General features: G+C 38.6%; 1 protein-coding gene, 1 long non-coding RNA gene and 1 pseudogene across 10 annotated transcripts; 2 read left to right on the forward strand and 1 right to left on the reverse strand.

Annotated features, from left to right (window-relative positions):
• Window positions 1-23,774: 23,774 nt before the first annotated feature.
• SLC4A4 (solute carrier family 4 member 4) lies at window positions 23,775-376,875 on the reverse strand. Of its 4 annotated transcripts, none has more exons than XM_027058126.2 (27): window positions 376,743-376,875; window positions 331,783-331,856; window positions 313,884-314,063; window positions 239,014-239,149; window positions 227,565-227,725; window positions 220,407-220,586; window positions 208,524-208,619; window positions 177,856-177,932; window positions 145,991-146,148; window positions 139,441-139,528; window positions 137,023-137,177; window positions 136,269-136,388; window positions 133,544-133,718; window positions 120,129-120,262; window positions 113,053-113,324; window positions 100,912-100,982; window positions 85,716-85,907; window positions 66,343-66,456; window positions 64,321-64,482; window positions 50,036-50,214; window positions 48,806-48,878; window positions 40,303-40,371; window positions 37,492-37,665; window positions 34,956-35,117; window positions 31,311-31,407; window positions 28,859-28,938; window positions 23,775-28,154 (listed from the first exon to the last, which is right to left on the reverse strand). In XM_027058126.2, exons 2-26 carry the CDS (start codon window positions 331,853-331,855, stop codon window positions 28,895-28,897), a joined length of 3,342 nt encoding a protein of 1,113 aa, XP_026913927.1. In that variant the 5' UTR covers window position 331,856; window positions 376,743-376,875; the 3' UTR covers window positions 23,775-28,154; window positions 28,859-28,894. The 4 variants fall into 4 exon arrangements, with proteins under 4 accessions (XP_026913927.1, XP_026913907.1, XP_026913937.1 ...); XM_027058106.2 differs by lacking the exon at window positions 376,743-376,875 and adding an exon at window positions 332,205-332,902; XM_027058136.2 differs by lacking the exons at window positions 208,524-208,619; window positions 376,743-376,875 and adding an exon at window positions 332,205-332,873 and having other exon boundaries at window positions 220,434-220,586.
• LOC113598925 (uncharacterized) lies at window positions 105,138-129,548 on the forward strand. 6 transcript variants are annotated; one of them, XR_008296280.1, is made up of 5 exons: window positions 105,138-105,392; window positions 115,291-115,389; window positions 126,197-126,561; window positions 129,214-129,290; window positions 129,408-129,548. It is a non-coding gene; the product is annotated as an uncharacterized LOC113598925 (long non-coding RNA). The 6 variants fall into 6 exon arrangements; XR_008296281.1 differs by having other exon boundaries at window positions 126,197-126,557; XR_008296282.1 differs by lacking the exon at window positions 126,197-126,561.
• Window positions 244,656-245,187, forward strand: LOC106983686 (dihydrofolate reductase-like; annotated as a pseudogene).
• Window positions 376,876-466,982: the final 90,107 nt, after the last annotated feature.

Below are 466,982 nucleotides of genomic sequence, written 5' to 3' on the forward strand. Positions count from 1 at the left end.
ATAATAAAGACTTTATCCCTAAAAGAGTAAAAGATGCTACCTCTGAGGCAGTTTGATTGTAAATAATGGCAAATGTAACACAGATGATGTAACACAGGACAAAATTTATTGTAGACTGTAAATAACTTCTAGAACTTCTTTGCTATAATTACAGTCTAAAAAGGCAAGGAACCAAATACAAAAGAAAAGTAAAAGAAAAACCAAGTGAGAAAATTTCCTATTAGAATAGGTTTTTTCTTTACTAGTTTTTCACAGGATTTTCCCATTGCATCTCAATTGAATTTGTTGGCATAATGTTGTCCTGAATATCTTTGTCTATTAAAACTGTGCTGATAACCCCTGCTTCATTCCTGATATTGGTGATTCACTCTTGTATTTTTCATGATTGGTCTAGCTTAGGGAATTACCAGTTTGATTTTTTTCAAAGAACCAGCTTTAGGTTTTATTAATTTTCTCTAATGTTTGTTAGTTCCCTATTATGTTGGTTCTCGTTTTATTATTTCCTTCTTTCTATTTAGTCTGGGTTTACTCTGGGTTTTTTCTAACTTTCTGAGGTAAAATCTTAAGTCATTGATTCAGACCTTTCTTCTTTTCTAAGATAAACATTAAAAGTAATACATCAATTACCTAATTGCTATGATACAAGGAAAGACATATGAAGTGTCAAATATGTGATATAAACAATGAGACTGATATATCACAAACAATACTGGGGAAAACTTCACAGAAGAGGAGGCAGCACTTGATGTGGGCGTGGTTAAAAGGTAGACTAGACGGGAAGGATCTGGAGGCAGAAAGAATGAGCGCAGAGCATAGACTGTGGAATTATGAGGCTAGCTTGGCTGAGAGGAAAGTGCAGGCAGGTGACTAGAGGAAGACACTATTCAAAGAAGCAGTTTATAATATTCTCAGGAGTATTTGTGGTTTAAGGAGGATTAATAACCCTGGAAAGTTAGACCTGGATTGAAGAGATATTTTAAAGTGGCAGAACCCACAGGTCCTATCATATAGATCAACTCTATGATATATATTCCCCCTTGACTTATATTTATTAAGTTTTTAACGTTTATTTTTGAAAGAGACAGAGCGTGAGTGGGGGAGGGGCAGAGAGAGAGGGAGACATGGGATCTGAAGCAGGCTCCAGGCTCTGAGCTGTCAATACAGAGCCCAATGCGGGGCTTGAACCCATGAACTGTGAGATCGAGACCTGAGCCCAAGTTGGATGCTTAACCGACTAAGCCACCCAGGTGCCCCACTCTTGATTGATATTTAAAAGTTAGTTTCTGAGGAGCCAAGATGGCAGAACAGCATGGAAGTTTTTTGTGTGTCTCACGTCCATGAAATACAGCAAGACCAACACTAAACTATCCTACATACCTAGAAAACTGATCACAGGATTAATACAACAATCTGCACAATCTGAACCACAGAATTCAGCAGGTACATGGCTTGGAGAGGTGAACTTGGGGAGAGAGAAGCCAGCAGTGGGAAAGGAGCTGCCTTTGCAGGTGGAGAGAGGACAGAGACTGGGGTGGGGGAGAATATGGGAAAGCACCCCTTCCCAAAAGCAGCTGGAGAGAAAGTGGAAAATTGGAAACAGCCGCAGGGACTAAACTAAAAAGGGATAAAGAAGAGGGCTTAAATTCCATTAAGACTGTAAACAAGGGGAGCGCAAAGTCTGCAACCCTGCAGCTCGATACCTGGCGGTGCTCTGGTGGGAAAGGTGAATCCCCAGGAACAGAGTGGGGTCCAGGAGGTTCTCAGGCCACACGGGGAAAAGCGGTTCCACTGCTGGAAGGACATTTGGTAGAGACTGTTGAAGCCACCTGGTCCCAGTAGACCCCCAGAACATGGCCACATTTGCTGGTGCTGGAACAAGGTTGTTAAGGGTGAAGCCTGGTGCCAGATGTGTGTTGTTATTTTTCATAATCCCTGAAAAGCTGCTGCTACACTATCTCGCGAGCTTTTTCTGGGGCAGGCTGGCACCTGGCCTCAGTCTCAGGGCACCGGCAGCAGCAGGGTCCAGCGGGCATTCCTGGGTGCAGCAGGCATTAGGCCATTGCTTGGTGAGACCCTCCCGCAGAGAGATGGAACAGGTCAAAGCCGTGTCCTTCAGAAGTAAGGGGCCGTGGAAAACAGCCACATCTGACACAAAACTTGGGAGACAGGTACTGCCTGGGGCTTGGTCACAGACAGTGAAGAAGCGGGGAGTGGACGAAAGCTGAAGACAGAGGATGGGTGCATGATTGCTGATCAGAGAGAACAGAGTTCCCGCACTAGAGACTGGGTAGCCGGGTGACGCCATTTTCACCGCTCCCGCACATGCGCATAGGCACCTATGAGCGCTGCAACAATCCACCCCAGTAGGCTAGCAGCGCCATCTAGTGGAGAATGGAGCTGTTACACTGAGCCCCGCCCAACTGGGCCAACCTTGCTCTTCAAGAACACAAGTCTCACCACCGGCTTAGTTTATGGACTATAAAGTGCTACCTAGTCTGACTTCTAGGGCAAAACGAAGTAATTTCAGTCCTATTTCAATCTGTTAGCAGGTCCATCTATTCAATTTTCTTTCTTTTTTTTCCTTTTTCTTTTCTTTTACACTATTCTTTTTCTTGAATATAGAAAGAGAAAAAATTCATTTTTATTTTCAATTTGTATTAAAATATTTTTCTTTAATTTTTTTTACTATATTTTTACTTTTGCGTAAATTTTTTCAAATTCTATCTTACTTCCATCACTCTATTTTAGTCTACTTCAGTGTATTCACCTTTTCAAATTTTCAAATGATTTCCTTGTTTTCTTTTTTCTTTTTTCTCTTTTTCATTTCTTTTCTTTTTCTTGAAGGCAGAAAGTAAAAAAATTAATTTTTACTTTCAATTTTTCTTAAAAATATTTTTCTTTAATTTTTTTACTATATATATTTTTTTGCTTTTATGTAAATTTTTTCACATTCTATTTTACTTCCATCATTTCATTTTAGTCTACCACATTGTATTCACTTTTTCAAATTTTCAAGTGATTTCTTTTTTTCTTTTCTCTTTTTTGTTTCTTTTCTTGAATACAAAAAGAGTGAAAAAATTCATTTTTATTTTTAATTTTTATTAAAAATATTTTTCTTCAATTTTTCCCTACTATATTCTTTACTTTTGTGTAATTTTTTTCAAATTCTATTTTACTCCCATCATCTCATTTTAGCCTAGTTCAGTGTATTCATTTATTCAAATTCTCAAACGATTTCCTTTTTTTCCCCTCCCCTTTTTTTTCTCTAACCTGTCAAACCACTTTCAACACCCACACCAAAACACACCTAGGATCTAGCATCATTTATTAGATTTGTGTGTATTAGTGTGTGTGTGTGTTTAAGTTTTTAATTTTAATATTTTTTTATTTTAATTCTTTTAATTTTAATTTTTCCATGTCATTAATTCCTTTTCTCCCTTCAAAATGAGAAAACAAAGGAATTCACCGCAAAAGAAAGAGCTTGAAGAAACGACAGCCAGGGATTTAACCAACACAGATACAAGCAAGATGTCTGAACCAGAATTTAGAAACATGATAATAAGAATACTAGCTGGAGTCGAAAATAGATTAGAATCCCTTTCTGCAGAGATAAAAGAAGTAAAAAATAGAATGAAATTAAAAATGCTATAACTGAGCTGCAATCATGGATGGATGCAGAGGCGGCAAGAATGGATGAGGCAGAACAGATTATCAGCAATATCGAGGACAAACTTATGGAGAATAATGAAGCAGAAAATAAGAGGGAGACTGAGGCAAAAGACCACAATTTATGAATTAGAGAAATCGGTGACTTGTTAAAAAGGAACAACATCAAATCATAGGGGTCTCAGAGGAAGAAGAGAGAAAAATAGGTGTAGAAGGGTTATGTGAGCAAATCATAGCAGAAAACTTTCCTAACCTGGGGAAAGACACAAACATCAAAATCCAGGAAGCACAGAGGACTCCCATTAGATTCAACAAAAACCAACCATCAACCGACCCTAACCTACAAGGGAAGACCGATCAGGTTTGCAGCAGACCTGTCCACAGAAACTTGGCAGGCCACAAAGGAGTGGCAGGATATATTCAATGTTCTGAATCAGAAAAATATGCAGCCAAGAATTCTTTAGCCAGCAAGGCTGCCATTCAAAATAGAAGGGGAGATAAAAACTTTCCCAGACAAACAAAAATTAAAGGAGTTTGTGACCACTAAACCAGCCCTGCAAGAAACTTTAAGGGGGAATCTCTGAGGAGAGAAAAGATTGAAAAAAAACCCATATATATATATATATATATATATATATATATACAGAGAGAGAGAGAGAGACATATAAATAAATAAATAAATAAATAAATAAACAAATACCAAAAGCAACAAAGATTAGAAAGGACCACAGAACACCACCAGAAACTCCAACTCTACAAGCATCATAATGGCAATAAATTCATATCTTTCAGTACTCACTCTAAATGTCAATGGACTCAATGCTCCGATCAAAAGACATTCTGTTACCCAAGACAAAGGGTAACAGAATGGATAAGAAAACAGGATCTATATGCTGTTTACAAGAGAACCACTTTAGACCTAAAGACACCTACAGATTGAAAATAAGGGGATGGAGAACCATCTATCATGCTAATGGTCAACAAAAGAAAGCTGGAGTAGCCATACTTATATCAGACAATCTAGACTTTAAAATAAAGACCATATCAAGTGATGCAGAAGGGCATTATATCATCATCAAGGGGTCTATCCACCAAGAAGACCTAACAATTGTAAACATTTATGCACCAAATGTGGAGTGCCCAAATATATAAATCAATTAATCACAAACATAAAGAAACTCATCAATAGTTATACCATAATAGTAGGAGACCCCACTCACAACAATGAACAGATCATCTAATCAAAAAATCAACAAGGAAACAATGGCTTTGAATGACACACTGGACTAGATGGATTTAACAGATATATTCAGAACATTTCATCCTAAAGCAGCAGAATATACATTCTTCTCCAGTGCACATGGAACATTCTCCAGAATAGACCACATACTGGAACATAAATCAACCCTAAGTAAGTACAAAAAGATCCAGATCATACCATGCATATTTTCAGACCGCAACGCTATGAAACTCGAAATCAACCACAGGAAAAAAATTGGAAAATAACAAATACTTGGAGACTGAAGAACATCCTACTAAAGAATGAATGGTCTAACCAAGCAGTTAAAGAAGAAATTAAAAAGTATATGGAAGTCAATGAAAATGATAATACCACAACCCAAAACCTCTGATGCAGCAAAGGCGGTCATAAGAGGAAAGTATATAGCACTCCAGGCCTTCCTAAAGAAGGAAGAAAGATCTCAGATACACAACCTAACCTTATGCCTTAAGGAGCTGGAAAAAGAACAGCAGATAAAACCCCAAAACAGCAGAAGACAGGAAACAATAAAGATTACAGCAGAAATTAATGCTATTGAAACCAAAAAAAAACCAATAGAACATGTCAATGAAACCAGAAGCTGATTCTTTGAAAGAATTAACAAAATTGATAAACCACTAGCCAGTTGGATCAAAAAGAAAAACGACAGGACCCAAATAAATAAAATCAAGAATGAAAGAGGAGAGATCACAATAACACAACAGAAATAAAAACAATAATAAGAGAATATTATGAGCAATTATATGCCAGTAAAATGGGTAATGTGGAAGAAATGGACAAATTCCTAGAAACATATACACTACCAAAACTGAAACAGGAAGAAATAGAAAATTTGAACAGACCAATAACCAGTAAGGAAATCAAATTAGTAATCAAAAATCTGCCAAAAAAACAGAGTCCAGGGCCAGATGGCTTTCCAGGGGAATTCTACCAAACATTTAAGGAAGAGTTAACACCTATTCTCTTGAAGCTGTTCCAAAAAATAGAAACAGAAGGAAAACTTCCAAACTCTTTCTATGAAGCCAGCATTACCTTGATTCCAAAACCAGACAGAGACCCCACTAAAAAGGAGAACTATAGACCAATTTCCCTGATGAACATGGATGCAAAAGTCCTCAACAAGATATTAGCCAACTGGATCCAACAATACATTAAAAAAATTATTCACCACGACCAAGTGGGAATTATACCTGGGATTCAGGGCTGGTTCAATATCCACAAAACAATTAAAGTGATTTGTCACATCAATAAAACAAAGGACAAGAACCACATGATCCTCTCAAATAGATGCAGAGAAAACATTTGACAAAATACAGCATGCTTTCTTGATAAAAACCCTCAAGAAAGTAAGGACAGAAGGATCATACCTCGAGATCATAAAAGCCATATATGAATGACCCAACGCTAATATCATCCTCAATGGGGAAAAACTGAAAGCTTTCCCCCTTAGGTCAGGAACAAGACAGGGATGTCCCCTCTTGCCACTGTTATTCAACATAGTATTGGGAGTCTTAGCCTCTGCAATCAGACAACACAAAAAAATAAAAGGCATCCAAATTGGCCAGGAGGAGGTCAAACTTCCACTCTTTGTAGATGACACGATACTCTGTATGGAAAGCCCAAAAGATTCCACCAAAAAACTGCTAGAATTGATTCATGAATTCAGCAAAGTTGCAGGATATAAATTCAACATACAGAAATCGGTTGCATTCCTATACACCAACAATGAAGTGACAGAAAGAGAAATCAAGGAAGCGATCCCATTTACAGTTGCACAAAAAACCATAAAATACCTAGCAAGAAATCTAGCCACAGAGGTGAAAAATCTATATGCTAAAAACTATAGAAAGCTTATGAAAGAAATTGAAAAAGACACAAAAAAAAATGGAAAAAGATTCCATGTTCTGGATAGGAAGAACAAATATTGTTAAAATGTCCATACTACCCAAAGCAATCTACCTATTCAATGCAATACCTATCAAAATAACACCAGCATTCTTCACAGAGCTAGAACAAATAATCCTAAAATTTATATGGAACCAGAAAAGACCCCGAATAGCCAAAACAATCTTGAAAAAGAAAACCAAAGGCAGAAGACATCACAATCTCAGACTTTAAACTATACTACAAAGCTGTAATCATCAAGATAGTGTGGTACTGGCACAAGAACAGACACTCAGATCAATGGAACAGAATAGAGAACCCAGAAATGGACCCACAAGCATATGGCCAACTAATCTTTGGCAAAGCAGGAAAGAACATCCAAAGGAATAAAGACAGTCTCTTCAGCAAGTGGTGCTGGGAAAACTGGACAACGACATGCAGAAGAATGAACCTGGAGCACTTTCTTACACCATACACAAAAATAAACTCAAAATGGATGAAAGACCTCAATGTAAGACAGGAAGCCATCAAAATCCTTGAAGAGAAAGCAGGCAAAAACCTCTTTGATCTTGGCCGCAGCAACTTCTTACTCAACACATCTCCGGAGGCAAGGGAAACAAAAGCAAAAACAAACTATTGGGACCTCATCAAAATAAAAAACTTCTGCACAGTGAAGGAAACAATCAGCAAAACTAAAAGGCAACTGACAGAATGGGAGCAGATATTTGCAAACGACATATCAGATAAAGGGTTAGTATCCAAAAATCTATAAAGAACTTATCAAACTCAACACCCAAAAACCAAATAATCCAGTGAAGAAATGGGCAAAGACATGAATAGACCCTTCTCCAAAGAAGACATCCAGATGGCCAACCGACACATGAAAAAATGCTCAACATCAAATATCATCAGGGAAATACAAATCAAAACCACAATGCGATACTACCTCACACCTGTCAGAATGGCTAACATTAACAACTCAGGCAATAACAGATGTTGGTGAGGATGCAGAGAACTAGAGGAACCCTTTTGCACTGCTGGTGGGAATGCAAACTGGTGCAGCCACTCTGGAAAACAGTATGGATGTTCCTCAAAAAACTAAAACTAGAACTACCCTACATACCAGCAACTGCACTACTAGGCATTTATCCACGGCATACAGGTGTGCTGTTTTGAAGGGACACATGCACCCCCATGTTTATGGCAGCACCATCAACAATAGCCAAAGTATGGAAAGAGCCCAAATGTCCATCGATGGATGAATGGATAAAGAAGAGGTGGTATATATATACAATGGAGTATTACTCAGCAATAAAAAAGAATGAAATCTTGCCATTTACAACTACGTGGATGGAACTGGAGGGTATTATGCTAAGTGAAATTAGTCAGTCAGAGAAAGACAAAAATCATATGACTTCACTCATATGAGGACTTTAAGAGACAAAACAGATGAACATAAGGGAAGGGAAACAAAAATCATATAAAAACAGGGAGGGGGACAAAACAGAAGAGACTCATAAATATGGAGAACAAATTGAGGATTACGGGAGGAGGAATGGGCTAAATGGCTAAGGGGCACTAAGCAACCACTCCTGAAATCATTGTTGCACTATATGCTAACTAATTTGGATGTAAATTTAAAAAAATAAAAAATAAACAAGTTAAGAAAAAAAATTGAACTCACTATAAAAAAATAGAAAATAAAAGTGAGTTTCTGCCTGAAGCAAGGGCAACACCATTCATCAGTAGATAAATGCAGTAATGAAAACAATGGCAAAACTAACAGAGGCATGGTTTTTCTTTTTTTCCCTCCAGACAAAAGCCCTATGAGAGTAAGGACAGCAGCTATTTTATCCACCAGTATTATTAAGCATATATCACAATACCTAGCAAGAATCAGTACTTAATAAATAAATGCTGAATATATTGTGAATAAATAAATTCCCTATGTGTAGCTTCCTTAGAATTGCAGGGGTTTGTTTTTTCTTTATCCTACTGTCTAATCATTTGCAATTTTTTCTGTGATCTATTAAAATACAAATGAATTTAAGAGACTCTAGAGTTTGAATTTAAAAACAATAACAACTTTCTGCCATGTCTCAAAATAATTGGAGTCAGCCAGAATTCACAAAGTCAGGGTCGGAAAATCACTGCTACGGATAGTTATGCCGAAGGGATTCAAACACTCTTTTAAAACACTTCTTTGCAACCTTCAAAGTGAAGGTTTTGTTAACCTTGTGAAAGCTGTGCATGTGAACAGATGTACTCTGGAAAAACAAAATTTGATCAATACTGGCCAGAGAACAAAGGGGTTCAGACCTGAATGATTTCCACATTTGGCTCTGGCCTATCAATCACAGGTGATGGCAGCGACCACTCTGCTGTGACAGAGAAGAGCTATACTGATTTCCGTTAGACATGCTTCTGCTAAAATAGATTAATTCTTAGTCATCAGAATCTGATTTAGACTCAAGCTTAGCAGGCTGATTTTCAGCCTATGGGAATAAAGTCACAGTAATTTTCTGATCATTTAATGGAAAAGAAGCCAGCGAAGATAAAAGAAAAACACCACACCACAGCAAGAGGCTACCAGTGTCAAATATTTTCTACATCTCAGGCCTGTTAAACATCATATGATTGGGGGGTTACTTTTAAAGGCATAATTCCCCTAATAATTAGGAATGGGATTGTTCTCAGGGTGCCTAGTTTACTACTATGGAAAATGTCACTGGAACAAGGCTAATTAAAGCTTTGCTTTATCATCACCATCTAGCTCTGGTTGCTATAGTTCCCTAAGATTTGATGCAATGGTCTTGGGCTATATTTTACTTCCAAAGATATACAGGGTGTTTTGGAGCAACAGTAAACAGAAAGGAATATTCCAGTGGGAACTTGATTTCTAAGGAAATAGTAATTGGTGGGTTTTCTTCACTTTATTTCTTTGTTTTGTTTTTAATTTTTTCAAAATTTTTAATGTTTATTTATTTTTGAGAGAGAGAGAAAAAAAGAATGGGAGAGGGGCAGGAAGAGAGGGAGACACAGAATCTGAAGCAGGCTCCAGGCTCCCAGCGGTCAGCACAGAGCCCACACAGGGCTCCAACCCACAAAGTGTGAGATCATGACCTGAGCTGAAGTTGTATGCTTAACTGACTGAGCCCCCCAGGCGCCCCCACTTTATTTCTTTCATTGAAATGGCCATGCTTCTTCCATAATCAACATGCTGAAATACACATATACTTACTAAATGCATGTATGCCTTCCAGAGGCATTTTACCAGATACTGAACACAATGTAATGAATAGCTCCTGGTCCTTGCCCTTGGGATTGCCCAGGCCCCTGGGGAGACAGTGTGAGACGCCTATGGAAAGGAGATGAGTAAAAGGTGCTATGGAAACCCTGATGCTGGGGAAGTTTAGGGAGGCATACCTCAGGTAGTTGCCATCCAGCTGAGTCTTGAAGCATTAGGAGGACTTTTCCAGGATTATGAACTTGCAGTCAAACCTGGCAGTACACAGTACCCTCTTGGAACTCCTCTGCATGGATTTTCCTTAAATAAACATTTTGTTTTGGGATGATTTTAAATTTACAAAGGAAATACAAAAAAACTTACAAAAAAATACAGTTTTCCCCTAACATTAACATCTTACATGACCACGGTACATTTATTGAAACGGAGAAATTAACATTGGTGTAATACTATTAAGTAAACAACACCCATTAATGCCATTTCACCAATTCTTCCACTGACGTTCTTCTTCTCTTCTAGGGTCCAATTCAGCATACAGCGTTGCATCTAGTTGTCACATCCTTGAGCTTGCACCACTCTGTGATAGATTTCTAGTATTTTTCATGACTGACAATTTTAAAGAGAATTGCCCGTGCATTTTGTAAAACTACTTCAGTTTAGATTTTTCTGATGTTTTCTCATGATTGAATTGGAATTATGGGTTCGGGGGAAGAATATCACAGAGGTGAAGTGTGTTCATAGCATCAAATCAGAGGCACGCAGCATCAACCTGACAGCATCATCGATGTTAACCTCCATCACGTGGGTAAGTATAGCAAGTATAAGTAAATATAGCAAGCCTGCCAAGTATAGCAAAGTTATCATTTTTCCCTTTTTCTATTTTCTTCTTTGTAGAAGAGTCAATAAGTCCATCCCACACTCAAGGAAATAGTATCTACACACACCATTTTAATGACTTTGTAAAGCAGGATTTTGTGAAGAAGATTTTTCCTTCTCCCTTATTTATTTTTCTATGTAATAATTTATTTATTTCAGTTGGGACAGATATATTTACTGTATACTTTGGGTTATTATTGAAGACTACAGTATTTACTTTATTGCTAATATTGTTCCAGCTTTGGCCATTGGGAACCCTTTCCCTTTATCTCCTGGTTCTTCTGACAGACCCCCATATTTACATTCTTCTAGCATTTCCTTGGTTTTTTTTGGCACAAGATGCTACAAGATCACATGGTATTATCCATGAACCAGTCTTAGAATCAACCATTTCTTAGTGAGCCTTGTCTCATTTTATGGGAAAACAGTATTTATTAACCAAGATATGCACACTGGGTGTGGCATTTTTGCAGTGTGTTTATAACCTGAGATAAAAACACAAGGATGAAGGAAATAGAAGAAATGTCAGTCAAAAAATAATGGAAGCTGGAAAAGTAACTGGCCAAGTGTAAATGTCTTAACAGACAAAGGAAAATAGAAGTAAACCAGCTGTGGCAGAAATACAGAGGCAAGCCAGTTGGTACCACAGAATCCCGGAAAGACTTGGGATTGGGGGCTCAAGCTACCTCTGAAAAATGGGAGTGCAGGTAGGCTAAAAAGAGAAGAATGGATAAACAGCGATATAATAAGCTGTTTGATCCCTAGTTTCCCTCCCACACCATGTATACCCAAGCAATTATCCTTCCCACACTAGCACAGGACTGGGGCTTTACTCTCTGGAGAAGTCCAACCAAAAGAACTCTGGACTTGGGAACTGTAGGCTTAGTTGAGGGAGTGTCTGACTGAAAACAAGAGAATTAAATAAAAGGTTCTACATGAAATTTTGAGACCTCCTATCCCCACCCTTTTTTGTCTCTGACAGCACAATCAGCCAGATTAAGGATTTCTCTCTGGATAAACCAAAAGGAAAGACCCACGTGTAGTGACAGTTGTGGGGGGGGTCCCAACATAAGTGATCCAGTCAGCCTCCCTTGCAATGAATCTCACAAGACAACACCACAAGTAACTTGTAGGAATTTCTTCTCCCCCCACCTTTTTTTGTTGTTGTTGTAAAAGGTATCATGCATAAAGAATGTGTATAACATATTTATATAATGTTATATGTACATAAATATATATGCAATTTTTATATATGTGTATATATGAAAATACATATATGAAGAACAATTATATAATTATAAAATAAACATAATTATATAACAATTATAAAATTAACATTGTGTAGCTACTACCAAGGTTAAGATAAAAAATAATTATAAAATAAATAAATATTTTGTAGTCAACCACCAAGGTTACATAATTGCCAGTACTATAGAAGGAAACCACTGATTGATATTCCCTTCCCTTATTTTTAGAAGTAACCATAATTCCAATTTTTAGGCTTCTTTTACCATTATGTAGACTATATACATATCCATAAAATATAGTTTACTTTTCCTTTTAAAAAATTTACAGACACAGAGTTACACTAGTATATTATTTATAATTTGATTCTTCCTTCAACATACTATTTGAGAGATTGATATACGTTGATTGTGATGGTTAATTTTATGTGTCAACCTAACTGGTCCACAGAGTGCCCAGACATTTGGTCAAATATTGTTCTGAGTGTTTCTGGATAAGATTAACATTTGAATTGGTAGGTAGTAAAGCAGATTGCCATCCCTAATGTTGACAGGCTTCGTCCAATTAGTTGAAGGTCTAAATGGAAAAAACAAAAACAAAAACAAAACAAACAAACAAAACGCTCCCGTGAGTAAGAACTCTTTCCTGCCTACCTTTGAGCTGAGACTTCATTATTGTTTGGTTTTTCTCCTGACTTTGGACTCTCACTGAAACACTGGCTCTTCCTGAGTTTTGGGCCTACTTGGCATTTGGCCTGAAACTACACCATTAGCTGTCTTGGTTCTCAGGTCTTTGAACTTGGACTGGAACTACACCATTGACTCTACTGGATCTCCAATTTGCCTCCTCACCCTGCAGGTCTCCGAACTTGTCAGCCTCCATAATCATGTGAACCTATTCCTATAATAAATCCCACTCCCTCTATTTCTCTACATCCTATTGATCCTATTTCTCTCGGGCACCCTGATCAATACATTGATGAATATGTGCGGTTTGTTCATTTCCTTTTCTGTATAGAATATATTTATTTTAATATTAATGAATGTTTTGTTTGGGATTATTATAATACCAATTTGGGATGGTTATAAATAATACTACTATGGGCATCTCTGTCCATGTGTCCTTGTACACATAAGCCTAAATTTTTCTTGGATATATAACTAGGAATTAAATTCCTGTCAGAGCCATAGATTCAGCACAATATAATTTTTTAAGACTCAGCAAAAAAAAATTTTTTTGGAAATCAAATACTTATTCTAAGATATACGTGAAATTCAAAAGATTAAGAATAGCCCACACAGTTTTGAAAAAGAGTTGGAGGAGTTAACCTACCTGATTTTAAGACTTATTATAAAATGAAAGTAATCAAGATAGCATACTATTTGTGTCAAGAATGACGAATTGATCAATGGAACAGAATGGAGAGAATAGAAATATGCTCACACATATTGTCAATTGATTTCTAACAAAGACGCAAAGCAATTTCATGAAGGAAGAATAGTTATTTGCCAAATGGTGCTGGAACAATCGGATACCCATATGCAAAATAATGAACCTTGACTGTTACCTCATATTATATACACAATTTATCTTGAAATAGGCCACAGAACTAAAAGTAACAGCTAAGATTATAAAACTTCTAAAATCTCAGCGACCTTGGGTTTGGTAAAAATCACTTATATACAACACAAAAAGCACAAAATCTGAAAGAAAATTTTCAACAGATTGGCAGCAAAGTTTAAAATTTTCACTCTTCAAAAAACACTATTAATAAGATGAAAAGGTGAGCCATAGACTTGGGGGAAATTTCTTAGCAATTTCATTCCTAGGTTTATACCTAAGAGTCTGCAGTACTCACAACCACATATAAGGATGGTCGTAGCAGCTTCATTCATAATAGCTTCAAACTGGAAATGACCCATATACTGGAAAACTACACAGCACTAAAAAGCAAATTACTGATGCATGCCACAACATGGATGGCTTTCACAGCTACTATGTTCAGCCAAAGAAGCTAAACAGAAAAGAGTATACATTACATGAAATTTAAGAACAGACAAAACTAAGGTGATCAAAGATGATAAAAGTCAGAATAGTGGTTACTTACAGGAGATGGGATAAGTATTGACTGAGAAAGCTCACAAGAGTACCTCTTGGAATTCTGAAGATATCCAACATCTTGATCTAAATGGTGGTTATACAAGTATATACAAATGTAGGGTTTCATTGAGCTGAATACTTAAATTTAGTGTACTGTATGCTTCAGCTGTAAAAAGATGTTACAGAAGTGAATAAGTAAATTATATATATGTTATCTTACATAAGAAATAGGAATTGTGTTTCTGGCCCCATAGATTATATTAATGCTCCTGGTCAGCTAAAGCAAGGGAATTTTACAGCATATGTTTATAGGATGGATAAAATGTGTCTCTAACTTCCTATTATAGAGCTGATGAGGTTAGAGTTATGTTAGACTTTACTGATTTATAGATTTTATGGATTTATAGAGTTGTGTTTCCTCCTCCATCTGGGAGGATTATACTTTACCACATCCAGTCATGGCCACATCACTTGCTTTGGCCAATGAAAAGTAATTGGAAGAAACACGGGCCACCTGTGAGCAGAAGCTTTTAGAGCTTTTAGATGTCTGCCATCTTCTCTGTTCCCTCTGCCAAAAGACTGGCAGTGTGTAGACAGAGGCTCCCCCAACAACCTAGGTTCTGGAATGAAGAAGACCTGGTGAAGGACCATATTGATAAGTAGCCTGACAAATTAATCTTTGATGTTAAAATCCACTGAGATTTTTAAGATCTCTATTAGCATAGTATTATTTAGCCTAAACTAGTTTATGACGAAATTGGTATCAAGAAATGCAGTGCTACCCTAACAAAAACCTAAGCTATGTGACATTGGCTCAGAGGCCAGCCAATGGGCAATATGGAAACTTTGTTAATGGAGTCTGGAAAGATAACAATCCGTATTACGCATTGGCAAAACATTTGGTAGAACATTTGCTTGTGTTAACTTGGGAGATTGTTAACATATTGAGTGATCTTTGGATTTAGGTATAGAGGTTGGAAAATAAAATTAGTGGCACACCTTACTTCTTATATATTACAAGACAGATTAATTTAAGAAAAATAAAGTCAATTTGCAATCAGAGATGAAAGGGAATAAAATTGTTTCTCTTCCTTAAACATAAAAGATGAAACTGAGAGTCATTTGACCTACAAAAGGGCAAATTAAACTCACCTCATTTCAAGGGCCAAATAAAATATATGTCCATTATATTCTTTGTTATAAGTTTTGAATTAATTAAGAGGGAGTCCTTTTAGTCAGATAAAATAGCTCACGGATAAGAGATTAAGGCCATGAATTGACACCCACTGGCAAGGAACTTAATTAGCTAAAGTCATCTGTAATTAAGTTTAGAGAAAGAGGCATGTCTTGAAAAGATTAGGGATGAGGCTATAGGCACATGAAACTAGATGGAATATGAAGGATGGAAATAAATAAAAAATCCTAATTCTGAGAACATTGTACTAGTTGGGACTAAATATAATTGCGAGTGATCTTGACTAAAAATGACCCTTGGGGCCCCCAATAGTCCATGTAGTGGAAATAGGCTAAGAAAGTGGTTTACCCCTAAGGAGAACATATCCTCCAATGTCCTCTTCAATTGTGGCCAAGAAAGATACACTTGGAGAAGATAAACTTTCCAGAGAGTCAAGCCAAGAGCTACAGAGGCTAACAGCCAGGGAACTTATTCTCTGGGAACAGAAGAGGGGTCTAATCAAAAAGTGTTCCTTCTCAGGGGGCAGGGGAGTGGGAGGCATTCTTGAAACACTTACCCAATGTGATTTCAGAATTGCTTCATGTTTCTTGTGATTTCTCTTCCTGAAAAGGGAATATTCCCTGCAGTTATGCTCTCTGTCCTCTAACATTAACTTGTGGGTGTGTGGGTCTCTTAATGAAGAGAAACCACACTCAGACCTGATGTAGTAAAGACAATACCAAAATGGTTTACCTTCATCTTGATGCTATTCCTGAAAATTTGGATTTTTCTCCTCTGAGGGAATTGAGTGTATTTTGTATGCAGAAAGGAAGGAAGCAAATATTTCTGAATAAAATTGAGGTCTGTGCTAAATTATGTTTTATACTATTCTTCATTTGTCTTTCTCTGAGGAAGGATTATATAACCCTCCCTGTTGACCTCAGGCTTGGTCATATGACTTGCTTGAAACAATGAAATATGAGCAGAAGTTATCCATAGTTCTCTTGTGCTCTACTTTCACTATAGTATGGAATTCAGCTATATCCATGGGGGCTACTCCATCAACCTGGATCATGAAGCAAAGACGACAGGGAGCAGAGCTTCAGCCAACCTGTAATGGACTTGTTGCAAGAGTCAGAAACAAATCTTTGTTGTTATAAGCCCATGAGTTTTTGAAGCCTTTGTTCCTCAACATAAGTTTTCCCGTGCTAAATGATAGGGCTTTTTTCCCCCTTTGGGAGTCTTTTTGAACATAATGACCTTCTAAAGATGTACTTGAGCCCCGTAGCAGCCACCCCACTAGAGAGTGCTTCAGCTGTTAAGAACATGAGTCACTCTCTTGTGCTACAAGAATAAGTGCTAACATGTAGTGTTGGGGGAGTCAGGCTTGCTTTCTTGTGTTCTCATGACATTGCTGAAGTTGGGAAGACACTTGTAGAAGCTTAGCTCAACCGGTTTCTACTTGGGCTTGGGATCAAGAAGTAGTATTCCCAGGGAACTGCACAAGAGATGGAAAACCTACTGTAAGAAATTAAAAGAACCACCAGCATATTGTCTGTGCTTGCTTTGAACCAGAAAACTGAATTTACTCTCATGGTGTCACAGAAACTCAAAAGTCTTGAGTGCCTAAGAGGATCCATGGAAGCCTCAACTGTAGAGCTGGTTGCCATTTATTGGCTTCTAAAGGTATATATCTATCATCTTAGTCAGAGAGGCCTTTGCTGAGCCCACTGGCTTGCCATTGCAGTGGGATCTAGGGTATAACAGAGCTGAAAGACCTCAGAATATTTATCCAGAAAAGGAATAGCATCAACAACCTTGCCTGTCTGGGTGAATGGGGAAGAAAAATGGATTACTAAAAAAAATCTGTTTAATGGGATATTTCTTAAGTGAGAACTTTTACTTTACAAAGCATATTATTAACGTGAACTGTTATCATGTATTAGCATAGCTTAGTGGTTAAGGGAAGAGATTCTGGAGCCAGACTGTTCCAGGCAGCTCTACCACTTATTAGATACACGATTCTCTTAGGTCAGGCTCCTGGGAAGAGATGTCCATGCAGGAGACTTACTGGACGGTGCTCTCAGGATCAACCCTCACAGGGATTGAAGAGAACAGAACTGGGTGGAAGGACAAATTGGAGCAGACATAGTTGCAATACAGGCTTCAGCTGATCCCCTCGTGGTTGCTCAGGACCTAGAATGGTTTTTCAGAGATGTCCTGAACTGAGGTAAGGGTCATTGGATGTGGGTTGCTTTTGAGGGAGGGGAATAACTGTGGGTACAGAAGTTTGCTGTAGCTAAAAGAAATTTCTGAGGAAGACTCACCTGTGACTGTCAGCAGCCAGAATACCTACAATGACAGCCCGGGTCCTGAGAAAGTGCTGAGAAGTGCCCTGCAGCACGTCAGTTACTAAGGACAAGTTACTTAACCTTCTATCCCTTGGTTTCTTTGACTATAACATGGAAAGATAATGGTACCTTTCTCATTGGGTTGTTATGAGGATAGATTAATATTTGTAAAGCATCTGGAACATTGCCTACCACATAGTGAGACCATATAAGTGACTGTTAAATAATTCTCCAGTGGAGGTTTTCAGGGAATATACTGTAACAAATAGATGGAGGAGCTTTATAATTAGTCTATTAATTGTTTCTATGGGGACACTTACTCTGAAAGTGCTTTTGAATGTTTGAAAGCAGTTAATTCTCAAGTAGTTTGGAAGTTCTCCATGAAAATTTTAAGAAAAGTATTAATTTGCTTGGAAGCAGCTTTTTAGCAATCATGCATATACAATTTATCTCAGGCTTTATTTAAATTATTGCATAATTTATTTTTTTATTAAAAAAAATTTTTTTAATGTTTTTATTTATTTTGAGACAGAGAGAGACAGAGCATGAGCAGGGCAGGGGCAGAGAGAGGGAGACACAGAATCTGAAGCAAGCTCCAGGCTCTGAGCTGTCAGCACAGAGCCCCATGCGGGGCTCGAACTCATGGACTGTGAGATCATGACCTGAGCCAAAGTCAGACACTTAACCAACTGAGCCACCCAGGCGCCCGTGCATAATTTAATTTAAATTATTGAATTGCTGAAATATGAATAAAAGGGTATGATTCTTGACAGGTGCTGCACTAAATATCTTACATGCATTTCTCATTACAATCTCTTTACGAGATAAAATACTATATTGTTACTACCTCTGTGTACAGATGGGAAACTGAGACTCAGAAGGTTTTGCAAGGGTGGAATTCAAAGCTAACTCCAAAGCCTTGATACTTAACCACTGAATCCTTCCATATAAGTCATCCACACACTCAGCTGTTCCAAGTCTTTGAAATACCTGTTTGATTTCTTAAGCATTGCACTCAAAGAAAAGGTAGCCTACCAGAGTTACTCTTCACAAAATTCATAAATAACCCAACAACATTTTTAAGCTTGTTAATGGAACACTCAAACTTCTCATCCTAGATAATAAATAATTAAGATATTGAAATTCTAAACCTAACTTGTATTCATATCGTGGATGTCAGCTTGCACAGTGTTCTAGAAGCATTATATAAAAAGATACATTTTGTATTAAATTACATATTTAGTAGGGGGATATGTATATCATGACATCAAAAATAGACTCAGCACTTTCGAATCATAGCATCTATCACAGTCTTACCCTTCAAAAAAGCTGATCCTTTAACAACAGCTTATATATAGTCACTAATCCACTAATTCATAGTTACTTGTAGTTCTATTGTGGCCACCAGTTGAGAAGCCTAATCAATAATTGAAGCTCCATAACTGCTAATGTTCAACTGATGCACCCTTTGACAATTCTATCACTGAAACTTAATGTTTGAAATAATCCTGACTGAGCTAAATTTTTACCAGGTCAATCTGACATCCAAGATCAGGTTAAATAGGGTAAAAGAAGGCAAGAGCATTCCTAACACTGGAGAATGCTTATTTTCAAAACAACATATTACTGTGAAACTTTACCTTTAATCCATTCTTTCCACCCCATCACACCACTTGTGATTTTTTTCAGGACTGATATACCTTGAGGTCATGAAGGATAGACCTCAACCCTAGTTTCACCCCCAGAAGATGTCAATCAAATTCCCTTTAGCCAGTGATTGATCTAAATGTGGGTGGGTGATTCAGATCTACCCAACTAGACATAGGAGAAGTCTGCTTCTTTGGGAGACAGAGCCTCCTTTCCCAAATATAAAGGCAAAATCTAGCTAAGAGAAAACCCTTTGTGTATTTACCTGCTTCTTCTGTTTGGATATTTATGAAAAATGTAACAGCTCTCTTTCAACATGAATAAAACAACCAAGAGAAGTACAGAGATGTTAGCTCTGACAGTATCTACACAATGAACAATATCCAGAAGCTGCCTAACCCCAGACTATTTAAGCCCAAATTAAAAGTTATTAGTTTGTTCATACACATTCATTTGTCCAAACACAAGGCCACACAGTGTCCTTGCACTTTTCTCCATTTTTTTCTTTCTCACTCCTACTTTCAACCTTCTGTCAGCTGCCTTTTACATTGTCACAGGTAATAATCTCATTTGCAGCTGGTTCCCTAAAATTTTTTGAATGTTGAAATCAATAAATTTATTTCCATTATTATGACAATATTAATATTCTATGTTAATATTCTCGTACACCCAAGTAGTAGGGTATAATTACAAATCCAGTATAATTACACCTGAGTCACTCAAAGGAGAATGTCAACTTCAAGTGAATGCTCTTTCCTTATGTGTTCCATCAATAGGTCAAAGCATGAGTCTACTATATATTTGGAGTATTTACTATTCATACAGTATTAAATTTTTTTTTTCCTGGAGTTCCTGAGTGTTTTTGTTTCTGCTTTGAGAAAATAAACCTATGCCTTCATCATAGCCCCAATATCTTCCAGATCCTGACTCCTTCTTGGAATGAAGCACATTCTTTTCCTTGAATTTCCCTACCTTCTCTTCCAATTTGGATCGATTTGTTAATATTTGGACCATGACTTTCTTGTGCAACTTTTATTTTTTCCAGAATTTTCTAATTGCCCTTTTTTTCAATGCCTTCATCTTATACCCAAGTTCTCCAAGTTTCCAGTCACTTTAGCCATTCCACAGAGTACTTTTTCTATGTCCCTTCCCCAACTCTCTGTCCTTCTACTTTAGTTTTGATTGGTTGCTCTCCAAGCCTGATGCACACCTATTATTCTGGGACTTTACTGTTCAACAAAGCTGATTGATTTTTGTGATGCTGACTCTGTCTCACTTGAATAGTGAGGTATATTCGTGAGTAATATCCTAAGAACAGGTAAGTGGGAAGATAAACTGGAATTTCATGGTTCCTAAATATTTTATTCTACCTTATTAATAGGTTAGTTACACCTAGAATTTTAGGTTTAAAATCATTTTCCTCTAGAAGTTTCACAACATTGCACTGTATGTTCTAGCTGTTCTAATTTTGCTGTTGAAAGGATTGTCATTGTCTTGATTTTTATTTCTCTGTGTGTGACCTCTTTTTCTGATTCTCATTTTTGTGTTTTGAAATCTTTTTCTTGGTTACCTGAAATTCCACAGTATTATGTGTAGATAATTGTTGTTCTGGCCATTCAGATTTATATATGAAGATGTGTATCTACCTTCATTTCTGAGAATATTTATTTATTTTATAGATTGATACTTTATGCCTTTTCTTACATATTTTCTCTTTTCTTTTGGATTCTCTATTTTGGGATAGTTTATAAACTTTATCTTCCAACTATTCTGTAATTTGTAAAAACTTTGGAATGGTATTTTAAATTTTCAAGTGTTCTCTCTTAATTCTTTCTTCTTTTTAAGATGATCCCATTCAAATTTTGCATGGGTAGTGTTTTCTCAAGTATAAAGTAAATTACAATGATTTTTTTTTTTTTGTAAGTTTTCTTCTGGTCTTTGAAACACTTGTTTTTAAAGGATTAATCTTTTCTATTAGCCTTGGTCTTTCTCAGTAATGCTTAAAGGATTTCTTCAAATGATTTGTGATTCTTACTGCCCATATGTACCTTCACATTTTGAATGAGAAAAAATATTTGACAAGGAACGTTCTGCCTATGGGTGAGTTTTGTTGACTCTCAGGCCTTGTCTGTCAGATGAGGAATTTAGTGTTTTCAATAGGTGTTCCCACTTTTTCTCAAGACAGTTTGTTCAATTATCTTGGAGAAGAATTCTGATTTTTTTAATTTAATCTAAGGAGAAGAGCGTGGCATTAGGCTGATTGACGAGCAGAGGTAGGAGAGCGGATTCTATATATACACACACATCCTGTTAATACCCATTTTCAGCCAGTCCTACTTCGCATTCCCATCTCTGATACTTGAGTCTGAGACTTACTGAGATTTTCCTGGCCATCCATCAATGACATTAACTGTATCCTCCTCTGTGTTCTGAGCTGCAGCTTCCTGCAGAATGCTTTATCATCCAAACATGCATTTGCCTTTCATCATTAGAATTTGTGGGTGTCTCTGGGTCACATGTGCCACCTTCCATAATTGTTTTATTCCTTTACAATCATTTTATGGAGTCTTGAAAAGGAGAAATCTTGGTTCATCAATTTGTACAGAAGTCAGTTTTTTACATTTAAAAAAAGGGGAGAGGGGTTAGTGCCTGGGTGGCTCAGTCAGTTAAGGGTCTGACTTTGGCTCAGGTCATGATCTCATGGTTCATGGGTTTGAGCCCCACATCGGGCTCTGTGCTGACAGCTCGAAGGCTGGAGCCTGCTTTGGATTCTGTGTCTCCTTCTCTCTCTGCCCCTCCCCGACTCGTGCTTTTTCTCTTTCAAAAATAAATGGACGTTAAAATTTTTTCTTAAAAAAGATCCTGGAGGCAGAATAAGGAGTATATATTTTCAACAGGCAAGACATTTACTCAATTCAATCATTTCCCTGTAAAACCAATACATCTACCTTTAAGATTTGTTGTGATGTCCTTGCCTCTGTACCAAATAGCCTGATTTTTAAGTTCCTAAGTATGTTTTATAGTTTTAAAAGTATCTTCTCATAGGTTTAAAAATATTTCCTCTTTTCCTACCAGGCTGAAGCTCTTGATTCTTGCTAACTCACTTTTCCTATCAGTAATTTTCTGTTATTTCTCATGTCCCGTGTTCTGAGAAAGCCACAGATGACCAAGCTTAACACATTGAAGCGTTTTGAATAAAACAAGTGGAAATAGATTCTGTGGGAGGATTTGAGCTCTTCTCCCAAAATGATGGTGTTCAAACCGTGGCGCCTAGCCCTTGAGACATGCGGGTTGGTTGTTCAGAGGCTTCTGTGCTTTCCTCCCCTGTTCTCAGGTACATCAAGTAAAGATGAGCCGCTGAAGCGCCCAGTTTTTTTCATAACATACCAAATACAATTTGATCTTAACTTCTTGACTCAGTTGTTGTTACACATGACGACATTTACAATTCTCTGTGGGTACACTGAAAAGAATTAAACAGATTCACCCATATTATTACCTATTCTAAGTGTGGCGGCTTCTGTTGCTTCTTCCAGCTCAGCGATGAAATCCAAACCCCATTTTCACCACCACTACCACCATCCAGATGCTCAGAGCTCTTGACTCTACATTACGTTTCTAGGTTGAAAGATTGTTATAGCCAATGTCTGTGTCTCATTACTTTTTTTTTTTTAATGTACTTTTTTTTTACTGCTACCAATGGTTCTTTCTCATCCCCTCTATGTGCTGCCTCCTCGGTCCACGAACCACCACTCCCTGTTTATAACCACAGGCAGAACTGAAGTTTCCTGGAGAATCGTAAATAATAGAGGGAAGCCTGGATAGGCCCAGCAGGAGGAAGTAGGTGTCATGTACCTTCTGAGGAGTACCATTCCAAGATTTCGTTTTTTGAATAATTTTTTAATAAGTGCTTATGCTTAGCAGTTTTTTTTTCCTTTGAGAATTGACTATATACATCATCCTGGATTCAAAAAATGGCATTTCATATTTCACTAACTTTATAAAACAGGAAGAACAACACAACTTTTTCAGTAAAACCATTTCATTGCTCTTAGTTGGACATATTTTTTTCTTTGAACCCCTGCATATTACTTCATTAATACTTGAATAGGTAATTCTGACAATCTCTTATTTTATATAATTCGGATGCTTATTTTATCATTCTGCCTGGAGTGATAAAAAGCCATCTGAGGTCAGGGACTCTAACTCACTCATCTTTGTATTCCTTGTAACACCCAAAGAGTAAAATAACAGGCACTTCATAATTATTTGAAGAGTTGAACAGAAGCACTTGACACTCATAAATGCATAAAGTTACTTTATTTTAAGTATACATTTAATTTTGAAAAATATAAATGCTAAAATATCTCATCTTCTTCATCTCTTAATTCCATAAAAGTCACAATAGAAAGCTTCATAAAACTGTAAAATACTATAATGTTATAGGAATTTTAGGTTTTATATTGGAAAAAAATTATTAGTAATATATTGAAATGTTTTCTGTTCTTTATCATTTGTTCCACCATGTTGATCTACTTCATTTAAAATAAAAAGATGCATCATTTCTCCAAAGTTAATAAAGACTTAAGAGAATAAAAATAAGAATATCTGAAAGTGCGTATTGATTCTGAAAAGTAAGGTGTACAGATATGTACCAGCCATGAAAATGGCTAAAAAAGAGGCAACTACTCACTCTTTTCACATTGTAGGACTGGGACAAAGTTAACTTCTGGCTCTAAAAGTTTCACTGGATGACTTTAGCCCTGAGTTGCAATTATCTGCCTGGGAAACAGAATTCAGGATTTTTGTATGTACCCATAGAGCACAAAGAAATGAGCTAAGAAATAGGTCATACCCAAATTTCTGGTCAAAACACAACTTGACTGGCTAGCATATATCCCAAAACTTTTTTTTTTTTTTAATTTCAGGCTGCAATGAAGCTCAATGAAATCATCATGTGAAAACTCCCAAGGCCCTTCAGCCAGTCAAATGCTATAAAATATCATTTGATTGTATTCAGCCACTTGGTGCCACTGGGCTTTATGCTCATGCTGTGAAGAGTAGATGTGAAATATCATGGAATAAATAAGAAAATCTCAAGTTCCTGCACCAAAATCACTAAGTGGTATGAAAAGATTTGAAGAAAGCTTTGTCCCATCCCTGAACAATGTCAACCTCTGTAATACAACTCAAATGGTTTTGTTTTGTTTTTAAAGGATAGTCAGCAGTCAATACATTTCAAGTACTTTAACACAGTTTAAAAAAAAAAAAAAGAACCAAAAACTCGGAAGACAATCGTTCTCTATATTATACAGCAATATATAGCTGATAAAAGATTTACTCTGTGTGTGTTGGTGCGTGTGCATAAAACATACACAAACTGACTTACTGATGGCAGATAATCACTTCTTCCCACCCTTCCCCCATTTCTTGAGGTGGGGGCTCATTAGAGAGGGTTTTGTTTTTGTTTTTGCACATCGTTAAGCCTCCGTCCCCCACCCCCTGACTCCACTGCTTGACTGGAAGAAGAGGCAGGATCACTACTGCCTGTGGCACAGAAAATAGTTAGGATTCCAAGTCCTTGTCTCACACAGAAGAAGAGTGATCTTTATCAAGGAAAACAGTGTCTCCAAGAGATTTTCTTTCAAATGCAAAATGAGAGGCCTTTATGCTCCTTTGATAAGGCCAACTCTTGGCCCAGTGATCTCTTCAACAGTAAGTTTGTACAACCACAGGACTTCTGCTTGACATCTTGGGAGTGTACACTTCATCTTGGACTCCTAACAACTCATGTCTCTGTATTCACATCGGGGAATGACACTGTGTGAAAAATTCACCTTTGTACTGTATTCTGTGTGTCCAGTTTACACAAACAAAACCACCGCCAAATCCGGCTGGTCCTCAGACAATGAGTAAATTCAGCTGAAATGCAGATGATCTGGTGGCTCTGTATGGACCTCAGGTTTTGTATGCTTGTTGGGTAACTACTTCTGTTCCTCTGAAACTAATGATTTTTAAAAAGTTTCCCTGGGCTCCAAAATATTGCAAGGGTGTGATATTAACTGTTACTTTTAGCAGACAGAAAGTACTATACTGCATTCACATCATGAATTTCAACCTTTTGCCACAGAATATGGATCATAAGTGGATGTGCAGATAGCTTTTAGATCTGCTCAAAGGCTGAAATATTGAGTTAAGTCGCTTCAGGAGTTCTTTGAAAGAGATGGAGAAAGGCACAGATCCTGAAATACTTGATTCATGATCAGAAAGATAAAGTATTATATCTAGGGCTTTTATGTAAGTGAATAAAGGTGTCTTTAATTTAACATGATCATAGGTTAGACTGAACTTATTATGCATGCTCTTAGACATTTTTTTTGATGCTTCCCTTGGTAAAGAAAAAGGAAAATCTTCTTATATAGTTTTATATTAGAGTAATGAAAAACCAGGTAGTATAATCATTTTAAGGATAGCTCTAAATACAAACGCGATGCCAAAATCTGGTGCGTAAGGTTTTAACAAATAACACGTAATCTGCTGCTTTCATTTTAATGAAAACAAATTGCAGGTCATTTATGTCTAATTTGTATAAAATTTAACGTTTTAAGATTAGCAGATACTATAAAAGTAACAGCTAATTCAGGGTAATAAGATTTTTATAATCAAAATTTTAAGAGGACAGAATTATAATTTAATTAACACAAGAATGAGTGGGAGTCACTATGTGCATATATTGAAACCAAATAAATGGCTTCATCCTGCTTCTGGTACTCCTCCAGCAACCTGTTTTAGTTAGGATATATCACAAATGTGGTTACATAAATCCAAAATTATGAATTCAGTTATGCAGACTCACAACACATAATGCAACCTATTAAAAAGATTACACTTAAATAACATGCTAAATTTGGTGACTAAAGACCCAATTTTCTTTTTTCTAATTTTCAGTATGGTACTTTGAAATGTATCCGTCCTAAAAAACATGTGTGAGCAATGTTAAAATGTGTGTGTGTGTATATATATACATATGTGTGTATATATATGTATATACACACATATGTATATATATACATACACATACATACACATATACACACACATACATACACATATATATACATACCTCAGCAGATCTGTCTGCATTCCCATAAACACTATAAATAGGTCAATGGTCTATTAATATTTCTATGAATTTTGTAGGATCCGTGATGGCATCTGGGCAATAAAATATATTTAGCCTTATTTGCATAATGGTAAATCTCTCAGACCTCTCATGGATTTTTCATATATAATGGGGTTTGGGTTTTATGAAAACTGACACAGGGGTCTGGATAACTGTCCATTGCCTACCTTCGCTCTGTCTTTTTCTAACTCTGCACATATGTGCACCAGCCACACACAGAGTATGTACACAAACACACAAATATTTCAAAATGAAAAAAATGTCCAAAATACTGCATAGGACATCGACATGGTAATACAATCAGCATCTATGTCTGGATATTACTATTATCAAAACATCAGTTATTCCCATTACATAGGAGCTTCTCCCTTCTTCCCCAATCTCTTCATAGAACAGTAAATTTCTCTTAAAGAAAGGGAAAAATGGATGCTTAGAAACATGGTGTTTTTAATCTGATCCAGCCCTCTGGCTTACCTTAGAGATTGTGTATCCGTGTGTGTGTGTGTGTGTGTGTGTGTGTGTGTGTGTGTGTGTGTGTGTAAAAATCACATTATATACAATACAATTTTTACAGAAAGCCTGGCAGCTACAAATAAGAGGTAGAACTACTCAAAACTATGTTTCCTGCTGCAGGAAAAAATTCATTTTCTTTACAGTAATTAAAAAAAAGTTTAAAAAATTGACAAAAAATAAGTTGCAGGTTAGGCCCCATAATTTAAACAACAAAATCTACGAAGAAAAATATTCTTCAATGTACTCAACAGATAAGTTCATTAAAGGGTTAAAAAAAGTTGCATAGGAAAAAGGGATATTCCAGCACTTGCTACAATGATGGCAACAGTTTCTCTACAGGGAGTTAAGTACCTTTAGTTTTTCTTCTTTTGATAACTCTAAGATTAGGGCTTACAAGCAAGAGCAAGTTCGCATTGCAGCACTTTTTCCAGTCCTGGAAAGCTCTAGAAGCAAGAAGGGACTCTGCCTGGAGGTCAAGGTTTATTCTACCAGGCAGACAGACAAGCCAGTAAGCACAGCTCCAAAGCTAGTTGTAAGTTCCTTCAATACGTTAAAAAGGTGTTACAAAATCCTTAATACTTTTGCCCTCTGCTTAATAAAGGAAAAGGACAGGGTCTGTGTGGTGTCTTCAGTGACAGAGGAATTTGGTTGTCAGAGGACACATCTGAAAGTGTGAAAAGAAAAGGGGATTCTTCAGATGTTTTTAAGGAACAGTGCAGTATGGTCTTGATTTTACCTATGCAAGAGAGAAGCAGAGTGAGCACTGTATTATTTGGCCAATGACCAAAACCCAAAACAAAACAAAAATTAAAAAATAAACAACCAGACAAAACCCCAGAACATTAACAACAAAAACTGTCAATTTTAAAGAAAGACAAACAGGTTACAATGTAGTTTCTGTTCCCTTGCTCCTCCAGAAATAATCATTGTCTTCAGGCTCAAGTTCTATCCTAATTTGAGGCACAACTTTTACTGGAGTTCTAGGAGGACTGGAGAAAAAAGAAAAGAAAGGAAATAGTAAGTAAATCAGATTTCCTTTATCATGTGTCAAATATACTTCTGCACTGTGCAGAAGCTGGATGGGTCTGTCCTTTGTTCTCTTTAAAATACTTATCTGCTCTTTCTGTATTAAACACAAACATTCTTAAATGGGAGGAAGGTACCAGAAGAGTCAAGAAATTCAAGTAAAAAATTTCTTAAAAATTTCATACCTAGGTTTCAAAAAAAACACACACACAAAAATCAAGAAGAAGGACGGCCATGCAGGTGATACCGTGAGAAATTAAAGGGACAAACAGACTTACATGAAGAAAATATTCATGAGTTTTGCTTTTCGGAAAATCAAGGAGGGTCTGAGGTCTCTGCAGCCGTGTTAAGATTAGGGAAGAAAACTACTGGAGAGCTGCCAGCAGTTACCCTTCAAACAGAGATGATGCGGAAGCAATAAAAGCGAATGTGAGTCCTGGGCTTTACCTTAATGACAATGAAAGTTCCATTACTTCGCAGTATAGTAGGCCTCGTAGAACACTTTCTACATAAAAGCTGGGGAGAGGTTCGGGGATTGGGTAAGTGATTTCAGATAACTTGTAGACAGGACAGGAAACAAGGTATTCTGCCAATAATCCACCATGGGCTACATTTCTGAGGGGCAATCATCCCATAGAACAATGTAAAATACCGAGTTGTCCTTTACCTTGGCATACCGAGTGACTGAAGGAAAGGAATTTTATCAGCATGATGTGTGGCGTTCAAGGAATGTTGGTGATCTTTCTCCTGGAAAAAAAAAAAATTCTTTAAATCATAAACAGCAGACTTAGGGAACATATAAAATTTGAGTAAAAATAAAAATTGTCATAAAAATTGATGCATTACAATGGGAAAGAGAAAGGCATACTTAGACAATTTCAATAGACACCGTATTGACCTAAGAATCTAACTAATGTGATGAAGATAAAAATCTGTTAGCTTCATTTCCTCTGGGTGAATACAATGGGATGGACCGCTGTTCTTTTTCGGTGAGGGGGTAGGAGGCCAAACATTTGTAGAGGATCTACTTAATGTCTTAAGTTTTGCCCTTGGATTTCCTTTCTTCTTCGGCACCCAGTTTTGCCCTGCTGTTATTCATGGGGGGAGAAGAAGATTTTGAGGAACTTAATTTTCCTGCACCTCTACTAACAATTTCGTTCTTTCATGAATTATAAAAGACTAATATGGCATTCGAAAAGATTTCAGTTAGAATGATCAGAGATATTTTGCTTAAGTAAATTTCTAATTCATATCAATTCTTCCAGGCACCTTTCTAATGGATTTCTGAGAGAATGAATTACAGCTACCACTAAAAGAACCATTTTGCCATACAACTTTCTTCATGAGCCTCCAATTCTAGCTGGTGGTGGTTTTTATTTATTTTTTTGCAGCAGCCTTTAAACTGTACTTAGAAGGGCTATCCTAGGTCATGATGCCAACAGAAGACATGCGTGCCGTGTCCCTTACACAGTTTTGTTTTGCTATGAATGCATTAATAAAATGAAAAATGAAGCCAGAATATAGTTTGAGAAGCTTGAATTGAAAAAAGAAATATTAACTAAATCCTGCTAATGGGACTGAGAAGAAATTAGCCTCAGTTACATGTCATGGGTTACAGACTGGGCATCAGAGCTGAGACTGCTTTAACTGTTCTTTAAACCCAGTGTGGCAGCCAGCCTCCAAGATGGCCTCCCAGCCTTCCTGGTGCCTCCTGGCATTCATGTCCTTGTGTCATTCCTTTCCATGTTGTACCAGGGTTGGTTGGCGTGTGACCCTTAGAACATGGCAGAAGTGATGGCATGTCACTTCTGAGATTCAGTTATAAAAGACTGCAGCTTCTGCCTTGGTTTCTCTCTCTGTTCTCACTGGGCTTGGGGGAACCTATATTACGGGGAGATGCCCATGGTCCAGGGAACTGAAACCTCCTGCCAATGGCCTTGTGCATGAACGTGGAAGCAGATCCCAGTTCCCATTGTCTTCAAGCTTAGCCCCCGCCAAAGGCTTGTCTGCTGTCTCACGAGTCGCTAGAGCCAGAACCACCTAAATCAGCTGTTCCTAAATTCCTGAACATCCGGAACTATAGAAGAAAATATATATTTGTTGTTTTAAGCTGCTGAATGTTTTGGTAATTTGTTACACAGTGACAGGAAACTAATATGCCCAATTTTCATAAACAGTCATTCATTTCACACTTTTCTTGGCAACCTCTTCCTGAAGTGGAAGTGGCATTGTCAAACAGAAGTCAAAGTGTCTCAACTGTCTTTTTTCTCATAACAGATCAGTAAACTTTGAAGTACATCTGGATCTGAAAGAATACATTTTCTTCAAATGAGAACCCAAAGGGAAAGTAGTTTGGAAGCAACTGCTACTTGATATTGGAAAAGCTTGAGCTATTCACTAGTGTTACTTTGGAGGTTTTCCCCTTTCTTCAAGTGGCCTGTTAACTCAATTACAAAAGAAAAGATGGTATGTCAGAAACCGTTCCACCTTAGTCACCAGGCTATTACCCCTGAAAAACCAGTCCACTTAAAAAGGTGTTTTTAAAATAGCAGGAAAGGAATAAAGAAATTAGGAAGAAAATGTACTATATCTTGTAAGTAATACCTAAAAAGTTTTGTTAATATTTTATGATTGCTAATTTAATTGAAAATAACAATTACTCCAAATTCTCAATACGGACAACTGATTTACTGATCATTTAGAGACCTATGATGCAATTTCTCTCTTGAGCTCATTTGGTCATTGGCTAAATAAAGCCTAAGGAAGACAAAACGGTAATAGACAGTAATGTACTACTATAAGCTGCAATTCTAAATACCAGCAGAAAAAAAAGAAAAATCAATTAAAAACATGGTTACAAGTTTAGCAATTGAAAGAAACTGGTGGGAATTTGGGTCAGAGAAAAGACTACCAAACAAAAACTTAGAAGGTTATGGATAAAAGAAAGAAGAGTGAAGCTCCAGGATGTAAAAAATGGAGTTTTATAATAATGAAGTATAAATCTTCAAATAGAGAAACAGGAAGAAAATAGAGGGGAAATTAAATGATAATTCTAAAGATTTTTCTCTGCAAGTACAAATCATATTTGAGCAGTCATGAAAGAGGTTAGTTCTACTCACTGTCGGAAGGTTTGCTATCTCTTAGGAAAGGTTGCTGTTCCATGATGTCCATTGGTATTTTAATACTTGGAACTTTTTCTGAGTATGGGCAGTCAGACTGTGAAAGAAATTTGTAACAGTGTTTAGAAAGTTTTTACAATACAGCCCTTCTTTACCTCCCAGTACTGATCAAATCTATCATAATATCATTCACATTGTCTAAGGAGAAAATACTTTGATATAATCATTTTTACTTGCTAACTTTTCAAATTCTACACAGTCTTTCTCACATTTGTTTTCCTCTCTTCTGAGTCAATGGAGTTAATTAAAACTAGAACCACACCAAATAGATATCACTACAAATGAAAACAAGTGTAAAGCTTACATAAACTGGATTCCCAATCATCAAATATCTATGGGTTTGTTACATGTATAAGGAAAATAATCTCAATATGAAACATTAAATCTAGCATAGGAAACTTCCTGGACTATAACATGGGCTTACAATTCTTGTTTCATTTATGCTTTCTGATTCCATGTTCAAGAAAATGAGGACTCATCTTTCTTTCCAAGACAGGTAGAAGACTAACATTCATGATCAAGGAGCCCTGTATGTACAGTTGAAAATAAACCCCTCCCTCTTACTCTAATACTCTAGCAAAACTATTTTATAGTTAAAGTTTCATTTCAATTTGCTCGTACCAAATACATTTGAAAGCTTAGCAAAACATGAGAAAATAAAAATCAAAAGGAAGGTACTAGGGAGCTATTCATGGGGCTGTTTAAGAAAACAGGTCACCATGGGACACCTGGGTGGTTCAGTCAGTTAAGTGTCCGACTTTGGCTCAGGCCATGATCTCTTGGTTTGTGGGTCTGAGCCCCATGTCAGGCTCTGTGCTGACAGCTCAGGGCCTGGAGCCTGCTTTGATTCTGTGTCTCCCTCTCTCTGTCCCTCCCCCACTTGAGCTCTGTCTCTCAAAAATGAATAAATGTTAAAAAAACAACAACAGGTCACCTAAGCCAAAACTATAACAGATTTTCACAGGATTACCACCTTACGTTTTTTAAAGAAATCATTATATTGAATCCAAATCTATGTTTAGACTGAAAAGATAAAATCCATCCCTTAACTGAAACTACCAGAGATGGCCTTTAGCAGAAAGATGGGGGGAGGGGGGTAAGAACTAGAAATCAAAGAAAATAAAGAAAAAATAAACCTTAACATACAGACTACTACATACATTGAAAATTCCTTTAAGGTGAATCTAAAGATGGTAATAAGCCACCATATGATTTTAAGGGACTAAGATATTGCATTTAAATTGACCAAAAAAAAAAAAAATGAAGACGTCACATGCATGTACCTTTATGTGAATGTCAAGAAGGACAAGTTTTAATCACAGTATTTCAAACATTTCCCCAAATAATAGCATTTATGGATGAATAGGTTGGAAGCCAACCCTTAATCATAGCCTACAGGAAGGTCCAAAAATGACTGAGTGGCTCAAAATATTGGCAAGCCATAATTTTTCACTACTTCTGGTCACAAATGTGCTGTAACCCCCATGCCCCTCTGTGGCTCTCTATATCCACGGATCCTAGCATCCATGATTACCAGGTGGACACTAGGAGAGTCACCTTCCAGATAAAAGAGCCCCCAAATAATAAGCTCAACACACAGAACTTATTACACACATGTACTCAAATTGCCTGGTTGAGTTCACTAAGACAAATACACAAGCTTGTTGTTTTTTGGTGGGGGTTGGGGCAAGAAGAAAAAGAGGAAAAGAAAAGAAACAAGTAGCACACATTATCTTCAAGAAATCTGTTGGAAATACAGAGCTGGAAACAGTAAATATCATTAATAAAAGAATAGCATTGTTTAAATAAAATATGATCTGTTGAAAATTGAATCAAAGAATTAGAAGAACTTCTCAGGAGCTCATTTGATACAACTTTTGAACTAGAGAGCATAAATTTAAAACATCGCCAAAAGTTGACAGTTTATTATTTTTTTTCTTAAAAACTATTAGAGATGAGGATTCTACAATATTATTTTCTATATTAGTTATATGTAATAAATTTTAAGTTTGGTGTCCATGTATATAAACTGGCATACTTGTTTTGAAAATTCAAGATGAATTATGACTTTAATTATGTCAGTATTTCAAGTGTTCCCTTTTTTGTCTTGAGTGGCCTAGAAATTAATTTCAAATTTTGATTTCTATTGAATGTGTAAACATTTTTTAACCATTCTTTTTAACACTGCACCCTAATCTGTACTGCAATTTAAACACATTCCCTTTTTCTGTCATCACTGGAAACAGAAAATCTATACACCTGTTCTCACTGAAGATGGATGATGACAGTCACAAAACTTCCCTCGGACTCTTTTTCTCTTTAGCTAAATGTGCCTCACATATTTAGACTTTTTTTTATTGGATCAGTTTATCTGAAATCCAATTGTGTCTGTTGCCTTCCTTCACTGTACTATTTCTAAATTCTCCACAAAAAATACAACCAGACAGCCTGACCAGCTGGAAATAACCAGACAGCCCTGGATCGGAGTTTTGGCTTTGCCACTATGGCTGTGTATACTCAGAAAAATGACTTAACATTTCTCAGTCTAAATTTTCTCCTGTAAAATAGGAACAAAAACATACACTATAAGGAGCTGTTATGGAAAGTAAGGACAAGTATGTATGGTCAATCAAAATGATCAAGTACAGAGTAGACAGCAAAACTTAACTATACTCCCACTTTAGAATACTTTACCAGGGATCCAACTAGAATGCGGATACTGTACTGTGTAAAATCCAGAAAAAATCTTCACATAGAAAGTGTCATTTTGGCAGTCCTTTATCCCAGGCTACTGGGACAACCTGTGTGTGTGTGTGTGTGTGTGTGTGTGTGTGTGTGTGTGTGTGTGTGAAAATCCCAGCTTTTCTCCTAGCACTGATTACAGACCCCTACTGCAGCACCCATGAAACGGTCTCCTAAACTAAAGATGAAAAAATGGGCAATAGTTTTATTTCTCTAACCTTAATCACCCAATTGCAGGAGGATCATTTGGACTACAAAACTGACAACTACAATTCTGTAAAACGACCCTAGGCTCCAAGACCCTTTCCTTTTCCTTGAAGGGTCACAGAGAAATAATCTTCAAGTCCAGTGTGAGGGTAAGTACAACAGCAGAGGACTTTGGTTGAGTGCCTACTCAAATGGATACATAGATCACAGGAGGTGAAGTCACAGGTATTTGTCTACATCAGGCTTAAAATTACATAAAACTGAGTTATTATCTCAAAGATAAACCCTGGATTATCAATAGTAAAGCAAATACATTTTACAGCATTATGAAGCAAATTTTCTTTTTATCTGTGAAATGGGAGATTGGAGTTCTTTAGATGTGGTTTTTTTTTTTTTTTTTTTGGTGGTGGGAGGAGTCATTTTATTGCTATCAGTATATTAATGGCTATAGAAGGACTTCAGAAAATATAAAAAAAAACTAAAGAAAGAAAATAAAGGGCAAAGGAAGACTGGCATGTAACACAGCCAGGTAAATTCTCTGAATTCATCTCACATAAAGTATAATATATATATGACATCCATAAATGTCTCACATTTATTTGTTTAGCTTTACTTTGGAATTTTGGAAAGCCTTACATCATCATTGTCACTATCCAGACTTCCTTTCTTCTTTTTCTTTTTCTTCTCATCTTCCTTCTTTTTCTTGTCCTTTTCTGGAATGACATCATCGAGGAAGCTGAGGTCATGTTGGGAGAAGAGGTAGTCCATGCCTTTTCTGACAGCTACAAGTGCCAAGATCTACAAGGACAAATATAGAAAGTAGGAAAGAAACAAGGTCAGATAAAATCATAGTGAATATTGACACTACTCTATCAAAGGCAGTGGAAACTTATAGAAGGTGAGAACATGGCAGAACTCATCTTGCTTATATGGATTTATATTAAGTGGACCATAAACATCTTCTTTATGGGGAAGTTGGATCATAAAAGTACTAAGTCAAACTCACTTTGTTCACTGAAATGTATGATCACATTCACTTAGAATTTCAACACGAAAGGATTATTTTTTAAACCATTTTCTTCCATGTCAGATTTTTAATAAATGGCTGAGAGTTTAAAGGGAAAAAACAGCCTGCATATGATTTCTAATTATTCAAAATTAAAACATTATACAGGTTTTTGAAAATCAAGAAAATTTGTATGACATACAGTACACTAAAACATCTTCAAGGTACTAATAATGAGACAGCATTTGAGTACGCACAGACCACTTAATCTACTGGGTGACTTCAATCACTACCATGACCTGAAAACTTACTGTGTGACAGATGTCGTGCTAAACTCTTAGGCGGTATTTTTCTCATTTATTCCCACCACAAACTCAAAAAGTAGATATTATGATCTCTATCTTACAAGTGAGGAAACTGAGGCTTAGAGACATCCAAAATCACAGAGCCAGAAAACAAAATACAAAGGGCCCCCAGCTGTCTACCTCTAAAATCGGTATTCTTAAAAAAAATACGTACCTTTGATTCTATGAGTTGCCCTTGAAGAGTAACTTGTAAAAGTACATTAAAGATGCCTTTGCTCAAGAATAAAATTAGTATGTACTAGGATATAGGAGTCATGACTGTCTCAAATTAAACATTTGGGTTTATGCACATCATGCTCTCTATATGTCCATTTTTCATCTCCAGGAGAAATTAACAACATCTACCCTACTGATAGTATACTATTGCTTTGTAATCAAACAAAACCTCTGGAAAAGTAAAAAATACTTTATACAGATAACACATTTATTATTATTATTTACAGCATCAGTATTAAGTGATTTACTGGATACATTTCAAATTTATGCAGACCTTACTTTATTTTTCCTGCCTGTAGCAAAACTAATAGGTAGACTATACCAATGGGCAAATGGGAGTCATTTCTCACACTCATTGTGTTTTCCAGTAAGTTAACAGAGTTTAAGGGGAAAAAAGGGATATAAGTGAAAAAAAAATATGGCAAACATCACTAGTATTTTATATAATTTTTTTTTCCTCCTTCCTTTTTGTTTTCCCTTGGAGAAAAAAAAATTTACAAACAACAAACACATGTAAGATAAATTAGGGGCACCAGGGTGGCTCAGTTGGTTAAGTGTCCAACTCTTGATTTTGGCTCAGGTCATGATCTCACAGTTTGTGGGATCAAGCCATCAGGCTGTGCACTGACAGTGTGGAGCCTGCTTGGGATTCTTTCTCTCCCTCTCTCTCTGCCTCTCCCATGCACGCGCTCTCGCTCTCTCTCTCTCTCTCAAAATAAATAAATAATACTAAAAAAAGGATAAAATAATAATCTTGGGTAAGAGTAAGAGGACTTTTATAAAAAATAAAATATGGTCTGTGTATGAAAATTCTGTAGGAGAGACAAAGCAGACTGAGAAGCTGGCTTGGTGACTTGTTTCAAGTGTACACACGTACATTTTCTTGCAAGAAATGGAAAGTTATGGTAAAGTATAAAATTTAGTGATAAAGCCAAAAATAGACCTAGCATTTCCTTTTTTACTTCTTTCACTTGTACTTCTAAGTGCAATGTTAGTTATGTTACCTTGCTTCTCATCATCTGAGAGCCCAGACTTACCCTTAAACTTAGCATGATGCAAACCAGCAAGCAGTTCAAAAACTGCACTTCTCACTCCATTTCTTCTAAGTCACTGGATGACCTGTCAGAAGCCGCCAAACTTGCTTTCTTATTATTTGGACTGAAATGCGTTATGCTTTGTTATTTAGACTGGTTCTATTATACAATATTTTAAAGATAACTAATGTGTACTGATGTCTACCTAATGTCAGGCACTGTGCTCTATACTTGATATTTATTAGTGATGCTCAGAGTAACAATAGTAATGCCTTGCCCATTTTACGAACAAGTTAATGGCAGCTCATGAAGGCTCCCTGATCAGCAGAAACCAGTACTGGGATTTGAACTCAGCTGAGTCTGACACTAAAGTCCAGTGTAGATGACCACAGACATAGGAACCTTAAATTACAACTGATCAATTCAAAGTTATTTGGTCAAAGCTGGAAAAGAGTAGAACCACACAGAGAAGACATATATGTCTTCTTCATTACAATAACAAATGATATTGGTATGACTTGATGGGTAGGCTCAAGGAAAGGAATCCCTACCATGACTGGGAAAATGATAGCAGCCACAGTGGACTTGAGGATCCAGAGCAGGGCTAGACATAACACCTGCAGGAAAGTGAACAGGTGGACTCTGCGCAGGGGGACATGGCGCAGGTAGATAAAGTCTGGCTGGTGCTTCAGGGGCATCAGAAGCAGCTTCAGACGATCCATGAACTGGGGAAGGAAGAAGAGAGTACAACTGTATTACTTCAAGAGCTGATATGCAAACTCATTTCCACAATGCCTAACTAATGATTAGTGATTTATATACTCTAGTTTAGGCAAGCAGTATCCCTTCCAGAGGACATTGGTCAGGGAGTGCAGAAATTTAGTCCAGCACAGTGAGACATAAGAGGAGTCTTCCGATTCCTATTACTTTGCAGGAATGTGATGTAGATATATGAGATAAAGTGGCTACCAAAGAATAAAGTCACAAAGCCAAATATAAATTCTAGATGCTCATCTCTTCCTTTCTATTTTTACTATCTGAGTCTTGGGAGAGAGGATCTTGTGACTAATTTCGTCATGATGTGCTGAAGGAAGACATGTAAGTCATGTATCTTACTCTGCCTCAGTCACCTTACCTGAAAGAAGAGAGGATGCTACTATGCATCTTATGCATTTAAGGGATGTTTCAAGGATAGAAAGGAAGCATCCAACTTGAAAATGGGAATGCATTGGTATTTTTGTAAATTCCATACTATTTACGGCATAACTTAACTAATAACATGCAGCAATTCATTACCATTTCTTTTCAAAGAAAAGCCATAGGACTTTTATAGTGAGTTTCAGAGTATCAACAACCAGATATCTGAACCTAGGGGAGACTATCACAGTGCTGTGCAGAAACAGGTACTAAACTGACCACCGAGCATCTCTGTGCCAGGTACTGTGCCTCAAAGCTTAACTGCTGAGTTTACGTTGATGATGATAAGAATGATATTTCAGTACCTACCATAGGATCTTTCAAATAAAAGATATTCAGTAAATAGCTGCTGAATTGAATTATGATGTAATAAAACTCTGAAACAGTATTTCTGCTTTCTTTCTGGAGGAAAGGGAGAAGTGTACAAGTAAAGAAGACTGTTATGGACAAGCTGCTCAGAAGCTATTTGCTATGTGACAAACTTTCTTTCTCCATCCAGGCCTACTTTTCATTGGAGGGGGCCTTGCTGTTTATAAAGATTGTGTTACAAAATTTCTTGCTAAATCAAATCTTGCCAAAAGGTCTGAAAGAGGGAGAATAGGGAGAAAAGTGAAGAGAAAAGGCAATAGGGGCAATAGCACTGCTGAATTTAAGAAATCCACTAGCTGTCCCTTTAGCAAAGGTTTTTTCCCCATCACTATGAAATTCTTGATTTTTTTTGCCTTCTGTTTAATTTAATAAACATGTAATGAGCTCCAATCATCAGTTAAAGACATAAAGTCTAACTTCTGATCTAGACTGACTTATTAAGGCAAAAACAAAAACAAGAAAGAAAGAAAGAAAGAAAGAAAGAAAGAAAGAAAGAAAGAAAGAAAGAAAGAAAGAAGGAAGGAAGGAAGGAAGAAAAAAGAACTATTAGTTTGGGGGCCATTACTAGTTTTATATTTTTCCACTGAGGGAAAAAAAGAACATTTTTACAATGCCAGGTAAAAATAAAGTATTTTTTATATATCTGTACTTGTCCAAAGTTTCACAGGCACAAGTAAACCCCCATTCACATTCATCTAGTCCAATCTATGAAGAACCACCTTGTATTTTGTGACAAATATCCTAATGGGACCTAAAGAAGGGAAAATAAAATAGCCTTGTCTGCTTTTGGGGGTCTGGCCACCTGCCCAGCTCTATCTGACTCTAAAACCAAATTAATCTAAATTCAATAAATGAAAGCAAGGACTACTATGAGGGGGTTTAAATGAATTCTTATGATGTTCACAGAACATGCCGTCTTTTCCCATTAAAACATTAGTAAGTGCTAAATAAGGCTACAATTAACAAGGTGCCAGAAAACAGCAGAAGTACTTCCAGTTTCCTGGTGCCAATTAAATTAAACCTCAATTGAAAGACAAAGTCCCTTACAAAGTTCTTCCTAATGATTTTTTTTTTTTAAAGGGGGCCAGTTTTACCCAAATTGTGGATAGCTGAAGTTTTGGACAAAAGTAGCACTAAACCACATTGACTTTATTCTTTTATTGGTTCAAAACTTTTGATCACTGATCACAGCCATATGAAAAGTAAATCAAATAACAGCCTGTTCTTAGAATAGTTTAAAGGCGAAGAGATAAATAGGATCTTGAAGAGCACACTGGAAGGGTTAGATTTCTTTCTGGAGATGAAGGCAGGAGAAGAGGAAGGACAGAAGGGAGGGAGGAAGGTGATCCTAGGTCCTCTCTCACTTTCCTAGTGAAATGACCTTTAACAGCTTATTTCAAGAATGGGTATGTATGATAACATTTGTTAACACAAATTAATTTTGTTAATTAACTCAAATAAAAAGCAGGTGTTTGGCAGAGAAAGTAGCAAACAAATGCATTTTCTTTCTTTAACATGCAGTGTTATATTATTTTTGGTGTACAGTATAACGATTCAACAATTCTGTACATTACTCCATGCTCATCATGATAAGTGTACTGGTAATTCCCTTTCTCGAATTTACCCATCCCCCGACCTACCTCCCCTCTGGCAACCACCAGTTTGTTTTCTGTAAATATATGCATTTAAAAAACTCAGCAGTTAATGAGTAGCACTTTTCCTCAAAGATCTGTTACTGGACTACTATTACTACTGGAAAAAATACAACTATACTTAGATTGCTATAGAAAAGTTACCTGTACACCATTAAGGGATGCTACCCCCATATACAGGAACACGCCATACAGTACAGGCATGGGAATAAACTAGAAAGAAAAAAAAAAAGTCAGAGAGAGGTTAAAAACAACAATAATAAAAACAATAATGAAGAAGTATAGTTTAAATAAAAGCCAAATCTGAAACTAAAAGATAGGACATAATAATACTCATCATGATAAACTTCTAAACTCTGTGCTAGAAATAAATGGAGGGAGACTTTCAACTTTCATTTGATCCTGTTTGCATTTTTTTAAACAATGAGCATGCATGACCTCAAAAAATAAGTTTTTAATGGGAAAAAAAAAGTTTGTTTTCCTTTCCCCTTAAAAGGAAAGATTATGTAAACCAGATGTTTGCATGGACTGTGAGGTAGAAAGAGAAGCAGACGGTTGCTTAGCTCCTGAGACCAAGTTCCTTTCCAACAGCCTGTTGATTTTTTCCTTAATAATTTTTGCCAAATGATCTATTGGCTTGGTGTGTAAATGCCGCTCTCAATGAACCAAACATGAAGTGGCTGTCCCCTTTCTTTCTCTAAGGAATATTAAGAGGACTAAATAATGAGAACACTGCTTAAAAGGAGCATTGAGCATACAGAAGCAACTCATTACACACATGTAGTAATACACATCTTTAAAAAGTGAATTAATAATTTTAATGCATTAATTAGCAAGAGTCTTTTGTACTAATACAAAGTGTTTTAACAATGGGAAGTTGCAAAGCCATCTTCCCTGAGTTTTATCTATTCCTAGACCTTTGAAATGTCCTGAGTACTGTGGAAACAAGGATGATTCTGTTTCTGGGAAGTCTTCTATTTAAACAACAAAAGGTTCTCAAGCTTGGATTCTGAAAAGAAGTGCAAGTAATTTCAGTTTTCAAAAACCACAATCAATTAAGTCCCATCTTACCAATTCTACATAAAGGAGGCTATTGTAGCCAGAAAACAGTATGACTTCAGAGTAATTTTTAAAGAACTATTACATGTATTAAATGAAGCACAATTTCTACCAGCCTCTCCTTGTAATTACCTAAAACAGTTCTGTATCTGGGGCACCTGGGTGGCTTAGTCAGTTAAGCAGCTCTTGATAGGTCATGATCTCAGGGTCCTGAGACAGACCCTGTGTCGGGTTCCACGCTGAGCAAGAAGATTCTCTGCCCCTCCCCCCATGTATATGCACTGTCTCTTTCTTAAAATAAGTAAACATTAAATAAACAAACAAACAAATAAACAAATAAATAAAATGAAACAGTTTTGTAGTTTTGACCCCTACTGGGGAATTAGTATACTCAAAATATGTCATGACTATCTCCAATTGTTATTGGCTAGCTATAGGAATTACTAAATTTATATGTAATACATATATTTATTTACACAGAATATCACATGATTCTTCTAGAAAAAAACTAATAATTGTAACATAGCTAATCTGATCTTGATCTCAGAAAAAAATGACACTGAATGCTGAAGGGGTGGGAGGGGCGGCCGGAGTGGCAGGGAAGCCACGTGTGCTGTAATACCTAACAGTCACCACAAAGAGGTGAGCACGTCACATTCAAGCACTTGAGGTCTGCCATGTGCCTTGTTTGCTTTAGAATGTGCACATTTCCATTCCTCTGTACGAACTGACCAAAAAATAACTAACAAAGAAACCATTTCATAGCTTTCACTCATTTTTAAACTTTTTAAAATGTCTTTTGCAGGCAAGGGCACTCCCATTTTCCTTTAATATATGATGATCCCTTTCCTGTTATCTCATTTCTAATACCTTGGGAAGGAAAGGTAGAAGGGGAAAAGAGAAGTATAGTTCTTTTACAGTTGGGCAACTAGTTAGAAATCCTATAGTAGTTACTTTTTAATCTGGGTGAAGTGTTTTTTCTGGCTTGAAAGAAAGTAATCACAAAGGTGATATTGAGCCTTATCTCCACCCCTCCCCTAAGTTTAGCCAAATATTTTCTCTATTACAGTTCTAGCACCAGAGTGGTGGAAAGTTGTGCTATGGTGTTGGGGTCCATTCTCTCTGAATTTATGATAGATTTCACCAAATCTACCATAAAATAAAATCAGAAGGTACCATTAACTCAGAATGGGGTATGGGTAGGGTAACAGCCTTACATATGATGATGGGTTTTTTTTTGTTCCCCCCCCCCCCAAAGAAACAGACTCTCCCTCTCTCTCTTTCTTTTCAGAGAGCGAAAGAGTGAACAAGTTGAGGAGAGGGGCAGAGGGAGAGAAGGAATCTCAAGAAGGCTCCATGCTGATGTGGGCCTCAATCCCACAACTCTGGGATCATGACCTGAGCTGAAATCAAGAGTTGGACGCTCAACCAACTGAGCCACCCAGGTGCCCCGTGATGATGTTTTTTAAAAAAATATTCTTTGGTGAAAAGGAAATAGCACATATAAGGAAGGCTATTGATTCAATTTTGCGGTCATCTTTAATGGGATACAGATGTCTTACAAAATTGACCATTTTCTTTAAGATAGTGCAGTGTGTCTTAATAAAAATCTTTCAGTTTGGAAATCTTGATGAAACCTGACAGAATTACTGGGTTAGAGGATTTTGGTGTTTTGTTTTGTTTTGTTTTGTTTTGGATTTGGTTCATGAGTCATATCAAAAGGTCAATCCTTAAAAATGCATCACAACAGAAATTTCCCAAAGGAAGAAAAAAAAGAATGTTTTAAAAAGATGTGATCCCATTTTAAATTAAACTAGTATAATATACATAGCAGTAGCAGGTAGACATTTTTATAAGGCAAGACAGGAGAAATAAAAACTCAAAAAACACAAGGAATACTAGATTCACAGGCACTTCAAGAAATGCCAAGTGATAAAATTATGCAAACAAAATTATACAAATGTACCCAGAAAACCAAAAGGCTTAATTGTAAATAAATATTATAATGCCTTTAATAAACATTAAAAATGAAAAAGTTAAATGCTTGATCCTACAACCAGATAGAAAAATTAAATTGAAGTCAATGAAGATTCCACATACTCAGACTACATCCCCAAATTTTTAAAATTCTAGTGAATGTAGTTGCACTCTTTTTTACTTAGCCCTCTCTTTGATTTTCTGATAGTGTTAGAATATTCCCATAAGAAAAAAAATGTGAAAGGGTAAATTTAATAAGAAAGGTAGACGGTAGTGGGTTGTCCACAGTACAGAATTCAGTAGAGGAGTGAAGCCTCCCAGCAGAATAATAATCATTTTGTATGTGTATGTGTGTATGTGTGTGTATGTGTAAAACTCAGAATGAGGTACTGATTGAGAACATGGAAGCATAGAAGTTAGACAGACCTGGGTTCCAATTCTGGCTCTACCCATTGTGGAACTCAGAGAAAACTGTCCCCTTCTATTTCCAGTATTCTCATCTATACAGTGGTTATGATAAAGATTACATAATACCTAGTTCAGGGCCTGGCTCATAATAGACACTCAAGAAATGATAAGTGTGGTATTGATGTCATTATTTGCATCAGAACCATCACTAGCAACTGCCCAGCCTAGCCCCCTCTGGTCCCTCTGTAGTGGGGGTAGGGCAGCAGCATAGGCCAGAAGGATGGTTGCAAAGGTCAGACTTGAAGCCTCGGTTTTATATAAGCTCTGCAATGCTGTTCTTTCAACTATAGTGACTGTCTTCAGGAATACGTTATGAAAATAACATCCTAATGCCCTTCAGCTTTAAAAACCTGGGACCATAAGGAAGCTGCCGCCTTGCAATCTGGTCCCTAGTCATTGAAGAAGTCATGGAGTGACTTATGATGAAGAGTTTGTGAAAATGTCACATTTCTCTCTACATAAGAGAACTGGAAATTGGATCAAAGAAGCTGGGGAAGATCAACTCATGGGAAATGAAAGTAAATGAGTTCTCTGAGGGCAATATTGTTTTATTTTAAAAGGCAATAAACCATGATGGTTATGAGATCAGGCTTTGGAGTCAGAACTGCCTGAGTTCAAATCTTGGCTCTACCATTTAAGAACCTTGTGACTTGGCAAGTTATTTATATATATTTTTTTATCTGTAAGATGGATGCAATTATATGTACATTTTTCATAGGTTTTATTGGAGAACTAAATAAAAAAAAATCCATGCAGAGCTCTTGGTCCAATGCCAACCTCAGTAAATGTAAGTGGCTACTACCACCATCATCTTCCTCGTCCTCACTATCCCCTCTCCTCGTTTCCCTGTTACTGAGCACAATGTGTGGCATATTGTAGGAGCTCGACAAATGCTTGCCAGATACAAATTAAACGCTAGCCTCTACATTTTAGAACCCTAAACAAATCTCAAAGACAAATTTTGGCTACACTTCATGTTAAAAATGAACTAATTCAAGCAAAGGCAACAGAAGTAGCAGTGAACTTTACTTGATCTTTATTTCTTTAAGCTTGCCAAAAGAATGAGAAAAGAAAGCTCTAGGAACTGTCTTTCATCTTTTTTTGCTGCTCTGTGGTCTCCCCCAGTTTCCCCATACAGAACACTAGCTTAACAGGCAGTGTTTCTGCTGCAGAGACACAGATCTAAACTGTTTAACCGGTCTGGGAAGCCAGTTCTTCCTGCTTCCCCACAGTTCTGTACTGAATCGGTGGTGGGATTTGAGGCACGTATGACTGCAGCTAGCTAAGGTCACGGGGTATCCTCATGAACTTAAAGCTAATACGCTATGATTCCTTACACTCTTCCATGTAAAAAGACAGACTGCAGCAAAGAGATCAAAACAGAGGTCACAAATTTCATGTTCAAAGTAAGCCTGCATAAGTAGGCTCAGGCAACAACTACCCACCCTGCTTAATGCAGGGAGAAAATTACTTACATCATCTGAGGCCGCTAAGCCTGTGGGGATGCAGGGAGCTGAGCAGGGAAGGTGTTGAGCCATGTCATTTTAAAAAGTGAAAGCCACATATTTTTCTTGATCCTGTTCATTTGATCTGCCTTTCAAAGGTAGACTCTTAAGTAAAACCATTCTCTAAAGTTGTCACTTGTTCCTTTAAAACACACATTAGTCAAATGGTGGAGGAGAAAGGTTCCCTCCTCCAAAGTAACCCCTGATACCCCTTTCTGTGTGAATTCTGAGGTTAATGGTTAATCCTGACTTTTACTTAGTCATAACTTAGGTTTTAGTTAAACTGTACCCTCAACATCCGCTTGTTCTTGTATTGAGTTTTCACATGAGCTACCAACAATTCTGTAGTGGATGCTTATAACCCACCAAATTTCAACGATAAGAAGGGCACATGATCTGAAATCAGCTGATGTGATTCCTGAAGTAAAGAATAGTTCTACTTACTGAAGTTAAGGAATCACAATTCTCAATGCTGGACTGCTTTATTCTTGTTCGTTTCAAATTGAGGTTACCCACAATATGTTGGAAACTGTATTAACAAAATAATTTCATTTCCCACATTTTGGGCAAAACCTTGCCTAATAAAAATGTCTGCTAAACTACCTTTTTTGCTGATTCCTACAATGACTCTTTGCATGGACTCAGAGTTGCCAGGTGGGAATAGCCATGATTATGAACATTAGCAGCTGAACAAGGGTGAGCTTAAGGAAGGTCAAAAGGAACTCATGCTCATTGATCCCTTGTACCTCTCTTTCTCCTTTCTCTGCATTCTAATCTGCTCCTGCAGATACTAAGATGCTTTGCATATCGGGGCAAAAAGATTCATCGTAAAATAAAGAACAAAAGGGCTCTCAGCTTTAACTCCTCTGCAGCCATATTTGGGTGCAGGGTTAGAAAATAGTCAGGAAGAGGCGTTGTTGAAAATGTCTTGCATCTCTTCCTAAAAATAGCAATTTATACAGTATCTGTTCTCTGTGTCCCTTTGGGATCGTACATGATTACTCAGCTGACAGATTCTCCAAGATTAAAGCCCATTTGCTGTAATAAAAAAAAAAAGCCTTTAAACACATCTGACTTTTTGAGTTAGGATTTTATACTGTATTAATGAAAAGAAATAATATAAAAATAAAAGAAAAAATGGGTGGGGACTGATAGGTACATTTGAACTGATGGAAAGATTTCTATTTATCCTCTACTAGTAACTAAGAGACCCTATTAAAAAAGAAAAATCTGCAGTTGTGTTGTGTAAGTCCACCGTTAGGAAACCCAGGGGCAAATTCATTCTTAGTAGATCCTCCCACAACATGAGATCACAATTGCCTGCAATGACCTCTCTAAAAATGGATCTGTCCAAAAAGAGGTTCCATTGCCTCTGTGGTAAAAAGCTGTCATTACACTTTCCACCAGTTGATGTGCTGGTAGCTAAGGGGCAACAATGGAACAAAAAGCCTTTTGGTAGTGGATTTGATGCTGTGAAACTCACAACTTCAAACCTACCCCACAACTTGCTTTGCACTGGCAAAAGTGGTAATAGATTTCTCTCTGTCCCTGTAGAATGTAAGACCTGTACTCTCTCTTTTTTTTTAAGTCTATTATTTTTTTTTAATTTTTTTTTCAACGTTTATTTATTTTTGGGACAGAGAGAGACAGAGCATGAACGGGGGAGGGGCAGAGAGAGAGGGAGACACAGAATCGGAAACAGGCTCCAGGCTCCGAGCCATCAGCCCAGAGCCCGACGCGGGGCTCGAACTCACAGACCGCGAGATTGTGACCTGGATGAAGTCGGACGCTTAACTGCGCCACCCAGGCACCCAAGTCTATTATTTTGAAAGAGAGAGAGAGAGAGAGAGAGAGAACACACACGAGTTGGAGATGGGGCAGAGAGAAAGGAAGAGAGAGAATACCAAGCAGACTGAATTGTCAGCGCAGAGCCCAATGCAGGGATTGAACTCACAAACCATGAGATCATGACCTGAGCCAGTATCAAGAGTTGAACACTTAACTGACTAAGCCACCCAGCACCCTGACCTGTAGAGTCCTCCATATGTAACCAGAAACAACTTTGAGGTTATTTTTGATTTTACTTTCCCATGTGTTATGTGAAATATATAATCCTTCATGATTCTAGTCAGAAATCAGTTAAATCAGTTAACTGACATTGTGGAAACCAAGGACAAGAGATGAATATTTACATCTTTTATCTATTTACCAAGTATTTTGTACATAAGGTATGCATTAATCTAAATACCCTGAGGGCAAAGCTGGTCTTAGCTATAGGTTAAGAAATTATAGTTCCACTTTCCTTAAATTCATCTCAATGGCAACTGACTTATAAATGTGTCAACTTGAGAGAAAAGGAGGGCTTTCGCCTTTTGGTCTCTATACTTCTACATGGCTTGAATTCTCTATAAGAATGTACTGCTCCATAACTTGTGTAATTAAACAAGCATTTAAAAAATCTTAAAAATTAGAATTGTTTAAAAATCAACACAAAATGCAGGCACGTGCGTGGCTCAGTCAGTCAAGCGCCTGACTTCAGCTCAATCATGACCTTGCGGTTTGTGAGTTCAAGCCCTGCATCAGGCTCTGTGCTGATGGTGCAGAGCCTGCTTGGGGTTCTCTCTCTCTTTCTCTCTTTCTCTGCCCCTGCCCCACTTGCATGTGCGTGTGCTCTCTCTCTCTCTCTCTCTCTCTCTCTCTCTCTCTCTCTCAATAAATGAATAAACTTAAAAAAAAATAAACAAAAATTTTCAGAGAAAAATCTGGAAGGATATATCAACAGTGGTTGTTTATAGCTTCTAGGTATATAGGTAATTTGCATGCTTTGTACTGTGGTGCAAAGCCTAAAGTACAAATTATCAATAATTAGCCACTATTGGTAATAGAAAAAAAAGAATAAAATGCTTACATCACACACACACACACACACACACACACACACACACACACACACACACAAATGGAAGCTTCATGACAGCTACACCTTCTCTTTTCACCCTATTTCTTTTAAATCGGTTTTCCCATATAGCTCATATTCATCTATTTTTGTAGATATTCACCCCATCAGTCAAACCTATATATTTGATTCCTAACTTTCTAAATAATCTACCATATCATTTTTCTTCTTTAAAAGTTCATTTCTAAAGTTTTCTAGTCATAAATCATAATTTTACTCTATTCTCCTAGGCAATAATTAAATACTGTCAGCAATAATTAAGAATAGGAGAAAAGTTACAAAATGATAATTCATGTTATCCAGGAGTCTAGTCTGTGTGCATATGGGGGGACTGGAGGCAGGATTTAGGAACAAGTAGATGGAAAGTGATGGGAAGAAAGGATATAAGGAGAGCAAGAAACGTAGTGAGGAGAGGAGATCAGTTAGATTGAACTGTATGGAACTGCCATTTACATAGGTCAAAAAGCTTGGGTATTGGTAACTTAATACAGTTCAACCAAATAACTACAATAATAATAATAATAGAAGGAGTGAGAAGAACATCAAAATAAGGTTTTAAAGTCCTCATTCTACCTGACCTCTGCTTCAGTGTGTCACAGAACTGATGAGAATCTTGCAGATAAGGAATTCTACTCTACACATATCCAATTATCTGGAAGAGGCAAGTATTTCACATATTTACCTTCAAGATGGGAGCCATAAAGACTGACAGACCAGTCAGAATAAACACGAGGGTTCCAGTGACTCTTTGTTCTCTGAAACCAAATCAAAAGATTACCAATTGACTTCTTGTTTTCATAAACATGCTCTTGTCTTTTCACCTTCAAAAAACACTGCACGATGAACAAACCAATGTTTGACTAAAACAGCAAAGGTGTTGATATCTTATATAAATGAACACCTCAAGTACAGCATATAAGCTCAACAGAGCTACAAAATTTTCTTCTAACTATTGTATAATGTGATTTGAATTCATCAAGAGAAAAGTGATTCTTCTAAATCTTTTGCTTCCTTTACAATAAATAAAAAAAAAGTCACTTGCTCCTGGTCCATCAATTACTGGCCTCTTTGAAGCCCTTATTTTTTAAACAACTTGTACTGTTGTGTAATTACACCTTCTTTCATGGGAGACAGATATCACATTGTCCTACATTCTAATTAACAAACAGCTCAGGGAAATTTCATAAGTGCAATAAATCCCATCAGTCTAATTTCCAAATCTACAACACAAGAGTACTTTTTAACAAATAGGATTCCCATCCAACACCCCTTCCCCCAGCCCCCAGGAAAGAATCACCCACTGTTGTGGCGTGGGAAACAATGGCTCTGTCCTGTGAGCTATTCACCCAAGCAGTTAGGAGCAGGGTTTGCTGCAATAAGTATTCAACACAGGATAAAGGTCTTATACAAGCCCTTCCTGGCTACCCAAATTTAACAGCTGGAGGTCAAGGTTTCTCAGCGCTTATGGAGACAGAAAATGAACTGGAAAATCAGAGTTCCTTTCCCTTAATAGAATCTTAAAAATCATAAGCAGACCCATGAGTTTTGAGGCGTCTCAACAGAGCTGAAAAGTTAAAGAGTTTGACCTTTAAATAGGATTGTGATAGAGTACGTACCACAGCACCAAAATGAGCTGCATGTTCAAGAAAATGGATGGCCTGTTTGCAGTTTTACATTGCGTCGTTTAGCCTTTCATTAATCAAAGGAAATATATGTAACGTAAGAAGTGGACTTGAAAAATTATGGAAGACTTTCTTTCTAATGGAAATTTAGTCTTTTCTGGAACAGCAAGTACAGGAATAAGTTAATCATCACCAGCCTTTTCTCCTCCAATTTTGCTCATTCCCTTTGAATGACATATAGATGTGGCATGGTAAGTTTTGTACAGCTATTTTCCTCTGACTTAACATACCTCACTCCTAGAAACTTTGGTTGTTCTCCAGGTGCAGAAGTCTCGGTCTCCATCTTCAAACTGTCAATGTGAGCAATGGAAATGACAGTTGCAGCCACATACCACGGAAGAGCCATGAAAGAGCACACCACCATGAGGATGGCCACCCAGAAGAGATCCAGGTGATATCCAGCTCCTTTCTGTAGAAAGAGGTAACAAAACCACATGGAGAAGATGCTCGTGCTTCTATCTCATCCTATTTCCAGATGGGAATTAAGATTACCAAATAACCCCAACTCTCTTTGCTTGCTTAAAATATCTACCTCAAGGTGAGCTCCCCAAGGAAGGCGACTTTATCTTCCTCACATTACGCACCCCCCCCCCCCAATTAAACACAAAGCTGCCACAAGACACCTCCTCTAACTTTACTGCGGTCACAGCTTACTTATCATTTGCTTATTGCTAATTATCCTCTCTGTGTCCAATTTTGTAATTAGAAAAATGGAGCTATATATCTACCTTGAAGAGTTACTGGAACCATTCAGTGAAGTAACAGAGGCAAAGCATCTTACAGAAACTTAAAAGATAGTAGTTCTAGCATAGTAGGAGTTCAAAAAATGGTGATGGTGTGGTGGTGGCAGTGGTTGTTGTTATTAACATAAGCACAACAGGCACCTTAAAGGCTGGCACTAATCCTTCTGTTTAGTAATATGCTGTTCATTTAGCAATATGCTGTTCATTTAGACAGTATTCAGAATATGAGGACCAAAGATCTAAAAGCAACCTTGAGAAGGTATGTATGACTATTTCTCACCTTTCATGGTATATGAAAATAATTGTTTAATAACCTATGAACCATTATCATTAAGGTAACTAATACCGCCTTAATCAGAATAGGCTGATTTCAAACACTGCCCAATGGTCATAATAACGTTTACTGACTGGAAGAGCAGACAATGTAACAAAAGGTCTAGCTCTTTTACTCATTAACTAAATATTGTTAAATGTGTCCACAGTGTTATTCTGCGGTTATATTTCTCTGCTCTATTTATGAAGAAATCAAATGCCAAATACCCCTATGGAGGCTGAGAAAATAGAGCAGTCCATTTTCACAGCATGGAAGCAGCAGCACCAAGGGCCAGAGTACGACCAGTCTGAGGGAACGGAGATGCTGGATTTACAAAATGAGAATGTGGTTTATACCAGGAACCTGATGACTGTTACCATTCAGATCCTGTTACAGTTAGTCAGAACACTGCTCTCCTCTCACCGAAAAGCCAAGATTTCACCCCTGGCTCGCAAACATGGGTCCAATCATGTTCTCAAAGAACTCACCACAGGCAAGGGTAGCTGACACAAGAAAGAAGAACATATATTGACTTAGCCCAGGTTAAGACTATGAACAAAGTGTCCTTGGGAGACAAAGGTTAATATATACTCATAAAGCCAATTCATTTTGGTGTAAGTGGTTTGAAAGCATATGGTTTGAATTGGGAGTGAGATAAGGTAGGGGAAAGGAGAGCAAAGGGTGGGGATGAGCTAAAATAAACCTGTTCAACAATAACTAATGAGGTGAGGATAATAATACATCTGGGTCTCAGTCATTCCATTCCTTGAAGAAATACTGACTACCAACTTACTTATAGGCACAGTTCTACGTGTTAATGGAATATCTGTGAATGAAACCGACAAAAGCTCCCATATTCGAGGTGCTTCTGTTCTGAGACAACAATAAACAACATAAACTGACAGTATCTTAAAGAGTACTAAGTACTAAGTAGAACTATGAGACTTTGTACACTGAGCAGGATGGTACTCCACTGGAGGTTTTACATGGAGGAATGACATGACTTGCTTATGTTCTAAACACTATGGCTGCTGGGTTAGGACAGACTAAAGAAAGTCAAGGAAAGTAAGACCAGGTAGGAGTTGACTATCATAATCCATGCAAGAAATTGTGATGGCCAGAGCCAGAGTGGTAGGAGTCAAGATGGCAGGAAGTGTTGGAATTCTGGCTATACTTTAAGGTGGAATCTATAGGATTTGTTCACTCCTGCTTGTGGATGTGTCTTATGATGTAACTATAGACCATTCATGATCTGGCCTCTGTTCACGTCTGCAGCCTCATCTTTCACTTCTCCCCTGCCTGGCTCCTATACCATGGCCACTTTCAACCATATGCAATTCCTTCAATATGTCTTACATACTAATGCATTTGTGTCTTTGCCCATATAGCACCCTTTCCCTGGAAAAACCCCTATTCTTCCTTCTTCTTACCTTGAAGCAGTCCTACTCATCCTTAAGACTTCAACCAGCCTTTAACTTTTTATAGTTTTCCTGCCTCAGCCCAGGTGAGATGGGTAAGTCTAGTTAGGTTAGATTTCCTCCTCTATGTTCCCTTCATTTTATGCTTTCCTTTACCACAGCGCTCCTCACACTGTTTTGAAATTATGTGTGTATTTAGCTGTCTTTGGCATTAGACTGCAAGAAACAGGAAGACCTGGACTATGTCTATTCTCTCTATCCTGAATACCTAAGTAGAGTTCATGATGCATAGTCAATTCTCAATTAATATTTACCAAAAAATGAATGACAAATAGGATGTATACGTTCTTCTGAATGGCAACTATAGACTCTTAATTAGTCATAGCAAAACAATTAAAACATTATTTGTTAATTGGCAGGAATGTGAATCACCTGGGCAGAGAGGGGAGGGGAGGTGGACAACAGCTGGAAATATTACATAGTTTCAAGCCCTATTTAGACTAAATCACTCAAAACCATATTAGAGGTACCAACATGGTAATTAACAGAGAGGACCCCCAAATCTTGGCATCAAAGAAACTGTAATAACCTAAGGCTAGATTAATGGGTCAAAAGAGTAGTTGTTGCAGATAAAGTCACATAGGCTACCATGAGCCAATGCTATGCTTTCTTGCTCTATTTGAAAAAAAACAAAAGTTTGAATTAGATGTCCTGGAGACTAACAAAAAGGGACCACATAATACCAAAGAGGGTGAAATGGGGATTGTAGACAGTAGAATGAATACAAAGGAAGCTATGCAAAACCACCAAAATAAATAAAAGTTCTGGGAGAAAACAATTATAGATAATAATTACTGTGTGCCTTGACATAATTATCCTCAAAAAGTCTTCCTTTCCCTCAACCATGCTGAGAGTTCTTGATACTCTTAAGAGAAAGGGAAAATAATCAACATGACCTGAAGGCCCTGCCAGGTCTGCCTCTGTGTGGTTCCTTCTCCATCCTCAACCCTCCCACTCTCACTGTAGCCTCACTGGATTATGTCAGGCCTTCATTCTTGTCAGTCTACTTTCTCTTGTAAGGCCTGTGCATACAAAGTGATTCCTCTGCTTGAATAGAATACTCTTCCCACCCAGCCTCACCTAGCTAATTCCTACTAATGCTTGAACCTCAGTGTAAGAGCCACCACAGTTCCTAAAGGGGGCCACACCCTCTCTTGTAGACTCTTAAAGCATCACCTCTCCTTCACAGCACTAGCCACATTTGCATTGTCACATTTTGCATGATCATTTGAATAATACCTATCATCCTCATGGACCAGAAGCTCTGTGAGGACAGGGACCACGTGTGTTTTTGTTCATCACCACTGAAACCCCAGAACCTGGTGCAGTGCCCATCATAGAGTAAACACGCTAGATAAACGTTTGTTGGATCAATGAATGAATGTTAATTAATTCATTCAATGACACTATGCTAGATCCTGGAAGTAAAATCACAGATAATATACGATTTTTGCCCTCAAGTGGTTTACAATGTAGTGCTAGAGCTGAACAAATCAAGAGGTATTTGCAATATAACAATGTTCTATAGTTGGAGTGAGCTTGGAGTGTTATGGGAGCATCCAGAAAGGGTACTAAGCCCAAAGTCAAAGACATTTTGCATAGGAGGTGGTATTTAAGCTGAGTCCTAAAATGTGAGCCATAATCAGCTGTGGCAAGATATGGGGAAGCAGGAGAAAAAGCTAGACAAATAAGCTGCCATTTTGAGAAAATGAAACAGATTTGGTGCATAGGAGGAGATGGGAGAGGTAAGAAATAATGCTCCAGAAGTTAAAAACGTTGATGTTTTGCTAACACTTTGGAATTCTTATCATAAGAGCAGTGTGAAACCATTAGAAGTTTTTAAGCAGGCAAGTGATATGATCAGATTTCTGTTTAGAAGGATGGCTCTCTTGTTTTGTAGAGGACATACTCGAAGTGGTCAAGATTGGAGGCAGAGATACAGACATGACAGCACAGTCCAGGTCCGAGATGACACAGGTCCAACTAAAGTAATAGGACAGGTGGGAGAGATTTTAAGGAGACGGAGACCAAAGAGGAAAAAGCAATGTATCCTGCCAAATTTTAATGTTCGAGGCTTACAATGTCTAGCCAGTACAGCGTCTTACATACAGTAAACACTGGAGACATAACTGTTGACCAGAATGCTAAAAGCTATGCTAAAAAATTCACGGTGCCCCAACTATTGGCATAAAGACCCAGAACCCAAATGGTTCTGTTAGAGAAGTTGTTCCTGCAAAACAAACCTATTCATGTGACAGCAAGCCAACTCTAAGATGTCTCTTTTAGCCAAAGGTATCTGAATAACTAGATTTGAATGGAATGAAAATAATATAAAAATACTGGAACTTTTTTTAATGTTTATTTATTTATTTTGAGAGTGAGAGCAGGGGAAGGGCAGAGAGAGAGGGAGAGAGAGAGATTCCCAAGCAGGCTCCATGCTGCCAGTTCAGAGCCTGACACGGGGCTCCATCACATGAGCCATGAGATCATGGCCTGAGCCTAAATCAAGAGCCAGACACTTAACCAACTGAGCCACCCAGGCACCCCTCAAATACTGGAGCTTTTAGTAGAAGTAGTACTGTAAGAAATATAGAAAACTTTTAATAGAAATAGTACTGTACAAAATATACAAATGTTTCAAAAATAGCATGTGAATTGTTCTTACCCCTTGCCTTTTGCAGATTTTCATAATCTCCTACTTGGATTATACAGAGGCCTCCTAACCACTCCTCTCTGGCACCTCTCCCATCCATCCTTAATGCTGCTAGAGACAGTGTTTAAGTGCGGTGCTGGTGCCATTCATCCAGGCTGGAATGTTGAGGGAGCAGGGAAGGTCAGTAGCAGATGAGCGAGTCAGATAGGACAGATTATCAGCCACGACAGGCACCTGGCTCCCCATGCTGAGGCTTTGCATCTGATACGATGATGGGAGCCCTCAAAGAGTCCTGAAACTTCATCATACCTTAAATGCGCCTTGCACATTCTGCAACACTTTTCAAACTGATACTCTAAGTCTTGCTATTTGGTTAAATCCGTTCTCTCTTCAAGGTCCAGCTCAAATTCTCCTGCTTCCCTCTCATCACTCAGCAATCCTTGGTCCTCGATGTCACTCTCGCCATAGAAGTCCCTGCTTCATTCCTGTCCCTCACAACCCACTCTCCTCTTTAAAATTTCAATTATTATACCGTACTTCCCTGCTCAAAACTCTCCAGTGGCTTCCTGTTTCCACTTAAAATAAAACACAGTAAAATCATCTATAAGTTCTATATCAGTGTTTCTTCCCGGAATGATTTTATCCCCCAGGGAACACTTGTCAATGGTCTAGAAACATTTTTGTTTGTCACAACTTAGGAGGAAAGGGTGAAACTGGCATCTAGTGGATGCCAGTACACAGCACAGCCATCACCTTTGAGAACCTTTGCTCTACATGATCTGTTCCTACTCCCTTTGACCTCATCATGAATCACTAATTCCCCCATGTTCCAGTCACACTGGTCTGTTATCCATTCTTCAACATACTAAGGTTCTTTCTACCCTGGGGCCTTTGCATTTGCTCATATCTTTGCTTGGAAAACTGTTATTTAATAAGCATTCATGGGGTGCCTGGGTAAAGTCGGTTAAGCATCCACCTCTTGATTTCAGCTCAGGTCATGAGCTCATGGGTTGTGAGATCGAGCCCTGCATTGGGCTCTGCCCTGATAGCGTGGAGCCTGCTTGGGATTCTCCCTCTGCCCCCCTCTCTGTCCCTCTCCTGTTCATGCTCTCTCTTTCAAAATAAACATTAAAAAAACAAGCAAACATTCATTAACGCCTATACTATGTTAGGGCTTGTGTTAGATAAAATAATAAGTACAATAGAACATGTGCCCTTAAGGGGTTTATAGATTATTAGTTGAAGCCAGATGTGGAGGCAAATAATTTATTGTATGTGTAAGATACAAGGCACAAAGAAAGGCAAGTCAATCCCAACCTTGGTGGTGGAGATAAGTGGTGAATAGGAAAAATCCACTAAACTCCTTCAGGGCAGAGACCATAAATTAGAACAATTCTTATCTTCAACATCGAACACAAATGTTCCATACATAGAAGGACTCAAAAAATGCTCAAAAGGCTAAGTATGCCATTTAAAGTTTAAAAAAGTCCTGTCTTGGAGCACTTGGGTGGCTCAGTCAGTTAAGCATTCGACCCTGGCTCAGGTAATGATCTCACATTTCATTAGTTGGAGCCCTGCATCAGGCTCTGTGATGACAGCTCAGAGCCTGGAGCCTGCTTCAGATTCTGTGTCTTCCTCTCTCTCTGCCCCTGTCCTGCTCCCTCCCTCTCTCTCTCTCTCTCTCTCTCTCTCTCTCTCTCTCTCTCAAAAACAAACATTAAAAATTTTTTTTTAAATAAAATAAAAAAGTCCTGTCTTCGTGAATATAAATCCAAAGGATGTTCTACTTTCTAAAACTAGAGATTATTTTAAGTAGCGGGGTAGGAAGTGAAACTTTACTTCCTTTTGATATCATATATACTTTGCTAATACAGAACAAAAGTCATTTAGGAATAATCCACAGAAATCAAAATCTAGGGGAGAAAAAGACTAGTCTGACCGTCTGGTAAATAAGATGATAATAAAGGATCAGGAGCAGTATGCACATGCACAGACACAGAATAAACATCCATGCTAGGAGTCCCCCATAATCCAGACAATAAGCTGGTTTATGGGGCCACCAAGAATCATGACTTAGTTCCTCCCCCTAAGAAGCTCACAATCAGATGAGGGGACTCAGATTTGTACACAAATTACAAAGCACTCTAGACAGAGATTCAGAGAGGTTTAAAAAGGACACCCCAAGTACAGAGGATAAACCAGAGGATAAACTGTTTAACAATTTCTAGAGTGAACACACAGAAACTTCCTGCAATGATGACATCTAAAAACAGGGCTTTGAGTAATACGAGCACTCACTATGAGAACCAGAGATAGGTTGGCATGTTTTCAGCTATCAGCTATCTCACACAGTGCAACAACTCTGAGAACCATGTGGCCCAAGATAACCGCATTCTTCAATATGTACTTACTGAGCCTACCATATGGAAATCATTGTGACGGGCCACATGAGAGCTGGAGAGAGGACTAAAACATGCCCTTGCCTTGAAAACATTTGGTCCAGAAAAGGGAGAAGATAATTATACCACACAACTCCCACTCAAGATATTATGTGACCGGTGCCACAGAGTAATACACATACAGTAAGGGCAAAAACAGGAGCAACAGAAATTACATTAGGAGTGAAAGCTACACTGACAAGTTTATATCTGGAGGATTTTAAAAGATGGGAAGGATTTTGGTAAGTGGCAATCATTGAGGAATAGAGAGAAGAGCTGTAACAACTGGCAGAAGATGCTGCCAGATTTGAGGAGAAACCAATAACCCATTTGATCTGAGCATCATATAGTATGGGGAGAGCATCATTCTAAATTTAGGCTGAGAACATATCCCAGAGAGACTTAAATCCGAGGCTAATGGGATGCTAAAGGCAAATGGAATTTCTTCAAGGGGCAAATGTCCAGAAGGCCAAGGTTGTAAAGGATTAGAAAGATAGGACTGACATATAAGAACAATACTTTTAAAAAATTACTGCTTTTGAAATGAAGCAAGGGAAACTGATTATTAACTCATGGCTAAACAGTTAGAATAGTCTAGACATGAAATGAAAGGACTGGATCTAAGGTTATGATAACAGGAATAGAAAGGAAAAATAAAACAGGGAAAATTTTGGAGTTATCCAAGAAAACAACCTCAAATTTAGGGTTTTATCATAGGGGGTACCAGAAAATTTACTGATCTACCAACTTATCTCTATTTCTAGACACCTATCCTACATGATTTCTGCTTCCCACACACTTAAAATCATTTTCCTTGTGAGAAGTATCCCTTGCTTTGCAGTCTAAAGCTCAGACTTTTTTCCTGCCTCTGCAGTGACTCAGGAAATAACCTTGGAGAAGTCATGACCTTGCTGAACCTGGTTTGCTTTTGAGTGCTCTGCAGGGATAATGTGGGACATAACTAACCAAAATGATGGCCAAGAAAAGCCAAGTGCCTTGGCGTTCCTACATCAATACAGAGCTGTTCAGCAGAGTGGAAAGGTGGATCCCATCCCAACAGAGCAGTCAGCCAGCCAGGGCCACTTGACATTGAGCCAAAGCAAATGCCACCCAAAAACATGCTGCTTTTAGTATTATAATGCCTCCATCCCTCTCACTGTTTCAGGTTTCTTTTCACTCAATTTCATAGCACTCAAGGCCCTTTAATTTTAGGTAGGATCTCCAATTTTCACATTCCACAGGCACATTTCCTAACAAAATGTAAACAAAACAATATCCAGAGTGAAAAGTCTTTCATCCATGATGTCTCTCCACTGGTATCATTAGATTTGTGTCAAAAGACTGGCACTTCCTCTGTAACTACTGTCGTTCAAAGAAGTGATTTCAAATAAGTGATTCCTAAAGTGATGAAAACTTATCTTTTATGTACTCAATTCCTATTTTAAGAGGTAAATTCTAATATGTCTTGATAGTCCAATGTTTCCTACAGGGAACATGATAATTTTTTGAATTCTATATTTTATCAGGGGCATCTGGCTGGCTCAGTTGGTGGAACATGCAACTCTTGATCTTAGGGTTGTAAATTTGAGCCCCACGTTGGGTGTGGAGATTACTTAAAAATAAAATCTTTAAAAAGTTCTATCCTATTAATCCTAAATTTGCTAAACTTGAAATTCTGAATTTTACTAAAAGGAAAACTTAATGAGCAAAAGTGAATAGGCATTTACTTCCAAAGACACATAGCAAATCTTGCCAATTATATATCAAAATTAAGAATGTGCTTCCTAACTTTTTTCAGAATAAAATACATTAGTTATCATCCATTTCTAGCCTTTAAAACTAAATCAACACTGAAACTGCTCCCAGTAGAAGACATCTAAAAATGCTCACAAAAATACAGAAAATATCTTTTAGAAATCATCCTTATCTGCCAGAAAGTAAAAGAAACATTTGCAGACAAAAAAACAATGGCAACAAAAAGAGTAAATCTACAAGGTTAGTAAACCCTGGAGGCTTGGGCCCACCCTGAGAGACTATGTCAAATCCTGGGGCTTTCAGGCCTGGATTCAGAATGACCATCTGAACTCTGGTCTGGGAGACCAACTCCCAAGATCTTGGGGAAAGTCTACAAATGAAAGACATCCCCTGAAATAAAATTAGGATGCTCTAAATACAGCATACTCAGTTGGTCACCTAGGAAATAAAATACCCTACAGAGAAAGACACTGGGGATATATATGCCTTTCTTGGCCATCCTACTAGATATAAAGCCATAAGAAAAAAAAAAAAGAATCTTGAAAGATATTCTAACTATAAACCTATAATTAGGTTTGAAGCTGGAATTCACATTACCTGTATGGTCTAGAAACTCTTAAGCCAAAAACACAGAGTAAAGTGGTCCTGGCCTTCTATGAATGTCTTGCCACCCTACCCTCAAAAACATACAAAAAGATATAGATATAAAAGGTCAAAACTATACTTCATCAAGCTTCTGAATCCAATGACCAATTATTTTATTCTTTTTTTAAAAAGTTTACTTATTTGGGGGTGGGGGGAGGTGTGCAGAGAGAGAGAGAGAGAGAGAGAGAGAGAGAGAGAGAGAATCCCAAGCAGGCTCCATGCTAGCATCACGGAGCCTGACGTGGGGCTTGATCTCACAAACCATGAGATCATGACCTGAGCCCAAATCAGAAGTTGAACACTTAACCAACTGAGCCACCCAGGTACTCCCCAATGACCAATTTAAAAGAAATACAGAAGAAAAAGCACATACTAAATGACAAAACAGGGAAGTAAGCACCATGATCTAGACTAAGGCAAATTCTGCAGTACAAATGTGGCAGATATTATTTTCTGAAAATGACTGGAAAAATATGCTCCTATCCTGCATATTTTTCTACAACGTAAAATTGTTATTCCTCCAACAAACAATGAAGCCCTTCCTTATCCCATTAAATGGACTAGTTTAATCAATCAACTATAGCAAAATAAAATATAAAGCTATGCCAGTGGTGGGTGTAACCATGAAATGGCCTTGCATCTTCCACTCATAATTCTTGGAAGTCAGCTTCCATGTACCAAGTACATAACAAGATAGCCATGCTGCAAGAAGCCTAACCCACACAGATGATATGCCATGTGGAGAAAGAGAAGACAGAGAAACAGACAGACACACCAAGGAACATCAAGGTACTAGGCATGTGAGACATGTGAGTGAGTGAAGAATCCATCCTGGACAATCAACGCAGTCAACCCTTCAGATGTCATTAACTGCAAAGGCAGGAGAGACCTCAAGCAAGGACACAAGACTGGACATGAGTCAATAATTGCTAGAACTGGGTGATAAACCTCTGGAGTTATACCATCTGTCTACTTTTATATATGTTGAAAACTTTCTATAATAAAATATGTTTTATGGGAATAAATAAAAGTAAAGAGTTCCTGGGTTGGTTGGACTCTCCTATACCTCCCAGAAGCAAATAAAATCTTCTCTGGAAGCTTTGAAGCACTTGCATGGGAAGATTAGCTTATAACTGTTTCTTTACAAAAAAAAAAAAAAAAGACAATGAGAAGACACACTGAAAGTAAGAGAGGAAAAAAAACAAAGTTCAAAATCAAATCTGCAAAGACAGCAAAGGTATAAAATAATAAAAGACTTTATTGAAAAATAATAAAGAAGTTAAGAACTATCAAAGCTGGATAGAAAGCTTTGGAAATAACAGAATAGAACTTCTAAATACCAAAAAAAAAAAAAACTATAATTCTTGAAAGGAAAAATTCAGTGGCTAGTTCGCTGACAGAATAGAACCAACAGAAGAAATAATTTAATAAAGAGAAAGAACTGAAGAAATTACCCAAAATATAACACAGAGACCAAAAGATAGGAAATGTAAAATAAAAACAAAAATAAAAAAACCCCAAACCAAAAACAGATTAGTAGAAGTAGAGCACAAAATGGAGATATATGGCAAAATTCTACTTGGAATTCCAAAAGGATGTATTAGAGATTGAAAGAGTCAGACTTCCAGAATTCTACAAGTGATAAAAGACAGGAAGATTCAATAATCTAAGAATTAATAAAAGACTGGAAACCCAATTTTCCAATACACAATAAAAAGAGATCTACGCTGACACAAGTTACAGTGAAACTCCAGAATAAAGACAAAAGAGAAGATGATAAAAGCATCCAAAAGACAAGAATGATTACTTACCAAGCAATGAAAAGTGTATTGACAGTTCACTTTTATGAAAGTCAGAAATGGAAAATAGCTTCTACATGCTGGAAGAAAGAGCTTTTAACCTACAGTATATATCCAGAGAAACCATCTTACGAGAATGGAAGTGAGACAAACACATTTTCAGATGAACATAAATGAGGGTTTACCACACAAAGATCACCCCAGAAAAAATTTCAATAGTCTAGTAAATAAGTACTGTTTAGAGGAAATAATTCAGTCCAAAGAAAACTCTTCCAAAATGGAAGATCTGAAATGCAAAAAAAAAAAAAAAAAAAAGCAAAGAAAAGAGTAAATTTGCATATAATTCTAAAAATACTGACCATGTCTAATTAGATTTTAAAATCCAGATAGCAATCAAATCTAGGTAATAAGAACACAGGACTCAGGAAGGAAGATCAACATTAAAGCATTCTTTAGCCATTAGCAGTTTTCACCAGAAGGATAAACACACTGAATACCTTCAGAACTTAAATATGCATATTAAAATATACAACATTGGGGCGCCTGGGTGGCGCAGTCGGTTAAGCGTCCGACTTCAGCCAGGTCACGATCTCGCGGTCCGTCAGTTCGAGCCCCGTGTCGGGCTCTGGGCTGATGGCTCGGAGCCTGGAGCCTGTTTCAGATTCTGTGTCTCCCTCTCTCTCTGCCCTTCCCCCGTTCATGCTCTGTCTCTCTCTGTCCCAAAAATAAATAAAAAACGTTGAAAAAAAAAATTTAAAAAAAAAAATAAAAAAAAATATACAACATAATCACTATAAGAAAAGATACAGTGTATAACTTTCAAACTAACACAAAACAAATTAGAATGAAGACAATAAAAAAATAAAACTGTATCAACCTAAAAGAGGGCAAGAAAGGAGAATAAAAAAGAAAGAACAGTGAGGCAAATAGAGTGTTAGGGAAGTAGAAAGCAAAAATAATGTGGTAAAAATGAATCCAAATCTATTAGTCATCACTATCTATTTAAATGGATTCAATATTTTAGTTAAGAGAAAAGACTGTAAAAATGGATCCTATGTGTTATTTACAAAGAGACACAAGACACAAGGTGTATTGTAAATAAAAGACTGGAAAAATACATATCAGGGAAGTGAAAATTAAGTTACCAAACCTTTATTAGTACAAAATAAAATAAGCTTTAAGGCCAAAAGCATTGTTAGAAACAAAGAGAGGCACATAAAAAGTTCAATTCACTGAAAAGATAAAATAGATACAAATGTGGATGTACTTAACAACATGGCTTCAAAACAAATAAAGCAAATATTAACAGAAAACAATATGTACAAAAACTCCAATGTAATAAACTGCTTCTTTGAAAAAGGCTTATAAAATTAACAAACCTCAGGCTAAATCATCAAGGAAAATAAAAAGAACAAATCAGGGGTGCCTGTGTGGCTCAGTCAGTTAAGTGTCCAACTTTGGCTCAGGTCATGATCTCACGGTTTGTGGGTTCGAGCCAGATTGGGCTCTGTGCTGACAGCTCAGAGCCTGGAGCCTGCTGCGGATTCTGTGTCTCCCTCTCTCTTTGCCCCTTCCCAGCTCATACTCTGTCTCTTTCTCTTTAAAAATAAATAAACGTTAAAAATAAATAAATAAATAAATAAATAGATAGATAGATAGATAGATAGTTTTAAAAAGCACAAATCAATGACATTAGGAATTTAAAGGGAAAAGTAACATTCAGATTAGAAAAAAAAGATAATACTATAAACATATCAACAAATTTGAAAATATTGGGGAAATGGAACAAAATATAGAAAAATATAAGTTACCAAATAGAAAAATAGAAATTATGAACATTTTGCAACCATTAGAACATTTTGATCATCAGTTTTATAAGTTCCACATAGAAACTACTCAGCCCATATAGTTTTACAAGCATGTTTGATTATTCAAAAAAAAGATCATTGGCATATTACACACAGTAAAGAGAGTATTATATTCTATTTCAGAGAATGGAATGGAAATGGAATAGGAGGAGAAACACTCCCCAGCTCTTCTATAAGGATAACATATTCCTGATACCAAAATCAGACAGGGACACTATGAGAAAGAAAACTTGCAGGCCAATTTTACTCTTAAACAGAAGCAAAAATCCAAAATATAGACATATATATTATACTATAATATATATTATACATTATACTATATATTATGTTATATATCATTATAATTTATATATAAATATGAAAACTATGTATTAAAAAACCCTACCAGGTTGCAAGGTTGGTAAAATGACAGAAAATCTATTACTGTCACTCACCAAGTCGACAGATCAAAAACAAACAAACATGTTTTTATCTCAATAGCTTCAAAAAGAGTATTTGTCACTGTCTTCATTAAGGACAGTTACCACATTAAAATCAGATGAAGGATGACAGTGGCTGAATGGTCAACAGCTTATCCTGCCCTCTTCGGTGGTGAAGGAAATATGATTTCAAACAACTTTTTCAGATTGAAATGAGATCTATCCTAAAGTATTCTATTGAGGAGATGTGTCAACACCAAGTGGTCTGTGACTCTGCCAAGTCAGAAAGAATATTAGCTGTAATATAACTCTCAATAAAACTGTCTTGGTTTTGAATAAATTAGTATTTCCTAGTACTATAAAGAAAGTGGAAGGCAATGATAACCATTACTACAAACATTTACCTTGAGTTTATGCTCTTTCCTGTTCACAATCACAGCTGTGATTTGCTGGTCCATGAAAATCAGAATGGTGACCAACAAAGCAGGGATCGCAGCTGCAAGGTACACCCACCAGGGGTTTCCTCCAAATGGTGGGACAAACCAACCTCGGTTTGGACTTGTTGGCTTGAAGAAGAAGGAGAACATTTTCAAACGATATTAATACATACTGTTTGGTGAAAAATCAATGGGAGAGATACACTTTGATTTCTGGAGAGCCAACATTTCAAAATCAGAAACCGTTTTACTGATAGGTTCAACAAAGATTAGTCACCAATAATTTCCTAAAGGTGATTATTTTTAAGGCAGTTTTTTAAATGAAGGAGACTAAGACTATAGGTTGAAGGAAAACAAGTACATGCCATTTTGTGTATTTAGGATGATCTAAGGTAAGGACTCAAGATGGAAGAATGTGACTTAAGTTTAAAGAGCAGCCATTAAAAAAACCCAAATGTAATAGTCAGTAAAGACAGACAAGAAATTTGAATGAATTTTGTTCATGAATTTTAGCAATTATACCCAAGTTATTTCTACTACTGACAAATTGTAATAGTTTCACATCATATTATATAGAAAAGGTACAAATATTTTTTTTTATTTTATAATAGAACTTGTTTAATACTCTGGTCTTTCTTATACATATGAACAGTGACCCAGAATAACTGGTTTAATCCTCAGAAATGTTACCAAAAATGAAAAAGATGATCATTTTTCCACTTCTCCTGGAATATTTTTCTATCCTCTTCCTAACATTAAATAATGCAAATAAACTAAAACAGAATCCTATAAATTCTTTTCTCTATGTTTACTATCAAGAAAGTCTCACTTCTCTGAAGATATTTGTCTTCCGTCTCTCTTTGCTCATAACTACATCACTGAATCCATCCACATTTTATTCCTTTACCAGGTTGTGAGCTTGGAAGGAGGGAACAACTTTCTCTTGTTCATCAGTACATTTCATATCCCCTGGAAAGGGCCTGACTCAAAGCAAACATTCAATAAATACTGACTTAAATGAAATAATCACTGAATGATTGAAAACTTATGTTTGCAAATGAATATGAGATGGCACAGATAATGCAACAAACATTCTGTTTGCTGTACCATATGGTCTCAGGGATGGAATGAGAGAGGCTAGGAGTGCTCCATAAAACAGGTGAAAGACATAATGAAAAATTAGAAAGGGATATATAAGAATGACTGAAATGTAAATTTTACCCATTAGGCCTGCACATACCAACAGATTTATAAAGTGAATAATTCTTATATCTTCTTTGTAATAATTTAAAAAAATTTTTTTAATATTTTGTTATTTTGGGGACAGGGAGAGACAGAGTGTGAGCAGGGGAGGGGCAGAGAGAGAGGGAGACACAGAATCCGAAGCAGGCTCCAGGCTGTCGGCACAGAGCCTGACGCAGGGCTCGAACTCACAAACCGTGAGATCATGACCTGAGCCGAAGTCGGTCGCTCAACCGACTGAGCCACCCAGCCACCCCCTCTTTGTAATAATTAAAATGTACATTATATATAGACGTATGTATATATGGCAGGTAGTTTTGTAGCAGGAAAAGAGTAATAACATAATCTTAGGCATTTTCCTTACTCTTTCTGAGCTCCAATATCAACTTCATAAAATCAGGATGATGATAGTTGCATTACATCTTAGAATTATTATATGGACCAAGAAGGGGATTAGTAGCATGAAAATACTTCAGCTCATTTTAAATACTCTAAAAATATAAAGCAGAGTGTATTTTTCAATAAAACTCAATATAATGTGAACCCTGCATTTAATCGTAATCAGGCAGTCAACTTTAGTGAAGGAATAGACAAAGAATATGTTTGCATCTAGCAAAAGACCATTTCTGAAATAAGGAAATGGATAATCCTACAAAACCAACTCAAAAATATATGACGAACTAGAATAGGGGAGAGAAAAGAAATCCATAGCGTTCTACGAATGACCAAAAGCAGAAGTTCACCTACCTTGAACTCACTTGGCACAATTAGTTTTGGAGTATCCACACCCACCAGGGCATCTATTACACAAAAGATTAGAATGGACAAGATAATGGCGAAGTCACTGATAAGTTTTCTTGCCTGAAAAAAATTAAAAAGAAACCAAGGAATGTTTAGTGCTGGATTAATATATTTGCTTGTGTTGGAAATGAACAAAGAATTCTGTCTTTATAGTAACAGCTTCACCAGCAAATTAAAGGAGGTGTCACACTGTAGAGAGATTATTTCTCAAATTGTTTTTGCATTGCTTTCTCATCTAGCCAGAAATAATTGAATCCCACAGAAGAAATCAGTGTGTGTGTGTGTGTGTGTGTGTGTGTGTGTGTGTGTGTGTGTGTGTGTTGGGGGGGCGGTTGGTGTTTGTGAGCTTATGCATGCATGCGCAGGCTGGGGAGAGAAGTCGCAAATAATATATTCCTGAAATACTGTGCAAACATTCTTGCTGTATGCAGCATAAAGGATACCTAGATAAGGTTGAAATCTCAAGGCATATTGTAAAAACCTACACAAAAATACAGAATTCTATTTATAATTTGGGAATAGCATTGTGTGCATACAGCAACATAATTCCGTAAGTTAACCTGAAAACACTGAGAATCCAGCAGGAAAGGGGTTACAAGTTCTAGGTGACTCAGTGTACTCAAGACCTCAGGGAAACATGATGTGATGGAAGATGAAGATTTGAGGACATCCCCAACTTTGTCAAAGAACATGTTTTTCACTATAAGTTAGTGCTTAAAATGTCTGTATGTGGGGCATCTCTTCTTTACCACTTTTTTTTTAAATTTTTTTTTATTTGACGTTTATTTATTTTTGAGACAAAGAGAGACAGAGCATGAACGGGGGAGGGTCAGAGAGAGAGGGAGACACAGAATCTGAAACAGGCTCCAGGCTCCGAGCTGTCAGCACAGAGCCCGATGCGGGGCTCGAACTCACGGACTGTGAGATCATGACCTGAGCCGAAGTCGGTGGCTTAACTGACTGAGCCACCCAGGCGCCCCTCTACCACTTTTTAAATGTGGTTGCCATTAGCTGAAAAACTTGGAGCTTCCTAAATATCTGCCTCTGGTCAGGACAAGGGCTGAGGTTTATGGGATGTAGAAAACCTTCCCCTTGTATGGCTGCAGAATGGTCATTTCTGAGTCAGTAGGGAAGCATGGGGTGTCTGATGGCACTGACAATGGCCGGGAAGCATTACTAAGAACACAGGCACCTGAGTTTCCCCTAAGGTTTATATGCATGGTGGCATGTAATCTGATCATTCGACAAGAATTTACTCACTAGCTTACACTCTAATCGGGTGTTAAGGATACCACAGTGAACAAAATAGACGCAATCCATGTCTTCACAAAGGGAACATACCCAAGGAAGCCTGCTCCAAAACAAATCAGGGTTGATTCAGTGGTTGTCAAGTTACCTCAGGGTGAGCAGTCAATGTTCTGGTATTGTCAGATGAAGAGAGATCAGGGAGGGACCGAGTGGCTGCACAGTTCTCAGGACAGGGAATCTTTTGAAAGAGTAGTGGGACTCCTGCAGTCAGATGTTCAGTAGGAATGGAACTGAGAAATGGAAGTACTTGGCAAGGTGGGTATGCCAAAGGCCACAGTAGTGCTCTCTTCTTGACCACTGCCCAGTGCCAGGAGCCTTGGGTCCTAACTAGCAGCAGGACCAAAGATGGCCTATTTGCTTTGAATTCATTTCCTTTTGAAGGGCTGGATTTTGCTAGGTTTAGCTCGCTTAAGAACTACACACAAAAAAAGGCAGAAAGTCAGCTATGGGATGTGTTAACTTGCCAGTTAACACCAATCATACAGTAATGTCAAGCACAAATAGATGGCAGGGGTCAATCTGGGGAGGAAAATATAGGGCAGCAGTTAGGAGCACAGTTTCTAAAGTCAGATGACCTGGGTTGGAATGCTAGCACCATTATTTCCTCTCTGTAAATATATATCCTTTCTTAGCTTCAATTACTCCATCTGCAAAATGTAGCCAAAATAATCCCTACAAACTTCATCAGTTTGTTATAAGAATTAAATAAGACAAGCCATGAAAGTTTTTATCATAACATCTGGAACATAATAGATTCACCTAATACATGTTAACTATTGTTATTTCAAGTTCCATGAGGTCTCCTTGGCTGCAGAAACCACTGGAATAACTAAATAATCTACCATCAGGAGGTCTCAAGAAGGAATTATCAATTCCAAGAAACAAGACATGATATGGAAGCCCAGTAATAATATGGAACTGCCACTCAACAAATTTTGATTGGAAGTATTTGGAATCCCTGCAGAAAAAGGATGTTTCCCAGGGCTCAGTATTGGAGGAAACTCCCATTTCTTAAGCTTTGTACAAGTAAGTGTTGGCAAAGGCAATTCAAGATGGTCTGGCAAAAATGGTCATGTGAAGCATGCTTAGGAACTATTAAGATGTTATAATATCTCTCTGGTCCAGTAGGTCATAAATCACTGGAAGACCAGAGGTCTTTTTGCAAAGGCAAAAAGAAGTTCTCTTTTTTTACCACCCTCCCAGTCCTTACCCAAAAAATCTAATTTGTTGACAATTTAGATATGCTAGACGTTGTTCAAAAGGGGGGGGGGGAATGGTTATTAAAAAGACAGTGCTCCTCCTTTTTCTCATAAACAGAAGAAGAGAAGTAGAGGGTGGCAAATGAATTAAATCTGCAATTCCTTGGTATAAAGTCCCAAGGAACTGTTCCTCTGGCCCTCTAGGAGACAGATCTGCATGACTGGCATCACTACCAAACACCTGGGACATGTTTCTTCCTTAGTTAGAAGAGTTATTCTTAGCCTTCCATAAACTAAACACTGAAGCCCTAAATCTGCTCTTTCAGTTCTCTTCATCTTTATTAATGGCAGCTTATTTTTTCCTATTGCTTAGGCCAAAAACCATCCACATAACTCTTCTCTTTCTCTCATATCCTATATCTAATGGATCAGCAAATGACCTTCAAAACATATTCAGGATGCTGCCACTTCTCACCACCTCCACTGCTCCTTTGTCTAAGGCACCACTTTATCTCCTGTGGTTTCCTGCTTCCTATCTCATCTTCCTGATTCTATACTTGCCCCCCTTCAGTACACTGTCAAGGTATCCCAGAATCATGATGTTAAAACTTTGGTCAGATAATGTGGTAGGCAAAACAATGCCCCCTAAGGAAGTATACATCCTACTTCTTGGAAACTGAATATGTAATGTTGCATGGCTAGAGAGAATTAGGTTGCACATAGAATTAAGGTTGCTAATCAGATAACCTTGAGTTTGAAGAAATGATTTGGCATTATTCTGGTGGGTCCAATGTAGTCACCAGGGTTCTCATAGATGAAAGGGGGAGGCAGGAGAGCCAGTGTTAGAGTGATGTGCTATGAAAAAGACTCAACTGGCCATTGTGGGCTTTGAAGATGGAGGAAAGGGCCATGAGTCAAGGAATGTGGGTGGCCTCTAAAAACTGCTAAAGGCAAGGGAATTCTTTCAAGGGAGCCTCCAGAAAGAACACAGCCTTGTCAATTCCTTGACATTAACCAATGGGACCCATTTCAGTCTTCTGACCACCAGATCTCAAGACAATAAATCTGTAATGTTTTAAGCCATCATATTTATAAAAATTTGAAATAGTAGCCATGGGAAACTAATGTAAATAAATAGATTACCTATTTTAGTTATTAGTTTCCCAAATTTATATATATGTGGAAGAAATATATATGTGCAAGAAATGTACATAGTTCATATACAATATACATAACATAAATATATCTTGGAAGAACTTCAGCAATGATATTCTTGTCAACTGTGGCACTATTGTAAGTTTAAAAGTAGCTAAAAAGACAAATGTTAATAAGATTTGAAATTACATTTCTTAAAATTTATGGGGTAAAAGGGCTACTTTATTAACAATATTGCTTAACCTCATTAAAAATCACAGCCAGGGTGATATGTTCTGTATAAAATACTCACTTCTATTTCCCCTCCCTTCCCCTTAAATCGTACAATACAGCTCAGTTACAGCAGAAACCACTCCTGGAGAGTGTTTATTGTCAGACATGCATTTCTAAGACACTAGATCCAGTTTAAACTTCATAGTAAGGAAATTGATTTTTCCCAGGCCACCTTTGTATTCGACTCCAAATCCTCTAATTGGAGAAGGCAGGTAGGGGTGCTATTTTAGTAGGCTGTTCAGGTCTTACCGTATACTAAAATTAAACTTTAATTCGAACAAGGTAAAACTGACAGTAGAAATAGAAAGTGCCCTAAAAATGTCAAGTACTGAGTACACTCTAGGACTTGTGAACGAGAGCTTTCTCTGAGTCTGACTTTAAGGAGATAAGAATCACTCTCTTGAGGTTCTTCTCACATTTCCAAACACACTTAGAAAAAAAAAATACATGGAGTTCCTTTCATTTTGTTTAACTTCCATTTTCATCAAACTTGAGCAGTTTCAAAAACTCTAAAACATCACCCTTTTATGTGCCAATATATAAATAAAGAAATCAAATAAGAAACCCATAGTTCTTGGGGGCACCTGGGTAGCTCAGTCGGTTAAGTGTCTGACTTTGGCTTGGGCCATGATCTCACATTTTGTGAGTTCGAGCCCCACATCGGGCTCTGTGCTGATGGCTCAGAGCCTGGAGTCCACTTCAGATTCTGTTTCTCCCTGTCTTTCTGCTCCTCCCCTGCTTGCACTCTGTCTCCCTCTCTCAAAAATAAACAAAAAAAAAAAAAACAGAAAGAAAGAAAGAAAGAAAGAAAGTAACCCATAGTTGTTATTTTTTCAATATATGAAATTTATTGTCAAATTGGTTTCCATACAACACCCAGTGCTCATCCCAAAAGGTGCCCTCCTCAATACCCATCACCCACCCTCCCCTCCCTCCCACCCTCCATCAACCCTCAGTTTGTTCTCAGTTTTTAAGAGTCTCTTATGCTTTGGCTCTCCCCCACTCTAACTTCTTTTTTTTTTTTCCTTCCCCTCCCCCATGGGAGAAACCCAGAGTTCTTAATTCCCTTCTAGATCTCACTCGTCATGATTAGAGGTACCAAAGTTTTCATGAGAAACAAGTTTCCACAAGATTTCACATCTAATCTTATAGATTTGGAGGCCTCAAACCTAGCTTGGACAGACATAACCCATGGATGTTCCTGTAGCCAAACACTAAGTCTCTCCAGGTTCAAACTTCAATATCCTAGGAATATAAACTATGGCAATCTAAGTGAAACACAAACTAAGATAACTTATATATAGCAAGGGCTTGCTATAAACAAAAATAGTTGTGTGTTTTTTTAATGGTACAGTGATGTGCTACGATGTATAAGATAATTCCTATCTCCATTCATGAATACGGCAAAGAAAAATGTGTTTCAATTAAGATTATTTTATATAAGACTGGTTTTGAGCTATTTGTTTGTTTGCCACTTTTTAATTATAAAAATGAAGAGAAAAATATTTCTGTCCTCTTCAGAATTAATTATAAAATATCTTGATTAATCTAATAAGAAACAATCAGCTTAGCTATTTAAACTACCAGAGCAAAGAAGAAATGACATGGATGGGAAGGGAAACTCAAGTAACCATACACTGTCCTCCATTCTTGGGCAAAAACAACCTAATAAATCTATTATAAACATACTCTTCATGAAGGATGGTACTTACTAATTATTAAGAGAGTCATAATCATGGAGACACCAACGGGGAGAAGCTAGTTAATTTACAGCGGGGAGAAATGAGTTTGGTTTCCCTGAAGCCCCAGAAGACATTTGGTTTTCCCTTTGCGAAGGCTACAGCTGCTCCTGAGTTAACGGGGGAAAGGCTGTGGGCCTGCAGAGCAGCTCTCGATGGATGGAGCTGTTACAGAGACAAGTACGGCAGCAGGCACCCTGTGGGTTCTCGATAAATATTAATCAATGATGTCAGTTCTTCTCACAGTGGTGAGACTGCTAAACAACAATGTAAAAGAGCGTTTATTCCAGATGAAAAACAGTATACCAGATAAATGTGGTGCCTTCTGGCAATCGTGAAAAGGCACAAAATACCATGAGAAAATTGAAATTGGATTCCCTCCCTAGTAGCCAAAGCATAGCACTATAAAATAAATAAGCACTAATATCAGTATAGCAATCATAATACACTGTACTTTGAATCAATAATACCCACTGTAATTAGAATTCAATAAAAGTAAAGTGTGATTTAGACTCCAGGATTTTCACCCTGTAACAGCCAGAGTCAGAGAGCTGGGGAACAAAGAAGGGAAATGGATTGGGCACTTTATCTGAGTGGGGCTTAGAGCTTCCCAATGAAAGTCTACCTGAAAGAGAAAATAGTATTTCCAATCATGGAACAGAGGTGGAGTGGCCCTACGAAGCAGTTTGGAAGGAAAGTTGGTGATATTTCACGCTTGGGACTCTTCCTGCCTCCTGCTGTAAACCTGAGCAGAGCACGAAACCTATTAAGTGTATGCCAGAAGCAAATAATCAGATTGCATGAGAGATGCTGTACCTCAACCTGGTCACTATATTCTAAGTAGAGAGTACAAATCTGGAGCTGATCCAGAGATGGGTAACCAGAGGAATAGGGTTCCAGAAAACCCACTGCATAAAAAATGATGGTCGTCCTTGAGAAGTTGCAGAGAGAGAGTGTCTTCAAATATGTGACATCTGTCACAGGGAAGAAGGACGAACTTGTCCTGTGTAGCTTCAGAGGGCAAGGGAAGATCCTGGGGACAGAGGCTGTGGCAGGCAAGATTTGTGTTTCTATCAGGAATTCCCTCAGAGATAGGAGCTCCTGTTCTAGGAAGCATTCCGCAGAGGAACACTTGTCAGAAATTAAGAGGTGGTATTGGACTAGATGGCATTCAAAGTCCTAACGCTAAAATTCAATCATTAAGACCCAATTAACAAAATTTCTTGGCCCTCTAATAGTGTTGTCTTGATATGGCCCCCAACAGCATATAAGAAAGACTTCCAGGACTTAAAAAGAAAGGTGGTTTTATAATTATAGTAAGGTACAAAAATCAACATTTTAAAAAGAATAATTATTAAGTCATGTGTATAAGTCAGACAATCTGAAAATGGAGTAGGAGGTCATTTTGTGTTGATGAATGGATTTCAATGCTGGTAACTTTCCTATGATGATCAAGTAAGCTGAAAGAACTCAGGACCAATAAAGAACCATGGTCAAAATTACTGTCCATAGACTGTTTAAGAGCACTCACAGAACACTTGGCCCCTTAGTGCTCCTAATCTTATTTTTCTTAGGGCTCAATTCAGGTTAACTGCATTTTTTGTCATACGTCTATAAGAACTGAAGTATTTGTAATCTTTGTTAAATGTTTAATAGGCTGAGTTGTAGTTATAACCAAATATCCCTTTGTTAGTCTTACGAAAAAATATGAAAATCAATTTTGGATTAAAAACAAATTTGACTTTGAAAATTACTTTTCTTGGTATACAACAACACAAGAATTTGAAAATCTGATTCCCGTTCACTGACAGCAAAGACATTTTCTGGATAAGTTTCAATGGCATAATGTGGTCTGATGTTTCTGCAAGAAACACCCAAACATCACCCAACATTACCAACACTAGAACATAGGATGGAGAATACATGCCCATGAGTTCTTACTAGTTTTTGGATACATTATTGGTTTTAGTTTGACAGTTATCATTTACCAAGAGAGTTTCTGGGGGAAAAAAAGAAAACAGAAAGGGATGTCACCTAATTCTTGTAAAGAGTTGTTTACCAACTAAACACATCCAACTTTAATAGAACTGTCACAGGCCAAAATGTCAACTAAAAGTCACGGAGCCAGAAATATAGCAAATTGTGGAATTGTAGACTGTGTTTCACATGGATGAAAACTAAATGTGTCACCTAACTGAAATGCTCATTATATTTCCACTGAAATTACAGAAACTCTGTACTTTTTTCTTATACATAAAGCCAGCTCCTCAAACCATCATCAAATTACTTAGGTCACAGGAAAGCACCGAAGTGTGATTCCATAGAAGACAGTAAGCATGAATGGATCAGAAGACTCAAAATGAGTCACACGCATCTGAAAGCCCAAAAATCTAACTTATTCAACAAATATATATTTAGTTCCTACTATGTGCCAGACTCATGAATTACCTATCTTTGTATCCCTACCCCCTCGAATTGTATCAAGCACACATTAGGGACACAATATTTTTTTTCAATATTAAATGATAAATTAATTAATTATATAGTATAAAATACTGGGTTTTTTTAAAGGATATCAAAGAAAATTCTTCTCAAGTGTCATCTAAATAAAGTGTAAAAAGTGTCATAGCTGTTGACGTTACCTGGAGTTCATTTTATTTACTTAACTGACAATAACAATCAGAAGGCATATTAAAAAGAGAATCTTACCATTATACCAGTTCATGTGACAGTCAAAACTGTTACTTACATTAAGTGGGGGAAAAAGAGGAAATTAAGTAGCTCCTTAAGAAACACATTTTCATGCCAATGACATACAGCAGTCAGCCATATTACATTTGACTATATCAAAGTATCAACAAATTTTGTCTAATTCAGGTTCTATAGATTTATGAGTTCCACGACCACTAATCACAATCCTGCTCTAAATTACTGCTTTCATTTTGCCAGCACACATGCAGCGATGGTATCTTCCTTGCGCGCATATAATCCCTTATCAGTATGGGACTCTGGAAGACCATTTCATGTTAATGTCCTGAGCCATCTGCCACAGAAGATTACAGATTATGCTGTGATGCCCCTACAGGAAGCTCTGATGCCAAAAGACTTTGACTAAAGATTTGAGGCTGACATAATAGCCCAGAAACTATATATGGTAACGATCTGAAGCGCTCCTCTAAAAAGAATGGGGGCCACAAAGAAGACAGGCAGTGGTGTACTGGTATTCCATCAATATTCCCCTCAGTATTAGGGCTCTCTGGACAAGCCTGATACACAAATTAAATTCCTGATAGACAGGCTAGCAAAGACAAACTCTTTTACTGTAAGTGCTTGTCTTGATGAAGTGCTTGTCTTGATGAAAAGCTAGTAGCTTCCTGAGGGATGGAAAGAGTGGATAACTGACCCTGGTCTAAGCAAAAGTAATGATGGGCTGAACTAGAGGAACAGGAGTGTAAGTATAGGGAGAGAGATTAGAGCAGGATAATCAAGGGGACTGTGACAAGTTTAATTTGATAATCAAAAAGAAAATTTGGAGAGGCAAATAAATGCTATCATCTTTTGTCACACCAAAGTTTCTACTGCTTTTTTTTTTATGTTTATGTTTTATTCGTTTTTATTAGTCATTGCTCTGGAATTTACATGATATATCTTCACCTTTTATTTTTTATTGTTTTTTTTTAATATATGAAATTTATTGTCAAATTGGTTTCCATACAACACCCAGTGCTCATCCCAAAAGGTGCCCTCCTCAATACCCATCACCCACCCTCCCCTCCCTCCCACCCCCCATCAACCCTCAGTTTGTTCTCAGTTTTTAAGAGTCTCTTATGCTTTGGCTCTCTCCCACTCTAACCTCTTTTTTTTTTTTTTCCTTCCCCTCCCCCATGGGTTCCTGTTAAGTTTCTCAGGATCCACATAAGAGTGAAACCATATGGTATCTGTCTTTCTCTGTATGGCTTATTTTACTTAGCATCACACTCTCCAGTTCCATCCAGGTTGCTACAAAAGGCCATATTTCGTTTTTTCTCATTGCCACGTAGTATTCCATTGTGTATATAAACCACAATTTCTTTATCCATTCATCCGTTGATGGACATTTAGGCTCTTTCCATAATTTGGCTATTGTTGAGAGTGCTGCTATGAACATTGGGGTACAAGTGCCCCTATGCATCAGCACTCCTGTATCCCTTGGATAAATTCCTAGCAGTGCTATTGCTGGGTCATAGGGTAGGTCTATTTTTAATTTTCTGAGGAACCTCCACACTGCTTTCCAGAGCGGCTGCACCAATTTGCATTCCCACCAACAGTGCAAGAGGGTTCCCGTTTCTCCACATCCTCTCCAGCATCTATAGTCTCCTGATTTGTTCATTTTGGCCACTCTGACTGGCGTGAGGTGATACCTGAGTGTGGTTTTGATTTGTATTTCCCTGATAAGGAGCGACGCTGAACATCTTTTCATGTGCCTGTCGGCCATCCGGATGTCTTCTTTAGAGAAGTGTCTATTCATGTTTTCTGCCCATTTCTTCACTGGGTTATTTGTTTTTCGGGTGTGGAGTTTGGTGAGCTCTTTATAGATTTTGGATACTAGCCCTTTGTCCGATATGTCATTTGCAAATATCTTTTCCCATTCCATTGGTTGCCTTTTAGTTTTGTTGGCTGTTTCCTTTGCTGTGCAGAAGCTTTTTATCTTCATAAGGTCCCAGTAATTCACTTTTGCTTTTAATTCCCTTGCCTTTGGGGATGTGTCGAGTAAGAGATTGCTACGGCTGAGGTCAGAGAGGTCTTTTCCTGCTTTCTCCTCTAAGGTTTTGATGGTTTCCTGTCTCACATTCAGGTCCTTTATCCATTTTGAGTTTATTTTTGTGAATGGTGTGAGAAAATGGTCTAGTTTCAACCTTCTGCATGTTGCTGTCCAGTTCTCCCAGCACCATTAGTTAAAGAGACTGTCTTTTTTCCATGGGATGTTCTTTCCTGCTTTGTCAAAGATGAGTTGGCCATACGTTTGTGGGTCTAGTTCTGGGGTTTCTATTCTATTCCATTGGTCTATGTGTCTGTTTTTGTGCCAATACCATGCTGTCTTGATGATGACAGCTTTGTAGTAGAGGCTAAAGTCTGGGATTGTGATGCCTCCTGCTTTGGTCTTCTTCTTCAAAATTACTTTGGCTATTCGGGGCCTTTTGTGGTTCCATATGAATTTTAGGATTGCTTGTTCTAGTTTCGAGAAGAATGCTGGTGCAATTTTGATTGGGATTGCATTGAATGTGTAGATAGCTTTGGGTAGTATTGACATTTGGACAATATTTATTCTTCCAATCCATGAGCAGGGAATGTCTTTCCATTTCTTTAAATCTTCTTCAATTACCTTCATAAGCTTTCTATAGTTTTCAGCATACAGATCTTTTACATCTTTGGTTAGATTTATTCCTAGGTATTTTATGCTTCTTGGTGCAATTGTGAATGGGATCAGTTTCTTTATTTGTCTTTCTGTTGCTTCATTGTTAGTGTATAAGAATGCAACTGATTTCTGTACATTGATTTTGTATCCTGCAACTTTGCTGAATTCATGTATCAGTTCTAGCAGACTTTTGGTGGAGTCTATCGGATTTTCCATGTATAATATCATGTCATCTGCAAAAAGCGAAAGCTTGACTTCATCTTTGCCAATTTTGATGCCTTTGATTTCCTTTTGTTGTCTGATTGCTGGTGCTAGCACTTCCAGCACTATGTTAAACAACAGCGGTGAGAGTGGGCATCCCTGTCGTGTTCCTGATCTCAGGGAAAAAGCTCTCAGTTTTTCCCCATTGAGGATGATGTTAGCTGTGGGCTTTTCATAAATGGCTTTTATGATCTTTAAGTATGTTCCTTCTATCCCGACTTTCTCAAGGGTTTTTATTAAGAAAGGGTGCTGGATTTTGTCAAAGGCCTTTTCTGCGTCGATTGACAGGATCATATGGTTCTTCTCTTTTTTTTTTTTTGTTAATGTGATGTATCACGTTGATTGATTTGGGAATGTTGAACCAGCCCTGCATCCCAGGAATGAATCCCACTTGATCATGGTGAATAATTCTTTTTATATGCCGTTGAATTCGATTTGCTAGTATCTTATTGAGAATTTTTGCATCCATATTCATCAGGGATATTGGCCTGTAGTTCTCTTTTTTTACTGGGTCTCTGTCTGGTTTAGGAATCAAAGTAATACTGGCTTCATAGAATGAGTCTGGAAGTTTTCCTTCCCTTTCTATTTCTTGGAATAGCTTGAGAAGGATAGGTATTATCTCTGCTTTAAACGTCTGGTAGAACTCCCCTGGGAAGCCATCTGGTCCTGGACTCTTTTATTTGTTGGGAGATTTTTGATAACCGATTCAATTTCTTCGCTGGTTATGGGTCTGTTCAAGCTTTCTATTTCCTCCTGATTGAGTTTTGGAAGAGTGTGGGTGTTCAGGAATTTGTCCATTTCTTCCAGGTTGTCCAATTTGTTGGCATATAATTTTTCATAGTATTCCCTGATAATTGTTTGTATCTCTGAGGGATTGGTTGTAATAATTCCATTTTCATTCATGATTTTATCTATTTGGGTCATCTCCCTTTTCTTTTTGAGAAGCCTGGCTAGAGGTTGGTCAATTTTGTTTACTTTTTCAAAAAACCAACTCTTGGTTTCGTTGATCTGCTCTACAGTTTTTTTAGATTCTATATTGTTTATTTCTGCTCGGATATTTATTATTTCTCTTCTTCTGCTGGATTTAGGCTGCCTTTGCTGTTCTGCTTCTATTTCCTTTAGGTGTGCTGTTAGATTTTGTATTTGGGATTTTTCTTGTTTCTTGAGATAGGCCTGGATTGCAATGTATTTTCCTCTCAGGACTGCCTTCGCTGCGTCCCAAATCGTTTGGATTGTTGTATTTTCATTTTCATTTGTTTCCATATATTTTTTAATTTCTTCTCTAATTGCCTGGTTGACCCATTCATTCGTTAGTAGGGTGTTCTTTAACCTCCATGCTTTTGGAGGTTTTCCAGACTTTTTTCTGTGGTTGATTTCAAGCTTCATAGCATTGTGGTCTGAAAGTATGCATGGTATAATTTCAATTCTTATAAACTTATGAAGGGCTGTTTTGTGACCCAGTATATGATCTATTTTGGAGAATGTTCCATGTGCACTCGAGAAGAAAGTATATTCTGTTGCTTTGGGATGCAGAGTTCTAAATATATCTATCAAGTCCATCTGATCCAATGTCTCATTCAGGGCCCTTGTTTCTTTATTGACCGTGTGTCTAGATGATCTATCCATTTCTGTAAGTGGGGTGTTAAAGTCCCCTGCAATTACCACATTCTTATCAATAAGGTTGCTTATGTTTATGAGCAATTGTTTTATGTATTTGGGGGCTCCGGTATTCGGCGCATAGACATTTATAATTGTTAGCTCTTCCTGATGGATAGACCCTGTAACTATTATATAATGTCCTTCTTCATCTCTTGTTACAGCCTTTAATTGAAAGTCTAGTTTGTCTGATATAAGTATGGCTACTCCAGCTTTCTTTTGGCTTCCAGTAGCATGATAAATAGTTCTCCATCCCCTCACTCTCAATCTAAAGGTGTCCTCAGGTCTAAAATGAGTGTCTTGTAGACAGCAAATAGATGGGTCTTGTTTTTTTTATCCATTCTGATACCCTATGTCTTTTGGTTGGCGCATTTAATCCATTTACATTCAGTGTTATTATAGAAAGATACGGGTTTAGAGTCATTGTGATGTCTGTATGTTTTATGCTTGTAGTGATGTCTCTGGTACTTTGTCTCACAGGGTCCCCCTTAGGATCTCTTGTAGGGCTGGTTTAGTGGTGACAAATTTCTTCAGTTTTTGTTTGTTTGGGAAGACCTTTATCTCTCCTTCTATTCTAAATGACAGACTTGCTGGATAAAGGATTCTCGGCTGCATATTTTTTCTGTCTAGCACACTGAAAATCTCGTGCCAATTCTTTCTGGCCTGCCAAGTTTCAAAAGAGAGATCAGTCACGAGTCTTATAGGTCTCCCTTTATATGTGAGGGCACGTTTACCCCTTGCTGCTTTCAGAATTTTCTCTTTATCCTTGTATTTTGCCAGTTTCACTATGATATGTCGTGCAGAAGATCGATTCAAGTTACGTCTGAAGGGAGTTCTCTGTGCCTCTTGGATTTCAATGCCTTTTTCCTTCCCCAGTTCAGGGAAGTTCTCAGCTATGATTTCTTCAAGTACCCCTTCAGCACCTTTCCCTCTCTCTTCCTCCTCTGGGATACCAATTATGCGTATATTATTTCTTTTTAGTGTATCACTTAGTTCTCTAATTTTCCCCTCATACTCCTGGATTTTTTTATCTCTCTTTTTCTCAGCTTCCTCTTTTTCCATAACTTTATCTTCTAGTTCACCTATTCTCTCCTCTGCCTCTTCAATCCGAGCCGTGGTGGTTTCCATTTTGTTTTACATTTCGTTTAAAGCATTTTTCAGCTCCTCGTGACTGTTCCTTAGTCCCTTGATCTCTGTAGCAAGAGATTCTCTGCTGTCCTCTATACTGTTTTCAAGCCCAGCGATTAATTTTATGACTATTATTCTAAATTCACTTTCTGTTATATTATTTAAATCCTTTTTGATCAGCTCATTAGCTGTTGTTATTTCCTGGAGATTCTTCTGAGGGGAATTCTTCCGCTTGGTCATTTTGGATAGTCCCTGGCATGGTGAGGACCTGCAGGGCACTTCCCCTGTGCTGTGGTGTATAACTGGAGTTGGTGGGCGGGGCCACAGTCCGACCTGATGTCTGCCCCCAGCCCACCGCTGGGGCCACAGTCAGACTGGTGTGTGCCTTCTCTTCCCCTCTCCTAGGGGCGGGATTCACTGTGGGGTGGCGTGGCCCATCTGGGCTACTTGCACACTGCCAGGCTTGTGATGCTGAGGATCTGGCGTATTAGCTGGGGTGGGTAGGCAAGGTGCACAGGGGCAGGAGGGGCAGGCTTAGCTTGCTTCTCCTTAGGTGATCCACTTCAGGAGGGGCCCTGTGGCAGCGGGAGGGAGTCAGATCCGCTGCCGGAGGTTTGGCTCCGCAGAAGCACAGAGTTGGGTGTTTGTGCGGAGCGAGCAAGTTCCCTGGCAGGAACCGGTTCTCTTTGGGAAATTGGCTGGGGATGGGCGGGGGAGATGGCGCTGGCGAGCGCCTTTGTTCCCCACCAAACTGAGCTCTGTCGTCCGGGGGCTCAGCAGCTCTCCCTCCCTTTGTCCTCCAGCCTTCCCGCTTTCCGAGCAGAGCTGTTAACTTAGGACCTCCCAGACGCTAAGTCGCGCTTGCTGTGGGAACACACTCCAACCGGCCCCTCCGCTTTTGCCAGCCAGACTCGGGGGCTCTGCTTGGCCGGCGAGCCACCCCTCCGCCCCGGCTCCCTCCCGCCAGTCCGTGGAGCGTGCACCGCCTCTCCGCCCTTCCTACCCTCTTCCGTGGGCCTCTCGTCTGCGCTTGGCTCCGGAGACTCTGTTCTGCTAGTCTTCTGGCGGTTTTCTGGGTTAGTTAGGCAGGTGTAGGTGGAATCTAAGTGATCAGCAGGACGCGCGGTGAGCCCAGCGTCCTCCTATGCCGCCATCTTCCCTCAACTCTCTACTGCTTTTTACCATGCTCTTCACCTTGGGAGACTGGCCTGTGGTCTGAAGTAGATTCCCTTTCCTCTCCAGCTGGGTTTAGCCTGCAGCAGCTTGGGCAGGCCATCAGAAGTAAAAGAGAGATAGATCAAAATACTTATTCCCATAGTTGTATTGCTGTGAGACTTCCTCAGGCCGGCTATATCCCTCAGCCTGAGCTCATGTTACCTCCCAGGACAGCTCTCTCGACTCTTTTCCTCTGGGGTCCAGCAACCATTCCCTTTGCACAACCTTTGGGCCAGGGATAGTAACAACCCACTGTTCCTAGCACTGGACACTACATTCTCCCTCATGGGTTCCCTAAACCTAACTGCACTTTGGAAATGATGCTTTTTAGTAAACCCCTCAAATCATCCCACCTGAGTGTATAATTTGCTTCCTGCTCAGACTGACACACCAAATATGATTCTGGGATTTTGATCTTGGATGGCTGTGAGGGTAAATGATACTATGAGCTGAGATAAGGAATACAGGAAGATGAGTATGTTCACATGTGGAAAGAAAAACCACATCTTGAAGTTGCTATATAACAACTGTGGATCATCCACAGACAGAGATTGGCAGCAGCTGTAAAAGCAGACGTGGCATAAAGATGGAGATAAAAATTAATTTTGAGAAATTTGTAAGTACTGATCATTGCCATAAGCTCTAGCTTAAAATAGAGAATTCATTTAATTTAGGAGATGGAGTCAGCAAACTCTCTCTAAAATTACAGAACTGTAGAGCTTAAAAGGATGTTAATTGTCTTCTAGCTGAGCTCTCCTTTTCTGGGTGTTATAACTGAAGTCCACAGTTAGCCATCAAAGGGCTACTGTTAGTTAATGGCGGTGCTGGCGGTGGAGCTTCTGGGTTCTCCCATCTATGTGTGCTCTTTCCACAAAATTCAGCCTTTCCCTCAATTTTGCTGTTTCCCAGTAGTCATCAAGTATGGAGTACTTAGTCTGCACCCAGCTTTGTGCTAATTGATGTGAGGAATAATGCAGAAGTAAAACAGAATTCCAGCAGTTTACAGTCTTAATTGACTAAAATACAAATGTTTAGAAATGAGAGTGCTAGAGAGAAATGGCCTGTCACACTAAAGGAAAAGAGGACATTTTGTAGGACAGGGGCACTGTCATCCGGCATGATCACTTTGAGATTTTAGCAATTTCATGTGCATTGTTGGTGTGAGTGAGGAAGTAGTAACAGTTGGCTCAATTATTGCCCCAGCATTCAAGGATTGTCTAATTTATTCTATTTAAGCATACAAATTTTTATTGTAGAATAACATGAAGCATAAAGATCTATAAATCTATTGGTTCCTATCTTTAGAGACCCTCCTTCTAAATGACAGCTTAAGTCCAAACACATTTTGGCAAATGAGAGAGCAGAAAATATATTCTTATTATTCACGCAAGTGTGAATTTATCAATGTATTGTTATTATTTAGCTCTAAACATAAAGTGAATAGGAGAGATGATGGTCTGAAAGCCTACACACCTCAACATTGCTCCTTAGAAATCACATATATTTTCTGCCCCCTGTTTATTTTATGATTGCTGTATATAATTCTAAACTATGCTGAGAAACCTCTTAGTAGGAATTGAAACTGGATTGCTATCATTATTCTATTTTCACATGCTCATAACTTTCTCAGCAGCATTTATCAATGCTGAGAAATGACCTGCTTGGGCTATTATAAAGGGAAAATTCCTTTAAGTCTGAAGAGCTGTTATCAACTTGGGAGTTACTGCTGGAAGAAAAAGGTGATGTCTACATAGGCAGTTGAAATGATCTATATTTATCTTAAGGATGAAACTAGTTTATTTTGTAAATTACAACTAACAATTGCTTCACAAATTTTCTTGTTTTCCACCTGCTATGTCTATATAATTTCAGGCTTTGGCAAGTGGAAGAGATAAAAAGGTGATAATTCCTGAAGTGTGAGCCGGGGGCGGGGGGGAGAGAAAGAGGGGTCTAATGGATTAATAATTAAGAAGGAAAAACCTCAACAGAGAAGAAGCAATTGTCCTCAAAGACATTTACCCAAGGCATCTGGTCCACACAAAACTCATACCATTGAAAAGGTGGACTAAGTTAACACATTTCCCTGTGTAACTGGTGTTACAAGCTCAAATATCTTCAGGGACAGGCAGTTAATCTGAAATTGCAAAGCAGCCAAGTCTTAGAGTTATGAGGACAATAACTACCCGCAAAGTATAGGCTCCACCCAAGGCCTCATGTGTGTGCATGTGTGTGTGTGTTCACAAACTATGGGCTAAACAAAGAATGGCTGTAGGCTGAATTATGCCTGTTTACCACTGTTTTGTGATGCCCATTTTAGACACATTAAATTGAATGCTTCTTTCTATGTTTCACTTTGTGGAGATTTTTCTTTTTTTTTCTTATAATTTTTTTTTTCACATTTTTGAGAGACAGAGTGAGACAGAGAGCGAGCAGAGGTGGGGAAGAGACAGAAAGAGACACAGAATCTGAAGCAGGCTCCAGGCTCTCAGCAAGCGTTCAGCAGAGAGCCCGATGCAGGGCTCGAACCCAGGAACCATGAGATCATGACCTGAGCTGAAGTCGGACACTTAACTGACTGAGCCACCCAGGCACCTTGACTTTGTGGAGATTTTTCATTCCTTAGGCCAGCTAGTTTGGGACATTTCATTATTGCTACGGTCTCAGTGTTGTGTCCGCCTCAAATTTGTATGTTGAGATCCTAACCCCCCAAAAAAAGATGGTATTAGGAGGTGGCGCCTTTAGGGAGGTACTTAGGTCATAAGGGTGGAGCCCTCATGAGTAAGATTAATGTTTTTATAAAAGAGGCCCTGAAGAGAGCCCTAGCCCTTCCTCCATGTTTGAACATAGTGAAAAGGTGCTGGCTATGAGCCAGGAGGAAGGCCTTTACCCAACCATGCTGGTACCTGACCTTGGGCTTTCCAGCCTCCAAAAACGTGAGAAATAAATTGTTGTGGTTTATAAGTCACCCGTCTATGGTATTTTGTTATAGCAGCCCAAACAGACGAAAACAGTTATCAATCTTTCCCTTTATTGTCAACTTTATAAGAAAAATCAGTTTTTATAAGAAAAAGTCAGAAAGTTTCCTGGGTGAAAGTGAATATATGATGATTCATTTCCTAGGAATTGAAAGAAAGGAATTTCAGCAACTGCATCTGTCTTCTAAAGTCTTTCCACTTCTACACAAAACACAAGGGGAGAGATTTCATGAGATTCTAGCTGCTTAGAGCAGCTCATTGATAAAAATCAGGTATAATCAAGATTACCTAAGAAAAACTGACATCTTAAACACTGAGAACTGAACTGCAAAGCAAAGGATTATCTTAGTTTCACTCTGCAGGTAAAAAAACAAAACGCCAGTAACTAAATGTTGGTCTTATCTTGTAGTCCCTCCATGAACCACAGTTTTGATTTTATGTTCACCCAAGCATATTAAGGGGAGACAGGATGTCTGCACAACCCAGCTCAATTATCTGTTTTTCTGTACTACAGCATTCATCATTATGGGAAGGAAAATTTGGCTCAGATGATGCTCGTATCTTATACCAATACTGGTGTAACGACACAGTGTAAGTTTACTCCCACAGCCCATAATTCAACTACTAAATTACTACATGTACAGCTCATGAACAAGAAATTCTACATAAAAACTGTTACTAATATGAAGATTTTTTGCTTATGTACTTTCAAAGTATGGATTTAACAGGTTTTTTTCTTACTCATGCATTTTTAGATACTAAAGTCCATCCCACTTTTCCCCCTCAGTACAATACGAATTATGATAGAATTTATGACAGAATTTATCCATGGAAGGCTTTTCAAAGCCAGACTATAATTAGGTTAAAAATACATAATAGGCACATGGACAAAGACTGGAAATCAATTTTTAAATGCACAAAATTGCAAAAGTTGAATTACAGGTGACTTTTTCATTATTAAACATTGTATTATTGTGTAAATTCAATGGAAGTTATTTAAAGCTCAGGTACTTACCGTGGTTGGAAAATAACGACTCGTTTTGAATTTTTTCAGAGCCATAGAAGAGGTGTAGGTGCCCAAGAAGAGGATGAAAGACATGAGAGTGATGTCAGGAACAAAATCACAGTTGTTCCCCACGAGCTTTCCTCCGTATTTCAAACACTTCTTCGTCGACAAAAATGCCCAGTCAAAGGTAGCATTATGGTACTGAAGAAGAAAAACATGAACATTTTTCTAGAGAACACCAATGCATCAAAAGCAGCATTTGATACTTGATGGGCTATGTAAGGATTAGGCTGAAAGTCTCTGTAGAACAGCTGGAGGGTAACCACTGGAGGGTGAAACTTGACGAAGTGTTAATGGAATAACTGGTACTGGGGGGCCAGGAGGCTAGCAATTACTGAAAACACAATGAAAATGATGCCATCTCTTACCTAGTTTGAGCTACAGCCCTACAATCATCCATTTGTTCAACAGAAACAAACCACAAAGTCCTTCTTTCCTGTCAACCTTCCTGAGAGTAAACTGAGACACATTAATATCCTAAGTCTCAAAATGTGAGACTCTCTAAAACACCTTTATTGTTTAAAAAGTACTTACTTTTGCAATACACAGCTTCTTTGGATTCAAGCGGCCCTATGGTTAATGCTCTCTAAAAGTCATATTAGCTTAACTATGCATCTACCCAGCACTTTCCCAAGGAGCTATTTCTTTTCTAAATAACTAGAGACTGGTGATTTAAGGAATTAGACTATAAAAAATACTGATGGTCCCTGCTTTTTCAACTGAATACCTTAATAAAATAGAACTTTTTATCTTGTGGGCTTCAGGTGAACAGCATGTACACCCAGTAGTGGAACATACTAGAATGGGCTTTGGAGTCCTGTGTGGCATATCCCTATGGTACATGACCTCAAGCTCATGGGTCAATTTTCAAATTTTCTTCTATCTCATGAATTGCTGTCATGTTGTCAGTACTTCTTGAGAACAGCTAACTCCTGTTCCTATTTTCCATTTCTAATATGCAGGAGAATCCTTTTGCTAGCACACTGGATTAGACCAAGGTACTCATCCTCCAGCGGCTCCCAGTCTTACCTACTTCTCTAGAGAACTACCTTCAGTCACATTAGAACTACCTCACCTAAAATGTTATGCCCTCTTGCAGCCAGTTACTGACCAACACTAATGTGGTGCTACAAAATTCCCCTAAATATGTTGAAAATCATACGTGATGCTGTTTGGGAAGTGATTAGGCCATGAGAATGATTAGGCCATGAGACTGATGTCTTTATGAATGAGATTCATGTTTTTATAAAACAGACCCCAGAGAGCTCCCTTGTCTCATCTGCCATATGAAGACACAATGAGAAGAAGGCTGTCTATGAACCAGGAAGTGTGTGGGTCCTCATCAGACACTGAATCTGCCAGCACTGTGATCCTGAACTTTCTCTTAGGTCCAGGGCTAATGAGTATGTCATGTGCTAACAGAAGGTTTATTTGAGAATACCTTGCATATAAATAGGGAAAGATAAATTTCTCCTGTCCTTTGGAAGCAAGAGTTCTACCTCATACCAAACTCATCATCAACATTCTTTACTATTCAATGAATTCTCTTGATGTAAGTAATCTAGTCATAAAAGTTCACACGTGCAAAAGAAGAATCTCAGACCAGAAATTGTTCATATTTTTATAGAGCTCAAAAGGTAAAGTGCTTACATAAGTCAATAAAAAAAATAAACTCTAGGTCTTTCCCTGAAATATTTTTTCTATATTAGCTTCAACTTATAAACAGCTGAACCACATAATTATTCTTTTATCAAATGCCAATTTTGAGAGGTGATTTAATCATGTCTCATCTTGTTTTTCAGATTTCTGCATATGGATGTTTTTAGAAGAACACATTTAAAGTTTAGAGGTCATAATAGGTAACAGATTTCTTTGTTTTCAGATCAGCAAAAATTTACCATTGTAAATTTGCCTATGTAAATTTACCATAATATCATTTCAGCACTTTAGTATGAGCAGAACCCTTTTTTATAGCCCAAAGAAGTAAGCTGCGTTAAGACAATCAATCCCAACAGACAGTTTTTATTGATTTTCTTACAGAGATTCAGGTTGAGGTGAAAAAATATACAGATATACATAAAATGATAGATATGTTTTCTCATGTACATCAACTCAAAATGCCAATATCACTATTTTTTTGGCCTCAAATGATTCCCTATATCATCATACAGAAAGTTTAGCCTCCCAACCATCTAAGGACTTTAGTATAAAGTTTAGGCAGCACGTCCAGATCTCTCAGTATACATATACACTTTTCCCACTTCCATAAAACTTTAAATCTAGCTAATAAATAATTCTATTTAAACATCACTGGAGAGGAACCTATATTATCTGTGTTACTTCAGTGTTGTTACTCTACATAAACTCGTATCATTGAAGGTTAACTTCATAAAACTTCAGGCAAGATTCAGATAACAAACTAGACATTAAGACAAAGCATTACTCATCTATTAGTGGTGTATATATGTAAATACGCAAAGTAGAATTTTAAATAATTATCTGATAATTTAATCATCACAGATACAATTTCTATTATTTTTTACTCCAATATATCTCATTTTGTTATCTATGAAACATACACATTTCAGTAAAAATGATATGTTTTACTTCAGAGGTACACTCTGCTTTGCCTATGTAAAGGGAACATAAAAAAAGAAAACTACAGATTTTAGTTACTACTTTCTATAATCCAATAGTTTTCAAATTTTATTATCAGTGAAATATCTTTTCATGTGGAACCCCAATATTTAAAACTGTGATAAAACTGAGATATTCGGCCCTATGTATTTAGGAGGGATTGGGCTGCACTTTCTCACTACCCCTGGCCCACCTAAAGGCAGACCCTGAGTCCCCTCTCTTGGGAATTCTAGCTTAGTCTGAGCGGAATGTTACTTTAAAAACAATGCTGTCTCATTAAAAGTCACCTATCTATATCTATCATTTATAATTATAATTTATCTGAAATTACCATGAGTAGTTTAATCCAGGACTGAACAAACTATATCCCATAGGCCAAACTCAGCCTGACTCCTGTTTTTATAAATAAAGTTTTACTTAAACACAGTAATGCTCATTTCTTTACATAATGTTCATTACTATATTTGTGCTACAACTGCAATGCTGAGTAATTTCAACAAAGACCAGATATCTGACCCATAAATCCTAAAAAGTATACTATCTGATCCTTTACAGAAAAAGTATCTGCCCTGGTTTAATTTCTTGCCTAAGGCTCCTATATTACTTTCTACTATCCTTATAAATAAATCTTTCATGTTTCATCATATTAGTACATTACACATTTTTATTTGATTTGTATTTTTTTATATTTGTATTATTATTTCATGGGTAGTGTTATTGATGCTGGTTGATTCACTGTAAAATTTTTTTAAGACCCCACCCAAAAATTTCTAGAACCAATACATGAATTCAACAAAGTTGCAGGATATACAATCAATGTGCAGAAACCAGTTGCATTTATATACACTAATAATGAAGCAGCAGAAAAAGAAATCAAGGAATGGATCCCATTTGCAATTGCACCAAAAACAATAAGATACCTAAGAATAAACCCAACTAAACAGGTAAAATATCTATACTCTGAAAACTACAGAACACTTATGAAAGAAATTGTAGAGGACACAAAGAAATGGAAAAGCATTCCATGCTCATGGATTGGAAGAACAAACATTGTTAAACTGTCTATACTATCCAAAGCAATCTGCACATTTAATGCAATCCCTATCAAAATACCACCAACATTCTTTACAGAGTTATAACAAACAATCCTAAAATTTGTATGGAACCAACAAAAGATGCCAAATAGCCAAAGCAATCCTGAAAAAGAAATGCAAAACTGGAGACATCCCGATTCCAGACTTCAAGCTAATTACAAAGCTGCAATCATCAAGACAGTATGACTCTGGCACAAAAACAGACATATAGATCAATGGAACAAAACAGAAAACCCAGAAATGGACCCCCAACTATATGGTCAACTAATCTTCAACAAAGCAGGAAAGAATATCCAATGGAAAAAGGCAGTCTCTTCAACAAATGGTGCTAGGAAAACTGGATGGTGACATGCAGAAGAATGAAACTGGACCACTTTCTTAGACCATCCACAAAAATAAATTCAAAATGGATAAAAGACCTAAATGTGAGATAGGAAACCAAAAAAATCCCAGAGGAGAACAAAGGCAGCAACTTCTTTGACCTTGGCCAGAACAACTTCTTACTAGATATGTCACCAAAGGCAAGGGAAACAAAAGCAAACACAAAGTATTGGGATTTCATCAAGATAAAAAGCTTCTGTATAGTGAAGGAAACAACAAAACTAAAAGGCAGCCTACATAATGGGAGAAGATTATTTGCAAATCACATATCTGATAAAGGATTAGTATCCAAAACTAAAAAGAACACATCAAACTCAACACCCCAAAACCAAACAACCCAGTTAAGAAATGAGCAGAAGACATGAATAGTCAGTCAGAGAAAGACAGATATCACATAATTTCACTCATATGTGGAATTTAAGAAACTTAACGGATGATCATAGAGGAAGGGAAGAAAAAATAAGATAAAAACAGAGAGGGAGGCAAACCGTAAGAGACTCTTAAATACAGAAGACAAACTGAGGGTTGATGGGGGTAGGGGGGTGTTGAAAATGGGTGGTGGACATTAAGGAGGGCAGTTATTTGGATGAGCGCTGGGTGTTATATGTAGGCGATGAACCACTGGATTCTACTCCTGAAGCCAGGAGTACACTGTATGTTAACTAACTTGAGAGTTAAAAAAATAAAATAAAATAAGAAGACCTGAATAGACACTTTTCCAAAGACATCCAGATGGCTAACAGACACATGAAAAGATGCTCAACATCACTCATCATCAGGGAAATACAAATTAAAACTATGATGAGTTACCACCACATACCTGTCAGAATGGTTAAAATTAACAACACAAGAAACAACAGGTGTTGGCAAGGATGCAGAGAAAGGGGAACTCTCTTGCACTGTTGGTGGGAATGCAAACTGGTGAAGCCACTCTGGAGAACAGTATGGAGGTTCCCTAGGAAACTAAAAATGGAACTATCCTATGATCCAGGAATTGCACTATTAGATATTTACCCAAAGGATACAAAAATACAGATTTGAAGGGGTACATGCACCCCAGTGTTTATAGCAACATTACCCAAAACAGTCAAAATATGGAGACAGCCCATTCATCGACTGATAAATGGATGAGTAAGATATGGTACATATATACAATAGAATATTACTCAGCCATCAAAAAGAATAAAATCTTGCCATTTACAATAACATGGATGGAGCTAGAGTGTATTATGCTAACCAAAATAAGTCAGTTAGAGAAAGACAAATACCATATGATTTCATTCACATATGGAATTTAAGAAACAAAACAGATGAACATATGGCAAGAAGGGGAGAGAAGAGAGGGAAACAAACCACAAGAGACTCTTAATGATAGAATACAAACTATGGGTTCATGGAGGGAGGTGGGTGGGAGATGGGCTAGATGGGTGATGGTTACTAGGGAGGGCACTTGTTTTGAAGAGCACTGGGTGTTGTATATTAGTGATTCATCACTGAGTTCTACTCCTGAAGCCAATATTGCACTGTATGTTAGCTAAAATTTAAATTTAAAAAAATGGCAAAAAACTCCAGCTTTGGTTTTGATCATTTGTAATTTTCAAACTGTGGTAAGTCACAGAAAAAGCAAAAACAGGTAAATGATTCTTCTCCAGGTTCATGCAACTCCCGAAGAATTAATTTGAAGGAAATACTGAACATACATCAAAGCAAGAGACTGAGAAAATACCCTCATGGGCTTCAATCTCAGCTCTACCACGATTTAATTGGAAACCAGAAAAAAAAATTAACTTCACTTTCCTGTGCAACTGCCGATAGGATAGCTGCAAAAGAGTACCATAAAGGTCACGGTGATCATAGCTTCGGAAAATGCTCTAACATAAATAGTACTCTTCACATGCAAACCACTCTGATTACTGCTTAGAAAGTCATGGTAAAAAACACACAACCAAATAACACTGGCTCCTAAAAGAGGGCAAATACTGTGTTGGACACGTCCAGCACAGATGTTAAGTGACCCGAAGAAGAAAGAAATCCTTGAGTCCCCTGAAATATCATGTAAAACATTGTTTGCATGTATATTTATCTGGGAAAAGCAACCACAGATTTCATTAGAACCTCAGAGGAAGCAGTGAAGCAAAGACGCTTCAGATGTTACTGCTCTGGTGCTTTTATAAGTGAGGTTATTCCATCATCATAGTACGCCATGCTCTATGTATGTCAGCTGCACTCCAATTTTCATTTATTCTAAGAGCAAATTCATGACTGCAAGGCTAACGATGATTTGTTAACTCATCAGCAAATGTTCCCCAATTCAGAGAGATTCGTTGTTTTGTAACTACTTCTTAGTAAACTATATCCCTGTTTGAATCCTCATGGGCGTTTTAAATTTAACACATTCAGGGTGCTTGGGTGGCTAAGTCGGTTAAGCATCTTACTTCGGCTCAGGATCTCATGGTTCATGGGTTTGAGCCGGTGTCAGGCTCTGTGCTGATAGCTCAAAGTCTGGAGCCCACTTAGGATTCTCTCTCTCTCTCTCTCTCTCTCTCTCTCTCTCTCTCTCTGCTCCTCCCCTGCTTGCATTCTGTCTCTATCTCTCAAATATGAATAAATGTTAAAAAATAATAATAAAATGAAATGAAATGAAATAAAATAAAATAAATTTAACATGTTCAAAACTAACTCCTCATCCTTCCTTAAATCTTGCTTCCCCTAGGATCTTGCCTATCTCTGTTAATAGCAAATTCATCCTTCTAGATTCTAAAAACAGAGAACCCTGAAGTCATTGTTAATTCCTCTTTCTCACAGGTCACATTACGGCAAAAATGATCTCAAAATATGTCCAAAATTAGGGGGGTCTGGCTGGCTCAGTCAGTAGAGCATGTGACTCTTCATCTCAGGGTTGTAGGTTCAAGCCCCATGTTGGGGTAGACATTACTTAAAAATAAATATTGAATACTGGAGGGAGTGTTCAAAAGAGAGAACTCAGTTGAGAAATAAGGGAGAACAGAAAAATTGAAATGGCAATTTCAGAATACTTTTGAAAAAAAAAAACAGTAGCAAAAGGATAGGCTAGAGCATGTGAGCACTATAAAATCAAGGCACGTTCTTCAGGGCTGATGAGGACTTCTGAGGTGTTTGTGGTAGATGAGAAAGAACCAGGCTATGGGGGTAGAAGGAAGAAGGGCATGCTGGAAAAAAAATCAAGAATGGAGAAAGGAAGGTGAAAGATTAAGTAAGAGAGAGACTGATTAGGGTTTCGGCAACTCTTTGTACCAGGATGGGTAAAGGCTAGATATAACAGAAGTATAGAGCCCGAACACCAAAGGGACTGTGTATCACTAAAAACTAAGAAAGAACAGACCAAGACAGAGACAGGGTTCAATTTACAATACACCAGGCTTCCAAAGAAATTTTAGCTAACCTAAATCATTCATCAGGATCCAACTATCTGACATATTCAAGGAAGATATCTACTAATTTATCTACCCTTTTTATCTGGGGAACAAAATTAAAGTAAAATAAACTTTCAATTTAAAGTTGCCAGATAAACTACAGGATGCCCAGTTATACAGATAAACAATGAAAAATATTTTTAGTGTAAGTATGACCCGTGCAATATGTGGGACATATTTATACTAAAAAAATTGTTTGGTATTTACCTGAAATTCAAATGTAACTGGGACCCTCTGTCTTTTGTTTTGTTTGCTAACTCTGGTGATGCTGTTTCAGTTAGCTACAGGCTGTTTTGAACAATAGCAGCATGTGGAAAATAGAAAAATGTGGCCAAAAGAAAACAAAATGCATTGGGTCCTGGTTACATAAAGGAACTAAGATAGTGTTAAGACAGCAGCAATAAAGAAAAATAAAACAAAAACAATTTTTAAAAGGTTCCTGGGAGAAACAATATGTTTGCTAAAATATTAATTATGCAAGGCAGTAAAAGAAAGTGTCTAAATGAACAGTATAGAGATTAGTAAGTAGATCAGAAAAAGAGCTAATCAGTTTCATTGATCACAGAGAAAACAAAATTCAAACTAAGTCCTGAAAGAAAGACTGGTCCTTGTAGAACTCTCATACTCCAAAGGGTAAAGAGAACAGTAAGAGTGGCAGAAGGACAAAACTAAAAAAGAATGACAAAGAAAGTAACAAAAGCCAAGGGAATGAAAGCGACAAGCTTTATATGTGTATTTCTCTCTGCATTGGCAGAAACAAAGTGGTAAAGCATTAGACAAGGAGATACCATGAGCAAAGATGCTGATTTGGGGACATACAATGCTTCATTCACTTATCTAGCAAGTTCTTTATTCAAAATTTATTGAGTGCCTACCATGTGGAGAAACCAACAGTGAGTAGACCAGGTGAGCCAAAGAAGGCTGATTGTGTAAATAGGTAGAAAAAAATATATATACATATAAAAGAAATGGGACCAAGTGACCAAGTTGCTGAGGATCTTAACTGAGGTCAATCTTGTGAAAAGGGATATCAATCTATTTTTCTGAATTTCATTTTCCAGAGAATTATCCTGTTTACACTGAACGGATTTGTTTGTAAATCTTAAACATATAAGGTATACCAAAGGATGAATTTTAAAATTTAAAATGTTATAGGATCCTCCCCAAAGACAAAATGGGGAGATATATATGTGAGAGAGGATGAGCAAAATGTTGACAATCATTGAAGCTAGGTGATGTGCATATGGAAGTTCATTGTACAATATTCTCTGTAGTTCACTGCATGTTTTAAATTTTCTATATTTTTAAAAGTAGGAAGAGGGGCACCTGGGTAGCTCAGTTGGTTAAGCATCCAACTTCAGCTCAGATCATGATCTCACAGTTCACAGGTTCAAGCCCTGTGTCAGGCTCCGCACTGACAGCTCGGAGCCTGGAGCCTGCTTTAGATTGTGTGTCTCCCTTTCTCTCTGCCCCTCTCCTGCTTGTGCAGGCTCTCTTTCTCTCTCTCTCTGTCTCTCCATCCAAAATAAATAAACAAACAAACAAACATTTTTTAAAAATTAAATAGAAGTAGGAACATGTGATATTGAAGGGGACTTAAGGACAGAATGGTTTTTGCACTTGACTTTCTCAGTGAGAGAAAATCACAAAGATGCTACGCATAAGAAGATTAATATGACATTCTATTTCCCATGAAAATGAATGTTAACTCCTAAAATCACCCTGAAGGTACATCAAATGAAAGCACTTTTGCTTCCATGTCTGACTGCCAAGCAGAATTTATGAGACAATAATAGTTCTCAGTTTCTTGATTAACAGCATCTCCATTAGACATGATATGCTTCACTGGGTTACACAATAAGCAAAAAAATAAAATAAAATAATAAAATAAATAAAATGGAAGATTTTTGTATTGCTCTCTTTAGTATCAACTAGTAAAGTATGCATGCACCTTTTGAAATAAATATAAATGAAGGTAATGCTACAGAAAGAAGTCTCAAGGTTAAGTAGTTAATGTACTCATTTAGGGGTTTTTCCCTGCAGTGGGTAGGCAAATTTATAGTAATTTTCAACTTACTTTATGAACTACAGGATACATTTGAGCTGCGTTGTCTAGAGTTGTATGTGTTATTGTGAAATATCAAAACTAATTGGTTTTCTACTTGTGATTAATATATAGAAGGTAGACTGAAACTGGACCACTTTCTTACACCGTATACAAAAATAAATTCAAAATGGATTGAAGACCTAAATGTGAGACTGGAAACCATCAAAATCTTAGAGGAGAACACAGGCAATAAGTAACCCCTTTGACATCAACCATAGAAACTTCTTTCTAGATAGGTCTCCTGAGGCAAGGGAAACAAAAGCAAAACAACACTATTGGGACTTTATCAAAATAAAAGGCTTCTGCACAGCAAAGGGAACAATCAGCAAAAGTAAAAGGCAGCCTATGAAATGGGAGAAGATATTTGCAAACGATTTATCTGATAAAGGGTATCCAAAATCTATAAAGACATTATCAAAATTAATACCCAAAAAACAAATAATCCAGTTAAAAAATGGGCAGAAGACATTATAGACACTTTTCCAAAGAAGATATACAGACGGCCAATAGACCCATGAAAAGATACCCAACATCACTCATCATCAGGGAAATGCAAATCAAAACCAATGAGATATTACCTCATACCTGTCAGAATGACTAAAATGAACAGATGAAACAACAAATGTTGGTGAGGGTGTGGAGAAAGGGGAACCTCTTGAACTGTTGGTGGCAATGCAAACTGGTGCAGCCACTCTGGAAAATAGTATGGAGGTTCCTCAGAAAGTTAAAAATAAAACTACTCTACGATTCAGCAACTGCACTGTTAGGAATTTACCCAAAGAATACAAAAGTACTAATTCAAAGAGATACATGCACCCTGATATTTATATTTATATCTATAAATATAGATATTTATAGAATGATAGAAGCATTATCGACAATAACCAAATTATGGAAACAACCGAAGTGTCCATCAACTGATGAATGGATAAAGAAGTGGTGTATGTATATACAATGGAGTATTACTCAGACATAAAAAAGAACGAAATCTTGCTATTTGGGAACAAAATCTTGCTATTTGGGACAATGGAGGGAGATAGAGCATTATGTTAAGCAAAATAAGTCAGTCAGAGAAAGAGAAATACCATATGATTTCACTCAATATGTGGAATTAAGAAACAAAACAAACAAGCAAAAGAGGAAAAAAGAGGGAGGGTAAACCAAGAAACAGACTCTTAGCTATAGAGAACAAGCTGATGGCCACCAGAGGGGAGGTGGGTGGGGGGAACGGGTTAAATAGGTGATGGGGATTAAGGAATGCACCTGTCATGATGAGCACAGGGTGATGCATGGAAGTGCTGAATCACTATATTGTACACCTGAAACTAATATTACACTGCATGTTAACTCACTAAAATTTAAATAAAAACTTAAAAAAAAAAAGAAAGAAAGAAAGAAAGAGTCACTTCCAACCTATCCAACCAATCTGGATAAGGTAAAAAAAAAAAATCATAGTTTTTAAAAATCTGTCAGAGATATGAGGATATATACAAACTTGAATAAATTCTAAGAAGTTACAAGATCTTCCTGGAAGAGAGAAAAAAAATCCATGGCTGCATATGCCTGCCAGAGTGGCCTGTGGAAGATAAATCTACCATAGATGGAGGTATGGAGAAATAAGCCAAATCTTTAATGAGTTTTAAATGGCTACATGAAGACTGGGGTGACAGACCAGAATTCCAAGGAGCCCTCGGTGGTAGACTGAGTCTGCGTCCATCCACCAAACTTTCTCATCGTCTCTGCCAAGGTGCACAGGTTGTACAAAAAGGTAGGATGTTAGGAGAGCTGAGAGAAATCCCTTAGACAGAGTCCCTACCAAATGCAAGAAATCCGCTTCCTAAGATGGGAAGCAGGACAGAAGAGTGGAGAAAAAGCCCTTTGAGGCATTCAGGTACTCCTGAAAGGGCTAAGGTTTCTTCCTCTGAAGGCTGGGGCAGAGCAGTTGGGCAAAGAAAGGTCTCCCATGGCTCAGAAGCTGAGGCGTAAACAAGACACAGAGCAGTCCCCATGGGCCTTTCTGGGCTAATGGCAACGTTCTACATGCATCTTGTTTTGGGTGATGATTACATGCGTATATAAAGTACCAAAATTCATTGAACTGAACATGTGAGAACTTTATGTTTTAAAGTATACCTCAATTTGACAATCATTTTTAAAAAAGAATCTAATGTGAAAAACAAAAAGTAATCTATTCAGTCACCTCCCTGGAAAAGCCCTGATGTTCGATTATGGAATCTGGTCTCTCCCTCTGAGAGTGGATAAGTGGAAGCCAGCCGACTCTAAGGCTCATTGTGTTGATACAGTTGGAGAGGCTGTGGCTGGTCTCAGAGTTTTATAGGAACTTTTAACAGAATTTTGTCTGCAGGCTGAGGGGATATGCCCACCAATAAATCTACAGGAACACTGGTGAAGGTGAGAAGAATTAAAGACACAAGGATTCCAACAATGAATAGAAATGATGGAAAACCTGCCTTTTCATCTTGAGGGATGGTTATTCTAGAGCTTCAATCTGTCTAAACGCTCTAATGTCCCATTTTTCCTGCTTTTTCCCCCTGAAAACACTCCCATACTACTATGAAGAAAAAAGCTGTCTTCATGCTAATGAAGCGGAAGAGAAAATGCCTTCCCTCCTCTGACAGAGTATACTCTGAGCCTTGTGACAGGGAGCCTTGCTGGTGCCCCAGGGTGGCATGTCACTTTTACAGCACTTGCTTTCATAATATAATTATGGCTGGATAAAAGAAGGAAATTAAATCCTTGACGACTGGATGTCCCAGGAAAGATTGAGCAGAGTTAGCATGGCCAAACACAGAGAGGGCCCAGTCCCCTGTCAGAGCAGTGGCATCCAACTTCTTTTCTCCACCAACCTGAGTTACGGCAGCAACATGGCCTAGTGGAATGATTGTAATACCTAAATAGAATAATAACAATATCTAACTTGAATGGAGAGATGAGTATGTACCAGCCACTAAGCTAAGTCCTGCCTATTTGCTCCCTTGGCTTTTATAGCATCTTTGAGATAAAGTACTATGATCATCACCATTTTATAAGTGGGAAAATGAGAAGTTACCACAACCTATTCAATAGTGGAGCCCTGAATTTGAAAAGGGGCAGTATGACAGGAGAACTCACCACCTGTAAGTCCTTCTACATGAGACACTATTCTGATTCCTCAAGTAATGGGAATAGGCAGATTCTGGAATTTGAAAGCCCGGAGTTCAAATCCTGATTTTACGTATACTGACGATAGGCACAGTTAACCTTTCTAAGGTTCTGTTTCATCCATAAAATACAGGTAACATAAGTGACTTAAAAGTTATTGTGAGGATTCTAGACAGGTCATATGAAGAGCCTGGCCCCTAGTAGGTGCTCAACAAGTGGTAGTTATTGCTGGTGATAATAAATCATATTACCTCTTTAATATTCATTTCTGATCTCATATAAATACAAATTGCGTGTATGTATTTATGTGTGCGTGTATCTATGCAAAGTATACCTAAAAGCACTGATATGGATAGAAAAGGAAAAATGAAGGACAGAATAAAAGTTGTCCTTCATGATTATATACATACACACATATACACACATTTTTTCCTAATTTCTTCTCTAGAGAAGAACATAGCAACCTAACATTTTAATTAAGGTGTGCAACCAAGGGGACTATTGCCCTGGAGCATACAGCATTCGTAAGAACTGAAAGGGTAAACATTTCTACTTGCAAACACTGAAGTATCATGGCATACTAGAAATATCACAGGACTTAAAACCACTCAGATTTCAGTTGAAATCTTTATTTTAATAATTTATGGCTATGTGACCTAGACCATGAAAGGTGATTTACCTTCTAAAGCTGCAGTTTCTCTCATCTATAAAATGAACATAATTACACCTGGTAGTTTGTGTTAATGGTTATAATACGTATAAGACACCTGGTCTCTCTACTAGATGCCCTATAAATGGTAGCTCAATTGTAATCACTATTGTGCCTTTATATCCTCTATCATAGTCATACCAGAAGTCAACAACAACTTCCATTTGTTTTCCATAAATCTTATAGTGACACCTTATTATAATTACATATCAATTACTAGAGTCACTCCAGAATTTTGCCCAAAGACAGGGCTTAAAAATTCATTAATTCTAAAGCTTTCCTTGATTAGTTACAAAAAGAATTAAGTTGGAAATAATCTCTTTTTAAGTCAGTGGAAGTGTTTCATTAATTTTTATTGCAAATTAACTTATGGTTTTAATTAATTATATATATTTTAAATTTTTAATTAGACTTTAATTAAAATTATTTAAAGTCTAGAAGGAACTGTTTTTCTCTGTATTTTAATCAAATTATTTTAGGCAATAGGATGGCTGGCTCAAAGGCTGACAATTGATCTCTTTTCTGCATGTGGCTTTTAAAACATATATACATCTCTCTCTCTCTCTCTCTCTCTCTCTCTCTCTCTCACACACACACACACACACACACACACACACACACACACACACATTTATAATCAAACCCAAATAAAGAGGCAAAGTTTGGAGGAAATCAGAGAGAGCTTTAACAGTAAGGAAAAAAGTCAAGAGAGCCACAGAATATGAAAACAAGAGAGAAACAGGGTCAAGTGAGAGTTGCCCAGGAAAGATACAAAACATCATCTTTGAAAGGGTGTTGTGGGCACTCATTACATAATATCTGCAGAACTGTTTTGGTCTCCTGAGAGATGGGCACTCTATCAATACAAGGTATTATGGTTTCTGTCTTTATAACCGAGAGATTGATATTCTTTGGTAAGATTCCATATCCAGCGTAGAAGGAACACAATTAGAAGTCTGAAATAGCACTTTTCCCTTTTTCTTCAAAACAAAGTCTCCTTCCAGTGTGTGACCTTCCATGCCAAACAGCTCATTTTTAAAGCTTAGTTCTAGTCTTTTAAAGATTCTTGGTTACAAGCCATGGGAAAGGATATCATGTGACAGAGGCACAGTCCTTTCTAAGTGACAGGGGAAATGTCCTGCTACAATCACCCTTAGTGAGGAGAATACAACACCATTTGGTAGTCAGAAGAACTTTTAATCATACTAAAACACAGAGGATACCATGCTCTCTTTTTTGACTTCTCTCACTTTTCCTTGTGAAAATATTTCAAGGTGACAATGAATGGATATAGTAGTTAAATTCCTAAGAAGGTTTAAAAAGCATGCTGTAGGAGTAAATATTCACTACAGTGAGAAGAGGAGAGGAGAGGAGAGGAGAGGAGAGGAGAGGAGAGGAGAGGAGAGGAGAGGAGAGGAGAGGAGAGGAGAGAAGAAAAAAAAAGGCTGACTACAGCAAGGAAAGTGTTTTTTTCTGTCCTGCTATCACTGATTATTGAAGTTGTGTTCATGTTCAGGTTGCTAAAGGGTAGGAGACATCATGTTATGAATATTATAATTAGATTATACAATACACAAGTGGTTTGAAATATTAAGTCACTTACCATGTCAGTAGAAGAAACAGTTGGCCAATCCTCTGGAGCCGGTGTAGTGTCATTAGATATTGAGATATTAACTGTAAGAAAAAGACAATCTTTTACCATAAAAATGACCTAAATTCATAACTCAAAATCTAAAAAAGCTGGGCCAGGCACGAAAAATGTCTTCAACACCACCATAAAGCACAATGAATTTTTCTTTATTATAATTGTATTCACCTTTCACCTAGATAAAATTAGCAAAGATTCAGACACATCTGTTGTACTTTAATCTGAAAAGAAACAATGGCAAACATTTAAGGAAATGGTATTACAATTTGTTTCAGGTTTCAAAAAAAAAAGAAAAAGAAAACTCCATTATTAAAAAAGCATTCACTGTATTTTGTCTGGTGGAAAAATGGATGTTAGTAAGTGAGTAAGTTGATCACGGGCTTCATGTACAGTCAAATCTCACAAGTAGATTTTCACTGGTTAAGAAGTAACTAATTTGGGATTTTTGAAAATCTGGACTGCATATGAGAGAGTATATCTTTGCAATATGTGGGAAAACAAAAAGTCTTTCAAACACATAATAAACTATATAAATATAATGGTAATAAATGTTTAATCTAATTTTTAAAATTATTATCACAAAATTTGCCATGATTTGTAAATTTATTAAGAGGTTGCTTTTTGAGGAATGTGACTTATTTATTAAACCAACTCTCTTCCTGGAAATATTTCATCATTTTAAAATTTTTGAACCTAAAATTAAAACATATTATTTAAGGTGTTCTATAATTAAAACTTTTTATCAAATAAGCCTTTTTCCTATTGCATGAGTTTTTGTTTTGTTTTTTTAAAGTTTATTTATTTATTTTGAGAGAAAGAGTGTGAGTGGGGGAGGGACAGAGAGAAAGGGAGGGAGAGAGAGAGAATCCCAAGCAGGGTCCCAGTAAGGAGCCTGACACAGGGCTTGAACTCAGGAACCATGAGATCATGACCTGAGCTGAAACCAAGCATCTGATGCTTAACTGACTGAGCTATCCAGGAACTCTGATTGTTTTGTTTTGGTTTTTGTTTAAAATGTTTGTTTATTTATTTTGAGAGAGAGTAGGGAGGGGCAGAGAGAGAGAGAGAGAGAGAGAGAGAGAGAGAGAATCTCAAACAGGCTCCGTGCCCAGTGCAGAGCCTGATGCGGGGCTCAACCCTAAGAACTGTGAGATCATGGCCTGAGCCAAAATCAAGAGTCGGATACTTAACTGACTGAGCATCCAGGTGCCCCTGAAGTTTTATGTATTATAAAATCGTTACTGAGAGAATATCCCTAATTTATGGAGATATTGTAAAATGACATTTAGGTTTTTGTCTTTGAGCATCACATTTAACATCCAAATTGCTATTATTTGGTCCCCTCTTGCCTGCCCCCTCCTGCCCCCAAGCCCCTAGACTATCCTTTTAGTTTGCCATATTTTAGTTCCTACCAACATAAGCTCTTAACGAGAAACAAACAGATTTATTTGATTGTTGAAATTTGGAATATAAGATCCATAACAGAAAGGGCATGTCTTGTTCACTGCTTTTCCCAGAATCTGCCCAGTCCAGCACTAACAGGAACTCAAAAATATTTATTTATTATTCAACCTTAAAAAAAAAAAAAAAAAGGAAATCCTGCCATTTGCAAAAATATGGATGAACCTGGAAGACATTATGCTAAGTGAAATAAGCCAGCCAAAGACAAATACTGTATGGTGTCAGTTATAGGTAGAAGCTAAAAAAAATAAAAAATAAAAGGTAAATACAACTCATAGAAAGAGAGAGAGTAAAATGGTGGTTGCCAGGGGCTGGGGCTGGAGGGGGTGGTGGATGGGGAAATAGAAAGAGGTCAGTAAAAGGATACAAACTTCTAGTTATAAGAAGAATAAGGTCTGAGGATCTAAATAAAATAAAATAATAAAATAAAGTATAATAATAAAATAAAATGAAGTAAAATAAAATAATAAAATAAAATAAAAATGAGAGGTGATGGATGTATTAGTTAACTTTGGTGGGAATCCTTTCATAATGTATACATATATGAAATCATCATTTGTACACTTTAAATACATTACACTTTTGTCAACTATACCTCAATAAAATGAAAATATCTTTTAATGTCAATAAATGAGGCTAGAATAGGGAACATTTAATGACTCCAAATGAATGAGGGCAGATAAAGGCAAAAGAAATGAAATAATGAAAACAAATAAAAGGGAGAAAATATTTAGCTAGAGCCCTAGTCTTTGTCAATGTTGGAATCCATTCTGATCTTTGAAGGTTCTAGAATTGTTAAACTTTTAATCTACTGCTAGGTCATCCCTATTTCCTTGTAAAACACACACACAACCTGTTTTCTTATTCTGTTTCAGCACAGGTCACAGAAAGAATCAAAATAGGCTAAAGGATGCTTAGCCCAAACAATAAAACCAAACATGAGTTCATTCCCAAAAGAAAGAAGATGTTAGTACATTTTTGTTAACAAAACCTAGATTTTTAGCACTATTTTGTTCTAAAAAGCCTACAGTACATTTTCTTACATTATTCCATTTGCTCATTTAAAAACAAGCTATACTTTTACACCTGCTTTATGTTGAATGGGACTCTGAAACAAGATATGCCAGGTTTCTTGCCCAGGACTGTAGAAGAGTCAACCAGAAGTAGAACTGATACCAAAATCTTGTTCAGCATTCTTTCTTTTCCTAGCCAGCATTTGATTTTTGTGGTAACAGAATTCAAGGTGGGATAATACTCTCCAATGTTAGATGATGTGAATTTCAACCGCCCCCCCCCACCCCGAAATGTCTGACTGGTCTGAGTGTTGGGAAGAAAGCAGTCTATGTGAAATCACAGGCACTATTTAGATGGTGTCTGGGAAACTCCTCTTCCTGAGCAAGATTCTTTGATGCAATTTTATGAGCTTCCTGTCATAAGAGAGTGAAGGTCTTTGTACAACAGACTTTTCCACATAAAAACAAGGAGTAAGAGTGAGGGAGAAAGATATCCAAGATATCCTCCTTTTTTGTGAGATGAATGACATAATAAAGACCACCAGTGAACTAAACCAGGATTCCAATCTGAACTTCTAGGGACTACTTTCAAGTTCTAGATACACATCGATTCTGCTCAACTAAATTCCTTTTATCTTTTCAGTTTTCCTCTGAGACAAGCTATTAAAGCATGCCTCTCAAAGTCCCAGAGACTACTATCAAAAGGACAATAAAAAGTATACACCTTTCCAACTTATTTTAGTAGGTAGCTGCTTCAAGAAAAGGACTTCAAAATAAATATGTAAACAAGCATTTCCAAAAATACATGTTAACAGAATATAGGAGAGTCCATACATAAGACTAAAAGTAAATTTCTTTAAGCTCACAGAGGAGAGAATGATCAATTTCAATTGGCTTCTGTGAGAGCCACTGTTCACCATTTGGATCAAGATACATACAATACAAGTATTTTGGCAACCAAGTGCAGAATGATCTATGCATATAGAATTCTTAATATCCTTAATCAGGATTCTGAAAAGGTCAAATAGAAAATCATAAACACACTGCACTTTGTCTGTCTTCACTATTTGCTCAGCACCATGGCTTATGCAGCAAAGAAACTCTTTGCCCTAGGAATCTGGCTAAGTTAGAATTAGCCAATTGTCACTGGGACAGTCTGTGTCCCACACTTGGTTTCAGGGAGTTTTCACAGGTTGGTCGTTTTATGTTCCTTGGATTTTCACTTCTTGATCCTTCTTGCTGTGTATCAAATTCTAGCTGATCCTCTGGAACAGGGGAAATGAACATCATTAGTAATAGACATTTAAAAATGTGCCTGTGAGTGTTCCATCTTAAGCTGGCTTTTTTTCCCCCCTGTATGTTTAATGAGAGGTCTACGGAAAGATCAGGCTACAGGATACAAGCAGGAAAAAAAGGTGACATCCACATGTCAGTGTTAGTATACCTCCTGCATAAGAAATTTCAATTGCACCTGTAAGGTTGTCCTTCTTTATCCTCCAGTACCTCGCCCCAGGAACTACCCCATGACTCCTCTGCTTTACATCAGGAATATATACAAAGGCTACACAGTAAACTATGAGTAAGAAATAACCACCAAGGCTCAAAAGATCTGTCTGCCTTCATGCACCACCACATCACAAGTTAAGAGAAAGGAATGCTAAGAAAACTGGCCTAGAACTCTGGCTCCACCACATTCTGGAACAAACTGTCCCCAAACCACCTCACCGCATAATCTTAAGAAGTCACCTCACTCTCTTGACCACAGGCCCCTCATTTGTGGAGGTGGACTTGAAACCATTTATCTCATAAGGTTACCTTGCAGATTGAATAAGACAATGTAGGAAAAACTGTTAGTACAATAGCAGGTAACACTGAAATAGATGGTTACTAAGGAGACTATCAGCTTTATGACCTGAAGAAAACAAAATTTCACCCCTGGAAAAAAGTCTGCTACTTCACAAGGTTTGTGATGACTGAATACATATATACTATAATAACAGATATTGAAATACACTTTATTAAAATCCTTAGTAAAATGTATGGCACTTGGATGGTGCTTAATAAATATTAGCCAAATCTGAATCTACACCCTCAACATAGCTTCTTAGGATTAATGTAGAACTGGTTAGCTTGCTCTCCGCAAGAAAAAATGTAAGAGTATTCTCTACAATAATGAAATTTTAATGTTTTATTCATTCTACTCAAGCAACATCTTGAGGAAACTGAGTAACTAGAAAACAGATATAGAATAAAACTGAATAAGCTTCTTGCCTGCATGGTCATGTCAGGCTTCTTTAAGGATCCTGGGAAATTTTAGCACATGAACACCTCTTAATAAAATCAAATATTTATGCTTTAAATGTCTATATCAATAAAAGGGCAAAAATGGCTTTTGGAAGGATGACAAGGTGAATGAGGAAAACTTTGGGAGAAACAGCTCTTAGGGAAATTACCTGCCACCATCCCAGCCTTGAGCCTTAAAACAAATAGAAAGTTTTCTTCACATTTTGTTATTATACTCTTCATTTTCCTAAGTATTTTTGCCAAGCCTCATGCTTTAGGTTTTCACTGTAACTAGACAAGTTCAAGTTATGACAAACTCCAATCTGTGGACACTTTTTCACACATTCACCTATGATACCACGTTGGAAGTTAAAGGGCTGAGCTACTATTAAGTGGGACATATTTAGTCACTATTTTCACACAAAAAAATTTCTATTCCATACCCACTCATCACTACATTTCAGATGTGTATACACATTACTACAGGCTATGTTTCCAAATGTGTGTTTCTTGGAACCCACAGCTAGTGAATTATACAGATCTGGTGATTATCCAAATTCACTGTTTCCCCTCTTGAGTCCTGCAAGTGTTTCACAGAAACTGCTAAAATACTAGGCTAGGATAGTAAAAGGAAGCTAAAATGATGGATGCTTCAAATTTCTATGGTTTTCTCAAAAGATCATAGTACCATAAATGATAAAACATCAGCTGTGCTGGTGAAGTATCCTTGCAAATGCAAAGCCTGAATCATTCTATACCAGAAGGCCTAGTACTTCCTGTTTAACCATTAGTCTATGATTTAAACCTACTTTATAATCCAAAGAGGGAATGATACATAATAAAAATAAAATTGCATAGAATATGATGCAGGTCATGGAAGATAAATTAGGATTATCTTTTATTTCCTAATTTTCTTTTAATGGGCTTTCTAATTACAAAACGCATATCGACTATAATATGGGACCACAGGAGACACAATCGAGCAGTTCCTTTTAATGGTTGTAACATCTTGGTGCATAGCATTTATTAAGATAATAGAAAAATAATATAGAAAGGAATGATAATGAAATTCTACTCTAGTGACGACCATTTTAGATCATTTGGAGGCCTCCTCATGCTATGAATAAAACAAAGGTGTAGAAATGGAAGCCAGGGGTACCTGGCTCAGTTGGCTAAGCGTCTGACTCTTGGTTTCAGCTCAGGTCATGATCTCACAGTTTTGTGAGTTCAAGCCCTGCATCAGGGTCTGCACTGACAGTGTAGACCCTGCTTGGGATTCTCTCTCTCCCTCTCTCTCTCTGTCCCTCCCCCGCTTGCCCTGTCTCTGTCTCTCTCAAAATAAATAAATAATTCTAAAAAAAAAAAAAAAAAAGGAAATGGAAGCCATGGCTACTTTCAATCACTTGGTCTTAGAGTTTCACTCAGGGAAAAAGCCATCTTTTACTTAGAGATACTATAGACCATGATGTCTCAGTACTTGAGAAAGTATCCCTCTTAATCATTCATCCATTATTAAGCATGTTCTCCCTGGAACAGTCAACAATGAATCAATAAAATATATCCCTTCTGTTAACAAAAAAGTATAGAATCTACTCCCCTGAGGCAGTTTTTCTTTCTTCTCTAATTTGTTTATCATTTTTAGCAAGGCTTCTTTCCCTTCCAGGTATAAAACCACACTTGGTTAGAAAATTTATTTTGACCCTTTCTAAAATATTAATATGCCCTTGAGTGCACACTCATTGCAACCTTGACACATCAGGCAAATGAACACAGGTACTTAAGTGGAAATGTATTTCTAAAGTGTAGGTCAAATGAAAATCTGGCCTCATTCATTCAAAAAGTAATTAACACTATTTTCTACATTTAAACAACACATTTTAAAACAACACATTTTATAAAAAGCAATGTGAGTATATTTGTGTGTGTGTGCACAGCGTATATGTGGGGTGTGTGTGTGTGTGGTGTGATGTACAGGTGTGTGTGATGTGTGTATGTGTATGGTGTATAGATGTGTGTGTGGTATGGTGGTGTGCAGTGTGGTGTGTGTGTGCAGTGTTGTGTAGAGGTGTATATGTAAGTGCAAGTGTGTGGTGTATAGATGCATGTGGTATGATGTATAGGGGTGTGTGTGTGTGTGTGTGTGTGTGTGTGTGTGGTGTGTGTGTGGTATAGTGTATAGGTGTATGTGGTATGGTGTGTATGTGTGTAGTATGTAGGTGTGTGTGGTATAGTGTATAGGTGTGTGCATTGTGGTGTATAGGGTTGTGTGTGGTGTAGTGTATAGGTGTATGTGGGGAGTGTGTGTGTGTGTGTAGTCTAGTTCACTGAAGTAGCACAATTCTTAAAAAGCAATGAAAAAGACCCTCTATAAATTTTTGTTGATAGTAGAAAGGAAAGGAATAAAAGGGCAAGAGAAGGAGGGAGAGGAGAGGGGGGAAAAGAAAGAAGAAAGATCATATCTTATTCCTTATTTACAAAATTCTGTCATTTGTTTTTGAGTGAATCAGACCAACTTAAAAGAAATGAACATTTCCCCTCAGGGAAGGGGAAAGGACTTTCTAGCCTTCTTCCACATTATATATAGTGTATAACACTTTTGTAGACTTGAGATTCAATGGAATAATATTAAATGATCTAGCTACTACGTACTGAACTCCTTAACACTTTTTTCTTTAAATATGGCTCCAATGTTTCATATTTATCTACAACAGCACATTAGTTGTTAACTTGCGGTTGAGGGGGGGGAGGCTTCTAGTAAGAACCTAGTTAGTATATTCCATTGGGAAAATTTCAGGGAAAATTAAATGTTTGAACCCCTTTAAAAGAATACAACTAAAAGATTAAATTGGCTGGGGCATCTTTTGTGGAAAAAGGAGAAATAAGAATAAGAACAAATTTTTACTCAGTGTCTATTAGGTGGCAAACGTTACATATACTATTTCATTTAATCCATATGGTAACTTCTAAGAGTAGGTACAATTATTAACACAGCTCACAGGTTAAGAAAAACAAAGAAATTAGGTAATTAGCCTAGCCCATGGTCACACTGCTGGTTAGACCTGGATCATGGTCACTTTCCTTTACTCCAAAGCACATATTGTTCACACTTCATCACGCTAACAGTTTCCCCAATTGGGATGTTGGTGATGAAATGTAATATTGTGGACTGTCCTTTAATTGGACATTTTTTAGTTTGCACTGTTGGCTTCTGAACTGAGTCATCTTTCTTATACATCTCTGCTATGTAAACATCAAGGCGCAGTGCAGATATAACCTCTATTACCTCTCCATCAATTAATAGCGACTCTATTTCTAAGAAAGAGAAATTTTAGCACAAAAACCACGTATTGACCCTGAGTGCTTTGTCAAACCACATGGCTAATTTTCCTTTTAGTGCTTGCAACTGGGCGTCCTTCGTTCTTCAGTATGACATTGGTCCCTGAGCAATAGATGGGATGAAAGGGAGAGAAAGATGCATGAAGAAAACTCAGGAAGTGATGAAGATTTATGGAAGCAAGTGAGAACAGGACAGACAAGGAAGGAAAAGAGGAGGAAGAGTTGTCTTCACAAAGCACAAAAAACTCACAGTCTTATTGTAGCTGTGAATCAAGTTTTCACAGGGATTAAGTGACCCCTATTTCCTTTCCTGTACAATCACTTCTCAGTTTGCAGGCCTATGTCTCCATCTGTGTAGTTGCTGGTTCACTGTTACACACGTCCCAGTGTTGAAAAACAAGTAATCCGCCAGTTTAAATATTATTGACTCATTGACTAAATTCTTTTACTAGGAGTGCATGTTGCGATGAAAGGCCAGGCTTTTGTTGTTTTTAGAATACTTACGCTAGCTGTACATGCAACTGTATTATTCTATAACTATCATTTTTCAACTTGCTATCATGAAGTACTAAATTGATGGTGGTATATAGTTTTCTTTCAAAAAGTATTAAGATCTTGAGGAGAGAAACACACAATCACTAATCTTAAGGGTTTATCATGAAAGTGGAGATATCCACTTGCCTTTTTTCCCAACCACAGACATTTTATTTCCATAGTTTAAGGAAATCCCTCCCATTCATGTTCATATCCTTCATGAGTGCCTTTCACCTGGACAACTCTAAAAATATGGGGTGTGACCAACAGTCTTGTCATAAAATAAGCCAACTGCCCAATAGTGTTTGCTCAGAAGGGGGCATGATGAAGACTGGTTTGTTTTTCCATCATTCGTACTTACTAACCTTAAATTTTAATAATAATAACCGCAGTAACAGTGTCAGTTAGCAATTAGTCATTACATACCAGAAACCGTCCTAAGTACTTTGTCTGTACTAGAAAATACCTCAGTTTTTCCACACAATATAACAATTCTATAAGGTAGGTGCAGTTATTAGCCCCTTTGTACCAATGAGGAAGGTAAGGCGAGGCACCCGGGGAAAAGGAACTTGCCTGAAGTCGCACATAGAGCATTAGCCAAGCGGGGCTTAAATACTAGATTTTCTGACTTCAAAGCCCTGCTACACTTCACTACTGGTCCCACTTGGAGGTAGTAGAGATTGCCAGAGTCCTTCCAAGACAACTCCTCACTCTGTAAGACAGACTTCCAATACAAGCTGGGAAAAACAGGTCAAAGGAAAAGCCATCTATCTCCACTTCAGTGACTACTTACTATGCAGGTTTCAAGCTTCACAATGACATTTTCTAGAAAACAATGGTCCTTCTAGGAAGGAAAGTTACACATAAAATCTTCATGTATTTTTGACAATTAAAACGTTCAAATATGTCTTCCTTGGCTCTATATTATGATCTCTGCCAGCATCCAATTAAAACAACGAGCCCCAGTTTCCATTAGCCTCAGGTAAGTAGACCTTCTATGTGACAGGTGTGCTGACAAAGCCCTCATCTGGCTTCATGAATACCTCAAACCTCAAAAAAGTGAGGAGTATTTTTTTCCTTTAAAAAATTTACTGTATGACTACTTAGACTTGCCTATGAAGTCAGATTACACACTTTTTTCATAAAGAAATAGTGACATATAAATACATAAAGATAGAAATAAATGAAACGGAAAGTTCAAAATCCCACAATTAAGTTTGTCTGTGAGCCAATAGTTTGAATGCTCATAGTCTGGACTTCCCCTGAAAGTACACAATGGATGGTTACTCTCCTCTTATTTAGGAAAAGTTCTATATGATTGTGTAATGGTAACATCTGTGTTTCAAGCATATTTAATTGATCCTAATAATAGTATCTATCATGTATTAAGTGCCTACTCTTCTCTAAGCAGTTTTTAAGTTATGAAATATTTGTCATCAGTACACATTTTAATAATAAAAAGCTTTTGTGATTATATGTCATTCATGTTGCCTACATTTTCACTTCATACCTGTCTCCGCTTTGCTTTTTTTTTTAATATGAAATTTATTGTCAAACTGGTTTCCATACAACACCCAGTGCTCATCTCAAAAGGTACCCTCCTCAATACCCATCACCCACCCTCCCCTCCTCCCCACTCCCCATCAACCCTCAGTTTGTTCTCAGTTTTTAAGAGTCTCTTATGCTTTGGCTCCCTCCCTCTCTAACCTCTTTTTTTTTTCTTCTCCTACCCCATGGTCTTCTGTTAAGTTTCTCAGGATCCACATAAGAGTGAAAACATAGGGTATCTGTCTTTCTCTATATGACTTATTTCACTTAGCATAATCCTCTCCAGTTCCAACCACATTGCTACAAAAGGCCATATTTCATTCTTTCTCATTGCCACATAGTATTCCATTGTGTATATAAACCATAATTTCTTTATCCATTCATCAGTTGATGGACATTTAGGCTCTTTCCATAGTTTGGCTATTGTTGAAAGTGCTGCTATAAACATTGGGTTCAAGTGCCCTTATGAATCAGCACTCCTGCTTTTAAGCATGCGCTTTCTGTCAATGTGTGTTGATTGTCCTTAAATAAGACAAAAGAATCTGTGAGTGCAAAGCCCAACAATGACCTATCTTTTCATCAGTGTTACTGACCAACCCAACTTTAGGGAGATACTGTTCTCTTGTCACTCGTCACTCAAGATGCATACAGGTCTTCTAAGGCTTCTCCACTCAAGTGGCAGAGAAGATTGCAAATACAGCACCAAAATATCTGAGGGCAATCTAACACAGCTTGCCATCAGCATTAAAATTCTTTGTTCTGTTTTTAAACTCATAATCATTTTGTCTGCATTCTAGTCTACGATACACCCACGTCTGTCTTACTGTAAACATGAAGAGGTTTTCCTGCAGAATCTATACGTAAAGGTGCATATTGCATGAATGTGCCCTACATCTCTGCTCAGGTTTACACGGTCCCCCATACGCTATTGTACTCCTGGTGCTATAAGACCTTCATGGAATGTGTATCAGTTTTTATTTTAAGGGACAATAACTTGTAACTAATTGCATGACCTGGGATAACTAACACTATTACCATTTAATTATCTGACACAAACTTCTACAGATATAAAACAACTTTCCCCAAAGTGAATCCTTTCTTCCAAATGCCTTCCATATCATAAAATGATGAATTACCCTAAAAAAAATCCAAAGACCAAGTTGAGTACCTTTTGGGAAAAAGTCCTGGTGCTGACCCAGGTTTGGCTAGAGGGATACTAGACTGCTAGGGTGTATAGAATCATATTCCTTACCCAGAACTTACTTTTTACTTTTATATCTTTCCTAATTCTAGAATATAAATCTTCCCTGAGAGCATAACATTCTTTCTTTTCTTTCTCTTATCTCTTCTTTCCTTTCTTACTTACATGGTCTAGCACAGATGAACTATAAGGCTCCTCTTTACCGCTAAGAGACTACAATCTGAACTTCTTTTTCAATTTCATGCTTCAAATTCTATAAAGTCAATAGTATCTTGTTTCTTCTATAAGCTCAAAATAATCTATTTAGAGTTTACTTCAGGAAGAGATTCCTAGAGCAATAAGAAAACAGAAAAATATGGGACAGAAGTTCAGAGGACTGGGTTTGTCTGGCCCTTATATGTTAATATTTGTATCTGGTTTCCTCAACTATCAGATAAGATGAAGAATAATGTACACTAAATTTCCTTGCAAATACTGCAGTTTGAGCTAATTTCAAAGTTGAGTTCATTTCAGAGCTCCTGGTTTCTCTTCCTGATTGAATCTCGTGGCTAAGATACCTTAGGTAATAAAACTTCAAATCTGGCAGGATGGTTTCTCAGAGAAAATAAAATAAAACCTTTTACTGATGATCATGATACCATGCTGAAAGCTTGCATGCATGGAGCCTACACCTTCCTCCAAACACAGGGTAAGCACCAACATGAAGCATGGTGACCTCACCTGGGTCAGGAGGCACACAGGCACAGGAAAAGTGAGTATTGTAGCCCACTTTGAAGTTGGAGTTGATGGGGTAGTAGTCAGCTAGCTTGATCATCTTCTTGAAAGCATCGTAGATAAAGATGAAGCTAATCAGAGAAGAGAAGCCCTCTTCTGTGAAGCGAGTGAAGTACTGAACCAAGAAGCTGGCATCTGTGGCTACCAAAATGAGACACAAGAAGGCTGACCACAAGCCAATCCAAAGGCGAAACTCCAGATAGTCAAAATTATGGTCCCTGGAAAGAAGAGAGAAAGGTATTTTAGACTCCTTCCTGGAATACAAAGAGTAATATAAAACTACCCAATGACGGCAGAATGATTGTAAAAAATACAGGATCACTTTTAGCCACTAAATATAAATCTCATTCTTGATTTTATCCAGAAAATACCAAGTCTAAGGATTCGGTCTCGTGAATTATTAAAGAAATAATCTTGAAAGTTTAAGAATGGCACATCAAAAGTAGTCATACCATTTGCAGGTAAATAACTAAATTTTCTCATTCAAACTCTGCCTTCATGGAGTTTAGAAAATAAACAATCTGAAAGCGTCACATTGGTACCCAGTATGCACTCAATAAATGTTTGTGAGCTTCGCTGATTAATGAAGACACTAAGATAAATATATTCTCTGTTCCCACATCATCGCAATCTACTGAGGGAGACAAACTGATAAACATAATCACACCAGAAAATACTAAGTGATATCTAAAGGTTCCCACAGAGTGTCACAGAGGAATAACTAATTCTGGCTGGGGGTTGAAGGAAAAACTCCAGGTATTTAAGGATAAATAGGATAATTACACTGTACTCAGATCAAGAAAGGCTCTCTTGCTGTGTCATAGCCAGATGCAACCACAGACGTGGTATCCTTCTTGCGAAGCTTGTCCATAGACATGGTATCCTTCTGCTTAAGTGGTGTGTGAAGCATCTTGTGACCACCTTGTTTTTGGTCTGTTCCTGTCCCACAGTAGTCTTAGATTAGGCTGCCTCCATCAAAGGAGGCCATTGTTTTTCAAAGCCCTTTCCATTCCTTTTAAGTAAATTAGCTCACATTTAGGAAAATATGGGCCAAGTGTTGACATTTTACCAATTCATATTGATTCTTTTAAAATTATGTGATTATAGTATTTTTCTTATCATTTAAATTTTTTTTAATGTTTACTTATTTGCTTTTGAGAGAGAGAGAGAGAGCACAGCAGGGGAGGGACAGAGAGAGAGAGGGAGACACAGAATCTGAAGCAGGCTCCAGGCACTGAGCTGTCAGCACAGAGCCTGATGGAGGACCTGAACTCACAAACTATGAGTTCATAACCCAGGCCAAAGCCAGATGCTCAGCCAACTGAGCCACCCAGCAGCCCCTTTTTCTCATCATTTATGATGAAAAAGCAAACAGTAGTCATCATATTTCTTCTATGAGAAAAAGAAATAAATCAAGGATCATGCATACTTGATGCTCTACAGCTTTGATTTTAAACAAGTATCTTTTATAGTGATGTATTTTAATATATTCCTGAAGGTATGGTATCAACACCTTCACCACGACCAATCCAGTTTGGGCCACCACGAAGTCTTTGCTTGATTTTATGTCCTTACTGATAACCATGTTTGCCCTGCTCAAAGCCATTTTCCACATTATAGCCAAAATGATCTTTTTAAATGTAAATCAGATCCTCCCTACCCCCTTTCAAAACCTTTTGATGGCTTCACACTGTTCATAGAATAAAATTCAAATTCTCTAACTAACATAATCGTTGGCATATTAAATGTTTCCAATGAGAACTTGCTAGATGAATTAAGGCATGTCTATGGCTTTGGACTTGAGACAGTTACTGCCATGACCTAAGTATTCTCACAGAGAGCCAGGAGATCCTGAGTGAAAATTTTATGGAATATTAGAATTAAAAGTTCCTTAGATACTGTGATGGTTAATTTTATGCATCAACTTGGCTGGATCATGTGGTACCCAGATATTTGGCCAAATGTTATTCTTGGTATCTCTATAAGGATGAGTTTGATGAAATTAACATTTAAATTGGTAGGCTTTGAGTAAAGCAGACTGCTTTCCATAACGTGGGTGAAATTCATCTAATCAAATCCTTCAACTGAACACAGCAAAATACCTGCCAACCCCAGGCAAGAAAAAATTCTCCAGAAGATTGCCTTTGGACTTGATATGGAACATGGCCTTTTCTGTTTCTACAGCAGACAGCCTTTGAATGTGAACTGGAACATCAGCTCTCCTGGGTCTCCAGCCTGTTGGCCCAACCTACAGATTTCGGACTTGCTAGTCTCTATAATCATGTGAGTCAATTCCTTATAATAAATCTCTTTATTATATTGGTCTCATTTCTCTGGAGAATCTTAATATAGATACCAGTTAGTCAAATATGTCTCATTTTATAGATGAGAACTCCAAGGCCAATGGAAGTTAAGTCATTTATCCAATGCCAAGGTTTTAACGGCAGAGCTGGACCAGAAACCAAACCTCTGCATTCTTGGACTGGTCCTTTAAAAATTTCACCATCATTCCCCTGAGTTATATTTAGGGTGGACCTTAAAATCACTGTCCTTTTTTTCCTTCTTTTCACCAAATCACCTAAATTGGAATATATTACCAAAGCAGGAGATTATTAACACTTGGGCAGAAAGTTATCTCCTATGGATTTCCTGGAATCTTTCTTTTTTTCAATTTTTTTTTCATGTTTATTTTTGAGAGAAACAGAGTGCAAGCAAGGGAGGGCAGAAAGAGAGGGAGACACAGAATCCGAAGTAGGCTCCAGGCTCTGAGCTGTCAGCACAGAGCCTGACGTGGGGTTGAACCTGCAAACCGTGAGATCATAACCTGAGCTGAAGTCAGTGGCTCAACCGACTGAGCTACCCAGGCGCCCCAATCCTGGAATCTTCCTGAGGACATCTTTTGCATTCCCTTATAGTTCTCTTTAGATCTACAATCCCACTGCTTAATCCTATGCTTGTCTCTGTGCGATAAGTAGAGTATAGAAAAAGCTAAATTCCAGGAACCTGAGATAATTTACATTATTACACAATGAATCAAGTCTCGGAGTCAGGGCTAAGAAACAGTTTTATTACTTCTGAGCCAACAAACTTTTTTCTTAAAATAAAAAGTTTTAAACAATTACTTAGTTTTGTTTCCCTAACAAGATGACAGGGCAGTCTTGATTTGTCCTAAGAATGCTAATGGTTGTTTAGAGAATTGATGTTTATAGGACAGGATGAGAAACAAATCCAATAACCAGCTAATGGTTAGGAACAGTCAGTTTGAGTACAAAGGGAAAAAATGCCTATATAAACTTAAATCTTAGGATCTAAACAATATACCAAAATAGCTGCTCTAAAATACTTAAATATTCCCAGAGTAGCTCTATAAGAATAACCCAAATAAAATCACTAAAACCGATGGCACTTCATTATAAAAGTGATATGTTTACAGCAGCAAGAAGAAAGAGGAATAAGAGATGAGAAACTTTTTAAAACAAGTTGATCAACAGTAATGACTACAATAAAGTGGCAATATTACATCCAACAAGACTATCAGTCCCTTTAGTGCCAAGTTTAAATATCAATTAAGTTATAAAAAGTAACAGTAAATGATAGTAGAGACAAAAGAAACTATGGTGAATTCAAATGAGAAAATGGGTTTATATCCTTATGATATCACAGTGTTCCTAGATATTTTGACTTACAGTTTCTGAGTAGCATAAAACCAAGGTACAGACAAACAGAAGAACTCATCAGAGGCATGCTACAGAAATTAATGTTCAAGTCACTGACAAATGTAAACTCCCTAAACTACATGAATAAATCCAACAACATAATAGAAGAAAACAATCATTTGAAGGCCTCTAAATAAATTATTCAAAGAATAGAAGGAAAAAAATTATTGAATGACTAAATGCAATTATACAGGCTAAAACCCAACTTTAATTAGAGGTTTCTACATGGCTTAGACACAGTGTTAAAACTTCCAGGGGCACCTGGGTGGCTCAGTCGGTTAAGCATCCAGCTTTGGATCAGGACATGATTTCACGGATTGTGTGGGTTCAAGCCCCACATGAGGCTCTGTGCTGACAGCTGAGAGCAGAGCCTGGAGCCTGCTTCATACTATGTCTCCCTCTCTCTTTGCCCTTCCCCACTCACGTTATCTTTCTCCCTCTCTCTCTCAAAAGTAAACATTAAGAAAAAAAAACTTTCAGATTCTTTGCGTGAGAAAAAGAAAAGGTATCTAATTCTCTGTTACTGGTTTACAATGTGTAAAAATAGTGCAAAGAAGACTGTAGAATTAGGGGGAAAAAACTACAATTGTCATTTGGAAAGTTGTAAGCTGTCATTCTGTTACTAATTTTAAAAGGTGACAGAACATCTTTCATATTCCTTAATGATTCTCCAGTTTATAGGCCAAACATTAAAACCTGTATTCCACGTCAGAGGGAAATCTGTGGATTATATGGAGTCACGCTTGAGTCCACTGAAGCTACAAAACAAAGATTTACCTACTTAAAAAAAAAAAAACAGTAAAATATTTTGGGGGGAAATCTGGGCAAGACAGACTAAAGCAGTTTCTTTACTAAAGGACTTCTCAGATCCCTTAGTAAGCTGAAATGTAAAATGAATTACTAAGAGGAAGCAAATATACAGCATTTGCCAGATTTATGGGGATCACAGAGCTTTTTTTTTCTATGAAACACCTAAATGGGACTAATCATTGAGGAAATACACTTTGAGAAATAGTGATCTACACAAATACTCTATATCTAAACAAAATATTAGCACTGTTGTTACAATACAGAAGCAAATGACACAGCATTATGAACAAAAGGACATGGTTTGCCTTAAAGCACCACATGCTACTCAGTGATGAATTTAAAGCACAGTTTCTCAAATGTTTCTTGTTGCTTTACAACTGTTTTCAAATCACTGGGAACTATGTTTACATTACCAATTATGATGAAACAGAAGGGAAAGTGAGAAAGGAACTTGCTTAGTGAAAGGAAATAATCTCTATCCTACAATTATCTAAAGTAAACTGGGATGCAAACATTTTCTGTATATTAAGGCTCTGATCACATTGCATCCAATAAATCTTTCTGCAAAGGTTGCACATGTTTGTTCCTGTTTATAGTACATGCTTGTTCCATCTTTCCACAAAAGCTTTCTTGTCTCACACAATGTTTTCTTAAACATATAAAAATGGTTTGACTTTCTATAAACTGACACGAATAGAAATTCTTTCCAATGTCCTTCTGAGAATTATGATGGAGGAGGGATTTGTAGTGATGAGCTACAGAAAACTCACATTATTGCTTTAAATTCTCATAAGATCTTGCTGATGTTCTCAGCCCAGTTTTCAAAACACGTGTTTTAAATTCTCACCGCCTTCTCTATCTTGTGATAGCTTTTGATGGTAACATACAGTTTCAAAGGCTATTCTATCAGCCCTTGAGTCCATGAGGTATCATGTAGGTAACAAAACTTCCAACAACAAAATCTTAAAAATTTATAACAATATAAGAATATGGAAATTCCAACAAGGAGTGCCAGCAAGTCAATATGAAATTCTGCAATCTGCCGAAGGATTGAGGTCTGCTGGGAAAGGCAATTCTCTCTGAGAGGTATCGAGTTCACTAGAAAGAGGCCAGAATACCCAATTTGATTTTGAATTCATTTGTGTGCTAATGTGGCCACTTGGATAATTCGCTTAACTTGATTTTCTCCTTCTTAAAATGATCCATCAAATTCTAAAAGAAAATACGATATCACAATTGTTATGTCCATTAGGAGTGTATAGTAATTTCATAAGAGGCATAGTATCCAGAGTCAGAAAGCAGAATTCAAATCCCAGTCCCACCAACAACTGGTAATGGGGCCTATGAAAATGCACTTACCCTCTCCCTGCCTGTTTTCTCATCTATAAAACAGGGTATGGGGGTGGGGGTGGGGGTGCCTGGGTGGCTCATTTGGTTAAGCATCAGACTCTTGATTTCAGCTCAGGTCATGATCTCACAGTCCTGAGATCAAGGCCCACATCGGGCTCCGCACTGAGTGTGGGGCTTCCTTGGGATTCTCTCTCCCCTGCCCTTTTCAAAAATAAATAAACATTTAAAAATAAAAATAAAAATAATAAAACAGGGTATGGTCCCTACCTCATTGCACTGCTACAGGAATGAAATGAGGAAGTACATGTAACGCACTTCGGATCATATTTGGTATATGATCAACACTCAACACTCAACAAATGCTATTACTAAGCTGGCTCTTGAAATGAATCTTTAGTTAAGAACACTGGAATCAGGGTCAGGAGCAGTGGATCACTGGAACAACTAGTCTCTCATTAATGAGCCATGGGACCTTGAACAAGACATTTCATTTCTTGTCAGCCAGGATCATGACAGGAAATAGATGGCATTCTCAAATGGGTTTGTGAGGAAAACTTAATAAATGGGCTATTTACAGATGGGTGAGTAACAGAGAATGGCAAAGTACTCAGGAACTGGAAACATCAGGGAGCCATTTTTACCTCCTGGCTTCAAAAGGCCAAGGAAGGAAGAGAGTCACCAGAGCCTAGTGAGGGTAGAGCCAGGCCAGTGGAGCCACTGTACAGAGGCTCTACTCAGGGGACAAGCCACTGCCAGACTGCAGTGTTAAAGCAGGGACTGTGAGGTACAGGGGGATGGACCCACACCCTGACCTCTCTCCCTCCCTTCCTGTCCTACTCGTGCACTAGTCTAACCCAACAATAAGCCAGAGGGCAAAGGAGACTTAGTGTTTGGGTCAGCCCCTGTGGCACAAAGCAGGACTAGAAGGATAGAGAATAATGATGAGGGCAAGTAGATAGTACAACATATGGGCCCTCAGCTGAATCAAATATAAAATGAGTGTTGGACTACCCAATCTCCAAGGGCCTTTCAACCTCCAAATCTCAAAATTCCCATATTCTGACCTACCTAATTACTATTTGGTGCTATATCTAGACTGTGTTCTAGAATTAATCCTAATTTATAATTAGACATGTATACACATACTTGCTGAAATTGAATAGAAGCCTCTCAAAGACAAGGACAGGTCCTGTGCTGCTCAAAATCGTGAGTGGTTGACCGGCAAACAGGCAAAAGATGGCCCCAGAGACAGCTGTGCCCAGGAAGCTCTCCAACACGCCCTGACAGAAAGAGAAGACAGCTGTTAGGAGAAACACACCTTTCTTCCTCCCAGGTGTGATGCCAATGGGAAAATTAAGCACATGAATATGCTACTACAAAGGCCATACCAAACACAGAAGATGGACACAAAGAATTGAGATTCTTACCAGTATGAATATCACCATCTATTTCACATACGATTTAGTCATTCCTCCCTACTGGAAGGGCTGACTTGTTCCGAAAAACTACAGTAACTATAATGACTGGTGGTTGACTACAGAAGGCAAAAGGTGACTCTGATGCATTCTAAAAATATTAATTGAAGCTTCTGTATGGAAAATCACATTATGTAATCCCACCAAGTGGGTAGAAATGATTTAGTACTTTGGGTGATGCTTTTCTCTCTGTGGTTAACTTCAGTGTTTGCTTCAGCCTGATTTCACCCTGCGCATAGCAGGTACTTACAAGTAGTTACATTTTAAACACAAAGGCTATTTTTTCTAAAGGAAAGATTTGAGAGGGGAGCAAAGAAGACACAAAAAGTTATTTTCCCTTCATCCTGCAATCTCTAACATACCAATTCCAAAATTAAAAAAAAATCTTTATATATATATATAATATAATACACATATTATATTATATATATTGTATATAATATAAACTGATAGAAGAACTTTAATTTATTTTAGAGGAAATACATGTGTAGGAACATGAATAACTAAATCTTTGTGGCCACACTTTCCTGTACTTATAACTCTGGAAACCCAACCCATTGTCTTCCTTTAGGCTAACAAGAACAAAGAAACATGAACCATCAAGTATCACTGACTTAAAAAATTACCCTAACTTTCTTAATCATGTCATTTGGGACCAAGGCCTCAGATGATGGCAAACTAGCCCATTTCCTCTATTTTTCACAGTTCAAATTTTAGTTAGAAAAGCACACGTTTATTTGCAAGAGGATCTAAACTTGAAATAGTATTATATCAAGGGGTGACCTTTTTAAATATAAAAAGGTGACAAGAGACCCTTTAATCATAGGGTCTATGATCATACTAAAACATACTAAATCATACTAAAACAAAATGGTGCCAGGAAGATCTCTCCCTTCAACTGAGTAACAAATTACCTGTTCATAGAAGCATGATTTATGTTTTTACATAAAGCAAGCCATCTCTTAATCTAAACCGCCCTCTGTTTGGAGCAGAGTAGATTTCTGGATAATCTGTGATACCCCTCAGTGATTCCCTGCACCCCACCAATAAAAAGTTAACTTATCTGCCTGTGAGCCTAAGGCACCTCTTTCTACTGCCCCAAAAGTTCTCCAGCAACTTTCATTCACCCATCATATAACAAAATGATCACACAGAATTTTTTTTTTTAATCAAGTTACGGGCATGGAATGAATAAATCACGGGAATAAAAGGCACAGCATAGGAAATATAGTCAATGACATTGTAATAGCATTGTATGGTGACAGATGGTAGGTAACTCGTGGTGAGCACAGCGTAACACAGAGAAGTTGAATCACTATGTTCTTTTGACAGCCAAAAGTAACGTAAAATAGTATGTAAACTACACTCAAGTAAAAAGAATGTTTTTTTTAAGTAATAAAAGTTTGAATGACAGAAGTAAAAAAAAAAATCAACTTCTAGAACTTAAATACATCAAGTGCTATACCCACTCAAAAGCCTTCCTAAGAGACCCCTATTATAATGATTACCCAAAATATTTTTTACACTGCATCAGAGCCACCAATGTTATGCTTAAAATGGCACTGGCAATAGCACATCCTCCTCTTTGAAGGGTACCATTCAATTCAGAAAACAGTTAAAAATCCTTTAAAACAGCACCATGCATTAATGGGGCTGGGGTGGGGACAGGGCAAAAAAACAAGGGTTGACAAATAAGACTAGCTTCTCACACAGAGAGTATCTATATTCTGACACAACTAGGAACAACTTCTAAGAAATCTAGGTTGAAATCCGGGCGGGGCAGGGAGGGGAGGAGGACAGGGAACCCTATTTCCATGGCCGTGAGCTCTACTGCATGACTGAAGAACGTCATCTCAATATTTTGTAACCACTCCACACATAATCAGAGTATCCACCTCCTTCTTTTTCAGACAGAATGAAGAATAACACACAAGGCTGGCAGAACCAGGCTGCATTTATGCAGACAAGATAGTCCCTTGTGCCCAACAAATAGTTTTGATCTCTTACACGTGAAGGTATTGAGATTCAGGAGAGTTAAGTGATATGAACAAGTCCACCATGTTCAATGTGGCACGACAGGTCTTTGGAGTGTGGGTACCTGCCCAACCACGACTTCACCCATAGCAACGGTACAAAGTATGCTGGCTTCAGCTGGGGTTTTCTTGGAAGTGCAGTTTTTCACCTCCTGTGCATTGACATTGGGTTTTTTTTTAAACGTCTTTATCATTTATCTTTCTTTTTCATGACTGGCTTTAGTGTGTAACATGAAAGGGTAGGAACGGAATGCTCCCCATGTGGCAAGACAAGCCACCCTCTGCCTGAATGTGACAGGCAGAGCTATACTGTGTCATTCTCTACCAAGCACAGAGAAGGACATATTTCTCATTACTACTGCATTATCAACATACAGCACCACCTGGGCGTGAGACAGAACAGGAAGCAAGAAAGAAGAAATGCAAGATTGGGAATTCTCTACTTGATTTGCCATCACTATCAATCTCTCTGAGGGCAAAGCACAGGGTCTCCGGGGGCCTTCTTATTTTTCTTCCTCTCATCAAGCTCTGCCCTATCCCTCCATGTGCTCTGTAGGTGTGCAGGAAACGCTAAAGGAATTGAAGAAGAAATACCCAAGGTCATACCCTAGGTTCCACTTATCAAAGGTCAGCAGCCGCTGTTGCTCATTCAGTAAAGATAACAAGGAATTTCTCCCAGAAGATGGCTTTGATTTATGGAAACCATGTGACTGTTAAAAGGCAGATTATTTTTATTTCAGTACTTGATCCTTTGGTAAGTGCTACAGTTTCCATTCTGTTGCTGACAATTTTGAAACAGAGACAGGTGATTTATTATACACACTACACTGGAAACTTGCTTAAACTTAGAGATCTTTGCAGCGTTTCTGAGAAAAGAACTATTTTCACCACGTTTTGATTTGTTAGTCTTGACAATACAGAAATGTAAAAAAATAATCTCATGCAATGAATAACTTCAGTTTAACAAGAATTTAAAGCTATTTATAAAGTGAACTATCAGAAACCCTTTTCTGATTTGTTATATTCAGGATTCAGTAATATAAAGAAAGAAAAGAATGTGTGGGTGTGTATATTTTTAATAGATATAACTCATAAAGACACTTCTGCCCCCAGTTTCTCCCTGCCTCTATTATTTCTCATTCAGTCCATGAGGACACGTGTGGCTGAGCTCTGAGGTGTGGAAGAACCAGGTGGCACAATGTTACAGCTCCGTTTTGGTTAGGCTTTTACTTCACTCCATTTCCGAGCACATACCACCCACTGTGGAACAACAGAATGAGCAAAGAACCAGCAGTCAGGAAATCTAGAGTCTAGACTTTGTTCTGTCATCAGAGAACTGATGATCTTGAGAAGTCACTTAAAGTCTGTCAAATTTAGTTTCCTCGGGAAGGACAGATTCCATATGTTTTCACTCCTATGTGGATCCTGAGAAACTTAACAGAAGACCATGGGGGAGGGGAAGAAAAAAAATGGTTAGAGAGGGAGGGAGTCAAAACATAAGAGACTCCTAAAAACTGAGAACAAACTAAGGGTTTATGGGGGGTGGGAGGGAGGGGTGGGTGGGTGATGGGTATTGAGGGCACCTGTTGGGATGAGCACTGGGTGTTGTATGGAAAACAATTTTACAACAGATTTCATAATAAAAAAAAATATAGTTTCCTCATGTAGAAGAGAAACATCCAGATGGTAGAGGATAACAATGGACTCTGGAATCAAAAAAATCTCAAAGTGACATCTAGACTGTGCCATTTACTCAATCAATGACTTTAAGCAAGTTACTTAATCTCTCTATGCCTTATACAGTTAGGATGCATATTATACAACACATGAAAAATGTTTAGTATAGTCTCTGATATAACTTTTTTATAAACAGTAACATATACACAATGTATTTGTTTAGCTATAAGATGGGAAGCTGAACTAGCTGATTTCCAACATCTTTTCCAGGTGGCTCAGTGCAAACAGCATGTCTTGGAGTAAAGTATATCGGAGTTAAATCTCAGGTCCACCAGTCACCAAATCCTCTACATGCTCTCTCTTCTGTAAAATCAATTGCTATTTCACAGAATAATTGGACTAAGAAAGACAATATATACAGAGCTAATAACAGAGATACAATAAAATGTTTGTTTTCTTTCCTTCACTACTTCTCATCTCCTTCTTCCCAGCCTGGCTCTATTATTTCTCTTTTCTTCAAAAGAGGGAAAAGATGGGGAGAGAAAGCCGAAAGGAGTGACATAAAAGAAAAGATGAAGATTAGTCCTCAGAGGAAAAGGGGCAAAAAAACCTCTTTAGATCTCCAATATTTCTCAGAGCAAATCCCAAATCAACAGAAGCCTTAGGGGGCCACGCTACAGCCATTACTTCTTTTCATTCTTTGTGTTACTAAACACATGGAATCAACTATAATACAACAGAATAGTTTGTTTTACTTTACAGCAGTGAAGTCAAAACCCACATCCAAAACAATGTATGAACACTTTTCTGCTCACATCAGGGTATGATGTTAAACCAAAGATGGTCCCTGTTTGGCAAAACAGCCAAGAAAATCAGCACAAGTCCCATAACAGAAAGATCAAGCATAAAAGAAGTCAGACCATAAGAACAAGAGTCTTTAAAAAAAAAAAAAATCAACCATCATTGGTAACACCAGCGTTTCAGATCTTGGAACTACCTGTGACAAGGGTCACCAGGCCATCACGCCTGTCGTTGCTAAGGTGAAATAAGCACATTCAAAAGGTAACAAAACATTAAAAATTAAAAATGTACACTGTCAATTTTGACTTCACTGCAACTGAGTATCTTCATATAACACTAAAGAATGACCTGCTTGTTTTCTGTCCTTTTTATTAAGGAATTCATTATTTAGAATAATAATCACAACTGTTGAGGGGGGGGTTGGATGGCAATAACAGGAGAAAAGTGACACAACTGCCCAAGAAAACAAAAAATTTTCTATGGCTTTGAGAATTTTCAACCAAGTAAAACTTGGAAAGTAAAATATTTTGGTGGTAGTAAATGATAAAGTATTCGCTGACATTGTTGTTATATTTCAAGCTTTTTAAGAAAACTAAAATGTTTCTAACCATAAGAAGAGAAATTTCAGCCTGTGTTGGTTATAATTTATACAAACTGTGTGGAATGTTGAATAATAAAATTAAATTTCTCTAGCTGTGTCTCCAAATCTGAAATTTAGCCAAGGAAAATGATACAGCCTAATGCCCCTTAAACACATCCATTGGAAATAAGCAGTCAAGACCCGAATTATCTGCAGGAGTTTTGATGTCAGGTCCCCAGTTAAAAGCCAAGCCACATGATTAAAAATAAGTGAAGAAATGATGAAAGTCTCTAAATCAAATTTAGGTCACATGACAATTATCTGAGCAGCTTTTTTTTTTTTTTTTTAAGAAAAAATACTGATTCCTTATCTCTACCTCGAACAATTAAATCAATATATCTGAAGATCAAGCCTAGGGAATTGGTATTCTTTCAAAGTTCCCCAGTTGATTTTCATGCAGCTCAAATTTGAGGTGCACCAATTCAAAAAAAACTCCCTTCCTCTCAAAATAAGAACCACCTGCTGACATTTGTTAGGGTTACACAGATCATCCATCTACACTGGGGAAGAAGACTGGATATCCAACCCTCATTTTTTATTTCACCTGTGTAACTGCAGCCTATAAATCAGTGATTTCTGTCCTGACAGATCACAGCTGCCAAATCCTTATTGCCATCTACTCTGCCTAAAAGCGCTCTGTCGTCATGAACAGGATTTCTGTTTACACTGCCCAGCAGGACTGAAGAAAGAGAAAAAGCTGAAAGATGAATTAGCTCTCTGCTTAAAGAAAAGTGTGATCCAAAACCTTGACCAAAGAGCCACAACTGCAAGTCTGATAGAATGGATTGGCAAGACAGGGAAGCTTTACGGTATTTTTTTGTTTGAAGAGTTGTGAATAGGCACCTAGATCATCTGAAGTGCCCAAACATCAAATGCCAGTATAACCTTACACAAAATTAATCCCAGATGGATAAAAAATTTAAATGAAAACATAAAAGAACTAAGATATGTGGGTAAATATTTTTCTAATCTTGGAGTGGGGAAACCTCTTTAAGTATATAATGAAAATAAGAAACCATAAAAGATTGAAGATTTTGAATACATAAAAATTACAATCTATATAGCAAAAGAAATCATAAATAAGGTGAAAAGACACAGGATAGATCTAGGAAAAATATATTTGGGATATTTCTGACAAGAAAAGGGTAGATATCCTTATTACACAAAGAGAGTTCTTATGAGTCAATGAGAAAAAAAACAAATACCTAAAAGGAAAATATGCCAAGGACACAAATACAAAGTGTAGACAGCCAATAAAAATGCGGAAGGCTATTCGCCCTCACTAAAAATCAAAGAAATCTGAATTGAGTAAGAATGAGCTATCATTTTTCCACCCATTGAATGGCAAAAATGAAAATATGGTACACAATCCTGTTTTTGCAAGAGTGCATGCATGTGGACAGTCTTGTCCATTATTGGTAGAAGTAAAAGCTGGAATGACCTTTGTGGAGTGTAATTTAAAACAAATATAAAAAAAATATCCTGCAAACATTTGCTAGGAATTTTACTCCAAGGACATAATTACAAAGAATGAAAATGTAGTTAGGCACCACAGTTTGTTTATAATTGAGAAAAATCGGGAAAACTGAAAGTGTACTAATAGGAGATTTATTAAGTAAATTGTAGGACATGTATCATCATGTGTATAAAAGATGTAGTCATTAAAAATAATGCTCAAGGTCCACATTGAAGTGGAAAAACTTCCACTTAATACTAGCCATGTTATGAAACAGCAGGTATATGATCTCGCTTATATAAAATCTTATACATCAATCTATCTGTTTCCACATGCACTGCAAGATATAGGAAAGATGTTTATGAAAATGCTCATAATGGCTATTTCTGAGTCATGAGTTTAAGGGCAAAATTACCTTTTATGTAGTTGTTCTGTATTGTTTGAGTTTTCTACAGTGCATAATTATATCTTATTAAAAATAAAGCCATTTCAAAATTATTTCAAGACAAACACAAAATAGTTTTAGAAGGTAGCAACATTTGGGACTGCCAGCCTGCCCAAATCACTATCATTTTCTAATCACCAAGAAAACAGAGTTGACAAAGGTCTTTCCACTGAAAAAACCCAACCAAATATGTTCGGGTAAGTGAAGAATTCGGTTACATTTGACTTAACCTTAATCAAATAGGTTTGATTCAGAACTTGTACATGAAGTGAAGCAAATGATCTAGTTAAGTTGCTTCCTGGGAGAAGGAACAGCCAGCACACTGGAGGCAAGTAAACAATGCAAGCCCCTCACTTTGTCACCAAATGCACATTTAGTTTTGCCAACCACAACAACCCAACTGCCTCATGCCAACAGACTATCTCTACCTAATTCTTTAAACCTGTGGTATGTTTCTGGAAGACTATGTCAGGCAGATGAGCATATCACCTTGCATTTCCACTTAGAGAAAGAAATGCATTTTGGTGCCAAAGCACAACATTTAGGTAAGTTGAAATTACTATACAGTCCTTACTACAATGAAGCAATTATCAATTTTCTTTACTCTTGCTGCTATAAACTGCACATGAGAACCTTCATAAAGAAGTGTCTATCTTATGGAGGAATATCATATGTGAATAAGAAACGATATATTTCCAACCTCAGCAGATTGATTAAATATTCTCAGCACAGCAGTATGTTTAAATAAAGCTTCAAATTTGGAGATGCCAGCTATAAATGTTCCTTATTATGAGACAAATTTCCTTAAAATGTGCTCCGTTAGGCTCCATAAATATCACAAAATTCACAGAATTCTAAAAATCTTACTGTATGTATCCTTTTGCTAAAAGGTTTGTGAAAATAAGATTATATTTACTCTGGGGAAAAAAATTTAAATGACTTTCTTCACTCTAGACTATGCTCGGTCATTCACAATTAACAATGTCAATTTGAGTTCAAAGATTTTTCTGTGTCCATAAAGCTAAGAACAACTTTTAAGTGACATAGAGACTTGTCACAGAACATCAGAAAGTGTTCCCTGTACAGGTAACTTGCCCATAGACTAAGCTATCCATAAGTATTTGTTAAATCAATGTTTAACAATTTAATCAGAAGTATCTAAATAAACAGAACAGTGTACCTGCCTGGCAACCAAGAATATAACTACAATGCAATGAGCTGGCACACATGGTCACAGAGTTGGTTCCGGAAAGAACATGCTTCTAGGATGGTGAGGCTGCAAACCTTTTGTTTGTTTCATAGCATGGCAAGGGGACAAGAGCATTATTACAGTGGAACATACTGAGAAGGATAATAAGAGTGTTGCACAATTCCTGGACCTCAGAAAGCATATGTTCTAGTCCTTTGTTGCTGAACAATATGAACAGAAAAGAGGCACAAGCCCAGGGCTAGATCCAAGATAAATCTGAGGTCAACTCTTAGCAAAGCAGGTTCAGTCACTTGAGAAATCCAAGCTAAATTTTAATTGCCACACTTAAGGAATCCATGAATACCTCCTCTGAAAGCCTTAGAGTGCTCTCAGAGCAGCCTGATGGTCCAAACATGTGGCCCAACTTGGAGGATTCATGCAGTCATGGATGTTGCCATTATAAACTGATTGTACTTGGATCCATCATAGCTTCAACTGTTTTATTTTGAACACAGGTCCATGGGAAATGATCCATATGTATGGCTCCTAAGATGTGCTTCTAATGATGTGGGGGATAGATGTATACACACAGGTGTGTATGTGGGATTAAATATACATATATTTTATTATGATTAATATTAATTACAATTTATATATTTTTTTCAGCTCTGAAATAAATGCTTAACTGTAAATTTTTGTCTTCAAGCAGGCAAGACCTCCTGCACAGAAGCTGGCAGAAGAGTTGCTTAAACAACAACAGTTCAGTGACTCATCTGTGTTTTCACAACACGTTTGTACCAGCACCCATGTCTATTTGTAGCCTGACAATAAAGACCCTATATGAACCATCTCTGAGCTGTCTGCCTTAAAAGCAAGGACACTATTCTCAGTTGACTCACTTGAGCTACTTGTGCTTTTGAGAATAACCCGTTGCCACATTTATGAAGGCATGTGATACAACTGAAGATTACTTCAGGCTGTGCCAATGTCCTGCTTAGTTCTGATCTAGTGTTTAGAAGGTCAAATAGACCCAGAGGGCTTTACCACCCTCAATAATCCCCTATATACCACTACTGGTATCTCTTGGGGACATAGAAAAAGAATGCCTTATCAACACCCTAGACTGTAAATACCATCAGAATGGGGATTATTATCTTTTTTGGCTACTTATCTGTATCCCCAGCACTTAAAATAGTGTCTGCCACACAGTAAACACCCCATAAATACTTGCAAAGGAATAAATCAACCTCTGCCATGGGCCTGGGAAGTGATCTGGGACTTAGCACCAAATCCACAAAATATTTTGTTGTCCTGATGCCAAGTCAAGATTTCTACTTCAGAGCATCAACACTTCTGTATGTTCAAGTACAGGTCCTTTCAGTATTGAGATACTTTTCAACATATTAAATCACCTTACTCCCTCGTCCTTAAAATAGATAAAACCAACAGAAATATCAACCTAAGTCATCTATCATCATAAGAAAACCTAGTACAATGACTACAGGTAAAATGTTTCCTATTAAAATACTAGGATATGTAAAATTACTATAAAACTGTAAATACTATAATTACTATAAAACTATTGAGGTGTGTGTGTGTGTGCACTAGTCAGACAGGTGGTTTTATAGCTATAAATCCAGTACTTAGATCTATGCATCCATTCACTATATAGCATTAGTTTGCCCAAAAGAAATATATAATAGACTATTCAGTTCAACAAATATATATTAACAATCATTCATTTTCTATTCTTTTTCAGTGTTTCTGCCACCCACTCTGACTTCTACGAGTACAAAATTGCAGTTCTTTGCCAATACATTTCTTCAAGGAAAGAGATTTCAGAAGGGACAGAAAAATATACCCTTTAATATTTCCAAAGACTTTTAAAACAGCTTCAATGACATTATCAATAAGAGATTACAAAATCTGTAATAAGCAGAATATGTCTAGCAAATGTCCTCCTAGGTTTGAATTTTGTACTTTGAATTAAGTCAACTCCTAGGAGTGACGTCCAGCAAATGGTCATTTTTGTGGACAACCTAACATCCTGATGTACTGAAAGCCTTTCTGTTTCTCCTAAAGTCTGCAGGATCCTGAACACTGCTTACTCCACCGTGAAGGCCTTTCCCATGACAATGATCACAGAACAAATACCCATGATAAGTACACGTGTCACACAACAGAATCCTTTACTTTCCCCAAAACTTGCACATATGGAAATTAATGCACCTAGGAGGGATCAACAATAGACTTCAACAGACTTCTTCCTCATCTCAGATGTTGCATTTTACAGCTAAGTCTTGGGGTGCCTACATGGCTCAGTCGGTTAAGCATCCAACTTCAGCTCAGGTCATGATCTCATGGTTTGTGAGTTCAAGCCCTTCGTTGGGCTCTCTGCTGGCAGCTCATAGCCTGGAGCCTGATTCAGATTCTGTGTCTCCCTCTCTCTCTCTGCCCCTTCCCTGCTCACACTCTTTTTCTGTCTTTCAGAAATGAATAAATGTAAAAAAAAAAATTTTTTATAATTTAAAGCTAAGTCTTATGAGGTTGAAAAGGGGTTCAATTCAGTTTAAAAAGGCAATAAACTAACACATAGGACGTGCTGTAATTTCTCCACTTCAAGGAAAAGAATCCATGGAAAACTATGTGTTAAAAAATGATCTGCGCAAGAAAGTCTCTGTATATTCTGAACAACAGAAGGAGGTTTTCTTGCCACTGTCCCCAAATCACAGCTTTATTTTCCTAACGTGACTGCCTGTATTATGTTCTTTGTGCTGGCCTCATGGTGCTTCCTCAGTGCTTTCTTTTCCACTGGTTTTGTTGAATGATCTGATTTAGTTATCACTATGCTCTCATCTGGACGAAAAATAACTGCCCTATTTGGATACAGATCAGATTTATAAAAATCCTGTTATTGACATCACTGTTGCAGTTTATTTCGTTCATTCCTACCTTATGAATGAGGAAAAGAGGGAAGAACACCCTATTCACATACTTCATCTCTGTGTCCTACCACTCTTGGTTTCTCTTCCCCACATGGCAGGTCTCTCGCTGGGAACATATACATATGTGCTTTCTGGCCAGCACAATGTTAGTTTTTAAAAGTTAATTCGTTGCAAATATTTAAGAATCACTAGATTTCACATAAGAATTTGAGTTTTCAGCCTCTTTCTGAAAATCAGAAAATGAAGTAATACGGAGAGCATATTCATATAGGAATAAGCAAAGCTGAGCGGTGCCTGCCCCCTTCTGATTAGGGCATGAGCTCTTAAAGGTCATCATGGTCCCCGTCTGTAAGAAAGCCAAGCTAGCCAAATGGAAAAGTCATGTTCAGAGTCCTCAGTCCCCAAATGTTCCAGACATCCCAATCTAGGCACGAGACATGTGAATAAAGAAGCCTTCAGGGGCACCTGGGTGGCCCAGTCAGTTGAGCATCTGACTTCGGCTCAGGTCATAATCTTGCAGTTTGTGAGTTTGAGCCCCGCATCAGGCTCTGTGCTGAAGCTACTGTCAGCACAGAGCCTGCTTCGCATCCTCTGTCCCTCTCTCTCTGCCTTCTCTCTCCACTGTCTCTTTCAAAAATAAATAAACATTTAAGAAGCCTTCAGGGGACTCCAACCTCAGCTGTTACCTCGCTACAAACATGTGAGGCCCAAAGAGAGAACCACTCCAGATAAGCCCATCAACCACCAAAACCATGAAAGGGAAGAATGAAATGGTTGTTTCAAGCCTCTAAGTTTTGGATTAATATGCTATGCAATAATAGATAAGGGCTAAAAGATAAAAGTGCTCTTAACAGACTACATACAATTATTTGAAGCAATTTCTCCCTTTTTACTTGGGTCAACATAGATGTCATATATCATCTCCATTTCATTTTTGTGTTTAGGCAGAATCTAAAGCATGAATGTGCACAGAGAAGAAGACAAAAGTGGAAGAAAGCAATCTTTTGAAACAGCTGGGTTTGTTTTTTGTTTTTTTTTTTTAAGAAGGTGGCTGGCAGCACTTATGAATGTCACATAGGTTAATCAGTAATAAGCACTAAAGTAGAAGGGACAGAGTTTGAAAAGGGAATGAATCTAGTTCTTTTCCTAAGAATACTGGCTTCACTCACTACTCTGTATTCAGCATCTAGCACAACGCTTATTTTTTCTTAGCTTTGTACATATTTTTCTGAATGATAGAGGGCATCCAAAATATCTTTCGTACCACTAAAACGTCAGCTGTTACTGATACAAAAGGATGGCAAACGGCACCTGCAGAGTAACAGACTATGGTTTGTACAAAATAAGTCAAGCCAGGGTCTTTACAGCTTAATGATCAGGCAGGTTCAAGAACAGGAGAAACAACTCTTAACTTGTATTCCCTTAAAGCTGAATCCTACCGATAGACATGCAAATCCAACCTCAAGCAAATCCCTCAATTTTTTGATGACTGTTTGCTCTTGTGTAAAATGAAGGTAATCATGCATTCCCAGAAAAAGTGTTATCATCAAGCTTAACAGAATATGGCCCATACATTCAAGGTAGTAGAAGATCTAAACCCCGTGCCGTGCACAAAATTAAAGCAGCTGATATGCTTTTGCCCAAATGGAATTGTATATCCTCATTTCCTTCCCTTCTTTTCCCCACTTGTGACTCAAGCCAGATTTCATCGAGCTATTTTTGTAATTACTAAAATGCTGGAAATATAGCAGCAGGCCAGAAGCAAAGTAAAATGCAGCATCCAGCAAAAGAAAGAAAATCACGCTGAGTAACTGAAAGGCCATCTGCTTCTAGCTGAGCTGTAGGGGTGAGGAAGGCAATCTGGGCTGTACTATTTGTGTCTCCCCCAAACCAGACCCACCTGCATGTTGTCAGTGGCATCCCCAAGCAGTCCTCCAAAAGTGATAGCATTAGTTACAGTTGCCAGATAAATGAAGAGAATTGCTGAAAGAGCCTGAATATTTAAAGCATCATAAAAATCACTGGCAAAAAATGGTGCTTTCCTCTTTATGTCCTTAATGAGTCCACCACAGAACCTGGGTAGGGAGAAAGCAAACATGTGACAAGGTAAAATAAATTTGTCATCAAATTAACCAAGGGTAACTCATTCAACCACAAAGAATTTGCAGTCAAAGTGTTTGAATCAACAAGCTCTATTTAACCACTTAAGGGAAAATGGGAAAACTGTAGAAGAATACATTTTCTTCTATCTGTCTCTGTTTTGGTCCCTAAATTAGGTGTTGCATTCCCTAAAGAACAGTTGGTTTTTAGATGAGAGTGAATGGCGTAGATGGATTAAAATTTCTCACTCATTGTAGAAAAACATCACACCCATGAGCAGAACATAGAAGTCCTTTAATAATCTTGCGTTGTTTCCTTTCCAGCCCCATTCATCATTCCACAAGTGTTTACTGCGCACCTGTGATATGCCCAGAACTTCTCCAGGTGCTGGAGACTCAACAGTGAACAATACAGGCAAAGACGCCTGCCCTCGGGGATTTTCCTTCCGATATGGGGGACAGACAATATAAGCAAAATGGATGGTGCTAAACATCAAGGGAAAAAATTAAGTGGGGAAGAAGGTTATGAAATGCTAGAGAAGCAATGGCTGAACTGTTAGAGTGGCCAGAACAGGCCTCCCGAACCGGTGACTTTGGGATAAGGTCCCGAAGGCACGAAGGAAGAAAGCCACGCAGGTATACGGTGGAAAAGCACTGCAAGTGTAGCCCCATTACGCACATTCGCAGGTCAGCTGCCTTAGTTATGCATCTGTCAAACTACCCTCCCAACCAAACCTCACGTCTCAGCCTTCCCCACGCATACCCTTCCTTCTGCCTGTGGGGCCCTCCCTCAGAGAGTTCAGATTTCCACCATGGGGCTATCACACTTTATCGGGACTGTCTGTCTGTGTGTGGGCTTGCTGGCCCTCGCTGCATCCTGTGCCCCACTTCAGTTTTCGTGGTCTGTGTAGGGCTGTGCGTGGTGCTGGGCAGGCTGCAGACAGTACATTGGGGAAAAAGTGAGCTATCCAAGAATTAAATTCCAGTCTGATTAAGTAAAAGAGCTGAATTCCAGAACTCATATCTATAGAAAAGGAAAAGAATATTCCTAATAAAAGTACTTTGTAAAGAACTGTTCAGAAAAAATAGGGGGAGAGGGGGTTTTATTTTCTCTATTCTTTCAGAAAAAAAGGGGAGGGAAAAAATGTCCCCTTAATTTCAGAGAGAAACCCAAGTGGTCATCAGAAGAATGAAATCATTTTATTCAGATTCAATTACATCTTAAAAAGACATACTTTTGTGCTTTCAAAAAAACCTTTAATGTTCTTAAAAGGTCCTATCTTCGGGTTCCTGGGTGGCTTAAGTGTTTGACTTTGGCTCAGGTCATGATCTCACAATTTGTGAGTTCGAGCCCCATATCGGGCTCTGTGCTGTCAGCGCAGAGCCTGCTTGTGGTCCTCTGTCCTCCTCCCCACTGTCTCTCTGCCCTTCCCCCTGCTCGCACACTCTCTCTTCTCTCTCTCAAAAAAATAAACATTAAAAAAAAAGTCCTATCTTCATAAAATCAGTATCCTACTTTAAATTTTATTTAATACAAAACAAAATGGAGAACCTAATAGTGGAAAGAAAAGGAGGAATTATCATAAAAAGAGATTTACAAAAGCAGTCTGGGAATCCTGAATCCCCAACGGCAGGCTAAGGAGACCATGACCTGTGAGTTCCTCATTTCTGTACCATGTTGCCCACTTATGAATAAATGTACAGAGAAGGGAGGGACGCACAAAAGCCAAATGGGGAAGACAACACATGACTCCACCTTCCTGCCACAGGTTCACACCCACCTGAAGACCCCGCTGGCTTTCTCTCCAACACCTCCTCCCTCACTTCATGGCCTGGATGCCAACCCAGCCCACACCAGGCCCTCTGCTGTCCCCTCCCCCTACCTCACTTCTGCTGGTCTATCTCTAGCTCCTGCAGGACTTTTCTCATGGGCTTTCCTGTGGGACTTTTCTGTAAGGCCTTCTCTGAGTTCACTCTTTATATTGGAATGTCTTTCCCCTATCACAAAACCCCCTATTTCTGTTTTCGTTTTCCCCCATTAAACCATCACCACATTTCTTAATTTTCTCATTGCTTGTCTCCCACTACTACAAAGGAAAACCCAAAAGGACAAAGGGTTTTTGTTTAATTCACTGTTGCATCCCCAGTGCCTGTGATTAATCAATGTAAGTATCTGTTGGCTGCACAAGTATACAAATCAGTGAGTAAAATGCTGATAGGGAGATGAAGGGAAATTAAGATCTAAAGAGATCCTCATCTGGGTACCTGGGTGGCTCAGTCAGTTGAGCCGCTGACTCTTGATTTCCGCTCAGGTCGTGATCTCATGGTCATGAGACCCAGCCCCACGTAGAGCTCTGTGATGACAGTGCAGAGCCTGTTTGGGATTCTCTCTCTCCCTCCCTCTCTGCCCCTCCCCTGCTCGTGTGCACAGGCAAGCATGTCTTCTCTCTCTCTCTTAAAATAAATATTTAAAATAATAAAATAAGGAGATTCTCATCGTGAATGGCCAAATAATCCATCAGTTACCGTCCAGTTCGCTGCAATTCTTCACAATCTGCATGTCCTCCTCCTCCTCCTCCGTGGCCTCCGTCATGAGGTGTGTCCCCATTCATCTGAACATTCTCTCCACCTGAGTACATATTCTTTCTAAGCAAGACAACAGAGCCCAAGAGAATATCAGTTTCTTTTACTCATCTGCTTCTTAGCTGTGCCACGCATGAGACTAACGAAGAGATGAACTGAAAACCCTTTGGGAGAAAGATCATTTCCTTCCACCACCCTAACGGACAACTCTTAAAGTGTTGTATTTAGAGGGAGGACAAATGACTGATGAATAAAAAGCTAAATAAGTTGCATACTGTATAAGACAGAAACCGTTTCACTGGGAAAACAACAGATTTCCAGAAAACGGCTTCTCCAAATGGTCTCACCCGATTTTTTAACCTCTTAAATCTATAGGGACTCGTTTTGAGTAAACCAGTCTTCTACATGTGCAGGAAGTCCCCAACACATCCTCCTAAAAATCTCTATGATGTATTCCAATATCATAATCTGAGATCTCTACTTTGCAATCACTGAAGAAGATAACAACATATAACACTCATTTTACAGCATCGACGAAATGTCAAACCAAAGTACATATGTAATTCATTTGAGATAATACATCAAGTTAAATGTGAACCTAAAAACACAATATTAGGACAGTCACCTGACCCCATTTCCTTTTCTGAGCACAACCTCCTTCTCAAGGATGAAAACTCCCAATTGCCCTATAATTTACCTTTTGTCAGATGATGGAAGGCTCTTAGGAGGCTCTATCCTGATTGCTGGGTCCCATTCCCCAGGTGGAAGAACAATGACTTCATCGAGGAACTCGTCGATACCAGCAATCAGGTCCTGCCTGTCTTTAGCTTTATAAGCAATGTCATGGAACACCTAAAGAATAATAAGAGATATGCTGATCCAACAAGAGAACTCTCTACATGCCTCACAGCATGTTAAGCCTCAGAAAGGCAATCTATAATCCACTTTAACATTTATTTCATATATGTGTAATATAATCATATTCTCATATTTCCTATCAGCTTATCCCAAACTATTTTGGCATTCTGATTTTGAACCCAGAGAATATAAGTGGAGGCATGAGAAAACAGCTGTGTTTCTTTTATATGTCTTTTTAATCAATACTGTAAAACAACACTGTCTTTCATCTCCCACTGGTATGTACCATTGCTGATACAGTTGCTGTGGAAGCCAGATGAAAATGGTTTGGAGAAATATACAAAAGAATCATTCTCTGAAATAAAAATGACTGGGACAAGCCACTGCTGGTAATTCAAAAAGGAAAAGTTCAAGCTGAGGATTCAGATCAGGTTAAGTCCCAAACATTGCAGCTCTCGAACACAAATAATGTTAGCTATTAAAAAAAAGAAAAATCTAAGTTATGCTGGTAACACATAAAGCAAAGGGCTTTAAGCAGGTGATCATCTGTCTAACCTTTTAGCAAGGCAATAACTAAACCAGCCAAGGCAGCAAATGCTTCATGTCTTTTATACAGATATCCAAGAAGGAGCTCCAGAATTTACATAATCCTCTTTGCTAATCATTCCATTCTTCTAACCTAGGTGACCATCTGAAAGTCCTTTATGCATAAGCCTTTCATACCTCATCAGTCAAATTCTTTAGTCTCCAGGACAGAAGATGGCTCCTGTTCAACATCCTTACCTGTTCTTAAAGATTGCTAGTAAATCTCTTCTCCTCAACAAGAATTTTTAAAAGCTATGAAACAAATTACATGTAATGGTCTGGGGGGGGCGGGGTGAGGTTGAGATTAGAGCATTACAAATGCCAGCATCTCATCTGTGGTGCTCTAGCCGCTAGAGAGGGTCACTTTTCCAGCCTCCCCTGCAGATAAGAATTGACAGTTTTGACCAATGAGATGAAAGAAAAAAGCTGTCTGAGAAACCTTTAGAATACCTGTTAGACTGATACGGCTAACATTCCCACCCTCCGTCTCCCAATACTCCCCGCTCCACGCCCCTTCTGTATTCAACCTCCCCCTCCTCAAACTTGAATACAGAAGAGATGGCTGGAGCTGACTGCAGTGGCCCTCTCAAGCCCACAAAGCCAGAACCTTGGCTCTTGATTGATCATGAAACAGTTAAGTTAAACCGACTCTAGCAACTGCCTACCTCCAAATAAGCCCCAAATAATTTAAGCCACTATAAATCAGATTTTTCTGTCATTTAGAGCCTAAGGCAGTTCTAATTACTGCATCTTAGGAGGAAGGATTCTTTTTTAAAGAAAATGTAAACACATGAAAATAAATAAAAGAGCCCCCTGAGATGCTTAGTTGCCTCAAGGGGGAAAAGCCAGCATAGCTATACATCAAAAATGCTCTCAGTCCCACATTAAGTAACCATCTGAGTAATCACCAAATAAAGCTTCCATAACTAAATGCCCTATTCTTCACTTAACACATGGAGAAGCTAACAAATTAAGTAATAAAGCAAAAGTGAAACATTTGGGAAAATAGTAAGCTAGAAAGACACAGAAGGAAAATCAGTGATCCCATATCCTAATTGTAGTTCTCCTACTATGAGACTAGTTTAGGGTTTCATCATATCTAAAATGTGTGAACAACATTCAAGCTGTTATGAGAGTAAGGTTATAATTCCAAAGCACTAGAAACTCTGCAGTAACAGTTGCTAATGCATTTTAGTAAGTGTGTAATTCCTTCCCACAAGATAAGAAGACCATAAAAACAGGTACTTTCTGATACCTAAGGAAAAAATGCATGATCCATTTTATTACGCATTACTTTATAGAACCCATTATTTCTGAAACAATATGGTATAAGGACACTTGAACTCCCAGGATGAATATATTAAACATTTTAAGAGGTAAAGTTTAAGTTAATACAGTGATTTGAACTTTTTAAAGAATATTTAACATATATCTCTTTTAAGAATTGCAAATGCTTAGAAAAAGAAAGGAAATTATGTTTTATTCCAACAAAAAATTTATTTTTTGAAAACTGTGTCGAGACCAGCGCATCTGCCATAAATGAGTGTACCTTATGCCATAAAGAGGACTGGTGACCACATACTCTGACTTGAGTAAATTGTGACAGCCAGTTCATAGTATGAAAACTATACAAGCGTGACATTCACAAATCACCATGTTCCAGATCCCCTACCTCATCAGACATCAGGGTGGCAATGGCTCTGCCGATCTCATGATAGGACTTGGCTTTCCCCTTAGGACCTAAGAGAATGAACAAGAACCTAATGGAAGAGGAAAGAAGCAAAGGCTATAAAACACATTTCATCAAAGTCAATGTACATAACACTGAGACACGTTTATCCTATTTGTAAAAAGCTGAGGTCTAGAATTCATCTTTAAGACAAAGGTAATATTCATGGTAATATTAAAGATACTTTTTCACACTATCATGAAATACAAATTGTTGTTTCTTTGGAGGCAAAGAAGAATTTAACATGGAAACCCTGAGAAGTTTATTTACTGAATAGGAAAACTTCACTTTAGGAGTCATTCAATCTTTCTTTCCTAAACTTTCTATCTTCATTTCTACTGACTTTGAGAATCTGTGGAGAAAACCCATTAAGCACAATAACTAGAAAGACTTAGTACATCTTCAGATTTCTCTGACTTTTCCTTACTCAATATGAACAGTGACAAATGATCCTCTCCATACTTTTAAGAAATATTTCTGCTCAGAAGTGACTGGAAGTCAGCAAAAACCAAGTCCTCTAGAAGTAAGCCACATGCTGACAGCCAAAGTAAAGAAAGAAAACTATGAGAGAAATTCGAAATAAAGCATCTTTCATGGACAGTTAAAATTCTTTTGTGAGTGTCCTCATTTTCCTTCCCAAACTTGTTTTCTTGATAATGTACACGCACTGCTCCACAGTAAGTAGGTCCTGGAATTTGCAGTAATGAGCTTATCTCCACTTAGGTTCATGTCTCAACTAGGGAGGAAGAAACCCAGTAAGTAAGTGAATAAGAAAAAATATATAAAAGGCAACACTGGATACATCTCCGCCTTGCTTATAATCGTGTCTTACCTAACATGGAGACAATAAGGGCAATAAAAATAATCACATCACATGTGCTCAGCTTTTTAAAGTTTGCAAAACATTTCATATTCATCACCTCATTTAAACGCCACATACCCTTTTGCAATAAGGAGAGGTATCCTATTCCCGCTTAATGGTGAGGATACTGAGGCTCAAGGAGGTCAGTGGATGAGCCAAAGACGTGCCTAGTAAATGAGAGACAGTAGATAGGCCTTCTCACCTCCTGTTATTTTCAACACACAATGTGCCTAACATTACCTGCCCAACCTATACATGGGGTTACAATTCAACAGAGAAAACCTAACCCACAATGACTCTCACGGCTCGTCCTGGGGAAAGATGTGGATACTTAGCTGGGGACAAGAAATCTTAGGTAAAAATTTATGGGACCAGGGATGGGATGGGATTTGCTTAATACAATTTTATTTTATACTTATTTATCTATATACCTCACTTTAAATAAAAATGGGCCGACAGCAAGTACTCTTCGAAGTGTTAGGGTCTGTCCCAAAAAGCCCTTGAATAAATTTTTTTTTCATTATAAAATTCAGTCCAAAGGGGAAAGGAAAAAAAACAAAACAAAACAGAAATCAAGAATGTAAGAAGGTATCTGAAAGTTTGAACACTCAGACTTCATATCAAAATAGCTATAAAACCATTCAATACTTATTTGCTTAGAAACCAGTTCTGGCATGAGGCGGCACACTCGCTTTCAAGTATTATCACGGTAGATGAAAAAGCAAAAGCAATCAGCAGGAATGAAAGTCTGTTCAAGTATGAAGGAAGTGATTATTAAAATTGGATTTAGTTATTCTAATATTGAAGTTCAGTTGATACTAGAACTTCTCTTCCTTTGAAGTTGGACCTAAATTATACACCCCTACATATAGTATTATAAAATGCTTCTTAATGACAGTAAAATGTACTATACTAAAGGGAATGATCACTGATTTGAGTGCAACATATGCAAAAAATATTTAACCACCTAAGCAAAACAGAAATCCCATTTAGGAACACCTACAATACTGGTCACATTGCCCAGTCCTATTAGCCAGTCTAGCAATGGCCAGCTGTCAGGCAAGACAATAAGAACATAGTCTTGGGCAAAGGGGGAGAATGCAGTGCGGAAAGAGAAAATATCGAATACCTGGATCCTTTACTTATTCACACATTTTTAAATAATGGTTTCCTTTACTTGCCATTTTTTGTTATTTTAATGTGTCTAAATATTAGTTTTTCAGTAAGACATAATACCTAAGATCTTTCTGGACCTACTCTGCACCTCTTCCTACCTTGCCGTAGCATCTCCATCATGATTATAATTTACAAACACACATTATGGAAATACACACTTACCAACTGACACATGAACTATCAGGCTGACTATATGGCAACAAAGACAAAACACTATCTTGCTAGAAAGCGAGACAAATACTCTCATTTATTAGTAGTCCTCAAATATAAACTTTGGCAGATGAGATAGGTAACCATCCCAAGAGCCAAAGTAATGGAGCCTCTAACTCAAGCCCTCTGGGATGAGGGAATATATTTTCTGTAAATATTTCCTCTAGTCTCTGCTAAATAATACCGAATAATGAATGGAAGTAGCAGCCCAATAGTGACTATAACATGCATTAGAGCAATAAACCCAATATATGAGAATTATATTGTTTCACTAACTTAGATATAAAGGTATGATTTCTCTTTCTGTGGTAATGTATTTTTTATTAAAAAATGCATATATATTACATATAATATACAAATATTTATTAACACATATATATTGATTTGTTCTTTAGTGGAAAATCATTAAGTGCCCAATAGAAATAAAATGTTACATATCAGCTAAACTTTCCCATTACTCCAGTCAGGAACCATTCAGTAAATTCAACCTCTCAAAATGATACAGAGAAGAAATCTGGCCATCTACAAGTAGCAGGAAACATCACCTCAGGTCAAGAATTTCATCTGTAGGGACGGAAACCCTGAAGAAGCCCTTGATTTTGGACTGCATTACTGAAAAGGAGATGAGAAAACTAGGATTGCAGAAGAACTCATCAAGTTGAAGTTCCCTCTGCCTGAAACATGTTCTTTCCCCTTGAGCCCCTTGAAGAAGCAAAAGCTGTTACAACTTTTATGACAGAAGTATATCTTGCCAAACTCAGCTTTTATAATGTACTGAAAACTCCTTTCATGACCCAAGCTGTTTTTTGTCAATGGACAGATGTTATTTTTAACCAGAAGCTTTTTTTCCTTATTAACAAATTAGAGTAAACACCACATTTGTGTGGCTCAAAGGGCACAGCCCATGTTGACAGCTGGGGAAAAGAAATTAATTTATGCTACTGAGTTCTTTTTATTCACTCATAACTAGAAATAAAGTCATAGTTAGAATCTACTAGTGCTAGCTGTCTCAAGAATCTTCATGAGGCCCTTCTACTCTTGTGAGCTTTTTCACATACCTAATTATGCCTGGGGAGGATGCCTCTAGCATTCTCCATAACAAAAACAAGTACCAGATGATCTCTGTCCGGAACCAATGGACTGTACTCATATTCACAAAATAATTATAGGCAGAAACAGAGCACAATATCAGAAGAAGAGCCAGCCTTCCTAAACCACTCAATCTTTGCAGAAAGGATGTGCACCTCCCCCCCGTCCTTCCTGATATATCACAGCTATTTCTAGAATAAACTCAGCATGTACCAATCCTTTACTCCCTGCTCTCAAAACAGCAGTGAATCAAATAAGCCATTATTCATATTTAGCAGTTTTGGAAATTATGGCTGAACTGTAGCGTCCACAATAGATGCATGAAGACCATAAACCCACCACAACCAACCACATTACATACGATAAATAGCACCTAGCAACTAGAGTGCTGGGCAAGACAGAATTGAACTAGCTAGACCATTGTCCCAATCCCTCTAATGAGATTTTCTATCGTTTTGATAATTAAGCACAAACTGCTCTTTAAGGCAAATCATCATTTATCACATAAAATATATACTAACTTACAGTGATATGAAAAGGGTAAACATTCTAAATTTTTAGAGGACTAGAACTTATGGAACATAACTACTTGTCTTAAATGTGAAAATCAAGATCAGAAAAGAACAAACTGATCAGGGGTTTTGATTTCTCTTCATGGGAAAACCCTAAAGTATTTTGTTCTAATCCATTCTAAATAGCTCCTTAGATTCTCCCTAAAAGCCCGGCTTCAGAGTCAGAAATCTGCAGTTCTATTTCTAGCACTGATCGTGAATCCTCCCTTTGCCTCCATCTCTCAACTGTCAAGTGGGAATAACAATAGTTATTATCCCCTACACAGCTCATAAATAGGAGTGAGCAGCAGCCTGTACGGACAGATATAAGATGACACCAAGCAAAGTGTATGCAAGATGCTAGGAAAATCATAAGCACAGCCTACGAAGTCGCGAAGAGTAAAAGAATGGTTCGTTTGCTTTCACATGGATGGCAAGAAGGACTCCTAAGCAGAGAACATCCACTAAGTTGGCTGTAGCCCTGGTGCAAGCAGAAAGCTAAAGCAGAAAGCTAAGCCGATAGGAGGGTATTGAATCTTGTGGGCACTACAGTCACAGAGCTGTGAGACCCACACTTCCTAAAAGATGCATGGCACTAATACCACTTATCATAAATAGCAATAATAGCAATAATAAACATAAGAGCATAACGTTCTAAAGGAAAAATGACCATTACGAAATGTACACCACAACAGACATTTCGGGTCTCCCTGCAGTAAACAGGCAGCACGTTAAAGCACAAGGCTGAGTACGGGGCAGTTCTTCACAACCGACCAGCACATTCCTTGTGGGATTTCCTTGATTGGATTTCACAGGATGCAGCCATTGTAAATGGCCCCACATTACTCATACACAAAAAGGCTAATGAGACTCCCTACGCACTGATTATAGCAGGCACCAGTTCAGAGGACAGCAAATGGATAAAAATATTTCCTGGAAAAATGTTAACATGCTTGGATATATTGTTCAGACTATTGCCCTGAAATAGTTTTATGACATTATTGAATTACACTCCCTTGAATTGCCGGGCTCCCTTTGTTAATTCAAATGATGCTGTATTTCACCTCTAGACTAGTACCACTCTCCTGTACAGAAGAAAAGAATATGCCAGACAGGAGCAGATGATAAGAGGGATACACAGATAGTCACGATTTGCTACTCAATGAACTTGTATTATTGTTAAATAAAAAACCCTCTACAATATTTTTTACTTGTAGCCTCCAAAGAAGAAAAGTAAGAAAAATGAAAATGCAAGAGCAATTTAACACTTCTTGGCATGTTTTTTTTCTTTCAAGCCCCAGTAAAAATCATTCCACAGAGACATAAACAAAACCATAGGAGCACAAGAGCTGGACGTCAGCCCTGATCTGAGTCAGCTAGCTGTTCGCCAGGTGATTGCTCAGATAGAACTGCAAGGCTCTGCTGGAATGTTTTCAAGTGAACAACTAAGTTACAGAAAACACAAATCATGATAATCCCATCAACTGAATAAGCTACAATCTTCTCCTTCCCTCTGCCATTTGTCCAATGACTGCCTACTAATGACCAGTATTATTCCGGTCTATAGTGTCTAAGAAATATAAAAATAGGGAGAAAATACCCGTATGAAAGAAAAACTAGCCTGTAATCTATGAATGGGGAGGCCATAAGGAAATGTTCTGATTTTCCTCCTAACTTGGCTCAAAGCAAACTGGAGCCCCTTGTCTCTGTCAGTTTATCATGCCAAGACCATCTGAGATCACTGAGGATTCACAACCCTTCCTGCACACCTGAGGAAACCTAAAAAGAGAAAAGTCACCTGTCCTTGCCCTGTACCCACAAAAAGCACCCCCCACAAAGTTCCTATTCATATGGTAGTTTTATGGTGTCAAGTCAAAGATTACAAGCTTCTCTTTAAACTCTTCTTCAGCACAAGTTTAAGTGAAGCATTAACTTCTATTCACGTACTGCACTCCGAAAATCAGCCTTCTAACTCTCGAGCTCAGCAGCAAGGCAGATAAACTGGATGACTTCTGAGGTGCTGCGTGGCGTAGTGAGTACATGATCATAATTAACTGTAATATGCTTCCTTTTAGGATAAGAATGTATATAACACATAACAATAAAGTGTGCAAATTTAAGTGTGCAGCTTAATGATTTTTATATATTCATGTGTATATATACACATATATACTTACATGTATGTATATATGTATGTACCTATTGTCAATTTTCTGATAAAACATAGAGCAAATGAGAGCAACTCTGACCTCTGAATCACTGACCATCTGTATGACCCTGGACAAGTTACTTAAACTCTCAGACTCAGTTTCTTTATCTGTAAAATACACATACCCATAGTTTACAATTTAAACATATTATGAGAATTAAATGACTAATCCATAAGAATAAACTAGTACATGGCCCAGTTGGTTATTATAATTGTTATTATTACTACTATACAAGTGCCAAGTAATTTGATAGCATGAAAGATGAGCTAAGTCATCATTTCAGATTAAACCTCTCCAATATGCCTGCTCTGGATGTATCCTCATTCCACTGATTATCTAGCCATGATTTCCCTATAAGCACATTGTGGACCTCAGCAGGTCAGGGAGTAGCTTACCTTGTGGGCACAGGGACCTCAGTCAGGGCACCCAGCATGACCGCCTGCTGGAGCCGAACAAAGGCAATGAAAGGAGTATCCAAGAAGTCAACCTCCCCAACAAGCACGTTGGAGGCTTCTGCATCACGTGGAAGTTTTTTCATGAACTTATTCTTCAGCTGCATGGGAAGAGCCAAGAAAACACAACTTATTTCCAGAAAAGGGAACAAGAAGAGCCCCTCCATATATCACTCAAGGAAATTCCACACAACAGGCTCTAGCTAGCCATTTTTCCATTATGTTTAACCATTCTATTATAATAAACATTACTCTGGACTTTGAATTCAAAAATACTGAGGGTATAATCACATGGCTTACATATAAAACAATGTTTACATATTAAAAAATCATTTATTTATGCACTCACTCAATAAACATATGTTCAGAGTCTACTATGAGGCCGGCATTGATCTACACTCTAGGGATACAGGATGAATCAACGAATTACATGCCTTCCTTGGGTCATGGGTCACATTTCAGCAGGAGAGAAACAAAATATGATTTACAGTAGTGACAAATGCTAAGAAGGAAAAATATAATAGCTAAGAGGGTACTATTTTAGGTCCTACTTGGTCAGAGGAAGCCTCTGAAGAAGCACATTTTACATTGGAGTGAGGTGACAAGCCATGCCAGGATCTGCCTAAAGAAAATTCTAGGCAAAGAGAACAGCAAGTGCTAAGGCTCTGAGATAGAAAAGAGCTTGGCAGAGAGGTTTAGTAAGAAGGTGAATGTGGTGGGAGCTAAAGCAGCAAAGGAGAGAAAACAGCAGCAAATGAAGTTGCACAGGTAAGGGGGAGAGCCAGGTGGTAAGGGCCTTGAAGGCCACAATTAAGAATTCGGAATGCTTTAGGTAGGATTTGCCTGCTAAAAATCCAAATGAAAAGGGGAGTAGAAAGACATACATTTAGAAGATACTACCATGTAAAAAGAGTTTAAGACCATGAGACAGGATGACACAACCTTGAATGGGAGTACAGATAAAGAAGAGGGATAAGATCTAAACCCTGGGCCATTTTATCTTTCATAGAAATGGGAGGAGACATAGGCAGAGGACACTGACAAAGAGCAGCCAGTGAGGTTGGAGGAAAACCAGGACTTCATCAACAATCAGGTGAACAAAGGGCTCAATGAAGAAAGCTTATCAGCTGAGGCAAAGGCTGCTGAAAGTTCAAATAAGATGAGAACCAGGAATGGACCAATGAGTTTGTCAAGAAGAAGGTGCTGGGTGATCTTGACAAGAGCAGCTATGGTGGGGAGTGGGTGCCCAGTGAAGAATGAGAAGTGAAGAAGTGGAGACAAGGGAGTAGAGAGATTTTGAGAAATGTTGCTACCAAGAAAAGGCAAGAAATAGGAAGACAGGTAAAGGAAAACATAAAACAGAATTTCTTTTAAATGGCACGTGTGCTAACACTTTGGAATGTTAATGAGACAGATTATTTCTGCAGGAGACAAAGGGGACAACAGCAAAAAGAGCTCAGGGAATCCTGAACTATGGAGAAGAGAACTGAGAAGTGAGATGATGAGGAAGAGGGAGAAAGGGATGTGGGAATTTGAGGAGAGGGGTAAAGGCTTAAAGTAGTTTTCTTGGGAGGCTTATCTTGTAGGTGTTATTCGTCCCTTTCCCTGCCCTCCCCAACTCCCACTTAGAGTAGGCCTGATGGAGCACTCTTCAGTGAGTGGGAAATACCTCCCACAGGTCAAGGAAAACATTTCAACAATCGTGGAAGAATGAGATGTGCATTTTGCAGGACCGTATGAAAGACAACAAACTTCTGATATATACTTATCATCAACATAAACGTCCCTCCTCTTAGGTCAAAAGTTACTAGTATAAAAAGAACTCAGTACTTTTTGCCATGGATTAAAGTGGAAGGCATGCCTCCAATTTTCCCCATTCATAAAAAAGTTATAGTAACAATTTCCATTTACAGAGTTCTTTTTTTTTTTTCCAAGTAAGCTCTAGACCCAATGTGGGACTTGAACTCATGACCCTGAGATCAAGACTCACATGGTCTACTGACTGAGCCAGCCAGATACCCCCATTTACAAAATTCTTAATTGGGTAAAATATGTGACATGAGAAGTGATCCCTACAACTCCATCACTCTCGTTAGTATTTTTATAAAACTGTTTTTTTAGTTTGGCACTTCGTATAAGAAGAAAGCTGTGAGGCAAAAGCAAGGACATCAAAGCTAATAATTTTATGGAAACAAACAAACAAAGCAAAGCCAGAGGGAGGGGCAGAGAGAGAGGGAGACACAGAATCTGAAGCAGGGTCCAGGCTCTGAGCTGTCAGCACAGAGCCCAACGCGGGGCTCGAACTCACAGACTGTGAGATCATGACCCGAGCTGAAGTCAGACGCTTAACCGACTAAGCCACCCAGGCGCCCCAAGATATATATATATATTTTTAGATATTAGGAACATGACTGCCTCTAAGTAGTAAGGGAGTTTTCCAAAGTTTATACCATTAATCTTCCAAGAAATGTTAATATTTTTTTAATGTTTATTTATTTACTTTGAGAGAGAGAGAATGTGAGCAGGGGAGGAGCAGAGAGACAGAATCCCTAGCCAGCTCCACACTGTCAGTGCAGAGCCCGATGCAGGGCTCAAACTCATGAACTATGCGATCATGACCTGAGCCAAGATCAATAGTGGGCTGCTTAACCAACTGAGCCACCTAGGCATCGCTGCTAATATATATATTTTTTAAATCTTTTAGATTTTTTTTTTTTGGTATTTTTATTTATTTATTTTTAAATTTACATCCAAGTTAGTTAGCATATAGTGCAACAATGATTTTAGGAGTAGATTCCTTAATGCCCCTTACCCATTTAGCTCATCCCGTCCCCAATCCCTCCAGTACCTTGTGTTTGTTCTCTGTATTTAAGAATCTCTTATGTTTTGTCCCCCTCCCTGTTTTTGTATTACTTTTGTTTCCCTTCCCTTATGTTCATCTGTTTTATATCTTAAAGTCCTCATATGAGTGACGTCATATGATATTTGTCTTTCTCTTACTAATTTCACTTAGCATAATACCCTCTAGTTCCATCCACATAGTTGCAAATGGAAAGATTTCATTCTTTTTGATTGCCGAGTAATACCCCATCATAAATATATATACCATATCTTCTTTATCCATTCACCCATTGATGGACATTTGGGGTCTTTCCATACTTTGGCTATTATTATAAATCTCTTAGATTCTATAAATATTAAAAGAGCAGCCATGGGAAGGGTCTAAAAACATCAAGTTGCCAAAACTGTTATTCTCACCTAAGAAAGTTGCAGTAATGAATTGTTCTCTATAACACAGAGTAGAGTATAGGGTATGGCTAAGTGGCACAAATGCATAACAAAATATCGCTGCTCGAATAATCTTCCTCAGATTTTTCCCAGAGAGTTCCCATTATCAACAGTGGACACAAAAATCTATAATAATCTGATTTTATTTCCCATTCTCATCAGCAGATTCGTTGTTCTATCTAGTTAGGCAGGTAATCTGATCATAATCCCATTCTATTTTATGTAGTTAGACTCTCACACTCATTATAAAATAACTTTCCTTTCCACATTTCTACCTTTTCTAAACATTCTTCAGAGCTCAGCATGAGCCACTAAACCATCTCAGCCCACTTTCTTGGAAATTCTTGAAACACTCATTTCTGAATCAAACTTTTGTTAAAGTTTAAATCTTTTCCCCAAGTTTCTTGAGGATTATAACAGTTTATCCGCCATTACACTGGACACCTACCTCGCATATAATTCAGCTGTAATAAATATTATGAGTGGAAAGAATAACTCTGTAGTACTAAAATCAGACCAAAACCCATCAAATGCCCAGGAAAGTTAGAGAGCTTCTACAGACTTACTCTAGAACCTACTATGTCTGGATCTGTCACTAATCAACTACCTGACTCACAACACATGCAGAATATCCCACAGTTAATTATATACCTCTAAAAAATGTCTTACTGGGCACCTGGGTGGCTCAATGTTAAGCGTCCAACTTTGGCTCAGGTTATGATCTCGCAGTTTGTGAGTTCAAGCCCCACGTCAGGCTCTGTGCTGACAGCTTGCTCAGAGTGTGGAGTCTGCTCCAGATTCTGTCTCCCTTTCTCTCTGCCCCTCCCCCACTCACACTGTCTCTCTCTCAAAAATAAACATTAAAAAAAATAATTAAAAAAATAAAATAAAATAAAAAATGTCTTACTAGTACTATGTTACATTTACTAAGATTGTCATGCCCATATTAGGAAATTAGTATATTTTTAAGGCCAAAGGAAATATACCATATTCTATATGCTCTAAAGAGAAGTAGTTGCAAAGCCATGTTCCTTTAGATCAGCACACCTCAAACTTCGTTTATGAAACACTAGTGTTCTCGGAGAAACTAACAGCTAATCTAAAATAAACAGGGGTGCCTGGATGGCTTAGTCAGTTAAACGTCCAACTTTGGCTCAGTTCATGATCTCTCAGTTCATGAGTTCAAGCCCATGTCAGGCTCTGTGCTGACCACTCAGAGCCTACAGCCTGCTTCAGATTCTGTGTCTCCCTCTCTCTCTGCCCCTCCCCTGCTCACACTCTGTCTCTGTCTCTGTCTCTCTCAAAAATAAGTAGACATTAAAAAAATGTTTTTAAATTTTTTTTAATGTTTTTATTTAATTTTGAGACAGAGAGAGACAGAGCGTAAGCGGGGGAGGGGCAGAGAGAGAGGGAGGCACAGAATCCAAAGCAGGCTCCAGGTTCTGAGCTGTCAGCACAGAGCCGGACGCGAGGCTCAAACTCACAGACTATGAGATTATGACCTGAGCTGAAGTTGGATGCTTAACCAACTGAGGCACCCAGGCACACCCCCCCAAAAAAATTTTTTTAATAAATAAAACAAACATGGATGGTGCCTGGGGTACCCCAGAACTCAGCCCCCAAGTGCCTCTTTCCTATCTACCCATACTCCCTGGGCACAGCTCATCAAATCTCATGCCTTTAAATACCATCTATATGTTGATGACTCACACACTTGTATCTTCAGCCAGGACCTCTTCCCTGAACTCCAGACCTGTAACATCCCCACTTGAAATAGGTATTTTAACTTCACCTATCCAAAAACTGCACCCACCCTACCCGCCTCCCAACAGTCTCCTCAAACTGGTTCTTCCTACAATCTTCCTCATCTGGCTAATGGTAACCATTCTTCCATTGCTCAAGCCAAAATCTTGTAGTCATCTTAAATACTTAGATACTTAGATACCTTCCTTTCACACCCCATACCCAATCTATCAGGAAATCCTATTGGAGCCACATGCAAAGTATATCCAGAATCTGACCATTTATCACTGCCTTCACTGACACTACTCTTGTCCACGATCATCTGCTATGATTATCTCTCTCCTGGATAATGGCATTGGCATCCTAGCTGGATTATCTGCTTCTGCAAGTTGCACCCAATCTATTCACCAAAGTAGCCAGAGTAGTCAAATCAGGAGTCAGATCATGTCATTCCTCTTCTCAAAGCCCATTTCACTAAGAGGGAAGGCAACACTGTCAGGACAAGACACAACCCCAGCATTATCTGGTTCCTATCAACAAGCTGACCTTATTTCCTCCTGCTCTCTCCCAGTCTTCTCCATGCCCACCACTCAAGACTCCATGCCCTCCCTCAAAATGCCAGCACATTCTAACCTCAGGGCCTTTACACCTGCTGTTGTTTCTGAATGTAGTGTCTGCATGGTTCTCTCCCTCACTTCCTTTGGATCTTTATTTAAAAGTCACCTTTTCATTAATGAGTCTTTCCTTGGCCACGTTAATTAACATTTCAACCTCCTTCCCCTCACAAATTCTTCTTACTACTCTTCCCTGCTTTATTTTTTTCTTTCTCTGTACTTATTACAAACATATTATGTTTTATTTATCATCTTTATTATCTGCCTCCCCACTAGAATGTAAGTTACATGAAGGTAGAAATATCCATCCTTTTTTTTTCCAGTGTTGTATCTCTAATGCTTGAAGAGTGTTGAGGAGAAAAGCTGAATAAATATCTCACTGCCTGAGATATTTGAATGAACAAATGGTGGTTATTATTTCTACTTTTCCCAATAGGCTTTTCAAACTCCCTCTTAAGAGTTCTGAAAAACTGGAGGGCCTGGGTGGCTCAGTCGGTTGAGCGTCTGACTTTGGCTCAGGTCATGATCTCACCATTCGTGAGTTCTAGCCCCACTTTGGGCTCTGTGCTGACAGCTCAGAGCCTGAAGCCTGGTTCGGATTCTGTGTTTCCCTCTCTCTCTGCCCACCCCCCCCCCTTTATGCTCTGTCTCTCTCTCTCGCTCTCTCTCTCAAAAATAAATAAACATTTTTTAAAAATTAAAAAAAAAATGTTCTGGATAACCACTGCCTAGGCCATCCAAATTGACAAAAGACCTACGTATGGCAATCTTAGTGAACTCCCCTGATAACAGTGATTGGTCCAAAGGATGGAAGTGTGACTCAGCCAGGAGCCACCCTTCTGGGAAATTAATATTTGAATGTACAAAAATCAACATTTTCCCTTTCACTTAAGGTTATTCCCCTCTGTGTTGAAAGTGTCTGTCATAGGACTGTCTACACTAGGAGAGAATGAGGTTGGCACCCAAAAGAAACAGACAAAAGCAGGAAAGAAAAATGGATAAAAAGAGAGATTTCTGAGCCCCAAATCCCAGGCCCTGAGTTACTGCAACGTCTCCATTCTGTGAATTCATCAAGAATTCTTACTCATTACATAAGCTAGAAAATTCCATGTTGAGTTTAAATTAATTTGAGGTGATTTCTGTCTACTGAAGAGTCCAGACCCTTCACAAAAATGTATTCGTCAAGTAAATTTGCAGAATACCAAGTTAAATAAGGTTAAATGTTTCTATAATACAGACACTCTCAGAGCCTTGAATATGCCTCTATGCCTAGGAATGCTTTATCTCCCACTAGGAGATAAATAAGGTATGTTATGATATGAAGACATTTAAAACTGCTAATTTGGACAAATTTTCTCACCTCCCATTTAAATCCATTCTCAGCTCCATGTAATTCTCTTCAAACTTTATGGATGCCTATAATGTTCAAGGCCTGGCAGTGGTCACTGCAGAGGACAGACAGACCCTACTCTAAGAAAAAAACTGTAAACATTACACAAAAAGGTGAAGAATAATCAGGAAATAAAAGCGCAATAACAGATCATTAAGACAAGAACAGAATCTAGGGCTTTTAAATCAAGTTGAAAATCACCCAATAAACTCATCTGGATTGAATTCCAAAGATAAAGTTTGACATTCCTTTCCTATAGATCACTAGTTGCTTCTCCAAGGGATACACAGCCTGGATGCTATGCAGGGTCAACTACAAGAACACACACGGTGAATACAAATTCCTTCAGCCAACTTTAATTTCAAAGAAACAGATCTCAAATGGCTGCCATGTGGAGCTACAAATGCAACCCCACCAACTCTGTGAATCCAGATGTGTGCATTTCAGGTTCCTTTTATACTAGCTTGTATTCTTTCTTCCAGAGTGAGATCTTGCCATAATTACTCAGAAGTGTATGTCTTGCCTTCTGCCATAAATGTTTATTCTTGTATTTTTTTTAAGAGAGAGAGGGCTCAAGGGAGGAGGGGTAGAAGGTAAGGAGAGGGAGCGAGAGAGACACAGAGACAGAGAGACAGAGAGAGAGACAGAGAGAATGAATCCCAAGCAGGCTCCATCCTCAGCATGGAGCCCAACACAGGGCTTGATCCCAAGATCCTGGGATTGTCACCTGAGCTGAAATCAAGAGTAGGACACTCAACTAACTGAGCCACCCAGGAGCCCCTATTCTTATAATTTCCAAAATTTCCTTACTTTCTAATTAGTGTCCTAACAGCTCAGTGATCACAGTATTAGCGTACCAAGAAACTAGGTTACTTGGAATGATAGCTCTGTGAGATGACGGAAAAGTCACTCACACAAGCACTATGCGTCATATATAGGTAACTGAAAAGTCCATCTTCTGTACTCTATTCAGCCTAGATTCTCCTGCTGTCCTCTATGAAGGCAGTTTTTAGGTTTTGTATATAGGACGCATTCCTAAGTAACTGCTAACCAACGTCAATTGATTGGGATGACCATTTGATTAACATTACGTCCTCCTAGCCTCCTTACTATCACCTTCAGCTCTACAGCATCACCTGGTAAATAGGTCCAAGCTACCATATTATTCCTCAGTCATTAGGCAGGTATTTAAACCCTACCTCTTTTTGTCTGTCATTATTGGCACATGTGAAAACAAGTGCATCTGTTATAAAGTGTCATTTTTAACCAGGAGTACTTACAGTTTGTCATTTAAATCTGATTTATTAGAAGTGATCCTATGGGCTGTTCAATGTCCTTACCACAAGTGATGTTTTACAAATCATAGAAACTTGAGGATACTTTCTCATTATTTTTTCAAAGCTTACACTTACTGCTACCCATTCCATACATTTTCCTTTCCTCTCAATGAGAAGAATTTTAATCTTCCAATTTGTATTTATTCTCAATTCACCCTGCTTAATGACTCATGTCCATATGCTAACATCTACCTGCTTTCCTGGGCAAAGAGCTTATTCCTGGCTTTCTTATTGGTGTTCTTTCCTGATTTCCCACCCCCCCTTCCATTCCCTCCAAAAATTGCTAGCTCTGATTCCTTCCCAAACAAACTCATCTTCTAAGCTCAAAATCATTCTAGATCACTATAGGACCATGTCCTTCCACCACAAAGGAATCTGTGTTAGTAGTTATTAGGATTACTATACCTATCTGTTTCTTTATGACAGTCCCAGTTTACCCCCACTGTCCTACTGTGATTGTTAATATTACCTTCTTTCATACTCAAAAGTGTCTTGTGCTAAGAAAAAAATTATATGGTCACCCTATATTTTAATCTCACTGAGGTTGACTTTTGAGAAGTACCTAAGATATGGGACCTTTAAGATTTAAGGAACTCATAAGGAGGAGGGAAAGCCAAGGCCAAACGGCATCTCAGTAAATTATTTATGCTACTTGAGTTTAAATGTATTCATTTACTATGTACAAACAATATTAACTATTAGGGTAGAGGAAAAAAGTGCTCTCTCACTCACCAGAGTGAGATGATTCTGCCTCTGTCCACTCCCTTTCTCTACGTCTTGGGAAAAAATGGTCAGTTTGATGGGTTAGAGTTTGACAGATTCATTGGGACTTTTTTCTAATGGAAGGGGTTACAATGCCTTGAAGACAAGAAGCAAGCTGATGGTTTTCTCCTATAGCAAGACAAATGAATGGATAAAAAAAAATTAGAGAGAGAGAGAGAAGAGAGTGAGAGAGAGAGACTCATCTTCATCCATGTGGCTGGTTAGGTAAGGAGACTCAGAATCTGTTTCATAGGCTCAACTACATTTCTCTATCATGAATCCCAGGATTTAGAGTCTGTGTGGGTGTTGTAGGCCTGGAGCTATGTATTTAGTGAACTAAAAATGTCCAACCTAAAAAATGTTTCTAAGAGACTTCACTTTCAGCTATGGTAAACTAGCTTGCATCACACCAACTCTTCCAGCAAGAAAAACTGATGAATTTTTGTAATCTGCTTAAAGGCATCAGAGAGTTACTATGCCATTAAAAATGTGAGGAACCCACGTCCCTGAAAAAGCGACACTGTGTAAAGATGAGGTTAAATTCAGCTCTGACTTTCTTCTAAAGGCATTTGATGATTCCTAACTAGCTGCAGAGCTTCAGAAATGAGCAGAGCCTTCAGCAGTCTCAAAGTAATGGACAAGCATGCCAGTTGAGACCTCTAAAAGACAAGACCCAAGGCACAAAGGCAAACTAGTAATAGACTAATCCACATAAAGACTGAAATCCAACTTCCAATCAGCTCAATTCCAGACTGAATAGTAAGATGACCTGCTCCTCACCTAAATTCCAGCCCAAAGCGAAATAAATGAACTCTGAAGAAAGATAGTATCATCCTGAGTGTCAAATTATCTCTACCAAGTATATATTATATCTGACATTCAATCAGAATTACTAGGAATACTAGTAGATAAGATCAAATGACTCGGACCCAAGAAAACAAAATGGAAATTAGAAACAAAGGAGAACTACACATTAAAATGATCAGACACAGACTTTGAAATAACTTAACGATATTTTTACAATATTGGTTACAAGATGGAAAATTTCACAAGAATCATGTTTAAAAACAAAGTAGATTTCTTAGATATTAAAACATACATCATTGACTTACTAAAGTCAATATTACTCATAATATGAAAATATGACATATAAAAATTTGTAGAACATCATTAAATATGTGCATTGAGTAAAATTCATGGTCTTAAATGCAAATATTACAAAAGATCAAACGCTAAAGTTTGATGACCTAAATAACTCTCTCAGAATAAATAAAGACTGAATATTAAGGTGACCTGCTCCTCACCTAAATGAAATGAAACTCAAATAAAGTGAGTTTTGTGAGAAAGAAGTGACAAATGAGGTATAAAGAAGAAAATTAGAAAAATAAGAAAAGAAATCATTACACAGAAAACAAATATACTATGCTGGTCATGTTCTATTTCATAATCTGAATAACAATTATACATATGTATTCACAATGTGAAAAATCATCAAGTAGATTTATAATTTATATATGTCTGCATAAATAAATCACACACATACATTTTACTTTAATAAAATAATTATACTATGATGAGTTTCTTAATAAACTGTTATTTCATTGTAAATCTGGCTTATAAATTGTTCTCCCTTGACAGAAAATCCTTAAAGGAAATCAAACACAGTGAAAAACCTATATTCCACAACCTAAGTCATACTTTAAAGGCTTATGTAAAGATTGAAAGAGAGAAGAGGTGAAATACCTAGCAAGATATCAAAAAAAAAAGGTGGGGCTCACTCCTTCCCCAGTCTTTTTGGTTTCTCCAACATGGAAAGTAGCCTCCCTACTGCCTTCTCTCTTCCTGTTGTGCATACTAGGGAGATTACCCGAATGTGTTATATCTGAGGTGATATATTCCTGCCTTTAACTTCCAATAGTATATAAATCATTAATTTCCACTGCTCAACATCAATATAATATAACCTAATCAAGTATATGGTCCTCAGGTTAAAATTAGGCTCCAACAGTGTTGGCACTAAGAAGCAGACCACTGTGAAAACGAATGGGATAATTTTAAAAACAGGTTTGATCTACCAAGAGCTACATATGTTACTTAGAGCAGACCTAGAGTCTCAAACTCTGGGAATCCTGGAACCTAATGGCTAGAAACCAGTGGAGTGCCTACAGTGAACTGAAGACTCTCCCTATCTCCCATCTTCCTTCCCACTTTTCAGCAGTACCTCTCATCCCACATACAAAGGAGAGCTGATTTGAAATAGTCAATTTCTAAATCAATTAGCCTATACCAGCTTTCCCCCCAGGTACTGGGAAAATAGTTATTCTCATTATAAGCTCTGTTTTGGCTTTCCTTTGTAGTCAGGGGTTCCCAGTATAAAGGCAGGCCTGCTCTTGAGTTCCAAGTACAAGGAGCTTGTTTTGCTTCTATCATCTTTATAATACCAAGATGAGGCCGAAGGCTCTGCCTAGTTCACCAGGGTTGTGCTTTGGGGTTTGCAGCCAAAGCCTCAGCCAGTAATAAAGCGTTCCTTGGACTTTGTTTCTCTGTGTACACATTTCCCCTGATGATCTTCTCAAGAGAGTGTTGGGCTGAGGACAGGGTTGGGTGTTCCTGAACAGCCTGGACAAACATCTCTTAAACACACCCCAACACTCCATCCCTAAATCTCATTTCTTTATTGTAAATTATATGGTTGCCCAATTAGGAAATGGCAGAAGGAGGAAAAAGAGAAGAATCACTGCTTCATAGCTTAACCAGGTATTGCTTTTTATTTCAAGACCACATAAGAAAAATAATCTTAAAATTTTTCCATTACATGAAGATATCATTTGCTCATCCCTTAAGCTAATTTGTGGGACTTTTTTGATGTAAAAAACAGAATTACTGGAATAATTACTACAAATATTTTTGTTTCATTTTTAATGGAAGCTCTGATTGCCCTTTAGGTTATCTTCAAGCTGTGACTTACAAGAATATTTCCAAAGGCTAAATTTAAAAACCATTGACTCAATGTCTAAGAGGTCTAAAAACAGATGATAGATAGATAGATAGATACTATTGATTGATAGCCTAGAGAATCCAAAATTTAGGTTATCACTGATAATGTTATTACTAATGATCATTTATGATGTGATCTGAGATTTCCAGAATGTATAAAATATGAAAGAGTGCAAACAAAGTCAGTAAAAAAGACAAGATGCCAAAAGGCTCTGTGGCTACATGCTTTTACTTTTTGAACACTCTTCTCCTTTGGTTTATTCCATTTTAAAAAAATACAAAATGAAAACAGTCCCCTGAGGGTGAAAATTTGATTTTCTAATTTTTCCTTCCAAATATAGACATCTTACCACCATTAATGCAAATGATTCTGCAAAGCAGCACATTTACAAACGGCTATTAAACTAAATATAACATTAAGTACAATCCATTAGTTCTGATTTTCTAAATAGGATGAAATTTCAAGTACTGACCTAGTTTAAAAATCAACTTGTCAAAATCTCTAGTCACATTTTCTTATGTCTTGCATCATTAAAAAATCATACTGTCAATATGTTTATAGCTATTTACAGTTTTTAAAACACTTTTTACATTTCCTACCTTACTGAATTCTTATAGCAAGCTTATGAGAAATATATTATTAAACCACTTTCCAGATGAAAGAAACTACAGTTCAAGAAGTTGAAGAAACTTCATGTAATACAGCCAAATGGTCAAGCCAAGACACGAATTCTAACTTTTAATGCTCTATTTCACTGCACTGTGAAACTCTTATATTTCTGATGAATATATTTTGCTACCTAGAAAGTTTAAAAGATAATTTCCCTGAAACCTCTAAACCTCTTATATAGCAAACTAATGTCAAGCACCTACAATAGTTTAGGCTCTGTACAGATAATCTGTAAAAATTTTCATTGAGCACATTTATAGAATTTAATACATAACCTAAAATGGGTCAGAGAGAGAGAGGAAATGCAGAAAACCCAAATAAAGAGAAAAGCACCTTTAAAAGTATTTAAAGTAAATCAAGAATCTGTAGGAGTTCGGTGATGTTTTTAAAAGTTATTTTTCCTTGGGGTGCTTGGGTGGCTCAGTAGGTTAAGCGTCTGACTCTTGATTTCAGCTCAGGTATGATCTCGTGGTTGTGAGATCCAGCCCTGCATCAGGCCCTCTGCTGAGCATGGAGCATGCTTGGGATTCTCTCTCTCCCCTTGTCTCTCTCAAAATAAATATGTAAACATTTAATAAAAGTTACTTTCCCTTTTTTGCTGTTGTTTCATGAACTCCACTTGTACACACAGACAGGTGATCTACTCTGTGCATCAAGGAAGGAGACTTGAAATACTCATTAATCGATTCTGTTGGAAATGCCCTCTGTCTGGATGCCTGCCCTCCATGCCCTGTCCCTTAGGTGCTAAATACAACTTGTGCCTCCAAACTCTAGCGAGAATTACAAGGAGGGTAAGCCTGACCCCGACACCTCCAACTTGCCCTGATGCTGTTCTACCACAGAACGCTAGCCTTCCCTCTGTGATTATACTTATCACAATGCATTCATTGACTGACTTGGCTGTGACTTTTATTAGAAAATTACCTTTGAAAATAGTTGTAAAGAACCCTGTAAAAAGGAACCAGGTATTATTCTACTTTGTTCCCCAGTGCCTTATAAGGGTATAGCCTTGCAGTAAGTGTTCACTAAATGTCTGCTAAATGCACAGAATCTATGTGATCACATCTGTGTCGTGGTGTCCTTATATTCCACATAAATACAGGTGAGGACACTGAGGGCCCAGGAAAGGTGCTCCATTTAGTGGCAGAATACTTGAGAAAGGTCTATGGGGAGAAGCAAAGAGCCTTCACTGGTTCCAAAACTTACAAGCATAGTCCAGTGAAAATTAATTTTTATATTTGAGTTGGTTGGTAGCTACCATTCATAGTTTTTTCGTTTTGTTTTGTTTTGTTTTATTTTGTTTTGTTTTTTAATCCCTGCTAAAGTGCCTTAAAGTACTACACTTCTCTGGAATCTGTGAGGAAAATTTTGAGAGGGAGTCCCATTTTTGGAGAATAGCTGTACGTTGAATTCCTTCCCAACTTAAAATTTCAAAATCTCCATTCAAAAGCACCATCATTAAGAGGCGCAATGGCCTTCAACAATAATTTTTAAATATTAGGAGTAATACTACTAATGATTACTAACATTTTTAAATCAATGGTTCCTGGCCAGATACCACACCAGGAACTCTGCATGAGCTTTCTTATTAAATTCTCACCACATTCCTATAAGCAAGTTATTGTTATCACTAGTTACCCAGGAGGACATGAGATTTAGAGATTACACAATTGAAAATCACAAAACCAGAAAAGGCAGAGCAAGGATTCAAACCAAAGTCTGTCTATGTCCAGAATCCAAGCTTTACACCATGCTAAGCTTGGTGATTGTTTCGCTGTTTAAATCAGAGCTCTCAGCAAACCTCAGTTCTTCCTCCTATTAGCTGTAGAACATTGGGCAAATGATTTCATTTCTTTGAGTTTCCTCATCTATAAGATGGGGACAACAAATGACTATATCATAGAGGTAAGAGGAGTAGATGAAAGGATGTTTCAGGGTGTTTAATAAGCATAGCACTAAGTAAATAACAGACCCCTCAATAATTGTGTTAAAACAGGAATATTAGGAGCCTGTGACCCAAGAGAGCATCAGTGGGGATAGAATGTTGAAAAGAGACTTTATAAACATTAAAAGGCAGAACACAGAAGACTTGTTGAATGCCTGGATAGATGAAGTGAAGGAGAAGGCAGAGTCCAGAATGGCACACAATACTAGTACTATATTTTTTCAAATGCTCAATGCTCCCCAACATCAAAAGCAAATATTTGACCAATACTGATGGGTAACAGATGCACCAGTGAAAACTTGGCTGAGCACTAAAAATACTCGTACCCTACAGTTTCATTTTATTTTAACCTAAGGAACAGAATGGTAACAATAATTACTCCCATGTTAGGGCTTTAATATCATCCTAGAATATACGGGAAAGGGGCACAATACAATTTTTCTCTCCAAAGGAATAAAGTAAAAGACAGGTTGACACCATACTTAATTCAGAAACAATTTTCTGAATTTTAGGAAGAAATCTCTTCCCCAGTTTGCATCATAGACTTAAGTACATATATCCATCCAGTACAGTACTGTTGTAGGAAGGTAATTCTACCAAATTTATAGATGCATGAGTTTTAACTTGAGAAGGTTGCAGAGATCCCTTCTCCATGGTTAGGCTAAAAAATCAGATAAACAGAAGGCTGAGGTGAATGTGGGTGGATAAGTGCAGCTATACAGTAAAACAAATATAATTCCTCACAATAATAGCACCATTTTATCTGCATTCCCTCAAAATGACACACTCGTCCTTGAATGACCGTGTTTTCAGCAGGAAGGAAAAAAAAAAAACAAACCTTAAATGCTTTACTTCTAACTCTCACCCTACCTATTAATATCTAAAAAGCAGTGTCTGTGTACAGTCTTCCCTCTCCTACCCCAAAAAGAAAGATCCTAAACATAGGGTTCCTTTCATTCTTTCTGCCCCACAATCTCCTGCTGCCATTGGGAGAGGGGGGCTGCAGAGGGAACAATCAAATGAAGACAAAACAAAAATTAGCATCACAGGGTTAATGACTTCAGGAGAAAATTATAGTTTCAGGGGAAATGCTTCATGTGCATTCTCCTCGGCCCACATCCCAGACAAGGTAGCTAATAAAAAACACAGACTGCTCTTTTAAAAACAAAAAGTGCAAAGGATTAGAGGTGGGAAGGTGGGAGGCCATGTAGGCAACTCAGAGTCTACAGTTAATGGCTCAAAAACACCACTGCAGTGTGCTTTTCTTGAGTGGAAGTGGAGAAAATATTGCCCACCACCCCCACCATGTGCTCCACCCCAAAACAGTCCATGAGCCAGGCAGGCTCTGCTCTTCACACTGTATGGACCTCGGAGCTGGCGGTTCAGGCTTCAACCTTCTACTTCTCTAGCTTCGACCTCAGCTCTTCAGTTGCTTTCACTCAGAACAAGACGGAAGAGGCAGGGCTCTTGTCAAAATACAGATCAGCGGTTCTAAACTTGGGGTCCCTGGTGGGAGTCCAGGGGGTCCACGGGGACTTTGAAATTACATGCAAGGTTTTGTGCCTACACATTAATTGTGCATTTCTCTGGTGAAAACATCCATGATTTCATCAGAAGATAAATGGATTACTGACACGGGAAAAAGCATTAAAAAACCCACTGCATTAGTCTTTCAACTGAAAAAGTACATAACAAAGGCCAAAACTGCTATTTTCTGAGGTTTAGGCCTTCATATACAGAGTTCATACTGCAAGCTTCTCGTGGTCCAAGGAAGGGGAAATGCGTACTAGGAAAAGAGATACACAGAACACTGCAATGGGGAAAAGGAAGAACATGCCACATGCTTGTCACTGGCAAGAACATGTTCCCTAGATGATTCCTGCAGAATCTGGGAACTGAATGGGACCCAGAAGGGCCCAGTTCTGGGTCTCCTGAGTCTCAGAGAAGCTAAATATTCATTCAAGGTCACACTTCTAGAACAGCAGCAAGGACAGGATAGCTGTCCTCTCCTGAGCCCTCTGCCTCCATTTCCACACACGACCAGGACAGAAAATAATTAAAAGAATCACCCACTAAAATACTGTCTTTAAAAAGCCAGTGGATGAATGTTGTTAAATATAGAAATACTTTCCACTTAGCACATCACATGTGGTGACAAAAATCAGCCTGTAAAACACTGGAAAAAGCATTAAAAAACCACTGCATTAGGCAGTGGATATAACTCTTAAGACCTGTCTACGTGGGTGCTTTAATATCTGACTACTTGGAGTCTAATAAGAAATCGTCAATAAGACGTCCATCCGCAGAGAGACAATAGAGGCAAAGCACACCATCTATTGACTTCCAAATGACTGCTAGCAATTCTCTGAGAATTCAATACTGTCAGCTGGGAAACATTTAAACCAGGTCCTTCCAGGGCTGAGATGTACAAGGGACCATATGGCCCCAGCAGAACACTTCAAACAGGCAGCTGTATAACTATAATTAAATCTGTAGTAGTCATGCTATTATTTATTTAGCATATTTTTTTAATGTACCCTCCGCTGAGGTCTCTGAGAACATGTGCCAAATTAGAACAATAGAAAATATGGAAGAAGTAGATAAAGAGAATCAAGGGGAGAATGAAGTTCTGACACGAGAGCAGACCACAGCTAAACAGAAGTTTCCCTGAGGGGTTCTTCACTAGTACCTGGTGGGTTCTGACTGAGCACCAGCAGGTGATGACCACCTTACTGACATGAATATTGAGCCTGAAGGTTCATTCACTCTCTTGATAACTCTGGTTCCAGGGCTAAGTTCTACCTCTTTTTGGATTTTGAATTTTTGAATCCCCATGTGCCATTCATTTAACATTCATCAAACCATAACATCTTAAAAGAACTCAAAGACTAGTCCAATTTCCCACCCAATGACTATAGTTCTAACATACAGTCATTTGCTTCTTGTTGACACTATAGTGAAAGCATTTGGTTCAAGAATTAACTCAAATGTCACCGCTGGCCAGTCCCCAGCCCCTGGTAGAATTCTTACTCCTTTCTCTGGGCTAAGACATCTACCACCCTACATTATTTATAGATTTATCTCGCATTCTGAAATCAGAACCCCTAAAAGGCAGAGACTGTGTTCTATTCATTTTTTGCAGTCCTGAACTCTTGTATTGTGCAAAGGAGGTCTTAATTATAGCTTCATAAATAAATTACTGATAGAGTTCAATTTCCTATTGAATTCATCTTTACACTAAAATAAAAGCTGCCTCCATGAAACATATACCTTCTATTGTATTTTATGTCTACAGCAACAGACAGTAAATCTATCTCTTTCACTATAAAGCAACCTTCATGACCTTCGTACCCCTCAAACCTTCTCATTTCCAAGAGTTTTGGTTAAGTTACTTCAATTATTCTTAGGTTAGTGCCCAGGCATCTCACCATCCTAGTTACCATAACCACCACACCCCCGCAACTGTTTCTGAGTAATGGGCATCTTTGAAAAATGTAATTTTGATGAAAGTCATAAACTTTCTATCCAAATATAGCAGGACTTTTCCTATATTCTTATTCACTTCATTTTTGAACTTACATGATTTACCTTTACTATTTTTTTTTTTAATTTACCTTTACTCTTGTTAAATTCTTTGTGGTTTCAGCCTGTCAAGGCCATTATCCATCTCGATTCTAGGATTTAAAATGTAAATAGCTAACCTTGTCAATTTTGTGTTCTCTGAGAATCTGATAAGCATGCAATGTGCCTTAATCCAAATTGCTCAAAAATCTGTTCAATGGGGCAGTACAAGCCAAAAAATGCCAAGGCATTAGAAACCTTTTCCATAGTTACAGTGGTTACTAATCCACATACTTTAAGTACAATTTTGCTCCAGCTAAAAACCCTTTGATGGTCACACAACTCTCAGCTCATCAAAATGTTTACAACGTCATCACGAACTTTATGGATACTTACTACAATCAAGTGGCCTGTTCAGAAAAGAAATGTAGTACATAAATATTTTTAAGTTCTTCTATTCAACATGCATAGCAATGATTTAGATCACAGGGTAGCAAATTTTGTCTTTGAAAGATCAAACAGTAAATATTTTGGGCTTGGCAGGTGACTTACAGTGTCTATCACATATTCTTTTATTTTTTTACACAACACTTTAAAACTAACCATTCTTAGCTTAACCATTTTTGGACCACTGGCAGGCAGTTTATGACCCATGAGCCATAGTTTGCTAGACATTATCTCCTCAATTCTGAAGCAAATAGCCTATTGGTGAAGACAAGCATTTGGCCAACAATTAAAATAGGCAATTATTCAATGACAGTTATGGTAGATGTCATGATGGAAAAGCAAAATGTGCAACTAGAGCTCATAACCACAGTCTCTTAGACTGGAGAGTCACCAAAAACTTCCCCAAAGAGGTGACATTTACAGAGGAGTGCATGAACACCAGTTGCCTGCGCAGGAAGAGCATTTTAGTCAGAGGAAACAGCCCAAGCAAAGGCCCCAAGGCAGAGGGAGACTGGCACCTTAATAGACCGAAAAGAACATTTGTATGGCTGGAGTATAATCAGCAAGGGAAAGAACCTTGTGAAATGACTTTGGAGACAGAAATTAGGCAGGACAGCGCAGGGCTTTAAAGGCCATTTTAAGGATCCTGCGTTCATCAAAAAGGCAGTGGGAGGCCATCAAATGGCTTTAAGACTTGAGTGTTGCTTTTGGCACTCTCCTTCAGTGCAAAGCCTGTCTTGTATTTTCTATATGCCTTCATAGCATTTAATCAGTTTTCTACATTCTCAGATTTAAAAAAGTAATGGTTTGTATTACTGCAAAAATTCTTAACATACTGCTATTGGCTGGCTAGCAGCTTGTTACCTTCAGGAAAGAAGAAGGAAAAGAGAAAACACCACCACTACAAAATTTCACTTGTATGCTCCCATGGGAACTATTCAATGTAGAATCATTCTACATTGGGATCTATTCTGATAAAAATTAAAAATACCCCAGTGTTCTATTTTGCTACTTTCTCTTGAACTGCTGCTCCAAAAGTTAAAACTATATTGCTTTACTTATATTACTCGCTCCACTTTCCCTTTGATGGCTTTGTTTCATAGTTTAACCTAGTCCACTATTCACAGGGAAGCAGAAGGCAGTGAGCAGGAACCTCATCTCTACCTGGTGTATTTCACACATATTGTCTTGTTTTATTCTCATAAGAACCGGAGAAATCGGGTTTTTACCTACTCTTTCAAGGCTCAGAGACATTAAGTGTCTGCATACAACCACTCGGCTCATAAGGAAGGAAGCTACTATTTGAACCAACATCTCTGGGATTATAAAACTCAGACTTTTCTACGACTTCAGGCAAAAAACTTCTCCTATTATCCAGAAAATTCTGGCAGGGAGGGGGGGGATACCTCTAAATCTTCTATTCCGTTGATTTAAATCCTTTTTCTCCAAGTCTTTCCATGCTGAGATATTACAAACTAGGGGTTTGGATCAAGAAGGCATAGCTAAAATGAGACAATATAACCCACAGCACACAATTTAAGCCATGGAAGGCAGGGAGTATATAATATAGGAGTACACAGCCCATACTATGACTAGAAAAGGTAGAACCTTCTAAAAAGCCTTTCATTTTCATTGATTCTGTTTTTTATTTTAATAAAACCTGCATGTTGTCCTACTTCAATACATCTTTGAAAAATGAAAACCTATAGGGAATTTTTAGAAGTATAACTAGAAGCTTTGAGAAGAATTCATTGCACTCTTCTGCATTAGCAGGACTTCATTCCCGGAGTTCCAAGAAGACGCGGGGGCACAGGAACAACATTGCCATCATCCAAGAAAATCCCTTTATGGCATGTTTTACAGAAGTTTTCATGATCCCCTGATGCCAACTTACTCCATGAGAATCCCACATTTAGAAAAAGAGTCTTACAACTAATTTAAGGTACTAGTAGCAGTTGTTATTTTTCTAAACAAGATCTTCCTTCTGGGTGTAGTGTCTGGAGATCACTTCTTAGAGATCATAATTCAACAAGGCAATAAATTATGCACCTAGTTTTCCTTCATACAAAACCACAATACAGAGGTTACTTACTGAAATTTCTGGAATTCCCCTTGTTTATTTCTCAGTATCACAAATAAGCTGATATTAAAATGGGCTTTAACCATCAGCGTGATTTGCGGAACAATGAGTAATGCAATCAGAAGGCACCGTGAGGAAAGATCAACATTTTGCTCTGACCAAAAGGTTTTTCGGAAACAAGCCATCCTAATACATAGCTGTATTTCAACTTGACTTGTTCTTTTTTATTTTCAATAATATAGTTGGGTGTTTACCCTAATGCTGTCCTGGCAATCTAAACTATAGAAAACTGTATGAGTAAAACAGGGTTACAATAATGTACAGAACTGTAAAGTCAATAGTAAATCCCACCCAGTGACAAATTCTTTCCAAATTTGATATACCTTACCAATAATTTCTCACTAATTTCATACAAAGTGAAGTAGCTCATATCTAAAAGCACACTGTTGAATAGTCCATCATTTGAAATGTGCTATCCTTGGGAAAACTTAGCAATCCCATATCATCTTGCAATAGAACATCTTTCTGTGCTGACAGTTGGTTTTTCCAATATGTCCTTGTGCCACACTATACTTTGTTTTAAATAAAGGGCAAAAAAAAAAATATGGTGTTTTCTTTAAACTATGTCAATCAGCCAGTTAACTATGTTCCATTGAGCTTTCATCATGAGAAAAATGTGTAAATGGATTTGTAACAAATGAAAGAGCAAACTATATTTGAAATGTTAGCATTTGCATTATTGTCCTAGCCAAAAAAAAGGAAATTTTAAATGTAGGAGATGAGCAAGAATGTGCATTTCAAGCAACTGGTTAACCTAATGAAACACTCCGTCAGTGATCAGAGGAAATACTGATTTTTGAAGTCACCAGAATGAAAAGATAAGACAATAACAATACTTAAATCACCTTTCTCGGAGAAACTCTCATACACATTTTCTCACCCTCGAAAAAGAAAAAGTTCTCAAAAAAGGGTAAATAGAGGCTGATTGACCCTTGATTAATCATCAACATTCCCAACAGCAACTAATTCACAAGACTGCTGCCTCTACCTTTCCCCAGACCCTCTGCCTCCCCACATTCCACCCCATAAGGGAGATGAAGACATACATACACATAAAAAACAGTAACAAACAAGTGACTCTTTGTGAAATGACAAATAGTAACTGCCAGGCAGTGTCAGAAATTCAAGACAGGAGTAATTAACATGAACCAGAAAGTTCAAGGATGCATGTAAGGAAAAAAGTAGCACTTGACTTTGGCCTTGGAGTAAAGGTAGGACTTGGAAAGGTAGAGAAGAGACATTTGGGTCCAATGGAAATGAGCATGCAATAACAATGTTCATGGAAGTACAATCAGACACATTTCATTAGAGTGCAGGCAGAGCAGTGGAGTGCATAAGTTAACAGTATGAAACCCCAAAGAGCCAAATTAGCAATATAAATTTAAAAGGTGGGGAATGAAATCTAAAATGAAATTGACCTCCAACCCACCCAATCTTACCGCAAAACCAACCAAAAACCAGTAGCACATTTAAAGAATGAAAATGACAATGATAATTAAGATTTGTATAATATTTGAAAGTGTTTTAAGCATGTTCCTTTTCACACAACAGCCCTGTGCAAGAGGCAGTTCAGACTGGATTACAACAACTGTATTACAAAACAGGAAACAGGTTCATAGCAATTTAAGGTTCAGCATGCTTATTTAAGTCTTCAAAGCTACTCCTGAGATCAGCTTCATTTTTAAAAAATTCAATAATTCCTTTTCCTCTTACCAGAAAAAAAAAAGATGAAGGTTATAATGATGTGTACCTATCACACTTAATGGTCAAGAGGTGACTAGATCTATAGTGAGAAGGAGTACTGAACAACCTGAAGGTCAAGGAACCATGGGGTGTTACAGCAAAGCACAAGTAAGGATCTGTAAATTAAGTGAGTGTCCACCACGGTCCATGGACAAATCAACAAGATAACTAATCTACTTTTGCTAATTTTACAGGTTAACTCTAACCATTAAAAAAAAAATTGCAATCTTGCTGTATTTCATTAGGAGGGTTGGGGACCACGATTTCAAGGAATTAGAAATCACATTATTTTCTATTTACTGGATAAACCAAGTCATTCACGTGTATTGTTAAACTGCAGATAGTTACGTCCCAATTTATATCCCCTATTTACCTCTTTCTCCAAAGACTATTTTATTTGGCTATAACTCTTATCTTCTGTTATTTATGTTCTCTAAAATGGAAAGATGCTTCTAAAGTCCCTCGTTTCTCTTTGATTGATGGATCTGGCCCACACAGTTATCTTGTCTTTACTGAACTGCTGCATTTTACTGTCGGCACCACACAGTTTATTTGGTCTCTCGGCGAGTTATACACTCACAATCTAAGATTATATATTATACTTTTTTATGCTTTTCTCATTGACCTCCACCAACACCACTTAGGGTATGGCCACACAACAAACCGTTGGTTCACTGAATCTTAATCACTGTGGCAGTAGAAACATCTGGTCACCGTAAGAATTTTTTAAATCATTGGTTTATTTAGTAGTAATTCTGGTGATTAGCCTATTCAGAGTGATGTGTGCCTCAAAGACAGACTGCAGGGCAATAACTCTTAATTTGACACCTATCCCTTGGGACCTAAAAAAAGGCCCCAATCCAAATAGGCAGAATCCCAGTGGTCATTAAGAGGATAGGCTCCAGAGCCAGAGTACTGCTCTATGACTTAAATGCTATTTAACTTTGGGGAAATTACTTAATCTCTTTGTGCCTCAAGTTTGCCAGCATGTATAATGGAGTTGGTCGTACCAACCCCAAAGCATTAGTGTAAGTGTCCAACTATATTAGTTGTTGTTAATTATTGTTAATTTTTCTTTATAGAGGAATAGACTCCATGCTATCAGGTAAAGCCCCCGAATCAACAACAGTGCAGCTAATTTTGAAGTTCAAAGCTATTACGATGGATCCTTATACAATGACTCAGTAACTTTCTAGTCCTTTGTATGTCTATGCATAGAACACTGATTAGGCAATAATGTCAGTTTGGTATGACTGACTACAGTTTTTCAGATTGTAGGGGAAAAAAATCACTGCTGCTCTTTTAACCTGGCAGCAGAGACGGGGGAAGAAAAGAACGGTTGTTTTCATTTAGTTCAGTTCTAGGGAGTGAAACCAGATCATTGGTGGTAACACATGAAGAAATCAGGAAGCTCTGCTGGTGATTGATAAGGTCATGAGATTCTGCTGAGGCAAATAAATCAACTAGCCACTGGGTCAATCAGACAAGTGAGGTGGAAACAGTGGGAAGCCCTTCTCTTTCTGAAGAAGAGCAAGAAAAACTTCTTCCCATGGCATGGCCTCTTCGTAAATCTACTCTGCAGTGATGCCCTGTTGGGAGGGAAATAAAGAAACAGCAAAATCTGCAAATACTCCCCTACATGTAAAGAATGGCTTGCTGCTCTTGTCTCAGTTATCCCAGATGACAACACTCCTTCAAAGATCCTAATAAAGCACTTCCACATAAGGTATGAACTTTTCCTTTACCTCACTTCAGAGTCTGGATGGAAGTTCACTTAAAAATCTCTCGGCGGTGGCAAGCTGGGGAGAGGAAGGAGATGCAGAGCCAAGCAGCAAATGTGTTGAACAGTGCTTCAGAGAGAACACTTGTCCAACTCTCCTTGCAATTTTCCTTTTTGTTCCAAATGCTGACCACCAAGAAGGGCTCTTGAGAGGAAGCCATCCTTGGTTGCCAAGGAAATTCCCACAAAGCCTAAAGGATTTCTTTGAGAGCTGGCGACAGCAACACCTTTAGCAGAAGCAAGAAGAAACATACAGGTGGCCATGTCTACAGCCACTGTTCTTTTCACCTCTTTACCTCAGAATACACGAGGATTAGCCAGCCCAGAGATGCAACCAGACCAGGACAAGAAACCCAGTTTTAGCCTCGATATTTTAAGTTTCTGACAAAAAGCCCCCAAAGTGAGCTGGGAGGCAGATGCCAGTGACTGAGATTCTTTTCACTTCAGCGACTTGAGTCGCTAAGCTTTTACTGGAGTGAATCATAAAGGAGAAACTCAAATCTGACTGGCATACAGTGTCCCAGCAGTGGAGGAGGGTTTATTAAAGTGTTTAAAAAATCTAGGACACAAATTGGTATAATCTTTTGGGAAGGTAATTGGCAATACACAGTGAGCCAGCAATTCCACTTATAAAAATTTCTCCTCCAGAAATACTCACGAAAGAATGCAAAAAAAGAAAAAAAAACAATAAGGATTTTTCTTAAAAGCTTGATTGTAATTGCAAAGAAATGAAAATAACTAAATATTTATAGTAGAGCATCATTTAAACAAAATATGACTCTTGTGTACTACGGCCTTTAAAAAGAATAATGTAGATGTCTATGGCATTGTTGAGTTTTAAAAAATCCAACTGCAAAACAATATGTTCCTATTTGTACTTTATATAAATAAGTATATAATTTTTATGCATAGAAAAAGCCTAGAGGACCCTCCATCAAATTGCTAAACAGTGGTTATTTTGAGGGTGAGAATTTGTGAATTTTCACCATTTTATTCATACTTGCTTTGTTTGAATTTTTACAGCAATTTTGTATACTTCTGAATTAGAAAAAAATGAAGTTTAAAAAAAAGCATAGAGATAATATGTTACTTCAGCAGGCAAAGAATGGCTCCATGTATATATTTACAACTATTATAAAGGGTTTTAACCAGGCCATTAGCATGTTCATCTTAAGGTATTGCTGTTTTCTGGTTTTGTAACAATTTGCCACTTCCAAGGGGAAAAAAGTTGTTTATCTTTTTAATGAAGTCATGGTCAGAAGTGGGTAATGTGTGACATGAGATTAGACATCCATCACAGATAATTGTTGATGGCATTCTATGACTCTCTTTGATAAATTCGAAGAATATTCATGGGATTGGAAAACAGGTAGAAATGCTACCTATTGAAAAGAGGAAACGAAGCATATAGTTATGAGGGGACTTCAAATATAAAACATGCTGGTTAATTATTGAAGACATAAAACCTGCCATCCCTTTTATTAAATGTCCAATACAGGAATGGCCTGTAGTTCTGCTGGAGTTCAGTTCTTTCATAGGTACAGGTAAGAGTATGACTCAGACCCCTCACTTGGCTGCTCTGTCCTGCTCCTACATACCAATGCTCCTTTATGAACAAGAAAGACTGAGATGCTTGTCTCTGTTCCTCAGAGAGGGCTCCCATGAGGGTTACAGGAGTCACGTGTTCATGGGTTTTACCCAGGTGACACACCACACACCTGACGTCAGTTGACAGGAACATCAGTAGAAGAACTGGAGATACAGATGCCATCACTCAAAAGCTCAGTCTCGCTACTCTTGGTGGCCTATGTCCAGTTCTAGTGCATTAAAATAGTTTAATGTTACATTAATATTGAGTAATAATTTAATCTAATTAATAGTACCTGTATTTTAACGAGGAAAGTTTTTTTTTTTCTTAAAATACTTTGTGAAACAGAAGAACTTCCTTTCCTCAAAGGAGTAAGATCTTGACGTCTATGGTAAATATATTAAGAAATTGGCTGTTGGGTCTTTAGAGCTATCAGTTTAATGCACTGTGGGGCTCATCCAGTGCTTAATTACAGGAACAATACCAGATGATCCAGAACACTGGCAAATTCCTCTATCCTATTGCACAGCATCCTCAGTGATCTTTTCAAAATGTAAATCATACAACTCTCCAGGTAAAACTCCTCAAACAGTGTCTCGCTGCTCGTAGAGTGAAATTAAAAGCTACCCCTGTGTAACTTCCCTGGCCCATCTACTACTGCACACGTGCTACCTTTGCTCCAGCCACTCTGAGCTTGTTTTTATTTCTTCCAGTTTCTTGGATACACCACACTCATTCCGGCCTCAAGGTTTTACTATTGCTTTTTGCTGAGTCTAGAAGCCTCTTCCCTCAAATCTTCTCTTCCCTGGCTACACCTCCTACCTAAAACAGCTTTCCTGCACCTCTCCACATTACTCTGCTATGTTTTCAAAGTAGTATTTGTGATGGTGTGAAATTTCTCTATTCATCTGTTTACTCATTTTTATTGTTAATATTGTCTATCTGTTCCCCAAAGCATGGGAGCTTTATGAGTCAAAAAATTTATCTGTTTCATTCACCTCTGAAACCCTACCTCCAAGAACACTTTCTAGCACAGAATATACTTTTTGAATGAATGAATGAGTTCAAATGACAGCAGCATACAGTTATGAGGTGATTTAAAAGTTCAAATGTATCACAGCCTGACAGTTAACTTAAAACCATAGTTCTAAGTTTCACAAAAGACTCTTTTCTTTACCTGAAAATACAAGATAGAGCTTAGTTAACTTCAGACAGGTTAATCTGCTTCCTTTCCAAGCTGACACAGAACCCGTTTCTAAATGAATGTTAGTCTTCTGATTCAAATAAACAGCTTTCATGAAAGGATAGCATTATGAAAATGGGAAAATTCAACTGCCCCAGTTTTAAGTGGGACACAGATTCATGAAAGCAATATATCAGTGCTTCTCAAACACTACTAATGACCATTGACCGTTAATTCTTTAGGCATATGGCTCTGCATCAGGTGGGAGAAGGAAGCTATAGAAAGTCAAATTTCTTACAGAAAAGGAAAAAATGGTGACACATAATCAGTTTTGTTTATTATCTAAATGGCAAACTAATGCCCTTTGAAAGAGATTCCAAAGGCAATCATTGCAGTGGCTACACCAGACCCCATCAGGGACACCTGGCTGAAGGCAAGCCGTAGCCACTGAACCACAGGGAAGCTCACTGCAGCTACTCAAACCGTAGTGACTGATGACATCCAAGGACCAAACCACTGCCTCACAACATGCCTTTGTTCTCAGGTTTTCACAGATGTGATCCCATTTGGAGCTCGCCCAACACCGCAGTGTTTCAGGGGTTCCTAAAAATGTGCTACAGACAAGTATTATAACCTCAGAAAATATGAGCCTTTCTTAGCCACTGCACCTTCTCCAAGGAGAGAACAGGACCACCCAGTGCTCAGCGTGAATTAGAGGGCTTCCTGGCTGAGCTGTGAAAAAGAAAAGGAGGTGCTACAGTACTTTTCTGTTGCTGTGCATACGAAATAGCTATTAACGCTACGGGAAGCTTTATGTAAGCCTTAGGAAGGAAATCTTTAAAACTATGAAAAAAATCATCTCAGCTGAATTTAGTTGACTCATTTCTATATCACATATGTGTAAGAAAAGGATGAGGGGTTGTTCAATCACAAAATGTTTCTTTCTGAGTTCCATCTTAAGACAGTCATGGCTTAGCAATTTCAAACTTATACATGATTTTAATGGTTTCATCCTCTTACTCTCTGACAAAATATTTACAGCCAGGTCTATTTCCGCAAACAAACAAACAAACAAACAAACAAGAAAGGAAAAAAAAAAAACAACCCAGGGCTTTAAAAATAGAAATCAAGATCAGCAAGTATATTGGAAGATAAAAGGCAATAAGTGATGACAAAAATGATTATAATACACTTTGGAAATTAACCTTAGGCCAAATTCTACCAGAAGACCTATGGATAGGTTCTCAAATAAGCTAGCTAAATAATGAGCCCCACCGAAGAGATAACCAGATAAGAAGTTACAGCGTTATGTAGAGCAGTGTCTCCCTGAGAACCTGCAAGGTATTTTCCACATCTCCTGCGTCCACAGTAGTCTACGGACTGCAATTTCACTGAAGGTGGATTGTGTAATTGTGAGACGTTATTGCATTACTGGTGAACCTGAAAACAAGTCAAGCCCTTTTAAAGTCACTGTACCACTTAGCAAAGTCCTTCCACCACAGTTAGAGCTAAGAAGTAAAATGATGAGAAAGATTTTTATCCTCACAGCTGATTCCATACTCAAATGCAAATCAGAACTAAGCCACTGCATTTGGCAAGTACCCATTGCACTTGTAAGTTTTTTTTTTCTTTTTAAACAGAAAAGGAATAAAAGGAGATAGAAAAACAAATCAATCTAAGGTAAATGGTGAAGGTAACTGGATAATAAAGAAAAAAAATCCTCCATAGCAACAAAATAGAAGAGATTATTTATATAGATTTACAAGTAGATGAGCTCCAGATGTGTTTTCTTATCTACTTCTCCCCAGGTGCTTTTCTGCTTAATAAATATAACATCCAAGTTGAGGCTCTGAATCACCTAAATGTTGGCTATGCTCTTCTGCTGTTAACTATTTTGAGCTATTTCTCAATAAGGCAGCCGCTACTGAAATCCTAAGTACATAGGCTTGGCAGAGCCAGAGAGAAAAAGTGCAGTCCACAGATTTGTTTCTTCTGTTTTCCCAAAACAGAATCTCATAAAAAATATGCCCTCAAATTTTGTCACCATGTTGCTGTCAAAGAAATTCTGCTCCTCTTCATAACTCTGAACATTAAACCCATAGTTCTTGTGCTACTGGGAAGTTATATAGCTCCAGGAAGTCAAGAGGCACCATTGCAACTGTTCAAATTATAGCCAAGCAGAATAATCAGTCAATCAGAAACTTCAGTTCCAGTCAGATGGAAGTTTTTTGGGCCAACTTGGAAAAGCATACAGAACAAGTTTGACTTTACTGCCAAGATCATTTCCAGGACATTGGCTAATTAATTATAAAAGCTTTTTCAAAACAAATTTGAGCCTGGCAACTTTTTCCTACCCAAACAGAGGGGGGAAAAAAGGTTAAAAAATAAAAGCCGGAGTTTATTTTGTTTTTTTGGCCGTAGTTTCATCTTCTTTACAAACCCATTTTCTTCTTCTCATCCTAAAATGATCCAGAAGCTTTGTATTTGAAGTTACTAAAATAGTAAGAACAGAAACTGAAAATATTAATTTGAATTCCTACTCTGCCTTGGGTTGTAGAAGAGATCATGGGTCAGTTACAAAATTTCCCTTCAAACTCTTTGGTGGGAAGCAAAGAACGGAGTTCCTTCCTCTTTGTGGGAAGCTCACTGGATTAGCTGCAGTTACTGTAATAGATACAACGTAGATGGACAGTTGCTCTTAAAATGACAAACTCATCAACCATCACTTTCTGGCTTTGAAAACAAAAGGAACAAAACTCCTGAATGAAATCTTCCTGGTTTCATCTTAGTACGTATGTACCTCAATGAATATGAGATGTTCACGATAAGCATCAAAGATTCTGGTTTCAAGGACCACAATCCCACAGGTTTTACAGCAAAATCAACACCCCCAAATCATTATGTTCCAACATATTTCATCTAACACTGGCATCAAAAGCTTATGTAATATGCATCTTAAGCCATCAAATTTCCTCTGCATATGCCCAGATCTGAAGACACTCTCAAGAAGGTAAGAAATTTCTCTTAGCCAGCATTTACCAGCTGCTTATTGGCAAATTCCTGGCAAGACAAGAACTGTCTGTAATAAAAGAAGCTTTTTCCAAAAAAGTCTGCCAAGCAGATATTCCTAACTCTGCCTTATCCAGTATCAAGACCCCTGGCAAAACACATAAACAGAACGTTACTGGTAAATATCGAATGGAGCCAAAATGTGCCGAGTAGTGTTGAGGGCAACTCTAAGTCCTAGTGGACTGAGCTTTTCTGCTACAGGTTCGTACTTCCCAATGTATCCAACATTTAAATGACCTTCTGCTCACTTCAAGGGGTAGGCAAATGCAAGGGAGGAGAGTGATCTACATTAGCTTATGAAAGGGGAGCAGCTCTAGGAGTCAAGAATCAATCTCAATGTAATAGGGAGGTAATTAAGCCTGAGAGAAGCAGACAGTTCCTCTTCTGAGGAACACAAATTAAAATCAGAAGGACAACACTAGACTTCAGAGAATCTTGAAAGTCCACAAATTAAAATCAGAAGGACAACACTAGACTTCAGAGAATCTTGAAAGTCAGGAAGGGAATTCTGAACTTAACCTGATGGGAAGCCATTATAAGCTTTTGATCCAGGAGAGAAATATGAGGGCAATAATATGAAAAGTGAATTATTGACATGGGAGAAAACAGACAAGGGATTAGTTCCAAAGCTTTTCTAGCAATCCAGTCTGAGATGATGAAGGCCCTAATAGGGTGCTGCTGGGGAAGGGAAGGAAGAAAGAATCCAAAAGCCACTTCACAAGAAGGAACACAAATTTACCTTTCCCGTACCTTTTAGAATTCACTAAAGCTTATAAACCTTTGTCACAACTGTTAAATGCTGCCAGTGAAGAGGCACGTCATCATAAATAAGTCTCCCTCACCTTAGAATGTATAATTCAGATTTATTTGTTCAGGTGGAAATTGCACCCAGTTAGTCCAAATAACTGGTTTTGTTTTTTAATGTAAAGTGCAAACTTACACCTACTGGCCATTCTCTGTGTCCAGATACCCACCCAACTGGGAACAATGGCCCAGATTCTACCATATTCTTTTTTCAAAGAAAGCAAATCAAGATTCAAAACCGAATTGCTCTCCATGTCAAATAGGCTACTTACTATGTTTTCGCAGACAACATAAACAGCTAACAAGGTTATCATTACCTTTGCCTGAAGAATCTCCCTAAAGTTAAGCGTGGCCAGCATTTCTTAGACCTTTATCAGTGCACTTTTTCCTAAATAATACCTGTTAATCCTCACAATAACCCTGCGGCAGGAATTATTATTACTATTTTAAAGCCTATAGCTTTAAAGACAACTATAGCTTCAAGACTATTTTAAAGACAACTATAGCTAAAACTTAAATTGCCCAAGAGAACACATCTGTAAAGGCTGGAGTCAAGACTTAATTCTTATCTGCGAGCTTCAAATCCCTCCACATACTGCTTCCCCTTCCCTCAGAGGAAGTGCAAAAAAACCCCATCCGCACATCTCAGTTCATTTTAAGCTGGGAACCATCATTTCTAATCTCATTCCAGCATCTTCTAGATACATATTTAATCTTACATTTCTGGAGTAAGATGTCTTTGCTTACCTGGTCCTTCTCTGGTTTATCGGAAATGTCATTCAGACTGGAGGAAGTCAGATTCCTATGGGTCATGGCTGGGCTACCTGAAAAAAACAAAAGTGAACCCTAATTAAAGTCTTCTTTTCAAAACCACAGAGACTTTGGTTATATACTTCATAAACACTTGTAGATGATGATGGGAATGGCAATGATGCTTCAGCTCCCCTGGGGTCCCCCTGAAGAGTTTTCCAGAGTCCAGGTTGGAGCACAAAGACAGTTAAAAGAAAAGTATGTAAAAACCCAAATACCATTTTTACGTCTTACCGCCTCACTCTAGTTCAAGATGAGTTAAACTTTGAAAGAAACATCTAAAATGATAAGCATAAAAAAAATTTACTCCTGGTTTGATTTGCCTTTTGTCACTGCCCTTTACACACATCCTAATCCATATGGTATCCTTTCCATGTTCCCACAGAGGACATGGCCTCTGTCCTCAGGTCAGCAGAGCTGGCCCCAGATTACAGGACTGGACCTCCTTTCCCCAGGCATCTGCAGTCCTTCCTAGGGTACCGCTCACTCGGATAAATCAAAAAACCCATCTGTGGTCCCTTCTCCAGCTAACACTTTCACCAAGAAGATTTCTCCTTAGTGGGTATCTGATCCAGAATTCCCATTCTTCACCTCAAAGTGGTGTTGTCACAGGCCTCTTACTTCTTGCACTCCCATAAGCATATCCTTTCCTTCCCCTTAACATGCCAACCTTCTTATTCACGTTAAGGAATGGATTTCATCAGGAATACTTCGTGGGAACCAAGCTCCCTGGCAATACAGTGGCTGTAGGTCATAGCCAATGGCTTTAGACACCATCATACAAGAAGAGAGGAGGGACATCTAGAAGAGTGATAGCCCATCTTTAAGTAGACTATGTTAACCAAAAGAATAACATTCTGTTCATTCTGCAGTTGGACTTGAAATTTCTAGGCTTACTAAGCAAAAGAGTAACTTTTCAAAGCCACGGTGTTTGACCCAACCCCTGCAGGGTGCTGAGTAATGCATTCATCATTAATCCTCAATGATCTGACTCAGGCTGGTCTTCACATCAAAAGGACAAGGGTTGAAAAACAAGCCCCGAAGTTTGAATTCAGCTTCATATTCACTACCAAATTATTTTTTAGATTACAGACTTTAATTCCTTCAGATAGAAACTTCAACACATAATTTTATAACAGACTAAAATCTACTTCTAATAATCTGATGTCTATATAAAAAGCAGCTCTAAATATCATAATGGTCTTTAACTACTAAATCAGAAAAATCAGAATTTTCTTGAGCTGGCAAGACAGGGTGTTTTCCACTCTGCTGCATTTCATTGAGTAAGCACGGCCTAGATCTCTTAAACCCTTTACCTGGTAGGACATTTTATTCTAGGAAAATTTGAGCCCAGGGCATTTTTCGAAGGAAAGTAACATCTGAAAAACTGCTTTATGAGCAAAATTAAAAGAACCTTATTGGAGGCCGCATTTTCTTCTTTGAACTGCACACCAGGTTTCCAATGTGCACTCAAAATAAAAGACACCAGGTACAAATGTGAATGCTCCCAAATAATGATGGGCTTAAAGGTAATAGGGAATGTAGCTATAATTTTGCACTTTACATTAAAAGCAAAAGCAGTTTTTTGGACTAACCGGTTGGAAATTCTACCTGAATGAGTGAAGAAATCTGAACAATATATTCCTAAAGCAAGGAAGCCTTAGCAATTCTAATCATAAATTAAAAGTAGTTTATGCAAATAAAGAGATGAGGCTGATTTCTTTCTTTTTTTTTTTTTATGTTTATTTATTCTGAGAGAAAGCTGCTGGCGCTAGAGAGAAGGGGAGCAGAGAGAGGAGACAGAGAATCCCAAGCAGGCTCCCAGCGATCAGCTCAGAGCCTGACATGGGGCTCAGTCCCATGAACCATGAGATCACTACCTGAGCCAAAATCAAGAGTCGGACACTTAACTGACTGAGCCACCCAGGCACCCCAAGATTGATTTCAAATTATCAAATCAACTGATGTAAGTGGCAGTACTGAAATAATTTTTTTTTAATGTTTTATTTGTTCTTGAGAGAGAGACACACACACACACACAGAATGCAAGCAGGGCAGGGGCAGAAAGAGAGGGAGACCCAGATTCTGAAGCAGGTACCAGGCTCTCACCTGTCAACACAGAGCCCGACACGGGGCTCAAACTCACGAACCGTGAGCTCATAACCAGAGCCAAAGATGGACACCCAACCAAGCCAACCAGGTGCCCACGGTACTAAAATAATTTGAAAGAAGTTTCATTAAGTGATTTAAACTTTCTGGGAAATATCCTAAATTCATTGATTTGCTTTGGAAACTATAAATGCTGCAAAGGTACATTTTAACCCAAGCACTGTCCTAACTGTTGCAAAATCTAAATAGGTAAAAGCCAAATGAATAAAGAGTTTTTATTACAATGATAATCTTGACTGATGTCACAACTTTTCCAAGAAACCTCACATACCATCTATCATTTCTCTCATGAGAGTACGGCTATATTTGTATTAGATAAAGCGGGGGGTGGGGATCCAAGGAAGATGCAGGAACCAGATGGGGAAAAACAGGTCAATGCTAAGAAACAATCAAATCTACTGTTCTTCCTATCTTTATCTGATTCTCATTAATAAAGGTAACAGCTTCTCTGATGTGTAACTTTGTAATACAATCAAAGAATACGGAAGTCAACATTTCTAGGTAAACCCTGAGCAAGATGATAAACATACTTCACTGTTTCCCCACCCCCTCCCTAGCAAACTCCCCACCCCTACGCCCAAACACCTTGAAACCAAAACAAATGCTTCCCAAGGCAGTGGTCCCCAAAGTGCGGTGCCCAGACCAACAGCATTAGCATTACCTGAGCACTTGTTAGAAATGCAACTTCTTGGGACTTACCCTAGACCAGCTACAGTAGTCCCCCTTACTCTGCTGTGTCAGTTACCTGTGGTCAATTGTAGTCCCAAAGCAGGTGATCCTCCTGATGAACCATCAGAAGGTCAATAGCAGCCTAACACTACATCACAGTGCCTACGTCATTCACCCCACTTCTTCTCATCACATAGGCATTTTATCATCTCACATAAAAAGAGTGAGTACAGTACAATAAGATATTTTGACAAAGACCACATACACAGACTTTTATTATAGTAATTGTTATAATTGTTTATTTTATTATTGGTTATTGTTGTTAATCTCTTACTGTGCTTAATTTATAAATTAAACTTTATCATAAGTCTGTGTATAGGAAAAAACATAATATATACAGGGTTCAAGGCATCCACTGGGAATCGTGGAACGTATGTCCTGCAAATAAGAGGGACTACTATATAATCACAACTCCGGGTTTGGAGCCCAGTGACGCAGTTCTAACAAACATTTAAAGTAATTTGGAGACATGCTAGAGTTTGAGAACCACTGCTCTACATAAACCAGTTATCTTAACAGAATGGTGTGTCTCAGGATCTGAATTAAAAGAAGCACATATAAATTGAGGTAGGCACAGGGGTAGTCCTGATAACCTCACCCTCCTCCAAGCCACTGCTCTAAACTACTGTATCTCAAGCAAATCATTCAGTTAGCAACCTTGCCTCAGAAACACAGAGAGAGTGTCTTACTTGGCTTTTCCTCTAAGTCCTCACCTACACAATCAAATAAATAAATTTGTTTGGGAACCTCATTGCTTAATCAGCCTTTTCCAGAAACATACCACCCAAATCCAAGACAAGGACAAGAGCCAAAAGAGATTACAAACCCGATTATGTCTGGAATCAGAATCTGTTCATGTTATTTTAGCAAACCCGGGAAGCTGTTATGCAACTGATCCTTAACAACGTCCTATTGTAGGTATTTTGCACCTGACATTCAATAAGACACATTATCAGGATAAATCAATGCTTTCTACTTATAGTTTGGGCCCATAATGTAAATTCATTATATTGCAATCCTAAGTGAGTGGAGGTAGTAGAAGAAAATGTTAACTTATACCAAAAAGGTGAAATGCACGAGGACCCTGAAGTATGCCACTTCCTGAACAGATGGGGGATTCATTCACTCAAAGGTAACCACAGTCAGCCCTTTCCATCAAAATCCAGGGCATACAGGGGTGTCTGCGTGGCTCAGTCGTTACCATCCGACTTCAGCTCAGGTCATGATCTCACAGTTCATGGGTTTGAGCCCCGCATTGGGCTCTGTGCTGACAGCTCAGAATCTGGAGCCTGCTTTGGATTCTGTGTCTCCCTCTCTCTCTCTGTCCCTCCCCTATCCCCCCCCCCCCACACACACTGTCTCTGTCTCTCTCTCAAAAATAAACATTAAAAAAATTTTTTTAAAGAAACAAACAAAAAAAAAAATTCCAGGGCAAACAAATGTTATATAAGTGCTCTTGGTCCAAAGAAACTTTGTTTTTGTTTTGTTCTGTTTTTTTACGTTTGATTTCTACAAAAGAAGAATCAGCCTCAGGTGCATAATCATAATTAATTTCCATATCACTGTTTTCTGGCCCTAAGAAAAGGAAAACTTTGGAGAATCACATTTTTAGGCAGTTTCACACAATTAAAAACAATTTCATTTTGAAAGTACACGCTTGGCAGGTACATACTGTCTTCTATAAAAATTAACTGCACTCTGTACTAAGTTTGAAAATCATTGTTCTTCTTTAGCACACATGTAGCAATTCATAAAGTCCTTTGTAATGATATCTATTAGATACAATAAAAAGGGTGAGGAGAATGTACTGCATAGAAGGAAGATATTTAAATGTGTACGTATTAGATAAAAATGTAAATATGTATGTAATGCAATTAACACATCACCCCCCTCACCTCATACCTTTACAATGAAGCAACAGAGAGCCTCAGAACAAGCTAAAACAAAGATCACCTGGGGTATGAAATAAACTGGATTTTTTACCTTAACAATTAAAGACTAATTTTAGCATGAAAAACAACTAAGGTAACTTACATAAAACAGACATCAGGGAATCTGGGTGTCCATGTCAGAAAATTCAGAGGTATGGGTCTGATTTGCACTGTTTGAGACCATAAAACTAATAATAAATGTAGTTTTGGAAGAATGCATGCTAATGTGTTCTGTATTCCACTGACTCACTGATATTCTCCACCACCCCCCCCCCCACCCATTGTTGACATTAACAACCCTACTAGAAACTGTCTACATCTAAGACTAAGGGGCAACTAATCCCTTTAAGGACTAAGTACTTTAACTTACATTATCTTACTTAATGCTCATATAAGCACCTTGAAGTTAGTATTCTTCTAACTTTACACATAAACAAAATGAACTTCAAGGAGGTTAAGTTCACGGTCACACAGCAAGTAGTAAAACTATAATTTAAATCTGGATCTCTTAATACCAAGCCCTCTGCCTCCGAGAAAAAAAAAATTGGTCTCTCTATGTTATTTACATAAATAAACACGCAAACTTCACCATTTCTAATAAAGAAAAACTTTAACATATAACCAAAAAGAATCTATTCTATTTCCATGCCAATTATATACAATATAATGTTCTTAAGAATATTTAAGGCAGAAACATTCTTGGTTTCCAATTTGGTTATTCCCAGAGATGGAGTACACATTTCTTTACTTTTTCGTTTTCATAAAGAAAAAAAGGGAGAGAAGGAAATTGAACTCAGCTATAATGTTTGCCACTGTGATTAAATAGTAGCCCAAAACCACACCTCTGTGACAAAGGAGAAAGGATGCTAAAAGCAATAGCAATGTAATTATAAAAACAACAATGTCACATGCTTCTCAATGTCCCACCTCACAATCACAGCCAAGTATTTGTAAAATTCCACAATGTACATACAGTCAACTCTCCATTATTTCCATATTGGTTTTCTACCATATTTCAAGTTACTCCAACTGCAATCTCTTTCCATTTCAACCACTAAAAGCAGGAATATAAGCGGACAAGGAGAATAAATCACCTGGGATACTAGCAATGAGTTGGAGAAAGTCTAGAAAGAATCGCTAAAAGAGAAACTTAGATATTGTCATACCAGTTGCCTAGTCCTCCATTGCAACAAAATCTCAACAGCTGCCCCTACCAAAAATAATAATAAAATAAACATGTCATTAAGACCTCTAACCCATTGTTACTCCTGACCTCCAAATATAGATATATTTAACATGTAAATATTAGATGAAGGAAACTTAAAAATACCATCAAAGGAGCTCTTTGAAGGAATTTCATAACTAACAGAATATCAGCTTGTATTTTTTTGCTTATTTGATTTTTAATTGTTCTGTTTAGAAAATTTTTGTTGTTTGTTCATGATTGTTTTTATACTTAATTTTATTTTTTTTTAATTTGCATCCAAATTAGTTAGCATATAGTGCAACAATGATTTCAGGAGTAGATTCCTTAATGCCCCTTACCCATTTAGCCCATCCCCCATCCCACAATCCCTCCAGTAACCCTCTGTTTGTTCTCCATATTTATGAGTCTCTAATGCTTTGTCCCCCTCCCTGTTTTTATATGATTTTTGTTTCCCTTCTCTTATGTTCATCTGTTTTGTCTCTTAAAGTCCTCATATGAGTGAAGTCATATGATTTTTGTCTTTCTCTAATTTCACTTAACATAATACACTCCAGTTCCATCCACGTAGTTGCAAATAGCACGATTTCATTCTTTTTGATTGCTGAGTAATACTCCATTGTGTGTGTGTGTGTGTGTGTGTGTGTGTGTGTGTGTGTGTATACACACCATATATACACACCACATCTTCTTTATCCATTCATCCATCAATTCGATGGACATTTGGGCTCTTTCCATACTTTGGCTATTGTTGATAGTGCTGCTATAAACATTGGGGTGCATGTGTCCCTTTGAAACAGCATACCTGTATCTCTTGGATAAATGCCTAGTAGTGCAATTGCTGGGTCGTAGGGTAGTTCTATATTTAGCTTTTTGAGGAACCTCCATACTGTTTTCCAGAGTGGCTGCATCAGTTTGCATTCCCACCAACGATGCAAAAGAGATTCTCTTTCTCCGCATCCTCACCAACATCTGTTGTTGCCTGAGTTGTTAATGTTAGCCATTCTGATAGGTGTGAGGTGGTATCTCATTGTGGTTTTGATTTTATGTCCCTGATGATGAGTGATGTTGAGCATTTTTTCATGTGTCGGTTGGCCATCTGGATGTCTTCCTTGGAGAAGTGTCTATTCATGTCTTTTGCCCATTTCTTCACTGGATTCTTTGTTTTTTGGGTGTTGAGTTCAATAAGTTCTTTACAGATTTTGGATACTAACCCTTTATCTGGTATGTTGTTTGCAAATATTTTCTTCCATTCCGTTGGCTGCCTTTTAGTTTTGCTGATTGTTTCCTTCGTTTGTTCATGATTTAATACAAAACAAACCCCAAGAGCCCGGAGTCAAAGCCCTAAGTTTGTCTTATTCACAGTTTTAGCCTCAGAGCTTGGCACTAAGTGGCACTTAATAAATATTTGTGAATGAATGGATAATACCAACTGGGTATCATTTTACTTCCATTTGGAGTTACTAGTATAAACACTACTGTTCAAAGTCCATTTCCTATGAAGGGAGATGCTGTGTACACACTCCAAGAGCCTTCAGACTTGGAAAGCCTTAGAGTAAATAAGGAATAAGTTTGTAGCTGGCCCAGAACTAACAGAGTGGAAAGACTGCCAAACTGGCTAACAGCCTATTAGTCAGCAGTGGGAATAGACGTGAGAAGGAATGAAGGGGTGAAAAGAGAAACCCCCTGTGAAGGAAGGATCAGGAGGTGAGAATGGGAGGACAAATAGCGAGGGTGTCCAGACCTTGGGGAAAGGAAAGAGTAAAGTTTTCAGGAACTAAAATAACTCAAAGAATGTGACTGGCCTGGAAAATGAAACAAATTTAGAGGAAGGAAGAAGATATCAAAAGATCCAGATAAGTATCAAAGTATGTGACAAAAGTGCAAGCCCAAAGCTGAAGTCATCCCTAATGTATGGGACAAAGGTAACGCAGAAGACATCTGAGGGAGAGACTGGGAGTGTGCGGAAGCCAAACCGCAGCACGGCAAACACCTATGCCAATAAATCCTTACCAACGCCAGTCTCTTCTTGGAAAGATCATTCTCTACCCTTCTGAGATCTCTGCTGTCCACCTGCTCCTTGATAACCTATCCAACCACAACTTCTCTGATCCCATTCTCTGTTTTTGAATTTTCGGACTACTCTGTGGGTTTTTCCCAAAGATGAATGTAAGGTCTTAGACATCTCAACGCCAAGTACACAAGGTTCATCTCTTCTAATTATTTTCCAATTTCAACCATCAAAAGCAAAATGCTCTAATCATAGTGACTCCCAATATAATGATATGGCACTAGATATTTAATTTTTATTATGATCTTTAAAAAGTAGTTAATTTAAAAAGAATCATTCTTGGGGCACCTGGGTGGCTCAGTTGGTTGAGCATCCAACTTCGACTCAGGTCATGATCTTGCAGTTCGTGAGTTCGAGCCCCACATCCAGCTCTGTGCTGACAGTTCAGAGCCTGGAGCCTGCTTCACATTCTCCATCTCTCTCTGCCCCTCCCCAGCTCGTGCTGTCTTTCTCTCCCTCTCTCTCTCTCTCTCTCTCTCTCTCTCTCTCTCTCATAAATAAATAAATAAATAAATAAATAAATAAATAAATAATGATTTTTTTTAAATGTAAAGAACCAGTCTCTATCTCTCTGCACACACATATTCTAAAAAGACATTTAAAAAGTCTCTGCTCAGCTGAGGAAACATGCCAACACAAACAAGGACTGGAACAGTTACTAAACAGTATAGTCCCCATAAAGTACATCAAGGAATCTGTGGTCCCTGTGATTATATACAGTATTTGTGATTCTATACTAGCTCTTTCTCTGTGTCTTTAAATTTTTTTTTAACATTTATTTATTTTTGAGACAGAGAGAGACAGAGCATGAACGGGGGAGGGGCAGAGAGAGAGGGAGACACAGAATCGGAAGCAGGCTCCAGGCTCTGAGCCGTCAGCCCAGAGCCCGATGCGGGGCTCGAACTCACAGACCGCGAGATCGTGACCTGAGCCGAAGTCGGACGCTCAACCGACTGAGCCACCCAGGTGCCCCGTCTTTCTCTGTGTCTTAAATGCACGTATATGCACACACACAATATAAAACAACAGACAAAAGGTTATGCTGTCCAAAGCACACAGGTGGATGTATATAAAATAATTTGTGACCTTATCTTACATGACTAGAAACAGAAAAGAACAATACCATCAGCAAGCTATGCTGGCTAGTAGGAAGATAAATGGGAAAGACCAATGGTAGATTTTGACAGAAGTAAACAAACACCTCACTTCCTTCATGCCAAACAGGCAATGACCCAAAGTGATTTTACTAAATGCCCCTAAGCCAAGTTGAGGAGGAATTTCAGTAGGTTCCTGCAGCCACATCATTCCAAACACATGTACCAGTGTCTGATTTCATAAGTGGTGCCTACTCTCTTATATCTATGTAGACACCAGATCCAAGATACAGTAAAATTTTGCTAATTCATATTAATGGAGAAATTCTCTGAATTAAAGAAGTATCTAAATTTAAAATAATTTAAGAAGGCCACCAATTCAATTTATAATATGATTCAGCAAATGAGTTTATACCTCTCTCTTCCTAGATACTTTTGAAATGATAGACTTAAAAAAATTACTTTTTTTTTAATATTTATTTTTGAGAGAGAGAGAGACAGAGTGTGAGCAGGGGAGGGGCAGAGAGAGAGGGAGACACAGAATCCGAAGCAGGCTCCAGGCTCTAAGCTGTCAGCACAGAGTCTGATGTGGGGCTCAAACTCACGGAGTGTGAGATCATGACCTGAGCTGAAGTCGGACGCTCAACCTACTGAGCCACCCAGGCGCCCCTAAAAAAATTACTTTTGAAGACAATGTAAGGCCACATCAATTGAAAGAACTGGTAGAAGACCAACAGAGATAAGAGACCAAAAACTTTCCAGAATAAGAAGAGGAGATAGAGTATTAGAGCCTGATACTATTCACACCATTCAGAAATCACAGTGTAAAATATGTGCAGAGAGGCATGTAGTCAAAAAGGAAAAGATATTCCCTGCAAAACTCTGAAGAAGCTCCATACACTGGAAGCTGTCCCAAGTAAGATGCAGGCTAAAAGGGATGAGTTTATGGAAAGTCTATGCACAGAAAGTTTACCACCACCCAGACAAAACACCCAGAAGCCAAAGCATTTATACCACATGGCTCTTTGCCAAAGAGGTATTCAGAAAAGACCAGGGCAACCAGTGCAGAGCAAAGTCTTATTAGAGTGCCCTTCAGAATAACCATTCTTACTCTAAAACAAATCCTCTTTCTTTTTTTTTTTTAAATGTTTATTCATTTTTCAGAGAAAGAGAGAACACTAGTGGGTTAGGGGCAGAGAGAGAGGGAGACACAGAATCCGAAGCAGGCTCCAGGCTCTGAGCTGTCAGCACAGAGCCCAATGCAGGGCTTGAACTAACAAGCCGTGAGATCATGACCTGAGCCAAAGTTGGACACTCAACTGACCGAGCTACCCAAGAGCCCCTAAAACAAATCCTCTTTCTTAAATACAAACGGACAGTTGAGGAAGCCAAAAACTAAAACAGACACCTAAAAAAATTTTAAAAAGAAATATAATTTAGAAAACTTAAAAAGCCTTATTAGTATATACAGAGATTTGAGAAAATACTGCATCCACAGAACATAAACAGGATGTTATGAAAAACAGAACAAGGGAAATATTTTAGAGTTACAATTACTTTTAAAGAATATATATGGTTGCAAAAATATATACATAAAGGTATGAAAATCAGTCAAGATCTTCCAAAAAGTAAGGGAAGAGGGAAACAAAAAGCCAGGAGATACGTGAAAAAAGATCAGAGGTACAGAGGATCCTTCCAGGAAGGCCAATATCTAACTACTAGGAGTCCAACTAAGCCAGAACAAGGAAAATGGAGGAGAGAACACTACTAAAGAGGATATCCCAGAGCTAAAGAACACATTTCTTCAAACCACAAGAGTCACTACAGAAATATTAGTACTGCAATCTCTCCCACAACACAGACACACAAATCCAGCCCTGTAGGTAGATGAAGCACTGTGAAATCTTGGGAATACAGTAACAATAGGTAATTCCACAAAATGGCAAGTTAAGACTCTAGGTTAAAAATAACTGTACAGGAAAATGCAATTATAACATATTATATAGCTTTAGAATTAACTATATGCATATAGTCACAATAATATAAATGCTATTTACAGATTTCTGACTTAAGAATCACCTGATAAAACACAAAATGTATTTACAGATAAAGGTAAGAATATAAATCTAAATAACACTGACAATAAACAGTAGAAGTCTGGAAGTGAAAGTAGCGAGGACAGGGGCAAGGAAGAGTAAGGAAACTAACTAATCTCCTTCTCTCACCAGGTAAGTAGTTAAAAGATCCCATCAATGCTTGCTAAAAAAAAAAAAGCATAGGCTTATTACCTACAATTATAAACACAATTAATAATGGAATTAGAATAATGATACACACCTATTTTGAGGAAGGAAAAATGTACAAAGCAGGTAAAATTAACAGGCAATGCCTAAGATTAATAAATCAGAACTAGCAAGATAAGCCCAGTATACAGAGATATAAAGGTAACTATGAAAAAACTAAAAAAGGAAGAAGAAAGAAATTTTCTAAAGAAAATTTAGAAACAATTTGAAGAGTTAACAGTGGCTGTTAAAAAAACATGCCTCAGAACAAAGAAGTTAAAACAAGAAGATAAAGCAAAAGATAAAATTTGTTTTTTCATTACAAGTCTTATTCTTGGTCAATTTCATAACCATTTGTACATAATAATTTAATAAAAATATACATTTATAATATAAATGTTAATTAAATCTATTTTTATTATTTCTAAGTAACTGAAATTAATTATTGAGTAGTAGACAGCCTTGGGAAAATTAATTAAATTAAATTTTAATATAAACCTGGAGGGGCGCCTGGATGGCTCAGTCGGTTGAGCATCTGACTTCGGCTCAGGAGCCTGCTTTGGATTCTGTGTCTCCCTCTCTCGCTGCCCCTCCCCTGCTCATGCTCTCTCTCTCAAAAATAAATAAACATCTTGGAGATCAAAATTTTAAGGGTTTAAAATCAATTTTAAGTAGTTTTAATATGCCCCATGAAGTAATATTTACACTATTTTTTTAATTTAATTTTTTATTTTTTTAAATTTACATCCAAATTAGTTAGCATATAGTGCAACCATGATTTCAGGAGTAGATTCCTTAATGCCCCTTACCCATTTAGCCCATCCCCCCTCCCACAACCCCTCCAGTAACCCTCAGTTTGTTCTCCATATTTATGAGTCTCTTCTGTTTTGTCACCCTCTCTGTTTTTATATTATTTTTGTTTCCCATCGCTTATGTTCATCTGTTTTGTCTCTTAAAGTCCTCCTATGAGTGAACTCATGATTTTTGGCCACTATGTTTCAAATTATGACAAGGGAAATTTTTCTGGAACGTTCTGTCTGAAATACCAAAGATTCCAATCTATAGCTTTAGTCACCAAAAATCCTTATACCTGAAAAGTATATGCAGAAAGAAGAAAAAAAAGTATGGGCAGAAAAAAAAAAAAAAGCCATTTAGCATAGGCCTACCTCTGCAGCCAAGTAATAATACGGATTTGGATGTCCGTAGTCCGTTATCAATGTTGATTTAGATACAGACACAGACATAGACAGAGATATAAAACTTTAGAAGAATAACAGACCCATCCTCTGGGCCTCCAGTTACAAATGTAGCCCTTCCTCACTGCTGGATTTATGGCTCACCAAATGTGACCTGAAGAAAAGTCATTCAAATTGGCTTCCCCAAGCAGTAACTCCTCGTGGCCTTGCTAATGCACATCTTGTTAGCTGATATACATTTTACAGGTGCTAATCACAGGTCATACACGACTCAGAGAACAGCCTCCAAGAAAGAGGACACAAACACCTCTGGGCCCATCCTGCCTCTATCACACAAGTGGTCTTGAAGACTCTCCCCATTTAAGTTCTACAAGTCTGAGCAGGAGCAAAGGAAGGGTATAACATCTCTCCTGGTGTGCATTTGCTTATATACTCTGTTCCTCCCCTGAGGAGAGGTGTATGACACAGTTCAGCCAAAGTGACTTCTAGATTCCAAATGGTATGATAGCTGTGAGGCCTCAAGTAAGCCTAGAGTTCCTCTGTGGAATTCTGATAAGAATTAAGATGAGCCCAGGATTTCTTTCTTATTGAAAAGCCCAAGCTGCACTAAGCTGCTTATAGTTCTGAGTTGACACTGTCCTACTCCTGAATCACATCTAGTTCTAAGAAACCACAAGGACAGGGATATTTAACTCCATGACACAGACCTCCATGATACCAACTGCCATAGCCATCATTTTTCATACTGATGTGGCAGGGGGTGGAGGGAGCGGTACAGGGTGGTTGGCTCAAACTTCATCTCTCTCAGATGAACTTAACAGGTCCGTAAGGAGAGATATAAAAGGAACCCAAGAGATAATTTATATAAGCATGATACTACGGAAAGAAGACAAAGTTAGAGCAAGAAAAGATTGTAAAATGGAACAATAATCCCTTATAGGACTGCTACAAGGATTAAGCAAGGGAATGCATGAGCAAATGTCCCGCACAGATGCTAGTTTTATTCTTTTTCTCTTTGGCCTCCAGTCATATGCATAAATCCTCACTGACCTCAAGATTCTTAGGAAACTGTGAAATAAAACTGCCATGGCAGAATCCCACCATTTGCAATTTTCCAGCCTAAGGAGATGAGTTCAGAGAACTGGCAGTTTGCAGCTGGGGGTTGGAATTATCTGTGGGCACTCAAGAAAGGAGGGTTGAGGGGGAAATGTAGCTGTTATTCGACCCATAGAGGGTATGCGATAACTTTGGGCGAACCAAAGTTAGCTTCTAGCAAATGTGTGAGATGCCTCACTGAGCATGGAGGTCACTGGTAATTATTTACTTGAGAAAACTATGCAATATGTGCATAGCTTACTTATTTTTTTAAGTTTATTTTTACTTATTTTGAAAGAAAGAGAGAATGTGGGAGGGGCAGAGAGAGAAAAAGAGAGAGAATCCCAAGCCAGCTCCACGCTGTCAGCGCAGAGCCCAAAGAGGGGCTCGAACTCATGACCTTGAGATCATAACCTAAGCTGAAATTAAGAGTCAAAGCCTTAACGGATTGAGCCATCTGGGCACCCCATACCTAGCTTACTTATTATATTACATCATGGTGATACAAAGTTCTTTAATTTCTAATGTGTTCTAACATTCTGATCTTAGTTCATTCTAAGCACCTGTCATTCTGATTTAAGGGCAATATACTCCTTTCTATATTTACCACTGAAGTAGTATGGAGGGAAAAAAAGAAAGTGGTAAATATATGAAGACTCAAACAACAGAAGATGCAGAGACTCTAAGAATGCTTCAATTGGTCTAGTTACGCTATTTAAAGATTGTTTAACAGTGGGCAAAGGTACTTTCTAAAAAATCTATTTTCTGCTGAACCAAAATGAAGAAAAAAGCAACAGAAAATGAGAAATTCGTATCAGTGATAACCTGAATCAGTGTCAAAACCTTAGCTTCAGAAATTTCTCTAGTACGGTGCTACTGGAATTTTCTCACAGTATACATTACCTCTGGGGCAGGGATATCAATACAGAGGGTAGATACAGTAAGTTTAAATGCCCCACAGGGTAGATAATCTGGAAGACTGGGTATGTTATTACGGATGTGGTTCATAGAATCACAGAGCTAAAGGATTGGCTGGAGGTCATCTCAACAATTTCTCTATCAGGTCGTTTTTCTCCTATAACACCAGACAAAGCCAATTTCCTAATACCTACTTCTATATGTTTCATGACAGGAAACTTACCACTTTTTTTAAATTTTTTTTTTAATGTTTATTTATTTTTGAGACAGAGAGAGAAAGAGCATGAACGGGGGAGGGTCAGAGAGAGAGGGAGACACAGAATCCAAAACAGGCTCCAGGCTCTGAGCTGTCAGCACAGAGCCCAACGCAGGGCTCTAACTCATGGACCGCGAGATCATGAACTGAGCCGAAGTCGGACGCTTAACCGACTGAGTCACCCAGGCGCCCCAGGAAACTTCCACTTAATGAAGCTATCCATTTCATCGTAGTAAAGCTCATTCTTATATATGTAAACTGCCTCAATTTCCCAAGTAAATAGCAGCATCTACATGAATAAAGAAATAGTGTGTGCTGGGGTGCCTGGGTGGCTAAGTTGGTAGAACATGTGACCTTTGACCTCCAGGGTCATGAGCTCAAGCCCCCTGCTGGGCATAGAGCTTAGTTTAAAAAAAAAAAGAAAAAAAAAAGAAAAAAGAAGAGAAAAGAAAGAAAGAAATCATATGTGCCAACCAAAGCACACACATGCTCAGAAAGAGCTGGCTTTCATTTAAATACACATAACTTCTTAGAAATATTGTACATCACCGTATGTTTCTAGCCTTCACTATACATTTTCCTAAGTAGAGACCCTTGCTTTTCCTTGTATATTCTCTAGCACTGGGGAATTGGTCCCCACAGCCATCATTCCTTCCCCCAACTCATAAAAACAAAAAAACAAAAAACCCTTGATGGGAAAACTTTGCACCCTCACACAAGAGATGGGACTAAATCCTTGCTAACAGGGCTTTATCAGCCTGAACTTGCAACAGGTCATTAATCTTCTGGAAAATCACTGAAATTCATGAATCACTGAATCATAAAAATAAAAATTACATTTCAATCTTTATCTCAAACATCAGAGTGTCAAGTCAGTATCTTCTTTCCTAAAATGTCTACCCACAGGGCCTGTTCTCTAAAACACCAAAGCAGAGACTATCCCTACATATTTGTATTGAGCCAGTTCCTGTAAACCAGTTAAGTTGCCCTTTCTCTGATTCTTCTAATCAGCATCTATGGCCGAGTCAGATCCCTCACTGTCTGTTCACCTCGTAGATGGTCTCCAGGTGCTCGTCCTCCTCCTTCAGATGTGACCCACTCTCTCTACAAGCATCCCCTACTCTGCCCAGGAGAAGTAGCTTATCACAAACATCACTGTCCCCTTGATAAACAGGCCTGACTGGTACCTATCTGCTTGTGTCTGCCTTGTTCACTGTATTTTCCCCACACTTAGCTAAGCACCGGCTAAAGAGTCGTACTTAAAAATATGTAAGTGAATGGGGTGCCTGGGTGGCTCAGTTGGTTGAGCATCCAACTCTTGATTTCAGCTCAGGTTGTGATCCCAGGGTTGTGAGATCAAGCCCTACATCAGGCTTTGCTCTAAGCATGGAGCCTGCTTGAGATTTTCTCTCTCCTTCTGCCCCTCCCCAACTCGTGCTCTCACACTGTCTCTAAAAAAAAAAAAAAAAAAAAAAAAAAAAAAAAATTAATATTTAAGTGAATAATTGACAATTTGAATGAATAAAGTAGCAGTACTCAAAAACTCTAATTGGATGGGGCGCCTGGGTGGCTCAGTCGGTTGAGCGGCCAACTTCGGCTCAGGTAATGATCTCGCGGTCCGTGAGTTCGAGTCCCGCATCGGGCTCTGTGCTGACAGCTCGGAGCCTGGAGCCTGTTTCAGATTCTGTGTCTCCCTCTCTCTGACCCTCCCCTGTTCATGCTCTGTCTCTCTCTGTCTCAAAAATAAATAAACGTTAAAAAAAAATTTAAAAAAAACCTCTATAATTGGATATAATAAAATTATCACCACTAGCAGAAAAGGGATCCTCCAAATCCAAGGTGTTAGTAATCATTCTTACTGAAGACAACAGTCACACCTATTACTGACACTATTACAAATAATAATAACAGCCTACACAGAGCCTAAGCCACTAGCTGCTTAAGAGAAAACACGTAAGAGAACTTTCATACAGGCTCTAGGCTTTTCCCTAGAAACACAGAAAAAAAATTACTTGAAGATGTCCCTTGGAAATTAGGGAAATGATTCAACTTTGATACCTACAGCAATTCCTAAAATCCAGACCCCAGCCTAAGTATGTGCTAGAAGAATCAATTTTTTAAAACATAGAACTTTTACTATGGGGAAAACTTGCCATTATAATTGAAGTTTTCCTGTTCTTCCTCCTCAAAAGAAGGATGCTATTAGTCCCTCCACAATATCACCTAACAAGACCGTTCTTTGATTTGTAACCATACATAGAAGAGCCATCTATGTATGGCTCTTCCTGAGGCCAAAGCTGATCATGGCCTGTAATAGTGTATGTGCTCCAGCTTCTTCCTGTGGTTGGTAAGAATGGGATTTAGAAAACAGAACCATCCCTGGAAATTATACTTCTGAATGCTGACTTGTTGCCTCTCATTGAAAAATGTTGGGGATTTAATTTTCTGACCTGAAACAACAAAGCTCAGGTCATCAATATCCACACCTCTTGTCAGCAGACAAGGACACTATCTGTTGCTGAAAGTAGGGAGAACAGAGGGCAGACAGCATGAGAAGCAAAGACAGAAATAAAAAATAACTGTGTCATCTGGCATCTACACACCTGAGTTCAAACCCTGGTCCTCCACTTATGGAGTGACCTAAAACACACTCCCCGCCAGATAGGCAAGGTTACAGTGATAGGACCACCTGAAATTCTCCTAACTTAAAACAACAGTGCTTTACTTCTTACTCAGGATGATGCCCATTGTGGATTGGCTAGGGGCTTGCTTTTGCAACTCTGTCCTTAAGCCAGGACCTGCTCCATAGCAGCCACTCTCTAGAATGCTGCTGGTTTGAAGGAAAAATGAACCTAGTGGAGCATGTACTGGTTCTTCAGTTTCTCCCCAGGAATGACCCCCATCACTTCTGCTCATGTTTCACTGGCCAAAGTCAAGTCATGCGGCCACACCTAACTTCAAGCAGGTGAGGAAGAAGAATCCTTATTTGTTCCCACAGGAGACCTACATTTGGGAACAGCCCTAATGACTACCATAAGCACTTGAACCTCACTGAGTCTCAGTGTCTTTATTTACAAGGGGTCAGTGAGGCTTGCTTCACATAATGTTTTTTGGGGACGTTTAAATGAGCCAGCACCAGACTGGATAAATGACAGCTCATAGTAGTCAACACTGTTTTGGTGAGGGTATGTCAACCATGGGTAGAATGATCTAGTCAGCAGAAAATGGGCATCTGAGCCAAGGAACTCAGGTCTCAAATTCTACTACTATTAGCAGCTACTGAAGAATAGCAGAGCTTCCCCTTGCTACTGAGGCTGGTTAGTTTTGACATAAAGACTATGATCTGACAAATTCAGAAAAAATCATTCCTGTGCTAGGTTTCCATATTCTTTTCAGTCCTTTCTTTTACTTTCAGGTTAAGTGTTCATTTAAGCAACAAATATTTGTGAAGTGTTTGTGTGCCAGGCACTATAACAGCCTGAGTGATGAACATATCACAGCTTTCTCCAAAAGAACCTCAATCTATGCAAGAAGAATCACAATTCATGGCCCATTAATAGCTCCCTACACCACCACCATCTCTCAATATTAAAAGAGAGAGAGAGAGAAGAAAAGAAAAAGCAACTCATACAAATAAGAAAATGTAGACAAATTTGTTAAGTTTATCATCATTCTTTCTAAGAGTACCCAATAGTCAAAAACAAAGATGGAACTGCCTGTTGTTCGAAAAGTTTGTCTCAGGCAAACAGATACTATACTTTCTAGTTAAGTAGATGCTGCATATTCTATTTCCTCTCATGTGTTTTCAGACTGACTTAGCTCTTAAAGATGGTGAGAGCATATCTTTCATATCAAACTAGTGAGGACATATCAATCCAGTCAAGACAAAGGAGATACAAGTGTAACTGACAATGCTTGATTAGCCAATAATATATACCCATGGAAAGAGTCAGGTGGATTAGTCCAGTCTAAAATTTAGTGAACATCTATTAAGTGCGACACTGTGCTTGGCAATGGGGATTCAAAGATGTATGCGGTTCAGGCTCTTTGACCACTTTTCCAATAATGCAGGAAACATACTTGTACCATGGTATGATAATAAAGCAATGGGGAGGGGAAACTTTGATTGGATGGAGAGAAAAGAGGGATATAATTTTTTTAAGTCTCCTGGGAGAAGCAAGAGTTTCAAGAATAGGCTAAATTTAGCCACATCAATTTGACAGTAGCTGGAACAGCATGAATAAGGGAGAGATTCAAAGACATGGAACCTAAGAATATGCGGATCCAAATATTACTAGAACTTAGCGTTCAAGAGTGGAAATGTCAAGGAATGATTAGAGACTTAAGCAGAAAGCAAGTCAAGGGGCATCTCACAGGTTAGAGAACTTGGATTTGATCTTCTAAGTATTAGCCAGGCTGGGGAGCTTGGGCTTGAGCATATAAAGGGCAGGGGGCTGTCACTAAAGGTTTTTGAGGAAAGGGAGTGATTATGTTTGCATCTGTGACCTAGAGAGGTCCTTCCAGCAGTCATGACTGATGGATATAAAGGGGTAAGACAAAAGACTGGGAAAACAGGAGGATATTCAAATAGTGCACACAAGAGATGATAAGCATCTGAAGCAGGGCAGTTGCAATGGAGTCACAGAAGGGCAGGAATGAATAAGAAGGAAAACAGCCAAAGGGTATGGATGGAGGACAAGGAGGAGTACAAAGATGCCAGGGGCTTCTGGTCTAACAGGGGCAGGTCAGGAGCTACTGAGATGCAGGATGCATTAAGAGGAGTAGAATTGGTATCTTAATTACCAGGACAACTCTAAATACCATAAACATTCAGTTTACCACAGAAAGAAATACCATATTTCTGAAGATTCTGCCAGCAATTTTCATCAAAGTAAAATTCTACTATTGGCTGCCAAGAAGAAATTTCATTATTAACTTTGAAACTGATATCTATCGCTGAAATACTGCATTTGCTTTTCCTCTGCTCTCTCTCACTCACATGTGTACAGACATACTAATTCAAGTAGTCAGATCTTCAGTTGTCTCCAAGAATTAAATCCAGACATTGTCTGGTCTAATAAGAGTGGTTTACTGTATACCTGCATGAAATACTCTCCACCAGTTTCAAATTAATCTAGTCTAGTTCACTAGTAGACCATAAAACCACAGCCTCAGTTTTTCTTCAGTAGACCTTGAACTGGTAACCCCAGCTTTTCCTCACTCTGACAAAAGCCCTCATCCTCCATCAATAAGAGTATTCAGGAGGACATATCTTCTGTATACTGGCTTTACAGAGCTTCACATTTCTCTCAGCACTGCCAAGGACACACTCCAAAGTCATGGCTACAATTTCTGTTTGACTGGGAGGTAGTCATTAGTGCTGGCCACCAAGTATTTCTGAATTTCCACCTTCTGGGCACATGGTAGGATAACAATTCTTTAAGGTTAGGTGTGGACATATGACTCAGTATGACAAATGAAATGTGAGTGAAAGTAACATGTGTCATTGCTGGGCTGAAATTGAAGAGGCAGCCTGTGAGTCACCATAACCCTTTCCCATTGCCACAATGATTGTGGAAGCACGGACTGAGAGAAGGCTTCCATTAGCCAGGATGCTGACTAACAATGGTCAGCAGAACTCCCTGAAGATCCACATCAGACAAATAGTAGTATGACTAAGAAACTTCTATGGTATTAAATAACTGAGATGTTTGGGGTTAGTTGTCACTGTAGCAAAATCCAGCCAATGGATTTTTGATTGACTGCTAACTGTCATGAAGCAGCAAAGAAAGAAAGTCAGGAAAACCAGCTCTTCTTATACCCCCTCAAATCATCTCCATTCTACCATGTCTCATCAATGTTCTTTGGCAGGCAAAGTGGAAATCCATCACAAACACAGAACAAAAACATCATCTCTTAATGGTTCTTACACTTCCCTTTCAATACTTTCAATTATTGCCACTGCATTTTATTTAATCTTACATTTGAATCATTTGGTTCTGTTATTCATTCATTTGTGCAACATTTATTGATTTACTGCTCCAGAGAAGGCATTCTCCTAGACACAATGGAACAGCAGTTGTCAAACTTTCCAGTCTCAAGATACCGTTACATACTTAAAAATTAAGAGTATTTGTCTGGGTTATATCTATCAAAATTTACCATATTAGAAGTTAAAACTAAAGTTTTAAAATAGTCATTAATTTTAAACTATACCATAAGCCCATTACATGTTAACATAAGTAATATATTTTATGAAAAATATTTTCATAACAAAAAATTTGGCAAAAGGAACAGCATTGTTTCACATTTTTACAAATCTTTTGTAATATTTGGCTTAAGGAAATACATCTGGATTCTCATGTCTGCTTCTGTGTTCAGTCTGCTGAGATATGTTATTTTGGTTGAATGATATAAAGAAAATCCTAAGACCCTCCAAAAGGGTCTCACGGATACCACGGCTCACCAGTCCCCACTTTGAGAACCAGTATTATAATGCAAAGGTGAGAAGGGTTTTACTGTAAAATGGAAGATTATAAATATGTAGATATTTTGTAATATGTCTATTACAACCACACACTACCACTGTAGCATGAAAGCAGCCACAGCTGATGTATAAACTAATGAGCTTGTCCATGTTCCAATAAAATTCTGTTTACCAAACTAGGCAGCCAGTCAGATCTGGTCCATGGGCCTTAGTCTGTCCATCCCTGTGACAGAAGATAACTAAACGAATTAGACATGGGTCTTGCCCTTAAAAAAATGCATAGCTAGTAGAGGTAATAAGACAAGTATCCACTACTAACACTATTAATACAAAACAGAATGAGATACACGTCATGTGAGAAATCTCACAAAAGATACTTTCAGACCTCAACGTCACTAGAGAGTACCTCAAATTGGGAAGGTTCCAAGGAGAATGTGGGCATTGAAGGATGGGCTGAGTTTTGACAGAAAGTCTCAAGAGGAAGGAGAGTGTTCCAAGCGGAGAGAATGTTAAAGCCAAAGACAATAATGGAAGGAAGCACTCGGCAAATTCAAGTAATATAAGTAGCACCAAAGTGTAGGAGCAGAGAAAGTGAGGACAGAAAAACACAGTGAAATGCCACTTACTCAAATCTAGGTCACTAGGCAGTGGGCCTTGAGTGCCAGGCCCAGGGATTTGGATATCGTCTGAGATGTACTGAGGCTTCACTGACCATTTCCACAGGAGAGCTGACTTATCAGCCAGGTATAGTAAGATTAACTGGAAGGCAAAGCACAGGATGTGTTTGCATGTGTCCAACTATAAGCAGTGACCCCAGGTGACAGGCTGGTGGATTAGACTAAGCAAGAGGAAATAAGGACCTGAACAAAAACAATGACAGGAAGATCAGAAAGGAGACATAGGCACGCAACATCTAACATGTGTAGCAGTTCACTACGGATAGAGGGGAGGAGAGAGTGCATAATCAAAGATGGCTCTGAGGTTTCGAGTCTGAAAGAAGGAAGAAAGATGGTAAGGAACAGGAAGGTCAGGAAAAGGGACAGAGTTTGATCATGAACATATTCCACATATCACATATTGCCAGGCACAAGTTTGAATGCTCACAAATCCCAAACTCTCTTTGGTGGGAAAAAAATGCATTTTATAATTCCAACACCTTGTCAAAATTTTTCCAAATCTGTGCCTCTTGAAATCTCCTCCAAGTCCCTAGTACTCTGAAATATAACAGAATTTCTAAGTTTTTATTCTTTCTCCACTTTGATTCTATTTATAAGCTTCTAGAGTCAGTATATACTTCAGCTCATTATAAATACAATATTAGGTATCAATGAAATAACTAATGAGACCTCTTTCAGAAGCTTGGATACATAGTAAATAACTCCCATTAAAAAAAAAAGTGGTTAGAACTGTCTCTGTTTGAAGAATGTTGTAATTCATTCTTAGATACCTCGTAAGTTTTCTGAAAGTCTTATATTAACCAAAAAGTCTGAAGGTTGATGTCAGGTTGCTGAAAGATTTTATTTCTTACAGTCTTTTGAAAAGTTATAGTGAGGGAATTTTGAAAGCTGTACTCGAGTTTCCTTTTGTCTCTTAAAAGGCCCAAAATGTGGGGCACCTAGGTGGCTCAGTCAGTCAAGCATCTGACTTCAGCTCAGGTCATGATCTCACGGTTCCGGAGTTGGAGCCCCACACTGGGCTCTGTGCTGGTGATGCAGAGTTTGCTTGGGATTCTCTCTCTCCCTCCTTCTCTCTGCCCATTCCCTGCTTGCTCACTCTCTCTCAAAAATAAATAAAGTTAAATTAAAAAAAAAAAAGGCCAAAAATGTATGTGGGAATGATACAACAAATGACCCAAATAAGATTTTCAGTCAAGAACAGGCCCACATCTTCAGCCTGCTGAAGAAGGAACAGAGGGATGGAAGGTGAAATACATGGAATCAAGATAAAAATGCTCTAAATTTACTAGTTGCCTAAAGAAAGCCGTGATATAGTAGTTATTCTGTACTCCCAAGGTAGATTTAGATGGATTGAAAAAAAATAAGGGGAGAATGTGATAACAAAGCAGAAATATGAAAGAGTCTTCACCCATGATAAATCATCTAAAAATCTCCTAGTGAGGGGCGCCTGGGTGGCTCAGTCAGTTAAGTGTCTGACTCTTGATTTTGGCTCAGGTCATGGTCTCACAATTCATGAGACCGAGCTCCGTGTCGGGCTCTGCACTTATGGTGTGGAGCCTGCTTGGGATCATCTCTCTCTCTCTCTCTCTCTCTCTCTCTCTCTCTCTCTCTCAAAATAAATAAATTGACTTTTTAAAAAAAGCTTCAAAACCTCCCAGTGAAATACACGTTCAAAGATGGCTATAGCATGCATGACAAGAGACAGAAATGTGCACTGATGTGCTCCTATAAATCCCATCACCTTCTTCCATGAATGCTTTCCTATTAGCTCCCTAGTTGCAAGCTCAAAACCTGAGGCATCCTGGATTCCTTCCTCTTGCTCCCCTAACATTCGATAGGTTGCCAAGTCCTACAGATGCCATCTCTAACATTTCTTGTATGATCCCCTCCTTCTCATTTCCATCAGAGCCCAGATCCTCACTCTCCCCATCTGGTCTACTGTGATCCCTTCCTGACTATCTCCCTACCTCAACTGCTTCCCTTTCTATTCCATTCAAATAACCCCTGGCACATTAATTTCCCTAACATACAGTTCTGACCAATCTACCTCCATGCTAAAAAACTGTTCACAGTTCTGTTCTCTTGCCCCCTCTGCTAATTAAATGTGTCCACTTCCTCGATCTCACACAAACTCTTCTTTATGCTTTCTCAACAACCTTGCCTTTCTACTTTTCTTTCAGCCTAGCACCACCTTTCAGTGTCTCCTCCTGCTTTTCCTACAACCTCCATGTGTGGAAGTACAACCCAGCCTTTAAGGTTCAGTGAAGTGACCTCGCAGAACACACGCTGGTGGTTGCTGGGCATGGGGTGGGGGTGGGTGAAAGAGGTCAAAGGTTTCAAACTTCCAGTTATAAAATAAGTAGGTCATGGGGATATCATGTACAGCACTGTGACTATAGTTAGTAACACTGTATTGCATATCTGAAGTTATATGAAGCTAAGAGAGAAGATCTGAAAAATTCTCGTCACAAGAAAAAAGACTTTATGTGTACTGAAGGATGTTAATTAGACTTACTGTGGTGATAATTCTACAACATATACATATATTGAATCATTATGCTGTGCATCTGAAACTAATGTAATGCTGTATATCAATGACATCTCAATTTAAAAAAAAAAAAAGTGCAAAGTCTATCTCTCCTTAAAAAAAAAAAATCTCCCAATTCTCTTTTTATGCCCCACTATCCAGTCTTCCAATAAGCATTTCCAGACAGCATAACGCATGCTACTATGTTACACATATAGATAAACAGGTCAGTTCTTGTAGTCTTCTGATGGCACTTATTGTTGCCTCTCTTGAATCAATGTTACCTAGGAATTTTCTTCATCTCCTTCTCTCCAATTAGACTATGGAACTAGAAAAGTAAGAGCTCAGTGAATAGCTGTTGACTTGAATTTGTTAAAGTGAACTCTCTGAGTTCACCACCTTCCTAAAGAAGTTCCAAAAGTTTTTTTTTTTGTTTTTTTTTTGTTTTTAAGTAGGCTCCACACCCAGCGTGGAGCCCAACGTGAGCTTGAACTCACAACCCCGAGATCTACCTGAGCTGAGATCAAGAGTCGGACACTCAACCAACTGAGCTCCCCAGGCACCCACGTTCTGAAACTTTTTAAGAAAACTCTAGAGCCCATGAAAATTGTAATTGTTATTTAGTCAGTAAACTTTCTAATAGATGAAAGACTCTGAATTGCTTAATTTCAGAAATTCCCAAGAAGAAATTTTTAAAGTTTCTTTTAAAAAAGCAAAATATCGTATGATATCTTTCCCTAACGTCACTCATATGTGGAATCTGAGAAACTCAACAGATGAACATAGGAGAAGGGAAGAAAAAATAAGATAAAAACAGAGAGGGAGGCAAACCATAAGAGACACTTTAAATACAGAGAACAAACTGAGGGTTGCTGGAGGGGAGATGGGTGGGGGGATGGGCTAAATGGGTGATGGGCATTAAGGAGGGCACCTTCCAAGATAACACTGGGTGTTACATGTAAAAGCTGAATCCCTGGGTTCTCCTCCTGAAGCCATTACTACACAGTATGTTAACTAACTTGAATTTAAATTTTTAAAAAAGCAAAATAAGTCCCACTCACAATTCAATTCTTTAAATTCTAATGTTCACTGTGTAACCTGGCTATAGGATGAAACCAGAATCTACAGTCATACCACTGTGGTTTCATCAAAAAACAAAAAACAGTATGATCTAATATTAATGCTTAAGGATAGTAATTATATCAAATACTACAAAGCATAAGATAAGAAGCTACAAAGCAAAACACTGAACATGACCAGGAGGTCCTTGCCTGTTAAATTCATTAACTAGACAGACAGACACAACACACAGCAAAGTGAAGACAGATGCTGGGGTGGGCCAAAGATGGCAGGAGAAAACCCTAAACCTCATTTTCTTCTTTAAAGTTCAGACGTAAGAGTATGAAGCAGCTGATCTTGACTGCCAATAACTGCAAAAGGACACAAGTGTTTTCTGAGGGCTCAGAAGATGCCAGTTATTAGATGTCAAACTAAATTCAGAGATAAGCATGCACAGTGAAGAGCTACGCTGGACCTTCAAAGATAGAGCCCACTTCTACGCTCTAGCAAGGGCAAAGCATTTAGGTGGGTATTAACTTGTCCTGAAAAGTAGAGGTGAAAGCTTCTCTTTTGTTCTCAGTAGCCCAGGCTGCTGGGCTGCTGGCTGGTTTCAGACCTGCCAGTGAGATCTGTAAGAGGAAATCATTTTTGGTTCTGTTCCAACTTCTAATTCAATACCTTGGCAGCATCCGAAACGGATAAGAGCTGTGAACTCATATCTGCCTCAGGTGACAACTAAGATAAGAAGCACACAATGTAAAAATGATGAGAGCTTACTCCCCAAAAGCAACTTTAAATGTAGCTTCTCAAAGCCAGTTACTTCAGGTTATGCTAAGCCTGAAAACATCTTGCTAAGAGAATTGAAAGATTAAATTAATGGAACCTAGTTCAGAAACCTGTTCTTTAGCTGGTATTTTTCATAGTGTTTCTGAAAAATAATTCCATATTAACTATTAGAATAAACTCATAACCAAATTCATCAGACCTGGATGAGTAGAAATTTGGGTAAATAGTTTTTGCAGGTAAACAAACAGTATTTATTTCTCATTAATAGTTTATGATGGTCAATATGGGCCCTAGTGAAAACTGGGCTGTTGATTGCTTTAAGTGAAATGATGGAGTATCAAGGATTGAGCAATGTTTACTGGACAAACCCATATTTCAAGTACCTACACTGCACTGGAGGAGACACAAAAGCATGACTTTACACCCCATGCCCTAAAGGAGTTTTTTTACATAGTGGAAATGAAAAATACAAACAAACAAACATCAGAGGACAACATAATATACTGTAAATTTCAATTATGAAACACAGATAATAGGAGCTTTGGAATTTTAAGACATGACAAGATCTTCTATGTTTATGAGGACTATTTTATAAAGACGATGAACTTCATTGGGCCCTACTAAGTAGTTTTGGATAGGCATGCTTGAAAAGGCATTCTTGGAAGGGCAGAGGAATCAACTAAGGCATGGAAGTAGAATTCACCATGATGTAAGCCAGAAGAAAAAGGACAAGTTGATTAGACTAGAGGTTCATACTGAGAAGAGATGAAAACAAAGTTGGATGGGTAGGTAGAAACAGCAGGACTTAATGTCACTTTGCACATCTTTGTTACTTATTCCAGACCTTCCTCAACTTACAATGGGGTTACATCCCGATAAACCCATCATAAGTTGAAACTATGGTAAGTCAAACGCATTTAATACACCTAAACTATTGAACATCGCACTTAGCCTACCTTAAATGCACTTAGAATACTTATACTAGCCTACAGTTTGACAAAGTCATCTAAAACAAAGCCTATTCCCGGGGCACCTGGGTGGCTCAGTTGGTTGAGTGTCCGACTTCAGCTTGGGTCATGATCCCACAGTCTGTGAGTTCGAGCCCCGCATCAGGCTCTGTGCTGACAGCTCAGAGCCTGGGGCCTGTTTCAGATTCTGTGTCTCCCTCTCTCTCTGACCCTCCCCTGTTCATGCTCTGTCTCTCTCTGTCTCAAAAATAAACGTTAAAAAAATTTTTTAATAAAAATAAAAAAATAAAACAAAGCCTATTCTCAATAAAATGTTGAATATCATACAATTAATTGCACAGTGCACTACAGGTAAAAAACAGGATGGCTGTATAGGTACAGAATGGTTGTAAGTGTGTTGGTTGTTTACCTCATGATTAAGTGGCTAAAAGGGGCTGTGGCTCATTGCCACTGCCCCGCATCATGAAAGAGTATCGTGCCACATCACCAGCCCAGAAAAAAAATCTAAATTCAAAATTCAAAGTATAGTTTCTAGTGAATTTGTATTGCTTTCACACCATCATAAAATAGAAAACTGGTAAGTTGAACCATCATAAGTTGTGGACCATCAATATATGTATATTAAATTTACTGAATTGATGTGGTAGGTAATAGGGAGCCCTGGGGAGGGTGATTAAGATTACACATTTCAGTTGTTCATTTAAGAAGAGAATATATCATATAAATAGACAAAAATAAGAATCCTCTCTTGGGGCGCCTGGATGGCTCAGTGAGTTAAGCAGCCAACTCTTGACTTTGGCTTAGGTCATGATCTCATCGTTCATAAGTTCAAGCTCTGCGTTGGGCTTCATGCTGACACTGTGGAGCCTACTTAGGATTCTCAATCTCTCTCTCTCTCTCTCTCTCTCTCTCTCTCTGCCCCTCTCCTGCTCATGTTCTCTCTCTCTCTCTCTCTCTCTCTCTCTCTCTCTCCCCCCCACACCCCTTTCAAAATAAATAAAACTTAAAGAAGAATAATCCTCTCTCATTACTAAAATTTGTTTTCTTAGAAGGATTGGCCCAGGATGTGGTCTGATGTTGATTTCCAAATACTTGACATATTTCCATATCATTGGCAAACTGAGCATTTTGGTCAATTTCCTTGATGCTGTATCCATGAAAAGTATTTCAATGTCTAGATGCCAGACATGGAATAAATAAAACTTTCAGAGGATAAAAATAGCTACAATATCTTAAGCAATTCCTATAAGTACTTTGTTAATAACAGTAATGCTGGATTTATTGAGTGTGGTGAAATATGATAAACACTTTGCATATTTCTAATTTAATTCTCACAATAATCCTATGTTGGTAAAATTAACTCAACTTTACAGTTAAGAAACCCAAATTTACAGTAGAAAAGTAACTTGCCCAAAGTCAGGAAGCCAGCAAGTCTTCAAACTCAATCCTGCCTGACTCCAAACCCCAATGACTACACTCTATACCTGAATTTATTTTTTCCCCAAGAGGCATCACTAAAAATAATAAGAATTTATTAGAAGGAATGCATGATACTTGCAGAGAAAATCACATGAGTGTTAGAGCATCATGGTGGGGTCAGTGTATCTTTTTGGCAATATAGCCAAGTGAATTTCTTATATTTTAGTTCAATAAGGTGTTACTCACGAAACTACCATACGAGGAAGTTCAAAACCTCCCCTAGACACTTATGATCGGTGTGATTTGGGCAAGTTACTTAACCTCCCTAAGCCACATGTCTTCATCTGTAAAATGTGGACAATAACAATAGGCACATAACAGGATTGTTCAGAAAATTACATGGCATCACATAAAGTACTTAGCTCAGGGTTTGTTACTGAAAAGTGATAAATTAATGTTTGCAACTTGTATTATTATTCAAGAAAAAAATTATTCAAGCTTCTTAGACCCACTATGTAGCAGAAATCATTACAAAGTTAGGAGTTCAGTAAAGGTCCCTTTGCCCTATGTTGCCATCACCAAACTCCTACTTTTCCTATAAGATTTAGCCCTAAAATCATCTCTTCCCAAAGCCTCTTGCACCATCACAACTCCCAGGCCAAGCAGATGGTCCCATAACCTTAAGTGTGTGTATGTGATTTTTAGTCATTTCACTTAGCATTTTGTACAGTTTTATCCTTTGTGTCCTGCCTCATTCGTTAGAAAGGCAGTCCCCTGAGGACAGGGACTCTCTTACTCATCTCTAAATACCCTTGCCTAGCACGGTGCCTGCCTGCATTTGTATCTCTATGGGACACAGAAATTATGAATATAGTTTCCCAAAACACCAGATTTACTTCAAGAAAAGCCCTGGAAGAATGAAGTGCAACAAACACTATTTTAGAGTAAACTAAAACCTCCCCTATTAAGCCATATGAGAAAGACATCTTCCCAGAAAAGTGAAATTTTCTCATGCTAAATTAGTAAAAAAGCATAAATCAATAAGCTTATGATAAGAAAGGTGATAATAAACAGTTAAAAAGCCTAATGCTGTCACCAAGGATGGGCTTCCTGAAAACTGAAAGAAATTTGTATCACATGTAATCAAATTTGGAAAAAGTCCATGTAGTTTTCTGTGCATGTTCTTCTCTCATTTGGTTTTAGGTATAATAAATCCTGTCTCTTTCACAAGCTCTTTATTTTAAAGAATGAAGATTTTATCTTATTTCCATGGCACTTACTGCCTTTCTTACACATAAAAGGAGTATTTGGATTTTTTTATCTTGGACCATTAACCTAGCAAGTTCTCCCTCTCACCCATCGCTTGAATGCTTTCAGTAAGATACCTCATCTCATGTGATCTTCCTCACAATCCTCTGCAGGAAGAAGGTCAGCATTATGACCCCACTGAGGAAGTTCTACCAGTGCCAGACCTAACCCCTGAGTCTGCAACTCCTTCCACTACCTTACAAGGTACTCAGCTTGAACGCAGGATGGCAGATCACCCACAAAATACATTACTAGTATAAGCTCCAGTAGTAGAAGGCATAAATCAGTGATCGTAGGAAATCTGTGAGGCTTCTCCCTTCAGACAGTCTTGAGGATACCCTCCACTCAGCAATCATGAGCCCAACCTTCTTGCCCTCCCGCTCCCCACCATCACCACCATCCTTGCCCTTTCCCCAGGCATTGACTTACTTAGCCATCCCACGCTGGGAGTGCGCCGCACTCGGGGGTCATCGTCCAGGGTGCGGGTTGCTAGGCAGGGCACTGAGTTCTCAAGCGGGCTGCGGGCTTTAGTGTCAGAAGCAGAAGACAGGAGGAGGAGGACACATGAGCAGCCACAGCAAGGATGAGGATGGAAGCATTAATTAAGAAGAAAAAATACTAAAGCAAATCACACAAGCGGGTTAAAGAAGAACAATGACATGTTACATTGACACACACACCCCCTCCCATGACCCTTCGATGGAGCAAATCCCCACACACAATGAAAAAGCCTAAAAAAATACATTCCATCATTATCGTTCCCCAAGTACCAGCGAACGATCCGCCCTGCAGTCCAAATACACAAAACAGGGATTGTGTCCAGAAGAAAGATTTACATCATGAACAGTAATCTGAAGATGTAAGATCAAGACGGGTAATAATTTTGCACCACATAAGCACACACAGAGGGAAGTTACATGTAGTTTTGTAAAGCACGGCGGGGGGTGGGGGGCGGGGAGTTATATTAGTAAGGAGCTTTCTTATGATCTACCCTACAGACCCTTCTATGGATCTTGTACAGAAATGCAGAAAGCAACATTCCATATTTTCACTTTTGAGATATTTTCCTTGATGAACACAGAACTGGTTTTCAATTTCCTTTGCCTCTGCTTTTCAGTCCTTCAGAAACACGAGACTGGGAGGTCGATGAATCAACACCTTAATATAAACCAATTCAGAAATGCATGTTGCCCCTCAGTTTCTGGCCCCTTTAATACTTATTTTACTATAATTTTAATACTCGGTGCACTCATGCCAAATCTTAGACCAAATCAAAGACAGATTAACGATGCAAGCTAAATGCATAGTATGGCTTCTCTAGATATTTTTCATCAGCTGGAAAGCACCACAAACTTCTGCCTGAAGATAATTTCATTTGGGCTTCATGTCATCTATTTTGCTATTCTTATCAAATACCTCACTCCAAGGCTAGTAAGAAATAGGGAGCATAATTGTCCTTCAAGGAACAATGAGGCAGGAAATACCTAACCATCAGACTACATACAATTTGACTTGAGAGACTTTTAATATCAGAGAGAGTCATTAAATAATCAAGGCAATAAAACATATCCAATCAAAAACAAAGATCAGATAATCTATTCACACAAGTGTGCAAATTACAGGGCAGACAAATGGTCTTTTTAAGGCTACTGGTGACTTGGGAGGTCAAGTTTTGAATGGAATCATTTACAAATTAATGCAAGTTTATGGCCAAATTTGGGCATCCAGTACATTATAAAATCTAGAAACATTTTTGTCAATTTATCTGTCTGTGTTTAAAAGCTGTAAATAAAGCCAGGACTTGTGAGCAGGCCATCTGTGCCAGCACCTGTTTGAGGCAAATCTGATGTCTCCTCTTTGCAATCTGAATTTTTAATTGTTTCCCATAACTGAACTTCTTTGCAAGTTTTTATTGCACTAAGAAAAATGAAGAAAGGAAAATGAATCAGTTGAGATTATTCCAAAATTGCTTTTGTCAAGCAGGAGGCAATTAGAAACATATATTATCAGACTGACCAGGTTTCACCACCTATTTCCTTTGACAATCGAGTGATCTGCTTAAAGGGCCCATATTCCAGCCAATTTAGCTGAAAGAAGTGCGAGATATGGGACCACTACAGCCATCTATCTAGGCCTTAGCAAAGATCGACTGAAATTCCAGGTCAGTGAGAATTGACAGAGGTCAGGAATGTAAAGTAAACTCGAAAAAGCGTTCACATTCTTTAGCTTCTGAGCAGTGTGAAGCTACCCAAATTTTATCACTGATAGCATGGCCTGCCCCTAACGTGAGTACAAGAGGTCAGCAGCTGCTCTGAAACTCGGGTGCTGATAACATGACTTTCCCCAACAGCTTCTCTCCCCCCCCCACCCCTCCCAAGATGTTAGTGTGTTATTTGTGGGGAGCTAAAGCTGGAAACTCCTTTCTGCATATACAGCCTCTACTGATGCTGAGCAGCACCATCAAGGGGACAGCAGAACGGAGCCTGGCACACACCAGCCAAGAACCTGGCTCCAAAGACAGGCATGAAAAATGAAACTGCCCGTAGAGGCTTGGCACCTGTGTTTTAGCAAAGCTGATTGGAGCCATCTGGCTGCTTACTCGCATGAAAAGTGGGAGGTTCACAGCACCCATTACTTATGTTGGCATATTCCAACATTTTGATTTGTTGGACCCTCTATGTACTTCTGTGCAGGAAGAGATACAAACTCTGTAACCTTTTCATGTTGCTTTTTTTCTCTCTTCACAAAGATACGATTTTGAAAAGTTGTTCCCAAAGCTGGAGCCGAACTTTCTATAATTATACCACGATAATGACATATTATGTACACCTTTCCTAGATAATGCTTTCATTGTACCTCTTCTACACTTAAGCTGCAAAATAAACAACTTAGCTTTGCGATTATCATACACATTCTCTTCTAAATCATTTTTGCCTGGCTCCAGGCATAAACAAGATAGAAATTAGTTTGTATTATTGTGACTTGATGAGAGAGATGTAAAGATCTACAGCTCCAAAGATTTCAAAGTGGTGGTTTCCTGTATCTAGACTGAAGAAAAAGGTGTTGTGAGGAGGTTTTTTAATGATTCATGTTACCCTTGAGATCAGCTTGTCCAAAACCATCAATCCTAATCTGTTCAAGGGAGGGTGTGCCTACTTGAATCATGCAAATAAACCCAAAACAACTTCTCCAGCAAAATGTATTTTGAACAATCCTATTAAGAAGGAAATAAATTTCACTCATGTTAAAGTTTTAGGACTCTTTTAGGATCGCAGTGTTGTTTGTTCAAGTAGGCATCCTGAAACTAATAGTACACCTTATGTTAACTGGGATTTGAATAACAACTTTCTTTTTAGTATTTATTTATTTTGAGAGAAAGAGAGAGAGACAGAGAGAGAGAGAGAGAGAGAGAGAGAGAGAGAGAGAGAGAGAGAATTGCAAGCAGGCTCCACACTGTCAGCACAGAGCCCAACTCCGGGCTTGAACCCATGAACCGTGAGACCATGACCCGAGCTGAAACCAAGAGTTGGATGCTCAACCAACTGAGGCACCCAGGAGCCCCTGAATAAAACTTTTTTAAAAAATTGTCATTGAGCATGTACTATGCATTCCACAACTATTTACCCAGAAAGTTTAACCCAGGAGTATTGGCCACATTTCACCTATAAACACATGAAACATGTTGCCTAGAAATCTCCTTTTGGAAAGCCAAAAAAGACATCCAACTGCCATGTTTGGAGTGTACCCCTGCCTAGATATAAATTGACTTCCAGATCCCTTCAACATCACATGATTACACAAAGTAAAAGACCTGGTGTGGGAAATAAACTGTTGTTGAGGAAGCTCGTTACCCTTTGTAGGTTAATTAGCATATTGTTATTAAGCACACTAGGTTGTCCATCTTTTTATGCTTGGGAAAATTATTTTATTTCTGAGCTCAGGCTTTTCATATGCAAATGGAGATAATGATATATACATTAGAAACATCATGGAGAACAATGCCCCGTGTATAATAAATGCTCAAGTAATAGGAGATTTATTGTTGTTGCTATTGCTACTAATGTCATTGATGGAATGTTTCCTTTGCTCAGCATCCTCAGGGGTGTTGGAAAGCACCAAAGACAGAAACTGTGGCCTAATTTAATTCAACTTTAAATGCAAAAGGTGATTTTTAAGAAATCAGGTTGATGAACGTGAAAAGATCTCCTTTTTGCCCTTTGTTATTTGTACTGAAACTAGCCTTGAGTAGATGAGGCATGCTTAATCATTCTTGGAAGACATTCATTTTATTCCCCCTTTTTTCCTTTTGGGAAGATAAGATAAAGAGTCCATTGTGCTCACATTTCCTCTTTGCCTTCCCTCCTTTTTCACATTTTCCTGTCCTTTCCTCTCCTTTTCTCTTTGTCTTTTGTAGAGACCAGAACGTAGTCTCAGATCGTAGTCCCAGAGAGTAGTAGTCCCACCTACTCTCCTAACTGCTCTTATAGCAAGATGGGGCTGGGGAAAACAAGACTTCACAAAGGTATCCCTATCAAGGATCTCTGGGAAGATAATTACCCAGGGGTGGCAGCAGCAAACAGGTTAAGGGCCCTTTAAGTACATCTCTCTTCCATATGGGGTAGGATATGACAAAGAGAATCATTCCATTTCTCTACTCCATCAGAGACCCAGGCTGTGTAACATAGACTGGCAATTAATAAAATATAAAATTTGTTTATCTCATGGTAACATCCTGCTATACATATATTATTATTCATACATATATTATTATCATTGCTCAGACATATTGATCAATCTTTATTTCCTAACTGAAAATATAAAGCCCACAAGTGACACTTCATTATGTATTATTTGGCATCTCTAAAGTTGATAATGAAATTAGCACTGTTTTAAAAATAAAACTCCAAGAATTTTTCATTTACATAGTAGTAGAAAAACAAAATTGAGACGCACAAAAAAAATAACAGAATACAAAATAATGGTGGTGAATTGAGTCTCTGTCCTTGATTTTAAATGTGAAAGGCATTAAATTTGCCCCTTTAAATATTTCTGAATAGCTGTTCCTTACAGTAATATCTCACATTATGCTTCTTAAAATATGTCTCCCAAAAATATCTCATCTACTCCTGGTTGTATAAATAGAATAAAACATTACTACCTTTATTTACAGATATAAAAAAAAAAAATGAGGCTCAGGGATATTATGTGAATTGCTCAAAATCACGCTGCCACTATGTGTGAGTCCAGGACTAGAATGAAGCCTTTAGAAAAGACGGTACCACGTCTCCAAGAAGAAGATTATAAAGTGGGCCTTCAAATCTAAAACTAAAAAAACTCATTTGTGTTCTATCTCTTACGTCTGACCCTCATTGCCATAAAGAGCAGAACAGACTACCAAATACTGGGAGGAGAAGAGTTGGGAGAAAATGTGTTGTTTATTTAAAGATCTGAGCATTACAAATCTGGAAGATCAGACACCTGCCTAGGGAAGAGAAAGGAAATAAGAATGGTGTCTGATAGATGAATTAGGAATCAGTGTTATTAAGTTACTGTTATTAAGGAATATTAAGGCACTTTTCTAGAAACTTTCCATGGATTCGTTCATTTAATCGAAGTCTGAGAAGAGCTTGATCGTTCACTGGGTTCTGGCCAGGACATTCATCTGTGATGTGCAAATGAACGCAGAATTAGAGTCCTGAACAAAACAGATGGATATGTGCTGTTGGATTTTGGAGAGAGCTGATTGTATGCAGAAAGGCACCTGGGAAGATGACACTCATTTTAAAGCAATGTGAGCCTGAGAAACAAATTGTTGATTGACCCATCTCAGAACTGGGAAAACAAGATGGCCTGCTTCAGAGGAACAGCATCTCTGTGGGAAGTTAGGAAAATGCTGGCCCTTACCCACTGAGTCAGGGACCAGGTCTGAATTCAAGGGTACAGGGAGAGGGGAGCTGCCCAGTGGAACAACCCAGCCAGAAACAATTGGGATAAACTGGAATCCAAAACTCAGACAAAAAAGCTAAGACTTTCTAAAGGGACTGAGAAAGCTGCCAACCTGGCGGTGGTCCCAGCCAGATCTACATCGTGCCAGTATCTAGGCAGCTTGATCTGACATCCAAACCAAATAGCTTGAAAATGCCTAATCTCAAATCAGATCCAAAGCAAGGAGAGTCTAGCTAATCCCGCTTACATTTCAATGGGACCTAGAATTACCATCAACAAAAAAACCTGACTTCTTTCCATGGTTTGTTCTGTGTTGCTAACCAAGGTCTATGTTACGGTAGGTAACAGTCCTAGCAAACACTTTTGAAAATAGCTAATGGTGATATGTACTTAGGTCAGAAGAAGCAGTGTGAGAGCTAGTGAGGAAGCAGCATCTAGCCTGGAAAGAAACAATGAAAAGAGGAATCCAGGGAGAAAAGAAGTGATGGTAACAAGTAGTGGGAGCGAGTAGATCACAGTTTTCATGTCTGACAGGAAAAAAAAAAGGTGGGTTGCAAACTGATGATAAAACCCAGAGGCTCAATCAGGAGCAAGCCCTGGGTCCCTAGAGCTGGCTCTGGAGCAGCCACCTTTTCCAACTCATCACCTACCTGCTGGAGCAGCTTTATTAAGTCTTAGATTCTCAGTGCGGTTTAGGGTTTCTCTGTTGGCAAAGAGTAAAATGAATGAGGGAGAAAGACTCTTCCTAAGGAACTATATGATGAGAAAGGGCTTCCTCCTCTCTCATACTCCATTTGGTATTAGCTACCAATACCAAAGGGCAGAGAAAATAAATCAGCACTATATCCATGAGTCTCTTCCCAAATAATAAGCTACAGAACAAATATCATTCCAGAAACCACTCTTACTCAGTATGAGATTTTTCTTCCTTAATTGTGCTTTTGGTAGAGTGATCTTTTTGATTACCATGTGCCAGTCACCATTTTGAACATTTTACATATATTATCTCATTTAATTTTCATTATCTATACTGTTTTACAAACATGGAAACTACTAAATTACCTTTCTAACTTTTTACTGAAAAAAAAAAAACTAAAGAAAAATGGGGTCATGAAATTGAATTAGGAAAAAATGAAATTCATAGTTTAGGTATAACTGGATAACCAAAGTCACTTTAGTAAAGGGCATGTGTACTCCCAGACAGTGGAGGGTAAAGAGCAGATTTCTATGACAGTCGAGGGGTAAAAAAAAAAAAAAAAAAAAAAAAAAAAAAAAATGAAGAAGCCAAGGGGAAAAAAACAGGGACAAACTGATGACGGCATTGCCCCAATTTCCACAAAGGTAGTTAGTGAAAGCTGACTATTCAAATTAAGGTTCCCAGTTGGTTTTTGTCCTTAAATCAGGTCTCATTCATCTTTTATAACCTTAGACAATACATATCAGAAGGATCCATTTAAATGGAATATTTAAAATATATTTAAATAAAAAATATTTTAAAATTAATATTTTTTAAAAATCAGACCATCCTAACAAACCATTATTCCTTACAACAGTTATCAGGTAACCTTGTCATAAACATCTTACTAAAGAATTTGCATACATACCAATTAAGTACAAACTTTACTTTCACTTTCTAATAAAAAGCAAACAAAATACATCTTATTAGATTTTTAAATACTGCCAAGGAATGTTCCTAGGCTTAAATGTTCTTTCATAGTATATACTATAATAATACAGATTATCTAAGTATCCCAAACCAAATTATTAAGTAGAACTATATGAAAGTGCTGACAGTCAACTTTACCCACAAAATGGCAATTTCATATGGTTCAAGGTAAAATGATAGTAAGCAACAGGGGGCAAAAGAAAATCTAACACCAGAAGAAATGAAAACCTAATGCTAACTCCATAAAAATACCTCAATTAATATATTGGGAAATTATAGCACTTGCCTAAAATTTAGTACCTGGCAGATGTGTCCATCAGAATTCACAGATGTCTCAGACAAGTGGTAATTTTGCAATTAACATCTTGGAAGCTAGCCTGATTCTTCCCTGATTTATTACAAATACAAATGTTTTTCATTTCTTTTAAAAAACATTAAACCACCTTGAACCCAGCTACATTGGGACCCTAAACAACGAGCTAATCTTTAGCTATAGAGAGACAGTGGTAGCCTGTTAAGTGAGTATGATGCTAAATGTTTGCAAAAACCAACTCTCCAGGGGAAAGTGCATGCGTGTGTGTGTGTGTGTGTGTGTGTGTGTGTGTGTGTGTGTAATAAATTTTACTGATATAAAGGACAGGCAGCACACATACAAGTAATAATAAAATATAGGATACTCTGTTGTGAATTGCATATAGTCAGTTGATTCTGACCAAACATAGTTGCAACATCCTTGTTGAATATCCATTATCATATATGTTAACAGGTAGGATAAAAGTGAAACAATGAAGACAAAGTGGATAATAGTTTTTGAATGCCAGCAGAACATATACTTGATTCCTTATGCCCCTCACATTTTAAAAGCTGTTATGAACTGAATATTTGTATCCTCACAATATTCATATGTTGAAATCCTAACCCTCCTACCCAATGTGATAGTAGGAGGTGGGGCCCTTGGGAGAAAATTAGGTTATGAGGGCAGAGCGTTCCTGAATGGGATTAGTGCCCTTATGAAAAGAGACAGGAGAAAGATGATGGATCTCTCTCTGCCATGTGAAGATACAATGAAAAGACAACCATCTACAAGCAATGAAGAGGGCCTTCACCGAAAACCCAATCTATGGCACCTTGATCTTGGACTTCCCAGCCTCCAGAATTGTGAGAAATAAATGCTTGTTGTTCAAGCCACCCAGTCTATGGTCATTTGTTAAGAGCTCAAGCTTACTAGGCAATGGCTATAGACACTAGACACATTTAATCGGCATTATTAGCATTTTCTCCATCACTTTTTAAAGTCTATAGACAAGTGACAAAACATAAATCAAGCCCTGATTTGAATTTTCTGAATTCTTTGGTGTAAATACTACCACAATGACTTATTGCAAGTGACCAAAATGAAGCCTATGAACAAAGAGTTGGGAAGAAATGACAGCACACCATTTTATGTGTGTTTATATATACACAATAGATGGTAATAACCTGAAGTGTATAAACTCTAGTAGCATGCAATAAAATAAATAGGAAATAGTGAATCTGAATGAGTATTTATTACCTTTGTTTTTAATATCATTATTTAATTGTATACATACATAATTTGATATTTAATACTATCTGTGCTTAACAACTGGCTTGCAAAATTCCTGACTGGCTCTTGTGAATAGATAGAAGCAGCTCCATCACACCACTGGAAAATTAAAAAAAAAAAATCCCAATTCTAAAGTATACATTGCAGCTATTAACTACTCTATTGCCATCATAACTAAAGAAAGCAATGTCTATTTTCTAGCCTATACCAGTAGAGTAAAGTGACTGAAGTTTATCTAGATTTTTCGGTGTTAGAACTAGGTCCAACACTAGATACAAGATTCTCATTTATTAAAATAGTAGCAACAACTTTATAATTCTTTGTTTTAGAAATGTATTCTGAGATATTTCATAGTTAAAGATGTTAAGTAATTAAACCCGAACATATAAAGGTAACTGTGTAAACTTGCAAGAAGAATATAAGTGCCTCTAGAAAACCAAAAATTTATCGGGTACCTGGGTGGCTCAGTCAGTTAAGGGTCCAACTATTGATTTCAGCTCAGGTCATGATCCCACAGTGACTGAGTTCAAGCCCCGCCTCAGGCTCTGAGCTGACCAGCACAGGGCCTGCCTGGGATTCTCTGTCTCTGTCTGTCTCTCTCTCTCTGCTCCTCCCCTGCTTGTGCTCTTTCTCTTTCTCTCTCTATCTCTCTCTCCCCGTCCCTCCCTCCCTCCGAAAATAAACTTGAAAAAAAACCCAAAAATTTGCCATCTGACCATTTATAATAACGTATTTTAGAGGTACATGAAAGTCATTACTGTAGAATCTCTCTAAGTCAAATCTTGCCTCTGGATATTTAAAAGGAGTTAGGTAACACAAAGGCCAATAAAAACATGTTTAAAAAGGCCTAATCTTATTCCATGCTTCAGGGTGTAAACTGATCAGCTGAAGAGCTGGGAAGGAAGAGCTGACTGCTCTCCCTATTTGCTTTCTGCCCGGCATATGTAACATTTCACAAGTGAAAGGTGAATGACAAAGGCAATTTCAACTTAGCTCTGAAGTATAAAGATCTACTGATAGGATAAAAGAACTGAATGATGGATGATATCAACTCATTAGCTGTATTCCACATCCAAATATTTTCTCCTGAAGCACAAAATACTGGCCTCCAAGATCCATCTGTTCTTAATTTCTACTCTAATTGCACTTCATGAAAATGAAGCTCAACCCAGACTGGTGGAAGCCACGCTCCCTCTGCCATATGCATTCCGCTTCTCTTTGCAAATACAGTGATACTTGAAAACAATGCACTTTCTTGCTTCTCTACAGTAAGTACCAGCTTCGGGATAAAAAAAAATTGATCTCCAAATCATGGAATTTCATTTCATATGAAGAAAAGAATAAGAAATAAGATTAAAGACAGACTTTTACTTTAGTTGCCATAATTTTAAAAATAGGCATTGGGGGCTCCTGGGTGGCTCAGTCAGTTAAGCGTCTGACTCCTGACTTCAGCTTATATCATGATCTCACGGTTTGTGAGTTTGAGCCCCACATCAGGCTCTGTGCTGACAGTGTGGAGCCTGCTTGGGATTCTGTCTCCCTCTCTCTGCCCCTCCCCCACCTGCTTGCTCTCTCTCGCTCGCATTCTCTTTCTCTCTTTCTCTCTCAAAATAAAAAATAAACTAAAAAAAAAAAAAAAAAAGAATACAGGGGTTGTTTTTAAAACAAAGTATTTGTGACATCAGTTGTAACCAACTGGTCATCCTATAACATTTCCAGCCATTAAACTCTTCAAAATACAATTAAAAAGAAAACAAAGAAAACAAAGACATACATAAAAAATAAAATATTTCCAGTCAGCACCAATATTCCAGATAATGATAGAACCATCAAACTGTAGTGGGAATATTTTAGATTAGATTCTTCTTCTTGTCAATGTTTTTTTATAAAGCGTTTTATTTTGAATTATTTATTTATAATTTGTTTTGCTTTTAAAAAAATTTATGGTAACAGTTATATCAATGCGTAAGTCACTCAATAAAACCGACCTTTTCATTTGGTTCTATTTAATGACTAGACACTCATTAAGAAACTACAATAATGGAATGGCTCAAAAATACACCAGAGAAAGTTTGCTAATAGTGAGCTCTCTTCCAGCCAACGCTTAATTTTAACACTAAGTCAGAAAACTCAGTTTCCAGAAATGGAGTAGCTAAGTTAGAATTCAGTTTATACAATTCATTTAGTCCACCTTTTCCAGGGCAAAATATCTTACACTATTCTGTACATACAGATGAGGGCAATGAATTAGAAGTTCCCTTATCTACTCATTTCTCTTGGTACCAAAAAAGACCAGGGGTGGGATGACAGAGAGCTGGTTTTACCAACCCAATGCTTAGCAACACTTTCGCCATGCTTTCATTCTCAGACTTCATTGAAATTAGCTTCTCCCTCTTCAGATTATACCCAACCATGAAATGTATTTGAAACAAAAACAATAATACAAAAGATATTTTACAGAAAAGTCTGCCAAATGCAAGAGTATAAACAAGACACAGTGCCTTTCCTATTACTATATAATGGGGTTAAAATCCTACCTTGAATAATTATTCTCATATCTAACCATCATGATCATATAACTAAAGAACAGACTTTTTTGTAGTCCTAGACTTCATTAAGTAATAAATATTAAGCCTTGGATAAATGATCATTTATAGACTGGACGCCATCTCACATACCAAGCAAACACTGTATGATATTAGAATTCAGAGCATTTATCATATCTTAGTCTATCATCCTAATTCTGACAAACCCCCAAGTCTAAAGCATATTCCTTGATATACTCAAAAATCTACAAGTTTGAGGACTCATCTGAAATATTCAGTTGTTTCATCATAGCGTTATTACCAAACCATCTCAGTCAATCAGAATAGATATATATGAAGCAAGCAAGGCATCTTGGCATTTGCAGCCTTAGTAACTGCTGAAATCTTTCCAACAGGACTGCAAACCTGCCCAACTGGATAAAAGTGTCATTAGGAAATGGCAGTGGCATATGAACTTGAGGAAAGAAGAAATATGGTGAAGAGTAAAAACAACAGAGGACACGAGATGAAGTAAAGGTAAGAGATGGAATGAGGTAAAAGAGTGAGGCAAATGCTTGGCCCTGCATTACCATTATCAGGGTTGGTAAACATCCTACTTGCACTGGAGACTGTCTTCCCAATGTCAGCCAGGGATCGAAGGTTGGATTTCTTGGTTTGATGCCGGTGCTTCCGGAGCAAAGTATAGGTCACCTTATCCTTAAGGTCAGGTTTCAATAGGCCTGTCTCAATCTGATGGTCAACAATCATCTCTGATACAAAAAAGAAAAAAAAAGGCAAAACAAAAACGAAAAGCAAACTCAGTCACAAGATCACAAAGTTACTTTTTACTCCAACTTTATGGATGTCATCCTCAAATTTTATATCAATATACTATTTTCCAAATTTCCAACCTCCCGCTTTATATGAAGGGTAAAGATACAGGACACACAGATTCTAGCATTAATGAGAGAGTTATAAATATTCCACTATGAATTATATGTTTGGAGAGAAAGAATCATCTTGTCTTTTTTCAATCCCAGTTAATAGTGAATTCACATTAATCACATTCTTCTATGAGTAACACACTAAGTCAGTAATTTACATTTTTTCAATTAGGTAAAAAAGAGTAAGATTAGAAAATTCATGTTCTCTATCATAGCAAGTATGCCAGAAATACAAGTGATACTTAAAAAAACTTGCGAATATGCAAAATTTAATGTAGTGACATTATTGAATTTTAGATCTGTTTTCCCAAATCCTTCTGTAATGATATATTTTCCTTAAAATAGGACGAAGTAAAGGAAGACAATACTCTTCCCCATATCAGGTTATGCGAACACTAATTAACCCAATGAAAGAAAGACTAAACTACAAAACTGCCTTCGTCTTTTCTAAGAAGGGAGGCTTATTCTTCTTTTGGATCCAACAAAAGGATTTCCAATATATTCCACTAATCATTTTAAAATTTAACCTGCCCAGAATTTTCTATGAAATTTTCACCTTACTACAAAAAAGTTATAATTTCTATTAGTTCTTGTTTTTAGAATGGCTTTAATTGGAAAAGATAACTGTGTTTCATAGAAACTGCTCCATGGGGAGCTCTGCTAATGGACAAGATTTACTCTAAAGGAAGAAATCCTCTTTCTCACAAGTCAGCACGTTAGCAGCATGGCAGAAATGCAGCCTGGTCACCACAGGCCAACATTTCCTCTGTCCAGAACAGCACACGGGACAAAACATCACAAGATATGCAGTGGTAGGACATTATCTCACTCACTGTATGCACGTACTGCTTTTGTCCCCTCTCTAGAACCAGAAAGAACTATGGATCCCATGCCTACCTTTTACGTTTTCAGGTATATGAGTGCATCTAGCACACTTCAACATTTTCCGCCTGGGCAAAGTTCTCAGTATAGAAAAGTGAAGAAGAGAAGAAAAGCTCTTCTCTTGCAAAAGACTGACCAAAAATTGATGGGAACTGGAAGGGTAACGCCTCTTAAGCACTGCTATCTCTTTGAAGTCACAGATGTTCCAGGGGCTCTGCCTGGGCATAACTGCACCACTCAGAGGACCATCCTAATAGCAAGCACTCACAGAACGACCTCACAACCTATAGCTAGAAACTGACAACTTACACAGTATATAATCAACTTAGAAGCCAAGCAGAGGCTGACTCCTGAATTTTCCATTACATGTCTTATACAAATGCCATAAATGTCACATAACACTGGGCCACTTGGTGGGGAGCTTGGGCAAGGCAGGAAGAGTTTCTCCCATAGGAATGTTTTGGTTTGAGAGTGGCCTTTAGCTCTGAGTGGTTTTAACTGTACAAACCCTTCTCAGTAAAACTCTCAGAACTGATCCTATAATTATACAGTTAACCTTCTGTTCCATAGTAAAGTAATTAGGTGCTACTCCTCTACTTTCCCTTTAAGTCTTGTTCACTGCAGAAGGTCCATTTGACAGAAGAACCATAAAAATAAGCAAACGGCCCCAGCGTATTTGTGGCACATGTTATCAAGCTCCTACTCTAATTCCAGGGTTGTGGATTAAAGTGTTTCTTATCTACCCTTCCTGGCAGGGCCTCCCTCTGTGCCTGCCTTCCCTTGTAATCTCAAACCTATGCATACATATGCACAGCCAGCCCTCTGTTACTAATGCCTGGAAATCACCAGTTAGAACAGGTTAAGACATCTGTGTGGCTTATGTCCTTCATTACGTTTCCATAAAACAGCCCACATTACAGGGATCTTTTTAAGTACAAACTACAAAACCTTTCAAGGAAAGTGGGGGCAGTAACATTTAACAGTTACACTGAAATTAAGCCTTCAGTGTTCAAAATCCCACAACCACTACCAATTGGGAGGGAACGTGCCAACCACAGATGATGGCAGAGCTGAAAGAGAACTCAGGAAACACCAAGTTCAGCCTCTTGTCACACAGATTTGGGAAAAGAGGGGGCAAAAGAGGTGACTCGCTCTCAGGAGAAGCCCAACTAGAGGTGCAGCTGCCCAAGTGAAACCAGGTTCTCTGGACTCACACTTTACATCGTTCCCCATATCACACAGTGGCTTTCTTCATTTTAAAAAATAAGCCCTAGGAGCGCCTGGGTGGCTCAGTCGGTTACATGTCTGACTTCGGCTCAGGTCATGATCTCGCGGTCTGTGAGTGTGAGCCCCACGTCGGGCTCTGTGTTGACAGCTCAGAGCCTGGAGCCTGTTTCAGATTCTGTGTCTCCCTCTCTCTCTGACCCTCCCCCATTTGTGCTGTGTCTCTCTCTGTCTCAAAAATAAATAAAAACGTTAAAAAAATTTAAAAAAATAAAAATAAAAAAGCCCTAGACCCAAGACAACAGTCAACAAACAAACAAACAAACAAACAAAAACCTGATATATGCACGGGCTTCTGCAAACCAAGAGAATGGTGGTGTTCATGCAACAACAACAACACAAAAAAAATGGCCAAAAGTGATAAACCTTTTTTTTAGTTTTATTTATTTATTTTGAGAGAGAGACAAGAGAATGAGCAGAGAGAATGAGGAGACAGAGAGAAAGAGAGAATGAGCAGAATGGGGCAGAGAAAGAGAGAGAGAGAGAGAGAGAGAGAGAGAGAGAGAGAGAGAGAGAAAATCCCAAGCAGACTCCGCGCTGTCAGCGCAGATCCCGACATGGGGCTCAAACCCACCAACGGCGAGATCATGACCTGAGCTGAAGTCTAAGAGTCAGATGCTTAACTGACTGAGCCACCCAGGCACCCTGATAAACATTTTCAAATGAAATACAAGGTCCAAGAAACATTAAACTTCAAGACTAACAAAGGTAATTTATAAATATAACCAATTATGAGATTTTACTAATCTACCAAAGTGGCCAAATGTATATATGAATGTGAAAAGTGGGCGCCACAGGGAATATTCCACATCCTGAGGGTGATGGTAATAACTAGTACAACCTTTCTTGAAGGCCACTCAGCAAATACGTAAACAAAACCCTTCCATACATTCAAACTCTCTGAATATTTCACCATTAGAAATCTGTACTAAAAAATAAACAATTTCACGCAACTATAACAAAATGTTCGCTTATTCATTACAATAAAAATCTGAAGGCAACTTAAATGCCCAATAATAGATTATTAAATATTTTGCAGACATCAAAATCATGTTCACATATATATTTAATCACATGGAAAGAAATTCGTGTTAAGTTTTTAAGTTAAAAAGGGCAGATTAAAGTGTTACAGTATGATCCCATTAGTAAAATAAATTTCATAGGCGTAAACGGAGGTGTACAAAAACTGCTGTGAATGGTGGTATTTTGATTTTTGTGTGTTCTATTTTTCTGGATTATTTCACAATGAACATGTATTACTTTTGTGATAAAAAATACATTGCCATTTTGAAAATCTAAAAGGTGTTAAAAGCAAGGAACGACATGACTAACACATCTGCCAACACGTACAGCCCAGCAATGCCTTTAAATATAAAAATGAGAACTCCAAAAATAGATAGAGCTACATTTTCCTAATCCATTTCCCATCATAATACAATACCTGAAATGGCTTATGATTTTTTTTAACTTAGGAGGGTAGGAAAATCCTCATGCAGTTGCCTTCATGTGGGAATGACACTCTTTCATTGTAGGACTATAATGATGATAGTAATAATCAAGCTATCAAAATAATCCATGTAATGTTTTATCCTTTAATTATTTTAAAGGCAAGTATTTTTCTTAGCATTCAAAGGGGTTCTCCATGAAGAAAACAAGGAGAGGTCCTGAGGAGAATCAGAACTAGGCTGAATGCTGTGTGTAAGTATGAGAAGCGACACCTGCTTAAACAGTCACATGGTGATAGCTTTGCACCTGCAGAGGGAGGATGCCTCTCAGAAGCAGGCCACTGAGAAGAAGGAGCAGGTGGACTGCAAAGAAAGATAAAAATCATGCTGTTGTTTGTTTGATATAATCACACCCACTATTATTTCTTTCACTTCTCCTTTGTGGAGATAAGGGGAGGAGGGGAGAGGCATCTTAGAGACTGAACTGTACATAATTCACAACTCTGAATTATCAGCACAACGCAGAACAAAACAGCGGCTTCACCTTCTGCTAGAAAAGGATGTTGTAATAACCAAATAATGGCAATAATTCTTCGAGTTACTGTGCCATCTTCTGTCATTTGTAGCAAAATTAGGGCACTTTTTTCTTCATGCTGTTTAACCCTCTGTAATGTTTTGATTCTTCGAGGATTTTTAAATCTTTTTTTTTCAGCCAGGGACACTCTTCCAAACACACTCTTCCTCCACCCCTGCAAATTTGATCCTTTTCTTCCCGCCCCCACCTTTCTCCCTTCCTTCCTTCCCTTCCTCCCTCCCTCCTTTCTTTTGCTGGTAATGTATGTTATTTGCCTCTGGATTGCTTTTCTGTATTATCAGCTCCAGAATGAGTGATGGTACTTCAAAGTGACATGGTGGTGCCTAATTTTACAATTTAATGACAATTTTTAAAAGTAAAGAGATGGTGGTTAGGGAAAAAGTCCACAACTGATAATAAAAAGTCATGGAAAACTAAAGTGAGAACATAAAATGCTTAATGAATCTTCCTTAAGTCTAGTGAATACCAGGACCTCTTTCTTTGGCCAGTGGCTAAACAAGGCTCCAATATAATATGGGATTCTGTCTCCAACTGCATGGAAAAGATCAGTCAGTTGCCAAAGATCAGAAGCTCCTTAGGATGGTTCCTTCTAGTACTAAAGATCCTGAAGACAGTTTTATAGAAAAGCCCAAGTTCTACTGTAGGACTTACTTTCTTACTTACTGGAAACTTTCTAGTGACCCTTAAACCATAACACATATTCTCCTCCGAGACTGTATATATTGCCTAGCCACAAGCTTAATTCCCATTTTATCCAGCATTTATGCATTCTGACTTATTTTTTCAACTTGTCTAATTTCAGACATCTTTGCTCCAGATTAGTTCTTAAAGTCTGAAAACACAGAAATTGCAGTTCTCACTCAAAAACTGGACGGATTTTTGCTAACCATGATATTTTTTTGAGTAACAATCTCCCTTGCAGCAAAACAAATCACCCAGAAAACCATCCCTTCTGTTTGCTTCTGTCTTTGTAGACAGGCTCTTGTTCCCTGGGTACAAAAATCCAAGATCTCTCCAGATAACCATTTTCAGCCTCACTTGCCTGGTCATATGTGAAAAATTCCACATGCAGCATTATTTCCTACATTATTTTCTAACCTCTGTGGATGTGGATTTGTAACTTATCTCATGTACAAAGTGAGAGATTTGCAAACGTAATTCCAGGGCCTAGAATAGTGTCTGGCACACTGTAGAAGTTCATGCACCACTGCTGAATAAATGCAGGAACTAATTCATTCTGGCCACCCCATATGAAGACATATTTACACTTCCCCCTTCTCCACGTGTACCTTAAAGTGTCTCAGGTTCATGAAAAGTGTGGGACTTCTTTGCAAATGGAGCTAACAAGCTCTCTGAAGAAGAATCAGATACATATACATCAGTAAGATATATGCCTCATTTGACAACTAACCTTTTCTTCCAATACAAATGCTATAGCTTTCCTACTATCTTGCTAAAAAACAACAACAACAGAGATGTCATAGACAAGCCTTTTGGCTATAGATATTCAAAGAAATTTTGTGGTGAGTCTGATATACAAGAATTTTATACTGGTCACTTTCTGTGGGGCCACAATCCATGCTGTCTTCCCCATAATCCCAAATGAGGCACCCTGCAGCCCACTTGGAAAAGTGTAGTCATCCATATAGGTCCAGAGGACATCTAGTTATTGAATTTTCCTGGGAATGACAAACAGAGCCCCTGTATCTCATTTTGAGAAAAACATGATCTTCAGTACCCCTAGATCTGTAGGGTAATAAGGCAGTTTAGGCCAGGCTTTTGTTAGAAAATGAAAACAATTACTACTGTTTGGAATGTAGTGATGTGTGCTCAAGGCGTTCAACGTAATGAGTTAACATTCACTACACAGCACTAATCGCAAAAGATACCAATGCACCAGGAGGTTCAGTGACTTGCTGGTGGGTGTATAAATGATACTCAGCACCAATGTGACAGGACCAGTCACTAGCCCATGTGGCTAGTACATGCGGCTGCTGGCTCCTTGCTCCCCACAATCTTTCTTACATATAGTTAAAGGATCTTGACTTCCACCTACAAAATTAGTCCCAACCCAGCAACTAGACTATTTTCCTTCTGACATAGGACATAAACCCTATTTTACAGATGATGAAACCGAGGCCCAGAGAAGCTCAGTGCAATGTCTAAGGTCAGAGTTCTAGAAATCTAGTCTCCATACTTCCAGTCCAATATAACCAAGGATAGGAGCAGGGAGCCTCCATTCTAAATATTAACCTTCCACTAATAAGCGAGGGAAGTGAATGAAGATCTGTACATACACATTTTGATCCCAATAAAAATAAGTGAAAAATTAAAAGCATGAAAGAGAAGACTGAGAAATAAAAACTGGATAGAAACATGCCAAAATGCTAACGATGGCTATGGAGGCACGATGGATGATTTTTTATTTTCTTTTCAATATCTGCCTATATTTTCCAAACCTGCAACAAACCTTACTAGTTTTATAGTATAAAAAAAAGAGAGAAAATAAATGTTATAGAATTCATCTGCATTAACGGACACCCATGGACAGGATGGTAGAGCTAAAAAGATGATAAAAACTTTAAACAACATACTTACCCACCAACTGTGGAAGAGAAGAAGCCTCCCTGTCAAGCATGATGGATCCTTTCTCCATACATGTCCTCAGCTCAAATAAGCTGTGAAGGGACAATGTGGCCACATGGGGCTTGCTCCATCTTTCCCCACCCTGTTCCACTTTTTCTTCAAATTTAATCCACCTAGGAACATGAGATTAGTGAGCAGCAATTAAAAGTATTCTAACCTTCTCTGGAAATAGCTACATCAACCCCTCCATCTCCACCCCCACCAGCACTTCCAAAATGTCTCCTTTGATGGAGTCTTAAAAGCTTATTATATCGTTAATTGCATTACCTTTATGAATACACCGAACAGAGTCATTAGACTGCTCCTTCACATGGCGTTAGAGGGAAAGAAGATAAACCAAAGGGATCTAAGAGCATCCTTGGTTTCCCACCTGTCTATACATAACCATGAAATCCTTAAGAATGATTATTTTACTAGATTTTTAAAATAACACAGGAAAATGTGCATTTCAAAATTCTCCATGAAAGCCTACACTATGTAAAAATAACCACCGTTGTGAGAATTCTGTTGTGACTTCACAAGGCAAGTTTCTATAAGGTGAAATATCAATTATGAACCAGTATTTATCTTAATTATTTGAAAAATATGGTGTATGAAGTGGTCAGATGAATATAAAATTCCCCTTTAATACTTAAAGAGGGCCAGCATGTGTTGCTATGTCTTACTTTGTATTTCTCTGCTGACACATGTTCCCTTCTCATTGAGATTCTAATGGAAGCTTTTCTCTTCAAGTCTGGCTCCACATGTTTAAAAATACACAAGTTCAGTGAACACATCTATTCTGATAATAATAGATCTCCTATAAACCTTAGCAATGGAACAAACAACTCACTGTCTTTCTAAGACTCCTAGATATTTTGATAACTTAGCAATATACAAGCAACTTTTTAACAGTTTAATGGAAATGAAAGCAAAACACATTTGACTGTCTGTATATCCCACATATTACACATACAGACTTTTTCTACACTGGTAAAGGAGAACATGAAAGCATCGTCAGTTTGCTATTCATTATGACCCAAAGAAAAATGCTTCTTTCTCTCAATTCAAACCTTCTGAAAGATATTGAAAAAGATAAAGAGGGGGTTAAAAAAACTGTTTTTCTACATTCTTCACCCAAAGGTTTAATGATTGAAAAATGTTTTCCTAGAAAAAAACTAAACGCTCACCTAGCACACTAAAGATGAGAACAAAGGGCAGAGATCAGAGGAAGCTCTACATAAGGTATTATTTATAGACTGCTCACCACCCCCCAGAGGAGGAAAAAAAACACATTAGTAGAACCAGGAGTGAAAAGAGATCAAGAGATCAACCACAGAGTCAGAGAAAATTCAGAATTTTAATCAAGCCCAATACTCACATGATTCACAAGTATTTTAGCCACATCCAAAGACTCTCTGTCTCTACTCCTCTCAGAAAGTCCCTCCTAGCCAGAGAACTCCCACATGTCAATGGTAACCTTATCTCCAACCTCACCCTCAATTCCAAGACCCTCTCCCTTTCCTCTGTATCCCCCATAAATGTAAACAGTGGAGATTTTTACATATTTTCCTCACAAGTTAAAAAGCCCACATCACCACCAAAGTTCTAAAACTTCAGAACTGGGCCTTGTTTCTTTCCATAAAAGTAGTTGTGAAACATTCCAAGACAGAATACAAGAACCTTTAATATTCATGTGTATGTGTTGTGTGTGTGTGTAATTAACTTAGTAGTTCTTCCCTTAAGTTGCTATTAGTACTACAGAAATAGAAAGAATGAAAGAAAAATGACAATTTTACATCACACTCTTATAGAATCCTATGGATTTGCCTAAAAGATAAAAGGTAATTGGGTTATTTCAAAAGTAATCATTTTATAGAGTATATTACATTGGTTAACTTTAGGTATATTATCTTTTCAGGCTTGCTCACACAATCTTTAACTATGTTTGTTGATACGTGTTACATAAATCATACTTACATTTTTAAAATAATTTTGAAAAGGGGATGGAGGGTTGGGTTAAACAGGTGATGGGGATTAAGGAATGCACCTGTCATGATGAGCACAGGGTGATGTATGGAAGTGCTGAATCACTATATTGTACACCTGAAACTAATATAACACTGTATGTTAACTAACTGAAATTAAAATAAAAACTTAAAATAATTTTGAAGAGTATTTTTATTGAAGTATAATTGGCATAAAATATCCTAATAATTTCAGGTGTATATTATAGTCAATCATATTTACATTTGATGTTATGATTTATTACCCAAGCTAAGGCTCTAGTATATTAAAAGACTCCATAGTATATAAAACCGTGTCAGAATTACATATAAGGATGTTATCTATAGGAGTGATTCCTTGTTTTTATTCCTAAGAGAATTCTTAGTAGCTGAGGAGAGAATCTTTGGTCATGGGATGTAAACCCAAGATAAATAACAAAAGCCAGCTAGAAACTCAGTAAAGGGGACTCAGTAAAGGGGAGTGTTTTAGACAGCCCTCAATTCCCTCTTATTTTTATTGAATGAGTCCCTCTTCCTATCAGTTGCCATAGATCTGTATTGCCAAATACATACAATGTGACAGTGGCTCTTTTCTGCCATCATTCTCAACTGTCCAAACTATGTAAGTTTATTTTTTTATATGCACCCCTATGTTAATTTCAGCATTATTTATAGTAACCAAGATATAGAAATTGGGATACATGATACAAGGTACAAATATATATATAATAGTGATATATGATTCTGTACATATGAAACTGTGGTAATATCATATATACATGATATAAATATACTATATAATATATAATGGAATATCATTCATCCATAAAAATAATGAAATCTTGCCATTTGAGACAACATGGATGGACCTCAATAGCACTTTGCTAAGTGAAGTAAGTCAGACAGAGATAGACAAATACCATACGATATCTCTTATATCATATGGCATATCTTACCATATGGTATCATATGGTATGATATCTCTTATATGTAGAATCATAAATATATAAATATAAATAAATATAAATATAAATAACCAAGCTCATAAATACAGACAATAGATTGGGAGTTGTCAGAGGTGGGAAGTGAAGGATAGGAGAAATGGATGATATAAGTTTAATAAAAATTTCTTAAAACAAACAAAAAAAAAGGATCAAAACCCGTGCACTCTTTTGTGACCAATCTTTTATTTCACTCCTCTCCACAGTTTGTATTGTAGGTCACCTGATTAGACTTAAATATGACTTTAAACAAGTTTTAAAAGTACATTTAGAATTATAAATCCCAACCAGCTGGGATTTATGGAATAGCATTAGTCACCCTCCCGGAATACACCAGCCCTTTAGGTCAAGATTTAATCACAAATGAATGAAAATGTAAAATCTCAAAACTAGCCAGTTCCCTAGAATCTATGTTCCTAAGGGATAAGTATGATCTCATAGTTCAGTTTAGCTTCTACTCCACTTTGAGTTCAGTAAATATTAAATGCTATGATGATGTCATATCATAGCATAGCTAAGGACATAAGGAAAACTCTAGGATAATGACTATTAAATTCCTTCAAAATCTATTGTTCTGATTGTTCAAGGAATCGAGTATATTTCCAACATATGCCTTCAGACATAAAGTAATAGTTTGCCCATTTAAACAGATTGTTCGCATATAGTTTCATTCCAGAAACTACACATGCTATGTCTATCCTCTTCACATTATCAAGGACAAATTTGAAAAAAAAAAAAAAAAAACTGAAAACTACTCAATTCAAATCAGAACCCATTAAAGAAAAGGCTAAGGCAAAGGTGCCAAAGTTCAGCCTATCCGAATGCCAATGAATTTGTTAAGGTGTCCCAGAACCATGTAATTACATTTTTTTTTTAAAAACAGACATTTTTATTATAAAATGTACTATAAGCTACTATCCACCCTTCATAGTAACTGTGCATAACAATATATTTGCAATAAAGTTTCCTACTTTTCCTTTTGTCTTGGTACTTGACATGTTATAGGAAAATTTATTTCAGAAGTTAGATCTTTAAATGCTTGCAATTACAAAACTGTTGTAACCTTGCAGGAAGAGTTTCTTAGGTAAAGTTTATTTATTCCAAGGCTGGAAGAGAAAGAAGATGAAGAAGATGAAGAAGGAGGAGGAGGAGAAAGTACACTCAATTGAATGTACTTTGAGTGACTGCCAACCAAACAGTATCTCTCTCGTTTATTGAAGAAAAAAGAAGGCCCACTGGGAATCACTGAATTTTGCAACTTTCCAATCATATGATTAAATGTAATTAAGAAAAGACAAGACCTCTAACTTACATGCATGCCAATTTAACAGTGGAAAATAGATGTGACCTTTGTCCTAGAATATAATCCAACTATATAAGACTATTAAAATAATAAATTTCTTGCTAACTAATAAGTGCCTCATTACACCAAAGAAGCCAAGGCTAGTGTGTATCTGGGATAAATTATGTTTTTAAGGAGACCTCTTAAATTTCTAGATCAACTGTGAAAGTTACTGCAAAACAGTGTATGTAACTACAATTACATAGATGATTAGATTCCTTTTCCTTCAGCCTTGTTACAGAAGAAATAAACTTGTTCTGAAATGGAATGTTCCAAAGTAATCCAGTAGAGAAAAGACAGAGAAGTCAGTATATACTGGGAAGAGAGCAGTCTCTCTCCACACCCGCATGGTAAGTGCACATATCTATGCTTGATGGCCATGCCCTATAATCAGGTTTTCCAAAGATAGACTGGGTCAGTATGCCAAGTAGAAACACAAATGGGTGTTCATTTGTGCTGTCCCACTGGAAGTAAAACATCAATACCCTTTTCCTCTGTTGGCTGGCTTTCTTGTTGAAACTTGTGATGGCTTTCCTTTTTACCCAGGTTTGGCAGCAAAAACTGAATCACACTGGGAGACTGGTCTTTAACATATATTCTCATAACAGTGAAGTCCAACATTACCCATATGAATATTCCCTGAAGGAAAACTGAAAGCCAATAACCATTTTTGCAGAGACGTCATTGTCTCAAAGAAATAAAGAATGTGAGGGGTGCCTAGGTGGCTCAGTTGGTTAAGCATCCAGCTTTGGCTCAGGTCATGATGTCACATTTGTGAGTTCAAACCCTATGCCGGGCTCTCTGCTGTTAGTGCAAAGCTTACTTTAGATCCTCTGTCTCCCTCTCTCTCTGATCCTTCCCCTCCCGCTCCCCCTCGAAAACATGTTCTCTCTCTCTCTCTCTCTCTCTCTCTCTCTCTCTCTCTCTCTCAAAAATAAACATTTAAAAGAAAGAAAGAACTTGGGGTGGTAGGAGATAGCAGTAGCCCTTCTTCCTGGTTTTGGGCCAACACCAAAGGTAGACCATGGCTTATTCTTTTGCCAGTTTGTATCATGAACCTATTAGCTAATGCCTAGCCACCTTGAAAGTCTTAATAATGAGCATAGGCTTCTTCACTAATACCAAATAATCCATTCTAATTACTGCCATATTACTAAAGGTCAGTACTCGAATGACCTAACACTCAGGAATACACGAGTACCCTTCAAAAAAGAGTATTCTCTGCATTCCACTGGTCATATACAATTTCTCAGGTCTAATCATTCTATCCTTTGCACAGTCTTCATTTGTGCTCTATGTTAGAAGAACCAGTAAAAATTCAAAGTTTTAATTTTTAGGAAAGGGAAAAGTAGGGGAAAGATGTTAAAAAAAAAAAAAAAGAGGGTGGAAGAGTTGGCTGTGCTTCAAACTTCATATAAAGAAAGACTTCCCTTGTGGCTACTGTGCCTTCCAGAAGTTAAATTGGGATAATTTTCCTACTACTGAAACCATTCTCTTTATTTTCTGAGACACAGAGCTTAACCTGAACTTCCTGACTAATACTGAATATGCTGTAGTGCTGGGAATCCATATAGGATATTTTTGGTCAAATCCGATCATTAGCCAACTAAAAAGTATAGAGCATTACAAAGGATAGTATTGTGTTTTCTGAGTGTATGGGCTCACAGTAGAAATTGCATTAAGCTAGAGAAGTCTAGTGGGTTAGTTCTCTATGGAATAAAATAAGTCTATGAATTGGGGTCTCCACAGAAGGCAAAGATCTCAATTTTATAAGTCAGCCAGAAAAATATTCATAGAACATTTTCATATATAAAATGAATCCCCTCTAAATACTAAACTTTTATTAGTCTGAGACATTTGAGAGCTTTTAATGGAGGAAAATCTCCTATCACATCTGGAAACTGGACATCATAAATGGTGGTCAGAAATTACTGCAAAAATATTCTGAAGCAGAGAATGTTCCAAGAACTAAAGATTACTAAAAATCTGAATCATTTCTGGAGGTACAATCACCTTCCAGCCTCCCAACAGGATCTGGGTGGAGCGGACTACTAAGAATCAAGGTACTATTTCTCCATTCCTTCATTCTGTTAGAACATATTTCTTGACTATGGATAGTATCCCAGGTAGTTGTAGACTAGAAATATAGTGGTGAACAAAAAACAAAAAACAAAAAACAAAAAATTCCTGCCCTCGTGGAACTTTAATTTTATTGGGAAGAGAAAATAATAAGGTATGCAATATGCTAAATGGTGGTAAGTGCCAAGGACAAAATAACAGAGGATGGAGGTTATGGAGTGTTGGGGGAAGGTTTCAACTTTAGATGGGATAGCCACTGAGAAGATAATATTTGAATAAATACCTGAAGGAGGTGAGGAAATGAGCCATGTAGATAACTGGGGTTGCAGCAAGGTGAGCACTTCAGACAGAGAGAACAGCAAGTGTGATGTCCCTGACACAGGAACATGACTGGACAGTGAGTGAACAGGGGAGAGAAGTAGGAGATGAGGTCAAAGATATCATTGTGGATTGTTCATGAGGGAGATAAGGGCAGGTGCAAAGAGACGGACTAATTAGGAAGCATGTGCAGTAATCTAGATGAGAAATGATGGTGGCTGGGACCTGGGTTGTGGCAGTGCTGAATGTGAGATGTGGTGAGATTCTGAGTATCTCGATATCTTGGAGGGTAAAATTAATAGGAGTTGCCAACGGATCAAATAAGGGGTGTAGAGAAAGACAGAAGACAAGGAAGACTCCAATGTTTCCGGCTTGAGTAACTAGAAGAATGGAGTTGTTCACTGCGGTGCAAAACTCTGTAGGAGAAGCAGATCTGAGGCAGGAAGATTAGCAGCTCAATATTAGACATGTTATTTTGAGAAGGGGATTAGCCATCCAATTATTTGTTTTCAGTCATATAAGGAAAGAATCTGGGCTAGAGAACTTAAGGCAGATGGCATCAGCATATTGATGAATTAGTTTGAAACTTCAAACATAGGTCCTCTTCTGAGTTTTATCAATGGTGTGCTAGGTACCTTGGGTCTGTCATTCAGCTGTTCATCAGTCAGAAAGAGATGACATCACAGAACTCCAACTTTGGTCAAGTAATATTTCTAAGAAAGTATTATATTTAGAACAGTTGTTTCTAAAGGCAATTGGTTCTCAACTAATCACACTTAAAAAAATATGACTGAGCACCTATTATGGTACCAGGCACAGTGAGGCACTAGGAATACAGTAGTGAAAGATAGACATGGTGGTCCCTGCTTTCAGATGAATTGGTGTAATGAAGAAGACAAAATGTAAACAATAATATCATATCTACATTTAATTAACCAATAGTGAGGCGTCTGGGTGGCTCAGTCAGTTAAGCATCTGACTCTTGATTTCAGTTCAGTTTATGATCTCACAGTTCATGAGATCCAGCCCCACGTCTGGCTCTGTGCTGACAGTGCAGAACCTGCTTGGAATCCTCTCTCTCTGCCACTCCACTGCTCATGCATGCGTTTTCTCTCTTTCGCTCTCTGTCTCTCTGTCTCTCTGTCTCTCTCTCTCTCTCTCTCTCTCCCTCAAAATAAATAAATAAGCATTTTTAAAAAATTAATCAATATTAATTGTGGCAAGTCCTATACAGAAGTTATAGAGTATAGGGGCACCTGGGTGGCTCAGTCAGTTAAGCATCTGACTTCGGCTCAGGTCATGATTTCACAGCTTGTTGGTTATGGCCCCACGTTGGGCTCTGTGCTGACAGCTCAGAGCCTGGAGCCTGCTTCGGATTCTGTGTCTCCCTCGCTCTCTCTTCCCCTCCTCCATTCGCGCTCTGTGTGTGTGTCTCTCAAAACTAAACATTAAAAACAATGTAAAGAAGTTATAGAGTGTAGACTAGTGTGAGTCTATTTCTTCCTGGAAAGCACCCCCCTCCCACCAACAACACATGGTGTACTCCCACCACACATTCTCTCCAGCAGTACAGTCTCTCAGGGACTGATGACATCACCAAAAATGACACCTGTGTTCTCAAGGAAATAAGTCCTTAAAGATGGTAAAGTATTCAAAATTATCTGAATCTTTAAGAATCTTAAACGAAAGTACAATGTCCATTTCACTCAACGTTGAATTACCTACAGAGTGAACTGTTACCTCCTCCTTTCTGAGACCAGAGGTCATATAAAATAGAGCCTGTCTTTGACTGAAAGAAAAAGCAGAAAGCTACACCTGAAGTCTACTCTCTGATAGGTACTCACACAGGAATTTCAAGATGAGAATAAGAATAAAAGTAGCCCTTCTGGTCACAACTGACTATACCAGTATACACACAGGGATGGCATTGTAGAGCTATGAGATATGCATGAAGTTAGAGAGGTGCAACGCAGTATCACCCTCAGTTGATAGAACAGAGCACTCAAGCTTGGGAAGACTCCATGAGTACATGACTGGCCCAAAGCTAAGTAGCCCATTAGCACCAAAGCTAAGACTAGACCAAAATCTCCCCAACACTTAATTCAGGCTGCACCAGTACAATTCTTACTATGGTTTTTTTTCTCCTAGAAAGAAGGAAAAGAAAAAATTAAATGGAGATACTAGTAGAAGGTTCCAATTTGAAGGCCTTCTTTTGGAGGATGTTTTATGAACCCAAGGTGTACTTTATGTAGGACTTTTAATACCCAGGTTATAGGTACTGAGAGAAAGGAATGAGAGAGAGTTACTGTACCATGGAAAGAGGTCCTGAAAAACCAAGAATGAAGAGCTTCAACAGGGAGCGTAAGAGGTGGAGAAGTAGAAATGTGCTACAGGCAGCTTTTTAATAAGGAGAAAATATTAACAGAAGAGTTCAAACAAGCACACTTGCTTTAAGTGTCTGTATGTTAGAAAGACAGTTATCCAGCAAATGGAAAATAACATATTTAAGATGAGGTCTCTTTCCTTAATGCTACTAGGAGGGCCAGGAGCAAAATGTAATGATTTTTTTTTTTCTGAGCACAGTTTAAATTATGGAAGATAAGAGATTATCCATGGATTCTACTCTACTTTTTTTTTTTCTACTGAATTTTTTTTAAAGCAGATTGTTTCCACATGGATAAACTACCTAGAAATTCTTGGTGAGAAATAAAAGCTTCTCTACCATTATCAAATGAATCAATTTATAAAGCTTTTCTACTATTAAAAATCCTAAATGGCTGAAGACATTCAAAAGTACTTTACAACAGGGGCGCCTGGGTGGCTCAGTCGGTTAAGTGTCCAACTTTGGCTCAGGTCATGATCTCACAGTTTGTGAGTTCAAGCCCTGCATCAGGCTCTGTGCTGACAGCTCAGAGCCTGGAGCCTGCTTCGGATTCGGTGTCTCCTCTCTCTACCCAACTTGTGCTCTATGTCTCTCAAAAAATAAATGTAAAAATTTAAAAAAAAAAAAGTACTTTACAACAGAAATAATAAATCCATAAACCTACAGAGCACAAGTCTCAGTAACTAAACAAAAATTACCAAAAAAATCCAATGAACTTGATGAACACTTGATTACAAATGATATGATGCATGAAGCTTTTAAGACATGCCCCAGAAATAAGGTGCTTGGCTGGCTCAGTCAGAAGGGCATGGGACTCTAGATCTTGGGGTCATGAGTTCTAGCCCCATATTGGGTGCAGACCCCAGAAAATAAATGTTCTTCCTTTAACTCCCAAAAGAACCTCATCCAGTAAAGGAAAGACTATTGGGTTAGTGGTTCTTTATATCTCATCAACTTTTACTGATCATAGATGATAAAAAATATATTTCTTTCTGATTCTAGAATGACCTAACAAGAACCAGAACAGCAGACATAAATCTCTTTTCCATCTACATCTCTAGAAGACTTTCACTTATTTTGCTTTTTTTTAAACCCAAAGCCATGATAATGATTTGACTTGCCTCACTTCTGATTATACTGAACACACTTGAGACTCTTCAGTAAGATACAGTGACCTATGTGTGAGCTTCTTTTGCTCACTTCTTTTTTCCCAGTACTTCATGAGTGCCTGACATATACTATGCATTCAAAAAAACACAGGCTGAAGTTAACTGATTTTAATTAAATTACAGACTATAAAAGGTGTGTCTTAACAATATTTTTCTTGTGAAAGTGAAATATATTGAATCTCCATGTGATTATGACAGTGAGAGACCAATAACTGCATTATATCTAAGTTTTTATATTATATAATTGCTGTATATCCTAGAATTACAGCGTGGAGTATATAACGGAGTCTACATCCAGAAAGAAAGTAAAGCTCTATTATCATGAGACAAATGAAGCCTTAGATGTATCGGTAGTGCTTAACAATTTACAAAGTATTTCCATATGTATACACGCATATAAACATGTATATAAATATCCATGCTATAATTAGACAAATATTAAGTAGTATTACACTTACATATATTATCTATCTTATATTGTGTTCATATATATTATATGTAGTAGATCATTTTATTGATGATGAAATCAAAGTTCTGAGAAACTGAGTACTGGGCAGCTAACAGGTGAGAAATCTGAAATTGAACTCAGGTCTCTAAACTTCCAATTCGAGTGAACGTTCTACTTGGCTTTTTGTTGGATACTTAAAAGATAATATATTTTCACTTGGAATAATGGCAAGTTTGTGGATAAACAGTCATTGTCTTTGCAACCTCCCTCCTAACTGGGAATGGACAAAAAAATCAGACATGATTTCACAAGATACCCTGGCATGTGGAGACTGTGGACACATATCTCTAGCCTATCATGTTAGGGTGCTTGAGTTTATCTAAGACATTTTACTATTAAACAGCATAGAATGGAGGTTTACTTCTAATTCCTTATAAAGGTTAAAACTGTAACAACACGAATCAATGAAACAATGTTCCAGCAGTGGACTAGAGGGTGCCCTGCATCCACATCAATACAAAAGAGAATTAAAAGAATCCTTTCATTCCTTAACCCAGCCAACATGATGCTCATCAGTTATTCAAAGTGTGAAGGAGAGAGAAAGATGCTCACGGACAACAATCTTGCCCTGCATTTGATTCCCCAGGTCAGCAGTGCACAGCCAGCCATGCCTCACCTCGCTGTCTCCTTCCACTCCATCTCCTGCCCATCCACGGCCAGTAGCTCATCCAGTTCGGTGAAGAGTTGAGGGGGTGCGGGGCTGTCATCCTCCTCACCCAAGATGAATCGGATACGTTCTGCAGCAGGAGAGACTGCGGAAGTGAAAATACTGCGGTTAAACACTGGCTGGACAACCCTGAGGAAAGTGTAGCTTCGAGCTCTTCCTCTGTCCCCAAGGCTATTGGACTTCCCAGCCATGTTTTCCGTGGACATCCTCCGTGCTGGGCCTCCCTTATCCCCAACCTAAAGACAGAAAGAACTCAAAGCCCTTCTCTGTTCCTTCAGTCCTAAGCTGTATCTCAGCTTGCCACCGCTCTCCAGGACAGGGCTCCGGTTCTATGTGGAGTGTCACAAAGAACCTTTAGCCCTCAGATGAGCTGAGGTCCAACCACATGACCTTCCCTCCTTCCCCACTTATGACCCATCCAAAATTAGTAGACAGAAACCAGCCTGAGCCAATCACTTCTTCTACAGCAATGGGAGGGGGCAACAGAGCACTCCAATCCTGAGTTACCCCAGGCCCTTGCCTCCCACCCACCCTCCCTCTGTCCAATGCCTAAAGCTCATGCCCTCACAGGATCCTTGCTGCCCGTAACTTGCTAAGTGCAAAGTTGATGAGGGAATATTTAACAAGATGGGGCCTCTTCTTTACATAATGGCAGTACCCAAAAATGTTTAGTCACACTTCAATACACTTGAAAAACAAGCCCAAGTAAACTATTGTACACCTGAGGAAAAAAACTTTTCTGACACACTCAAGCACATAATTGAATGCCCTACTAGCTCCTTTTGACCCTATCTCCTGAAAATCTTGTAACAAAAAATTAACTAGAACTTCCCTCAGGTTGTGGTTAATTTTCCCTTTTTTTTTTTTTTAAAGGAAAACATCTAAAAACTGATGGCCATATTACAAAACTAAGGCACAGAGATACTCTTTAAAATCCCTGGGTAAAGCCAAGAATGGTATATCCATGTGAATGTAGTCCAGGTACACAGATACATATGTGTGTATGCGCACACACACACACACACACACACACACACACACACACACAAGATTGCAGAAATATATGTACTCAATAAAAAAAGAAAATTCTTACCATCTGAAAACTACTATAATAGGACAGGATGCAATGCCACAGATCAGAAAATACTACAAATAAACTCATGGAAAATATTCAACCTAACTAGTCATCAAAACTAATTATGAAAGTAATGAGGTGTCTGGGTGGCTCAGTCAGTTAAGCATCCAATTCTTGATTTTGGTTCAGGTCATGATTTCACGGTCACGATCAAGCCCCACATCGGGCTCCACGCTGTCAGTACAGAGCCTGCTTGGGATTCTCTCTCTCTCCCTCTCTCTCTCTCTCTCTGCCCTTCCCCTGAATGCTCTCTCTCTCAGAATAGGATAGGATAGGATAGGATAGGATAGGATAGGATAGGATAGGATAGAATAGAATAGAATAGAATAGAATAGAATAGAATAGAATAGAATAGAATAGAATAGAATAGATGTTTTACCTATGAAAATGGCAAATATTTTCAAAAATGATCATCCTAATGTTGCCAGAGATTTAGAACATGTACACCAGCACCTCTCAGTTTATGTCACTGGTAGAAGCCTAAATGGGAATATCTCTCTGAAAGGAAATTTAAAAGGATATGAAAATGTTTTAAAAGTATATATATCACGTGAGCCAGTAATGCTACCACTAAAAAGACATTCATTCCGAGTAATAGTTGTTATCTCAAAGACTGAGGTATCCACTGCAACACTGTTGATAACTGTGAAAAATAAAAGCCTAAATGTCCAAAAAGGATTGGTTAAATAAACTGTATTACAACTATCCAATAAATTACCATGTAGTTATAAAACATGAAGTCAAGATTATTTTTTGACATATATACAAGATTAAATGAAAAATAAAATTGCAAAATCATGCAAATAAAGTGATCCCACTTTAGTAAAGAAAAAAATACAAATATATCCACAAAAGAAAGTCCGGAATTGAGAGAGCCCTCACTCTGCATGGTTCCAGTGTGTGTGAATTCCAGGCACCACCATTTAGTTAAAGAACACCAGTCCCCCAATAATACAGTTCAAATTTCAGTTATCATAGTGTATTAACTGTGAGTAATTGCACAAAGGACGAATTTCACTGCTAGCTCTTCAGTCCATAAGTTACTATGTAAATAACATATATACATCATGGTCAGTGACCAATCATAATGCTTTCTGCAAAGTCTGTCAGTGATTGGTCACTGGCCATCTGGTACCCAGTTCATATGCAGGCAGCAAAGTGTGTATCTGTGTTGCCTTCCTACCTTTCAATGATAAATTCATATAATATAAATAACCAAAAGAGGGAAGTAGCCAAAAGAGATGAAAGTCGAGTACAGACAAAAAGTGATATGGTAGAAATGAAATCTGTGTAAATGTAAAAGGGGTTACAGAAGACAGAACGCTGCTCATGGGGAGGTTGACAATGCTGCCAATCGACATGTGAGAGAATCTAGACACACAGTCAAAAGGCGCACGCACAGCGCAGCACACAAACTTCACAATGTAAATAACGAAAGTGGCTGAACCAAAACAATAAAGATGTCCCAGAGGAAGTGATGCTAGCAAAACAGAAAACAAACAAAAAACCCACACACATAAAAAAAACCAAAACTCACATTAAAGGAACTCTCAGAGACATTCCTTGACATGGAAAGCAAAAAGGAGAAAATGTTGGAAGCGGATCCAAACTTAGAGAGGAGTATGCAATTCGGTTGGGAACAGAAAAGATGCTTCCTTCATATCATAAGTTGTACAATGGGACGAAGGCAAGCCTATTCAAACTACTTCTGAGAAGATGTTAAGAAGAAACAAAACACTTTAATCTCAATGCTTCTGATGATTTAGAGTGTGCTAAATATTACTTTTACTATTTTTTTCATTTTCCTATATCTTTATAACAAACAGCAAGAGAGATTTCAATGACACGGCAACATTTTTTAAAAGTCAAAGAAAAATAGTAGCTTTTCTCATTGATTATTAGGATTGTTTTGCATTAACTTCAGCTTGAATAGTCATATTTATGGCCTCGCACTACCACGCAAAGCAAGGACGGCCTATATATACAACTTTTAAATGTTATACAGTTTATTTCTAGGGCTTCTATTTTCTTCCTTTCACTTTTCTATCTGTTCTGCAGTGTGCACAATTCATTCATGCATTCATTCAGCAGTATTTATGGAGTACTGTCTTTGCTCTAAATAGGCTTAGTTTCAGGCTCTGAAGATAAAGGAAAAAACTTGACAAGATCCTTTTCTTATCAAGTTTACATCTCTAGAAAGGGATGCAAACATTAACTAATTAATTGTTCAGTGAATAATTAGTTGCTTAAATGAATGAATAAATTAGTACATAAACCAAAAAATATATCTGCAGACTGTTCTGTGTTTGTGGAACATTCAAATAAGATAATTGAATATATATTAATATAAGATACAATATATTTAATTTCAGTAATTAGAGAAAAAATGACTGTGAAATTTCTTAACATCTCTGTAAGAAACAAAAATGAAAGCTGCAGAACTTTTACGTAAAAAGACTTGCAATGCCTTTCCAACCAAGAAATGGAAAGTGTAATCATTCTAGAGAATCATGGAAGTCATGAAAGAAATGATGGGGGTGGGTAAGAAGTGATGAGTACAATTTGGAATCTGTCTAAGACTTCAGACTACTAAAAATGTGGTTATACAATAGTGGTTCTGAAACAGACAATCAGAGATTTGATGGACTTTTCATCAACGTTCAACATCAAAGATTGCTGAGGTAGAACTAGCTTTTGGAAAGGAAAAATGTACATTTAGAGGATCAATTTTTTTGTTCATTTCTAAAAACGTGATGTTAGTCCCCACCTCTAACAGAGAAGAATAAATCTTTCTCCTCATTAGAAAAGAGACTCTACCTGCAGAGCCACAGCACATATCTCTGCTCAGCTCTGATACAAGGAGCAGTACTCTGAGATCCAGGATCCTCAAATTAGGAAAGCACAACTCACTGCTTATCAGACAGACTTAGCTGTGGCTTCCACACACTGGAATGGAAGAAGGCTGTGACATTACTACCAGTTCGCACTCTCTGGGTCTCGTGTGTAACTTGTCTTATGTACTAAGCACAGCTTCTGAACGACCAGTATAACAATCCCCTTTGGGATAAAATTCCAAAATCTTGTGTCATAAACTCGCTTGATACTCCAGTAAGTTTCTTTCCTCAGTTGCTCCCCTAAGGTTCCCCAGAAATTAGAAGAGGCCACAGCAATTGTACTGCGAATACAGACCTATGGAAAGGGCATACTCTGTAGCCAGCAAATACCCTTCCCCATTTCTAACATCATTCTTAACATAAAGATATGCAGAATGAGAGTCTCCCTAATGAAGGATGTCAGGAATTCATTTTTTCCCCGTAACTTTTAATCAAATAGGGAAATGAGCTAAATAGAAGACATAGCATTGAGATTAAGCATATAGACTCTGGAACCAAACTACCTAGGTTTGGATCCAAACTCTGCTACTTTTATGCTGTATGACCTGAGACAAGTTAATTACCCTTTCTGTGTCTCAAGTTCCCCACCTGAAAAACAGGATGGTGATGATCATTATAGAGGCTAAAATACAAGGTTTAAATTAGTTTGAAAATTGCCAGCCCTTACCAGCAAAACCTGACTAGCTTCTAAGAAAGAAAGTACTCACAGATATTGGCCCTAAGAGCCCCTATATGTTGAAAATATATAAGGTAGGAAAGAAAAAGGCCAAAAGTTCTGCACGTGTTACTTCAGTGAATTTAGTAGCTTTGGTAATGAGAACATAAAGGTGTACCTTTCTGGGAAACAGCCAATAAAAGAACAGGGGAAAATAAACCTTTTTAGTCTCACTTTAATACGGGAGGGGAGAAAACATCAGGAAATCAACCTGCATTACAGATGAATAGATTATAATTCTAAGTAATAACTAACCTAGTTTCATCACAAAAGAGAACCTGGAGAAAAATGAAAGAGAGTGACAGGGAGACAGGAAATAAGGGAGAGAAAGAAAAACTGTCAAATTAATCCAATCACCTTTGTCAGAACAGAAGGCCTGTAGATCAAAGCCAAGTTAATGCCTCTAATCTGCCTTGATTTTTTTTTTCTTCTTTTTTTATTCTGCCCTCTGGTTAGAATGTGTTTTGGATTTTTTTTTTTCAAAAAAAAAAAAAAACAAAAATACCCACTCCCACCGCCAGCACCCACAGCACACATCACGTACACATCATCACAACCGAATGATTGTTGAGCCTGAACTTGGCCTCAGAGCAGCCACTGTCTATCAATCAAAGATGATGTATGAGAGGACACTTCACCATGCCTGGCTAAACAGTCAACTCTCAGTTTGCCTTTCATGTCACTTTGGGTCCAATCTGTGTGTCCAACCAGTCTCCTACAACACCCCAGAAGTGTCTGGTGACAGAAGAACATACCTGCTCAGTTTTGCACCAAGCTCAGCCAGGAGTCCCAGTGTCACAAGCAAGCTCAGAGGTGTTTATTGCTGCTGTCACAGTTCATCTGCTAACCTGTGTCCCAGAAGATGGGCAACGGCAAGAACAGAAACCTACCCTGGCCCCGTTCAGGAATGAATTTAAGAATTTCCGGAGAAGGACCACAACCTCAGCAGAAGGTAAACAGAATTTTGTGATTATGGGTAGGAAGACATGACTCTCTCTTCCCTAGAAGAGCTGACCTTTAAAGGACAGAATTAATCCAGTTCTAAGTAGAGAACTCAAGGAACCTTCACATGGAGCTCATTTTCTAGCCAAAAGTCTGGATGATGACTTAAAACGTATTAAGCAATCAGAATTAACAAAGAAGTGGACGTGGTTTGGACAGTGGGAGGCAGTTCTGCTTATAAGGAAACTATGAACAAGCCAGGCCATCCTAGACTAGCTGTAACAAGAATCATGCAGGAATTTGAAAGCAACACATTTTTTCCATAAATTGATTTGGAGAAATGTAAACTTCTCCCAGAATACCCAGGTGTTCTTTCTGGTGTCCAGGAGGAAAAAAGTGTTATGTATAAATTTGAAGTGTATAAAGATAACAATTAATGTGAATGTGTTTTCTGATTTACTTCAAGTTGCTCCCTCTCCCCTCTAATTATATATTTTAATATTAGGAAAAAAAAGACTTTGGTTGGCTTTAGAACAATGGGTAATTATTTCTTTTTTTCCCCTTAATCTTTTTTAATTTGTTTATTTTTTAATTTACATCCAAGTTAGTTAGCATATAGTGCAACAATGATTTCAGGAGTAGATTCCTTAATTCCCCTTACCCATTTAGCCCATCCCCACTCCCACAACCCCTCCAGCAACCCTCTGTTTGCTCTCCATGTTTAAGAGTCTCATGTTTTGTCCCCCTCCCTGTTTTTACATTACTTTTGCTTCCCTTCCCCTATGTTCATCTGTTTTGTATCTTAAAGTCCTCATATGAGTGAAGTCATATATTTGCCTTTCTCTGACTAATTTCGCTTAGCATAATACCCTCTCTTTCCATCCATGTAATTACAAATGGCAAGATTTCATTCTTTTTGATTGCCGAGTAATACTCCATTATATATATACACAACATCGTCTTTAACTGGATAATTATTTCTAAGCAATGTGTTTTATTTATTAACCTTAATCTTAACTAGACTATAATTAAGATTAATCTTAACTAGATTATGCCAAATACCATTTGTGGAACTTTTCTTGTTATCACTGTCTGAATACTCATCAAGGATGAGCACCTGCCTAGGGTAGCACATCTACCAAGACACCAAAGTGGGAGAATCCCCAGATAGCATGGGTTGAAACCACGACCTTTAAAGATAGGAGCAAGACAGATCTGTGCAAAAGTCTGAAGTAAATTATACATAGAAGAGCTAGAACTCAGATATTAACAGAAAATTAGATCAAAGTAGGGACATGAATTACTCTATGTGTATCACACTTCTGAAAAAAAGTTCTGTTCGCTCAAATAGGAAATCAGTGAGTTGAGAACTCCAGTATAATCCATATGGATAGTGAAGAAGCAGGTAGGAGACCATCCTTTGAAGGTTAAAAGATAAGGTCTGAGATATCTAAAAACCCTGTTTCTGATCTTGGGTGAGATTCCATGAGACACTGCAATATAGAACAGGCTTCTCTTCACAAAAAAAGAATAATAACAGGCATATGGCTAAAATTAATAATTCAAAGGCATAATGAAGTGAAAATGGATAATGCTAGCAACCAAAATTAGTAATTAGAAACTAAACTTCACAAAATTATCAAATTAAAATTAAAACATGTTTTATCCATCATGTTAGCAAAGACTTTAATTGTTAGATACCCAAAGAAATAGCCTTTTCTTCCTTGTAAACTTATATAAACTTTTTAGAGTGTAAGTTAGCAATATCAATTAAAAATCAAAATATTCTGGGTTTGGAGCCAGAACTTCTGCTTCTAGAAATTAATCTTGAACAAAGAGATGGACCCAAGAGTATTTGTGGCACCATTTTTTTTTTTAGCTTGGAAGCAGCCCAGCTGTTGATCAGTAAAGAAACAATGGAAGGATGGAAGGAAGGAAGGAAGGAAGGAAGGAAGGAAGGAAGGAAGGAAGGAAGGAAGGGAGGGAGGGAGGGAGGGAGGGAGGAAGAAAAGAATATACCTGCTCATCTTCAGATCTTTTTTTTCATTTTTCCTGTCTATTTATAGTCTTTTCTCTCCTCTCTATCTAACTCTGACTCAATTTCCAAGGCCCAGCTGAAAATTCTATCTTTTCTAATAACTTATATGAACCATTCACAGAAACATGCATCTCTCCTTTATTCAAACCATAACAACACTTTGCCTGAATTATCATTTGGGCACCAACAAATATATATCCTGGCCATTATTACCAAACTTTTGTTGATGTGACCTCTCTCAAAACTAATCACCAAGCACCTGGAAGACAGAGTATTGTCTATGTACTTTCCTTAAAGGCCAACACAGTTCCATGTACCTAATCATCATTTGAAATATTAATGAGTTAGATATGGATGAATAAACCCTGGACATTTTCAAGTACATGAAGACATAACCATCTGCAAAAGGAAGCCTCCATTAAGAGCTCTGACATGGAAAATACCTCATTTTAGAAGCTGTCTTTCTTCCACCCTCCCCTTAATCCATCTTTGCAGTAGCTTACACAGGGACCAAAATACAGTCACCGTTTCCTACTGAGTAAGCTGCAAATAAAAGAATGAACACTTCGACCAAGCTATTTTCCTCTGGTAGATGTAATCTCTTCCTACCCTGAGGGACCACAACATTTAATCTGCACTTCTATTAAGACATTTACTATCCACCACTTTGTGTGTTATCCATTGCTGTACTTGGTCTTTGCACCTCTACCAAGCCAACCACCTGCTTCTTCACTCACCTAAGCTATTCTTGGTGCCCACCTTGTGCACAGTCAAGTTATACAAAAAAAAAAAAAAAAGAGAGAGAGAGAGAGAGAGAGAATGGATATATGAATAAGAAAACAGGGGCGCCTGGGTGGCGCAGTCGGTTAAGCGTCCGACTTCAGCCAGGTCACGATCTCGCGGTCCGTGAGTTCGAGCCCCGCGTCAGGCTCTGGGCTGATGGCTCAGAGCCTGGAGCCTGTTTCCGATTCTGTGTCTCCCTCTCTCTCTGCCCCTCCCCCGTTCATACTCTGTCTCTCTCTGTCCCAAAAATAAATAAACGTTGAAAAAAAAAAAAAAGAAAATGAATGGAAGAATAAACAATATATATTCTGCCCCAGTTTCTGACAAAAAAAACCACTTTCTTTCTTTGCTCCTTTCCTCTGCTTCCCTGAGGCTTAGCAATAATTAAAATATAGTTTTACATTCTCATTTGATAACTTAATATTTATTAGTTTTTAGTGTATGAGACACTATGTTATTTGTTGAGAGTATACAAAATATTTTTGAGATAAGGTCCCTAACCTTGGGGAACAATGGGGAAAATGCTATCATTAAGAATGTAATATGCAGTTACTAACATTTTTGAATGGTTAAATTGTACCAGGCACTGTGTTAAGTGTCCTTCAGTTATTATCTCTTTTATTTTACACAAAAATATGAATTATCTGCTGTTATCAGTATCTTGTATTACTCATATTACAGGCAGGGAAACTGAGTATTTAAGAGACTAAGGCACTTCCCCAAGATCACACAACTAGTAAGTGATATAACCTCAACCCCGCCTGTGTTATTTCCAAGCCCACTTTTTAGCCACCATTCTCTAAAAGATGATCTCATTTTTTTTAAAAAGTGCTACATGAACAGTACAGATAGTAAATATACTGAATTTCAGAAGAGGCAGAAATCATAATGGCATATGAAATAGTCCTAAAGTAAATTAACTGAACATTTGGTTCATTATCCACCAAAGGCAGTTTGTGAATGTGCCCTTTTGTTTTTGGTCTGGAAAACATCCCACTGTGGCCACCCTACAGGCTACCAAAAAAAAATGTTTTAATAGAAATAATGATGATAATGAACAATTCATACTGAGCATGACAAGCTTACATGCAAATTCCCTTCTGCGGGTTAAATGAAGACCTATTGATTTTGTATTTTCTCCTTGGCAAAATTCACCATCTGGTAAAGTCTTAGCTCTCAAACCAAAGTAATAAAAAGAAATTATTTTTTATTTCTTTAAGTTATCAATGTGCTATCACCAACTGGCTTACATAATTATCATATTATATTTCTCTCCATTCAGAGTTAAAAGTTTGTAGGTCAACACCACGGCTGCTAAAACTTCCACAATTTATCTAATTATTAGACCATAGTAATAATCTAAAAATACACTTAAACGTATATATAAAATCCTCAAACTTCAATTTCACATCCCTAACTGTAAGAACTGAGAAATCGCTAAAAAAAGCTACATATACAAATAAATCTTTAAAATACACACATGCATTGTAGTGGTTATCGGTTACTTTTGCCCATTCAGTACCCTTAATCTCTTTTTCTGATAACAGCATCCCACTTGCCTTTGAAAAACCATTTTTATACTTAGAAGTTCAATGAGGATGAATCACTCCCTGTGACCCAGGTCTGGAGAATGAAAATGTCACAAATCTTAGCCACAGCAATTAATTTTTGACTGGACACTTTACCTAATCCAGGACAATCAGAGTAAATAAGTGGCAGCCTTTTGTTGGAATTTCCAGGAAATAAATTTTCACTTTATGCTAAGGTGCCTATAATGGCAATAAACACTTTGAGTGGGGATGACCATCTTGCAACTCTAAGGGAAGAGTCTGCCTGAGAATAAAATAAACATGGAAGAACTCAGAACCAAGGCAGAGACAGGTTACTGGTGCCATTAATTAAGCACCTAGATTCAGCCATGCCTAAAGACAGGTACTTTTCAATCTTACAGGACAACTCCCTTTTACCTTAAAGTAATCTGAGACCATTTTTTTTGGTCACTTGCAACCAAAAGTGTCCTGATATATATGTCTGTGATTCCATTTTAACAGGTCAGAGTGGAACTAATTCATATAAGCCATCCACATATTAGCATCTTCAAATTAATTGCATTGAACAACCTGTTTTTATAGAATCCAGGTTTTCTTGGAGTGATCTATACAAGGCATCTAGACTTTCTCCATGCCTTCACATACCTCCACCCCAACAAATCCAGAAAATGACTATTGATTTACATGCTGGCAGGCTCTAGACAGGTAAATTAGATGGTTACTTTTTCTGTTTCAAATTAGCTAAGAAATTGAAACAGCCAAATAGCATTTATTGAGATGAATAATTTTTTTAAATACTTAGGTATCCATGTATTAATAAACTCCCACACATGAAAAGCTGTCAATTATCACAATTATCCTTAATGTGCCATGACATTATTATTCAGCTATAGAAAGTCAATGGTGCGAGGAGCCTGGATTTCAGAACACTACCAAACTATGTGATTTAGAAGCAGAGTAAGTTCCATTTCAGCTAGCAAAAGGCGATTAAGAACTAGAGTTTGCTGAGACATTTTTGGAAAACAGCTGTGTCCTTAGCCTTTCTTTTTCAAAATATTGAGGAAAATAACTTACCTAGAGTTTATATTACAAAATGTTATCACGACCCAAGTCATAAATATAAGATACCCAAAATTCTTTAGGACAAAAAGGTGGTAACCCATTCATCCCCCAATTTATCCTATCTTCCTCCTTTATAATTTCTGCCAACATAGTGGGTTGGAAAAAATGAGAACTAGGCTCCCTGTCAGTAGTGTTAAATGTAGTGCTAAGCCATTTACAAAGAATTAGTCTCAGCGATGGTCTTAGCAGTCAAATAAATTTTATGTATGAAATTCCAGACTTTTTGGTCTGCCAAGTCTTTTATTAACTATTCCAATTATATTAATTATATTATTAATATTATTTCAATATTTCAAGAATCTCTACCAGAAAAACATAAGATTCAAATCAGTCATTTTGGGGTTTTGGCAGCCTCAAAAGTGACCTAAACCAAGTAACTGTTATGGACCGAATTGTGTCCCCCAAAATTTATGGACTGAAATCCTAACCCCCATTATGATAGAATTTGGAGATGGGGCTTTGGGAGGTAACTAGGTTTAGAGGAGGTTATGAAGGTGGGGCCCTCATGATGGGATTAGTGCTCTTATAGAAGAGATACCAGAGACCTTGCTTCCTTTTTCCACCCTGTGAGGACACAGTGATAAGGCTGCCACCCACAAGCCAGGTACTTCATCAGGGAACCAAATCACCTAGCACCTTGATCTTGGACTTTCAGCCTCTAGAAGTGTGAGAAATAAGTTCCTATTGTTTAAGCCATCCAGTCTGTGGCATTTTGTTATGGCAGCTGTCATGGATTAATATAATAACTAAACTAACTAATGGTGAAACTCAACTTTTTGACTTGTTTCTGGGTGTTTCTTTCCACAATATCTTTTCCACAATATCATTTCCACAATATCATTTTCCTTATTTCATTTAAGCCACGTTTGCATGGTATTCATGAGCCTTTTGGGGGAAGACAGGCTCAGAGAAACCAATTTCATTGACTCTGCCCCAGCTGCATATTACAAGAATGCATGCCCATTAATAAATCCACCTGCCAAGTATTTGTTGGGTCTGCAAGGGATATTTCACACATACTACTTTTGGCTCCCTCCCCACCGTTGATGTCCTCTGTCTGCAAAAGCACCTGGAAAGGTACCACATTAAAGACACTGTCGCCAGGGCACCAGTGTGGCAATGTCAATACCCTGCCAAGGAATTCAGTTCCCAAAGTCCCCCAGGATGTGATCCCTGAGGCACCAAAGCAACACAGTGGTTAAAAAAAAAAAAAGGCAGGTGACCAAGAAGTCTAGATGAAATACCATGACAGACAAGATGATAAGGATTTGGTAAGTCAGTACAGAGTTCAGGATGTTGTTCTGCCCCTGCTTGAGTCCTAAATCATCTTTTGACACACACCATATATCAGGAAATTTCCAGAAGAAGAGAAAAGGACGTACTCAAGTAAGGAAGAGGAATTCCTATGACCACGTGCATCTACCCACGTTTACCAACCAGGGTATTAAAATTACAAGTTACCAATTGCCTTATGGATCTGAATAAAAATGAACTTCTGGCTCTTGTGTTTAGCTTTTTTTCTAGTCTTTTGTTCAGATCAAATCATTTTCCCCAAAGACCTGGCTATACCCAGACTTTCTTTCAGTCAATCAATAAATTCTTCATAAATTCTTGCCTGTCTATCCCAGTTATAATTGGGTTTCTAGCACTCTCAACCCAAAGGCTTACTGTTTTATATAGTGCATACAGAAAAAAAAACACCAGAACAATATACACCAAATGTCAACAATTATTATCCCTGGATGATGGGATTATAGAGGATTCTTATTTTACTCATTTTGCTTCTGTGTAATTAACAAATTTTCTAAAATTAACATTAATGTCATTATTATAAGGCAAATAAACCAATTAAGGTATCTTTAATTGCTAACTTGAGGACAGTCATGTCAAATTAGAGCCAAACACTTCTCTACCATACTTGAAACTACAGAATCTCGATTATCTTTCTTAAATGTCCAAAACAAACACAACGTGCCAGCAATGCCTTTATTGCGGCCTACAGATTCCAACAGCCAATTCTGAACCATGTAACAGGACTGGCCATGGTTCTGAAAGCTAGCAGCCATACTTATCTAAAAATAATCCCATGGACACAGAAGAATGGAGATGAGGAGAGGGGCTTCACGCAGGTGGCACGGGAAGGTAAGATGCTTTCTGTACATAGTAACTCACCCATTAATTAAGATGGTAAAGAATATGGCCACCCAGCAACCTCTTCCTAAAAGACCTAAAAGTTCCTAATGCATGTCACAGCTCTCATCTCCATTTTCCTTTAATTTCTTACTCCCTACTCCTCCACTTCTCTTTGCTCTGCCAGAACTGTCCACAATAAGGTTTACATGATGAATCACTCCGCTTAAGAGTGAACACATCAGCAGTTTCTCCAGGTTCAACTCAGAACAATTATCAGCACAATTTATACCCTGAGGTTTCTAAAGTCAGACTCAATTTTCATCAACATTAGGAAATCTTCAAGATTCCCAAAATAAACTCTACAGATTTGCTCAAGTGCAGCTACTTTCTATACAAAGTAGCTAAATTTATTGTTCCAAAATTAGTGTCACAACCACCACGCTAATGCTGCCATTAGAGGCCTCCACAAGCCAAGAAGACATCCTCCCCTCCTGCAGACTGTCTTTCAAAATGCATAAAAGGATAAAGGCACCAAGCTTTAAAGAATCTTCAGAATTTCTGACTTCACCCCTACATTGCCAAAAAATTCTACCCATCTTTCCTGGATAGCAATATTGAGAAAATGTGATTCAAAATAAAATCCCATTTTAAAAGAGGAGAGAGGGGAATGCAGCAATCAAGGAAACATTACATAGGCCCTGGTTCTTTCTAAAGAAAAAATGGTCACATTTCTCACAGATATATCAATGGTCTAAGGATTCTGACAGAACTCTGAACATAATACAGAAATGTCAATAAGATTCTCCAATGAGCGTTTCTGCCTTATACAAGTCTGCTCTAGGCTGAGGATCCAAAATTAGTGGCAGTGAGCCCCAATCTCTCTTAATTACATTCTCAGTGAAGAACAAAATGATTTAACAGGTCCTCCAACACTATCCACTTGACATTTATAGTTTTAGTGTTCTCAGACAACATAATTCTTCATTTACCTTGTTTTATCTGCCCGAAAGACTGCATTAGGAAAGCCAACCAGCAACACATACGTCCATTAGCCAGCAATGACCTCAAAACTACACCAGAATCTAGAAGCCTACTTGTAAAACTTGAGTTCAACTACTTCAAAAATGGCACAGGAATAACAAGAGCCTAATGAACATAAACAACTAAGTTTTCATGCTATTTCATTAAGTACTTTTCCAAAATATCAACAGGCATTTGCTAAATCCATTTTCAGTAAATAATAAAATGGAATCAGATTAGTTTCTAGAACTGTATTTTAGAATAGAGGAACATCATTTGTTAGATCAGTGAACTTCCTTTTCAACTACCCACAGAGCTAAACCACACAAAGCTGATGACCAACACAGATCAGAGTGTGTATGTGGGCTGGTTAGGGTCTCTGATTTCCTCTGAAGGTGTGCTATGAACAATCTCCGTACTTCACAGAGTAATATCAATAAAAGTAAGGGAATCACCCTCTTCAATGCAATTTATAGTTGAAGTTTTACTATAATTTTCCCATCCAACATTTCTTTATCCTTTATTAAAAAAACACCTGTGCATAACACTTTGAGTCATCTAAAGATAACCTCGGTTCATCAGGGAAGTAAATGAGAGCCACTTCAAAAGAGATTCATTATTAACAGCTTCCTGTTCAGAAAGGACAGGCAAAGAACTTTGTCACTTCTAAAGCTTATGGTGGACTGTGTAAGGTATAGCTATTCCTTAACTGGGTGTAGAATTTCCAATCAATTAAATATCAATCATAAAACTTAAGAGTTCCTTTGCCTTCCCAGACAACTCTTGCTTTAGATCAATCACAAATTAGTTTAATCTGGTTTAGAAATAACATTTGTCAATTTATCACACTCTTTAAGAACTATATAAGCTGAAATCTGTCTTTCCTAGAACTCTGCTTATAAAATGCTTTAGTATCCTTCTAAAGCAGAGATTAGACATTCATCTGAAAACTGTCCAAATCCCTCTGCTGCCTTCCTTATGTGGGAAAAAGCTGCTAGCAAGTGGGGATCATTGGGATTTGGTTATGAAGAATGAGACAGGAAACTTCTAGTAAGGTAATAGAAGGTACTCTGGGCCTGAAAGGCAAGAAAAGCCAAAATCCATAAGAGAAAGCCAAAGTACACATGCCAAAGCCACCAAATATAAACAGCAAACCTAAAGGGACCAGAAGGAAGAATCATGGTCAAGTTACCAAGTCAGTAGGATCTAAAGGTCAAGGCAAATATTAAATATAAATACTAAAGTTGTCTAATAATGTGAAAATGAACTTAAGAAGTACTGTTGTTTGGGGGCATGATGGGGAAGTGTTCTCAATAAATTTTAGGAAGGATTCTTATCAATAAGATTCTAAAGACCCTCTAAGCCTTGCTGATATGTTGGCAAAATTCCCTCAAGTGATCAGTAAAGTGTCTGTAGCAGCTGGTTCTCAAAACTTCAGGGGAAATGGATCTTTATAGCTTAGAGAGCATTCATTGATCAGATGGGGTTCTGTACACGCTCTCCTGTCTAGTGATATCACAGGAATTTACTTCTTGAGACAACATGACCCTAAATAAACAGTAATCATGGATGGAGTCATGTTTCATCATGAGTGATTCAATTCTGGAATCAGAATTGTAAGACCTAGATTCTGTGCTCAGCTCGAATTCCATCTGATCAAATCCCCCTTTGCCCTCTGACAGCTTTCCCATCTGGCTGACAAATAATAACAACCGGAAGACTGAAGAGATTACAAGACACATCCATGGATAGTGGAACTGAATTTTGCTCTTCTGCTTTACAAAAATACTCGGAAATACAAGACAGTGCCATTATATTAAATGATCTGCTAATGTACTATTCATTCCGTCACTTTTGATCTCATCTTTCCTTTGAGAAACAGAACAACAAATTTTCAAATGCAAAGATTGAAAAAGCTGAACTTGGCATTTTTGGAGGGATAATCCTTAGCAATAGTCTTACCCTTTGTTTCCCCTATTATTTAGTCAAAGATTTAGTCAAAGTACTAACTAGGAATATTTAGATACTGGCCACATAAAGGAGCTGTAAAATGAATGGACATGTTTACTCTTCCTTTTTCAATGAATTTATTATCAACTATGGAACAAAAATAAACCTCAGTGACAGTGACCTAAAGTTGGTAAAGGCACATAACCAACTCCAAAGATGGGAGTAAGCACGAAGCATTTAAGATGATTAAAAAGCTGAGACCTGGTAGTTGTTGGGGCACCTGGGTGGCTCAGCCAATTAAGCATCTGACTTCAGCTCAGCTCAGATCATTATCTCAAGGTCCATGAGGTCGAGCCCCATGTCGGGCTCTGTGCTAACAACTCAGAGCCTGGAGCCTGCTTCAGATTCTGCGTCTCCCTCACTCTCTGCCCCTCCCCCACTCAACGCTCTGTCTCTCATTCTCTGTAAAATAACAAACATAAAATTAAAAACAAAAAAAGCTGAGACTTCACTGAAAGAAGAAAAAAGCATGTGAATAAGGAGGGGGATTTCCAAAGACAGAAAGGGAAAGGTATGCATGATGGCTCACAGATAAAAAGAACATGCAGTGAAAAGAACTACGCTAAGTACAAGGGTGACTTACTATGATGAATGTGAGAATTTTATATAGAGCACAAGTCATACTGACAATCATTTACTTTGTCTCTTCAATAGTGTCTGTCTTCAAAACAAATACACAATCAGCAACCCAAGAGATACTCAATAAATATTTAACAATATTGGTTATCTCTGAGCTGCATGCAAAATACATACACATTACACCCTAAAATATGCTCACCCAGTGTCTACTCTTGCCTAAGACAGATTTTAGGAAGTGTGATTCTCTATTACAGTAGAACAAAATTCATCTTAAAATAAAATGTGTAAATCAGTCCTTAACCATGCTTCTAAAAAGAGTCTTAATTTTTCAAAATAAGAACCCAAATATTTTTACAGATTCCATTGTTGGTTTACATAAAAATAAATTATAGTTATTAAATAAACTCTGAACTTCTGCCTTGTATACTCAAAAAAGAAAATGAAAAAGAAAACTGGCCAATGCCCAGTTCTTATAACGTTATATTCATCTAATCCTACTTTAAAACACACCCAAAAATGCCACCAAATAGTTATTTGTAATCTCAGCTAAATAAATACCTTAAAAAGAATTCTAAAACTCAATTCCTAATTATTTTTTTCCTGGCCACTAATATAAAATAGGCCCAAGGCAATGGAGTGGCTCAGTTGGTTAAGCATCCAACTCTTGATCTCCTCTCAGGTCATGATCTCGTGGTTTGTGAGTTCGAGCCCCAAGTCAGGCTCTGCCCTGACAGGGAGGAGCCTGCTTGGGATTCTTTCACTCTCCTTCTCTCTCTCTCTCTGCCCCCCACCCTGCTCGTGCTCTCTCTCTCTCAAAATAAATAAATAAACTTAAAAAAAAATAGGCCTGAACATTAAAAATTGGATTCTTTAGACATTAAATATTCTTCTACAGAGTGGTTCATCTGAGTCATATAGATGGCTATGTCCAAGGATTCACTTCAGAAACATCAACTACAATCAATATATTTCTGAAATGTTTGTATGGTATGTCCCACCATGAATAACAGTGGGTTAATTTGCCTCTGAAATTAGAATGTGCTGAGTTGAGTCAAAAAAAAATGTGTCCTTTCACATGCTGAAATCAAGTTCACTCCATAAATGAGTTTCTTTCCTATCCTGAATCTTGTCCTATTTTCAATGATCAAAGACTTTGAGAACAATCGCTTGGCTTACAATCTTATTTGGGATATAATCACATGTAAGCAAACTGGGCTGCACAACCCCCTGCAGACTCTTCTTCCAAAGCTTAAACTGCTATCATCCATTATCACAGTATTTCATTATTCTGTCAACTGACCGCCACCTGCAAGTTTCTTCAAAAGTTAGTTACTAATATGGGATTTACTGAGAAGTCTTCAGCTTGCTTTCTATTTTTTGTGGCCAAGCAGTTTAAACTGTAATATTTGCATTAGTTAGGGCACTTGATCGGAAATACTACTTAATGAGGACATCCATCAGTAAACAGCACCTACTGGGAACATATATTATCTCTTCTAAGAAATACTTCTAGGGGCGCCTGGGTGGTTCAGTCATTTGAGTGTCCAACTCTTGATTTAGGCTCAGGCCACAATCCCAGGCTCAGGGGATCAACCACCAAGTAGGGTTCCACGCTGACACTTAAGATTCTCTCTCTCTCTCTCTCTCTCTCTCTCTCTCTCTGACCCTCTCCCTCACTCATGCTCTCTCTTTCTCCCTCAATAAGAAAGGAAGGAAGGAAGGAAGGAAGGAAGGAAGGAAGGAAGGAAGGAAGGAAGGAAGGAGCAAAGAAAGAAGGAAGCAAAGAAAGAAAGAAGCAAAGAAAGAAAGAAAGAAAGAGAGAGAGAAAGAGAGAGAGAAAGAAAGAAAGAAAGAAAGAAAGAAAGAAAGAAAGAAAGAAAGAAAGAAAGAAAACACTTTCTATACACTCCTATACACTCCATATACTCCTATAACCTAAGGATTATTATGTCTATATTCAAATGAAATACATTCTAGGAAGTTACATATATTACCCAAAGTACAAATATAGTAATTGGGGGATCTAGACTTAAAATGTAGGTATAGATTTGGCTGACCCTAAAGTCCACACTCTTTTTACTATAGCATGCCTCCCCACTTCAAATTCTATTTCTACTGCATTTTAAAACACAGGGCACCCTTCACAGCCCATGCTCCATATCTCAAAAACATATCTGGTCATTTGAACTCCTTGAAAGTGAGTGATGTTAAAATCTTGATAACAACCTTTATTTTTCTTTTCTGTAAAGTAACCAAGCACTATACACACACACACACACACACACACACACACACACACACACACATATATGCATATATATGTTTAATGTTTATTTCTTATTAAGAGACAGAGAGCGTGGGCAGAGAGAGAAGGAGACACAGAATCGGAAGCAGACTCCAGGCTCTGACCTGTCAGCACAGAGCCCGACACGGCGCTCGAACTCACTAACCGCAAGATCATGACCTGAGCTGAAGTCGTACGCTTAACCGACTGAGCCACCCAGGCACCCTACCAAGCACTCTATATTACCAAATGCCTTCCAATGAGTGTTAAAATGTTCCTACATTAAGCTTGGGATGGAGCTATTATTCCTTTACTTTTCAACAAGCCATCCATTCTATTTCTTTTAATTTATTTTCCTCTGATTCTAAATGGCTTTAAGAGCTGTCTAAATCCATTCCAGAGCTCAAACAACTTTGCCTATAAACTTGTCAGTTTTAACTTTGGAAGTTACAGATCTGTTTAAGAGTCAGATGAACTGCAGACAAACACAAGCAGAGTTTTGTGTAAAATGAGTTTTGTGGCAACTGCTTTGGAAAAGTATTTTCTTCGAGCTCATCAAACAACTTTCAAGACATATTTAAAAAAAAAACAACAACAACATTCATGGGGGCGCCTGGGTGGCTCAGTTGGTTAAGTGTCCGACTTCAGATCAGGTCGTGATCTCGCATTTCATGAGTTCAAGCCCTGCATTGGACTCTGTGCTGACAGCTCAGAGCCTGGAGCCTGCTTCCGATTCTGTGTCTCCCTCTCTCTCTGCCCCTACCCTGCTCGCGCTCTGTCTCATTCTGTCTATAAAAAATAAATGAATGTAAAAAAAATGTTTTGAAGAAAAACATTCATTCCAGGAATAAAACTACCCTAGGGTTTGCATGGGCCTAAGTTTGAATGATGGGTGTACACTGAAAAATAAGAATAAAATCAACTAAGAGTGCATACACACGACCTCAAAAAATCTTAGAAGTTAAAAAAGAAGTATCCCATAAAAACTGGCTAAGGAACATAACAATTTTAAGACTGTCAAGGGTCAATAAATGCTTAGAATAATTCAGGACATTAGCTGAAAAAATACCTTTCCACTTTACAGCCCTGTTTAGAGAGCTTTAAAAACACATGTGACTTGTGTTTTAAAATGGCCTATACCACCATGGTGACCAGCTGACCACTTTGCTTTATGGGTCCATTTCCCTAATCTCTGCCATGGTAAAATATGTCAAACAGATGTTTATAGGCACATCTCTTAGCAACATATTTGGTTCCTATTGAAAACATTTGCAGATCTACATTACAAATGCTTGCAGAGTTATTTGCTAAGGTCCAGAAAGGTTCAGAGGGAGGATTTTCTTCTTTACTTCAAGTGCAGCCACTCTGTTTCAGAAGTAAGGCTGTTGGAGAATAAATTGAAGCCCAGTAGATGACATTCTGTCAAAACAATCTGCAAACATTTATTTTGTTGCCACAGTTCAACTGAAACCAGTTCCTACTGAGATACTGACACTGCTATAACGTTGATTCATGCTTTTGTGGCTTCAAAAATTAATAACCGTAACTTTTGTTTTTTAAATGCTCAGGAATTGCCAGCAGTATGCTACCTCCAACTGGCTCTAAATAAAGCAGTTCATGATTTGACTTGTTGTCAAAAACAGGAAAGTATCTCTCTCCAAAGCTTTGGTTCCAAACTAGTTTCTCATGCAACAAAGTAAAGCTAGAGACTGTACTTCTGCCCTTTATGCTCAAGAAGCGGGTGAGAGAGAACTTCAGAATCCTCAATGATGAAGTCAAAAATTAAGACTTTCAAGGACTTTGTCATCAAATGTACTCCTGAAGTTTAAAATGCCTATGCTACGGTCATTAAATCTTTCAAGATACAAACCAACCTTTAGTCTAATGTGCGTGTTCTTCAAAACTTTAACCAGAGGGGAGAGATGAGACATCCCCCCAGCCTCAAAATGTCTCTGTAAGTCTCCATGCTGTCTTTAAAGACTCTCATGGATTTCACATTTAAAAATAATACTTCTGTTGGTTTTATTATAAAAATATTTCTTTGCAAAAATTCAAGCAACAGTGATGTTTCAGGTAAATATCACATGTTTATCCTGCACTTCACACCACCCAACCCTGGGAGCACCTGGCGCCCAGTCTCAGAAGGAAGTCTTCTCTGCCTCTATTAAAGGTCTAAGTCATTGCCGGCAGTCAGCTCTGCAATGGCTTGACACGTGACAATGACCTAACTGACAAACCATAGTCATAACCAAACTAATCATGATAAAGTAACATAATGACATTCAATATCTCTTATCTATTTTTGTTTTCCCAGGAAACCCGGCTCAAGCCAAAGTCCTTAAACAGTTCAACTTCTCGGCCTTGGTGAGGTGTGAACTATTAACACAGTGATTTGTGACAGGCCAGCTCTGCCTAAATCTATGGTACTTACACAACTCTTAAGTTTGATGCTACTGAATGCAGAATACAGAGAAAAACAAAGAATTCCTTAGGAAAGGGAGGAACCTAAAAAGTCAGCCAAATTTCCAGTCTCTCAAGATTTAGATAGTCATTGTTTGGCTTGATAATTTTATAAATTCAAAAAAAATCAAACCCATTATTATTCAATATATTAGGCTTATCCATTCTCCCTTCAGTAGCATAACTAAGGGTTGACTAAGAATATGCAAAGTACCTGCAGTCTGTGATCCTATCAGGCTATTGGTTCATTCACAAATTTGTAATAGGTATCTATGATGTGCACACACTAGAGTGCTCTGTGTGGGCTCATATCCCGAAATGGAAAAACCCGCATGTAAACAGATAATTATATTAATTGTGTTAAGTGCTTTTGATTTATTCATTCATCTCAAAAACACTTACTAAGCACCTACTGTGTACTGAGCCCCTACTAGGCACTATGCTAGGGGCTATAACAGATGTTATAGGGGCTATAATGTTGTTTTCTTCCTTAAAGCACTCTGAGAGTCTACAGTTCAATGTGGCTGGAACACAAAGCATGAGAAGAGAGAGGAGACTATAAAAATAGGTATGAGATAAATTGTGAATGGCCCTATATGCTTTGATAAGGCGTTTAGACTGTATCCTATAGTACCAATAGGGAAGTGTTGAAAGCCTCAAGCAGGAAGTGGCAAGACCAGATGTGTATTATAGAAAGCTGTTTAGAGCAATGTCATAGTCGATGGAGTGAAGGAGGGAGGGTATTCAGCAGTTCTTACCACAATGAAGACATTTTTAAAGTTGTGATTAGTAGTCATAAAACCTACTCAAGTTGACTGCTCTTGGCAGCTCAGTATCTTTGTTTTCTTGGCCGCACACACCTTGAGAATGTAGCTTCCTGCCGTTCATCTCCTACCATCTGTGGTAAGGCTACTTCCCTCAAAAGCGTACTCAGCATTTCTTTTGCAAATCTGTTCACAAATGCACTGCTTTCACTTATTAGACAACATCTGATCAGATTACCTTATTTTCATCTATACTCTTTGCTCTCCTAAAAAATTGTGGCAAATCTAGGTATATAGCATTTCCTGCTACAGCCTAGTATACAACGGTATTACTTCTGATGGTGATGGTTTAGGAAGGCAATCCAAAACTCAGACTTCCATTTTCTTAGCTACTTTCATTCTACATTCACCACCGTTAACCCTTGATAGTCAGTTACAGTGAAGTATCTTTAAGTGATTTTTCAGATTCTCGAAGGCGATATTTAAAGCAGGCTTTTAGCTAGACAACATCTGAGTTGTGCTCTCCAGTCTTGATCATCAGATTCATCTGAGGTCATTAAAAATACAGATTACCAGGTTCCCGAGTAGATCTGAGGTAAGAGGGGTGACTCAGGAATCTCTTTTTAGGAAAAGTCCTCAGTGAGGTTAAGAATTAAGCTGGTTTGGTAAAACCCTAGATGGAAGCTACCCTAATGATTTCCTTATCATTAAAGCAGCATTAAGCACATATTTTTCTCTTAAATACTTTAATGAAACTTAGGCAATCACTTTAAGTAATTGCCACCCATTTAATGTTTACTGAAACAGTTTACAACTAATTCACATGCCATTTTCTAAATGCTTAAGGCTTACTTGGCTTTCCTGCTGTGCATTAAGCAGTTTGTTAACCATTAATAAAGAGCGAAGAAAAATCCGAACCTGGAGGTCATTTTAACAGTAAAAGGGGCCGCCAAGAAGCATGATTTGTGATTAGCAAAATACATGTGAGTTCCTTGTGGCATTAACCAGAAACTTATGATCAGTGCTTTAAAGCAAGAACAGGCCATGAATACGCAACCTGTTTCTTAAAATAAGTCACCTTCTCTTTTTGTCCTCTGTCAGTCAGAGAATATACAGGAAAATACTATTTTTGCATTTAACAGGAGTATCTGTGAGGCAGCATTATTGATAAATAAACTCAGGATAAACATATATGTAAATGAAAAATAAAAATTCCTAATATCTAATAAGTGATTACTGTTCCTTAAATGTAGTCTTCTTTCTAAGTTCTTTGCATTTAATTTTTTTCCATGTAATAATTCTAGGTACCATAATCATCTAGATTTTATAGATGAGGAAATTGAGGCAATGAGAAGTAACCCTTCCAAGGTCAAACGGTCAATAGGTGGCAGAGATGGGAACTGAAACCAGGAAGTCTGACTTCAGGGCATCTGCTTTTAACCACCCTGGTGCACCGACGCTAAGGAAATTACAGGCCTGAACTGTGTTTGACAGAGGTAGAGGAACTATGACAAAAACACTGGAAGGAATGGATCTTCAGAACAAGCCAGGCTTGCAACTGAGCATCCAATTCACTACTGAGGGCCCACCACATGGTACGCGCCACACTCCATGCTTTGGGAAATACTAATACAAAGATGAATAACACATGGTCCCTTCTCATCTTTACTGCTTTTCCATTGCCATCTCTTTCATAAACCTCTCCCTGACTCCAGAGAGATTTAATCAGCGTCTTCTGTAAGTACCCATAGGACTTTGTGTATGTCTCTCAAGCACTATTACATCGCTTTTCACACTGCAGGATAATGAAGTCTTGATATGTCTGCCTCTTCTTCCAGTAGGTTGTAAATTCCATGGAACTTTCTGTGAACAGGGAGCAAGCCTCAGTTCCTTGTCCCATACCTAGATTCTAGTGCAGTATGCCTTGGCACACTGCTATCTCTCAACAGATGTTTGATAAATGAACAATTGAAATACAGAGGGAGGAACGCAGAAGTGAAATAACTTGCTCTATAACTCACAGTACACTTGTGGCACAGATGAGAAAACAGTCTGTATATCCCAGCCTTACCTAGTCAAAAGTTTGAATATACTATGTGCAAGACACTAGTCTCCTCTTTTGCTAAAACTCCATGACTTAACATTTTATCATATATTATGAAACATAAAATTTTGTTCACATTTCATCTTTATGCTTCATCTCTCATTTAACATAGTAAATCATTATAAGCAGGGGCCACTGCATACCTCAACTTCTGTTGTCAGACCATGCCCAAGGCATGCATACCTGCAATTTCATTTTCAGAAGAGTCCGCTGAAGAAGCCCATTCTAAAACTGAAGTTTCAGAGAGGTCAAGTCACATGGCCAAGGTTACACAGGTAGTAAGAGACACACTGAGACTTAACTCTAACTCTAAATCCCATATTAGTAACCACTGTACTATTTTTGTGCTCTCAAAGATCCAAATATCAGCTCCACCTTTAACTAGAATGTGACCTTGAAGAAAGTATTTAACATTTCCGAGACTCATTTTTTTTCTGGCTTTATTAGATAGAATTAACATATAAGATTGTGTTAAGTTCAAAGTTTAAAATATGATCATTTAATACCAGTATATACTGTGAAATAATTATCACAATTAGGTTAGTTAACACCTCTATCACCTCACATAATTACCGTGTGTGTGTGTGTGTGTGTGTGTGTACACGTGTTTGTGTGTGTGGTGAGAACATTTAAGATTTACTCTTTTAGAAACTTTCAAGTATATAATACAGTATTATTAACTATAGTCACCCTGCTGTACATCAGATCCCCAGAATTTATTCATCCTCTTATAACTGGAAGTTTGTACCCTTTGACCAACATCTCCTCATGTCCCCCACCTCCCAGTCCCTAATAACCACCATTCTACTCTCCATAACTTGATAAGCCTCATTTTTATCATCTGCGAGGTTGATACAGAACTTAGAAGAATGATATAAGGATTAAATGAGATAATAAATATAATCTGTCAGTCACATAGTAGGTATTCAATCAATATGTATTGATTGGCCCATTGACTAATAATCAGATTTTGTTCAGCAATTCAACACATTTGTTAACAATCCATGTAGATAATAGAACTCCTCTGAAATGCTGTGTTATAAAGCAACTCTGTTGGAATCTCTCTCCAACTAAGGAGTTCCAAGTGTTCCACAAAATTAAAAGTATAAACAAAAGTAAGATTCCACAGTGAACAGAGACACCTATAGATTAACATTCTTCTAGGAACCCTTTTTGCTATCCCTATTTAAAGAGTAGGGATTCTAAAAAAATTTTTTTAACGTTTATTTATTTTTGAGACAGAGAGAGACAGAGCATGAATGGGGGAGGGTCAGAGAGAGGGAGACACAGAATCTGAAACAGGCTCCAGGCTCTGAGCTGTCAGCACAGAGCCCGACGCGGGGCTTGAACTCACGGACCGCGAGATCATGACCTGAGCCGAAGTTGGCGGCTTAACCGACTGAGCCACCCAGGCGCCCCTAAAGAGTAGGGATTCTAAAGTACAAACTTAGGGGCACCTGGGTGGCTCAGTCAGTTAGGTGTCCGACTTCAGCTCAAGTCATGATCTCAAGGTTTGTGGGCTCGAGCCCGACATCAGGCTCTGTGCTGACAACTCAGAGGCAGGAACCTGCTTCAGATTCTGTGTCTCCCTCTCTCTCTGCCCCTCCCCCACTCCTTCTCTCTCTTGCTTTCAAAAAAAAATAAACATAAATAAACAAACAAACAAATAAACTACAAGCTTAAAAAACATGCCCAAATTCAACTCAGTAACTGGGGAATCTGGAACCAGAATCTAGTTTCATGTTGTACTCATTTATTCACAGCTGCCTTGCTTCCATATTAAGGTGTGGCTCTTTTTCTAAAGGCAGTTCCAAACTGAAACAGAGTTCCTACCCAGCAGAGGAAGGATCCAGAAGACCTAATTTCAGATTCAGGCTCTGCCACATACCAGCTCTATGAATCAGGCCAAAGTTTCCTCATCGATGGAATAGGGTTGAAACTGCTTTCTCACAGGACTGCTAAGGATCCAATGAGACAATGCATAGGAATGAGCCTAGCATAGAGCCAAGAATATAACAGGTACTCAATAGATGTTGATGAATCTGGAGATCACAAGATGCAGCAAAGCAAAGTGTTGTTGCCCGTTTTCTTGCAAGCATTCAAATACAGTGAGGAAGGAAGGAAGGAAGGAAGGAAGGAAGGAAGGAAGGAAGGAAGGAAGGAAGGAAGGAAGGAAGGAAGGAAGGAAGGAAGGAAGTGATATAAGGAGGGAAGGAGGGAGAAAGAGAGGGGATGGATAGGAAAGGAATGTAGAAAAAGAAGGGGGAGGGAAAATAAGAAAAGGAAATTAAAACATCCATCTTGGATGTTATCACAATTATGTTATGTAAAGAGCAAGGAAGCTTCAAAGTCACACACAGTCTTACGATTTTGATCCTGGATTACAAGGGTAAACAATGGCCTCCTGTTTTATTCTTTCTGCTAATAGTAACAGAAATTGTGATTCCTAATCAAAAAATCAAAAAGTGAAATGGGATGGAACATAAATAGATACTTTTCATCCATATGTACTAGAAGAGTCATTTTTCAAGCAATGGTCCATGGGGAAGACACCAGGAGACAAAAAGCATGTTGAGGTATGAGCAACAAAGTCACCTGCAAATATTCTGACAGAGCAACAGAGACTTGTCTGCTGTGAACCAGACCTCACAATCGTGCAGGTGCCATTTGAGCTAAATTTTACCATAAACAACAGACCTGCATTCCTCTACTCCCAAAGAAGCATTTTATGAATAACCAATCTACTGTCCTCCTACCTCATCTTAGCATTTCTCTCTCTTCCCTTCTGCTCATTCCTCAGATTTACACCTGTAAGGTGCCTCAAGTTCCCGAGATGCATGACTCAAGATCACTACCACGTTCATAGAAGAGACCAAAATCAAAGCAGAGGAAAATAAGATCTGATGGAAATTATTTTCAAGAGGGAAAAAGATGGGCACAGCTTGATTGTTATACTTTTCTTTTTGGCAGATGGTAAATCTCATTTATAATAAGAATGTATTGTGAACACCAGAAAAATGATTACTACAAAAAGTGAAAAGTTTAAGGGAACATGATAGAAGTAGAAAAACAATCTAAAATTCATTTACCAAAATCTATGTTTGGGTAGAGTATATGATGTTTTGCGCAACCAAAATGCCCTCTTTAGGCCTAACACAGCACCATCTTTCTTTCCCATAAGGCTGCAAACTCCCAATCTTAGTGTTACCTATGGGTCTTACAGTGAAGGACTGGGCGCCATCACCACGAAAGGTCACCATTGAAATACATGTGTCCAGCCTAAAAACAGGCTGCTGAAAACTATGCATTTGAGACAGACTGCCTGCCTTCCAGAACTTCAGCATACCTGGATGTGGAAAAACAACCAACCAAGAGCCAACAATGCATGTAGTACACTTAAAAGAGAATGAGCTACAGGCAATTCAGTTAGATTAAGACCCACAGGCCCATTTTCACACATTCCTTTTGCCACAAAGGTGGCTGTTTTCTGGCCATATTGATAAGGAATATCTGTTACCTTCATACTCTGTGGAAGGAATGAATCAAACAATAATTGCGGTCACAGAGAAAAGTCACGGAGTCACAGAATTTTAGATCAGGAAGGGACCTTAGAAAATATACAGAAATAGCTTTTTTACAAACAAGAAACCAGAGGTTCAAAGACATTAAAGGAAATGTCCATGTTCAGCAAGCCATTAGCAGAGCCAAGAATTTTTTTTTTTAATTCATTTTTATCAGCACACTGTTCTCTTTACCACTACAACACGCTTTATCAATAACCTGGTTGTTCTGGAAGTTTTAAGATATTTCCTTTGCTAAGCCTGGCTGGGGGGAAAAAATCACCACTACACTATTTCCAGGCTCACAACACTAAATACACAGCTTCAAATTCAAATATGTGTCTCTTTCCCATGTCCACGATAATCAATATCATTCCTATCTCAAAGCAGAAATAAATAGCATCATTCTAAGCTCTACCATCTTTTGCAATAAAACAAAGCACCAAACACCAAATACAGAAAATAAAACTGGGAATGTGTCAGACTTCATAGTAAGTGTTATTCATTTCCTCAGCACCTGTGTCCAAATGCCTAATTTCCTATGACCTAGACAACAGCCAAGCTTGTCAGTGCCAGTTGGCTGATCACATATCCTTCCCACTTTTCTGCCTCACAGAGAGCAAAAATGAATCTCTTAACTTGGCTAATTCGATAATTCATTCAAACCCAGAATAAAACTTTTCTTGGGAAATATAAATGATAGCCCCATTATGAACATTTAGTTGTGTGACATGTTTTGCTTCAAAAAGATGTTATAAGAATAAACATAATAGCTAAACTAAGAAAGAAAATTAGGATTTCACTGAGGTTAAACCCCAGAACACATTTTCATCAGAAAAGTTAAGAGTTTCTAATGAAAACAACAAATAAATAGAAGATGAAGCCAAAGAATGAAATGAAACTGGCCCCTCACCTCCAAGGCTGGATAGATGAAAACCAAGTCTCAAATGAAAATCAGAAGCCCTTCCATAAACTGGGAAACACAGAACCTACCCATACCTAAACCTGAACTATTTCCTGTTGACATGTTCTAACCTGAAGATGGCCCCAGTGTCCAACTGAGGAAACACATTTTCCAGGATGTGAAACTCATCTTAGGAAATACTGAATACTGAATTTTCTCTCCTATACTGTTTGCTGTGTAAAAACAAAAACAAAAAAAAAACAAAACAAAAAAACCAAAGAGCTAGATAATCTCTGATAAGTGTACTATACATTTGACCATATTTGTGCATTTGGGGACTCATAAAAAATGCTGTTTTAAAAGTTGACAAATGCTACTCTTTAAGCATCAATGTAAAGGTAAAACACTATCAACCTTAATAATTACAGCTTTTCACCAAAATGCAGCTTTTCACCAGGCTATGTAGAAACTTAGCCTTTATTGATCTCTGCTCTCTGTCTCCGCTGCTCTCAATCCAAGGCTGTTTGCAGAACCCCAGTATGAAATTAGCACTCCTGTGATTTTTCACTCCTTACTCCTTAAATGAATATGCCTTTTGACCACCAAAGAAGGGTATATCAAGTTTATATATCTTCCCTGAGCTTAAGACACCTCATGAGATCTTCATTGCTAATGTTCAATTATACTGAACAGAGTAAATTTAGAATAATAACAATAATTAACATCCGTGTGGAGTTTACAGTTCACAAAGTACTTTTTAAAGAAAGTATACAGCTTAATTTAAATATGTCATATATTGGAAATCCACAGGCAAAAATCAACCTTTATCAAAACCTCACATCTTATATAAAAATTAACTCAAAATGGATCATGGTCTTAAATATAAAATGTAAAACTCTTTCTTTCAAGTGTTTTTTAAATTCCAGTTTGCTAACATACAGTGTAATATTAGTTTCAGGTATAGAATTTAGCAATTCATCACATACATACAACATCCAGTGCACATCACAAGTACCCTCCTTAATACCCATCATCCATTTAACAGCACCTCCCCACCATCCACCTCCCCTCCAGTAACCCTCAGTTTGTTTTCCATAGGTAAGAGTCTATTTCCTGGTTTGCCTCTCTTTTCCCCACCTATGTTCATCTGTTTTGTTTCTTATATTCCACATATGAGTGAAATCATATGGTATTTGTCTTTCTCTGACTTATTTCTAGCATAATACTAACTCCAACCACATCACTGCAAACAGCAAGATTTCATTCTTTTTTATAGCTAAGTAATATTTCATTGTGTGTGTGTATACACGTGTGTGTGTATAGAGAGAGACACACACATCTATATATATACACCACCATATTTGGGCTCTCCACAGTTTGGCTATTGTTGATAATGCCGCTATAATATTGGGTTGCATGTACCCCTTCGAATCTGTATTTTTGTATCCTTTGGGTAAATATCTCATAGTGCAGTTGCTGGATTGGATGCAGTTCTAATTTTAACTTTCTGAGGAACTTCCATGCTGTTTTCCAGAGTGGTTGCCCCAATTTGCATTCCCACCAACAGTGCAAAAAGGTTTGCCTTTCTCCACATTCTCACCAATACCTGTTGTTTCCTGTGTTGTTAGTCTTAACCATCCTGGCCAGTGTGCGGTGGTATCTCAATGTGGTATTGATTTGTATTTCCCTGATGATGAGTGATGTTGAGCATCTTTTCATGTGTCTGTTAGCCATCTGGATATTTTCTTGGAAAAGTGTCTATTCATGATTTCTGCCCATTTCTTAACTGGGTTATTTGTTTTTTGCATGTTGAGTTTCATAAGTTCCTTATAGATTTTGGATACTAACCCTTTATCAGATACGTCACTTGCAAATATCGTCTCCCATTCCCAAGGCTGCCTTTTAGTTTTGTTGACTGTTTCCTTCGTTGCACCGTTTTTATCTTAATGAAGTCCCAACAGATTATTTTCACTTTTGTCTCTCACCTCAGCAGACATATCTACTAAGAAGTTGCTACAGCCAACATCAAAGAGGTTACTGCCTGTGTTCGCCTCTAGGATTTTGATGGTTTCTTTAGGTATTTCATCCATTTTTAATTTATTTTTGTGTATCGTGTAAGAAAGTGGTCCAGTTTCATTCATAAAGTGCTTTTAAGTACACTTTGTCATTTGAGGCTCACAAGTCCCAACTAAGCTGGGAAAGGGAAATGGAAACAGAGCCTCAGAGGCTCATACTGCTGTTAAGTGGCAGAAGCAGAACTCAAACCCAGGTCTTCTGATTTCAAATACTATGCTCTTTTTACAGTGGCATAAGAAACTAACATATTGGTAAATTTTAAAACTTTATGTATAATATAAGTATATAAAAATATATAAGTATACATGTATGTATATGCATATATATGCATATGTGATATATATGTGTATAAATATGTATATACGTATATGACATATATATACATACATGCATAGGACAAACCAGACAAGTAGAGGTAAAGATAAGGATACAGAAACAACCACACATGAGAAAACAAAGAATAAGCAGTTTTTAACAATGTATGTGTGATATGATTCTGAAAAAAAAAAAAAAGAAAAAAGAAAAGAAAAAGGCATATGATGCTACAAGGGTAGCTCCAGTGTTAAGGGCTAATAATGGGGTGAGTACTCTAAAAAGGTTCAGCATATCCCCCTGGAGACACAAAGTCATTCCATGATCTTGATGGTTTACAGCACAGGGTCTGCAGCAGCATGCTGCTGGGCAAGGTACAGTTAATGCAGATACTTCAAGGACTCTATCCCACGGCCAAATCTCTAACTGAGTTTTACAAGGACCTCTTTGTCTTGGGCCCCCTCCCAACACATGGGAAACCTCAGAATGTCTCTTGCCACTGAGTGCAACTAAGCTGAGCCACTGGGTATTACAATGGCTCTCAAGGGTGGCCAGCCAGTTGAGCCAAGACATAGTTCCAGTATTTCTCAGTCCTGCAAACAACCTATACTTTGTACAAGCTTGTCTTTTATCTTTAATAAAAGGTTAGGGGATATTTTTTTTACCAATAATGCTTTAAAATCCAGATAATATGAGAAAACAAAGTAATATCCAGTAGAGGATAATTTCTTATTCTCTGCCCTTTATTTCCTATCACCCAGCCAGTAAGGCAAACCGATACAGTCTGTGAAATGACATATCTATGAGGACAGAATATTTCTCCCTTTTAACCTAAGAGAGAAGATTTTCAAGTATGTGTAGTAAGTAGAGAATCATTTAAGATTATCAGCTCCACAATATGCTAAACATACATAAGTAAGCCACTTTTAAAATAAGGAAACTATTGGGACGCCTGGGTGGCTCAGTCAGTTAAGCATCCGACTCTTAATTTCAGCTCAGGTCATGACGTCATAGTCATGAGATGAAGCTCCGTGTAGGCCTCTGCACTGAGTGTGGAGCCTGCTTGGGATTCTCTCTCTTCCCTTCTCTCTGCCCCTCCCCTGCTCGCTCTGTCTCACTCTCTCAAATAAACATTAAATAAAATGAATAAATAATAAAATTAGGAAAATATTAAGGAAACAGCACAATCAGTAAAAAACATCGAATCATATTTTAGTCTCTCCAACCTTCTTTTCTGATGTTTAAAACAGTATGATTTAGTCTGCTATATCTAAAAGTAACTAATGGCCCCCAAACAAAAATATGTCCAACTGTGAATAAAAAATAAACTCAAGAAGCCTAGAACTTTGCCATTTATCCAGATACTTTTCATAACATAGAAATGCTGCATGTTACCAAAAGGTACAAGTTGGAATTATAGGCTCACAGTTCATTAATCATTACACATGATGTAGGTCAACTGCTAATTGTATCTATTGCAAAACACAAGTTAATATCTTTTCACATGTACATTGAAATGCATGTAAATCCAGAGAGAATGGACGAGAAAGAAAACCCTAGTGAGGACTCAACAGCAAAAGAATGAAGAGAGGCTTTGATTTTCTGTTCCATTATTTATTGTGTATTATATTGTTCCTTACTCCATATTATTTGAACTACAGAAATAAAAATACATTCAAATTTTATTTGTATGAGATAAAGAAAGAAAGAAAATGAAAAATGAAACAAATTTAAAATTTTTGGTTCAAGCAAGACCACTAAAGACCTGGAAAGTAACACTGAGTGATACAACACTTTAGAAATGGAAGAGTGGGCTGGTGTTGTCATAGATAAGCCTACTTTGTCTTAAGTGACATCATTAGGGATTTCTCAAAGTGAAAAGGTGGAAGGGACTACACACATTTCCTCACCAATCAATGTTGAAGAACTATGAAAAGGGATTCAGTTACACGATTGCCTTCTTTCTTGAGAAAATCAAGGTCAAGTCCCTGAAAATGTCTTACATTGGTATTACAAAAGATCTGAGCACTTCAACCCAAAGGTAAAACAGCCCAGAGTTACCACATAAATACCTAGGGTTCGAAGCTCCAGGGTCTAACCTGCCCCCATAGAATCAAGAGACAATCACTCTCCATCTCTAAGTACAGACATAGAGCAATGGTTTCTGGGTGCTGGAGTCTCATGGAAAATGAATCACACTCTAAGCAGGGTAAGAGTATTGGTGGATAGCTCTGAGGGAGAATCTCAAAGAATGGCAGGTGTGGGGAGGAAAAGAGGAGCCTTTCCCCTTGCCACAGTCCATGACTGGCCCAGAGATTTGGCTTTAAATTGAAAGAAGGAGGCTGCCTCAGAAAGGAGTCAGCCTAAAATATTACCAGATATAATAGAATAGGATCTGAAGAATGCTCCAACCCCCCAAAAAGGAAGTCCCAACTACTCAGCCAAACTGCCAATCATTCCAAATTACATCACGATGGCAAAGCTTCAGCTATTACCTCTAAAGAGGATGCCACCTTGATACACCCTCTTGTACACCACCAACCATATGGTAATTAATATTGATTTTGTGAAGGATAACCATGATGTTGTGTGGCAAAAGCTTGCAGTCCTGCTTATGCTTTGACCCAGTAGTTTCACTTTTTAGAATTTATTCTGAGGAAATAACCATGGATGTGTTCACAGTTTAACAGCAGGAATGTTTGGTAAAGCGCTATTATAGTAACTGAAATAAGGAAGAACCCAAACCCCAAAACTGGAGAATGGTTAAGTAAATTATGGTACATCTGTATAATAGCCATTAAAAATAATACTGGGTTAGCACTGCTAGGAATTTACCCAAGGGATACAGGAGTACTGATGCATAGGGGCACTTGTACCCCAATGTTTATGGCAGCACTCTCAACAATAGCCAAATTATGGAAAGAGCCTAAATGTCCATCAACTGATGAATGGATAAAGAAATTATGGTTTATATACACAATGGAGTACTACGTGGCAATGAGAAAGAACGAAATACGGCCCTTTGTAGCAACGTGGATGGAACTGGAGAGTGTGATGCTAAGTGAAATAAGCCATACAGAGAAGGACAGATACCATATGTTTTCACTCTTATGTGGATCCTGAGAAACTTAACAGAAACCCATGGGGGAGGGGAAGTAAAAAAAAAAAAAAAAAAAAAAAAAAAGAGGTTAGAGTGGGAGAGAGCCAAAGCATAAGAGACTCTTAAAAACTGAGAACAAACTGAGGGCTGATGGGGGATGGGGGGGAGGGGGAGGTGGGTGATGGGTATTGAAGAGCCACTGGGATGAGCACTGGGTGTTGTATGGAAACCAATTTTACAATAAATTTCATATATTTAAAAAAATAATAATAATAATAATACTGGGTTTGGAGAGCCTCTGACTTCGGCTCAGGTCATGATCTCACAGTTCGTGGGTTCGAGCCCCGCGTCGGGTTCTGTGCTGACAGCTCAGAGCCTGGAGCCTGCTTCAGATTCTGTGTCTCCCTCTCTCGCTGCCCCTCCCCCACTCGCACTCTGTCTCTGTCTCTCTCTCAAAAATAAATAAGATTTTTTTTAATAAAAAAATAATACTGGGTTTGTTATAAAACTAACTAGAAAGATGTTCACGAGACACTGTTAGGAGAAAAAAGCAGATTATGAAGCTATCTTCATATATGTAATACAATACCATTTTTATCAAAAATATGTGTTTTAATTTGCAAATGTGGAGACTGTACCTAAAACATTAATAGCTATCTATAAATCATAGGTAATTGTTATATATTTTTTTGCTTATCAATACTAATTATATATTTCTTGAATGCATATATATACTACTTTTATAATAAGAAAAATATTTTTGAAGTAAATAGATAACTCATAAATCTACATATACAACCATGATGCTCCTGAACTTTAGTCCTTTGCCTCTCATTATCACTCCCTACAGAAGTGAGCTTTGTTCCCCACTTCTATCGTTAAACTTCTTTCCCCCAAACATCCATATCTTAAAACTTAAGGTCTGAACAAGCATACTTTATAACTTTAGCACAATGCCTATATGCTCAACATTGTAGAAAGGTAAATAAATAGTCCCCAAAAAGCAATGAGCTGTAAAGAATATTTTCTAGAACAAGATTGAATTTTTTGGAGGAAAAAGAAAACAACCATCTTTTCGACTAGTGCTTTCATGTCTTAAATTAAATATGCTGTTTAAATATGATATTTGTAACAACTATGGGTTCCAATAGTTCTTTATGTATCATTGGCTGAAGAAAGCCAACTACTTTTATGACAGCAAGTCCTAAAGTTTAAATTAAGACAGCACATACAATGAGACAGAAATCAGTTTGGTAAGGAGTAATCTCTGTCTTTAGTCCTTAAATAGGTGGCATGTGTATCTTCTATAATTAATGGCAAAATCTCCTTCATGAGCAGTTTCCAGATGCCTTACTTAAACTACAGCTAATCAGTCTCTGATTCATCCTGTGTTCAGGAATGCTCTCCTAATAGACACACTTGCTATCTCACTGCAAAAGAAATATTACTACCCACTCCACTGCCATAAAAAAAAAAAAAAAATCAAACACGTTTCATCTCTTTCAAGGTCAATTCTAGACATACACATTCCTCCTGCAGTCAGGTCCCAACCAATGTAAAAGCATCCAAACATGAACTTACATCAACCCATGATCTAATGTGATGAGTTTACCAAAGTCACCAACCACCTGAGACACATGCCAAGGGAAATACAATGAACAGGCCACTCTAGAGTAAAGATGCGTTTCGTACCAGTCAGAGGAATCTGTTCCACTACACCACTAGACAGCTTTACAGAGGAAACCTTTCCTAAGTGGAGAATTTGCTTCTCCCTTAATCCCATAGAAATCTTAGTGCTATTTAACTTAATTTTTCCAAACGATCCACCTCATTCCAAAAAGACTTAACGGTAGTTACTAATACACTTCTGGTTTTGGAGGGAACATGAAAACTATTTCCAGAAATTTCTGTCAGGTTAAGTTCTCCTTTATATCCACTGTGCAACTGAGGACTTTTTCCTTGGAATTTTTTTATCATGTGCTCCAAAACCAATTGTGTAATAATTACCTCACCCTTCACTGATTCATGGAAGCTCACCCTTCCGGCTGGCTCACAGTAAAAAGAAAGCTCATACAGAGAATGCTTTCAGTACAAGGACTCGGACCTTAAGAGTGACAGGGGTATGTCTGGGTTATAATGGATGTCTGAAAGTTCAAAACCCATGAGGTGGAAAGAATAATTAGTAAACTCTCAATGGAAGAACTAAGAGAATTATCTACGACGCTGAAGATCCGCCATTCAATGGACTTCGCAGAAGGAGGTTTTCACATGACACCAGCTGTCTGTGGACTCATGGAGCCAGCTCAGTGGAGCTTGGGGAACCTGACTGGCCTCTAATCAAGATGTTGTTAAGGATGTCTTTCATTGTATTATATAAAGTCCTCTTTAATTCCTTCTGGATTCTGTGTTGGTGATACTTTTGCTTCTCCTAAACAAGTGATTTGTTTTTAATTCATCATCTCTATAAATTGAGTAAGTAACCAAGTTTTATATTTTTCCCTGGCTGCAAAAAACTTAAAAACAAAGGGCATTTGGACGGCTCAGTAGGTTAAGCATCTGACTCTTGATTTCTGCTCAGGTCATGATCTCACAGTTCGCAGGATCGAGCCCCACATTGGGCTCATTGCTGACAGCCTGCTTGGGATTCTCTCTCTCCCTCTCTCTTTGCCCCTCCCCTGCTCACATACACACATGAGCATGCTTTCTCTCTCAAAATAAATAAACGTTTAAAAAAAAAAGAAAAGAAAACTTAAAAACAAAAGTGAGGCCCACATATACCATTTAAGTCTCTGTCATTTTTTCCCTTTCATTTCCCATTTGTTTATTATTTATTTTGTATTCTTTTAGGTTCTGTAATAACTATACATCACCTTGGTTCTTTTTGGTAACAAGGTAGAGTTCAAATAAGTCAATTCAGGAAGTTATGAGACTGTGTGAAAGTTACTGTTCAATACACAGCCTATACTGTACTGCAGCTTTTGGCAAATCAAGAAGAAATACCCCATCATGAACATTACAGTCATGTATCAACTTGAATAGATAACCAGAAAATTTGCATTATTCCCATGCAATCCACATTTAAAGTGTAGTTCCCACTTCACCTAAATTACATTTTATAGAGCACTAGAAAACACTATATTTTATACGAGAGAAACAGCACAAGCAATTTGTGTTTTACTATAAGAGACATGAAAATCTGCAGAAACATTAAATCCTCAATTATAGAAAAGCTATATTTAGCCCCTAGTTAGTTCTGGGCAACTACCACCTGAACACAACAAAAAATGAGCTAACAGAAAATAAAAAGAAAATTTTACTCCATCTTTATCCTTTCTCAACTAGTTTTTGTTATGTGATTATAAATTCAAAATCACATACCACATATTTAATTCACCAGAAAAGCACTGCATTTCCATCTAATTACATCTAAATTAGATCATGTTATACCTATAATTTCAGGTTTTATAATTATAAAGGAGACTACCACTAATGAGTTGAAAGGAGATAAATTGAAAAGTTTGTTTTCTGTCTACCAGTCTCTCCCTTTGAGTCATGAAAAAGTTTCCACTGCCTTTTAGAAGTTGAGTTCTTCACCATATCTAACCTGATTATGACCTCCATTTATTCAACTAGACTGATGTTTCTTATAAAATGGTTCTGTGCTTTTGGCATAACATCAATACCATGCCATTAAATTTAGAGCTTTGTTTCAGTCAAACCAAAATTTCTTTGGTGCCTCCACTTCCATGCAAAATTAATGTGAATTATGTTTATAAACTTCAATCTGATTTGTATTATTTTCCACAATACAACATTTGTGACAAATACTTCAAGATCAAGCATTAGTATAAACCAAATAATAGTCCTCATGAAGAGGCTTTCAAACACTGCTTGGGGTTTACATTTTCCCCAAGATTGCCCCCAGAGCCAATATGATCTTGGGAATCCAAGTAGTTCCAACAGTTCACCTTTGAGAGTTTCACCCTCACATAACAACACATCAAATCACCTGATCAGTTTGCAGAATATGAGAAATCTAACCTCAATTCCTTCCTCAAGTGACCTCATAATTTCTCTTGAAATACTGGAGACCCAGAAACCCAGTCATATGTGCTAAGCAATTACAGAAGGGATTTATTTATTAAACATTAATCTCCTTGTCATGCAGAGTACCCAGAAAATCCCTGATGCACTTTTGCACTGAAACCTCACTGGAAACACATTTTTTCTAAGTCTCCAAAGATCTTTCCCTTAACAAATCTGATAGGCCTTTCTCAAGTTTTCAATCCCCTTGACCTCTATGCTTCATTTAGCAGTGTTGAAATTCTCTCCTCGCATGGTTTCCCTGGATGTTCTCTGTGTTCCTCTACTACCTCTTTGTCTAATTTGCTGACTGTTCCTTTTGTCTGCCTCCACTGCCTGGGCTGGCAACCGTTCTAAGGTTCAGAACTTGGCTTTCTGCGTTTTCCCTCAGTATTCACCACTATGAACCATATACCAGCAGCATTTACTGGACTATCACCTTGCACAGCTGCCTCAGAAATCACCGATGAGGGCTTACCCTCTCAAATCATGATTCCATCTCCAGTTACTGACTGGTCATCTCAGGCTATGACCCCTGACACCTGAAACGTAACATCTCAGAAATAGAGCTCATTTTTTCCCTAGCCTACAACAGACTTTCCCAACATCCCACACTAAACCCTCACGACCTTATGCCTGGGTTACAAAACTCTAGTGCTCTTCCCACCTCTACCACTCCAACCCATCAAGTACACTGCTGCCTGAGGACCTATCATTCTCTATCATTTTCATCACAATACATGCATTCAGAACCTCTGACACGTTCCCACTGTCCATTGCATTAAGTCAGTAATAAAATTCATCACAAATTATCGATAGCCATGGAAGTTTTCCTCTTGACCAAGCCAGTGTCTTTAAGAACCACCACTCATGACTTGCTTATTGTCATTTCCAGATCTGTGTCCTTGCACATAACCTGTCTTCGTACTCAAAGTGCCACCCTCACCTCTGTTTGCCAATGTATGTCTCTTCCTATATCATCCAGTTCAAAGTTCAGCTCCTTCTTCAGTTAGCCCCGTATCTTTTACCACCTCTCCCCTAATCATTTGATACTTTGATATTCAATTCACACTATGTTCTTTCCACTTATTGATATGCTATTTGCCAAGTGGTCTCAACTTGTGACATAGGTACACGTTACCTTTATCCCTGCTAGATTATAAAACCCTTTGGAAACAGAGAATCTCTTATTTATAATAACATTTTGGTGCTTATATAAAAACATTTAGAACAGTTTGGTACTCTCCACTGTATAGTACCAGTGGGTACCCACTAACTAGTTATTAATTAATATATAGTGTCATGGCTGGTCAATGTCATAATCCTCTATGCAAGTCCTATAACTACAAGAAACACTATGCATCCAATGCACATATCAACCAGTAGTCTAAAGAGATACAATTTCCTTCGATAAAAAGTTTTAAAATATTCCATTATAGACCTTTTCTCTCTTCAAATGAACTGTATTTCTTTTCTCGTGTTTTCCATGTTAGCTTGTCCACTTGCAGGAAAGAAAAGGACTAATTTCATACCTAACCTAATTACTCACTCCTGCCTGTATTGGAATCCTGGCTCCCCTATCTGCTTTGCTCAGTGCTCCCCTCAAAGGCATAAGCAAGCACATTCCCAAGGTCAGCCTAGGCCTCTGCTGAGGTCCCTGGAGTTTGAGAACCTAGCACATAATTCCACCAGCCACCCAGAAGTCAAGAAGCAGCCTGCATTTGAATGAAAGATACAAAAGGCCATACCTATTTTGATGTCAGTCATACAAAGGAGAAAAAGAATGAATTAGAATTGACTTTCTCTTACTCATAGGATGGACTGAGGAAAAAAGCGGTATACTCTGCATACCATTTCCATGGAGATTTTTTTAATGGATAAATAACTGACCTCCACAAGATGTCTCAAATGAGGATACTGGCCTAATGGCTCAAGATGCCCTTAAAAGCTCCTATAGAGGCCCTACCCTGCATCTGCTCTCCTGACTCCTTGTTTTTAAGTCAAACCATCAAGAGCTGCGTGGACCATCTCCATCGGAAAGCAAGGCCCCTGACATTTTCAATGACTCTCCCTGAAAGAAAAACATTTAGAAAACACGGGCCTGAAGTGATGTATCCCAGATCTTCCATTCATGTCTTTCAATGCATGTCTTGCATCATGCAAGATGCAATGAATTCAAATAAGATTCTTTCTGAATGCTGCTTCTTTATGGCACAGTCCCCTAGACGGTCAAAACCAAAGGTATTAATATGCCATTGTTAAGTATTAAAAGTCAGATGTATATGGGCAGTTGCTAAATGCACTTTGGTAGATAGAGAATTAAAAGATATCAGGACAACATATCAGATCCTGGGAATTTTCATCACCATCAGTAACAGATAATACAAGTTATACATGATAAATGCTTGACTTGAGATTTAGAAAAAAGATGCTTCAATTCATTTGTTCACACTGAATCTTGGTGAAATTCAATAAATAGAAAATACTTTGTTCTGGCCCATAGTTTAGAGTAGGATTCAGGACAAAAAAAATAAATAAATAAGCATTTTGTTTATTTCTTCTGTGTTAAAAATTATTGTTGGATTACCACCAAAACTACCAAAGCCAAATTTTTAATTTCAAACTTTCATAAAGAAACTCAGGATAGGGGCACCTGGGTGGCTCAGTTGGTTGAGCGTCTGACTTTAGCTCAGATCATAATCTCATGGTTCATGAGTTTGAGCTCTGCACTGGGATCACTGATGTCTACACAGAGCCTGCTTTGGATTCTCTGTCCTCCTCTTTCTCTGCCCCTCCCCTGCTCATGCTCTCTCTCCCAAAACTAAACAAACAAACATAGAAAGAAAGAAAGAAAGAAAGAGAAATAAAGTGAAAAGAAAAGAAAAGAAAAGAAAAGAAAAGAAAAGAAAAGAAAAGAAAAGAAAAGAAAAGAAACGAAACCCAGGATAGGAGCACCTAGGTGGCTCAGTTGGTTAAAGGTCCGACTCTTGATTTTGGCTCAGGTCACAATCTCACAGTTCATGAGTTCAAACCCCACATCAGGCTCTACGCTGCCAGTGCGGACCCTCCTTGGGATTCTTTCTCTCTCCCTCTCTCTCTCTACTCCTTTCCCACTCGCTCACTCTCTCTCTCTAAAATAAATTAAAAGGTTTAAGAAAAAACAGGATAAATACATCAGTGAGACTTTTCTATCAATGGGAGGAAAGGACTAGCACAACACAAGACGTATCTGATGAAAACAAACTTCTGATTTAAAACACAAAGGCCATCCTGTACGTTGAAGATATAGAGACAATCATTGCCGAAGGCATAAGCATGAAGGGTCAAATGCCAGTTGGTATTAGTAATGGAAATATGATCCCATAAATGAAAGACTGACTGACACTCAAAAGCCTATAAAACACAGGACAACTCCATTGCTTCTTCAAGAAGAATGGCTAACATTATCAGAACGTGTGCAGACCACGACTTATGCCTTTGTCATCTTTTGTTTGTACTTTCAGTGATAGAAGACTATAAAATATTATTTTTATCAAACTTTCTAAAAATGTATAATTTCCTTTTACTTGGTTTTAATTTTTAAACTCTGAATATCTCCTTTCCTTCTAACTAGATCTCCTTTTCTGTTACTTTCTGTTCTTTCTAGAGTGAGTTGTAGCATGGTTTTGTATAATATATACTAGCAACTTATTGTAATGTCCACTGGTAACTTGCCTGGAAATACTACCACTCATCCTTCTGAGAACAGAGACATCTAATTAGAAGACTGTAATCAACCCAGGCAATCTGCCTTCACACTACCCAGGGTAAGAGCATGAACTTTGGTGTCAGAAAAACCTAGCTCAAATCTTGGCTCTGCTATTTACTAAGGGCATGACCTCAAGAAGTTACTGTTGCTTAACCTCAAGAGCCAACTTATTAAAAAAAAAAAAAAAAGGTCATGATAATACAAATAATAATATTTATTTCACAGTGTTCTTACTAAAAATTGAAGAGAAAAATAAACAGAATGTACATCATGGTCCCTGGCACATAATAAACCCTGCCTGATTTTAAAGTATAAATAATATAAGTTAGAGTATCACTTCTACCATTTATTCACAACCTTAAACTTTCTACTTCATAAAATGTAAACAACAATGCTAACAGCACAAGAGTGTTATAAAGAGCAATTGAGACAGTGTTAGTGAAATTACCGCTTTGGTATAGCTATACACAAAATTAAGGTAATGTGTTCTATTCAACTTAATAAACTGAGTGTTTTCCAAATGCTATAACCAAAGACAACATGCAACGTTTGACCTTACTTTACACAAGGTTATAGAAACTGCTGGTGATGATACCAGTTTTGGTTAGTATTTCTGTATCTCAATACAGCACAAGTAGAGACATACGCTAGAGGAAAAATACAAGTCTCCAAAGCAAACAATCCTTTGACAGTACAATACAAAAAATCCACTGGATGGCAGGCAGGAAAGCGTCACCTTACACATCCAATGCTTTTCAATGTCTGGTCTTCTGACCACTTGCAAGAGAATGTGCACAGAGTGCTTTTATAAGACACTTCTGAGCAACACCCCAACTTAGTCAAAATCTCTGGGACTGAGGACAAAAATCTGAATTTTTAACAAGACATCCAAGTGGCTTGATGTCCAATCAAGTTTGAGAACTTCTGCTTCAAAGTTCTGTTATGAAAAATCATAATACACAGCTAGCACTTGTCATTATGGAAAACTGTTTATCAAAAAACAGAGGAGGAATAGATCTCACCATAAAATTTCAATCTAAGTACAAATTCTGAAATGGACAGAGTAGACAAAGTTCAAAAAAGTCAAGATTTGGGGTGCCTGTGTGGCTTAGTCGGTAAAGAATCAGATTCTTGGCTTCAGGTCAGATCATGATCTCACGATTTGTGAGACTGGGCCCCGCATCGGGCTCTGCACTGAGAGTGTGGAGCCTGCTTGGGATTCTGTCTCCCTCTCTCCCTGCCCCTCCCCTGCTTGCACTGTCCCTCTCTAAACAAATAAATAAACTTAAAAAAATAAAGGTTTAACTTTTCTTTTACATACGTCTTTTCAATGACATCTCATAATGTAATATAAGAATTGTTTTACATCTGGTCATCATTAAACAGGCAGGCTTCTCTAGTGCTCCAGATACTGACTTTGTTTCCCTTAACACTTGTGCACTTGTTCCTGCCGACCATTTAAGCAAGAGTTGAAAATCAGCATACTTCAAGTTCCAATGCTTCATCAAGCCCCAGCCTTCACTGAACTTGCCTGAAATACAACCACCCATCTTTTGAGGCGAGAGACATCTAATGAGAGGATTATAATCAACACCGGCAATCTGCCTTCACACTCTCCAGGTGAGCCTGTGGGGAGTGTCTCCACCCAGAACATTGCTGACAGTGCTCAGCCACACTCATCACCAGTTCTTTCAGCCCGAAATGTTACCAGGAGCCAGCATGGGTTCCCAGAGAATGTGCCATGGTGCCAAAATAGGCTCATTTCGTCTTCTGATTAAATGACTGCATCATTTTTTTTTTAATTTTAATGTTTGTTTATGTTTGCGAGAGAGAGAGACACACACACAGAGTGTGAGCAGGGGAGGAGAGGGGCAAGAGAGAGAGAGAGGGAGACATAGAATCTGAAGCAGGCTCCAAGCTCCGAGCTGTAAATGACTGCATCATTTAACTTGAGTTAAGCAAATACCTAACCCTGTCTCATAACTAACATAGGGGTTCTCTATGGCCATTCTCTGAGGCAGTGCTTCACACTGTGGCCCATCATGGAGCACATACAGAATGACATTTGGATGTCACACTGAAGGATAGAGATGAAGCTACTTGACATCTGGGTCCACTGAGGCCCTGTCTGGCTACCTAAGAACTGCAGAGATCAATTTCTAAGCACATCTGTAATTTATTGCTGTAGGACACCAGTTGCGAAACACAGTCCAAGGAATGTCACTCCATAACTAAACAGTAGCCTAATCAGATTCCCCACTGAGGCTACCAGTCTGTACAGCCATGAGTGAGAGAAGTAGATTGGTACCCAAAAGCAGGAAATGCTAGAAAACCAGAGGGGACCAGGAGACAATGAGAAACTGGAAATAAGAAGAAAACCCAAAATACAAGAATACAGAAATACACAAGCAAAGAATGGGGATCAAAACCACTGATAGGAGCAAAGGGATTCCAAGGCCGGGACATACAAGTGGGTCATCACCTTAGTTTAAAGGCAAAGGATTAGAAAGATGTAATCAAAAAGAGCTGACTGATGAACCATGACCAGCTTGAAGAAGTAATGCACTATTCTATTTGACATTGTTAGCAAAGACTTGGAAGAAGACAGATAAATAGAATAAGCTTATGAAAACATCAAATCACACAAAGCTAAGAGATTTTACAATTCCTTCTTATTTTCAAGGGCTATCATATGGTAAAAGGAAAAAGGATTAATGGTATTATTATGGGCACAATTAAGACCAAAGGGTCAAAATCACAGGAAGGCTGACTTTGATCCAATGTAATGAAAGGCATTTTAACAATTAAAACTGTCCACAAATGGAATGGACCACAGGGCAAGCAACGAGCTCTCTGGCCCTCAGAGTGTGAATTATGGTCAGTTGGAAAAATCATAGCAAGGATTTCTGCTTTGATGAGAGAGAGAAGAGCTGGCCTTTAAATTCTTTGTGCTCAAATTCTTTGAAAAATATTTCGGTAGAAACCAAGTTTTTCTACCATTAAAGGAGTAGTAATGAATCTGGCATGGAGTATAACATCTAAAATGATCCCAGTCTAAATTACAAGTAGAAGCCCTTTATTTCCATTCTGGGAAATATAACTGATAGAGGCTTATTTTTACCTATGACATCATACTAGTACCAGCATTACTCCTATTACCCTTATCACCGTGGGTCAAGTTTCCAACAGAAGTTTATAGATTTTATAAGTCAAGACAAAGGAAAAAAAATGACTCTATTCCTGAAAGCTCACTACTGAGAAAATTCTGAGATGACTGTTCACTCTCCTTCTTTAGCATAAATAAGTAAAGGAAGGAGGGACCTGCAGCAACGGGACTATAAAAAGCTCACTTGGGTCTGAAAGGATGACACCGTGGACCAGACTGGGATCAGCTTACACTGAACTCTGCACGGAAGTTCCCTAGGACCTGGAACGCATACAAAACCAGTGGAAATTTTGGAGAAGAAAAGTAATCAAAGGTTTGTGCCCAATCTGATTTCTGTGAACAGCAATAAATTATTAATGGGTGTAACCTGCTGGCCTACAGCCACAAATCTTAAGAAAGTGGGGATCATACAGCAATAATGTTGACTCAAAAGCCACTCCCCCCAACGGCCTAACAAATCCTTCCCTGGAAATTAGGGTAATGAAGCTATGGACGTGCACATATGAGACGAGAGTGGCCTTCACACCAGATCCTGCCAAGATTCTGCTGCCTTCCCACACGCAAAGGCCAAGACATTCAAAGCAATTGAGGCAGAGCTAGTTAGGTCCAGTGTGACTGATGACAAGAAAGGGCAGCTCCTTCTGTGAGCCAAATGTCAAGACTGCACACATTTCAGGTACTGAAGACACTCTGTACCTAGATCGTCCTCTTGTTCCAGGAGACATCACCATAAAAGGGCACCCAAAGATCAGAGATGGAAATGGGGTTTTCATCAAAAGTCTTCCCAAGAAAATGAAAGAGAAACAAGGACCAGGGGAGGAGGAACAGAGAGGATGAACGTTCTAAAGATATTAAAGAAATAGAAAACACATCAACAGAGCCATGGTCATTGTTTGTGCTGCAATGAGGCGACTAAACAGTTTTAAGTCGTCATAAAAGACAGAGTGGCATACTTTTTTGGAAATGTGTGACAGGACATTTGGTAGGTATTTTCATGACAAAATTTTGCTCATCAGATTTATAAACCAAGTCTATTAGATCTCACCTTAAATGTAACAGTGTCATTTTCTTTGCCTATTTGAAAAATCCAGTCACCATTCATGGATGTTTCATTCCTTAATACCAATTGGCATGGTTCTGGTCCAGTTAAAATCAGCTTTAGGGCTGCCTTTTTTCCTAAAGCAGCTACCTGTCTGTTTGCCATCTACTACAATACACTGGCCAAATGGCTTATTTTCTGGTTTTCCGCAGAACCCACTTGTAACCCTACCAGGCCACAGCTTTTTCTTTCCTAAGAACTCAGATCATTTTTCCATTACTTTTCTGTTATATCCCCAAACCAAATTTTTCATGGTTTTGTAACAGAGTTTATTAAAAAGCCACTATTTTCAGAATTTGTACAACTGAGCAAGAAATGATGCCGCAATATAAGAATTCTAAAAAGGAAATAAGGTGCATCATGCAGTAATCTCATTCAGGAAATTAAAGGGAAACAAAAAAAGAGAGAAAATAAGTCAAATGTCCCTTACTATTAATCTCTGATGTTGTGTAATGTTCAAGACAAACCAACAGATTCCATTTCATTGTCAATACTAAGATATTTCTTTTTTTTTTAATTTCTTTAACATTTATTCAGTTTTGAAAGACAGAGAGCATGAGCAGGGGAGGGGGCAGAGAGAGAGAGGAAACACAGAATCCAAAGCAGGCTCCAGGCTCTAAGCTGTCAGCGCAGAGCCCGACGCAGGGCTCGAACTCGCAAACCGTGAGATCATGACCTGAGCCGAAGTCAGCCACTAACCAACTGAGCCACCCAGGGGCCCCTATACTAAGATATTTCTAATTGATTGTCAATTCCAAGAGGACATACAATACTTAATGTGGCAAATATTTTAAAAAAGAGTCGGTCAATTAATCCACTGTGGCATTAGATACATGTAAACACTTAATAAAAACACATTTTATATATCAAAGGGGGACATTCCCAAAATACATTACAGTTAAAAAATGCTCTACTGAGCACCAATTATCAGTTCTCATACCAAGGTTTTACACTGTAATCAACAAGAGAAAATGACGTTAATTACACAGTCCATTTTATAAAGAAATTTCACAGAACTATGAAATATGAATCTGGAAGAGATCAGGTAGGAACGAGGCCCCTGTTTCAAAAAGAAGAAAACTGGGGCTCATATTGATGATTCAAATTTCAGAAAGCCATAAAACCACTTACTACAGGTCTGGCATTTAATCCAGGCCTCCTGATACCCACCTAGTGCTCCTTCTTTTACATTATGTTCCCCTCAAAACAAAATTCTAGTGCACTCATCTTACCTAATCATTCTTCAGCACTTGTATTAAGTATGAAGTTGGACTCCAACACCACTTTGCAGACCTTGAATAGAGCCTTGAACTGTGACCCCAGGCCCACTCGCAGGATCTTCAGTGCTCCACACAAGCTGTAGTGTCTGCTTTGTCACTGACATCTACTATCCAACTCTCTACCAAGTACAATGCGTTCAAGTAGCAAACAGGAAATAAAATTTAGGGTGGGAGATGTAAGAGTCCTTTAGATTCCTGATCTAATTGATACCTGCTAACTCTTACTTATTTAAATACTCAGCAGCTCCCCCCCAAAAAAGCATCAAATTTGTGTTAACATTTTCCTTTTTATTTCTTTGCAGTGACCACTTCTCTACAGGAGACATTGTCTAATATTAAAAAGTGCACAACACAACAACAAGATAGTCTCTGTTATTTAGAGGAAAAAATTAATTTTAAAAACAACTCTGACCTAAATCTCACACCTTATATAAAATGTGACTCAAAATACATTATATACTTAAAGGTAATTTTTTTTTAACTTTAGATAACAATGAAGGGAAAAATCTGGACTAGGGCTTAGCAAAGAGCTTTCAGACACGACTTAAAAACTACAATCCATAAAAGAAGAAAATAATTGACAAATTGGTCTTCATCAAAAATTAAAACTTTTGCTCTGTGAAAGACCCTGTTAAGACAATGAAAAGACAAACTATATGCTGGGAGAAAATATTTTCCAATCACATATCTGACAAAGAACTCATAACTAGAATATATACAGAACTTTCAAAAACTTGACAGTAAAAAAATAAAATAAACAACCCAATAAAAAATGGGCAAAATATACAAAGAGATATTTCAGCAAAGAGGGTATACAAAGAACAAACAAGAACATGAAAAGATATTCTACACAACCAGCCATCAGGAACATGTCAGTCAAGATTATCTCTATCCAGGTATTAGCACAGCAAAAATAGAAAGTAGGGACTCCATCAAGATGCTGGTGAGGATGCAAAGAAACAGGATGGCTTCATGTGTTTTTATAGGTATGACTACTCTGAAAAACAGTTCAGAAGTTTCTTAAAAAAACTAAACAGGGCTCCTGGGTGGTTCAGTCAGTTAAACGACTGACTTTTAGTCTCAGCTAAGGTCTTGATCTCAGGGTCTTGAGTTCAAGCCCCACATTGGGCTCCACGCTGGGCACAAAGCCTACTTAAAAACAACAACGATAAAAACTAAACATACATTTACTATACAGCTGAACAATTCCACTCATGGACATGGTCAGAGAAATGAAATGATGGCCATTCAAAAGAGCCTGTACACAACTGTTCACAGCAGCTTTATTTGTAAGTAATCTGAAAATGGAAACAGCCAAAATGTCTCTTCATAGGTAAATAGTTGAACTATGGTACACATGCCATAGTTTTCTACTCTACAATAAAAAACAAACTATTTGCAACAACTTGGCTGGATCTCAGGAGCATTACACTGATTGAAAAGAAGCCAATCTCAAAAGCTCACATTGTATACTGTATGATTCATTTATATAACATTCATGAAATGACAGAATTATAGAAATGGAAAACAGATTAGTAGGTACCAAGGGTTAAGGAGGATGTGACAGGAGAGGGTGTAACTATGAAGAAGAAGCCATAGGAAGGTATTTGCTGTAATGGAGCTATTCTGTATCTTGCCTGTGGTAGTGATTACCCCAATTTAGACAGGGGTGATAAAATGACATGGAGCTGTACACACATATTGTACCGTAACAACATCAATTTCCTGGTCTTGATATTACACTCTAATTATGTAAGATGTAGCCATGGCGGAAAATGGGGTGAAGGGTACACAGGACATCTCTGTACTATCGCTTGCAACTTCCTGTGTATTTGTAATTTTTTTCAAAATAAACTTTTTTAAAAAAACTATACTATTCCAGACTGCCCTGCCACAGGATTATTTCAGACTGACTGCCACATTCCTTCCCCTTGGAAAGGTCTCTCCTACCTGAACTTAGAGGTCACTCCATCACTAATTGCCTTGGAAGGCACTCTAGTTCCAACCACATATGCTTTCATTTTGCTCTTCCAGTGTCTCTTAGCTTCAGAAGAGTTTGGCAGCCACATCCTCATGGATTTGACCCTCGATCTCCATTAGAGGCATGGCTTCAGAAAGAGGAAAAATCTTTCCACTCTTCTAAAGTTCTAATGTTGGCAGAAGATGGCCCCTGCTGTGGTAAATTCAAGTCATTAGGTACGAAGCTGCTGCCCGATACAGGAAGGAAATGTGGTGTGGTAGAGAAAACACTCGTCTGAATGCTAGAGGCCTAGGTTAACGCTTCAGGTCACCTCGGCCAAATCACTTTTCCTCAGTCATCTGCTACATTACATGTGCAGGTTTAACTATGGAGTTGATGATGTCAGCTTGCTGTACATTACAAATGCTCTCGAAGCACCATGAGAGAAAGAAGAGATACATTTCTGAAAAAAAACTTCACTATCTTGAAACTTTGCAAGGCAGAAAATCAATTCTAAAATGTACCCTTCACTTAATCATCACTCCCTGTCAGCATTATTTTAGGGAAAATTCTGACAGCCAGTTTGAATAAGTCCCAAATGAAAGGAAAACGTTTCAGGAAGTATTGTAGAAAGAAAGTGACAAGACTATTCAAGGCACTGTGCCAACTATATCTCCAGTTTAAATGACCCTTTGCTCAAGACAGAATTGTTCTTTGGGAGAAAAAAAAACTGTCTTCTGTTATTTGGACTTATCTTCCCTATTCATTTGATTCATTCATATATTCACTCTGGTGACAGCTCAGGGCCACTCAGAAAAGGCTGTACAGCCACTGGCAACCATTAAAGTCAAGGCGTTTCCTGTGCCTGCATCCTTCGGGGCCACTCCTGCTGTTACTGTGAAAGAATTTAAAAGAATTTTTTCAATCAAGGAAGGAAGCAAAAGATCCCAGGCCTGTGAATGAGCTGAGGACATTTCTCCAAAGGAATCAATGAAAGACAATAAAGGGTCATTTGGCCCTAAGGGCCACCCTGGAATAAAAAACAGAATCTCTAGCAACCTACTTTGGACTTTTTGTTCTATTTTGTTTTATTTCTTTCCTCTCCGTTTTATTTGTGACTATCTGGGGGAAAAAAAAGCTCTTTTCTGGCAACTTTTTCTTTTCTTTTTTTTTTTTTAACTGATTCGTTCATCTAGTTTTCATATAACCTAATCTACAGTAGAATAAGAGATCTGAAGAAAATTTAGAGATTACCCATACCAAGCCCTCATTCCAGGGCTCCATAAACTGAAGCCCCAAAACACCAGTGATATGCCCAATGTCAAAGAGCTGGTAAGTGGCACAGCTGGACCACAACTCTCCTGTACCACCTCCATGCTCTCTGCCGTACCATAAACCACCCTCATCTTTTTCAGGCTGTAAAAAAATTCCAGAGTTTGCTCATTAGAGCCTCAAACTCCTCCAAAGATACTAACTGCACGTAGGAACTTAAGTTCTGTCACCTAAATTACTCAGGAATATTCTATGTGGTGACCCCCATTCCTTCCCAAACTGCTCTAGTTCTACATGTATAATTCCATCTGTGTGGACTCAGACCATAGATTATCCCTTTTTTTTTAATTCTTTTTTGTTGTTGCTGTTATAGAAAGGCAGACTGTCACATGCAGTGCCTCATTTGGATGTGTCTGGAGTCTTGGAAGCTTGACTACCCTATGTTCTCCTACAAATGGACCTTGAGAGCTTGTTTGGAGGTTCTAGTGGGGGAGCGCAGCTACTCATATACCCTTGACTGAAGAACGGTCCTCCTCTATTGGGGAAGGTCATCCTCTTTGACCAAGCACACAGCTTCATGAGGGGCACACATGGAGCGGTGATGGAGGAAGGGGATACCCGCCTAGCCAGGCAGCTCAGCCAAATCAATCCTGGTGATCAATGGGATGACAGATGTCACAGCCAGATCACCCTTATATCCAATTATCCCATTTTAAATGGGGAATCTTATATGGTACATATTTACCAGAAGTTTATTTATTTTTTTAATGTCTACTTTTGAGAAAGGGATAGACAGAGACAGAGCATGAGTTGGGGAGGGGCAGAGAGAGAGGGAGACAGAATCTGAAGCAAGCTCCAGGCTCTGAGCTATCAGCACACAGCTGGATAAGGGTCTCAAACTCATTAACCAGGAGATCACGACCTGAGCCAAAGTCAGAGACTTAACCAACTGAGCCACCGAGGAGCCCCTGAAAGTTTATAATGTGCCAGTCTTAGGCAAAGTGTTTACCTCATTTAATCAGCACAACAACTGTGAGTGAGGTAGCATTATCCCCATTTTTCAAATGAGAAAAAACAGACACTTTGAGAAGCTAGTAAACTGATTCAAGGCTACATGTACGCTCCAAGTCAATCTGATTTCAGCATCTAAGGCTTAACCAGCATGCTTCTCAGACCTGAAGACTTGCTAATCTTAATCACTTAGCTATTCCTTCAAAATGCTATGCCAATGTTTTCTTTATTAATATACACATTGAGAATTCTCAATCCAACACTCAACTTAAGGAGTAGGTGAACTCTAGGCCAAAGTATACTACTATCAGTACTTGAAATGATGCATATTACCTTGTGAGGAAACCTGTCAAGAACAATGTCATAAGACTGAATTTTTCTAGACTTTTAACCAGTTTTTAACTCTGTGGACTGAAACCCAACTATCAACCAAACTACATGAGCTCAACAGAGACTCCCAGTCATTTGGTTCTTTCCCCATTGCAAGAATGAGGCTGGATAGAAGTAGTCTCTTCCTAAGTAAGTCAGCAATCTTAACACTCTTTTTGCATCTCTGCCCCATGATTTTTAATTTCTATTTTTAAGGATTTTAAATGACTTATAGATGAGTTAGTTGCACTGTAACCTGCAACAGAGAAGAGGGGTATAAGTTTCTTTATCTGACCCACCATACAGAGAGCAGACTAGTGCAATGAGAAAACCACTTAACAGCTGTCTGCCTTGGAGGGACCTACTCAACTGTCTACATTTCTTCATCTATTAAATGGAGTTAGTACTTATACTGTCCTCATAGGCTTGTTATGAGGATTAAGTAAGTTAGTACTTAACAAGCACTCAGAAAAATACTCAGTGAATGTTAACTATTCTTTTTTTGAGAGAGAGAGAGAGAGAGCGCGCGCGCGCGCACAAGTGGGAGAGGGGCAGAGGAAGAAAGAGAATCTTTTTTTATTTTTTTAGTGTCTATTTATTTTTGAGAGAGAGAGAGAGAGAGACAGAGAGAGAGACAGAGAGAGAGAGCAGAGGAGGGGCAGAGAAAGACACAGAATCCTTAGCAGCTCCAGGCTCTGAGCTGTCAACACAAAGCCCGACGTGGGGCTCAAACTCACGAACCATGAGATCATGACCTGAGTCCAAGTAGGACACTTAACTGACTGAGTGACCCAGGCGCCCTGGCAGAGAGAGAGAATCTTAAGCTGCTCTGTGCTGAGCATGGAGCCCAACTGGGGGCTCAATCCCACAACTCTGGGATCATGACCTGAGCCGAAATCAAGAGTCAGGCACCTGATGGAGCCATCCAGGCACCCTGAATGTTAACTATTCTTACTATTGTGATGGTAGAAGTGGTCATTATCACTATTAGAATAATCACAAAATGAAAGTGACTTTACCTCCACAATTGATCATGGTACTGAAGAACTGTCAGAAAGAACAATTCTGTATTCACTGTTCTAAACTAAAATCATTACATTTGGCCGCATTCTCCAAAATTATACTTATCCATACCAATTCTTGACAGCCGTGTATGTAGTAGTTAATTCCCCCTGGGGAATTCCTCAGAGACCCCATAAAATAAAATCCACTAAAACATTTTTTTTTAATTTTTTTTAATGTTTATTTATTTTTGAGGCAGGGGGCAGGGGCAGAGGAAGAGGGGACACAGAATCCCTAAGTAGGCTCCAGGCTCTGAGCTGTCATCACAGAGCCCAACACAGGGCCTGAACTCACAAACTGCAAGATCACGACCTGAGCAAGTCAGATGCTTAACTGACTGAGCCACCCAGGTGCCCAAAAAAAATCTACTGAAACATTTTTAAGGTTTTCCCGTAGTTGTAAAAACCATCAGGAACATCTTTTTGAAAGCTCTGCATGTCAGAGTCCTATCATTCATGATCTACGGCATGAAATTCTGCACACTAAAGCTTGAACATATGCTGAAGGTGACCAACTGCCTTTCAAGTAATATTTGGACTTGATGGAGGTATCCCTGCAGTCTATTTCAGAGCTAAAGGGAGACGATCTTCCTTCCAGACAAGAGTTTAGATTAGGATCTCAGTTTCCTCAGGAGATTAATGACTTTGCTACTTATTTAACAAGAGACCCACCAGCACAATGGTAAAGCACATACCAACTAGAGCCAGAGAGATCTGTATTTGAACGTGACCACTGAGCAGCTGTCACCGTTGTGAGTCATTTAACCCCAGCAAGCCTTGCTTTCTCCAACTGCAAAATGGGAATAGTAACAGCACCTTCCTCACTGGACTGCTGGGAAGACTAAAGAAGGTAACTTACAGAAAGTATGTAGGATTCAACAATAACGACAAATAACCATTGTCCCTAGTTTGGTCAAACACGCTCAAGCCACAACAGAACAGGAGCTTTTCTACTACCCACCTCCTGCCAAAGCCTGGATAAGAGAAGCAACACTTTCAAAAGATGATCCTCTAATCTGGGTCCCCTAAAAACACATCCTTGGATAACGCAGAACAGCTAGAAGATGGTAAACTCAATTTTACTTAATTTATCTCCTTAAAGCACTGTAACAGCATGATACAGTGGGAAGAGCACGGGCTCCAGTGTCAGAAAAGGTCTGTGTCTCAATACAGGTGTATTTCTTACTAGCTGTGTGACCTTGGGGAAGTTATAAGAATTCTTTGAGGCTGAGTTTCCTTATCATTAAATGAGTACAATGATGCTTTTAAACCGTAGTTGTCATAATGAAATGTTTATGAGAGTTAAATAAAATAATGCATACAATACAAAGTTCCTAGGATGGTGCCTGACACATAACAAGAACCCAGCAGATGTCAGACCCCTTGTAATGCATTTTCATGCTATTATATAGCTATACAATTTGGTTGAGAGCATGATCTTTAATTATTCTTATTGCCCCTATCTAAAATCTGAAGTAAGACATTCTTTTTAGAATACAATCCTAATAACACCTTGACTGCCCCTTAAGCATGCTTTTCTTTTTCTGGTAAGTATGTGACCGATTATGTCTCTCTTTTTATCTTGGCTGCCAGGAAGCTCAGAGGCCAATTAAATTCAACTCTAGGAACAATACTGGTGCTAGCAGTTCTGCATACGGTACATTTTTCCTGGTTTTGACATCTGTTTTCACCCATATGTAATTATTACAAGACACCTAAGTTTTTTGTAGAGTGTGAGAAGCTACTAACTAACCAACTAATTAATTCAATCAAGGAGAAAATACTGATTTAAGTACCATGAAAAGAATATGAGACTTGGGGCCTTCAAGTCCTAAGTACTTCTTACATTTATCCCCTCTCCTTGGGCAATTCATTTAACCTTTCAGATCTATATTTTTGCATGCCAAGTAGGAATAATAATCTCTAAAGTCCTCTCAGAATCATGCATGTATACAAATGTGTTTTGTAACCCATCAAGTGCTATGTAAGGTCAGGTGTTATTATTATTTTCATAACTGGAGGAGAGGTGAACGTTCACCAGAGTCCAGGTGTGCACATGCACGCAGACCATGGTGCAGCACTGAGGACCCCTGCAGGCAAGCGCGGAAGACGGGTAGTGATGGGGGCAGAAGCAGCCACCATGCTAGCTAGACTCACTAGAAAGCTCCTGCAGGACTCACTGGACAGAGAAGAGGCATGCCGGAAATGAAGGTAAGCACTTCAAGGAATGATCCCAATTCAGTAACCATCTCAAGCCAATTTGCTGTCTGGCCGCTAACCTAAACTGATGTGCTTAGAAAACAGTGCAAATGACACAACTATTTGTTCCCCACAAGCCTGGGGGCTGCACTCTCATTCTCACCAGGCTCATCACAAGAACAGGCCATGGGTCATAAGGGGGCTTATAATGTGGGCATTCAACTTCTCTCCTGAATCCCCTACCAATGACAGCTGATATATCACATCAACTGGTACATCCAGAAGGACTCATATACTATTAATGTAATTCAGAGAGGGGGATTTTTTAAAGAGCTAAATTTGGGCTAGAACCAAGCAGCTCTTAATAACAGTGAGGGTAGGTGTTACTCCGTTTTTAGAATAATCTGCCAACTTATTCCAGGAGTTCAAATGTTCTCTCAGCATCTCTCAGTCTTATTCCAAAAACCCATCACCCTCACTGATAACTTAGGGAAGCAGCTGCCTGACCATAAAGGAGAGAAGAAGGAAGCTGCTGCAGAATGGCCTGCTGGGTAGATGATGAGGCAGCAGGTAGTGCTAAAAGTCACAAGTCCAAGTCTCAACCCTGTTCCTTGATAATGCGGGATTGCAATCAAGTCACTTAATGATAATAACTAATATACACTGAGCCTTGTTCTTTGCCAGTGCCCTTTGAAGGCTTCATAACTCATTTAACCCTCAGCATCCAGTGAGCACAGGTACCTTTCTCACCTTACTCTAGAGATTGTAAGAACTGAGATCTAGAAGGGTCAAGCGACTTGCCTACCATCAAAAAGCTGGTGAGCAAGGCATCCTAGGATCTGAACCCAAATAAGATTCCAAGCCCATGGTCAAAACCACAGTGTAATATTGCTTTTGCAAATCTTTCTTCCCTTTGTCTGTCAAAGAAGGGACTAATAAAATGGACACGAAATTTCTCACAAGGTTGTTATGGGGACCAAACACGACCATGGAGGAGACAGCCCTGCATGAAGTCTGAAGGTCTCTACAAACGTGACACATCCCTCCTCAAGTCAGCAAGCACCTCCTAACACCAGCTACTTGCTCAACAGGGACAAGTGGTACAAGATGCCAAAAAGAAGTTACTTCTACATATTCTGAACTCAAAAAGGAAACAACAACAAAAAAAGATTTTTAAGAGACATCTGTGAAAATGAGTGACTGCTGTAACAAGAACAACGAGGGCCAGGCTGATGAGCAATGGGAAAAGCCCGTTCGGAGTCTGCCCACGCCCTTCAGAAAGACACAACTGTCACCTAAACTGCTGGAATTTCAAATACAGTAAAAGCTATTCTACTGCTAGGCTCATCCATTTCCAAGGCAACCCACTTGCAAAGGATTTTTCTCTAGAATTCAGTTGACTTTAGACCAATCAAGTGGAAAACAACTATTCATAGCTATAATTTTCTAATTTTGAATACATCAAGCTTTGGAGAAATGAATAATGGAATCCTCCAGGACTTGATTGCACCTGATCAAATGCTCATTTTCAGCCCAACTACTCGAGTATCACAGCTTCATGATACAGTATAAAGAGAGCCAGAGCAGGAGTCCGAAGACCCTGGGCCAAGCCTGACTCATCCAGCCGGGGATGTGTGACCTCAGGCAGGTCGTTAGCCTGTGGAAGCCTCTGAATTGTATTTCTAAAACAGGAATAATGCTTGTTACTCTAATTGCATCAAGGGTTATGGCACAATTGGATACTGTGCATAAAAACCTCTATAAGTTATATAGCACCACACAAAAATAAAATATTTTGCAATGTATAGTCAACTCAGCTTAGTCAACTCTCTGAATGCCCTTTGAACTGTGTACAGAGGGCCCAGGGAAAACTTTCAATGCCATCCAAAATAACTTTGATGAAAAAAAATGCAACCTGAAGCAAAGAAAGAAAAGGCAAAGTGTGAGAACATGAAAAGTGCTATAAAAATATATATTTTGCTACAGTCATAAGGCCTTCCTGGGACCTTTTCTGATTTCTTTTCAGGGAAAATACACATTTCCTGATCATAGACTTCAAAAGTACAGTGAACAAAAATACACTCATGTCCGCAGTACATAAAGGTTTCAAAATTCCTCTGGCCAAATAAAATCTCCTTTTGTGTCAGACATTTCTCTGCTTGCCCTGGCTCCAACAGAATAAGCTAACAAATCAAAACCATGGCGTAAATCGTCAGGGTAAGATACCATTCCACGCTCTGGTGATATATGGAAAGTCACTCTGGAGGGGAATCACTGAGTAAGCAGAAGCCAGGCTGAGGTTTTCTACCCTCTTGACCCTGTCACTCAATCCTCCTTCTCTTCCTTACATCATGTGAGTCACAGATAGAAAAGGCATGTGTATGATTTAAAGTCAATGCTCCTGAAACATTTACGCAGAATGGTTTGCCCCTCCCCTCTTCTGTACTCTAAACTGTAGAAGTGGTATCCCCCAGGGGGGATGATCTTGACTGCCAGTAGAGTACTACGTCAAAACACACAGTCCTGTGGCCACTGGAGAAGGTAGGAATGCACCACCCCTGCCAAAGCCAAAAGCTTTTGCTGCGACTCACTCATGGCTCAAAAACAAATGCTTTATTTGACATACTGATACAGTAGGAAGCAATATTTGCAGAAAAGAAGGTAATGACACATAAGCAGAAGTTAAAGGTGATTCAGTAGATAAAACAGCATTGGGGAAAAAATGTGAAGTTGGAAAGCAAAAAGTTCTACTTTTAAACTCAGATTAAAAATTGATGTATCAGGGGCTCCTGGATAGCTCAGTTGGTTGAGCATCCGACTCTTTGATTTCAGCTCTGGTCGTGATCCCAGGATTGTGGGATCACGCCCCATGTCGGGATCTGCACTGATCATGGAGCCTGCTTAAGATTCTCTCTTTCTCTCTTTCTCTCTTTCTCTCTCTCTCTCTCCCTCCCTCCCTCTCCCCCACACACACTCTCTTTCTAAAATAAAAATAAAAAATAAATTTTAAAAATTGATGTTTCACAGATGAATAATAAAGAAGATGTGATGTGTGTATACACACACACACACACACACACACACACACACACACACACAATGGAGTATTACTTGGCAATCAAAGAGAATGAAATCTTGCCATTTGCAACAATGTGGATGGAACTAGAGGGTATTAGGCTAAACAAAATCAGTCAGTCAGAGAAAGACAAATATCATATGACTTCACTCATATGTGGAATTTAAGAAACAAAACAGATGAACATAAGGGAAGGGAAGAAAAAATAAATAATAAAAACAGAGAGGGGGACAAAACGTAAGAGGCTCTTAAATACAGAGAACAAACTGAGGGTTGCTCAAGGGCCTGTGGATGGGGGGATGGGCTAAATGGGTAAAGAGCATTAAGGAAGACATTTGTTGGGATGAGCACTGGGTGTTTTACATAGGGGACGGATCACTGGAATCTATTCCTGAAATCATTATTGCACTAAATGCTAACTAACTTGGATGTAAACTAAAAATGAATAAAACTTAAAAAAAAATTGATGCTTTACCTTAACTGTGTGCATTTGGCATTCTGTATGCCTAATTATTAACCTGAAATTGGTATCTTTCACTTTATCAAATACTAGTGCAAAAAACATAATTCTTATTTAGAGGGAATTTTCCTCAGTGAGGCCTCCCCATATTCAGGCAATGTTAATGGTGTGTCTTAAATAAGAGTGCTTATGCTCACCATGCCTCCTCTGGACCCAAAGCCCTATTTCACACTCTTCTTTCTACCTGCTGCAGTGTTCTTCTCTTCAACCTTCACCACATTTTTTTCTTCCTCATCCTTCAGATCTCAACTCAAGTATGACTTTCTCAGAGACACCAGTCATTTCCTGGCCTCCCTAATCTGGTTAAATCCCACTATTAGATTTTATAGTACCATGGGCACTTACCGTAGGTGCAAGTTAACATTTATTTGTGTGGGTAAATGATTAGTAAGTATCTCTCTCAATAGACTATAAGCTCCCTAATGGCAGGAAGTGTCTTTAATTTTGCTCTCATGTCCCCAGCATCTAGCACCACACTTGGTACACAGAAGACCTTCAATAAATATTCTGGATGAAGAGATGGATGGCTGAATAAGTATCTCATGCTTCTTGATACTGATGAGATCATGGGGTTTATTGAGAGATTCTCTCTGGAGTTTTCAGTACTGAATAACTTTTCCATGACTTCATTTGTTCAGAACAGACTGGAAAGCTGAGTGACATTTTATAGTAAAGTCACATGAAACCAAAATATTTTCAAAACATGTAACCAGGATAACTGACCAAATCTTAAAATTTTTAAATTACAAAAAAAAAAAAAAAAAATGAAAGAGCAAACAAATCAATGAATGATTGATCAATAAGATAATCAACAGATAACAGGTTTTAACGTAAGATAAACAGGAAAGACAAATACCATATGATTTCACTTACACATGGAATTTAAGAAACAAAACAATGAAAAAAACAAGGGAAAAAAGAGACAAGCAAAAATACAGACTCTTAAATACAGAGAACAAAATGGTGTTTGCCAGAAGGGAAGTGGGTGGGGGTATGGGTGAAATAGGTGAAGGGGATTATGGGTACACTTATCTAGATGAGCACTGAGTAATGTACAGAATTGCTGAATCACTATATTGTACACCTGAAAGTAATATAATACTGTATGTTAATTATACTTCAATTGAAAAAAAAGATAAACAAGTTTCCATTTCACCCAGAAAGGAAAGCCATCCATAGCAAATTCTAGCCATTTCATCTAGGTGATTTTAGATACTTCAGTTTTTTGTGTGTGTATTTTCTCAAATAATATATGTATTTACTTATAAAATCAGCAATAAAAAGATGTACAATATGACTTTTAATTTAATTCTAAAGGAAAGGCTTCTTTTATTTTGCTTACATTGTTACTCTTCAAGGCAGTGTAAATAAAGACTCAATAATGACAATACAAATTGAATGTGGATGAGATGTGTACAATGTCTTTCAAATTTCATTCACTCTAGGGCCCCCCGGGTGGCTAAGTCGGTTAAGCATCCGACTCCTGATTTTGGCTCGGGTCATAATCTCATGGTTTGTGAGACTGAGCTTCCTGTGCTGACAGCACAGAACCTGCTTGAGATTCTCTCTCTCCCTCTCTCTCTCTGCCCTTCCCCCATTTGTGCCCTGTCACTCTCTCTAAAATAAAAAAAAAAAAAAAAAAAAACTTAAAAAATTTTCATTCACTTTATTTTTTTTAACATTTTTTATTATTGAGAGACAGAGAGAGACAGAGCATGAGCATGGGAAAGGCAGAGAGAGGAGGAGACACAGAATCTGAAGCAGGCTCCAAGCTCTGAGCTGCTGTCAGCACAGAGCCCGATCAGCACAGAGCCCGACATGGGGCTCGAACTCACAAACCGCGAGATCATGACCTGAGCTGAAGTCTGACGCTTAACCGACTGAGCCACCCAGGAGCCCCTCACTCACTTTAATGTGAAGCTGTGAAAAAGCCATGGTTAAGAGCCTCTGCTTTAAGTCAAAGAGACCCCAGTGTCCCAGAAATGCCACTTTCCAAGGATGTAATGCCAGGTGAGGAACTCACCTTTGCGAGTTTCAGTGTGCTCAACCCCCCAAAGGAGGTCATTAACCTCAGAGGACTTTGATGAGAAAAACTAAGGTTATATTTTTTAGGTACCTGCAGAGTACCCAGACCACAACTAATGTTCAATAAATACTTATTATTATTAATTATTATTATTATAACATTTTATCAATGAAATTCAAGCCACTATACACAGATTCATTCTTATTACTTCTTGTACTCCTCCTTCATAAGAAAAGAGAGAGAAAGGATAAGTAAATATATATAGACCAATGTAGAAAAAGTGGGGAGTTACTCAGGCTCACAGTGATAATGAATGACAAAATTAAGAGATGTCAGGTCTTACTTTCTAGTAGCAAAACTCACATGACAATGTTTTTACTATTTACAAAGTAAACAACAGAACTAAAATATTAATTCACCAATACCCATTAAAATATGTGTCAGTTGCCTATCCCTTTCCATCAGAAAACAATACATTTCAGCCAAACACCACCAAGTACACCTAAGCTTATATCTCACTGGTCAAGACCGGTCACATGGCCACCTCTAGCCACAAGGAAATCAAAAGTTTTTAGCTGCTCCAATGCTGTCATGAACAAAACTGGGATTCTGGGGATAGGGATGAAAGGAAAATGGCTATCAGGCAGCCTACTAAGCTGAGTCTCCCAAAATGGACTTTCATGGTTATTTAAGTACAGAGAGAAAACAACCATATTCTTTCCTTGTAAAGGGAGAAGGGATGTTTTGGTAGAGGCACCTTTGCTTGTTCACCATCTGTGTTGGTCTATAACTGGATGAAGAAGCAGTAAAACCTAACCAGCTCCTCACCTTCCCCTCCCTTACTTCCTGGCACACTCCTGCTGCACTGAGGCTCAACACAGAGCTTCTTCCTCTGTGAGACCTTCTCCTGCTCCCCCTACCTTAGGCACTTCCTTTATGCTCCCATACCACCCTGTGTGTAATTCCACAAGAGCAATAACCAACATTCTCTTAGATTTGTCCGATTTATGTCACTTTCTCCACTAACCTGTCAGTTTTTTCAAGAAATTTTCATCTCTGCAGCCCCACTGTCCAGGACCATGACTGAAAAGAAGTACTCCATAGAGACTGCTTGTATTTGGATCAAAACGAATTAAACCGCAATGAACTGAATTGACTTACATTGTGCTGGTTGAAGGCTCAGGGATGTGACTGCATCTCTTGTCACACCCTATTGTGGTGGCTAACAGGGTGCCTGCCCAAGTGCCATGAAGGATGATGACAAGCTTACAAACTTATGGTTCACATGAATAGATCATGTCTCAATGAGATCATGCATTAGCTTGGCTTTCTGGCCAAAAAGGAGGGTCAAAAAGCAGTTACATTAGCTTATTTCCTCTCAGGGGAACCATGGAGAAAGGAATAGAAGTCACTGTTTACCAAACAAAAGGCTGAGAAAACATTTTTCCATTTAAGAATATGACAAATTAGTGAAAGTGACAAAAATAAATAAAAACCTACCACATACTCAAAGAGTTGCACAAGTGCCTAAAAGCCAAACTATAATTGTGAATGTGTTGGCATTTGGCATAGAGTTTGGGATTTCAAGGAAGCAAGCCACTCTTTGATGAACACTCAACAGAAATGTCACAAGCAGCTTTTGATTAACTATGATTGTCACAGTATATAGGAATGGACTAACATATGGTGTTTTTAAAATAAACTACTAACCACATCCAGTGGTTTCAATTAAAGAATGGTTCATTGCTTACAAAAATTCCCCTAGACCCAGCTGTCTTCCAAAAAAGTCCCATTGCCTCACTCTGAATTTCCACTGTCATCAGGCAGATTAGTAAGAGGCCAGTCTTGGATTTGGTGTGGACACTCAGGGTGGCCTCTGTACAAAGTAAGTACCTTCCTCCAGCTTTGTCTCGTGGCTGAACAAAGCCTGGGGTAATCTCTTATAAGGAGTATAAATTGAATGGCAGAGTTATATTAAATGACCTGCTAGAAGATTAGAGAATATTGCAAACAATTTTTTGGAATGCTAAGGTTATTTACACTTTGGGGTTCTGATATAAAAACACACACATACAACAAAACAAAAACAATATGGAAGAAAAGACTACTAAGGCAAAGCCCGAGCTCCCTATAGGAGGATCATCTTGTAAAGAGGACTCTAAAAGCAATACAAAAAAACAGTAATGTAAATATAAAAATGAAAGGAAGCTAGTTAGACAATCACTGTAATCATTACATAATCATGGTGAAAAAACTAACCCTAGGGAACTAACGACAAGACAGGTAAAGGCTACTCAAAACTGGCTTGAGGGGAATATGTGGAGACCTGGTCCTGCTAAGTAATGGGGCTCTACTTTGAGGGGTGGTGACATGTTACCCTTTGGCACTAGCCCAGGGGATTTTTCTGTTCTTCTTTGATCTCACTGCCTTTCTTGATAGGGTTCCTCCACTTCCTCTTTCTCATAATTTGTCATCTCCTCTGTCTCTTCTTATGTTCTGTGTCATTCACGTGCATTCTCCCCCGATCCCCACAACTGACCAAAATATAGAACTCGGTGCCATTTTTTTAAGTTTATTTATTTATTGTGTGTATGTGAGACAGAGAGAGAGTATGAGAGAGAGAGAGAGAGAGAGAGAGAGAAAGCAGGGAGGAGGTGAGAGACAGAGAGAAAGGGAGAGGGAGAGAGGGGGAGGGAGAGAGAGAGAGAGGGAGGGAGGGAGGGAGGGAAAGGGAGAATCCCAAGCAGGCTCCACACTGTCAGCACAGAGCCTGACATGGGGCTTGATCTCACCAACAAACACTCAACCCACTGAGCCACCCAGGTGCCCCTCAATGACATTTTTAAAACTCAATTGTTATTTAAAAAGAAATATATTATCCAGGTTGGTTTCTCTTATACATTGCTCTTGATTGATTTCTTTTCCATCTAAACTAGTATGAGCTTTCTATTAAAATAAATGTTCCCATTCCTACTCTTGAAGACGGTACATTCTCCCCACCCACCAAACAAGAAAAGCATCTCTGCCATGTGTGCCTGTACACAAAAACATGCAAAGAAGCTCCTCGAATTTATCCCAGTATATTCACCACTTAAATGTTTCTACAAATATCAGAAAGAATCATAAAAGAATAGAATAAAAGGGGCCTAAAGAGAATGTAGCATAGACAGATTTCCAGCCAGTTTCATGGGGGAATAAAATCTATAAACCTCCAAGTCAGGTGTGAGCATGCAAACTGAAGTTTCCTCGAGCCACACTTTTCCCACATACTTTCAAAATTTTTGATGAGCACTTGATCTAAATGAAGTGACCAGTGGAATGTTACTTATCTACCTTTAATTCTTCTTCACTAGAGTACTTTTTGCTCAAAATCTGTATTTAAGAATTGGAAGAACAAGGGATAGTATTCACTGCTATTTGGGTGTGGACATCAATATATAATAATCCAAAAGCTTGTTTGAAAGTTTTTGCTTGTTTCCTTGGTTTTTGTCTGGGGTTCTCAGTAGTTTCACAAGAAGTAACAAAGTTAAGAGTTAAACAACAATTTGATTAAAGATTTTATAGCTGCTCGTGCATGTGTTCTGGGTATTGGGTCAATCTGCAGTGAATTTCTAGTTATAGGAATTGCTATTCCCAAGCCTTGGCAACAGAAATCACTCTATTTTCTACTGAAAACAACTTCGGTTTTAAACAAACATAGCCAGCTATATGGTCCACATGTTCATTGTAAATTTGCCTTCAGAAGTCACATTCCCCATTACACCTAAATTGTCCCTTCCCAAAGCCACATAAATGAAGCAGAAGTAATTAAATATAATTGCTTTCTTTTGTGGCCTTTGTAGTAAAATTTTGGTAACTGACAAAAAAATTATTTTAATACAGAGTGCTGTATCACAATGACATCTCTACCAGTAGTGGCTCCTAAGTAAGGGTAACAGGTGCATCCTTTTTTTCATAAAAATGGAATTCTGCTTACCTGGCAAGCAGCAAAAGAGTAAAAAAAGAATCAGGGATGTTCTTATTTCAAAATCACGGAATCGCAATTCTGAGAAGGATGTACAAAGGTCATCTAAGTTCACTTCTGGCAGCAACACGGACTAGTCTGTTTACCCATAACACACACAAATGAACAACTCTTAAGATTCTCCATGTAAGACATTCCACAAACAGCCTTCATGACACACTCAGTAATTAACAAATCTCAGTATCCTAAGTAGCCTCTTTTACACACTATCCTCACTCAACACAGTGGAATACAAACCCTAAATAAACAGTCTCAAGCAGAGGCAGGCTTGTTCCAACTCAACATGCTATATGGTTCTTTAGAGAAATGCCATCTTAAATTATATTTTGCATTCTTACATTAACCTGCATATTTTCACACATTTTAATATTTTCCCATGAGAAAAAAGTACATGCAGGGTAGCGCTTTTATCTCTGTTTTGAAAACATAGACGATTTCTATTTTATTTATGTGCTAATTAGTCATTGTAAAATAAGGCTGTAGAACTATATAACATGAGAAAGATCACTTTTCCTGGCCTTCTCTCTTGTCATTTCACCATTAATTCAACTCACTCTCTTGCACAACACTGGTGATTTCTATTTTAATCACACTTCAGTAAGATTTAGGTTGAAGAGGTAGCATTTTTTTTAACTAAGGTAGTTGTTAATACTGAATAATCTCATAACCTTTCCTCTTGAGTTTTTATTTTCTCAGACAGGCCAGAATATTTTAAGCTAATTGGTAATTTCTGGGCATTTTATTTATGCATCCAAGCAAAGAATACGCTATTTCAGAACATGACTCAAAATAAGTATGAGATATTACTACTGCCCTTGGGGCTCTAACGATACTGTTGGAGAGCTGGCACATACCTGAGTGGAACAGGTAAGTCAATACTTGAAGCATTACCAGTCTAAGTGCCAGAATTTGTATCATTGGTAGTACTTGCCACAGGAGCACAGAAACTGGGAAAGTTGCTATGAGCATAAATGTGTTCTTCAAGCCCTTGCAGAAACAGAGTAAACCTATCATTTTCATTAAACAACTTAAAATATTAAAAATAATAGAGGAAACCCCATTGCATTGTCAATTTACTCTTAACGTGTAAGAACCCAAGTCAGGAACCTGCTTTAAGTAGTAAGGAGCATTAGGAGAGTTTTGCTATTTATTTGTTTGTTTAATTAGAGAGAGACTAGATGGAAGTGAATTTAAGGTATCTGGCAGCCTTGTCTGAAAAAGTCCCTTCTATTTCAAAGAAGAATTCTAAAGGCTGAAAACCCAAATAAGAACATATTGCCTTAGGAATTCAAAGGAAAGGATATGAAAGGCTGTGAAGGAAAAACCAATAGGACTCAGTGAGCGGCTAGCTATGGATGAAAAAGAGCCAGAAAGAATCAAGGATAATCGAGATTTTGATTATAAAGGTAAAGTAGGATGATGGGGACTTCATGCTCACAATACCTTTATAACAATGTGATAAAAAAAAAATCAAGTAACACTTCCCTTCCATGGGAAAGTTATTAAAAGAATACCACTTCAACAAGATCCCTACCAGGGAAAATACTCAATGATACTGTAACAGTGTTGCATGGTGACAGATGGTAGTTACACTTGTGGTGACCACAGTATTAACACAAAGAGGTGTCGAATCACTATGTTGTACACCTGAAGCTAATATAACATGATGCATCAAATCTACTCGAATTGAAAAAAAAGATCCCTACCAATATTCAATATTCCACACAATTCCAATAATCAGACACACACACACACATACACACACACACTCACAAACAGGCTCACACCTTCAAGCTTCCTGTCTTATAAGCTTGAACCGAAACCACAGGATGTGTCCTGCCTTCTGCTTAGGTGGTAATGCCTATGGCAAACAGTCATTTATGCCCCATTCACTTCATTAAAATGTATTTCACATCTTAAATTCCACACACTGCTGGGGTTCCCCCCCCCCCCCCGCTTTCCACCCCAAGTCATAACCTCCTTTTAACCCTGAGTGCCCCAGCATCTGGAGCACAGTAGAACCCTCTGAGGCCTCCTGAACTCATGAGTCACTATAAATAACAGCAACCTCAACTCTCCCATGACACAAGTAACATCTATTCATAACATCTCATGGCATGATAAAATGGAATAACTATTGTAATAGAGTCAGAGGCGACAAGAAACGACACCCTTCCATAGTGTAAGAACTACCACCTGGAGGGCACTTCAAGTGACTTGAAGGTGACTTCAAGTGATCTGAATTTCAGAAATGCAAAGCTCCCTGAGAGATGTATATGGTTACCTGGCTAAGGAAGACAGAGGCACCATGACACATTCCTCCTGTATTCACCAGCATCACAGAGGAATACATAGCAATTATTCGTACCACACAAAACACAACACTGGTGACCCAAGCCAGTGCCGCCAAAAATACAAGCATGCCAACATATTTCCTTTCTGTACAGCACTGCCTCTGAGTTGCCCACTTGTCCCACCCAACAGCCTTTCTTCCCCAGATTAATTTCACTGAGAAACACGAAGAGCCAGAAAGAGATCCTTCTCATGAAAGAGCAAACAGCCCATTTGCTTTGCAGGGGCCAGAACTGGGGATTCCAACTGCTGGCCAAAATCAAGAACACAGCCAGTTAGCAGAGTCACTTGCAAGTGGAAGTATTCCACCTAAACGAGCAGCACAATAGGGACCATTTCTGCCCCTTGAAAGTCCTGTTTTGTGGGTCCTCTCACCTTCCAGCCAGCATCCAGGTGACACTCATGAGCAAGTTAAGAGACTGAATTTAGGCTAGTTCCCTCAAAGATGCCATTGAGAGTGAGGAGCCACGCTGAGAGCTAAAGCAAAGGGACAGACAGTGGGAACCTGTAGTAGAAAGGTCCAGAAGACCTTAAAGAAGAATGATTCGTGTTCACAGGATATTAATCTCTACAAAGTTTTAGTATGTAGCTTGTGGCATGACCTGTGTACAATGGGTGGGGGAGAAAATGAGCTTGTTCAAAGTAACTCAAAATAATGACTGTTAACCATCATTGCTAACCAGAGGCACTGCTCATTTACTACTCAGAACACCGTGGATTAAGTTCTTTGATTATCTCCTTCTCATACACGAGGACACTAGAACACAGAGAGGTTAAGTATCTTGCCAAGGCTGCACTGCTGATATGAGCTGGGATTCAAACTCAGTCTGGCTCAAATATGTACTCCTAACCACTGCCTTCCCAGTAGAATCACATCCCAAGGGCCCCTTCTGAAAAGGCAAACTTTTCAAGTTTTCGATAATTTTTTTAACACAAAGAACCTTTGTTTCAGACCTAAAGAAGAATTATTTCCTCCTACTTATATAAGATAAAAAAGAGGGTGAAAGAGACCGTATAGTTATTTTGTATTGCATTTCGTTTCTTCACAGTGAAATGAGAAGCTACCTCATTTCACACACATTCCAAAGATTCTCTTCTCTCCTACCATGCCCATTCATTTTGGGGATATGCAAATGGCATGCAGAAAATAAAGAAATCTCACTTTATGACATCAGACCTAAGGGTCTTGTCTGAAAACATTTAAAGGTCAACAAAAAACAGGAATGCACTATGAAGAATGAGGTCAGGTAGGGGGAGGGCACAGGGGTGTGCACTGGGAAAAGGGGAAGTCAAATGACAAAACCCCAAATAATCTTGGCTCTTATGAAAAGGTACTCTGTTCGTTTACCCGGAAGCACCAAACAAAAGCAGCTGCCCATTTCTCTGTTGCAGTTTCCTGAATATAACTGGATCACCAACTGGCATCCATTGTTCCCAGCTCACAGAACAATGTTCACTAGCATAAACCCATCAGTTCTGGTACATATCCAAAGAGCTAAAAAAAGAATACCGCAAGACTGAATGAGTGTCTATATGCACATACCTAGCAATACGATTCCACAGCAGGCGAGTCATACGTGTGAGAAGCAGTTAGCACCCCAAGCACTGATGCATGTTGAAGCTTGTCAAGAAATACATTACACATCGGACCAATATGCTGAACAGCACATTCTGTTTGTAGCTCTGTTTCCTAACATTTTACACATCTTCAGAGTCTCTGCACTCACAAAGTGGCCTATGATTTCCCGCCCCCCAAATATCCCAGGACACTAACAAAATGAGACGTTCAGAGGTCAAAACCATCCACGGTGGGAAGTCGTGTTGTGTTTCTAGGGCCTGTCTCATCAAGGACCACCTTCCCACCCACTTTCTGGGCAACCCTCAGAGATGGCAGCTGCTAACTTTAAAAAAAAAAAAAAAGTGCATGGTGGAGGAGGCAAAAAGGATTATTTTTAAGAAAGAGCACAATCTAACTTTTCTCTCCACCACCCACTCCACACCACCTCCTCATTCCCTTGTCTCTCCTCCTGCTTGCTCTTCCATTTCACTCTTCTTCCCCAGTCTCTCTCCCGGGTGCTCAGTGAGCCACACCTTCTCACACGCATTTCCTTCTCTGTGTCCCAAACTGGGCGGCAGCTCGGACACCACACTGGGAAGAACAGTTGTAAGGGCTCGGGGCTGCTGCCAAGCTCAGGCAAACAAACCCAGTTCCTCCTCCGAGCTCCAGATGTGTGGGAATCAAAACACGCATTCACTTTTGAGAAGCCCTGCCTTGACATGAGAGCCGTGGAGAAAAGAAAAAGCATCTCTGTTATGAGCTAAATGAACCTATTAATTATGTCATCTTCCTGATGTGCCTAAATACTGGAAGATAATTGGCTTATTTCTTCTTCTAAATGCCCTTAACGATTCAGTTCCATGCCTCTTTAATACGGCTTCTGAAGCTGAGCTGCCCAAATTCTGTGTGGAATTATTGAACATTTTTAAGTGTACATGATAAATCCACGTGCCCTGTGGATGAATTTCCTCCATCAGTTGTGGGCGACAAGCAATTCAACACACTCGGGAGTCATCTACCCAGACCAAAATACCATGTTAGCAATAGTTAAAATAATGAGGCACTTTCCAAAGTGGAATAATTAAAAGTTAGGACCAGATTTTATGTGGCGAGGGAAGAAGGCAGAGCAGGGAAATATAAAGATGATGTGCAAGGATTAAAAACAAGAAAGTCAACTAGATATTTATCTATGGATGGGAAATATTCAGACCAATAAAAGCAACGTTTATGTCTTCCTCTGTAGTAATCCACTCACTAACTCTTCAATGAGCATTTATTAGGCACATACTATGTGCCAGGCACTGTGCTAGATGCCAGAAATAACATACTGAGCAAGACAAATTTGATCCTACCACTCATGGAGCTAACAATCTAGCATTAGCACAAGACAAAGCTGCAAGCTCACAAAATCATCAGTTAAGCATGTAGTATGAAGGGAAGAAAGGGCTTAGAAAGAATGACCCTGGGGAACCTACGTTAGATAGAGTAATAGGAAAAGGCCTATCTCCACAACATTTAAAAGACAGACAATAAGGGTGCCTCAGTGGCTCATTTGGTTAAGCATCTGGCTCTTGGTTTCAGCTCAGATCATGATCTCAGTTTCATGGGTTCAAGTCCCACATTGGGCTCTGAGCTGGCAGCATGGAACCTGCTTGGGATTCTCTGTCTCCCTCTCTCTCTATCCCTCTCCTACTCGTGCTATCTCTCTCTGTCTCAAAATAAATAAATATGCAATGGAATACTACTTGGCAATGAGAAAGAATGAAATCCTGTCATTTGCAACGACATCGATAAAACTGGAGGGTATTATGCTAAGTGAAATAAGTCAGTCAGAGAAAACAGATATCATACGATTTCACTCATAAGTGGGATTCGAGAAACTTAACAGAAGACCATGGGGGAAGGGAGGGGAAAAAAACAGTTTCAAACAGACAGGGAGGCAAACCATAAGAGACTCTTAAATACAGAGAATTAACTGAGGTTTGATGTGGGGGGAGGGGAGGGGAGAAAATGGGTGATGGGCATTGAAAAAGGCACTTGTTCGGATGAGCCCTGGGTGTTGTATGTAAGTGATGAATCATGGGAATCTACTCCTGAAGCCAAGAGCACATTATATACACTGTAAGTTAGCTAACTTGATGATAAATTATATTAAGAAAAAAAAAATTTTTAAAGACTGAATGAATGAATAAATAAATAAATAAATAAATGTTAGCCCATTAGGGTGCCTGGGTGGCTCAGTCAGTTAAGCATCCAGCTCTTGATTTTGGCTCACAGTTCATGAGATCAAACTCCACATTAGGCTCTGTGCTGACGGTGTGGAGCCTGCTTGGGATTCCCTCCCTCTCTCTCTCTCTCTCTCTCTCTCTGCCCCTCCCCAGCTCGTGCTCTCTCTCTCTCAAAATAAATAAACAAACATTTTTTTAACAGCTAGAACATAAAGAGAGAGAAAAGCTAACAAGGACAAGAACAGGGTGACCATTCCAGGAAGACAGTACTATATTGTGCAAAGGCCCCCCGAGGCAGAAAAGGTTTGGGCACCAGGGAACTGAAAAATCAGTGTGGCTGAAGTAAAGTGAGCAAGATGAGAATGACCCATAACAGGACTGGTGAGATGCTGGGGGCCATGATGCCCAATCAAGATTTTATTCTAAGGACAACAGGAAATTTTCAGTGGAGGAGAGGAGCAGCATAACGCAGTTCACACTTTATGACGATCATTGTCGCCTCTGTGAGGAAAAAGACTTGAAAACGAGCTTGTCGCAATGGTCTAAGCAAGAGAGGATGATTCCCTCCACCAGAATGCAGCAGTTAAACCGAAAAGGAGTAGACAGATTCAGATCTATTTTAGACGTAGAACCAATAAAAGTCACTGATGGATTGTATATAAGGGTGTCAGCAAGGAAAGAATCAGAGAGGATTCTCATTGAGTTACTCCATTTATAACTTTCCCAGAAGTTACAGGCATCACCTGACAGAAAGTCAGGCTCATGCAGGAATCTGATCTACGGGACACGGTATGTCCATATGCGTAAGTAACTCAAACACCCTGACCCAAGAATAACAGAAACCGTGTGTGGTTGTTCTTGAGACACAATAACGGTATACTAGGCAGATATTTCAGTGAATTTTCCCATGAGAATTTTGTTGTTATGCTGGTGCCAGAGCCCCATAGCTTCCCCCAAAAACTTAAGGTTAAATGCCTTTCTATACGTGGGTGCACCAGTTCTGACTTACATACAAGTGCTCCAGAGAAAACCAATTCATCTAGTCCCCATGACAAGCAGCAGAGAAATTACAAATTTCTAAGAGGACCTTCATGTCAAATTGGATGACTCATGTCAAATACATCAAGGGATATTACAGCATAATTTATTGGCTAACAAGAAAATAACTACAAAAGACACATTTACAAATAATTTTCTTATGATCATTAAACAAGTGGGTCCTTAAAAATAGTATCTCCATATGATCCCTTCAGAAACCGGGTATACAAAACAATGCAGTACCCCACAAGGAGGAGACCTCTGAGGGTAAAGAGAATGGACTGCCTTGTTTATTTTACATACTGTGCTCAAACTGGTTCCCAAATGCCACAGAAAGCAACTGCCCCCTTCCCCCCACCCCACCCCACCCCAACTGTGGTCGATGCACATTCAGTCTCACTACCTTTCTGATTTGTTCGTTCCCTGTTACCACTTGAAGGTTACTGGCATTGTTTCTGTTGCCCTTCCTAAATAGCTGGTACATAATTATCTCAAAATCCCTCAGCGCATTTGTCTAGGTGGGCATTTTTCCCTTTTTAGTATTTATAGTGATGATGCGCTCCTTTTCATAAATTGCAAAATGGGAGATGACTTAGAGACAGGGAAGAAGGGAGATATCGATCTCTCTCCTTTTCTCTCTCTCTCTCTCTCTCTCTCTGTGTCTCTCTCTCTGTGTCTCTCTCTCTGTTTCTCTCTCTGTCTCTCTCTTTCTCTCTCACGCACACACACATGCACGGGGAGAGAACCTCGGGTTCTGGCACAGGCTTCATCAAAACTGATAGCAAGCACAGATACACAGTAGTAATTTATTTGGAGAAGGGTGTTGTCTTTTGTTCCTGCAGACTATTCACTGTGACCTTTTTTATCTGCATTTCAAGGACATTGCTTGAAACAGACCCCATTATTTTAGTCCGAATAGTAAGGACTCCTTTCAGAAAGGCTTTCCCCCCAACATTCTAATGAAAAGCACAGAATTCTTATCTCCTGCCCATTGGTCCTTTCTGTCTTACATTTATTCTAATACCTTTAAGTTTCAATTTTATGGTCTATCTCCAAGCTTTCCTGCAACCTTTGCTCTCTAGTTTGGTGGTCCATCTGTACTGCCTCTTTTAGGATAGTACCTCACTAGCTTCTAAGCCACCTGCTCAGTTTCAGTGGTGAGACTGTAAGAGATTCACAGATTCCCATCACTACACTTCACACCCTCTTTAATTTAACTCTGTAAATTCACTTTTCAACACTCCCGAGCTGTTAATTCTAATTTGGCCTCTCATCACCTGCAATGACTGAACTGGAGCTTTATCTGTGCCACCCATAATGCATTTTATTACAGGTTCCATATTTCTGCAACTGTAGCAAAAAGATGAAGAGTGTACAGAGCTCTGCCAACATACAAAGCTGTCACTATGTAGCTCCTGTTGGAGGATCTGCCAAAATTGGAATGTGTTTCTATCGCTTCTCCCTTCTACTGCACATATTCGTTCTCGCTTCAGCCACAAAGTTCCCCAGGTAGCCAAATATCCTCCACATCAGAAGAAGCAAAAGCATATACCTAAACACACCGTCTACCGCATCAGTTGAATCTATGGGTGTTCTCTGACCTCCTACTACCCTGTTCTTAATAACACTTCCATCCAATGTATGATATTTAATATGTTCGATGCTTTCGGAACCATATTACTCTACACTCTTCTCTCCCTTATGGGATATTTTTCTACTTTTCCTTTCTAAATCATCAACCTGGCCCACAGCCTGGTTAAATGTCATCTATAACGCCATCAATGTCGTATACATATATATATATATGATATATGATATATGATATATGATATATGATATGATATATATGATAGTTTATGTTTTTTATATATATATACGTAAGATATATTTTTTTTCTTCTTGACCTACTGTCTCAATAGAACCTATTTGTAAGCAAAAGCAATCTAAAAATGCCTTTGAGTCTTCCAGTGACTACTGATCACTGTAGTTAAATACCATGTATAACACTCTGCCCTCTTTCACTAGTCAAAATCTAGACTATCCAAGCGTGCCTAAACTTTGTCAGATCTTTTCAAGAATCTTACCAGACCTCCTCCTAGAACAACCTGCTAGGATAAGAAAAGACTCTCCATAGACATTATCCTTTAGAGACCATCCCAGTAGGATTGTGTCCCTCCCCATTAGCCACAAGATCCTACAAAGTGTCTTTCCTGAGGACGTGGGATGGAGGCAGAGAAAAGAACCAATACCCAGGGAGTACTCACTGAGAGGTTTGAGGATGCTGCTGCTGGTTTCATCTGCATTTTCCACATCTGACTTATCAGAGTAGTTCTCAGATATTCTTTCTTTTTCCTTCTTTTCTTTGTGCCCTGTCTTTCTCTTGTGGCGTCTCCTTCTCCTGTAGCTCTTCGGCACATGGACCCCAATGTAGATGGTGTGGTGGCCTAAGAAAGGTACACAGATCATTAGTCATTTCAAATCACATTCTCTGCTGCATATAAATTTCACAAGCTCCTCAGGTCAGAAGAAAATGTCTACGAATTCATTACCATTTTACATTTGACAAACTGGAAAGATAAAATCTCTTCCCAATTTTCCGTGACCGAGAGTGTAATTCAACCTGTTGGCTGGCATTAGGATTCTGGGAGGGTATGCTCCAGTTATATCCGGATAGAGAACTTTTCTCTAGGGAAACCAAAAAATGCCAAGCCAGAAATCAAGAACCCTTGATTCTGGTCAAACCTCCATCTTCAATTAGCTATTTGACCTTGAGCACGTCCCTTAACCATTCTGGGCCTCAATCTCATCATTCATATAACAAGATGCTTACTACATTGGGTGATCCCTGGAGGCCTTCCCAGTTCTAACCTTCCACGAGTCTGTGATTATACTAAACAGAGTGCTTAAAAAGGAGGTCTTAGAGCAGCAAAAAAAATAAATAAATAAAGATCTAACTCAAAGTTCAAGAAGTCATTCTACTGGAGATAAGCTTTTGTATTAAAACTTTTTTTTTTTTTTTTTTTTTTTTTTTTTACGAAATCAGCAGAATAGAGACTTAGAACTGGGACAAATTGAGAAAAAATAAGACCTACTTGGAGAGAAGATTTCAGAAATACTCAAATGTTCACACTAGGAAACAGCTAAAATGAATGTCCGTTACAGTGCCATTCTCGTTTTTCTTTTTTCGTTTCCCAAAGTTTCTAAAAACTGGTTGTTGCAATGATAAAAATAAACCCAGCCCAGCAAAAACTGCCTTGAAGAGAAGGGCATGAGGAAAAAAGATTGTGAAATGCTTTTAGTTCTCTGGATGGAAGAAGCTGCAAAACTGACAAGTGGTATTATTCTTACAAAATCTGATAAGACAGGAAGAAAAAAGGAACTCAAAGCTCCACATCTTTTTTTTTTTTTTAATTGGGAAACTTACTTTCACTTTATTACAGCACAACTTCTGAATGTGGGAACCACTATCTCAGAAGTAATGTGAAAACTTTTTTTCTTTTTGAACTGCAAATTAGATGAGATTATATCATCTTCCCCATCTCCTTTCCCATTCTGGAATTATTCCTGGATGACCACTTTACCGTGCCCCAGATGATATCACAACCTAACATGCAACATGTGTACGCGCACGATGTCTCACGTAAATGGCTGTGAGTCACTTTCCACAGTCACTCACCAGGCATATCTAAAAACACTGTAATTCACAGGGGTGTTCCCTTAAATTGGAAGGATTAAAACAATTGTATGCTCCTTTAGGAAGGAGCCTCCAACTAAGGAATGCAGATCCCTAACTGAATGGGTTAGGATTCCAAAAAAATCTGGTATTTGGAATGAGGTTGGAGGCATCTATATAAAGTGTGAAACTCCCCCCTCCCGACACACGTAGACACACACACACACACCAACTCAACTATTACAAAGCACAGTGAAATGCTCCTCACAGACTGAGTGCCAATGAGAAATTTATCGTGTCTAACCATTTGCAAGCAAATTGTTCTCATGGGAAAGCTATATTATACTAGGAAGTAGGAAATGTCTCAGAAACAATGTGAATTAAGAAACAGTGTCAATTGTTTCCTGTGCTCCAGTCACTAAGGGAGTCCTGCAGCTTTATCTCAAGGCACACAATATACGTAAGCAAAGCCAACCAAATTCTTTAGTGAATCAAACACTGAAAGGTTGGTCACTTTCATTCAGGAATTAGGAAAACATCATGAAAAAAATTAAAAAGCTGGAAAATTTTTAAACCTGTCACATTAAATATTTTCTACATCTTATTAAATAATGGCAACCAAGCAAAAAAAAAAAAAAGTGACAGGTTAGTTACATCAGTCATATAGATGTTACACAGGAAGATTTTTTACTGTATTTACCGAAATCTACACAGTACCTTTGATAAGTCATTAAAAAGACAGTTTAAAGTGTGTTGGGGGGGGGGGGGATGGGCTAAACAGGTAATAGGCATTAAGGAGGACGCTTGTTAGGATGAGCACTGGGTGTTATATGTAAGTGATGAATCACTAAATTCTATTCCGGAAACCAATACTCCACAATATGTTAAATAACTTCAACTTAAATAAATAATTTTTTTAAAAATAATTAAAAAAAATAATAAAAGACAGCTTATATGGGCTGACAGGATTTTAAGGTAAGATTTCTAGAAACTCTTGTCATTGTCAACCTAAGCAAAGAGGGTGATTCAGAGAGTGAGCTCGCAAAGCCCACAGACAGGAACATACCTTACCTTCTGGGACCTAACTGAAGTTGCAGCCCCACAAAAACAGTACCATTTTATTCACATCATGATCACATGCCTCCCCCTGCCTTAGGAAGAAGATTCGGCTTCTCCCTGTCTACTCCAGCTCCTGCCTCAGATGTTTCCCATCCACACACACCCCACACTTCATCACACACTTTCACACAGGTGGGGAAGCTTGCAGATATGATACCGCTTTCTGCAGCCCAGATATTGAGCAGAAATATGGTTCCTTGCAAGACACTCCAAATTTCAGACATTTTTATCAGCTTTATTGAGGTATAATTTAATTTACACTACTGAGGTGCAATTCACTCATTTTAAGGGTGTAACCCAAAGATTTTTAGTATATTCACAGAGTTCTGCAACCATCACCTTAATCAACTTTAGAACACTGCCACCAACCCAAAAAGATCCCTTGTGCACATGTGTAGTACTGCACTCTCTGTACCTACATCCATCTCAAACAACCACTCTTAAGCATTTTTGATACTTTCAGTGATGGCCTCTGGGAAGCTACAATTCGCTGGTACCCACACAGCCATGAACTTTTTGTGGGGATCCTTACGCTACAGTAGAATGAAATATTCCCTGAGGAAACAAGATACTACCTCCCGAGAGTCATGAGGAAATCATGACACTGAGCAAAAATTCAAAGCATGCTCCTTTTTCTTCTCACACATTACCGGTAACTAAATTTTCCTTTTCTGTCTTGCGTTCAGATAGAAGAGAAGGAACACGGTCCTAAGGTTCAATAAACCTTTAGGAACCTGGGGACAGTGCTTGTGTTTCACCCATTACTTCTCAGTTGCTCTACACTTCAACTTCTTTGCCCAGGGGAAGAGAGCAAGACAACTTCACCTTGGAAAGTGAACATAAGGCATGCTTTCTCAAGGTGATAACCAAATATTTCATAAGTTGTACACGCCAAGTTACAAAAATACCGAAAGTAAAATGAGCTCAAATGGAAGCATTCTTGCTGCTCCCACAGAACACCTGTCTTCAGGATCAACAGACTCAGAATTAATGAAAATATACTACTGTTGATAAGAATCTCATGGGTGGATTTTGATATTTATTTTCAATAAAATATCTTTACCTGCCTCAGAGATGTGTCATGAAGATTGATGGCTATTTTTAACACTAGAACTCATAAAATGACAGCAAGCACTTCGGAAATATACAAAGGTTGAAGGTGTAGTATTATTTTACACATAAAATAAAAAATGAGAAACGTGACAGACAAGCTTTCCAATCCAGCAAGGGTCTACAAAACCGTAGATGCTGAAAGAATCAAGGAGAGTTACCAGCTTAACTTGTAAGAGAATTTTAGACTCAAAAATAAGATAAAAGATAAGGTAAGATGAGATAAAAGACCTCTCAGCTAGAAATTTCACCAAAAACTGCTTCCCAAGTTTCACCAAAAACTTCTTTCCAAAGGAGAAGCAACATTTTTTCTAAAATAGCTAGAATTCATAAGAAAAGGTGACTGTCTCGACTACACTCAAATAGAAAAAAAAATTTACGGTGACTGTTTTAAATATTATTAAAATAAAGTTTGCATTTTTGCTACTAAAATCGTATCAAGCAAAACTACTGGAATCTACATTTGACAGTGTTCATTTAGGTGTGAGTCAAAGGGCACCGAGTCCTTGATTTGGCAGTGGCCTCAGTATCATGTGTTAAAATAAATACCCTGCATGCCTTTCTCTGACAGATGGTGTAAGTTCCCAACAAACTCCAAATGTCTTGAGAATATCTCACAATTCATGCCACAGCCAGTACTACTGGGAAGAAAGCATGGCTTTCCTGGTTATCTCCGAAGGTCAGAAATTATCACCAAGTGAGGCTGGCCTCTTCCCATCCTCACCTGCTCCACCTCGGCTGAAAGCAGTACTGTGATTCTATCATGTCCAATTCTTCCAATTCCTAAGATATTTCTAAACTAATGTCATTGATAGTTGCTATCCTGTTTTCAGACCAACAGAAAACTTTCACACCTGGAAACTCTGTAGTCATTCAAGTTAAGAGGCTGTCACAGATACTCACTGTGCTACCAAGGATGATTAGGATTTTGTAGAATTAAACCCATCAAACCAGAAGACAAACCAGAAGAAGGTTTTACACCAGCCAAACTCAAAATTGTACAAAAACGCTGGACAGTGAAACCACATATGCCTCTATATGCACGATAGACCTATTAGCTCCTGTAGGAAACATATTACTGTTCTTACTGTACATACAGATGATAGCAACTATTTATTGAGTACTTACAAATGTGCCAGGTTCTGGCTAGGTCTCTGATATCTATTACCTCATGCAATCCTCACAACTGCACGAAGTAAATACTACTATTATCGTAATTATACAAGCAAAGAAACCAAGGTGCAGGGAAGTCAAGGATACTGTCACCAACAAACTCATAAAAGCACACAGGAGAAACAGCTCTCAAGTGGCAGTAACAAAGATAGCGAGTGCTTCATCACTACTTTGGTGGTGATTTGTTGGTTTGTTTTTTTCTTGGCGGGGGGCAGGAGGACGCTTGTGCTGTATAGTATACAGCATTTATACTATCAGTCTTATAACTGATTACACTTCCTTCCTCGTGTTGGCTGCTAGAAATACAAGAGACAAGTCTCAGGCCAACCAGTGGTGGGCAGAGTTTTGAGATGTGCATTTTATACACTAATCTCACTCTTCCAGGTTTTCACCCATTATTTTCCCTTCACACTAAACTATTTGGGGAATAAGGAATTATATTAATTTTTTTTTTTCAATCTGAGATGTCAGTGGTCGGGGAAGAGGATGGCAATGGCTGGGGTGGTTGTGGGGAAGCATAGACTTCTAGGCAAAGATTTAGACCTATAGATTTAGATCTAGCTAAAAAGGATCCCCAGAGGACAGGTAAAATCTTCGCCATCCCCATCCACCTACATACATATCTAAGGAAACACTGAGGGATGTTTCCATTGTTGCTCTTTCTATAGTCAACCAAATTTCTGTTTTCTCTAGTTCAAAGATTCTACAAAGTCTGGCACTTTGTATCATTCTTCTAGAACTAATCAGCAATATTCCCAAAATATAAGTCATATATTGCCTTCCCTAGTTTATCTAAAGTAAGCTGGCCTTAAGCCAAGATGCCTAAGACATGTTGTATCTATTGCCAAGAGGGACGTAACAGAGGGAAACAAAATTAAGAGATATTTATTATCTCTATTTTAATTATGGAAAGAAAAGTGTAGAAGAGGAGGCAGAGCCTCTAGATGAGTGACAGATTATAAAAAGATGCTGTAGACTTTACTTCTTAAACCAAAACAAATGTCAAAGATTTTTTAGAAGTAGAGGAATAAGAACCTTAAACAAAATCATAGTATCAAGTTGAGATGCCACAGAGGCTGTGTGTTGACACTTCATATAATAAGAAATATATCAGTGCCTATAAACCTAAACACTTTAATAAATGAAATGCAAATAATTTGTTAGCTTATTACTAACAAACACAGAAGACTGTCCATAAGCAGCTCTAATAAGATATAACCCAAATAACATTGCTACTCAGGCATAAATACCAACCCATGAAAACAAAACCTGCTTCAAATGGCACGGCATAATTTTGCAGTTAACAGGGGGAAAGTCAGCCTGTGATGAGACGTGTTTGCAAGAGGGTCTGCATTTCAAACATATACCACTACACAGGACAAGAGCTGATTTTCCTTTTTGTATTTTGGATAGGGGTCACTTTTCACATAGAAAAAAAATAATGCCTACGTTTATTAATAGAAAGTTATATATTACGTATTTATAAATCATTTTGAATGTTGATAAGTAATCTCTTTTAATATTAATGCTACCAATCATATTTAAGATTAGGCATGCAGGCAAATAGTACAAGTGATGAAAAACAGGGAAATACTTTTCTTCCCACTGAACTGCATGGGAATTTTATCCACTGAAAGCCTCCCAGAAATTCTTAGGGCAACCTGAGGTTCCCCAAGCAAGACTGATAAGAAATCTCAGCTTGTTATCTGGTGTTTACTAAGCACAGTGCTTTTAATATTTAATATTTCATGATGATAATGATTATGCTAACAATCTCTAGGCAGGAACAAACAGGTACAGGAAAAAGTCGTGAAGGGGAGTCAAGCTTAGGGTTACTCAGCTAACCTCCTGTCCTTTAGCTGAGTAAACGTCTACACCTGTCTTTTAAGTGTCCATTTCTGGTGAAGTTCTACTTATAGCCTTTAGGTAAAGAGGAGAATTCTAAGAGCACACACTGAGGTTAAGTTTCATTTACAGTTACCATCACTAATAGCTGATAAGAGGCAAAAACTGACGAGCATTATAAAAAGTTACAAGTAGTGAATATTTTTAAAGACATGTGACTTAATATGTTCAGTGGTCGTCAATTATTTGAAAATAGCTAGGCTAGAACAACCACTTAAAGGTAGTACAGGAACCTATCTTAATAAATAAACAAGACTTAAAGTGCTTCACAATCTCTAAAAAGTTGACTCTCCAAAGTAATTTTAACTTTGCTCTAGCAAAATCTCTCCTCTACTCATCTGTACACACCAAATATAATCTATATTTATATCTATGTCTGTATATCTGTATCTCTATATATCTATGTAGATACAGGTACATATAGATATGCAGAGGTATCTGTATAGACTCCATATATAGGGAGATGCAGAGAGAGAGAGAGAGAGAGAGATCATTTTTATGGACAATCCAAATCAAATGATGTCAATAAATTGTCTCTCACTGCGGATGGTACCCAAGTACACAAAGGTGCCATACAAGTGTTGATCTCCTTCTCCCTTCCCTTTCTGTGAGGGAAAATTCAGAGCACGATTTCCTCACCCTCCCTTGAGCCCTGATAACAACTTGTGAACTCCCTCTGCTCTCTAGCAAAGGCACCCCTGAGCAAGGCAGAAGAGCCAGCTTTAGACCGTCTAACTTGCCCTCCAGTGGGCTGCTTTACTCATTATACAGGGTTTAAATGTTTGACAGAGGGAACACCTTCCACAACTTCAATCTTCCCTCACGCTGCCCAGAAACACGTGCCTGGCAATCTCCACCCTGCTCTGGGTAGAGTTTCATCCAGAGCTTTCACACAGTGAGTGCCAACCCCCAGGAGCTGTTATCCTTTTACTTGACTGAGCAGAATAGATTGGAACCAAAAGGCCTGGGAAGGCCCATGCCAGGTGGGGCAGTGCTAAGAGTGAAGAAGAATCACCCAACAGGAAAGATGAACCCTCCACTCATCCTGACACCCCAGAACCCCCAAAAGAGGCTGGTGAATTTTAATGTGCACTACACATGCTGTCAGATAAGATCCACCTGTGATCCAAACACTGAGAACTGACAGTTTCCATTATTTCTCTTATGGTCACCATTTGCACAACTGAATGGGAAGCAGGGTTGGGAGAGAGAAAACAATGGCTAATCCAATGGTCACTGATAACTGGATTTGCAATTGCAGCCAGAGAGGCAGCTTAGAGAGACACATAAATGCACACATTCACACTCTCATCCTACCCACATTGTCCATCTCCAACTCTATTATGGGTTCCCTTTTAGCACTGGCCTAAGCCCCGGCTGGGTAATAGGAAGAATAGTCTTTAGTTGCTATAGACAGATAATCCACCATATAGTTAATGCACTCATGGCTAATCAGGTATTAAATATTTAATATTAGTTCACATAATTCCCTCCTCTCACATACCTCTCACATAGGTAAATGAGATAGGGACAATGCCATAGGACTAAAACAATAACCAAGAAGTAGGAAAAGTGCCCCAAGAGACTTAAATAGCCTGAATAAGGCCAACTGCAGAATCTTCCTGGCTATGGTTCTCCTCACCCTCCCAGAAAAGAGAAGGACAACATTCAGACATAGCACCATGTAATCATACTTTTAGAGTTGAAATAACCTTAAAACATTACATGATTCAACCTTTTCATTTACCAGTGAGCCAACTGAAGCCAAAAGCCAGTGAATAACATAGAGACTGGGACTCTTGGTGCTCCCAGACATAGAAGGTTTCCTTGCCCACTTGCCCACTTTCCCACTAGTACTGCCATGGTACCAGCCCACCACTGCCATCCCTCCCGTCTTCCACTGTCTTCAAAACACAGAAGAAGAAAAAAAAATTCGTCCTTTCAAGTTCGTAATTACCTAGAAGGAAAAAGGGGCTTAGGAATTCTCTGAAAATGGTTCTTATAGAATGACCAGTTTAAATCCACAACCCTTAGCTCCATAAAGTGCCCCAAATATGAAAATGTTCTGCCTGTGACCTCTGTCCTCCACTGATCACCAGTGGTCACTTTGAGAAACGGCAGAAAACTTTTAGTCTTTCCCTCTATGTCCTCCATTACACTTAACCAATTAAAATATTTCGAACGGTTACAGAATTTTTAGAGCTAAAAAAAAAAAAAAAAAAGCATCTTAAAGAAAATACAGCTCGACATTCTCACCTTACAGATGGATACACGAGCCTGGAGAGGTTAAAGTGATTTGCTTGTGGCAACACTGACAACTGTATTAACAGGGACAAGGACCTAGACTTTCTCAGAGCAGTGCTCATCCCAAGGACGAAGAGCTTATGAAAAGCAGAGGCCAGCCAGGCTGTGTCTTCTTTCTCTCTCGCCTTTTCATAAGCTCCTCCCATCGCTTCTTGGCCTTTTGGCTAAGGTCAAGTGTGAAGCTCTTCCAACACCTTCCATTCTTCTCCTCTGTTCTTTCCACCTCCTATTCTCCCAGGTGCTTCTTCTCGTTCTCAGCCATCTCCCTTTCCAAACTCCTTTCTGGCTGCAAAGGGAACAGACCCCATGCCTCCACAGAATGGCACATGAATTTCCCAAATTGCTCACAGCAGAAATCCAGAAGCAATCGCTCCCATGTACCCTTATGTCTCTCCACAGGTCCTGCCAGTCCAACCCAGGTGTCTCTTTTGTCTCCACTCTAGTATAACTGAAAAATCACCTCTCAGTTGAATCCTAGCAACAGTCTCCCACATTCATCTTTGTCCTCCTGGGATGTTCTCTCCATCTATCAGCAAAAGGGATCTTTTCTAAAAAATGCAAATTTGGGGGGGCGCCTGGGTGGCTCAGTCGGTTAAGCATCAGATTTCAGCTAGACCATGATCTCGAGGTTTGTGAGTTCGAGCCCTGCGTCAGGCTCTGTGCTGATGGCTGAGAGCCTGCAGCCTGCTTCAAAATCTGTGTCTTCCTCTCTCTCTGCCTGTCCCCTGCTCTCTCTCTCTCTCTCTCTCTCAAAAAAATAAATAAACATTAAAAAAAAAACTTAATGTAAATTTTGTCTGGTTACTTTCCTGCTTAAAACTCTTCTGCAATGGCTCCCCAGTGCATACTCAATAAAATCCTAAATCTTTAGCATAGCATAAAAGGCCATGAATCATCAGGGTCTTATCTACCTCAGGCCACGTTTGCTCTGTTCACATGGTCCAGCCTCAATGTTCTCATTTCCACTTCTCAAATAGGCCTATCTCTTTCTCGCCTTTGGGCCTTCACACATGCCTGCCTGTGATGTTTCCATCATTCTTGCCCTAGATGGTCCCTGTGCATGCTTTAGAGTTCAACTTCATGTCACTCTATGGGAAATATATACCCGTTTCCCACCCAAACTCACCCACATACATGATCCGCTCTCTACATTATCACACCAACAACCTCGTCCTTAAATAATGACTGGTTTATTTGATCATACATTCATTGTGGCCTGCACTGGAATATGTTATGGCATTCAATGATACATGTGAGCCCAGAAAAGCAACATATCAGAATTTATATCTGCAACTGTTCTTAGCATTTTGATAAGCTTAAAGAAAAACAAAGCGCTGTGCATCAGTTAAAGCTAATAAGAAGAGTTAACACAGATACTAATCAACTAATTTGTTGATTACTGGATATCAGTATTAGCTCCAGTCTGAAAGCATTCTGCAGTCACAGCAATCGCTGGCAATAAATTACAGGCAGGGAGTATATCCAAGGGAGGCAGGATCTTAAATTTACTGGGTTCATCCTGGGGACTTCAAATTAGTTTACTAGTACTCCTAGCAAAACTAGGAGACAGGGAGGCACAAATGCTATTTCTCTGTGGAAGAAAACTGAGGTTCAGAAATTAAGTAATTTGTCGATGGCTTACTGCCAATACCATAGTATTTTTCAGGTATTACCCAAGAAACCTCAGAGCATCTCTGGTAAGGAGATGAGAAGATAGGTCATTAACTGCACTTTGCATAAAGGAAATGTAACCACATAAGCATGATTGGCCTCATGTCACCCACAAAGGCAGGGCAGAGCCGGAAATAGAAATAGGTTCTGAGACTCCTGGTTCTCGACTATGTTCTCTAACCCACGGCATAGACTGGATAAAAGTACCTGAACAATCAGATACTGATCTAATTTGCCAAATACATGTATCCATTGGATTCAATTATAAGCTTTCATTCCACATCCCAGACATTGTCTCTATTTTTCAGTAGGGACAGAATTACCTGTTGAAAATTTAATAATCAGCTGGAGGTGGGGTGGCGATTTAACAAAACTACAAATGTGCAGTTCTGGCCCTCTAAAGCTGATATGTTGGCCAATATCACTAAGATTCAAAACCCATTTTTTGCAGAAGTTTTGGCCTGATAAAAGTTATTGAGCATTCCACCATGAAAAGGGTCAGTAAAACAATGTCTCAAGAGGCTGAAGTAGAGTCTATTCTCCTTTCAAAGTCAGCAGACTATAAAGAAAGGTGAACACATTGGATACAGCACTGCCTTCTAATTCTAACTCCATGGAAAGGTAAAAACAATTAACCAGATTTAAAAGCTTTTGCAGCTCTTCAGAGAAGGGAGTTATTTAAGTCACCTATACTGCTGATTCAATGGATATCACTCACCACGCTCCCTACCTTCGCCTTCATCCCACCAGGCAATCAGCAGCCTCAGGGGCACAGTGTTTGGAACCTCCTGTGAGCTCCTGTCACAGCAGGGTCTCACCTCAGTCCCCTAAATGCTAGCAGCCAAAAAAGCAAAATAAAATTTTAAAAAATAAAACAAAACCCCACCAGCAAGCTCACCACAGCAACAAGAAAGCCTCAACTGAGCCTTACTCAGCTTTATTCTAATCTTCCTCTATTCTCTCTCTCATCAGACCCAATTCTCAATTCCCCTAGTGATTCTGCATTTTGTGATGACAAAAATGGGGAGATACTTAGCTCAGGTTTATTTCTATACTATTGCATAATCTCATTTAATTGGCACCTAAATTATATAATAACCAACAAAGAACATGATTATTCTAGTCTATGCTGGGTGGGGAGGAGGAATATATACATCTCATATAAGATGTGTTTATTTATGTACATATATATTTACATATATATACAACTGACCCCTGAATCCTCTTCATTGGTGGGAAAGTGCCATACACTTAAATCTTTTCCAAAAGAAGCACTTTTACAGGCTTTATTAGACAACAGCCACACACTTGTATTTTACTCTGTATACAATCATGGAAGACAATTTAACAAATTGGGAGCAGTGTGGTTACGAAAATTAGACCTCGTGCCCAGAGCTTAAAGGCAACCAGAATGAGTCCAAAGAGAAATAGACAGCAGGCCTTGGGAAACTTCACTTGACCATTCTACTTGCCTTTTCCAACACAAGATGCAAGTGTGGTTAGGAAGGCAAAGGATAGCTGTTGGTAAAAATGAATTAAGCAAATAAAAAACATTTAAGCCAGTTAGAATTTTTTGGAATGATAATAATCACAGAAAATTATTGGTGAAATTGTATCAATCAGAAAGACAAAGTACAGAAAGTGATTCTGTATAAAGCACCCCTATCTCCAATGCCAGGTACAGCAGCAACGTAATTTCTGACAATTATTGCAACGCTTCTTTGGTAAATGGCATGTTCTATTATTCTCATTTTACAGAGCAAGAAACCCAAAATCCAAACTGCAATTTGCTTCCTTCACTTATGCAATGATTCAGCAATAGATCAGGCAAAAGTTTTAAAACTTTTATTCCCAAACTGATGCTGAGCCACCACGTTTCAACAACTTTAGCAAGTATTTTAATTTTTAAAAATGAGATAATAAAAAAATACGCCAAACATGTCGCCAAATATCAAACAATATGTTTCATAACTATGACCAGATAAAAAGCTTCTAAAACAAAAATCTATAGACAAAATAGCTGCAAGAACATTATTTTGGAATTTCTGGATCCTTGCAGAACGCAACCCAAGCACCAAGTTCAATTTTTTATGGTTTACTGTGAAAAAAGAATGTAGACACCTAGGACAGAAAGTGTCCTCATGAGGGCTTTAGCCCAAACTGTACTAACCGGGAAATTCTCTATAATTGGAAAGTTCTGGGAAGGAATGTCTCATTCCAGTTTCAAAACCCATACAACTACCATTGGATTCCCTTGAAGCTAAAGAACTCTATATGCAAATATTTAACGTCACTGATGTGGCAGGAGGTGTCAAATAGCTCCTGAGCTAAGTGTTGCCTGCTTTAGGGACCCTGGCGGGCTTTCAGCTGAGGCCATGATGGGAAAGAAGCAGGGCACTGCGAAAGGTCTGTGTGAGCACAACCTGCTCTGGGAAACCCACGCTGTTATTCAAGGATCAACCCTTACACACCTCGCCACATTTCTTTAAAGCTCTCTGGTGGGTGGATACAGGTTTCTTTCAAGAAGGCTTTTCCTTCAGCAATAGTCGCCCAAGTGTTTCCTCTGTACACACAGTTTCTGAGCAATAAGAGCGAACAGCGGAGAAGAGGTCAGGAAAATGCAACCGGACACTTACACCCAGTGCTCAGAATAGCCCTAGCTCCAACCTGGCCCCTCCCTTCCCATCCGATAGGTTTTCATTCACTCCTTCTTGGCAATTACGTTTTCAACCATTGTAATTATTAACGAATGTCCACCCAGCCCCACTTTTTCCTTAGGATACTACCTCCTCCAATACACATAAATACGTCATCATGATATCCTCTAGGGAAAATAGGGTTAAGTCATTATGATTTCATGTCAGTAAAATGTTGAGATCCTGACCTCCAAAAAGACAATCGTCACCATTTCATCAGTGTAGCCTTGCTCTTCGAAAACCAGAGTGGAAGGAAAGAGAGTAATGCGGACATGTTTCAGGGTCCTCTTTTACTTATGAGTGTGGACATATAAACAATATAAATATGTCAGTGATCTCTGCAAAATCAAATAGCAGTAACAGCAAGGACGGGATCTTTAGAGGCTGTATTGTCTCATTTGATTAAGAGTACTAAGGGAACCAAATTTCTGACTACAAATTTAAACAAAGACGTTACAGGAGTATATAAAGTAATTCTACCTATGCTTTACGTAGTTTGTATTATATATTCACTTATTCAATTCCTTCTTGTAACAAATATTTAGGAAACATCTACTCTGTCCCAGACCCTGCTCTGCTTTTTTTGCTTTTATTTCCCTAAAAATAATCCTCCCTTAAATTCCATGAATCTTTAACAATTCTCTCCTTTAATGTCCATCAGTAGACATGGGAATTTGTAAAATTCTTCTTCCATTTGGACAGATGGGAGCACACTTCCTTCTGGACTTGGTTTTGAACAGAAGAGGAAAACCACCACAATATATCATAACAGCTTTGAGAGCACTGATCACAACTTCAGAAATGGAGACACATTTCAGCCAATATTGTCTTGCTGTATTTTATGCTTCCTGAGTTGCTGGTTAGACCATGTTAAGAAAAGGCCCCTCCTCATAAAGTCAGAGTTGCCAACGCCTGCTGGGAAGTTACCTAGCCCTGCAGAGCCAAGGCCTTATCTCAAAGGATAAGGTGGAGTTTGCTCTTTTCCCCTATTGCAAAATATGAGAATATTAAGTAATCTGTTTATATCATACAGATCCAAAATCTTGGCTGCCTTTTTTAAGGATAAAACATCCATAGGATTTCCTTCTGTTTGGAAAAAGCTACCTGGGACTCTTCAGATCTCAACCCTGGTTCACAGAATAAAATCCGGCAATTTCCCCTAAGTGTGTTCGAAATGAAAACTTAGCGTGTTTGTCCCTCATGGCCAGCGTTTCTGGATCATTCTGGTGATGTCGATTACCAATTTGTCATCTACAGACCAATTCTGTGGAAGTGCCGAGGCTGGAGCTGGAGTCTTTTGGTACAGAAACAAGTATGAGTATCTGATACTATGACATTTTTAAATGAGTATATCCACAGTAACCCTTCTGTGCCAAAAAACGTTAACTTTACAAAACTATACATGCATACATATACACTGATACGAGGTAACCAATGAAAGAACAGATATAAAAGTTTCTCTTTATTTTAAAGATTAAAGTGGTACTTGGTTGCCTTTTTAAAGAGTATCTCTTTAAATCATTAACACAAATGCACACGAAGGAAATTACGTGAAAATGAGGTTTAGGTCTTTAAATATATCCCACTTAAATTCATTATTTAAACAGAGGATGACTCCTCTTCTGACTCACTCTATTCTCAGTGAGCTTTGCAGTTGATGGTGTTCTACTGAGTTTTTAGACCGTGGATGAAGCATCATGCCACCCCCAGAGAGTAAAGTTGAACCAGGTGAACTGAGGGTGTGGTTGGAAGGCTCAGTCTGTCGCCCCTTCACAGAACGACAGCAGTAAAAGAACTGCTGAGCTGAATCCAATGATCACAAATTAAGAGACCCTAAGAAGACTTTTAAAAGCACGAACACCTCAAAGTAACGAGAGCTACTGGACCTCAGTCACCCTCATAATCGCTTATTGGGAGCATATCTGATTGGTGCAAATTACTTCAAACAACAAAATTTTAAGTTTCCTTTTGCCAAGTGTGCTGCATTATACTTCAACCATGTTTACCCTAGAAGAGAAATACCTATGTGGATAAAAGGAAACATTTAATAATATAAATGAAAGGTAGGCCCGCTCCTTGCACTTGGGCTTTCTGATGCTTAAAACTGGAGCCCTTACTTCTTCCATAATTGCACCAGAAACTCAACCACTTCAGAACAAAGAGAAAAGTCTGCTTTCCTTCAAATACACCCTTCTCTTTGCAGTTAAAGCTATGAGATGGACTCGTGTCCTTGAGGAAAACAGTCCCTTTCAAACTATGAATCCTCATTAGAGGTCTTGACAGTTTTCATTCCCAACCACTGAGACCATGAATAAGCCATAAAACCCATCCATTTCAACATCTTTATACTTCACCTGGAGTGACTATAAAATCTAAGTGATTCCACTCCCACAAGATGAAGCCAGGTGAGGAAAATGAGAGGGTCAGCTAAGAAGGCACTGAATTAGAAATAAATAGTCCCTAAATGCAGTTTCAAGATTGTACTGTAGAAGAGCCTGCCCTGGTGGATATTCTCCACCAGATAACGACACCATAAGCAACCATCCTTAGAGGGTCTCAAAATTCAGGAACAGGCATCTAGTGAAACATGCCTCAAAAGAAGCGTAATCAGCTCAGGCTCCAATCAACATGAAAGATAATCATTAAAACACAAGTCATATCAGAATACAAAAATACACAATATCCATGAGGCAATTTCAATCATCACAAAGCCAAACCATTTTACAGATGTGTCTACCACGCTTTGTTGTCTTTCTGCTTCTTCTGAGAAACGTGCCTACAGATCTGTTCATGACGTTTGTGCTTGAAAATCGAGCATAATACTTTGGGAAATAAACTTCTTAGTGAACATCTTAAGAAACCCATGTACAATATCCTATTGCAGTAGAGTGCTGTCAATCCTACAGACCTTATAAACCCAAGAAGTGATTTACATCTCCTGTGAACTTAGCGAGAACATTATTCTCAAGGAAAACACGCACACACGCAGTACATCTCATTCCCAAGCCTTCTCGCTGATTTTTCAACTTTAATTGTCCTGAAAGTATACATTCATTCAATCCTACCATATTTCTTACATTCATATGCTGTAACTTTAAGATTCTTATCTCCTCATTAATACTGGGACAGTGACAGAGTCACCACAACGGAGACTTAACACAGGGGCACAAGAATCTTAAGACAAAAGTTTTACTATTTTGCTCTCACTAACTTGACATTTTCCCACAGTCATGTTGTAAAAGTGCAAGGAACCCATAAAACAATATGAAAGAAAATACTGTAGTTTCCTTTTTCCTAAGTAACTTGGGCATCAAATTCTTATTAGTCAGAGTCAGGAACATAAATGAGGAAAGGAGGGAAATGGGGGGTGAGGAGACTACACAGTCAGAAGAAACTTAGTAAGCAAACGTGAGAAACATCGTAATGACCACACTATTCCAACTATTCCAGGAGGCACGAGAGCATCGCGTGCCCAGGACCTGGTCTTCAGTCTGGTTGAAGAATCACTCCAGAACACACAGTATTCTTTTTTCCAACCCCCCCCACCCCCACCCCACTGGTCCAAGTTTTGGGTAGGCATTAAATGTTTACCAAATGGTACCAATCAGACTACAGTTTCCAAAACACGTATGAATTGTCTCTCAGGTGATTCTAAAGGGCAGAATTTATGACATAGTTCACTTGCAAGTTTCATTTAACTTTAGGAATACTGTCTACAACTCTGATTATTTTTTTAAATCTCTTTGTAAAATTTATAGTACCTTGTATATCTGTGATGCCCTCACATTATTACTTGAAAAAATATTAATTAAGCCCTATCTTTTCACTATCAAATAAACAGTATTATTCCCACATTATTGATAAGTCAAAAGACAAGAAAAGAGAGGCACACTAAAAGCATAATAGCACTAACTAAAATTTAACTCTTTTTTTTTTTTTTAACAGACACTGGGAAACATTAACAAAAGAGGTCCTGGAGGTTTTTTAAGTAAAAAACTGTTTGTCCATCATTTCCTAACTGAAACTCATCCATGATTACCCCTCTGTCTATCCTCAGTTTACACCCATTTTTGCTGCAACAACGATATCATTCTCCTTCTATAACATCTGTTTCTCTACCCTGCAAGCTTTAGGAAAGAATATTAGAAGATGCTGCCAAATACATTTAGATAAATCTAGCAGCTTCTTTGAATTAGTCATTGCAAGGTGGTAACTATCTGGTGAAACATGTATTTTAGACAGAAAGGCACAGCTACCATAGGCACCTGCTTCAAAAGTAAGACACCCCCTTTTTTTAACCATGCAGGAACACACTGGTTCAGATTCTAATGGTCCAATGAAGTTCTTAAAATTACTTTCTGTGTTGAGGCAAAATGTGCAGACTAATAAAACTCCATAGAAAAGCTTTCATTTTTAACTTCAAGAATATAAGATCTATGAAATGTATGAATGCTATTATCTACAAAGACACGAGTGTATGAACATATACCTCCCCAGCCCCATGAAGCTCACCTTCTACTTCTTCTTCATCACACACATGTTTAAGGAAGGAGGCTCCTCTGTCCAGGACAGCTTCATCCTCCATCCTATAGTAATAAAAAAGAAAAAAAGAATGCTCAGACTTCTCCTGGAGTGAGCCACTTGAAGTAGCCCAGCTTCTGGGCAGGTTAACCTGCAAGCTGCTGTTCATGTTAACAGGGCAGAGTCACTCTTCCTTTGGTGTCTGCTACTCCTTCACGCAGCTCCTCTTAGCTGGTGCTTGAGAATATGCCGGTCCCACATAGCTTCAGTTCTAACCTTGAGAGGGCACCCACATGGACAGGTGAGAGAAAATCATCTCAATCCCATAGGCTGGATGTTAGGGGTTCTCCCTTTGGGATTTGCAAAAAGGAAAAAAAAAAAAAAAAGATGAAAGCAAAAAAAAAAAAAAATACCAAGAGAGGAAGTTTGGTTTGTCTGGAGTGCTCGTGATGATCGTTTGTGGAAATCCAGCTTCAGTGCTTAGCTCTTTAAACACCCACTGCATAAAAATGTATACCCTCACACACACACACACATGCACACCCACCCACACACAGAAAACGACAGGGAGTTAGGCTAGTGCACAGTGGGAGCCTAGCTTCCAGCCAGCCTCTTAATACCAGCACAGCCCAGTATTCTCTGTTGAGTGGCAAGCTTTGAGTCACATGTTGGCCTTACGGAAATCTGACATCTGAGGATTATCCAGCAACCCGGCTTCAGCAACAGTCACATATATATGCCACCCATTCATTCATTTTCCACATTCTTATCACACATCTCTACGTATATCTATCCTGTTAACTCTTCCCTGAAGGGCACAAAGTTCTTCAGTTTATAGCCACATTATGCTGTCCTCCTATCTCCTTACATAATAGGATCTGCTCTGCAATTTCATATGCTAAATAAGACCTCAGAATCCATCCAAGTAATGACAGCGTTTATACGGCCTCCTGATGCCAAACATGTTTCTTAGTTTATAGAATGAGTTAAGGTTTATTTCCATACTCTGTGACTTCTTTTCATTGCATTAACTTTGACATGCAGAATTCCATGAACTCTATTTATAGACAAAGCAGAAAAAAATCCCGAATTGCTCAAATGCTGCTTGTGTCGCACCGGTCTAGAAACAAAGAACTTTCTCTGGAGACAGCTGCTCTATGTCATACCGTACATAAGCTCTGCCAGAGAACCAAATGTTCACTCTGTATTCTATTCATCCAATTATATGCTCAGGCACTGAATATTGTAAGTCTGTTTTCCATATTGTCCATATAACTTATTCTTGTGCTTCAGATATTTGTTATAATCTATGTGGATATGCACTGAATTCACATTTTCCTCTTTTCTATTTTAGGAGCATATCCATCTTGCAAAGCAACCATCTGAGCATAAAAAGTCAGAAATTCGGTGTCAGGTAGACTCGGATTTAAAAAATCTGGCACTTCCACTTAATATATGTATCACCTGGAGCAAAGTATTTAACTCTTTGAGCCTCAGTTTTTCCACTTATTAAACTGGGGTAACAATATCAACCTTGTAGAATTGCTTTGAGATTCAAATTAGGTAACATACATGAAAACACTCAGTTTTGTGCCTTGTGCCTACTACATGTTTAATGAAGGTAAGTTTCCTTCCTTTCTTCTTTCCTTCTTTCTTTTTACCCTGACCTTTACTGGTGAACAGTGCCATTAAGAAACTTATTACCTTTGGGGCACCTGGGTGGCTCAGTCGGTTAAGCATCCGACTTCCGCTCAGGTCATGCTCTCGCAGTTCCTCAGTTCGAGCCCCACCTTGGGCTCTGCTGACAGCTCGGAGCCTAGAGCCTGCTTCGGATTCTATGTCTCCCTCTCTCTTTCTGCCCCTCCCCTGCTTGCAACTCTGTCTCTTTCTCTCTCCCTCAAAAATAAACATTAAAAAAAATTTTTTTAAAGAAACTCATTGCCTTTGGACATCTGCAGAATATCTTATTTCAGGGATATGGGTCTTGTATGCAATAGTTTATCCTGATATATGTCTTTTTCCTTCTCTATACTCAAACTAAAAATATGAAACTAATTGCAAATAGGACATAGATCAGCCATCAGGATTACAGTAGAAAAGAAAATGCCTTGAAGACTTGAGAAGTCAAATCATTTACCAGCCTCCCTGAGCTTCAGATTTCCATGAGGATTAAATGATACAACATATTTACCAATTCATCCAGGCACTCCTCAGAGGGAGGGGGAATGTATTCATTAATATGACAGATAAAATTCCTAATAAAATAATAATAAAGAGATGAACAAGGTAATCTTAGATAGCATTAAGTGCTTTGCACAAAATATAATCAGGCAGGGGGTTACTTGGCATAAGGTGGTTCAGAAGACGCTTCCAAGGAGGTGACATTTGAGGAGAGACAAAAATGATAGGGAGGAACCAGGTATTTAAAGATGTGAGGGCAGAGTGTTCCAAGCAAAGGGAACAGCAAACGCAAAGGCCCTAAGGTAGGAACAAGTATAGCAAGTTCCAGGATGAGAAATGAGGTCAGTGAGGTTGGACAGAGAGAAGGTCAACAGTAGTTGACAATACCGGAGGAAACAGGCCCATGCAGGCCATGGGAAGTAGTCGAAATTTTAGGTGTTGTGGAAGCCACTGAAGAATTTTGTTTTGTTTTTTGTTCTGTTTTGTTTTATGAGGTAAAGCTAACATATAACATTATATTCGTTTCACATGTACAACATGATTCAATTTTTGTGCATATTGCGAAATGATCACCACAGTAAGTTTAGTTAACATCTGTCACCACACCACCATACAAGATTTTTTTCTTGTATGGAGAACTTTTGAGATCTACACTCTTAGCAACTTTCAAATATGCAGTACAGTATTACTGACTATAGTTAAGAGTTTTAAGACAGAAAATGACCCGAGCCATTTTACCTTTTTCAAGAATCACTCTGGCTGCTATGTGAAAAGTGGATAATCAGGAGACCAAAGAATCCAGGAAACTATCTTAGGAACCCAGGGAAGGCTGTGGGAGAAACAGGTTGTGGGGAAGGAATCAACAGTTCTTTCCTGGCCACTTTACGGTGGGGATGCTTATTTCATATGAAAAAAGGAGCCGTCAGGGACACAGCTAAATGTCCAAGTCTGGAGCTCACGAGCCTAGGGCTGGAGGATCAATGAACAAAGCTGGTAACCTGCACCTATTACTGGATGAGCTCATGCAGGAAGAAAATATAGAAATCGAGGTACAGACTGAAGACCAAGTGCTGGACCATGTCAACATTTATAAGCCAAGCAGAGGAACAGTCAGAGGTAAAAGAAAAACCAGAAAAGATTGATGTCAAGGAGGTACTGCTACTAAGAGGCTGAGGAAGATGGAGACAGAGAAGTAAAAACTTGACTTGTCAACATGGAGGTCATTGCTGACAATGACCACAGCACCTGAAACATACCAAACACAGTGCTAGACACACAGAGGGCATTCAATCAAATCCTTTTCTCTTTCCTCCCTTATCCCCTCAGTCATTCGGCAAATATTTACTGAGTACCTACTAGGTGCCAGGCATACTGCTAGACACTGGAGACACAGTGATGAGCAAGACAGATAGGGATCCGCTACAATCCCATCTGCCTTCTCGAGGATTTCCCCTAGCAATCTGGGACAGTCAGTCCAAAGGGCAAGAGGTCATCAGCAACACACTTGTAGACATAGAGAAGGATGGCAGCTTAATGGGGAAACTTTTTTTGAAGACCTCAGAAGCACAGCAAAATCCTGGAGGGCTATACTACTGCAGGCATGTGAATAGTCCTGTCTCCCCTTTGGAAAACAAAGAGCAGTTTAGCCCACATTTCTTCTCAGCACTAACCCTTTCCTGTCTTAGCGGTCTGTCTATAGGATCCAACAATTTCCTGTAGAACATCGCTTCTGCACCCCACCACAATCAAGCTGATCCTAAAGTCCTTTAGTGACATATTATGCATTTCCTAAATAAAATGTTTGGCCTCTGTACCTAAGCCCTTCCTAAAATGGCATGCAACAAGCAACTGAGGCAGAAGTAAAGGAAGAAAATCAGTAGCTACTGAAGGAGACCAAGGAAAGTTTAATGCCCAGAGCCCTCTTCCTAGGTGGAGGAGGAACCACCGAGCCTAACTGAAGCACTGTCCCGTGCACCATCTGAGTTAGCGAAAATAATGATGGGTGCATTCCTTGGCTCTTTGATACATATTTCACATTCCCTCCAAGACTATACATAGCAAGTAATCAGAAACCTAGTTCCTTCCGAGGGACAATGAGGAGCGTCTGGAAGCAGCCTCTTCCCTGTAGGAAGCAGAAAAAAAAAAGAGCGCCACAGACTGAAAACATAAAACCTGCGTGTCACAGTGGCCTTTCTCCAAAGCAGCCCTCTCCTCTTCACAAGCAAGTGCCTCCGCACCAAGTTACAGGGGACTTAACAACTTTCTTCCATCTTCATACTGACAAACATCAATTATTTGGGTTTGTGTTCCCCTCCTAAAAGCCTCTCCACAGTTGCTTGCTATTATTAGTAAGACAGAGATATCTTTTAACATGACCATCTGACCCAACCAGTTTTCCCTTCTATCAGGAGGAAGAAATTAACTCATCCAATCCCTAAGCAGGCCCCCAAATCCATTTGTAAAGTGTTCCTTTCACACGAGCTGCCTCTGCTGCAAGCAAACAAAGAAAGAAGGGAAGGAGCATGCTTCTAAAACAGCTCCCCGAGCTGCTCACATCGCCAGCATGAGGCAAAGTTCAGAATAGATTTGGAAGCTTCTCACCAGCATCACGGGGATAAGGGTCATACCAGTCAGTATAAAATCCACATGGGGCCCGTGCTGCCTTCCTTCCACAGGGCCTCTGACAGAAGAAGTCAGGCCCCTTCCTCCAAAGTCCACACCCAACGTGGGGTTTCTCTTATTCTCCGTTATTCTGGGACACTAACATGATTTAACTGTAACACATGTCAAATCTGCTGCCAAATGGACCGGCTTTCACCAGCCGGTCCTCATCACTGAGCAGGCTTGTATGGGTGACTTAAGCCCGGCACGAGAAACATTTGTGCAAAACTGTCAACCATTGGGCCTCGGGCACCCATCTACATTCCACCCCTCTGAGTTCCCACCCCCGGAGCCCTCGCCAACTGCCAACGTGCTCACCAGCTAGTCCACACAGCGCGAGCAGCTGCCACTCAGCCAGTCAGCAAGTGGCGGGCTGCCAGCACTCAGGCTTCAGGACGCAAGCCTGCCCGTCACAGTGCTGCTAAAGGTTGAAGGTCTTCGGGCGCGCTGGCCTCTAGATTCGCCTCATTTGCCCTCCCACCGCCCTGCTCCCACCCCTCCCGCTATGCCTCCCACGGCAGCATTTCACTGTCTCTATAGTAACAGCATCTGGTTTCGGGGTTAGAACTTCACACGGAGCGATTCTCCTCTTAACCTCCGGCTTTTGCCGAGGGATGCACTAGCCAAAAGGCCACTGCTTGAGGCGGGGCTACCTGTCCCCTGGTCATGTGGTGAGCTGCAGGGTCCCAGCAGCAGGAGCAGCAGCAGCAGCAGCAGCGCTCAGAGCCGGACGAGAGGAAAACAGATCCTCCAACCCTGGCACGCTGGCCCGTGCATGAAGGATCAACTCTGGGGCTTGCAGCCCCAGATCCAAAGCCCCTGGCCCTCTCTCCTCAACGCCCTCCACACTGGGCCTTTCTGACAACTCCCAAAAAGACACCAAGGGATGGTGTCCTATGGAAGAGAATAGCTCCAGGTTTTACATGTCCATACCTGAGTCTGACAGTGCTGATTCTTTCTGTTCATACAGCTCAAAGTGCATTAGTTAACCTCGTATTTTAACCCACCCCACTTTATCCTCACTAGCTTGATCTGTTTACAACATACAATGAACCCCATAATCTCTCACTTTACTGCAGCCTTCCTGCACATAGCAAATGTTTAAACAGTTCTTTACCCACGTGCCCTCACACACACCAAAGTGATGCATGCAGAGGGGCAGACAAATACTAGAATGTAAGGAGTTTCATTATCATTGGCCATGGCTGCCATGAAAATTATATCTTCGGCATGCATGAGGGCCTTTACTTAGGGACTAAGAGGTGTCAGTCTCAAATCTCAGAACTCAAAAGCAGGTCGTCCCTGCAACTTTGCCAGTTGTGATCTTAAAACAGAGGGGAGGCAAAAATCAGCATTTTCACAGGTCTTTTTCAGGAGCCACACAGAAAGCTACAATCAGTACTGACATCTAAAATTATACACTCACACACATATCTCTGAATTCTATTCCCTATTCAAGTCGTCTCCAAGAACTGGGGAACGATTTTCATTACAAATCATTTACAAACATGATGTTTTCTTTCAAATTTTTTAAACTGCGCAGCTTTTTATTGGTGCCTTTGTTGTTTTAGAAAATCTGCTTTCCACACTTTCAACATACAATTAGAGAACAATATCAAGTCTCCAAACCTTAGGCGACAGACAGGGGCGATCGAGCTCTGTGGCTGCAAAGAACACTGCCATCTTTTGGCGACACGTGTTCACTACAGGGAAGCGGAGGGCAAGGGCAGAGGAAATGCTCCAAGTGTTCCCTTCGAAACTTCAGCAGGTCTCACAAGGGCCTTTCACTCCCCAGGGAGGAAGAGACAAGAACACAGCTGTTGACTTAACTGTAGAAACTGCTAGAGCTCTGGACACGCATGTTGGGGGAAAGAGACATCAGCATGGCATACCTGACAGGCATGACTAATGGCAAGAGAAGAATCCCCAAGACCAGCTGGCAGCAAAGCAAAGCAAATCCCATCCGTGGAGTTCAGGAGTGCCCTAATCAGTCTGGAAATTTACACAGGCCCAGGGCCAGGGAGAAATGGGTGACGGCCCCATACGAAATCAGACTGCAGACTGGATAAAAGGTGAAAGTGTAATCCGGAGCAGGATCACACAAACACAATTCTGGATTTATGAACTGCATTAAAAGTTCATTTGTACTCTTGGGCACTTATCCCAGAGAAACGAAAACTTATGTTCACACAAAAACCTGTACACTATTGTTCACAGCAGCTTTATCTGTAATAGCCAAAAGCTAGAATTAGCCCAGATGTCTTTCAACAGGTGAATGTTTGAACAAAGTATGGTACATCCATACCATGGAATAATGCTTAGCAGTAAAAGGAACAAACTATTCATACACAAAACAATTTGAATGAATCTCCAAGAGATTATGCTGAGTGAAAAAAGCGAATCCCAAAATGGTTACATATCGTGTGATTCCACTTGCATAACATTTTTTGAGATGACAAAATTCTAGATATGAAGGAAGGACAGATTGGGGTAGCCAGCGGATAGATATTGGGGGGATGCGGTGGGGGGTGTTTGTGGTTATAAAAGGGCAACATGAAGGATCCTGTGGAATTGACTCTAGTTAGTCTTACCTGTGGTGGTGGTAGGTAGCTACCTACACGGTGATCAAATCATACACAACTTAATAAACACACACAAACGCACAGAAAAATGCGGGCAAGTAAAACTGAGGAAATCTGAAGAAGTTCAGTGGATCATATCAGGGCCAATATCTTAGTTGGTGACATTGTACTGAAGTTTTATAAAATGTTAACATTGGGGAAAGTGGCAAAGTGTACAAACAATCTCTGCATTATTTCTCAAATATGCACGTGCATCTATAAATCGCTCAATAAAAATTTCAAAAAGTTCTGCTTTTTTAAAAACATTTTCCTCAGGAACATTATTTTACATGAGGGTCACGATACTGAACGTGGCCCATCTACATGTACGCAGAGTCAGGCAAAACAGCACAGATCCCAGATGCACTCTGTGGTAACCGTGTAACCTTGGCAAAGTCAGTTAACCTGTCACTTCGGTGTCATTTTAAATGAGCTTAAAAACACTTCCTAAGACATACAAGGGATTAATAAGTTCCTGGAGTAAATAAACTCAATTAATTTTAGCTGAATCTGAATCGAAGGTCCCCGGGGCCCAGAGAATGTCAGAGAATTAACAGTCCTACATGGACCCGAAGGCCTTAATTCTGTCTCCAGGAGCAAACACATGGGAATGCCAAGCAGGGAGACCGGCGCTAACCTGTCACCCATCACCAAAAGGCTCAAACTCCTCTCTCCCATCTTCTCCCTGCTGGGACAAGGTCTCCTCTACTCGGTCCTCAGACTGATGACTGGGCTCTTTTGAAAGGCTGCAACAGGGGGCACCTGGGTGGCGCAGTCGGTTAAGCGTCTGACTTCAGCCAGGTCACGATCTCGCGGTCCGTGAGTTCGAGCCCCGCGTCAGGCTCTGGGCTGATGGCTCAGAGCCTGGAGCCTGCTTCCAATTCTGTGTCTCCCTCTCTCTCTGCCCCTCCCCTGTTCATGCTCTGTCTCTCTCTGTCTCAAAAATAAATAAACGTTAAAAAAAAATTAAAAAAAAAAAAAGAAAGGCTGCAACAGACTCAGCAACATAAAAAGAACTGGTAGCAAAGTAGACATAGGAACTATGGGGTGACGAAAGGTGTGGAAGTTGAGGGGCAGTGGGGCGGGGGGGCGTGTTGACAGATGAAGGGAGAGATAACTGGACAGGGCATTGAATGCTAAACAGGGAACGACTTGCATGACCCCCTCAGATCCCTCCCCTGATTTAGCCCACACCCGCAGCCATACCCTCTTTAATTGTTTTAGCGAGCCTTTCCAGGCGCTTCCACAACCACTGCACGCTGCCTCTGACCAGAATTCCACTTGAAGAACAGAGAGGTCTGATTCCTCTCGGTGCAGATATTCAGCGCCTTGCCCTTTGAAAGTTCTCTCGGAGTTTTTACTGTTGGGGGCAGGAAAAGTAGGCTCGCTTCTCACTTCTTTTAACTTTCAACTGCCCTTCTTCATGTGTGCTGCTGTGAAAATCAGAAAGGCCCTAAGAGAGGGTTCAGGCAAGATGAACAGGCTGGGGAGGCTCCATGTGAGAAACCAGAAGGACAGCAGTGGGCAAGTCTATCCTCTCCCCCTTCCTCCTCTCCACTGCCAAGTCTTCAGCCAAAAGCAAGAGCCCAATCAGCAGCAGAAAAAGAGAAGGCAGCGGTAAACCTATTGGTTTAGGTAAACCAATAAAGAAACTCATAGTAGCTACTTGTAGAGGAAATTGGGATCTGAAATGTCAATACAAACCTTGAGCTCTGGAAATTTTAGCCAAACTTCACATGTTATACATAATTATTTATAGTAATTAGTACAAGAATAGCACCGATAACTAATACCCACAGTTAATTCATACATTTCATTTCAGTCTATGATTCTGCAGACATTTATTGTGGACTTTACCATGGCTTCAAGTCAGATGCAGGTTGGCAGGTGGACAGGGAATCAGGAGCAGGAGTTTGCTCCAGGACACAGCGCTGGGAGGCAGCTGGATGGTGCTGGTCAGGTACAGCTCCTGACCTACCCACGTCTAAAACTCAGAGCGGACTCTGGAGAAAGGTGCCTTCCTTTCCGTCCTCTACCCCATGCGGTGGCCATACTGCTCACATCTCCCATCCTGAACCACCACAGCTGCTGGCAGGGATGAGGTTCCTAGCATTTGACTGAGTTCTCAAGAGCTGCCAGGCACTGTGCTAAATATCATGTGTGCATTTTCTCTTTCTCAATGCTGTCAAATTTTGTCGGACTGATTCAGTAACAGGACTGAGAATTCCGGCCAAAGGATTTCAACACCTAGAACAATGTAGGAACTGAGATTAGGGGGCTCTCATCATCCATTAATTTGGAGGGGAAAAAAAATTCCCACTTTTAAACACTTACCACATGCCAGGCATTGTACTAAGCACTGTACAATGTTGTTTTTTTTTTTATTCAATCCTTATGACAATTCCATGAGGTAAGTACTTTTCACATACCCATTTTAGACTTAATGTACTTTGACGTTAAGTAACTTACTGCAAATCACACAGTACAATGTGATGTGAGAAGACCAAGCAGGCCATCTAAAGCAGTCCACAATTTTAAGCACTCCACTATATTCCTGCATAACTAAATAATCCATGTCTATTAGACACTACCTTCAAGAATTTTTTCATATCACTTAACTGAAATATGCTTACAGACGACATCACTTAAAACTCACCTCTTTCTTTCTCTTGCTTTGCCTACTGGTCAAAGGTTGAAGCATCTCCTAACAGGCCTCTCTAATAAATATCTTTATTCTTATTTAGCAAACACTTAGTTTGAGCTTACTGTGTGCCAGCCACTGCTATAACTGCTTGACAAATGCTATTAGTTCAATCAATTCTCACAATTGGTACAATCCAATGACATAGGTACCATTTTTATCCTCATTATCTCTGAAGCACAGAGACACTAAGTAACTTGCCCAAAGTCACACAGCTAATAACTGTTGAAGTCAGAATTTGAACCCAAAGCAGTCTAGCTCCACAAGTCTGTGTTCTTAGCCACTGCATATCATGCTGCCTCTCTTTGGCTGTTTTGATTAATCTGTTCCAAACTCTTTAGGAACTTGGGATCACAAATATTAAACAGACTTTTGGTGAAAGAGCAGACTCATCAAATACCTACAGAGTACACAGACCCTTGACATTCATGAGACATTGCCTCCCCTAACCTTATTTTGCAAGTGTCCAAATTCACAAATATCCCAGTGCACAATTTCTGATATATCATGTGGTCAAGTATAACTCTATGAGTTTCGGAATTCTCAAGGGACAGAAAGCAACCAGGGTGACCTGAGACACAAGGAGGGAGGCCATCCACTAGGCTCAGCCTGGGCTCACCACAGGCACAGAAGTTCACCATATGCATCGCTACAAATTACGAATGACTACACGGTGTAACCATTCAGGGCTACCAGCAAGTAGCTGAAGTCACAACTGTTAGGTTCACACACGCCAAGGATCTACCATATCAAAAGCAAGAGTACATCACTCACCATATGAGTGATGCTACTAAGCAGAAAACAACTTTTATCTCATAAACTTTATGAGCAGTGTTCACTATTGCATGAACAACAAAGACACTTCTCTACTCTTTGTTCCCTTACTAAAACATCTCTTTCCTTAAGGCTGTTCAAAGTGTGGCCTTCATTTTCGGCAAGGAATCCCTCATTGTGTGAATGTCATCAAATTTTCCAGAGTTTAACTCGTTTATTCATTTCAACAATCTCTTGAGCATCTATAACAAGGCATTATCCTAGGCACTAAGGATGAATCCATGGTGGGAAATGGACAATTAACAAAATTTAAAAGTAAACTGTATAAAATAGAAGGTGAGTCTCCTAAGAGAAAATGTAAGTCAGAAAGAGAGTTAGGGCGTACTGGTGGGACAAGGACGGGGTGAGGGTGGGATGTGGAGGGGGCAGTTTTTAATAGGTAGTTAGAAATACCTCACTGAGTGATGGTTGAGCAAAGATCTGATGGAGGTGAGGAAGTGAGTATATGAGGGAATGGCAAATGAAAAGGCCTTGAGGCAGGAAGGAGCCTGGCAGATTCTTGGAACGTCAAGGAGACAAGTGACTAAAGCAGAGTGAACGTGGAGAATAGGACATAAGGTGAGAGATGTACAGGTAATGAAAGGGCACGCTGTGTGGCCTGGGAGGCTGTTCTAAAGCCTTGACATTTACTCTGAGCAACTAGAAACCACTGAACAGTTCTGAACAGAAGTGATTATTTCCTCAAGCTTGCAGTCTTCTTTACTTTTTAAATCTTTGTCATTATGTAAACATTTCCAATAAGGTCTTTCCCGGAACCTAGTTCTACTCAGAAGGTCTTCCAGGGGCCATAGCTAGTGTAGCACAGAAGTTACAGGCAGTCTACTGGCTCAGTGTCCCACAACAGCCAGGCCAGAACCTGATTCAGCCCTGTGTCTATAGATCAAAGAGTGGACCAACACACCATAGAAGACTAACTAAGCCCAGTGTCTAGTGTGACTTGAGCCTTACAAAGGTGCTGAGCAACGTGTCAGTGCTCAGAAGTAAAGCCACTCTGCATTCCATATCCATATAATCTTTATTAACTTCTGCCAACTAGCCTTGAAGTTCATGACTCAAGCAGTTGCCACCTGAATCCTTGCCTACATAAATTTATCCCGGGGATGGCAACATTGGTGTTAGAAGATGCCAAAGCAGATGATTGATACATAGGTATCAGGTAGCATGGAATGGACTTATTGATGGCTTTTTAACAGCTATGATTCAAATCTATGCTTTAAATAATAAAGGAATACATTTGAACCTGTTTCTAACAATAACTTTTCTAAGTTAATTTTATAAGAATGGGAAGGACACAGGAAGACTGCCAATTCCATACTCAGACCTACTCCATTTTGGGGGGAAATGCCCTCGACTTGCCATCTCTTGCCTAAGGACAGAATAAATGCTTATTTGACCCTAGTGGCTTCCTTTGTTGTCAAGAAGCCAGCCCACCCCACAGAAGTATGGGACTCTTCAACCTGAAAACACCCTCTTTGACCTGGTAGGTATAAAGAGACCAACAGGCATAACTATCAAATGCAGCATGTGTCTTCAAACAAATCAACTGTTTTAAAAACTTTTTGGAGACAATCAAGCAAACTTGAACATTGAGCATTAGATGACACCAAGGAATTACTGTTAATTTTATCAGGTATGATAATGACACTGAGGTTATTTTTTTAATGTCTTTATTTCTTAGAAATAAACACTGAAGTATTAATTGGTGAAATGATACGATCTGGGATTTGTTTTAAAATACTCCAGCAAAAAAACAAGGGGATGGGGAGGAATGTGAAACAAGACTGCCAATGTGTTGGTGATTGTTGAAGCTGGGTAATGGGTACATAGGGGTTCACTGTACTATTTTCTTCTCTTTTTTTGTTCATGTTTGAAATCTGCCAAAATAAAATGCTTCTTAAAAAACTTTAAAACTAGGGGCACCTGAGTGGCTTTGTCAGTTAAGCATCTGACTCCTGATATTGGCTCAGGTTGTGATCTTGCAGTCATGAGATTGAGCCCTGCATCAAGCCCCGAGCCCCATGTCAGGCTCTGCACTGGTGGAGACTGTTTGGGATTCTTTCTCTCCCTGTCTCTCTCTCAAAATAAATAAATAATAAAAATTTAAAAAAAAAAAAGAAAAAACTTTAAAACTCTCCTATATAAGCCTCCCTTCTTCTATGCCCAATGCTCTCTCAAAATAAATAAATAATAAAAATTTAAAAAAAAGAAAAAACTTTAAAATTCTCCTATATAAGCCTCCCTTCTTCTATTCCCAATGCATTCCAGAAAACACGTATGAACACAAAAGTCATAAAAAGTAGATTTACATGTTATAAAGATAGTTCTGTATCTAAAGAATAAAAAAAACTCTAAAACCCACATTAATATCCTTCATTTTAGACATAATAAACAAAAATGTGTGTTTGGCATTTCAACATGTTTTTTCTTTTCCTTCACACTTTAATATACAGACTCTAATGCAATGAGCACTTGATTGACTGACATGGCTAATCCTGTCCACCTTAGTCAAAACAAAACAAAGTTTATGAGACCTATGTTTCTGAGCATTAGCATCAGCATTTTCAGTTTTTCTCCGCATTTGTGTAAAATGGCACAGCAATTGCAACAGAGCACTCAAATACCTGCAGCAGAAAACACTGAGACGCACATAAACCTGGTGATGCTGACAAAACTGGACCACCAGCTGCGTGCAGTGCCACCCAGAATTCACTGCTAATCTCCCTCCACCCCTCAGTGAACACACAGAAAAGCACAAGCAGAATGTGAAAGGTGAATTACGGGGGTTCGTATACGTCCAAGCATGGTCTGTATGAAAGCTGAACCCATGAAAGTCAGGACAGCCTGTACGTACAAATATCTATCTGTGCACGACCTTGGAAGAACAAAAAGTACCTAAAAACCATCATAATCCTCCTGCTGCTGGACATTGGTGGGGTAAAAGGGAAAAGCACGAGAAGGATATTCTTGGTGACACCATATTATTCTCTTCTTGCCAAACACAGACACCTATTTTTGCCAAAGAAAGATTATTACATTTGTTGGTTACGTTACAAAGCCAACTCACAAAAATCAACTTACTGCAAATGTAGCCAAATTATAGTAATAATAATATAAGCTAATGTAATAAGTGCTTTTTTTGAGTTATTTAAACCTTACTATCAGCCCATAAAATAAATGCTATTAATATCCCCATTGCACAGTTGATGAAATTAAGATTTAAAAATATAAGCAAATTGACAAGGTTATAAAGCCTCTACGTGATAGAACCATATAGGTTATCAACTAACAGCATTAAAATGACTAATAACAGTATAGTGCTATAAGGATCGCTTTAGGTACACGATAGGTGAAACAGACTTGCATGAGCTCAGATGAAACCCTACACATCACTCTAATATCATTTTCAATGGAGAAATATAGTTTGGGTTCAAGCAACCATATATAATTATGGCACTCCAACAATAACTTGGAAGCAGAATGCATTTGGTTAGAAAGATCATCAAACGAATAGCTGAAATTAGAGAATAAATGCCAGTGTTATCTCTAATAGATAATCACAAATAAAATTAACCACAGGCAGTTGAAATGAACCTACTCCAAGAAGAAATTACATACACATATATTCTAAGGCAACATTTTACATTTGTTTCTCTCCCTATTACAAAAATCTATCATCTGGATAAACACAGGACAGCTAAAGACTACAGTAAAACGTCAATTCATTCTTGAAGATCTGCTCAGCATTGTAACACTCCCTCTCTGAACATTTGGGACTTGCTTGTGAGCTATTACCAACTTGAATCAATTTCTCAAGCCACTAATTAAAAAGGAAGAATTATTTCTTCATTTGACTATCAGAAAAAAAAAATTCCCTTTGCCAAGAAGAGTCCTAGAAGAAGTTTACAATTACTTTCTCTCCAAATCTCCATGTGTTTTCACTTTCATAGTTCTCGCAGCTTACTAGGTGCAGCCACAGTGAAAAGGAAGAGCCAAAAACAGTCCAAGTAAGACTGTCACCACCACATTCCAGCCTTGATGGAGAGACCTCCAGGTCTCTTTTGTTAGTCTTCCTGCTTCTGCTTACAGTTCAGTAAAACCAATAGTCCACACCAGGAAAGACCAGCTGAGAACAAATGATGGCACTCTTCTACCAAATGGAAGCGACGATCAGCTTAGGGATGCCCGTTTCTGTTATGTTCACAGATTCCTTTTTGTTTATGAAGGGCTTTGAAAGGCAAGCATACAATAAGCACCTACAGAGAAAAACTACTCACTAAGCTATAGAAGTGCCATTTTGTTAGTAGCCAAATCATTTATTGCTTCATTACACTATTGATTGGGACTGCTTTGTCATTAGCACTGACCATCCATTCATTAGTAGAAACATACTATTCAGTCTCAGTAAGGATTAGTCTACTACACTCTAAATTTTGGTGTCTGGGCAAATCCAAACTGATATTTCTTGCCTAATTCTGATTCTCCCAACATTATCCCACTCACGAAACTTCTCTCAAAAAAAAATTAGTAAAGAATACTTACAAAATGAATGTAATTCAGGCTATTAACTCTCCAAGTCTCAATTTCCTCATCTGATAAATGGATTTAGTAATCCCCACATTGTTTAACTGTGGGGAAGCTATGAGGTAATATAAACAGAAGTATCCTGTGTGCTTGGTGCTTGGCATAGAGCTGCAGGCAACACACACAGCTGGTATTATTACACATCAGGGTCCTTACCTTTTCCCAGACAGGCACAAGTCTGTGAAGGTGACATTGCTAGCAAGTGGCAGAGATGGAATATCAAACCCAGCTCTGCCAAGGCCAGCACTCTCACACCATGCTCCTTCTCTGCATCAAATAGAAGAGACAACCAGGTAGTTCTGCTAAAGTCTTTTCTAAGTTTAGGAGTCCCAGAGTAGGAGCCAAGAACAAAGGATGAGAGAAGGTTCCCCCTCCTAAACTTTACGGAAAATACAGGGGCATCAAGGAAAGAAATCATCAGGCTCGTACCTCTTGATATACCACAGGTCAAATTTCTTGACTTGTTGATAATACTCAGAAGGGAAAGTGGCCGAGGCCTGGAAACCAGCCAGCATAGTATTTCTGAAAGGTGGTTACTCTGGGAAACACAAACCTGCTCGTGGACCAAGAAAAAGCTTAAAAATGACCCCAAATGCTAATTTTTTAAGTCAAAAGAAAAGAAAATTTAAAAATAGGGACTGGGGGCACCTGGGTGGATCAGTCAGTTGAATGTCCAACTTCATTCAGCTCAGGTCATGATCTCGCAGTTTGCGAGTTCGAGCCCCACGTCAGTCTCGCTGCTGTCGGTGCACAGACTGCTTTGGATTCTCTGTCCCCCTGTCTCTCTCTGCCCCTCCCCTGTTTGTGCTCGCTCTCTCTCTCTCTCTCTCTCAAAAATAAAAATAAACATTAAAAAAATAGAAGCCATGAGGAGTGAAGGCACAAAAAGAAAGAAAAAAAAATGTATCCCACAGTCTTTACTAACATATCTTTGATAAAAACAAATTTTCTGAAATTAGTGATTTCCTAAAATAGCATTAACAAACCTGGTAGTTTACAGTGAAACTAACGGCTCTGGAGGACACTAAAAAATTATCTATAATGATAATTACAGACACACTTTGTTGTGTACCTACATTTGCCAGTCCCTACAGATGGTTCACTTGTGATCTTCACAACAAGCCCTACAGTTAGTACTAGCCACATTCCACACAGGAAGAAAGCCAGTCTGAGAGCCATAAAGAGAACGCCCACAGGTGCAGAGTCTACAGAGGGAAGAATGGAAATTCACGCTCAGATCTGTCTGACATGAAAACCCCTGCTATCCCTTGTTGGCCGAGAATGTGCCCAACACAGGGTTCATTGGACGTGTCCCCCGTCCTTAGTAACCTAGGAAAGGTACAAGGTGGATGGAGGCTCCTGGAGAAGCAGACCCGGAGCATCAGTGGAAGAGCATCACCCTCTCCTCAAGGACCAAATCAATGGTGCTGAAAATATTTTAAATGGGTGCTATTATGACAATACGGTGCTCTGAAAGCATGACCATCTGCACCTTGGACGGGACCAGAATACAAAGTTCTTAATAAACCAAAAAAGCAGTCAAAAGCAAATTAATGAATTCAAAAAAAAACCCCAAGCCCATCTGTGGTGTTTTCATCTACTCTGCACAATCAACAAGATTGAGTAGAGGACAGAAGGACAGGCAAAACACTTCCAAATTTTCATCATACCACCATATCATACAGGGTACTACTTTCAAGGTACTTAAAGAGTTCACACAAATTCTTCTTTTTTAATAGCTAATAAGAATGCAGGCAGAAATAAGACAATTCAGACCAAAGGAGGTTCTGAGCACATAAAGAAATCACAGTAGAAGCAAGATCATAAACCAAGCTCCTAGAATGGAAGTGATTTCACTGGATAAAGCTGCTAGCTGTGTCAACTATGCATCGTGATAGTTCCAACTAGTGTGTGGGGAATAAGTTAGAGGTGGGCCGAGATGTCCATCCCCCACTCCTAAGGGCCACCAGGCAGGGCCAGGCACAGCCAGAGCCCTGGGCCATTTACTTCCAGCCGCAAGATGTCTGGATTGTTTACCCAGAGTGCCGCACAAATATTATTACTTACTAAGCATTCTATGACGTGAAAAAGATTCAGAAGCATTAGTAAATGAATCCATCATTTCACCAACTTCTTGACCAAGAAATGCTAACAGCTTAGAAAATCCACAACATACCTGGAGTAGCGTGAATAACCAACCATTCCCTCCCAATCCTCTTCCGTCCCCATGCAGCCATTATTTTTCTAACAGCTGTTGGTCAGCGTCATCCTAGGCTGAGGATGACACACTTTCTGAAGCACTGTATACAAAGCTGTATAAACCGAGTTAGGAGGCCACAGCTAAAGGCACCTACCTCTACACCCTCAGTACAGAATCAGTCCATGCCAAAGGAGGCACTCAGGACAATTCTGTTCTCCACACAGGCCACTCACAAAGTGTACTGGGTACCTCTAGATGCCAGGGAGACACAGGAAAAAAAAAAAGGACTGAGGTATCAGTACTAACTGAACAGTCACAAAGATGCTACAAGGGAGCAGCCTGAGCAGAGAACAGAGAAAAGGAAGGTCCCCTCTTACCTCTACATCTTCCACCATATCTATGGATACACAGGTGCACAGTCACAAGGACGGACACAGAAATGGCTGTTTATAAAAAGCAACTGGTGTGCATTGAAAACTCGGTAATCCACAGGAAGATGGGCTTGTGTGGAAGCTACAGAAGCTCCTGCCTTGAAATCCACCAGCCTCAGTAGAGCTCTGTGATGTCTGCAATCCCAAACACAAGAGACGCCCCTGCTTCTGCTTCACCTCTGCTCTTGACTTCTATCAAGAGGTCAACTCCACTACTGAGAATAAAAGTAACTTCAAACTACAGGCAAGCCAACAACAAAGTGATGATAGAGAGTTCTAAGATATCATCAGGCCTTACACTTAGTTCCCATTTTTGGACACCTTTCCCCAACACCGGAGGAGCTCTGGCTTCTTGGCTATCACTCTGCTCAGCTCCCCAGTATCTATTCCATCCCAGTCTCTTTCATGTGACCTAGCCTGCCCCAAACCACACCTAGAACCCTAATCGTACATGCACACACATGGTATCATTACCATTTTAAAGTACAGGCCACCACCTCCTCATTCACCTAGTCCCAACCTCTGCCTCACACTTTCCCATCCCATAGTTCTCCAACTCCAATATAGCTCTACCCTGTGGAACCCAATTCTGGTCTCAGAGACCTCCTGGCTGTTCTCTCACTTTTGGTGAGCCCCTCTGACCAGTGCACGTCAGCACTGGTGTCCAATTTCTGCTCTAGGCAAGGACAAACCCCACCTTCTGCTCAGCCCCAGAGGACTGGGCCTCCTCCTTGCTGCTTTCCCAGCCAGGCACAATTTTGCTTAGATATATTCTTAATCCTGAAGATTAAATACAGAATGGTGACTATATTAAAACTATCCCTGAATCTAACCAAGTGAGAAACCAAAGGTCAGTACATAGGACATAAGCAAAGAGCCAAAGTATTCCAAACTACAGAAAAATAGTAATAGAGAAGTGGACCTCAATGTTTCAGGGAAGAATTAGATACTTTGGGAATGAGATCTGAATTTATTATTTCAGAATATTTCAATTCATGACACACTTAGACACACTTGTATAAGCCAAGGTTGGAAGGTTAGATTTTCTGAGGTGGCATCTACGTTGTTTCTCTAAATGGCCAATGCAATGCCCTGACAGTTGGCTGACTTCCTTCAAGGTGTGGCACTGCAGTCATCACATCCATGAAGCTGGCTGTCAATCCTACAGCCTCTGCCTTAGGTGACTCTGAACACATCTCTGATTTCTTGTGTCTGTTCCCTCAATTACAAGAGACAAAGCTCACTCTTGCACAACCTCAGACCCGAGAACACTATGGGGTTCTGGTAAGATCCACGAAGCATTATAAGCTCCTTACACACACACACACACACAATCAGATAAATTCAAAAGATACTGTTACTAAATGTGTGCTTACTCTCAAATTATGGGGGACATGGCTTTAAATCACCACCTTCTGAGCAACAGATTTATAAAAGTCTGTCTACCTGACTAAGGCAGGGTCATCTTTTCAGGTTCAAGCTCACATTTACCAGGAAGCTCTGCTAAAAATACCCACATGCTTTTTAAACTTCAGAATGCAGCAACATTAAGGTCACTGCTAGTTTTTCCTGTATATTCTCAATAATATGGCAAAACTTAATGTTAGTATTTTGTGTTAGAGGCCTAAAATGTCTATCTCCCTGATTTAAAAAAAAAAAAAAAAAACCTCAGAAATGATAGAAGCTTTCATGTACCATTTTGCTGTTACCATTTTGCCAACTGTCTGGAGTTTCAGAGGTGGCATATAAAAACTTCTGTACTGTATTTTAAATAAAGCATGGTAATGACAGATCTAAATTTACCATGGTATAGAATCACAGGAGAATCACTATGTCTTTTTATTGTTAAAAGAGATAAACTATAAATCCTTCTTAAATCACCAGCCAAAGCCCAAAATCTGTAGGAGTAAGAAAAAGAGGGTAGGTAATTATGAAAACCTGTTTTGTAAAGTTTTTTTGTGAGGAAAAGTACATGATGCAGTCACCTTTACATACAAAGATATTACTTGAAAGCAATCTAAAAAGCTCACGGATCTGCAAATGAATAAATGTTCCCAAGATAAATTACAAAGAAAAACATTCTGAATGTGAGTTATCTTTGTCATGCATGTGGTTTAAAGTCTGTTCGGATTTTGCAGACAATTCTCTGGAACTTCATTATCTAATACTGTTTCCTTAACACTTTTCATCCTTATTACTGAAGTTGTTCATCTCCAGGTCAGTCCACTAGAGCAACTTTTTACTGTGGACCTTACCCTTTGGCAGTCCAGAGATTAGGGACATAAAAAAATAAGATACAGCCACGTCACTGAAGAGATTACAGGCTACTGAGGTAGAAAGACACATTAACAGATAATCCTGCATAGTTTCAAACTCCAAGAAATATACTTGTTCAAGATAACAGAGATAGGTCTTCTGTCCTAGTTGTCTACAAACACAGCATTCCCAGTAGCAAGAAGAAAGCGTCCTCCTCGGTTGGGTTAACTTCCCTAGGTTTCTACTTGGGGTGTGGGCGGGGAGTGGAAGGAGGGACGCAGAGAGAGAGATCACATATAACATGTTCTTTTTGTGGGAAACAACCAATAAGACAATGGTTTGTTGTTCTAATATACACAATCTATTGACCACAAACTCAATCCGCTCAAAGACAACACTTAACTTCTTCAACATTGCTGACACCTGTCATTCTGAGTACACTTAAATCATTACCTCTTTTCATAGTGACTACCTAAATGCCACGATCTCTCTCCTTAAATCAGATAATGGCTATTGAACAACAAAAAGAAATGGAATACTAACCATACCCTTGTTTACTATCTAGAAAATTATGGGTGTTCGCAGCATCTGTTTGCCCAGAGGAAGCAAAAGTAAGAAACGAAATAAAGAGATCATTGTGGTCACATGGCTCTCCCCCAAAAAATGTATAAATGTTCAATTTTCATAGGTTTTCATAGCCAAACACCTTACAAAACTGTATATTAGATCACAGAAAGCACTGAAACAGCCCTTTCAAAAAACATACAACGATAAAATAAAAACAACAATAATAATAAGGAAATGAAACACTGGCATCTCCTGAAAGTTATAAAGAGTTAATCCAAGAGTAAATCATAATTTATTTTCCCATTTTCTGACAGCCATAATTTTTTGACACTATTAACAATTTCCATTTGGCATAATTAACCATAATACAAAGTCAATTACCTTCATTTTTTTTTTGTTCTGAATTTTTTTTATTTTTTAATATAACTTACTGTTAAATTTATCTTTATTTTTTTAAGTTTATTTATTTATTTTGAGAGAGAGAGAGACAGAGAGACAGAGCACACGATTGGGGGACAGGCAGAGAGAGGGAGAGAGAGAGAATCCCAAGCAGGCCCTGCACTGCCAGCACAGAGCCCAATGTGGGGCTCAAACCCATGAACCATGAGATCATGGCCTGAGCTGAAGTCAAGAGCTGGACACTTAACCCACTGAGCCACACAGGTACCCCAAAAGTCAGCTACCTTTAAAACCTAGGTCTCCCACAACACCTTGGGGGGGAAAAAAAGTACATCTGAAAACCAGAAACTGAGCAAGTTGAGTTCTGTATCATACATAACTGCAGAGAAATACTTTCTAACAGGCTGCAACACTTGCAATATTCTGAAGAAAGACCCAAGAATAAAATTTGAATGTCCAAAATGCATTACATAAGAGTTTACTAGTACCCACATTTTATGATACATCTTTATTATCTGAAACTATGTGATCTAAGTATTGTATTCAAAAGAACACAGAAAAGGAAAAAAAGAAAAATTTGCCCCTGCACTTGTGAACCCCATTTACCTACACTACATGCTCCTTTCTTACAGCACCCTTGTAGCATTCTACTTTCTAAATGTGTCTGAATTATCTCCCCCAGTGGGCTGTTAGACATTGCAGGAGACATGGGCCATACTTCTTTCTACCAAGATCCGAATACAATGCTCGAAACAATCAGTGTCTGTTAAACAAAATGTCACTGTTAATTTCAAAAGTAAAAAATGTAGTATATAGTGGCCAATAGCACAAATAATGTAGAAGAGCCTTTTGATTTGCGTATTATATTGAGCATTAAAAACTAAATATGTGCCCATGTCATGTAGAGTGACTTAAGTCATACTTATTTTGATCATGCAGAATAAACCTCAAGGGCAGGAAATATTCATCCAACACAGACTTTCTGAAGAGTTTTACCACTGCCTAAAGAGCACAGAACCATTCTAAAGATCAGAAGGTTACTGGTGTTACTAAAGTCACTTGTCATAAAAACATTCCAACTGATCACAAGTCAATTTCAAGTCTGAAAACTCCAGGAAAAAGGTGAGAAATATTCATCTTATATCAAATTTCTTTTTGGCCCCATCACAACAATTACCCTAGACCCAAGTGAGGGTAATGTGAGTTTCATCCAGGATCCTCAAATGATGGTACAAGCAACCTGGGAAACAGATCCAGACATCCTAGAACCCAACTCAATTAGGTTACCTTGAATTTCACATAACCATGAACAGGGAGGGGATTTAAAACAGACGACTACAGGTGATGATAATGAAAGCAAAGGCCATAAGAGGAAAGAAAACCATAACCGATAAATCATTAAATAAGATCACGAAATTTTAGTACTCAAAAAAAAAAAAAAAAAGAATGAACCAAGTTTGCTTCCACATACAATACAGCTCTTTTAATATAATGTGATAAACTGTGTAATATTAGATTTTATTTCTAATAATTTTTAATCTGGAGATATGATTAGCCAATAATATATCTAGAGGTCCATAGCAATTACCTTGTTGTATCATATTATTTTTAATTTCTCAAAGGAAGAAAGCCTCCCCCAAATTTCTTAAACTCAAATATAAATGAAGAGACCAAATAGAACTCAAGCATTAATTTTTTCTACGTTAAAAAAAAAAAAAAAGCTTCCATGCAGTTCTTCGAAATACAAAGTTGTTTGGAAGACCATGAAGTAAATCATGGAGGAGATGGTGAAGTGACAAATTTTGCATGACTTTTCCACATGAATTTTTCCCAAATGAAAATTTAAGTTTATTCATCAAATGATCTGATTCTAATACTTTTCCACATGAATATTTCCCAAATAAAAATTAAGTTTATTCATTAAATGATCTGATTCCAACACTTTTCCACATTTTTTCCAAATGAAAATTAAGTTTATTCATCAAATGATCTGATTCCAATGTTTTAAAGTGCATTTTATAGTCTGTGTGTATGTCTCTGTGTGTGTGTCTATGTGTACACAAAAGAAGAAAGCTAAATATCCACCAAATGATGGGAATCATATATAGTTTTAAAATCAACTGTGATTTGTACTTATAGGGACACTTTTTTAAATTTTTATTTATTTTGAGAGAGGGAGAGAGAGAGAGAGAGAGAGAGAGAGAGAGAGAGAGAACACGAGCAGGGGAGGGGCAGAGAGATAGGGGGACAAAGGATCCGAAGCAGGCTCCAGGCTCTGAGCCGTCAGCATAGAGACTGATGTGGGGCTTAAACTCATGAAACGTGAGATCATGACCCGAGCAAAGTCAAATGCTTAACCAACGGAGCCACCCAGGAGCCCCAGGCATATTTTCCTTTAAGGATATTGAAAGCACATCCTATACATTTATCTTCAAACATGGTTATAGATTTTTTAATTTTTGTATTTCCGAATTAATAAGCTTAGAAATATTCTACTTGGAATACCCATGTGTCTATTCACATTAAATGAAAAATCTCCATGAGACTTCAGATTAGTGTCGGTAACATAAACTGTCAATTCCTATTTATTCAAGAAATTATTATGGCATTTGGAATACAGCCAACACCTTGTTTCTTTTCTGTCCTTTCAGCCTGCATTATCTTATCTAACTTATTGGCAGGCATCACTTCAAAAGTAGTAATAAACTAACAATTATTAAGTCCTTACAGTGGGAAAGACACTGCTGTCAATATACACAGAGCATTTGATTCTCCACAACTACCCTATGACATCAGTAATTTCATTATGCTTTTTTTTTTTTTTTAAATGAGACAGAGGGAGACAGAAAGTGAGAGAATCTTAAGCAGGCTCCATGCTCAGCACAGAGCCCAACATGGGGCTTGATCCCCTGACCCTGGGAATACAACCCTTGGACCACAACCTGAGCTGAAATCAAGAGTCAGATGCTCAACCGACTGAGCCACCCAGGCACCCCATTTGTCATGTTTACTTTACAGATGAGGAACACAGGGATGTCAAGTGACTTTCCCAAGACCACAGTCACAAATGGCAAAGCAATATGACCATCCAGTCTGATGCCAGAGTCTGAATACTTAACCACTGCATGACTTGCCTCCAGTAGACAACCACAGTAAGAGGAAATGAAACCCAAACCCATCACTAGGGTAAGAAACCTTCCTCTCCCCCTGCTTTTTTTTTTTAAGTAATCAAAATGAATGTGCATTTCATGCGAAAAATGGTTCCAACAACTGGTCATAATGAGATTTATGGATTACCCATATATCTCAACCCATATATTCAATCTCAGGTCCTCGGATAATTGAGTTACTGGTTTGTTCATTCTTGCTTATCATCTCATACAGTTACACAGTCAAATCTAATCCATATTTATCAAGCACTGTACTCAGCCCTAAACACTTTTTTTATTGTGATAGAAAACACATAACATAAAATTTACCACCTTAGCCAATTTTTAAATGTTTTAAATGTTTGTTTTTGAAAGAGAGAGAGACAGAGCCCGAGTGGCAGAGGGGCAGAGAGAGATGGAGACACAGAATCCAAAGCAGGCTCCAGGCTAGGCTGTCAGCACAGACCCTGACGTGAGGCTCAAACTCATGAACTGGGAGATCATGACCTGAGCCAAAGTTAGATACCCAAACGACTGAGCCATCCCCGTGCCCCACCACCTTAACCATTTTTAACTGTACTGTTTGGTAGTGTAAAATATATTCACATTGTTGTGCAACAGACCTCTAAAACTTGTAGCCGTTTGCCTTAGTCTCTTCAGGCTGCTGTAATAGAATACGACAGGTGAGAAGTTTATAGACAACAGAAATGAGGGTCTGAAGGGTGGAAATCTGAGGTCAGGGTGCCAGGCCTGGTGAGGGACCTCTTCCAGGTCACAGACTTCTCACTGTATATTTACATGGCAGAAGGGTGAGGGAGCTCTGTGGGATCTCTTATAAGGCACAAATCCCATTCACCTAAATCACTTCCCAAAGGCCGAATCTACTAATATCACCTTTGAGGGTTAAGATTTCAACATATGAATTCTGGGGGCACACAAACATTCAGACCATAGCCGCCTTTAGTACTTCTGAACTCCACTTTGATGTACCATTTTATTCCTTATCAATGACCTGTCTTTAAATTTCTTTTGATTTCTAAAAATGAGCAAAGTCTTGAAAATTGTAGAATACTTCTTTTTAGATAAGCATCTATAAGATGCTGGCATTATAAGCAAGTGATTCTTAACTTTTTAGAGGGCCATGAGTCTTTTGAGAATCTGATGAAAGTTGTGGATTCTAACCTCAGAGTAAAAATGGGTACATGATTATATAATTAAAATGTTGCTATAATTTCATGAGGTTACTGAATCCTGTTCCCCCAAAACCAAGCACAAACTCACATAAAAAACTAATTTTTTGGTCTTATTTTGTACTAGTGTTTACCAATGCTGTTACAATGCAGTATTCCTTTAAATATCAAGTTTCCCCTTATGAGTTGTAATCAAGGCCTTATTTGAAAATTTTCACATAAATGTTATATTATTTATAAAAATTAATCTACAAATATTCAGGAAAACAGCTACGTTGCTTATACACAGAAACACATAGAGGCAAAGAATTTCTCTACTTCCCATATGAGTTCTATCCCATATTCAACAAGCAGTTTCCCACAGAAATGCTATTAAAGCACCTTATATCTGAAAGTAAGCTAAATTATAAATGCCTTTTCCTTATGGGCACACCTTCTTCAGATCTGATTGTAAGAAACCCATGACTGATTCCAGATAAGATGGACTTGATCTTTGCCCTTCTAAATTTAATGTACTGTAGTTAAATAACCACGTTCACTGGCTGTGATTGCATCATTGCACTTTCTGATGTTTCTGATAACATAAAAACATTAGATTTTTAGAGGTGATATCCTGGAGCTGATAGGCTCTCATTTCCTTTCTATCCAGATTTTGAGGAACTAGATAACTGGAAATTATATTTTGTTATTTGGAGGGGACTAAATAAACATTCTTAAAGGACACTAGTCCATATTAGATACTAAACATCTTGCATATGTCACAGCTTTGGCAACATCATGAATACTTTGGATGCACTCCTCCAAACACATATATATACACAAATTGTGTAAACAATATCTGGGAGCTCATGGGCCCCCTAAAGCCCAGCCATAGACTCCAGATCTCAAGATTAAGAACCTATCCCTGCATTCAGTGCACAAGTATGAACCTGACACTTCTGATTTCTAGGACTTCATCTCCTTGAAACAACACGAAAAATCTAACTGCTCTGCCTTCAAAGGTGTGTGTCACACACAAAGAAACTCAGTATTCATGAAAAATAGTCACCACAGCATTCTCTTTGTTATCTGGTGTTTCTCAAGGCATAAAGGGATTAACCGCTCTCAAAGGAAGGTCCTGGCTCTTTTCTGTTTCAAAGGCTGAGAACCTGAGGGATGGACAGCCTTCTGTATCTGCCATGGTGACTTCATCCTGCGTCTCTCCAGAGAGCTAATCAGTAGACACCCTGACACTGGCAACAGAAACAAGCCAGGAATTGGTCTGGCTGATGTAGGTATCTGGTAGGCTGCAGTCACCACCGGAACCCATCCCATAAATTCTACCCACCTTCCTTCCCAAGACTCTGTCACACCTTCCCTTGTGACCCCTCTCTTCTCAAACTCCTTTTGGATTTATTAACTCCAGTGTTCAATTATCCACTTTATACTTATTTTGTCTAAATAAGCCTCTCTCATATTCTTTCTTGATAACAATTTTTTTTTTTAATGTTTATCTTCGAGAGAGAAAGAGAGAGACAGGGCATGAGTGGGGGAGGGGCAGAGGGAGAGAGACGGAGACACAGAATCCAAAGCAGGCTCCAGGCTCTGAGCTGTCAGCACAGAACTGACAGCTGTCAGCACAGAGCCCAACATGGGACTCGAATCCACGAACCAAAAGATCATTACCTGAGCCAAAGTTGGATGCTTAACCTACTGACCCACCCAGGCGTTCCTCAAATTTTTCAATACAAATTTGGCCTCTATAAATGTCACATAGCTCAACTGTTTATAATATACTATTAAGCATATATATTGTCTACATTGATTATTCCTCAGACCTAAGATTAAGTTGAAGTCACAAAAACTATTGTTTGAGTCATTCCTTTAATTTATTAAAACCATTTTCAGGATGCAATTATTCTGCCACTTTGATTTGCTCCCATACTTTACCAGGCTAAAAATTCTCAATTTACCAGGTAAGAAAAGATCATACTAATTTCAGAGAGGAAACTTACTAATACTTAATATTCCATTTTTTTTAAATGTATTGCAAATGATGAGCAGGCAGAAGATGAAAAGTGAAATCTATAGGGAAATAATTAGAAGAGAAAGTTTTCAAGTATTCAGCATCCTTGGTAACTTCTCCCATGACCCTGTGACTGGAAACCAGGACAGCATTTAAAAAGCTGGTCACCTTGGAAAGAGCAGAAACCTCTAAAAATAAAAACCAACATTTTCAGACTCTGCCATAATGGTTTCCTGGTAAACAGAAAGACATGCTTGCTATTCTACCCCCACACGGGGGTTGTGACAATTAATTATTCAACATTTGGAAAGTGCTTTGGAGATAAGCTAAGTGCTAAAAATCATCATCAATTTTCAGCAAACCGCACTTAAAGTGAACTCACCAGGCTTACTGTTGGAAATTGAGTACAAGACGATGCTTCTTTTTCCATTTCATTTAGATCATTAGACCAAACAACCAACACCCAAATGGAACGTTCCTTTCCTTTCGGTCAACCTTTGAGTGTCCTCTAAGTAAAAAACTAGTCCTTAATTTTCAGAGAAACGTAAATTCTAATAATGTGGTTTCGCAAAATTTACAGTGACGTGCTTATTAGGTATCCTTCCTCTTCTGACTTTGATTTAAGTGATATAATAAACAGTGAATTTACTAACAATTTCATCTATAAAATTATGAGAGCAATTAAAATCTAGTGCAATGTACTTCTACTGTGTTAGTTATCGTCTAAGGATGCATATTTGTTTAGGTATCCATGGCTGCATTACACTACGTATATAAATTTAGATAAACAATCTAAGAATTGATTAACCTTGTTGGATGTTCTAAATGAAATTAATAAGCTATTCTACTTAAACATAAAATGATTTGGGGGCAGCTGAGTGGCTCAGTCTGTTAAGCATCTGACTCTTGATTTCGGCTCAGGTCATGATCTCAGAGCGTGGGGCTCTGCACTGACAGCATGGAGCCTGCTTGGGATTCTCTCCCCACCCCCTCCCCCTCCCCTGTTCACCTTCTACCAGTCTCTCAAAAATCAATAAACAAACATTAAGAAAATTATTTTAAAAAATGATTTTGGTTAGACCATTTTCCTCCTTATCTAGAATATGTTCTGGTTTGTAGTTTTTCACTTTAAAATTCACAACAGTGACCCAAGATTGAGATTTTTTCTTCACCAGAGTATAACTAAAACCCACATAAAAACCCACCTGCATCCATTAAAAAAAAAAAAAAAAAAAAGAGGGAGGCAGTAAGTGGTTTTTAAACAGTCATGAGCAGACCATGCTCGGCAAAGTGACCACACAGTAACTGTAGTCAGTTTGGAATTAAACCTACAAGAGTAGAACTCATCCACACCTACGTCCATTTTGGAGACAATAAATAATTTTGTCCCAAATATTATTTTTTTACTTCATATCTCTGACACAGTGAAAGATCATATATACAAAATCATAATTTCATGTTTTTGAGAATTAAAGCTGTGCTCACATAATCTTCTTGGATATGGGACTTGTTTCCCATTAGATCGAGCTCATCAACATTTCTCTAAAAAGAGGGTTATGTATTTTAATCTCAAAATGCACAATTTTAAAAGTCATCATTGCTTTTAGAAAGGGTTTGTTTACAAGATGAGTTTTTACCACTTTAAACATTAATACCTTTTACACATCTATTAGTTAACCTTCAATCTTTTATCCATATTTGCCTTCCAAACACCCCACCCCCCAATGTGGAAGTGAAATCTTAAATGTGCTCTCCATTCCTAATCTCAATAGCGAGGAAACAAAACACTGGTTGCTTTAGCGAGATGATCTCCATCGGGCTCCTGCCTCACATAAACAAAAGTAACTATGGAATTCTGCAAGGAACCCACAATAGACTGCTCAACTCCAAACAGATTAATGCCAAAACAGCTAAGAAAATTTCTCATTGACTCAGGTTGATATTTACCAAATATGTGATATAACCTTCATCTTCCACAGATCATTATATAATAAATATGTAGAAAAATTGTTTCTCATCCTTTAAAAGAAGATAAATTGTTTTCGTCATTTAGATGAAAAGAATATCCACAAGCAACTTAAAACTGAAGAGGAAAATGGATCCAAAGAAGGCCTTCCTTAAAAAAATTATTTCAAAGCCTTTCTTCCTCTGCTCTACAGGCTTTATTAGGGGGTGCCAATAATGGGCTACTGGTACAAACAGAAGAAACAGACACATCATACGCTTAAAGAAGTATTTTCAAGCATACATCTTATCTCTGCTTTAATGTTAGCAGGACCATCAGATAGTTCCTTAAAAATAAACAATATGGGGGAGCCTGGGTGGCTCAGTCGGTTGAGCGTCTGACTTCAGCTCAGGTCACAATCTCGCGGTCCATGGGTTCGTGCCCCGCGTCGGGCTCTAGGCTGATGGCTCGGAGCCTGGAGCCTGCTTCCAATTCTGTGTCTCCCTCTCTCTCTGCCCCTCCCCCATTCATGCTCTGTCTCTCTCTGTCTCAAAAATAAATAAAGGTTAAAAAAATATTTAAAAAAAATAAACAATATGATACAATTGCCACATGGGGGGGCAGTCATTTCAAATTAAATGTTTCCCATCCACATGAATATGAAGGAGATAAAAAAAACTCTCCAAAGGAATTAGACATGTCCCCAAGTGAATAAGAAATGAATTGGCAGAGACTGAGTCTCCATGAGAACATTACTTTGAATCTAAACCAAATTTCTAAAACACTCCAGGTGATCTGCGCTATATTTATAGAATTTAAATGCTGAAATAGTAAAAAGAATGATTCTGAAGTGTTTAAGAAATGAAGCAATTTAATTAAGTGGCAATGTTGTATTTATTGATTGTATGTTGCAATGTTTAGCTCTAGTACCAGAGTGACAGGAAAGACAAATACCTAGACTCCCAGGACCTTCTCAGGTGGACGCTATCACTTGGTCATGAAATGCTTTTCGTGAACCATTCCCCAGGTCAGCTCAGCAGAGGGTTCACTCCCTGTAAACTCAGAGGATCCTTACAGAAGTTACTTTGAGGGAGGCTAAGAACACCACACATACCTGCCCCAAAATTTCACTCACTATACGGCCAAATCCTTCAAATTCCAACAGCATTGATTATTCCTTTTGCATCTTCTGGTAAAAAACTAAAAGTGCAAATGCTACTAAGACATATAGTACCTTGAATGATTTCGTACTAAGACACTGTCACATGTTTTCTCTTGCAAAGAAAATCAGATACAAATTAATAATGAGAACGTCAGCCTGCCCGCAAACTCGTAGTGAGTTAAAAGAACCGTATTATAAGGGAAGGGTAGAGCTGATGAAGTTAGGTGTGAACATAATAACTAACAGCTGAATCATACTTACTACGTGCTGCAGACGCTTCTGAGTATTTCACTTATGTTAACTTACTTAAACCCCAGGAAGAAAATGAGGTAGGGTCTGCTGAAGAACTGGAAGCCCGGGGTGGCCGGAGGCATGAGGCACGGCGTCTGTGAGTGTCGGGCACACGGCCCACATCTCCGCTTCAGGACTGGGGTGCTGCCTGGGCCCGGCTGGATCCGTACTCGCCATGCTCGGCTCGGTCTTGCTCAGAAACGGTCTTAGAAGCAGAGAGCCACCTGACCCATGGTCACGCCCCTGCTGCAGGACGGCCCACGTCTCCTGCCTGGGCGGCGTGGGCTCCCTGGGCTCAGGGTGGACGAGCTCTGAAGGACCTTCCGGGCTCCAGAGCCTGCTGGGAGCCGCCGACGGACGCCTGGGTAATGGCACCTGCTACGGAATGGCACCTGCACACGCCCCTCTGCCCAGTCCGGCTTCCTTCGCGCCCTGGCGGGGACCACCCCTCCGCACAAGCCCCAAGAAACTTGCTGAGCCATCAGAAAGTGCTCCCGGGAGAACCTAAGCTGAGACGCAGTGCACACGGGGCCCCAGCCCAGGCATTGTGGCTCCAGAGTCCATGCTCACAACCAGCGCGGCGAAACCCTGACAGTCAGTGCGGGCTCAAAATCAACTTCGATGGGAGTTTCCACTCGGTGAAGAGGCCTCAGGAGCCATGGCTGACTGCCGCCTCTCAACATCTTCTTAAACCGCACCCCCCCCCCCCCCCCGCCCACCCCGTCACTCCTGGGGTCTTGTCAGCCATGCCCATCACCTGTCCTTCATGCCCATGGACTCCGGCTTTTCACTGATGGCCAAAGACTACTTCAGAATCCCACTTTCCCACCCAGGACGTTTTCTCCTGGTCTCCACATGCTCTAAACGTTCACGTCACTGATGCACACAACCACCGCCTCAGGCTCCATCACCCCAGAGCCACACTCGCCCCCCACCCCCTGCACCCGGAAGCAGCCCTCTCTCATAGCTCACCTCTGGCACTACCTCAGCTTTGTCTCACAGCCTGCCTCCCATTATGACTAAGGTCTCCTCCCTGGGGCATGGCAAGGGAGCAGAAAGCCTAATACCTTCCACTCTCCCTCTCCCCCACTTCTGGGCCAAGCCTCTGCATTTCCTTATGAAAATAGATCCCTTGGGGATCACTGCCCACCATGTAAGAAAACAGCCAGACCTTTAAGCCCTGTGCAGGCACAGCTGAGACACCCTCTTTACAACATAAAGATACGCAAAAACAGTGTAGAAAGCACAACAGTAGGGGAATGCCTGATGTAGGAGCAACAGCTTCACACATCTCCAGCCCTAAGAGCATTGCTAAGTTGCATAATGACAACCGGGAGAAAGGAGCAAAAGGGGAAATTCTATTCAACGTGTTGTTAAGAAAGGTGACAAGTGCAATTTATTTTGGAATGATGTACATTAGAAACATATTTTAAGACAATTTTAGTTTCGATACTTAAATAGGTAAGCTTCAGTTATCAGAAAATTCAGTTAAAGCGAATATACTCCAATGACAGTACATAAATAGACCACTCCTGCAATTTAAGCAGTTTCACAATTTCCCAGAAACAGTCTCCTTAAAATATTATTTCCTCTTCTTTGATTCCACAGACTCTACAACTCATGGTACCTACTGCCCATGCTTCAGGCATTAACACTCCCCCGCCCCCCCACCCGTAGCTCCCAAGTCATCAGACTTCTGTAGATCCCATGGCTGGATCTCTACCTTAGAAATGAATCCCTCACTGTCTCTACAGAACTGGATGTTCTTCCACCAGTTCCCAGCTCAAGCAGCAAATTGCTCGAAGCCTGGGCCACATGCTCTAGCCTGTTGTATTCTGTTGTTGGGTTTTTTTTTTCTGGTTTTTATATAAATACACTATTATTCAAGCCCATATACTAGAGTCCTTCCATAACAGAAGCCAAAAGTTGTGGCATTGAACTTCCCAAACTGTATCTAATTTGTAAGTATAGTATTACAGCTAAGAAAGTTCTCTAACACAATGATTTTTAAACCTGCACAAAATAATTTTAATAAAATTAAAAACCTCATTTAATTGGGAAAGCAAACTATTTCAGATTAGTGGAATTATCCCAAATGAGTCCAGAACCAAAGGCGCTGGTTTCAATTCAAAAATAACATCCAATTTCATTTTATCAGCAGCAAGGTGTGGTCTTGATTCAGGGAAATTTTATAAGGTCTCAATGATCTGATCATGTTTTAATAACCTCATGTGTAACAATGCACTTATACTAGTGCCTTCGCGTCAAGGTCCAGAGCTGAGATAAGACATGCCAAGGCAGGTCAACTTTACAGGAAACATCTCATGAGGTCAAACCCACAATCCTCCCAACCAATATTCAGTGACATCAAAGAACAAGAAATTATTCTACAAAATGGTAAGTGACATGAGCAAAATGCTATGAGAGAGTAGAGAATACCATCCAAAAGGGTCTGTTTACCAAAAACATTCATGCTCTTTTAAATTGTAGGAATACTTAATCTACCCAAAGATTTGTCCTGGAACATATCCTCTTAAAAAAGCCTTTTCTCCTCTTGGAGTGAAAAAGCACTCACGTTAAATACCCGCTACATAAATTTAAACTAATTTATGCTAAACTTATTTCTTGAAGTTGTAAATGGCCCTCCTAGTTCTGGTGTTCTTGGATTTGGGGTAAAGTGTTCATGACATTAGGCGTAGATGAGGTCTCCTTTCAGACTTCACTCTCAAGATCATAAGCATTCAAACAGATTTCTGTCTGTTCCCTGAAAGACACTCCTCTATTCTTATGATATGTAGCGCATTTCTCTACACCTTCCCCAGTTATGTCTGTCTCTGCGAGACCTAACCTCCGAGGGAACATTCTAGGTAAAACTGTATAAGGTTCAGACACATGGATGAACAGAGACATAACAGCATTAGAAGATCCCTATTAAAAGGTTATAACTGAACTCAAATATGCATTCAGATGTAATATTTGTGAATATAAAGAACAGTGAAACATACTGAGAATATTCACTGGAAATAATATATATAATAAAACATCGATCCTCAGATGTTGCAATATATTGTGCATTTGCATATATTGTAAGGCACATATATTACAAGGCAAATATACACCTAACATATAGCTATATGGACAGTACAATGATATTCTCTCACCTTTCCATAATTCCAATATTATCGTGGAGCCCTGATACTGGTACCATAAAAGATTTCTATTTTCCCTCATTTATATTTATGTTATATCTTCCAGAGATTTTGTGAGAACACCTGGATTTAAAAGTTGCAGTTAAACACGATCAATATTAAAAAATTATTTGGATGAGGCAACCACCAAATTCACAGAAGTGAATAAACGAAGGACTCTTCACCCTTGCCAACCACGGGAACACCTTTGCAACTGAAACCCAGAGAACACTAGATGTGTCTAATTCTGCATTTTTTACAATACCTAGTATCTATTCTTCAGAGAAGGCATAAAAATTGCAATTCCTAATAAATCTTTTTAAGTAAATGCCTTTTTAAAAACTTAAGAGCAGTATTCTTTGGGGAAACCTGGAGGAAGGCTACGTAAAAACTGTACTGTATTTTTGCAGCTTCGTGTGAGCCTACAATTATAAAAATAAAAAATTAAAAAAAAAATTAAGGACCAACAACTCACTTTGATTTTTTCTTAAGTTTTTAGTTAAATTCCAGTTAGTTAACATACAGTGTAATATTAGTTTCAGGTGTACAATATAGTGATTTGCCACTTCCATAGGACACCTGGTGCTCGTCCCAAGTGCACTCCTTAATCCCCACCACCTGTTTAACCCATCCTCCCATGCTTCTCTCCTCTGGTAACCATCAGTTTGTTCTCCATGGTTATGAGGTTGTTTCTTCATTTGCCTCTCTTTTTTTCCCCTGTGACCATTTTTTTAGTTTCCTAAATTTCACATATGAGTAATATCATGTGGTACTTTTCTTTCTCTGACTTATTTCACTTAGCATAATACTCTCTGGCTCCATCTATGTCATTGCAAATGGCTAGATTTCACTCTTTTTTACTGCTGAGTAATATTCCATCATATCTTCTTCATCCATTCATCAGTTGATGGATATTTGGGCTATTTCCATAACTGGGCTATTGTAGATAATGCTGCTATAAACACTGGGGTGCATGTATTCCTTTGAATTAGTATTTTTGTATTCTTTGGGTAAATACGTAGTGGTGCAATTGCTGGATGATAGGATAGTTCTACTTTTAACTTTTTAAGGAACCTCCACACTGTTTTCCAGAGTGGCTGCACCAGTTTGTATTCCCACCAACATTGCAAGAGGGTTTCCCTTTCTCCACATCCTCATCAATAACAACTCACTTTTAATCTCAAGCAAATATTAAATAAAACTGTGTCCAATTCACAGAACAGATGAAATATAGTCATATTTAAATAGAAAGGTTAAATAATTTTTCCAAGGAACTATATTAACACATCACAAACCCTAACAATAAAGTTTTGTCCCCAAAATATTGGATTCCAAACTTCATGACAACAAATTTCACAAGAAATAGTTGAAAGACATGACAGTAGTGATCACAGCTACTTACTGGAGGAATATCTCTAGAAGAAATAGAGTTTAGATAAAGCTGGGTATGATGACTGGGTGTCTCTGATTGGTTTGTCCAGATTTTTTAAGTGACTATCATTCCATAAAAATAAGCATTTTCATTATAAAATATGCTTGCCAGGGCGTCTGGGTGACTCAGTCGATTAGGCGCCAAACTCCGGGTTTCAGCTCAGGTCATGATCTCATGGTTGCTGAGCTGGAGCCCCGCATTGGGCTCTGCACCGGCAGCACGGAACCTGCTTGGGATTCTCTCTTCCTCACTTTCTACCCCTCCCCCACTCATCCTCCCTCTCTCTCTCTCTCTCTCTCTCTCTCCTTCTCTCCTTCTCTCTCTCTCTCAAAACAAATAAAAATAAAAATAATAATAATAATAATAATAAATATGCTAGCCCCTGTGAGGACCACAAAAGATATTCTGACCCAGTTCGCAGAGTGAGGAAGCATACAGTGTAGGACCACATGCACACCAGTGAAACAAAGGGCAGTGCAGAACAATAAGCAATAAAGTGATTGGTTAAAATGTAGACTTCACTGCCTAGAGTTTTGGCAGTAAAAATGTGTGAGTGCCTGAACCGTATTTTCTTCTGATGTTTTTGGATGAGTGTTTTGTTTCATTTCTTAACGTATTTTTCAAGGGAAATTATCTGATCCCATTTATCTAAATCTTTTAAGACATTTCCTATCTGCCTTCTTTCTTTTCCCTGGCAAAGGAGCCCAACTTGTAAAAAGTGCAAACGTGTGAGCTGTGTGCTTCTGCTTAATGTGTTAACGCTCAGCAATTTTCTGAAGGCGATTGTAATCAGTACTTCAGCAATCTCCTACCATGAGGCCCTACTCTGCTAACATCATGAGTGCTCATCACGCATTCCGAAAGACCTAGTCTCTCGAGGTCAAAGGAATGAAGGAATTTCTGAAGCAGCTCTACTGTGAGGTCTTGCCGCAGCTGCAGTCAACATGCAGCACACACGGGGAGGGTCTCAGGAGTGCAGCCATCAACACTCAAGGTCCACTCAACCTTCAGTCTCACCGATGATCTCACTGAGTCCTCCCTCCAAACAAACATGTTTCACCAAATAAGGCTTCCAGAACTTCATTCATGATCGTTCAAGGGTAGAAGGTACAAAAACCTGGTTTGTATTAAAGACATTATAAATATTCCCAACGGGCCATAAAGATAACAGATTTCCAAGCTGAAGAGCATGAGAAATGGAAGAGCTAACCCCATGCCCATGGGATAGAAGTTTAGATATTATTGTCATGATCCTATTCCTTAAATAGTTGTTCTTCCCTAAGTCCAGGCCTAGCACCAAGGCTTTTTAAAAGTCTCATGTGCCGAGGAGACACCAAAGGGAGGAGCCTTGCTTCCAGCATTTAACACAGACATGCCTGGATGCTTTTGTTTCATAACGACCCAGTTTAACTTCTCACAGGAGTGAAATCACCCAAAACAGAAGATGTTTTCTGAAATCCACTATTTTTAAACCAGTAGTTTCACAAGGCTCACCATAATTACCCTTAGTATTTATTTCAATTTCCATAGCATTATGTCTGTAACAGAAAACAAAAGGTGTCTACTACACCAGATGATTCCATTTTCCACTAAATCACCCGAAAGCAACCACATTCGGGTCAAGCACATATGAGGGATGCTGCCTGAAATGTAAACGTCCTCAAAAATGCAGACCGACTTACGTTATTCTGAAGGAGTATATTACGTACTCAGAACTCTGAGTGCCACAAAACAGATACACTTCAGTGATAAGAGCCAACCAATCAAGACCACCACCAGCTCTCAAAAGAAAAACAACAAAAACTCAACTACAATAAAAAAGAAAAGAAAATCAGTCTTTGGGTTAGAAAATCTAATTAAATTTCCACATCAACATCCAAATTCCTTCTGCTGCAAGCCTGATTTTGCAAGGGGATACATACTATTACTTACCTTATAATTCTTGAAAACAAAAGTCATACAAAGTTTAATTCTATGTAATTTATAAATAAATATTTGGCCTAACCCTCTTTTCAGATGAAGAAAACAGAAGTTACAGTCAAACAGTACTTGAGAATCAGACCTTTCAAAGAATTAAGAATTGTTGCTTTACCACAAATGTTTACCAGGTATAGGCTGCAAGTTTGCTTTTGATATTATAATCGACATATGTGAGAAATGCCTTGTCCATATTAAGCTGGAAAGGCTCTCCACAAGCTCCAGTTTTTAGCTATTATTCATCTTTAAACATTCAGTTTTTCATGAAATATGGTTTCCAAGGTATCAGCACTGGAGACGCCATGACAATATTTTAAATCTGGAAATTTGTTGGCTAGGATTCTAATTACAGAAGCTAAAAATATTCCGTGTGTAAGCTTTTGGGGATCACCCATGGGGTGAAGAGCACCATAATCATTTTCAAGGGTTCTCCAGGTGCTGTGTGTGTTACTTGGGGACATAAAGTTGATATGAGTGATGCAGTGAAACGGGTGATCTCAAACTGCTAGCTATTAGACTCAATTTTTCAAGTTGATATTTAATAAACCCTTTTCCCAATTCAGCTTTAGCAATAAAAAATAAAAGTCCTAGAGAAAAAATGTTTCTTGAGTTTGGATCACTCGGAAGAACAGCTCAAGAAAGATACTTAAAAGTGTTGTTCATTCACTCAGCCAACAAATATTTATTAATATGTCAGGAACTGTTCTCAGCGCTGGCACAATTCAACTCAAGAATAAGGAATGTTGTAGAACAGAACAACAACAACAATAATAACTAACATATGTATAGTCCTTTACAGTTCTGAGCAAGGTTTCATAATGGTCACTTCATTTGTCCCTCATAACACCTCTGTGAGCTAGGTTTTACAATCATTTCAATAATGAAAAAAGAAAGATAATTTTTTCAATTTCCAAAATCAAATAACTAGCAAGTAAGAGAGCTGGGTTTCTAGCCCGTACCTTCCAAGTGCATATCTCTATTGGTCACTGGGCAATACTTATGTTAAGCATTGAAGACAAGTTCTGCATGTTGATGAGCACTGTGTTAAAGTTGTGTTTTTTGGTTGTTGTGTTTTTTAAGGACAGGGTTTCACAGATCCAGACTACGACGTTTACAAGTTCAAAGTGTTGTTAATATCTTCACGCATTTATTTTATTATATGGAAACACTGGTGAATAAGTGTGTGCATGGTTATCTGAGTTTTCTAAACCAAATAAAAGAAGTTTACTTCCCAGGTATTAAAATCTCTCTTACTTAGGATAACATACTGGACAAAAACTCCATGAGCAATAAACCTGAACAAGTTTTACATAAAAGACTATAGCCAATAAACATACAAAAAGGAACAAGGAACAAAAGATACTTGGGAAATGCAAATTAAAACCACAATGTGATACAACTTTACATCCACCTACATGATTAAAATAAAAGAGATAATACCAGTGGTTTGTAAGGATGCCGAAACACTTACAGATGCCAGTAGGAGTATAAACTGGTGCCACTTTTGAAGGAAGGCACAATCTCTTATTCCCACATGTTCACCAAAAGACATATGTGAGAATGTTCATAGCAGCACTATGTGTTATAGACAAAAACAAGAAACAATCCAAATATCCATCAAGAGCAAAATGATAACTAAATTGTGGCGTTCTCATAATGCAGAATACTGCAGAACAATGAGACTAAATGAACTGCAGCTACACACAAAACATGAATGAATCTCACAACCATAATGCTGAGCAAAAGAAGTCAGACACAAAGTTACGCAACATACATTCTGGTAGAAAGTTCAATAATAGATAAAAATAGCGTATAATCTCAGAAGTCAGGAGAGAAGTTATCTTTGTGGGGAAATAACGGCTTGGGGGAGGAAAAGGGGGCTCCTGGCTGCTAACAGTGTTCTGTATCTTGGTCTTGGTGTGTTCACTTAGGTAAATGGCCAAGCTGTTTACTTGTATCTCATTGACATGCATACTTTATACATTTTATATTTCCATAAAATCTTCAGATAGATAGACAGATAGACAGATGGGAATCGTACACCTAACTAGCCCTTAACCACTGTGTTTGCTGTAATTCTTACATCTGCTTTTAGTATTTGGTCTGTCTCTTCCTTTACTCCCAAGCTGTCCCCTGGCACTTTTCAATGTTATCCATGTAGCTGCCAATATCAGACCATTCCTATCTTCTAATTTGTAATTCAGTGTTTGCTATGGGATTAGAAATGCTATAATCAGTCATGTTAGAACTGTACATGAATTCAAAGTAAACAGATTCTGAGAGATCACCTATGAGTAAAGTGAATCTTCTGCAATATATCTTTTTTTTTTTAACCCTTTATTTTGCTTGCTTGGAGCTTTTTTGCTGAAGAATATGCCAACTATAGGAGTTCCAAATAGATGAAGCTAGTACTGGACCCCATCAGTGAACACTAGTCTCCAGGCCAAAGCTAGAATTAACTAACACAGAAGTCCAGATCCCACAAGTTTACTTATTTGCAAATATTATAATGGACATTATCAATCAATAAATATACTTCCAGTAAAAGAAAAGAAACCAATGACTTCTTATACAAGATATTATGAAGAACTTTTTTGGTTGTCTCACTCATAGAACATAATATCAGTTTTAAAGACAATATATTCTGGGGCACCTGGGTGGCTCAGTCGGTTAAGTGTCCGACTTCAGCTCAGGTCATGATCTCACAGTTCGTGAGTTAAGCCCCACGTCGGGCTCTGTGCTGACAACACAGAGCCTGAAGCCCACTTCGAGTTCTGTGTCTCTCCCGCTCTCTCTGCCCCTCCCCTGCTCTCTCTCTCTCTTAAACATTAAAAACAATTTTTTTAAAAAGAAAATATGTTCCTTTCTCATTTTGTATTTTTATTAATCTTGATTTTTTAAATTCCCCCAAAATATACTACTACAAGTTTTATTTACATATTTTTTCCAATACAAAAATTCAAGGATAGCCTTTTTCTACACAATAATCCACAAGATAAAAAAAAAATATCTGTTTGTGGTTATTTATTTCCTTTAGCATCTTAATTTCATGTAACTTCTTTCTTTATGCACTCTCCACGAAAAACAGAAGTTAGCTCTTAAAAACCGGAGCTCAAATTGCTGCACGCAAACTGAACCCTCTTCACCAGTGAAATGCCCCCTGGAACCAATGGAGAGGAGATGAAGTTGAGGCAAATGGGCACTGCTGAGGAGCGGAATCACTAACAGGGACTGGAACCATCCCTTCAAACCAGGATAAACATTTCTCTGCTTTAGTATCTTCAGCTGTGGCTAAAACAACATTCATCCATTTGATGACAGTCATTCAATACATAGGTATCACTAGTTCAAAGAGAAAAGGTTCATCCCCACTCCACCAATAATTTTCCACTTAGGTTAAGAAGAGCATACAAAAAAAAAAAAAAGAAAGAATGAATGAAAAGCATACAGAGTGTAATTTCCTTGTTTTTTCAATGAGCATAATAATTCCTTTCATCTATTTAATTTGCAGGGAAGAATAATAAGATGATGTTTTGGCTCATGAAAACAACTGCAGATATACATGGTTTCACCATGACTATTTCTACCTCTATCTTTTTTTGAATATATAGATATATAGATATAGATTGAACATATACATATATACAGATATTTATTGGATGTATATATTGAATATATATATGTATAGGTATATATTGAATATACACATATACATATATACATATATGGCTTGATTCAAAGGCAAGTAAGACTTTATCATTAAGGAATAAAATTGTGAACATCATGAAAAGACCAGGAAAAAAGTTTTATTTCTCCTTTACTACAGCAGGTAAATGAATCCATCTCCATTCCTGGTCGCCTGACCTTTTGATGCCTTGTTTAAAATGCCATTGTACTGCTGAGACTAGAGCCATGTACAAAGTCATTGCCACAAAGTCATTATGACAGTCATAAATATGGGTTTAGGTAAAATAAAATCATCCACCTCTACAAATGAGTAGTATTTGTGTGTGTGTGTGTGTCTGTGTGTGTGTGTGTGTGTGTGTCAATGTACATAAGACAAAATAAATGAGGAAAAGGGGAAGTTAGGAAAACCCACCTCCACTACTGGAAAAATAACTAAGGCAGGCACCACAGGGATATAAAATATCCTTGTTATGTTAGAAGGACAGTAGCATATTTTCTATTCTGTGACACAAACATCTTAAATATGGAGATACCAGGAGAAGCAAAATACATTTGGAATACAACCCCTGACCTTATATGAAAGAAACATTATTTTTCCCTTCCCTTAAAATTCCTGCATTATGAAAAAAAAAAAATCCTGAAAGTAGCAAGACCTAGTTTTGTAAAGACTTACTAACTTCCTGGATGTTCCTACACTATACTATCCATTGTGCTAAATAACTTCCCCAAAACAGATACATTTCCTAAATCATACGTTGGCCTCAGAAATTGCATCAACAGTGAGAACTGAGATATGTGTTCTCCTCAGAGCTTCCTTTGTCCCGTCAAATCAGGTACCCTGATTCTTTCCACTTAGCAATCAAGGAAAAAGTACTTAGAAACTTTCACATCATTATATCCTTCTCTTCTCAGTTGGTTCTTTCCATTCCCAGTCTTGTTATCAACCCCGTCACAGATTTTATGCATATTATTAAAAGTGAACACAATGAAACTCCAAGAAACAAGCGGATGTTGTCTATTGCCACACTCACTTAAGGAGCAGTGAATTCTCCTCAGGACGCTCTCCCCTAACAATAGGAGTCCTTATGGACTGCAGCGCCCTCAGAGGCAAGCAAAGAAACATGATTATCTACATGATTCACCAGCTAATGTGTATTTCCTTTCCTTAAGTGTTGTGTTTTTCTTTACTATGCAAGCTATGGCCAGACTATCTTTCTTATTATCAGAACAAAGGATCAGAACCTCAAAATTGCACTTGCCAGAGCTCAGTGAAAAATGAAATTACCACCAGACCATCCTGGCAGTTGTCCCAAAGTTTACCCGATTTCTATCATATTTTTTTCTCTAAATGATTCCCTGTATTCTTTTTACACATTACTGTAAACTCCAAATTTATTCTAATCATTTAAAAAACTAGAATAGTAACACTAACAAACATTTAAAGTTATTTTCTGTTGAGAAAATGAACTAAAAGAGATACATCATTATAAACTTGTATATTCTGTCAATCTCATTGGCTAAGGTGCCTTATATATGTTAGTAAGTCTCCAGAATGACCTCAAAACATTAAATGATATAGAAAGAAAACACTCATAGAAAATGCTGGGGGAGGGGTTTTTTTAGTTTTCTTTTTTCTTAAAGGTAGATATGCCTGGAACTATCCAAACATCCAATCTTATCCCTCCCACCCCCATTCTTACAAATGTCCTGTATCTCAACTGTTCGTAAGAATACTACCTTCCTCTTTCTATCCATTTATGTGGGAGTTTTTGTGTTATCTTAGATATTCTGAGATAAAGTTAAAACAATTCAATGTCCAGATTTCATATAAAGAGAACAGAATCCTATCACTGTATTTAACTTTAAAATGAAAGTAAAAGTTTTTTCTCAGTTATTAAAACTATAGACAAATAAGCAGAACTGCTTCCTCTGAATGAAGTTATGCTAATAACCTCAATCTAAGTTCCATAATGATATTGAAAATTATTTAAATGCTAATGTGATAGATACAAGGAGACTTCTTAGAAACCTTTTCAAAAGACATTACATTAGTTATAAGGCACTACTGCATACTGGTTTAAATGCTCGGAAGAAACCATTCAAATCAAAATGGAAAAAAAAAAAAAAAAACAAACCCTAGTGGGCAATGTTCACTTTAGTTCAGGTAGTATTCTAAGTCCAAGTCCCAGATACAAGAATAAAAGAGAAATACTGCACAATGCAGTGTCTCTCAGGAAAGGAACTGTTCCAGGATTTAAGACAATGTGTGTTTAGTACAGCCCAGTGTTCATGATTTCCCATTAGGAGCAACTTTCCCCAACACTGAAGTGAAATGTAAAAGGCAGTGATGAGGGTAGACCAAAGCGGTTAACTGTTCTTCATTGCCAAGACTGAAGAGAGCTTGCTGCGGGTAATCATGCTGAGAAGATAAGGCCTTGAGAAGGAATGAAGGATGGAAAAAACAGAAGTTTTACAAGGAACTGGGGGGGGGGGGGGGGGGCGGGGAATGCTTTACGATGGTAGAACAGAGGCAGAATGGCTTCCTTCTCCATCTCTTAAGTCAAGGTCAGGGCTTGTTGTGGTTTTTGTTTGGTTTTCTTGCTGCTGTTGTTGTTGTTGTTGTTGTTGTTGTTCTTTTGTTTCCTTTAAGAACTTGTGGTGCTTGCTGCAGTTTGCTGAATGTAGTTCCCAACTCCTGCCTTTCTCTGGTGACTGTTATTAACGGACTGGCAAAGGCTGGGTAAAATGCACTTAAGAAAAAAGAAATCACCCCTCCTTGCCAAGACGCACATGCTGCCCAGTACCTGAGGAAGAGCTCCACTGTCGCCGGCCAAGAGAAATCCCAGTTTAACCTCGGCCTCCCCTTTCCAAATCCATTGCAAATAATTGTGTGTGTGCCACTTGCAGAGAATCTGCCTGACTCACCCCCCGCTTTCGGTGTGCCAGGGAGAGATGTGCACGCTCCGTCCCGGAGCGGGCAGTCAAGTGGGGTACCAAGAGTCCCCCCCAAGACTCCCCCATTGGTGGGTTTGGGGACGTTTCCCCCTCCAGCAGGTGCCCGGCCACACTGGGACCACCCAAGCTCACAGGAACACACGTGTCACTGCGCCGGAGACCAGCCCGCCGCGTACGCTGGCCCCACAGTCCGGGCAACAACGCCTGGCTACGCGCAGGGGGCTCTACACTGGGGGAGATATAGGACTTCTCAAAGTGCTCCTCTAAACGCTAAGAAGGAAACAACAAACACACAAAAAAAGTACTTTGCCGCGGAAGCAGCCTCCATACTCCGCGGGCGCCCAGCCCAGGGGATGCCCGGCCCGCAACTGACCTCTTTCTCCCTCCCCCCGAGTGCGCCGAGGCCGCCCGCGCGCCCTCCGGGACCGGCCCCTGGGCCCGCCGCCCCTGCGCCCGCTGCCGCCGCCGCCGCCGCCGCCTGCGCCGCGAGGCGGGGATCGGCCGACCCTCCCCGCCGCTGCCCCGGCCGGGCGCTCACCTCCTGGGGTCCGCCTTCCGTCGCTCCTCCAGGTTGGCGGCGGAGTGTGGGGCTGCAGCGGCCGCCGCCGCCGCCGCCGCCTTCGCTGCCACCACAGCCGCCGCCGCCACCGAAGCGCTGCCCGGCGCGCCGCCGGGACCGGAGGCTGGGGGCCCCGCGGGATCCCCGCAGGCGCGGGCCCGGGGCGCGGCGGGGCCGAGCCGCGGGAAGTTGTCGGCTCGCGGCGCGGATCGAGCGGGGCGCGAGCCACCCGCGCCCAAGTAGTCACAACTTTGCCGCCTGGGTGGGTGCGCGCTCCGGGGCGGAGGGAGGCGAGGACGGGGCGAGGGCGCTGGGGCGGGAGGGTCCTCGGAGCAGGCAGGACTGGAACCCGAACGGCCCACGAGGAAGGGGGAGAAGGTGGCGCGGGCGGGCGGGGGGTGGGGGGGGGGATGTCTACACGGCCCGCGTGGTGCGGGGCGAGCGAGTGTGTGTGAGCGCGGGCGTCTACTCTACTTTGCCTTCTGCAGCTTCTGCGTATTTATGGGGATCTCCGATGTTTTTGCCAGTAACTAACACTGCAGCAGCGGTGACCGGCCCGGGCACCCCCGGGAGCGAGCTGGGGGACGGGGAACCGGGAAAGGCGGCCGCGGCGGAGGCTGTGCCACGAGCGTGAGCCCGCGATCCATATTTAAAGCCGCGAGTGGCCTCGGCCGGCCCCCTGCCCTGCCCTCGCTCGCGCCGCCCGGCCCCCACCGCTCGGGGCCGCCGCTCGGCGTCAGCCGCCCGGGCATCCGCGGCGGCGGGGAGGGGCCTGGGGCCGCACCGCCTCCGCCGGGGGCTCCGGCTTTGCGCGCCGCGCCCGCCTGGAACTGGCCGACGACCCGGCTCCCGGCCGGCTGCCTTCGCCCTCCCTGGTTCCTTGTCTCTCACGCCCTGAGCTAGCTGCTCGGTCCAGCTTTTTGTCTTATTCACCACCGTTCCCTGCTGGGGAGAGCCTGTTCTCTCAGGCAGAACTGAAGGCGCTCGCGTTTCCAGATCACTCTCGAGGCTACTTTATAAAACTTGAGGCGTGTAGGTCGAAGAGAGTGCTACCAGAACACCAGTCATCGTTCACCTTCAGTAAAGGATGTCCGGGGAAGCACCGTTCTCGACCTTGTCCTGAAGGCAATAACCTGCCTTCCTCGGGCACTTTGAGGAACATCTTTAGCCATCCGAGGGAGTTTTCTTGCGCGTACAAAGTTATTATTTGTATTCACTGTTCTTAAGGCTAATTAATGACGTTTAAATACGCTTTGCCAAGCAAATAATACTAGTAATGTATCAGTGACCCAGTCCCATTGTGATCAGTTAAGTAAACCATTAAGATACAACAGACCGTCAGCACAGACACCATCTAATGTTGTGGGTACTGCTAGAGAACAGCCACTAAATGGATTTGAGCCACATGGTAAATGATGCAAGTGTACATACATTTCCTATTAATACATATCAATATATAATATATGTGTGGAAGTCACTGACCAAACTGCGGTTTTTGACAGTAACAGCCGAAATACATAAAACCCAAGAAAAGTAATTTCACATACAGACTGCCCGCTCCTGGTTCCAAATCTTTCTTCAATACTAAGCGTAACTAATAAGACCTCCAGAAAAAAATATTCTGGAGGAAAATAACTTAGGGACAGAAGCTTTTTTTACTAGTATTTAAAACTGGAAGAGATCTATTGTACCTCACCAGTGTTTAGGAAGCAGGTTATTTTTTTAAAAAAGAAAAGAAAAGAAAAAGCAGATATATTTAAAATCCTTAATCGATGCTCAGAAGGCACCCAAAGCTGCCTACTGACCGAAATTAAAATGTACTAATGTCATGGGTCCAGCTGTTATTACATCTGGCTCACATATATGTGCACACATTCTACATAACCCGCCTCAGTGACATGGGAAATTCGCAACAGGAGATTGACAACAACAACAACAACAACAACAACAACAAAAATTAGCTGTAAAACCTTTGCCTACGTACTTATATTTTGTTTTTAGACTAACGTTAAAATTAACTTTCAGTCCCTGAGCACATAGTTAGCAAGAATCAGCAACCCCAAAGTAAGCTCACAGGCAAAAGGGAAGCCACTTTTGTATTAAGAATTTGACACTGCTGTTCAGCAGTTTTTCACACTGTGGATTATGTATTTCAACATAGCTGGCAATTTCTCATTATAATCGTGAACCGGCCATGAATGGTCAGCGTTGGTGAATGTTTGGGAAAGGAAAAGTGCAAGAAACTTATGTTCTCCAATATTCTGCTGTGAAATGTATCAAACTGTCCTTCACACAAACCAAATAGATAAACCCTGGAAGCATTTCACCATTGAGATTCGCACAATTTTACCCTGAAAGGAGTATAAAATTGCTGCATGGGGTGGGAGGCAGGGAGGGAATCAGAGCACTGTGAGGTGAGGTTTTGTGTGTGCCTTAAATTAATGAGAAAAAGAGTTGTCTTTAGCAAAGAGCCAACAACCTCTGTTATCATTCTCATTACTTGATGTTTGCTATCCCACAATTAAAAGAGCATGTTCCATTTCCTTTCCTATTGATCATTTTCCAGTAATTGAGATATATGTGTTTTTCCTTTGAAAGGTCATTGATTAACTTCTCTTGTTAACTCTGCATGTGGTCACCTTTGCTACTGCCATTCTGGGTGAGGACAATGAATCCTGAGATCTTTTTTTCACCTATCCTAAAATTTGAGTTATATCCCTTGATTCCCATCAGCCCAAAGAAAGATGTATTGTTCTCTTTGTCTTGGGGTTCACACAGCTTGATGACAAAGACTGAACAGAAAAATTAATGGAGTTAGGAAAACAGTATAAGTAATCTTTACTGATAATGATTTATTTTTTTTTTTAATCAATAACTCTTTGTACTAAATGACCTTCTAGAATACCCACCTACGTAGCTTATCAATTCAGGTTTCTTTCAAGTCAGCCAAGGTCCTAATAGGCACCTAAAGGAAACAGAAAGATGGGAGGAGGGACCTTTGTTTCAATGACAAGCACCCTCTAGTGGCAGCTGGTGATGAAACCTCCTGACCACATAAGGTCCAACACGAATGAAGATGAAGGTTTTGAATAGGCAGTCCTGTCATTCCTGGCGGTGTATAAAGCATGGCACTCTCTGATTCTAAAACAAGAAAGTTGTGCGTAGTGAAATAATACAACCCATAGGCCCTTTGTTAATTATTCAAAATAAGTAGGGTGTATATCTGACGTGCAGACAGGATTATTGCCATAAAGCATTTTCTCAATCTTTGTGTGACTTCGAAAAGTCACACTTCTGAATAAAGACCTCTGTATTTTTGTACTTAAAGAGCTCTTTATTTAAGTTTCCTCATTACATAAAATAAGGAGATCACCAAATTTTGTCTATAAGCCACTTTGTTCAAAAACAGCAGAACCCATAAATGTAACTCTTATATTTGGGAGTCTTTTCATTATTCTGTTTTATTAGAAAAGGAAAAGAAGGTGAAAGATATCCTTGAATGTTTATCCTGTGGTTATTCAAAATTATAACAACCATGCACATTTCATTTGAGGACCTAAACAAAAGGTGGTGGTGTATATGTTATATCCTCTTACCACAAACTTCAAAGAATAATCAGAAATACTTCTCAATATCAGGTTCTTTTTAAATATGGGGCTCACTGGTAGCAGTTGGACAAACATTTTGCTATGCACAGTGGAGTTTTCTTTGTGATAATGTTTGTTTGAGTTGCAGTTGTTTTGTTATTAAACAATATTGCGATAGAATGATCACCAAAGTTGCCACTCTAATCAGTTTAGCCAACCACTTCATGATGTAAGAGTAAAGAAAGAGGAAATCACTTTTCCTTCTCATCCTAGAACTAGTCTGGGATGAAACTGGAGATAGATATAAAGAAAGAGAGAAAGATCACTTAAAGCCCTCATTTTTGTTTCAGTTACACTCCAGACAGTTCGTATTCAGTCTGACAAATTCCTGAATAAATTCAGCCAACCTAGATTTGTTTTGAAAAGAAAAGTGAACACAGTTTTTGTAAGCTGTCTGCATGGCATGAGCTAGGGAAAATAATTTTATTATATTTTGGTTAAACATGTGTCATAAGTTGCTTCATAGCTTAAACTACTAAGCTCTCAACTTATCCAACCATCATTTTTAAATTCTTTTAATGTTTATCTATTTCTGAGAGAGACAGAGAGAGAGAAAGTGGGGGAGGGGCAGAGAGATAAGGAGACACAGAATTCAAAGCAGGCTCCAGGCTCTGAGCTGTCAGCACAGAGCTCGTCATGGGACTTGAACCCACAAACCGTGAGATCATGACCTGAGCCAAAGTCAAACGCTTAACTGATTGAGCCACGCAGGCACCCCCAATTGTCATTTTTAAAACACATACTTAAAGTAAATATTAGGAGAGGTTCTAACCTGTGAAAACAGGAGTCTGTCTCTGTTAATGTCAAGTAAGCCAAGTTGTTCAACCTTTCTGGGCCTAAGTTCCCTCAGCAGTAAAGTCAAGGGGCTTGAGATAATAATAATAATAATAATAATAATAATAATAATAATAAGATACCAGAATATTTTTCTCTAATAAATTTTGAAGAATATGTTTGTGACAGAGAAACATGCAAATCTTTCAGGAATGGCATTGACACATTTGTTATGAAAGCTCTGCTTAATAACCCTAGGCCAGAGTTTCAGCCTTTTCCTCCTACAGAAATTCTCCCATGAGCAGCATAACATAGGACACAGGCATCTCTATTTGGAAAGGAAAACTTAAATCAAGCTACTAAAGCCATGACCCCTGATTTAAAAGATTGGTCTGATTTTAGGTAAGATAAAGAATTACATCAAAGTTCTCTGCCAGAACTGACTCCTGGGGCCCTTGGACTCTGCTAATCTGTATGTGTGTGTGTGCGTGTGTGTATACACCTGCATGTGTGTGTGTCCACATCAGCCATCTCCCAGGCATAGAAAGGTGCTTGTTTCTTTGTATCTCTCTGGCCTCCCCACCTCCTTAGGGGATGAATAAGCCCAGATGGCAGGCTGCTCTGAAGTTGTTCTTACTGAGTCACGTGGACACAGCTGTTACATTATGTGGGGACAGGTTTTCCACAGATTAACCCACCATTGGATCAAACTGGACCATGACCATTCTCGTCCCACTGGTCTGTTCCCCAGGCCAGACCTATCCTGGAGACCACGGCACCTCAGTCTCCTTGCAGGTTACCAAACAGCTGATGCTTCAAGTGCACATTTGCCAGACTGATTTCTTTACAGAAAATGCTGCAAGATTAAAATCTGAATATTAAAATCTGGCTCCTTTTTCGCTCATCTTAAGGGGGGGAATATTCTGAGCCACTTTGCCCTTTATCCTTTTCCATTCTCACTGCTGACCAAAGGATGCTCAGTTCTACACAGAACATGGAGCGTAACTGGATCATCCATTCAGTCCACAAATAGTTAGTAAGAATCTACTATGTGTCAAGGACTCTTCTAGGTAATGGATTCCTAGAATAAGCAGACAAAATTCCTGCTTCATGGAGCTTACAAATAAACAAAGAAATAACAAGATAATTTCAATTTCCTTGGAAGGCAGAATGCTATGAAGTAGCAAATGCTCTGGATAAGGAGGCCAACCATCCCAGTTCACAGAGAAATTGGTGAGACCTTTAGAATCACCCTAGTTCCAGGAAAATAAAACACAATGAGAGGGCAGGGGAGAGCTACACAGATCTGAATGACAAGATACCTCTATATGAAAGTTTTTAAAGGCAAGTTGATACAACAAACACCTGGCAAGACGCCTTACACATAGTATGAACTCCGTAATTACTTATAGAATGATTGGTTGCATCAACCCTTCTTGAAACATTAAAACTAGAGAGACTTAGTCAACTAGAATACTTCTATTAAGGTAAATCCAGATTCCACAAATTCCTTAAGACATCATTCTCCTTAAACAATAACTTTTAGACTCATCTATGTATTTATCTGCATGTGCATAAAATGTCTCAGAAGGATACATAAGCGACTAAAAACACTATTTGCCTCCGGGAAGGGAAATTAGGTGATCGTGGGGTAGGCATAGGGAGGATGACTTTTCACTGTATCCTTTGTTCTTTTTGGAATTTTGAGCCATGTGGAGAGATTGTTTCTTTTTTCACTTAAATTTAAATGTAAAATACATAGATAAGGACATTTACATCTTAGAGCTAGTTCTCCATACAAAGAAGTATGTAATTAAACAGAAACCTTTCTTATAAACAATGAGATTAATATTCTTACAAACTATGAGACAGTGGTTATAGCAACACCAATAGCAGGGCTAGGATGCCTGAGCCCCTTCATAGCTATTGGATGATGTTCAAGGCGAATAGCCTTTGCTCCCGGCCCACCTGGTCTCTTCAAATCAGTGTCATGGGACAAAAAGGTCTTCAGAAGGATATTGCTGCTTTTCTTGCACTTGGGCAAATAAAATCAGTATAAAAATCCTAAAATAACATTTTATTGGGCATCTTGCTGTGCCTTTCATTATAGCTGTACAGTTTTCAAAAATGAAAATCTGTTGGGGCCTCTGGGTGGCTCAGTCAGTTAAGCATCTGACTTCAGTTCAGGTCATGATCTCACAGTTATGAGTTTGAGCCCTGCGTCGGGCTCTGTGCTGACAGCTCGGAGCCTGGAGCCTGCCTCAGATTCTGTGCCTCCCTCTCTCTCTGCCTCTCCCCTGCTTCCGCTCTGTCTCTCTCTGTCTCTCAAAAAATAAATAATAAAAAAAAGAAAATCTGTTGCTTTTTTCCATTATAAAAGTAATACAGTTTCATTATTAAAAACTTGTAGAGAAATACAGATGGAACAGCAGTGAGAAATACCCTTTTTCAGAGAAGACTGCTAATATCCTGGCATATTTTCTTCTTTGCATAATTTAAATTTGTGGTTTACAGTTGATTAATCATATTGTATTTTTTAAAAATGAGGTAGTCACTGAGGCTACTTTTGAGTGAGGACAATCTCAGCATAGAACACAAGTTTCTAGCCAGAACAAAAAAGGGCGTGGTAGGATCTGGATTTGGTGCCATCTTTCTAAACCCAGTTGGTAACTGCTGTGCTCTTATTTCAACACAATTCCAGAACTGCCCTTCTGTTTATGAAAATTCATATGGAATAGCATCTCTATTGATAGTTTCTGGTATCTGGCAATGAAAATATTGACTGCCCACTAACAATATTAATACTTACAATAAGAATAGCTAGGGTGCCTGGGTGGCTCAGTCGATTAAGCGTCCAACTTTGGCTCAGATCATGAAGTCACAGTTCATGAGTTTGAGCCCCGTGTAGGGCTCTGTGCTGACAGCTCAGAGTCTGGAGCCTGCTTCAGATTTTACGTCTCCCTCTTTCTCTGCCCCTCCCCCACTTGTATTCTGTCTCTCTCAAAAATAAATAAACATTGAGGAGGAGGAGGAGAAGGTGGTGGAGGAGGAAGGGAATAGCCAATGCCGGGGCACCTGGTTGGCTCAGTTGGTAGAGCATGCAACCCTTGATCTCAGGGCTGTAAATTGGTAGAGCATGCAACTCTTGATCTCAGGGTTGTAAGTTCTAGCCCCACACTGGGTGTAGAGATTACTTAAAAATAAAGTCTTTAAGGGACACCTGAGTGGCTCAGTCAGTTAAATGACTGACTCCTGATTTCAGCTCAGGTCATGATCTCAGTTTGTGGGATCGAGCCCTGTGCTGGGCTCTGTGCTGACAGCATGGAGCCTGCTTGGGATTCTCTGTTTCCCTCTCTCTGACCCTCCCCTGTTCTCTCTCTCTCTCTCTCTCTCTCTCTCTCTCTCTCACACACACACACACACACACACACACACACACACAAAATAAATAAATAAACATTTTATAAGTAAATAAAGTCTTAAAAAAATAATAAAGAATAGCCAATGCCAATATAGTCATTACCATGTTCCAGGGACTATTCTAATTACTTAACATAAATGAATTCATTCAATCTTCATAATAACCCTATTGGTGGCATCAGTGCCAACATCAAAAAACAAAAAAAGGCAATATGAATCCCAAAACTCTTACCTTTTCATACATGTCAACTGTTTCACATTTCTTCAAAATTTGAAGAAGTCTGGAGTTGAGGGCTTGTCTTTCTCTGTGAACTTAAACATCTGATCTGAAAGAGTTACCTAATTGCTGGGCAAATCCACACAAAGTGACACCTGAATTACATTTACTGCTCCAATTTCAACCAAACCTGACAGAGCACATATACACTAATATCAACACCTGTATATATTTCTGAGAACTCAGCTATTCCAAAACCAGAATTCTCGGAAGCTGAAGACACTACACTGTGGTATTATTGTCTTTTTTAACACGGCTACTTTTTAATCACAGCTATTGAGAATGAAATTGTCAGCGGTGTTCTCTTTCAACTTTAATTACATATATATGATGTCTGTCTCCAATCATCCCCAAAGGGCACATAATAGACAGGCAACATATATGTTTGAAGGCCATTAATAACTTCCAATGAACCACAAACCATGGTATTTGCTTGTACTTTTCCTCTCTGACCTTTTTATTATTTTTCATATTAAAATATGTGGGGGAAGGAAATCTTTGTCTTGATGGTCTGGTATTGTTACTGGTTTTTTGTTTTGTTTTGTTTGTTTGTTTGTTTGTTTGTTTTGGTATTTAGGGCCTGGGCCTGGTGCTAGCAGTTTTCATGCCTGAGCAAAATTTTAAGAGTTTTATCTCTTTTTACCAAAAACTAGCATTTCATCCAGAATTACACAGAAACTGGTAACAAGTTTCCCTCGGCAATTTCGCTTGCTTAAACTCAAAAAATGGTATGTAGCAAAAATTTGTCAGAAAATACATGTTAGCAGAGGCACCTGGGTGGCTCAGTCAGTTTAGCGTTTGACTTCGGCTCAGCTCATGATCTCATGTCTTGTGGGTTCGAGACCCGCGATGAGCTCTGTGCTGACAGCTCAGAGCCTGGAGCCTGCTTCAGATTCTGTGTCTCCCTCTCACTCTCTGTCCCTTCCCCACTTGCACTTTGTCTCTCGCTCGCTCTCTCTCTCAAAAATAAATAAACATTAAAAAAATTTAAAAAAGAAAAAGAAAACACGTGTTAGCATGTGTAATGGTAAATCAGAAGCCGGAAAAAGGAGGTGATGTTCATATTACTGAAAGCTACAGTCTTTTCCTCTCAATTTGCCACTTTGGCAACTTTGATCCAGGGAAACGAACCCCCAATCACTTCTTGGTACTCACCTTTCTTCATAGGTTTGGTAATGTCTTGGAACCAATAGCCTGGCATCCTAATCCAGGCTATTATAAATAAACCCTGAAAAGGAAGAAAGAACAAGAGGCAAATGGAACAAAGCAGAAGGAAGAGTGCTAGAGAGCTCTCTCTGCTCCAGCCAGAGGCCCTCAAATGCTATTACTGCTTCTTTGATTAAATTAAAATACAATAAGTATTGAGCACTTATTTAACACTTTGTCTATCCTGGCAAGAGTAAAAGACATTCCATTTAGAGAAACAACTATTCAAAGGTTTCTGCTGATGCTGCAGTTACTATTTGGAACCAAGAGCAGAGTAATCAAGTAGATGGAGGTGATTTTTCAGAGAATACTGAAGAAAGTATTGCATACTAGGTACAGTGGTGCTGTCCTAACAAACTGCTTGCATAATCTTGCTTTAGCATAGACCACCCATCAAGGAAAACGGAAGTGGTCCAGTGTAGTTTTAAAAGATGGTAAGCAAATAAATTCCATGCTGCATTCAATAATTAGTAATAGCTACCGTTCATCAAGAACTTCCTGATCCTCATGAAGGATAAAAATTATTCTTATTTGACAATGAAGGAAACAGAGGCTCAGAAATGTCAAGTGATTGACCTCAGATCATACAAGTACCAAAGTTATGGAGCCTGAAACTAGGCTTCAGGCCCTGCTCTTTCCACTATACCATGCTTCCTCAATCTACCCCTAGGAGATACATGGAAAAGTTGAAACTACATGGTCCTTGGTCCTTAAGGAAAAAGTTTTGGGTCCTTACCTCCACACTCTTTCCACCCTACACTCACTATGTTCAGTCTAAACTGCCCACAAAGCGGGTGTCTAAGTGGCTCAGGCATTTGAGTGTCTGACTCTTGATTTCTGCTCAGGTCATGATCTCACAATTCATGGGTTCAAGCCCCACATCGGGCGAGCTTTGCAGTGACAGCTTGGAGCCTACTTCTGCTTCTGTCTCCTTCCTTCTCTGCCCCTCCCCTGCTTGTGCGCACGCTGCTCGCACTCCCTCTCGCTCTCAAAATAAACATTAAAAAAAAATTTAAACTGCACACAAAGCAAGAAGACTATTTTGATTATGTTGCTGCCTTCCTTTAACAAAAGAAAAAAGAAAAAAATACTTTCAATGTTCTTCATCAGCTATTGAATGAAGTCCAAGTTATTTAGCTTAGAGTTAGTGGCCTTTCGTGACCTGGTTTCCATCAGCTGTATTTGCTACTGATCCCATACACAGCTTGATGCTTCACACACCCCAGACTCTCACCATTTCCTAAACATGCGTTTGGTTTTCTTGGTCCTGGTTACTTGCTCATGTCAATTTATTTTACCAAGATTGCCTTTCTTTCTTCCACTTCCTTCTCCATCTATGGAAACCTATTTAGTTTTAAGTGGCCAATTAAAATGCTACCTGATCAATATTATCTTCTCTGATTCATTTAGCACAGAAGACCTCTTTCTCCTCCACACTGATAGCACTTAGATTGTACCACTGACATGTCACTTAAACCATCTCAGTGTAATGAGCCTTTTGCTGTATTTTCCTCAATTCCCCACAAAATTGTAGGCTCTGTGAAAGTAGGAACTATATCATGCATCTTCATATTTTTCACCTCCACTAATGTGGTCCCATACATATAGGAGACTCTCACTAAAACCTGAATGAATAAATGAAGCTTAGGTTTAGTTAATGAGAATTACAACCTCAAATATAGAAAGATCTAACTTGAAAGTCAGATTGAAGCAAAAAACACTTGTAAGTTTTTACTTTTCTGTGGTTATTAATGTAAAAATCATCTTTTGTGTTCTATCATGGGCTTTAGCTATGGGTACATCTTCATGAGAAATTAGACTTAAATCTACAGTTTCTCTTTGTTTTAAACAGCCTTTCATGTATTCATTCAAAAAAATGAAATGCCTATTATACACAAGATCCAACTAAGTCCCGAAGAAACAGGGGTGAGAAAAACAGATAAGGCCTTTAGGGAGCTTAAATTCTAGTTACAAAGAGAGGCAATAAACAAGGAAACAAATGTACAGAATAACACATTCTATTCTAGAAAGTGACATGAAAAAGAGAGTGTAATAAGATAGAATACTTTAGACTGGATAGGTAGAAGGTGACTTTAAATGAGCCAGTCCTGCAGAAAGCTGGGGGAAAGCATTCGAGGTAGAGGAAACAGCAGGTTCAAAGACTCTTGGAGGTTGAAGAACAAATGACCCATCAGAGTAGAGCACAATGAGAAAAGGAGAGAGTGGTGTGAGAGAAGGTTTAGAGAAAAACGCAGGAGACAGATCTTGCAGGGTTTTGTAGTTCCCAGGAACAAATTAACAAGTGTATTATAAGAGCAATCAGAAGCTACTGAAGAGTTCTAAACAAAGGTATCACATAACCAAATTTAGGACTTGGGAAGTTCGCTCTTACTGCTAAATGGAGAGTGAATTTGAGAGCAGCTGATGGCTTGTATTAGGAGAAGAGCACTGAGGGAAGTGGATGAATTTGAGAGGCATTTTGAAGGGAGAACTAAGCAGAGTTGACAATTAGATGTAAGACTTGAAAGAACCAGAAAAATCAAGGATGACTCTCAAGTTTTGGCTAGGAAATGGTGCCGTTTTCTATGAGGGAGACATTTGATGAGGACCAAGTTTGGAGAAGATGGAAATCACTGTTTCAGTTTGAAAGGAAGACAGAACACTGTTTTGAAATAGTAGGTTTGAGAGGACTTGTAGACCTCTGATTTTAATAAACAGCCAACATCACAAAAATGTTAGCATTTCACAGAACACTTACATTTTCTAATTGTGTACTTATTTTTTCTTTGGCCACATAGCAGATTATATTTACCAAAGATATTTCTGAGACCAACATCTCCCATTCCCATATCCTCTCCTCCAATGTGACCTTACCACTCCCCTTATACAGAAGTAGAATCTAATTCTCCGCTCCTTGAACTTGGATGGGTTTGGGACTACTTGACCAATGGAACATAGTGGAGGTGAGGCTGTATAGCTTCCAAGGCTGGGTCATAAAAGATGATGTAGCTATCACTTTGTTTGCTGGAGAAGTCATGCTTAGAGCCTTGAGCTGCTATGTAAGAAATCCAATTGTCCTAAAGCTGCCCTGCTTGGCTCTAAGCCAAGCCACTTGGAGCAGTCACATGGAGAAGCCACCTCTAGAGAGTCCATTTGCCAGTTCTAGTCTCCTGGTCTTCCTAACACAGGCACCAGGCATGGGAGTATAGGGGCCTCCAGATGATTCCAGCCCCCAGCCATCAAATCACCTCAACCCTCATATCTTTCCAGCTGAGATGCTAGACTCTGAGGAGCAAAGACAAGCCATCCTGCTGTGCCTTGTCCTGACCCACAGAATCTATGAAGGTAGTGAAATGATTATCATAAGTTATGACATGTTGGGGTAGTTTGTTAAGCAACAAGTTACCAGATTAGCCAGTTAAACCAACGTGTGAGGAATAAATACATTTAAGCTATCGTCCTACTAATACACCATTTATACAGTTCAACACTACATTCGAAGAGAGGTATGCAATCACCAATCAAGATTCTTTTTTTTTTATTTTTTTTAAAGTTACTTATTTATTTTTAAGAGAGAGAGAGTGTGTGTGTGTGTGTGTGAGTGGGACAGGGGCAGAGAGAGAGGGAGACACAGAATCTGAAACAGGCTCTGTGCTGACAACACAGAGCCCAGTGTGGGACTCATACTCACTAACTGTAAGATCATGACCTGAGCTGAAGGCAGACACTTAACCAACTGAGCCACCCAGGCTCCCCAATTCTTTTTTTTTTCTTTTACGGTTTATTTATTTTTGAGAGAGAGTGAGAGAGTGCACATGCACGTGAGCAAGGGAGGGGTAGAGAGAGAGGGACAGAGAGAGAATTCTAAGCAGGCTCTGCACTGACAGTTCAGAGCTCAATCGATCCCGTGAACCATGAGATCATGACCTGAGTGGAAATCAAGAGTCAGATGCTTAACCAACTGAGCCACCCAGGTGCCTCCTGAAACAAGATTTTTAATATAAATGTCATTTTACTTACTCAAATCAAGGTTGAGTAACCATATTAGTGGTGACTATGGGATAGAGAAAGAATCTGAAGTTCAGACATAAATTTGCCATCTAATTCTTCTTGGTAGAATTAAGTTTGATAGTAAAGCACGTATTCAAGTTTGACAAAAGCTAGAGTCAAATGAAGCCACATTTTAAAGCCCTGATGTACATATGCACATTTCAAATGTTATGATTCCTTTACATTCCATAAGAAGTTCTCCTGCAGATATCTCTAAGTAACATGAATGGAACTACAGAGGGAATAGACTGTTCATGAATAAAATTCCTAGGTGTAACAGTTAGGGAATTTGAACACAAAGTTGTTTTGTTTTCAGAAACAATCTCCATTTTTTTTTCTTTTCTTAACAGTGAGTATTTTCTCTTTACCTTTCTTTCAAAAAGTATGAAATAGGAGAATTTGACCTTGGATATTAAGATATTTCTTTCAAAATAATATTTTGGGGACACCTGGGTGGCTCAGTTGGTTAAGCATCCAACTTCAGCTCGGCTCATGATCTCACTGCTCGTGAGTTTGAGCCCCATATCCAGATCTGTGCTGACAGCTCAGAGCCTGGAGCCTGCTTCAGATTCTGTGTCTCTCTGCCCCTCCCCCACTCATGCTCTGTCTCTCAAAAATGAATAAACATTTAAAAATTTTTAAATAATAGTAATAGTAATAATATTTTTATTTGGAAACTATTTTAACATAGCATACTAAATTTTAAAAGGAAATTATTTTCCCCGGACTTAGTATCTATATTCCTATAAGTGAATAAAGTCGATTTGTTTTTCCTCTACAACAATTAGGAATATTTAGTAAAATCATCTGAGTGACTTTAGCAAGGACTAGCAATAATTACATCCCCTGGGGTAGCAGTTATTTTGGTCACTGCCTCCTGGCTCTGACAGTGCTGGTCTTTGATCATATTTTACTCCTCAGTGATCTAGTAAGTCTCGATTACCCTGGTAGATCCAAAATCAATATGAAACTTTTAGCTCGATATGGGCAAAATCTGCCCATAAAACTTCTGCCTTCACTATTATGCCATATGGGTAATACCAATATTGGTGCTTTAGATTCTGGAAGTGCTTTAGGTTCAGGGAGCCCCTAAAAACAATGGTAATTACATGTACTTACATTTTTCCCCCCATTTCTTTCCAAAGAAATAAACCAACACAATAAGTATTTAGAGACTTAGAATGTTTTGGCTGCCATATGGAAATTTTAATTTGAGGACTTAAAGGGTCGTGTCAATTTTTAAATGATGTACTATAACAACTTCAAAACAAATATTTTTTGTTTTGTTTTGTTTTCTAAAGAGTTTGAGTTTAGGGGCTTGTTATATTTCATAAACGTATACCCAATAAGAAATTGGCTCAAACCTGGGCTCACCAAACTTTTTCTGTAGAGTCAGATAACAAATGCTTTTAGCTTTGCCAGCTATATATTCCATCTCAGTCACTCTCAACTCTGCCATTGTTGTGAGAAAGCAGCTGTGGGCAATATGCAAATGATGGGTGTGGCCAGATTTGGCCACAGAGGGCCACACTTTGCCAACCCCTGGTTGGAACTGAAGGCAGACTACATTAATAAAATATGTTGGAGGGGCACCTGGGTGGCTGAGTCAGTTAAGCATCCGACTTTGGTTCAGGTAATGATCTCATGGTCCATGTGTTCAAGCCCTGCATTGGGCTCTGTGCTGACAGCTCGGAGCCTGGAGCCTGCTTCAGATTCTGTGTGTGTGTCTCTCTCTCTCCCTGTGCCTGCTTGCACTCTGTCTCTCTCTCTCTCAAAAATAAACATTAAAAAAAATTTTTTTTTAAGAAAATATTAAATCTCACAGTTCATGGATTGGAGCCCCACATCAGGTTCTGTGCTGACAGCTCAGAGCCTGGAGCCTGCTTCGGATTCTTTCCCTCCTTCTCTCTCTCTGCCCCTTCCCTGCTTCTGCTCTGTCTCTCTCTGTCTCTCTCTCTCAAAAATAAATAAACATTAAAATTTTTTTTAAAAAATAAAATAAAATATGTTGGAATACAATCAGGTTTATTTATGAAAAGATCTAACTTTCAAATCTTCTTAGTATGTCTTATACCTCCTGTTTTGTTTTACTGCAGACTATACATGCTCCCTCGCTCAACCCACCTCCTGTGTTACAGCAGACTGAGATAAGTCAATTATCATATTACATCAGTGATTGGAATGCTACAAAACTACTCCGGGACACCACTGCAGAAAATAACAGACCAAAAGCCTATGTCTGGTATTTTAGAGTTGGAGGGAGGTGTGAAAATACTAGTGCAGAATATTTAGCAAAGCATCCTATTACCTTGAGTAGCTCCATCTAAATTAAAACTGACAGCTGATGTAGCTGATATGGGGTACACACCTCAGAAGCACTGATATCATACACAGTGAAGTGGACGCTCCCATTGCACTTAAACAACCTAATAAAATTTGAATGACAAAATAAAGCCCACACATGACCCATTCTCATTATTAAGTAAAAAAGTGGAGGAAAGCAGTAGATTAAAAGATTAACTTTATGAAGTATTTAATGACCTGCCTACTTCTCTGGCCAAATAATACGTCTGATGTAGTCAACTTGGCTGGAAGTTTTTATTTTCTTCCCCCATTTGCGTTCAATCACCTGCTAAAAAATCATCTCCCTTCTGCCTGTGAGATTTGGATTTCTAGTTCCCTGACCCCATACTCTGCCAAAGATTGAATCATTACTGATAAAGAACTACAGAACAATTTTAGGAACATCGTTTTAGTGAAAAAGAACATTACCAAAGGCAGTATACAACAAAATCGGGAGCAATAGAGTAGGTGAAACCATAAATGGCATGGAAAGATCAAATAAATATGATGAGTCCTTGAGTGTATTGTCTTCTTTATTTTGCTACCAGATGGTAGCCTTGAAGAATTATTTTTGTTCTCCACCGTCTTTTCAAGTTTTAAGACACCTTGATCAAAAATCAAGCAGAATGGTAAAATGTTCTCTCATAGTAATAATCTTTAGTTCTTTCCTGATCTAATCCACTAATCCACTTTCCCTTATGCTCTATGTTCATCAGTGATTCATACTCACTCTCATGAACTACAATTCCATTTAAAAGACACGAACAAGGGGTCAGGCGAGGTCAGCAGGGACTGAACTCAGGTGTTCTACCGCTTGGCCTGCAACGAAAACCACTAAAACCTTGGAATTAATCTGATTAACTACAGATCCTGCACTTACCCAAGAGTAGTGATCTCGGATGGAATGTAACTATCCTATTCCTTATAGGAAGAAGATTGTACTTTGTAACAAGAGTGACAGAGAGAAGAGCATGAGTTTTGGAGTCAGCCCTCTCTGGGTTTGAAACTGATTTCTACTATTTATTCTCTGAGTGATCTCTATTATTATGATGGTGGTGGGCTATCAGTGCTGGTGGTAGAGGTGTGGCTATCACAAATAATTCAGTAACCGTGAGAGGAAAAGACGAGAGTGTATTGCCGAAGTAATTTCAAATAACCTTCTCAGTCCATCACACGTACTGAATGCCTCAATCTGTATTCTATCTTCAGTTGGGTGAGCAAGAATTTATCTCTTCAGAGTGATGCTGATTGAATTAAGGCCACTGCGTGGCGTGCAATAAGCACTGGAATCGCCTTCATCATTTACTCCATCCCCTATGTCCTATGGAATTGCAAACCTCACTGTAATACTAGACCCAGTTAACAGATTGGGGTGGAAGTATGGTCAGATTTAGAGAAGAGAGGAACGTGTCCATTTCTCTTTTTTTTTAATGTTTATTTATTCTTGAGAGAGAGAGAGACAGAGTGCGAGTGGGGAAGGGGCAGGAAGCAGGCTCCAGGCTCTGAGCTGTCAGCATAGAGCCCGAAGACAGAGCCCGATGCGAGACTCAAACTCACAAACCCGCATGTCATGACCTGAGCCTAATTTGGACTCTTAACCAACTGAGACCCCCGGGTGACCCGAATATATCATAGAAATATCCATTTCTATGTCTTTTCATTCCTTTCTTAAACTCTAAGAGCAGAACTGAATAATCCTTCAGGGTAGACTTTATTCTCTCCCATCATATCACATCATTTTTCCTTCAACTCTTAGAAAGTCTTGGGGCTTCTGGGTGTCTTGATCTTGCAGTTTGTGAGTTCAAGCCCCATGACAGGCTCTGTGCTGACAGCTCAGAGCCTGGAGCCTGCTTCAGATTCTATGTCTCCCTCTCTCTCTGTCTCTCCCCCCCCCCAAAAGTAAATAAATAAACATTAAAAAAAAAAACTTTTTTAGTCTTAATAAAGTTATCCTAACACACAGTGTTGGACCTGGAGTCTACAACTGTCTTTTATCACCCACCATTCTCCTATTTTATTTTGCTTTTTAGTCTGAACTTTGTTTTGTATTTGTTTTAATATTTTCAATTTTATTTGTTTATTTTGAGGGGGGAGAGGGGCAGAGAGAGAAGGATAGAGAGAATCCCAAGCAGCCTCTGCACTGTCAGCACAGTGCCCAACGCAGGGCTCAAACCCACAACCTGTGAGATTGTGACCTGAGCCAAAACCAAGAGTCAGCTCAACCAACTGAGCCACCCAGATGCCCTTGAACTTTGGTTTTTGTTCATTCAACAATTTATAGCATTTATGTGTCAAACACTATGCCCCCTAATGAGGATAGGCAACAGTTAACAAGACATAATACTGTCTTGTCTTCATGGAGCTTACTGTAGAGTTCCTATGAAAGGTAAACATTAAATAAATATACAAGTAGACTATTAATTACAAATAGGGTTAGACAATAGTCATCATTGAAAGAGAATAGATGAAGATCTGCCCTACCAAAGTCTGGTGAGCTATCACCTCTACACCTAATGGGATGCCAACGGGAGATGACTTTACTATCTTCACATTCCCTGCCACTGACATCATTCCCTCAGTAAAATCAAACAATGGGATATGGATGATGATGCTTGGGTGGGGCAATAAATGTTCTTGTAGAGTAAGTTAATGAATAATCATATTGCCACATGATACCTTTTCTCACTCTATAACACTGTACTTGCCTTTAGGGAAATCACACAAATTGTTTACTTAAAGCACACTGAGAGGCTTCTTTGCTTTGTGGAGAAGAGCTCAGGGTGATGTCTCTATCAGAACCCTACAGCTCACTCATGTTCTCATCTTTGTAAGGGAGAGAAAGTCAAGTTGGAAACACTGGATTCTCTCCTTTTTCTGCCCCTTGATAGACACATCCCCACTCACACATAGAACCCCAATGGAAACTGTGGAAATACAGTTTCTTTGCAGTTTAATGCATTCTTAGGATCTTTATATTTATCCAGAGGGCAAATATTTATCATTGAAGTTACCCTACTTCTCCAAAATATAGATCCTCCTTCGCACTTTTTAACATCTAGCCAGTATATGAAAGGAGTGTTGCCAGTAAAGAGAAATTAGTGCTAGGATCTGTTATTGTTGTGTTTGTTTTTTGTTTTTTTTTTTTTCATTATCAGGGTTGGTTTTGTTGTTATTGTTGTTGTTGTTTGGGGTTTTGTTTTGTTTTGTTTTGTTCTGTTTTACTCTTCAAATGTGGTGAAAAGATATATTCTTAGCCAAAAAATTCTACATTGCTAGTCTGTGGATATTTTTGTCAAATTATCTTCATTTAGTTACTTTCTTTAGACCAAGTTTGTTTTTTGTTTTTTTTTTTTTTTTATCATAGGCCTGTCCTTTTCTCTAAGTTCCTCATTTTTTCCTTATCCTTCATCTATACTGTCATGATACCATCCTCAACCCCAGGATATTACATTCCCGTCCCCTCTGCTTACATGGCTCTCCTCATGTCTGGTTTCTTCTCCTTGTTGTTTAGGCTGATTTCTGAATCTATAAGGTGAATGTTCCTTTGTTCTATTTCATTGCTATAGAAACAAAAGGGAACTCCACATAAGAAAAGTTCAATATACAGTAGAAGAATTACAATTTTATTAAGCATCAAAAAAATGGCATCATGCAAAATTCGACATTTGAAACAGCTATGCCTGTGTTTGGCAGAGTGGGGAGGAGGTAGGAAAAGGCCCAGAGTTAACACTTACCTGGACATGAGTTGTAAAATAAAACAATGTGGGAGGTTTTTATTTCCTTCCAAATAGAGATCATCAGGGAAGAGGGAGTACTCCTAGGTCATGATTAATATTGTCTCCTCTCAAATCAAACTAAAAGAGTTTAAATCCTGGCACATTCATTTACCATGTGCACTACCATGGTCAATGTTACCTAACTTAGCTGAGGCTCAGTTTTCACACTAGTAAAAAGTATCCACTTCATCAAGTTGATGTGAAAGTACATGAATTAAATAGATGTCAAGTGCTTAGAAGGTCTGGTACATAGGAAGCATTTAATAAATGTTAGCCACTATTAAGATAGATTCCAAATTGCAAACATCTATGTCTTTCTGTTTTGAATCCTAATACTATAGAAAATTGAAACCAAATTCATTGGAAAACTACCCAGATTTTTCACATAGGCTTGTTGATCATCATTTGGCAATACAGGAGAGTTGTGTATATATTCTCATTCTATAGACATAGATGTATAGCTATACACACATACACACACACAAATATACACATACAGATTTTTTTATCCATATTTTTCTTGTATAATTAAAGTTATATCTCTTGATTTTTATTTGTTATTGCATTAGATATATATTGTTTAAATAAACTACATATGAGGTACTATGAAATCTACCCAAGTGTTTTCTGGGTAAAAAGACTGGACTTTTAAGATCTCCCAAGTCAAAATAATAGAGCATGTTACTTCAGGACTCTACTCTCCAGTTCACAGCAGATTCCTCTTTGGGTACTTGCAATCTGAAAAGCTCACACAAGCTAACTCATCTCTTACTGGCCCACCCACACTTTACCCATACTCTTCCTCTGCCCTGACCCAGAACATCATGGGTGGCAAAAAAAAAAAAAAGGATGGAGTTTCAGCAGAATGCCCAGAATCAGGTCTGATGAGGAATCAAAATCTATATTGACATCAGAATTGACTGCCGATCTCAAATACCCTTTTCAAAGCCAGCCATTTCTTTTTCAGCACATTGCTACAAAGCTAAAGGGACTTAGGAATTAGATGTTTGAAGGGGAGTTACTTTGCCATTCCGAGTAAGTGGCTGCGGAAGGTCACCATGGAAACCATCACTTGAATTTTGGCGTATTTAAAACCTCAATTCAGCACTTAAAATCTGTAGCTTGCCTTTGAGAAACATCTTAGCCTTTAAAAAAGCTTCGGGTAAGTGGGAGCAGGGAACCAGTGGTGTTGATTAGTCTGTTTATTTAGCTAATAAAACTAAACTGTTTTTTTAGGCACAGTGGTTGGCTTCTTTGCCAGTGTAAGCAGAAAATTGGATTCATTGTGTTTAGACATGCCCTTTCATTCAGGTCACAGTTGTACATTCGTAAATCTTTTTATCATATTTAATATCTATGCAGATGCTGTGTGGCTACATGTTTATATTACCCGTTCCTAAAAAAGAGGCACACTGAGTCAAGGATGTGTTTGCCTGGCATTCTGATTTCTTAATTGGGTTTTTTCCCCACAAGCCTAGGTTGTTGCTAACAGTTTCTTTCTCTTATAAACACCATGGTAACCAGGGAAGAGACAACTTTTCATGAAATCCATTTCTCATCATTTGATGGTGTGAAAATTGGATTTAAATTCGGAAAATAGGGCTTTAAATCAAGTTGGTGCATTTCCCTGGTGTATAAGTTCCTTAGCGTATTATTTGCCCCTTCCTACCATTGCCCTTCCTTGTCAGGGATACCAGTAAGCAAGGAAGGTAGTCGCTGTTTCACGACCCTCCCTTCTGGAGGCCTCCACTTCTCAAGACTCTTACTTGTGTGGTGTCACAGCCACAAGGTAGGCACAAAAGGCAAACTGAAGAACATCTAATCCGAAGATTAGAAGGTATTTGAATAATCAAAATATCAGTTGGAAGTTGTATACCGAGTTAATGGAATTAGAACATGGCATTTCATTTCAAATTTCCTAACTTCAGAGCTTTGAATTTGTGCATTACATCCTGTAATGCATGCTAAAGTAATAAATGCAAAGTCATTAAAATATTGCTTATGCTAATTTTTTGTCCTTTTGGTATAGGAAAATCAAAAAAACCTAACTCGAAAATAAGCATTCTAATGACAATCTTGATTCATATCATGTGAAAAGGTATTTTCCAGTTACCAGTTTTGCTCATTATAATCACATTCATACATATCTATTAAAATGACTTATATTAACATGTGTCACTTTTAAACAAATAAAAGCAATATTTTTCTGATACTCCTGATCTCTAATGGCATGACATTATTATACACACTACTAAATTTGGATTGTCATTAGTGTCTAATAATTTATATCATTACTCCACCTTCCTTTTCCTTTAATAGTGTTTTAGCTATAGACACATACTCAACTTTGCTTCAAGTATTCTTACAGGTATCAGCTGCAATTTACATTCCAGGTTTACAGACCTTCCCTAACTGCAGGTTGGAGCAGTGTATTTACATCCACAGATTAAGGAATAAATACTTAACAATCCATGTAGCCATAATTACGCTATTTGGACAAATGCTGGGTAGGCATACTCTCCTTTCTCAAACGTAAAGCATTTTCTTTATGACATGCCATTCCAAATCTCAATTTAGAATAACTAATAAAAATGATTATAAATCACTTTGCAAAAATAAAACTGCTAGGCATGAGCTGAATAAGTACTATTAATTAAAGCTGTTAAGCGTTTAGAATAAAAAGGAAACGTCGCTTCAGCATTGCTGAAACGAAGCCAAAAACTACTGCTGAGGAAATGCAAGAAATCCATAGGAGAGTACCAGTGAAGAAATCCATAGGAGAGTACCAGTGGCAGCCAAGGTGGCCTCACTATACAGTAAGCCTCATAGTGTTTCAAGGGCTGTTATTTCCCTTTTGATATGGTATTTTTATATCAGCTGCCTACAGACTCACGAAGTGTGTGCTTCTTTGGACATAAGCCAACTTCTCTCAAGGTATAATTTAACTGTCTTTATATCAATATGTTTAATCCTATCAGATTCAGTCGTGATGAAAGCCCTATAATTTTTACTTAGAAAATTCGTGAGCAAAATATACTATGTGCTGCCGAAGCAAGCCCTCCTGAGCATGGTGTCGTCAAAGACCATGAGGATATACGCAAAACATGCCATGTGTGCACAAGGTGTGTGCAGAGCTGTGCACAGAGTGAAAATACATCATAATAATGAAACCTGTATGGCTACAGATCAAAAATATTCACCTCACCTAACTGGTAAAGTGTCAAGAATCCTTCATCAGGTTCACCAAAATCTCCAACCAATGCATGAGTAGTAGTACAGGCAATAAAGAAACCCAACCCCTCTCCCCCACAGCTTCTTTGGCAACACTCTGTGGCATTATACACCACAGAATTGCCTGTTTAGACAGTGCATCATTATTCCCACAAGTCCAAAACTGGGCTTACGTGAACAATGGCAAAGAAAGATAATAAAGAAAGACGGACTAAGCTCCTTTTTTATTAAATTAGTATGTGAAAAACCAGTGAAGAATACGTGTATTCTTATAAATTCTACGCTGATGGCTTGCTCTTTAAAGAATCATGATGTGCAAAGTTTATGCATACGTATAGTTATCAAGAAATGCAAAGAAATGTTTCCAATACCTGTAATACCAGAGTTTTTAAAAATCAAACATTTATGCCAATTCATGCACTTAGAATGCCCCCAATTGGATAATTCTAATAAACTCATACAGAGAAATACAGCAGAAATACAGAAGAAATATTTTCTTATAATGGAGTTTCTCCTTCATTATGGCTCTCAGCTCTCTGTGTGGACCGCCTTAGAGATGAGACCAATGGTGTTTATTCTTTACTTTGTTTTTTAATAATTAAATGCTCTTTTTTTGCAGTCTAATGTGGATATGCCTTAAGTAAAATTCCATTTAACAGAACCTAGTGCTATTCCCAGATGGAAGAACTACCTGAAATCTACAAAACAATTTCACCTTGAAACTCAACTTGTTTAACATACAGAATCATTATGCACCAGAATTGGAAGGGTTCATGGGAAATTATCTAGGTTGGTGGCTTTCAAACTTTTTCAACCACACACACACACACACACACACACGCACACACATGCATACACACACACTAATAAAAGCAAATGGCACAAAACACTAATTTCATTACTTTATCAAATGCATTACTCTTATAGTATCTATCCTCTTTTTTTTTTAGTTTATTTATTGTTTAATTTATATCCAAGTTAGCATATAGTGCAACAATGATTTCAGGAGTAGATTCCTTAATGCCCCTTACCCATTTAGACCATCCCCCCTCCCACATCCCCTCTAGTAACCCTCTGTTTGTTCTCTACAGTTAAGAGCCTTTTACGTTTTGTCCCCCTCCCTGTTTTTATATTATTTTTGTTTCCCTTCCCTTAGGTTAATCTGTTTTGTATCTTAAATTCCTCAAATGAGTGAAGTCATATGACATTTGTCTTTCTCTGACTAATTTCGCGTAGCCTAATACCCTCCAGTTTCATCCACGTAGTTGCAAATGGCAAGATTTCATTCTTTTTGATTACCGAGCACTACTCCATTATATGTATATACATATACCACATCTTCTTTATCCATTCATCCATCGATGGACATTTGGGCTCTTTCCATACTTTGGCTATTTGTCAATAGTGCTGCTATAAACATTGGGGTGCATGTGTCCCTTAGAAACAGCACACCTGTATCCCTTGGATAAATACCGAGTAGTGCAATCGCCGGGTCCTAAGGCAGTTCTATTTTTAATTTTTTAGGAACCTCCATACAGTTTTCCAGAGTGACTGCACCAGTTTGCATTCCCACCAGCAGTGTAGAAGTGTTCCTCTTCCTCCACATCCTCGCCAACATCTGTTGTTGCCTGAGTTGTTAATGTTAGCCATTCTGACAGGTGTGATATCTATTATATTTTCAAATGCTCATTGTGACCCACTAAACTGATTTTGCCACCCACCAGTGGGTTGCAATTCACAGTTCAAAAATTTAGGCAATACCCCAATCCTTGGAAATTTATAAGAATGAAATGAATTATGGATGAAATCTAATTTTTGCATTTTAAAAATTATGTAAAAACAGATTTCTATATTAATCTTTTCCACAGCATGGGTCATCAAATTTTCCTTCACAAATATAAAAAATAATAAATGATCAATTATTTTAACTACCTTTCCATTAACTGGCATAGATCTGCTTTTTTTCCACTTTCTTCTTAATGTATAGTTTGTACTGTTATGACCTTTGTCCTCCTGACTTTGTCTACTAATGTATTTTAGCATTTGTACTTTGCCTCAGGGTTTTAGTGCTTATGATATTTATTATCCTCTTTCTATTTTCCCATTAGTCAAGTGCAAAATACATTTTAATAATGATTTTCTAATTCTATTAACACTAATTATTAACTAACTTATTCAGATTCTTTGTTGATAATAACTGAAGGTCCAGGTGCTCCTGTGACAATTCTTTACTGTGCCTTCTCTTGCACAAATATCTTCTCTCCTCATTCCTCTTAAATGTATCATTAAATGAAGATTTCAGTTTTTTAATCACACCAAATGTATTTCAAGTGCTTGAGTGCCACATGGCTCAAATGGCTACTGTCTTGGATAGTGCATGATATCCTCACCTCCCCACCATTAGGAATGAAAAAGAAATCATACGGAGACAATCTGAGACATGGACTTTCAAGCAGTAAAATATTCTCCCCCAACACACCTGATCACACCATAACTTTATTCTACCATGATCCCCACATTCCTTTAGACTTATGAGAAGATACAAAAAACACACCAGAAAAATGAGGACAGCTGATGGAAAAGGCATGGTCACCTAAAGCCAGAGGGAAGGTGGTCCCAAAGCACTTAGCAACGAAAAAGGCAAAGCAAGCGGCCTAAAGGGAAATGAACTCAGGCTGCCCGCCCCATCATATCCCCACCTCTGCTTCTCTTTCCGTCTCTGTGTGCTTAGTTGAAGGGTGGCTAGTTGGAAGCATTTGATGGGATAGGCAAAGGATTTCATTTTTTAAATCATCTTTTCTGCTATCCTTGCTAAATGGCAGGGCCTTTATAGCATTTTTCAAATTGAATTTACCTTTCCATTTGGGCAACACACTTAACTGAGCTTTCATTCGCCTTCTGTGGACTAAAAAAAGGTTCTGTGTATTTACTGGCTCAGTTCTCTGCTTGCACATGAGGGAATCGGGGTGTTTACATACCACTATTTCTGGCTGAACCTAAACCTTGGTTCCCAGAGGAAGGCAACTTGCAGACCATCTCCATTTATGAGAAGGGCATCTGTTTTCCCAGCCACATCTTACCATATGGCTCTTGGTTCTCCCCAGAACCTACTGGCCACCTCCCCACTCTATCCTCAGCCAAACCCGAGTTTGGTTTTTCTGTTCCCAGATACTCTCTGTTTCCCTAGGCAACATCACTGTGTACAGAAACTCACTGCTTGGACACTCCAAGGATTGTCAGGGCTCAACATTTATTTTTGCAACAATACTCAAGATTAATAATGTATTTTCTATTGGGGACACAAAATGTAAGGGAAATTCAAGCATAAAAATGGTTTATGAACATATATGCCAGAGATAAGTATTTATAAGCAGGCAATATTAATATATAATAGAATTGACACTTAAATTTATAAATGGTTAAGTTAAGCCAGATGGCTAATTGGATTTAGGGACTCCATTTGATGAATAAAAAAATAATGCCATCTTTGAAAATAGGCCAGTAAAACTCTGGCCCCACTGCATTTTCAGAGTGATAGGAAGAGAAAACCCCATTAGCAAACAGCAAATCTCATCCAAACCTATCAGCAGAATTGACAAAACTAGTTCCAAGCCTTGGAAGATAAAATGAGAACATCGTCCCTCTCTTATCCACTTGGAGTACAGGGCCTGATATGTGATTGTACCTAATAAATATTAACGTACTTAATGAATATTTGTCGAACAAATAAATAATGAGAAACGGAGTTTTAAAAAATACCTCTCTATCTTTGGATAGTTACAACAGAGTTTCAGACTCACACCTGAAAGTTTAGAGGTCTCCTGTCTAGTTTGATCCAACTAAAGGACTTAAATGCTGTCACACTCCAGGCTTTTAGCACACAAAATTTAGGGTTTCCTGTTCCCTGCTAATGAAAAGCTATGTGTTATTTCTATGTCCTTTTTGAACCAATGGCCCTTGAATCATGTCTGAAGAGATCCCAGAAAAAGACTTTATCATTTGGGGGAGAAAATTTGCCTGTGACTTTTTTTCTTAGTGTTGAGTCTATTTTTAGGCCTTTATTTTTAAACTAATAATAATAGTAAAGAGTGCTTCCATGACAACTTCTAAAGAATTAATAGTGAGGAAATTCAAGAAAGAGAATTATGCCATTCTGATTAAGCTGAGTTCATGGTACATCTTGCTTCAACAACTTTCTTTAATCCCAGCTTCAAGTGTTCAAGCTGCTTCTGTGAACCTGAATGATTCCTTCCTTTAGAGGGTCTGAAAACCCATTCTCCTTTTAGACTGATCCAAGATTCGTTTCACAGTGTCCCAGAAGGGCCCTGAGAAGGGCCAGTGGGAAAACTTCCGGCAGAAAAGAGATGTTGCCTCAATGGGAAGAAGAGTTTTTCAATCATCAGAGCTGTATGTGAAATTAGAAATATTGAATGTGTTATCACAGGACCTGGGAAATTCCTCATCACTGTTCATATACAGGACAGAAGTAGAGAGGAAGGAAGGAGAATCAGTCAGTGGTGAGGTCCATGACCTTTAAACTACTTTCCAATTTCTGAGGGTCCGTGAGTCTCCTCCTGGCATTCTGCAATACCTCCTGAATCTAGTTGCTTACCTGAACTAACAAAGGCAAGAAGGAACATGGAAAAAAACTGAATCTCTAATTGGTCGGGCCCATTGTCTTCTTGAGACCAGCCTAGTTCCCTCCAGAGTCACTGCTTATTGGAAGTGCTCTATCTTCTCTCAGGACAACCAGACCAGACCAGTACTTTACCAGGCACACAGAATCCAGCCAAAACAAACCCTGCCATAGAAATGTGGAAAACGGCTATTTTTCTGGCTCCAAAGCAGATGGCTTGGTGGCCATCCCTGACTCCTCAGGCCCCTACCTCAGAAAGACCCTATCTTAAAAACCATCAGATCCTACCTGATTTGACTCCATGTCCTCAAATATGATGTTCTGTGTCATGATGCTATAAATTAACTTGGTATTCTGACAAATGAACTGGTGTGCTTAAGTGAAGCCCATTCGTCTCCTATTTCCCCTTTCTCCACTCCACTCCATAATTGGGCACTGGCAGAAAAACTCAAGTCCTTGGTTCATGCAGGGGAGAAGTGCAAGGAGAAAGGAAGGAAAAGCATCACTGTGCTGTGTGGTTTAGTTTCCCACAGTTGACTTTGGAATTCATCTCTCTGACTGCTTATTACTCGCTGATTGTCATCAACCGCCAACTCCAGGGAGCGCTGGGGAGACAGCAAACAGAGGTGAGGAGGATGAAAGGAGAACCAGAAGAGCAGAGGGAAGAGACAAAGAGCAAATAATAAAACCCACACATTTCCCTATAACTCTATGTAATTCTCTCAAAAGGAAAAAAATAAAAGATTACTCCTTTGGCATGACTAAAGTGAGTTGAATTCACTCCACTGTGTTTCCAACTGCTGGGTATGGTCTCCAAGGAGAGCACAGGAAGGTGCTGTAAAAAGACCCAGACTCATCCTGGTAAATACCCTGTAATCGGATGCAGCCTCTGCTATCAATGTCACTGGTGGATGATGACTGAGGCACTCTTTTCTCCTAAAACAGAGGGACGGCAAGAACCATGGTTGAGTTTGAATGCCAGAGATACCCTGAAATGGCCCCACGAGATTCCAGAGAGGTTACTTCAGCGGATTCTAAAGCACCTCCTTCTGTTTAATGCTTAAATGCTTCCCACTCTTTCTTATGTATAGTGCTTAGTTTTACACTTAATATGTTTATTTTGGTTTTATAAAAAGGAGGAGGCTGCTCATGAAGCACACTTGTAACTGGCAAATTCACTGGGAAGCTCTGTCCTAGAGCTATACTCTAACCGCATAGTATCTTACAACATTTCTATGCATTAGGTCTGATTACAAATAATTACTACCTGCAGTTTGTGGAAGAAGTTTTCTAATTCCTTTTACGAATAAGACCTGTTTCTCTCTCTCTCTCTCTCTCTCTCTCTCACACACACACACACACACACACACACACACACCCCATATAAATATTTGGAGCTATGTGTTATGCAACTTTGTACTCTTTGCTCACAAGCTTTGGACATAGTAAATTATCAATAAATGTTACTTTATTTTAGTTTAAGCCTTTTGATGAAAAGATGGGAAAGGTTAGATAGTACCTATTTGAGTAATCAGTATTGTTTTCTTCCTTATTCACTCTCCTACTATTTCCCCAACATTGAACCTGACCTGAGAGCTTTGCTGATCTTTAATACATTGAATTCTTTCCAGGTAAATTCCCAGTACAGTATGTGTACAAATGGATTTATCCATTCATTCAGTATTTTTTAAGCACTAATATGTTCCAGGCACTGTTCTAGGTACTGGGGATAGTAATGAGGAAGGCAGACAGGGTCCCTAACAACTTGGAATTAACTTCCAGTGGGAAAACCAAAATATAAACAAAGTTTTAAATTTTATTTACGGCAAGGTGATCACAAAGGTATTTCTGAAGGTATTTCTGAAGTGAAATGAGAAAGCAAAGGTACACGGAGGTACAAGGGAAAACAGTCCAAGAGAAGAAAAGAGCAAGAACACAAGCTCTGAGAGGGGAAAATTTTGAAATGTTTGAGGCCATGTGGCTGGAGTGCATGAAGGAGGGAAAGAACAGCATAAAATAGGGGCGCCTGGGTAGCGCAGTCGGTTGAGCGTCCGACTTCAGCCAGGTCACGATCTCGCGGTCCGTGAGTTCGAGCCCCGCTCAGGCTCTGGGCTGATGGCTCAGGGCCTGGAGCCTGTTTCCGATTCTGTGTCTCCCTCTCTCTCGGCCCCTCCCCCGTTCATGCTCTGTCTCTCTCTGTCCCAAAAATAAAAATAAAAATAAAAAAGTTGAAAAAAAAAAAGAACAGCATAAAATGAGCATTAAAAGATCATAATGGACCTCGCAGACATGGTAAGAGATTTCGATTTTATTTTAAATATAACAGGAAGTCATTCAAGAGTTTCGAGCAACGAAGTTGCATGATCACTTTGGTTATAGGACTATAGTGAAGGTGGGCGGGAGTGGAAGCTTAAGAGTCCGCAATAGTCCAGGTGAGAGATGATTGATATGTCTGGCACTACTGTTCCTGTACCGGAGATGATGAGAAGTGGTCACATCCGATTCGTGTTTTGAAGGTAAACCACCAGTGGATTGTTCTGTTGTGGGGAAGTGAGGAAGAAAGAAATCAAGAATGAGTCCTAGGTTTGGGACCTGAGCAATAGTGAAATGTAAATGATGTCATTTAATGAGATGAGGCAGTTCGGGCCAAGGAGAAGCAGCTTCGGAGGAAAAATCAAAACAATGTGTTTGTGATGTCCGTTACAAATGCTAATGAAAATCCAAAGCAATTAAATACAGGCACCTGAAGATCAAAGAAAAGTCAAACTTGGAGATACAAATTTGGAAGTTGTTAACAGATTTTATTTATTACCGTTAGATGTTATGTGTTCAAAAAACAACCCATTTTAAAATAGTTTTAGTGGAAAATCCAAGAGAAGGGAAATAAAAAAAATCAAGCATCACAACTATCTCAAAAGAAGCAGTTTAGCATGATGAATTAGATTAATCACCATTTCCCTTCCAACTAGATTATCTCTTCTGTTCAAATAGAGAAAGATGGATCAACCATTGAATCATTGATTTTTTTTTTTTAACCCATACCCTTTCCTCTGGCTCCCAATGTAACCCATAAGCCTCCTTCCCTCCCTGCAAAAGAACAAAACAGTTTCACTGGCAAGGAAGTGCAAATCACTGTGACAAAGGTGGCAGATGCAATCAATGGGAGAAGAAATAGTGTTTGGATAATCTGTGAACCTTAAGATAATGCTTGTTCAAGAGAACTTTGCTCACTGACTGTATAGATCCTTGGAGATAATATAAACTAAGTGAGATTTAATAACACACTGATTCTCAAACTGGAAAGATAGAAGGTCTTGGTGTGCTCTTGGTTGCACCTTTCTTTTTCTACTAAGGACAGTTCTTTCTTTCCCATAGACCCTACTTAGAGTTTTGCAAGAGCATTGGCACTAACCATGAGCACCATTTAAAGTGATTGCCACCTGTGATTTATCTTGTTTGCCTGCGCAAGCTTTGGGAAAGAGGCTGGCCTAAAAACTAAATTAATATAAAAAAAACAAATTGATTAGTGAGGCAGCCAGGAAATGGATACTGTTAATGTTTTAATAGGGGTGATAACACTGGCCTCCAGAAAGAGTTCACTTATTGACCCCTCTGGCTTCTTTTTATTTGAAGTCGTGACAAAACATACCCTTCATTAATCAACTTAACTACTTGGTTTGTCATTCCAAGGCCACACTGACATAATGAATGAAGTCTGTCTTTTGGAGCCCTGCTTTGACGTTGTTAAATATAGAAAGGAATTTGGCAAATATATCCACGGAGCATTCTCATATTAAAAAACTAACAAGATCACTTTATTAGAGCCTAATATCAGCAAAGAGCAAATCTCCAGAGCATTTTCTCTATGTGCTAGGAGCCACGTCTGCCAACCAAAGTATTGGGGCCTATTTCATGAAGGTGCTTTGTAGATGACACTTCCTACTGAAGTGCTCCTTTGCCTTTCAGCTTGTGAGTAGAACGAACCAAACACGGGAGAGCCTTTCCCTGTGTTAATACAACATGTCTCAGTGCCTTTATTCATCTCCACTTCTTTTTTCAGATGGAACCAGGGTTAGAGTTGCCCTCAGAGCTCAAGTGTACAAGGGGGGCAGGTAGCAACTACTCGAAAATTTTCAATCCTAAGAGTGTTGAATGTCCAGGAAAAATGCAGAAAGCAGATAATGAAGTTGTGGCAGAACCAGGAGCTATTTCTCAGGGTAAATAGGGGTTTGTTCAAAGAGAGGGTGGTTAAAGGATCTTGAAATCAGGAGGCTTATAGTTATGTTCACTAAATATTATTGAATGGATGAATGAACGAAGGAATGAATGAAAGTATCCAATCAGGTTAAGAAGCTACTTCAGGAGGCATCACTTTTTTTTTTAAATGTTCATTTATACTGAGACAGAGAGAGAGAGAGAGAAAGAAAGAGAGGCAAATGGAGGAGGGGCAGAGAGACAGGGAGACAGAGCATCCGAAGCAGGCTCTATGCTGACAGCAGACAGCCCGATGCGGGACTTGAACTCACGAGATCATGACCTGACCCAAAGTCAGATGTTTAACTGACTGAGCCCCCCAGGTGCCCCTGGAGGCATCACTTTTTATACCATAGGAGGGATGCTGGGCAGATGGTTCAGATATACTGACCAGAGAACAGATAGATAAGGGATCTATCTGACTAGATAGATGAGGGATCAGGATCAAGAAGTTTCATGGATTGGCAATCAATAGAGGATGACTCCTGAGGAACTAAATCCAGGGTGGATTATAAGTTGGGCACAGCAGAAAATATGACAGGGATCCTGTTAACGGAACTTGGGTCCAAGATGGAGGCTTCTTCACAACTACAGTACAGAGTCAGAGCAGAGTCAGCATTTAAGATTCCTCTTGGCCAAGAGCTTGTATTCTCCTTGATTAGAATGGAGTCTGGGCCAAACTCTGAACCAGATCTAAGCTAAAATTGGAAATTTACTGCAACTTAGGGAATTGGTGGATGAATTGGTAAGGGAGCCAGACAAGTCATTACACCGTCTTCCTCTCAAAGATTCCTATAGCCAGTTTTATGGGAAGGAGCTACCGGGACATAAAGATATCTCTTCTTTGACCAAGAATAAGAGTATAGACTTTGGATTCAGGAAAGGGTTTCAGCTTCCCCATCTGTTAGCTAACAATAGCCTAGTGATAGTAACATACCCTCTTTGTGTGTAAAACATGTAATGTGCTTAATACTGTGCCAGACTTACTCTAAGTTGCACACACACAAAAATGGTAGTAGTAGTTGTTGTTGCTGTTCTTGTTGTTATTTCAAGAATTCTAGAAGGCTTACCACATGCCAGACACATCATCTCACTTGGCCCACCCAACATCTCTTGAGGTAGGTACTGTTGTTGCCACACACTTATACATGAGAAAAGTGAGACCCCAAGGGATTATGTAACTTGTCCAAGGTTACACAATTAGTACAGGAGGAACTGGTATTTCAAACCAGTTTGTCTGACACTAGAACCTTTGCTCTTACAATATACTGATCCTTGAAAGTATGAAACCATAATTGAGTCTTGAGTCTACTTTGGAATCTCAGATGGTGCTCCCAGATGACTCCTCAGAGGATGGTATACATCACATATGTGGTTTACAGATAACACCACCCTAACACTGACTCTTCTGCAGTTACTAAAGTTCTCTCTAAACCAATTCTGCTCTAATCTGTTCCATGTGGCAGGTGAACATCTGGCTATCTCTCAAGAGAACTCAAACCATATATACCCACGTAAGATTAGTGAGAAAAGCACTCAGCTATGCATGAGGATTCTTCTCTAACTACACTGGGCTCGAATCCAGTTCTGCTGGTCTTTGGGTTATCAAAGACATGCATAATACTGCGTTCCCTAGTCCCAGAGTGCTCAGCTAAAGACCCTGGAACACCTAGCTAAAGACCCCAGGATGAGACTAACACTGGATTCAGGAGCATTAAAACAGGGTTTGATAGGAATGCCTGGGACTATGCTCACAGACAGCTTGGTTGCACTAAGCTCTAAAGCTATCCATCCCATCCAAAGGGACAGGACTGTAGATTTAAAAAAAAAAAAAAAAGGAGGTTCAAGATCTCGTGATTCCCCCAAATGCCTGTCTCTGCAGCACTATGAACGTCTAGGGTTCTGAGGGTTTGGAAACTTAATCAGAACGACATTAGAACTGCTGAGGGTCTCAGTTAAACCCAAAATACTAAGCTCTTTCAGGAGACTGGCTAGGCTGGGCTTCAACAACCCCACAACTCAAAGAAGACACGTATTCATCTGTAGGACCTAGTGGAGGAGTCTGAGCCATGTTAAAGAGCAACGTTAGTCCTCTGCAGTTTCTTAAAGGTGTTTTGGAGCTCAGCATGGGAGTTCCAACAACTGTAATCCCCAGCAAGCACTGGCCATGGTCCACCACCTCATGTCATCCCCTTCCCTAGAGGCCCCATCACCTTGGCTATTTTAAAGCCGGAAGCCCCAGTCTCTGCCATACACAGAGGAGACAATGCTCGCTGGCATTTCTGGGGCCTGTCTAAAATTCACCACTAAATTCCTAAGCACTATCTTTCCCCATTGGCGAACTAGGACAGTGCTCCACAAACTGCCTCCGACTATAGGGCCGTGCAGCCTTCAGAGTTTTTGCAGAACACCAGAGGAACCAGAAATGAGGAATCACTGACATTCCTAACAGCACTACTGAAGCCTCTCAGCCATGCTAAGGATAGTAACAGGCGAGAAAATCTCTGGGGCTTCCATTCAAAGTAATACAATCCAGTATTGTATTGATTGAGTATTCTCAATCAGTGGTATTGAAAGGCTGAGAAAGCAAGTGGCAGGGGAGGTACACAGAGCAGATAGCAGGGTCTAGTTGTAACGTAATGGATTTGGGCTCCAGAAGGAGGACACAGAAACTGCACTTTTCACGGAACAGCTTGCTCCGTTTACACAGAAGCTACTAGAGACAAGCATCATAAGTACCATAGTCAGGACCCAGGCCATAATGTAGTTTATTCTGGACATGAATGGATGGCAGGATAAGCAAGACAAGAAGGAGAGTCTCTAGTAGCAAAAACTGAACAGACCTGCAGTGGCGTGGGAGAATACCCCCATGTCCCTAGGAGTCTGGGGGTATAGGTCACAGCAGCCACACTAAGCTTTGTATGTCCTTAAAGGCTTGTGTTCTTTCTTAAATTTTCAATAGAATATGCTTCTATACATATACTTTTATAGAATATCTTTTGTATTAAAAATAATTATTGAAATGAGAATTTAAAAAAAATTTTTTTTATGTTTTTATTTTATTTTTGAGAGAGAGAGACACAGTGAGAGCGGGGGAGGGAAGAGACCGAATCTGAAGCAGGCTCCAGGCTCCTAGCTGTCAGTGCAGAGCCTGACGTGGGGCTCAAACCCACAGACTGTGAGATCATGACCTGAGCCAAAGTCGGATGCCCAACCGACTGAGCCACCCAGGTGCCCCGAGAATTTTTTTTTTAATCTATGTTTTGGAGTAAAACCAACTTTCAGGAATGATGATTCACCTTTTTCTCTTGCAATTCCCCCCACTCCCTGATACATTATTCCATAGACCCAGGTGTATTCAGGTCTGTTTGACAGTCAGGCCCAGGCAAGCTAGTAGGCTTGAAACTCCAGAAAACTTCATGGGGGATATCAATGGTTGTGCAGAACAAGGCAGAGAAAGGCATTTGGTAGTTGCCTGAAGACAAAGTTTGGAGAGGACTTCAGTCCTTACAGAGGACAAGAGGAAGTCAGGACCCTAAAATTTTGCAGAATGAAGGTGCCCAGTTAAGAATGGGAGTATCCTCAAGAATAAATAAACATTAAAAAAAAAAAAAAAAAAGAATGGGAGTATCAAGTCGGAGACAACCACTAGAATCAGGGAACCAAACTGGAAGGCTATTACATTGATATCTTCCAATGAATCACACTGCCTGGTATTTACATCCTGTGTCATACCTTTCTTTGAATCTGAGCTGCCCTGAGGCCTGGCAGAAGCAATGCCATGCTAGGTCTAGGACTAAGCCTTCAAAAGGTCCACAACTTCTGCTGTTGCTCTCTGGGGAAAGCTAGTCAAAATGTAAGAAACCTGCCCACCGTGGATCACCTTGCTGTGAGGAAGCCCAAACTGGCTACATAGAGACATACCCAGGAATCCCTCCAACAGAGGTACCCTTGGCTGGATGCCCCAGCTGAGAACTAGTTTGCCAGCCATGTGAGTGAGCCATCTTGGAAGACAACACCACATGGAGCAGAATCACACCATCCTTGCCAAGTCATAGACAAATTGGAGAATCATAAGCAGGTTCTCCAGTTCTGCACATAGGCATCTCGGAAGTTGTCACTCTGTCTTAACAAGTAAAAAGCTGAACAAACTGAAAAATCAACAACTTTTCTTGGATCCATAGGAGAGGGGAGGACACAAGACAAACTGCTGCCCCCAAGATTGAAGAGATCAATAGAGAATACAGAGAATAAAAATTTATTGGAACAGAGACTCCTAAGCAGATACCACCATGGGAACCAGCATCTGGATAGGAAACCCTGAACTGTAGGTGAGGAATTGCTGGAGACCAAGTGCAGACAAGTCTGAGAGTTAAAGACTTCAGGGGGATCCAGTCATTGCACACCCCCCCACAATATTGTGTAATTTACCTCTAAGCATTCAACCAGATTCCCACAGTAAATATAGGAGAAAAATCTCATGTTTCCAGCAGGAGGAGAGGTAAAGGAACCACTTTAAATAGCCAGACCACTCTGTTCTTCTTACCAAGATCTGCCCTCAGGAGAACTAGTTAACCAGAGCCTAACCTGCTAAAGTATTGTTAGAGCCTAACTGACTTGAGGGAAGGGAAATACCCAAATCCATCTGTTCTAGCCTTCCACATGGGAGAAGGGAAATACCCAAACCAGCGCACTCTGGCATTCTTGTCCTACCTAAAAGAGGATGAAAAAACAAAACAAAACAAAAACCTGAGAAGCACTTTTGAAGTTCACATTCCAGAGTCATGAGATCCCTAAAAGACTGGACCTAATCATAGCATCATAGGACCATAAGAATGCTTCTTCCTCCCTGCCTTATACCTCACCACCATATTACTAAAGGTCTATTTTCAGCAGTTCCTTTCACCCAGTATATCATGCCCAGCTATCAAGAAAAAATTAGAAAGTACACCAAAAGGCAAAAAACATATTCTGAAGAGACAGAGTAATCATCACAAACAAACATGGCAGGGATGTTGGAATTATTAGACATGGAAAACAACTATGAGTAAGATGTTATGGGCTCTAATGGATAAAGTAGACAGTATGCAAAACCAAATGGGCAACGTAAGCAGAGAGATGGAAACTCTAAGAAAGAACCAAAAGAAACATTGACATTTAAAAACGACAACACTATAACAGAAATAAAGAATAACTTTGATGGACTCATTAGTAGACTAGACACAACTGAGGAAAGAATCTCAGAGCTGAAGATACATTAATAGAATCCTCAAAAACCAAAAAGCAAAGAGAACAAAGACAAGAATCATAAGCAAATAAACAATCATTGTTTAAACCACTGAGTTTCAGGGCGAAGAGATAACTGAAGCACACTATGCAGATTTAGCTTCACAGAGCTAGGTGGAAAATAGCGTTCAAGCGCGACCTTGAAAACATGTCTTGATGCTTCCCGCATACCAACCTAAGACTCCAAAAATTCTCCCTAAGGAGTTCAGGGACAGGGAACTAACAAAGGTTCTAGTGCTTTCACTCATTTCCCAATTATAATAAAAATATCCCAAATTGCCACAAATATCATTCTGGTAAATATGGCAATTCAACACACACACTTCCTTTAACTGATACACAATGCAAATTCTAGCCTTGTCTATTGCTATGGTGTTCAGAGCTTGCTAATTCCTACAACAGTCTCCACATGTCCACCTGCATTGGAGTGATCTTGAGCTGTCTCTGTCTTGCCTATGCAGTGCCCAACATAGAAATATACACATGTAGGTACTTAATATAACATGGAGGACAATGGTAGCAGAGACCATGATTTCTGGATTGTTTGGAGTCAGTCAACACCAGCTGCAAAGCAACAATGGTAAAGGAAGTACTACTGAAAAATTCCAATGAGGCATACAACTGGTAAAGCTATGTGGGACAAGACATGATGACTTTCTCTTCTCTCTATGCAATACCTGTGAACACCTGCAAAAGAGGTAACAGGCATCAACCGTCCACATTATAGAATGTAAAGTTTTGGAGGAAATATGCAAGATCTGATCATCCCCTTGCATCCAGGCAGAACCAATCCCACTCCCCACTTTTGCTATACAAACCACTTAGAGAAAAGCATTAGGCATTATCCAGGAGGTAGCATCCATCTAGCTGGACCGGTTGTAACTGCTAAAACCAACAGAAGCCTCAGCCACAGGATGCCACTTCCATGCCATTTTCATGGAAATAGACAGGCTCTGGGCAAATGCAAAGTACATGCTTAAAAATAAGTCTGCAGTTTCCTCTAAACCAAGATACATTGTCAACTGATATACATTTTAGAGCCCCCCTTGACATGTGTCTACAGAAGGGGCGGATTAATAATAGCTTATATTTCTTTAGGGCTTTTCATCCCAAAGGATCCCAAACAAGAGAAACAAGCTGAATCTTTTCTTCTTGTTTAAAGGAATACCCTAGTGAATTTCAAAGCAATCCTAAATACTAGAACTAATTACAAAGAAATTCACTTTTTTTAAGTGTCAGGACATAATTATTATTTTTTAAGGCTTGAATAGTATCCACATTGCTTCTGAAAGCTCACAAAGAAATGCCGCCATCACCATCTCAGAAGGCTATCATCTCTTTCCAACAAAGACAACAGTTGCAGTGCCAAGAGATTTAGAGACATTATGGGTGAAGAGATAAAAATAATAATAATAATTAACAATGACATGGGAAGCTCCATCTGGAGCGTCTGATAACACAGTAGGATATGGATACAGATGGGAAAAGGTGGGTGGCACAGGGTAGAGCTTGTCCCAATCTCATGGGCATGGGACCCCAGACATACTCAGATTAGTGGAAGGCTTGGTTCTTTCCACTCCTTGTGATTCAAATGGAACTAGCCAGGCCACAGCCAGCATGTTTTACCAGTGTCCAGGGAATCTGGGCTGTAGATCACAGCATTATTCTGTCTGGCACCATGACAAGGTCAATAATACATTTACCAGTGTTTGATAATCCTGGATTAATATAGTTTTTCATTCTCTAAGTACAGATGCTTTCTTATCTGTAACCTAAGTAATTTGCATATACTTCCACATAGTAATTCCAAGCACAATGCTGCTTATTCTGAGCTTTCTGCCCTGATTGACAGCTAATTAGAGCCTTGAGATGTCGGCAGGTGTCGAGATGAAAAGACATCATAAACCCAGTTACAGCACAGACAATGGCTTTTTAATAATCTGTCTAAGTCATGCAGTTCCCAACTATCTCATGCTTTTATGATGAGTAGTTGCTTGATCCTGGAGGACTGCTGAGCAAGGAGGACCTCTGCTGTTAAAAAAGAGCCCACATCTATAAAGCGACAGTGAAAGTGCACTTCTGAAAAGGAAAACAGAGAGGAGCTTCCACCAGGACATTCAAAAAGAAAACAGGAATTTTCTTTTATCAATTTGTTTTCCTTCCACAGAGATGCCAAACTAGGATGAAATGGACAGACACACCCCCACCCTCCCATCTGCCATTGTTAGTGAATATGATCGTATGATGAATAAGACAGAAAAGTAAGCTGTTGAGAAGATAAAATTACCTCATTTGGAAAGAGAATATGCTAATCGCATTGGGACTCTAAATGAAGCCATTCTTTCCCTTTAGTGTCATACTTTGAGATTCTCGTGTACACCCCTTACTTGATATTCATCATGAGGACGACATTCTCAGCACAGGATAGATGTATAATGGGAAGAACTTTCTTTCTCCCAGTGTGTCACAGGGAAGAAAAAGGCTGTCATTATGAGTGTCTTCACACATACCCTCTCCCCACAGAGGGTTTTGTGAACTCCAAAGATATCTCCCCTTAACCTGTTTTTTTTTTTTCTTTTCCAAAAAAGGTACTAATTCCACAAATCTTCATAGAGGAATTATTATTTGCATAGACCTATGTTAGATGCTGTGGGGATACACAAGTATAAGAGGGAGGTTTTGCCTTTGAGAAGCTGCAAAGTATGATTTACACTGCATTAAAACAAATGATACAATAGAAGAGAAGCCTTCCAGTGTGCTATCACTTAGTGCTAACAGCATATTAAAAATCATAGATACTATTCATTTAACAAAATTAGAGAACTCTGAAAACTGAAAAAGTGAAGGGAAGCTTTAAAGAACAGATCCTTGAAGACGAATAAGATTTGAGTTAGCCAGAAGAAAAGGGGATATTCCAAGTTGGAAGCTGGGGTAGGATTGACTTGGATAATGGCTTTAGGCTATGAAAAAAAGACTTGTTTTAGGGTTTCTAGGAATAATCCAGACTAGCTAAAGAGATGGGCTTCTTTGGGGCCAAATTTTGAGGGTTGTTAATGCCTAATTCAATGATACCCAGAAATTCAGGATTATATATTTTATCGGTAAAGATTTTTGAGCATATTCCCCAATATACAATGTTTGTATATACGTATGTTTGTGTGTATGTACATGCATATATATATATATATATATACACAGAATATATGTATAAAATATATATTTTATACTTTATATAACATATTTTAAAGAATGAAATATTTTAAATATTTTATTTTTTTGTTTTTTATGGTATAAAAATCCTTTACGTCTGTCATCTGAAAAAAAAATCAATACATCAATATGTTTAATGAGAGCAATATGCTTTAATACCCTTGTTAATCTTTGAATAACACTTCAATTGAAAATCAATTCAAATTCAAACTCTGGCTCTACACTTTTTTTTTTTTTTGGCTCTACACACATTTTATTTTGATAATTGACTTTAGAGGCTAACATAGGTGGCAAAAGATATGCAAGTGGGTTTTTTCTTCACTTTTAAATAAGAAAGGAACCTAAGTTCAGCAACATTCTATATTTTATTAAGTGTCAAATGCTTTTAAACACCATTGAAATATTCGTAGCTATTCGACTTCATTTTTTGAAGATAGAGACCATGACACGAATGCAACTTTAGTGCAGGACTGTTCATCTGCACAAGCATCTCCCCTGCAAGGTATATTTCTGTAAAGGCTGACCATAATTAACACCAGCATTCCTTTCCACTCTGACTTTTCTGTTAGAGGGAGCATAAGTGGATGCAACCATTTTTGGGGTCTGAATAAGGGAAAATAGAGTTGGGAGTACACTCAGCTTGGGTTTGGTGGGATATCCTTAGGTGGTTCCTAAGCTCTTCCATGTGTAGTTAGGTTATCACTAGCCATCCCAGTACAAGATGCCTTCCAGGAAAGTGCCTGCCCATTATACTGACTCATGTGTGGTTGTGACGTGAAGGTGCACATCAGAGGTCATAGCACAATATGAATGTGTTCTATGGCATGCAGAGTCAAAAATATGTGGAAGTGGAAAGAAACAACATGTGAAATTATGGCACCAGAAGCTAATCTGTGGAAAATTCGTGTAGTCATCAGATATGTAGTATTATAAACAAAGTATTTGGTTTTCCCTGGAAATTCTCTTGTCACCACATTAAGTTTTAAATAAATCATAGGTTGTTTTAGGTTTTAGTTTTATTTTTATTGTAGTCACATGAAACAGAATTTATCATAATTCTCGCATCTGTAAGGCACAAACCTATAGCAATATCATAATCAGTGAGTATGTCTGTGCATGAAGTCACATATTTTATGAATGCCACCTATCAGAACACATCTTAGTCTGTCTCATGTATCCTGTCCTGATGAAATCTGGCAGTACCAAAGTGGCATGCAAAATTGCCACCAATATACCAAAACAAATCAAGAATGGGTGTTCCTATAACAAAACTCCTACACATGTTTATCAATGAGCCAAAATATATAGCATAAGAATAATTTGATTATACAGTTACGTAGCTCACTGCAACATGAGGGCATTTTTAAAATGCATTTGAATTGGCTCTGGTCAATTGGTATTGTTAGTTCAAAGGGCATGTAAAGTTCGTTGTGCATGATAAAATACGAAACCCCTCCCCCAAAATCTTACGGCTCAAATACTAACATGATAAAAGTTTCCCTAAATTTGACTCCAATCCTAAAATTCTGTGTAACACTATTAGTAGCAAATTCTTAATAACAAAAACAAATTTTGATCAGTTATGCTAAAGTACAGTATGAGTATCTTTCTATTTTGTCTTCAGGAAACATTACAAAGTAATTGCCATATGAAAGTGTGTTCAAGCAGATGTAGCTAAAAAAAACATAGGAAGGTATTATATATAGAGGCATGTCAGCAGTTCATTTATAAAAACACTATGTTATTTTTCTGGATCTGTGTTGTTTGTGGTATTTCCTGCTTTTAAGATAAGTAATTTGTTGGGGCACCTATGTAGCTCAGTCGGTTAAGTGACTGACTCTTGATTTCGGCTCAGGTCATGATCTCATGGGTTGTGAGTTTGAGCCCCACATCGGGTTCTGTGCTGACAGTGTAGTGCCTGCTTGGGATTTTCTCTCTGCACGCCCCCCCATCGCAAAATAAGTAAATAAATTTAAAAGAAAAAAGATGAGTAATTTGTTGTGATTTCTTCTCATTCTAAATAAATGCTCACTTTCACACTTAACTTTGCATTTGCAATTTTGTATGTTTTTTTTTCCCCCTTAAAGAATCCACCAAAACCAACTGAGGTCCACAAAATCAGATTATGTCCTTTTTAGGTGCTCAGTTTACAAATAATCTTGCTAATTTAAAACCTTCCTACTAACTAAAATCTAAATACAATAAACTAAAATACAATAAACACTTAAAGTGAGATGTATTTTTTTAATGTTTATTTATGTTGAGAGAGAGACAGAGCGTGCACATGCCTGCATAAGCAAGCAAGCAGGGGAGGGGCAGACAGAGAGGGAGAGAGAGAGAATCCCAGGCAGGCTCCACACGCAACAGAAAGCCCAACTCGGAGCTCGATCACTCAACCATGAGATCATGACCCAAGTGGAAATCAGGAGTTGGACATTTAACCGACTGAGCCACCAAGTGCCCAAAAAGTGAGATGTATTATTAAATATAAGGACATGAATTCTTATTTCAATTGCATTTCAGTAATTTTGAATCTTTTTGACCAAATTCTTGTCAGACCTGATTAGCTGCATTGTTTTTACTACATAATGCAGCTTACAAAGAATTTACTCTAATAGAAGTAACAACTTGACCTTTTTTGTTGTTCTTGTATATGTGCAGTAACTATTCTCTTCAATCTGATTTCTTTCCTGAGATCTTTTGAAGCCACTTGCCCATTCATGAAACCCTGTAATCAATAAATCATAACTAGATGCATCTAAATAGAAAAGCATCACAATATGCTGGAAGCTAACCCAAAAAATGAGAGAACAACTACTATACTCTAATTACTTTGAAACTTTATTACTTCAAGCTATCTCAGGTTTCACGAGTGGTATGATCATCTAGCACACAGTCTGAAGGGAAATTTCCTGTATCCATCTGTATATGAGACATTAGCAAAGTTTAATTTCTTTTTTACCTAAAAATACGTATAATTGTTTTTATAGTATAGGGACAGAAATGAAAAGCTCTGCTACATTCTTCCAGTTATCTTTCACATCCCCTGGCCATGCCCGCCTCACTTTGGAGATTACTGGCCTAATTAGTTGGTATGAATTTATCTTAGAAAAAACAAAAAACAAAAACAAAAACATTGAAGATATTTGAGCAGGGGAGAGACATTAAAGCAGTACTTTTGGAAAATTAGTCATGCTATTCAAGATGGATTGAACAGCGGAGCTTGAAGGTAGAAAGATGAGTTGGGAGGCCAGTGCAATAATCCAAAACTGAAGGGATATGAATGAAAATTAGTAGTGTGAAGGGGCACCTGGGTGGCTCAGTCAGTTAAGTGTCTGACTTCGGCTGTGTCATGATCTCGTGGTTCGTGCGTTCAAGCCCAATAGACTCTCAGCTGACAGCTCAGAGCCTGGAGCCTGCTTCAATTCTGTGTCTCCTTCTCTCTCTGCCCCTCCCCTGCTTGCTGTCTCTTTCTCTCTCAAAAAAATAGACATTAAAAAAAAAATTAGTAGTGTGGAAACAAGAATGAGAAAGCAGAAACAAAAGCAATTGACCTGATTTTAAAAAAGAATGAACAGGGGCGCCTGCCTAGGTGGCTCAGTGGGCTGAGTGTCCGACTTCAGCTCAGCTCATGATCTCACAGTTTGTGGGTTCGAGCCCCTCATCAGGCTCTGTGCTGACCTCTTGCTCAGAGCCTGGAGCCTGCTTCAGATTCTGTGTCTCCTTTTCTCTCTGTCCCTCCCCCACTCATGCTTTGTCTCACTGTTTCTCAAAAATAAATAAATGTAAAAAGAAAATTAAAAAAATAAAAAAAAAGAATGAACAGAATTTACAATGTACTCACTTTCCAGACAGGTTTTGAAGGTGTGGGTGGGTTTAGGACATTTGATGAACTGGTGTGTGCCCTATGATTACATCATGTGTCAAATTACCAGACTCCCTGTGTATCCTCTGGGAACACAGGATGTTAAAATGCCACAACCACACATATGAACGGGCTAGTGAAATTAAAGAAGTGCACACCAACATAGCTGCTTAATTAAAATCCTAGTGAGCCAACAATGGCCTAAAACCCTAAGAGTTCATTGACAGAAGAAAGCAGCAAATTAGGCACTCAGAGTGGAAACACCTCAAATCTTGTCCCAATTGACACTTCCAACCAAAAATTGGCAAAATTAAAAAAAAAAAAAAATTTTGAATGTTTATTTAGTTGAGAGAGAGAGACAGAGAGAGAGAAACAGAGCATGAGTAGGGGAGGGGCAGAGAGAGGGAGACACAGAATCCAAAGCAAGCTGCCAGCACAGAGCCTGACGCGGGGCCCAAACTCAAACCGTGAGATCATGACCTGAGCCAAAGTTGGCCGTTTAATCAACTGAGCCACCTAGACGCCTCAAAAATTGGCAAAATTTTAAACACCAGCTAAAACTAGTTTCGTCAGAAATAGCCAAAAGTTATATCAAATCTTAGTGTCAAAATGATTTGACACAAAACATCTGGAACAGTAAGTGAAACCATTTACCTTGTTGATAGAGGAGAGCAGTGAATAAGATAGGACAAAATAAGGAAGAATACCATCTCACACTATTCGAAAATATCTGTTATTAAAACACATTTTTTACATTTACTTTACTCTTGTTAACATTTTTAAGCATATACCCAGGTTTTAATTTAATAAATTTGATTTTGTATATACCCAAGGTTAAATATTAAATGAAAGGCCTCTTAATAAAAGTTTTGTCTTGCCCCACAACCACTCAGCCTCCCAATCTTTCTCCCTCTCATCGTATTTAAATACCTTAAAGATGACACAAAAATCTTTGGAAAACTTCATTTTTTCCTTTAACATCTTTAATCATTATGTTTTTGCTTTATGCTATGAGAAATGAAGATTTATCTACTTTATACCACTTTCAACCTAGTTTCCCTCAGTCCACATTTCAGCAACATATTCCAGTGGTAGGTTGAAGCCCACTTGTGCCATTGTAAGAGTTAATTATTTTAGGAATTTTGCAAGCCAATTAATTGTCAAACATGGCCATTATTAAAATTACACACACATAATTAAATAAGTTATATTAAAAGCAAAGGTGGGGCGTCTGGGGGGCTCAGTCAGTTAAACATCCGACTTCAGATCAGGTCATGATCTTGTGGTTCGTTGAGTTTGAGCCCCAAGTCAGGCTCTGTACTGACAGTTCCGAGCAAGCTAGGAGCTCAGAGTTTGGAGCCTGGAGCCTGCTCAGATTCTGTGTCTCCCTCTCTCTCTCTCTCTCTCTCAGAACTAAAATAAAACATTAAAAAAAAAAATCAAAGGTAATAAACACTCAAAATTTACACTTCTCAACTATGTTACTATATTTTATTATCTGTTGAAGTTACTTCTTTATTGTATTTGTATTCTAGAAATACTATACAGTACTATGCTAGCTACACATATCTTCCCAACTCTGTGTTCAGTGAGGTCACTTTGATAGCTTGATACTGACAATGGTGGGAACATTCCACCACCAAAATCAGCAGATGTCACAAATCTGGGCTCATTTATTGGTTGGTTAGTTGTCTAGACTTTAGACTCAGGAAAATAATGTAAGAAAAGTAAGAAAATCTTACTAATTTAAATATAACTTAAAAGTATATTATGTCTGTACCCATTACATTGTGAACAGAACAAAAAAATGAAGAAATACTGCTTGCTCTGTTATTCATTTTAGCAAAGAAGTTGTTTGTGTCATTGGCAAATGAGTGCAGTTCTGACGTATGTCTTCATTGTTTGACTTTTTTCTTATTTGAAATTCAACTAACATTCATATCAGAAGTATGTTCATTTGTCACTCACAACCGTAGTTTAGCTCAGGTTCCAAGAATTCAGTAAAATTCAACAAAAGCATAATGGGAGGATCATTGACTTTATACAATTTACAACAGTTTTGTATATTTCATTATTATTTGTAAATTGTGGGTTTTGTATCCTTTATACAAATAAAATTTATCACAAATGTATGTATGTAGATACATGCATTTTTGAGAGCAATTTGTTAAAATGTTTACCAGCACGTTACTTACATAATTATTTTTAATAAGTTCATAAACAATATTTGCATATATGATCATATAAAACTCGTTCTCTGAAGATGCAGGTGGGTTTTTTTCTTGGGTGGTTTTCCTGAAGTTTCTAATTGCCTTTTTTTCTTCTTGTAAGATCTTTATTATAATAATTCTCCATTTTTATTTCTAAAAACTCCATCATATCAGTAATACTATGCAGTCTTTTACAGGTATGTGGAGAAAAACCTTCTGAGCGCTCTGGAACTTTACTGCAATTTGAATACATTCTAGTCCTCTGGCACAACAGTTACCCTGAGACGCCAATGACTCTTCTTTAGGTTTTAACATCTTAAATCTTCTTTCTCAAGTTTCTTCTCTTGTTTTACTAGAAAATTTCCTCAATACATTTCTTTTTTCTTTAATATTCACAATCCTTTGAATCCTATAACTTCCACTTCTAGGACTTTTTTTTTTTTTTTAATTTTAGTTAGTAACATATGGTACAAAATTGGTTTCAGGAGCAGAATTCAGTGATTCATCACTTACATACAACACCCAGTGCTCATCACAAGTGCCCTCCTTAATGCCCATCTCCAGTCGAGCCCATCCTCCACCCTCCTCCCTCCATCAACCCTCAGTTTATTCTATCATTAAGAGTTTCTTGTGGTTTGTTTTCCTCTCTCCTTTTTACCCCCCTTCCCATATGTTCATCTATTTTGTTTCTTAAATTCCAAATATGAGTGAAATCATGTGGTATTTGTTTTTCTCTGATTAGCTTATTTCACTAGCTCCATCCATGTCATTGCAAATGGCAAGATTTCATTCTTTTTGATGGCTGAGTAATATTCCATTATATATATATATATATATATATATATATATATATACACACACACACACACACACACACACACATATATATATATACACACACACATGTGCACACACACACACACACACATGCCACTCTTCTTTATTCATTCATCAGTTGATGGACACTTAGGCTCTCTCCGTAGTTTGGCTATTGTTGATAATGCTGCTATAAACATTGGGGTGCATGTACGCCTTAAAATCTGTATTTTTGTATCCTTTGGGTAAATACCTTGCATTCCCACCAACAGTGCAAGAGGGTTCTCATTTCTCCACATCCTCACCAACATCTATTGTTTCCTGAGTTGTTCGTTTTAGCCATTCTGACCGGTGTGAGGTGGTATCTCAGTGTGGTTTTGATTTGTATTTCCCTGATGAGGAGTCATGTTGAGCATCTTTTCATGTGTCTGTTAGTCATCTGGATGTTGTCTTGGAAAAAGTGTCTATTCATAACTTCTGCCCATTTCTTAACTGGGTTGTTTGTTTTTTGGGTGTTGAGTTTCATAAGTTCTTTATAGATTTTGGATACTAACCCTTTATCAGATATGTCATTTGCAAATATCTTCTTCCATTCCATAGTCTCCTTTTTAGTTTTGCTGATTGTTTCCTTTGCTGTGCAGAAGCTTTTTATACTGATGAAAGTCCCAGTAGTGCATGTTTTCCTCAATAAACTTCTTAAGAAGGAGTATGAGGGAGATAAATTTATTGAGCAATAAGATATCTTTTTTTATATAAAATTTTTTTTAATGTTTATTTATTCTTGAGAGAGTGAGAGAAAGAACATGAGCAAGGGAGGGACAGAGAGAGGGAGACACAGAATCTGAAGCAGGCTCCAGGTTCCAAGCTGCCAGCACAGAGCCCGACATGGGGCTCAAACTCCCAAATCACGAGATAATGACCTGAGCCAAAGTCAGACACTTAACCGGCTGAGCCACCCAGGCGCCCCAAGCCATCAGACATCTTAAAAAGTCCTTATTCTGTGACAGTTCTATTGATAGTTTGATTGGATATAGAATTCTAGGTTTGAAATAATTTTCTCTCAAATTTTAGAGTTATTCCTTTATTGTCTTCAAGCAAACAGGTTGCTTTGAGAAATTCAGTGACATTCTGAGTATTTGAATTTCTTTGAAAGTAACCCAAATTTTCTCTTTGGAATTTATTATTTTTTAATTTAAAAAAATTTTTTTAAGCATTTTTATTTATTTTTGAGAGATAGAGAGACTCAGAGCGTGAGCAGGGGAGGGGCAAAGAGAGAGGGAGACGCAGAATCTGAAGCAGGCTCCAGTCTCTAAGCTGTCAGCACAGAGCCCAGTGCAGGGCTCCAACCCATGAACCCATGAACAGTTCAGATCATGACCTGACCCAGTCGAACGCTTAACTGACTGAGCCACCCAGGTACCCCCCTCTTTGAAATTTTAAAAATTTTCTCTCTTTCCCTAGCATATTGCAATGTAATACATATGTGCCTTGAAAAGTATTCAAAGCACCCTTTTGATCTAGAAACCTGCTATACTTTAGCTCTTATATTACATATTTGGTATATTCCTCCTTTCTGTTTATTATTTCCTCCTAGAAGGCCTATTATTTGACTGCTCCTTTAAATCTCTTCTCCCCTATTTTCCATATCTTTTACTTTTTGTTACACAATCTCAGAAATTTTCTTCCATTGATTTTTTTCAGCCATTACATTTTACTTTTCTTTTTTTTTTTAATTTTTTTTTTTAACGTTTATTTATTTTTGAGACAGAGAGACAGCATGAACGGGGGAGGGTCAGAGAGAGGGAGACACAGAATCTGAAACAGGCTCCAGGCTCTGAGCTGTCAGCACAGAGCCTGACGCGGGGCTCGAACCCACGGACCACGAGATCATGACCTGAGCCAAAGTCGGCCACTTAACCGACTGAGCCACCCAGGCGCCCCTACATTTTACTTTTCAAGACATCCTTCTTGTTCCCTTTTATCTTTTCATTTTATCCTGCTCTTGTTTCATGAAAGTAATATCTTTCTTATCTCTATAAGAACATTAGTTTTGTTTTGTCTTTTGAAGTTCTTTGCCCTGATGCTGTTTCTTTCATACTTATGTTGTCTATTTGTTTATTTCTGTCTCCTCTTTAACAGAGCAAACTTTCTACATTTTTTTGCTGGTCCTTGGTTGCTGTTCCTATTTTTTTTTTTATTTTTCAATGTTTATTTATGTTAGAGAGAGAGACAGAGCACAAGTGGGAGAAGGGCAGAGAGAGGGGGAGGGCAGAGAATTGGAAGCAGGCTCCAGGCTCTGAGATGTCAGCATAGAGCCTGACTCGGGGCTCGAACTCCTGAGCCGTGAGCTCATGACCTGAGATGAAGTTGGACACTTAACTGACTGAGCCACCCGGGACCCCAGTTGCTGTTCATATTGACATGAGGTATATATACATGAAAAAAATGGTTGGAAGTTCTGTATACAGTAACAGTGTTTTAACCAATGGTTTTCTCTTTGTGGTGGGTAGGCAAAGAAATGTCCAGGGGAACCATCTGGAGGAAACTCTAAGGCCAGCCTGTAGAGTTCTAGAAAAGTTCAATTTCTTCAAGGAAGAAACTTCCAATGGGGAGTTGTGAGGCAGGAGTCATTTGCTGCTAGTGTTATGCTATCAGTCTTTTTTACTTACTTCCACTCTCCTCTTTATCTAGCATCTCTGAATCTGAAGACTTTAGAAGTTCTGTGGGTGCAAATCAAATTTCTGTAATTCTATGTCCTCTTCTGGAAACACTCAATGGTAAATTTATCATTATGTCATCTAGCTATAACAATTATCTCTATTCCATCTACTAACTGATTCCAGAATTAGGCTGAAATCTTTCTGGTTTCCAACAATGGCAGAAAAGATTATTTAGATCACCCTCCCACTGAAAATGACTAAAATTGCCAGACCCAATACTTGCTCAGTCTTCTTTAAAGCATCAAAGAGATCACAAGATATTAAGCAATTACCAGGCCAACATTGAAAGGAAAGCAGAGACTAGAGAGATAAGCCAGCACAGAAGCAGCATTGCCCTGATGGCATTTGACAACCCAAGGGAATAAAATAAAGGCCCGGGCACATGCACTGTGGAGATTCCAACAGAAGTTGTCTTCAATAAGTTAGGGTTCCAAAGGACTACACCTTCATAAAATAGGGAAACATTATCACCTGGGGGGATCAAGGAATCTGAAGCCATGAACATAGTTAAGGCAATCCCAGGCTAGTATTTACTGCTGCCTGACAGAAGCAATGCAAAACTTCTCTAGAGATGGGAAACAGGATAAATAAAAAGAAATTCAAACTGATATATATCATGTTGAAAGAGCAGCACCTCAAAGACAACAATAAATTTTAAAAATCATAAAAGCCTCCACAGATAAGAAGGAGATTAACTAAAAATGAGTAATAGGCTGTTAACGTCTCAACAGCAACATTGGAAGCCAAAAGATAGTGGAATAAGACCTTCAATGTGCGAGAACAGAATATTTGCCAACTGGAATTCTACAACTAGTAATTGTTCAGGAATAAAGGCATAAGAAAGATATTTTAAGAAAAGCAAAAACAGAGACACTTCATTACAAATAGATCTTCAGTAAAGGAAATGCTGAAGAGTGTACTTCGGGCACAAGGAAAGATAAAATGCTAAAGAAGGCAATAGAAAAAAGAGCAAAATGAAGTGGTAAGTATGTAGATAAATCTAAAAAACATCTACATAAAATAACAATAGTGATATCCTTTGGGTTAGTTAATTCAGGACCATACCATGTAAGACAGGGATGATGTATGCGAAGTTAAGGTCCTAAAGACCTAGTATTGTCTAAGAAAAGAATAAAGGTATTGATTAATTTTAGACTTTGATTAATTAAATATTCATGTTGTAATTTCTAGGGAAACCACCAAAGGAATAGAAATAGAGCATCTGATTTCCAAAAACAAGGTAGAAATCAATAACAAAAAAGACAACTAGAAAATATGTTTTAGACATTAAGAAATGAACTTCTGGATTTTGCATTATCCAAGAAACATCATAATGGAAATGAGAAATTATTTTGAACTACAATAGATTACTACACCAAACCCCTTCCATCTCAGAATGGCTAGCGGTTCATCCTTAGAGGGATGGATCCCTGTGCCACATTAACAATGTGGGGATTCTCCCATGAGAGAATGGCCGCTGTCCCATTTTCTTTGACACTGCAGGGTGTGAAGAGTTTTCATTGTTCACTTTCAGCTTAGAGAAGTCTTTACAGGAAAACTAGATGAACATATGTTTCAATCAGCCATTTGTAGCAAAATTCCCATTAAGTCATTTAAACAGCTATAAGTAATAACAGATTCTGATGCACTATTTCTCCTGTTTTTCCTTTCTTTAGGCTTTTAATTTTTTTATCATTGATTTTATTTAAAAAAAATTTTTTTTAATGTTTATTTATTTTCGAGAGAGACAGAGACAGAATGTGAGTGGGTTAGGGGCAGAGAGAGAGGGAGACACAGAAGCAGAAGCAGGCTCCAGGCTCTAAGCTGTCAGCACAGAGCCCGACGCGGGGCTCGAACTCATGAGCTGTGAGATCATGACCTGAGCCGAAGTCGGACGCTCAACCAACTGAGCCACCCAGGCGCCCCAAATTTGTTTACCATTTAAATAAACAACCAAACAATCCCTACCTACAGAGTTTCTTTCAAGCATAAGACAGCTTCATTTACAAGCCATCTAGATTTCCGAGAATTTTTGCTGTTTTGAAAGATCTTCTAAGGATAAAATGCCACTTCTTTTCATTACAGGAATATATTTATACTTAAAACATTTGTACAAACACCCTTAAATGCACGTTCAAAAAAATTCCTCCTCACACTAACTCAGGTAATAAAACCAGCTTTCTTACAATGAAAACCAGGTGGTTTTTGCCTTCTGATTTCTATCTTTTTTCCTCTTTCACCCAATTGACGTGAAGCAATATTGATTGTGGGTTAGAGAAGAGATGCACAGAAAATGGTTATAAAATTCTCAAGTTTTACACATCGTGTGTGTGTGGGGGGGGGTGGATGTGTGTTTTGGTCCATTTTGTGTTAAATAGTGGGAAATTTTAAGACAGGTATAGTATTTGAAACAGAAAATGAGTTTAATAATAACAAAAGCAGACAAAAACAATCTCTCACTAAATTTATTCTCAAACATGTTGACAAAGCTGAGGAGTATATTTTACTTTCCTGAATGTATATGAGTTAATCTGCATACCAAATAAAGGGCTTTTTTGGTCTATTAGCAAAGTGTGGGTTAAATACTTTTCAAATGGAAAGTTATTATCCACAATAAGAAAATAATATTTCATTCATATCTTTAAAAATATTTCTGAGAGAATTTTAATTCCCAGAAACAACCTACTAAATAATAATGTATAAAATTAAATATTAAATATTTGTGTTACTTTCTAGTTGAAATAAAATATATATATATATACTATATATAGTATACATAGTACAAGTATATATATAAAGTTTTATATATATATATATATATATATATATGTAGTAAAAAATATAACTGTATCTAAAGCCACTGCCCTCCAAACCTCCCCAGCTTAGAAAAATGTAGTAGAAGATTAGGAGCAGGATAATTGTTTTTTATGAAGAACATGAGGTAGAATTCTGCTTCAACAAATTTCAACCCATCAAACTGGTTCCCAGTGTGTCTCACTATTCTTACCCCTACCTCTATTCTAGTAACTAAGATCAGCCTTTTTATATTTTGATTTTTTTAAGTTAACACATGGATTGAGTCTGCTAATAAATATGCCTACAAATTACTTTGTTTATAGATATCATCCATAAAGGAAAAGGCCAAAAAAATGATATATAAGAGTTATTAGGACATGTACTTCTAACTATATACCGACATGTTTAACAGCCTTATTTTTTCAGGAGTGATACCAGGTCTCTTTAGATGCCAATCCAACAATTTACTTTTGTACAAAGTGTACCTGTTGACCACTAACCAGTAAATCTTACTCCATAAATTAGGAGACATTGTTACCATTTGTAGTCATATGTAGAATCCAGTGGTTCTCTATATATGTGCAAATTCATTGTAATTAGAGATATAAAGGGAACAGAGTCCAACTGAAAGTATAAATGGAAGCTGGGCAGAATCTAATTTAATTACCAGGGTTGGAATTATTCCAAGACCCACCTGCCATAAGGAAAGTGCCCTGGGACCTTTAATGACCACAAGTGGTCAGGATTCCAGTTTTACAGCTCATCCAATTAATCGCCAAGCACATCTTCTGCTAGACCATTAAGTGACAGGGCTGGGGAATCTATTCTGCTAATTAAGAACTTGGGGCTTCGTGTTAGTTTCCCAGAGGACTTTTCAGGGTATGTGGGTTATGTGTACATGGCCTCGTAAACATGCACTTAATAGGAGATGCTTCTATCATGGATAGTGAACAAGAGAGACAGAGAACAAGAGAGACCATTTCTTCTCCACTCAATTACAGTTGGACGATCTCTATGGCACAAGTCAGACTAGGGCTGAAAAATGCTGGACTCCTGGGCAGTTTCCAGGGGCCACCCCTATCCTGTCTCTTCATTATGGGCAAATGAAGAATATACAAATTGCCTTGCACAGCCCCACCTACCCTCTGGAGGAATTCACCCTTGCTGTTTATAGCAGGTCCTGCCTATATCAGGACCTTAATATACACTTCAGGATGAAACTCGGGTATAAAGATTCTCACTTTCTCAAATTTTTACATTAAAATGTGACTCTAACTTCCTCAATTTCCCTCTTTTCCAAGAAGCAAAATGATACCTGCCATCTCAAAAAGTAAAGTCTGAGGAATGACCATTAAATATATTCCCCACAGTGAAAAATAGGAAAGCCTCTTCAAATAGCCTAGCTCAGTGGTTCCCAGACCAGTTATGTTTGAACCACTTTTGAAGTTTATTAAAAATAGAAATTCCCAGGTCCCACTCCAGAACTACTGAATCAGAATGATGAAGGATGGGAGCCAGGTATTTGATTTTTCAACAAGCCCACAAGATCAGACTGTTTGAAAACCACTGGACTCTGACTTCCCTTGGAGGCAAAACAACAAAGGTCCTTTGTGTGATTCTGAAAAGAAAACCTGTCCATAGATCACACACAGCACACACAACATCTCTCTCCTTTTTCTGTGCTTATTTTCTTTGGTGCCCCTTGCATTGCTTCTATTTTAAATCCCATCATCTCAGTTCTCAAGCTTAATTTCTTTCTTTCCAGGAAGCATTGTGTAAAATTACTTTGGGATCTTATTAAAATTGATGCTAATTAACCTGACCATATTTATTTTCACACTCAGATAATATGAGTAATCCATGAGAGACATTGAACTTTAGACACAAGGGAAGTTAAAATGCCTGTGACGCAAATAGAGGCATTAGAAACAGATTATTGGACAATTTAAAACTAGCTGAATGCTACTTTTTCCTGTTACTGTAGCTGATGTTCCAACATAATCATTTGTTTTTAATTAGTGGGAAAGGAGATGTTTGAAGACATTGCAGAAATCTGGTGCCATAGCAGCCAGAGTGAAACGAAGATGGCCAAAACTTTCCAGTGCAATCGGGATTTTATTCATCTGTAAAATGAGATGGTTGCAGGATAGGATCTCTTAACTTCCCTCTCACTCCAAACCACCAGCAGCCCATGACTGTGCATAATCCTTGAACAGAGTCCTCAGAAATTCAGCAAGAACATGAATATGTAAAATTAGCAAAGTCATCTGTTACTCTTAGACCTAGAAGTGTTAGATGACTTCGATAAAGAAATCCAGGAACTAATTGTCCAGGTGTGCTGAGTACCAAAGGGGTTTACCAGGACACAAGACTTCAGTGTTACCACGTGGACAGTTGCAGCCAGACCACAGTGGTTGGTCATCCTAAGGCTGAGTTCTATAAATAAAAATGTTTTACCTTATAAATGTAATTAAGCTTTTGACACACTAAGAGGTGAAGCTGGAGCTCCCCAGATTTGGGGCAGATGGCTGAGATATGACAAGTTACTTCTAGTCTGAGGTATCCCAGCCATGATTAGAATAAAAAGTAGCATCTGAGGAGAAAAAAAAAAGAAAGAAAGAAAGAAAAAGAAAAAGAAAAAAAGGAAAAATCTTAAGCCTTATTGGAGCCTAAGGCAAAAGGTATGATCTAAATAACAAGCAACAGAGCACTTGAGAAGGAATGCAGATAAACGTCTTTATTAGAGAGGAATCTGGGGGTTGCAGTGTATGTGGCACTGATTTATACGTAGTACTTCAAACTAAAGAACTTGTCAAGAAATACATTATTTTTAAAGGGTCTCGTGTCAAAAAATAAATACATAAAAATAAAAATAAAAAAATAAAAAGAGTCTAGTGCCTCCCAAACAGTATTTTTTTTTAAAGCTACCAAGAAAACAGAAATTGACTTCTCTCAGGGGTAAACATGGACATTTTTAGCGATTGTATCTAGTTACCTGGCTTCCCAGTCTGTATTTCTGAACCTCAGATATTCCTGTTCCATGGATTTAGGCAAGGACAAAGATCCATCTAAAGAATTTATAAAGATGAATTCATTAAAGTAAGGAATTATTTCACTCCACCTTAAAGTTAACATGAAAGATACCTTGAGATTAAAAATGTATGTTTGAGGAATGGGGATCCTAGGAAGATGATGTAGCAGAAAGTCCCAGGAATCTGTCTCCCCACCCAGACAACAATTAACACTGGCAGGATCTGTCTGATGTAACTAGTTTGGAACTCTGGATACTATTAAAGGCTTGCAACTTTCAGGGGAAGGCTTGGCTGTAAAGTTGTGCTTAATATCAGTCGATTTCATCTCTTAGCACAAGAAATGAGAGACAAAAAAGCCATAGGGCATATAGAAAATAAATAGCAAAATGACAGAAGTCTTCCTTATCAATAATTACTTTAAACAGAAATAGACTAAACTCTCCAATCAAAGGATAGACATTGGCACAATGGAAAGAAACAACAACACATAATTCAACTATGTGTTGTCTACAAGAAATTCACCTTTTTTTAAAGTTTATGTGAGATAATGAATGTGCAAAGGGGGCGGGGGGAGAGAGGGAGAGAGAGAGAGAATGCCAATCAGCCTCCATGACCTCAGTGTAAAGCCCAATGAGGGGCTCGAACTCACAAACCTTGAGATCATGACCCAAGCTGAAATCAAAAGTCAGATGCTTAACCAACTGAACCACCCAGGAGCCCCTATAAGAAACTCACTTTAGATCCAAAGACACCAATAGGTTGAAAGTGAAAGCCTGGAAAAGGACATTCCATGCAGATAGTAACCAAGAGAGTGGGAGTGGCTATACTAAATCAGACAAAATAGACTTCAACTCAAAAAAGGTTGTAATGGGTGTATAGTTTCAGTTTTGCAACATGAAAAGAATTCTGCAGATGGATGGTGGCAATGTTTACACAAGAGTATGAAGGTACTGGGGTGTCGGGGTGGCTCGGTCGGTTAAGTGTCTGAGTTTGGCTCAGGTCATGATCTCATGGTTGGTGGGTTCAAGCACTGCATCAGGCGGTCTGCTGTCAGCGCAGAGCCTGCTTCAGATCCTCTGTCCCCCCCTCTCTCTGCCCCACCCCATCCTCTCTCTCTCCCTCTCTCAAAAATAAACATTAAAACAATTTTTTAAATAGTATGAAGGTACTTACTATTACTGAACTAACAACACACTTAAAATAGTTAAAATGGCAAATTTTATGGTACATGTGTTTTACCACAATAAAAAAACATTTTTAAAGAAAAAAACCCATGTGTTTATGTTTATACAATCTCTTGATTCAGAAAAAGACTTAGCTTTTTAGGAAGTGGTGCCTATGCTTGCAAAGACAATAAGATAACCTCTATTACGATTTATTAAAACAAGGTAGAGAAAAGATCCAATAACAGAAGTTCATTCCTAAATCCAAATGGATTCATTTCAACCCACTTCTTGACTGACTTCTCAGCCACATTTAAGACAATTTATCACTCCCTCTTTTTATATGAACAAAACATCAAACTTCTAAATCTAAAAGACTTCTAAATCTAATCCTGTAATAGTGTCCTGAAGAGGTTTACTGGATCCTGAAGCAAATGGAAATTCAGCAATCCTGATGTTGTCTTTATTTAAAAATTTGATGTTTTGCTCATCATGGATTTTTGCTTTAACTTGTTTTTTTTTTTAAATACTGTTAAAATATTATTTATCTTAATTAGGGTTGGGTTTTTTTTGTTTTTGTTTGTTTGTTTGTTTGTTTTTTTGGCGCTCCATTAAATTTTGTCACCTAAAGAAAATCCCAGCCCTGAAAGGACTCTCTGTTACCTCTGTGACATCCCAGTTTGCTAGTTTTTCTCCTCTCTTTTTAGCCTCTCCTCAATCTTCTTTGCAGCTCTTCCTCTGTCAACTAAATGTCAACGTTCTTTAGGGTTCTTTTTAAGTCCTCTCTTTTCTCTACACATGCCATCTGGGTTATCTCAGTTACTTCCATATTCTATTGATTTTCAAACTGTTTCCAGTTACACTATATGGATAATTTAACCTTAATCTAACCCCCAATCCTCTGCCTTTGTGGTCAATTCCTGTTCTCATGATCCATTTCTGGAGACATACTTCCCACTTCCAATGAAATACTTCCTCCTGCCAAAATTTAAAGCTCTGTACCCACCAGAAACCTCTCCCCATGTCCATCATGTTTGCCTCATACCTAGGGTACAGGAGGGGAGAGAGAAACAGACACCCTCCAGGTCCTGCATTTTATCTTTCCCTCCATTGTACCCTCCAGTTGCTCAGCTATGCCCAAATGTTTCTGTTCACAACTTCATACACACTGTCCTCTCCATCTGGCATATTTCTTTCCTGGCAAACTCCTACTTACCCTTCAGGTTTCAGCCTATATATCCCTTCTAGGGAGAACTTCTCTGATCTCTAGATTATATTGGGCTCTCCTGTGACGTGTACCTATAGGGCACTGTTCCTTCTCTTCCATATCTCTCATTATGCATCATTGTAACTACTTGTTCCATTTTCTGTATTTTCCACCAGACCACAAGGTTCATGAGGGCAGAGACCATGTCCATCTTATTCATTATATATATGCAGCTCTAACACAGGGTCCAGGATTTATCAGTCACTCAATAAGTAATTATATAAGGGAAGGAGGGCAATCAGTGAGAATCAAACACCATCCAAATAGAAGCTATGCAGTCAATGAGCCAATGAGCCAATGAGGCAGTAGATGCATAGATCACAAAGTCCAGCCACTATTAGGAAGCAGCTAAATAGAAAGTCCTACTTTTTTCTAATCTTGGACACATATATTTGTTAAAAACCCAGGACTCCTTGCTCAAATGCTGTCTGTATAACAGGCAGAGCACAGTCCATCCATTGGCTTGATTGTCCTGTGGCCACTGAAATCTTGGCAGACCTCTGCAGGGCCATCTGGCCATTAGCATCCTTCCTGAAACTCTTTCTGCTCTTCTGTGATCAAATGCTCTGCCCATTGATCTTTCCCAGGATATAGGGTTTTATTTGCTGTTTGCTGGCTATAGCATCTCACCAAGAGTAGCACAGAATGGCTTCACACAGCAGTAGGAAAGAGATTCAAGTTTTCCAGACCCCAAAAGCTCACTGTGAAGTTTGGAAACCTTTCTTAACATAGTTAGGCTCAGAAGGCTATTCTGAAAATATTATGCTGATCTGAAAGAAAGCCATATTATACAGTGTGTGAAACTAACACATATGGTATTACTGGTCAACAACTGAAATATGTCCAATTCCATAGGTTACAAAAAAAAAAAAAAAACCCACAAAAAACCCAAACCCTCAATTGCCTAACTTTTAGCTCATCTGTTGAAAAGTGATGGTGTATATATAAAATAAAAGTAAACAACTTTAGGCTAGAAAATGTAGGACTTGACTCTGGGGACTTCATTGAAGACCGCAGGAGAAAAAAGAGACCTCTCTTACCCTGAAAGAATGAAGACCAGCACATGAGCTGAACATGTGCACAAACATCCAGTTTCTTGTAATCAAAAAAAAAAAAAGTGCAAAAAAAAATTAGAAGCAGAAAATAGAGAACTCCATTAACCTCACTGTGTGTGGTTAACACTCCCTATTAGCATATGGGGAATTTGTTAGAAAACACTCTTAGAGCTTCCTCTGACCGCATATCCTTCCAGGTACTAAAGGCTGAGACTTAACATAGCTCATAAAACACACGAACAGATTTGCATCATCTATGAAAATACTGCAGCCTTAAATATTATGAAATGGTAGAGCTGACTGTAAATCCTCTTGAAAGTGTTTGTTTTCCTGTATCGCAATAAGCACAAGCCCCATGTAACATGTGTAATGCCAAAAACAGACTTGTGCTGCTAAAGATTCAGAGAAAGATCTTGCACGTGCTGCTTGACACTGCAAAGTCTCCTTACAATAAATGTGACTACTTTTCCAACCCATGTTTCCTGGGTCTTTCCCTGCGAGCGTCAACCTGTGAGTCATGGATGCTTAGATGAAGACAGGAGGAGACACCTTGATAATACAAGACTTGAGACTCTGCCGCCCAAATTGCAAAAGACAAAACTCCCTTGCAGAAGGGGCATTACATTTCATTACCGTGTCCACTCTCGGCTTTTCTTACAATGCCATATCCTCATATTTTTCTTCCAATTAGAAATTCATAAGGGAAATCTGTGTACAGAAAGGTATAATGAGGGGCACACTTTAGATCTTTTTTCCCAAGAGGACAGTGATCAGCCCTTGAGATCTTTTTTTTTTTTTTTTTTTTAAACAGTCTGGCTGGCTTTTTGGTGCCAGCACCAACTGCTGGTTAAATCATCTAATCAGCCAGGAGGAGGCCTTTTGTTCTCTTGCCTTTGTGACTACATTTTTTTTTAACATTTAAAGTTGCCAATAATTCCAAATGCAGTCTTATCACTTCTCTCTGATTTGTTTCCACGCAAACATAAAACTATTGTATCCAGATTAAATTATAAGAGGATGCATAAATGACCCACTGTGGTTAGACTTACAAATAACAGATATCTCCTTACAATGGTTTGAAAAGGAAATTTTTTTATATCAAGCCACAACAGGAAAAAATGCATCTCCACACTCTTTTATTACCTATATTCATCATCAACAACAATAGCAATGATTTATTGACTATCCACCAGCACCACTACAGGAATTCTGGGAGTTTGAAGTAGTAAAGCTAGGCCTATGTAGTTTATCAATTCAGAACAAGGTCAGACATTTGCTTACAGACACAAAAAGGCTTTTCTGCCTCTACCCATTTATGAGTTAAATTTCTTTTTTTTTTTTTTAAGTAAAGATAGGAAAGAGGTTAAAATGCAAAGCCGCTTTTATCCACATATAACTTTCTGACTTACAATAGGTCAAGCATCAGTGTTCAGGTTTACAGCCAGATGCAGTTATGAAGCAGGTATGAGTGTCTGTAAGAAAAAAAAATAAGTTATTTGATGAATCTCAAATAATACAAAATTTTTCATTGAGAGTATAAGAACTCATGATACCTAAATCAATATAAGAATCTCTTCATTTCTCCTCTTCTTGACCCTCTTTCAGGTTCTATTTTTGGCATTCTATTTTTAGATTTCTGCAGGTAATATGCAGAGAGGTATTGCTGAAGTAATATGATGTGCAAATCTCCATTAATTGGCAGAATACTGAAAATCAATTATTTCTTCCTTGAAAATAAAGGAAATTTGTCTAAGCAAAACTGCAGGAACTTCTGTAAGGCTATCTGCTCCTAATCTCTTACTGAGATTTGAAGTATATAAATACAAATATTCATATTAAGATGTTAATCAAAATGAAAAAGTCCCTATAAGAAATGTAGGGGGTGTGGCACCTGGGTGGCTCAGTCAGTTAAGCATCTGACTTTGGCTCTGGTCATGATCTCACTGTTTGTGAGTTTGAGTCCTACATCAGGTGAGCTGGAACCCCACTTTAGGTGAGCCCCACTTCTCTCTCTCTCTCCCTCTCTCTCTTTCTCTCTGCCCCTCAGTCACTTGCACCCTCTCTCTCTCAAAAAAAAAAGAAAGAAAGAAATTTAGGAAAAATGAAATGCTATTGAAATACATAAAAATAAAATCTATTGAATTTCATCACTCATAAGAGCTTGAATTCTCTATGAAAAATTCATATTTACAGTGAGTCAAAGTATAGAAGTTGTGTCCAGATAATCCTTAAGAGACATCCCATTCCTGTTTATATGATGAAAATATCTTGTATCCTTTAATGAAAATCATCTCTATATTGCCTTACTAAGTAGTTTACATATAGCCTATACATAGTCCCCAAAGATTTAATAGTTACTGTACAAATGCAGTAAAAAAAAAAAAAATCATGTTGGGGGTGCCTGGGTGGCTCAGTCGGTTAAGCTTGATTTTGGCTCAGGTCATGATCTCACAGTTTGTGAGTTGGAGCCCCGCATTGGGCTCTGCACTAATGGCATTGAGCCTGCTTGGGATTCTTTCTCTCCCCCTCGCTGTCCCTCCTTCTCTCTCTCTCAAAAATAAATAAATAAACTTAATTTTTTTTTCATGCTATCTCTGCTATTAGTACAGACATTATTATATTTGGGAGAGAAAAGTCTTTGCATTATGCATGCAGTTTTCGAAAATGGGTACAAAACTAGTATTAGGAGCCAGGTCTCAACAGAGACATGCAATATTTCCAACATCCATATCTCTGTATTTTCTGGCCCTTTTAAAGAACTGATATTTTCAGAATGCCCACAGAATAAAGAGAAGAAGTCAGACTGAGAGAGGGCCAGTACACATCACTGGCTGCTTGGAAAACCAACAGCTCCCTCAGTTTATCACCAGGATTAGGGCGTTAATGAAGAGCCTTCTGTGTGAATCTTCCTTGTGTTCAACACCCCTATTTGACCACTTCTATCTGTGTCTCTGGCTACATTCATCACAGTCACTGTTTTGTCTTATTAGAGCCATTTGACATAACCAAACTCTGAGTAACCCCTACTAACTATTTGTGACTTTGGAAGATACAACCACTCTGAAGAGGTTCTCATTCTACCCTTAGCCTTAGCATTTTTCCCAGCAAAGAACAAACCTTATCTCCTTAATAGAATTTGTGTACATTTAGATGAATAATGCCTTCAAGGAACAGTTACACAACATAGGCTGTCTGAGACTGAAGACAGAGTCACAGAAATCCCTCAAGGTACAAAGTTTCCCCCTCGATCTGATGTCTTGTCACCACTTTTATGTGCATATATGTATGTTTATTTTCTAATAAACATTTTCATTTAGAGGTGGGCTTAAATGGAAAGTTGAATAGGTGCATGGAGGTCTCCAATAAGTTAAAGCATACATATGAAAAGATTATTTTAAATTGTATTTAATGTAGCAGAATTATTGAAGTTACTTTGTAGAATATATTTCAACACAGTATTTCTATCTCATTATTGATAATGCTCTTAGATGTTAGGATATTGAACAATTCCCTTGAGTTAATACAGAATTCTCAACACATCCAAAAGTCTATCTTGCCTTTGAAGCATGAGTTGGGGGATCTTCCATGTATAAGCTTAAGGTTATAAGAGCTGTTCAATTACTCCCTCCACACCCCTCTCTGAAAACACACATAAGCAGACAGCTCTAGCCAAGAGGCAGAGTAATTATCTGTAGACCCCACTATCAAAATGGAGGTATTTGCATTCAAGTTATCTAATAACCATTACTCATAATGAAGATGAACTGAAGACTTACTCTGTGCCAAGCACTACACCACAAGCCTTATGTGAATTATCTTATTTAATACCCAAAACAACTTGATAAACTACCTACGATTTGAGGTTTAGAGAGTTTTTAGAGGCTTAGAGAGAACTGCCAAAATCACACAACCAGAAAAGAGTGGGCTACAATTCAAGCTCATACTGTTTTACCCTGAGCCCAATGCTCCCGTTATCCCACTTACAGCATCTAGATCAATCTCATATAAACCTTTAGAGCATCGTTACTTTTTTTTGTTTTTATGTAATTTCTATACCCAATGTGGGGCTCAATCTCATGACCCCAAGATCAAGAGTCATATGCTCTACCGGCTGAGTCAGCCAGTTGCTCCCTTTGGAGCATCTTTAAATCATTTCAGAGCCACATCTCTAATGCAGATATCAATTTACTTCCTCCAACACTTACCAAATATGGTAAGAAGCCATCTAGAACTAAACCAATAATCAAAATCAGAAGTAATAAGGAAATTTTAGAGATAATAAGGCACAAGTTGGAAGAATGGGAAAAAAGGGGACTTCTTCTTCAAAGTAGCCATATGGCCTACCCATTGAGAGATGTATATATCCAGTTGCGTATATTCTCAAAGATAATCTCTATAATAGTTAAAACAAATGAATTATGTCTAATGTATCAACATGGGAAAAAAATCTGAAAAATCTAGTTTGAAGATATCAAGTTGGATATTGTTATTTACTGAATAATATCCAAATCTTAATTTTTAAACCCATGAAATAATATTATGTATTGATATGGATACACACACATAAACAAAATGCATAAAACATTGATGGGAAAAAAAATATCTAGGAATGCTAACTTCTGGGAGAATTAGAGAGTTATGGGCTAGGAAGAAGTGAGTAGAGGACCTTGACTATTTCTGTAATGTTGTATTTATTTAAAAATATCTGAAGTGAAGATGGCAAAATGTTCACATTCATTAAATGTGGGAGGTGGCTACATGGTATTTGTTGTGTTCGTTTCTATAGATTCCTGAATGTTTGAAATAGTTTGTTCTTTCAGCATAGTTTTCTGAATGTTTGAAATAGTTTATCATTTAAAAAAAAAAAGGGAAGATGAGAGAATATAGTGTCTTAGTGGGGGAGCTTTATGTAAATAGAATGTTTGAAACTTGAATTATAGCTGGTTGCAGATGTAGGGCCTTTGCTGGGCTGGAGAGGAGACTTAGATAACATCCAAGTTAGGGAGACTAAGAGGATCCCGCCACCCTTCATCCTTTTTACAGACACAAACTATTGGCATAAACTGGATTACCAGACTTGGGATCCTCTTGGGAAAATAATTAAATCATGACCACAATTAGGTTTTACAAGTATACAACTATGTCTGATTCACGGGGGAACCTCAAATAAAGTAAGATAGAATGAGACACAACAGAAAATTTACCAAAGGGAGCAAGGTGTCTGCTGCAGTAAATTCAGCAAAGGGACCTAAGGGTTGGAGGGTAGTGAATTCAACAGCTGCTGGCAGAACCCTGGGGGATTCAGGCATTCCTGCACCATGTTCGCGCCCCGCACATCATGAATTATTAACAGCTCACAACTTAGAAACTTGGCGGCACAAGACTTCCCACCGCTCCCACACCTGATGAAAGAAACACTTTATTTTTCATTCTTGAGAACAAAATTGGCCAAGATATTAGCAGGGATCCCAAATGAGAAGGTGTTGGTGGTAGCAAAGTCCCCGCTTACCAGGCTCAAAGGCAGCTGCAACATCAGCTAGTTGGAACTAGATTAGTTCCAGGTGGAAGTTCTGGCTGTAGCAGAAGCAGTTCAGTTCAACTCAGAAGAAAACACTGTGTATCTAACTCACTGTGCTTAACCAAGCCCGTTCTAGAACGCTTCGTCCTCACTGTAATGAGCAGCGAGGAAGTATTCTTTTCCTCACTTCGCAGAAGCACCATTGGCTGAGGTGCCGGAGACCAGAGCCGCACCAAGGCAGCGACGGCAGTGTGGTGGCATGCTGGCAGCAATGAGGCCGCAGCACCCAGCCTTTCACTGGGCTCTGCAGCCGGACTGCAGTGGTAACAGCACAGTGCCACTTTTGCAGCTGTGGCGGCCCAGCTTGGGAAGCCCTAGGCTAGCCCGGACTCTGTGTGGACAAGTGAAAAGCATCTTGTGGGCGAATTTCCACAAGTCCCTGGAGGAGGAGAATTCCACAGGAACCCTAATGAGTAGGTGGGGCGGAGGGGTGCAGGACGATCGAGATGTGAATGCTTTTGTGCTCCCAGGGTGGGAAATGCTGAGATGTCCAAGGCACCGGAACTGGCTGCTGCAAAGGACGGCATGTTGATGAAACACTGTGCTTCAGACCAAAAGCCCACAATAAAATAAAACCCAAGTCTGAATTAGATGATTTGGCCTAATGTTTTTGCATCCCTCTAAGGCATGGAATCTTCTAAGACGATTTTGGTTAAAAAAAGAAGGAACGGGAAGGGGGAGGAGAGGGAGAAAAAAACTGCAAGTGATCAAATATATCCACTTACGAATATGTCCTGGTGACAATCTCTTCAATTACACACAGTGAGAAACAGGTAATACTGGAGCCTGTTTGAAATGGAACTTTTTGTAAAGGCTGGAATTTAGTCTGAAACCTGAGGTATGAGATGAGAGGGGACAGCATCCCTGCAGCAGGAGCAACTAAGTGTATTAAATCCAGGTGAAAAGAGCAATAATCGTGACTGCACAGACAAACGTAAATCTAAAAATGCCCCGTAAGTCACCCCCCAAACACTCATAAGCCCACAGCACAAGATGTCTGCAATGTATAAAGCATTCGGATATATGAGGAAGAAACAATAATCAAAGTGAGAAAGACAGGGGTGGGGGAGACACCTGAGACTGTTCTGATGCGATGCTGAGAACTGTCCAGCAACCGTATGGCCACTCAGAAAGGGAAGATGGTCATCCTCCTACGTGTGCTCTATGCTGAGATGCATTTTAGCCAGTTGGTTTATTGAAAGTGTAGGTACACTTACTCACCCAGCACTTTGCCCATATCAGGAATCATGCTGTCTTCCCTGAGAGATCCCCCTCTGGCTAACTGGTCCCATCTGTTGATGACTGAGAGAGCAGCAAAGGGAGAGTGCAAGCTGACCCCAGTGGGCCCAGCCTCCCCAAAAGGGCATATGGGACACACGTGGGCTGTGTCTACCTTCCTGAGTCTTGCACAGGTATAAACACACAGGCGTCACAGAGAAGGATCACATGGGGGCCAGGAGAGACGCAAGCATGCTGCGTCCTGCTGTCAAGGTAACAACTACCTTCGATTCCTGGCAACAGGATCCTTCCGGACCTGCTGTCAGAGAAACTAAGGGATTAGCCAGACTTCTCCCACTGGGGAGGTCACCGCCATCCCGAGGGCCGATCAATACATTAATCCTCCCAGAGAGGGTCGATGTTGGCATCGTAGAGGCAGGAGAGCCGACGGTCAGCATTTATATGTTGTGAAGGACACAGCCCCACAGTTCTCACACCTTACACCTTCTCACTGACTCCACTGCAGACTTAGAGGGCCCACAGAGGAGTCTGCCTCCAGAAAGCACCACATGATGTCTTGTCAGCCTTCCCTCTGTGGAATACGATCCATATGCAAATTGAAGAACTCCCTTTTTGGTGAAATTTGAATCCTATCATCTTAGGACTTGACGGTTCAGTGATAATTGGAGATCATTCTGACTAGGGATTTTTCAAAGAAATAGCATACCTGAAATTCAAAGCACAAAGAGACATATCCCTTTCCTTTATTATAGGTATCCTACCACATTGCTTGTGTCTCATGTTTCCCCTGTCTCAACCAAATAAGAGGCTTGCAGTGGAAATGCCTAAACTTTTAACACCCCAAATGCCCCCTCTCTTCCCCAGGAGGATCTTGTAAGCAACAATGATCACAATTCTCTCAGCTACCAAACAACAAACACTGTTTTCCTGCTTTCCTGGTTCCCTAAGATGACTGCCAAACCCTCTGAGACTCTCACCCTTGCCATAGGGATACCCTGAAGTTGTTGAAAAATAAACATTATATCACAATTCCACCAAAGCAGGGAATAACTTTTCATGATTTCAGTTTTAAAGTGTAATATAATCGGGGCACCTGGGTGGCTCAGTTGGCTGGTTAAGCGTCCGACTTCGGCTCAGGTCATGATCCCACTGTTCCTGAGTTTGAGCCCCGCGTCGGGCTCTGTGCTGACAGTTCAGAGCCTGGACCCTGTTTCGGATTCTGTGTCTCCCTCTCTCTCTGCCCCTCCCCCGCTCTGTCCCCCTCTCTCTCAAGAATAAATAAGCATTGGGGCGCCTGGGTGGCTCAGTCGGTTGGGCGGCAGACTTCGGCTCAGGTCATGATCTCACGGTCCGTGAGTTCGAGCCCCACGTCGGGCTCTGTGCTGACAGCTCAGAGCCTGGAGCCTGTTTCCGATTCTGTGTCTCCCTCTCTCTGACCCTCCCCTGTTCATGCGCTCTCTCTGTCTCAAAAATAAATAAACATTAAAAAAAATTAAAAAAAAAGAATAAATAAGCATTAAAAAAATAAAAAATAATTTTAAAAAGTGTAATACAATCCTAAAGCAGCAATGCTTTCTTCTTCCAGTGTTCCCGAGGTTTTCACGAAAATATCCCTTTGAGATTTTACTTGCAGGTTCTCCCTAGCATTCAGACAAGGATCCGTGGGAACTGGACAGAGCATGAGCTGAATGAAGAATGCCTTGATATGCCCCCAAATTACCCCTCCCAACACAAGGCTGCCTGTAGCTCTTATCCCTTTAGGATGAGTCACTGCTGAGCAGGCTGCTCAGGTTGCCATGTAGGTGGGCTCGTAGAGGCCCTGTGAATTCAGGAGATCCTGAGACAAAGACCTCCCAGAATGGCCAAACCTGGAACAAACACAGTTAGGGTGCAAGTTGAGATCCCCCTACTTTATTTCCAAACATGGACATCATTCCATCAAGAAAAATGACACTTCCTCACAAGGGAAGACAAAACTATCATTAAACAAGGGAGAAGGCATTTAATTAGGCAAGAGCAAAGATCTTGCACATGTCCGTATTTATACACCTGAGAGAGGACTAGAGTGTACTGAGGAAAACCAGAGTCAGAGAGTTCATAGTTTGAAAAACTCTTCCCTTAGGTGACCTCTCTACTAAGAATCAAGGCTTTTCTACAGTCAGATACACACCATCAACGAGATGTATGACCTTCATTCATCCCTTTTAACCACAGTTTCCCCAACTGTGAATATCAAAGGGATATAAACTTTTTGAGAATCTGATAAAAGTTATAGATCTCCACTCCCCCACCAAAAAAATAAACACAAATGCATCCAAATACAATTTTGCATGTAATTTGGAAAGGAGAAATTCACAAACCTTAAAATCCAGATTAAGCGCCCCTGAACTAGATGGTTTCTGAGATTTCTTCCAACTCTACCATGAGTTTACAGAAGCCCTGGTTAGACTTGACAAATTTAACACTCTCGTTTTTCTTTACTGCCTCCTAAAAACTCACACACACAAAAGACAACAGAAAAATAATAGGAAATGAAGAGATGGTAACAGAATAACTGGCGGTAGAAAGCACCCAGACAAGTGAAACTGATTTGGCTGAGCAGAGATTTAAGTAGCGCCCAGAATTCATTCAGCTCCCCACCCAGAACACTGCAAAATTGAAGGCTCTGGCACCTGTGAAAGCAAATGTGAGCAGTGAAGTCAATCAAGTTTTACTCTTTTACGCAGGCTCTACCAAAGCCCAGTAACGAATTTTGCATTCTTTTTTTTTAAAGGAGAGTCCCTAAATTTTACAAGTTTATGCCCCACTGATCTTGTATTTGTCCCTCAGTGTGGCTGAAACAGAAAGATTAACTGAGTCTTTATTAGAAAGTTAGAGCCCAATACCCTTCCCCAACCCATATAATCAGGGAACTCCTTGACTGAAGACAGATTTACTAACTTGAGATATTGAAAGAGTGTGTCTCAGCTATGGTCAGGGATGAGGGTCAGTTTGAAATAGAGGGAATTAAATGAAAATCTACATGCTGAATTGTGGAACCCAGGACCCCTCCCTCCATTCAGCTTCCAGATGCTGACAGTTAGTTGTCTCTGCGAGAGGTTGGAGAATTCTCTGAAAAAACTACAGCAGGTGGCATTCCTGAGCTCCCTAAAAGAAGAGCTGGGTCACTGTCCAATTATTGTATGCTAAAACCAACCAGAATACAAGCCTGCGAGCTTCTCATCATCTTATCTATAACTCTCTTCTAAATATGAGTGGACAGGGATGCCTGGGTGGCTCAGTCGGTTAAGCGTCTGACTTTGGATCAGGTCATGATCTTACGGCTTGTGAGTTCAAGCCCCATGTTAGGCTCTGTGCTAACAGCTCAGAGCCTGAAGCCTGCCTGGGATTCCACGTCTCCCTCTCTTTCTGCCCCTCCCCCACTCGTGCTGTCTCTCTCTCTCTCTCTGTATATAGATACAGATATAGATGATATATAGATATAGACATACATATACATATACATATACATATACATATAGATAGCACAGAGCCCAGTGCGGGGCTTGAACCCACGAACCGTAAGACCATGCCCTGAGCAGAAGTTGGACACTTAACTGACTGAGCCACCCAGGCGCCCCTAGTTTCTCTAGTTTCTTATAGAATCTTATCTTTTCTTACCAAGATTTTCCAAATAATGGGATGAAAAGAAGTCCTAGTCTATCTGAACATGCATTTTCCTGAGACTTATACTTGGTTAACATAAATATGCTTGTACCAATTTTTCTAAATAATGTATATTTAGTCATTAAGCATATTTGCAGGATAGTAATTCTTTTGTCTGTTATTGTATAGAAAACTTTTTTTTTTTCAACGTTTATTTATTTTTGGGACAGAGAGAGACAGAGCATGAACGGGGGAGGGGCAGAGAGAGAGGGAGACACAGAATCGGAAACAGGCTCCAGGCTCCGAGCCATCAGCCCAGAACCTGACGCAGGGCTCGAACTCACGGACCACGAGATCTTGACCTGGCTGAAGTCGGACGCTTAACCGACTGCGCCACCCAGGTGCCCCTAGAAAACTCTTAATTATCTATTTTTTTTTTGGAAGACACCAAGGGAATGCAGTATGAGAAAAAAATAAGAGAAGGATGATCCTTAGCAAATCTTGCTTTCAAATTCTTAGGCATCATTAAGCCAAACAGAAAATAACAAAACCATCTGCTACAAAGCCCATTTTTTTTCTTATTTACTTTTCCCCCCCTATAACCAAACTTTCCCAACCAAAACATTGATCCTCTTTAACTCAAGGAAAGTATAAAAACAAACACAAGCAAAACAGTTCCAGCAAGTAGCTTGCTCATTAGGGTGGATAATGAAAAGTTGAGTATATATCTTATTTTTTTTTTAACGTTTATTCATTTTTTGGAGACAGAGAGAGACACAGCACCAGCAGGGGAGGTGCACAGAATCCGAAGCAGGCTCCAGGCTCTGAGCTGTCAGCAGAGAGCCCAACACAGGACTTGAACTCACAATCTGCAAGATCATGACCTGAGCTGAAGTCAGCACTTAACCAAGTGAGCCACCCAGGCGCCCCAAGTATGTATCTTATTTTGATCCTTATCTTTGTCTAGCTAACAGAGTATGAGGAGTAGAAAAAGATAGAAACCAAAATTAAAAGTATATACCCTGAAAAGTCCAGGACCAATTTTCATTAACCAACTTCATACAGAACTTTCACCATACGCTGTTATATTTAATTTTTTTTAAGTTCACTCTTGGGGCGCCTGGGTGGCGCAGTCGGTTAAGCGTCCGACTTCAGCCAGGTCACGATCTCGCGGTCCGTGAGTTCGAGCCCGCGTCAGGCTCTGGGCTGATGGCTCAGAGCCTGGAGCCTGTTTCCGATTCTGTGTCTCTCTCTCTCTCTCTCTCTCTGCCCCTCCCCCGTTCATGCTCTGTCTCTCTCTGTCCCAAAAATAAATAAACGTTGGAAAAAAAAAAGTTCACTCTTATAAAACATTTTATAAAAATAAATAACTACTGGGGCACCTGGCTGGCTCAGTTGGTGGAGCATGCAACTCTTGATCTCAGGGTTGTGAGTTTGAGCCCCACACTGGGTGTAGAGATTACTTAAAAATAAAATCTTTAAAATCAATAAATATAAATACTAATGCTAAATGACAAATGCATTCTTATGTGCCACAGAAGAGTTAAGTATATTACAGGGGGGAAAAAAACCTATACGTTGAAGTGCCAAGGAGAAAAGCAGATTCTTTTATCCATTCAAACAATATTTATCAGGCATCTGCTCCATTTTCTAGATGCTATTCTAAGCACTGAGAACACTGCGGCAAACACAACAAGCCCCTGCCCTCCTGGAGTTTACATTCTAGTGAAAGAAGATAGACTATAAACAAATATATAATTTGACAGGTGGGATAGAAACAATTAGCAAACATGAAGCCGGTAAAAGGGAATAGTGGGAAACAGGAAGGGGATGCTAGTAGATACGTTAGTCAGATGATGTCTGCTTAATATGATGATTTTTGTTTTTTAGTTTATTTATTTTAGAGAGGGAGTGCACATGGGAGGGGCAGAGATAGGGAGAAAGAATCAGAAGGAGGCTCTGCGGTGTCAGTGGGGAGCCCGTCACAGAGCTCACACTCACAAACCACAGGATCATGACCTGAGCCAAAACCAAGAGCCCTCTGCTCAACTGACTGAGCCACCCAGGCACCTCTAATACGATGATATTTGAGCACAGACCTGAAGAACTGCTGGAGACAGCCTATCTGAATAGATCCGGGGGACAAGTACCCTAAGCAAAGGCGATCAGCAAGGGCAAGGTCTCTGGGATAAGAGTGTACTTGACCGATTCAAGGAACAGCTGAGGCCAGTCAGCTGCAAAGTGAGCAAGGAGGAAGGTAGTAAGAAGTGAAGTTGGAGATCATGAAGTACCTTATGGAGCACAGTGGTCTTTTTTCCTGTCTCTGATTGAAATGAGAGACAGAAGATGAGATTTCCCTTCCTCTACCCCACTGAAAAAGTCAGTCCTTTATTTCTATCTGGGATCAAGTGGAAGGAAGGAAAGGAATACATTACAGGAACCACAATGCCAAGGAAGGAACAGACTAGTCCTGATGAACAACAGACTGCTTTGAAACCTACTTCAAGATCATAACATGTGGCTCCTGCAATTTTTTATCTGAAAACATTGTTAATAGCAGGGTGACATTCATGATTTCCTTCAGTCTAAATTCAGTAACCTTCTATTTTCCCATCAGGTGAAATAGAAACACTAGTCTAAATTCAGCCTAATCATGGTGCTAATAATAGCACACACGTGAAAAGCATCTCTGAGCCACAGATGCCCAATTTTTGCTTCTGAATTGAGCCTTGTTACATGTCCTCCAGGTTCAGGTTAATCCCCATCCCACTGTGAGCAAATTTTAAGGAAAGGCACTGACACTATCTGAGATCTGGAACTCAGAGCAACTACCAAGCACGAGCCAGGCAAATGTGCCAGTATGTAGTAACCTCATCATTCACTAGAAAAATTTGCTGTATTTTTAGCAATCACTTCTGAGAAACTCATTTTCCCACATTGAGGCTACTAGAACAATTTTCCCACAGAACTTGCACAAAATTTTACCAGCTAGTTTATTTTTTTAATTTATTTTTAATATAATTTATTGTCAAATTGGTTTACATACAACACCCAGTGCTCATCCCAACAAGTCCAGCTAATTTTTTTAAATCTCATAACCTTTTACTTTTCCTCCCTTCCTCCCTCTCTCCCTCCCTCCCTTCCTTTCTTCCTTCTTTCCTTTTTTTCTTCCTTCCTTTCCTCCTCCCTCCCCTCCCTCTCTCCCTTCCTTCTTTCCTTCCTTCCTTTCTTCCTCTCTCCTTCCCTTCCTCGTAATAATCATAGCATCCTGGCCCTAAACGGTCTCCTTTAGAGATGAAGTCTCTCACTGCTTTAGTAAAATAAAGACAAAGACCTTTTACCATGCTTAATTTTAATGGTAAATTAGGCACAAAAGAACATCTGTTTTGAGCAATATTAAGATTGCACTGTACAGCTCAAGTCTTCTTGGTGAATTCTCTTTCTAGTGAAATACTTTTGTGGTCATTGCCACAAAACAGATGAAGAGTATTTTGTCCTTCAAAATGGATGCCAGTCAAGGAGCTAAATGGGAGTTCCTGCTGCCTCGAGTCTCAGCCTATCCTCTTTAGAGCTACTACCACTAGGTCCTTATCTTCCCAGACTCACTGGGATATGAAGACTCTCATTTACTGTTCACAATTATTGAGAAAAAAACAATGTAACAGAAATTTAAAATGTGATGATGTCACAAAACATTTTTAAATTCTATCTAGTTCTCTTAGCCTCAGCAATCAGACAACAAAATGAAATAAAAGACATCCAAATTGGCAAAGAAGTCAAACTTTCATTTTGCAGATGTCATGATACTCTACATGGAAAACCCAAAAGACTCCACCAAAAGCTGCTAGAACTGATACATGAATTTAGCAAAGTCACAGGATAGAAAATCAATGCACAATAATCGGTTGCATTTCTATACACCAATAATGAAGCAACAAAAAGAAATATCAAGGAATTAATCCCATTTACAATCGTACCAAGAACCATAAAATACCTAGGAATAAACCTAACCACAGAGGTAAAAGATCTGTACACTGAAAATTATAGAAAACTTCTGAAAAAAATTGAAGAAAACACACAGAAATGGGAAAATATTCCATGCTCATGGATTGGAAGAACAAATATTGTAATGTCGATACTACCCAAAGCAATCTACACATTCAATGCAATCCTAATCAAAATAGCACGAGCATTCTTCACAGAGCTAGAACAAACAATCCTAAAATTTGTATGCAACCACAAAAGATCCCAAATAGCCAAAGTAATGTTAAAAAAGAAAACCAAAGCTGGAGATATCGCAATTCCATACTTCAAGCTTTATTAGAAAGCTGTAATCATCAAGACAGTATGGTAATGGCACAAAGACAGACACAGAGATCTATGGAACAGAATAAAGAACCCAGAAATGGACCTACAAATGTATGGCTAACTAATCTTCAACAAAACAGGAAAGAATATTCAATGGAATAAAGACAGTCTCTTCAGCAAATGGTGCTGGGAAAACTGGACAGCAACATGCAGAAGAATGAAACTAGACCACTTTCTTACACCATACACAAAAATAAATTCAAAATGGATGAAAGACCTAAATGTGAGACAGGAAACCATCAAAGTCCTACAGGAGAAAACAGGCAGCAACCTCTTTGACCTCAGTTGCAGCAACTTCTTACTTAACATGTTCTCCAAAGGCAAGGGAAACAAGCAAAATGAACTATTGGGACCATGTCAAGATAAAAAGCTTCTGCACAGTAAAGGAAACAATCAATAAAACTAAAATGCAACTGATGGAATGGGAGAAGACATTTGCAAGTGACATATCAGATAAAGGGTTAGTATCCAAAATCTATAAAGAACTTACCAAACTCCACACACGAAAAACAAATAACCCAGTGAAGAAATGGGCAGAAGACATGAATAGACACATTTCCAAAGAAGACATCCAGACGGCCAACAGACACATGAAAAGATGCTCAACATCACTCATCATCAGGGAAATACAAATCAAAACCACACTAAGATACCACCTCACACTGGTCAGAGTGGCTAAAATGAACAACTCAAGAAACAATAGATGTTGGCGAGGATGTGGAGAAAGGGGAACACTCATGCACTCTTGGTGGGAATGCAAACTGATGCAGCCACTCTGGAAAACAGTGTGAAAATTCCTCAAAAAATTAAAAATAGAATTACCCTATGACCCAGCAATAGCACTACTAGGAATTTATCCAAAGGATATAGGGGTGCTGATTCATAGGGGCACACGAACCTCAATGTTTATAGCAGCACTATCAACAACAGCCAAAGTATGAAAAGAGCCTAAATGCTCATCAACTGATGTGTATACAGACATACACACACACACACACACACACACACACACACACACACACACCCATTGGGGGGTAGGGAAAATGGGTGATGGGCATTGAGGAGGGCCCTTGTTGGGATCAGCACTGTGTGTTGTATGTAAGTGAATCACAGGAATCTACTCCTGAAGCCAAGGCTACACTGTATGTTAGCTAATGACAATAAATTATTAAAACAAAAATCCACCTAGTTCTTCAGGTAATAAATTCTTGTCCTATACTGTCATCTACTTGGAGGCAAGCAAATCTGTCTAATAGCACCTTTCCTGGATTTTCTATCAAGTATTTGTTGAGCATTATTATGTTCCAGGTATTATTCTAGGTGCTGAAGATACAGCAGTAAACCAAAAAAAAAAAAATAAATAAATAAATAAAATAAGGTAAAAATCCCTGCTATTTGTTTCCAGTGGAGGGAAACATACATTATAAAATTAAATAAGTGAAATACATAGCTTAGGAAATTGTGTTGTTGGAGAAAAATAAGCCAGAAAAAGAAAATAAGAAGGACTTGGGGAAAAGTAGATGCAATTTTAAATAGGTGGTCAGGGAAGGCATCACTGAAAAGATTCATTTGAACAAACTGGAAGATACATATAAGATGCCCTTTCAGAAGCATTTTGACTTCATGTCATTTCTTCTCTAAAGACATATTCTCTGTGGTGGTTTTAAGGAAACATATTTTTGGCACAAAAACAGACACATAGACCAATGGAATAGAATAGAAACCCCAGAACTAGACCCACAAACGTATGGCCAACTCATCTTTGACAAAGCAGGAAAGAACATCCAATGGAAAAAAGACAGTCTCTTTAACAAATGGTGCTGGGAGAACTGGACAGCAACATGCAGAAGGTTGAAACTAGACCACTTTCTCACACCATTCACAAAAATAAACTCAAAATGGATAAAGGACTTGAATGTGAGACAGGAAACCATCAAAACCTTAGAGGAGAAAGCAGGAAAAGACCTCTCTGACCTCAGCCATAGCAATTTCTTACTTGACACATACCCAAAAGCAAGGGAATTAAAAGCAAAAATGAACAACTGGGACCTTATGAAGATAAAAAGCTTCTGCACAGCAAAGGAAAGAACCAACAAAACTAAAAGGCAACCAATGGAATGGGAAAAGATATTTGCAAATGACATATCGGACAAAGGGCTAGTATCCAAAATCTATAAAGAGCTCACCAAACTCCACACCCGAAAAACAAATAACCCAGTGAAGAAATGGGCAGAAAACATGAATAGACACTTCTCTAAAGAAGACATCTGGATGGCCAACAGGCACATGAAAAGATGCTCAACGTCGCTCCTCATCAGGGAAATACAAATCAAAACCACACTCAGATATCACCTCACGCCAGTCAGAGTGGCCAAAATGAACAAATCAGGAGACTATAGATGCTGGAGAGGATGCGGAGAAACGGGAACCCTCTTGCACTGTTGGTGGGAATGCAAATTGGTGCAGCCACTCTGGAAAACAGTGTGGAGCTTCCTCAAAAAATTAAAAATAGACCTACCCTATGACCCAGCAATAGCACTGCTAGGAATTTATCCAAGGGATACAGGAGTACTGATGCATAGGGGCACTTGTACCCCAATGTTTATAGCAGCACTCTCAACAATAGCCAAATTATGGAAAGAGCCTAAATGTCCATCAACTGATGAATGGATAAAGAAATTGTGGTTTATATACACAATGGAGTACTACGTGGCAATGAGAAAGAATGCAAAATGGCCCTTTGTAGCAATGTGGATGGAACTGGCGAGTGTGATGCTAAGTGAAATAAGCCATACAGAGAAAGACAGATACCATATGTTTTCACTCTTATGTGGATCCTGAGAAACTTAACAGAAACTCATGGGGGAGGGGAAGGAAAAAAAAAAAAGAGGTTAGAGTGGGAGAGAGCCAAAGCATAAGAGACTCTTAAAAACTGAGAACAAACTGAGGGTTGATGGGGGTGGGAGGGAGGGGAGGGTGGGTGATGGGTATTGAGGAGGGCACCTTTTGGGATAAGCACTGGGTGTTGTATGGAAACGAATTTGACAATAAATTTCATATATTAAAAAAAAAAGGGAAACATATTTTACAGCCTGTGGATCACTTTACATAAATTCAAATATGCTAGCTCAAAGATGACCACTCTCACCATTATTATCTAACATTGTTCCAGAGGAGATAATAGGCAATGAAACTGGCCATTAGAAATTAGGTATAGGGGCGCCTGGGTGGCTCAGTCGGTTAAGCGGCCGACTTCGGCTCAGGTCACGATCTCACGATCCGTGAGTTCGAGCCCCGCGTCGGGCTCTGTGCTGACAGCTCAGAGCCTGGAGCCCGTTTCAGATTCTGTGTCTCCCTCTCTCTCTGCCCCTCCCCCGTTCATGCTCTGTCCCTCTCTGTCTCAAAAATAAATAAACGTTAAAAAAAAAAAAAAAAGAAATTAGGTATAAACATAGCAAATGAGGAGGTAAATATCACAATTTGTAGATTATCTATCAATTGCTTCACGTAAAGGCAAGGCAGTAGGGAACCAATTACAACCAAAAGAGAACTCAGCAGTGTGAACAGTTACAAAATTAATATACAGACTTTAGTTGCCTTCACATGTATTAATACCAACAACAACCAGTCTAAAAATACAAAGGAAGATAAACCCCATTTACAATAAGAAACAAAAGATGGCAAATACTTAGGAATAGATTTGACCAAAAAATGTGCAAGAACTATGAAGGAAATTTTGAAAAACACCACTAAAAAGTACAAACAACCATGAACACATGAAAATTAGTATCAAACTTATGATTAGGAAGATTCAACATCATGAAGACAGCAATTCTCCTTAACTTAGTTGTATAGATTTAATACAATCCCAATGAAAATACCATCAGAATTTCTGTTGGAAAAATAGGTAAGTACATTTAAAGTGCATATGCAAAAAGAAAGAAAGCCAAAAGACTTTAGAAATATTTTTATATCTGAAAATATAAAATTAATAATAAAAGGGGAACAAATCTACTGTATTTTTCTTTTGAAACTTAAACAAATAAAATAGTGTGGTGCCACTGAATGAGTGACAGGTGAATAAAGCATAATGGGAGGTGTAGAAATAGACATAAATATATTAGGGAATTGAGTATAAAGGTGGCATTGCACATCACTGGGAGAAAAAAATGGATTATCAAGTAAATGATTTTAGAACCACTAGGTTAGTCATCTATAAAAAAATGTATGTCATATCCTTTATACTAATATAAACTTTTGGTACGTAAAAGTTTTAAACTTAAAAAAAAGCACTAGAAACGAGAAAGAATTTTGCAAAAGTAGGTAGGGTCTTACTTACTAAGTATAACACAAAACCTGGAAATCATTAAAAACTGATAAATTCAGATACATAAAAATTTTAAATTTCTGCATGGCAAAAACTTTCGCAAAATTAAAAAGCACACACACAACAGATTTTCAACAAGTATAGAAAGAAACATCCACACATTGCTGATGGAAGTATAAACTGGTACCAACTCTATTGAGAGCAATCTGGTACTCTTAAATTTTTAAGTGTATGTATCTTCGACTCAGAAATTCCTTCTAGGATTGTATCTCATTTGATGCACGTGAGAAAATATATGTCCAAAGATATTTATGAGGTATTATTTAAAATATCAAAATATTGGAACAATTGGGATATATCTATATAATGGAATTATATGCAACCTTTGAAGAGTGAGCTCCAAGAAGAATGATTTGAAGAATCATTGAGGATGATTTGAAGAACCTTTGAAGAATGATCTGCAAGATCACAATTATCTTCCCTTAGCCCAGGAGCAGAAGCAGAGACCCCAAAACCCAATGGATTAAGTGTGAGACAGAAAAAGTATGGATGTATGCTTCCAGTTGTTTTTTTGTTTGTTTGTTTGTTTCTGAAGAATAAACATGCCTGAAGCTGAGATCAGGGCAAGTGGAGATGGAGAACAGACTTGGATGGAGTCCAGGACTGAAGGTCCTTTCAAAGTGGGGGTGGGAACTTTTTAGTTCCAGGAACAAAGAAAAGGACTCAGTGATGAGTTATTCTTAGTGTGGACCTCACACTGATCCTTTGCCTGTGGACATTAACTATTTTACCAACCTGGATACTCTTAAAACGTCCCTTGAAGAGAAAGTGGGACTTAATGTGGTGACTTTGGACATCCTATGTAGAGATAGATAGCTAAAGGAAAATTCTGTCCCCTGACCAATGTGGAATTGAGTGGAACAATTTGGGAATTTGTTTTTAAGAAGCAATGGATACCCCACAACTGTTAGATATGTCATCCCAAGGAATCTGAACATACTCCCAATTCTCATGATGTCTTCTGGGAAAAGCACTGTTAAAAACAGCTGTCCTGATGAAACTCATTTATAGTGGTGGGAATCAGAATAGTGGTTATCCTTAGGAATAGGTAACATAAGGGAGGGCATATCTGAGAGCCTTTCATAGTACTGAAATGTTCTCTATTTTGATGAATGGTGGTTAGATGAATATATACATACTTTAAAATGTTTGCTTAAAACTTGCAAGCTTACTATATATAAACTGTACCCCAATTTTTAGGGATATCCTTCTATACGACCACAACCTACGTGGGCCTGGGTTATCCACATTCCTCTTTCTCTCCCATAAAGAATAAAACTAATCTATTCAGCAAAATTTCAATGCCAGACAGTACAAATGCAAAGTCACAAGGAAAACAGAAACACAAATATATTTAGCTGACAGAGAGATCAAAAAAAAGTAAATAGTGACTGTGGCTTCATCAAACATTTACAGAACAGTACGGGCCACAACAAAGTAGCTGATAATCAAGATATATGTTAAGATTATATTTGCTGTAGGGCAATTTATTTTCAAATTTTCAATTGGTTTTAAAGTCTTCATTTAAATCTTAACATTTTGTTAAGAGATTACGATAAAATTTTGGTAAAGTGTGGGTTTAGAAAACTATAATCTTTTAATGCTTTAAAAAGTACTGTTTAAAATTTTTGAAAAACACTTTCTCAGTTCTGAGATTTTTGCATTTGCATTGCCCTACAGTCCAGGAACAGCTGCCAAACACTCTAGTGGGACTAAGAAAATAAAGTTTAATTCCTTTTCACACTAAATTTTCTTTTCTCTGCATGTATGGAATACTTCTCCACTCTCGGAAGGTGTTGTGATTTGCTTCCTTTAATACTGGGTCTCTGCTTGTTTCAGTCAAAACCAAAACACTCCCCACTAACCTATTCTCCTTCCCCTTCTCAAAAGAAGTAAATTTTGGCAGAAGAGTAAAGAGCAAAAGTAAGTCATAGGCCAAGGGTGACCAAAGTCAATGACCTCCAGGGCAAACCCACTAAGCTCCCTCCTACCAGAAGCCACAATTTGAGGGGTGTGGGATAAGCAAAGTAATGGCAAAACAAACTGCTACAAAGAAGGAGGCTGCTGTAAGAAGAAGGTGCTCATCAAATTCACCCAACAGCACCATTTTTTCCCATCAGCAGTAGTACCTTCTGTAAGGATCCTATGAATTCTGAGCTCATAGCAATAGGAGGCCAAGAAATAATCAGACATCAAAGAGAAGAACTTGATAATATTAATAGCAATTACTCCCAACTTTACTTATTTTTCTTTTTGAAAAAAAAAAATGACAAGGAAAATACAGAATTTATTCCAGCCCTGCCAAAATACATCTACCTGAAATTGTTTCTATTATTTATGAATCAAAAACTCCTTATCAGTTTTTATATTTTCATCATCTAACCATTTTTGTAAAGACTTTACACCTTTGAATCCTCCAGAATAAGACAGCTGTGTTATTGTGGAAAGGGAATTAAACCTAGATCCAGAATATCTCATTTGAAAACCATGGATTTGCCACTTAGGAAATATGAAATAGGAGAGAATACCTGACTTCACAACGCTGTCATAAGGAGAAAAAAGTTTTGTAGCCTGTAACAACCTACACAAATGTAAAGTATGAGACAGGCAGCATTAAGAGGAAAGAAGAGAGGCTTAGATCCAAAGAGATCCTGGTTCGGGGCCCCTGGGTGGCTCAGTCAGTTGAGCGTCGGACTTCAGCTCAGGTCATGATCTCACGGTCTGTAAGTTTGAGCCCTGCATTGGGCTCTGTGCTGACAGCTCAGAGCCTGGAGCCTGCTTCGGATTCTGTGTCTCCCTCTCTCTCTGACCCTCCCCCGTTCACGCTCTGTCTCTGTCTCAAAAATAAATAAACATTAAAAAAGAGAAAGAGAGAGAGATCCTGGTTCAAATTTCAGTAGTATCACTTTGACCACGTAAGTTCTCTGAACTCAATTGCCCCATCTGGATTGTTACAAGGATTAAATATTAACTTATAGAAAGCCCCAGTCACTTAACAGACATCCAATAAATGACAGCTATTATTTTTAAGCTTTTTTCCCTTTCCTTTAGTCATTTTTCATTCATTTATTCAACAGTTACTGAGTAAAAGGCACTGTGCTAGGGTACAATGTTAAGTAAGACATATACAACTCCTATTTTCATGGAGTTGTCCTCTAGCAGTGGGCACAAACAGAAAATTAAAATATAATTTTATGGGGAAAGTATAGGGTCCTAAGGGAACCCAGAAAAGAGACATTTAATCTAGTCTTAGGTTAGTACTGCAGAGGCTTCTCGGAGAAAGTGACACTGCACCAAAAACTGAAAGATGAATAGGAATTAACAAATGGAGGAGAGGTGATAAGGGAAATTTTCTAGGCAAAGACATGTACAAAGACCCAGAAGCAAGAGAGATCACGTTTGTCAAAAAATACCTCAAAATACCTACCAACACATACCCTCTGTTCTGGGATTAGAATACAAATACTGTCATATAAGTCTTTCTGACCTTTCCTTGTCCACTGACATGTCTTTCAGCCTTTCATCTGATGAACAACCATTTCTCCATTGTAGACCACTGAAGAAAATTTATTTTCATCAACCAAAATCCTATCACAACCGATCACCATTATCAAGTATAAATTCCTGGTTATGTGGTCCAATAATTCACAACATCTATCCTTATTCCAATCTACTGTTACTATAAGCATAGCCTCAGACTAGATGATGATGAATAAATACCACTCTCCACTCTCAATGAGTTTAACAGTCCAATTAGAAAAATAAAATATAAAATAGATTATGCCATAAAACAATATGTGATTAAATATCAATCACAAGTGAACCATAAATGTAATAGCCTTTGGTTGGACAATAAATGTGACAGAAATTTAGACAAGGATAATGATAAAAATCTTATAAATGTCAGTGCAGCTCAGGAGTATTTTTTCACACCATTCAGTGAGGCCTGTGGACTTTTATATACAGACACTGGTAAGTTCATTTGTTTAGTCTTTCAACAAATATTTGAGGGTCTCCTGTTATATGCATACAACAGGTACAAAGGCAAAACAAAGGTCCTACTGTACAGATCTTGTATTTTTGTTGGCAGAGGAGGCAATAAACAGAACAAAAAATAAAAACTTTACATGTATATCTTATTCAATCTTTGAAACAACTTCACCAAATAGGACTTATCATCCTCCTTTCACAAGAGACATGGGATGTCAAATAATTTGTCCAAGATCAGAAAGTCGTGTAGCCAAAATTTTAACCTGTATCTATCAGACTGTCAAACCCACGTCCAATGTGAGCCATTCCACTCCACTGCTGAGACTTCCATTTCCCTGAACCACAGAGATTGCTGGAGGCTTCTGTGGTACATGGTTGGTCCTGAAATGGTGTGTCCAGGATATAGCCAAATGATTCTCATACTCTCCCTCCCACTGAACTAGGTTGTGAGCTATTTCTTACTCCTGCAGTGTTCTTTCTCCCATCTGCATTGCTTTCAATTGTGATTTTGGTTTCCACATCAATGTATATATCCGTGGGCTCCATTCTATGCAATTCCCTTCTCTGCTTTTAACATCTTCAGCAAATTCTCCATTCATTTTCCTCATTCACCCCAAATACCAGATTCCTGGTATTCCTCATTCACCCAAATTCCTCATTCACCCAAAATACTAGATTATAGCACTGTACTCCCCTTCAAAGTTATGGCACTAATGGGCAATGTAGCAACTGTGCTATATTGGAAGGACTATTGTCTTTGGACTTATACCTATTAACAATTGCTCTACCATGAAGCAGTTAAGTGCCTGGTCCTCTCCTACACTATCTCATTTCATCTTTTCAATAACACTGTAAATTATTAAAAACCGTTCATATTTTACAGATGAGGAATGAAGGTTCAGAGAGGTTGATTACTTGTTGAAGGCCAAGGTATAGTAAATACACGTCTTCCCCTGTGCTTCCTACTATACCATGCTGCCTCCCACCTAAAACTACAGAAGTCAAGGAAATGTGCATTTGAAAGATCTTTTAGGGGCACCTGGGTGGCTCAGTTGGTTAAGCATCCAACTTCAGCTCAGGTCATGATCTCACAGTCTGCGAGTTCAAGCCCCGCATTGGGTTCTGTGCTGACAGCTCAGAGCCTGGAGCCTGCTTCAGATTCGGCGTCTCCCTCTTTCTGCCCCTCCCCTGCTCATACCTCTGTCTCTCTCTCTTTCTCTCAAAAGTAAATAAACATGAAAAACTTAAAAAAAAAAAAAAAAAAAGAAAGATCTTTTTATAAGAAAAAGAAAGATCTTTATAAGATCCTTTCCGGTGCAGACATCATGTAGGCATCCTTTCTACAGAGCACTTTCCAGTGATCCAGTCTCTTCAAATCCTGGCTTTGTCACATGCAAATTGGGACCACGGTGAGCCTCAGTTTTCTCATCTACAAAAGGGAATACTACTATTTACCTCACAGAGTTATTGTGATGATTTAATGACAAAGTATGTAAAAGTCCTTTGCAAACAATAAAGCAACTTACAAATAAAATGTTCCTTGAACTTCTTTTACAAGCCTGTAAAAAATCTCGTCTTTGAATTTGCCATTGTAAATTGATTCCCCTTTATATACATATACATATATATATACACATGTATATACATACACATATATATACACATATACATATGTGCACATATATACATGTATATATATATAATAAATATAAATTATAAATTATAAATCAGTGATACATATATATATGTATATATATCACTGATTTATAATTTCAGATTTAGGGGGTGCCTGGTGGTGGTTCAGTTGATTAAGCGTTGAATTCATGATTTCAGCTCAGGTCATGATCTCTGGTTCTTGAGTTTGAGCCCTGCGACCGGCCGTGTGCTGACAGTGCAGAGCCTGCTTGGGATTCTCTCTCTCCCTCTGCCCCTCCCCTGTGCGCATGCATACTGTCTCTCAAAATAAATAAACTTTAAAAAATAATAATTTCAAATTTAAATAGAGCAATATATCCACAGCTTTTCCTACTAGGCAAACTTGTTTTACATTACCACTAAGACTAACCTTGCAATATAAGTTTTCCTCAAATTCTTTTAGAAATGGAGGAAAATAGTCAACTTTGGAACAGCTATAAGAAAATGAATTTCATCTTAAATGTGCAGTTATATAAATTAAAATGGCCTGCAATAGGCCTAGTTTTCAATCAATTTTCTTATAGTTTTATTAAAAGTTACACATATATTTAAAATGCCAATATAATAGAAAACATTCATTAAGCACTTAACATTTCTTAATCCATTTAATAAAATTCTTCAGTTATAGGAAAAGGATAATTTAACAATCAAAGAAAAGTTTAACAGTTAAAGGAAAATTAGTGTAGAAACTATAAAACAGAGAAAAACTATAGAAAGTATAGGTAAAATAGATTAAATTTTATTACCTATAAAATGCCGACACGTATGCTCATTTAAAACTGATCCATGGGTATTATATTATGTCCCTTTATTCATGTAAATGGAATATTAGATCTCTCTATTTACCTTCCATTTAGTTAGCTTTCAAATTCATTTTAGTATGTTAATCTTAAAGTCTGTCATTTCCAGGATTGTTTTTGTGCTTCTTTCCTTGGCATTCATATTGTTTCCCTTTCTTTTCCAAGAATTTTATTCTAAAAAGCACATAAAAATGTGTGAGCAAATACATATGTGTGTGTGTACATGCACAGTATTTGCATCTTTTTCTAAATTAATATTTCTCTTGACAATATAAATCAAATCAGGACAGAAGGTTCATCCCTTCCTCACCCCCCATTAAGGCAAAAAGGTGGAAATAAATGTCTTTTGTACTGCAAAAGCCCATCTCATTAAATGAAAACTCTTAGTGTTTTACTTACAGCTGATGTCCTTCAAACTGCTTTGTGGTGATAATGTTTTTTCAGCAATGACGTCTGGAAAATCAAAGAAATTCAGTTTTCTACCTTTTAAGCTTCTTATGTCTCTCTGAATGATGCAGGCTCAAGAGTTGCCAAATGAGATGGGCAAAGGCGCCAAACAGGGCTTCCTAGCCAACCTAAAAATAGCAGGTGGTGGTGGGCAGCTATACCATTTCTCTCTTGCTCTTTTTCTTCTTTTCCCTAAAGCTAGGTACCATAAATACAGCTTATTCAATATTAAAACAGTACAAAAAGAACTATATTCTCTCTTGTCCTAATCTCTAAACATGTGGTCAGTTAGGAAAATTTGCACATTTTGCTAAGGAAGATGAGAAAGTCAGGGCAAAGCTATATTCTGTATTTCTTACAGGAAGGTTTCCTTCCATACCCAATTTCCATTTGTTCTGAAAGTAAATCAGACCAATTACTTCTGGAATCAAGAACTGCCTTTGCCTGTTGGAGAACTTTGAATAGTAACTATTAACATGTGTACGTTTTATAGTTTAAAAAGTCTTGTCACTGATTTTATGTTATTGGCTCCTTACAACAAGCTTATGCTTTGGAAAGGTTCTAGCATTACAATTTGAAAAATGAGACAACTGAGGCTCACAGAAGTTGTAGCTTGCCCAAAACTATCCAGATTAAAAAAAAAAAAAGGTAGATCTTCTGTTTTTCGATTCTACTTTTGTGACACACACACACACACACACACATAAACACACCTCCCTAAAGATTCCAACATAATGAAATTTAAGGTTTTAACTTGTAAAGTTTCACACATATGTACATATATATATATATTATAAAATTGATATGTATATCAATTATGGGGAAAAAGTTTTCCTTGGATTAGCGGTCCTTTACAATTCAAAAGTTTAAAAAAACATGAAAATATGAATTTACTAATGATATTAAGCATAAAATGATTTCTTTGAAGAAATTCATTTTTCAACTTATTATCACTTGTGCTTGCTTCAGCAGCACATATACAAAATTATTATCATTTAACAAAAGAAATTAAATAAGGAGTTATGGGCATTTAAGCTTTGTTTGTTGAAGATGGGAGCAAAGAGCCTAGAAGGAAATACTAATGTGAGAGTTGGTTATCTCTCAGTGGTAAGATTACAAAGACTTTTTTCTTCTCCTATTTTCTGCACATTTCAAGTTTCATATAAGCAAGAAATTATGATCGTAATGCATTTTCCTCTTTTCTTTTAAGTTTATTTGAGAGAAGAGTATGTGCAAGGGAGAGGAAGAGAGAGAGAATCCCAAGTGGGCTCCACTCTGTCAGTGTAAGCCTGATGTGGGGGTTCCATCCCACCAACCACGAGATCGTGACCCGAGCCGGAACCAGAACTGGCCGCTTAACTGATTGAGCCACTGAGGCTCCCCATTAATCGCATTTTCAAAAATAATTTAGACATAAAAAATTTTCTACAATATAAGGGAAAAAAGCAGGACACAAGATTGAATCTACAATATGATCTCAATTTGGTTTTTAAAAAATGGTTTTTTTTTTTGTAGATTCAAGTAGCTAAAGCTGGAAGGTAACAGTTTGCTAGGATAGTGTTACCTCTGATAGGATCCAAGAATTATCTTGTTTTTAAAAAAAAATTTTTTTTAAACATTTTATTTATTTTTGAAAGAGAGAGAGAGAGAGATTGCGAACAAGGGAGAGGCAGAGAGAGACACACACACAGAATCCTAAGCAGGCTCCGGGCTCTGAGCTGTCAGCACAGAGCCTGATGTAGGGCTTGAACCCACAAACTCGAGATCATGACCTGAGCCAAAGACGGATACTCAACCAACTGAGCCACCCATGCCCCTAAGAATTATCTTCTTATTTGAACATCTGTGCAATCTGCAAATTATTCTAACAAGCACATTGTACTTTTATAAAGAATAGGAAAATGTTTAGGTTTATTGTCACTTAATTTCCAGTGGAAATTAAGTGGAAATAAAAAAAAAAATCATCCCAAATTATAAATCAGCAGAAAAATATTAGTATACCCAAATTGTAATTTATAAAACTTTCAGCTTTATGTCCATTAAGTTGGGTACAGGTATCTGTCACTAAACATAAAAGATGAGGGTCAATATATTTTGTCAACAACCAAATCTTTAAAAAACTCTGAATGAGGGGCACCTGGGTGGGTTGAGCATCCAACTTCAGCTCAGGTGGCGATCTCACCGCTCAAGTTCAAATTGCTCATTACGTGCTCTATTGTCACCAGAGCCTGCTTTGGATCATCTGTCCCCTCTCTCTCTGCACCTTCCCTGTTCATGCGCTATCTCTCTCAAAAAAAATTAACATAAAAAAAGAAACAAACCTGGTTACATTTTCAATATGGAATTCAGGATTTAGAGTCTGAATGTAAACAAAAGCCCTCTAAAGATCACAAATATATACAAATATAGAAATTAGGTCTATGTATATACATATGTGCACACACATGAGAATGTATACACAGTGGATAGGTGTAAGGAAGTGGAATTTCTAGTAGACTGTACTTTTTTCTTTATAATTTTCTAGATTGTTTAATTTTCCATACTAAACACTGCTCTAGGACCCATGAAGTTAGGAATGCTCCTTTCTCTCCTTTTCCTTGATTACTTTGTTTGCAATAAAATAGCAACTGCAGAAGACCAATAGAGATGAAAGGTTTCATTCACTTTCTTTTCAGTCCCTATTTAATAATATCAATTATTACCTTGGTATTATCTGCACTGTTCCACCAAAGATGGCATTCATAAACTGTCTGAATAGTACTGAGGTCCTGACCAGGTAAGAAACCAATGCAGGATTTTTGCCTGCAGCCTACAACCATGCCCTTGTAGGAACAACTGGGTGACAGTTTGGGTGGGATGGGGAATAGTTTTTATCACTAACCCAGGGAAGAAATATTAGACTCATAACACTAACCATAATATTCTTTTATTCAAATAAGAGAAGAGTAATAGGCTTCTCACTTCTACAAAAATAAAAGAACAAGGGCAATTTCAAACAGACTTTAAAGATAATTTATACATACTGAGAGTTCTTTTTTGCAACCCATGTTCTAGTAAGGAGTACAAAGATCTGTATGTACTTTGTTTAAAAACAATGCATAAAAGCATAGCCTATTAATCTCATCTACTTCCCAAGAGAAGGAAGGTCTCCTGGTGTTAGAGGAGTATCAAGTATCATTTCCCCTGAGAGTTTTCCATAACAAACATTTATGGTTTTTATAACCTGAATACAATAAAGCTACTTTTATATTTTAAAATATACTTTTAGATTTTAAAATACACTTTTAAAAGTAAAAGAAAAATATCAAGAATGTAGGTAGCAATCTATCTCCTTTATGTACCTTCCAACTTCCTCAAGAGGGAAAGTAATTCCTTTTCAAAAAAAATTTTTTTTAATGTTTATTTATTTATTTTGAGAGAGAGCACGTAAGAGAGCAGGGGAGGGCCAGAGTGAGGGGGAGAGAATCCCACTTGTCAGCACAGAGCCTGACACGGGGCCCAATCCCACCAATCATGAGATAATGAAATGAGCCCAAATCAAAACTCAGACACTTAACAGACTGAGACACCCAAGTGCCCCCAACATATATATCCTCTTTTGTTATTAGTATTTTTTTTATTTTTTATTTTTAGTAAAACCAATTCCTAACAACTTAAGAATGTAGGAGATTAATAAAATATTTTCAGAATGATGAATTTAATATTAAATGAAGTGCCTAATTTTTAATTTTCATACCAAAGACATTCTCCAGAGAGTCTCAACCACCACTCCAATCCCACTCACCAGAGGTAACCACAACGAATGGTTTGGTGAATCTCTCTCTACACATATACCATACATACGTACCATATACTGTAAAACCTTGGATTGTGAATAACTTGTTCTGAGAGTGTTCCGCAAGACAAACAAACATTTGTAATAAATTTTAACTTGATAAACAAGGAACATCTTGCAATACAAGTAGTACGTGATGCCAAATGTCACAAGATCACAACCGAGCCAATGGTTCTTGAAATTCGCTTTGATATACGAGTGCTTTGGATTACAAGCATGTTTCCACAACTAATCAGGCTCACAAACCAAAGTTTTATTGTATATATGTATATGTGTGTATAGAGGCATATAGAGATACATACTATCTATAGTAATTGATGGATATGGATCTATCTGTTTATCTATCTGTCTATCCATCTATGGAGAGAGAAAGGGGATCACACTGTAACTATTCCACTTAAAAATATATAGTGGATAGGGGAGCCTGGGTGGCTCAGTTGGTTGAGCGTGTAACTCTTGATTTTGCCTGAGGTCATGATCTCACAATTCATGAGTTTGAGCCTTGTGTCAGGCTCTACACTGACAGCATGGAGCCTGCTTGGGATTCTCTCTCTTTGCCTCTCCCCTGTTTGCGTGTTCTCTCTCAAAATAAACATATATATACACACACACAAACATATATATCCATATGTATATACATACATATACAATTTTATATACAATGGATATCCTACCATAGTTCCACCTTATTCATTCTTCTGTAGTAACTCCACAAACTTACCAATTTTCCAGATGCTTTCAGCCACCAAGACACTGAATGAAAAGAAATAATGTACTAATAGTAATAGCTAACATTTATTGAGAATTGTTCTAAATGCTTCACATATACTACACATTAAAATTGCACAACTTTACAGATACATACTATTACTTATGTCCTTCTTATAGGAAATTAAAATATATTACCTGTCCAAGGTTATAATGACTTTCCCAAAATTAGTAAGTTTAAGGGCCAGGAATTGAAGTAGCAATTTGTCTTAGGAGCCTGTGTTCTTCACCAATACTGACTCTGTGATGTTAAAAATATTAAAAATAAATTCTTACTTAACAATGACTGACTGTTGGTATGTATCAGATGTAAAGATAATAGAACACAGTGTTTTGGTGTTTTAAAAACTATACCAAAACCTTCTATACTTAGTAGTGCCTTCAAAGTAATCATACCAAGAGGTTATATATTCAGTTTAGAATCTGCCATTAG

Source organism: Acinonyx jubatus, chromosome B1 (assembly GCF_027475565.1).
Source record: "Acinonyx jubatus isolate Ajub_Pintada_27869175 chromosome B1, VMU_Ajub_asm_v1.0, whole genome shotgun sequence".
NCBI classification, from domain to species: domain Eukaryota; kingdom Metazoa; phylum Chordata; class Mammalia; order Carnivora; family Felidae; genus Acinonyx; species Acinonyx jubatus.

What these genes read in the sequence shown, in the direction of transcription:
- SLC4A4 (XM_027058106.2), bottom strand. Translation starts at nt 332,296, where the DNA reads ATGCAGTGGGTGTTTAAAGAGCTAAGCACTGAAGCTGGATTTCCACAA. An exon ending in CCACCCTGATGTCTGATGAG is followed by an intron (nt 137,178 to 139,440) that starts GTAGGGGATCTG and finishes ATTATTCTTTAG; the next exon opens with GTGTTCCATGACATTGCTTA. An exon ending in AGATAGCAAACCTTCCGACA is followed by an intron (nt 28,939 to 31,310) that starts GTGAGTAGAACT and finishes TTTTTTTTCCAG; the next exon opens with GAGAAAGATCACCAACATTC.